At 41.6% G+C, this 576,716-nt stretch overlaps 11 protein-coding genes across 18 annotated transcripts; 3 read left to right on the forward strand and 8 right to left on the reverse strand.

The window, feature by feature from the left end:
* Positions 1-41,866: 41,866 nt before the first annotated feature.
* LOC139435220 (uncharacterized) lies at positions 41,867-43,507 on the reverse strand. The gene is made up of 2 exons (XM_071205676.1): positions 42,185-43,507; positions 41,867-42,095 (listed from the first exon to the last, which is right to left on the reverse strand). Exons 1-2 carry the CDS (start codon positions 43,082-43,084, stop codon positions 42,033-42,035), a joined length of 963 nt encoding a protein of 320 aa, XP_071061777.1. The 5' UTR covers positions 43,085-43,507; the 3' UTR covers positions 41,867-42,032.
* A 22,545-nt stretch (positions 43,508-66,052) lies between these two features.
* Positions 66,053-88,447, forward strand: slc35f3b (solute carrier family 35 member F3b). Its single transcript, XM_034101317.1, has 7 exons — positions 66,053-66,302; positions 77,617-77,959; positions 80,113-80,332; positions 83,116-83,241; positions 83,709-83,901; positions 84,036-84,125; positions 86,258-88,447. Exons 1-7 carry the CDS (start codon positions 66,227-66,229, stop codon positions 86,497-86,499), a joined length of 1,290 nt encoding a protein of 429 aa, XP_033957208.1. The 5' UTR covers positions 66,053-66,226; the 3' UTR covers positions 86,500-88,447.
* A 542-nt stretch (positions 88,448-88,989) lies between these two features.
* LOC139435171 (5-hydroxytryptamine receptor 1D) lies at positions 88,990-100,850 on the reverse strand. Its single transcript, XM_071205599.1, has 3 exons — positions 100,700-100,850; positions 90,432-90,565; positions 88,990-90,279 (listed from the first exon to the last, which is right to left on the reverse strand). The coding sequence occupies exons 1-3, from the start codon at positions 100,848-100,850 to the stop codon at positions 88,990-88,992; spliced, it is 1,575 nt and encodes a 524-aa protein (XP_071061700.1).
* A 239-nt stretch (positions 100,851-101,089) lies between these two features.
* tarbp1 (TAR (HIV-1) RNA binding protein 1) lies at positions 101,090-117,990 on the reverse strand. Of its 2 annotated transcripts, XM_034101444.1 has the most exons (29): positions 116,987-117,990; positions 116,812-116,909; positions 116,651-116,720; positions 116,132-116,286; positions 115,973-116,025; positions 115,779-115,876; positions 115,356-115,491; positions 115,171-115,267; positions 114,916-115,005; positions 114,670-114,817; positions 114,324-114,590; positions 113,601-113,698; positions 113,347-113,505; positions 113,038-113,267; positions 112,652-112,895; positions 111,781-111,969; positions 108,669-108,859; positions 108,516-108,587; positions 108,257-108,377; positions 107,435-107,545; positions 106,874-107,023; positions 105,922-106,008; positions 105,639-105,835; positions 105,480-105,561; positions 105,214-105,385; positions 104,925-105,110; positions 104,189-104,313; positions 103,408-103,544; positions 101,090-101,721 (listed from the first exon to the last, which is right to left on the reverse strand). In XM_034101444.1, exons 1-29 carry the CDS (start codon positions 117,933-117,935, stop codon positions 101,544-101,546), a joined length of 4,890 nt encoding a protein of 1,629 aa, XP_033957335.1. In that variant the 5' UTR covers positions 117,936-117,990; the 3' UTR covers positions 101,090-101,543. The 2 variants fall into 2 exon arrangements, with proteins under 2 accessions (XP_033957335.1, XP_071061785.1); XM_071205684.1 differs by lacking the exon at positions 106,874-107,023.
* A 2,677-nt stretch (positions 117,991-120,667) lies between these two features.
* Positions 120,668-132,388, reverse strand: LOC117460201 (FERM domain-containing protein 6). 2 transcript variants are annotated; one of them, XM_034101478.1, is made up of 14 exons: positions 132,238-132,388; positions 129,338-129,522; positions 129,127-129,217; positions 127,799-127,878; positions 127,534-127,610; positions 127,249-127,444; positions 126,990-127,145; positions 126,449-126,514; positions 125,909-125,977; positions 125,623-125,797; positions 125,086-125,346; positions 122,213-122,332; positions 122,005-122,075; positions 120,668-121,925 (listed from the first exon to the last, which is right to left on the reverse strand). In XM_034101478.1, exons 2-14 carry the CDS (start codon positions 129,413-129,415, stop codon positions 121,635-121,637), a joined length of 1,731 nt encoding a protein of 576 aa, XP_033957369.1. In that variant the 5' UTR covers positions 129,416-129,522; positions 132,238-132,388; the 3' UTR covers positions 120,668-121,634. The 2 variants fall into 2 exon arrangements, with proteins under 2 accessions (XP_033957369.1, XP_033957370.1); XM_034101479.2 differs by lacking the exon at positions 132,238-132,388 and adding an exon at positions 131,383-131,478.
* Positions 132,389-133,501: 1,113 nt separating this feature from the next.
* Positions 133,502-148,098, reverse strand: fam135a (family with sequence similarity 135 member A). Of its 4 annotated transcripts, none has more exons than XM_034100376.2 (21): positions 147,731-148,098; positions 145,612-145,741; positions 144,545-144,624; positions 143,612-143,751; positions 142,915-142,985; positions 142,635-142,808; positions 142,212-142,338; positions 141,055-141,208; positions 140,462-140,539; positions 140,046-140,095; positions 138,872-139,027; positions 138,648-138,721; positions 138,345-138,499; positions 136,395-138,240; positions 136,125-136,285; positions 135,939-136,030; positions 135,745-135,842; positions 135,263-135,414; positions 135,074-135,184; positions 134,871-134,984; positions 133,502-134,760 (listed from the first exon to the last, which is right to left on the reverse strand). In XM_034100376.2, exons 2-21 carry the CDS (start codon positions 145,686-145,688, stop codon positions 134,555-134,557), a joined length of 4,116 nt encoding a protein of 1,371 aa, XP_033956267.1. In that variant the 5' UTR covers positions 145,689-145,741; positions 147,731-148,098; the 3' UTR covers positions 133,502-134,554. The 4 variants fall into 4 exon arrangements, with proteins under 4 accessions (XP_033956267.1, XP_033956266.1, XP_033956269.1 ...); XM_034100375.2 differs by having other exon boundaries at positions 138,872-139,030; XM_034100378.1 differs by lacking the exon at positions 140,462-140,539.
* A 4,574-nt stretch (positions 148,099-152,672) lies between these two features.
* Positions 152,673-170,414, forward strand: col9a1b (collagen, type IX, alpha 1b). The gene is given in 45 exon segments (XM_071205600.1): positions 152,673-152,734; positions 153,094-153,123; positions 153,251-153,324; positions 154,528-154,614; positions 154,997-155,129; positions 155,390-155,786; positions 157,212-157,253; positions 157,255-157,278; positions 157,280-157,297; positions 157,956-157,976; positions 158,369-158,399; positions 158,402-158,421; positions 158,526-158,561; positions 158,660-158,722; positions 159,509-159,513; positions 159,719-159,773; positions 160,148-160,183; positions 160,367-160,390; positions 160,494-160,547; positions 160,932-160,985; positions 161,153-161,185; positions 161,274-161,300; positions 161,302-161,331; positions 162,687-162,741; positions 162,833-162,909; positions 163,016-163,067; positions 163,308-163,363; positions 163,444-163,459; positions 163,462-163,496; positions 163,614-163,667; positions 164,758-164,801; positions 164,907-164,961; positions 165,052-165,082; positions 165,085-165,104; positions 165,508-165,561; positions 166,120-166,190; positions 166,242-166,248; positions 166,391-166,408; positions 166,495-166,539; positions 166,634-166,666; positions 166,767-166,913; positions 167,539-167,593; positions 168,521-168,709; positions 168,825-168,902; positions 169,439-170,414. Coding segments are annotated over 45 exon segments (2,739 nt in total). The 3' UTR covers positions 169,630-170,414.
* Positions 170,415-173,499: 3,085 nt separating this feature from the next.
* LOC117459363 (collagen alpha-1(XII) chain-like) lies at positions 173,500-194,352 on the reverse strand. Its single transcript, XM_034100144.2, has 5 exons — positions 194,170-194,352; positions 191,944-192,010; positions 191,714-191,851; positions 188,485-188,562; positions 173,500-176,969 (listed from the first exon to the last, which is right to left on the reverse strand). The coding sequence occupies exons 2-5, from the start codon at positions 191,978-191,980 to the stop codon at positions 176,869-176,871; spliced, it is 354 nt and encodes a 117-aa protein (XP_033956035.1). The 5' UTR covers positions 191,981-192,010; positions 194,170-194,352; the 3' UTR covers positions 173,500-176,868.
* A 1,253-nt stretch (positions 194,353-195,605) lies between these two features.
* LOC117459267 (collagen alpha-1(XIX) chain-like) lies at positions 195,606-312,952 on the reverse strand. Its single transcript, XM_034099997.2, has 52 exons — positions 312,872-312,952; positions 307,466-307,588; positions 306,642-306,716; positions 306,463-306,562; positions 299,358-299,481; positions 298,957-299,232; positions 298,259-298,339; positions 297,484-297,603; positions 291,344-291,388; positions 285,483-285,527; positions 276,820-276,864; positions 274,996-275,031; positions 273,361-273,390; positions 273,230-273,256; positions 272,214-272,258; positions 251,002-251,046; positions 245,040-245,093; positions 244,921-244,965; positions 243,323-243,355; positions 239,526-239,564; positions 239,387-239,431; positions 238,334-238,369; positions 237,789-237,833; positions 236,923-236,967; positions 236,386-236,439; positions 235,179-235,217; positions 233,565-233,606; positions 231,171-231,248; positions 230,753-230,788; positions 230,539-230,592; positions 230,264-230,317; positions 229,528-229,569; positions 227,339-227,443; positions 227,116-227,169; positions 226,591-226,644; positions 224,444-224,497; positions 224,234-224,287; positions 223,823-223,867; positions 222,750-222,800; positions 222,553-222,597; positions 221,558-221,584; positions 220,236-220,289; positions 219,123-219,167; positions 218,776-218,820; positions 218,615-218,677; positions 218,158-218,193; positions 216,607-216,651; positions 215,643-215,777; positions 211,275-211,341; positions 211,045-211,182; positions 207,810-207,887; positions 195,606-196,290 (listed from the first exon to the last, which is right to left on the reverse strand). The coding sequence occupies exons 2-52, from the start codon at positions 307,551-307,553 to the stop codon at positions 196,190-196,192; spliced, it is 3,219 nt and encodes a 1,072-aa protein (XP_033955888.1). The 5' UTR covers positions 307,554-307,588; positions 312,872-312,952; the 3' UTR covers positions 195,606-196,189.
* Positions 312,953-334,909: 21,957 nt separating this feature from the next.
* On the forward strand, positions 334,910-394,409 carry lmbrd1 (LMBR1 domain containing 1). The gene is made up of 16 exons (XM_034100867.1): positions 334,910-335,009; positions 336,462-336,638; positions 337,406-337,469; positions 348,548-348,645; positions 350,416-350,483; positions 362,369-362,457; positions 366,842-366,915; positions 374,918-375,043; positions 375,852-376,004; positions 378,685-378,749; positions 378,875-378,977; positions 380,591-380,695; positions 380,774-380,923; positions 382,339-382,405; positions 392,628-392,719; positions 393,139-394,409. Exons 1-16 carry the CDS (start codon positions 334,944-334,946, stop codon positions 393,247-393,249), a joined length of 1,608 nt encoding a protein of 535 aa, XP_033956758.1. The 5' UTR covers positions 334,910-334,943; the 3' UTR covers positions 393,250-394,409.
* A 6,147-nt stretch (positions 394,410-400,556) lies between these two features.
* Positions 400,557-517,940, reverse strand: adgrb3 (adhesion G protein-coupled receptor B3). Of its 3 annotated transcripts, XM_034101259.1 has the most exons (31): positions 517,339-517,935; positions 514,913-515,681; positions 469,253-469,363; positions 466,634-466,795; positions 461,663-461,827; positions 460,748-460,912; positions 458,860-459,024; positions 458,253-458,354; positions 453,487-453,593; positions 452,339-452,533; positions 450,376-450,444; positions 443,903-444,011; positions 436,072-436,218; positions 435,013-435,088; positions 432,476-432,578; positions 431,839-431,882; positions 421,489-421,615; positions 420,239-420,342; positions 420,033-420,135; positions 412,407-412,557; positions 410,603-410,672; positions 410,163-410,229; positions 408,820-408,905; positions 408,378-408,476; positions 407,858-408,029; positions 407,492-407,587; positions 406,625-406,664; positions 403,972-404,615; positions 403,798-403,833; positions 402,808-402,912; positions 400,557-401,633 (listed from the first exon to the last, which is right to left on the reverse strand). In XM_034101259.1, the coding sequence occupies exons 2-31, from the start codon at positions 515,664-515,666 to the stop codon at positions 401,388-401,390; spliced, it is 4,620 nt and encodes a 1,539-aa protein (XP_033957150.1). In that variant the 5' UTR covers positions 515,667-515,681; positions 517,339-517,935; the 3' UTR covers positions 400,557-401,387. The 3 variants fall into 3 exon arrangements, with proteins under 3 accessions (XP_033957150.1, XP_033957148.1, XP_033957147.1); XM_034101257.1 differs by lacking the exons at positions 400,557-401,633; positions 402,808-402,912; positions 403,798-403,833 and having other exon boundaries at positions 404,392-404,665; positions 517,339-517,940; XM_034101256.2 differs by lacking the exons at positions 400,557-401,633; positions 402,808-402,912; positions 403,798-403,833 and having other exon boundaries at positions 404,392-404,665; positions 408,802-408,905; positions 517,339-517,940.
* Between the last annotated feature and the right edge of the window lie 58,776 nt (positions 517,941-576,716).

Consider the following 576,716-nt stretch of genomic DNA (forward strand, 5'->3'; position numbering starts at 1 on the left):
ATGGGACTCAAGGGGGGACTGGAGAAGGGACTTGAGAAAAGAATTGAGTAGGGACTAGAGAAGGGACTAGAGAAGGGACTAGAGAAGGGACTTGAGATGGGACTAGAGTTGGTACTTGAGAAGTGACTAGAGAAGTGACTAGAGAAGGGACTAGGAAAGTGACCTGAGGAGGGACTAGGGAAGGGACTAGAGGAGGGACTATGGCAGCTGGGGCCAGGACTGGGGCCGGAACCATGGCTGCTGGGGCCAGAACTGGTTCTGGAACCATGGCCTTTTGGGCTCGTGCTGCTAACCTGGCCTTGCGACTCCTCTTAGGAGCCATTTGGAAGCTCCGTGGACCTCCAAAAGCCAGACGAGTACCAGCGAATGGCTCCTGGAATGTAGCAAACACTGGGTGAGAAGCAGGGGCTGACGCCAGACGGACCACACCGATGCGTGTGGTATCAAAAAGGGAATCTGGAGACCTGGGTCTATCAGGATCGGGAAAACAAACCGTGAGGTAATCCAAATGCCAGGCCGGTAAGAATTTAACCAAGTCTTGATTCCTCAGCGTAAGGTGGACTGCATCTGCCAGAGCAGCATCTCGCTGCTGAATCCTGACCGCTCCTATCCATCGATGAGCGCAGTCAGACAAAGAAAAGGTATAATCCACTAGTTTCTGCTCAAACGGATCTGCTGGGCCCATATCGTTGGTCGGTTCGTAATGTTACGATGTGTGAAGCAGGTAGGACCCAAATGCAGATTAACGTGAAATTCCTTTATTTCAAGGCTAAACTAACAAAGACAGAACAGAACACTCACCGAGGACAAGCCAAATCACAAGACGAACCGACAAAGACAGACAGAAAAACCAGAACTTAAATACATACAAGACTAATCACACAAACAAGACACAGGTGAGGAGGGAGGAGAAAACACAGGGGCCACAGGTGAACACAATCGGGTAATCAGACACACCAGGGAAACTAACGACAGGGAACCACAGACAGATCTAAACAAGACAAAACTAGGGTTACGTATTGTAACCCAGCTTCTATGAGTATAGGCGCAGCCCTCTAAGGCTATCGCTATTGGGTAATCCCCACTGCACGTGTGCAGCACTGACAGACTTATTCCACGCTCACCTACGACGTGGGCCCCACCTCCGGGCTCACTTCCGTATAAATAGGAAGTAGGCCCTACAATCCGCTCCCACAGCTTTTCTTCAGCTATTCGCGGCACCAGTGGGGCCCGAACCTTAGAGGGCTGCGCCTATACTCATAGAAGCTGGGTTACAATACGTAACCCTAGTCTATTTCGTATAAGGCTTCGCCCTCTAAGGCTATCGCTATTGGGTTAAGGGCGAAGCAGGATGTAGTCCACGCCCCACTGGTTCCGTCTGTTACCAGAAGCACAAAACACACCTACTCAGTTAATAACCCATGTCCATTTCGCCGTGCGTAAATGGAGCATCACGTTCCCAGGGAATATAGCATTTCCAAAATGAATATTTCCCCATCAAGGAACGAAGGTAGGCTTACTCGGGCAACCTGTCGTTTAAAAAGTAGAGTTTTTTAAGTCTTACTTGTTAAAAACGATCAAGAGAGGGGAGCAACGGCCGCTTTCTACATGCCGACAGGCAGGAGAGAGGCCTGCAATTTGGAAAATCCCCGATATTCCTCAATCTGGCAGACTATTCAGTACTGAGTGTGTCAGAGAGGAATGGGAGACATCCCTCAAATAAAAACGAATAAACGAACAGGGTGAAGACCAAGATGCAGCAGTGCAAATGTCTTCCACTGTCATTCCTCCGAACAATGCCGTAGAAGTTGATATTCCTCTGGTGCTGTGCGCTTTAATGTTTTCCGGTGGATCCAACCCAGAGGAAACATACGCCTGTGACACCGCCTCACCCAGCCAGTGTGACAGGCGCTGTGCAGATAGAGGCTGCCCTACTGAGCGCTCTCTAAAATGCACAAACAGACGCTGGGATTTGCGTAACGCAGCCGTGCGTGTAACATAGCATGCCAGCGCGCGCACGGGACAGAGGAGATGAGATGTGGCTTCTTCCTCTGATGTGTGAGGCGGAGGAAAGAAGCCCTCCAACGTTATCACTCTCGATCTGAACGAGCTTGTGATCACCTTCAGCATAAACGCCGGGTTCGGGCGTAACACAGCTGAGCTACCATCTCCTTGGATCTGGAGACATGAAGGAGCCACAGAGAGAGCAGACAAATCACTCACCCTTTTAGCTGACGTCAGAGCCAGGAGCAGCGCTACCTTGGCTGACAGAAACTTCAGGGGCACTTGATCCAGCGGTTCAAAAGGGGCTTTACCTAGTGCGCACAGCACTACAGCCAAATCCCATTGAGGCGCTAAAGCGCGTGATACCGGTCTGAGTCTCTGTACTCCTCGTAGGAAACGTTTTGTCAGCGGGTGACTAAACACCGTGCTGACCCCAAACCCTACATGGCATGACGAGATGGCAGCCGCATACGTTTTTATCGTGCTATGGGCCAATTTCCTGTCCAGCAACAGCTGGAGGAATGACAGCACGAGAGGCAGGGGACACGCCACGGGGTCCACGCCTTTTCCTACACACCACCGTTGGAACGCCGTCCATTTGGTTGTGTACAACGCCCTGGTGGACGCGGCTCTGGATCCCTGAATAGTCCTCACAACATCTTGAGAGAGGCCGAGCCCCTCTAAGTGTTCCCGTTCAGGGGCCATGCCCACAAACGTTGGCCTAATACTGGGTGACCGCTGATTGCTCCCTCCACCTGGGAGAGAGCATCCCTCCGCCACGGAATTTCCCACGGTCTCCCTGACAGCATCCGCTGCATGCAGGGAAACCAGGACGCTCCCGTGCGCTCCGGGGCTATTAATACCGCTACCAGTCGCTCCTCCTGCACTCGGTCCAGGAACCGAGGGATCAGAGGGACTGGTGGGAAAGCGTACAGTAACACCCTGGGCCAAGGTCTGTGTGCGAACGCGTCCACCCCCAGAGGGGGGTGATCCTGCCTTCTCAGGGAGAACCAGAGAGCACACTGCATGTTCCCGCGAGCAGCGAACAGATCCACCTCTGCTGTCCCGAACCTGCTCCACACTTGGGAGACCAGCTCGGGGTGGAGGCTCCAGTCCCCTTGTCGAGGACCTCCTCTGGACATGAGATCTGCCCCTCTGTTCAGCTCGCCGGGAATATACACTGCTCTGATCGAGAGCATGTGTGTGCGCGCCCAGCACAACAGCCGCCTGGCTGTGTCCAGCAGCTGCGCTGATCGTACACCTCCCTGACGATTTATGTAGGCTGCCGCCGTTTTGTTGTCTGTCCGAATCATCACATGATGATTCCACAGCAACAGGGCAAAGTGCTGAATTACTCTCCATACGGCGAGTAATTCCAGCGCGTTTATATGAAGGGACATGTGCAGCGGCCACTGTCCCCCCACTGCCTGCGACATGCATGTTCCTCCCCACCCTGAGAGCGATGCGTCTGTAAACACCGAGGTGTGTGACGTCACTCTGCCGAGGGGAACCCCCACCGACAGGATGTGGGGATTTTTCCAGTAGGTCAGATCTAACCCTACGGATGGAGGAACGCACACCATGCGTCTCCTCTGACGCACGGGGTCGATGCGCAGGCGAATGAACCACCTCTGAAGTCTCCTCATGTAAGGGAGACCCAGGGGGATCACCACGTGACCAGCTGACATCATGCCCAACAGCTGCATCACGGAAAGGGCTGTCACTACCCTGCCGGGTGTGACGCGCCTGAGGAGAGCTGTCAGATTCTCCACTCTCCGCTGTGAGAGTCGTGCTCTCATGCGGGCTGAGTTGAATTCCATTCCCAAATACATGATGATCTGGGATGGAAGAGGACAGCTCTTCTCCCAATTGATTATGAAACCCAGGCTTGACAGGTGAGATACGAGTTGTACCGTCTGTAAAGCAGCTTCCTCTCTGGAGCGAGCCAGCAACAGCAGGTCGTCCAGATAAAATAACACTCTCATCCCTCCTCTGCGTAGCGGCTCCAGCGCCGTCTCTACACACTTTGAAAAAGTGCGTGGAGCCAGGGAATATCCGAACGGCAGTCGATTGAACTGGTACGATATTCCCTGGAATGAAAAACGCAGGAATTTCCTGTGTTTTGGGATGATGGTTATATGGAAGTAAGCATCCTTCAGGTCTGTGGAGGTGCACCAATCTCCCTGGTGAACACACTCCATTACCTGTTTGATTGTCAGCATGTGAAACGGTCTTTTCCGTATCACTCTGTTGAATGCTGACAGATCTAGGATGGGTCTCATCCCCCCGGCCTTTTTCGGGATAAGAAAATAACGGGAGTAAAACCCCCGATTTTCTTCCCCCTGAGGAACCCTGGAAATCGCACTTTTTACCAGGAGTTCCTGCAGCTCCGTCTGGAGCGCCAGGCACTGTTCTTGGGATGACAGAAGTGTTTCCTGAATCCCATTGAACTGCGGGGGGGGGGAGGAAAATTGCAGAGAGTACGCTCTGCTGATCAGCCTGCTCATCCATCCGTCCATTAAACATAGCCGCCTCCACTCTGAGCATCGCTCTGAGAGCGGGCGTACCTGTTTTTGTTGTGCTGTGGTAGTCATGGTGACTAGCCATGCCAGAGCTCTTGCCGCCGTTGCTCGTGACGCAACCCAAGGGGGGCCCCACCCTAAAGGGCTGTGAAGGGGTCTCCACACCCTGCATCACACCCCGACTCTCATCCTGTCTCTGTTTATGAGAAGGCTCATAAACAGGACCCTGAGGCGGGTTTATGCTCCAACTTGTGGAGGTGTGTGCAGTGCTTTTCACCTCCTGCGTAACAGCCGTGCTAGGCTTAATACGACTGTGTGTAGGCACAACTGAGACAGAGGAAAAATCGCGCTGCTTGTTACCCGTAAGGATAGAAGCGGCCGATTTAAATGTCAAGCCCTGCTGTCTTATAACCGACTGGTTAAATACCGCAGGCTTATACAGCGAGCCTAGCTGTTTGCTAACCGTTCGATTAGAAACAGCTGGCTCCACCAGCGAGTCCCTCTGTCTATTAACCGACCGGTTAACAGCAGATAGATTATGCAACAAGTCCCACTGCTTTTTAATCAATAGATTAATAGCAACCGGCCTGACTAGTGTGGGGGATACGTGAGACACAGATGCTACAGGCACACTGTTGAGATTTGAATCATTTTTATTGACCAATCTCTCTTCCCACATAACCCCCCCAAAGAGTCATCTTCTGTTCTGCTTCCTCGGAGGTTCTCTCGGAGGAGCAGACCAGGAGCGGGGGTTCTTCCTTCCCCTCCGACTCGCCGCCTGCAGATCCTGTCTCTGCGGCGGAGGAGTGGAGACCTGGGACGGAGCCCCTGCCGCTGCCGAAGGGCGGTGCTGACGCCGTTGCTGCTCTCGCTGCTGCCCGCTCTGCCCCCGTTGAGACTGTAGCGGGGGCTGTGGATGCTGTCGTTGCTCACGCTGCTGTCGCTGCGGACGTTTGTCCTGTAGCCAGCTAGCATGATGCCTTATGTCGTCTGCTTGCTCTGAAGCAGACTTCATACCTTCCACCATGGCATGAAACTGTGGTCCAAATAGTCCGTCCGGACTAATTGGAGCCTCCAGAAGATCTTTTCCTGCACCCTCCGGTATATTCCCCTGCTGTAGCCAGAGATACTGGTGGACCTGTGTCGCCCATGCCGCAATCCGCGCCTGCGAGACTGCGACTGCTGCGCACAGGGTGAGTGCAGTACTGGCCGCCTTGCCTATCTCCTCAGCCTCCCCTGAGGACATAGTCTTAGACTGCTCCGACATTTCCAACATGGAGTTTGTCAGCAACGCTATGTTATTTGCCGCCGCTGACGCCTGGAAAGCACACTGGTGCATCCGGTCCGTCTGTTTGGCGACAAACCTGTCTTTGGTGGCAGCCAGCATGGGTTGCCGTCCGGAACCCGAGCTGGCCTGCCTAGCCCCAAAGAATGCCGTGAGGTTCAGCTCTAGCGGAGGCACGGTCGGGAAACCCACGTCCGTGAGTCCCTCCACTCTCGTGAGAGGCACGTATGTCCCTATCGGAGACCTCATGGCTCCAGGGTCCGCTGCCGCCCCCTCCTGGTACTTCCTTATGGCCGGGAAGCGTGGCCAGACCGCGTCCCTGCTGACCCTGTGTACCCGGGAGAACACCCCGGACATATCATCCGGCGGCGAGCTCTCCTGAGCTAGGGGAACGGGGAGATTTCTCCAGGCGGCCGCCTTGGATATGATCTCTGGCAGTTCCAGGAGAATCCCGCCAATCGACGGCAATGCCGTGTTGGCGGAGATAGGGATCACGGGATCATACACCGGACCTACACCAGTTTCTCTATCTGTCTCCTCCGTCCGGAGGGGAGAGATAATGGGGGAATCACCCGTTGATCCCTGTATGGAGGGGACGTAGTCGTCCGACTCGTGCCCTCCACTCTGATCCAGAAAATCAATGGCTTTGTCCCCGGAGTACTCCTCCCGGACGTGCCAATCGTCCTCGGCAGCTGCAGCAGCGAGAGCGTCCGCTCTCTGCTGTCTGAGGGCCAGCGGGAGACGGGCACAATGCGAGCATGCTACCCCGGGAATGAGAGCAGCGTTCGCATGCTCTATTCCCAGGCAGGACTCACACTGTGAGTGCCTGTCAAAGCTCATGATGTAGCCCGACCCGCACACGAGGCAATCCCTGACACAGCCTTGACTTTCCTGTCCAGTCTCCATGTTAGAAAAACAAAGCTTTTTAGGAGGAATCTTTGTTTTTCAGAGGTAGCTCTCAAAAGAACCGTTTTTGCCTGTCAATGCTTCTGCAACGGAGTGCTGAAGAAAAGTAGGAGCGGATTGTAGGGCCTACTTCCTATTTATACGGAAGTGAGCCCGGAGGTGGGGCCCACGTCGTAGGTGGGCGTGGAATAAGTCTGTCAGTGCTGCACACGTGCAGTGGGGTTTACCCAATAGCGATAGCCTTAGAGGGCGAAGCCTTATACGAAATAGAACACAACGCAGACAGAAAACCACAGACAGATCTAGACAAGACAAAACACCAACACAGACAGATCTTAACACATGCTGTCTAATCAGCATCTTGATATGCCACACCTGTGAGGTGGGATGGATTCTCTCGGCAAAGGAGAAGTGCTCACTATCACAGATTTTTTCAGATTTGTGAACAATATTTGAGAGAAATGGTTATTTTGTGTATTTTGAAAATGTTTTAGATCTTTGAGTTCATCTCATGAAAAATGGGAGCAAAAACAAAAGTGTTGCATTTATATTTTTGTTCAGTGTATTATACCAGGCAAGGTGTGTTTTCTGACAACAGCACACCGGTAATAGCTTCTCTTGAACCCGCACAGTGCTTTGACAGCACTTTCGGCGGTTTATTCCACTCATGTGCGCACGCCCACCTGATGGCTCCTTTATTGGAGTTTACAGCAGGGCGGCGAGTGTGGGACAGTGTTCTGTCCTCTGAGGATGACCAAGAAGCAGCATACACCAAGCTGCGACTACTCCTCATCCACGTGACCAAGGAAATCGATCCAAAGAGCCCTTCCGTAAACACGGGAGCTCCCAGGAGATCATCACGGTCTTTTTGGAAAGTGCCATGTGGCGTGATCCCCCCAACACACCCGTGTTTATTTGCAGCCGCCCTGTCACGCGGCAGCAGGGCAGAGGCTCTCTGTCCAGCCTGCTGCCTACTGGGAGCAGATGGCCACGCTCCGCCTTCTGTGAGAGAGATTTTCTTTTCAGCAATGTTGATGGAAGGAATGGAGGCTGGAGTCCGCTTTATATCAAACACCTGAGTTTATTGAGAGCCACGGCCGGGAGCATTGGCAGGGTTCTCACACGACTTCATCATGTGATTCCCCAGCCAACACTGAAGATTACACAGAAACACAGCGCAAATCTACACAGATAATCAAGGAGGAGCCTCTATTTCGCGCGTCTTCTGATCGATAATCACAAGAACCTGGATTCAGAGACAAAGACAGTCTGTTAAAGTCCTCTGGCAGTTAGTCACAGTCCCCCAACAGGAAAGCGGAACCTTTAACCCTTTAACCTTTAACCCCCTGCTCTAAGTTATGGCAGACCTATGTGAAACACAAAATGCTTTTTGGTACAAACACACAACAAAATATTTCCCTCACACCTTCCATGGACGCCGGACCCGGAAGTGCCCGACAACGAGAAGTCCTCGTCATCGTCCTCCCCGGCAAACGGAGCCATCCGCACCGCTGGAATGGCGAACGTGAATGGCACTGCCTCGGCCATATCCTGGTCCCCCAAACACTCGAAGCAGAGGTGGTGGGGATCGGCGCCCGCTATTAAGCCAGGGCACGAAGGACAGGCCCGGGTCTCTGTGGCGACTCCATGAAGGTATGATAACTCTTTCTTCTTCTTTCAAATGTTTTACTTTCTCTGCTTCAGTTGTTGCTCACTCGCTGAAGAGAAAAGGATGACAGTCAGGAGGCGTGGCCGCCTTATATACGGTGGGATTGCTCACGCATTCAGGAAGGCGCTGAGGGGCGCTGAGGGGCCCTGAGGGGCCGGCTACGTTATAGATATCTCAGTAGGTGAATGCTCTCTCTCTCTGAATGCTTGTTTAAGAGATAGTACCCATAGAGTCCAGTAGAGGGCAGAGCTTGTGTAAAGGCCGGACACACCAAGCCGATTTTGGCCGACGATGAGCGTCGACACGCCCTACTCAGATTGGTGTGTCCCGCACCGTTGTTTTTTTTCAGCCGTGCCGCCGCCTTTTCGGCCGAAATGTTGAATCTGGGTTTTTGCAGTTGGCCAAAGGCAGTCGGCAAAATAAATCACTCTGATTGGCTGTTCAGCTAGCGAATCAGTGCATTAGAAGCGAAACGGAAGTGAGGGACCCAAACAAACTATTAAGAAGGCAAATCTGAGATTTCATTTAACTCCAGCTCTCAACAACGGTTCGGGAAAGCCCCATGAGCTTCTCGTTGTAGAGTGAAAATGGAACGCACACGCTATTTGTTGTTTGTTTATATCACGCTGTCTGTTCTTCTTCTCTCGGTTATCATGCAGTCTGTCTTCCGGTTTTTGCCTCTTTTGAATGACGAATACACACTACCGCCGCCTGCTGGTAAGGAGAGTTATTGCCACTTACGCATGCGCAGTTCGTACGTGCTTCTTGGCCGTCGGCTGAAGTATTTGCGGTGTGTTCCAGTCCGACACATGGCCAAAATGCAGAGACTCGAGGCGACGCAACAGTCGGGGTCCGTCTGTGTCAGTTATTTGGTGTCAGCTTGGTGTGTCCGGGCCTTCAGATATAACAGCAATATGTCTGTATCAAAGAAAAGGTCACTGGTTAGAATATACTGATATCCTTACATCATAACAAAAACTCTTTGTCTTTAACATTAAGCATCCACTTCTTTCTGCATGGGAAAAATAAATCTCTGGCAAGATGTGTACTCTCTAGGCAGCTCACTAAAAGAAGCAACATCTGATAGAAAAAACCTAGACTTTTATTAGTCAGCTCTCACATAAAGTGGCAAAGCAATGGTGCAATGGTATCCGTGCTGCAGAAATTCTGACTTATTATCTCATTTATGTCTATCCACCATGGACGATTACTTCTGCTGAATATGAGCAAAATGTCATCATATAAAACCTACCGTTGACATGATTAATAACACAGTCTGCTCTTCGCAAACCAATTACAATTTTGCCCCAACACTAATTTTATTTGATATTTCTGCTGCAGGTTATCTCCTTTAGAGTACAAGGAAACTATGTTCACATGCAGTAAAAGTAGAAAGTAAAAACCTTTTATTAAACTGAGTGTCATCACTTTCCCTTTGCGTAAAGAGCTTTTTTTTTTGCGAAAATAATACCAATTAAAATGTTGGATTGCTTGTTTAGGATAATCTTGATCTTTATTATTGTCATTTATTCAACCTTCAGATAATATATTTGGCTTGAATTGACATGGAAACTGTATTGTTATGTTATGTGCACTTTTGTATTTGGTATGATCTTGTAATATATGTTAAAGGTAGGGTAGGTAAGAATGGAGAAACCAGCTCGAGTGCGCTAGAATTTGAAACTACGTAGCCGAAAAAAAATCTGCCCCTTCCTTCAGACTTCCTTACAGAGCCCCTCCTCCAACACACACTTACGCGCACATGACCAATGAGGGCACAAGATAAGTTTGTGCACAGATGGAAGGCTGACAGGCAGGTAGGCCATCCAGTTATTTTAGCCGGCTAAAATAATTGGTCGTGCTTTTTACAGTACCACGGCTTCCACAGATGAATTTTTTTAATGTATCTATTGTCAAAGCATTTAATGTATTCAATGCTATCGGGATGTTAAGGGCATTCCATGGAATATAACAAAAAGTGTTTCGGAATGGAATTACCTACCCCTCCTTTAATGTAGCAACTATAATATTAAGTAGGTGACGTTATGATTACAAATAAGAGTAAAGCTCACTCAGGGGTCCTATAGGCGAGATGAAGACGTGTGAGAGGAATAATTATTTAGACTGATTATGTCAGACAGTAGACTTGTGAAACAGTTCTTTTTATTTTTTCAGAGGTTTTTCCTCATAATTGCAGCAATATGAACATTCTTCTTCAATTTTCTTGCTTAATCGACATTTTCTTTCACAAGCGTTGGATTCTATTTGTATCCAAACATGAAGCAAAGAATATATTTATAGCTAGTCCCTTTTGTGAAAGAAAAGGAAAGCTGGCCTTCACAAATTTCAGACTGAATAGCTTGTTTTAATTCAGATCCTCATAGCCAGAAATGGCCTTTTCTTGCATGGGAAATTATCCTTTTTGGTATGTGAAGTTCCACTGAGAGGTGAAACATTTGTCTGACAAAACAGTCTTTGTTCTTCTTCTATGTACTCATGCTCTCTATCACAAATGTGGCGTCCCTTCTTGTGTAGAGCTTTACAAAGCATGAAATGAGGTTGGGTTATATTTATAGCTCAGGGTTTGGCTGTGGTGAGACAGTGGAGCAGGTTGGAGAGAACCAATGTATGCAGGCACACATTCACTGCTGGCAGTAACAGGTAACTGGACAGCTGGAGGGGAAGGGAGAGCTATGGGCCGACTGTGAGTGATGACGATAATGACACCTCTCAACTCAGCTGGAGCTAAGGAGCAAGACAGAATAGTAATGCAGATGCACACAGCTGCTTATGGATAATTCCAGCTTGCATACAGGCTTGGTTAAAAACGACAAACCAAGAACAAGAGCTTTTTCTTCTTGTTTTTTCTTGGAATATCACTTTAAACTGGTGTTACTCCAACACCAAACAGAAACCTCAAAAGACCAGAATGCAATGCAAACATGAGTAGTTGCAGCCCGGTCTTTTTCTCACATAGATGAGATGTTCTTATAACTGTTGCTCTCTTTGAAGTTATCCACAGCTGAGTGTGACAAGCTTAAGAATGTTGTGTGAGGGTGGGCAAATGTACTATGGGAAATGTAGTAAATAAGTAAGAAATACATTAAAATAATAGTGTTGTCAGTATTTTTCTTGTTAGTGTGTAAATGGTGCATAATAAAAGACCAGTACCATAATTCAGTAGGTAGAGAGACATTAGGGGAAATCATTCTGTTCTGTTTGTTCACGGTGTGTATTAAGTGAGACCTGAAAGTGAGGTACAGCGCAGACACGAATATGGCCATAAAGGCTTCTAAGTCAGGTGTGTAAGTGTCAGTGGCGAGCCGCCAGGGCCCTCTAGGCCCTCTGTGAGGGCCTAAGATATTCTAAAAAATAATATTTGAAAACATTAAAAAAAAAAAAACATTTGTTTTTAAATAGTACTTTTTATATTTTGTTGTTGTTACATTTTTCATTAGTTTTACCAAAAATAACTTGATTTAATTGTATTTAAAATAATATTTCCAAAGAAATAAATCCTTCGAATCTGCCTGTTCAGTTTCTGTTGGAATGTGAAGGGTTAAATGCTCTCTCTGCGAGTACTGTGAAGACGGGAGGGCTTGTTGGTCCCTCTCTACATTCACAGAGAGCCAGCTATCGTAACTCAATGAGAGAGTAATGTCAAATGACCAATCATATCTTCCCTCTAAATGGGCGGGCATTATTTTCGCGGACTTTATGACAGGTTCCGCCCGCTGTGAGGTCTATGCAAGTGGTGCAGTGACGTGTCCTAAAACCCGGAAGTAAGCTTCGCTCGGATTCCCTCGACAGAAAGCAATGGGATTTCTCCATAGGATTTTAGAAGATAGCTTGAAATAAGGTCTGTGTAACGAACCTGTTACATAAATGCCCGTTTTGTTCAGCCGGATAATATCCACATGTCTACCCTACTTTTATTATTTTCGAATCATAAATCTAATCGATAGGTTTATGATCGATAGATTTATAATTAGCATAAGTTCGTTCATGATGGCTCACTTCAGTGATAGTGATGACATCGTTGCGAAATTATTAACTGGATAAACTGGAGTGGCAAAGGATCAGCTGAATGACCTGCAAGTGCTTCACCCAAAAGGACAGGAGGATGGACTTTGTGTTTAAGTGATTTGATCATCAAAAGTAGGCCTAAGTCATTTTGAACGTGGGCCGCCGTGCCGACTTAATTCATTTGTAATTGTTATTTGGCTGTGGGTGCCCTGTCATGATAGGTGTTTATATAAATGGTGTTGTTTTGTGCGCTGTCATTGATGTGTTTTGTACCCTGGGCCGCTGTTTTGATATTCCGCTGAAGTATACGCTGTGACGTAATATCTGTTCTTTTTTTTCGAGGGAGGGAGTCAGAGGGTCTAGGTATAAAATTCACGGCTCGCCACTGGTAAGTGTTATAGTCAAATGTAAATATGTTCACATGCACAGTCACCCATAAAGACAAATAAATAGAGACTATAAAGACTGTATACAATTCATGACATTGCAGTGTTATCTCTTTAATGTGCTTCATGCATACATTTTTCATGCTTTCATGTTTTAGTGATGAGCGTGAACAACCATATACAAAGAAAAAAAGTATGCTCAGAGGATTTGAGCATCATGATATATTGAATATTTTATGTAAATAGTTGTATGACCATATAGTGCCAGCATCTGACATGTTGCCTGAACAGGGTCATTCAGCATTTCAGTTATTTTGATTTTGAGTGGGTATTTATTTATTTTTGATAAAAGTGGAGTCTTACCCATTAAAGAGGAACAGTGGAAATGTATCTATACTACGGGAGTAAAATACTGAACTGCATATCTCTCAATCTCAGCCAAAAAAATGGAAATGGACACAACTCAGTGCTGAAGACATTTCTGACAGTTGCTTTCAGGCTTATCCTGATTTAAAGCAAAGATTCAGTGGAGTACCGAGCAGATTGTCCCAGTTCTGCAGCCATTTAACTGAATAACCTATTTAATCTGGTTTGATATGTTTAAACATTTATTGGAAAGGAACGTTTCTATTTCCATGTTCTGCCCAAGTGGTGCAAGCAAGGCTTCCCTGAGCAAGCATATTTTAGGCTTTTATGTTTTGTTACCATCTCCAGTACAGTAGGAGCAGTTATGTTGCGTAACATCACATCTATAATTGAGAAGGATGCATAGATCATCAGACACCTGCTCCTGAAGTCCCGCTCGCTCCCAGTGGAGCCGTGAAGTATACCACTTTGAAGAAGAGAAAAACTCAAGTCTTCTTGTCCCTTTCAGCTTCTTGTCTTTGCTCTCAGTTTCATCCAAAGTGACGAATATGACTGTGCATAGAGTTCTGGATGCCGTGGAGAAAATGACACCACCATGTCACTGAGCTTGAAATAGTATTGTAAAAAGAAACATTGTGTCCAGAATTGGATATCTCAAATAAAAACCCCTTTCTTGCACAGGGACAAATTGCTTGATGGAGTGGTAAACAGTTTGCGTGCATGGACTTTTAGAGCATCTGTGTAGCTTATGTCAAATCTGAGACTGGTTTCCTGAGCTTGATTTCCTTCGTGCTTGTGTTTCTTTAGAATTAACCCTGAAGACTTAAGCGCTAACTGAATCATGGCTGTAGTGCTCCGTTCTCAATGCTGCTCACTCAACCTTGTAATGGAAATCCTGCCAGTTTAATGCCAAATCCTGTCCTGCTGTCCTCCTTACTCCTTTCATCTGCTGTTAATTGGAAGTTGTGAAGTGATGACTCCTACCTCGGCGTAATTAATCCACGGTCTACTGTGGCCATACAGCATATCATTGTCTGGGTTTGCCACAGAAGAGCAGTGCTTGAACAGAAGCAGCAAAGTGTAAATTGGGTTGTGCGAGTAATTAGGAGGCTTGTGGGTATATTGATGGGAGGGGGATGAGTATTGATGGAAGCTTGTAGCACTGACACAAACACAAGCCGTTTTCAACTATTAACTAGTTTAAATATTGCTTAATGTGAGACTTGAAACATACATTTGTGTTCGATGTTCTGCTTTAATCTCTAAGTACAAAGACTGCTGACGTGATTAATGACAGAAGAAAATTGTCCAAAAGAGATAAGACGAAAATCTCGACACCAGTGTCACCAGTGGAAATGTGAAAGTGTAACAAAAGAAACAAAGTCAGCTCTATCTATATCCCAGTTTTGTCATATCTCTGTGCCTTCTCTGCTATTTGCAAGAGCAGCTTTTCACCAGCTTTTCATTCACATTAAGCTCTCAAGCCTCCTTCACCTTTTCTGCCAACTTTGCATATCCCATTACATATGAAGCTGCTGTATTAAGATTCTCTTTTGGAGCAACACGCAGGGTTAGTGCATGACCGATAGCTGACCTCACTGCAGTAAGGCCTGAGATGCTACAGAATCAAACAGGCGTTGCATTCGAAAATTATAGCATCAGTAGGCACAGTTGTTGAGCTGTGAAGTATGTCAGTTAGATAGCTTTTGATTTAGCAGCCTAATGTGACAAGTCATGTGTCAAAGTGGTGCTTTTACTGTTGAACCCACAATGGATTTTCACCCTCAGTTCTGCGGAGAGTCTAAACTCGGATACACTCACTGTGCACAAACTTCTCAGCACCAACAGAATACAGGCAAAGTTAGCAACTAGCTAGCGCTGCTAAAGAGATGTGGGGGAAACTTCTGTGTAGCAATGCAGTGGGAGTCACAGACTCATGAAGGATACACGGGAAGAGCAGGAGCTTTGATGTCAAACACTGATGGTTTTTTCAGGAGCTTCGGCCGGAGAATTCACATCACAAGTCCAAGAACCAGAGGTTCTGACTTCACGGTAGAGTTGCCACGTCAATTCTGGAGCGCCTCTCTCTCGTTAGCCCATTTAACTGGTTTCGCAGAGAGTAATCAACATATTTGAGAAGATAGCCTAAACAGTTGGGAACACTGAGTTACTTGCGTCTGACACTTATGGCCTCGAAGATTTCACACCTTGGAGTCCTCAAACACCGAGAAGGAAGTGTCAGTGTACCCACAACAATAAACCATCTGTGACCTAGTGTTGACCGGTCACAGAATGGGAACAACAACATTATTGCTGAAGCAGCCTATCTCCTTAAAGGAGATAACAGACGTCAGGGTTGGTCATGCACATCATATCTAGGAGTCTAGGACAATTATTTCCCTAACAGTCCTCTCTTTTTATCATTTATGATAAACTGAAAACATTAGTCTAATAATAATTTGGTCAATACTTAAATCAATAGGCGTCTCTAGATTTGAGTGTGGTCTCACCTTACATTAATTACATCACAAAGTAGAATAAGATTGAAACATTCAATCACAATGATTGATACAGCCAATCATAATAGGAAAATTCATCTCTCATCAGTGTTTGATCATCTTTCGTCAAAAGCACAATAATGAACACACTTAAAACACAGATGTGTAAGGGAAACTTCTGTGTAGCAATGCAGTGGGAGTCACCGACTCAGGAAAGAGACACGGGAAGAGCAGGAGCTTTGGTGTCAAACACTGATGGTTTATTTGGAGCTTCAGCCGGGGAATTCACATCTCAAGTCCAAGAGCCAGAGGTTCTGACTTCATGGTAGAGTTGCCACGTCAATTCTGAAGAACTCTACCCCAGACCCATGTATTTAGCTAGTTCAGAGAGCATCATCAACATGCTGCATAACAAGATAGAATCATAACACCTCTATCAGCTGACGCCAACAGGCAGGAACATAGAAACATAACACCTCTATCAGCTGACGCCAACAGGCAGGAACAGGGAGACAGAACACTGAGAGCACAGCAGCCAAGGTTACGAGGTGCGTGTGCTCAGTCAGGACAGTTTGAACTTATAAACTGGGTCAAAGTTATGGGCCTTGGAAAATATTTCCCCAACAGTTTCTCTCTTTTTATCAATTTTGATAATCTAAAAACCTTAGTCTAATAATATTTTGTTCAATACTTAAATCAATGGGAATCTTCAGATTTTAGTGTGGACTTACACAACATCAATTACATCAATAAAAATCACATTAAGAACAACATAAGATTGAAACATTCAATCACAATGATTGATACAGTCAATCATAATAGAAAAATCATCTCTCATCAGTGTTTGGATCATCTTTTGTCAAAAGCATAATAATGAATACACATACAACACAGGTGCACAATAGCAGAAATATTTGTTTTGAATTAATATCTTTTATCATTTAACCATTAGAATCTCATTTATCAAACTATAAAATCAAAACCAGCTTGCAGCTTAAAGATGTACTTCAAGGCAATCACTAGTCAAAAGCATTTAAAACTTAGGATCCTAAGAGATCCAGCTAAGCCAAGGTATACAATTCACAGTTGTGATTTTATCAATCTGTAATCTGCAAAAGTGCAGTGTCCTCAATTTTTAGGATTACTTTTACATTTACTTAATTACGCTTTAGTCAAGAGTAAGGCACTTAGTCAAATCAATACATTCATTTTAGTCAAGTACATTGTTCAAAATCTGAAAAGGAAAAGTTAGGCAAATATTCAAAGACTTTTGTAAAAACCTGGAAAGGAAGGATTAAACATTCTTAAAACTGTTAACACTGTACAAATGTTGAATATAGAATATCAATTTCTTTAAATTATACTTCTTTATTTTGAGAATCAAATATGCTACATAATTGTTATATGAAATATTCCAAATATTTGTTTTGGGCCAAAACTTAAATGAATCCAGTACCCGAAACATCATTTTAGGTCTGTCTGTGCATGGATAATACATTAAAGAGTAGTGTTGTTACGCCTGATTGCTGGACGATTAAGGATATTAACATTATCTGTGATAATAGTAGAAATATCTTATTATTCAATACTTTATAATCTGAAAATATCAATTAATTTGTTTTGTTTAGTGTGAAAGTGTAATCTGATCTGACAAAATATATTAATCACCACTATTTAACACATGTCTGGTCATTGGAAATAGAAAAACAATCATTAATTGGACATCTGTAAACATCCAAGGTATAAAATCAATTCAAAGTTCATCTTTGTACGAAAGCTGGAAGAACATGTCCGTCAGTCTTTCTGACTCGTTCTCCTGTCTCTCTTTATGACAACGAGTGTCTGGTGTGTGTAAAGGCATCCTGATACTGTAGATTAGCACTGAGGTGCTGATTGGCTCAAACTCTTCTTCATCAGAGTGCCATATTTCAACCCCCCAATTGCTCTGCTTTTGTGTGGCTCATTCAGTGAGCACTGTATGATCCCCCAGTGAAACGGAGGCTCATCTGCCTGCATTCCTTCTGCTATCTGCTTGAGAGCAGTGCAACTGCGTATTCCAAGTGGCACATCCAGGTCTCCCCCCGTGATGGGAGAGGTTAGGAAGACATCTGCTCCTCCAAGAAACAAGGAACCTTGTATGAAGCCTCTGAAGCCCTCGCTCGTCCTGTAGGGTTGTCTGCTTGAGCCCACCGAGCAGAAAGATGAAGAAGCATCCCATCTCCTCCGAAAGTTGAAGATTAGAATCCTCTCATCTCGAACGACCTTGTGCTTCCTTGCCCGTGGCTGGGGGGGCTCTCTGCAGCCGCAGAGTGTGACCCTCTCTCTCTGACCCTTGGCCTTCAGAGCTGTCCTAGTTATTGGGTTAACACCTGATAGGGATGTTTTCCTGAGTGCAGACAACTCAAAGTAATGGATTAGCACATTATCATTTAATTACACAAATAGGATAGGCCCCTCCGAATTATTTGGGAGCCTTCCTGACACATGCACATGCATAAATGTAAGGTTTGTGTTAGTCATTTAACATGCAAGAATCATATACTCATCAGTCCATAGCAGAGAAATGTTATTTTAAGTTAAAGGTGAGCTAGTCCCTGTGGATATAACCCCTTATCAATGATTCTAAATGTTATATTAATTCACCATTTACCGTTTGATAAAATATTAGTTTATCAGATATATTTAGTTTTTCTCTTCCATAAAACAGGTTTGAGAAATAAATTACATGCTTATCTCGAAAATCTCGAAAATCACCAAAACAACCAGAACTTAACAGTTAGAACCCTGTCTCAACACGGGGCCCAGCACTGCGCGGGCCACACTTGGAGCAGAGACATCTAGCCTGTAAAAGCGGACAAAAGTGAGCGGTGAGGACCAGCTCGCTGCTGCACAAATGTCTTGGATGGAAACACCCTTGAACAAAGCCCAGGATGTAGCCAGTCCACGAGTAGAATGAGCATGCAGGCCCGTTGGTGCCTGCAAACCCTGACTCGTATAAGCCAGAGCAATCGCTTCCACAATCCAGTGGGAGAGCCGTTGCCTGGTAACAGGCTTGCCCTTATGAGGGTTAGCCCAGGATACAAAGAGTTGGTCATTGCATCGAAACTCTTTTGACCTGTCCATATAGGTGCGTAAAGCACGGACTGGGCACAGCAAATTCGGCCGCTGTTCCTCAGAGGAACACAGTGGCGGAGGAAATGCCTCAATGTCAATGGGGGTACATGAGCCAACCACCTTAGGTACAAAGGCAGGGTTGGGCTTCAGCAACACTCTCGTTTGCCCCGGGGCAAACTGAGTGCATGAAGGATGTACAGAGAGCGCATGAATGTCACTGACTCGCTTGGCAGATGCCAGAGCCAGTAACAACACTGTCTTCAGTGACAGGTGTTTCATGTCAGCTTCTTCCAGGGGTTCAAATGGAGGTCGAGTGAGCCCATCTAAAACCACTGCCAAGTCCCATAAGGGCACCAGTGACCTGGAAACAGGGAGGAGCCTGCGAGCCCCTTTCATAAAACGGCAGACCAAGGGATGTTGGCTAGCCGTCTTTCCCTCAAAGCCCACATGGCATGCAGCAATAGCAGCCAGGTACACTTTGATCGTAGAGAAAGCTCTGTGTTTATCAATCAGGTCCTGTAGAAATGATAGAATCACCCCGACAAGACATTGAAAAGAGATGTGTCCTTTTTGAAGGCACCACTCCTCAAACACCCTCCTCTTACAGTCATAGAGAGACCTGGTGGAGGAAGCTCTTGCACTCTGAATAGTGTTTATCACCTTCTGATGGAGTCCCACTGTATTCAGGTTATACCACTCACGGGCCAGGCCCATAGTGGCAAGCGCTCTGGGTGTGGGTGAAAAATCGTCCCCCCCCCGCTTGAGACAGTATGTCCCTGCGTAGCGGGAGCTGCCACGGCTGCCCGCACAGCAGCTGATATATCTCTGCCAGCCAGTACATTGCAGGCCAGTGTGGAGCTATTAGGATCAGTGTGTGGCGTTGTTCTCTCACTCTGGCCAGAGTTGGGGGTATCAGAACCAGGGGTGGGAATGCGTACAGAAGGACGGGAGGCCAAACGTGCGTGAGCGCGTCCACGCCTAACGGTGCGTTAAATCGCGCATTGAAAAGAACAGCTGACATTGAGCGTTTTCTTTTGATGCGAACAGATCCACCGCGGCCCGGCCGTAACGCACCCACAGCTGACTCACAATTATTGGATGTAGAGTCCAGTCTGCATATAGTGGTGCACCTCTGGACAGCAGATCCGCCCCGAGGTTCATCACTCCTGGTACGTGCGTTGCTCTCAGAGAGAGGAGACGTCTGCAGCTCCATAAGATCAGTTTGCGTGCCAGCATGTGTAACTGGAGAGAACGCAAACCCCCTTGGCGGTTTATAAACGATATTGTGGTCGTGTTGTCTGTCCTCACGAGGACATGATGTCCTCTGAGAAAAGGCAGAAAGCGTTTCAGGGTGAGTAACACCGCTAAAAGCTCCAGATAATTTATGTGTGACCGTTGGAGGTCTCTGCTCCAGAGACCTCTCACAGGTCGACCTTCGTATATACCCCCCAGCCCGTCAGACATGCGTCTGTGGTGACCACCTTCCGCGATAGGACAGCACCATAGGCACGCCCCGTACTAGAAAAGTCGGGTGCAGCCAGTGGCGCAGAGCCATTACGCATTTCATAGTGACCATCACTCTCCGCGCGCCATGACGCACGGGGTCCAGTCTGAGGGCAGCTACCCAGCCTCTTGCTCCGACTGTGCGAGAAGGAGCCAATCGTCCAGATAAGTTGCCAGACGAATACCCTGTTGTCTTAACGGGGCTATCGCGGCTTCCGTACATCGTACAAACACTCGTGGGCTGAGAGACAGACCAAAGGGAAGTACTCTCTACTCGTAACAGACACCCTGAAAGGCGAACCTCAGATATTTCCTGTGTGGGTAATATACTGGGATGTGGAAATACGCGTCTTTCAGGTCGACTGATGTGAACCAGTCGTTTTGGCGCACGAGACGCAACAGAGATGTGTGAGTGAGCATTCTGAATTTGTATCTTTTGAGATATTTGTTCAGAGCCCTCAAATCTAGTATAGGCCGAATCCTGTTCCCTCCCTGTTTGGGATCGAGGAAATACTTGGAATAAAAGCCGCTCTGACTCTGTTCGGAGGGTAATATAGATATAGCCTTCTTGTCTAGTAGCGATAGGATCTCTTGCTCTAGAATATGGGCCGACTCTCCCCGGGCTTGCGAATGCAGAATGCCCGAAAAGTGAGGGGGGGTGACAGCGAATTGGAGTCTGTAACCCTGTGTTATTGTCTTGAAAACCCAAGCAGAATCTGTGAGCATCCTCCACTTTTGGCTTCTCAAAGCGAGTGGAGATGTCACATCCCTGTCGTCTGCCCTCTGTGTCTTTATTTGTTGTGTTATGGGGCCCTCTAGTGTCTGAACACGGTGGTACCCCAGGTTGACAACCCCGGTCGACACTGCGCATGCGCGTGGCGGTGATGCCTTCACAGCCCCGTCCATCGTCCGCGTTCTGAGAGAGGTAGCAGCCACTCTTAGAAGGGGGGTAGACGTCAGACTGTTTATTGTTTCTATTGTCTTTCTTTTCATTTTTATTGACTGCGCCCTTGGCTTTAAGCCTGGAAACGACAGTGGAAAATGATTTATTAAAAGACAATAGTGATGACATGTGTTTGTGTGACTTAAACGAGCAGCGGAGCTTGCTGTCGTTGATGTTAAGTCCAATTTCCCTCATGGCGCGAACTTGAGGATGACGTTCTGACATCACTCGAGGCGGCGGGAAGATGGGGGCATGGTTGCACCCCGGAAACACATGAGCATCTAACACTGGAACGTGTTCTGGAGCTGGAGAACAGGGAACTTCCAGCTCCTTTATCGAGGAGAGGAGAGGAGGCTGTCAGGCCGCCCTCTTCTTCTTCCTCGTCTGGTGGCTGAAAGTCTGACAAAGCTGCGGCTTTATAGGCTCGTTCGGTCATTGCTGACTGGAAGCGCTCTGCCTTTGCCGGTAGCGTGGGGTTCCTGCTCGGTGCCGAAGCCAGCCGTGGTTGGAGTTGGACTGCCACCAGCGGTTCCATGGGCGGCATGCGGAGCAGGCCGAGCTTCTCCATGCCGACACAGCCCAAAGAGGAGGCACCCTGGATTGGGGCCTTGTTGCTGAAAGGGCGGTCTCTCCACGAGACCGACACCTCGTCCAGCATCTCTGGAAAGACTGGGAGAAGCTGCTTCCTCATCCTCGCTGCTTGGGGCAAGTTCTTCCCCTCATAGCGAGATCTGGAGGTCTCCTTGGCCACTTCAGGCCAGTGTGTTGTCATGACCGAAAGAACGAGATCGCGGATACAAGCGGCCGAGATGGGTTTTCTCCGCAGGGTGGCTGGTGTCTCCCTTAGGGATAAGGTGAGAAGTTCGGTCATCAGGGAGGGATTCGGAGTTGAGCCGCTCCTCCTTCGCGTCGAAAGGAGCCAGTTGAGGTGGTTCGGGCACCTAGTTAGGATGCCACCTGGGCAGGCACGTCCAGCTGGGAAGAGACCAAGGGGTAGACCTAGGACCAGGTGGAGGGATTATATATCTTCGCTGGCCTGGGAGCGCCTTGGGATCCCCCAGTAAGAGCTGGTTGATGTCGCCAGGGAAAAGAAAGTTTGGGGCTCTCTGCTGGAACTGCTACCCCCGCGACCCGACCACGGATAAGCGGGAGGAGATGGATGGATGGAACTGGTGTGTTAATATCTTTCTTATCTCCTTCTCCTCTGGTGTGAGGGAGAGAAGAGTCCGTCCCCGCTCGCCGTGGTGTCGGCGCGGAGGGATAAACTAGCAACAGGTATGTTACTGTTTGAAGAAAAAATCAAACCTTACCGTTATTTCGAAAGAAAAAACGGCGGGGCATATTACAATATTAACTGGTGTGTTAATATTTGTTCAATTCTTCTGCAAAGCAAAAAAATAAGTAACCGGCAAGCGCCCGTCGACCGAATGTTAGCTTGGGTTCAGTCTGTGGACCGTTAAGCTAGCCCGGCTACTGATATTCGAGATGTGCTCTGAAGCGAGAAGAGGTGTTTGAATGACGCTGGGACGTAGCGCAAGCTACTTAAAGGGTGGGTGGATTCCCTGACGTAGACGTCAAGATCACCAGCCAATCAGGATTGGCGTAATGAGATTGATGCTTCTGTTTGCATACGCGTTGAGGCGCATCCCATAGTGAGACATCGAACGGAGTGTTATGAATGAGAACAGGTTTGCATTCCTCCACTTAAAGTGACGTTATCATTGGAAACAATAAAAGCTAATTGTTTTGATGTAGAATCTATCAATTGAATCGTTAGAGCAGAACAGAATGGTCGTATTGTAGCCTGAGTTTCGTGCAGCCTCTAGTTTTACCAGGTGGAAACATGGTCCATATAATGTGAATACATGTAGAACTAAGAGGCCCCTGACATTAGGCCTATTTTAAAAATAGTAGGGGCTTTTAACAGCTTGCCAACTTACAGGCATCCTCTGCATAGCAGTATGAATAGCCTTAAAAAAACAACCCACTCTGCGGTAACGAGAGTCATGTATCTGAACCAAGTGCCCTAAGTGAAGCCGTTAGTCTCATCTGACTGACCCAAGGGTTGGTGCTGGTGTGACAGGGAGGCTTCCAGGTGTTCAAAGCAGATGTCAAGCTTTCAGTTCATGTCTCGGTGGGGGGGAGCAGACCCACGTGAGACAGTATCAACGGCTGTAATGTTTAGTTTGAGGAGCGTCATTCTCTCTGGGAGCAGGAAATGGTGTCCATTCTCAGACCAGACCATTAATGTCATTTCATGTAGAGTAGCCACAGCATCTCTGTGACTGCACTCAGCTGGACTTTAGCAGGGCAGAACTGGGTGACTCTTAGTGAAGCCGTCCAAGGCCATAGACAAAATGGAACCACGTACCAACAAAAGGGACACAAGGTCATCAATGTCTCTCTTTACCATTGGCCTAATTGCACAACAAATTAGTGGAAAAAAACGTGGAACACTAATCCATCATCATGTGAAATGTTGAGTTAATTTAAATAATTACTTATGGGTTGAAGTCAAATTAACATTAACATTAGAACTAAAGTCAGTCAAAATTGGACTTGCACGGATCAGAATCTAAGCAATACACCATTGTCCCAGCTCTGTAATGAAAAGGACTGTAAGGATTTGCAGTACTCCCTCCTTCTGCTTCCCTTTTTGTTTGTTGTCTGTCTCTCTGTGTTTGTCTCCCGGGCTGGGCGTGGCTGACCTACTTCTGGTTCCCGCCAATTCATCTCCGCAGCTGTTTCTCATTCATCCTGATCATCTACTCATCTACACCTGCTTATTAACCAGGTCTCCTCATCCAGTCTTCACCAGTTCGTCATCAAGATTACACTGGTAAACGTATTGCTTTCTAGCCTAGCCTGACACAACTCTGGAATCAGTGTTTTGTCTTACCTGTTTGCCTCTCTATTCAGAACCCATCATCACCTCCTCCGCTAGCCACGTCCAGCCACTTCCTCGTCGGATTCATCCGCTCTCCACGCAACCAGCTCCAGCCTGCTCGCTCCCCTCAGCTCTGAAACCCCTGCTCGCCACACTCCTGCCGCTACCCTAACTCCTGCTCCAACCTACTCGCTCTCAGGAGTGTAAAGACACAGGTTCAACCCTCCTGTCATCTGCCTGGCGATAATCCCCAGCTCACTCCGGAGCCTCGGCTGAGGATCCCCATTCCCTCGCTTTTTTATCCCCTTTCCTGGACTATATTAACAACAGTTAGTATCCCCTGTCACGATTTGTAATTAAAACCTTTTGCTGCTAACTCCTGTTTTTCTGTCCGTGTTTGTATTGTGGGTTCAGTCCTGAAAAGCGATCACGGAGCTTAACAAAGACAACAAGATTAGGTACATTACAGGAGTGTTAAAACACTCAAACATGCACACGTATCTTATTCTAGTGGAGATTAGAGGACAGGTCTAATGTTGTGAACAAAATGATCAAGTCAAAGTTATTTTATTTATTCTATGTTATGTACCACATTTAATTTAATAATTAATCTTCAAATCAAATCAAATCAAGTTTTATTTATATAGCACATTTATAAACGATTTTTGGTCGAGCCAAAGTGCTGTACATAAAATAAAAATAGCCTACAGTAGAGAACACTTTACAGCAATTCAACAGCACAGATTGTTCAGAATATCAGTATGAGAAAAACGACACCCTCTATCCTTAGACCCTCACATCGTACAAGGAAAAACTTCCAGAGAAAACCCACAGTTTAAGGGGAAAAAATGGGAGAAACCTCAGGGAGAGCAACAGAGGAGGGATCCCTCTCCCAGGACAGACAGACGTGCAATAGATGCCGTGTGTAAATCGAAGAGATAATACATTTTACAGCATATAGACCGAATGTTAGGAAATGCATGTGTCTGTAATAAGAAGATGAATCCACGAGGATGTCAGCTACAATCAGGGAAGCAGCATGACGAGACCCAAGGCAGGACCGCAGAGACAGGTTCAGCCACGACTTCGGGTCGAGTTACTTGCGTCTGACACTTATGGCCTCAAAGATTTCACACCTTGGAGTCCACAAACACCGAGAAGGAAGTGTCAGTGTACAACAACAATAAACCATCTGTGACCTAGTGTTGCCCGGTCATAGAATGGGAACAACAACATTATGGCTGAAGCAGCCTATCTCCTTAAAGGAGATAACAGACGTCAGGGTTGGTCATGCACATCATATCTAGAAGTCTAGGACAATTATTTCCCTAACAAGAGACACATATTTCTCTAAGGAGTTCCTGGAGCAACCCAGTCTCACGGCATTTCTTGTTAGTCACGACATTTAATCTGATTTTATCACTGAGCACAATCTCGATTTTATGTTTTTAACAGAAACTTGGATTGAACAAAATAACAGTGCAGCTGTTCTTATCGAATCAACACCTCCCAACTTTAGTTTTATGAGTCAGGAAAGAATGCATAAGAAAGGGGGTGGAGTTGCTATTCTGTTCAATGATTCCCTTTAATGCAGGAAGACATCTTATGGGAACTTTGCTTCTTTTGAATATGTGGTCCTTCAGCTGAAATGCTCCTCTCGAGCTCTGTTCCTAAATATCTATAGACCACCCAAATACTGTGCAAGCTGTTTTGATGATTTTACCGAACTGCTGTCTATAGTGTGTATTGACTTTGACCGTCTAGTCATTGTTGGTGATTTTAACATCCATGTTGACAACCCCCAGGACAGAGGGGCAAAATAACTGTTTTGTGTTCTTGATAGCTATGGACTGACTCAGCATGTGACGGAGCCCACGCACAATAAGGGGCACACTCTGGACTTAATTATCTCAAAGGGTCTGAATATCTCTAAGGTTGTGGTGACTGATGTTGCACTCTCTGACCATTCCTGTGTTTTCTTTGAGAGCTCTATTTCTGTTCACAAAAATGTTCAAAAAGAGGTAACCACAAAGCGATATTTAACTGAAAATACTAGGGAAATGTTTACTCAGAATTTTTCTTCCACACTTGCCCCTGCAAGTACATCTCAGTAAATGAGCTAGTAGATCATTTTAATTCAAAAATTAAAAATGTTATAGATGCCATTGCTCCAACTAAGGTAAAGGAAGTGTCTCGCAAGAAAATATCTCCATGGAGAAAGGGCATGACCGTGAAAACAGAAAAAAGAGAATGTCGAAAAGCTGAACGCAGGTGGCGAAAAACAAATCTCCAGGTTCACTTTGAAATCTATAAAGAGAGACTTGGCCTTTATAATTTGGAATTGAAAAACGCACGACAATCGTTCTTCTCTGACATCATTGCCAAAAACAAAAACAACGCACGTGCCTTGTTTGCTACCGTCGACAGACTAACTAACCCCACAGTGTCAGTAGCCTCTGAATTTCTATCCAACAGGGCGTGGAATGATTTTGCCTCCTTCTTCACTGACAAAATTCAGAAAATCAGACAAGCAGTCAGTGCCGCTGCATCAGGTACAGCAAATGTGTTGTCTCTGTGTCCACTTAAAATCAATTCAAACACCATGACACAATTCCATCAGATTAATGATAAAAACCTAGAGGACATTATACAACTTCTGAAATCCTCCTCCTGCTGCCTTGATATTATTCCAACAAAGATGTTTTGCCTTGCATGGCCTCAGATCTACTTCATATTGTCAGGATTCTCATGTTTTGTCACGTTTGTAGTTTTGTATGTCTGGTTATGGGTATTTTCCTCCTTGTATATTGTCTGGTCTTTTTCCCTGTGTTTTCCTCCCGTCGTTAGTTTCCCTGGTGTGTCTAGTTGTCTGATTGTATTCACCTGTCACTCCTTGTGTGTCTCCTGTGCTCATCAGTGTTGGCCCCGCCCCTGATTGTTCCCACCTGTGTCTAGTTACCCTGTGTTTAAATTCCCCTGTCTCCCAGTGTTCAGTGTCGGTTCGTCTTGTGATTTGGCTTGTCCTCGGTGAGTGTTCTGTTCTGTCTGTGTATATATATAGCCTTGAAATAAAGGAATTATTTTTACTTTAATCTGCATTTGGGTCCTACCTGCTTCCTTCGCTCTACCGTAACATTACGAACCGACCCAAGATTGACCCAGCGGATTCAGCTTTTTTGATGCCACAGGCGGCTGCTAAGAGAAGGAGGCGCAAAGCCAAGCTAGCAGCCATGCCTCAATGCTCCAGTACCGGCCCACGCAGCTTTGCGTCCATACTGGATTACCTGGCTTACACAGCCAGGGTCCAGGCTTCCGCTCCGGACCTTACAGCCAGGTTTCCGGCCCCAGCTGCCACAGTCCCATCTCAAGTTTCCTCTCGAGTCCCCTCTCCAGTTTCCTCTGGAGTCCCCTCTGGAGTCCCCTCTGGAGTTCCCTCTGGAGTTCCCTCTGGAGTTCCCTCTCCAGTCCCCTCTGGAGTCCCCTCTCGAGTTCCCTCTCCAGTCCCCTCTGCAGTCCCCTCTCCAGTCCCCTCTCGAGTCCCCTCTCCAGTCCCCTCTCCAGTTCCCTCCTCTATTCCCTCCTCTAGTCCCTCCTCTAGTCCCTGCTCTAGTCCCTGCTCTAGTCCCTGCTCTAGTCCCTGCTCTAGTCCCTGCTCTAGTCCCTCCTCTAGGCCCCCTCGCGAGTTCCCTTCTCTAGTCCCATCTCTAGTCCCTCCTCTAGTCACTTCTCGAGTCCCCTCTCGAGTCCCCTCTCCAGTTCCCTCTCGAGTTCCCTCCTCTAGTCCCTCCTCTAGTCCCTCCTTTAGTCCCTGCTCTAGTCCCTCCTTTAGTCCCTCTTCTCGTCCCTCCTCTAGTTCCCCTCGCGAGTCCCCTCTCGAGTCCCCTCTCTAGTTACTCCTCTAGTCCCTCCTCTAGTCCCTCCTCTAGTCCCCTCTCTAGTTCCCCTCTCGAGTCTCCTCTCGAGTCCCCTCTCGAGTCCCCTCTCGAGTTCCCCCTTGGTTCCCCTCTCGAGTTCCCCCTTGGGTCCCCTCTCGAGTCCCCTCTCGAGTCCCCTCTCGAGTCCCCTCTCGAGTCTCCTCTCGAGTCCCCTCTCGAGTTCCCCCTTGGTTCCCCTCTCGAGTCTCCTCTCGAGTCTCCTCTCGAGTCCCCTCTCGAGTCCCCTCTCGAGTTCCCCCTTGGTTCCCCTCTCTAGTCTCCTCTTGAGTCTCCTCTCGGGTCCCTACTCCGGGTCCTGTCCCGTTGGGGGCTCCGTCGACTACTCCTCTGCCAGAGGTCCTGCCAATCGTATGTCTATCCCGTTGGAGGCCCCGCCGACTATTCTCCTGCCGGGGGTCCTGCCAACCCTTTGTCCTGTCCCATTGGAGGTCCCGCCGTCTACTCTCTTGCCGGGGGTCCTGCCAGCTCCATGTCCTGTCCCGTTGGAGGTCCCGCCGTCTACTCTCCTGCCGGGGGTCCTGTCAGCTCCATGTCCTGTCCCGTTGGAGGTCCCGCCGTCTACTCTCCTTCCGGGGGGCCTGCCAGCTCCTTCTCCTTTCTCGTTGGAGGTCCCGCCGTCCACTCCCCGCCGGGGGTCCTGCCAACCCTAGGTCCGGTCTCGTTGGAGGTCCCGCCGTCTACTCCCCTGCCGGGGGTCCTGCCAACCCTATGTCCTGTCCCGTTGGAGGTCCCGCAGACTACTCTTCTGCCGGGGGTCCTGCCAACCCTTTCTCCTTTCTCGTTGGAGGTCCCGCCGTCCACTCCCCTGCCGGGGCTCCTGCCAACCCTAGGTCCGGTCTCGTTGGAGGTCCCGCCGTCTGCTCCCCTGCCGGGGGTCCTGCCAACCCTTTCTCCTGTCTCGTTGGAGGTCCCGCCGTCTACTCCCCTGCCGGGGGTCCTGCCAACCCTGTGTCCTGTGTCGTTGGAGGTCCCGCCGTCTACTCCCCTGCCGGGGGTCCTGCCAACCCTATATCCCGTGCCGTTGGAGGTTCTACCGGGGGCCCTGCCAGCCCCATGTCCATCACCTATCTCGCCGGGGTTCCTGCCAACTCCTGGTCCACTTCCGAGGGGGATCAGTTCAGTTCAGGCTAACGCTCTGCTCATCATCAGCATCAGTGACTCATGTTGTCCAGAGGCTGACCGATGATAAATAATGACTAGTTCTTCAAGTGTTAATCACATTTGTTTAAACCTGATACTTTGTCACCAAGGATAAACTATGTTGAGATACAAATCCACCAAATGTTATACCTCCAAACATGTAAAGGAATTTATGGTAGTGATAAAAGCCCTGCAAAGTTAAACCCCTTGTGCAGTGTGTCCCTCTATCCCCTGCCTAACCTCCCATTAGGCACTGATCAGGTGGGCTGTCCCTCACAGGTGGAGGGGGGTGTGGCCTGGGGAACAAAGAGAGAGGGAAATGTTTGGGAGGGATGTTTGTTTGATGGAGTCTGGTGAGGAGAAACAGAGCAGGAAGATGGTACCCTGGCAGGTTTTTTAAGGGTTACCAATATACTGAATGAGACCGGTGGAGTCTGAGGATCATACAACCCAGTCTCACGGCATTTTGTGTTATAGCCACAACATTTAATTTATTTATTCGTGTTCACCAACACGATTTCCCCCTTTTTTTTTTTCGTGTCACACAGAACACAGAACGATTTTAAAAGCAATGTATTTCTATTGGTAGTGTGCTTCGTGCCTGCAACGCGTCTTTTTGTCCGGTCGGGTCTTGCTGTGTGGTTCATAAAAACATGTTCTTACTCAATATCAAGCCACGATTATTGTTTTTATTTTAAATTGTATAATGTCGGACTGTTTTTGCCGTCCGCGAGGAAAAGAAATGGGGCTCAGAGCCTCAGAATACTGAAATCTGTATTTTTTTTTAAATCTTTTTTCCTTCTAATTTGTTATTCTTTTCTAAATAACACACTGTTATTTACTCAACAATAACACACAATTATCCTTGTTTTTATTTATTTGTTTAATTCTATAATCTCGGGCTTTTTTGGCATCCGTCAGGAACTGAATTTCAAAATAAAATAACCGGAAACAGATACACACCCACTGAACTGATTACCCAAGATCTTCAGCTATGGTTTAAGCTCGGTGATTGGATTGTTTAGCCGCAATGCACGTTGGGATATGGTGTTAATGCGATATGAAATCCGAAAAACTTTTTTTTTTTAAAAAGAAGAAAATAATACTTTAATCCGAGTGTGCTTGCTTTTCTCTTTGGAAGTCATCACATAACGGCATTGTAATACACAGTTCGACTGCATTAAATATTACACATCTGCCGTAGTTTTCTATTTATAGAGCCCTGATTAGAAGACTTCTGAGCAATATCCTGTAAAATTATGTGAAAACATGAATAAAACTAAATATCTTCAGATGCTATACATACATAAGTGTCCTACACTAATACAACGTTATTATGGCATTGTATGCTGTGTGTACCTTGTGTGCACCGCCTAGTGGTTAAAGCACGTTATTTAATTATTTTTTTAATATGTTATATTTGATAAATAATATTAAGAGTACATACACAATAGGGGGAAAGTAGAAGGTCAATGATAGAAATATAGAATATTAAAAAATCAAGAAAATACTGTAAGTGATCAAAATAAAACAGTTTAGTGCTGGATGTAGACATATATTAATGAGTATGTGCAAAACAGAAAAACAAATTAACCTTTATTCAAACATTAAAGAATACTTTAGGTTAAGGTCTTCTTTTAAATAAGAAAAAAGCTTTGGGGGTATCTACAGATAAATATTAAGCCTGACAAAGTACTCAACGTCTAATATATTGCTTTCCTGTAATGTTACCTATGTTGAAGCACTTATTTTAACTGATAGTATACATATTAATTATACTCTTATGTATGTAGATAGTATAATAAATGTGCAGAACATGACAGTTTAATGGTGGAGGTATATACACACATATTGATAGATGTCTTGTAATGCACTGTTGAGGAACCTGCGACCCAAGTTTTTCATTCATTGCATAACTACACCGTAGTTGTGTATATGGTCCCGTTCGAGTCCAGTTTTGGATAGTCTGCCGTGGTTTCGTTCCATTTCAAAGTCCTGTGTGACGCTCGGCATAACCTTGGCGCACTGCCACTCCAACATCCAATCCCAGAGCTGGAAGATTAATCACGGGGTATCGCATTAACACCATATCCCAACGTGCATTCTAAAACATTCAATCACCGAGCTTAAACCATAGCTGAGGATCTTGGGTAATCAGTTCAGTGGATTTGTATCGCAATGATGCTCGAAATGTCCCATATACTGTAGGCCTACGTCTGTTTCCGGTTTTGCCCCTTGTGTGTTATGAAGGTTTTTATGCATGTAAACAGTCTGCAGAGTCAAAAACCCTCAAAGTACACCCTGTAGGGAGTAAAACTCTAACACAGAAAATACCTCCCCAAAACGCCTCGTTGGAGATTTCTCATGTTCTTCCTGGACATTGTGACATCTGAATACCCAGTAGCCACGCCCAGAGCTATGACCAGGCTGATTGGTCCAAATTAACCAATCCACGGACTTCCTCACTCACACACACACACACACACACACACACACACACACACACACACACACACACACACACACACACACCACACACACACACACACACACACACACACACACACACACACACACACACACACACACACACACACACACACACACACACACACACACACACACACACACACACACACACACACACAGTGCTCTGTTGATTTCTCCTCCCTGGCTGCAGGCTGATAACAGACAGTTGGGATCGCGGAGAAATTCTCTCTGCAGACCCATTCTCACAGCGTTTATCAACCTTTTTCTTACTCAATAAAAAAAACTCCGACATTATACAATTTAAAATAAAAACAACAATCGTGGCTTGATATTAAATAAAACATGTTTTTATAAACCCCACAGCTTCCGGTCTTCCAAGACCCGACCGGACAAAAAGACGTGGTGCAGGCACCAAACACACTACCAATACAAATACATTGCTTTTAAAATCGTTCTGTGTGACACGAAAAAAGGGGAAAACCGTGTTGGTGAACACGAATCAATAGATTAAATGTTGAGACTATAACACGAAATGCCGTGAGACTGGGTTGTATTATCAGACCCTCTCTACATCAGGTTCTTGCACCACTATAGGCCTAGTTGTAATTGGGCTAAAACTTTAAGCGGATTGTTAAAAATGTTCCAATGGTTTTCAAGTAAGTTGTTTTGGCTTATTATGTTTAATTTCTTCTGTATCAGGGCTCAAGCTGTTTACATTTTTGTCTCTAATTTATCAAATTCACTGGGGTTTGATACTTAACTACAACCACTGACCCACTAACTTTGCCTGCTGTTTTGCAGCATACAATATCACACTCCTGTAGCAGCAGGCATTACAAGCCAGGATTATATTGGGTCAAGATATTTGTGTGGTAAAGAAGATGCACAGAGCCACAGTTGCGCATATTTTTCAGAAGCGCTTCTAGGTCTGCAACTGTTTGCTTTTAATATAGGTGTGTATGATTTTTAACAGATCTGTTGTGTAAAGGACAAAAATAAATGAAAATGAAACGTGTGAAAATGTAGTTTAGTATGTAGTCTATTATTACCCATTTTCCTCCTTGCATAGTCGTGCTATTTTGTTATTTTGACGGAAGTTCCTAGTATGCAACAAAATGAGATATTCAATCCCATCTGTACTCCTGAATATAAATCTATTCCAGTCTCATCTTCTCTGTTCTTGTTTACCTCTCTTTATCTTGGTCACGTTTCATTTCTAGGTAAAAGCAGGTAGGGACATTGAAAAGAAAAAACATTTCTGCCGACACTGCAGCAGAAATCAATAGAGCTCAGCATGTGACTCTTGAGATTAATTTGGTGAAGACTTTCTTATGAAAGGTAAATGAGAAACAAACAAGAGCAGCCATGCATGGTCCTTGATAAATAGTTTTGCTTAAAATACTCCAGCGACCTGAAGCTAGTATTAAACCATTAATAATGTAAATGAAAAACTATTGTAATGCTGAGCTTGTTTTCTGACAATTGTTTAATATGGTGCCTTTGTTGTATGTGTGAGAGTCTATTTATAAAAATTAGTAACTGATATATGGTCCTGGAAATTACATAGGAGCAATACTGCTTGTGGTTTAGCGATGACATTAGTTGGAGGAGGGATGGTAGTGATGGTTCAGCCTGCAGCGACCCAGCGGGGGGTAAACAGTACAGTTAAGCCTCCAGGATGCAGTGCGCTGTCTCAGTGGAGGATCAGATCTTATATTGCCTCACCAAGCTCCCATGCTGACATTGTGCATTGCTCCTCCATTGCAAAGTATCTTCATCCTTGTTCACCGGCTATCGCCTGGAATTACACTAAACAAAAATATAAACGCAACACTTTTGTTTTTGCTCCCATTTTTTATGAGATGAACTCAAAGATCTAAAACATTTTCTATATACACAAAATAACCATTTCTCTCAAATATTGTTCACAAATCTGAAAAAATCTGTGATAGTGAGCACTTCTCCTTTGCCGAGATAATCCATCCCACTTCACAGGTGTGGCATATCAAGATGCTGATTAGACAGCATGATTATTGCACAGGTGTGCCTTAGAATGGCCACAATAAAAGGCCACTCTGAAACGTGCATTTTTGCTTTATTGGGGGGGTCTGGGGGGGTCCGAAAACCAGGCAGTATCTGGTGTGAGGGGTAGGGTTAGGTTGGGGAAGAGCGCAGGGCTCTCGGTAGATAGGTGTTTAAAAAAACATTAAAAGCCTCCGTAAACATAAACCTTATAAAAACCCTTTTAAAAGCATCATAATAGCTCCGTGAGGACAAGACCGTTTCAGATGAATGGTTAAAAAGTGCAGAGTGGAGCCGGACCACGGAACGGCGGCAGAGTATGCCTAAAAAGCAGATCTCCCCGTCCCAGGATCTGGAGGGTGGTGTGTGTGTGTGTGTGTGTGTGTGTGCGTGCGTGCGTGCGTGATTCCAGTTCTATTAGTAAAAGCTGTGCATAGTAGTGTAAGTGCAGTTAAAACACAAGTGCAATGATAAAAATATAAATAATTAAAAAATTCTCCCCAGTAATATGAATTTAAAAAGTAAAGGGAGTGTTTAAAATTAACTAATAATAATAAAATAAAGGAAGGCACACCGGGTTAGTAAAATCGTATATAATGAACTGGATGTCACTGAAAAACAGAATCCATTAAAATCGAGGTCGGGTAAGTTTAAAAGATTCCAAAGGGTTAGCCGTTTTTTATTTAAAAGGGTGGCAGGTAGGTGAAGAGTTCCCCTCTGCGGGTGGTTTCCCGGCCTCCAGGTAATAAAATAATTTAAAATAAATATAAATAAACAAATAAAAGCGTCCCTCCTCATGTGGCTTTGATCATTTTCAGATAAAAACATACACATAAATACATTTAAAATTATAAAACATGTAAGAAGTAATACAAACATAAATATGAACACCATTAAGATAAATAAGATAGTGCTATAGGGTTAGGGTAATGTTGTGAATCGAGTGGCCTGTGTTCGTCGTCCATTACATACGCCTGCCCATACCCTAACCCCACCACCACGGGTCACTCGATTCACAACATTACCCGAACCCTAACCCTACCCCTAACCCTAACCCTACCCCTACCCCTCACACCAGATACTGACTGGTTTTCGGACCCCCCCAGACCCCCCCAATAAAGCAAAAATGCACGTTTCAGAGTGGCCTTTTATTGTGGCCATTCTAAGGCACACCTGTGCAATAATCATGCTGTCTAATCAGCATCTTGATATGCCACACCTGTGAGGTGGGATGGATTATCTCGGCAAAGGAGAAGTGCTCACTATCACAGATTTTTTCAGATTTTTGAACAATATTTGAGATAAATGGTTATTTTGTGTATATGAAAAATGTTTTAGATCTTTGAGAAATGAAAAATGGGAGCAAAAACAAAAGTGTTGTGTTTATATTTTTGTTCAGTGTAAATGAATAGTTCAAATTGATTTCATAACTGGTTGCTATAGGCAAGGGAAACTGCAGGGAGACACTGAGCTGGATAAAAAGAATGCATTGGCCTAAAGGCCTAAGGTTGTGGTGACTGATGTTGCACTCTCTGACCATTCCTGTGTTTTCTTTGAGAGCTCTATTTCTGTTCACAAAAATGTTCAAAAAGAGATAACCACAAAGCGATATTTAACTGAAAATACTAGGGAAATGTTTACTCAGGATTTTTCTTCCACACTTGCCCCTGCTAACATCTCAGTAAATGAGCTAGTAGATCATTTTAATTCAAAAATTAAAAATGTTATAGATGCCATTGCTCCAACTAAGGTAAAGGAAGTGACTGGGAAGAAAATATCTCCATGGAGAAAGGCCATGACCGTGAAAACAGAAAAAAGAGAATGTCGAAAAGCTGAACGCAGGTGGCGAAAAACAAATCTCCAGGTGCACTTTGAAATCTATAAAGAGAGACTTGGCCTTTATAATTTGGAATTGAAAAACGCACGACAATCGTTCTTCTCTAACATCATTACCAAAAACAAAAACAACGCACGTGCCTTGTTTGCTACCGTCGACAGACTAACTAACCCCCCAGTGTCAGTAGCCTCTGAATTTCTATCCACCAGGGCGTGCAATGATTTTGCCTCCTTTTTCACTGACAAAATTCAGAAAATCAGACAAGCAGTCAGTGCCTCTGCATCAGGAACAGCAAATGTGTTGTCTCTGTGTCCACCTAATAACAATTCAAGCACCATGACACAATTCCATCAGATTAATGATAAAAACCTAGAGGACATTATACAACTCCTGAAATCCTCCTCCTGCTGCCTTGATATTATTCCAACAGGATTTTTCAAAGATGTTTTGCCTTGCATGGCCTCACATCTACTTCATATAGTAAACAAATCTCTTCACTCAGGTATTTTTCCACAGGCCATGAAAACTGCAGTCATTAAACCGCTCTTAAAAAAGAATAATCTAGATGCTTCAGTAATGAACGATTACAGGCCCATATCAAACCTCCCATTTCTAGGTAAGATCATTGAAAAAGTGGTTTTTCAACAGTTGAGTAATTTCTTGCATTTAAATAACTGTTTCGATGTGTTCCAGTCAGGCTTTCGTCCAAACCACAGCACTGAGACTGCTCTTATAAAGGTCTTTAATGACATCCACTTAAACACAGACAGTGGCAGAACTTCAGTGTTAGTATTATTAGATCTCAGTGCTTAAAGGACAGAAACAACTTTGTTTCTATAGGTAAATACACATCTGAGTTGACAAATATGACATGTGGGGTACCTCAAGGCTCCATCTCGGGGCCTCTTCTCTTTAACGTCTACATGCTACCACTGGCTCAGATAATGAAGAACAACAAAATAAGTTACCATAGCCAGTGATGTACCTGAACGCGTTCAATGAACGATCGTTCATGAACGCGTTCATATTTTGGGCGAACGTGAACTGAACATACTGTATTTCCACTAGATGAACGTAATTGAGAACGAGACAATTTGGTACGGCCCTCGAGGTAATTTATAAACACACGCAAAAAATAAAAAAATGAAAGAAATCTAGACCGCAAAAAAATTAAACAAGCGAGTGCCTGTTTTTCCTGGCCACGGTCAGGGTCCTTGAACACAACACGAGCCTAACGTGTCATCACGTGGTATATGTCTCGACTGACAGGGGTGCAGTTCTGACGGAGAGCACCAGAACGCCACTCCAGCACTTCAGAAATTGCAGTACCGATAAGTCCATACACATGCCGCAGTTTCTGCGTGTCTGTGTCTTTAGTTGAAAGCCCAGTGGCGATCTGCTCATCTGTCATACTGATCAGACAGGCAATAACTGTGTTGTTATCATTAGCATCTGGTTAGCTAGCTATGCTAACGAATATAAGAAGCTTTGTCTACAACCAGTGAGGTAAAGGCACATCTTTATATGATCATTATAGTTATAAAAAAAATAAGAGAATAAAGTAAACTACTATATGACAGTTATTAATAAAGAAGAATACAGTTTCAAAGGGGAGTGATTTGTCAAATATCCATAAATTAAAAGAAAATCTGCTTACAGTTGTGTTTGGGTGTTGAGAGATGTGTCCATAGATCTCCTAATGTTGCTCTCAAAGTGCAACAAATCTTCCCAGGGGAGCATGCCCCCCGGACCCCCCTAGAGGAGGTTAGGTCCCCCCCACTTAAACCATGTTCACATGGATAGGAAACTAAATACATTTGCACACATCTTGTGTCCATATCTTTCTGTGTTGGTGGTCACGCCACACCCTGCACGTGCATGCATACGCGAGTCATGGTGAGATATCTGGATTAAGAGGTTGCTTTTTCTTTGCACAGAATGAAATGAATGAGCTGTGATTTTAGTTTTTTTAAGCAGAGGTCAATAACTTGTACGGCCCTCTGAGGATATTGTAAAAATTGAAATGGCCCATTAACATCGTACAGGAGACAAATAATAGCTCGCAGCAACGTATTGAAAAAAGAACTATGAACTATAAATTAGTTCATTTTTGAAACCATGAACTTTAGTTCAACATTTTGAATTATGAACTATGAACTGAACTAGTTCATTTTAAAATGTATGAACTGTGAACTGAACTAGTTCATGTAGAAAGTGAACTTTCCCAACACTGACCATAGCTATGCAGATGACACACAAATGTATTTAACAATTTCACCAGGAGACTATGCTCCAATTGAGTAAGTGCATTGAACAAATCAATGACTGGATGTGTCAGAACTTTCTCCAATTAAACAAAGATAAAACTGAGGTAATGGTCTTTGGAGCAAAGTCAGAACGTATAAAAGTGAGCGCTGAGCTTCTGTCTGCAATGTTCAAAACAACAGATAAAGCCAGAAATCTAGGTGTAGTCATGGACTCTGACCTGAGTTTCAACAGTCACATTAAAACAGTTACTAAATCAGCCTACTATCACCTAAAGAATATATCTAGGATTAAAAGACTAATGTCACAGCAGGATTTGGAAAAACTTGTCCATGCTTTTATCTTCAGTAGACTCGACTACTGCAATGGTGTCTTCACAGGTCTCACTAAAAAATCTATTAGGAAGCTGCAGCTGATTCAGAACGCCGCTGCTCGAGTCCTCACTAACACTAAGAAAGTGGATCACATCACTCCTGTTCTGAAGTCTTTACACTGGCTTCCTGTGTGTCAAAGAATAGATTTCAAAATACTGCTGCTGGTTTATAAAGCACTGAATGGTTTAGGCCCAAATTACATTTCTGACCTCCTGCTAAATTATGAACCATCCAGATCTCTCAGGTCTTCAGGGACTGGTCAGCTTTCTGTCCCCAGAGTCAGAACTAACTAAACTCCCAGAAACCTGCAGGTCCGCTGCAACTCTGACTACTTTTAAATCCAGGCTGAAGACTTTTCTTTTTGTTGCTGCTTTTAATTGAACTATTCATATCTTAGACTGCACTGTAACTTTTATCCATGTATTTTTTTCTTTTAATGTTTTAAATGTAATCTTAATTAATTTCTCCATGACATTTATGAGAGGGACTGCTCGAAAGTAGGATATTTAGGATATCCATCGTAGCCAGGGTTTACGATCAGTTTTTAGGTGAGTTGTACTGAGGAACAAGTATCACAGCACCGACGGGTGAAAAATAGTGTTTTGGTAACACGGGGTGTTCAGGTAACACTTAAAGACTTTGTTATGGAACGCAAAGCAGAGTAGGGGGCTAGTACACCCTCCTGAGGGTCCAATTGTGGATGTCATGCGAGCAAAACATGGTGAAAACCGTCTGAAACTCCATGACATTTATGAGAGGGACTGCTCGAAAATAGGATATTTGGGATATCCATCGTAGCCAGGGTTTACGATCAGTTTTTGGGTGATTTGTAGTGAGGAACAAGTATCACATCACCGACGGGTGAAAAATAGTGTTTTGGTAACACGGGGTGTTCAGGTAACACTTAAAGACTTTGTTATGGAACGCAAAGCAGAGTAGGGGGCTAGTACACCCTCCTGAGGGTGTACTCAGTCTAAATTAACAATCAGGACGGAAATATTCGGATTTCCAAAGGGAGGTTCTGTGAATAAATTAAAAATCAAGAACCGAAATAATTGAACTATTCATATCTTAGACTGCACTGTAACTTTTATCTTTTAATGTTTATTTTATTAGCTTTTCTTTTTAATGACTGATTTTAAATGCCATTTTCTTAATGTCTTTAATTTTTTGTTTTTCTTTTAATGTTTCTTTTATTATCTTTTACTGTTTTTAAATGCCTTTGTCTGAATGTCTTTCATTTTTGAAAAGCACCTTGAATTGCCTGGTGCTGAAAGGTGCTATATAAATAAACTTTCCTTGCCTTGCCTTGCCTAAATGCAATCTCGTAATCTACTGGGCTATCGTCTGACGATAGTTTAGCTTTTGATTGGTTTAAAATGATCTTGTTACTTGTGAACAATGTGGTTAAAGAGAGCGTTTTACAACTGTATACTTGAAACTAAACTTGCTAAACTGTTAACAATTTACTGCGCACAGAAGAGGAAGTCTTGGCACGGATATCAGCTGGCAACCCCAGAAGTATTGGCAGTTTCCCCCACAAGCTTATCTTGATCTTATCTTATCTCGAAGCCGATGGCTTCAGAGATTGCTTGATTCTCTTATTTCCATTTCTCATGCTAAGCCATGCTTACCAGATGCTTTTGATAGCTTCATATTTGTGACACAGGCATGAAAGCTGTTTTGATCCTCTCATATAACTCTTGGCAAAAAAATAATTTAGCATAATACCCCAAAAATTTAATTATTATTTCTGGTAGGCCTACGGATGCTTTTCTTGATCTGGATGTAGTGACGTGACTGAAGTTAAAACAAAAAAAGTATATTGACCATCTAATTGATGTCTCTTTAGGTAAGAATAATTATCAGTTGATAAAAAAAAATGGTGAAATGGTTCAAAGAGGAATAATCCTCACTAAAAACAGTGGGCACTCCTATTTGAATGGCTTTCAAAGGTTTTTGTTGGTTTGTATGTGCTGATCAGACTAAGATTTATTAACATTGATAGCTGACAGGTTTCACTAGTTGAAATTCATAAACTAGGAGGTGGCAAACTGAAATGAAATCACATGGATGCTTTCAAATTGTACTTGTCATTTTACATCAAAATCACATTTGTAACAAGCCTAGGACACTGTTGTCTAACAGAGTCTCTCTATGTCTCATTCCATCTCATAGATTAGTGTTGTGCATGGAGGAGTACTGATGACTGTGAGAGTGTAAGCAGTAGATTTATTTTGGAATCCAAAGGCTACAGGCAAGCGCATTCACCTATCTTTCTGGTTCCTCACTGCGTGTAGAGATTCTTAAATGGTGAACAATGGTACAAGCATGGAAAACTCCCCAATGACCAGTTTTCATGTCTCCGGAGTGTGTATGATCTAAAGTGCTTTCCAAGTCTTGATGCAGTACATTACACTCTGTTCAAGATGACGAGTAGGACATAGGATAATGTCATGTCATGTTCCTCCACTCGTGCTTTTTCAAAGCAACTGCATGTCACCAATGCATTCTTCAGCAAGATGCTGATCGAAAAGACATAACACAGAAAGAAAAAATTCTAGGTTGTCATGATTTTAAAGATTGTTCTTTACAGTTGAGCTGGTAGTAAGTATGTGCAATTTTCTGGATTAAGTGATCAACTGTTGAGTCTATCCAATTTCAGAGAAGAGTTAAAAGATGTGTTATCTTACAATTTCAAATAACCCAAATAACTAGGCCAAGTGTCATGCTACAGTATAGGTATACACTGTAAAATGTTTGGCTGTACAATTACAGTACATTACTGGCTACTAGTTGCATGGATTTCACAGTAATTTACTATAGATATTTTACAGTAAATTAGAATAAAAGTACAACTAAATACTGTGACTTTACAGTTGCCATGCATGCCCATGTAATACAGCAGTACAGAGCTGTGGTATTATTTTCATTTCATTTCAAACCTTTATTTAACCAGATTGGTCCCATTGAGATCATAGATCTCTTTTTCAAGGGAGACCTGCAATGCATTATGGAACCTTGTTGTACATAAATTACAGTAATTACTTGTATTTTCACTTTTACTGTAGAAGTAATGCAAAACATTAGCCAGTAATTTACTGTAAATAATACGATATTATATTGTAAATCTGACTAGTTAACTGAGATTTTACCATAACTACACAATTCAATCAGCTCAATCAACAAAGAAAAACAAAGAAAATGCCCATTTTAACTTATTATTACTCCATTGTAGTGCAAAGTACATTTCACAGTGTCTTGGATGTTGTTACGGCCCCAACCTCTACTCCGCGGTAGTGGCTCGTGCTGAGACCCGCAACATGAAAGAATACACGCAGTACTTGGTAACGAGCATTTATTGATAATCAGCCGTTTGCTCACACAAGCGAAACAAAAAGAGGTCTGGAGGACTGGCCAAAAGGAACAAACAGAAGGAGGGAACCCGAGCCAGCCACACCACGGACTGTAGGACCCAGAGCTCCCCCCTAACCAGAAATCAAATATAAACCCTATGGGAAACAAAATAAAGCCGCGAAAACTGGACTACCAGGTCCTCCAGGCTAAACATAAACACATCTGCAAAAATATGGCCTACTGCTCAAAATGGCAAAGAGGTATTCTAAAGAGAGTGTCTCCCGGCGTTAGAATAGGCGAGACTTCTCCTCCAGCTTCTCTTCTCTATATATACACACGGCTGAGTGGAATTTGGAACACCTGGGCAGAGGCGGAGCCAGGGGCAGACCAGGTGCACCTGGGCAGAGGCAAACGGCATCCGCTCAAACTGAAAGAGGCCCACTGGTGTTGTGAAGGCGGTCTTCTCCTGGTCTCGGGGGTCCACCGCAACCTGCCAGTACCCGCTAGCCAGATCCAGTGTGGAGTACCAAGCTGACTCCTTGAGGTGGGTGAGCGACTCTTCGACTCTGGGCAAAGGAAAAGCATCTTTGTGAGTTATGGCATTAAGTTTCCGGTAATCTACACAAAAACGCCACGATCCATCCTTTTTCCTTACCAACACTACAGGTGCTGCCCAGGGGCTGGAACTTTCCTTTACAACCCCATTTTCCAACATACCTTCCAGTAGGGCTCGTAACTCAGCATAGAGTGCTGGTGGAACTGGCCTGTGTCTCTGTCGGATTGGAGGTGCATCACCGGTAGGGATCTGATGCAAGACTGCACTTGTGTGGCCAAAATCATCTTCATTGGCTGCAAAAACCTTGGTCCACCTCTGAAGTAGATCACTTAACCGCTGCTGCTCGTTATGGTTGAGGTCCTCTCCTTGCAATGCCAGGGCCGGATGATCTGGAGGTACAGTAACATTCGGGACTGGAGTGCTGCTTATACTCCTCACCTCTACCTCCACCGCAGATGGCCCTGTGTGGGTCAACACCAACTCCTCCTCGGTCTTCACAGCCTGAGGATCCACCTGGGACACTGTAGCCAGGGCACGACGCTGGGGGATCTCTATGGAGAAGGGATGGGGGTTACACACTCTTATCGGCACTCTTCCACTCCTTACCCAGCTCAGTGTCCTCGCCACCCTCCACTCCTGGTCATCATTCTGGAGATTTTCCACCATAACACAGCAGTCTGGGGTGCCAACTGCTTGGGGCACCTGGGTCCAGATAATCATTTCTGTCTCTGGGGGAACCAACACAGCAGACTGACGTGGCAGCTTGGCAACCCCCTGCAGTTCGGTGGGGGATCCAACCCGGCCCACTCGTCGACAAACAGCAAAAGCCTTTCCCCAGGCTGTGCTGACCGCAGGTGGCAGTGTTGACCTGAAAGCCGCCTCTCCTTGGTGGCCATCCTGGAAGATAGTTTGCCAACAGTCCCCAATCACATTCATCCCCAATAAGGCACATTCCTGTTGCAGGCAGGAATCTTCAACCACCACCACACCCTTCCCCATTACCTTCACCCCATTGATCTCAAAGTCCAAAAGCACATATCCAATGTATGGGATGTGAAGCCCATTTGCAGCCTTCAGAGTGAGCCAGGGGATGTCTCCTCGGACCAATCTTTCTCCAAACTTCTCCTGAAACAGAGAATAACTGAACAGAGTGACTTGCGAACCAGTGTCCAATATACAAGGAATATTTTCACCACTTATAATTACATCCAACTCTGGGCAGGTACCAATCAACGCAGGCTTTGTTGGGGGTGTGGTCTGGGTCCCCTCCTCGACCGCTTGCCCGGCAGCGACCGAGGAGACTAAAAATCCGAAGGTCCAGAGCGTCGTCTGGAACAGAACCGGCGGGTGTGACCCGCCTGCCCACACTCTAAACAGATTGGCCGACCTTGGGGGTCCCACTGGAACTGAGTCCTGGCTGTGACCAGGGGTGGTTGACGAGGCCTAGGCTAAAATGCGGGCCCTGCTTGTGGGTTTTGCCTCTGTACAGTTGAGTCAGCAGGCCCCAGAGAGGTTAGCAATTTGACCACGCATCTCTTCCATGAGAGACTTGCCCAGTGTTAACATCTGGTCTTTAAGGTCCTGTTGGAGCTCTGCCCGCAGGGAGTCCCATAATGCCTGGCTGTCCTGGGCAGGTGGGGGTACTAAGGAACATAAAGGAGTGGCAGGTGGTTGGGTTGTGGAGGCCTGGGGGCATAAGTGCGACAGGCCCATGTCTCAGTTCCATCTTTAGCCTGCTCCCTTTCAAGCGCTTTGGCCTCGGTGCAGATAGCAGGAAAAGTCATTCCCGGCGTGCGACGAAGACGTCGTTTCAATTCTTGTTTCACCAGGCTTTCTTGTAGTCCCCTGATGAACTGTGTCCTTAGAAGCTCATCTTCAATGTCCTCAGCTGGTGGTTCCCTCGCTTGCCACTTGTGATAGAGCTCACGAAAGCGTAGAATGAAAGTTCCCATTCCCTCCTCTGCGCCCTGCCTGCATTCATAGAACTGAGCCCTCAGTGTTGCCAGTGACTGACTTCCCGCATACAATGAAGTCAGACAATCTAATATTTTTTTTCCAGTGTCCCGCTCACTAAGGGGTAATAGTAACATTTCCCGTTTAGCTTCACCTCCCAGAGCACTTAAGATAAAGTCAACGATCTGATCGTTCGAAAGACCCTGAGCCCGTACAAACATTTCAATTTTTGCCTGCCATTCCCCCACCTTCTCTCCGGTTTTCCCTTCAAATATAGGAAGCCATGGCCCCCCCATGTACCAAGGTAACATAATGTGATTTACAACATTGGGAGCTGGATTAACAGCGCCAGCGACTCCCTCGTTACCCTCAACCGACATGCTGACCGTGTGCGCAAGGGAAATCCTGCCGACAACGCCAAAATGTAAGGTGTCGCGAGTGAGCCCTCTATGTAATGGCCCACTTGCTGGCACCCAGTTCTTTTAATCCCCCAATTGACCCACACACACGAGGAGCAGGCAGATATCGGGTAACACAATAATCTTTATTAGAAATTAAATAAATAGTAAGGGACCATATCAGCCAAGCTTCTCACATGGAAATGTATCACAAGGCCAAGTGATGCAGTGCCTATATACCACCCGTCAATTCAGGCTGCTACTGCTCTACCCACCCCCTGCTGGCCGGAGGGACCATGAATGGTACAACTAAACGTAAAATGTCACAAAGCATGCAAATAACGCAAACACATGGCACTTCTATTAGAGAATCACTACACACATGACGCGTCTATTTAAAGAAAGCACTACACACATCACACAATGAACATGCTCTCCCACTCACTGGCTGCTAAGGAGTAAAATGGAACAGTCACTGGCACTGGTGAGCAAATGACTGCAAGTGGCACTATTTGCACCCCATACTCTCCTTGTTCATTTAACCATGCAGTGACAGCCTAGCAAGACATGGCCCGAATTAAAATAGTTATGGGTCCGCTCTCGGTCAAGAACACCTCAGACCGAAAGGAGTTAAAAGTTATCTCTTCTCACCCTTCCTTAAGCGCAGCGTGTTTCTGGTCGGAAGAAAGCAGTTGGAGACTTGGCGCGCGTCTCCCAATAGTTCGGAGCGCGTCCGACTCAGATGCGCACTGGCCCTGATAGGAGCAGCGCGCGGTGCGAAAGACAGGAACTTGAGGGCGTTGCAATGATAAGGAACTTGAGAGCGTTGCAATATCAGGAGCTTGAGAGCGTTGCAATATCAGGAGCTTGAGAGCGTTGCAATATCAGGAGCTTGAGAGCGTTGCAAATCTGCCTTCAACCGACCCGTCGATCAGCAGCTGGCAGCCGTACAGTAAATCGCAGTGCAGCAGTACTTCCACAGTGGACCTTCGCTTCACGGTCACTTCCTCGTCGATCCGTCCAGAGCCTTGCTTCCCGTTCCCTCTTCACCTCGGAGCTTCACCTTTTCCCGTTCTCCCGGTAAATGTCCCGGCTCCTCGCTTTAACCACCCACCGGCCAATCCACGTAGCTCCCTGGAAGGCTGGGCAGGCAGCAGCCAATCACGCTGCCCTCCTCCAGCTGATTCACACCAGCTGCGAAAACACACATACTCCGCCCACCTGACAGGCTAACCCTTTTATGAATGGAAACACACATTTTCCCCCACTTCTGCTTAAAATACATATACACACAGTAAATATAATGCATCATCATATGACATACAAAAATCCCATCCCCACTGGCGACACATGTTGTGTAAGAATGCAAAAACGTGCTAATTTATTGTTAATCACTAAAAAACAAAGTTGTCAAAATTGTTGCTGATCAAGTATCATCTGGAAGTTTCTGTATAACATGGACCACACAGACCCACATCTTTGTCTATGACAAACCAATTGTGCTGCATATGATTTACATGTATTATTATATCAAGAGGTTGGTGGTGGGGCTTCATTTACTCTGTGAGAGCTGTGGGAGCAAGTCTTCCACTTGCATGTCACTACAAGTCATTATTATAACCCCCAGCCCACCCTGTACAAAGTGTTCAACATGGGGTTAGGAAATCAGGCAATTAAGTGAGCTGTGGACGCGGATGAGAACCGACAGCCATTGGGGGAGTGCAGAAGGATCCAGGAAGGCTTGAACCTCGTCTCCCCCTCGGGGAACTGACTGGTCCACATCCCTCAGCCCACTGTATAGAACAACAACTTAATCACAATGCTTATTTAAATCAAGCCGATGCACAGGCCTGAGTAGTACTTATGCGAAACCACTCTAAACAGGAAACGACTCTGACAGGAACTGTTTATGACTGCAAATTGCATAAAGCATTTAAACACTTTGTTTACTGTGTTTCTGGTGGCTAAAAATATGCAGTTTGAAAGTGGTTTTGTCTTTTGACCAATGGGCACTGAGAATATATTTGTATGAATATCATACCTGGGGAAGAGTTTGTTGAGTTCATTACACTGTCAACTCAAAATAATTACTTTTTTCAAGCTCACAGCTTAAAGGTGTATTTAACATCCTGTCCAATTCAATTGTGCGTTATTTTAAAACAGACAATACATCCTTTATATTTGGAGCACCTCTTTCCTTTTCCTCAATGTAAATTCAGTATGATTACTGTGGAAAATTGGAGCATGATTTGCAGTGACATTTATCAACCATTTTGCTTTCTCTACACTTATAATGAGGAGACTTCCCTATAAGGACAAGTGGCCTCATTGGAATGATACATTTTCTCATTTTTGGCTACTCTATCACAAGCTCTCTTAAAAACCCCATAACAAGCGCACGAAAGCTGCGCAATTACAGCTTTGGGAACGCAAGGGCATCACGTTCTATTTCTATCCAACACTGATGGCTTTCTTTTTGCCTGGGTGCTCTCACTGTTTGAGATTGGACTGAGGAGTAAAGCTGGAGGAGAGTAAGAGTGTGGATTTTACACTACTGAGGGCACACACACACACACACACACACACACACACACACACACACACACACACACACACACACACACACACACACACACACACACCCTTTTGAAGGGCCTCCAAACACCTGCTGCTGTAAGTAGATGGAAGGTTAGTGATCAGAAAGACAGTTTGATCAGTGTTGAAAGCGACCCCGTCTGGACTCGGCGAATCAGAGCACTTCAAAGGCAGAAACGAACAGATCTGAGGCTTAATGATAATGGTACAGGGCAGAATTAGTTTCTTTTTTCCATTTGGCCATCCATACACATCACTGTTCCCTTGTGAGAAAGACCTTTACATTGTTACTGCTGCAACTGCCAACTGTGTTTAACCACTAGCTTTTTGCTGGTGTATGAACCTATTCCCTTGCTCTGAATTATTTACCACAAACACAGAGTCCTATGCCCAATTTCTGTCAGTCTGCCAGCCTCAATAATGTTCAAGCAAAATGATTAATATGGCTAAATCTCTGCATAACTAAAGTGTTGAGTCTCAGGTGTACTATTTTACTGGTATTTGCTGGTGTCATTTGGTTACAGGATATTCACAGTCCTGTCAGCAGTTTCCATGACACCGACAGTAGCGAAGATGGAGATTAGTTGAATTTGAGTTCACTGGCAGGGAGACAGTTAGGCTGTTTTTGCAAGAGGAGTGAGTGAAGGGTGGCAACAGGTCCAATAGTTCCAAAACTCGAAGCAGGATCCTGCTCCCAGTGGCTGTTTAGGCTCAAATGTTCTTTTCATTTGTTGTTTGGGAGCTTTAATGATTCAAGGATTCATATAGCAGTTAGCGAGGCTGTCTCCAAACTCAATGTCAGAGGTTCGGTCCCCTGTGTGGTCATACGTGTTGAAGCATCCTTCAGCAGCATGAATAACTCCTCTCTGCTTCTGCAAGACTTTTATACGAAGTATCATACTGGCTTTTCAGTGCAACATCTAAACTTGAAATGGGGGCGGGGGGAAAGAAGATTTCCGCCCCAGGGAACAATAAAAGTATATCATAAATTCAGTGACGAAATTACATTCAGTTGGGGTCTTGTTGAAATTCACACTGCTGATTGCTTTTCATGTTAATTAAACTTGCCTGGATGTAAAATAACCTGCTATGCACCAGGACATGAAAGCTGCCTCATATATTGTAATACATATCCCTGCATGCTGCAGGCAGTCAATATATATTCTAAGTCTTCTTTATATAGACAAATAGGATTCGGCTGGTTTAAAAAAAACATGCATCTCAAAGTGCGTATGCTGAAAAGTAGGTTTTGTCAGGACAGTAGAGATACTGTAGTTTTTGTCACCTCACTATGAAGGAACTGTTATTTGAAGAAAAAATACAGAATACAAAAGGTTTCTGAGTGGCTCACAGTGTGAAAGAGCTCTAACAACGTCCTTAGAAAGGACTGGATAGAGAGGAGAAAGTGAGAAGTGATTACAAAGGGCTGCCATACTATTTCTGACCTGTGTGTGTGTGTGTGTGTGTGTGTGTGTGTGTGTGTGTGTGTGTGTGTGTGTGTGTGTGTGTGTGTGTGTGTGTGTGTGTGTGTGTGTGTGTGTGTGTGTGTGTGTGTGTGTGTGTGTGTGTGTGTGTGTGTGTGTGTGTGTGTGTGTGTGTGTGTGTGTGTGTGTGTGTGTGTGTGTGTGTGTGTGTGTGTGTGTGTGTGTGCGTGCGCGCGCGCTGTAATGGTGTTTTCATCTCAAATCTTTCAGCAAGGCTGTGTGCTTTTAAGTGTGTATTTCTGTTGTTATTTAAGTGAACTGTGCGTATGTGAGTTACATCATCACTTTTCATTACTGCTGTCCCAATTTTTGCTCCACTTCTGGGCTGCTGTTTGAGTTCTTGGTCATTTTTTATCCAAACGCTGTGCAGGTGTCTTTGTGTCAATTGTTCATCATTGAGTGCATGTGGTCACAGTGCCCCCTGCAGGCAGGAAGGATGCTCTGCAGTGTCAGGATATTATCACCACAGGTGTCATCAAACCAGCCTGAATGACTACCTTTCTTTCTTTCTTTCTTTCATACAATCATTTCAAAACACAGCAACATAACATTTAAAATGTACAAACTGTTACATGTGTTGTTCTACACTGTAGATAATGTACACGACAATAAAGCCTTGAATTGAATATGTAAAAATGACTTGGTTCCCCTGTGCATATTAAAAATACATTAAATTCAAATTCAACAGGTGCAACATGAAAATCAAGTGTCGGTATGTGTAGGCTTTATACCTTTGCCCAGTGAAAACAACAAAAATAAAGTGTCATACAGTAGCTAGACAACAGAGGGAGCCAGCACCATTTGTTGGAGAGGAAATGTGTTTCTCTGTGGTCATAAATCACTTCTTTCATTTCATTGTCATGTCATTTCATTGTTCTTTTCACAAATGGCAGTTAATTGGCCCGTTTAAGGACAATTTGACAAGAACAACCAGACAAAAGATCCCCACAGCCCATTTCCTTGAGTGGGAAAACCAATGCAGTAATAATAATAATGTTGGACTTTATTGACAGAATTATGTAAAATAAAGCACAATTGATTGAAAGTACCTACCGTTTTCACATTTTGTTGGTATTTAACCATTGCATTTAAAAAACTGTTCCAAATGTTTCATACAAAACATTACATATCTCAGTTGTGTATGCATTCTTATTTTTAAAATGTTGTTTTGTTTGCAAGGTGAACTACATATTCTTAATTCAAGTGAACCCCTTTTTAATATACATATGTTCTTTACATTGTGTTATTTTAAACTTGTATTTCATTTTAAATATACCTATTCCCCGACACTTTGCAGTTCACTAAAGCAGATCACCAAATGTCAAAGCATGTAAGTTAATGAATAATGCCTTTGTTCTAATTGCAAAGCAGGTATTAGCTTTGTGGGTTCGAATCCTCTTGTGGGATGTCATTTTAATGGATAGTCACTCTTCCGGATTAGCCGTGGGCCTCTGTGACTGTGATGAGCTATCACTCGCTATTTCCACTTGACGCCATTTAATAGATGCTGCTGGACTTTATTGTTTGTAGCCTTTATGTAACCAGGTGAAAGCCCCTTGAGATCAAAAGATCTCTTTTTCAAGGGTGACTTGCAGGACATTAGTTACACATGTAACATAAAAACAACAGAACAACAATAAGGATGACATACAACATAATGTACAGGGTACAGTTTACAACTCTATTTACAGTGACAGGTACCATGAGTATCAAACAGCATGTCACCCAGCCGAGTTTTAAAATGATGCAGGGGAACCAAAGTGCTCATTTTTAAACATGTTTGCAGACTGTTCCAATTTAGTGGAGCTGCACAACTAAAAGCTTTCTTCCCTAAGACAGTCCTAGCACTTGGCACATTTAATAAAACAACATCATGAGATCTCAGGCAATACGTACTTTCAATTCGTCGAGAGCAGATATAAAAAGGTAGTTTACCCAACATGGCTTTATAAATGAACATGTACCAGTGACTGAGCCTCCGTACAGTTAGTGAAGGCAGACCTGCCTTGGCATACAGGGTACAGTGATGAGTAAGTGCTTTACAGTTAGTAACAAATCTCAGAGCACTGTGATACGCAGCATCTAACTTTTCCAGGCAAGGGGCAGGTGCATTCATATATATCAGATCACCATAGTCCAGCACAGGTAAAAAGGTCACAGTGACTAGCCTTTTCCTGGCTTCAAATAAGAAACAGGAAAAGGCCACTTTATAAGCAGTGGTGGTAATTAAGAGGTAGTCCTGCAATACTTTATCTTAAAGTGGCGGCTCTTTCTGTCTTCCCGGACAGCTCAGTGTTTTCTGAGTGAGGTTATAAGCTCCCCGATCCATGTACTATTCTCAAGTCCCCAGTCAGCCTATTGATTTGTGTTTGTGTTAGCAAGCATATGTGCGTTTAGGTGTCAATTGTTCATCATTGAGTGCATGTCGTCACAGTGCCCCCTGCAGGCAGGAAGGATGCTCTGCAGTGTCAGGATATTATCACCACAGGTGTCATCAAACCAGCCTGAATGACTACCTTTCTTTCTTTCTTTCTTTCATACAATCATTTCAAAACACAGCAACATAACATTTAAAATGTACAAACTGTTACATGTGTTGTTCTACACTGTAGATAATGTACACGACAATAAAGCCTTGAATTGAATATGTAAAAATGACTTGGTTCCCCTGTCATAGCTGGAACAAGATGCACAATCTAAGAGATTTCCCTTTATAGCAAAGAAAGACAGAAAGAAAATGACAATACAGAATATGATAGTATTTCATGCTCACACCAGGCTCAGGTAATAGCCTCACATAAATGCGAGTGGCTGAGAGTAGCTTTTTGAAATAGCTGTCCGATAATTACAGCAATTCAGAACAATTTGAATAATGTTCAGCAAAGTGAGATAAGTGTGGTTAAAGAGGAAAAATAACCACTACTGTTTCTCATCCACGGACTGCTGTGCATATTAAAAATACATTAAATTCAAATTCAACAGGTGCAACATGAAAATCAAGTGTAGGTATGTGTAGGCTTTATACCTTTGCCCAGTGAAAAAACAACAAAAATAAAGTGTCATACAGTAGCTAGACAACCAACCCTGTCTCCTAAAAATTACGTTCCCACAGAACTAAACTGCATTCTCAATTAAGTTTAGCAAGAAACGTATTTTCTCCCACGTTATGTTCGTTATGAACGTATCTCAAATACGTTTATTTTCTACATATCTTCTAAACATATTTTCTCCCACGTTACGTTTGTTATGAACGTATCTTAAATACGTTTATTTTCTACATATCTTTGCTATTTATTGTCTTGCTTATAATAATGATAATAGTCATTTATAAATATCATTTTCGAGCACACATTTGAAATCAGTCGGCGAGGCTGTAATTTTGCCGGCAGAAAATAATAGTTTTAACATGCCAAAAAGCGGCTCTGTCGTTTATTGCACCTCAAACATTAAAACAAAATCCAGTTAAGTGTTTCTGTACTACCTCTAAGAAGAAAGGACAGTAACAGAAGATCTCTGTGACGCCAGATGTGGTGTTGTTAATGCGATAATATGATATCCGAAAAACATTTCAGTTTAGGATGGCCGAAGACACTACACTACCCATAATCCCCAGCTATCGTTTGGGACTCCAGTCCCGTTGACAAACCCCGTGATTAATCTTCAAGCTCTGTGATTGGATGTTGGAGTGGCAGTGCGCCAAGGTTACGCCGAGCGTCAAGCTCTTTGAAATAGAACGAAACCACGGCAGACTATTCAAAACTGGACTCGAACGCCCCCCGAGAACTACACATGCTGGCGTGTTTCGCAACATGTTCTCTATGGCACGTCTCTAATGGGAATTGTAGTTTTAAAAGACGTTTTCGTTTTTCCAAAAATTAGAAGTTGACAGTATTAAACTGTGTACAGCCCTGGAGGTTTAGGCGATAGGAAACACATTGGTGTGTACACATTTAAAACATGTAATTACTACATGGGTGAAAATCGCTTGTATCCATAATGGGCAGCATTAATATATATTCTACTCTACTACAATTCAGAGGTTAACCTGGTATTTTTACTCCACTACATTTACTTTAGTAACTCTGCAGATTCTGATTAATGATGTGAAATATAAACAACCTTTAAAACAGACTTTAGTTACACCTGAGTAAAATTCAGGGAAGGTGATTGTCAAGTGCCAACAATCAGGAGAGATATTTGATAGTTGGTGCTTGAGAAGACTAAACATGTATCTGCAGATCTCTATAAAGTATATTAATTACTCGTTATTCTCTACTAATAGTTAATTATAAGACATCTATCAATATGTGTGTACCTCCACCATTAAACTGTCAAATTCTGCACATTTCTTATACTATCTACACATACATAAGAGTATAATTAATGTGTATAATATCAGTTAAAATAAGTGCTTCAACATAGTTAACATTGCAGGAAAGCAATACATTAGACGTTAAGTACTTTCTCAGGCTTAATATTTATCTGTAGATAGATACCCGCAAAGCTTTTTTCTTATTTGAAAGAAGACCTTAACCTAAAGTATTATTTAATGTTTAAATAGAGGTTAATTAGTTTGTCTGTTTTGTACATCCTCCTATTAATATCTTTGTACATCGTGCACTAAACTGTTTTATTGTAGAGATCACTTACAGTATCTTCTTGATTTTTTATATTCTATATTTCTATCACAGACCTTCTACTTTCCCCCTATGAAAGTATGTACTCTTAATATTTTTTTCATCAAATAACATTATTCAACAAAAATAACATTATTCAACAAAAATAATTCAATAACGTGCTTTAACCACTAGGCGGTGCACACAAGGTACACACAGCATACTAATAATAACTTTGTATTAGGACACTTATGTATGTATAACATCTGAAGATGTGTAGTTTTATTCATGTTTTTACATAATTTTACAGGATATTGCTATACTATTTCTCATGTTTTACTTCTACACATTAATATCTGATTTGTTAAACATCACAGACAGAATGGCATATCCGTCATTTAATGGTAAGCTATTGAAATTGTGATTCCATAGATGTGTCTCCCATCACCCAAATTCTCTGACTATTCTCTCAACTCAGTATTTACATTCTTATATTCAAAGAAAATCAGTCCTTTTCTATCAGTTGTGCACCGTTATGGTGTAAATGTAACCTATCTACCAATTGTATCTACCTGTGTATTACAATGCCGTTATGTGATGACTTCCAAAGAGAAAAGCAAGAACACTCGGAATAAAGTTTTTTTTTTTTTTTTTCGGATATCATATCGCATTAACATCATATCCCAACATGCATTGCGGCTAAACATCCAATCAACGAGCATCAAGCTGAGGATCTTGGGTAATCTGTTCAGTGGGTTTGTGTGTATCCTCAAAATGTCCCTTATAGGCCTATGTCTGTTTCCGGTGACTTTATTTACGGCTAAAAAGCCCAAGATTATAGAATATAATTTATTATTACGAATAAATAAAAACAAGGATAATTGTGTGTTATTGTTGAGTAAATAAGGAAAAAAAGATTTTCAAAAATACAGATTTCAGTATTTTGAGGCTCTAAGCCCCATTTCTTTTCCTCACAGACGGGAAAAAAAGTCCGACATTATACGATTTAAAATAAAAACATAAAACACTGGCATGTAATTTACGTTAGAATAAATAGAATGGTTTTGAATAATAGATGAGAGTAAAATCTACGTCACTTTACAGCCCTGCCCACTTTTGGGGAAACCAACGCTGTCAGTTGAACGGCGATCACGCCTGAAGCCACAGAGCTCTTCTGTTACTGTCCTTTCTTCTTAGAGGAAGTACAGAAACACGTAACTCTGGATTTGTTTTAATGTTTGAGGTGCAATAAAAAACACAGCAGCTTTTCGGCATGTTAAAACTATTATGTTCTGCCTCGCTCATGAGAGTAACGGCCCCTACACACGGCGGCGTGCGTTGCCGCTTCAACGCTTCTGCCCATTCACTTTGAATGGGGTGACGTCACGATTCGCCGAACTGCATTGTGGGAGCAAAGCGTAGCTTCTCTCGAGGTGCTCGCTGCAAAAGTAGAGCAATCTTCTACTTTTGCCGCCTCTACGGAGGCGTCAGCCAATCAAATCCGTCGTATGTAAATCTGACAGTACAAGCAGTAGCCAATCAAACCGGGTGTATGTTGGGAGAGCCAGACCGCAGTTATTTCCCATATGTCAACAAAAGGAGGAGAAAATGATCGTGGCGGTAGGGAACATACAGGGATACAAACCGGAGGAGCCAGGCATGGGGGGAGGTGGCAAAGACAGTGGGGGAAACTGGTAGGTTTTCGCTTGTTTGGGGAGTTTATATCCAGTGTATTTCGTTTGAATGGACAGCGAGCAAGCATAGACAGTATATTTAGCCAGCATGGATGTAGCATGAATGCTTTGCTTTGTATGTCCGGGGCGGGACATTCATGTGGTTGGTTGTTGGTCGGGCTGCTCGCGTTGACTCCCCAAGCTCAAGACATGCCCACCGCCAAGCGGCAACGCACGCCGCCGTGTGTAGGGGCAGTAACAGCTGGCGAAATTACAGCCTCGCCTACTGATTTCAAATGTGTGCTCTAAAATGATATTTATAAATGACTATTATCATTATTATAAGCAAGACAATAAATGGCAAAGATATGTAGAAAATAAACGTATTTAAGATACGTTCATAAGAAACGTAACGTGGGAGAAAATATGCTTCTAGAAGATATGTAGAAAATAAACGTATTTGAGATATACTTAAATAATAATATACTTCATAACGAACGTAACGTAGGAGAAAATACGTTTCTTGCTAAACGTAATTGAGAATGCAGTTTAGTTCTGTGGGAACGTAATTTTTAGGAGACAGGGTTGTGTGCGTAAGGGTAAATTATTTCTCTCAGTTTGATCTAAATAGTGCCAATGTTAGTAAATGTGCCTGTTTTAATTTTTGTAAAAACTGCTGGTGCTGTTGTAGTTGCTTCTTTGCCAATACATTAGCATATTTGTCATTGTCATTTCCTGATGCAATGACATAGCTAATCTTGATTGAACACAAATCAATTCCTTATCTAACACCAACAACAACTACTTAATGTCATCTTGACTCAGCTGGGAGCTCTGAGACACTTGCCCTCCTGGCCACAATATCATGAGAGCAGAGCATGACATCCGATAAACAGGAAGTACGATTCATGGTGTTATTTACTTTTCTGAGTTCCAGATTTGTTTACTAAAAATGTGTGAATAAAACCAGAAGAAACTAAAGTGAATCACAACAGCACAGGTTAACATTAAAGCAATCATTACTTGTTGGATGATCTGGGTTAGGACAGACACAATTCTTTATGTTAGATGATTAGAAATGAGCTCAATCCTGATTGTGAGAGAGCTTTATTGTAATTAAATATATATAGATGTGTACAATTACCATTACCTGTCAAACAAAGACAGTGTTGCAATCCTATTTGCTGTGCTAGCACTGTGGCTTCAGTTAATGAAATGTTGGCATGTTGAGTCAATCCATTGTTGGGCAGATTGCTGTATACTGCATTCAATCAAATGAAATAAGGTATATGCTACAGACATTCATTGTCCCCAGAGGATGAAAACCACCAAGTTTGATTCAACTTTTTCCCATTATGACTCTGTGAATCATGTCAACATCTGCATATAACTTGGCACACATCCTTGTGTCGCCATGTTTTCAAGATAATGGCTTTGGTAAATTTTCTTCTTTTAGGGCAATCACAAGGTGAACTTGTGATTTTGAGTGGGATGCCGTGTCGATTACCATACGATTATTCTGTACTGACAATCCTGTTCCCTTGAGGCTAAATGAAATATTCCCAAAATGTTCATTCAGCACCATCATCACAAGAAATGAAATGGGTTTATTAGTTTTAATTTTACTATAAATATTAATGGTGCAGTGGTTGATAATACATTCCAATAGGCCGACTGGCCATGTTCTCTTCAGTAAAGAGATGATTTCAGTGTTTGCTTCTCTCTAAAAAAAATGGTGACTTTTTAATCTTCTCTGGCGCATCTCTCCCTCCACTCTTCCAGATCACTTCTGGCTCCTGCTTAGCATAGAAGAAGAGTCTGTCTCACTGTCCTCACACTAACTTCCAAAGCAGGAGAAAGGATGAGGGGGTTGTGGCATTGAGTCCTAAATAACAGCTTGTTTCAAGTACTAGAAAGGTCAAGTCGAATTAACTTTCCCTCTTCCCGTGGCCTTTACATCTTCAAAGCACACACAGCTCATCTGTGGGGGCAGGCAGCTGTCAAGGTACTGCATCCAACAGCAGTTTATAGGATTAATGTCCTTGGAGGGTTTCTTCTGAGGTGTGGGATGGAGTATATAGTTCCCTAAATACTTTCCCGATTTCAGTTACATCACAGAGCTACATGTGCTACACCTGCATTGATCATACGTGTGGGTGTCCAACATTATTATTATTACTGCATTGGTTTTCCCACTCAAGGAAATGGGCTGTGGGGATCCCACAAGAGGATTCGAACCCACAAAGCTAATACCTGCTTTGCAATTAGAACAAAGGCATTATTCATTAACTTACATGCTTTGACATTTGGTGATCTGCTTTAGTGAACTGCAAAGTGTCGGGGAATAGGTATATTTAAAATGAAATACAAGTTTAAAATAACACAATGTAAAGAACATATGTATATTAAAAAGGGGTTCACTTGAATTAAGAATATGTAGTTCACCTTGCAAACAAAACAACATTTTAAAAATAAGAATGCATACACAACTGAGATATGTAATGTTTTGTATGAAACATTTGGAACAGTTTTTTAAATGCAATGGTTAAATACCAACAAAATGTGAAAACGGTAGGTACTTTCAATCAATTGTGCTTTATTTTACATAATTCTGTCAATAAAGTCCAACATTATTATTATTACTGCATTGGTTTTCCCACTCAAGGAAATGGGCTGTGGGGATCTTTTGTCTGGTTGTTCTTGTCAAATTGTCCTTAAACGGGCCAATTAACTGCCATTTGTGAAAAGAACAATGAAATGACATGACAATGAAATGAAATGATGATGATTTATGTCCACAGAGAAACACATTTCCTCTCCAACAAATGGTGCTGGCTCCCTCTGTTGTCTCAACCCTGTCTCCTAAAAATTACGTTCCCACAGAACTAAACTGCATTCTCAATTACGTTTAGCAAGAAACGTATTTTCTCCCACGTTACGTTTCTTATGAACGTATCTTAAATACGTTTATTTTCTACATATCTTTGCTATTTATTGTCTTGCTTATAATAATGATAATAGTCATTTATAAATATCATTTTAGAGCACACATTTGAAATCAGTAGGCGAGGCTGTAATTTCGCCAGCTGTTACTCTCATGAGCGAGGCAGAACATAATAGTTTTAACATGCCGAAAAGTTGTTGTGATTCACTTTAGTTTCTTCTGGTTTTATTCACACATTTTTAGTAAACAAATCTGGAACTCAGAAAAGTAAATAACACCATGAATCATACTTCCTGTTTATCGGATGTCATGCTCTGCTCTCATGATATTGTGGCCAGGAGGGCAAGTGTCTCAGAGCTCCCAGCTGAGTCAAGATGACATTAAGTAGTTGTTGTTGGTGTTAGATAAGGAATTGATTTGTGTTCAATCAAGATTAGCTATGTCATTGCATCAGGAAATGACAATGACAAATATGCTAATGTGTTGGCAAAGAAGCAACTACAACAGCACCAGCAGTTTTTACAAAAATTAAAACAGGCACATTTACTAACATTGGCACTATTTAGATCAAACTGAGAGAAATAATTTACCCTTACGCACACAACCCTGTCTCCTAAAAATTACGTTCCCACAGAACTAAACTGCATTCTCAATTACGTTTAGCAAGAAACGTATTTTCTCCTACGTTACGTTCGTTATGAAGTATATTATTATTTAAGTATATCTCAAATACGTTTATTTTCTACATATCTTCTAGAAGCATATTTTCTCCCACGTTACGTTTCTTATGAACGTATCTTAAATACGTTTATTTTCTACATATCTTTGCCATTTATTGTCTTGCTTATAATAATGATAATAGTCATTTATAAATATCATTTTAGAGCACACATTTGAAATCAGTAGGCGAGGCTGTAATTTCGCCAGCTGTTACTCTCATGAGCGAGGCAGAACATAATAGTTTTAACATGCCGAAAAGCTGCTGTGTTTTTTATTGCACCTCAAACATTAAACAAATCCAGAGTTACGTGTTTCTGTACTTCCTCTAAGAAGAAAGGACAGTAACAGAAGAGCTCTGTGGCTTCAGGCGTGATCGCCGTTCAACTGACAGCGTTGGTTTCCCCAAAAGTGGGCAGGGCTGTAAAGTGACGTAGATTTTACTCTCATCTATTATTCAAAACCATTCTATTTATTCTAACGTAAATTACATGCCAGTGTTTTATGTTTTTATTTTAAATCGTATAATGTCGGACTTTTTTTCCCGTCTGTGAGGAAAAGAAATGGGGCTTAGAGCCTCAAAATACTGAAATCTGTATTTTTGAAAATCTTTTTTTCCTTATTTACTCAACAATAACACACAATTATCCTTGTTTTTATTTATTCGTTTAATTCTATAATCTTGGGCTTTTAGCCGTAAATAAAGTCACCGGAAACAGACGTAGGCCTATAAGGGACATTTTGAGGATACACACAAACCCACTGAACAGATTACCCAAGATCCTCAGCTTGATGCTCGTTGATTGGATGTTTAGCCGCAATGCATGTTGGGATATGATGTTAATGCGATATGATATCCGAAAAAGAAAAAAAAAAACTTTATTCCGGGTGTTCTTGCTTTTCTCTTTGGAAGTCATCACATAACGGCATTGTAATACACAGTTTGGCTGCATTACATATTACACATCTGCTGTAGTTCTTTATTTATAGAGCCCTGATGAGAAGACTTCTGGACAAACATGAGAACTGCCGCCAAAACTGAATATGTGACGTGAATCATAAATATATCAACAATTAAACAACACCTTGCATTTCTTTTCACAAAATACGTCTCCTTGCAGTATCAACACTAATTCGGCTGTCTTTTATATTTGATCCAATTGGTAGATAGGTTACATTTACACCATAACGGTGCACAACTGATAGAAAAGGACTGATTTTCTTTGAATATAAGAATGTAAATACTGAGTTGAGAGAATAGTCAGAGAATTTGGGTGATGGGAGACACATCTATGGAATCACAATTTCAATAGCTTACCATTAAATGACGGATATGCCTTTCTGTCTGTGATGTTTTACAAATCAGATATTAATGTGTAGAAGTAAAACATGAGAAATAGTATAGCAATATCCTGTAAAATTATGTAAAAACATGAATAAAACTACACATCTTCAGATGTTATACATACATAAGTGTCCTAATACAAAGTTATTATTAGTATGCTGTGTGTACCTTGTGTGCACCGCCTAGTGGTTAAAGCACGTTATTGAATTATTTTTGTTGAATAATGTTATTTGATGAAAAAAATATTAAGAGTACATACTTTCATAGGGGGAAAGTAGAAGGTCTGTGATAGAAATATAGAATATAAAAAATCAAGAAGATACTGTAAGTGATCTCTACAATAAAACAGTTTAGTGCACGATGTACAAAGATATTAATAGGAGGATGTACAAAACAGACAAACTAATTAACCTCTATTTAAACATTAAATAATACTTTAGGTTAAGGTCTTCTTTCAAATAAGAAAAAAGCTTTGGGGGTATCTATCTACAGATAAATATTAAGCCTGAGAAAGTACTTAACGTCTAATGTATTGCTTTCCTGCAATGTTAACTATGTTGAAGCACTTATTTTAACTGATATTATACACATTAATTATACTCTTATGTATGTGTAGATAGTATAAGAAATGTGCAGAATTTGACAGTTTAATGGTGGAGGTACACACATATTGATAGATGTCTTATAATTAACTATTAGTAGAGAATAACGAGTAATTAATATACTTTATAGAGATCTGCAGATAAATGTTTAGTCTTCTCAAGCACCAACTATCAAATATCTCTCCTGATTGTTGGCACTTGACAATCACCTTCCCTGAATTTTACTCAGGTGTAACTAAAGTCTGCTTTAAAGGTTGTTTATATTTCACATCATTAATCAGAATCTGCAGAGTTACTAAAGTAAATGTAGTGGAGTAAAAATACCAGGTTAACCTCTGAATTGTAGTGGAGTAGAATATATATTAATGCTGCCCATTATGGATACAAGCGATTTTCACCCATGTAGTAATTACATGTTTTAAATGTGTACACACCAATGTGTTTCCTATCGCCTAAACCTCCAGGGCTGTACACAGTTTAATACTGTCAACTTCTAATTTTTGGAAAAACGAAAACGTCTTTTAAAACTACAATTCCCAGTAGAGACGTGCCATAGAGAACATGTTGCGAAACACGCCAGCATGTGTAGTTCTCGGGGGGCGTTCGAGTCCAGTTTTGAATAGTCTGCCGTGGTTTCGTTCTATTTCAAAGAGCTTGACGCTCAGCGTAACCTTGGCGCACTGCCACTCCAACATCCAATCACAGAGCTTGAAGATTAATCACGGGGTTTGTCAACGGGACTGGAGTCCCAAACGATAGCTGGGGATTATGGGTAGTGTAGTGTCTTCGGCCATTCTAAACTGACATGTTTTTCGGTTATCATATCGCATTAACAACACCACATCTGGCGTCACAGAGATCTTCTGTTACTGTCCTTTCTTCTTAGAGGTAGTACAGAAACACTTAACTGGATTTTGTTTTAATGTTAGAGGTGCAATAAACGACAGAGCAGCTTTTTGGCATGTTAAAACTATTATTTTCTGCCGGCAAAATTACAGCCTCGCCGACTGATTTCAAATGTGTGGTCTGTGACAATAAATAGCAAAGATATGTAGAAAATAAACGTATTTAAGATACGTTCATAACAAACGTAACGTGGGAGAAAATATGATTAGAAGATATGTAGAAAATAAACGTATTTGAGATACGTTCATAACGAACGTAACGTGGGAGAAAATACGTTTCTTGCTAAACGTAATTGAGAATGCAGTTTAGTTCTGTGGGAACGTAATTTTTAGGAGACAGGGTTGCTCACTTCCCATCGTGCTCTAGAGGATTACAGTAAAGTGATTTAAAATGTAATTGTGAATGTGAAGAATTCATAATGTATAAGGTGGATGGAAATACCTTATACCCAGATGAAGTTATGCTTAGGAATGTATCAGTGCATATTCCTACTCATAAGCTCTGTCTTTGGTGGTTTTCATGTATCCAATCAAAATGTCTCTTTGAATTGGATTGCAGTCCTCTTACTTTTCCTCGAGTGCCACAATGAGGTTGACATTTGTGGTTTTGAGTGAACATTTGTAACCATTATTGGATGGAGAGCAAGTAATTGGAAGCATGTTTGCAAAGATGTGCCAGTACTGAGCTTCCAAACTCGAAAAATGTATGTTTATTCGCATTTCACATGATCTATATTTAAAGAGTTATGTCCCTTTTTCTTTTAGTTCACAGTAAATGTTCCTTATGATACAAACTTAAATCAAAAACTATTTCCTTAAGGAGCGTCCTAGCAGCTGAATGGTTACAGTACATTGCCAAATAATGGCGATGTCACCTATTTGGTTCACTGACTTTTTCTCGTCTATCTCTCCCTTCCTTTCCAGTCTGCTTTCACAAATATATAATCAAATAAAGGTAACCAGACAGATGCCGCGAAAAAATACCAATTGGCAAAGTAACATCAAGCCATTACTGTTTCCCCGGAGGATTAGCTTCCCATTCATGTCTTGCAGTACATTTCTTGCTGGCTACAAGGAAACATTTTTATATTATATCTAATACATGTCTCTTTATTGTTAGCCTTCTCATTTTTCTCCATTAAGGTAGGCCTACCTAACCGCAACATTGTTCGAATGCCATATCCCATAATGCCTTTTATAGTTCCAGTACTTCATCGGTAAGAGCATTATTGCAGCAGGTGGAGCAGTTACAGATTGTTTGACCTGACTAAAGACCTAGCTTCCCCTCAGTTTTCAGCATGAATACACATTTGATAAAAGCATCTCTTTGCAGCGTACCACTGTAAATGGAAGAATAATCTCCTCTAGTCCCGGATCTGCATCTCAGTCTCATGGGTAGAAATAGAGATTCAAAAGGCTGTGCAGACGCAGGGGCTGTTTTACTTTTTTTGCTCATACACTCTTTCCCCTTTTCATATACAGCATTCGAGTGTGTGTTAGAAAAAAAGAGAGTTGTCATGCAGCGTCTCAGTGCAGGGATTGGTTTGATCCTCCTCCGTGTTTCGCAGATAAAAGTCCATGAGTCACTGACTGGGATCTTTTAATGATCGCACCCGCTCTACCTTTTTCAACCTCCTTGTCTTTTCTATCAATAATAGCATGTGCTCTGAATCTTCCTGCTCTTACCATATAAGCTGTAAATTGACAACATTATTAACCGGTGACAGCTGGCAGCTGCAGGGCCTAAATGGGAAGAGACGCACATAAAAAAGCCTGACCTTAAAATCATTTAAACCCATCAAACATCCTGCGCTGCTCTTTGAGCTGTGCTTACTGAATTCTTGCACTTCATCAATTAGCTCCCAATGCATTGCTTCTTACGTTTCCCCTTTCCAAACCCAAACACAGGAGAGGGAGGCAATGGAAAATAGTACTGATCCAGTAGATTTGGTTGGTGAGGGACGTCAAAGAGGGTCTGAGCTTCCTGTCCTAGTTAGGCATGGCTTGAGTGTGAGGTGGAGTCTAAGCAGTGAATTATTCAGTGCAGCTTCCTTTAGGCATGCTCACTCTCAGCGGCTTTGCAGAGCCTCTGCAGACACACTCATATGTAGGTCTTCAAAGACAATGATGCAGGTCACAGGGACAGCATAGGTGTTTGCAGATCAATACTGAGCAGTTTCATTTGCACTACTGACAGTGAGCTGCTGTCCCCTAATTGATTTTCTGTTTGAGTATAGTGGCTACTCAAGAGTAAAACAGAGGTGACACACAGCATTACACAAATAACCACATACAAATCAAATCAAGTTTTATTTATATAGCACATTTATAGACGATTTTTGGTCGAGCCAAAGTGCTGTACATAAAATAAAAATAGCCTCCAGTAGAGAGACACTTTACAGCAAATACAACAGCACAGATTGTTCAGAATATCAGTATGAGAAAAACGGAAAGGATGTCAGGCCTAATTTCTGCTGACCAGCTCCTACCACAAAGTTAGTTGGACAGCTCTTAGTTTAACAATGTGATGAAACTCGGTGTGAAGCTTTCAATTGTCACTTTAGGTTTCAAAACCAATTTCTTATGTTTAGAAATACCTAACAGGCAAGAGTTTAGAGACAATGAAAGAAAGTATTCAGAATCTCAGGAATTAGGCTGAAAATGTTTTCAACGTCAATACTTGCCACAATTTGAACTGTGATAACTTTGGTGAAGTCAAAGACATGACATGTAAAGGCCAGGGTGATGTGAAACTGAAAGCTTTCAGGACCGACCCAGGTCAGTCAGTCACCTACAGTAGGATTCAAGTCTCGATCATTTAACAAACCAAAGCTGACAACTCTGAACAGTTGACGTCTTAATGTTGAGTCTGTTCCTGGAGGAAAGGAAATTTCTTAGGGAATTAAAGCAACATTATTATTTTTTTTTATTTAGCCTTTATTTAATAAAGATCTCTTTTAAAAGGGAGACCGGGCAAACGGCACAATGAGTTTTACATATTTTACAGCACAGATTAACCATTATCAAATAAAATATCTGCCCAGAGACACGCTTGACTCAATAGATTTCACCACAGATGTTCAACCCATTCAGGATTGCAACTGTACGGTTTGAGGCTTAAGATCAGCCTGTAGATTATTCCATGCAGTACTGTAGGTACAGAAAATACAAAAGCTTTATTTCCCAAATCTGTTCTGACTTTAGGAACAACACAGTGAAGAAAAAAGGCTTTAAAGAACCATTTACACAATTCAAACAAATATGTAAAATAAAACATACCATTACATACATAAGGCCAACTTACCTTTAAGTTGTATACACACGGTTAGTATAATACATCCACAGTATGAATGTCAGAGACCAGAGCTAACAGTCGTTGAGGTTGTGCATTTACTCATCATGACTCTTTGCAGCACATTTGTGTTGTTATCAGTCTGTGTTTCTCCTATCATTTGCATTATTGCAGTCTAGTGGGCTGCCACTGTGGGCTGCGGGCAGTTTTTATTTCCACAGCTTTCCCTGACCTCATGTTAGCGTTATATATAATAGTTTGCAGAGCAGACTGTAAATGATGGGAAAGAAAAGCACTGGTGTTGCATCAGTATGTATGGACAGATGAGTTGAGGTTTCACAATCTTAATCTGACAAAGCTGGTTGGGTGAATCCCTTATCTGTGTGTTACAATTCAACAGCATTTGCACTCATTTGGAAAACCCTCACCATTTTACTGTACTTTAACAAGTACAAATTAGAACAAATCAGTCTTTGCCATGTTGATTTAACTCTCCCCCATGTTATTATGCAATGAAAATAAGAGAATATTTATTAGGTAATATTAATGGACAAGTGAAGTTGCTTTGATCTATACTGTCTTTTTTACTCCACTTTAATCATTTGTTTTATTCTTCATCTCATTTGAAATGCCCAACTAATGTCCAAATAATCTTTAGCAACACCATATGCCAACATTGGGGTAAGAAGGGGAAAATAATATTTAATACTAAAAAGGGGTGATTCATGCTTAATGTATTTTTGAAGTGTAGCCAAAACATGTACTGTCATGTGTCATCAGTAGTATAAGCCAATCATTTAAAAAAAAATATCGTTTTACACTCAACACACACTAAATAACATCTAAGGAACTGTATGACCTTGAAGTTTTTTTCATTGAACATTTCGATTTCTTATGTTATTCACTTTGGTTATTGTTAAGAATTTCGGTGCTAATTTTACATTAAACCAACAAATGTAAAGGCAGATCCAAATGAAATTAAAGAGTGGGCTATATAGGCAAAACACATACACCAAAATGCAGGAGCTCAAAGACGAAAAGTAGTTTAGAATTCCGATCAATATGGGGTTAAATTGGATTCCTCGTTGACCTAGATAAAATAGAAAAAATATATACTCCAATTAGAGTGTAGTTTATGGGACAAACAACACCAAACCGACCCCACCTTGACTGGTCCAATCATAGAGTTTGCCTGCAGGCTGCCAGGTCAATGTCTCAGTCCGGTCACTTCCAGCTCCCCCGACCCGGGACGGAGGACAGGCGGGCCTCGGGACACTGGGTGGTGGGAGGTGGGGGGTGGGTGGTGATGGTGATGGTGATGTTTTTTTGAAGACTGATGGATGTGTGACGTTGGCGAATTGCAGCAATTGCTAAACTGTACTGGATCGAGCGGATTTGAGGAGGGAAGGCAAGTGGAGGAGGAAGGGGGTGGGGGGAGCCGACAGAGGTAGAAAAAAAATCACCGACAGCAAGTCGGATGGACTCAAGGGGACAGAGAGCAGGAGAGCGGCTTTAGGCACATCAAGGGTCCCATCAAGTGGTCTGGTGTCTGCACCAAATCAGCTTCAGGGATGTAGTCGAAGCGGCTTAGAGCTCAGCCCATCCGAGCTCATCATCATGAAGAAACACTCCGCCAGGGTCGCCCCGCTGTCCGCCTGCAACAGTCCGGTGCTCACCCTCACCAAAGTGGAAGGTAGGGGGAGTTCATATCCATTTAGACCGCCTGATACTGCGCAAACTGTGGCTGGTGTGTGTGTTATGGGCACATGTACTAACATGCCTCTGCTGATCTGATAGAGAGAGGGTTAATTTAATCACGTTTCTTAATTATTTAGGACATGGGTCAACTTTAGGACATCTTATTTGGAGCAAGATAAAACGAAACTGGAACCAATCAAGCGCGCAATTAACGTAACATTTAGATGCAACCTTTGCGGAAACTGTTTTACCATTGGACAGCTTCCTCATCAATGTTTGCATTTAAGTAACCAAATGCACTCGGAATTTAATCTCGTTATTTATTCATGATTTTGTTTTTCTTCATCGCGTGATGTTGCTGGAAAGATCCAAAATGAAGCCTATTATAGAAGTGCATTGTCCATATGTTGTTATTGACGCATTAATTTGTTATTGGTGCCGGGGGGTGAAGTAAGTGTGCTTGATGAACGCTGCTACATTTACAGGTCCTACAGGTCCATAGGGTTGATGTGAAGTTGTTATTGCAGAAGGGATTCCCCCACACACTCTCCACTCTTCACCCGCCCATCAGCTAAGATTCCAGAGCAGCATCACATCAGAGCAGCTAGGACATGAACCCATGCATCCAACAGTTTAAAAGGGGAGTGATTAGTAAAATATGCATAAATAAAAAAGAAAGAATGCTATATGTAACATAAAATAAGATTAAACAAGTTTAAATGATTTGTTATTGGTTGTGATCATATTCTAAAGATGTTTGGATTATTCAAATGTATACGGCTCCCTTTCATATGAGTGTTGAGAGCTTTATCCATAAATTCATGTTGTGCTCAAAGTGCACCAGATTGATGCATTTAACTTCAACATTTAGAAAACAAAAATCTTCCCGGGGGTGCATGCCCCCCGGACCCCCCTATCATGTGAGATCCACCCCCAAATAAAGCAGGTTAAAATAATTAAATTGCATACATTTTATTTTGAAATATTTGACCTTTCTAGTACACTGAAAACAGGTCCCACAGACCCAAACAGCACACAAAGGTTAAAGGTAAGCATATCATAATGTTAAAATGTGCAAAAGTAGCTCACAACTTGTTTTATTTTTTGAAAGTAGCTCTCATCCTAAAAAAGGTTGGAGACCCCTGTTTATAGAACGATACATTTGACAATTTTAAGCTTGGCCTACCATTTTATTGGAGCGATGAGGAACAGGTGGGGCTTGAAAAGGCCCACCTGTTCAAAGTGGGGAATGACAGGAAAAGTTTGAGAACCACTGCATGCGTTAAGCGGTCTCTGCGACCACACTTCAGAGGCTCTGCCCACTGATCTCCGACCTTGTCAGATATTGAGCATTCAATCAAATGAAGAACACAAAATTACTCAATATAAAACATAGAATTTGTGTGATTATACAAAATGATTTACAAATAAACCCCACTGCATATTTACCACTGTTGCATGTAGATGAAAGTGGGTCTCCCCGCAGTCTCAGTCTCTAAGGAGCACCAATAAGACACCTCCTGTTGCCATTATTAGGGATAACTCCTCTCTGACTCCCATGTGTGTCATCACCATGCTGTAATCTTCAATATGGTGTGTCATTGCTCCCTTTACTACAATGTTCTCCTTGGTCTCATTCCTGTGTGAATGAGTGGTGTTATGCATTATTTAATCCCCCCCCCTCAGCAGAGAGGAGTACTGCATTTCTCAGCGTTTGGAATATCGCAAAGGCTGCCAGCATATTGCCATCTCGCAGGCAATTTAAAAAGAAGAATTAGGATTAATCTGAATTGCAAACTTCCTGGAATACATTTATTTATTTGCATGATGAAGTGATATGTACACATGCCATAATGCATGAAAACAGTCCTAAGTGAGTATGATGATCTACAGATTGAATTGCTGTTTGTTCATTTTATGTTATGCTGCTGGCAGCTATACTTTGTGCAGTGCAGTAATATAATGCTTAATATATATAATAGACACCACAGCAGGTGCTCGTAATATGCTACATTGTCAGTGTCGCCTCTTAAGGAATTGTGTTAAGTTGTATTTTATTGTGAATACAATCAAATATATACCTGTGAAATAGTTTGAAGCTTTATATCTCCATTATTTTTGCAGTTCCCAGCTTTATTAGTGAAAATGTATGAAAATACTTTGTTATTCATAATGTATGGCTTGACCAGCTGCTTGAATATACATCAGGGCTTTCCCTGAAGTCTGCTATGGACACTGCAGAACTTAAACCCAGATGCTGTAGCTGTATATACTGTGTTGCATATTCACTCACTGCAAGGCATTCTGGATAACCTCAGAATAATCACTGCTGCTGGATAAGCAACGATTTAAAGCTTATTTCGGTGAATGTCAGCTCAAAATATAATATTTTCCGAACAGCTGAGATGGCGTGCTGTTATATGACAAGCTTGGTTATTCAGAATTAACAAAAGCTGTGCTGTGGAAAGAGAAGGGATTGTAAATGTGTGTGTTGGGGGTAATAAAGTTTTGTAAACTGTTGAAGAGAGAGACAGCTGTAGAGTTTATGATGTGAATGTTCGGCTCCCCATTTCAGCAGCTGCTTTGAAGGAGGAGGGAGTCGCAGGGGGCTACAGCGGATCAACACACAGCTTTTCAGACACTCCGCTGCTTATGTAACCCCAGCTCCAACATCTCTGTTCTCTTCACTATCACCCTGCTCCAGACTCTCAAAGACATATTTCTTTCGGTGTGGGAGTTCTTTTTGATTTCTTTCTTTTTGTGTCCAGTTAACAGCCATGTACTGTACAAGACAGAGAAAATGTTGTGACAATAGAATCAATGTTGAAATCCAGGATTTGAACATTGATTCTAGCTTTTCTACATTAAGCCACTCAGTCCTGTTTTATATTTTAGGGACAGGAGGAACTGCCACCCATATTCTGTTAAAATCCTTGAGGCTAGTAACCCAACCGTCTATTCTCTAGCATAATCCAATGTTCTTTTAATGACTTTGTTTTGTCCATTTCTGGGTCTACTGCTGCCTCCTCCAGCCATAAGTTTGATCCACTGTCTTCATCTGCAGCATTTACCTATTGCTTTTGATTAATTCCCCTAACCATCGGCTCCTGGATGATGATTATTGATTTCTCTTCAAATGTGTTTCTAGCGATCATCTCTTTGAGGAATGTCCGTGTTGTGTCGTCAAAGGCAGGGGTTAAAAGTTCATAAAAAATCTCTTTAATCTCAGTAATTTCATTACACACTTGGAAACAGAACAGGCATCTTTTAAAAGTGATTAATTCGTCCCAGAGGAAGCCGGTCATATTTCATCAGCTGCTATAATGACTTCACAGACCCTTTCTCCAGGGCTCCATCTACCCTGACCACGAGAACTATATCTCAATATAGCAAATCATAACCTTTAACATGCAGAAGGAGAGGTGTAAATGTACAGATAATTAACCCAATTAACGCAGTATGAGATCTTCAGGGTTTCTTGGTGAGATGGATTGTCATTGTATTGTGCACACTCTACAGTTTGCTTTATTAGAAGCTGCGACAGAATGTAATAGGTGTTGTTTTCACCTTGGGAGTCTGTGTCTGCGTCATTGTTGAAAAATGTGCTCCTGGAGATAACTGCTTTGGCAGGATTTACTAAGGGATGCGTTTTTTTAAAAGTAATTTGCCAGGTGTTTAGCCTGTGGACAATGTAAGATGCAGCTATACAACTTTACAGGTGTGTGGATGAGACAAGAATGAAGATGGAACATGGGTGTGATACGAGTCAGAGTCGCTTGATTTGGCGTCATGGTTGGCGTGATTCCATCGCACTAGTCTCTAGTTCTGTCTGCTTGAAGGTTTTTTAAAGACGTGTTGAGAAAATGTACCAAGAATAATAGCTCCATGTGAGTATTTTGCATAAAGTAATGGATTTAAGGGTTGGTTGATTTGTCCTGTCCGCCCTACTCTTTGTGCACCATGCATGAGTCATCTTCATCTTAATAAAATATGTGCATTTTGCAAAAAAAGCAGCAGCATTTACCACTGAGCAATACATTTGAGGTGAATAACAAAACAACCAGAATAATCAACCCAAAAATAACTTGACATGTTTCCTTCAAGCACGCTGAAAAAGAACATAAATAGAATCCTGCATCTATTACTCGTTCGCATGTGTCGTGTTTGCATGTCAGTGTACTTTCAGGCATGTGTAAATAGAAAGTGTATTGAGATGAAGCTACACCTGTCATAACAAAGGTCTAACATACCTGCATTTTGAATCTGCTGCGTCTGTGTAGTTAAAAGATCATCAGAAGCAGCTATCATGTTCAAGTTTTCCTCTGCAAGCCCCATTCAAATGTTACGTCTCCCTTTGATCCTTTGAATGTAATTGGAGTTGACTTTGAAGGTAGTCAGAGGAGAAGCCTAATGCTTTTAAATTCATTTAAAATGCGAGGGAAACAGGCCTTTCTCGCTTGATAAGTGTGCAATGAATACACAATGACAGGGCCTTTTATTTCATTACCAGGCCAAGCTTGTGCTCCGGATTATGTAATGCAGAGTGTATGTGTGCAGAGAAAGCCATCAGTTTAATTGTAATGAATGAGATTTCACTGAATAGATGGTTTGATGTTATAGCCAAATTAATTAATTTATAGAAGTTCATTTGAGGTTTGCTGCCACAACTTAATTGCTGCAAATCTTATTTGTATTCTGTATAAGAAAATGCCTTCTGTATCATAGTGTTTCATCTTTTAGCAAAATCCTCTACATAAATGTGTAAAGAGGAAGCTCGATGCTATAATCCTGAAGGGAGTTGATCCGAATAGCTTTCTTTAGGGTGTGAGGCTGCTGCCTATCCGCTCTAAATGTCTTGTTCAGCCAGTAAACCAGATGGTATTTGCTGTGTACCTAGAAGCCTAATTATTAAAAAGCTAAAGTAAAACAATAATACTACTCCCCTACAGCGGTTGTAGTTAGTGTGGCTAGCCCGGGAACCCTGTCAGCAAAAATGCATGCAGTATGCTTCAGTGTATTTCACCTCTGAAAATTACTTGGTTGTTTCATAACTTTTTTCTCTTGATGCCATTAAAAAAACGAACCAGTCATCAAACTGTGAGGGTCATTTTACAGGAGTGATGTAATGGAAATGTGGATGTATGTGAACACTCTATTAGTTAACATGAATGTAACTCTGATACGTCTTGTAGTACAGGGAAGGAGTATAACCTCTGTTTGGGCAGGCACTCAGAGTGTACACCTGCGGTGGTTGTTTATCCATTAATTCTACAGGGATGTTGTGGCCAATCTTTTAAATATTGATTTGTCGGGAAAGTGCTGGGACTCTTGCCAGTTTGTTAAACTGCAGGTCCATCACACTAGAGTCGCTGCTGTAAGGGACTGCAAGAGAGAGTGGGGGCACTTCAGGTCTGGGGAACATACTGTTGGGCAGTGTACCCGCTGCCAAATATGAGTAATTGCTAGAATACTGCACAGTGCACGGTCACACACACAAACACGAACCGGTTGGCTTGCAGCGGTGTTTTGTCGTGACACTAACCAATGAGGCATCAGAGGGCTGCAGCATTGACCTGCATCGTGAGCATCTGTTGAACCAGCTGGGCAGGTCAGGGCGGTGACAAACAACAAGTTTGCAACTTGGACAGGAAGTTGCTCTGTTGTCCTTTGAGGTTGAAAGAGAAAGCGGTCAGGCAGTGAGGAGAGCAGGATCAGTAACAGTCGTCCCGCCCTTGTCTGTCCTCCTGGGCCTTTGTCCTCTTGGCCCGCTGCGTCTGGTGGGCGCAGCGGGGGGGGGGGGTTGCCGCCTGACTCTCTGTTGTGTGATTGAGCCAGACATCTTGTCAGATGAGCCTGCTCTGGTGTGTTGAAAGGCCTCTGACTGTGACAGCTTGGCCTGACCAAGCTGTCACAGTCAAACATCAAAGACTCCCACTGTCTGTCAGACTTAGACGACAAAGACTGTGACTGCTGCCTGTCTGTCTTCTGCCTGTCTGTCTGACCTGCCTTGGTAAAACAACCATCCGTCTCTAATGTGACATTTGTAGTCTGAAGTTAATACATTCTAGAAATTGTCTTACTTTTGAAACAAATGCAGGATGTTAGGCTCTGACTTTTACGGGAATGAAAAACGGCATTAGTTAACCTGGGATTGCACTTATGCAATGATTGATGTTGCGTGAAAGCTGAAGATGAACCAACATTTCGCATTTGTATCAGCCGCAACAGAGACACTGTTATTTTCAACCATGTAAATGAGTGAGTTTGTGTGTGGACATATTTTTGTCACTATGATAGAGTTGCAACTGTGCAAGATGCAGTCACTAAACTGAACCGAGGTGTAGCAAAAGTCTAAATAAAGGTTGAGTTTGAAGTGTTCCTAGGGATCAACCGGGGATTTATTCCCCGCCTTAGAGTTGATGCCCTTTGTGTACGTCGCTGGCGTCACAAACCTTCACATTTGTATAGGTGCCATTAGAATTAAGTTTGAGTTAATGTCTTACACCCAGACATAAACTTATGTTTGATGTTATAAATAAGCATGGAATAACAATTGATTATGAGAATGACAGAATGAGTAAGTTGCACCAGTCAATTCATATTCATCACAAAGCAGAGACCCATGAGGCAGGAGAAGAGTTTCTCTGAAGTGTGTATCGGTGATTGATCTGTTTACCTTTCTGATTCACTGAGGCAGAGCGCTGCAGACCTCTCTCTCTCCCACAGAGGTGTCGCCAAACAGACAAACCTCTCTTACCTCAGCGTCTCCAACACCAGGTCCCAGTGAAGACTCTCGACAGCTGTGCGGCCACCCGGCTGAACCAACGCCAGCCTGTTGAAGCCTGTTGGGATGTGGTTTCTTGCTGTGTGGGTATCGGGTCAGCAAAGAGAGTGAGTGGTGGTGGTTCTGGAAGCCATAGCTGGGCTTTCTGGGCCTCTCTTCTGTGACGTGGGAGAGAAGGCAGCCAGGCAGAGCTATGCTGGCACATTTGGGATTTGCCGCTATCAGCAGGAGAGATCTGCACTGCAGAGTCTGCAGGGGGAGGGAGGAGAGCGGGAGTGGGAAAAGCGCAGGTGGGGAGGCATGGCCTGTGTTGGGAGAGAAACTGGAAAACCGGTCAGATAAATCTCAACACCAACCGGAGTGCTACATCACCTTCTGGAAGTGGGATGTGTAATGAATACTCTCCCCATGTGCTCAGTGAACTAACACACTATAGGCAGACAAAGGAGCATATAAGGTCGAGATTGATCTACTGTGCCAAGAGTGGTGAAGAGACTGATTTGTCAACAGCTTTTCACAGAAATGCAGGGGTGATTTGTCCCCTATGTTGTTGATTAAGTATGAATTTAACACTTTGCTGTGATAAATACAAAGTGGGGAGGATGCATTATCCTTTCTGTCAAAATTGTAAGGCAGACCTGGCAAAAACGTAATAAACAGAGTACATATCTACACAAAGAAAACAAAACAGTAGACAACAAAAAAAACTACAATTTAACTTATTGTCATTACACAGTACAGGTACTATGTAACGAAACGGTTTCTCTGCATTTCACCCATCCTAGTGTTAGGAGCAGTGGGCTGCCATTATGTACAGCACCCGGGGAGCAGTGTAGGGAACGGTGCCTTGCTCAGGGACACATCGGTAGCACTTGGTCTTTCCGGGACTTGAACTAGTGACCTTCCAGTTGCCAAGCCAAGTCCCTATGGACTTCCCCACCACCGCCCTGATAAAGCCAATTGGAATTGAAACTCCAATCTAAACAATTATTTTAAAGGGTACGTTTCGTCATAAAACAAAACTACCTAACCGGGTCAATAAAAAGATTGACATCTAAAGAAAACTGCCTCTAATAATTATTATATTTTGGATTTGAAAGCATTAATAATAAAAAGAGACACAAAACATTTTGTGGAGCAGGTTTTTGTACATGATCTTTTTGGCTTTGATTGGGGTAAAATCGATCTGTGTGCTGATGTCTTATTTTTATCTTGGTTTTATGGAAATTATTGATAGACATGTACCTCTTCGTACATTTAGAGTGAAGGGACGAGATAATCCTTGGTTTTCTGCTGAATTGTCTAGTCTCCTACATGAGAGAAACAAGGCCATGGGCAAAGGGAAATCTGGCTTTAGAGGTAGAATGGCTTCGTTTTAGCCCTTTTTACAATCTCCATTCGGGTATTTGGCACCAAAAGCATAAATAAGCCCTTTTTACTTTGGTAGCGAAATCTTTTTTTAACATTTTAGTTTTACTCTTGAGTCCACTTTTACCTGTGCATATTAAATTCCATGGTGTTCCAAGCATCAGTACGGCTGAGTGGTTGGTTGGGATGAATGTATTTAAGAAGAAGACTGCTGTCAGAGTGGATCCAAAGCAGCTCCTAAAAGGACTCCACACACTTTCTTCCTGTCTAAAGTGATTTCACAGATGCATGTTAGGTTCAGTTAAGCACAACTGGACATACACTTTGGTGAATAAGTTTAGATGCTTTCACTTGTACAGTAATCTCAAACAAAACCAAATCTAAATCTGTTTTAGTATTGAATTGCATTTTTAAGATATTTTAAAAACTGCATCTAATCAAACCAAAGATTGCATTGCAGGCCTTTCACCGCAGCTATGTCTGACCTTGACAGATGACATTTGATGAGGAACTGATAAAGTAAAGAGCTTTCAGTGAATCATTTACCAATTACATAAGGAGACTCTTTTAGTCATGGTATGGCTTCAAGTGACATTAGTGAAGGAGCCTTCAAACCTCAGTCAGCCACTCTACTGACCCAGCTCTCTCACTGATGAGTTCAGCGGTGCTCCATATTGTTCATCCCCAGCAGTGAAAGTTGACACAGTATCATTAGTCACCGTCAGGCTCAAGGAGGTACTGTGTTGGCTTCAAATCCCTGAGTCAGCACGTCAGTGGATAACAAATGGATATAAATGGATGCCTCTGCATAGATCATAGAAGCTTTGATTACTAATTTATGCAAATGTGTTTCATTTAATAAAAGAGAGAATGTATTTGTTCTATCATGCTAACAGCCTAATTGGAGTGTGAGTGGAATACTAAACACTTAATGTTGTCATAACACTTCACAAAGTGTTTTCACATATGCCAGAGCTGGAAATGCTTAGCTGGGCCTCAGCGCTTCTCTATGAGCTGATTGGCTTGGCCCATCACTGCATTTGGAAGATTAAACTGTGCTGCAGTAAGCAGCAGTGGGCCAGGGCCACAGGATGTGGGACGGTGGCCCAGGAAGGACAGACTGGGCAGCGTGATCGAGACATGACCTTCAGAAAGACATGGAGGCTCTGAGGCTCAGAATAGAGAAACGTAACTCTCACCCTTGTACCCAAGACTTTGACAGACATCCTCATGCGTCTCTTTTTCTTTGGTCTTTGCTGATTCACCATTTTGTTGCAGGAACAGACAATGATCTTGAATCCTCTTTCATTGCTGCCACATCTGTCTCGGAACTGTCAACTACTTTTTTCAGGAGTAGAAAGCATTTTTCACCATGCCCAAATAGTGGAGCATAATTTCATCTTAATTGCATCACAGAGAGCCAGGGGAAGCCGGGGCATTAGCATGGGGGGCGATAGTGATCAGGGATGTTAATCTGTGATTTAATAGAACCACCTGGCAAGGTCAGAGGCATCTCCAGGAAGAATGAGTCTCTCATTGGACATGATGAATGTCCATGAATAAAGCTATTTAACAAAATACGTAGCAAACTTTCATATAAATATATAGTGTCCCTTTGACTTCACAGATCATATTAACATAAAGGCAGACAAGTGCCAGGTTTATGGCAATAAGCTGACACAGGATAAGTGAAATAATATGAGTTTAATGTCTTATTTTTCACAGTGTAACTGTTAGAATTATGCTTGTCCGGCAAAGGCTTTTTGAAGCGCATTTTGTATTCCAGGCAGAACTGTACAGTGCTGATAAAAAGGCAAAAGGCTCCCTGCGGCACATCATTACCCCTGAAAGCACCATTAGGGAGATCCATCCATTTTAACTTGTTGGAGGGCAGGATACATGGTCCATGTTAAAGAACCGTTATGAAACAGAATGTATGTCTGGCTTGTTGTTGGCTGTGCTGTCCCCTCTCTGCCCTGATTGTGAATGTGTCGCTTCATAGTTTTGTTTTCAGTGGTGACAGTAGAGCTGTAGGTTTTGTTAGGCTCAAATAAAATGATGTATTGAGGCTACTCATAATAATAGTGTCAGGGATCTTTGTTGTTGCCAAGTTATGTTCATTTGATCAATACTAAATATCACTGAGAGTTGGGTAGTCTCAGGTAGGCTGTCTGCATACAGATCTGCTGAACGAATGATGTATCTATTGTTGCATTGAGCTTTATAGCTTTTATGCTTCTGCACAGTTACAGTAACACAGTTTAAACTGAATTGTTTAAAGGAGAAAATAAGCCATGCATCCATAAGTATGTTCAATGACTCAAGGTAACAACATGGCCTTGGTAAGTGAATCATCTTTCGAGCATGGTGGGTGTGGGTGAGTTGGACAGAAAACAGCACATCAGTTATTTGCTTCAATTCACACAATTATTGAAGAAGTATGGGAGCTATCAGGTTCTGACAGGAGCAATAGCCAAGTTAGGCGGTGCATGCTCTGGCACACACACACACACACACACACACACACACACACACACACACACACACACACACACACACACACACACACACACACACACACACACACACACACACACACACACACACACACACACACACACACGTCATTGTAACTCACGAGGTAGAGAAGAGGTCGTCTTGGATTGGATGTCAGATCTGCCCTCTTTTGTCCTCTGTTAGGCTGCAGCCTGTCACACTTGATAACCACATTTTTTGCTCAGATGTCTGATTGATTACCTTCAAGTTCAATTAAACTGTGACAGAAGCTATTTTTAGCCAGCAAAAGACAGCAAGACACGGGTGACCTGAAGTCATTCACAGAGAAGAAAATGCTATAAAAGCTCTCAGACCAGATTTACTGCAAGAGATATTCAAGTAATTCCTACACATGTACAGTACATGTACAGTATAAAGCTAAACCGTATTTCAAACATGACAACTTGGAAGAAATATAATAAATACATTGATAATTAATAATATATTTTTTGTTGAAATGGGTTTGAAAATGGTTAATTTGATAACTCTAAAGGATAACTCCCTCTGCTGAAGGAATACAGAAATAAATCACCCTGATTTAGATTTGTTTTAGTTATCTGTATGTATCTGTCACACTAACATGCATGTGTCCGTCTTTTAGGAGAAGACCACATCAGGGACAGTGTGGTGGGCCCCACAGACACACAGGCCGCGGGCGTTGTGGCCGGAGCAGAGTCGAGCTCCAGCAAACGGAAGCTGCACTGCTGCATCAGAGTAACAACCGTACAGGTGAGCAAGGCCCTGTGGGGAGTCGCCATGGTGATGTGTGTATGCTCCTCCTGGGCAGGCTCCACCCAGCTGGCCAAGCTGACCTTTAAGCAGTTCGACGCCCCCTTCACCCTCACCTGGTTCGCCACCAGCTGGAACTCCCTCTTCTTCCCACTCTACTACATCGGCCATCTGTGTAAGAGTCCAGAGAGGCAGACGCCCAGACAGAGATTCAGGTGAGGAGCAATATTCTTACATTTCACTTTAAACAGGGATGATATAACACATGAGAAATAATAACCTACAAAGTGAGACAAAGAATGCAAATAGGGTTTGATTTGGCTTCTCTGAAAAGGAGCTGTTCCAGAGTCAAGCACAAGCAGCCAGGAGTCTGTGGTCAGAGGTCTCTACATTTCCTTTGAAAAAATGCCTTTATTTGAAAAGTAAAGTTTTACAATCAATCTCAAAAACTCACAGGGTGTCAGTGGATACAAGCCTAAACTGGGGAAGATATCTGGGATTTAGAGGAACAGGGTGTAATGGTAATGATTTGATTGGCCAGTTAGATTGAGCAATTTGATTGGGCCATTGGAATCCTATCATTTGATTGGTCCATTAGATCAAGTTCATCAATTAGCCCATTTGGTTGATGCATCAATCTACCAGTCTATACATCTTATTGTCTTTTCATAGCAACACATACTGGCAGCAGGAAGTCAGCCTGTGAGAAACATCATCAGATTGACATGAACATGACATTATGTTGTTGACGCAGACAAAGAAAGTCATTTGTGTTGTCAACACAGAGAAACATTGTGTTCTCAAGCGCCACATAGCATACAAAGGAGGCGAACAATATTTCATATATGTATTTTCCAGTGCATCACACTCCATACAGGAACTTATGTTTACTTGCAATGTTCGCCCATCAGAGAGATGCACGGCAGCATCCATGGATGTCCCACCAGTACTCCCGACTCACATGGATGTGTTAGGACCCGTTATCGCTGCCTGCAGCTGTAACCACACTGGATGTGCTGAGGATTTTCACACCAAGCTGAAAAATGTAGAGTAGGAGTTGACATTTGTAATAGCTGTCCTGTCTCTTTATATAAAGTGTAGCTGTGACTTTATGATCTGCTAGAAGCTAGATTACCGTCCTCAGCACAGTTAGAGTTTCCAAAATCAATGCAGATTACGGGTCTCATGAGTGCAACAGTACGGCAGAAACAAAGCCACAAACTGTCAGTGGTTGTGATTTAAAAGTGGCGTATCTAGTGAATGAAATGATGATATACTTTGATGTGATTGTCACTGAATCAGTGTGTTTATAAAGGGGGAGTGTGTTTTACTGCTGACTCAGCTTCCTGGATCTGATTCATAACAATGCTGCTCCACAGTTTCCAGCCTGTCACTCCTCCAGTTTTTGCTGCTTCATCACCCTCACAGCAGCGTAAACGGTGTAACTCAAAAGCACAATCAAAATGTCAAAAACGCATTCATTTTATAGTTTGACTAAGGTAGGGAGGGGGGAGTTCTTCTTGGCATCACAGCAGAGTGATGCAGCAGAACGTCTTATTGGGTGGAACAGTTCAAAAATAGTGATGGAGAGAACATGACCACAAAGAAGTATTTTAATACTGATACCTAATGTCACGCTTTGGTTCATCCTTCTCGTTACACAGTGTGAAATATTGAATGTCAGGCTGAAGCTTAAGAATGTCTGCTTTTATTTAAGGACATGTTCATCCATTTCATTGTTTGAAATGTACATCTTCTTGTGAGTGGTTCAGACTTTTCCAGGCAGGGATTAATTCCAGGCTGAAGCTGGAACTAAACTACATACAGCACATTAAGTTAAATCACTTCTTCAAGACCACAACATATCACCAGTTTGACTGTTTATTGTTGTTTCTCAGTTATATATAATAAAGTCTCATATATGTATATTGTTATACTGTATACTTAGTCATCAAAAATGTGCCTCAAATATACAACAATACTATGTAAGTCCTTTATGTACTTAAAATATATTGATATGTTTGAGCTTACAACTGGCAAAGACGAGTCATATAAAAGTTAGTTTCAGAAATATTTAACTTTAATGCCTTGTGGCAGATCCAATTATATTTGTTAATATTTACTTAATTCTCCTGTTCCCACATGTACTGCGATGACATGTTTAGTTCGCTTTTATTTACTTTTGAAATTAGGAAATATTTCACACTCTCATCACTGATTAAAGTCTTTGGTCTCTCTGGTATCATTTGAGAGCTGTTTGTGTTCTTAAATATTATCAAAGTCCCAGTCCGTTATAACATTAATCAAGTCAATTATATTACATTTCCAATATTCTAACACTGAGCCTCTGCATTATCTTTCTGCACAGGGAGTGCTGTAGGTTTTTCGGGGATGACGGGCTTACACCCAAGGTGTTTTTCACCAAGGTGGCTCCCTTTGGCCTGCTGTGGATCCTCACCAACTACCTGTACCTGCAGGCCCTCAGGAAGATCAACACAACAGACGCCTCGGCGCTCTTCTGTTGTAACAAGGCCTTCGTCTTCCTGCTGTCTTGGATTGTACTTAGAGACCGCTTCATGGGGGTCAGGGTGAGTACACCTGCTTGTATTTCTGTGTATATAGAGTCAAGCAAAGGTCACAAACAGCAAGTTAAACATGTTTTGCTCTCCTGGAATCACCTGTGGGAACCTCTATCCGTAACAAACAACATAATAACAAACAAAACAAGCAACTGTAGAGACAGTCATCTGCATAATGTAATGGCTACAACGGGAAGTGATAATATATTTTAATTGAGTGTCTGATCATCCTTGTTTTCCCTAACAATAAAAGTCTCAAACATGGCTGGGATTTAAGCTTTAAGCTTGGCCAGTGCCACAATATCGTATTTCTTTTTAAATGTACAGTATGTCAACCAAATATCGACTTTGTTTCGCCTAGTCAACCCTCAGGTTAATCTAATGACACATTGGAAAGGACCATCAACGGTGTGACACTGATCAAGACAACATTTTGAATATTGTTGTGTGCTTGTATTATTATTTGCATTAAATCTTTGATGAGTCAATAATTGTCCAATAACCTACGAAATGGTCAGGTAAAGGCTTGCTGTATGCTGGATAGGACGAGATGACCTTCATTTGCCTTAAGGCTTCTTATCGTGCCTCTCAGAAAGAGGTCCAGAATTTCCTCTCGGCATTAATGGTGGAGTCTGGGTTCAAATGTTGTGTATCTATCAACTCTATTTTTAACTAAAGATCACTTATAATGCCAAAACCTCCGTGTATATAGCTCCCAAAGGGTTGAAAAAAAATGGTGTTCCTCTGAGCGAACACACTACGGTCCAGTAGAGAGCATGTTACCTGTGTGACAACGTGATTTCCCACCAGTGATCGCTGTGTCATTCAAATGTTCCTCCTGTGTGTGTTTGTCACTGAGTGTGTCTGGATTGGGTTTAGGGTTTAGCTTTTATGGATTGAGGAATCTCCCGCTCTCCCCCCCCCCCCCCCCCCCCCCCTCAGATATTTTCATATCTGCAGCCGTCCTGCAGAATGGCTTTCCCCTCTTCTTTTTTCTCTCCTTTACACTCACTCACCACCCCGGCTCTCCCTCGTGCGTGCCCCAACTCCCTACCCCCATTATCTGCGATGAAAGGCCTCAGGAAGAGACACGTACTTTAATAATCCTGCTTCTCGCTCTCTCACACCCCCAGCTTCTCTCTCTCTCTCTCTCTCTCTCTCTCTCTCCATCTTGGTGGTGGGGATTGCGGTGTTTGAATGTCTGCAGCAATGCAGGGGATCTTGGACGACTTTGTCATGAAAGTGAAGGAGGGGAGAGAGAAAGACGGGGGATGCTAACAGCGATATTAAATTGTTTAAGTGATATAAACAAATAAAGATGTCTGTGTTTGGAGGCAAAGTCATGATGAAGGTCATGAAATGAATCGAAGAGCTTTTGAGCTGATGTGTGCCTTAAATTTGGATGTATCAGTTGTAAAGGAGGGATAAGAGGATTCAGCCTAGTCATTATTACTACACTAATACAAATCCTATCTCAATGTGCAGGTGTCGTAATGTTTTTTCCCCCTTTGACCCTCACATTGTGCTGAAACATTTCAAGAAACTAAAGCACAAACACATGGAGGGCGCTGACCTTGTAAGCACCCGTCACAGGAAATGGTGAAGCACTGACTGACGGGGCAGCATGCCTTGCAGAAAGGGCCATTGTTCCAGAGGTGCCCAAGGACTTTTGCAAAGCAAAAACACACGGCTCATTTATCTTCCTGACACCTCTTTAACGCAGGGCTAATCCACCGGTCTGTGGCATGTCCCTTACGCTGTTCTTTAGCCGAACACACACACATTCAGAGACAAATGCTCTAAGTTTAATAGTTGAACGATTTTGGTCTGTATTCTTCAAGGCTGGTTGAGAGCGGGATGAAACTGAGGCTCTGGTGATGTTTGGATGGTCTGACAATCTCGGAGGCAGGGAGCGGGAAGTGGGCGTGAGAGGGGGGGGGGTGGGGCGGTGGATCAAGTGGGGGGGATTGGTCTGTAAACATGATGGCAGTGTAGCAAAAATCAATGGCAGACAATCAAGCCAACTGCTGCCTGAAGAAGCTGCCTGTCCTGTGTTGGAACGCTTGCTCTGTTCAGAGATGGAAGATGATCCTTTACTAAAATATCAATACAGTATGCATAAAAAAAAAAAATCTATTACATTTAAAATGTACTTAACTAAAAGTAGAGTACAGGCATTTGTAATACAGAAAAAGCGTCTTGCAAAAATAAATAGAACATTTAATTCAGTAGCTCTTACATATACCAACCTCTCCAGGTTCATCCCTATCTATACTTTAAAGGTTTTTACAGAGGGGTCTGCTCATATATTAATCATAGCCTGATTTTATATAACGTTTAATTCTAAAAAAAACTATAATTTCTGTTTGCCATTGACAGGATTTTCTGATTCCTGGTACAAAGAGAAATTCTCTCTGTAAAAACATTTGACTTTTTAACCATGGCTTCATCTAATAACTTAAATGTCTCAATTTTCTGGTGTAAAAAGTATATATTCTTCAGATTGTAAGTGGAGTTCAAGTATTAAGTAGCATTGAATAGAAATACTATGTACTCTACTATTATTCCGCCACTGTAAACACCAAATGAGCAGTCTGCTGATGACTATAAAATAAAAACTAATTATATCATTATGAGCCTTGTCCCGTGATGCTTCCGCGGTGATTCACAATGTGCCATGTGTGCCTGCTGTGTTCCTGCACGGCGATAAAGGCTCGGGCGTCTTTATCGCCTCACTGCGAGCAGCGTGTTGCCCATCCGTCATCCGCTGATGTTCCTCCTCCTCTCCACAGATAGTAGCTGCTATCTTGGCCATAGCAGGCATTGTGATGATGACCTACGCTGACGGATTCCACAGCCACTCGGTCATCGGCATCACGTTGGTCGTGGCCTCTGCTTCGATGTCAGCGCTATATAAGGTATTTCTTTGTAAAGCCACTAACCTTATGTCCTTCCATAAACCTCGCCTTCATTTGCAAATGGATCAAAACATGTAAAAATAGCTAAACGTATGAATTGTGATGTCTTATATAAGAAATCCTGCACTAGCTCCTTGCTGCTTATGTAACCAGGTGGCAGAAGACAGGAGGGGATTATGAAATAAGGCTCAGATGACAGAAACTGGTGTTATGTGAGCGTTTGGTTACCGGCCTTGGGCTGCTATGTTCCGATCAAAGATGTTTCGGGTCAGATATATTTTGACAGAGCTCTGGTCTCCTCTGCCCTGCTGTCTGTGTTGCCTAATGTGATAAACAGACAGCCGCGGCCCGCTGCCAGAAAACATGGCAGCTAGTTGGCAGGTGCACCCCTCTGCAAGCAATATTCCTCTGCTCTTAAAGGGGGCGGGTTCAATGCATTCATGACCCTCCTCCCTTGATGTCCTCAGGTGCTCTTCAAGATGGTCCTGGGCAGTGCCAAATTCGGAGAGGCTGCACTCTTTCTTAGCATCGTTGGAAGCGCCAACTTTGTTTTCATCAGCTTCGTGCCGCTCATCCTGTATTTCACTCACGTGGAGTACATTGACTCACCTGGAGAGATCCCCTGGGCTTGCTTCTGCGGGGTTGCAGGCCTGATGTTTGGTACGGAAAGATGACAGATGAAGCACACATCTTATACTGCACTGATTATGCAACCCATACATATCCTTTTTAAAGTTTTATGATTTCATAAAATCATTTTGTTGTCTGCTGCTACTCTGTGCTTCTTCCCACAGCTTTCAACGTCCTGTTGAACTTTGGCGTCGCGATAACATACCCAACATTAATATCTCTTGGCATCGTCCTAAGTGTTCCTGTCAACGCCAGTAAGTCTCTTGGCTCTTCTCCCAGACTTAACTTTTTAAAACCAGCCACCATTTTAAAAATCAATCAATCAATCAATCAATGTTTATTTATATAGCCCAATATCACAAATGTTACATTTGTCTCAGTGGTCTTCACAGTGTGTACAGAATATCAGTATGACAATACGACACCCTCTGTCCTTAGACCCTCACATCGTACAAGGAAAAACTTCCAAAGAAAACCCAGTTTAAAGGGAAAAATGGGAGAAACCTCAGGGAGAGCAACAGAGGAGGGATCCCTCTCCCAGGACGGACAGACGTGCAATAGATGCCGTGTGTAAATTGAAAAGATAATACATTTGCAACATAGGTAGTCCAAATGTTTGGAAATGCATGTGTGTATAATAGGAAGATGAATCCACGAGGATATCCATCCAGGACCGATGATCCAGGACCACAGCCACGACTCAAGATCCAGCGCTCGCGATCCAGGACACAGGACCGCAGGGTCATCCATGACTCCGGATCCCAGCGTATATAGACACCAAAAAGAAAGACATTTGGGGAAGCTGGGTTAATCGGAACATGAGAGTACACGGGTATAGACAGAGAGAAGGAAGAAGTAAGATGTCCCCCGACAAACTAAGCCTATATCAGCAAAACTAGGGGCTGAATCTAATCAGCCCTAACTATAAGCTTTATCAAAAAGGAAGGTCTTAAGCGCACTCTTAAAAACGGATAGGGTGTCTGCCGCCCGAACACAAACTGGAAGCTGATTCCACAAATGTGGAGCTTGATAAGAAAAGGCTCTGGCTCCCATTGTACTTTTAAAGATTCTAGGAACAACCAACAACCCTGCATTCTTGGAACGCAATGCCCTAGTAGGACAGTAGGGTATAATGAGTTCTTTAAGGTAAGATGGCGCCTGCCCATTAAGGGCTTTGTAGGCGAGAAGAAGAATTTTAAATTCTATCCTGTGTTCTATAGGGAGCCAGTGTAAGGCAGCCAGAACAGGAGTAATGTGGTCCCTTTTCCTAACGCTGGTTAGTACACGAGCCGCAGCATTTTGAATCAGCTGAAGCGACTTGATTGACTTCTTGGTACTCCCTGATAATAAAGAGTTACAATAATCCAGCCTAGAAGTAACAAATGCATGGACTAGTTTCTCTGCATCGTTTTGAGGCAAGATATGCCTGATTTTTGCAATGTTACGTAGATGGAAGTAGGCGGTCCTTGAAATTGATTTTATGTGGGCGTTAAAGGATAAATCCTGATCAAATATAACACCAAGATTCCTTACAGTCTCACTGGAGGCCAAATTAATGCCATCCATAGTTAGTATGTCTTTAGATAATTTGTTTCGTAGATTCTTCGGGCCAAGTACAATAACTTCAGTTTTGGTCGTGTTTAACATCAAAAAGTTTAAGGTCATCCACGTTTTTAAGTCCTTAAGGCAGTCTTGAATTTTATTTAGATGATTAATTTCATCAGGCTTGATTGATAAATATAGTTGAGTATCATCCGCATAACAATGAAAGTTTACAGAATGATTCCTTATAATATTGTAAGGAAAGGAAATCACACTAAAATGTATCATCTATATTTGGTGGAGAGTAGAACTTACATTCAAATTAGTTTTCTTATCATTGTAAACTGTAAGATGTTCTGGTGATTGACATTCCCCTTCTGCATATGCAATGTTGACATTATTTCAATCAATTATTGTTTGTTAGTTAAAGTTATTGGTATCAAAGTATCAGACCTTGACTATACAATTATTGTGGCCCAAATAATTAACGATAACCATATTAATGCAATATCCGTAGAAAATCTGAAGGAATAAAAGGTCATATTTATCATTGTTGTTTTCGGTGCTGTCTCTTCTTACCAATGCATCTAATTTATTTCTTAAAATGTTTTTAAGTTTAGTTAGTTAATAGAGAGTCTGTAACCATAACTTTATACAACAATGACAGTAATGGATATTAAAACAAAAAAAGATCCACAAGGCCTCACGTCTGCCAACAGTAATGATCATGTGTGTATTATTAACATGATCGTGATTTGTTTTTCAAATATCACTATTATCCTTAATGACAATGTGTATACATGTCTTCATATGTTCTTACTGACACATGCTTCTCATTTTACAGTGGTGGACCTCTACACGTGTGAAATTAATTTCAACACAGTGCGCCTCATTGCTGTGTTCATCATCTGCCTGGGGTTCCTCATGCTGCTGCTACCGGAGGACTGGGACCAGTGCATCATCCAGCTCAGCACGAAGCTGCGCAAGAGAGACGAGCCAGCTGAGGGCAGCGCTGAGGCGGGCGCCACCACCGGGCTCAACTGGAGAGGGAGAGCCAGGACCTCCATGTCAACATTTGCACATTGAAGACGTCAGGACATTTGATCTGCCCTCTTTTTTACGAAGCTCCCTGGATGGAAATAAGTGTTTTCGACTGCCCTCTGATCAGTAACACTTCGGTCAAGGGGGGAGATGCAGGAAGCACAGTGTGAATCATTCATTTGATGTCCTTTCCACTCACAAGTTGTCAAAGTTGGTGCATGGACAATGTTTATTGTAACCCAAAAGATTATCAGGTATAACTGATTAAGTCATGTATTCATTTGGCTGTACCTCTTAGTCAATCCATGGATTCTCTACACCCTTGCACCTGGGAAGACTTGCCAACTTGCCTGATATTATCAGCTCCGAGCAAAAAAACAACCTTTTTGGAGGCAGGCCTAACACCGTGTGGACTTGCTGTCTTTAACATTTACACACCTTTAAGATCCAAAGATGAATGCCTAAAATGCTGAATGCCTGAAAACAAAAAGGGAGGCCAACTGTGTGTAAACTCTATGACAAATACCTGCCTTTGGTGCACTGTACATAGCTGTGTCACACCGTTCATGTCGGTGAGCTGTGGACCCAATGGGCTCATCTGGTGTGAGAGGACCTGTCTGAAAACCTGAGGATCAATCTGAGATAGAGAAGAAGTGTGTCTCTGTTCATCCTGAGAAAAGAGGTCAGGTCCGATTTAACCACACTGATTGGCCCCCTGTGGTCATATGCTTTCCTGGGGCTAACCCCTCCTCTGTCAAAGCTGACACTCATTGCTCAGGCCCACAGTTAAGGCACGAGAGATCCAAAACCAGTTTTTAATGCGTTAGATGGTTCATATTTGTGCTTTCAGTCCATCCATAAAGCACCTGCTTTGCATTTTCTGTTGCAGAGTTACTGACAATAAACAGTTTACTAATCAAGCAATACACATGCATTTACAGGACATGTATTGGCATCCAAATAATATTCAGATGTGTTTTTTGAACTGTATATTCGCTGTTCAAACTACTAACTGTCCTATTTTCACAATGAATGCTTCAGGTACTTATCTTTGGATGGACTAAAAGCACTAACAGCTTATAATAAAACAAGACTCACCCTTAGAACTACCCTTTTAATAACTCTGAACGCCAACCATAGCTATCACTTAGCCTCCCTTTGAATTCATATCACATTTCCAGACGTATATGCACATAAACTAATCGGCGACAATTATTATTTCATTGTGTCATTTTATAGAAAACTGAAAATAACAGACGGATGAAAACTGTCTCAATGTGGTTTATGGAGAGGTGTGCTGACACATGACAATGGCTCCCATTTTTGTCCACCTCTGCTCTTCAAAAATAAAACGTTGTATCTGTATCCATCAATCACACTTCTGAGGCGAGATAAACCGCAGAGCGACCGAGGCACACGCCTTGTAAAGCGACTGGTGGAACCTCTGCCTTCTTGTGAATGTACAGTATGAACATCACTCGTCCACACATGCTCGCTACGTGCCATCTACTTTCTACAGAACCACCACTGATCACTGCAGAGTGACTCTTTAATACTACCCTTCTTGTACCCATCTCAGTTTTTTTGGAGCAAACTCTTGACTCATCGTACAGGACTTTTTATATTTTTTGCAGACTTACGTTGAGGGGACAGTGGGTGAAATCTGCAGGACGAGCATGCACATAGTGTATAAGCAGATACAGCTGAAGTCCACTTCACTGCCTTTTCTGTTTTGCAATACAATACATTAGCACTGTTTCCCATTGTCATGCTCTATGACAATAATTTATAATATTGTATTCCTCTGGAATTATTGCTAGACATTAATGTAAACCTTTGTAAGGAATGATACATTTTACACTGAGATGCAACATAAGATTATCACATTTGAGGAAGAAATATCTAGAGCGTCAATAAATGATGGGTTAATTGAATCTAATGTTGAGTGTCTTCAAGTGTAATCACATGTACTATATAAAATATTTCTTTTCAATACATTTCACTGTCCAGGTTTGTTTTCTCAGGAGTGTTGTAATACTGTGCTTACAGATCACTAGTAATGTTCAAAGGCAACATGTTATATTTGAAGTAATGAAGCACAAACGATTAGCCGATTAAATAATCAATATAAACCAATCTGCATTGATTTTGATAATTGTCATATTTCAATGCAAAATGCAAAAATAAGCTGAATTTAGCTTTTACATGGGGTAAATGTGCATCTTTTCATTCTCTGATAGCAAACTTAACCTTTTGGGGTTTCTGAATGTTGAGCAGAAAACATTAGAAATGTAAATATACCTTTTTATATTGTTTTTCCATCTGAATTCAGTGATTCATCATTTTGGTGAATTACAGAAAAATAATAAACTATTATTTTCATAACCCATTAACCAATATTCTTTTATTTAGAAAAAATTTCAAAAAAATCATAGATTTAATATTTTCAAAAATGGTCACATTTTATTGCCCAAATGATTTGACAGTTGACTTAGAAAAATATGTAATTGTTGAACAGCATCAGCGTTTTTAACTCTAACAAACATCATGCTCCACTCTGACTGTAATCTGTCCGTAGAAGAAAGTGGCCTGCCGCTCCTTGGTTAGAGCGGAGTACGGTAATTTGCTGCCCTCTTGTGGCCGAGAGGGGACCTGCAGGCAGTCCACCCTCCCCTCCCCACCAGCACCTTGCCACACAGAGCAACAAGGAAGGGTATTTTCACGGTGACACACTTTGCATGGATGCTCTTCTGAGTGATGTTTGAAGTCAGTGCAGACAGTGAACACGGAAGAATAATTGGAGTCATCACCAGAGCTGGAAGTTGGACCAGGATTGGTAGTGGACAGAGTGCAGGGGTCGCTACTCCTGCCGTCCTCCCCCTCTGCCCTGACCCCTCCTCCCCTGCCCACCACACTTCCCAATCGGGCTCTTACTTTTTGCCTCAGTCCCTGAAGAGCGCCCTGGAAGCGTTTGCTGAGCAGAGCGTACAGCAGTGGGTTAATGTCAGAGTTCAGCAGCACCAGCCAGTACGAAAAGGTGACCGCAGTGGGGGGGACGAGGTTGGACTGGCCTGATATTGCAGTTTCTGTGGCCTGAACCAGGGCCACGGCCATATAAGGTGTCCAGCAGAGGAAGAAGGCTGCGATAACCAGAAAAAGACGAACCAATCCATGGTGGTTTTGGTTCTGCTGTGAGTTCTGCAGCGGGGGCTGGGAGGCGCTCTGGGCCAGGAAGGAGAACAAACGTCTTGATGAAGGGTTATTCTGCTCTGTGTTAGCATCAGGGCTGATATAAGTCCCCTCTTCTCTGCTGACCTCAGAAACAAACTGCCCACTCACATGATAAATGAGTCTGGAGGGGCTGTGAAGACTCCCACAGTGCTGGTGATTTGATGAGTCCCCATCAAAAGCAGAGTTCCTGCTGCGCTGCACAGAGTCCTCCAGGGTGTGAATCCTCCTGGCATGGCTGCGTGCCACCTTGACGATGTTCACGTAGCAGAAGAGGATGACCACGGCCGGGATGACGTAGGACAGAGCAGCCATGAAGGCAGTGTAGCTGGGACTGCTCTTCCAGTTGACTGCACAGCTGAACATGGGAACCACATAGCTGACGGAGCTCCAGCCCAGCAGGGGGGGACAACTGGTGACCAGAGCCTGCAGCCAGATCCACAGGACCACAGCGCAGATCCTCCACACGGTGCAGCGGGAGTTGTAGCGCAGGCAGTCCATGATGGAGTGGTAGCGGTCCAGGGCGATGGCTGCTAATGTCAGAACAGAAGCTGTGCAGTACACAGAGGAGGTGTAACCCACATACAGGCAGAGGTCCTGTCAGACAGGAGAGAGAGAGAGATCTTATCACATGCCACTCACTGATTCAAAGAAAAATAGGTGTTATGACATAAGAGGTCAGATTAAGGTAATGTAAATAGTTTTAGACAGAGGTGACGTACATTACAATTTTCCCATCCACGGTTTACGATGGACAAAGCAACAAACGGCATCACTCCGACGCCCACCAGGAGGTCACTGACGGCCAGGTTCATAATCAGCACTGACGTCACCGAGTGGAGAGTCTTGGTTGCAGCCACAATAACAATGACAAGAATATTACCTACACAGAGATACAACAGACACACAATGACACAGAGGTCAGACTGGGTAGATGTAGACCACACAACCATCTTTTTCTATCTGCAAAAGTGATGTGATTTAATAATTGAATATGAAACATTATTACACAACGAGTCTGAATAACACAAATACATTATAATTATGAACAGCACTGCTAATGGTTGTAAGTTAACAGTGTGCATCTAGACCGGGTGACGACAATACCTATTGACACAGCAACGACTGTAAGTTATATTCTTGTTTAATTAGACTTCTCCGTTTCATTTATTCTACTCTGTATAATTGTTCTGTAGTTATTGTAGCTAAAACGGCGCTTTTGAGAGATTTTTTATCTCAGATCTGCTCACGTGAACCTGTTACACAGGTCTCAGTAGGCACTCAAGCCTGCATTACAATAGGCACGGCCTCTCAGCTGTCGCCCATCAGCTGTAGAGAGTTAACTAAACTAATTAGAGGGGCGTGGCCCCACAGCTGTGAGAACTCAGCAATCAGGCGTCCATTTTAGGTAGCTCTTTCCTGGAGCGTCAGCGTCAGACAGCCGAAGACTGACAAAGACATTGGTTCAATGTGGTTCTGCACATTGGAACAAATGATGTTGTGAAACAACAGTCAGAAGTGCTGAAAGAAGATTTTAAATGTTTGTTGGAAACTGTCAGCTCTCTAAATGCAGAGGTGTTCATCAGTGGCCCTCTACCGCTAGTCAGAAGAGGAGTGGAGAGATTCAGCAGATTGTTTGCACTGAACACCTGGCTTTCAACTGCATGTATTGACCATTCTGTCAATTTGAACTTTTTCCGGGACCGCAGACATCTTTTCAAGGCAAATGGAGTTTACCTGAACAAGTCAGGAGTGAAATTGTTTATCTCTAACATATTCAACTGCCTGCGTCATCAATCTGTTCCCTCTGCCAAGGACAAGCGGCAAGAGGAATCAAAACAGGAGAAAGACACAACACATCGCGCAGAAAACCCTGAAGAAGTATCACTGCACCCGCCTGAGGAATGTTCTGATTATGGGAGACCTATGACACAAATGGAGGAGTCTCCACTGCCCGTCACCCCCGCTGTCAACGCCTTCGAGGATACTCTTCATTCATCCCCCAGCTCTCTCTACTCTCCGCTCACCCTTCCACCCTCGCCCACCCCCCTGGAGTTCGATGACCGCATGAAGGCGACACGCAGGGTTGGCAGCATGTCCTTTACCCCTGCCCCTCAACGACGCCCATCAAAATCACCGAAGCAGAGATGCACACTATCTCCCCCGGCTTACAGTGTAGCCCTCACTCTGCCCTCCTATGAGAGGAGCAGGGTGGTGGGTCCTCCCTCCCCTTCAAAGCCTGATAGGGATGTGTGTGTACAAAACGCTGCAAACTGATATCTGCTGGGTCCAGGCTCAAGGGTGTATGGCACTCTCAACTCTTTCCAGGACATGCCGGGGCCCTGCTTGCCTGTAGCTTTGCCGATATCTGTGTTGATAGGTAATAGATTAAGAGCGGTGAATCATCTTAGATACAGGAAGCACTCAAACGTTTGTGTGAGTTTATCTAATTTAGCAGTGATTCCATGTCAGCCACAGCTTGTTACAAAAAACATGACTGATAGTGTGTTTAACAAACTTAAACTAGCTTTATTAAATGTCAGGTCTTTGGCAGGAAAAACATTTTTAATCAATGATTTTATCACTGAGCACAATCTCGATTTTATGTTTTTAACAGAAACTTGGATTGAACAAAATAACAGTGCAGCTGTTCTTATCGAATCAACCCCTCCCAACTTTAGTTTTATGAGTCAGGAAAGAATGCATAAGAAAGGGGTGGAGTTGCTATTCTGTTCAGTGATTCCCTTCAATGCAGGAAGACATCGTATGGAAACTTTGATTCTTTTGAATATGTGGCCCTTCAGCTGAAATGCTCCTCTCGAGCTCTGTTCCTAAATATCTATAGGCCACCCAAATACTGTGCAAGCTGTTTTGATGATTTTACCGAACTGCTGTCTATAGTGTGTATTGGCTTTGACCGTCTAGTCATTGTTGGTGATTTTAACATCCATGTTGACAACCCCCAGGACAGAGGGGCGAAATAACTGTTTTGTGTTCTTGATAACTATGGACTGACTCAGCATGTGACGGAGCCCACACACAATAAGGGGCACACTCTGAACTTAATTATCTCAAAGGGTCTGAATATCTCTAAGGTTGTGGTGACTGATGTTGCACTCTCTGACCATTCCTGTGTTTTCTTTGAGAGCTCTATTTCTGTTCACAAAAATGTTCAAAAAGAGGTAACCACAAAGCGATATTTAACTGAAAATACTAGGGAAATGTTTACTCAGAATTTTTCTTCCACACTTGCCCCTGCAAGTACATCTCAGTAAATGAGCTAGTAGATCATTTTAATTCAAAAATTAAAAATGTTATAGATGCCATTGCTCCAACTAAGGTAAAGGAAGTGTCTCGCAAGAAAATATCTCCATGGAGAAAGGCCATGACCGTGAAAACAGAAAAAAGAGAATGTCGAAAAGCGGAACGCAGGTGGCGAAAAACAAATCTCCAGGTTCACTTTGAAATCTATAAAGAGAGACTTAGCCTTTATAATTTGGAATTGAAAAACGTACGACAATCGTTCTTCTCTGACATTACCAAAAACAAAAACAACGCACGTGCCTTGTTTGCTACCGTCGACAGACTAACTAACCCCCCAGTGTCAGTAGCCTCTGAATTTTTATCCACCAGGGCGTGCAATGATTTTGCCTCCTTTTTCACTGACAAAATTCAGAAAAATCAGACAAGCAGTCAGTGCCTCTGCATCAGGAACAGCAAATGTGTTGTCTCTGTGTCCACTTAACATCAAGTCAAACATCGTGACACAATTCCATCAAATTAATGATAAAAACCTAGAGGACATTATACAACTTCTGAAGTCCTCCTCCTGCTGCCTTGATATTATTCCAACAGGATTTTTCAAAGATGTTTTGCCTTGCATGGCCTCAGATCTACTTCATATAGTAAACAAATCTCTTTACTCAGGTATTTTTCCACAGGCCCTGAAAACTGCAGTCATTAAACCGCTCTTAAAAAAGAATAATCTAGATGCTTCAGTAATGAACAATTACAGGCCCATATCAAACCTTCCATTTCTAGGTAAAATCATTGAAAAAGTTGTTTTTCAACAGTTGAGTAATTTCTTGCATTTAAATGACTGTTTTGATGTGTTCCAGTCAGGCTTTCGTCCAAACCACAGCACTGAGACTGCTCTTGTAAAGGTCTTTAATGACATCCACTTAAACACAGACAGTGGCAGAACTTCAGTGTTAGTATTATTAGATCTCAGTGCTGCGTTTGACACTGTTGACCACAGCATATTACTAGACCGACTGGAAAACTGGGTGGGACTTTCGGAAACAGTTCTAAATTGGTTTGAATCCTACTTAAAGGACAGAAACAACTTTGTTTCTATAGGTAAATACACATCTGAGTTGACAAATATGACATGTGGGGTACCTCAAGGCTCCATCTTGGGGCCTCTTCTCTTTAACGTCTACATGCTACCACTGGCTCAGATAATGAAAAACAACAAAATAAGTTACCATAGCTATGCGGATGACACACACATTTATGTAACAATTTCACCAGGAGACTATGCTCCAATTCAAACACTGAGTAAGTGCATTGAACAAATCAATGACTGGATGTGTCAGAACTTTCTCCGATTAAACAAAGATAAAACTGAGGTAATGGTTTTTGGAGCCAAGGCAGAACGTATAAAAGTTAGCGCTGAGCTTCAGCCTGCAATGTTCAAACCAACAGATAAAGACAGAAATCTAGGTGTAGTCATGGACTCTGACCTGAGTTTCAACAGTCACATTAAAACAGTTACTAAATCAGCCTACTATCACCTAAAGAACATATCTAGGATTAAAAGACTAATGTCACAGCAGGATTTGGAAAAACTTGTCCATGCTTTTATCTTCAGTAGACTCGACTACTGCAATGGTGTCTTCACAGGTCTCACTAAAAAAATCTATTCGAAAGCTGCAGCTGATTCAGAACGCTGCTGCTCGAGTCCTCACTAACACTAAGAAAGTGGATCACATCACTCCTGTTCTGAAGTCTTTACACTGGCTTCCTGTGTGTCAAAGAATAGATTTCAAAATACTGCTGCTGGTTTATAAAGCACTGAATGGTTTAGGCCCAAAATACATTTCTGACCTCCTGCTAAATGATGAACCATCCAGATCTCTCAGGTCTTCAGGGACTGGTCAGCTTTCTGTCCCCAGAGTCAGAACTAAACATGGTAAAGCAGCGTTCAGTTATTATGCTCCAAATATCTGGAAAAAACTCCCAGAAACCTGCAGGTCCGCTGCAACTCTTACTACTTTTAAATCCAGGCTGAAGACTTTTCTTTTTGTCGCTGCTTTTAATTGAACTGTTCATATCTTAGACTGCACTTTAACTTTTATCCATGTATTTTTTCTTTTAATGTTTATTTTATTAGCTTTTCTTTTTAATGACTGATTTTAAATGCCATTTTCTTAATGTCTTTTGTTTTTTGTAAAGCACTTTGAATTGCCTTGTGTTGAAAAGTGCTATATAAATAAACTTGCCTTGCCTTGGAGTCCTGCTGGAGTAAGACTGACAAAGACATTGGAGTCCTGCTGGAGTCACGAGGGTGGCAAAGAGGAGGCAAATCCTACTCTGATTGAGCTAAGTATCGCTGGTGTCTTATTTTATTTTATTTAGCTTTCTAGCCCCTCATGCTATAATCATGTGTATTTTCTCCATTCCTGTTCATGTGTCTTCTCGCAATTATCACTGCTGGCCCCGTGTATCTCCTAATCGCTATAACCGGCCTGCTCTCGTCTATCCCACGTGCTCCACTGAGATCCAACATCTAGTTTCAGGCGGCCTGTGGAACTGCCAGTCAGCTGTTCCTAAGGCTGACTTCATCTCTGGCTACGCCTCCCTGCAGACCCTGGATTTCCTTGCTCTCACTGAGACCTGGATTACTCCATTCAACACATCCACCCCAGCAGCTCTCTCCACAGCATATTCCTTCTCCCATACACCCAGACCCACTGGCAGAGGAGGTGGCACTGGTCTCCTGCTCTCTCCCAAATGGAGCTTTTCCCTCTTCAAGCTACCTAACTTCACTCCTTCCACCTTTGAATTCCATGCCGTCACAGTAACCCATCCTATACAATTAACCATTGTTGTTCTCTACCGTCCACCAGGCGCCTTGGGGGACTTCTTGGAGGAATTAGATAATCTCCTCTCACACATCCCTGACTGACTTAGTGTGGTTTATCTTTTTGTCGCTGCTTTTAATTGAAACTGAGCTGTTGTGTTCATCAGTAAAGTGGAACTTCTGTGTGAACTATTCATATCTTAAACTGCACTGTAACTTTTTATTCATGTATTTTTTCTTCTAATGTTTCTTTTATTATCTTTTACTGTTTTTAAATGCCTTTGTCTGAATGTCTTTCATTTTTGTAAAACAATTTTTTTAAGTGAAACATCCGGGGCTTTTCAGAAAACATTCGGGGCTTGAGCCCAAGTAGCCAACCCCTAGCGCCGCCACTGATCCTAACCCAGGGGTCGGCAACCCGCGGCCCTTTAAGCCCTCTGCTCTGGCTCCCTTGAGCTTAGACAAAAATAAGAAGGAAATAAAATAAAAGTATTTGTAGGACTATTTATATTTTGTTGCATGGTTGAAAATGTTTCGTATCTTGTATTTTGAGGTGATACTGTGACACATAAATAAAAAACAAAACGGTTTTAATTAGGTCAACTAAAATATGCGTCACATCCTGCTACGGGCCCGAGCTAGCACATTTTCTTGGAGGCGAATAACCTGACCCCCGGCTCGATGAGCGAACTATGGATAAATCAAAGAAAAGTACCGGAGGAACACAGGATTTAATTCTGTGTGGACAGAGTTATATGCTTTCACAGCAAACGATGCTGGTTTACCGGTATGTTTGATATGTAGAGAAGTTGTCAACGGCGGTGCAGCCTTTACGTATCGATGAACAACAAGGGAGAGGAAGACAGCTGACGATCTTCAGTCATAATTCAATGGGGTATGTAATTTATTTCAGAAAACACTTTGTTATATTCCATGGAATGCTCTTAACGTCCCGATAGCAATGAATATATTAAATGCTTTGACAATAAATCCATACAAAAATTAATCTCTGGAAGCCGTAGTACTGTAAAAAGCACGACCAATCATCTGAGCCGGCCCGGATAAAATAACTGGATGGCCTAACTGCCTGTCAGCCTTCCATCTGTGCACAAACTTATCTCGTGCCCTCATTGGTCATGTGCGCGTTCATGTGCGCGTTCGTGTGTGTTGGAGGAGGGGCTCTGTAAGAAAGTCTGAAGGAAGAGGCATATTTTTTCCGGTTGTGTACTTTCAAATTCTAGCGCACTCGAGCTGGTTTCTCCATTCTTACCTACCCTACCTTTAACTCTTTTTAGGGTGCAGCTATATGTTTTATTTATTTCAAAGTGGGCCCATTTTAATAATATATTTTTTTCCCTTCAAATGTGCAGAGGACTCCCCAAGTGCTGTGTTTAATTTATTTTAAAGTAGGTCTGTGTATTTTTAATTCTCCTTATAAGAGTTATTTGTTTCTTATTAGAGGTTAACAGTTTTATATCATGTAATAAATAGCCTAATAAATGCTAAATGCTAAAAAAACTATGAAATATGTTTTGCGGCTCCAGAAAAAAAAATGTTTTGGAAAAAGGAGCAAAATGGCTCTTTTGGTCAAAAAGGTTGCAGACTCCTGTCCTAACCTATTAGGCTCTCCTCTCCTCTTTCTCTGCTTCGATCTCTCAGGCAAAAAAGCACTTTCTTTCAAGATAAGATCCAATCTTCCTATTCCAATCCTAAAAAACTATTTTCCATCTTCTCCACCCTCTTGGACCCTCCCAAAGCCCCTCCCCCCTCCTCACTTCTGTCAAGCGACTTTGTTAACCACTTTGAAAAAAAGGTTGATGATATTCGCTCTTCTTTTTCTGACTCACCTTTACTCACCGCTGGGTCACCAGACCCTCCTTCCACCCGCACAGTAACCTCCTTTTCCCCTCTCTCGCCAAGTGAGGTTCTTACCCTCATTACCTCTGCCCGCCCTACCACCTGTCCTCTGGACCCTATCCCTTCAAACCTCCTTCAGACTATCGCTCCTGATATTCTACCGTTTCTCACCCATTTCATCAACACTTCTCTAACTTCTGGTCACTTTCCAAACAGTCTCAAGGAGGCAAGAGTAAACCCTATCCTAAAGAAACCCACTCTCAACCCGTCTGATGTTATAAACTACAGGCCTGTCTCTCTACTCCCGTTCCTGTCTAAAACACTTGAACGCGCTGTCTTTAAACAACTCTCCTGTTATCTCCATCAGAACAACCTTCTGGATTTGCACCAGTCTGGTTTCAAGGCAGGTCACTCCACAGAAACTGCCCTCCTTGCTGTCACTGAGGAACTGCACACTGCTAAAGCAGCCTCCCTCTCCTCTGTCCTCATCCTGTTGGACCTGTCTGCTGCATACGACACGGTGAAGGTGAACCATCAGATCCTCCTTCGCACTCTCCAAGAACTTGGAGTTTCAGGCTCTGCACTTTCCCTCCTCACCTCATACCTCAAAGACCGCACCTACAGGGTTACTTGGAGAGGGTCTGAGTCCGACCCTTGTCAATTAACTACAGGGGTCCCTCAGGGCTCTGTTCTTGGTCGTCCCCTCTTCTCCCTGTACACAAACTCGCTTGGATCTGTCATTAGCCCGCATGGTTTTTCATACCACTGCTACGCTGACGACACCCAATTAATTCTGTCCTTTCCCCAATGTGACGAAGGGAACTTCGTCACTATGGACTAACGGCTTCAGGCCGGGTAATATGGCACTTTATTAGCGTGATTGCACAGTATATGTTGTCTGTGGCTGATGATTGTGTGCACCTGGTGTCCTGTGTTGTCTCCTCCCCCCTCACCTGTGTCTTGTTGTGCTGATTAGAGTGTGTGTATTTAGGCTCTGTTTCTCTGTCTGTTGAGAGGGCTGGGTGTGTGTGTGAAAGGAGAACCGCAGGATTGAGGCGGTGAACTTTGTGCCCATGATTTTAATAAATGCCCACGTCGGGTTATATTTTTGGACGTTCTGCCTCTGCCTCCTTGCTTGGTCTGGGCCGCTCAACGGTCAGCTTCACACCCGCTCAGAGACCCAGGTCGTCGCACGCATCTCTGCTTGTCTAGCTGACATCTCTCAGTGGATGTCCGCTCATCACCTCAAGCTCAACCTTGACAAAACTGAACTGCTTTTCCTTCCGGGAAAAGATTGTCCCACTCTTGACCTGACTATCAACATCGGCACCTCTGTTGTTTCCCCGACCCAGACTGCAAGGAATCTGGGTGTGATCCTAGATAACAACCTGTCCTTCACTGCAAACATCGCTGCTACAACTCGTTGCTGCAGATACACGCTTTACAACATCAGGAAGATGCGTCCCCAGCTGATCCAGAAAGTGACGCAGGTTCTGGTCCAGGCTCTCGTCACCTCACGCCTAGACTACTGCAACTCCCTCCTGGCTGGTCTACCTGCATGTGCCATCCGACCTCTGCAGCTCATCCAGAATGCAGCGGCTCGTCTGGTCTTCAACCTTCCTAAATTTTCCCACACCACTCCGCTCCCTTCACTGGCTTCCGGTAACTGCTAGAATTCACTTCAAGACACTGGTACTTGCATACCATGCTGCGAATGGATCTGGCCCTTCCTACATCCAGGACATGGTTAAACTGTACACCCCAGCGCGTGCACTACGCTCTGCATCAGCCAAACGACTCGCTGCACCCTCGCTGTGAGGGGGACCCAAGTTCCCATCAGCAAAAACACGTGGGTTTGTTATCCTGGCTCCAAAATGGCGGAATGAGCTCCCCATTGAAATCAGGACAGCAGAAAGCCTGCACATCTTCCGGCGCAGACTGAAAACTCATCTCTTTCGACTCCACCTCGAGCGATAGAACTACTAACAAAGAACTGCTAACAGAGCACTTATATACTAATAAAGGACTGGCGTATCTATAGCCAGTTGAGTAGCACTTGAAATGCTTGGCTCTATGAAACCTGATGTACTTATATGATTCTGTTTTCTTCAAGGTTGTGTCTTCCTGGTCGAATGTACTTATTGTAAGTCGCTTTGGATAAAAGCGTCAGCTAAATGCAATGTAATGTAACAGAGCAGTCATGCAAGTAACTTTAATTAAATATGAACATCTAACTTTATACACAGATATTAATTTGTTCAGGCATTGGCATGATATTTCTGACACCAAAATACAGCATGATACAGCTTAAAGCATTGTAAATGTACATAATAAGGAAACATATTCAACATGTATTCTCATTACATATATGTATTTGTTATTACATTTTCATGGATCTTACTTTTCCAAAAGCCTTCAGTTTTACAGTTTTGAATGTCGACTCACTAAGACTAAGTGAACAATAAAAAGGTCATAGATTTTCTGATATTTTAGATTGTAATGACTCATCAAGCCATGCAGTCATACATTTAATAAATGTATTAATTTAATACATTTATTAAATGGCTTGATGAGTTTTAAAATGAGTTTGAGAGATTTAAAAGTTAGACCCATTTTGGCTAAAATGGGTCTAACTTTTAAATAAACCATTTAGTTTAAAATGTCATTGACATTTAAGCAATAAACACAATTGCAATGGTCCATTAGAGATACTTTGTAGTATGAATACAGAACTACAAAACAAAGCCCTGCAAATGTCAGCCAAAGGTTTATTTCACAACCTGGCAAATCCCTTTTTATAAATGGCTTAAAACTAGTCAAAGTACACATATGTCCCGTAAAATTAAAGGAATTTGATCTGAAATCAATTGACGCAGGATATGGATAATTTTCCATTTATGCAACTATTAAATGGAGGTGCTGGAACGTGCTTTTGCGAACAATACGTTTCTTATCAGCAACTTTACGCGGGTTATTGTTTTTAAATAAGTAGAGCGCGATAACATCTGTAACATTTTGTTGATGCTGTTATACAAATTAAATCTAAAAGTCAGCAGTTGAATGATGTAGGCCTACCTGTTACGGCTCCAACACACATGAGCACCATGAGGATCTCCAGCAGCAGCTGGGTCCTCGCAGACAGGCCGGATCCCGCAGCCTCTGCCCGGCTTGCGTTGGCCGCTGCCGCCTGCACGAGCACGGACAAGGAGCCGTCCAGGTTCTCCATGTCCCACCCGAAGACAGCTGCCACCCTCACATCATGAGTCACGCAAAAGCGTAAACTTGACGGAAAAATAAATGATTCAACTCCATCTCCTGCTCGGACGGTCTCCAGGTGAACCAGCTCCTCTGCTCTTTTAATGGGAGGGAGGGTGAACAGCACCTCCTGTGCCTTATTAACCCCTTCAGTTTCCTTTGTTGATGCAATCTCTAACCACAATACATTTAGAAAAACAGACCCACAACTTAAAATATCAAAGTTGGATTTATTCAACTGTACAAAAACAGTTATTTTAAATTAAAAACAGCAATTATGCATTCACATAAGCAGCATATATACATCATGTATGGTAGTGTCCTGGGATGGACGTTATATTCCACTTCTGATGCCAGATTGTTTCTATTCTGCCTCTTTTAATATAAAACAGCATACCCAGTGGAATATTTAAATGTAATAACCACAGTTTAAAATGTATTCCTGACTTTCATTAAGGAACAAGACCAGCTCTGACGATTGCTGACCACATTCACTTCTCAAAGGATAAAGTCTTATTCAGACAGAAAATAAGAATCCTCTAATCCTGGCATCTTCATGTTTCTGAAGATGATTTACACCCTTGTTACCAGAGAGCAGCAGCCGGTAATGGCAGTGTGTAGTAGTCACATGTCAAGTTCATATGTCTGCAGTGCTGAATTCTTCTTAATTTTCTGGTTTCGAGTCGACTTCAGCTGAGGTGAGATGTTGCCGTGTATACTCCCAGATGAGCAGGGCAGCGCTTACATGCACATTGAGGGAACGGGTGACCCCTTGTTGAGGGATCTCCACACACACATCAAACATTTGGAGTAAATTGGCCGGGATACCTTCTCGTTCATTGCTGTAAGAAAAGAGGAAACACAATATACTGTAGAATGCTAGTACAGTATATAAGTATCAGGAAAAATTAGCCGTGAATGTCTGGACTGTCCAACAGAGTTCGTATATTCAATTTCTTTGAAGTAATCATACTTTTTTTTTAAATAAGCCGATTGGATCACCGGTGAGATATACATGAGATTATGTTAAAATGTATAAAGTGTTAATTGCTGAGTTTTAGAGCTGATCTGGGTATATTGTTATCTTTTGACAGAATTTCCACAAAATGTAAGTGTTTTAGGTCTTTATGCTAAGCTAGGCTAACCAGACCGTGGATCTAGCTACATATGAATCATATTGTCATGTGAGTGGTATCTATGTGTTCTTATCTGTTGTATTCTACAATCAGAAAAAGCAATGAATAAAGCGAATTCCCCAAAATAGTTATCCATTCCTTTAAAATGTGATTCTCATCAAAGAGAAAATATAATTCAAATGCATAGAATAAACACCACTGAAATACAGACTAAGCTCAACAGAAGCGTACATAGCTTGTTTTCTCAATAGCAGAGGACAGAACATATTTCTAAAACAAATAAATTGCACTGCAGGATTTACATTGGAATGTACATCCAATCGGCGATAAGGCAACACTGACTTCCTGACATCTGTATAAAACATCAGACCATCTGTATTCTTAGTTTAACCTTGATGTGTAATATAAATATTTGTTCTGGCCTTTACTTGCTGTTATGAGGCTACCCAGCTGATCTAATTTAAGAACTTTGAACATGAGCGGCCAACTTAACTTCCATCATAATTCTCACAATTATGTGGAATGGGCTTTTCATTCAGATGACTCATGAGCTCAGTAACATTCTGTAATCAACTGAGTATACAGTGCGATCCAGCAATATAAGGCCATGCAAAGCAATGAGTTTGTCGTTAAAGAGTCCACAGAGGGTGGCACAGAGTAAAAAAAGCACGATTTGATGAGCTACATTTATAGTGAGTGCATCCGGGTGAGATAATAGCGACCTGGAGAGAGATTAGAGCCGGGCGATGCTGTGCTGGGGAGAGCACAGCTGGGAGAGAGCACTCCAGATTGAGCTCACACATGGGGAGTTTAAACTAACAGCACCACTCAGACCTCTGAGTGAACAGGGTAAAACAAAACATCAACCTACACAGACCTGATGCATATTCATGTCTCTCTCTCTACCTGTATATTTAGTAGGGAGAGTAAATCATGATTCTGACGCAAACTGCAGCAGTATACAATTACAGTTCGCTCATGAGTAGCTACAAATGGTTTCACAAGAGTAATTCTTGTGTCCTAACTCATGAAAGCCAAAGGGCAGCATTGTGACTCAAACTACCCTAGATAATGTTTTTTTTTCTCTGCTGATGTCATCACACTGCTTGGGCTGGTTTGTGTAAATGTATTTCCCCTGTTCTCCCTCAGGGAGAGCCAATTACAGTCCAGCATGCCCTGACAGGTACACCACGGAGAGGAGAGGCGCTGGCCCCCCCCCAGGGAAACACAATAAAGCGTTGAGATAACATTAAACAGCCTCGTCAGCTCACATCTTTATCAGTGTGAGTCACAAAGGGCCTGGGAAGACAGAAGGCTGCATGCATTTATGCACAACTGGCTGTGTGCAGGTTATCACATTGATGGAAACATTCAGATTTAACACTTTCATACCCCAGGAGTAGCAGAGTCTTCTCAGGGAACTGGTAGTCCTGGAGGCTCTGGCTGTTGGCCGTCTGCTCCACTCCGACAATACAGTACCCCTCACTCTTCTTCACCTGCAGGAAGTCAGTGAGCTCCAGTGGCTTTACCTGATGCACAGAAAAAAAGGGTTTTATTGCCTATGTTACCGAGTAAATAGGTGAAGGCATTGGCATTTAAAAACAGATGTGTTCATTTTTTTCCCATTCGTTTTGATGAATAAATGCACCCGTTTCCCTTGAGATTCAAGTTTAAGTTTTTTCATTAAGATGTTCTTCTCCCTGCTCCTTTCCACCATGGGCTACAACAACAAAACAAATATGTGTAAAGTGTACATGTTTTTGTTTTAAAATAACTGCCATGTGTGGAATAAACAAATAAATAAATAAATATGTTGAACTTTAGGGTCATCTTTGGTCATACTAAACTAGATCCATAAATCTGAAAATTGGGGATAAAAGAAAAATCCTGGGTTAAGCTCAAGTGAAAGGAGCATGTTGCATGCGCCTCGTTGAATGTTTTTAAAATGAACAAGAAATGCTCTTTATTATCACCAAGGTGCACATTAATGTTTTGGCTTTAGCATCCATCCTTTCTGTGCACATCCATCTTTTCTGCTTTGACTAAGATCATTTAAATGCTGAGCCATCCGGTGAAACTCACATTTCTCAGCTCACAGGTCCACTGGGGATCTGTCTTAAAAGACAGAGTGGTAATCCTGATCACTGGAGTGAAATGTGAGATGGCACTTTACCTCTAACAATGGAAGCCAAAGCTCAGAGGAGACGCTCAGGGCCTGAAAGTTCTTGTCACTGACGTGGCGGAGGTTATCCAGAACCAGAGTGCTCGCACCGAAGATCTCACAGGTCCTGCAAAGACCTTGAGCAACACAAAAGAAACACATGCATTACTGTAACATCCATCTACTTTGCCTAAATTCTAAAGTGCCTTCAGTAAAGGGGCCTTTTCTTTCTTTTCTCACATAATCTGTGGCAGTCATGACTTAGCAAAAATGGCTGTGATCATGGACACAGACTGATGTACAAAACCAACACCTGTAATAGCAATTGAGAGCCCAATTTCAATTACACCGTTTACAGAACGGCCAAGCTTACAGTATGTTCCTGCTCAAATCATGAAGTATCAATATTGGATTTAAAAATGGGTCTTTTCCTTAATAAACAAATTGTGATTGATTCAGGCCCTTATCATCAGAGACAAAAGCATCGGAGTACACTTGAGGAGAACATAAAACAGGAGTGTCTGATTAAAGCTGGGCACACCCTGTCTAATCTCTGATAAGAAGGCTCTATTCATTGGTTAGAGCTGAGCTGTGTTTGATATCTTTGCACAGATCATCATCCTGATCTGAAACCAAACAAAATCCTGTGATGTTTGTTCTCCACAATCAGTTCACATTTTATATCATTCCTGCTAAAGAAGGAGTATTGTAAAATGGTAGGAGTGTAATTTGTCATGCTGCTCCTGACCTCCTAAATTGGTGGGCTTGTCGATAAGTGAGGCTACCACCAGCAGGGCGCCATGCTGTTTGCCCACTCGAGCAGCCCTCTGCTGGGGAACCAGCTGGAGTTCAGGCTCCTGCTCCTGGATCCCCAGCCTCCAGGGAGTGATCTTCTTCTGCACCTCGGCCCAGCGCTCCTCCTTATTCTCCTCGCCTGGGGGAAACAACACCACGATAGCTCAAACAGAATCGAGGTTAGATTAAAGTATGTTGTGTCAGGTGGTCCTGTGGCTTGTGATAGGTGCCACTCACTGTACCTTTGTCTTGCTGGATCCAGTCTCCAGGCTGGAGCTGACTCAGGTCAGGAGCAGGATTTCTCAAAAGAGAAGATGTACTTTCATTAAAACATGAGAGCTTCTCAAACTTCCAGAGGGGAATCCACTCATCATCAGCCAACTCCGACAGACTGGGGAATGTGAGGAATATTGTCTAGGGAAAGCAACACAAAAATAGAAAATGTTATAAAAACATCTGAATGTATTTTAGAAGGGTTCATCTGTTCAGAAGAAACATACTAGCCCACCTCCACACTGTAATCCCTGATAGGGTGAAAGGCACCGAAGAAGAAGTGCTCCTGAATCCTCGTCCAATTCTTGTTGGCATTCCTAAATGGTGACACAGCAAATTCTTTAGCACATTTACAACAAAATGTTTCTGATTGTCTTAGGTGTTTTGCTCTCACCCAGTGCTCTGCATGGCCTCAGCCTGGTTCAGACAGGCCTTGATCACAGTGGACAGCCCTCCCCAAACTGCCTCTGCCCGGACCCCCACCAGGCTCCACACCCTCTTCAGGGCCAGTAATGCATACAGGCGCACGCTGAAGTTATGGTTGAAACACCACTGCAGGATGATGTCCAGTGCTTTACGCAAATGTGTATCCTAAAACACAGAAACAGAGATCTTGTAGATACACAGAAAAAGTTGCAATATAAATTGTGAGTGGGGAAAAAGATCACTGGCTTTACCTCATCCTCAAGAGTGGGAATGATGACATTTAAATGTACCAGGACTGACAGGAAGGTGCAGATGCTTGTCTTGGTCTTTTCGTGATCCTGTACAGAAAACAAATAAATATATTCTATAAAGAACAAATGGACGCACCTGATATTACGATGTAGTATTGCACTACTGACACCAAATGTAACTGCACATAGTTGGCATATTTATTAAATTAGCCGCGTTCACACCGGAGTACTTTTCCCACAATAGTTCACCAGAACTACAATATATTTGCGTTCACACCAAAAAGCCCCAGGAACTAAATTAGTTCATGAGAACCTTTTTACCCCCTTTTCAGTCCCTGCTAGAGAGCAGGTACTTTCGTGGGAGAAAAAGGTTCCTATGTCTGATTGGCTGGGCGGATTGCAAACCACGCAGTAGAAGCCAGTCCCTAACTTCGGGGACTTCCGGCCGGGGATTTTGGGCGGCAGTATACGCCGTGAAGTTGTTTGCAGCCTGCCAGTAAACCCAAAGCAGAAGAAGAAGTGACGTCAGCGGCTTCATTTGCCTAATCCACCCCCAGGGACTTATTCCGGTGTGAACGCGATCTGTACTTAGTTTATGAGAACTAAAGAGTTCCTATGAACTAAAGTGGGAAAAGTACTGCGGTGTGAACGCGCCTATTGTTACTTTATCCTTTAGTCTATTTAGTTCATTGTATTTTTCTCTCCTTGTGTCTCACAATTCGTCATATTTTATGTGTACGGATTCTTTTTTTTATATTTATAACTAAACAATACTGCAATACAGTAATAGGAATGGGTGTCTGAGCAGAACCAAGGGAAGATATATTGTTTCTCCGTTTACCAACAAATGTGGAACTATGAATATAAAGAAAAAAGTATTTAAGGAATCAGTAAATAATTGTATATTTATCTCATAACACATCAGTTTCTGGTCTTCAGAGTGGGAGCTCACCCTGTTGAAGCAGACCCAAAAGCTATCCATGTGTTGTGGATAGCGGACGAGGATCAAAATCATCATCCACTCGATCAGGTACTTGACAGAGGCATGGTTACTGCAGAATCCAGCTTCAAACACATGGTGCAGCAAAGTGGCAACAAACTCCTACACACACACACACACACACACACACACACACACACACACACACACACACACACACACACACACACACACACACACACACACACACACACACACACACACACACACACACACACACACACACACACACACACACACACACACACACACACACACACACACACACACACACACACACACACACACACACACACACACACACACACACACACACACACACACACACACACACACACACACACACACACACACACACACACACACACACACACACACACACACACACACACACACACACACACACACACACACACACACACACACACACACACACACACACACACACACACACACACACTTTCTGAGTGGTTATTTCCTGTGAGATTGTTAGTGTGAGTGTAATTGTCTTACCTCTCTGAGTTTGGGCAGCAACAGCAGCATTGTTTGCCATGCTCGGTTTTTAACACGATGTTGCAGGGAGTTGCTATAGTAACGTACTTTTGACTTCGATATGTCATTATCCTGGGGAAATGGGACGGGGGAGATAATGGAAAACTGTTGTTTAATTTGCTGTAATGGATATACATGCAAAATCATATCGCAAAACTTATCTGTTGCTATAGTATTATTTGTTGACATAGTAAACACTGTAGAAACAGATACATCTCATTGAGGATCAGACATGTATTTTTAGGGTGCAATATAAAAATGTCATGATCAACATATCTAAGATGAAAAAAAAGCTAAGGATAGAGGGTGTCGTTTTTCTCATACTGATATTCTGAACAATCTGTGCTGTTGTATTTGCTGTAAAGTCTCTCTACTGTAGGCTATTTTTATTATATGTACAGCACTTTGGCTCGACCAAAAATCGTTTATAAATGTGCTATATAAATAAAACTTGATTTGATGTAAAATGTAGATACATGGGAAATAGATCCTTGGAACTATTCTTAGGGCTTAGGTGATATTGTTTGTTATATTATATATTGTATATCATATAATTTCGTGATATTATAAATTCGGATTCTTTTCAAATGAATGATTTCAAGCAAAGTACAGATAGAGGGAGGTTCACTTTTTTATGTTGATGAGTTGAGCATCAATTACATTATTTATATGACTTTGCATTCACTTTCTGTATCATAAAATGTTGATATGAAAGATAAAAATAAATATTATTTGACACTCAATTCGACTGCATGACACAACCTAAACTGATCTACATCTTACCTTTTTTAACAAATCCATAACTAGTTCCTCCATCAGTCTTTCGTGTTGCTGATTAGAGGAATCCAGGCGGCTGAGGAAAGCCAGTACACATGTGCGGGGCAACTGATCATCTCTGTTATCACTGGAAAATTCAAAAAAGCAATGGCTTAAGTGTGAAAACATCCACACACCAACAGAGACATCTAGTGGCACAATCTTAAATCACAGCCATAAAAGCCTACATTTCCACAAACTGCCATCAAAGGGAACTGAAGCTCACCTTGTAACTGCAACATTGGCAGAACACTCTTCACCGAGTTGCTCCACATACGTTTGCACATCCTGGATGAGACTTTAAAAGAGAGCATGAGGAAATAATTAAAAAAGTCCCGACAAACAATTGTGCAAATCAGAGAAAAGTTGTAAAAGTTACCGTTGATCTCTCCTGAAAACTGGTCCGTAGACACAAGCCTCACTGATTATATTGATGTGGCTGAACACAGAAGAAAACCCGGTGTGGCTGCTGCCTCCGCCTGTGGGCAGCCACGTGTGACAGCAGTGCTGAATCAGCACACCGAACACTCCGCTCTTTGACTGGGACAGCTCCATCAGCTCACTGGCTATCTAAAAACCAATATATATGCATGTATTATAGAAAAATGTATGTTGAAATCAGGGTTCATACACTTTTTCACCAATGATTTTCAATGACTTTTCCATGACCTTTACCTAATTTTCCATGACCAAAAAAATTACTCTTTCTCAGCGGTACGACTGAAAATGGTTTATTTTAACATGGCATATGAAACATGTTGTGCCTATCTAAAACAAATCATATATTAGGCTTACTAACTTCTACACGCTAAAGCAACTAAAATCTATAGGTTACTTACGTAACCCCAGTCTCAGAGTAACATGAAGTGAGATGTCTCACTATGGGATGCGCCTCATCGCGGAGCAAACAGAAGCATCAATCTCATTACGCCAATCCTGATTGGCTGGTGATCTTGACGTCAGCGTCAGGGAATTCACCCCCTTGTAGCTTGCGCCACAACGCATGCGTCATTCAAAATAAGCACCTCTTCTCGCTTCACCATAGCAAGGAGGGCCGTCTGGTGAGACATCTCACTTCATGTTACTCGGAGTCCTGGGGTTACGTAAGTAACCTATAGTTCTCATTCATAACACTCCGTTCGATGTCTCACTATGGGAAATTGTAGCACCCATATTGCCAGACGAGCTTATCTCGAAAATCACTAAACCAACCAGAACTTTAACAGGTAGAGCTCTGACTCAACCAGGTGCCCAGCACTGCTTGAGTCACACTGGGAGTAGAACGTCCAGACTGTTGAGAGGTGGACAAAAGTGAGCGGCGAGGACCAGCTCGCCGCTGCACCAATGTCTTGGATGGGAGACATCCTGGACAGAGCCCAGGATGCAGCCAGACCCTGAGTCGAAAGAGCTCGCGGACCCGAGGGTGCCTTCGAACTCTGACTCGTATGGGCCCCAAAGCAATAGCTTCCACAAGACAGTGGGAGAGCTGTTGCTTAGTAACAGGCTTGCCCTTATAAGGGTTAGCCCAGGACACAAGGGGTTTGGTCATTATGACGAAGCACCCTTGATCTGTCCCTGTACGTGCGTAAAGCACGGGCTGGACACGGCAAATCCGGCCGCTGTTCCCCGGAGGAATACAGTGGCGGGGAGGATGCCTCAATGTCAAATATGGTACCTGAACCAACCGCCTTAAGATAAAGTCAGGGTTGGGCTTCAACCACACTCTGTTTGCCCTGGGGCGAACCGAGTGCATGAAGACTGTACAGATAACGCATGAGTGCCACTGGCTCGCTTTGCAGCTGCCAGGGTCAGCTTCATGTCACACTGTATTCAGATTGTACCACTCACAGGCCAGGCCCATAGAGCCAAGCGCTCTGGGTGTGGCGTTGCTCTCTCACTCTGGCCAGAGTTGGAGGTATCAGAGCCAGGGGTGGGAACGCGTACAGAAGGCCCGGGGGCCAATCGTGCGCGAGTGCATCCACGCCTAACGGTGCATTTAGATCACGCATCGAAAAGAACAGCTGACACTGAGCGTTGTCTTTCGATGCGAACAGATCCACCGCGGCTCTGCCGTAACGCACCCACAGCTGGCTCACAACCCTTGGATGTAAAGTCCAGTCTGCATAAAGTGGTGCACCTCTGGACAGTAGATCTGCCCCGAGGTTCATCACTCCCGGTACGTGCATCGCTCTCAGAGAGAGGAGACGTCTGCCGCTCCATAGGATCAGTTTGCGCGCCAGTGTGTGTAACTGGAGAGAACGCAAGCCCCCTTGGCGGTTAATATACGATATTGTGGTCGTATTGTCTGTCCTCACGAGGACGTGATGTCCCCTGAGGAAAGGCAGAAAGCTCCAGGTAATTTATGTGCCCCCGCTGGAGGTCTCTGCTCCCCCTCACCGGGCGACCTTCATAAATACCTCCCCAACCTGTCAGACATGCGTCCGTGGTGACCACTTTCCGTGAAAGGACAGCACCCATAGGCACACCTCGTACTAGAAAAGTCGGGTGCAGCCAGTGGCGCAGTGCCATTACGCATTTCACAGTAACCATGGCGCACAGGGTTTAGTTTTAGGGCGGCCACCCAGGGCTGAAACTCCCTCATGTGTAAGCGTCCCAGTCGTACGACCAGGATGGCTGACGCCATGAGCCCCAGCAATCGCAGGCATGTTCTGAAGAGAACATGTTTGCGCAGCTGGAAAAGAGCGAGACAAGCTCTGAAAGCTTTCACTCTTTCCGCTGACAAGCGAGCTGAAAAGGGCACCGAGTTCAGGCGTAAACCCAGGAAGAGTATAGTCTGCGCGGGGCACAACATGCTCTTCTCTGTGTTTATTATGAAACCCAGGTTGAGCAGGTGCTTTATGAGGACATTTGTCTGCGTAACAGCCTCCTGCTCCGACTGTGCGAGAAGCAGCCAGTCGTGGGTAATTGGGTTCAGTCTGTGGACAGTTAAGCTTGTCCGGCTACTGTAGAGATATGCTCTGAAGCGAGAAGAGGTGTTTGAATGACGCATGCGTCGTGGCGCAAGCTACTTATAATGGGTGGATTCCCTGACGCTGACGTCAAGATCACCAGCCAATCAGGATTGGCGTAATGAGATTGATGCTTCTGTTTGCTCCGCGATGAGGCGCATCCCATAGTGAGACATCGAACGGAGTGTTATGAATGAGAACTCTCACCAGCAAAATACCTCGTCAGTTAAATGCCATTTTACGTTTCATTACTATACGACACAGTATTTATTATCGTTATAGTATTACTATTTCGGCGATTAGATAAAATATAAATTATATTTGATGCAACTTTAGTCACATTTCCATGACTTTTCCAAAACTTTGGGAAAAATATTGTTTTCCATAACTTTTCCGGGGCCTGGAATTAGCATTTTGAATTTCCATGACTTTTCCAGGTTTTGAATGACCGTAAGAACCCTGTGAAATACAATTGAAATCAAGACACTTTCTTTCCAAGTTAACCAGCGTGATTTTGATCACCTGTTTCAAGGTGCACAGGAGAGTCGGAGCAGAAGTGTGTGTCAGCTCGAGCAGTTTATGGTGGAAGGCCATGGAGATGAAGCCTTTCAGGGCCGGCCAGAAGTCATGGGCGTTAGTGCTCAGGCCTTGAACCAGATCCCAGCTCAGATTCACAGCCTCTACACACTGGGCCTCCTCATCTAGCAGTAACTGGGATCAAAACACAAGCAAACCAGACATTAAAACAGATATTACCTTATGATATGTAAGGGAATACATCAAATAATTGGGTATGAGGTTTCTAAAAGTTGTTTGGTACTCTATTTATGTAAATACACTGAGGACATTATTGCAAGTGACAAATATTTGATCAAAATTCTGCTAATATCTAGCAGGAAAGCTATCACTAGGAATTGGGGTAAGGAAGCACCACCAACGAAAAACCAATGGGTAACAATTGTGGAAGAAATCTTTTTGATGGAAAAACTGACTTATAAATTGAGATTGCAAGAAACACAACTCAACAGAAAGTGGGGAAAATTGACTCTATACAAGACTCAAAACAAAAGACATTGACTGGAACAATAGCTAATAGATACATGTATCTTCAAGAATATACCGGTAATAACATGAAGACATATCCCTAGCCTTTTATTTTTATTTTGTATTGCCTTGCTGGCCTTTTGTTACATGATTGTAATGTTGTTGTAACCAGCATGTTATTGCCATGCATAATGTGACAATAAAGATTTAAATTACAAAAAAAAAGAAAATATATTACCTTAGTTTTTGAGGTAAATTCTTCACATTATAAGTGCAAGGAATCTCTTGTTATAGCCCGAACACGCCATTTCAATTGTTTACATTTCACCTAAATGCATCTGAGACTCACTTGTGGCAGCACGGTCTCCATAAAGGTGAGCGCAGGCAGCACCAGGTCACTGGGCAGCAGAGCCAGGGCCTCCACGCTGCAGCCCAGAGCAGCCTGGAGTGTCTCGGACGCTCTGGAAACTTCTATGGAGTCAGTAATCACAACAGCCTTAATCAGGAAGCTCAGACAAATCCACTGGTCCCGCAAAAAACTGGCAGCAATGCGTCCCCAGTCCTGCAGCAGATGACCCTGCAACGCTCCATCACTGAAGGAAACAAGAGATTGTACCTTATGCTATGCTGTTGCGTGTACTGTATATGATATTCAATCCCAATATCCTCTTATTTGATGCCGTTCTTTAATTTATTTTAAGGTTTACCGTGTACTCTAAGCAGATTTTCACTGACCTCGAGCAGTCTCCTGTCTGTGGTTTTTGCAGCCATTGATTGAAGTTTCCCAGCGAGGACTGGCGTTGGCAGGAAGTGGACACTGGACTGTAGAAGTAGTCGTTCAGTGATTTCAGTGCAGAAATGGTCTCTGATTGCATGTCGATCACTTCCTGCTCCCCGAGACCACACACTGTAGCCAGGGATGCCATAGCAACTGCTCGTCCCACCTGGTTGGCCACAGAATTGATCTGGCAGTGTGGAAAAAATTAAGAGTTAAAAGATTCTGCAACAAAACAGATGTATTACATTCTTGCCTGAGCATTGTACCTGCTGGTGTGGCTCTTGCAGGACCTTGAGGCAGTTCTTGATGAGTTTAGGGAAATAGTTCTGCTGAATGTTACTGTGGTGCTGTGGTGTAGACTTGTACATGACCACCAGCTGCCTCAGGACACACAGATACAGCTCTGCCCGCTCCACGTCAACCAGCTGGGAGGGAAACAGAACATATAAATGGCAGCGCTAGCCGATAGGGGAATATGTGCTTGTTGGAGTGACAGTGAATTATTTGACTCGCTGTTTACCTCTTGCAGCTCCCCCAGCAGCCTCCTCAGGATAAACTCCTGGATTGGGTCAACAAGTTTAAAAATGAGCCTCTCCATGGCAAGCATTACGTTATCCACTGTGAAAAAGAGCAAGAGTTAATCAATTAATCTCTGAACCCCAACCCACAAACATTCTACTTAAAGCAATTTAATAACATTTAAAAATGGGACATATTTTGCATATTATCTGGATCATTCTTGTATTTTAGGTTTTTAAATGTGTTCTAATAGCTACATTACAATGAATGCATGCAAGCTGGGTTTCAACTGATGTGATACTAAATACTAAATCCAGAGTATTCAATCTTAAGTTATTTAATCAATGCATAAATGGACAAGTATTGCCCTTTAAGCTGACCCCAGTGTAAGATTCAAGAAAAACAAGTCACCCCAAAGAGCAAGGATCCCTCAATTCCTGAAATAATTATGTTACTTTAAATGTCAGAAGGCACAAAGATGCGTTTTTGACTGAGAACAAAAAAGAATGTACCACATTTAAGTTAGCTTAACCAATAAATAAATGCTTACGAGTTTGAAAGAATATTGTGATATTAAATCCCAATAGAGCACCAAGTGAATGTTAGTTGTAAGAATAGGTGTTACAGTTATTCCCTGCAGGAACACACCTACCCATCTACTATCCCTACTGAATATGGGTGGATTTGACTGCTATAACAGTTGATCAGTATGGTCAATACAAACCTTGCTCCTCTCCAGCTTCCTGACAGCTCGGTGTTCCTCCCAGCTGGAACAGTCTGAGCAGGAGCTGCAGACTCTTGTCGCTCTTACGCAGAGGCAGGTACATATTGGTGCTGACTCTGCTCAGGGTGTCGAGCAGCGGAGACAGTAATGACTCCAGAGTGTTACCGAACTCTGCTCCAAGTTGATTTCTCTCCAAGTCTACGCACAGCAAAATGGCCCTGGCCAACTTATCAGCCTCTCTGAAGTCTGGTAACCTCTCAGTGTGACCTGAGGAGAGGGAAGGTACTTCAACCAACATGTCTACAAAAAGAAAATCCTTCCCTTTTCTATCATACCTCTGAATTACCTGTGCTAGCTGGTACGCGGAGATAGGTGTGCATCTCGCTTTGAACGTAGTCTCTTACAGTTTCTTTCTTTGTAGCAGCACCAGTGCAATCTCCACCCATAAGCCTGGGCTTGAAACTGCATTCATTGTCCAACAGCCAGGTGCATGTCTACAGCCACAAATATATAGGGTAGCAAAAAGACTGACATTTATTTGTTACCACATATTAAGTCAAATGTTCCTTCAAACGTCTCTGCTACAGCTTACCTGATTCCACATTTGAGTCCCTCTACACAGCGACTCATCGGCACGAAAATGTGTCAGGAAACTAAAAACATCATCGAGGGTCACTGCGCTCTGAAACAACATATTTTAATGATGCAGCTCACTAACTTTAAAGCTGTATATGAAAGCAGAAGTTGTACAAAACAACAGAATCACCTTACGATGCAAAACAACGGCCCTAAGGTGGGTTCAGTGTTTGGTTTAGCATTATGCACAAATATTTGAGCCTTGACTTACCACTTCTGTGAGACAGAGGGCGCTATTCAGCAGGAAGCACTGAGCAGCACCTCTCAGCAGAACCTGATGAGTGATCATAGTGCTGTGCAGAACCTCCCTGTAAAACAGAGCAGATTAAATTAGCTTCCATATCAACCACAACCAGCTCGGACTCACTTTGACTAACAATAATCATGATGACAGACCTGAGAGCAGTGAGCCCGTCGACCCCCAGCATTGGACTTGGGGGCAGTTTGGATATCGCCTGGGAGAGGAAGAGGAGGGGTGCTGCACACCAGTGCTTTGTGCAAAGTTGCTGAATCATCTGCAGAAAAATACGACCTACAAAACAAACACAATGGTCAGAGGAGGACAGGCATTTTAACCATGGGAAGTGTGAATGAGCTATGTAAACATGGGCCGTTTCTCAATCAAGAGTAAAACTGCTGCAGAGCAACTATTTCAAGTATACTAAGTCATCGAGTGGCGCCGAAGGACTGTTCAAATGCATGTTAAATGCCCAGCATTCTGCGCCACTCTGTGACGTAGTATACTTGAAATAGTCGCTCTGCAGCATGTGTACTCGCGATTGAGAAATGGCCATGTATTCTCTGCGGCTTCTGTTTTACCTCTATGTTCTGAAGGTAGGCTGCTGAAGAAGGTGACCATGAAGATTTGAAGTTTAGCCCCGATCTCAGGACAATCCCCTACACCTTGCCCAAGTGACCTACATGTGGATATAAAGCGGGTTAATGAGGCCTTAATAACACAGTAATTCCTACTTTCATTTATTGGCTTGGTGTTTTTATCTTTAAACCCTCACCTTTGGAAGAGTGACGTTTCAGATAGAACATTCATAAAAGGGCCAACGATGAACTGAGGAGCACAGCAACAGCAGAGGACACGTTTAACAAAAAATGATTTCAGTGAAGTTGAATGAATAAGCCTAAATGACATTAAAAAAGTGTGTCTGAGCCTGTACCTGAGAAAAGGCCAAAGCAAAGGCTGGCTGCTGGAGGACCTGCAGCTCGAGCAGATGAAACACTCCCTCTCTCATCAATGATTTGTTCTCGCTGTGGAACATCCGCTGGTACACACACAGCAGCCAGGACGGGTGGAAGAAGCCCTGATCTGAAACTGCATCACAGACAAACCACTGACAACAGGCACAAACTACAAGATATTCTGATGATCCTGCATCAGATAGAATGAGGAACAACATCTGAACGTCTTGTTAAATCGCATTATTTTCTGATCCAAGCTAAATAGAACTCCCATATCAATATATGTTTATCTTTTTGTGTCTTTCGGTAGACATTCCAAGTACCCAAATGTATGTGCACAAGCAGTGAAAAAGGGAGGTTTTCATAATACAACTCTTTAACAACAGCTGCATCACAACATCCAAACCATCAAGAGATGCTCGAAATTAAAAATTAAAATGAAATACAATTATTGAGAAGAGGTAGATAAGATCTAAATAAATCAAACTGGATCAAACCTTGATTATTATTCACTGTTGTTTGGATCAACGTGTCTATTCTGTTTAGAACTGGCCGGACAACATGAATCTGTAGAGGAAACAGAGAAAGGCAATATTTCAAAGTTGTTTTGATGACACCTGAATTGGCAGTGAAAAAAGACTCATGTGGGATTTTGTACCTGATTTTCCTCCAGGGTCTCCATCACCAGTGCATAATCCTCCCAGAACTCTCTGAGCAACTTGCTCCTGTTAGAGGCCCATTTGAACAAGATGTCTTCTGCAACCAATTCAAAAACAGTAAGAAAACAACCCAAAAATCCCTATATATTGTTAAAGCAAATCTGAGACGTTTACCTTCCTCTGGTGGATACAGAGGACAGTCCTCCCTCTTCTCCTCTGACAGGGCCACGCACATTTTTAGCAGGTACAACGCCCTCTTACGTGACACGCTATCTCTGTGTGTCAGTCCATCCTGGACCATCCTCCAAAACTGGAAGGACAGACGAGGATCGGGATCACAGGAGCAAGAGGCAGGGAGGCTGTGCGGTTTCAGCAGGTGGTCTGATAGGGCGGTGAAACACAGCAGTGCCCGCTCTGTTACCACAGGTGTGCGGTCAGAGGAGTGCCAGCTGCTCAGATCATCCACGATCACTTTAAGGATGCTGGATAGCCTTTCACCGCTGCAGCACTTCAGGACAGTTAAGAGAAGCCTGACTGTGATTTTAGAAACCAGTGCATCAGGGAGTGTTTTGATGCAGGACAGAGCAGATGACAGGATGGTGAGTGTGAGCTTTTCATCTGCTGACAGAGAAGGTATTAAAGCAGCCATGACTTCACTGGCAACCTCCACATTGAGTCTTCCCGGATCCTCCTCCTCTGACGGCTGGAGCGACTGCAGCACAGACAGAGCCACCTGCCCCGGCACCGCCCGGTCGCACAGCGGGAAACAGACACTCAGGAGTCGGCAGGCAGCAGCGGTGCTCTCCCTGCAGCGCGTACCTTCACCTGCTTCTGCTGATATTTTACAGAGAAGAGGTAAACACCTGGTCAAAACCAACGAGTCGATTTTATCCTTGATAGATGTAACTTTCGCAGCTGAAAAATGAGTATTGTCGGTTTCTATGAGGAGTGGTCCGAGTCCTTCTATGAAAGCTGTCAGCGCCTCCACTCGCTCCGTCCCCGGCCATGAGTCACTCTGCCAGCTCAGAGACTCAAACAATATGTCGTAGTCAGGAGAGCTGGACAAAACCGCGTTAATTAAAACGGAATTCATTGTAGAGGGCTGCTGAACTGCCTGGAACATGCGAGCTAAAGATAACCCGCAACCGGCTTTCTCACAGCTCCCATGAGCGACACGTTTTTACCATGGTTTTTACCCTACGGAATGTAAACTTCCGCAAACGTCACTTAAAACTCTCGCGAGAGGTGAGTGACATTAAAGCAGTGGTTCTCAAACTTTTTCTGTCATTCCCCACTTTGAACAGGTGGGCCTTTTCAAGTCCCATCTGTTCCTCATCGCTCCAATAAAATGGTAGGCCAAGCTTAAAATGGTCAAATGTATCATTCTATAACAGGGGTCTCCAACCTTTTTTAGGATGAGAGCTAAGTTGTAAGCTACTTTTACTCTTTTTTGTTGTTGCAGTGTATATATTTAGCACATTTTAACATTATTATATGCTTACCTTTAACCTTTGTGTGCTGTTTGGGTCTGTGGGACTCGTTTTTAGTGTTTACTAAAAGATAATGTATTCAATGTAATTATTTTAACCTGCTTTATTTGGGGGTGGACTTCACATCCAGAGGTGTCCGGGGGCATGCACCAGATTTTATTTTAATGTTGCAGTTAAATGCATCAATCTGGTGCACTTTGAGTACAAAATGAATTTATGGATACAGCTCTCAACACTCATGAAAGGGAGCTGTATACCTTTCAATAATCCAAACATCTTTAGAATATGATCACAACCAACAACAAATCATTTAAACTTGTGTATTTGTATCTTATGTTACCTATAGCATTCTTTCTTTTTTATCTATACATATTTTACTAATCACTCCCCTTTTAAAAGGTCCCATGTCATGGCCATTTCTACTGATCACATTTCCATTGTTGAGGTCTACTAGAATCAGTACTCGAGTTGAGGGGGGATGAGGGGGGATGGCATCCCCCCTGAAATAAAAACGGTCAAAATCATCCCACTTCTAAAACTGCCATTCCCCCTTTCCATCCATTATGTAATTTTATCAATGAACGTGGCACTGGTATTACTGCTATTTCAACATTAATTTTGCGCATTTTGAGTAAAATACTGTGGGCGAGGGAGCACGCACACACGCAATGACATTTTCACGTCACTGACGCTATACTATGCGAGTGCCCTAGAGGGCGCCAGAGCACCGTGATGCGCCTGTTTGATCGATGCCAGAAGCGCAGGTAACGGTCATCACAATGGCCAAGCGACCAGGAGGACAACGCGATCTGAGGGACTTCATATTTAAAAATAACATTTCAGGTAAGTCAAGAGTCAGTAATCTTAGCCATTACTCATTACTTTAGTCACCAAAGGTGGAATCTATGGACATAAGCAGCAATAACAACTTAGTTTGGAGTTATACGTTTTTCTCTCGTGTTAGCTAGCTGGTAAGACTCAAAACTGTTGATGAAATGATACCACCAGCACCAGAAGAGCTGAAACCCCTCCTTCAAGCATTGAACACTTTGGTCATCTCCACAGCTGAGTGTGAACGTGGGTTTAGTCAGATGAACATTTTAACCACAACTTGAAGCTCCCTAGAGGTAAAAAGCACGTCAGCCTTGCTTTTCATCAAGTGTGTTGGCCCTCCACTGAACAAGTTCAGAACTTCAGACCAGATGTATATGTCAAGACTTGGCTTCAAAGCCATTGCTTAGCTAACAATCCGAAAGCAAGAGCCAGACAAATTGAGACCAAAAAGCATGATTATGAAAATCTTTGGAAACTTCTATGAGATGGGGGAGAGTGGAGTAGGCAGCCATTGACAACATTGGTCCTATTTTGTATTATCTGTATAATCTTTTAATATATTTTCATATTTTGTAAACAATTTCAATTTGCACTTAATGCCCTGTTAAAAAAAGTAACATTGGGAATGTTAACATAAAATATTTGTATTTGAACTGCAATAAAATGATGACGAATCAATATTTTTCAAATTGTTTTCCTCAAATATTTCATGAAGTGTTTAATTTACATAATGATTTAATTACGATAAAAATGTAACCCTTTAGATACCAGTTTTGATCGTATATCAGTAACTGCTTTTTTGAAAAAATACACTATAATTCAATATTCTAAAAACTATTTTGACTTTATTATTAGTATAATCAGTTGATCCATCTGAATAATAAATGAGGGACTGTTACCCTAGAAGATTTGTAACGGACTTCCATTATAACCACATTTTTGTATCCCCTCCCCCCCTTTAAATTAAAGTGAAAAAAAGATTTTGCACTAATTGTCCTCTGCATTTGACCCTAAATGTTAGTGGTGCCATGGCAGCCCGGGGACCGACTCTAATTCTGAGGTGCCTTGGTCAAGAGCAATGACAGGAGTATCTGAACATCCATAACATGCATGTTGTTTTAGGAGTATAATAATTATCTTTATGCTGGTTGGTCTCCCACCCTCGGGGGGGTATCACCACAAATGATGTCCCCATATGATAAAATCCACCATCCCCCCAGATTTGTTTTTACAACTTGAGTACTGACTAGAATAGATTTAAAATGTTCCAGTACCGCATCCGCAAACACCGCCGTTGCGAGTCTCCGGCCAGTCCACTACCGCCCGCGATGACCCAGGTTCGATTCTGGCCTGAGGTCCAAAAAATGTATTTAAATAAAAAATCTCCCGTTCATCGCGTCCATTCGCAACCCACCTATCACATCTCTGCGCACCACACTTACAAAAAACATTTTTTTTAAATAACATTAACTGCGTGTCTAATTTAAAAATTAACAAACAGTACAACACAACTGAAGACATGTGGTTTCTTTAGTTGAAATTTTATTTTCACCATTATAAAAACATTGCTTTTAAAAATAATTAATTGTTCAGTTTTGTGACTCAACACTGACAGTTGTTTATACATTATAGGCATTGCGGAGAAGTTTGTATGTGTTAAATAACTTTCCAAGTGGCTAATGACATCAGTTATTTGAATACCAATTATCTTTTACAAAACAATGTCAGAGAAAAAAATTACAGAAAGACTCTTTGTTTGAGGGTTACATAATAGAAAAATACTGCAGATTCATTATACACTGGTTACAGAAATAGTGCTTTACAAAGAGTACTTTCTGTTGTAATTATGACAGGGGAGAGTATATAATAGGAAAGCTTTGGATGAATGCAATACCAGCTGTAAAGAGGCTCAATTTTCCACTTTGGTGGCTACATTGCTAAGGCAGACTAAAAGGAAAAGCATGACAGAGCATACTGTACAAAAATAGAGTATATTATAAAATATGATTTAAAAAACCAGGATAAAGTTATACACAAACATTACCAAAAGTGTTTCAAGGTAGAGTAATTCCCATTTTATGAATGTCAAATGTATGGCCTTTAAATCATAAAAATATATAATGACAAACTTTATGCACCAGACATTAACCTATTCAGACAATTCCTTAAAAAAAGTATGTAAAATGTATAAAACACAATTAAATGCTTGGAAATGTTGTTGCTCAGCAAAGTTGAAATGTAATAAAACAGTGCAGGTAGTATGTACAAATATACAAAATTAATAAATATGCTCCATTTATACTGAATTAAATTTTGCTGAATTAAATCTCTGTTCTCTTATCCAAAGCTTTTAAAGAAGAATGATTGGTCCCGTAATTTTCCATAATGTCTCACTCAAATTTGAAACACACATCCCACGTTGTCATCATCACCACAGAAATGCATGTGTTGCCAACCTACGAGTTCAGTTGCTTTGTAAATGGAGGACAAGCAAGGTCTCAAAGAATGAATTCCAGGATCTGTTCGTCCCCTAACATGTCCAGGGAGAGGCAGTTTGAAGACCTGCGGCCATAGAAGGAAGGTATAGCTTCACAGTGCAACAGGGGGTACAAACTGTGGTCAACAGGGGTCTTTGTGTTTATTGAGGCATCTGGTAGGCCAAACATATAGCTGACTGTGGAATCGGGTGGCAGTGTGGTCCCAAGGGGTGCCGGAGGTGGGAACAGACGTACATCATCCAGACTCTGGCTTTGCCGATCCACGCAAATCTGTGCCTTAGACGTCAGTGTCTGCAAGAGAGGTGAGGATAACATGCATTACAACAGAGGAAAGAAAAAGAAGGTGAGGCAAAGAAGATAGTCAACCAACCGATGTTAACGTATCCTTGTTCTGTAATTTCTGGAGTTCTTCATCACTGTCTGAGGGACACGCCTTGTTTTCTGTAGAGATCAATTACTTATCAATCTATTAGGGTTTGAGATACAAACAAAGTTGGTTCTCATTAATGAGATGAGAGAAACACAATTGTTTTTTTTTTTAAATGGTATCCAGTATATCCCAATGAAGTTATTTATACCTGGTGAGGAGAGATCTGAACAATCCACTGACACTCCATCAAGAAGATCAGCCAACTGGAACATCTCATAAGGATCATCCACGAGAACCTCGCCTGGACTTCCAATGTCAATCTTGTTTTCTGAAAATAAAGGTTTAGAAGTTTGATTATTAAAAAATGCATTTAAGATGACTGTTCTTAGGCAAGCCAACAAAATACTAACAGACCCATCACTTCCTCTATTAAAAGGTGGGGAGGCCACTTTATTAAATAACTATAGGCCCATCTCTAAATGGTCAGTTCTGGCCAAGGTTCTTGAAAGCCTAGTGAGTGAGCAGGTAAAGGTGTTTTTATGTAAAAATGACATCCTATGTAAACATCAGTCAGGTTTCAGAAAGCAACATAGCACCATCACTGCGACAATGAAAGTGGTGAATGATATTGCGGATATCTTAGACAATAAGCAGAGTTGTGCAGCTCTGTGTATTGATCTTTCCAAAGCTTTCGATACCGTCGATCATCATATCTTGAAACAGAGGCTGGCCAGTATTGGCATATCCAGCCATGCAGTGGGGTGGTTTGTGAACTACCTCTCTGAAAGGTCCCAATGTGTTCACTTTGATGGGCTGTCTTCCGAGTGGTTAAACATTTCTAATGGTGTTCTGTTTTAGTTCCACTTTTATTCTCCATTTATATCAACAGTTTAGGTCAAAATGTGGATGGAGCAACTTTACATTTGTATGCTGAATGATGATACCGTGATGTATTGTGCAGGTCCCTCCATTAAGGAGGCTGGTCTTAAATTACAGGCCGTTTTTAATATTATTCAGACGCAGCTCTCTGAGCTTTAGCTTCTTTTAAAATGTGGATAAAACCAAGGTAATGCTATTTTCAAAAGCCAAAAAGACACCGGAGACCACTTTGAATATTGTTACTACAGATACGCAAGGAAAAGTACTCAAGGTGGTTACCTGTTATAGATACCTTGGTATCTGGCTTGATGATTGTCTCTCTTTTACACTTCAGGTCGATAATCTGCTTAGAAAGCTGAGGGTGAAGCTAGGTTTCTTTTTCAGAAACGAGTCCTGTTTCTCACTTGAGGCCAGGAAAATGCTAGTCTCTGTGACCTTTTTACCTGTGCTGGACTATGGTGATCTGATCTATATGAATGCACCTTCCCATTACCTGAACAAGTTAGATGCCGCCTATCACAGTGCGCAGAGATTTGTTACAAACTGTAAAGTACTTACTCATTACTGAGTATGCAAGGGCAGGTTTGCCTTCACTTACTGTACGGAGGCTCAGTCATTGGTACATGTTCATCTACAAAGCCATGTTGGGTAAACTACCAACTTACATCTGCTCTCTGATCTCACAGAGAGTTGCAAGTAGCTATTGCCTAAGATCTCAGGATGTGTTTTTGTTACATGTGTGTATAAGTGCTAGGACTGATTTAGGTATGAATGCTTTTATGTGCGCAGCTCATCTAGCTTGGAACACTCTGCAAAAAGAACTGAAACTGAGCATCTTGGTTCCCCTGCATCATTTTAAAGCACGGCTAGATGCAATGCAATATGATAATCTTGGTACCTGTCAATGTTGATAGGTTTGTAAATTGTACCCCTGTAATTATGTTTTATGATGTCCTTTTTGTTTTCTGTTGTTTTTCTGTTTTCATGTGTAACCAACTTTGCAGGTCTCCCTTGAAAAAGAGATCGTTTGATCGCAATGGGATTTTACCTGGTTAAATAAAGGCTACAAACAATGTGCTACACATCAAGTACCAGTTACTAGTATGGTGTAATATAACATACTGATAAAGAGATATGTTTTTTTTTTTTTTTTAAATGTATCTCTACTTGCAAATGTATCTCTAATGCAAATCAATTGTGGAATATCAATTAAATAAGGATGAAATTGAGAAGGAAGTCAATAAAGCTTTATTCTTACATTTTTCTTGGAAAATTGACTATTTTCCATTGGCAGCGTTTTTTTATAGCTTTTCAATCAATCAATGTTTATTTATATAGCCCAATATCACAAATGTTACATTTGTCTCAGTGGACTTCACAGTTTATACAGAATATCAGTATGACAATACGACACCCTCTGTCCTTAGACCCTCACATCGTACAAGGAAAAACTTCCGGAGAAAACCCACTTTTAAATTAATCTATTTTAGAATCAGTTTTATTATTGTGTTTTTGGGTGTGTTTCTCAATTCCTGTGTGTGGAATGTTTTTATGGATGTAACATGGGTGGAGCCCGTACCAAATGTCCCACAAAGTGGGACCATAGAGTGAATCTTAAACAATGAAAGAAAAACAAATAAAACAAAGTGTCTTACACAACTATTGTGCTGGCCACTGAAAAAAAACAGATATGCGTGAAAATGTGGAACAATGAAATCTTCATAGAGCACTTGTTTTGCATAATGCAAAGCCCATGGATGCACTGTGAAACAGCGCATTCATCCCAACTGCATGGAAAGGCTGGCAACACACGCACAGACTGAGCTGATGTCTCAGGGAGGCAAACAAACCGGATAAACCAACTTTACTTATTGGAGTATAATCTTCAGAAACGTATTCATATAATAAATAACAGCGTCCCTGATCCACATTAGCGAGGCTCAATTTGCACAATTTTTCTTTGTACATATGAGTTCATATTAATGGTTAAAGCAAGCAAGTAATGAGAACAACAATAATTTAAAACTTTCATATTGTACAGTAAACAAGTAGTCAAAAAGGGAATTTCAAGAGGAAAATAAAAGATCAGAATTGCACATAGCTGCTTTTCTGTAGCAACTGATCATTTCATTCAACAAACAAAGCAGTAGTTTACTCCAGACAATGTGTTGTACCAAGGTTTCAGTACAACATTCCTCTCACCTTCGTCTTGCTTACAGCCTGCGTCAAACCCAGAGGTGCAGGAGCTGCCGTGGATGGCTGTTGAGCTGAAACACCTTTCTGCCTTCCGATGACCCTCCTCCTCCATGGAGGCCATCTCTGGGGAGATGCAGTGTTGGCGGACGTCCGCTTCGATCCCAGAGCTGCTGGTGGAGTGCCGGGACAGACCAGGGCTGCTCTCACTGCCAGGGGGGTCCATGTCCAGGTCATCACTGATGTAGGACTCTCTGTAACGCTTTTTATCTGCAATGAAGCAAGATTTGATTTGATAAAATGACAGCAAAACAAATCTACAGAAAACATTTTTTCTGAGCGTTGTGCAAAAGAGATCTGGCTACTGTGCTACAATTCCAATTAAAGAAGAAAACAAACTGGATTTGTTTGTACTGGAAAAAGGACATTTCACAAGTTATCCATTTGAATTTCAGTGGCCTCAGAAGTGTTCTGCTGAGTACAATTGGACCCCACCCAAACTGTAATTATTGCTAATACTAATCTTGTGGTTGTATTCTGCCCTACCTTCGTTCTCCTCCAGCTGGCGGAGGTGTTTGAGGGCCGGCTGGAGGCTGAGGTAGAGGCGGTGGCTGCTGCTCAGGTGCAGGAGGAGGTGTCGGGAGCGGAACGATGACCCAGTGAAGTAAACCAGCTTCCTGGCTGAGGGCAAACCATCTGGCTGGATCTCAAATTTCTTACCCTGAAAATGCACAACATATTATACATACATACATACATAGCTAATGGCCATTAAATAATTACAATTCTCCACCTAATCTTTACAAAGAATGGAAATGAGCTGTGTGCTTACCAGGAAGGTGAGACGTCCAACATTTGACCAGGGGAAGTCGTACAGCAGCTGTCGCATGTTGTTCACCTCCTTTGAATACAAACACACCATTTAATAAGTAGCTTAAAGGTTTGTAAGCTTTATGTTTTCGCAACAAGAGGCTTTTGGATGTGTAATCTACTGGGATATATTTAAAAATACTGGATCAATAATCATATTTTTCTCTCAAAGGAGCCATCTGGACTTGGCAGAGAGGCCAAGGGCTTCTCGAGGTATCTCACGGTCTGCTGGCTCTTTAATCAGCCAGGCCTGGAGCCCTAATCCCCTCCAGATGGCCCCTGATGGACAGATCAAACAACTGACGGGCATGGCAGACGGCTCCTATCTCCTGATGCTCTGCTGTTGGTGGCGATCCCACACATTCTTCACACGTCTAGTCAGAGGTTTTATAGGGCTGCAGCTACAAAGACCGAATCTTTGAGCAAACGCAGATTCCGCCCTATGTACGCACATGTTCACGCATAGGCTGTACATCAATAACACACTCGCACATGCACGTACCTGATAAACCTGCATTCCTCGCAGGGTCAGACCGAGCAATGCCGTTCCTTTCTCCGCCTTTTTGTCCTGGATACATGAATGATGAGATATCAGACAGGCATGTGAGCAGTTCAGATAAGAGAGCTTTTCACTCTCCTGCTTCACTGGGAAACACTGGGCTGCTGCTAACAACAAATTAAAAGTGATGGCACATTACGCAATGGATAGGCAAGCCTTCAAAATATCACCCAGTGGATGAGTGATCTTGGAATGGGGACGACAATATAGGGATTACATAGAGAGTTACATAACTGCCCCTACTGTATAGTCATTTGTCCAGCACAGCTCTAATGAAGCGATACTAACTGTATACGTGTTGGAAAAGACAATACTACAGTCAGAGAGAAGGAATGGACAGTGGATAAAAACCCAACAGTGTAATAATCACCATTCTTTTTTGTTGATATGCAAATAAATACAGGCTGCAGTACAGTGTGTGCCTCAAATACTCAATTCAAGCCACCCAGTTCACAATTCTCACAAAACTAAATTGACTCACAACCTTTTGCAGTTTGTAGAATGTGACGGGTACATCCTCCAGTCGACAGGACTCCCTGATGAAGAGCAGCATGGCGTCCCGAGAAGACATGCCCCACAGCTCCTGATGCACCTTTGGCCCATGGCAGAGGAGATAGCTTACTCCACGCTTAGCTAAAATCTAAAGAAGGAAGAAGGGACAGACATGGATTAGGGCAAGAAGAAAACATAATAAATTAGATTAAATTATTTTGTATTTCTCTTTTGTTGCGGTCAACACCTACCCAAGGGGAAAAGTATTCCTTGGGTTCAAAGTAAGGAGTGTTTTCCAGATCCTCCCTGGGCAGCGGATGGTCACCGAGGTCAGCCTGCAGGGCGTAACCTGCCAGCTGGAAGTAAACCTCCTCCTGCTGACGGCACTCCGAGCGCAGCACCCGCTCCCTCAAGTCGGAGTAGTAAAGGTGCCGTGCCTTACGCTCACTGGTACCACACAACGAAAGAAAGAAACAAAGATGTCAGTAAAGAGGACAAAGAGGGATATATATGGTACAAATATGGAGAGGACCTACCAAAAGAGTCTGCCGTTTTCTATGTAGTACTGCACTTTGAGGCACAGCACTAGAGGAAACGGTCTCTTCTGTATTCCCTGTATACAGAGAGAGAAGCGTTAGAGAAGGCATCTTTTTGTCATGCTAAATGACAAGTTGTGGCATGTAGGCCACGGATCTGTGCCTCCCAATAAACTGAAGTGTACAATAGTTTAGAGAGTGGGCCACAGCAAAGTGCTCCTAATTTACTCGCAAGTATTTTATTCTACCCGACAGGCTGTCTTACCTTGCTTGAATCTTGCTTCCAATCCTTAGGAAAGTAGTTAGTCAGCTTCTCCTCCATGTCTAAAAAGATGTGCTCATTGTCTGGGATGGAGAAAGACAATCAGGAAACAAGCAGACAGTTAGCAAGCACACAAAACAAAAATGTAACCAAGCGTATAATCTGACTAACAATGGGATTCATTAGGGCATAGAGAAAAAAGCCCTTATTCTCTTGCTTTTGTGAATGAGGCTACCGGGAAGCTAATGACAACAATGCTAATATATACATTTTCTAATTTCAGTGGTAGCATGGCAGCACAGACAAAACACTGCATGCAGGAGCTTTGCTAGTTTATTCATCTGTAAACCTGTATTGGGATGGGTAGATGCATTCAACATAGCTTAGCTTTTATCGTGATATTTAGGTTTTTATCTATCCTGCAAAACCACAAATATCAAAAACAACCATTTCAGAAGAGGGGCTCAGAGCCTTTTGCCTCCCTGTGCTGGGAAAGAGTATGTTGTATCACTCACAGCCTGGTCCTATGAGTCATAAGATAAGTATTTTCTTATTTGTTCCACCTTATCTCTTTTGTTCAACTTTGTGTAGCCAACTCATGCTCGCATAGCTGTTTCACAACTCGAACTATCCATCTCTCCTTTCAGCCTGTTCCCTCTCTGACTCACTCCTCCTCCCTCGCCTCTCATCCTTCATTGAAGTCTTTGAGAAAAAGTTGAGTAAGGCGGCCTGTGTCATGAAGAGCCCCCCTGCCTCTTCTCCCTCCACTCCCACCCTCCTCTTCCCATCATCAACCCGTCCCTTCCCTCAGTGAAGAGGAGGAATGCAAGGGTGCATTCCAGGCTTAATGAAGTTAATATTGCAGGAATCCAGGCACTAAGTGATCGGTGAACCAACACCACAAAAACAAAAGGCTGCTTGTTCAAGCGTTGAGCCACACAAGATTACCGAGGCATTTTAGCGTATTTGTAGAGAGAAAGAGAACAGAAATACAAGAAAACAGAACGTTCAGAACTTTGCTCAAGTGGATTACTCAATTATGCAGACTGGGAGGGGCAAGGGAAATGTTTTGGCTTAAGCAAAATAGCTTGTTTGGCACAAAACATTTTCTACAATATAACAAAAACAAGGCTCATTAAAACTACCGACCCTTAGTAATTCATTGTTGTGATCCCATCTAACTGAATGACTTCTGAAATGTGTCACGGGAACTCTATGTGCATCAACTGATCAACAAACTGACTTGTCTTCTGACAACCCTGCCGTGTTATCTAGTGTGAATAGTGCTTCCAGGTTCAGATGATGGACGGTCGGTCTATGAGAGAACTTACCCTGCACCACTGTGAGGCCAAAGAAGTGCAGCTCTTTGATTCCAAGAAGCTCTACCACACGATTAAAAACATCCTGCCCAGTGGATTTTGGCTGGAAAGATGAAGAAGACAGTATTTAATATGCACTTTTTACACTGAAATGATTAACAAGTTTGACCTTCTAGACCTCATATTGATATATGACAGCAAGAGATATATTAAAAACACCCACCCCGACAGTGATGTCCAGCTGCTCCTTGTTGGGTAGGAGAACACAAATGGTTCTCTCCTGCCTTATCGGGGTGGACATGACGTCTTGTGTGTGTAGTGATAAGTGCTTTGTCTGTGTTAAACCACCTCAATCTTCCGCTGTACTTCACTGTCTATCTGTTCCAGGGCAGTTTGTCCATATTGTATCTGTAAAGATAGATGACGTCAGAGTGAGATATGCAATGAAATTAAATAAAAACATGAAGATGAAGACAGCAGAATGGAATTTAAAACAGATCAAGGTTTGCCGTGCAATGCTCTGCAAATACACAATGAGGATATGCATGAGCATACTGTCACTTCCTTGAATCATATGCAATATAATAACTGTGGCTGTCTCCTATTATCCAACAACAAAGATTAACTCAACATGGCTGTTCCGTCCAAATGTTTTAGGATCACAAAAATCTTCCAATGAGATCATCCAAAAACTGAATTCAACACGTGTCATAAGTTGGTTCACCTTAAAAGTATATTAATCCTAGAGTACGGTTCTATTGAAAAGCAGGGGCACATTTAATGAGCTCATCATCAACACCTTGTAAGCAGCACCAAGTAAAAAAAAAAAGGAATTATGTGATTTTAGTTTCTACTTACCAAAACAAAACAAATGGCCATGTAGGAAAGAATACTCGCAAACAATGCTCATCTGAAGCGTGCTGACCTGAAGCCCTACTGGTACGAGGCTCATCTGATTAACGTCTCATAATCAATTAATCAGGTTAATTACTGCCGCACGCCGACTCTGATCCCCTTAAACCCCGCTCTTGACGATAGCCAGTAAAAATAAACGACAAAAAAAAGGGACACAAAGGGACAAATGAACCGTAACAGAAACAGACTACTGTTGAGCCAATCTCCTCAAAGTTAACAGAGAAGAAATAACCAGCACATTAAGAGATTCTTGGACAAAGAACCAGTTTACACCCAACTCTTCAGGAGCCTGGCATTCACAGTATGTTTACTATGTTAAAAAGCATTAGCAATAAGCCTGCCTTTTTTGATTTAGCCTTACAAAATAAGAAGTATTTGAAAGACATGTTACCAATGAACAAATAGGTAAAGGGAAACATTAAAGTATGTATTCTTGGCTCGGAGAGCAAGCAAATTGTCATACCAAATATGATTTATGGACGTGTTCAAACTTGCTCACATCTGTGTCAGTGCAACAGACATTTAAAAAAACCTGAAATTCCAGTAGCTTTAACATCTGACTTGTGTACGAGTCAAACTACACAGTCAATACACTGACTCAAAATCAACTGGCAAGTACATTTTCACATAGACAATATTCTATTTTAAGCATTATTTTTGATCAATAAATCTACTTTTTGGAGAGTGCTTCTTTCATGTAAATTATTCCCACTATGAGGGTGTAGTAGCTTTTTACTCTTATTGGTCAATATATACAACAATGCAAGCTTTAATTCTAAAAATGTATCATTCATTACTGATGCATATAATAGTCCTCAAGGACACTTAAGTTTTATATTCAGTCATCATTATCATATGCATTAAACAACACATCGGAAGGTGTGATGATAAACATATGATAAAACACTATATTTTATTTTCTGACTAATTACATATTGGAATTAGACGTTGCATACATATGTTAGCAATTTATGAGCACTTCGTGTGAGAAGCAACAAGACTGAAGAATAGAAACAGATTTTGTTCAGGGAAAATATGCTTTGTTCTGGAATTTGAATGGGCATGTGCGTGTTTTTCTTGTTCCAACTTTTCTTAAAACTATTAACATGACAAAAGATACAATATAAGTTGAAATGGACCCTGATATTCAAATAAAAAAACCTTATCATATGGAATGAATTTACAACAAATGATCCGTGATCAATTAACACAGGTTAATCATAGGTTTTTCTTCAAATAACAGGCAATAGGAGTAGTCAACATTATATTACATCAAAACATGCTGGCATTATTTGAGTCAAACCGCTGGTGTGAAGCATGAACAGTTCTGAGTAACTAATACACTGAACCAACCTTAATCTGCTTTAAATCCAGAGTACAATCAGGTACATAAAAAAACATCTTCAGTGCATCCCACCTCTAAAGACAAGTTTACTCTCATCAGCAGTGATGGCTGACATCCCCCTTACTGCTGACCAAAGGAGAAACCTGGCATCACATGAGAGCAGCCATCTATATGCCTAATTCCCCTCCAAGACTGTCATAATCCCTCTTTCTGAGCACACTGCTGGTTATTGGAAAAACATCCCCTGTGCACTCTCTCTGAAGTGAACCTCAGAGCCCGTATCTGAATAAACGAGGAACACCATTTATAGTCATCCTACTTGAAAACAATAGGGTGAGTTTGAGCCCCCTTTTTGGGGGGGAGCAGTGCATTTCTTAGGTTTGACTCAAGAGCCATGACAGGCACATTTATAGAAGGGTTCAATGATTTATTGAGAGGTTAAAACTTTTACAACATCAGACTTTTAAACACACTCTGCGTCGTGTTGAGTACAGAAGAACTGCATTTAAACGTTCATGTGATGTCCCCATGTTATGAACTGGCAGATAGGTAATTTACATACCGGGCGTTGACGTTATGGAACGCAACAGTGTCATTAGCCGCTAATTATGTCAAAGTTTCAGCGAGGCTTAGCTTTTTTTTTTTTTTTTAATTACATGTATTTATTGTGTGCGTGAGCTAACGACAACTCTGATAAGAAACGCAGCAGGAGAAGCTAAAGTACGTTAATAGTAACCATAATCGTGGACACATTTTCTTAGGACAGAGTGTATTTGTTTGGATGGATGGGGTAACGCGAAAGCAACAAGTGCATAAATGACTGGCTACTCTTTAAACTAACTATAAAGCCGTGAGTTACTTACCATTGCATTATAAGAGAAGAAGGAGTTTAAACACCAGTCGCAGGTCTTCTCAATGCTTGTTCAGCACACAATCTTCTTTTTTTATCCGAATAAAAACATGACAGAAGTAAGGAGGACACCAGTTCGTCCCACTCCCCATTGCGTGTTGTAACTTCTCCAACCACCGTCAAGTCCTAACGATTGAGCCATACCATTTTGAATTGTTGTGGGGGTGACTGTTGTGAACGAGTTATGTTTTGAAATGGTTGGGACTGTTTTTTTAATGTTAAATTCAAGAAATGTTTGTTTTTATCACATGAATATTCATTTAAAAACATACGACTATTTTTAAATACATATATTTAATATACATAATTATTTGAATGTAGTACCAAACAGATATGTCCCCCTTGTTTTGCGTTGGTAAAATGATCTCGTTCTAATTAGAGGTCCAAGCCGATATACATCCATAGGTACAAGCAAGTGACGAGACGACTGGCCGAGTAAGGTTTTCCAAAGAAACAACTGCTGCTAATTAGCGTATCCTTATATATCTTTTTGTATTTTGGTAACAAACGTTTTCTATGTTACCAAAAGTATAATCATGTTGGAATAAAAATATATAATAATGTTTCTTCTGATATTAATAATGGTTATTTTGTCATATGTATGTATTTACTGCACTTCCGTAGGTAACATATTTTTACAAGACTTAGCAGAAGTGGTTTATCCTTCATGAGCTTATGAAAAAAATCATCAATTGTGTATCTTTTGGTCTACAATACATCTACGTATCTATTACTTTCAGTCACATGTCCATATGTTAATGTATTTACAAGATACAAGTCTTCAATCAGTAGATTGGATAATGGCTTCAAAATCCCCTTCATGGTAGAGGGGTCAAATATACAGTAAAAGGTACATTAGACATTCCTGAGATCATACACAGGCCTACAATATGTAGAACACTACTACAGCACATACTGATAATCGAATTCATCATTGATAAATATAACACTTCAAGTTGATGCAGTACGACCACTAACATTTATGTATTTAACCTGGTTCTAAGCAACACATTTATTGTAGGTCTTTTGAAAGAGCAGTTGCTGGGATGACACTGCCATCTGCAGGATAATTTGATCAATTATTTTAAAAATAAATCTGAACTAAAGGGATATAAAAAAAAAAGTAATTGGAAGAAATGGCACCACACCACCACACACACTCTGAATACACCATCACTGCTATATTTGCAATCAAAAACAGACTTAATTCAATCACAAAAGCTCAAAAATTACATTTTATTTTTTAAAACTGCATGAATACTTTGAAAGTCAAATGAGATTGTATTAACAAGTGATTGCAAACCTCTGTGAACATGAGTAACAAATAGGAAAGAAAGAACAGTCATATAATCAAATTGATAATATGCATATTTAATGATGTATGATATATAAACAATTTTCCAAGAAACATTTTTTATTCCAAGCAATACTTTCCAGTTTAAACACATAATAACCAAATGATACCAAGCAAATTACTAACATGTGCTTTTGCTGAATCATGACCATTGCTTAAAACCCCTGTAATAAAATGTTATGTTGTAGACAACGCTTCATTCTCCCAACACCAGTTTGGGTTAATGTTGTGCAGAATGCTGCAATGACAAAGGAAAGCATGAAGTATTAAGACCAAAGCGAAGGATGTGAAATCTGAGCAACAATCCCATTTCTAATGCAATCATTGCCATTCAAAATGATGGAAAATTGTTTATAAAAAAAGTAACTTGTACAAATGACCCTTTTTAGTACAAAAGCTTGTAAAATGTAGTTGTGGTGCAAATCATTGCAGTGTCTCTTAAAATTGGTGGAAAACATTTGCAATAGTGATGACAGTATGTGCAGACGTGACTTGGGCCAGCTCACCAAAAACAGCCATTTCATTTTTGTAGCAGCTACATTTCCAGTTCAGCATCTAATATTAATCGAATTACTTGAAGAAAAAATAATTAAAACGCATGAACATAACACATAAATAACACTGAAAATATAGCATATAATGGGGGGAGGGAAATAATTTCCCAAACACTAAAAACAAAACAATGTTTAAAAGATGGCAGTAGAAAAATAAAAACGTCCATATCCACCATGATTCCGATATAAACAACATGAAATGAAATCAATTGTGATTTTGCTCATATGTATTTGAAAGTGATTATATGTATTTAGAAACCGAGAAATAATCCAGATATGATAATCATAAAAAGGTTTGGATGCAGTGAGGTATTAGCTCCACATTCCTGTCTTTCACCAATATATTTGATTCAGCCACCGTTCTACTGAAAGAACTTGAGGCCTGCAACAAGGAAGAACTTCTCCAAGAAGATCTCAGAATCAAGGACGGCAATGTGGGCGGCCCGGCCGATCAGGGAATTGGCTGTGTTGGGCAGGGCATGAATGACGTCAAATCGTACTAGATTACAGTCTTTGTTCTGGAGTACTGGCAGCAGCAGATTCTCAATCATCTCAGCATACACAGGACCTGGAATGGACAAGAGTGAAACAAGCTGAAAAGGGCAACACTTGTTGGATCTTTGGCATTGACATTATACAATTTTAGTTTTTGGATTCATGCAGTCGCTCCCATCTTACCTGTTTGTTTGTCCTTTACTGCAGTTTTGCACATTTCTATTCGGGCAGAATGATAGGGGACGTAGCGATCCTGCAGTGATCCCACAAGCACCACATTTTTGAAAAACTGCAAACCTTCAAAAGTAGATAGATAGAAAATAATTATCTCTATGTTTCATTGCTCATTTTATAAATGTCTGTCGAAAAAAAAAAGAAAAGCTAACCAGATTTCTTGCTGAGCTTGTAGAGGAAAGTTTGGCGAGGGTCAGAGTTATCACGGCACGTTAGCTGCAAGAGCGACCCTGACTTTTTCCACTTCTGCATGAACCAAAGGCCTAGGAACAAACGGATGTGAGTGAAATATCTGATACTAATAAGATGTGCCATCTTCAACTATACGTTGTATCTCTTACCTGTATTGACCAGAGCAGAGCTGTTGTACAGTGTGCCCAGGTGAGGTCCAGAGAGGGAGAGGAAGGTGTGCAGCCTGCTCAGGTAACATTTAAACCGAGGCCTGGTCAGCACTGAGCGAACAATGAGGGTCCCCAAGGAATGGCCCACAAAGCTGCAAGTGAAGAATAAGGAATGACCACAACGAAACCAAACAACAATTATATACATATCTGTCACCCTTTCAGAGATTACATTCTATAAAAACAGGATGCTTTGACACAATCCAAGTAAAGTTGGCTTTGAAAGATTAAACTGGTTTCTATGGTAACGAGCACATATTCTTTCAAAGATTTAGTACCTATGTTGTTGAGAACACTTCACTCAAGTAGAAAGCTGACTGCTACTGCATCATGCGGCTACTTAATGAAAAACGTATACTAAGTATTATATATATTTTTTAAGATAACCATGCATTACATTTGGGTAGGACAGAACATTTTACCTTATCTTTGACACTGTGAGGTTGTATATCTGAATGTACTGGACTATTTCATCCAGCAATCGGTCCGTCATTGACTCAAAATCAGCAAAAGTGTCATTCTGTGGAAGTAAAGAGAATTCAATTAAAATAAAAGACAATGTTTTGGGTTGTATTTGGTTCTTTAACATAAAGAACATGCATGCTCTTCCACTCACCTGGTTCCTCTCTGACATCAGGAAGTCGATACGAGCACCAGGCAGTCCAAGCTCCAGGTACGTTTTCACCAGTCTGAGGTCTGCACTGTTACCTGCAGCAAGACAAGGGAGCACAAATACATCAATGTTGTTTTACAAACAACAAGACCCTACTGGACTTTTAGTAATAATAATAATGATTCCTACCGTCGAGGCCATGGACACAGACTATAAGATGAATGCCTTCGTCACAGCTTTCATCTTCCTCCAAGCTAAAGTAGGGCACAGTGGATGCCAGCTCAGGTATTTCACTGTACAAGAAGCCAGGCAGCCTCAGCTGTTTCATTTCTTCCTTGGCCTTAATGAACCTGCATAAAATAAAAAGTCGATAAATATTTATCTATAATGAGCAAGATAGGACAAAATATCAGTATAAAGTACACGATTAAGTGATATGATAAAAAAAGGGATACTCACGCTTTCATCTGTGGTGTGGGTGCACATTCATACCAGTGCAGGCTGGAGGAAGAGGACGTGGAGGGACATGGAGGTCTTGCCAAGCTGTAGCCAACACTGCTGGAGGCTAGGTTGGAGCAGATGGGAGCTTTTGATAAATCTTTTGTTTCATGGGGGTAGCCGATGCCAAGCTGTTCAAACAGAAGACTCGTTTCTGAAGCCGCTGCGTCCCCGACCGCACTTTGCTCCTCATCCACAACACCATTGACAAAAGCATAGCCATCGCCTTCCTCGTAGTAACCGTTCTCAATCATGTCTTGCTCTGGTTCGTCCTCGTCATCCGGGACCGTTGGACCTGCATGGATTCCCAGTGTGATGGCAGATGTTTCTAAAGGGCTGATCTCAGACACATCTGTGCTAGAGCGTGAGCCAAAGTAGTTCTCCACCATCCCACGCTTCACTATGTCAGTGCTGCTGGTGGCAGAGTTACTGGATGGGCAGGTTGTTTGGGGCTCACTACCAGACTCCTTTTGAGCCCCAGAACCAGCTGCTCCCTCAAAGGCAGGCTTTATAAGTTTGGAATCACCTGCAGCCATGTTAGGGGTGCAGGCCACGTCAATGGCAGGTCTGTTACCGTCATCCCCAGAGAAGACTACACTCTGCTCCTGCACCAAAACACTGGACTTACTGCTTCTGACTGCTGCTCCGCTGGAGCCCCGAGAGGAAACTTCGCCCTCATCATCTGAGGGCAAGGAGTTGATGGAAGTGAGAGAGGACTGGACTCCACTGATACCACTGGTATTTTCTGCTGCCACACTGGGCTTTTGCTGGTATTGCTGAACAGGTCGTGGGGCGGGGCTTAGGAGGGTTCTCTCAGACTGAGGGGCAGCCACACCTGATTCAGTGACACATGTCTGATGTCCTGGAACAAGCTGAGTGTCAAAGGAGCTGGGCTCACTTTCAATGCCTGAATCTGAGAAGCGAGACGAGGCATTCGGGGCTCCTACATCTGGCAGCCTGATGCAATCACTCTTCCCCTGTACTGACACCCGACTCGACTGGCTTTGCTGCGCTGCCTCTTTAGCCGGCCTTTCAAACACAGAGTCCACCACAGACGGTTTTGAGTCACAGAGGTCTGTCTGGGTGCTTAGAGTCCCCTCAGTCCGACATGGAAAAATAACTGTTACTTTGTCCCCTCGGTATGGGTCATTGTTACTTGGTTTCACCTCAATTTGCTTAGGCCCAGTAGGCCACTCCGGTTGCTTTTGTTCGACGTGGTCAACTTGTTCATCTTTGTAAAGTGGTTGGTTGCATGTAGCACTAGCCCCAGTACCTGCCTGAGGATTGTTCTGTGCATCCACGTGTGTAGGTTTTTGAAATACACCTTTTTGACAAGCAGCAGTAGTTGTATTGTCATCTGTAACACAATCATCAGCACTGTGAGCTGATGTGGCACCAGAGTCAAAAATTGAACTTGCACTAGTCCTTAAATAACTACTTGTGTCTCTCTGCAAGGTATCTGGTTCCTCTTCTTGGTTTAGGGGAGCTTCCCCTTCTTTGTGCTTTGTGTCACTAAAAGGAGCTTTGAGGTTCTTATAGCCCACCAGCACTACAGTGTCTTTGGAGCCCTGTCTAATCAGCTTCTTAGAGTTCTCAGTCTTTGAATTTTTCTTCAGTTTCACTGACTTGCCTTTGGACTTTGGCGGTGGCTCAAAGCTATCTGGCCAGGTGTTGTCCATAGTGGCACACTGAGCCTCAGGTAATGGGCTGGCTGCTGCGCTACACTCCTTGGAGTTAGGCTTGTCCGTTTTGCTGGACACTGAGCCAGTCCTCGTGTTGTGCACGCCCAGCCAGGGTCCATCGCGATCTGTAGAATCAAACCAGGTTAAACATAAAATAGGTGCAAAAAATGCCATTTGCCATTACCAAATCACAGTACATCTAGTTGTATGTCAATACTGTATTACTAACCTTCAGTGATAGAATCAAGGTATCTATCCTCAAAGATGATCGGCAGAGAGCTTACATCGCCATCAAGGTCTGCACATTCCACTGGAAGCGGAGGAAGAGACAGGAAGTAGCTGGAGCTTTTGATAGCGTTAGTCATCTGCTGGTGACTGTGAGCGCTGATGTAGCAGGGGAGAAAGCTAATTCAATTGGAATCAGGTATGTCCATACTTGACTATAGTATTTCAGACGAATAGCTGCTGGCACAGGCTTGAAAACTGCAACACGACATTTCACAACCAAGACGAACAAGCCCCTGCAACTTACTGTAGTTCCTGATATGCTAGTGCAGATTGTCTTGGATGTTCAAGACAAAAGAAAGCCTCAGCAAACCGCCTTACCTGTACAAAACACATTATAGAGAATACTTTCAATTTCCACAGGTTTGAGTATAGTTTTGGATAATTGATCAGACCAAAAAAAGCTCATTTTAATTCAAAGTTGACAAGTCAAGTTATACCGAGTAGATGGTGTTAGAAGTTGAGACTCACTCTTAGCGTATGGTGCTCCATAGCTAGTAGGGCAGCAACGTGCTCCTGCAGGGACACCACCTCTAGGAATTGTCCCCATAGTGCCATGAGCAGAGAGCAGAGCTGAGCCAGGTTCATATTCACCAGCTCTGCCAGCTCGTCAGGGGACTCGGCTTTCTGCTGAGAGTACAAAGACACCCGTCACCCACCAGAGGGCTGAAGTGAGCATTCTCCCTAACACCAGCACTGAGAACAAGGCCTACAGTTCCATGCATGAGGGCGTTACATATGGTCAAATACAGTGAAGTAGATCCAGACATTTCTTGATCCTCAACTGATTTGTTTGTCACAGACAGTTATTTTTAAAGCATATTAAATGTCCCTCCTAAAGTTAATTGTTACGTGAATCAGACAAACAAAAATAATAGCTTTGCACCTAAACCTTCAAAGAGTAAAGTCAAGTACAGTTACCACAAAGTTTGTACAGGCCAATAGTTTATCCAATTCAATTTGGTTCAAACCAAGTAATTATAAGCTGCATTATAGCCTTAAAAATGTACAAGCTTGTCTTTTTTCCATTCCTGTGTTTTGTTAACCTATGAACATTTGGAAAAGTGCTCTACACTGAAAAGTACAAGAGTCACTTGACCTGCGTAATGTACCGTCATCTACAGAAATTCCTAGCATTCCACTGCGCTGCAGCAACACATTTTGTACACTCGTAAAATTCAGTGAGTCCACTAATATCAACCACTGAGAAGTGGTTATCTCAGCTACTCAATTATGAAATGTTGAAGAGGCTTTGAATTCTACAAATGATAAAGAAACATTTGCTTGTGCTTGTCAATCTGCTCACAAACTCTCTAGCACCGCAGGCGATTTCATGGCATCACTTCTCCAGAATTTCCAGACAACTTTTGTCACCAGGCAACCAGGCTAGTATTACTGCTTGAATCATACTGTATATAAAAACATGACTGCCTACTTCCAAAGAATCTGGAAATATTACTCATTTCCTCCTGTTATTGAGAAACAGTGATTCAATCATATATGTTTCACTTTTGCAACGCCTTCTGAATGGCCCTGTTCCATATTTACCTCCTCCTGCCTTAATAAAATAAAGCAGGCTTTTTGCTTCCTATAAATGTTTTGCATCAGTGCAGACTGAATAATAATAATCAAAGACAGGTCTTACCTTGACTTGTTCACACAACTCGGCTAGACGGGCCTCTAGATCGAGTTGTTCTGTGAGGAGGCAGAAGAACTGCGTTACTGATATTGACTTTTTAATCCATCTATTTAGTGATACAGATTGTTGTTAAAAGAGCCTGGTAAACAGGCAGAAAAAAGAAGTGGTGTTAGACAGCACTGGTGTTTGAAATTGAAACTTCTACAAAGCCCCTGTGGTAGGAGACACTTTGACCAAAGCCTATTCAAAAGATGGAAAGACAGATCAATATATATTGTAAGATAAAGATGGCATAACAGCATTTTAGGAATACTGCTCTGGAAAGTGTGACACAAGGAGAACATGGTGTTTTGTACAAGAAGGAAATTGAAGGAAAAAAGAGAGAAAGGCTGACTTGAGGTACTGTAAGGGTGTGGACATACCTATGTAGACGTGCCTTTGACTTCGAGGATAGGGTCTTCTGAGAACTCGCTCATATAGGACTTGCATGCTGGGCTTGGCTAGTAAGATTGCACATATAGGCATATTAAACCTCTTTATTATTTGGTTGTCTCAGATGGGTTAATATCTGTCCTCTAATTGTTACAAAAAAGATTTGCTTTTATGAGCTTCAGTTTACTGGTTAACAGACGTATCTTTTGTATTAATATGAGTGCAAGTATGATTTAGTAAATATAATGAATACGCACATTTGGCAGGTTAAAGGTCGGGTGGTCTGTTTAGAATATGTCAATGTGTAGGGATCAGGTGAAATGATATGAGAACTCAACAAACTTGGAATATAAAACACACACTGACGCTGGAAAGACAAAACAATGACAATTCATCCACAGAAACAAAAACAAATAATCAGAGAGTATTACACTGTACATTACTAGCTTATGCTCTGTTCTTGTGAGTACAAATGATAATAATTATAATAAAGAGTGTGCAGGGACATATTTGAACGAGTTTGGCATTTAGGATTCTATCATTTACAACGTCTCGTAACCCCACACACACAGTGTTTGCTTACCTAGTTCCATACGATGGGAGGAGGGCAGGTCCTTGGTGATAGAGGTGAAGTAATCAAAGAGGCCCTGGTAGGCGAGCAGGAGATTGGAGCAGAGGTCGTGGTGCAGACTGAAGGCATGCTGCAGACAGTTGTCAGACACCAGGAACGTCCTGCCCTATGGGATCATGGGAAAACAGAGAATAAGGTACAGGTTATACAATTCTGTAAGCAATATTTAGCTGAAAATGTGCAGCAATTGTAGTGAACGTTTGGTTTGTAGCCACTGCCAGGAGAGAAGACAAACTCAGACATGGCAACACAATCTGGTAAACTGTAGATCATTTTAAATTATATTTTAAATGATTGTCATGTATTGACATCAGATAAATACATTATAATGCTGGAAACATGATTCTTGATGAATTCTACACTGGACTATATTGTAGTAGCATAACCATAGAATCATTCAATAGAGGACATGGTTCAAAGATGTATCGCATCAATCACAATAGCCCCGTGAATCACAACTGATTCGTCTGCTTGTTACTTCCAGACATTTATTTTGTCTTTGTGGCAATGCTTTGTAGCACAGATAACTTTAGTGAAATGTATATTTGTCTATGTGTTGCTGTTGTTCCCAAGCTTGCTATTATGGTTGCACCGGGGACATATCCCCCTGTCTGTCGGAATGACTCCGCTACACTCACATCTCAGAGGCAGCTTTAGCCGGCCACCTTTTCTCTGTCAGGAGAGGCCAATTACTCGCCAAATGTGACAGTGGTCTGAGAGTTCATCTCCCTGCACTTCAAATGCACTGAGTGTAACACAGTGTACTACCTGAGGCCAAAAACCTGTCGAATCAAAGTCCACAGCCATGTCTGTGTATCATCAAAGCCTGTCTTACTGGCAGGAAGCTAAAACCTGCTTATTTTTATCCTTTCAGCTTCATTCCTCCCTCATAAGAGGAAAACAGCCCAATTTCTACAGCATATATGGAGTATTATTAGGTTTATGACAACCATTTACTTCTTATCAAGTGCTTAATTTAGTCCTTTGTGATACAGCAAACCAAAAAAGATAAGAGGAGGCATTTGTTACACTTCCATGACAGCTCAGAGGTTTAGTTGCATATATTATTTTCATATACATAGTAATGGCTATAAATGAGGTCCACTTACATCTGCTGATACTTGCTTGACGTAACTGCTGCCGAACACCACGTTCTCCAGAGGCTGGATGACTGAGTCTTTGCTCTGTGGGGGAGCGTTGCGGTTCAGCCATGTGGTTTTCACTGGACGAGGCAAACTAGATAAACACACAAAGGAAATCCAACTTAGCTTATCTGTCTAAGAATGTAATGGGACACTTCCTATCAGGTTTCTCCTACCTCTAAATCCCTGCTGTACATGAATGTCAAGTTACATTCAAAGATAAGTTGAGAACTTTTACTGTAATTTAAAAATGTTTTGTGTGAAGTATAGGTTTTTGTTTTAATTGACCACAAACAATATTCGTAAGTAACGTAGAGATTTATTTGAGATTTACCACTTCCGTGAATGTAAAACTGTTGGTGTCTTTCACGTGTAAGGTAGCAGGCTGACCTGATAAGGGGCTGATGTAGTGCCACTAGGGAGGCATGGATGGCGACAGACACGACAGACAGGTGGAAGTAGTCAAACATGACATTGACATGTTGGTGGATGCCTCGCTGAAGGCTAAAGTGCAAACGAAGGGTGCGGCCACTGATATTCTGTAGAGAGCTAGGATCATCTGGCCTGGTGAAATGAAATAAGGAAACAGAAAGTACAATATTAGCGTCTCATTGGTATAAAATGATGGAAATATTAAAAGTACATGGAGTTCAAATGTTGCAACACCTACGTGTAATCACCATCTGTGAAATATAAATCCAAGGAGAGCTGGAAATCGATGTCATTGAGGGTCTCTCCCACCTGAGAGTTTTGAGAAACAGTCACATTTAGAGCCAGGGTGTGAAGGAAGCCCATCTGCAAGATCTGTTCCGTTCAAGGTTTTTTGATTTATGGCATCAGCTCTAATAACCCTTTTACATTTAGAAGTGTTCGGTTATTATACTCTGTTGTGTTGAACGCACACCACACCACAAGTTAAAACACACCCACGTTCCCTGGAATACTAGTGGAACTTCTGCATTCCTTAAACAATGCTTAACGCTTCATCCTAACGCTAAACTGCTTAGGAATGATACAAAAAAAAGTCCCTCTCTCTGCATTTCAGTGACATTCTGCAGGTGCATCCTGCTTCTCATGTACGCCATTTGGTTGGGGACAGCAACTGTATTCAATGGGAGTTAAAAAAAGATTGGCCCAATTTTCTTGCAACAAAAAGTTCCGCACCAGCTCATTTCATTTTACACAAGGAGGACACAATAGGAAAGCTGTCAAATGAACCCACATATATTGGATTGGCTTTTCATGTTCTTCCATTTTTAAAAGTGCATCATAAAGAAAAATGTACGATGCAGACACATTCATTTAGGATTTGGGCTAGGGGCAAATATACAAATATCCTAAGAAAAGCATCTCTCTCTTGAACTTGCCTTCTTCTCATCAAGCAGCATCATCACTTTGAAGATGAGGACATCGTTGACCACAACCTCTTCATTCTTGTAAAGGATTTGGAAGGTTTTGCTGTAGATGACATCATCTTGGACTGAAGCAGGAAATGCCAAATCAGAGCCTAGACAAAGACATTAGTGTTAGCTGTGGATGTGCATTTAGGAAAATAAGAATTAAATGGTGTAAATAGTTTACCTCTGCTTTAAAAATGTTCTGTATACACTTTAGAAACACATCATCTGGTGCTGTGACAAGGCACAGCATATTTAATGGGTCAGGAGTTCTTACACAAATACAGATGGATTTTATAAATCTAAATAGGTATTGATATTTGAATAGGGCCAGAATTGATCTGATATATCCAAGTCTGCATGAAAGTTCAGTTCAGTTCTGTTTCACAGTCCAATATCTTGAGCAAGGTTTTCAAAGTAATACAAATGGGAAACAAAACATTTAAGAATTAAAATTCCATCCCATAATCCTGTTTATTTATGAAACAAAGAATGTAGTGCTTTGTGCAAAAATGAGCAGTGCAGGTCTCTCACCAAGGGGGGTGAGGCGTATGCACTAAGCCTTAGAGAAATACAGCACGGACAAGAACAAGGAGTGGCCTGTGGGATAAGCCAGTGCTCCACCACTTCCTGCTAACTACACAAGTGAACCAAATCTGAAATAATAACAACTATTTTCCATGAAACAGCGCTTAAATATGAGAACTGAGATTAAAATAAGCTGAAAGTATTAGAAAGAAAAGAGGCAGTGCATTACTTACATACTGAAAGTTAGCAAAATATAACAGAATAGTTATATTGGAGATTTGAGGGGAAAGTGTGCAGGCTTATGGCTGACCAATTGATGCATTGGGGTATCTAAAAGAAAAGATTATATTATGCTAATCTTTAAAATAGCATTACCTCCTGGGTGAAGCAGACTGGTCTCAATTTTGTGTGGAACCCTGGGTGGCACCTTCAGGCCGGCACGGATCTGGTAGAACCTGAAAATGCAGACAAATGTTGTATTAGCATGTATTAACACACCGCAAAGTTTAGCCACAAGTGCCTCTACTTGTAAAATGACACTATACCGCTCATGGATTATTAATGAGCGCTTTCTTTTGCAGTCACTCATGTAGTAAACCTGAGCTCTTAAAACACTGCTGAGTCCGGAGCATAGAGCGGGAGTTTTATCGCAGAAAAGTGGGGTATCATTACACTGCCGTAGAAAATAGTAAAACCAGCGTTAAAGACTACTACAGTTAGAGCTGTGCTGTTTAAACAACGACTCATTATTCCTTTTTAGTTCAAAATAAAACCTTGCAATTCTGCTTTTGTCGTTGTTTCAATATTAATTTGTTTTATTTTCTTTATTATTGTTTTATTTGACAAAATACTAAAAACATTATGCTAAATTAGGCTTCCTAACAAACAGTTTCATGTTTGATTGAAGCAGAGATAGTTAAATCATCTTATTAACCCTGCAGCACAACGGTGATAAAGATACACATTCAAATGTAGTGAGTCATAAAAGAGAGGCTCCTTGAAAACCTGCGGAACACTTTAGTGCAGCTTTGACACATTTGAAAAACACTGCAATGAAAACCTCTACCCTTGGATCTTCACCTTGGATATTTACTCGGATGTATAAGAGAACCAACCCTCGTCTTCACAGAGAAGAAGGCCAACAAACACAGTTTAGCATATTCTATTCAGGCCTTAGAAAGAGTATTTTCTCCTCCAGCTCAAAGTCTAAACAAGATGGTCCCCAGTTGGCTAGAACAATCACAGAACCAAACCATACTTTTTAAAGTCCATTCAAAGCAAAGGATTCCATCACATCCGAGTTTTTAATAAGTGAGGTAAACTTGTTAGTAACATATGATTGGAAAAAACGTTCCTTTGCTAAAGCATTACTGAATAGCCACCTGCTGGGAACACATAGGCAAGAAGGAGCCGAATATAAGGTAGGTCGAGACACTTCTCACCCTCTTTGGAACAGGTCCACGTTGTAGAACTTGTGGAGCTCCACAGAGAACTCCACTGTGGCCTGGACTTCAGTCATCTTGGTCTCTACAGGCAGAGGGGCCTAACATCATCTGGGATACACCGGTAGGCCTAAGGATGCAAACAATATAAAGAAATCATTAGAAGAATACCCAAAGTCAAAGACTATGTAAGACTTCGGTGATGGTTAAGGTTTAATAGTTTATTATGACATGAGGTCTTCATTTGGCATAGGTGGTATTTATTCCTCTGGGCCTAATTGATCTGACCATTATAACATGACAGTGGAACACATTGCGTGTCCTTAAAGACAGTATCAAAAATAAACATAGCACCCTGTTATTTATTGCAAACATCTTTAGCTCAAGACTTATTTAAGTATTCAAGAAAAAAGGTTGTGTTTGTGGCTGTGTTGGGGTCTAATAAAACTGTGAAAAAACAACAACAAATCACACAGATGGTCCCTAAATAAGTAATGTATGAAATGAATAAATCATCCACTGGGAGATAGCAGGTCACTGTCTTCATGCCAGTGAAAACCAATATGAGACACAGACCGCCAGCATGAATGGTTGACACAGAGTCCTTAAGCAGAACAAAGAGTGCCAGGTCATTTTAATATCTAAATGTGCATCCCTTCCTGGAAGAAGTGATCTGTAAAAGCTTTCGGTTTAACACTAAATTAAAGTGAAGGACACTAGTATGTGTGTCCTCCTACTGCTAAATGTGTCTACGTGTGAATTGTAATGTCTCTGACGCATTTATGTTTTAACCATTAATAATCTATACTAAGACCGTGACATAACCCCTTTACATTTTTTATAGAAATTGAAACAAATTATTTGTTTGACAGACAATTTAGCAACTCAATAATAGGTCCAAGCAGATAACCAAAACTATCTTAATTGCAATTCTTCAAATACAATATTCCAACGACAGTAAGGATAATATTTTTAAAGGCAAAATATGTTTGAAATGACCATTTTAAAGTAATGCTTCAGAGCAGTCCTTGCCTTCACATCATATTCTACATACTTTAAACTAATGGCAATAAAGTTGGTCAGAAATAAATAATCAAGCAGCCATTCACAATGTTTACTAAGATATATTATTCATAATAGCAAAACACTAAAAGCTGCTTTTCTTTAGTCTTCTTTAACTGCAATGTGCACAATAATAGCATGGTTAGTGATAGAGAAAAGGGCATTCATTAACATGTCCCACAAGTTGTCTAATGCAGACATATGTATATGTTTATAATATAAAAAGGAGCAAATTAACATTAAGGTCAACATTAAAGATTGTTGATCCAGTGAATGTCCGATATGTAGTTCAGTGTTGGTCAGAGCAACTGGTTTAGTCTTAGAACACACTGTGAAGATGTAACTCTACACTCATGTTAAGCCTAATAATAATGGACTATTTAAAAAGGTGGAAAAAGGCAGACTATAAACCAACAGACAATGGGGTGTTCCGCTGAAACGTTTGTTCATAAACTTAGATTTAATACAAAAAAGTATTTAATATGCAAAACGCCATAACCAAAAAAAAAAAAATGCGACATTCCCCAGAAATAAGGCTATTAGTAATAAGGAAGTGTAACCGTCACTTAACACATTTCAAGTCGACAGCCAACATCGGATAAAGTACACTAAAACATCCATCGTCAGTCTTATTGCAATGTTATTGACCTGGCCTTAACATAAATCGACAGATAATGTTCTTCTTTAAAAGGGGGAACCTTTACCCCAGCAGCTAAACCCCAAAACGGATACAGACCAGTTCAAAAACAGCTGTTATACTTATGACTGAGCGACATGGTTTTGGTGCTGGGGTGGTAAAGGTCCCTGGCTAGTGGGCAACATCTCGGCAAGGGTATCTTTTGGGTTACAGGTGGTAAGCTACCAAAAGAGCATTATGCCAATGGCCCAACAAAAGGTCACTGACGGTCCGAAAAAAGACACTTTAACAGACCAACGAGAAGAACTATCACTTGATAGCCATTTAGCTAACGGTAACAGTTAGCGGTACGTTAGCCACCCCTCTAGCAGTTGTCCCTGGGTCTAACATTAGCCGCAGAGGCAAGCTAACGCTACTTACCATTGCGTTGGCAGGCTAACATTAGCTAGCTAACCAACGTTAGCTCCAGTTTCAGTCCTCTCGTCGTCCTTTCACGGTGAGTTGCTGACAGAAAACACCACAGTATGCTGACTATTCCACTTCCTAGGCTGCTAGCATGACGAAAGGAACGCCCTTAAAATAATACAAAAAGTTGACTGGCCATGTATTTCTGTGAGCAGTGCTGTCTGTTAGCCCAAGAGCTAAGTAACTGTGCTCAATCTGAAGAGCTGACAGCAAGCGTAGCTCCACCTGCGCGTTTACGAACATTCAACTGCGCGTTACTGCACACTCTACATGCGCAGTTGACGCACATGCAATATTGATACATGTAAATGGGCATCGATACATGGTTTAATAACGATAATTATATTCCAATAATAACAACAACAATTACATAATATTTTTACTATTATTATTCGTGATTAAAATAGTGTCTTTAAAATAGGAATCCCGAACCCAATAAAATACCCAATATTAGCGGTGTGTGTGTCTGCCCAAGGACAATTTAAGGTAAAACCTAATAGAGGTGTCATACATAATAACCTAATAAAAGTAAATGTAACAACTACTACAGTGCAACAAAACAGGAAGATTAAATGTGGTCTCTTAAACATAAGATCTCTAGCATCTAAAGCAATATTGGTAAATGATTTAATATCAGATTATAATATTGATATATGCTGTCTCACTGAAACTTGGTTGAGACATGAAGAATATGTCAGCATAAATGAGGCCACTCCACCCAGCCATGTCAACACTCATATTGCTCGAGGCACGGGCCGAGGAGGTGGAGTTGCAGCAATCTTTGACTCAAGTTTACTTATCAATACTAAACCAAAATGTAATTATACCTCTTTTGAAAGCCTCGTTTTTAGTCTTACGCATCCGACCTGGAAAACTTTGCAGCCAATCTTATTTGTTACAGTGTATCGTGCACCAGGTCCTTATTCAGAATTCTTATCAGAATTCTCTGAGTTTTTATCAACTTTGGTTCTTAAAACAGACAAAGTAATTATCGTAGGTGACTTTAATATTCATGTTGACGATGATAAAAATAGCCTTACTGTTGCATTTAACTCTATATTAGATTCTGTTGGTTTCTGTCAGAGTGTAAATAAACCAACCCACTGTTATAATCACACTCTCGACCTTGTTCTGACTTATGGTATTGAAATTGAGCAACTATTAGTCGAACCGCATAATCCTGCTTTATCCGACCATTTCTTAGTAACTTTTGAAGTACTGTTACTAGACTACAAAGCATTAGTCAAAAGCTCTTGCAGCAGAAACCTATCTGTTAGTGCTATAGCCACATTTAAGGAAGAGATTCAACCAATACTTAACTCGATAGCATGTCTGCATGTAGGGGAGGAAACTTATACAAAATGTACACCACCCCAAATTGATCATGTTGTTGATAGTGCTATAGATGCGCTGCGAATAAAATTAGATTCTGTTGCTCCTTTGAAAAAGAAGAAAATAAAACAACATAGATTAGCTCCATGGCATAATGCCGAAACCCGCAAAATAAAGCAAAAGTCTAGACAACTTGAAAGGATATGGCGTTCCACTAAACTTGAAGAATCTCGTTTAATTTGGCATATTACTCTCAATGAATATAAGAAAGCACTGCGTAAAGCGAGAGCAGCCTACTACTCTTCATTAATAGATGAGAATAAGAATAATGCAAGATTTCTTTTCAGCACTGTAGCCAGGCTGACAGAGAGCCACAGCTCGATTGAGCCTTCTATTCCCTTAGCACTCAGTAGTAATGATTTTATGTGCTTTTTTAACGATAAAATTGTTACTCTTAGAAACAAAATTAATGACCTCTTGCCTTCAACCAGTATAGTGTTATCAACAGCTCCCGGAATCGTAAGTTCTAATATTACACTAGATAGTAAACTAGAATGCTTTTCAGCCATTAACCTTGAACAATTACATTCAATGATTCTCTCTTCTAAACCATCAACGTGTATGTTAGACCCAATTCCAACTAAGCTGTTGAAGGAAGTTTTTCCATTAATTAGCACTTCTTTATTAAATATTATGAATATGTCTTTATTATCAGGCTATGTTCCACAATCATTCAAAGTAGCAGTGATAAAACCGCTTCTTAAAAAGCACAACCTCGATCCAGAGGTTTTAGCCAACTATAGACCTATTTCTAATCTTCCGTTCCTCTCAAAAATTCTTGAGAAAGCGGTCGCAAAACAGTTGTGTGATTACTTAAAAAACAATGATTTATTTGAAGATTTTCAGTCTGGCTTTAGAACACATCATAGCACAGAGACAGCTCTGGTTAAAGTCACAAATGATATTCTAATAGCCTCAGACAAGGGACTTGTCTCTATTCTTGTTTTGCTCGATCTTAGTGCTGCATTTGATACTATCGACCATGATATCCTATTGCAAAGACTAGAGCACTTAGTTGGCATACAGGGAACTGCTTTAGGCTGGTTTAGGTCCTATCTATCTGAACGCTCTCAGTTTGTACGTGTCAACGATGAATCTTCCACGCAAACCAAAGTTAGCCATGGAGTGCCACAGGGCTCAGTGCTCGGACCTATTTTGTTCACATTATATATGCTTCCGTTAGGCAATATTATAAGGAATCATTCTGTAAACTTTCATTGTTATGCGGATGATACTCAACTATATTTATCAATCAAGCCTGATGAAATTAATCATCTAAATAAAATTCAAGACTGCCTTAAGGACTTAAAAACGTGGATGACCTTAAACTTTTTGATGTTAAACACGACCAAAACTGAAGTTATTGTACTTGGCCCGAAGAATCTACGAAACAAATTATCTAAAGACATACTAACTATGGATGGCATTAATTTGGCCTCCAGTGAGACTGTAAGGAATCTTGGTGTTATATTTGATCAGGATTTATCCTTTAACGCCCACATAAAATCAATTTCAAGGACCGCCTACTTCCATCTACGTAACATTGCAAAAATCAGGCATATCTTGCCTCAAAACGATGCAGAGAAACTAGTCCATGCATTTGTTACTTCTAGGCTGGATTATTGTAACTCTTTATTATCAGGGAGTACCAAGAAGTCAATCAAGTCGCTTCAGCTGATTCAAAATGCTGCGGCTCGTGTACTAACCAGAGTTAGGAAAAGGGACCACATTACTCCTGTTCTGGCTGCCTTACACTGGCTCCCTATAGAACACAGGATAGAATTTAAAATTCTTCTTCTCGCCTACAAAGCCCTTAATGGGCAGGCGCCATCTTACCTTAAAGAACTCATTATACCCTACTGTCCTACTAGGGCATTGCGTTCCAAGAATGCAGGGTTGTTGGTTGTTCCTAGAATCTTTAAAAGTACAATGGGAGTCAGAGCCTTTTCTTATCAAGCTCCACATTTGTGGAATCAGCTTCCAGTTTGTGTTCGGGCGGCAGACACCCTATCCGTTTTTAAGAGTGCGCTTAAGACCTTCCTTTTTGATAAAGCTTATAGTTAGGGCTGATTAGATTCAGCCCCTAGTTTTGCTGATATAGGCTTAGTTTGTCGGGGGACATCTTACTTCTTCCTTCTCTCTGTCTATACCCGTGTACACTCATGTTCCGATTAACCCAGCTTCCCCAAATGTCTTTCTTTTTGGTGTCTATATACGCTGGGATCCGGAGTCATGGATGATCCTGCGGTCCTGTGTCCTGGATCGCGAGCGCTGGATCTTGAGTCGTGGCTGTGGTCCTGGATCATAGGTCCTGGATGGATATCCTCGTGGATTCATCTTCCTATTATACACACATGCATTTCCAAACATTTGGACTACCTATGTTGCAAATGTATTATCTTTTCAATTTACACACGGCATCTATTGCACGTCTGTCCGTCCTGGGAGAGGGATCCCTCCTCTGTTGCTCTCCCTGAGGTTTCTCCCATTTTCCCCTTTAAACTGGGTTTTCTTTGGAAGTTTTTCCTTGTACGATGTGAGGGTCTAAGGACAGAGGGTGTCGTATTGTCATACTGATATTCTGTACACACTGTGAAGACCACTGAGACAAATGTAACATTTGTGATATTGGGCTATATAAATAAACATTGATTGATTGATTGAATACTATTTTGTACACATTATAATATAAATGGTATTGTTATTATATTGTGTATTTATTTCAACAAGGACCATGCATACATACATTAATCTCAGAAAAGAGAATATATTAATTATGACAGATTATAGCTAATAGCTAATTTCCATCTGCAGTCCTCAGGTATATAACACACACTAAAACATTGCATAATCTCTATTACACAAACAATTATAAAGCATGATCAATACAGGTCAATACAATAATACATAGTACAGTCAACATATAATATTACAATACAGTTACAATTGAAATACTCAGATTACAGTGTAATTAACGTTGGCATGTCCGGTTGCTTAATATCAATTGTGTTTGCACCATAAGAGAATGAGTTAAAATCAATACAGGTTTTACATTCAATTGAAAGAGTAGTCCAGTGTTTGATGGCTGTAAATTGTGTCCAATAAAATACTTTTAATATGTAGTAGTAGTAGTAGTAGTAGTAGTAGTAGTAGTAGTAGTAGTAGTAGTATAGTAGTTATAGTAGTAGTAATAGTAGTAGCAGTATAATTGTCATTGTAGTTATTTGCATATGCCAATAACGCTGTCAAACATCTAAAGTGGAGGTTTTTCCAAATATGCGAGAAGATTTGTAATGTATATGTATTTAACAGGCTGTAAGCTATTGTTTCACACAATTGCAATTACATAGATCATCAATAAAATGAAAATACAAGTCCTCCTTCTTCTTGAGGATGAACTTTTTTTTCTGCCTCTGGGCCTGACAGTACGAAAACATCTGGAATACCTTCTTATAGCTTCTTAGTCAGCGTCTCTAGATTATTAGTATGGATTGCGCTGGAAACAATGCTGTCTGAATGCTTCATCTCCATAGAGATCACAGAGAATGTGGATACCAAAAATGCTGGGTAAGTAAAGCCACCCAAGGGTAACATTATCTTTTTCACAGCAACTTACATGGCATTAATTATAGTGCTCAATCATGGAAATAGAACTACAAATGGGGTACAATTATGTGACTGTATCCTTGAAGGAACATTAAATGCAAGGTGGTTGCAGGAGAACTCTTTTGGAATGTAAAGTTGACACTGTGGAGACTGTTGACTCACTCCCCCAAATAAATGACAACAGTCAACCCCTCACTGTGACCTGACAGTTTTTCACTCCTGCTGAGGGGGCAACTAGTCAGGATCTGGTTCTCTCCTGGAAGCCAATCTGAAGATACATCCAGCGGCAGGTGTTTTTTTTAATGTATTATTATTTCCAGATCAAGCTATGAAATGGATGGAGTCAAAAGGTAAACAATCCACTAAATAATTACCTTGTACCCGAGTAATTTGCAAACACTGGCAGTTTTAATTCTACAATGAAAGCCACAATGCAAATAAATGCATGTCTACTTTTTTCTTCTGATTGCATTACAGAAATATCCTTCTGTACTCATTGTGCTGCTGCTATGTGTTCCCACAATACCTTTGCACAGGACTTCATTCTCAGAGTAAGTACTAAAATAATACAAATATTTTTATTTTAAAAAAAAACCTATTGCAAAATGACCAATGCAGTGCATTGTTGCAAAAGTAAGTGTTCACTTGCGTAATAATTATTAGTATCTCTTCAGCCATTACATACTTCTGCATTTTTCTCTTCAATATATGTTAAATATGGACATCTGTTACATGTTCCAGACCTATTTTATAGCTGAAAAACTTAATTCATATTCATTCATATAAACCGCTTGTTAAATGGTTTAATGAATCATTGCTTCATTTCCACTTTATTGTCTTTCCTCCATAAACACTGCTGCTCTTATCTATATTTTATGACATGCATACTGTGTGGTTCTGTGTAGCAGCATCATCATTGCAGGGTTAGGGTGTCAAGCTGTGTAGCTGTATATAGTTTCAAGTGTGCTACAGTATGATGTAAGTGAATACGGCAAAGTATCAAAGTATAATAACACAGTATCACTACACATGTCATGTGAACAGTGTTATATGTTTAATACAATTGTGGTACCATGCAAGTGCACATTTTGTTAGATGTGAAGTCAACCTTGATAAAGACCTTTAGCTTTCTCTCCAGATGTGTAAAAAAACTGGCACATTAGAGTGTAAGTGTTAAAGAGGAAACCACAAACAGCCAGAGATCGCCTAATATTTATTCAAGGCAGCGGTGCAGCTTTCCAAACACTAAGCTTTTATTCCCTCTCCACAATACACACACACACACCCCCACAACCACACACACACACACACACACACACACACACACACACACCACACACACACACACACACACACACACACACACACACACACACACACACACACACACACACACACACACACACACACACACACACACACACACACACACACACACACACACACACACACACACACACACACTCTTTCTTTGTGTCTCTATCACACACACACACACACACACACACACACACACACACACACACACACACACACACACACACACACACACACACACACACACACACACACACACACACACACACACACACACACAACACACACACACACACACACACTCTTTCTTTGTGTCTCTGTCTGTCTGTCTCTCTCTCTCTCTCTCTTTCTCTCTCTCTCTCTCTCTCTCTCTCTCTCTCCTCTCTCTCTCTCTCTCTCCGATTACTAACAGGCTGCTTTTTGTTTTTTGCTTTCAGCTGTGAGATTTTCATCTCAAGTTGGTATTCATAGGGAGCAGCAGTCCATATGCCCTCAGATCAGTGTTGGGGAGGATCACTTCCCAGGTGGATTCACCTAAACTAAGCACAGTTTGCTTTCTTATTTGCTTGACATTTTCCCTGCCCACATGAGAAAAAGAGCTACTGTACAGACTTGTATTCCTATATAAATACTGCTGTGAAAAAGTACACTTTTCATGCTGATGCTCTATGTTTGTGAAACCGTATATTATTTTTAATAGCTTTTGGTAAGAACAAATAATAGTTAGAAGACCCTTGGTTAGTAACCCATGTCCATGAATTATCATTACAAAAATACTTCAAAGTCATAATACAAATTTAAAATGTTTTTGTGTGTCCTTAACCCTGTAGTAGTCTCTACCCAAGGTCTAACATGACCTCTAAGATGATTTTGAATGTAACTACCTTTTTGTCGTTGTTCCCTTAGGCTTTTATATTATGTCCCAGTTCCAAATTGCTGAGCTGGCAAGAAGGGGCACTGTTAAAAAGGTTACTGGAACATCTACTCAGCATGCTGCTTATCAAATAGGCCCAGCATTCAACTTCAGGATCAACACAAGGTAAACTGCATGGCGTTAAAATTGAGTTGCATGAGTGAATACTGACACCTAGTGGGTGAGCTGGTCATACGTCATTTACCCTGTCCATGGTCCTGAACATCAGAGCTTGACCTTATCTGCACCATCAGTTATACTTCTTAAAAAACAGAAACATGACATTGTATATGATCAATATATATGATTTGACCATTATCAACAGGAAAATAGTCGTTGATACACAATATATGTCCAGTACAGACACAGTTTCCTTTGTATTTCAGATCAGCTTACCCCTTGGGTCTACCTGAGGAGTTTGCATTTGTGGCCGTGCTGCGCATGAGTGGCAGCACCATCAATACAAATTGGAATATCTGGCAAATGCAGGATGTGAATGGCATGGAGCAGCTGGCCGTCAGACTCAACGGGCAGTCTCAGTCTCTGGAGTTCACCTTCACTGCACTGGACACCGGGAGGCAGACTCTTGTGTTCGGCCCCCTGCCTACTCTTTTCAACGACCAGTGGCACAAAGTGGTGCTGCACGTGAACAGGCGCTCTGTAACACTGTTCGTGGACTGTGCCATGATCGGTTCTCAGAATATACCAGCCCGAAACAAAGTCAGCCTGGATGGCTTCACGTTGATAGGAAAGCTCAAGGACAACCCTGTGCTGGCAGTACCGGTACGTCTATTATATCCTACAGATGTTGCGTCTGAAGGAAGACATGTGCATTTATGACATTTAAGAATCGGGTTGGCCCTAGGAGTTTGGTGGCCCTTAACACGGTTTTTTTGGCCCAGGGCTTTCCACAAGGACATGGATCAGTCAGCCAGTAGGGGGACAGTTGCCAGCTATTGGAAAATAAACGTTTTTCTGTAAAAGCCCAAATGTGGTATTTTGATCACATACACTCATCTTACCTTATGGCATATTTGATTGGTTTGCCTAATTTGTGAATTGTAAAGGAGAAGAAAGCTTCCTATGCATTTAGCTCATTCAGTCTGTATGGATGGATTGCTCAGAATCATTAAACATTTTACATTATTACCTAAGTGTTATTTATTGACACTTTCACAGTATACAGTAATGTTCACTTTCAGAGCCACATCACAGCACTTCCTCATTAAGCTGAGAAGAGGGGGCACTGGTGGAAATGAATCACGTTTCTCAAGCACTATTCTAATGTAGGAGTACTTGTAAACAACATTATTTGATTTGAATATTGAATAGGTGTATTTTATGTCATTGGTTCATCTTCCAAGAGTCCACATTACAAATTAAGCCATACATTATGTTTATAAAATGTAATTGATCATATCGTGAAACGTGACCCAAACCCTGCACATTTGTTTTACTTTATAGGTTTAGGCTACATGAAAAGTGTAGAATGAGCTCATAACAAATGATGAATTGTTAGAAGTGAATTTATTTATTTTTCTTGACAAATCTTCTTAACTTATTCAGAAAGATTGCTCTATTTGTGTTTGTATTGTTTCACTTAACTTCATTGATAATCTTGTGCGCCACAGTCCTCATTTACTGTAGTCATTTTAGGTTGACCTGCAAACGTTTAGGAATCCTTGTGTTTTCTCACCCTGCTGTTTCGTATGTCTCTGACAATGGCCAGCAGTTGAAGTCTGCTGTGTCTCCATTCAAGCTTCACTGACAAATATTCGGAACTTGTTGCGGCTTCTGGCGAAGAATACTAGCTCTGCACAGGCTAAACAATCCTGTAATACCACACCGTGCAGCGCACACAAGTGTTCCAAATATTCGGATGCGTGTGCACAATTAAGCACAGAAGCATCCTAATACAAATGAATGTTTACCAATAATTCATATTACTCCCGGCGTTTGAAGCGTGTTTTAATGAATCCATAATGAGCCCTTTAACATAGGCTATGTATTGTGCACAACCTGCTGTCTGAATTGTATCGTATATGCTGCAGGAAATCCAGAGTAGTGGCTGAAGTTGTTAATGAAAACAGCCTCTTGCTTTTAGGACGATATGTGATGATTTAACCTCTTCCGGTATTAGGGTGCAGAACTAGTCCTCAGGATGTCATTGTGCTTATGCATTATTTCCATGTTCATGTGTTTATACAGTTTGAACTCCAGTCAATGCTGATTCACTGCGACTTGACGCGAAACCCGGACAGAGCCTTGTTATGACCCTCCCAGCTAGGACATCGGTAAGAAGATTTAAAAATAAAGTACATAATAACAATCTGAATTCGTATTTTGAGGTTTCAAACTACCAGTTATAGACGTTGAGTATTGTTTTTAGCTTAATACGTTTTAATTGAATGCAGGGGAATTTTAAATCAAGCCGCATTGAAATTGTGTGCGTAAAACCACATTTTTGATTCATGCTGTATATTTGTGACTTAAAATTATACTCCAATTGTCTCAATACACAATATTTATCATTCCAGTGATAATTTTAGTTTAAATAAAATCCATAGCATACATTAGGTTGAATGACCCGCTGACCCTGCCTATTGGTGGTGTCTGCGCCGAGGCTCCTCCCCTACCTCCAATCCCTTCCTGTAACCAAACATGACATGAATAAACATGAGCCTCTGATGGCTATGGGACCTCGGATACCTCTAGATAGCTGAAGCGGATTCAGTTGGGTTGTTTTGTCGGGGGCTTCTTCAACCCAACCAAACCCAGAGAAAGGATTACAACTTTTACCTTTCCTGTCCATCGGGAGATCATGGCTCAGACCTCCAGCGTTAGAGGGCCACTTTTGGTTCTGCTTCTCCAGCTTGTCCTTATCTGCTCCGCTCAAGTAAGACTTATGTTTCATTCTCTCCTCCTACTTTCTCTTCTCTTTTTTCTCTATAGACGGTTGGGACCGAGGTGCAGGTTAAGTGTCTCCTGGTGCCGATAACAAGATATGTTTTTACCTGCAACACTGGCGACATGCTAAGAGTGTTTTATCTAACAAATGTATTGTACATCTAGCATGGAGAAAAGTCAGGGATGCGACTCTTGTCTGGAGTATCTTTCTTAAGCTTTTTTCTTTTGCGAAATGCTACATAAAGCTGGTGATTTGTGCATGAGAAATACATTCTATAGCTATTTTTTATGTACCAAACAGGCTTCTGTTCTAGTAACATAAAACAAATGAAATGCACCTGTTCTCTTTTTTTCATTGTCTGTGTAGCAGAATGTCAGTCAAATGGCAACATGCAATAGTATTCATTATTTAAAGCTGATGTTTTGTCATTATATCAAACTTGTATTATTTTGTTCAGAGGAGCCAAGGACCTTCTGGGCCTGCAGGTGTACGGGAATTGATGGCATTTCTGTAAGTGATCTCAGTTCTGTTACATTGTTCCTATCATGTGCAAAATAATATGCAAACAGCTGACTATTTGCTCACCTTAAAGCATTGACTCCCTTTTGTTTCAGGGGGAAAGGGGAGACGATGGCGGAGAGGGACTTCCTGTAATTATAACGTTTAATAAATACAATTAAAATGAAGCATTGCTTTACATTGTAGAGCTTTTCACTAACGTGTGTGTATGTGGAACCTTTGTTTTCAGGGACCTGATGGAGATTCAGGTAAACCCGGCTCTACAGGATTACCTGGACTTCCTGGAAATGATGTGAGTATTTAATACACTTTTTATACATAAATACATATTTTATACATCTGCCCTATTTGACACAATGAGGTCAACATGCAATCCATAAGGCTGCAAAGTGGGTGGAACTACAAAGTGTGAGGATTCATCTCATTATTATATTATGTTGACACTTATTAGTGTTTGAGATGACCAATGAAATGTCACATTTAGGTGTTGGGGAAAGGTGTGCAAAAATGCGAAGAATTTATTAAACAGAATGAACAAATCCAAATGTCCTTTGTAGCAGGGTAAACCAGGTCCAGAGTGTAATTAACTTTGCTCCCCAGAGTTTAAAGGAGGGTTAGAAAAACATCCAATCATAACACTGGTGCTGATGATAGACTGACAAAGATTAACTGTTGGTGGATTTATATCAACTTAAAGGCTTAGATAGAGTTTCAGAATGTACAATCCATGTATTTCTGTTGTGCGTTATGATTCATTGCCAACCTGGGTACATGCACCAGGGTTCTGAGAACAATAGCAGCTTTGTCGGCTGGCCGCTGCTGGTATCTCCTGTCGAGAATCCTCAAAACAGTGTGGAATGATTTTCTTTCAGTGGGCTTGTTTGAAATGGGCCTGAGGAATGTTGCTGTCTGTGCTTGGTTTGCAGTCTGAGAGTTTTGCCCTCTGCCCTGCTGCTGACTTTCTGTGTGTCTGTGAAGTCGCACTCGCTCTGGTGTACGTCATGATGTGCTCCAAAACAGAGCTTTGATTCGTGAACGTGGAGCTGCAGTGCAGTGTTTATATATATATATAGAGGAGGGGGGGTATAGTCCAGTTAGGACTCCTCCCACTGGAGTATGATTATGTTTTGATGATGTAATACATAGATTCACGAGAGACATTTTTACAGAGATTGGGGTAAAAGGATTGCCTGATGCATCATTTTTGATTATAATGAGAACATATAGGCGTTGATGTGCTTTTCTGTTGTTATGATGTATTCGTTAGCATGATTTCTCTCCTCTGCAGGGTTTTGACCGGCCCTATTGGAGATGCAGGGCCCGATGGTCCCTTCGGACAGAAAGTGAGTGACTAATGAGCCTTTGCTTCCCTGCTTCAGAGACTGTCAGTGAAACGGTGCCAAGCTGCTGGCCGGTCTTTTTGGCATGGCAGCGGGCGCCGCAGTGCATAAACCAATTCCTCATGACAAATTAGACTTAATCCTGCAAGTGTTCTGTGTAATCTCCATGGGGAACGAAAGCCCCCAACATCGCTCCTCATTAAAGCTAAACATTGCTGGGTCAAGTGTGCCCGGCGCAGTCATGTGATGATCTGCAGGAATGTTAACTCGGACCGTCTGCAGGTTCACACAGCTCAATTTGACCTGAATAACACAGTATTTCAGTATTTGTTTCATCACCTATGTGTGTATCTTATGTATTTATCTTCGTTCTTAAGGGTGAACCTGGAAAATCTGGACCTCGTGGAGCAACTGTGAGTAGCCATATCCTCTAAATAAATAAATAATAAAATAAAGACATCTTATCCTTGGACTGACAGGTGTAGACCTGTCAGTCCAAGGATAAGATGTCTTTATTTTATTGTTTGCTTTTATTCCCATCAAATTACAGTGTATACTGTATATCAACCTTATTCAAACTGTGTGTCTCTCTTTAGGGTGTTGGGCCAGATGGACCCCCCGTAAGTCATTTTTTTAATACACAATCAAACTCCACAGTTTATATTGATTTTCTGAGGTATAGAAAATGGTCAATACTAAATACCTGTGTTTGACTTTGTACAGGGACCACCTGGGCCTGGAGGACTTTTGGGTGAACTGGGAAAAGTTGGACCACTTGTGAGTATTGACCAAGCAATGGACTCTATAACTGTTTTAAATTTGAGGCTAGAAACATCAAATCATACTAGTATGAGCACAGAGGTGGTGTTATTCTATTGGTCAACAACAAATCAGATGTGTTGGCCCCTAAAACAAAAATAACGAAAGTCGGTCCAAGCAGAAGTGAGAAATATGGAATGTAGTATTATACGTTTGTGCAACACATACATACATTACGGCTTTTAGGCTTATTGTTACTTTTGCCATCCCTGAAATGATACCTGCCGTTGTGTATAATTCACATTAAAAGCGCAGTCTGTGCTAAATCTCCTAAATTAAGAGCCCAGTGCATTTATTCTCTCTGTACAGTCTTTGACACATCTTTTGTTTGTCTTTCCACAGGGGTCCATAGGTGTGAGAGGGCCACAGGGACCTCGTGGACCTACAGGGGCCAGAGTAAGTGACATAGATCTGGATTACATTTCACTTAATATTTCACAAGGGAAGAAGCGTGAGGCAGAAACGTAATGAATTGTCCTAAGGGCATCCCACTCTCGTGATTCACCATCTCCTTCATGATTTTGATGATACATTCTAAACCTCTATTTTCCCCTCAATGTCAGGGTGCAGCTGGACTGCAAGGCAGTGCTGACCTGGTAAAGCTTTTTTCTGAAGATTATAAATGACATTTTCTTTTTAAATTTAGATTATCAGCTACATTTTCTGACTTATGTTGTTGTTTAGTGTCCAGACTCTTGCCCTCCTGGGACCTTCTGGACACCCAGGCCTTCCTGGCATGAAGGTGAGTAGCAGAGTGAATATGTCTTGTCACATGACGATTTCTGTCCCAATATTGTGTTTTTAACTTGCGCTGCTTTGATTGTCTGTATTTTCAAGGGCCACAAGGTGTAAAAGGCGAATAAGGAGTACCTGGGAAACAAGGGCACAGGTAAAATATGATTCATCTAGGGAGAAATCCATGTTTTAAACAAAAGCCAAGTATTTAAAGTCATATAACATGTTTTAAACATCAACAACATCAAAAGTGAATTTATCCCTCTCATAAAACTGCATGAATGGTTCCATAAAAATATGATTTTGCCTCCACAACTGTCACACATGCCACAACATTCCACATCAAAACAAAATATGCACGACTTGAATGCGAAAAATGGATATTTGCCTGGAGACAAGTATATTGTGCTGCTCTATTCCATGAGGAAGTGATACATGCTTGTGTGTAATGCGTCTGACTCCTTGTAATGCATGGAGAATGATTTATCTGAAATGATGTTCAAGCACAAACTAGCCTCTCCCTGTAATGTGTCTATGCACTATATAAATGGAAATGAGTCTGGGCCTATCTCTCTTTATCACCCCATGCAGCTTATGATTTACTGTCAGTCTGCTTCTCCTCACTGAGAGCTGCACTGCCTTCTGCCTGTTTCTCACTCACAAATCCTCCACACATAAAGATGTTTACCGCTAACAAAGAATACCAGATGGTGGTTGCAGGGGATGAACGTGTATCATTTTAAATATATTGGGAAAGAATATTCAAATATAAAGTTAGTAAGTCTCTGAACGATGGCAGATTGTGACCTAGTGACATACAGAGGTAACTTCATTTTATATTAGAAATAAACGGAAAACAATACATTAATTCTATATAACCTATAACAATAGCATAACAAATAATTAACAATAAAAATAGAACACCAGAAATGAAGACATTCTTTCAATGATTGAAGAGTATAGAGAGTTGTTTAACAGAATAAGGAATATTTTTATTTTCATGTTGTAAACAGATGTTGACGTTTTCATTGTGTTAATTCTGCTTGTTGTGTAATATCTATTTTCAGTTATGCGTTTGTTTCATCTCTTTACTTAGGTTACCACGGGTCTACCAGTTAGCTTATAAATTATTTGTAATTTGCAAAGCAGGTGAGAACAGTAATTTGGGAGCTAATTGTTGTGCTTTGCCCCACTCACAGTCCATTAAAAAGTAACCATTACACATATTTCAGAAAGGCTGCCTGCTTTTCTAATGAACACAAAGTGGATAGGAGCAGCCTTCATTTGAATATGCTGTTACTGTTATCTGATTGACTTTACAATTGCTTTTATCCTAATGGTCTGTATCTTTCGTCGACACAGGGTGAGGAAGGAGACCAGGGTGGATCAGGGGAGCTCGGATCACAAGGGACCAACGGTAAGATATCACATCTATTCAATTAGATAAATATATAAAGTTATAGTACAACCATTTGTAGTTTCCTATGTCTTTTCTTCTGCTCATGAAGGCACCTGTTGGTTGTGTTTCAGGGGTCCCCAGGGAATTCGTGGGGCCATGGGAATGATGGGCCACAAGGGAGAGCTGGTAAGTGTTTCTATGATATTTAAGTCATAAAAATCCATGAACTGTTGCCTTTACAATGTTTATTCTTCAAACATGTTTTTAACTGTGGATATTGTTTTCCTTGCAGGGAGCTCGGGTCTTGGTGGAGACCAGGTCCCCATGGTGTTGGGGGGGCAACTGTAAGTTTGTCCCACAACTACAAATGCTTTTTAAATTTTGCAGCAAATGTGGCCCACATGATATGATGTAATGCATTTCAGGGGGATCGAGGCCAGAGAGGTGTGATGGGCGAGGCTTGGGCCTAAAGAGGAAAACTGTAAGTAAACGCATTAAAACATGTATATTTTTTTATTTTGACAATGAACGCTGCCATTGTTTCTATAAAGTTTTTTTTAAAAAACCGTTTGCTTTGTTTTCAGGGGTGTTCTGGGGCCGAGAGGAAATCACAGGTGTTCCTGGTCCAAAGGGAGATGGTGTAAGTGTGATCGATAAGGTTAATATGCTCCATACATTGCCTCCAAAACGATAATTTAACATTGTTCTTTTTATTACTAGGGCTTGCCCGGTGTGGACGCCGTGAGGGTATTCCTGGGATGCCTGGAGGAAAGGTAAAGCCTCAATTATTTATAAAACTAGTAATAATGTAACAGTTTATACAAGAAAAAACTGTATTTCTATCAATCCGAGGAGCGTATGAGCTCATTCCTTTCTGTCTGTCTCTGCAGGGACTCATTGGGAAGTCAGGTGTTCCTGGAGAGGTTGGACTTCAGGGGCTTCCTGTGAGTATGACCTTTGACCCCGCACTGACTGACTCTGATTAGATGCACCCGAGTAAACTCACCAGGAGCCATTTAAAGCACCATAGCTGAGGCATGCTGCAGAACAAACCCCATCTCCACAACTGTACTGCAGTAAAAAGCTATACTTTCTCTGACACCGTGTCCGTTTTATAGCAATGTTTTCTATACATAATTATTTATAACAATAATTATAATTCATTATAATAGATTATATAAATAATATTAGGCTAACTTTCATAATAACTACACTACTACTCTACAACATTGCCTGGTCTCTAAATGACACGTTTTGTGAGTATAATAGTGTATTACAATTCCCATAGTACTGTATGTAATATACTATAATGTTTTTTTTAATGCATTAATGCATTGTTTGCAAAAGTGAAAAAACATAATAAATCTGTGCAAGAACAACACACACAATGTAGACTAAAGCTAACATAAATGACAATAGTTAAAGGGTTGGGAAGTACATTTTCTCATGCCAGTTCTATACCTTATTATTCATTGTAAAATATTATAAATAAAACACATTATGTAAAAAGATAAACACTATTTTATCCCTATGTCTATGCATAAAGACATGGACATCAAAGGAAGTGTTACCCTTTCTTACCATTGTATTGTATAATATATATAACAGTTTCTGTGGTTAGACATTTCATACAAATACTATTGATTCCCACCCTCTGTTGATATTTAAAAGACAGCAGGCTCAGCTGTTAGACCGTATTCTCTGGCTTCCCGCGGCTGAAAAGTGAAAGCAAAGTTTCTTGAGCCCACTAATCTGTGATTAGACTAATAAAGGCTCTAATGAGAATCAGTTGAGCAGCTCGCCTTTGCAGAATCAAGAAAGATTTCCTAGGCATACAAGTAATCAGCCAATTTGTATATCCAGATTACCTAGCCTTATTCGGGTCAAAAGCTCAAACCAAATGTGTTTTGTATCCACTAAGTCTTTCTTTCTGCTCCAGTGTTTCTCCCATGATTCATCCTTGTTTAATCAATTGTGTTGTTGTTGTTGTGTGTTGTTGTGTTGTGTTTCTGATGCAGTGTTTTCTGTTTTTAGGGTTTGCCTGGTTCATCTGGACCAAAAGGCTTGATGGCTTTAAGGTTGTTTGCCTCATCATTTATTAAACATTATCCTTTGTTTCTTGTATTATTTTAGTTTTTATGAAATTGTGAACATTTAAAAAAAACTTTGGTGTTTCTTCACAGGGAGACGTGGGTCAGGAAGGCTTCACGGGAACATATGGGACTTGCTGGCAAAGCTGTGAGTATGATGGTCAGCACATGCTGAAACACTGTTGAGATTTTGTCACCTCTGTCCTGTCACTGAGTTCATGTTCCTGTCAATCCTCAGGGTGAGCGCGGAACACAGGGGGGGCTTGGACCTATGGGCCTATTGGAGAACCTGTGGAGTACTTTTGGCTGCTTGGATTTCTACAAGCTTATAATAGTTTTAAACGTCTTTAAAGTTAATTTTAGTTTTGACTTTATAAACTTAATTTCATTTCATTTCATCAAAAGTATAATTTATTTGTTTAATGTCCGGAGAATTGATGGAAATCAAGCTTCCAATAGTGATATAGCCAAACAATTGAAATGCTTTTTTGTTGTTATCTTAATACGTTTTGTGGGTTTTCTTGGACATGTTTTTATATTTAGGTTTCAGTTTACGACAATATATTTCACTGGCAATGTCTATTCTAGTTCCTGTTATAATTGACAATAATAACCCTGAATTTCTTTGTCTTTATTTTGTCCATATGTTCATTTCAACTATTACTTTCTTATAATGTTCTCTTCTTCCCCACAGGGAGCTCTAGGTGTGCAAGGCCCACTAGTCCATCGGGCCAAGCCAGGTGGCAGGGTAAGCTATAAACAAAAGAGACCAACGTTTGATTTTACCTGATTAAATCTCTTAATTTCATGCCCCTATTTTGAAAAGAAACTGTCCTCATGAATTCCCCGGCAGCCAGTGAACATGCATATTTAATTCTATGAATGAAAGAAGCTGAAAGGAGGGAAGCCTGAAGTCCTGGCTGTTGTTTCCCTGGAATGTCTCAGAGGAATAGGCCGAGGCTGGATCTCACATGAGGTCTATTTTCACAGTAAGGGGAGAGCAGTAAGCAGCGGGCTGAAAGAGCCCTCTGTTCTGCTGGCATTCCTCTGACAGTCTCTCAGTGATCAGAGGGACTGGCACACAGTGACAGATGAGAGCATAAGTAGCAATGAGATATTTTACAATTACCATTTATAATTGAGCCATTCCTGCCAGTGAACAGGTGTTATGCTTGAAACAGCTACAAACACTGAGGCATTGTTTTGGCTTTTAGATGCTGCTGATAACATAGGTTATATAACTCTGATTGAAGATATCAGCGCTATTCTATTCTATATTTTCATTGTTATTTTTTGTTTGTTATAGGGATCCAAAGGTGACCCCGGCCTCCCTGGTCTTCCTGGTCCTCACGGCCTGCCGGACTGAAGGGAGAGAGGGTAAGAAAACTGCTCTGACCTTTTCAGCTTGAGGACAATTGTCTGCAACAGTAACAGCGTGATTAATGCTCAGCAAAAAACAGCTGATCAGCTCCCTCTAGTGTGTACAAGTAGAATATATATCGCTCTGTGTGACGATGATCATTGAGCTAGTTTAACACGTTTGTTTTGCTTGTTCCAGGGAGAACGTGGAGATCTAGGAACCCACCGGAGATCAGGTGTGATATCCTCATATTAAATTCTTAATAAATGTTAATGGCAATGCTGTGTTTAAATGAATCATTGACAGACTGTGTTTTTATAGGGAACACAAGGTGATGAGGGAAACCCTGGAGACAAAGGGGAGCTCGTAAGTTGTGACACCAACATTATTAATTATTCAACAATGCTGTTCAGAAGAGATTCTCACCGGAGTACAATTGTCCTTTTGTGTTTCCTCCAAGGGTGAGGGTGGAGAAGGTGGAGCTAAAGGAGAGGTGAGTTCAGAATGATTATATCTATCAGTATTTTCCTGATGATTGAGGAAGTGCTGCAGTTTGTAAACATTTCTTGGTCTAATGTGTTATCTCTGTTCAGACCGGTAACATAGGCGATGCTGGCAAAAGAGGACCAGAGGGAAGCAGAGGACAGCCTGGCATCGATGGGCCGGCTGGCACACCTGGACCGAGGGGCATGCAGGGGAACAGGGGCCCCCCTGGAGTGAGAGGGTCCCAGGGTCCTGCGGTAAATCAAAGAAAACCTTTTTTAGAACATGGTTACAAGGCTTCTCCCAAAGTCTTTGAAGCAGTGTGACAGAACCAAGGTCCCAGCAAGTTGTGCTTTAACATGAAGATTTACAAATACAATTATTTAATCTTCCCATGGAAACAGTGTTTGTATTTCAAAGAGCTTCAGAGGTTTCAGTCTAATTTACAGGTACCCCCATTACCACACTGTCATCTAATTCCCCACATTTATTTTACGAGGTACTAGTTTTTGGGAGTATTTATCCATTATGAACATAAAAAAGCAAAGCAAAGAAAAGGTGGAAGCCGTTAATAAGTCCCTCTGGGCTAAGGACTTCCACCTGCATATGTTATCTTATACTCTGATGTCGTTCTTCTAATTTCAAATTGTGCAAAAGAAATGTAACTACAAAGCTGAATATTGAGCATCAGCAGGGGATATATAAACTACACACACAGGATGCTTTACATTTTTTGAATTAAACAGGTTGTTATAAGCCAAAGAATGGTAACATGTTCTCCAGGAATAGAAGACCAAGTCAGTCCAAACAGGGGCATGTGGTCTTGTCATGAATGTTTAATCTACTGTTATGAAATCTGTTAAATCATCCTTTTCCTTTCAGGGTAAAGAGCCGAGCGATCAGCACATCAAACAAGTTTGCATGCGCGTCATGCAAGGTAAGAACTGATAGGCCTTTGAACACATTCATCAGTCTCTCGTGCCTCATTTCATGACTTTAATCTTTCCCAGAATGCCTCATTACACAACCACACAAAGAGCCGCCCCTCCGTGGTGTCATTGATCTGGGCGGCTGCTGAATACTCTTGAGTTAAAAAAAGAGACGACCTAATAACCAAAACATGAAATAAGCTTCAGTCTTTATCTATTTGATAGGAAATGTTTCTCTGAAGTCACAACCTCTGTCCTCTTCATTCTAAAGCTCCTGCGTCTCACCAACTCATCTCCTCCACTCATGATTTTTTTATACCCCCAAGTGCTGAAAAATTAATTTCACCTCCAGCAGACCTGCTCTCCACCGCTCCATGCAAAGAGTCTGCCTGGAAAGGATATATCTTTAAAAAAATTCATTAAAAAAAAGGAGCAGTCAAACAGCGGCTGCATGAATTTTCATCTGGAGCCGGAAAACTGGAATCTGGAGTGCAGAATAGCATGCTGCCGGAGCCACAGGAGATTAATATTAGATCCTTTGCACCATGAGTGCACATTTCCTGTTGCTGATTGCCTGCAATAAAGAGTCTTACATCCTTTCTGCTCGATTTACCGAGGCTCTATAGAAAAAGTTGAAAAACAACAGGAGCTCGAGGGATATCGTGACCACGGTTTCACCTTGCTCCGCTTCACTCAGCTCCAAGTACAGGAGCTGTTGGACCATCTCTTTTACACGGGGGCTCTGGGGCTTTCAAAAATGAGCTACCTCACGATTCATAACAAGGTGTTGTGTATTAAAAAGTCTCTCGATAACAGTCAGCTTCAGCTGTTGAGAAACATTTACTGTCTTGCTGCCAGTTATGCATCTGTTAAATTACATTCAATTTATTAAAGTTCATCAGGTTCATCATCTTCTTTCTGTTTTGCTCCCACAGAACAGCTGGCACAGTTAGCGGCTAGTTTAAGAAGGCCAGAGTCGGGCGCAGTTGGTTTACCTGGAAAACCTGGTCCTCCAGGGGCGTCTGGCTCTCAAGGAGACAATGGATTCCCGGGACAGGGCGGAACAAGAGGCCTTCCAGGACTCAAAGGGCCACAAGGAATGCTTGGAGTTAAAGGACCCAAAGGTAAAGAATGAATTGGCAGGTGTTACAGTTCAGGATGAAGCCAGAGACTTATACATTACATAACATTATGACATGTTTGTATACAGATATCTTTATAACAAAATGTGTGTTACAGGTGAACTGGGAGACAGAGGCTCCAGAGGGCCCACTGCTCGAGGACCTAAAGGTCAGCCAGGAGCTTCCGGACTCCCTGGTGAGTACAGCTTGGCCTTTAAGATGTTAAAGCTATATACGACAATATCATTTCTGAAGGTCAATTTGTCCTTATCGACTTAAGTTCAGATGTCTTAAAGGTGGTGTTAACAACAGGAAATGACAACCACAAACTCTGAGAATGTATATCATGGAAGCCCATAGGGGATTTGCATAATGCAAAATTGGATTACATTGTTTACGTTACGTATTTGAGACATTGAAATTAACAGTTGCCCAGTATAGTTATAGAGTTTTAAAGTAAAATATCAAACGGCTTTATTCATTTAGAATGTAATATTGTCCAAGAACAGCCATAGGAGTATGCGAAGGAATTAATAAATAAGATTTGGATTATTGCATTTACTCAAAAAAAGCATACATATGGGAACAAGTTACAATGCTATTCCTAAATGATTTTTATTCTCAAATTCAATTTGAATAGAAATAGAAAGAAAGGTCCCCTATGGGCTTCCATAGAATATGGGGGCCTTTGACTGTGGGAACATGACCTTAAAATGATGTTTGTGTCCACAGGTGAGCCTGGCAAACCTGGCTACGGTCAGGACGGTCGGGACGGGCAGAGAGGACCTCCTGGGATCCACGGACAGTCCGGCGTTCCTGGGCCTCCCGGGTCAGCCGGTCCTAACGGTTACTGCGACCCGTCATCCTGCAACCTCCAGCCAGGAGCCCAGCTTGTGGATGTGAAGGGCCCCGCAGGAAACTAAAGAGCCACTGTGGCAGAGACAGAAAGACTGATGGATCAGCTCTCCTGAGCACACAACATTTTTCACACGTTCTTCCCAGGGCCTGCGGTTTTGTGGTGCCTTCCATCACTTAACCTCTAGTCTGTGAGCATGTATTGTAGCGTCTCCATCACAATGAGCCAGCCTCTTCATAAAAACCTTTCAATAATTGTTTTTTATGTGCCGCAATAACAGCTTGTGCTGGTGTATTTTCAGGAAAGTGTTCTCACATTTCTGAGAAGATATGAAATGACTAGAACTGTTTATTTATCCGGCTCTCCTTGTGCCTCTTTGTAATTGTTTCACAGTTCTCTTAAATAACAGCCCCTCCACTTTCACAGAACACTTCAAACAACCACCCACAGCTTGTTTGCTTTAAGTGCCTTTTCAACATTTAGTTCTGTATATGCTAATGTGCCAAAGATACACCTGATGAAACCCCTTTTTAAATATAATGTCTACCTGTCTGACTGTCTTCAGCCCCCCTGTTCAAAATAAAAAGGAGAGAGGATAAAAATGTCATCAAGTCACACTGACTTCACTTTGTTGAAAATGTTGTAAATCTGTAAAAAAATAATGTTTGAATTGTGGTTCATTATATTTCCTACAAAACAACTTGATGTGTGCAGTCATGCATATATGGAAATATATTTTAGGGATGAGGCAGAACCTCATTAATGTTACAAATAAAGAAGACAACACATGAAGTGTTTAATTTATTCTGTATACTGGTATCCTTTTGTGATGATATAACGTGTTGTGATAAATCCAAGGAAATGCAAAATCAATGTCCTCTATTGTTTTTTCCAAAACTTAAAATAAAAACACTGGAGTTTTAGATCACATCCCATGATCTATATCAGGGATCACCAACTACATTTGTCCAAGGGCCGACATGTAACCAATAGACACTATCGCGGGCCAGCGATTTTTATATAGCCCAGAATTTTATAAATAGTATTCAGATTACTTTTGGAATACTTTCTTTTTCCATAACAGATGGGTATGTTTTGGTGCACAGGAGACACTTATTTTACTGTTTTCATGGCTTATCAAGAGCACAAATACAACATCTTGGTGTCATTCTGGACAGCTCTCTCATCTGCACCCCACATAAAAAACATCACCCGGACTGCATTCTTTGTTCTGTCTTAAAACCTTTCCTTGGAATACGTTATGAATTGTAAGGTGTCCTTGGGTGCTTTGAAAGGCGCCCCTAAATAGAATGAATTATCATTATTATTTATTATCTGAAACGATGTAATAACTTTTAAAACTTTTTCCAGTCACTTGCCCCATGCATTCAGCAGCAGCAGGCCATTCACTTTGATTTCATCCCGTTATGAAATGTCATCATTTCGACAATAAAGAAATGCTACATAAACGTTATCTTGTAAATTTTATCTAACCATCTCCGTTTCTAACTTTCAATATATTTTAAAAGAGATCTCTCTCTCTCATCTGCATGCAGGGGCGGGGCCTCACAGACACGCTGCATCTCTCTCTTGCTCACAGACATGCTGCAGCGCTGTGCAGTGTGCACACAGTTCTGCCGGTAATGAATATTACATTTTGTGAGGAAACTTTTCCTCCAATAATTCCAATAAGTATTCCAAAATGTATACACTTCAGGTTTACGAAAGTAACTGTAATCAGATTACTCATTTTTCAAATGTAACGCCAGCTGAATACAGTTAGCCTACTTGATTTTTGTATTCTGATTACGTAACACCGTTATGTTTTCCGTTACAACCCAACCCTGCTTCTCGGCTACTGTCCCGCAGCTCCAGCCTCTCTGTTGGACTCTGTCCGCTACTGCTGTGGTGCGGAGCGCATTAACCAGACTCTTCACAACGAAGGATCACTTCTTCTTCAGGGGAGGGAAGGTTTCGCAGTACGCAGTCTACTGTCCCGCAGCTGCTGCCTCTCTGTTGGACTCCGGTACTGCACCTTACTCACGAGACGTTGTAAACAAAGAAATGGGTGGGGGGCGAACGCAGTAACCAGGGCCGGCCCTGACCAATTTGCTGCCCTAGGCAATTTGCTGCCCCCCCCTCAAATGCAGACACTCACTATGACTCGTGCATGCACGGTTGTGGCATGACCACCAAAACAGAAAGATATGGACACAAGATGTGTGCAACTGTATTTAGTGTCCTATCCATGTGAACATGATTTAAGTGGGGGGTGGACCTAACATCCTCTAGGGAGGTCCGGGGGCATGCTCCCCCGGGAAGATTTTTTTTTTTTAATATTGAAGTTAAAAGCATCAATCTGGTGCACTTTGAGAGCAACATTAGGAGATCTATGGAAACATCTCTCAACACCCATATGAAACGGAACTGTAAGTAGATTTATTTTTCTTTATGGATATTTTACAAATCACTCCCCTTTTTTTTTTGTACTGTCATATAGTATTTTATCCATGTTTTTCATCTATTCTCTTATTTTTTTATAACTATAATGATCATATAAAGGTGTGCCTTTACCTCACTGCGCTGAGGTTATCAGAGCCTCTCATGCGGCTTTCACACCAACACACTCTCACTCCCTAAGCGTCCAATAGCGACGTTTGGTCAGTGTCCGTGGCGTCCAATTGTGACGCTCCTAGGCTCCTTCAGCGTCATAAAGAGACGCAAATAGCTTTCAACTGATTGCAATGTATTCCCATCTGCGTCGGGATTTGACGCTCATGGAAGCACGGCATTCGTTTATGTCGGCTGCCCTTAAAGGTAATGTGAGCGTCCATTCCCATGAGTAAAGGATGGCAGAAGACACTACACTCCGCCAACGCCACAGTCACCCCCGTCGTGCGGCCGGATGAGAATGTCTGGCGGGCCGGATGTGGCCTGCGGGCCGCCAGTTGGTGGTCACTGATCTACATCATCTTATGGAGTTTGCCAATTTCTAGAAATGTAAATGCTCAAATGTCCCTTGTTTGTGGGCCCTTTGTGGGATCTCTATTTATCTAAATTTCCATGACAAAAGTGAACACCTCACCTGCTGATGAATACCATGTGATGAGATGAAAAGATCAGAACAGCTACTGTATGGACATCAAGGTGAGATTGTTTTGTCAAAAGCCATTTTCATATCTAATTACTTTTATTATCAAAAAAGCTTTCAATCTTATCCTTGCATCTTAATTGTAATGTTTATAGTGGCTATGCCAAAAATCACAGACGAAGAAACCTGGGTTGTAAGTTGTTCCTCATTATATAATGATGAACTTAAAGGCCACCTATTATGCAAAATCCACTTTTTCATTTATTTAATACATAATTGTGTCCCATCTGTGTTAAGAGATTCAGAACATTTCAGGAAAAAGGATTGCCTCTCTTTTTGTCCTGATCCATCTATATAAAAACCAGTCTGACAATTAGCTGATCAGATTGTGGCCACTTTGTGACGTCACAATGCTTTTATGGGTTGTGTAACCATTAGCCAATAACCAACCAAGGTAACACCCGCTCATCTTATCACCTGAATCACCTCCTAGAGCACAGCAAGTATTTTAAACCAAACTCTTCTCAAAGGGGCGTGGCCAGCAGCAGCTCATTATAATGTAAAGCTCCAGACACATAATAAACACTTTTGGAAGAGAGGGGTTTATGGGATGCTACAATGCATGACCTGTTTGGTATTTCGAGCCAAACACTTCAGAGACATGTTTTGTATATAGATCTAAAATATATTGGTGAAAAAGAGTATAATAGGGGACCTTTAAACCACCAATAATTATAAAATCTAACTTCATATTCAAAACATAACCCCATATGAAACAATAAGAAATCTTCTAACCTAATGCTGTGTAGTGACCGGACATATAACACAAGAACACCAGAGATAAAGCACTGAGTAACATTTATTGCACACAGGTAAGGCAGGTGCCATTAATAAAGGATGCTGCAAAGAAAAGTGTAAATATAACCTCTGATACCTGGTCACCACATATATAAGTCCACTTTGTTTCTACACACACATGAGGTTCAATTGCTTCTTTCAGTAAAAGGCAACAGTTTGTGTTGTGATGTTCTTTCTCTCCAACATAGCTAATCATGTAGACTTGTGGTTAACCAAGACTGAGGTAGATATCCAACGAAATAAACACACATTAAAGTCCCACAACACGACATGAGTTTATAGAGGAGCGGAGAGGAGCAACAGTGAGAGCAGCAGGAGGACATTTTTTAATCCCAGGGACCGTGCTGGGAGGCTGATCCATATTCCCCCTCATTACAAGCTTATTTACAAGATTAGATTAAATGTGGCAACAGGATCAATTTACATTACTGTTAAACAAAAATAAAGCAATAACGAAATATGTATTGTTTCAAGTGAATTTTGACAAGTCTTTTTTTGGATGTATTACCACATTTGATTTAACATAAAAACACTTTGTCTAATTTGCATTAATCTGACATCTCCCACTAACTGGATTTAAACTCGGAGCAATGTTAAAATGGCCGGCTTCAAATTGCTCGCAAAGTAGGCAGTGACAACAGCGGCCATGCTGTGTCCTCCCTAGTTATCATTCCCCTGTTAAGCTAAATTGACGCCAGAAAAGTGACGCATATTAATGTCAATTCAAGATTTGCAGAGAGTTGCTCTCATCAGTACACCAAAACAGTTCAGATCACATATTCCCACTGATGCTGCCTCATTTCATTTGGTCAAGGTGGGCGTTATTGTTAAGGGAACCCATTAAATAGAATATGAAAAAGAAACATTTGCATGATGAAAAGACAGAAGCCAATAGAAGGGGATTTATGTAGAGTAGAACCCATAGATGTTGTCCTTCCACATTACAAGCAATGATACATTACATATATGTCCAGCAGGGGGCTCTTTCAACTCACAAATGAAGTCAGCTCCACACATTTGATTTACTACCCATCTGAAATTAGACCAACTCACACTGAACAAACTTAGCAGGGATAAAACCAAGCCCGCATGCTGAGAAAAGTATTAAAAAATGCTCTGCAGCTTCAGAGGAAGATGCAAGTTATAATTCATGTGTAAGAGAAGCTTGATGACGGTCTAAGATGTGGAAATGAAGTTAAAAGTCTCAAACAGATCTTAAAGGATGAAACGCAGAAAGAAGAGAGTTCTTACAACGTCACAAAGTCTCAGATACACCCACAGAACTTTTCAGACATAAATCACAGCAGGACATTAAACATTTGTAAAGCCTTTGAGTCAAACTCAAACTACATTTGTGATATTGGGCTATATAAATAAACATTGATTGATTGATTGAAACTCTCATTAAACAGCACCTACAAATAAAAGATTGAGAAAATGTAAAATACATTTCAGGACATTCAATGTTAAAGTTTGAATGCTTTAACTTTTGTCCTGATGAAGGTCTGCAAATGTGCAGTTGTAGTGAGTTTCTGGATAAGAAAACTCAGAAGGCTTGTTTAGCTAGGGTTGAACTCAAACTTTTCTCTAGTAACATTACAACGACAATAAAACATTATGTTACAGTAAATAAATAAATCCAAACTCCAGTCACAAGACACCCCAAAACCAGACATTATAGTGACACAGTGGTGGTCAGTGAGTGAAAGACCAGGATGTAGACTTTTGTCTTTAAAGGGGCCCTATTATGCTCATTTTCAGGTTCATTTTATATTGTGTGCCTCTACTCAGACATTGTCAAGCATGGAAACATCTCACAGTGACATGTCTATCACGTACAATGTCTTGAAGCGCTAGCCAATAGAAGAGTGAGTGTTACATAGTGATGTCATTATGTTACAGAAGTAAACAAAGGAGTCCAATGGAGGGAAGAAACTCCATGTGGCGTGAACTTTGGGATTTTAGCCTTTGCTGACCATTTACATGCACAGACTATATAACACATAACAGGAAGGGGATAACCGCACACAGCTTAATAAGGCCCCTTTAAAACAAACAGCGAGAAACTTCAAGTAGATTTATGAGTAAATAATTCACCAAAAAAAGTCTGAAGTTGTAGTGTAGTTGTCCGACTTCCTTTGAGTGGTTGAACAAATCAAAAATATACAAATAAACCAGAGGAATCATCATACACAACACCATGTAAACAGCGAATGTTAAATTATCATCTCACACAAACACATTGATAACAAAGTGAGAACCTGAATGCGTCACTACAATGAAAACTTGCTTATGTAAAAATGATCAGGTAAATCATTTATTTTATATAGGCGCCTTTCAAGGCTCTCAAGGTCGCCAGGTCCCATCACAAGCCCCATAAGAAAGGAAGAAAGAAATCAAAAATAAAAACCACAATCACTCAACGTATGTACAGATTAAACAGACAATAAGGCGAATCAAACAAATCATTTACAATTACATTCTTTGAATCTGCCCTTGATGGATGGATGTGTCTTACAAACACAGTAGTCTCAGTAAAAGTATGAATTGTAGGTTTTTGTACTGCAAAAGGTATGGCGCTCAGTACTGACGCGTAACCTACAGAAAATAGGAAGACGTCTTTATCAATTATAAAACTGCAGATTCAGTGAAAAAAAAGATTATCGTGCACAATGCAAATGTGTCATGAGTGATGATTTCATCAAACGCAACTCTCAGTAATCCAGAAACGTATTAATCCTCCTTTTAGTAATACTATTACTGAACATCCATGCTACATTTACTACAATAAGTACCCTCTTTAAATATATTCTTGAATAACACGCTTGAAATAAATAATTTCCATATCCGACACATCTGCTGCACTTTGGTTGCATAAGGAGCTTCAAAAATCTGTTATTTTCTCACACCTCCACATAAAACAAGTTTATTCATTCAGCTAATCTCTTTCTCGCTTGCACACACACGCACACATTTGAGATGTACCTTCTGCCAGCACATTGGCTTATCTGAATAAGAACAGAAGAGTGAAAAGGAATGCCCATTAAGGAGGCAAACAAATAATTATTAAGATCATTTTTTTCCGACAGAACTGATGAAACAAAGTCATTTCATGGTCTTGAAAGACATAATGAGAGTTGACAAGGAATGCATCACAGTAGGGGATGTGAAAACAAGAAGTACAGGATTGCAGAAAGAAACAAAAAAAACCCTCAAAGGTTTTCTATCCAATTTAAAACAAACCCAACAAGAACAGGAACAATCCTGACTGCATCCCCACGTGTTTGTAACGTGAGCAAAAGAGGTCAGTTGTAGGTCCGGAGTTTGACGTTGGTTTTCCAATCGGCTCCGCTGGGCTCACAGGGATGGAAGTAGGCAGTCACCTGGGTCACAGTTCCCAGGGGGTCCACGGGGCCCCGGAGAGCCAGGAGGGCCCTGAGGAGTGGTCACAGGGGGGCCTGGACAGAGAATTAGACATCATTAATTCCTGCGCCAGGCTGCACTTTATCATCGCTCAGTGGAGTGACACACTGTGTGGAAATACAAAGAGATAGTTCATAATGCGAGAAGGCCAGAGTATACATCCACTGCAGATATTTCTGCTAGAGCTAGACCCAATAAATCAGGTTGATATATCTGCTGGTATTAGCGCTTTGCAGGAATATCGTAACTGGTGTATGTGTTGTTGGATAACTAACAAGAAATTGACACCATTATACAAAACATTACAGAGTATGGCCACCACAGAACACTGATGTGTTGATTTCTTCTCATCGAACAGGCTTTACTGAAAGGTACTTTCAGGTGAAATCATAATGTGACAATTTGATTTCGAGTTAAAACCATTGAGCTGATAAACCGATTTGGTAACTAATGCAATGTGTATAAACAATAGATTTAAGAAGATGTATCATTAAAGCCATTCAAAAAGGCAAATATCTAGAATATAATATCTAGAATAATAATGAAAAAAACATTTAACAAACTAGAACAAGACTGTTAAGCGAAGTAGTACAACACAGTTAATTGCAGTGAACATAGATCATAATTTAATGGATGCGATTTTGCATACATTATCTATACTGGAAAAGCATTCTGATTTACGGTATGATATTAATCCTTCTCTATATTCTCCTTTACCATTATCATTTTACTTTACTTCAACAGCAATGTTTAATACCTGCAATATGTTTCATTTAAAATGACACAATTATTTGTTTCACCATAACGGCCATCAAGGACAAAGAAAGTACATTTCCTCTTTCTCCACTAAGACGTCATCACTGCAGATGAGACATTAGTGTATCATGTTACTAAGCAACAGCTTGCTGAAGTGACACAGCTTCATTGTCATACAAACACAAGGACCAGGGATGATTTGTGTTTGTGACACATCTCTTTAAGCTTATAAAACCCCTCCATGTCCATTACATCAGTCACAGCGGGGAAAGTGCCTCCTCTGCTCTTCATTCAGCAGGAACCGCAGTAACAGCCTCGTCTTTTTCCTCCCTCTGGAAACACAACTTGCCCTTCCCATCACCGACACATCCATCTCCTGCTAAACTGCTCTCACACAAAACTGTCCTCAGTACTGTGCGGCTTTGTGCTGTCAACATCAGAGCAAAGGCACACAATACTTATCTCAAATGTCGATATTTAATTATACAAAAACGTATGGTGCATTAAAATCTATCTAACTGTACACTTAAAAACACTTAAGAGTGCTTTAAAACCACCATCATAAAACATCATAAAGCTTCATAACTGTCACAAACAGATTAATTTTTTTAACAAACCATAGCGTTATTAATAGTTCCCAATATGTTATACTATTTTTTTAGAATCATTGTTATAAAGCATTGAAATGTGATTATAAGTAACTAAAAGTGGTCACTGCGTGTTTTAAGTAAAATGCATGTTAATTAATCAAAACTTCAGTATTTAGTGAAACATTATGTTTAAACCATACCCTGAAGAAATCAGCGATATTCCCCGGTAAATAATGATTTTGAAGCTCTTTTTTATCAAGACCTGTATATTCCGTCTGGCCGCCGCCATTTTTGCCATTTTCAGTAGTCACGTGATGGTCGTGACGTCATCCATGCGTTCACTTTGTCAACACACGGAAACATGGCGGGGTATTTGAGTTCGGACTCGTCAGCAGAGGAAGAAGTTTTGACCAATGTGAAGACATTGGATGGGGGAATTCAGCCATACATATCAGTATGACAATACGACACCCTCTGTCCTTAGACCCTCACATCGTACAAGGAAAAACTTCCGAAGAAAACCCCCAGTTTAAAGGGAACATGGGAGAAACCTCAGGGAGAGCAACAGAGGAGGGATCCCTCTCCCAGGACGGACAGACGTGCAATAGATGCCGTGTGTAAATTGAAGAGATAATACATTTGCAACATAGGTAGTCCAGATGTTTGGAAATGCATGTGTGTATAATAGGAAGATGATATAAGATACTATATGTATGCATGTAGTACCACCCTTGCTAGCGATTCCCTCTCTAGTTTAGCATACTCAGCTTCGTTGTCCCTGGCCATAGAATCACGATGTTATGGGGCCGGAAAGAACTGGGGGAAAATACACACTAGTCGGTACTACGCTATATGGAAAGGCCACCAAAAACTGTCCTGGCCTGGACGTTAAAACGGGGCTAGCCGCTGCAATGGAAATGCGCTATAACATACCTTATTCTTACTCCGAGCACTACTTCTGCTCCTCCGTCGCTTCACACTTGCAGAGGGCGATTTCTCAACTGGCCGAACTGGTGTCCTGGTCGGCGATGACACCAGAAAGACCGATGGTACTGCATCTCCATTAAGTAATGGTTGTTCCATAAATCCCATGTTATGTTTTATCATACTCTCAGAGTAGTCGCCCGGAAATTTGAAATGTTCGCTGCATACATGAGCCTGTGAATCTTTCGGTTCGGGCCGGTGTTCCGGTTTAACTGGTTCCCCGATCAACTGGTTGACAGATGTGGAGGCGTGGCCTTCGACTGAAATACACATTTCGATCGCTTCTTCTGTCGTTTACATAAATCTGTTGGTATATTTGGCTGGATAGGAACACTTTGATGCACATTCAGTACCAGTGTGTGAGGTTGTGGTTACGATGGTTATATCCGGACGCGAAGAGCGAGGACTACACAAAGAAAAACGAGTTGACATGGGGATGTCTGTTCAAAACATTGCGAGCTCCAATAGATCATTTAAATCAGCTATTGTTGGCAGACTTATTACTGAATATCGTTCTTAATGTGATACCAAGTCCACCTGAGACCTGTGTACACCTTCAGACAGCCTCCAAGTGAAGCACACGTTCTTTACTCAGAGTTTGAAAGCAGCGTGGAGAAGTCTTCAGCTGTGTTAAGCTGTGATCCGCTCGAATAAATCCTTAAAACCAGCTATTGTTGCCCGAATTATCACTGCATATCGTTCCTAATGTGATACCAAGTCCATCTGAGACCCGTGTACACGTTCAGACAGCCTCCCAGTGAAGCGCACGTTGTTTACTCAGAGTTTGAAAGCAGCGTGGAGAAGTCTTCAGCTGTGTTAAGCTGTGATCCTCTCAGGTAAACTGTGATTCGCCCATGGGAAAATGGGATCCGCCCAGATTAAACTGTGTTACATCTTCTGTGGCTATCTACCAGCGATCATGTTTAATATGAAAGACACACACATACATCCCTTATAAAAACGGCATTCTGCAGCACTCATCCAGATCAAATGCGACTGTTAACTCGTTTTGCAAAGACAGCAGCAGAAATGTCATTGCTGCGTGTGCAGGGATATTAGACTTTAAAATGCTGATGGGTCATTAATCTTGGTCTCGGCAAACAATATTAGGAATCTTCTATTCAAACTACATAATATTCAGTGTCCATCGACATGAAAATAACAAAAAAGTTCATGCTGGACTCAAACCCGAGTCCCAACAGCAAAAGTCACTCCAGCCCTGCACGTTATGAGTGCGCCGTGGATTGTTCCTATCAGAATTGTGGCAATATTTCGCGATACAGTGAGGCATATTTGAAGAGAGAAACTGCAGTAAATAACATGGAGATCAACGTGTCCTCGAAAACCAAACGCATGGTTTACGTCACGTCCGGAAAATGGCGGCGCCCACAGTGTTGATGTTATTTCGGTATATAATCAGTTTAAAATCACTGATAATGTCATCGGATGTCATCTGGCAGAGACTGGTCTGTTTTATCGGATGATAATTATTTAAAAATGAGTGTCATGAGCATACCATTCCTTTAATAGAGTTATTATTATATTATTATTATAAGTCACTTTTAGTGGTCAACACATAATTAATCTAAAATGTGAGTCACTAGAAAATATGAACTTTTGATACTTGTCCTTATAAGTAATAATGCTTTAAAATGTGCTATTATTGGTGTTATAAGGCATAGTTAATATGTATTAGTGCGATTAAAATACAAGTCGGTTAATATAAAAGTGCTATAAGCAGGTTTTAACTCTTGTTATGTTGGTTTTAAATGCATTATAGACATGGGCGTCATAGAAACGATAGTTACGGCTGTAACTACGGTTCTATGAGTCCCGGATGACCGCCAGAGGCGGTGCTTTAGCACTGGATATGTCCATCGCGCGCATGCGCAGCTCGAGTACCAATAACAACAAAGTCACCTGTGACCCACGTGACACCGGCTACATCAGCCGGTGTCGACAGAGGATCTGTTCCCAGAATCTTCTCGCGAGCACACAATAATTCTGAGTGACAGGAAACTCTGGCGGTCATCCGGGACTCATAGAACCGTAGTTACAGCCGTAACTATCGTTCTATTTCGTCCCTACTGACCGCCAGAGGCGGTGCTTTAGCACTGGATGACCTATACCAACCATGTCATGAAGAATCCAAGCACTTACTCACCTAGTTGGAAGCAGCGGAGCTTGGCCACAAGACCACCCCCAGGGGGTGAGGAGTGGGGACATTGACCCGGTAGAACCTGGAGAATGTGCCCGAAGACGCCCATGACGCCGCGGCGCAGATGGTCTCCAGGGGCACCCCTCTTAGGGCAGCCCACGATGTTGAGACGCCTCTTGTAGAGTGGCATCTGGCCCCTGATGGCGGGGGGCGGCCACTGGCCCCATAGGCACATGTGATGGTATCCACCACCCAGTGGGACAGCCGCTGCTTCGAGAGAGCACGACCCTTCCTAGTGCCGCCATGGCAAACGAAGAGCTGCTCTGACTGTCGTATACAGGCCGTAGCATCAATATACGCCCTCAGGGCACGCACAGGGCACAGCAACTCAGGTGTGCCGTTCTCCTGTGGAATGTTAAAGCGTGCCAGCTGGATAGGCCGATTGGAGTGGGCTAGTGGAAGCACCTTGGGCAAGAACGCCACATTCGGCCAGAGGGTGACACCCGAGCCATCGGAGTTCCACCTCAGGCATGTACTGCTTACGGAGAGGGCATGAAGCTCTCCGACTCGCTTCCCTGAGGTTATGGCAAGCAGAAATGCTGCCTTCAGGGACAGCCATTTAAGCCCGACCTGGGCCAAGGGTTCGAAGGGAGGAGATGATAGTGCATCCAACACTAGGGGCAGGTCCCAAGCCGGGGCCCTTGGGGTGCTAGGGGGGCGCTGCCGTAGAGCCCCTCTTAGAAAGAGGGACACCAACCTGTGGCGCCCCACTGTGGCGCCATCGACTCTGACATGTCGGGCAGAGATAGCAGCCATATACACCTTCAAAGTGGAGTGAGAACGTCCACTATCCAGAAGGGACTGCAGAAACTCTAAAATGGTGGCCACGGAGCAATGTCCCGGATTCTCAGCCTTACTCACACACCAGTGGGAGAAGAGCCTCCATTTGCACTCATACTGTGCCCGAGTGGATGGAGCTCTGGCATTCAGGATAGTTTCCCTGACAGATGCCGTGACACCGCTCAACAGTGGGTTGAGCCCTGCAGAGGCCAAACCCAGAGCTGAAGGCGGCGAGGGTCGGGATGCCAGATCTGACCCTTGAGCTGTGACAGGAGGTCCTTCCTGTCGGGGAGACGCCACGGTGGGCTGCCGCAGAGACTGCGTAGCAGTGGGAACCAGACTCTCCCCGGCCAGCGGGGGGCGACTAGAAGGAGCCTGTGCCCCTGGGTAAGGACCCTCTGAAGCGTCTGAAGTATCAGAGGCAACGGCGGGAAGGCATACAGGAGAGTGTCCGGCCAGTCGTGCGCCAGGGAATCCTGACCCAATGGGCTGGTCACCTCCGACCAGGAGAACCAGAGGGGGCAGTGCCTCGACTCTTCCGAGGCAAAGAGGTCCACCTCGGCCCTGCCGAAGAGGCTCCAAATTATCTCCACCACCTCCGGGTGAAGCCTCCACTCCCCCGGTGGAGGCTTGCGCCGTGAGAGGAAATCTGCGACCTGATTCAGGTCCCCTGGCAGAAAAACTGCCCGCAGACTGGTGAGGCGGGGGAGCGCCCAAGGCAAGAGGCTCTGCGAAACGCGGAGCAGCTGTGCGGACCTGGCGCCCCCCTGGTGGTTGATTTGGGCAACTGCGGACATGTTGTCCGAACGAACGAGCACATGCCTGCCCGCCAGTTGGGGTAAAAAGTGCATGAGTGCGAGCAACACCGCTCGAAGCTCCAGCACATTGATATGGCGTGCACCTTCCTGGGCAGACCACTGACCCTGCACAGTCCTGCCCTGCCACACCGCACCCCACCCCGAGAGACACGCATCCACAGTGACAGTCTCCCGGCGGGATGGGATGGTGCCCATGGGCACACCCCTCAGGAGATAGGCCCTGTCCCTCCAGCGGGACATAGAGTGGAGGCACCGCTGAGACACCCTGACTCTCTTGTGCCTGTGCCGCTTGGCGTCCAAGTGACGGCTGTTCAGCCACATCTGCATGGGGCGCAGTGACAACAGGCTCAAGGGCACGACGGCTGAGGCAGCTGTCAGTCTGCCTAAGAGCCGGAGGAACTGTATGTAAGGCACCCTCTTGCCTAGTCTGAAGATGCGAAGATGGTGGGAAATGTCGTCCACACGACGAGGTGTCAAGTAGGCCCTCATGGTGACCGAATCTAGGACCATCCCCAGATAAGTGACCTGCTGGGAAGGGTCCAGGCAACTCTTCCCGGTGTTCACTGTCAGGCCCAACCGGGCAACGTGGGATGAGAGGCGCGCCGTATCCTGGGCCCCTTGGGCCCGGGACGGCGCGCAAACCAGCCAGTCGTCCAGGTATGGCAGGACCTTCATGCCCTGTGCCTGCAGGGGAGCGAGTGCTGCCGCAACAACCCTGGTGAACACCCTTGGGGAGAGGGAGAGACCAAAGGGAAGCACCCGAAACTGATAATGTCGACCCTGAAAGGCGAACCTCAAGAACCTCCGGTGATGGGATGCAATTGGCACGTGGAAGTAGGCGTCCCTCAAGTCCACGGTTGTGAACCACTCCCCCTGTGTGACAACACGAAGGGTGTCTGCTGTGGTTAGCATATGGAAGGGTAGTACCCTCAGGAATCTGTTGATTCCTCTGAGGTCCAGAACTGGACGGAATCCGCCAACTTTCTTGCTCACAAGAAAGTACGTCGAGTAGAACCCCCCGCTCTGACGCAGGGGATCCACTGGCTCGATTGCGCCTTTGGCCAAGAGGACGGACAACTCTTGGGCTAGCGCTAAGGCCTTCGCCGGGTCCTTGACAACTGTCATTCTGACCCGGCCGAAGGCTAGGGGCCGGCGTCGGAACTGCAACTCGTAGCCCCGGGTTAGTGTGGAAACCACCCAGGGGTCGGAAATACAGGCAGCCCAGTAGCTGAGCTGCTGCTGGGAAAAACAGCCGACGACCGGCCCCGGGACTTCAGGGCCTAGCCCCCCGGCCCCTGGAGCCCCTCGGGGGGCGCCGGTAAGGCTCTGAAGCGCGAGGCCGCCTGGAAGCCAGGCGACCTGGGGCACGAAAGTCATTGGCCGGTTGAGTGGGCCGCTGGGAACTCTGCCGACCACCCCAGTAAGCCGGTGGCTGAGCGCGGCTGCTAGAGCGGCCCCTGGGCCTGCCGGGAGCGGCCGCGGGACTGCGAAGACCCGAGAGCTGCTGCCTGGTCTGCCTCGCTTGGGCAGCGCGCTCCAGTGTCTCCAGGGCAGCTGACCCAAACAGCTCCCCTGGCTCGACTGGCACGCTACGTAGGACTCTCCTACATGTCTCCGTCAGTGGTGACTGGGCCAGCCAAACCTGGCGACGAGTCTGTACCAGAAAAGACATAACTCGTCCCAATTCCCTAGTCATTAGGGCAAAGGCCTGCAGTGATGCATCGCTGAGGCCCAGCAAAGAAGGCTCGGCCGGAGCCTGCTGCAGCGAGGCGGAGACGGCCAGCATTAGATGGGAGAGGGAGTTCCCGATACGACCCAATGCGTGCCGCTGCGTCGTAGGCCCTACAGAGCAGCCCATCCGTGACCCTGCACTGAGGCTGAGGGCACCTGACCTCAGGCCTTAAAGCCTTGTCAGGAGCCAGAATCAGGGAGGCGATGGCAGGCTCAATGGGTGGCATGCCACCCAGACCCGCCCTCGCCGGGTCCTGCATGGCAGCCAAGGTCCGGGCATCGGAACCAGTGCGGCTAAAGGCCCTGGTGTCCCTCCAGCATGCCTGGAGCTCCCTCAGGTACTCCTCTGAAGGAGGAACGGTGAGGGGGACACGGGCTGGGTTACGCCTGAAGAAGGCACTAGCCGGAGCCAAGTTGGCCTGCGGAACCGGAATCTGCAGGTGCGCCAAGGCTGTACGAATGATGGCCGCCATGGAGCCGTCCTCCCCGTCCTGCAGAGACCCCTGAGCAGAGGAGAGGGAAAACTCCTCGAGCGGGACCTCGTCCTCCGTCTCTTCATTGAAGAGGTTAGCCGAAGCCGCTAGCGACAAGGCATCCTCGTACAGAGGTGCGGCAACCGAAGGAGGGGCGGCAACCGAAGGAGGGGCAGCAACCGAAGGAGGGGCAGGCGGCCCGCTAGCAGCCCCTATACCGGGCCCCGGCTGAAGGGCCACGAGGAGCGACTTCATCGTGTCCATGTCGGTAGCTAGCTGATCCACTTTAGAGGACAGCCTGTTCCTAGTCCTCTTATTGGGGGGTGCACCCATGGCCATCGCTCCCTCAAGTCGCCAGGGACGGTCGAACTGATCTGGGGGAGGATGTGACCAAGAGAGGTGTCCGTTGGCTGCCGCCAGACGTTCCACCTCAGTAATTCTAGCCACTCTGAGTGCCCGGGGCATGCAGCTACAGTTCATGCAGGCCCCTACTGTGAGAGCTTCCCTTAGATGCTCGAGGCCGAGGCAAGAGGGGCAACGGTCGTGGCCGTCCTCGGGCTCGAGAGAAGCCATACAGGCGCTACATGAATGAGCCATTCTGTAGGTAGCCAGATGCAGAGAAGCCGGGAGCGGGTGCGGGAACACAGCCTTCACCAGCTACCTGCCCCTCACTGGCTGAGCCGAGGCGAGTGCCAGATGCAGCGTAACCGGGAGCGGGTGCGGGAACGCAGCCTTCACCAGCTACCTGCTTAAGCCAAAACACAAGGCAGTTAGCGTCTACCAGGAGCGGGGGCGAGAACACTGCCTTCACTGGTTAATTTACAGACGAATGCCAGACGCAGCGTAACCGGGAGCGGGAGCACAGCCTTCACCAACTACCTGCTTAACGGAAAAAAACCAGGCCGTTTAGCGCCTACCAGGAGCGGGGGCGCAAACACTGCCTTCACTGGTTAAACTGAAGACGAACGCCAGATGCAGCGTAACCGGGAGCGGGTGTGGGAACACAGACTTCACCAGCTACTTGTTTGACAGGATAAACACGGCAACTTTAGCGTTAAATCAAAGGCGAATGCCAGCTGTAGCTAAAGAAAAAAGAACGGCACGGGAAACTCCGGTGCTCAACCCGGCGTCAGCCGAGTGGCTGCAGCCGCTACTGCTAACTAGCCAGTACAGCTCAATGCCAATGAAGTTTAGCTCAATGCTAATGAAGTTTAGCTCAATGCTAATGAAGTTTAGCTCAATGCTAATGAGGTTTAGCTCAATGCTAATGACGTTTGGCTCAGCGCCGCGGCCAAAACAGTACAAAAGCACAGCAATACTCCTGGGAGAGGGAGCGAAAACACCTCCGTCACCAAAAGACTCAGCAAACAGACAGAAATCAGGACAACTAGGCTGGGAGAGGGAGTAGAAACACTGCCGTCGCCAACCAAGCCGACACCAACCTGTCCGAACGAAGTCTCTGCGCAGCCAGCCGCAGCTCCTGGAGGACGGGTAATCCTGCGGCCCCGACTGGATGAGTCGCGAAGCTACACGCAGCCAGCTGTTTGCAGAGAATCCTTAACAAATGTTCCGAACGAACGAACGCTGTAGGCTACAAAAAATGTAGCCAAGGTACTCTCGCGCAGCGAGAAGATGAAAAGGAACAGATCCTCTGTCGACACCGGCTGATGTAGCCGGTGTCACGTGGGTCACAGGTGACTTTGTTGTTATTGGTACTCGAGCTGCGCATGCGCGCGATGGACATATCCAGTGCTAAAGCACCGCCTCTGGCGGTCAGTAGGGACGAAATAGAACCGCCAATATGTTTCCCTACCGGCATTGGTTATATTTTTGCTTATATATTTATCTATAACACATAGTTCATTTATGACATCAAAGTCTATCTGGTTATAAGCAATGACAGGAAATGGACATTGTGGTCAACCTGCATATATACAGTATTTCTTCCACTGAAACGTCATGTTTCTCCATGGACCTGTAGGCTGTAGGTTAAATCTGCTCCGTGTGACGAGGGGTACGAGTTACCACTCATCATGATGACCGGGGTGACGGGAGGTTTGGTTGGTAGAAATATGTTTCTCCTGTACAGGGACTACAGTAACTGCCCAGGGAACACAGACGCAGTGGCCCGGCACTTTCCTACCAGCAGTTTGGTAACTTTCTGACTCTTACCGAGATGTGAACACGGTGGAAGTCTAACCCCAGCAGCTGTGCCGAAGGTGCTTCCTATCACTGTACGCCCCTGGAAATAATGTCTTTCAACAGCCTAGATTAGTTCTCTCCAGAGGAGCCACTGATTTGTGTTATCCTTGGCCCCACACATGCATTATGCACACACATAGTTGTATAAGTGACTTTAGGGTCAGTGATATACTCCTGCTGTCAAAGGACTGAAGTCATGGCTCCGTTGGGGGGTAGGGAGTTATTTCTTACTTCACGGGAGCAGGGGACAAGCCGACATCTTAGGTCGTTTTAAGAGAAACTTTGCTCAGCACATAAGGCTGAGCTTTAACAGTACAGGACGGACGTCATTGCTTTATCTCTGCAGCACTTTGTCCTTTGCTGTGGTCCAATTTGTGTCAGAGTCTTTACAAAAGGTATCTGAGAGTTGCTTTTATCTCCAACATGCTGAGATTCCACATGAAGGCTGAAATACATTTGAGCTTTGAGATTTGACACAACTGATGTTTACTGAGTTTCACTTCATGTCCTTCTTTTCAGTAGACAGGTAGGAAACGTAATAAACTAAGATGTGGAGGAGACAGGGGGTCATTCAGTGAAAAATGGGCTAAAATGAAGCATACCAGAAGGGCAGGGAAGTACTTTTTGATCTTTCTTGCCATATAATTGCAGATACAGAGCAACTTTGCTCTCCTTTTAGCTCATTTTTGGTCTCCACCAACTCCTGAGGGAAACATCCCTTTTAAGGAGCATTTTGACTGTCTATGTTCACCAGTTTTTGTTGGTTGATCAAAAATGAATCACCCCCTCACTAGACAAACACTCATTTAAACCCTTGTTACTATAAACATATTGATGGTCCGCTTTGACGTAAAGTTCTATGAATTCGCAGTGGGTTAAAATGTCGCCAATGCAAAGCAAAATAACTTAACACACATTCTCTTGGATTCGTCCTTGCTGCCTGTAACAAAATACACTGATTACATCAAGTTTAGTGTACGATTTAAGATGTCTCTTACCTGGTGGCCCCGTGGCTCCTGGATCTCCTGGTAACCCCAGACCAAGCTGACCCCGCTCTCCTTTCTGCCCCCTGTACCCTGAGGACAGACACAACACTCGGGCTGAGCACAGATACTACCAACATCAAGTGTGCGGTGTTGTGTTTACGGAGTGCGGAACCACAGTAAGTGAGATTAGTACAAATGCCCAAACATGTTAAAAAAACTACTTTTCCCATTGGATGCCTTTATCGAAATCTTTCTATCTTCCCAGGGACTTCTACAGAGTGGCTTCTTGATGATATAGATATGAACAATACGTTTCGCAATGTCCAGCATCAAGCCTGCAGCTTTGATAGTTGATGTAGGAATCCCAGTTTCGACCCCAGCCTTTTGAATAATGAAAGACCTACTGATATCCTGTCAAAATGGAAATCATCAAACAAGCCATCTGAACGTTAGCGTCCAATAAAAGAGGCGTGTACAGCTCTCTGGCAACAATATGACCGCGGAGCGCAAGTCTTTGAAGAAGAAAATAGCTTTTTTTTTCAATCAAAGGTCGGATATGTTGCTCTCTCAAGGCATTCAGAGAAATACATATGTACCATTTCAAAACAAACAAATGCAGAAACAATCTTATCTATTCATTGCAATAGACGTCATTTAACGGGAGGATAAACATGATCATTAATCTTTTTTTCCTTCTGTTTGACCACAGAGAGAAAGCTAAGTCATCTCATTTTAAAAGTCTTTCTGCTATGCTGATTTGATTCTGCATGATTACCTCCAAGATGAAATAACACAAGGACATGCTTGAAACGTCAAAGACATGATGATGTGTCAAATAAATCAAATCAAAGCATTAACACTCATCTGCATCTCTCGGCCAGCAAGTGCGTTGTGTAGAACATTGAGCACACAAACATGTTATTGAAAGGCTTTTCTCACTCCATGCTAAGCTGCCGAGTCTTTGCAGTACAAAACAAGCTGCATACCAAGTAAGAATTCAGGGCTGGGAAATATATTTCCCCACGAGGGCACTTAAAGTAATGGAGTCTCAGGAACAGCGGTTGCATGGAGTGCATCAGAAACATTGACAGGAGGAGTATCAAGCATCGCACCGCCTGGCCCAAGGGGAAACGCTTCGACGCTTACTTGTCAGAGAAAATCTCAGAAAAAAGGCTTATGAATGCTCCAAAACCGAGTCTCAAAAGAGAGAGGGGGCTATCCACACATTGCCACAATAATGAGACTTCGTTCAACACTCACAGGGCCTGGGGCATTCATTCAGGGAGGAGACGGTCCATGAAGAAAAGAGCACTGTACCTTAAGCAAAACAAATACTGAATAGCACACAGGGCAATAAGCTTGGGTGGCACGCCGGATTGGTACACTCTGATAAATCGAAAACTCCATACACTTGGTTGAAAACATTTGTTTTCTCGGGCCCTAATGGATAAAATGCGCTAATAGAAAATATTATTGCCAGAGAGTGGTTCTTCATGCTTGATTGATAGGATTGCAGTGCTGCACCTGTTGTAAACAGCATTAACAGCAGCATCTATTTATTCTGCATGCTAGGCTTTACAAAAGAAAAGAAAGAACACCTTTCTTTGAGCAGCTGCTCCATCAAAGGCCAATTACTGCGGGATGTTTACTGATATTTCCATATTGTACAGGACAAAGCATTGCAGCGCCAAAACACAGAGTTTACAGCCAGATATAATAAAAAACACTTGTTTCAGTATTGATACATAAACAGAACGCACTAGAATACAAAATAAAACAAAAAAGAATGTTAAAATCAAAATTATTTATGAAATGCACTTAAATACAAAGGATTGACATGATTTCTCCTTACGCTCTCAAATGTAATACATGAATATAGAATGATAAATGAGCAGTCAATTATAACATAGGGAAATGGGATAAAGAAAAAAAAGAAAAAAAGATCAGCATGCGTCCCTGTGGGTGTTCTTCAACAGCTTGAGACTTTCACCCATGTGAAGTCAAACCACGAAGAAAAAAGAACTCAACAGAGGGGTTATTGTTCTCCATAAACAATTCATTTGGCATATTGGAGAATACGTCAAGTTGGATATTTCAGAGAAGCACAGTCTCCAGCCGAGGATGACGAGACATAATGAGGAAATATTACCCCAAACTCTCTCCCCAGCTGAGTGGAGGCACAAGTCAACAAAGAAAAAATTAAGGGAAGTTGTTGAATTTTTGATTTACCAAGGGAAAAAACTTTCCTCTTTTTTTCAATACATATTTATTGCAAAGCTGCATTACGAATCACCTATAAACACTCTTTGGAAGAATAAACAAATACAACAAGCTGAATGAAATCAAAGACATGTGTAATGCAAAAGGCATTATCACAGCACACATATTTATAGTCCAGTAGTGGCCTACTTTAACTACATTATTCATGAATGAAAACAGCATTTTATATCATAGCAGTGGGTTGAAGTGTACATGGTCTTGATTAATGTGAGGTAGATATATAGCTTAAGAACAAAGGCCAATGCAGTGATGCTTTTGATCTGCACCAACAACGTAACACACTTAAAAGTTAAGACACCGCTCTGCTGCGGACACAATACTATTCTAAGCGAGTTTGAGATATAAAGCCTGACCAGCAAACCATTAGTGTTGCAGCAGTCAGAAAGTCATCAGTATGATAAAAGAACGTCCACCCTCTTTCCTGACTATGCTCCTTTTCTACTTTGGAGGCTTTCTTCCCCGGAGTGAGGTATCAATACTGGGGCTCTGTCCTGTCCACATTGATAATGCTTTCTCTTATTCACAGCCAATTCTTCGTTTGTCTTCATATTTCCCAGAGAGCTGCTGTGCACCACACTCCAGGCCTTTTCCTCTGCTTCCCGCCCCTCAGTCTGCATTGATAAACGGGTCTAAGCAAGAGAAAAATACCCATGAATCCCCAAAATACAAACCTTTATTGGTAGCCCCCATCCAATTCCAGCTTCATCCTGAGTCTTTATATACAGAAGATAATGTTGCAGTTCACTATTTCCTGCTTGCTTTGAATATGTGTGGTGCGGACTCATTGGTGAAGGAAACACCAATAGACATGTTTCGTGGGTAAAAATATCAAAGGGTTACTGTAAGTGTCTGGTTGAGAGCAATGAAAGGTTACAAGTTATTTTCATTTCAACAAAAGTGGTTATCTTTTCTGAGTTGATGTTAAGGTCCAGCAGTTGAGTTTGGCAGCCTGAGCTCTTACCATGAGTACCAGGAGGTCCGGGCTCTCCTGGTGTTCCGGGTAATCCGTCCTTCCCAGGAGCTCCAGGAGGCCCGTGGATTTGAGAAGCCAGGATCCCCGCATGTGTCTTCTGTGGCACGGCAGAGCTCGATAGCTTCTCTACAAGGTACCAAAATGAAACAACTCACATTCAAAACGGAGAAATCCTTGAATAATAACCATGGAACGTTTTAATTTGGGATCATTTGTACCTTCAAAGACCTTTAATACTTCGTTTCTGATGAGCATTTTGAGTTCTTGAATGAAGCCGGGATCACCCTGTGCGTGGAAAGGAGAAGAATACACACATATTTCATTCAGAAATTAACTGGCAGCATGAAAATTAAATTGACTTCTATCTAAAAAAAAAATTCTCTTTTCTAACTATTCAGTGAAATCCCCCCTTGCATTGTAATATCACATCTGCGCCTTAAATCCAGCTAGAAGTCAAATGGATTGGGAATATAAAATGAGGTATTATGACTCTATAAAGAGACTTCCAGGTGTCCCTTTCTGTCCATTTCTGTAGTAAAGCCCTCTGTGCTTCAGATATAAAGCGTGGCTTCTCATCTGCATGCCTCTTCTATCAAGGCGAATATACTGTATGACAATATATACACTGAACAAAAATATAAACGCAACACTTTTGTTTTTGCTCCCATTTTTCAAGAGATGAACTCAAAGATCTAAAACATTTTCTATATACACAAAATACCCATTTCTCTCAAATATTGTTCACCAAATCTGAAAAAATCTGTGATAGTGAGCACTTCTCCTTTGCCGAGATAATCCATCCCACCTCACAGGTGTGGCATATCAAGATGCTGATCCGGAGGAGCCCTGCGTGGTGCATTGGCTCTCGGTAGATAGGTGTTTAAAAAAACATTAAAACCAGTGTGAGAAAAAGTTTTTATTGAGTACTTGTCCATGGACAAGTGAGTTTGGCAATTTACTTGTCCGAATACATTTTTCACTTGTCCAAAATGGACAAAAATTGGGGCCACTGGAATCTTCTTCGTCATCGTATTTTACATTTTCCCACGGTTTTTACAACACCGCTAACGTAAGTGAGCGGTAAGATTTTACTGCATCACACATAGGGTTGGGTATCGTTTGGATTTTAACGATTCCGGTTCTGCTTTTCGATTCCGGTTATTTTCGGTTCTCGATTCCGGTTCTTTTGAGAGGATAAAAATAAGTCCCATGACAAACTGGGAGAAAAATATATTTATGAAAACATTAAGTCAAATCTGTATTCCTATTTACAAATCACTTCATACTGTTGAATTTCTTACAGTTATTGAATACAATTTATATAAAAATAATCTCTGCATTGTTTAGTTAGTTCTAAGCGGTGCAGTTTGAGAATGTACAATTGGCCCAGTGTCCTCTGATGTTACACTGCAACCTGCCTGTGAGACAGAGTCCAACCACACATCTCCAACACATAGGCCTAATAATAATAATAATAATACATTATTATTATTATCTCAAAAAGAGAGATGCTAACAAATAATCTAGGAAGTTTAACCACTTGGATTAAACCGGAGGTGACAAGTCTCAGTGTCATCCTGGACTCAGATTTGAACTTCAACGCCCATTTAAACAAAGCTCAGAAACATAGCGAAGGTAAGACCATTCATACATCAAAATGATGCAGAGAAGCTCATTCATGCTTTTATATCTAGCCGACTAGACTACTGCAATGCACTATTCACTGGTCTCCCCAAGAAAGCTATTGGAAGACTCCAGCTCATTCAAAACTCTGCAGCTAGACTACTAACGAATACCAAAAGGAGGGAACACGTTAGTCCTGTCTTAGCTACTCTACACTGGCTTCCTGTAACTTTTAGAATTGATTTGAAGGGGCTTCTCCTCACATACAAAGCTCTAAATGGACAAGGACCCAGCTACATGGCTGACTCTCTGATGAACTACACACCTGCCAGAACACTGCGATCATCAGATGCAGGTCTATTAGAGGTCACCAGCTTCTTTACCAAAGCATTTTACTGATTTTACTCTATTATACTGCACTATTCTCTGTGATTGACATTGCACTATTTCTCTATGTTTTATTCCCCATGTTTTTATTTTTAATTATTTTATCCCACTTTATGCTTTGCTCTTGCTGCTTGTTTTACACTGATTTTATGTCTTATTTTTTACTGATGTAAAGCACTTTGAACTGCAATCCCCTGTATGAAAGGTGCTATACAAATAAAGTTATTATTATTTTTTTTATATATATATATATATATATATATAGCCTATATAGCTTATAGTCCTAGCGCTTTTCTACAACTAAAAGAGCTTGCACGCTTACACATGTCCTGCAATAGCTGCCCAGCTACTCACTGTTTGTAAAAGTAAATAAATAGTATAAATAGCATTTCAATAATGTACTTTCTATACCCTGCTTCATAAACAATACTGACATGACATCCCTGTGCTCCTCCGAGTCTGGGGGTCCAGGGATGTGAGGACAGCGCGAGGACACAGACAGGGAGGCTGCTTCACTTCATAAAGGAAATGGTGGTTAATATTAACAACACAGGAGCTAAAACGCTTAATAACCTCCATTACGTGTTAGAGAAAGAACATAGAAAGTTTGACAAAGATGAGGCTGTTAAACGGGCAGCGGATCCGCTGTGTGTAGAGAGAGAGAGAGACGCTGAGCTGCAGCGATCAGCTGACACGGAGCATAGAGAGAGAGAGAGCTGCAGTCCGCGGGGCTCGGCCTCGCCTCCTGTCCTCACAACTCTTAATCCCGGGACCGGACAATTGTTATTGTTCCGAGTTTTGCTTCCCAACCCTGCCACTGTGCTACACTTCCCATCCGCTCCGCCCCGCCCCCGTCTAACTGTACAGAAAGCGGCGAGATGCATTTCCTTATGAATCGATTTGCAGAACCGAAACTAACATTTCTAAATGAACAATGGCGGACACGGACAATTTGCGAATGAGTTCTGCCTTTTGTAAACTGAATTTATCAATAATTTGTCAATAAATCGGGGCGAAAAACGTCACTTGTCCGCCGGACAAGTCAATTGAAAGATCTACTTGTCCGATATTGTAATAACACGTCCCGGACGGTGGGACGTGTACTTTTTCGCACACTGAAAACCCTCCGTAAACATAAACCTTATAAAAACCCTTTTAAAAGCATCATAAAGCTTGTCCCAATGGAATCTGTAAAAGACCCTAAATGATAGGGGGATCTAAAATGGCCAATTTAAAAGTGATTCCAGTTCTATTAGTATAAGCCATGCATAAAAACATTTAGAAGTGTAAGTGCAGTTAAAACACAAGTGCAATGATAAAGATAAAAATAATTAAAACAATCTCCCCAGTAATATTAATTTAAAAAGTAAAGGGAGTGTTAAAATTAACTAATAATAATAAAATAAAGGAAGGCACACCGGGTTAGTAAAATCGTGTAAAATGAACTGGATGTCACTGAAAAACAGAAACCACTAAAATCAAGGTCGAGTAAGTTTAAAAGACTCCAAGGGCAGGTGTTTTTGGCTCTGTTTATTAAAAGGGTAGCAGGTAGGTGAGAGTTTCTCTCTGCGGGTGGTTTTCTGGCCTCCAGGTAATAATTAATTTAAAATAAATATAAATAAACAAAAAAAAGATCCCTATCACAGTTAGGGTAATGTGTACTGCAAAAGGTATGGCGCTCAGTACTGACGCGTAACCTACAGAAAATAGGAAGACGTCTTTATCAATTATAAAACTGCAGATTCAGTGAAAAAAAGATTATCGTGCACAATGCAAATGTGTCATGAGTGATGATTTCATCAAACGCAACTCTCAGTAATCCAGAAACGTATTAATCCTCCTTTTTTAATACTATTACTGAACATCCATGCTACATTTACTACAATAAGTACCCTCTTTAAATATATTCTTGAATAACACGCTTGAAATAAATAATTTCCATATCCGACACATCTGCTGCACTTTGGTTGCATAAGGAGCTTCAAAAATCTGTTATTTTCTCACACCTCCACATAAAACAAGTTTATTCATTCAGCTAATCTCTTTCTCGCTTGCACACACACGCACACATTTGAGATGTACCTTCTGCCAGCACATTGGCTTATCTGAATAAGAACAGAAGAGTGAAAAGGAATGCCCATTAAGGAGGCAAACAAATAATTATTAAGATCATTTTTTTCCGACAGAACTGATGAAACAAAGTCATTTCATGGTCTTGAAAGACATAATGAGAGTTGACAAGGAATGCATCACAGTAGGGGATGTGAAAACAAGAAGTACAGGATTGCAGAAAGAAACAAAAAAAACCCTCAAAGGTTTTCTATCCAATTTAAAACAAACCCAACAAGAACAGGAACAATCCTGACTGCATCCCCACGTGTTTGTAACGTGAGCAAAAGAGGTCAGTTGTAGGTCCGGAGTTTGACGTTGGTTTTCCAATCGGCTCCGCTGGGCTCACAGGGATGGAAGTAGGCAGTCACCTGGGTCACAGTTCCCAGGGGGTCCACGGGGCCCCGGAGAGCCAGGAGGGCCCTGAGGAGTGGTCACAGGGGGGCCTGGACAGAGAATTAGACATCATTAATTCCTGCGCCAGGCTGCACTTTATCATCGCTCAGTGGAGTGACACACTGTGTGGAAATACAAAGAGATAGTTCATAATGCGAGAAGGCCAGAGTATACATCCACTGCAGATATTTCTGCTAGAGCTAGACCCAATAAATCAGGTTGATATATCTGCTGGTATTAGCGCTTTGCAGGAATATCGTAACTGGTGTATGTGTTGTTGGATAACTAACAAGAAATTGACACCATTATACAAAACATTACAGAGTATGGCCACCACAGAACACTGATGTGTTGATTTCTTCTCATCGAACAGGCTTTACTGAAAGGTACTTTCAGGTGAAATCATAATGTGACAATTTGATTTCGAGTTAAAACCATTGAGCTGATAAACCGATTTGGTAACTAATGCAATGTGTATAAACAATAGATTTAAGAAGATGTATCATTAAAGCCATTCAAAAAGGCAAATATCTAGAATATAATATCTAGAATAATAATGAAAAAAACATTTAACAAACTAGAACAAGACTGTTAAGCGAAGTAGTACAACACAGTTAATTGCAGTGAACATAGATCATAATTTAATGGATGCGATTTTGCATACATTATCTATACTGGAAAAGCATTCTGATTTACGGTATGATATTAATCCTTCTCTATATTCTCCTTTACCATTATCATTTTACTTTACTTCAACAGCAATGTTTAATACCTGCAATATGTTTCATTTAAAATGACACAATTATTTGTTTCACCATAACGGCCATCAAGGACAAAGAAAGTACATTTCCTCTTTCTCCACTAAGACGTCATCACTGCAGATGAGACATTAGTGTATCATGTTACTAAGCAACAGCTTGCTGAAGTGACACAGCTTCATTGTCATACAAACACAAGGACCAGGGATGATTTGTGTTTGTGACACATCTCTTTAAGCTTATAAAACCCCTCCATGTCCATTACATCAGTCACAGCGGGGAAAGTGCCTCCTCTGCTCTTCATTCAGCAGGAACCGCAGTAACAGCCTCGTCTTTTTCCTCCCTCTGGAAACACAACTTGCCCTTCCCATCACCGACACATCCATCTCCTGCTAAACTGCTCTCACACAAAACTGTCCTCAGTACTGTGCGGCTTTGTGCTGTCAACATCAGAGCAAAGGCACACAATACTTATCTCAAATGTCGATATTTAATTATACAAAAACGTATGGTGCATTAAAATCTATCTAACTGTACACTTAAAAACACTTAAGAGTGCTTTAAAACCACCATCATAAAACATCATAAAGCTTCATAACTGTCACAAACAGATTAATTTTTTTAACAAACCATAGCGTTATTAATAGTTCCCAATATGTTATACTATTTTTTTAGAATCATTGTTATAAAGCATTGAAATGTGATTATAAGTAACTAAAAGTGGTCACTGCGTGTTTTAAGTAAAATGCATGTTAATTAATCAAAACTTCAGTATTTAGTGAAACATTATGTTTAAACCATACCCTGAAGAAATCAGCGATATTCCCCGGTAAATAATGATTTTGAAGCTCTTTTTTATCAAGACCTGTATATTCCGTCTGGCCGCCGCCATTTTTGCCATTTTCAGTAGTCACGTGATGGTCGTGACGTCATCCATGCGTTCACTTTGTCAACACACGGAAACATGGCGGGGTATTTGAGTTCGGACTCGTCAGCAGAGGAAGAAGTTTTGACCAATGTGAAGACATTGGATGGGGGAATTCAGCCATACATATCAGTATGACAATACGACACCCTCTGTCCTTAGACCCTCACATCGTACAAGGAAAAACTTCCGAAGAAAACCCCCAGTTTAAAGGGAACATGGGAGAAACCTCAGGGAGAGCAACAGAGGAGGGATCCCTCTCCCAGGACGGACAGACGTGCAATAGATGCCGTGTGTAAATTGAAGAGATAATACATTTGCAACATAGGTAGTCCAGATGTTTGGAAATGCATGTGTGTATAATAGGAAGATGATATAAGATACTATATGTATGCATGTAGTACCACCCTTGCTAGCGATTCCCTCTCTAGTTTAGCATACTCAGCTTCGTTGTCCCTGGCCATAGAATCACGATGTTATGGGGCCGGAAAGAACTGGGGGAAAATACACACTAGTCGGTACTACGCTATATGGAAAGGCCACCAAAAACTGTCCTGGCCTGGACGTTAAAACGGGGCTAGCCGCTGCAATGGAAATGCGCTATAACATACCTTATTCTTACTCCGAGCACTACTTCTGCTCCTCCGTCGCTTCACACTTGCAGAGGGCGATTTCTCAACTGGCCGAACTGGTGTCCTGGTCGGCGATGACACCAGAAAGACCGATGGTACTGCATCTCCATTAAGTAATGGTTGTTCCATAAATCCCATGTTATGTTTTATCATACTCTCAGAGTAGTCGCCCGGAAATTTGAAATGTTCGCTGCATACATGAGCCTGTGAATCTTTCGGTTCGGGCCGGTGTTCCGGTTTAACTGGTTCCCCGATCAACTGGTTGACAGATGTGGAGGCGTGGCCTTCGACTGAAATACACATTTCGATCGCTTCTTCTGTCGTTTACATAAATCTGTTGGTATATTTGGCTGGATAGGAACACTTTGATGCACATTCAGTACCAGTGTGTGAGGTTGTGGTTACGATGGTTATATCCGGACGCGAAGAGCGAGGACTACACAAAGAAAAACGAGTTGACATGGGGATGTCTGTTCAAAACATTGCGAGCTCCAATAGATCATTTAAATCAGCTATTGTTGGCAGACTTATTACTGAATATCGTTCTTAATGTGATACCAAGTCCACCTGAGACCTGTGTACACCTTCAGACAGCCTCCAAGTGAAGCACACGTTCTTTACTCAGAGTTTGAAAGCAGCGTGGAGAAGTCTTCAGCTGTGTTAAGCTGTGATCCGCTCGAATAAATCCTTAAAACCAGCTATTGTTGCCCGAATTATCACTGCATATCGTTCCTAATGTGATACCAAGTCCATCTGAGACCCGTGTACACGTTCAGACAGCCTCCCAGTGAAGCGCACGTTGTTTACTCAGAGTTTGAAAGCAGCGTGGAGAAGTCTTCAGCTGTGTTAAGCTGTGATCCTCTCAGGTAAACTGTGATTCGCCCATGGGAAAATGGGATCCGCCCAGATTAAACTGTGTTACATCTTCTGTGGCTATCTACCAGCGATCATGTTTAATATGAAAGACACACACATACATCCCTTATAAAAACGGCATTCTGCAGCACTCATCCAGATCAAATGCGACTGTTAACTCGTTTTGCAAAGACAGCAGCAGAAATGTCATTGCTGCGTGTGCAGGGATATTAGACTTTAAAATGCTGATGGGTCATTAATCTTGGTCTCGGCAAACAATATTAGGAATCTTCTATTCAAACTACATAATATTCAGTGTCCATCGACATGAAAATAACAAAAAAGTTCATGCTGGACTCAAACCCGAGTCCCAACAGCAAAAGTCACTCCAGCCCTGCACGTTATGAGTGCGCCGTGGATTGTTCCTATCAGAATTGTGGCAATATTTCGCGATACAGTGAGGCATATTTGAAGAGAGAAACTGCAGTAAATAACATGGAGATCAACGTGTCCTCGAAAACCAAACGCATGGTTTACGTCACGTCCGGAAAATGGCGGCGCCCACAGTGTTGATGTTATTTCGGTATATAATCAGTTTAAAATCACTGATAATGTCATCGGATGTCATCTGGCAGAGACTGGTCTGTTTTATCGGATGATAATTATTTAAAAATGAGTGTCATGAGCATACCATTCCTTTAATAGAGTTATTATTATATATTATTATAAGTCACTTTTAGTGGTCAACACATAATTAATCTAAAATGTGAGTCACTAGAAAATATGAACTTTTGATACTTGTCCTTATAAGTAATAATGCTTTAAAATGTGCTATTATTGGTGTTATAAGGCATAGTTAATATGTATTAGTGCGATTAAAATACAAGTCGGTTAATATAAAAGTGCTATAAGCAGGTTTTAACTCTTGTTATGTTGGTTTTAAATGCATTATAGACATGGGCGTCATAGAAACGATAGTTACGGCTGTAACTACGGTTCTATGAGTCCCGGATGACCGCCAGAGGCGGTGCTTTAGCACTGGATATGTCCATCGCGCGCATGCGCAGCTCGAGTACCAATAACAACAAAGTCACCTGTGACCCACGTGACACCGGCTACATCAGCCGGTGTCGACAGAGGATCTGTTCCCAGAATCTTCTCGCGAGCACACAATAATTCTGAGTGACAGGAAACTCTGGCGGTCATCCGGGACTCATAGAACCGTAGTTACAGCCGTAACTATCGTTCTATTTCGTCCCTACTGACCGCCAGAGGCGGTGCTTTAGCACTGGATGACCTATACCAACCATGTCATGAAGAATCCAAGCACTTACTCACCTAGTTGGAAGCAGCGGAGCTTGGCCACAAGACCACCCCCAGGGGGTGAGGAGTGGGGACATTGACCCGGTAGAACCTGGAGAATGTGCCCGAAGACGCCCATGACGCCGCGGCGCAGATGGTCTCCAGGGGCACCCCTCTTAGGGCAGCCCACGATGTTGAGACGCCTCTTGTAGAGTGGCATCTGGCCCCTGATGGCGGGGGGCGGCCACTGGCCCCATAGGCACATGTGATGGTATCCACCACCCAGTGGGACAGCCGCTGCTTCGAGAGAGCACGACCCTTCCTAGTGCCGCCATGGCAAACGAAGAGCTGCTCTGACTGTCGTATACAGGCCGTAGCATCAATATACGCCCTCAGGGCACGCACAGGGCACAGCAACTCAGGTGTGCCGTTCTCCTGTGGAATGTTAAAGCGTGCCAGCTGGATAGGCCGATTGGAGTGGGCTAGTGGAAGCACCTTGGGCAAGAACGCCACATTCGGCCAGAGGGTGACACCCGAGCCATCGGAGTTCCACCTCAGGCATGTACTGCTTACGGAGAGGGCATGAAGCTCTCCGACTCGCTTCCCTGAGGTTATGGCAAGCAGAAATGCTGCCTTCAGGGACAGCCATTTAAGCCCGACCTGGGCCAAGGGTTCGAAGGGAGGAGATGATAGTGCATCCAACACTAGGGGCAGGTCCCAAGCCGGGGCCCTTGGGGTGCTAGGGGGGCGCTGCCGTAGAGCCCCTCTTAGAAAGAGGGACACCAACCTGTGGCGCCCCACTGTGGCGCCATCGACTCTGACATGTCGGGCAGAGATAGCAGCCATATACACCTTCAAAGTGGAGTGAGAACGTCCACTATCCAGAAGGGACTGCAGAAACTCTAAATGGTGGCCACGGAGCAATGTCCCGGATTCTCAGCCTTACTCACACACCAGTGGGAGAAGAGCCTCCATTTGCACTCATACTGTGCCCGAGTGGATGGAGCTCTGGCATTCAGGATAGTTTCCCTGACAGATGCCGTGACAACCGCTCAACAGTGGGTTGAGCCCTGCAGAGGCCAAACCCATAGCTGAAGGCGGCGAGGGTCGGGATGCCAGATCTGACCCTTGAGCTGTGACAGGAAGGTCCTTCCTGTCGGGGAGACGCCACGGTGGGCTGCCGCAGAGACTGCGTAGCAGTGGGAACCAGACTCTCCCGGCCAGCGGGGGGCGACTAGAAGGAGCCTGTGCCCCTGGGTAAGGACCCTCTGAAGCGTCTAAGTATCAGAGGCAACGGCGGGAAGGCATACAGGAGAGTGTCCGGCCAGTCGTGCGCCAGGGAATCCTGACCCAATGGGCTGGTCACCTCCGACCAGAGAACCAGAGGGGGCAGTGCCTCGACTCTTCCGAGGCAAAGAGGTCCACCTCGGCCCTGCCGAAGAGGCTCCAAATTATCTCCACCACCTCCGGGTGAAAGCCTCCACTCCCCCGGTGGAGGCTTGCGCCGTGAGAGGAAATCTGCGACCTGATTCAGGTCCCCTGGCAGAAAAACTGCCCGCAGACTGGTGAGGCGGGGGAGCGCCCAAGGCAAGAGGCTCTGCGAAACGCGGAGCAGCTGTGCGGACCTGGCGCCCCCCTGGTGGTTGATTTGGGCAAACTGCGGACATGTTGTCCGAACGAACGAGCACATGCCCTGCCCGCCAGTTGGGGTAAAAAGTGCATGAGTGCGAGCAACACCGCTCGAAGCTCCAGCACATTGATATGGCGTGCACCTTCCTGGGCAGACCACTGACCCTGCACAGTCCTGCCCTGCCACACCGCACCCCACCCCGAGAGACACGCCATCCACAGTGACAGTCTCCCGGCGGGATGGGATGGTGCCCATGGGCACACCCCTCAGGAGATAGGCCCTGTCCCTCCCAGCGGGCCATAGAGTGGAGGCACCGCTGAGACAACCCTGACTCTCTTGTGCCTGTGCCGCTTGGCGTCCAAGTGACGGCTGTTCAGCCACATCTGCATGGGGCGCAGTGACAACAGGCTCAAGGGCACGACGGCTGAGGCAGCTGTCAGTCCTGCCTAAGAGCCGGAGGAACTGTATGTAGGCACCCTCTTGCCTAGTCTGAAGAATGCGAAGATGGTGGGAAATGTCGTCCACACGACGAGGTGTCAAGTAGGCCCTCATGGTGACCGAATCTAGGACCATCCCCAGATAAGTGACCTGCTGGGAAGGGTCCAGGCAACTCTTCCCGGTGTTCACTGTCAGGGCCCAACCGGGCAACGTGGGATGAGAGGCGCGCCGTATCCTGGGCCCCTTGGGCCCGGGACGGCGCGCAAACCAGCCAGTCGTCCAGGTATGGCAGGACCTTCATGCCCTGTGCCTGCAGGGGAGCGAGTGCTGCCGCAACAACCCTGGTGAACACCCTTGGGGAGAGGGAGAGACCAAAGGGAAGCACCCGAAACTGATAATGTCGACCCTGAAAGGCGAACCTCAAGAACCTCCGGTGATGGGATGCAATTGGCACGTGGAAGTAGGCGTCCCTCAAGTCCACGGTTGTGAACCACTCCCCCTGTGTGACAACACGAAGGGTGTCTGCTGTGGTTAGCATATGGAAGGGTAGTACCCTCAGGAATCTGTTGATTCCTCTGAGGTCCAGAACTGGACGGAATCCGCCAACTTTCTTGCTCACAAGAAAGTACGTCGAGTAGAACCCCCCGCTCTGACGCAGGGATCCACTGGCTCGATTGCGCCTTTGGCCAAGAGGAACGGACAACTCTTGGGCTAGCGCTAAGGCCTTCGCCGGGTCCTTGACAACTGTCATTCTGACCCGGCCGAAGGCTAGGGGCCGGCGTCGGAACTGCAACTCGTAGCCCCGGGTTAGTGTGGAACCACCCAGGGGTCGGAAATACAGGCAGCCCAGTAGCTGAGCTGCTGCTGGGAAAAACAGCCGACGACCGGCCCCGGGACTTCAGGGCCTAGCCCCCCGGCCCCTGGAGCCCCTCGGGGGGCGCCGGTAAGGCTCTGAAGCGCGAGGCCGCCTGGAAGCCAGGCGACCTGGGGCACGAAAGTCATTGGCCGGTTGAGTGGGCCGCTGGGAACTCTGCCGACCACCCCAGTAAGCCGGTGGCTGAGCGCGGCTGCTAGAGCGGCCCCTGGGCCTGCCGGGAGCGGCCGCGGGACTGCGAAGACCCGAGAGCTGCTGCCTGGTCTGCCTCGCTTGGGCAGCGCGCTCCAGTGTCTCCAGGGCAGCTGACCCAAACAGCTCCCCTGGCTCGACTGGCACGCTACGTAGGACTCTCCTACATGTCTCCGTCAGTGGTGACTGGGCCAGCCAAACCTGGCGACGAGTCTGTACCAGAAAAGACATAACTCGTCCCAATTCCCTAGTCATTAGGGCAAAAGGCCTGCAGTGATGCATCGCTGAGGCCCAGCAAAGAAGGCTCGGCCGGAGCCTGCTGCAGCGAGGCGGAGACGGCCAGCATTAGATGGGAGAGGGAGTTCCCGATACGACCCAATGCGTGCCGCTGCGTCGTAGGCCCTACAGAGCAGCCCATCCGTGACCCTGCACTGAGGCTGAGGGCACCTGACCTCAGGCCTTAAAGCCTTGTCAGGAGCCAGAATCAGGGAGGCGATGGCAGGCTCAATGGGTGGCATGCCACCCAGACCCGCCCCTCGCCGGGTCCTGCATGGCAGCCAAGGTCCGGGCATCGGAACCAGTGCGGCTAAAGGCCCTGGTGTCCCTCCAGCATGCCTGGAGCTCCCTCAGGTACTCCTCTGAAGGAGGAACGGTGAGGGGGACACGGGCTGGGTTACGCCTGAAGAAGGCACTAGCCGGAGCCAAGTTGGCCTGCGGAACCGGAATCTGCAGGTGCGCCAAGGCTGTACGAATGATGGCCGCCATGGAGCCGTCCTCCCCGTCCTGCAGAGACCCCTGAGCAGAGGAGAGGGAAAACTCCTCGAGCGGGACCTCGTCCTCCGTCTCTTCATTGAAGAGGTTAGCCGAAGCCGCTAGCGACAAGGCATCCTCGTACAGAGGTGCGGCAACCGAAGGAGGGGCGGCAACCGAAGGAGGGGCAGCAACCGAAGGAGGGGCAGGCGGCCCGCTAGCAGCCCCTATACCGGGCCCCGGCTGAAGGGCCACGAGGAGCGACTTCATCGTGTCCATGTCGGTAGCTAGCTGATCCACTTTAGAGGACAGCCTGTTCCTAGTCCTCTTATTGGGGGGTGCACCCATGGCCATCGCTCCCTCAAGTCGCCAGGGACGGTCGAACTGATCTGGGGGAGGATGTGACCAAGAGAGGTGTCCGTTGGCTGCCGCCAGACGTTCCACCTCAGTAATTCTAGCCACTCTGAGTGCCCGGGGCATGCAGCTACAGTTCATGCAGGCCCCTACTGTGAGAGCTTCCCTTAGATGCTCGAGGCCGAGGCAAGAGGGGCAACGGTCGTGGCCGTCCTCGGGCTCGAGAGAAGCCATACAGGCGCTACATGAATGAGCCATTCTGTAGGTAGCCAGATGCAGAGAAGCCGGGAGCGGGTGCGGGAACACAGCCTTCACCAGCTACCTGCCCCTCACTGGCTGAGCCGAGGCGAGTGCCAGATGCAGCGTAACCGGGAGCGGGTGCGGGAACGCAGCCTTCACCAGCTACCTGCTTAAGCCAAAACACAAGGCAGTTAGCGTCTACCAGGAGCGGGGGCGAGAACACTGCCTTCACTGGTTAATTTACAGACGAATGCCAGACGCAGCGTAACCGGGAGCGGGAGCACAGCCTTCACCAACTACCTGCTTAACGGAAAAAACCAGGCCGTTTAGCGCCTACCAGGAGCGGGGGCGCAAACACTGCCTTCACTGGTTAAACTGAAGACGAACGCCAGATGCAGCGTAACCGGGAGCGGGTGTGGGAACACAGACTTCACCAGCTACTTGTTTGACAGGATAAACACGGCAACTTTAGCGTTAAATCAAAGGCGAATGCCAGCTGTAGCTAAAGAAAAAAGAACGGCACGGGAAACTCCGGTGCTCAACCCGGCGTCAGCCGAGTGGCTGCAGCCGCTACTGCTAACTAGCCAGTACAGCTCAATGCCAATGAAGTTTAGCTCAATGCTAATGAAGTTTAGCTCAATGCTAATGAAGTTTAGCTCAATGCTAATGAGGTTTAGCTCAATGCTAATGACGTTTGGCTCAGCGCCGCGGCCAAAACAGTACAAAAGCACAGCAATACTCCTGGGAGAGGGAGCGAAAACACCTCCGTCACCAAAAGACTCAGCAAACAGACAGAAATCAGGACAACTAGGCTGGGAGAGGGAGTAGAAACACTGCCGTCGCCAACCAAGCCGACACCAACCTGTCCGAACGAAGTCTCTGCGCAGCCAGCCGCAGCTCCTGGAGGACGGGTAATCCTGCGGCCCCGACTGGATGAGTCGCGAAGCTACACGCAGCCAGCTGTTTGCAGAGAATCCTTAACAAATGTTCCGAACGAACGAACGCTGTAGGCTACAAAAAATGTAGCCAAGGTACTCTCGCGCAGCGAGAAGATGAAAAGGAACAGATCCTCTGTCGACACCGGCTGATGTAGCCGGTGTCACGTGGGTCACAGGTGACTTTGTTGTTATTGGTACTCGAGCTGCGCATGCGCGCGATGGACATATCCAGTGCTAAAGCACCGCCTCTGGCGGTCAGTAGGGACGAAATAGAACCGCCAATATGTTTCCCTACCGGCATTGGTTATATTTTTGCTTATATATTTATCTATAACACATAGTTCATTTATGACATCAAAGTCTATCTGGTTATAAGCAATGACAGGAAATGGACATTGTGGTCAACCTGCATATATACAGTATTTCTTCCACTGAAACGTCATGTTTCTCCATGGACCTGTAGGCTGTAGGTTAAATCTGCTCCGTGTGACGAGGGGTACGAGTTACCACTCATCATGATGACCGGGTGACGGGAGGTTTGGTTGGTAGAAATATGTTTCTCCTGTACAGGGACTACAGTAACTGCCCAGGGAACACAGACGCAGTGGCCCGGCACTTTCCTACCAGCAGTTTGGTAAACTTTCTGACTCTTACCGAGATGTGAACACGGTGGAAGTCTAACCCCAGCAGCTGTGCCGAAGGTGCTTCCTATCACTGTACGCCCCTGGAAATAATGTCTTTCAACAGCCTAGATTAGTTCTCTCCAGAGGAGCCACTGATTTGTGTTATCCTTGGCCCCACACATGCATTATGCACACACATAGTTGTATAAGTGACTTTAGGGTCAGTGATATACTCCTGCTGTCAAAGGACTGAAGTCATGGCTCCGTTGGGGGGTAGGGAGTTATTTCTTACTTCACGGGAGCAGGGGACAAGCCGACATCTTAGGTCGTTTTAAGAGAAACTTTGCTCAGCACATAAGGCTGAGCTTTAACAGTACAGGACGGACGTCATTGCTTTATCTCTGCAGCACTTTGTCCTTTGCTGTGGTCCAATTTGTGTCAGAGTCTTTACAAAAGGTATCTGAGAGTTGCTTTTATCTCCAACATGCTGAGATTCCACATGAAGGCTGAAATACATTTGAGCTTTGAGATTTGACACAACTGATGTTTACTGAGTTTCACTTCATGTCCTTCTTTTCAGTAGACAGGTAGGAAACGTAATAAACTAAGATGTGGAGGAGACAGGGGGTCATTCAGTGAAAAATGGGCTAAAATGAAGCATACCAGAAGGGCAGGGAAGTACTTTTTGATCTTTCTTGCCATATAATTGCAGATACAGAGCAACTTTGCTCTCCTTTTAGCTCATTTTTGGTCTCCACCAACTCCTGAGGGAAACATCCCTTTTAAGGAGCATTTTGACTGTCTATGTTCACCAGTTTTTGTTGGTTGATCAAAAATGAATCACCCCTCACTAGACAAACACTCATTTAAACCCTTGTTACTATAAACATATTGATGGTCCGCTTTGACGTAAAGTTCTATGAATTCGCAGTGGGTTAAAATGTCGCCAATGCAAAGCAAAATAACTTAACACACATTCTCTTGGATTCGTCCTTGCTGCCTGTAACAAAATACACTGATTACATCAAGTTTAGTGTACGATTTAAGATGTCTCTTACCTGGTGGCCCCGTGGCTCCTGGATCTCCTGGTAACCCCAGACCAAGCTGACCCCGCTCTCCTTTCTGCCCCCTGTACCCTGAGGACAGACACAACACTCGGGCTGAGCACAGATACTACCAACATCAAGTGTGCGGTGTTGTGTTTACGGAGTGCGGAACCACAGTAAGTGAGATTAGTACAAATGCCCAAACATGTTAAAAAAACTACTTTTCCCATTGGATGCCTTTATCGAAATCTTTCTATCTTCCCAGGGACTTCTACAGAGTGGCTTCTTGATGATATAGATATGAACAATACGTTTCGCAATGTCCAGCATCAAGCCTGCAGCTTTGATAGTTGATGTAGGAATCCCAGTTTCGACCCCAGCCTTTTGAATAATGAAAGACCTACTGATATCCTGTCAAAATGGAAATCATCAAACAAGCCATCTGAACGTTAGCGTCCAATAAAAGAGGCGTGTACAGCTCTCTGGCAACAATATGACCGCGAGCGCAAGTCTTTGAAGAAGAAAATAGCTTTTTTTTTTCAATCAAAGGTCGGATATGTTGCTCTCTCAAGGCATTCAGAGAAATACATATGTACCATTTCAAAACAAACAAATGCAGAAAACAATCTTATCTATTCATTGCAATAGACGTCATTTAACGGGAGGATAAACATGATCATTAATCTTTTTTTCCTTCTGTTTGACCACAGAGAGAAAGCTAAGTCATCTCATTTTAAAAGTCTTTCTGCTATGCTGATTTGATTCTGCATGATTACCTCCAAGATGAAATAACACAAGGACATGCTTGAAACGTCAAAGACATGATGATGTGTCAAATAAATCAAATCAAAGCATTAACACTCATCTGCATCTCTCGGCCAGCAAGTGCGTTGTGTAGAACATTGAGCACACAAACATGTTATTGAAAGGCTTTCTCACTCCATGCTAAGCTGCCGAGTCTTTGCAGTACAAAACAAGCTGCATACCAAGTAAGAATTTCAGGGGCTGGGAAATATATTTCCCCACGAGGCACTTAAAGTAATGGAGTCTCAGGAACAGCGGTTGCATGGAGTGCATCAGAAACATTGACAGGAGGAGTATCAAGCATCGCACCGCCTGGCCCAAAGGGGAAACGCTTCGACGCTTACTTGTCAGAGAAAATCTCAGAAAAAAGGCTTATGAATGCTCCAAAACCGAGTCTCAAAAGAGAGAGGGGGCTATCCACACATTGCCACAATAATGAGACTTCGTTCAACACTCACAGGGCCTGGGGCATTCATTCAGGGAGGAGACGGTCCATGAAGAAAAGAGCACTGTACCTTAAGCAAAACAAATACTGAATAGCACACAGGGCAATAAGCTTGGGTGGCACGCCGGATTGGTACACTCTGATAAATCGAAAACTCCATACACTTGGTTGAAAACATTTGTTTTCTCGGGCCCTAATGGATAAAATGCGCTAATAGAAAATATTATTGCCAGAGAGTGGTTCTTCATGCTTGATTGATAGGATTGCAGTGCTGCACCTGTTGTAAACAGCATTAACAGCAGCATCTATTTATTCTGCCATGCTAGGCTTTACAAAAGAAAGAAAGAACACCTTTCTTTGAGCAGCTGCTCCATCAAAGGCCAATTACTGCGGGATGTTTACTGATATTTCCATATTGTACAGGACAAAGCATTGCAGCGCCAAAACACAGAGTTTACAGCCAGATATAATAAAAAACACTTGTTTCAGTATTGATACATAAACAGAACGCACTAGAATACAAAATAAAACAAAAAAGAATGTTAAAATCAAAATTATTTATGAAATGCACTTAAATACAAAGGATTGACATGATTTCTCCTTACGCTCTCAAATGTAATACATGAATATAGAATGATAAATGAGCAGTCAATTATAACATAGGGAAATGGGATAAAGAAAAAAAAGAAAAAAAGATCAGCATGCGTCCCTGTGGGTGTTCTTCAACAGCTTGAGACTTTCACCCATGTGAAGTCAAACCACGAAGAAAAAAAGAACTCAACAGAGGGGTTATTGTTCTCCATAAACAATTCATTTTGGCATATTGGAGAATACGTCAAGTTGGATATTTCAGAGAAGCACAGTCTCCAGCCGAGGATGACGAGACATAATGAGGAAATATTACCCCAAACTCTCTCCCCAGCTGAGTGGAGGCACAAGTCAACAAAGAAAAAATTAAGGGAAGTTGTTGAATTTTTGATTTACCAAGGGAAAAAACTTTCCTCTTTTTTTCAATACATATTTATTGCAAAGCTGCATTACGAATCACCTATAAAACACTCTTTGGAAGAATAAACAAATACAACAAGCTGAATGAAATCAAAGACATGTGTAATGCAAAAGGCATTATCACAGCACACATATTTATAGTCCAGTAGTGGCCTACTTTAACTACATTATTCATGAATGAAAACAGCATTTTATATCATAGCAGTGGGTTGAAGTGTACATGGTCTTGATTAATGTGAGGTAGATATATAGCTTAAGAACAAAGGCCAATGCAGTGATGCTTTTGATCTGCACCAACAACGTAACACACTTAAAAGTTAAGACACCGCTCTGCTGCGGACACAATACTATTCTAAGCGAGTTTGAGATATAAAGCCTGACCAGCAAACCATTAGTGTTGCAGCAGTCAGAAAGTCATCAGTATGATAAAAGAACGTCCACCCTCTTTCCTGACTATGCTCCTTTTCTACTTTGGAGGCTTTCTTCCCCGGAGTGAGGTATCAATACTGGGGCTCTGTCCTGTCCACATTGATAATGCTTTCTCTTATTCACAGCCAATTCTTCGTTTGTCTTCATATTTCCCAGAGAGCTGCTGTGCACCACACTCCAGGCCTTTTTCCTCTGCTTCCCGCCCCTCAGTCTGCATTGATAAACGGGTCTAAGCAAGAGAAAAATACCCATGAATCCCCAAAATACAAACCTTTATTGGTAGCCCCCATCCAATTCCAGCTTCATCCTGAGTCTTTATATACAGAAGATAATGTTGCAGTTCACTATTTCCTGCTTGCTTTGAATATGTGTGGTGCGGACTCATTGGTGAAGGAAACACCAATAGACATGTTTCGTGGGTAAAAATATCAAAGGGTTACTGTAAGTGTCTGGTTGAGAGCAATGAAAGGTTACAAGTTATTTTCATTTCAACAAAAGTGGTTATCTTTTCTGAGTTGATGTTAAGGTCCAGCAGTTGAGTTTGGCAGCCTGAGCTCTTACCATGAGTACCAGGAGGTCCGGGCTCTCCTGGTGTTCCGGGTAATCCGTCCTTCCCAGGAGCTCCAGGAGGCCCGTGGATTTGAGAAGCCAGGATCCCCGCATGTGTCTTCTGTGGCACGGCAGAGCTCGATAGCTTCTCTACAAGGTACCAAAATGAAACAACTCACATTCAAAACGGAGAAATCCTTGAATAATAACCATGGAACGTTTTAATTTGGGATCATTTGTACCTTCAAAGACCTTTAATACTTCGTTTCTGATGAGCATTTTGAGTTCTTGAATGAAGCCGGGATCACCCTGTGCGTGGAAAGGAGAAGAATACACACATATTTCATTCAGAAATTAACTGGCAGCATGAAAATTAAATTGACTTCTATCTAAAAAAAAAATTCTCTTTTCTAACTATTCAGTGAAATCCCCCCTTGCATTGTAATATCACATCTGCGCCTTAAATCCAGCTAGAAGTCAAATGGATTGGGAATATAAAATGAGGTATTATGACTCTATAAAGAGACTTCCAGGTGTCCCTTTCTGTCCATTTCTGTAGTAAAGCCCTCTGTGCTTCAGATATAAAGCGTGGCTTCTCATCTGCATGCCTCTTCTATCAAGGCGAATATACTGTATGACAATATATACACTGAACAAAAATATAAACGCAACACTTTTGTTTTTGCTCCCATTTTTCAAGAGATGAACTCAAAGATCTAAAACATTTTCTATATACACAAAATAACCATTTCTCTCAAATATTGTTCACAAATCTGAAAAAATCTGTGATAGTGAGCACTTCTCCTTTGCCGAGATAATCCATCCCACCTCACAGGTGTGGCATATCAAGATGCTGATCCGGAGGAGCCCTGCGTGGTGCATTGGCTCTCGGTAGATAGGTGTTTAAAAAAACATTAAAACCAGTGTGAGAAAAAGTTTTTATTGAGTACTTGTCCATGGACAAGTGAGTTTGGCAATTTACTTGTCCGAATACATTTTTCACTTGTCCAAAATGGACAAAAATTGGGGCCACTGGAATCTTCTTCGTCATCGTATTTTACATTTTCCCACGGTTTTTACAACACCGCTAACGTAAGTGAGCGGTAAGATTTTACTGCATCACACATAGGGTTGGGTATCGTTTGGATTTTAACGATTCCGGTTATGCTTTTCGATTCCGGTTATTTTCGGTTCTCGATTCCGGTTCTTTTGAGAGGATAAAAATAAGTCCCATGACAAACTGGGAGAAAAATATATTTATGAAAACATTAAGTCAAATCTGTATTCCTATTTACAAATCACTTCATACTGTTGAATTTCTTACAGTTATTGAATACAATTTATATAAAAATAATCTCTGCATTGTTTAGTTAGTTCTAAGCGGTGCAGTTTGAGAATGTACAATTGGCCCAGTGTCCTCTGATGTTACACTGCAACCTGCCTGTGAGACAGAGTCCAACCACACATCTCCAACACATAGGCCTAATAATAATAATAATAATAATTCATTATTATTATCTCAAAAAGAGAGATGCTAACAAATAATCTAGGAAGTTTAACCACTTGGATTAAACCGGAGGTGACAAGTCTCAGTGTCATCCTGGACTCAGATTTGAACTTCAACGCCCATTTAAACAAAGCTCAGAAACATAGCGAAGGTAAGACCATTCATACATCAAAATGATGCAGAGAAGCTCATTCATGCTTTTATATCTAGCCGACTAGACTACTGCAATGCACTATTCACTGGTCTCCCCAAGAAAGCTATTGGAAGACTCCAGCTCATTCAAAACTCTGCAGCTAGACTACTAACGAATACCAAAAGGAGGGAACACGTTAGTCCTGTCTTAGCTACTCTACACTGGCTTCCTGTAACTTTTAGAATTGATTTGAAGGGGCTTCTCCTCACATACAAAGCTCTAAATGGACAAGGACCCAGCTACATGGCTGACTCTCTGATGAACTACACACCTGCCAGAACACTGCGATCATCAGATGCAGGTCTATTAGAGGTCACCAGCTTCTTTACCAAAGCATTTTACTGATTTTACTCTATTATACTGCACTATTCTCTGTGATTGACATTGCACTATTTCTCTATGTTTTATTCCCCATGTTTTTATTTTTAATTATTTTATCCCACTTTATGCTTTGCTCTTGCTGCTTGTTTTACACTGATTTTATGTCTTATTTTTTACTGATGTAAAGCACTTTGAACTGCAATCCCCTGTATGAAAGGTGCTATACAAATAAAGTTATTATTTTTTTTTATATATATATATATATATATATATAGCCTATATAGCTTATAGTCCTAGCGCTTTTCTACAACTAAAAGAGCTTGCACGCTTACACATGTCCTGCAATAGCTGCCCAGCTACTCACTGTTTGTAAAAGTAAATAAATAGTATAAATAGCATTTCAATAATGTACTTTCTATACCCTGCTTCATAAACAATACTGACATGACATCCCTGTGCTCCTCCGAGTCTGGGGGTCCAGGGATGTGAGGACAGCGCGAGGACACAGACAGGGAGGCTGCTTCACTTCATAAAGGAAATGGTGGTTAATATTAACAACACAGGAGCTAAAACGCTTAATAACCTTCATTACGTGTTAGAGAAAGAACATAGAAAGTTTGACAAAGATGAGGCTGTTAAACGGGCAGCGGATCCGCTGTGTGTAGAGAGAGAGAGAGAGACGCTGAGCTGCACCGTGCAGCGATCAGCTGACACGGAGCATAGAGAGAGAGAGCTGCAGCCCGCGGGGCTCGGCCTCGCCTCCTGTCCTCACAACTCTTAATCCCGGGACCGGACAATTGTTATTGTTCCGAGTTTTGCTTCCCAACCCTGCCACTGTGCTACACTTCCCATCCGCTCCGCCCGCCCCCGTCTAACTGTACAGAAAGCGGCGAGATGCATTTCCTTATGAATCGATTTGCAGAACCGAAACTAACATTTCTAAATGAACAATGGCGGACACGGACAATTTGCGAATGAGTTCTGCCTTTTGTAAACTGAATTTATCAATAATTTGTCAATAAATCGGGGCGAAAAACGTCACTTGTCCGCCGGACAAGTCAATTGAAAGATCTACTTGTCCGATATTGTAAATAACACGTCCCGGACGGTGGGACGTGTACTTTTTCGCACACTGAAAACCCTCCGTAAACATAAACCTTATAAAAACCCTTTTAAAAGCATCATAAAGCTTGTCCCAATGGAATCTGTAAAAGACCCTAAATGATAGGGGGATCTAAAATGGCCAATTTAAAAGTGATTCCAGTTCTATTAGTATAAGCCATGCATAAAAAACATTTAGAAGTGTAAGTGCAGTTAAAACACAAGTGCAATGATAAAGATAAAAATAATTAAAACAATCTCCCCAGTAATATTAATTTAAAAAGTAAAGAGAGTGTTAAAATTAACTAATAATAATAAAATAAAGGAAGGCACACCGGGTTAGTAAAATCGTGTAAAATGAACTGGATGTCACTGAATAACAGAAACCACTAAAATCAAGGTCGGGTAAGTTTAAAAGACTCCAAAGGGCAGGTGTTTTTTGGCTCTGTTTATTTAAAAGGGTAGCAGGTAGGTGAAGAGTTTCTCTCTGCGGGTGGTTTTCTGGCCTCCAGGTAATAAATTAATTTAAAATAAATATAAATAAACAAATAAAAGATCCCTATCACAGTTAGGGTAATGTTGTGAATCGAGTGGCCCATGGTGGTGGTGGGGTTATGGTATGGGCAGGCGTATGTTATGGACGATGAACACAGGCCACTCGATTCACAACATTACCCTAACCCTACCCCTACCCCTCACACCAGATACTGACTGGTTTTCGGAACCTCCCAGACCCCCCCAATAAAGCAAAAATGCACGTTTCAGAGTGGCCTTTTATTGTGGCCAGCCTAAGGCACACCTGTGCAATAATCATGCTGTCTAATCAGCATCTTGATATGCCACACCTGTGAGGTGGGATGGATTATCTCGGCAAAGGAGAAGTGCTCACTGTCACAGATTTTTTCAGATTTGTGATCAATATTTGAGAGAAATGGTTATTTTGTGTAAATAGAAAATGTTTTAGATCTTTGAGTTCATCTCATGAAAAATGGGAGCAAAAACAAAAGTGTTGCGTTTATATTTTTGTTCAGTGTATCTCTCAAAAGCGGTTTGAGCTTTTCAGGGTAAAATAGGCAAACAACAGTAGCTTTGGACTTCTCCTTCATTCCAAACAGATTAAATCTCTGCTGTTATATAACAGTTGTGACTGCGTTGAGTATGTGTAAAATGTCTGTGACACACGGAGGTGTTTTCACTGCTCTGCTGAGCTCCAGGCACGCCCACATATCCGTCTTTCTCTCTGTCTCCATCTCTCTCCCTCTCTGACCTTCTGTTGCCTGCATGAGGAGTGGGAAGCGCTCAGCAGAACGAGTACAGCAACCTCCCCAACAAAGCCTGGTTTGATGTTTCACACAAAAAGATGTAGCTGCACCATTTCTTCCATACGAGAACTGAACTACTTTCGCAAGCTCAGGGAGGAAGTAGGCTGATGGAGGTTTTGATCATCTACGGGGAAAGATAGTATGTATTTGATCAAAGTTATCTTACCAAGAGGTTAGCATTCTCAAATTGCCCTGGAGTGCCAGAATCTCCTTTCTGTCCGGATGGTCCAAGCGGGCCAGGATCTCCTAAGCGCCCCCTCTCGCCTTGAACCCCTCTTTCTCCAGGAATACCGGGATCACCCTGCAGGAAAGGAGTCCAGACATGTCTCAGCCACTATTTTCCCCGCGTGACTCATCATTATCACTTAAAGGTAACCTATTATGCAAAAGTATTTTATACATAAACATGTGTCCCCTCTGTGGAAAGAGATTCTGAAAGTTTCAGGAAAAAAGATTCTCTCTCTTTTTGTCCTGATCCATTTATATAAAAACCTGTCGAAAATGAGCTGATCAGATTTTGGCCACTTTATGATGTCATAAATGGCTTGTGCAGCCATTAGCCAATCACAAACCAAGGTACCAAGGCCAATAAACAACCCCCCCCCCCACCTTATCACCTGAATCTCCCCCTAGAGCACCATTGTGTTCTTTTTAACCAAATATCTCTCAGAGGGGCGTGGGGAGGGGCTCCTTATTTTCATCTAAAGTAACAGAATCAGCACTTTTGAAACAGGGCTGAAACAGAGGGGTTTATGGGATGCTACAATGCACGATCTGTTTGGTATTTCGAGGCAAACACCTCAGAGACATGTTTTGTATATATCTGAGACCTATGATATATTGATGAAAACCTGTCCTGAGGTACGGTTGCCAAATATAAAGCTAAAAGCCTCATTTTGCAATAGATTATTGCTTGAGTGTGACTGAGCGCTTTAATTTAGCCTTGCAAATACAATGGGAAACTGCACCGAGCGTTAAATGCCTTTGTTTAGTTCTTACGTGCGGATTAGTCATATTTGTGCCGAAGTGAAGACTTTCATTACTATTCATCACAACATTGTTGTTGTGCATTTAAGTGTGAGTCATACCAACAGTTTTATTTTTTGGAAATCAGGGATGATGCTACTTACACGCTCTCCTTTGGATCCTCTGTCTCCTGATGTACCTGTAACTCCCTATGAAAAAGGCAGATGATACATAGTTTAGTCACAAGAAAAGATAACACCTCTAAATAATTGGGAAAATAAAGTTTGCTGACCCTAAAACTTTTCACCCACTCTTGACAAAGTATTGATGTTAAGCCAGGGCACACATCATTCTCCTTTATTGTTATCCATACAAGCAGAGCAGAGATTTCTATTATTTAAACCCATCATATTTCTCATATCTACCATCATATTTGCAGAATTGCCTGTTCTGTTGCCTCGAGAAAAAACTTTGAGCAAGCTTTTCCTGAATTACTTGACTTTGAGAAATGTACACTTTTCAGATGACTGTGCATTGATTGCTTCTCAGTCAGCTCAGGTATATTGCTTGTATAAAATCTCCCTGTCAGAGTGTTTCACCTTCTGCAATGTCAAGGCTTCTCTGCATCGCCTTCCCAGCAGCTGCCTCTACTGTATGAGGGTAGCTGGCAGAGAAAGTACCTGTCTCTGGCTTCATGTCACAACATCCTGTGTCTTCCAATCCTTCCCTGTCCCTCCTCATTGCTTCCCTTTACGGCGCTCACAGCAATACCCCTGGGAGCATCTTTGTATCAATTTCCTGCTGAATTATGGGAGCCATGCAAAAGACAATCTGGCATGATGTGGTTTTATAACGGGCATCTCTCTGTGATGCTGTTCTCCCCTGCCTGCTTTAATCTGTGCTACTCTGTATTCCCCAATGCCTTAAAAAGGAGGCTTAAATCTATCATTTTGCCCAGTGAAATGTGCTTCCATGAGCAATACATGAAACCTCAAATTAGTGCGCGATGAGTCTCGGTAGAAAGGGGGAAAGCCGCCTGCTAGATGGCACTGTTGTCCCACGGAACAATGAGGCACTAATGCAGGAAAACAGGATACAAGTGTATGAGGCTTTGTGCAATGCTGAGACTCTGGTGGAAGAATACCAACTAATAGTAATAAGCAAACAATAAACTGTAGGGGTTGTCATTAAAGGGAAAACATATCTTGTAAATCAGACACAGCAAAACAGTAATTTTCATAGTGGAACCAGTTTTCTATTGGACTGTATAATGGTCTGGTAATGGCTATTCAGGGCAAATGTGTTCTGCATGCTGTGAGCCCATTCTGTGTGATTATGAAGTAAAACGCCTCTAATATGTTTGATGAAAAAAAAAAAGCAGACATTGCTGCAGTATTTGTTTCTATTTTTGCCAGGTTCATCAGGCAGGAAAATGCATATTTAATCTAAGTGTCTGCTTCTCTCTTTTACAAACATGTTATCATTGCCTAAAAGCAGTATAATTAGGGTAAAAAGACTAAAAGTCAACAAAGCCTCGAATCTGCAGGATTTGACTTCGTTTTTTATCCTTTAAAATCTCGAATATGCAAATAGCTTTAATGCACTCAGGAGGCTGTAGCTTGAGGCGGGGGGGATACAAATCTGCTGTGCCAACTTTCTGTAGCTCGGCGGATGTAAAGCACTGTCTATAAGGGGATTTGAAACACACAACTCACCTTTTCTCCATGAGTTCCATCTTTTCCAGGTCTCCCCTGCTCAAGGAGTGAAACAAAAACAAATACATTTTGTATTAGCCCCCACCTTCGATTGGATCAGCACTGTTGCACTCCTAGTAATCTCCACAGTTAATGAGATATCTCAACCAAGGGATAATGATCCTGATTGCTGTGCGAACACTGTTCCATTGTGTGCTTACAGGGAAAATTACAGAAACCATCTCTGATGGTAATTACACGGAGGATTGCAATCATCTACAGGACAAGGGATCGCCAACACACACATTTATCCATATTGTCCTTGAATCATGCTCTCTTTTCTCTCATATAATGGTAGAATGACCTGAAAGAGCAGTGTGTTATTGAAGCTCCGGCCTGGACAAAAGTGTAGTTGTCTTGGCATCATTGAGCAGTGATTATATAGGGAAGAGCAACATCATTTGTGTAGCATCCTTACAGAAACACCTTGGGGTCCCTCGGGCCCTGGGAATCCTGTCTCTCCGAGCGGCCCCCTCTCACCCTGTGGAAGAGCAGAGACAGCCAATGTGTCAGTCGGCTGTGACAAAGGAATGACGCACGGATTGACAGCTCAAAGAGAGTTAGAAGGCTGAGGCTCACCGAGTCTCCTGGGATCCCTCGCTCTCCATCAGTGCCGGGCTTCCCCTGTCAATCACAACACAGGAAGTTTGACAGGTCCTCAATGTTGTCATATCTACAGCAGCTTCAGCTTCACAATATACCAACAAGTCTACTATAGCTTCACAGTATATCCAGGGAACAGACTACGGGTCTACGTATATCCCAGTTTCAAGCGGTGTTGTGTTAAGGGACTTCTGTTTTGCTGGTTGTTATTCTGTGGGCTTTATGAAAGTTGTTGTCAGCAGCAGAGTGAAACAACACAGATGATATGTCAACAATTGAGTGTGAGTCACTGTAAATTAATTAGAAGAAGAGACAAAACTCACTGTAGGACCTATCATTCCAGATGAACCAGGCAAACCAATATCGCCCTGAGGGAGAGATGGATGGATGACATACACATACCATAAAGAATACACATACATCATCGTCGAGTAGGCACAGACACTGGTGTCAGAAATGGCCATAAACATGTTTATAATGGATGCTCCTGCACTCCTCAAACAAATGCAAGGAAAAAAGGCTTAAAAGCTTAAAAACAATACTTAGAAAATTCACAAATTGGGAGTTATAATTTACAACCTCGTTATGAAGACTTGGATTGGTATTTTGAGAGCAAACACTTGATGGTATTTCCTTAACACTTAAATGGGCATTCAATAATTTGGAAGATTAATTGAGTCCTGTTTACTACATTACACTATTATTACACCCATGTTACACATTAATACAACCCTAATAAACAGTTAATAAACCCATGTTATACTGTTACTAGACCCATACACTGATATTTCAACCCTATTAAACCCATATTACACATCAATACACCCCTATTACACCCATGAAACACTGTTTTTACACTCATATTAAACTGTCATTATTAGACCAATATTACACCCATGCAACACCAATATGATCCCCATATCACAGTTACTGTAATACACCCAATTTACACAAAGAAATGGATACAGAAACCATTTAAGTCTTAAAGGAATAGTGTCTTGTGTAAGTGTCTTTTCTATACAGATTTAGATTTAGGTTGGGTGAGGATGCAGGGCTAGATTGCATTAAGAAAGATGCGTCCAGTTCATTGTGCAGACTTAACTATAACATTTAGCTTCAGATTGCTGTGGTATTACTGTATGTGCAGTTAATGGCTCTAAACCGGACATTTCCATGATCCTTTTTTCAACCATAAGTGATTGAATTATAAACATTATTATATTCCCTTAAATTAACTTATACTAGGAACCCTTAATGCTTTTCTGGTTCATACTGGAAGCATTTGTTTCCTTTGCTGAATATCTCATTTCAGAAAAAACCCCTCTTAAAATGCTCTGTAATGAGAATTAAGTACAGAGAAAGCACTTTGCCTCACTTTGTAATCAGGTTAGGTCAAAGCAGATAAAACGCTTCTCTGAGTCGATACAGTTGCTTACCTTGGCACCGGGTAGCCCTTCAAGCCCGGGTAATCCCATGGCCCCTGGTTCCCCCTGTGAGAAAGAAACACCCCCCCACTGTGTCAAGACAACAAAAATCACTACTGGTATAGACTAAAGGTTGTTAGTTGCCCCTTTTTGTACCAGAATGATATTTTTCTCTTACAGTCCTCAATAAGGAACTGAGTTTGGTGATGAGCTAAGGAAATATCATTATAAGGCTGTCAGTAAACATTACGCATAAACAAGCAAATATAGATCAAAGCTACATACACCTTGGTTGCTGATTGGCTAATGGTTACACAAGCCAAAAAAATCGTTATGACATCGTAAAGTGGCCAAAATCTGATCAGCTCATTTTCAGACAGGTTTTTATATAAATGGACAAAAAGTGAGATAATCTATTTTCCTGAAACGTTAAGAATCTCTTTAAACAGAGTGGGCACATGTTTATGTATAAAAAACATGAAAAAGTGGATTTTGCATAATAGGTCCCCTTTAATATGACCTTTCGTTGTCAATTTGAAGATAATCATAAAAGGACAACCCGACAAAGTGAGTGTATTGTATATGCTCTATGACACCTGCTGTCACACCTAGGAAAAAGAGCCCCATTTGGCAATCACAATCAGACTGGCTTTCTGCACTATAAATAGACCCCCATTCCCAGGGTTGGAGCAAGTGGTGGCCTCTCTCTACCTCATCTTGCTCCGGCTGCCATGGAGAAACGCCATTACACAGAGAAGAGGGGCAACCGGTGCTGACATAGACGGATTGTGCAGGTAATTGTCACACATGTAGATTGTCATGAATAAGCGAGTGCGACTAAGAGGAGAGTGGGCCAGCCAGAGGATCAGCTGTGAGACGGATTGGGGCAATTCCACCACAGCACTGGAGCCGCTCACACAATTTATTAAAATGTCAAATTAGCATCCTGGTGAAAAATCACTGTGCAACAAAACAATAAAAAATGCAATTGGCCCCGCAAGAATAAAGAATTCAAGTTGATGGCAGACGTGCGGAATTGTTTCCATGTCTGCGTGGACGGTTTTCCGGCATCGGTGTGGGGGAGGACAGGACAGGACATGTTCCCACTGGCAAGACAATATCGTAAAACAGCTTCATATTTGCAGGAGGTATGATCATTTTTCGCTGTGTGTTGGAGCTCTACTGAGAGTGGTTAAGTGCTCAGGCTTGAGGGTGTATTGACTTTTGCTGAGAACCAGAGACAATGATAGAAAGCTACTAGAAACCCTGATTTCTTTTGGGGAACACTGAACATTTTTCAAAAATATATTCCTGAATACAACGTTTTAACTTACTGCAACTCCGTCATCTCCTTTAGGACCCTAAAAAGAGAGGGAAAAAAAAGAAAAGAGATTACTCCCATGAATGCAAGAACAGCTACCAACATACAAATCATTAATATAGACTCAAATATCATGCGGCTACTGTATATCAGTGTCATTACAATTTATAGCAGACATCATTGCTGCTCTTATCTCGCCATTTCTGTCTGTATATCATACTAACATCATGTTATATGAGACTGGTACAGTAAGAATGAGGTCTTTCTCAAGCAGGATTTAAAATGATCAGGATAATAAAATCCAGTCTTATTAAGCTTTAAAGATATTTAGTTAGGCATGCTTAGAAGCAATTCCGTGTTTTTCTACATCAAACAAGCAAGAAAAGATGACACATGTAGCCTTTTGTCCTCTTAACACTGATGAAGATGCTCTCTTATTGTTTACTCCAGGGGAGCTGTTGGGCTGTGCTAGATGCAGTTCAGGGAGAAGCATCCTCAAGATTGAGCTGGTTCTTGTGCATTGTGCACCGGGGATATTGAAGTCTATTTTTCTGTCACTGCCTTTAGTGTTCGTTGTGCTGGATGGATCCCTGCAGGGCCTGTGAATGGACGTCTCCCAGGAGACTGGACAAGATTACAAACGGCCCGATAAGGCGGAGCAGGGGGGAGCTGATAAGCAAATCGTCTCACTTCAGCTCGGCACTGTGCGGAGCGACTCAACATCTAAGTCCATTCTGCATGTCAATGATTATTGTGTGTCCTGGGGCAGGTCAGAAACACCTGTTTGGGAGTCAGGACGCCTCTTGGCCTTTGACAAACCACCAGCTCTCATTGAACATGATTGAGTGTGATAGTGCCTCAGTAGCTGAGATAACACTGGAGGGCCGGTCAAGTTATTTGTTATTCAGCTCTCACTGGCTCATACAGTATCAGTGTGCCTGTGTGCTAGCGTTCCTCTGCAGCACACTGTTAAGGATTTGCTGCAGGCATAACAATGATTATGCTTACCAGAGCACCAGGAGCTCCAGGGGGTCCCAGCATAGCTCCACCGCTCTGAAAAGACGTGTTTTTCCTTTGTTATGACTGCTTACAAAATAGGGTCAAACACATTTGAACCAAAAGCGCAGATTCCTCTTGTTGCTAAACGATTGAACTATGACATGCAAACAACAGATCACAATGAGAGCCATTTGAAAAGTCTTTACCTGCAGCTTGTACAGACTGCTCATCCCATTGCCCTCCACATAAGGTACACCCTGAAACACAACACAAAGTAGTTGACACATCTCCTCTCAGAGACTCTCCTCACTGCTCTGTGAGTTTTAGGCACCAAGAGTCTTTATAGAAAAGCTGGACAGTAGGTTTGGAGCAGTTATACTTTGTTAAGCTCTTAAAAGCTACATGAGAGAGATCAATAGCTTATTTGGTGAAAACAAAAAGAGAGCGATGGAGTGGGCGAGGAAGTGAGGAGTGAAAGGAAGAGAAAAAACAGAGAACAGTAGAACTAATAACCCTTGAGCCACTGTTAATTCAGAAAACCAGAGTATTTCCGCAACACAAAAGAGCACACTGATTAGAAGAGATTCGGCTATGAGAACTATAGTGTTCTTGGGTATTGTGGAGTGGAACATAAAGAGTGTTTTTCCCATAATAGATTGGTAGAGGACAGCTATAGTAAATGTAGAAGGAGTCAAGGTTCTCATTTGGAAGCAAGCGGATGCCTATGCCCTTTTCAGGCCACTGAGCCATCCCCTGTCCTCCCAGAGAGCAGTTTATGAGACCAGGGTGTGGGGGGGGGGGGCACCGCCAGTTCAAGGGGACGGCTGATGAATTATAGATCTGCCTTTGAAAGTGCTTACACACTGGCCTTTTAAAGGGTACAAGCATGATTCTATGCCAGTGAGCAGGTCCCTACAATTTCCTCAAGTTGTGCTTGTTTGTCAGTTATGTTTTCCTTAGTACAGTGAATACTGTTGTACTGAGCAAAATTATAACTGCACTGATGGCCATTTCTGTAGGAAGAGATGCCAAGGCAATGCTTTGGCTCCATCCGTTACTTAATCATGGGTTTGGATAGTGCTGAGAAAAGCAAGATGATTAAATGTGTTCAATGTGCCAACTGAACATAAGGCTAGAAGGATAGTTTGTGCAACAAAAAAACTCACATTTATTTACACGTACATGTAATGTGAAATAAATAAATATAATCTATGACCTTTATGGAGTTCTTGAGACTTGTTATTACCGTCTAACTCTTCCTTAGGAAGGAGGAACTTACCGGTGGCCCTGGAAGCCCTGGCATGCCCTGGGCTCCGTCATTTCCCTGTCAAATAACAGAGGAATTGTTAAATATGGAAATGGAAGTATTTATCAAGCGCAGTCCCATTCTAACAGAATCCAATGATATGGAATCTTATAAACCAACCCTGAGTAAAAAACACACAAAACGAATTTAGCAAAAATAATCCCTGAATTATTAAGTCATTTAAAGAATCTTTATCATCCTTATTACAGACATTCCTATAGTCATTTTGCCAATCAATCTTTAACATTTATGACGGATGCATTTTAATGGAAAAAGCAACAAAAAAGAGAATGTACCTAATCATATCTGAATATTTTGCATGCAAACTGGCAAACATAGTCATATAGTGTACACATGTGATGGTTAAACAGTAAAACAACTTACTCTTTCCCCTTTTCCACCGTGTGGCCCCAATGGCCCAGGTCTACCCATAAGCCCCTGCAAACAGAACAGCATCCTATGTTGAAAGTTAACTGCAGAGAAAAGGACTTACACATGCCGAGATAAAAACTTTTAACTATAAATATGTACTTTGTGTCATGAAATAATGGAATCGATATTGTGTACACATACATTAAAGGACAGGCTTCTTACCTGAGACCCTGTTCGACCGGTCACTCCAGGAAGTCCTGGAGTTCCTGAAAGCCCCTGTAGGACACAAAGTGGAAAAATTACATTTTTATAATACTTCCATATATACTGTAGGGCAATAGGTGATGTGGGCACTTGGCCCAGCAGTATTATTGTTTTTTCACAACAGACTAAACTAAACTAACTAAAGGAGTAAAATGTTATTTAATGGTCGTAATGTGTTGATGCCTGGAACAGCTTTTTAGGAATCAATGAGCAACAATAATCAGATGAAACTAGAAAAAGTAAAGAGGCAGATCTTCGCCTGGTGTATCACTATCTACCTAAAATAGAAGAGTTGAATCCCACTCAATTGTTCCTGCCGGCTCATTTAAAGTCAATGACACAAATGGGGATTTATTCATCTATCATGCCTACCTTAAGTGGATCATCAAAATGCTCATATTGAATAAACCTACAGATGTTCTGGTTTTAAAATGATACCTAATTATTCTATGGATGACTGTTAGACGTTGAGTGAAGAATAGAAAGAAGTCAGCAGTCAAAGACGATATGAAAAAGTCAATAAAATAGGTTCACAAAAACTGTGATTCAACTCAATCACCACACCCCCACACACACACACACACACACACACACACACACACACACACACACACACACACACACACACACACACACACACACACACACACACACACACACACACACACACACACACACACACACACACACACACACACACACACACACACACACACACACACACACACACACACACACACACACACACACACACACACACACACACACACACACACACTTCAGGGGACATTACATTGACTTACATGCGTTTCCTGGAGACTTATCCTAACCTTAACCATAACCAACACATGCCTAACCCTAACCCTAACCAAGTCTTCATCCTAAAATTAATGATTCCCCTCATGGGGACCTCCATTTTGTCCCCATAAGGGAGGCGAGTCCCCACACGTGACTATGTAAACAGATTTAGGTCCCCACAAGTATAGTGATGCTAGGCCACACACACACACACACACACACACACACACACACACACACACACACACACACACACACACACACACACACACACACACACACACACACACACACACACACACACACACACACACACACACACACACACACACACACACACACACACACACACACACACACACACACACACACACACACACACACACACACACACACACACACACACACATCTTCTCAACATTTACCCCAAAGGCTTACGCCTGGCGCAGATAATAACACGGAACATAGAGCATGCAAGTATACTTTGGAGACTGAATGAAAACATTTTTCTATTCACTGCAATGACTACTGGGACTATGCTCACATCTTATCTTTATAGCACCTTTTCATATGCAGAGGCTGTGAAATGTTCCATTGTCTACAGCACAACCTCTATGCATTTGTATAGATATATCAAATATATATTTTTTAATGACAATGCACATGTTTCTATCAATTATTTATCTTATGATAGCAAATGTAAAACAAACTTCAACAGGGCCATGTTTTATAAACAACTCTGTCTAGTGTTGAGAATCTCCTACCATCGCAGTTCAATGCTGAACGTTGACCTATGTAATGCTTCTCTTAAGCTCAACTCCTCTTAAGAGTGCCTTGTTTTTTTAATTAACACACACACACACACACACACACACACACACACACACACACACACACACACACACACACACACACACACACACACACACACACACACACACACACACACACACACACACACACACACACACACACACACACACACACACACACACACACACACACACACACACACACACACACACACACACACACACACACACACACACACACACACAGGCTGCATTCTTTATACAGTAGCTCCTTGGAGTGCAAGAGATAGGGCAGAGTGCACACGCAGCACTGAGCAGAGCTTTTGATAGCGTCTTTTGAAAACACACTTTCAGAGTAGACGGGCTTTAAGAGGAGGCAGACATTACAATGCATTTACATTCTTTTGAAAAACCAAACTCTCAATGTCACAGTGACTTCCGGCTTGTTATAAAACTACCGGATCCATTTGGTTTGCTCAAACTTTTTTCTCTTACCTCATCACCTTTATCTCCGGTGGGGCCTGCGAACCCTCTCTCTCCTTTCACTCCCTGCAGGAAGGCACAACCGATGAGGGAGGAAGACTTTTAAGTTTTTTTACCAAAAATAAAAAAGGCCTAAAACTAAAGGTTGATGGGTGTAAACTTCAAAAATGTATTTTCCCCTTGAAAATTGGCTAGCCGGTTTCACCATGGTAGAACATTGTATCCATAGCAACAACTTCTGCAGCGAGGCACATACAGAATAATACAGGTTTAAGAACAGCTGGTTATGCTCCCTGAGTTATTCTAAGATGTGATTCATGAAAAGCGTATGTCAATGTAAATCTCTATAGATTAGATTTACGCACAATTCCGTAAACAAAATCATATAATGAGGCCATTAGTGTCCATTAGTGTTACAGATTTGTTTGCCATGCGGAGAAACTGAATAATTCATTTAGATCCGCACAAACAATTACTTGAAAAAAAAATGTGCTTTGATATCTTCTGAGTGTCTCCATATCTGATTGCCTCGCCTACCTTTGGGCCTTCTTTCCCAGGGTTACCCATGGGACCTCTTACACCAGGATCCCCCTGTTAAAGATCGACACACAATTAATATGGGTGTAAGCACACATGCTCTTAAATGATTTAATAAGCATCCCCGAGAGTAGATTTAACAAGTGTCATGTTGCACAGTACGGCGGTCAGATTAACATGTACACTAGCATCTGTTCTCGATCGCCTACCATGATACTTTTACCTTTTCTCCCACCAAGCCTTCTACTCCATGCACTCCGTTGGACCCCTTCTCTCCCTTCTGCCCAGGAAGCCCTGGGACTCTCGTCTGGCACACACTGCAGGCATTCTGCCATCGGAGGCAAAGCAGGAAGCAAAGAGTGGTGGCACAGATAAGATTTCATCAGGTAAAGCTGCATTTTTCGCCCTTTATTATGTCACATCCCCTGGGTGGAGGACAAGACCCCGACTGACACAAAGCGTTCTCTAAATGTCTGCCGAGCAAGATAATGTGAACCCACCAAGAGTGTCTCTCGTCTCGGTGAGGGGTGAACTTTGTCAAACTCATTGACTGTGACATTTAGGTGAGAATCTTAAATATCATTGTCCCTAATCCAGTCTAGATATAGGTACTGGAATTCCAGGAAAAAGCAATGAGCTCTAAACTGGAGGGAGGCAGTAGAAACCGGTTCAGTGCACCATTAAAATGCAGCATTAAAAAGAAGCTGAGTGTGAAATGTAAAATGGGAGATAATCTGTATAAGCTTGTCATTTCAGTAACCTCCAAGAGTACAAGGAAATGCTCAATAAAACCAATAAAACAAATAAGGACACCATGTTATTACTAAATATAAAAATATAGTAGAAAATGTGAATTTATGTCTCAACAAGGTGCTAAAATCACTTATGAGATTGCTATTAAGCAATTTTAAAGAAGGCAATCAACAAAGTACTGAAAAGCAATGATTCTGAGGTTGGCGTTTGATTCTTTCTATAATGAGTTATTAAATATAATTATGTTGATTTGTATTAAATATTAAAAACTGAAAAGTTCTGTCCTTCAGGTCACATGATGAGTCCAAGTGACTTACCTGCTCTTTTCAAATGGAATAGAAAGAACACATTTTTTGATTTTGTTGCAAAATGGCCACCATGAAAAGTAACAACCACAGAAGAATCTCAGGTAATAAAAACCGAAGGCTGAAAAGTGTTTCGCATTACGTTTGGCCTTGCAGCCCCCGTGCAAATTCTGGATTTGGTCAGTGATTGATGAGAAAAATGAAGGGGTAATAGCCTTTCAAAGTGAGAAAACGAAGATATAAGCTGCAAGTCTGGTGGTTTGGAACATGGTTTCTTTCAGAGCATGTGTAGCTTTCTTACAAAATGCTTTAACGTTTCGTAATTGGAGGTGAAGGTTAAAGTGACAAGGGAAATCTACTGGAGGAAATTAAATTATAGCGTTTTAGAAGTAAGAGAAGTGAGAGCAATTCTCAAGAGCTTATTTGGGTTTTGGATTGAATCTGATATACATAGAATAGGGTATTTCAAACAGTGTTGAATATCAGCTTTCATCATGGTTACTCTCTATAAACTAATACTTAAGAGGCCATAGTGTGCTGCCAGATTCAAGATTATTTCTTCACATTTGTTAAGCCATGTTTGTTGATTGCCTTCACAAAAACAATCACCATTAGCATTAATATGAATTTAATTAAACGTATGCTGCCATAGAGCAATGGACACACAGATGATTTAGCATTTGTGTTTTCATCTGCATTGGTTAGGGTTATACTGTGGAACAGTTTTAAAATCGGACATGTAGTTAGTGCTGCCCCATTAACTCTGATTAGTGCACTATTATCACTGTGCAGTTTTCTTCTCCTAAATGATGTATTTAGGTTTTTGCGTTTTTTGTGCATGCATTTCCTCACGCAAAGAAACACATTTTATAATTAACACCAATTTATCACATACTGTAATCTTTTTTTCAGTCGGCATGATAGCTGTGAAATGAACTAATATGCAATCCCTTATCACTCTTCATGTGGTGGGAGGAAAATTGCCACATAAGCATCGTCTCTGCATATCTATATTTGCATATCTGCAGAGCAGTTTAACAACATTCTGATAAAGTATTCTCTGTATTAAAGTGTTTTGCATGCAATATTTATATTATTTAACTGACTTTATTATCAAGATGTCACACTGTATGTGCACCTGAGGTGAATGCCTGTTATTTTTCATACTTCTCCCAGTCATCCTGATGGAGGCACTCAAGGGCTTTTACTATTTCGCTTAAATGACAGCATCAATTCCAATAGTACTATTTCAAATAATGAAACATTTTGATTTTAAACAGCTAAACCAGGCCAGTGTAAGTATGTCGTTGGTTATGAAAAGCTGTAATTATCATTAACTATTAGGGTAAATTACCTTGAGTAATGCTCCCATGTCTCCAACAATTGGCAGGGCAGTCTGTCAAATAAAGAAGGAGAAAATAAATGCATGAAACATTGTCACAGTCAGAAAAAAATTCAGCTGTTTGTTTGGTGGAACTGCATCTACTAAATTGGTCAGCACGTCAATCTATTAGAGCATCTTAAATGCCTTTAAGGAATGTCACTTTGCCACAGAATCTTTTTAACAAAGTCCTGTTTCAGTTTGTCATTTTCATTTTTGATCTGCAACGCTTGAGGAAACAGTTTAATCATTTTATTGCTGGAACATGTCTTCAAACATATTGTTGTCCTCTGGAGCTGAGAAAAGCATTTTGATTTGGAGCCAGTGTATTTTTGAAGAAAAGTAATCGGACAATAAATGGGTATCATGGGTGTTTACGGTGGATGAATTTAAATCGGTTAAAATACTAAAATTACAAGGCTTTGAAGCAGCAGCAAAACACGCCTTTTGAAATCCTACTCCAGCTTTCAGATATATGGTTATTGTTGCTTACTTGAAACATAAAAAGGCGAGAAAGAGATGAGAACATGTGCTAACAACAAGGGGCTGCCAATTTGTCGTAAACTGCACCATTTCCTTGAGACTGATGTTGGTTAGTGAACAGCAGGATGAGCTGCTAATTATCTTCAAACTGGAGCTGCATTGTGAATAGTGACTTTGAATTGTAGCTGCAGATCACTGATGCTGCAGAAGGAGATTTTTCACTTACTGGTTCACCTGGGGGTCCAGCAGGGCCAGGGGGGCCTGGCCTACCAAGGGAGCCCTTTAATTGAGACAAAGAAAGGAGTCAACAATCCTCCTAGCTATGACATCAAGTGCACACGCACAGCTGTAGCTCTGCTCCCATCTCAGTTGGTGGGGATTTGTGTCCTGGAGCTGTGATTCATCACATGTGTTCTTCCACAGTGGTAGCTGACATAACTTGTATCTGCTCATATGTGAGGGGGGTGAATAAGAGAGGAAGGACTGACTGATCCCACTTACCTCTCTACCTGGAACTCCAGGAGGGCCAGATAAACCTTGGAGTCCACGAAGGCCCTGAGAAAAACCCCAGACATTGTCAATCTTGCTTTATAGAACCAGATAACAACTATAACCAGTGCAGTGTTAAAATAATTGAAACTCTGCAGGCGCCACAGCATTAACAAGCTGAAAATCATATTGTTTGTGTTGTGGATTCACAGAGTTTTCCACATACCTCAATTCCCGGCTTTCCAGAAGATCCCATGCGGCCCTAAGAACACATCACACAACTTGTTAACACTATCTGCCCTGTAGCACCCATGATCCAATATAGGAATTGTGTTAGACACCTTCTGCTCTATTGATTCTCTGCCTCGAACAATCCTTCATTCCAAAAATGAAAGCAGACTCACTCACAATCAAACCTATGTGAGGTTCAAACTAACGGGGCAGAGAATATATGAGGAAAGCAGAGGGCAACACGGCTCTACCTCCCAGTATTGACCAGAGTTTTCATCTCAGACTGTATTTAATGAACATTGATCTTGGTATACAAAAACGATCTCTCTCAGTAAATGTCTGAGAATCTCAAGGTAAGATAGCTTGAACTGGGCTGAATGTGGGAGGCACAGGTCAGATGACATCATACTCACAGGTGAACCTATGATAGTCTCTCCAGGTTCGCCTTTGTCTCCATGTTCTCCGGACAATCCTGGGACACCTCTCTCACCCTGAGACAAATAAAAGGGAGCAGACAGTGATAAAGAATCCAGAAGTCATGGAGAGCTGCAGCGCTGCATGATCATAAACTATTCAAACTCTGTCTGAAGTCATATCCATTTATGTTTCACCTTCAATATCTTCAACAGAAAGAAACATGGCTGTATCAAGGCCATGACATGATCATGTTAATTATGTATACGATTGCTCTGTCTTGGGATACACATGTATTTGATACTTAGGATCTCTTGAGTACATTATTTTACAAACCTGCTTGAAAACTCAATATGATATCATCAAAAAAGTTTGAGATCTTTACAAATATAACAGTAAATATATAGTAAATAAAGTAGGTTGGCTTTTTGGTTTTGTGAAAACTAATTGTAGTTGAGACCGAAATATTTAGATGAAAGTAATAGATAAACAGGGAACATAAATGCTAAAAGTAATGGATACATGGTTAAAACACCCAATTCAACCACCTCGTGTGATGGGACAAAAGCGATCACCACCAAACTACCTAAACATTGACAAATACAAAGTCAATGAAACATTACTGTAGGCTAAAAATCTCAGCTTTTATCAAAAATAATAGAGTTAGTTATAATCTCGTAGATCTCTGTTTTGTTTCCTACAGCACATATGGCGATAAGCAGTAACTGTAGCTGTGTTTATAGGTCTCACTTCCCAGAGATCCAAGAGAGAGATTTTCTGGGATTATCACCACAGACACCTTGTTTGTAATTTTGCAAATGCAAGGTGTTTTATCCGTGGGCGATAGGCTCTATCACCATTCTGTCCCCTCTTTGGGCTTTGGAAAGTGAGACCATGAGGCCATTTTCAATTAAACATATTTCAATTTTCAACCAGCTTCAACTAGTCGACACATGTGCAACTGAACAATGTTTGGCTCCCATTTATTGTATGTAACCAGCACCCGGAGCTCCGGATTTAAAATGCCTGTGATATTTTCGTGTCATCCAGCAGAGATTTACAGGCAAGGGAGGCCAAACATAATGTATGTGTTCTTACTAGCAACAAAGCGGGTTAAATATGAGAAAGATGTACTTTTAAATGAAAGTCGTTGAGACTAACTTGAAAAAAGATAATGGATGGTGTCCTTGAAGTAGTGCTTGAGTATATTTGAAAAGGCTGTTGGGGAGAGTCTGACAATAAACCACTGACATTAACTGTACCTGAACATGTTAGTATTTGACTTCTATCTTACACTGAACAAAAATATAAATGCAACACTTTTGTTTTTGCTCCCATTTTTCATGAGATGAACTCAAAGATCTAAAACATGTTCTATATACACAAAATAACCATTTCTCTCAAATATTGTTCACAAATCTGAAAAAAATCTGTGATAGTGAGCACTTCTCCTTTGCCGAGATAATCCATCCCACCTCACAGGTGTGGCATATCAAGATGCTGATTAGACAGCATGATTATTGCACAGGTGTGCCTTAGGCTGGCCACAATAAAAGGCCACTCTGAAACGTGCAGTTTTGCTTTATTGGGGGGGTCTGGGGGTGTCCGAAAACCAGTCAGTATCTGGTGTGACCACCATTTGCCTCACGCAGTGCAACACATCTCCTTCGCATAGAGTTGATCAGGTTGTTGATTGTGGCCTGTGGAATGTTGGTCCGCTCCTCTTCAATGGCTGTGCGAAGTTGCTGGATATTGGCAGGAACTGGAACACGCTGTCGTATACGACCAGACGATCTTGGAGGTGAACATGCTGGATGTGGAGGTCCTGGGCTGGTGTGGTTACACGTGGTCTGCGGTTGTGAGGCCGGTTGGATGTAATGCCAAATTCTCTGAAACGCCTTTGGAGACGGCTTATGGTAGAGAAATGAACATTCAATTCACGGGCAACAGCTCTGGTGGACATTCCTGCTGTCAGCATACCAATTGCACGCTCCCTCAAAACTTGCGACATCTGTGGCATTGTGCTGTGTGATAAAACTGCACGTTTCAGAGTGGCCTTTTATTGTGGCCAGCCTAAGGCACACCTGTGCAATAATCATGCTGTCTAATCAGCATCTTGATATGCCACACCTGTGAGGTGGGATGGATTATCTCGGCAAAGGAGAAGTGCTCACTATCACAGATCTTTTCAGATTTGTGATCAATATTTGAGAGAAATGGTTATTTTGTGTATATAGAAAATGTTTTAGATCTTTGAGTTCATCTCATGAAAAATGGGAGCAAAAACAAAAGTGTTGCATTTATATTTTTGTTCAGTGTACTATCTGCAGAAGTTAACATTGTAGCTAGTTAAAGTTGTAGCAGTGATGCTTCACCACCAAAGTGCTTCCTACCTTGGGCCCGCGAGACCCTCTGCTTAGAGACAACCCATCGCCCTGAAAAACAACAGGAAGAAGACATCAGAATAGATATTCACTGCACCTTCATCAACTATTCACTTTGAGACCTGAGGTGCAACCCACAAAAAGCTGCTCCAGTGCTGTGAGTGAGTTTAAACAGGAATATGAAATCTTTACGAGGGCTACGCTCCACACTGTGAGCAGTCTGAACACAGCGTCACATTATGAGCTCATGTTCTGCTGTTTACAACACATCGTTTCTGTTTACAGAGCCAAACTGATAATGCTATACCACAGAGAAAAACCTTGATTGGAATCAGGACGACTGTAAGCATTATTTACTGTATACAGTTCGGATGAGACATTGATTTCTGTGGTCAGCATGTATTAGTGTTAACTTACAATCCTACAATGCACAATGTAAATTAGCCGTGGAGAAGTTGGAACTAGCACAGCAGTTCTCCAGTTTCAGGGTGAAAAGTACCAATTCCTTCAGAAAGTTTGGGAAGTGGAGAACTTTTTGAGACTGATACTATGATCTTAAGACTGCATTTTCTCTTTGTTCCAGTTGCACTAGACATTATGCACTGCACTGAAAAAAACCTTTATATCACAACTTCAGAATAGAGGAAGATTGCTAATGTATGCAAATAATAAAAGTCAAACACAACAAAGACCAAATTGCTCATTGTTAATTTGAAGGCAAATTCATTAAAGTGATGTTACCTTCTTGAGCGGGCTGACTCATTAAAGTACCCCAGACCATCAGCAACGATAAGAGTTTATTGCTTTTTTTCTATTTGCTTTGTCTTATATACAAAGACCATAACATGTTAAGAATCTCATCTGCCCAGGAAGTCAGTTTTAAACGATAAACTGTTGTATTTGTTCAGTCTTTGAACTACTAAACGACAAGAGGTCATTGGCATGCTGTAAAAATGTCCTCCTTGAACCTTCACACATATTATTGCCCTCTTCTCCAATCCAGCTCCAATTTCCACAGTGCTGGATTACATTAAAGAGGTTTGAATACTTCTGTCTGCACGCATCTTTCCCTTATTACTCCGCTCAAGTGAACTCACTAGCCCTTGCTTGATGAGTACCTCTGAAGTCAGGCTTAATGTTATCTTCAGCGTTTCCACATAAACAAACAAACATGATTGTTTTAAAGCCATAGAGCACTTGCCAGTGATTGAGGAGTGCACGCGTCCTCAACTAGGACTGACGCTGGGGTTTTGGGGACATTATAATGAACATTTCTATATGCAAAGCCGTGTCCATAAAAGAGAGTGCTTCAACAGCAATAAGCTCCAAAGTGGGAGGATAGGTGATTGCCCAGGCTGGGGTTATCCGGTGGTGGATTACCTAATGGCATTGCATCTCCCTAATGTCATAGCAGCTATACAGCTAGAGGAGCTAGTTTATTCTACTCTGTCTGCTAATGTCTAGCTGTTTGCAAATTATCTTTGTTTTGTGAATTTCTGTTGGATTGTTGTTTTACGGTTTTACACTTTTGCCTCCTGAGACTCGAAGGCTGAACGCAACAAGGTCAGAAGACAGTCAGTTTTTTAAACTTGATATGGTTTTTAAACTTGATATGGTACCCACCATATGGCCTGGAAGCCCCGTCACTGCACCAGAGTCCCCCTACAAACAGAAAGACAGTATTGAGCTAAGCATATTCTGACACAGGGAGCTGAACAATGAAAAGTCTGGTGGGTGTAGCCATGGAACACGCCATTTAGCACAATGATGTCGCACATGAATGGATACATTATCACTGTTTGTTAGAGGGGACAGCGTTTGGCACTGCATGGAGCCTAACAAAACCATCAAGTTCGCAGAGTAGAAATTGCTGTCCACAAGACCAAATTAGCAACGTCTGCTTTCTGTTTCCCGCCTCAAAAAATGAACTTGAAATATTACCACTAATGCCTTAGTGTCTTGTCTTTTAGCAATGTTAGCAGTCAGTTGTTCATCCAATTCTGGTCTAGTCTTAAATGGATTGCCATACATTTTGTATACATATTTAAAGTCCCCCTGAGGAGGAATTCTATGGACTTTGGTTATTCTTTGACTTTTTCTTGAGCAGAAGTGAGGTCAAAATGTCAACTTGCCCAACACTTCAATACTACCAATAAACTGCTAGAACAGCTGAAGGCATTCCCATCAGCCTCAGCTGTACTAAACTACAACAGTGAACATGTTAACATTGTCTTTTATTTATTGTCACCGTAAGCATGTTAGCATGCTGCCATTAGCATTGAGTTTAAAACACCACTGTGCCTAAGAGAAGAAAAAAGCCTGTTAGACATATTTCTGTTATGCTTTCAGGCTAAGTTATGGTCTCCTGGCTCCAGCTTCATATTTAGCGTACAGACATTGTTTGCCTTTCCACATTTATTTATAGACTACCACATGAATGTTCACTACAGCAGAGATGGCACAGAAGATGTGAATTACTGTAGGAGGGTGAATCACTTTAGGATTCATCTCTCTGCCCTTGAGTGAACCAGAGTGACTCCAGTGGTTATTTTGACAAGTGACAAACCCCATATGCATGTCAATTGCACACTTTCTCTCTATCAGCATAGCATTTTAAACACATCTTACTGAAATAATTAATGTATGTACATAATATTATAAATAAGAAATAGTAGTTTGAGGTATTAGTTGCCAAAAGTTACATGATTGAGAATGGCAGGCGTGGCGTCATTTGAAAGGTGTATTAAAACGTTGTCTCACATGCTCACCCTGTGATCTTAGCTTCATATTTTTCTTTTCAAGGGGGGAACTTGATTTGAAGTTTACCTACCTTTTCTCCTTTCAGGCCATCTTTACCAGACACCCCGGACTCCCCTGACGATCCCTGTAAATAGTGGGGAAAAGAGACACATCTATCACTAGGCCTTCATCTACTCTCACACATTTATCTCCTCCTCCTCACTGCTTCAGCGGGCTGCCGTGTTCCAACATAATTTCCCTTAGCCAGGATTTATGAAATGCCTCTTTTCCCTCCCTGCTTTTGAGTAAAGACAGATGCTCATTACGGAAGCAGGTGTGGAGAACAGATTGAGCCTCTGCCTCCGTTCCTGGCATAAAGCAGTTAGATTTGCCTCTTTCCACTAATTAATTCTTAAATTTGATTACTGATCGTCTGTGTACAAATTCTGGACTTCTCTCCCGACTTCCTCTCTGTCTCTGCCTGTTTTGGTTTATCTGTTTATCTCTATCTTTCACTTTGGCAGGCTGAGTTAGAGAGAAGAGGATATGGCAAGGCGGCAGATAAGGCAATGAAAGAAAGAAAAGGTTGACATGAAGTGCTCGGCGTGTCGAGAGCCAATATACTTACTGCCTCTCCCGGGAGTCCTGGGAGTCCAGACAGGCCTTGCTTGCCCTGGCAAAACACAGAGGAAAACCAATACTTAGAGATATATTCTCCTTTTGTTTGGTGAGAAAATTGCCTGGCCTCTCAAATGTTACATCCCAGTCAGCTACACTGTGGGCACGACTTTCGAGAGTATTTTAATAAGCAGTGTTGTTTAAGTGTCCCCCATACCACCTTTTTAATAAACCATGGAAAGTTTCATGGCAATTACTGTGCTGTATGCAGAGGATATCGTCATTACTGGGCAGCGGTAGGTTTTCTTACATGCATGTGTTTTGAAATACACGCTTATACCCCATTATGCTTATACAGATAAGCTTTTTATGGGCAATCGCCTTTACAACTCATTATCTCTTAACGAACTGAAAAAGTCACATATTACCATGGTAACTGAGCTTATGTTGAACAATAATAACACAAGAATCAGTACCAGGCAGCTTTCTATGCCTAGCTTTTGATGATTTAGATAAGAAAGATATTTGCATTATTATGTTCAAAGCAAATTCTAGCGTCCTTAATTGAAAAAGTTCTTAATTTGATGTATTTTGATGAGTTGGTGTACTTGTGGAAACTAAGCGTTGTTAAAAAATGTAATGTATAATCATTTTTTGCATTCATCTTCATTTTACACTCGCGCATATGCCATTATCTTGGACAAACGAGTGCAAAAAAAGGCATGGGATGTTTACATTTCCTCCCAGTTCTATTTATGACCTCCACTTAGGGTGCCCTCATCTCACTGTTGTTTATGTTCAGCAGGATTTCTATTCTTCTCCATTTGACCTACTGTAAGTGGCACAGCCGACATTGAGATAAATACAAAGTCTCACCTCTGGCCCCTGATCTCCTTTTAGTCCCGGTGGAGCGACGTTTCCCTGTCACAGGAACAACAAAGTGGGAGTGAGATCCAGTTATAGGGAAGGGCGGACAATGGAGGAGAAAAAACATCAGGCCTGTCACAGTGAAATATCTGAATTCCAGATACAAAAGTTTGGTGAGGCATACGTGTCAACAAGAAGGAGTAAAGGTCCACTTCAGTCGCAAGTGGAAGATAATTACTGTGGTGTGTCGCTACAAATGCTAGTCTTTCAGACAGGTCTTCAAAAGCAACAAAATGGATATATATATATATATATATTATCTCTGGTGTGTTGTGCTGTTGTCGAGCTCAGGGTCACTGTATGTCCAAGAAATAAGATTTTCTGCAATTAAAAAGATCAACAATATATAAACTCCTCAAAGACGTCCACTGTTGTGACATCGCGGAGAGCACCGCACACAGTGATACTCAATGGACTTAAAGGACGTCTCTGCCTTATTCTATTGGAGGTGGGTATTGATACTCTAGTGAAAGTGAAAGTCTTCAACAAGTTACCTTGAAGCCTTGCGGCCCTTGAGCTCCTCTCTCCCCCTGTAGAAAATAAAGGAGATAGACAACCATCATTTCTCAAGATGTGCAAAAAGAAAATTGTCAAGTAAGTCTTTCCTATTGCTCGCTGGGGTAAGGCAACAAAAAAAAGGACCTTCATGAAGTTATCTTTTATATTGTGTGGAGGTGGAGAAAAGTGTTTTTCCTTTGTTAAGTTTGTTTCTTTGTTCTAATAATGTGAATACAATGAAAGCAGTAACTGTTTTAATTACCTCTAAGGTAGAGCATTATTGTGCTTTTGCCTTTATACTGCACCACTTACAGGGTAAACATGAGTTCTTGCTTTGTCTAAAGTAATTATTCAATCATTTGCAAATTGTAATATCTATTTGTTCTTTCTATGCAAGGAGCCTTATGTTGTTTGGTCGATAGCTGAATCAGTGGCCTTTGTAATCTGCATGATATAAGTAGATGCATTTGTTGTTTTGAACTCATTTGCACAGCAAGTGATGTTCAATTGTTCTTTCAAAATGAAATGTCAACTTCTTTTGTTGATATAATAAAATAAACTGGGAACAAGCATCTGCTGTGGTGTCAAATGTTGGATACAATGAATAAAACGATTTGTCAATAAATAACATAGGTATAAGTTAAATATATATCACTTTCTTCAAGACACCTGAATCATCAGCGTATATATATATTTGTCTTTCGGTTCTGCTAATATGTCAATTATTTCGGATGAAAGCTAGACACTGACATATAGGGAGTTTCAGGCAGATCTATGCATATGGCTTTAGATTTTGGAACTCTACGATGTACCATGTTCTTCATTTGTTTTGTTGTTAAATGATGATTCTTAATTGAAATATGAGTATGGTTGGTTTGCCTGACAGCAGCCCTTTGTTGGTGTTAATCTATACATGTTTGATAAAATCTATACACATGTTTGATAAAATCAATACACATCTTATCACAAAATGTTGGATACAATGAAACTCTATAATGAGATTTGTATGATTCAATTGTATAGAAAATATCAAAGAGGGATATATTTACCTGATCTCCCTTTTCTCCTTGGGTCTTCACCTCCTTCATTTCATCCTAAAAAAAAGAAAAAACAAACCACTTCAGAATCCGACTGTAGAGGGACCGCCGGAAAAAACCAACATGTGTTCTGATACAAAAAGCTGCTCACAGTTGCAGAGAGCAGTCTTAATCCGTGAGCTGTCATCACCTAGAAGTAATGAAAAAGACACAGCGTTACCTAAACTGTGATCCACCGATCTCCATTCAAGTAAAAGCTGTTGATTTCTTGTAAAAATATTCAACAAAAATCAATAAAAGTAATAAGTGATTGCAAATGTATAATACATCGATAGATAGACTAGCTAAGAATGTGGAATCTAAAGGCACGGGGCAGACTATTATAACAAAATGAAATGCATTGGAACGGTAAAAGGTCAAGAGGTACAGTACCAGCTGAGGCAGACTGACACCTAGTACTATAACATGTGAATAGGAGCCATTTCTAAATGTAATCCAAAACAAAAAAGTTTTTAGACAAAACCTCTTGACCCTTATATCATTCTGTGTACTGATTAATATGAAATTCCGAATCCTGGTGTTAATTTCACAGCAGATCAGAATATATTCTAATAGATCTTGATCAAATTATATTCCAGGTTTAAAAACATCCAGGTCTCACTGAGGACTAATTTCTGTGCAATGTAAAAATACTGACCACACTGGACACAACTGCATTTCTGCTATCTAGTGTTCTTGTCCACAAAATTGAAAAAGGAAGTTGTCTCTAAACGGCTGTTTTAAAAATGGCCATCTTCATCTTTTTTTAAAGCACGCCCACACCAGGAAGTGGTGGAATAGTGGTGAGAAAAGAGTTTGTTACAGTTAAACTGTTCACAATGGAAATATGTTAATAGCAGGTGGCACAGACACCTCTAGATACAATCTGGGTTTGATGGACACTGAAATGTTGGTGTAAACTGCACAAAAGGTTTCAAATGTGAGGCCAGTGATTGAAGTCCATTGTATTAAAAAACTGAGCAAAGCCATTTAGAGAGCAAATCTAATTATCCATCTTCATTACAATCTATGATTATCAGAACTCATTTACATCTAAATCTCCTCAGGCCCTTTGTGTTTGGTTAACTACATGTTTCACCCCCATGTGCAGTTATAACCAGTTCAAACTTGGGTGGTTTAGGCATAATGATAAAAGAAGTGAGAGAAGCAATGATCATACTGAAATACATCCAAATGTTGGTGCTGGAAAAATAGAGTCTGCATGCTCGATAATGCTCCATTGAAAATATATTTAATGAATCACACCAATCACGTTTTGAACGCCAAGCTTCTTCTCCAGAGTCCAGACACATCTTGGTGCCCTCGTGTCATGTTTTTCTTTGTCCATCTGTGCTGGTGCCCTTGTTTTCGGACTAATGTGTGCCAGTGAGCCCTTTGAGAGTGTTACTGTGATTAAGAGCTACACAAATAAACTTGACACAAGCCCTCCTTCCGCAGCAATAGTCAAAATAACCTTCAGTAAGGTCCTGAATCCCCGAGTACCCCAGCGGACTGACTGCATTATCACTCAACCTTCAACCTGCAGTCACTCACAAAAACAGCTGCTGACATTTTTATCTTGCCTCTGATTCTAAACCCAGTTCCATCAGTATGAGACCAGATAAGACACTTCTGCCAGAGCCTTTCGCCAGAGAAGTGAAATATGCATTTCAAGGCAAGGCAAGTGTATTTATATAGCACCTTTCAACACAAGGCAATTCAAGGTGCTTTACAAAAATGAAAGACATTAAGACAAAGGCATTTAAAAACAGTAAAAGATAATAAAAGAAACATTAAAAGAAAAAATACATGAATAAAAAGTTACAGTGCAGTTTAAGATATGAATAGTTCACACAGAAGTTCCACTTTACTGATGAACACAACGGCTCAGTTTCAATTAAAAGCAGCGACAAAAAGAAAAGTCTTCAGCCTGGATTTAGTAAGAGTTGCAGCGGACCTGCAGGTTTCAGGGAGTTTGTTCCAGATATTTGAAGCATAATAACTGAATTCTGCTTTACCATGTTTAGTTCTGACTCTGGGGACAGAAAGAGAACATTTAACTTTAAAATAACTTGGAAAAACAGATTCACTTTACTAGATTATAAAACATATTGTAAAGCAACACTGGCAGCAATAAAAACAGGACAATCTCGGAGATGAAAAGAGCGTTTTGCCACTTTAAGGACGTTGGGGGTGGCAGTGCATGGCTGTAAGCCCACCGCTCCTCCCCGTCACTAATAAACAGAGGCACAAGAAGGTTTATGAAAGGAGGGTAATGATCCAAACCCTCGCTTCTGCTGTGTAAGGGAAATCAATGCTTAACTGCCAAAATGATCTGCCACAGGGAAGCAGAGAGCACAGACAGAGACTGGTACTAAATATTCAAACAGCCTCATCTATCAAATGACTAATGTTTCCTCCTCTGCCATAGTACTGTATACATCTCCTATATCCTGGGTGGTCCATACCTCACCACACAACAATGAACACCACTGAGTATTTACGATTTGATGGAACTTTTCTTTATCTTGCTTCCCCAGTAGAAGTGACATTTAGGGAAAAAAGAGAGATGGCTATTCCAAAATAATTGCAAAGCCAAAACCTCAATGTTTTTGAACAGCCATTAAAACCGCCAACGTTGATATCTATTCTTATTAGGGGAGCAGACTTTTTGTTTGGTAGACAGAAACCAATGAAACCGTGAGTGATATTTGTTCGCAGTATAATTAAGTTGTCACATTTGCATATGAATCGCTTGCTAACAAGCAACGAGAATGAGAATAAGAATGAAAGCCATCAAAGTTTGTTTCCAAGCTCATGTGAAGCCTTCGGAGGCTCAGTAGGCAGGAAGTCTTTTGAATAAAAACCCATTAGGACAGAGTCATATAAATGTCAAACCCCTGACTATGTGACACGTGAGCTCAAACTAAATGTTTTTATTTGACACCAATTATACTTTAATTTCTATTTTATTTAAAAAATGTGTCATAGTTGCAAGTGTATCATTACAGATCTTTCACTGATTTGTCACAGTGTGTTTTTGCTGAAAATGTCTGAGCAAGTGTCACCTTCAGCATCAGACACACCACATGACGTCAGGCTTCTTTTTTATGTGTTTCTCTACTGAAAGCAGCACTGGTGACTTCCAAGATGAATCCTTGTACTATCTACAATTATGGACATTATAAACAGGTCATGTCCTGCTGGCCCTCATTAATCCACACTATAAAGATGTTTTTCAAGCGAAATATTAGCATATCAGTTGGCGATGGCTAGTGCACGTGTTAATTTGATACAAGATAGGAGAAGGAAATTATCGTTCACAGCTTTCAGGGAATGGGTATACTGTAGCTATGTTGTGTATATGTCTTTGCTGTGTGCATTGCATAGACTCCCTGGGAGCTTGCTGCCAAAAATATCAGTAAGTTCATTACCTAAAAAGAAGTTCTTGCTGGGTGAAATTCAACACAACTATAATCTCATCTGCCTTAAAATGACTGCCCATGTTGCATGCATTTGATCAATACCAATCCACCGTTTTTGAAGATGGGGGTAAATAGGATTTTTTAGAACTCAATTCAAGATAGAGAGGAAATCTGCAGGTAAGTCAAATAATGGGAATTGGTTACAAGGTGACATGGCTCTAGGTGTGAGGAGTGACAGCATAAACACAGCACTGCTATTGCTTTGAGCTCCCCCTTCAAATGGTATAATGTGAAACACACCATGATGCACAGATTCATTTTTCTTGTTTTTATTTGCAGAGAACAAAGCGCTAATACTACAAAATAGATTTTTGGGACAGCCATGCAACATAGTTTGGTGTGTCTTATGACAACACATACATAAAATGTCATACTAACTGACAATGTATGATATTCTGTAAGGTGGGTTTTACATTATACTTACAGGACCAGGCGGACCAGGAAGGCCAACTTCACCCTGAAAAAGAGCAGACAACTAATATGAATCAGTATATATGCTGTAGAAGAGACTGAAAGACAAAAAAGAAAAGAAAAAAAGTAACTTGAGAAACTATTTCTGAAAGCTGAAGTGCCACAAGTGACCTCGAAAACCTTCATCAATAGGTTTTGGAGCAACAATAAAGAAAGCAATAACATGAACAGACTTTTGAAAAATACTGCAAACCTCAAGTGATGTGAGAAGAGTCATTAGATGAGTGGAAAGAAAACATTTCTCAGTAAAGGGCATTTCATGTGCATCATGTGAAATGTACTTGTAGCGTGTGTGTGTGTGTGTGTGTGTGTGTGTGTGTGTGTATATAGTGCAACCGCGTTGAACTCTTTTTAATGGGCCTATCGGGTGCTCCAGGGAACCGTGGAGGGTCCTTAATTGTGATGCATTGCATTTAGGAGCCTCCATTATTCCATTCATAATTTACAAGCTATAACTTTAGCGCTTTTAATGAAATACGGAAACACAGCACAACATCTGTGATCATATACAGTACTATAAACAACTAAAAAGCACTTAGAGAATACATGCTGTAACATGCCAGGCCCACACAATCATTCAAAGGTGTCATTTTAATCTTTAATTAAACAATCATAAACTCATAAAAGGATTGTATGCCAAGCTCTAGGGATGTGGCTGGGTCCAATCGTTCGGGTCCAGACTGAAATATCACATCATGACGGATTTCAATGACATTTGGGGCAGGCATTCATGGTTCCCAGAGGATGAATCCTGACTTTGGTGAGCCCCTGACTTTTCTTTCGCTTTCACAAGATTGACATATTTGGATTTTCAGGACAATGTCTCAACAAATATCGGGTGTATTATGAAATGTTATGAAATGTGGTACATGTGGAATTTGGTGAACCTCTGAATCTTCATTTATAACTCATGGTCTACTATTAGCCTATTAGCACAACATTTACATTTACCCAAGATGCATGGTTCCTGTATCTTACCATTTAAACTAATTGTTCATGGTGATACTTGACATATAAACACCTCTACATTGAAAAAAAGATGCAAAAACCCACACAGGCACACATCTCCAACGGCAAGTATACTATATAATTAATAGTTCATGTCTTCGGAGACCATTAGATAATAAGCTGACTTAAAGATGATAACTATCTCAAAAGGTTTAACCTCGTAGGTCTGGTGTATCATACCAATTATATCACTTGGACCTCCACCACCTCTTTCTCTTTTTTTAATCTACACTGCCATGACCCCACCCACCCACCCACCCACACACACACACACACACACACACACACACACACACACACACACACACACACACACACACACACACACACACACACACACACACACACACACACACACACACACACACACACACACACACACACACACACACACACACACACACACACACACACACACACACACACACACACACACACACACACACACACACACACACACACACACACACACACAGTCTGAGTTTCAGGGAGCACAAACAGTGGGCAGCATCATGTATGACACATGACATTGACGTGACTTACCTTTTGTCCTTTCCTCTCTCCGGCCCCCTGAGCATCTATCTGACCCTGTGGGAGCAGGCCTTGGTTAATGACTGTGTAACATCACAGCGTTGTAAATGTCACTGCAGGGAAATACGTACAGGGTCTCCTTTCTCCCCTTTCCCCCCCGGGACTGCGGACTCAGCCCCCTCCACCTGTTTGTGCAGAGAGCAGAGCGTTGACAGTGACTGACGGTAAAGGCAGGGCAAAAAGACAGAAAAGCTCAGAGTAAAACCTAGGCAAAGGCAGACTTTATAAATGAGTAATCTGGAAAGAAATACAGTATTGTGTCATCTGTAACCGTGATAGGAGAAAGGGAAACTGTGACTTTATGATAGTATTGTGTTGACAGTGTGGCAGGATGATGATAAATACAGGCCCCTGTTGCATTGCAGCATAGCTTCCACTTTAAAGTCATTCCCCTGTCTGCCAATAGATGGCACTTGATGACTGCTGGTGAGCTTCCCTCAGAGTGTTTTTAATAGGATTTCTTCCTGTCAGTTATGTGGAGAGTGCTCTAAGTAAACATAACTGTAAAACAAATGTACCTGCACCTTGGCCAAGACACACAGTGAATGATTAATTAAAAAGATTTGTGATGGAACCTTTTTTCATACATACACGCAGGATAACTACACAACGGAAGATCCATCATACAGGATGCATATCCCAACATCTTTCTACCAGCCATATTTCCCTTCACAGCATATCATTCACCAAATGCATCGGGAGTAGTAGAAATGCATTGTTTCACATATCTGGACACGCCTGATTAAAGCTCATCTGTTGTGAAATGTGGGGATTATTAATGTGGGGATTATTTTCTAATATATAGGTTGTTCATTAAAGAGGATTGTTCCTTTGTAGGACATGCGTGCAGATTTGGAGGGAACACTTTAGATACGACGACATTAAGGAGCATCTGTTTAGCAATCTGAGAAGACAGAGACATCTGAGAAAGGTTGCAGCATATTTGAACACTCCTTAGCGGCACCCGGACTCTAACAAACAATAATTGCCTTCCAGTCTCAGCCCCTCCCCCATGCCTTCCACTTGCTAACGGCAGCCGCTGTGATACCATTTATTTAATGAGATATAGTCACTGTTTCCTCGTCCAAATTATGAGCCGTTATTAAGTCAGTACAATGCTGCCATGTATGAACAGATGGATTGTCCTATTAATATTTTAGGCGGGGAAGACAGACTATAGGCTAAATTGACTTTGAGCACTAATTGAATTCCGTTCAGCTTTATCAACCACATGGGAACTCGTAGTTTTACCATCATAATCTTATCATAATCTTATCAATTAGATCATTGTTGGCGTGCTATCAGTCAGAGAACTTTTCCATAACAAGAGCCGCTCACAGTGCGTGGAATGAGTTCCCCATTGACATCAGGACAGCAGAAAGCTTACACATCTTCCGGCGCAGACCGAAAACTCATCTCTTTCGACTCCACTTCGAGCGATAAAATGAAAAACAGAAAACTAAAAACTAAACAAAAAAACTAAATAAAAAGCACTTATATACTAACTAAGGACTTACTAACAAAGCACTTATATACTAACTAAGCACTTACTAACAAAGCACTTATATACTAACTAAGCACTTACATACTAACAAAGCACTTATATACTAACAAAGGACTGGCTTATCTAAAGTCAGTTGAGTAGCACTTAAAATGGTTTGGCTCTATGAAACCTAATGTACTTATATGATTCTGTTTTCTTCAAGTTTGTATCTTCTTGGTCAAATGCACTTATTGTAAGTTGCTTTGGATGAAAGTGTCAGCTAAATGAAATGTAATGTAATGCAGTATCTTAGTGTCTTACACTAACTGTAAAACACACGCTATACTGTGCAGAGAAAATGATTTCCCACTGATTTATGACTCAATGTAAATCTCAATTATTCTTAGCCTGTGATGTGATTTGTTGTAAACATGTGTTCTGGCATAGGCTCACGGCAAACCATTTCTGTCGTTATCATTGTTAGATCTCCAAGGAAGATCATTCAAAGTCAATTTATTAGCAGAGGGGTATGTGACAAGTTAATAAACCTTTCAAATGAGATTAACTGCAGCACGGCGAGTATTTATCCAGATTATCACTGTATTTACACAACGAGAAAGCCCAGCGTGCTTAGGACAGGGAACTGGTCCACCTGTGGGTAATATGTTGACTTTGAGGCACCTCGACTCATCTAACTGCAATTAGGCCTGTCTGCATCCCACCTCGTCTCTCCATCAATATCTGCAGTGTGCTGTCAGAGCCCGTTTGAGCCTGTCAGTGGGAGATACAGTTATGGAGATGTGATTCATGAGAGCGCAGTCTTCCAGGCACATAATGCACAGTGAGGATCTTTTGTTTTTCTCTTTAAAACATTCACATGCTGCTGAATGACTGAGAGGGGGCTCGGCTCACACAGATGTTACACTGTTTTGTCCAAACTAAAAAATGCAAAAGAAGGAAGAATCTCTGAATTATTTCTACTCCTGGAAACTCTTACTTTCCATTCCTCCGCTGGATTGTTTAAGTTCCTTTAAATGCAAAGTTATGTATGTTTCGCATTAGCAGATTTCAATGTAAAGTCATACCCTGGGACTCTGAAAGGTTTTCTTGTCGTTAACCTTAAACATGAAGGAAAGGGAAGATGTAAGGATATGACTGATTCATGGCAAGGGCAATGCTGGCATACACTATTAATGTAAGCAATCTTGTTGGTGTGTTTAAACATACAGTATAGTAACATCAGCATGAGACAACACACACTTTTTTTTGTGATCTAATCATAATGAAACCTTTAATCTAATCTGAATGGGGTGGTGGCTTTGGTCTCCTGCAGGCTTTGCCACCTGCATGTTTTACTAACTTCGTTCCGATATCGCTTTAAAGTTGCCGGTAACAGTGGGCTCACAGGTCTACTTTCTCAAAAATTGGTAAACTTTCCCCCACACTCTTGAACAATATTTGTTGCTATTACATGGAATTACCTTTACGTGTTTCTTTTATTTACTGCCTTTGTAATTGTTTTAATAAAAGGCCTATGAAAGTGTAAAGTAAATTTGAAATATACTGAACCCCCAATCTCAGAGCTCCTTTCTCCGCCGAGTAAAGGTTTGGGTTTTATGGCTTCATTTTATGATATGAAACTGATTCAGGTGCGATAATAAACTGCAACTCGGCAGCTAATTACAGAAGGCTCATGAAAACTTAATCAAGGTAACCTCTGTTTGTCATTTTATTCTTAAACTTGTCTTAATAGAGCATGGCAACACGGAGTAATTTTTCATCAAAATGAAACCACTATCCTCTATCCCCACTATCGCCTATGCTTAAGCTACTCCTATCCCATTTGTGTTGAGGTATACTAAATGTGTCCTCATAAAGACAACTTTCTTTCTCAAGGTTGGCCAGCTGACACTTCTCCTTCCTCTGGGCAGAGAGGAATTCTGTGGCCTGCGCTGACACACCGGCAAACAACGCACCTATACATCAAATGAACAGCTGTGGTCAGGAGGCTGTCCAGTACACAATAGCTTTCACTCTCTGCATGATCACAAGTGGGCCACTGGAGGCCTGGTGGGTGGATGTTAGGGGCTGTGGGGGGCGGGTAGCAACAAAGACAGTAGGAGGGCTGGTAGAGGTCCATGTCTTGGAGTTTTTTACATCGCATATCTCGTGTGCCTCTGGTGAGCTACAGCACCCCTGGGATTCATGAAAGTTATATATTTTTTGTTGCAAAAGCACTGTATGTAATGGCCATCGGTCTGTTTGGAGTGTGAGGACTGAGTCACGCTGTGCTGCGCTGCAGGAGGTGCGGGGTAGGAACAGCTATTCAAATTGCACAGTAGATATTGCTGCGATTGACTGAAAGGTGCTATTTCTGACAAGGTCATCCTGACTGACACAGAAACCATCAGTTAAGGACAGGGGTCTGGTCACACAGACGTCCGACTTGTCTGGGCCGGTTTCCTGGGACAACTACTTACACACAGCCTGTCTTTATACCGACACACAGCTCAGATGATTAAACTCCTAGCCTATTTGGGGGACCGCTACAATAAACACTGCTCAGTCATCTTGACAATTCACCCTGGCTGGAAGTGCAGGTGAGGCCCTGTTTATCAAACAGGGAGATGACTCACATCTTTTTTAAATGCCACATGTCAGCACTTTGTTTTAAGACGAACAATGTTGTGAGTGATACCTTGAAGGCTCCTAGGGGACCCTGCAATCAGAAGCAAATGAAACTCCTTTACGCACAGAGAATGGATGAAGAGAATGTAACACAAGCTGATTAAATCAACACTTGTGAACAGTATTTATATACGTTTTTTAAATTGTTTTTAAACCACCCTAAGCCTTTCATCACCTCTTCCTAAACTAAGGCTGCATTGAATGCCAATTTTCTTCTCTAATTGAGGTTTTCAAAGGATCTTTTGATATATATTATATATATATATATATAATAATATAATATATATATTTGGTATATATGTCTTCATCTCTCTAAAAAACATTGAAAAAATAGATTTTACTTTCATAGGCTTTTGACTCAAACAGCATAGTATTATTAAGACATTTTGCCTTATTTTTATCTGCAAGTGTTTAGACAAACCGGGTTTAAAAATGAATATTAACATAGCAAAAATGTTTAATAATGAGGCAGCTTTAGACTTTGAATGTCAGCTTTATATACACAGAAGGGTTTAACTAGCAGGTGTAGTTAAACATATTCAGATTATAGGTTTACAGTATTATAGTTTCCAACCTTTGCACTAATATTATCTCTCATAAGTATGTGACCGGACCCCAGCAGTCTATAGATTATCTCTGAGCGCATCTTGCGTGCCTTTCACTGCCACCTCCGTCAAATGCTAATTTGACTTAAAAATAACCAAGCACTGTCCTGCTGCCAATAGACAAGACCCAGTGATGCCCTGGTGTGTGTTTTGAATAGATGATTTCGCCCCTGAGATCCAACTCAGCAAAATAGGTGACTCATAAATGCCAATACCAGGGGATGGAAGCTAAGCCGGCACATGCTAAGGGTATCATCAGGACATTGCCATTTAGAAATGTCACACCTTCTCCATCCAGTCTTTCTTTTGTCCCATGACTCTGCGTCCTACAGTTTTATGAGTTATTAAGGACCCAGGAGATGCATTGAGTCATGCAGGAAAGGTTTAACACTATATTATACTGAAGATAATTGAACCTTGAGAATAAAGGTGATGAACACAAGATAAACCCTTTGTCCTGATCGAGAGTGTAATTAGGGCGATAGTGCATGAAAAATAATTGGACACCCTAAGCTACATGATGCCTAAACACTCCTGTTCGTCCGGACTCCAGAGCAGTGAAGAGTCTGACAGGCTGTATCCTTTAACACATTGTGATGCTTGTGCCATGTGGGTCACTACACAAACACACCAAACGTGTCTGAGACTAGTTTGGACACCTGAGGCACACCATAATTCAACAAGTCAATGGGGCTTTATTGACAGACTTGTCTTACTCATTAATACAAGCATTGCAGGAGCTAACCTGAATACACCCCTTGTGGTTTTATGCCAATAAAACAGCCCGCTTGCAGCAGGGTGGGAAGATTTTGAAGAGATCAATACAATTAATGGCCAACGTTTACTGACAAGTTTGACTAAAGAGTGTAATTGCCTGTTTAAGCTGGATTTTGTAATGCATGTCTGTTGTAATGATTGACTGCTTTAATATGCTTTTGCAATCATGATAACTTGAAATTTGGGGAGCCTGTTTCTAGACAGGTATACATTGAAGTAGACATTAGTGATCTCAAATAAATACAGGGTCTAATAAAGTGAAATTGAAATGGTTTTTGAATGGTAGAAAAAGAGGTGCTGACTGATTAAAGCTAAGTAGGTCATCACTTTTCAACTTCAATCACTGCATCTTTTTCCTTAAAGTAAGATTGACAAATACAAAAAATACAGGTATGTTATATGTAGAAAGAACATGATTTTCCTTTCCCTAAATCAAAAAGTAAGTCTGAATGTGTGTCTGTGTTACTGTATGACACCTACAGGCAGGCCTCTGACTCCAGGTTCCCCACTCTTTCCTCTCCGTCCCTAAGGAAGACACAAGAGGGAAAACAAAAAAGATTAAAGATGCAACAACAGGTGTGGCTGGGCATACATGCTGCCAACAATTAAGGCTAGACAGCAACTCCTGTTGCAGTCTCTAATTTGCTTTTAATTAACAACAAGTAAACAGCTTAATTGCTGCACCCCGTGTGGCCCACTACTCTTTGTTCCTTCCTCTGGTTTACTGCCTCCTTCCCAGCTGTGTGAGTCCCCCGGTGCATCAATCAAGCCAAGGAGCAGATACAAACAGGCCGAGCCAGCCAGCGCTGTCCAGCATTGCGAAACGAGGTCAGAAGGAATCAAAGCCTTTGAGCCATTTTTTGCTTGTTCCAAGGGCTCTTTTTGTGACATTTTGTGAATTGCGAAAAGGCTTCCGTGCCTGACAGACTACGAGTCTTGAAAAGCTGACATCTTAATGAGATGTAATGCAATCCCGACCCAACCAAAGTTGGTATAATTTTACATCAAGAGGGTTTATGTCCTCGTGAGAAAGAGGATAAAGCTCTGTGGATATCCTTACAGCTATCCCATAAACTGGCAGAGCATCACTGGCTCTGTGTTATGAAGAGCGCCTGGAATTAGCTGGCTTTCACACACACGAGGCGGATGTAAAATCAACTCAATTAGGAGATGGTAATACTCTGGCCAGTATCAATTCAATGTACGGCGGCGTAATCATCGGCAGAAGCATGAGACAATGCAGATATCTGTAATAGGGCTACACATGATTACCTCTTTCGAATAGGAGTTTCATCATCTGACACAATTGCTATTCTGAAACATTTTATCTCTCTCCTACTGTAGGTCTCAGTACGGGTGACACAGAAACACTTCTCTCCTCCGCTGAGTTAGTGGTGGTGCAGATCTGTGGAAAGAAAAGGATCACTGGCTGCCGGAACAAATGTACACCCCCAAATCTTTCCCTCTGACACCCCGTGTATTCACACTTTGATTAACTGGGTCGAGTTTGATGTGTGCGTTTGCCTGCAAAAAGAAGACAAAGGGAAGAACTTCACTGAAGGCGAATGCTTTTAATCATCTGTTTGCATACACGCTTGTGCTCACATGCTGTGTTTCTCTATGTGTATTCCACAGATTACAGGATTAATGAAACCAGGTGTAGCACGGTAAATATTAACCTTAATAATGACACAATGGAATTGGTGTGTACCTCCTTTTGGGAATTGCTTGCTTTCCAATGTTCATGCTGTTTGATGTACCAACAAAGGCTTGGCCAGCGCCTTTTGATCATCTGTGTTAATGTAGCTTTGAGGATACATGTGCTTTAATGCCAGCATCAATAAGTGCCATGTTGGAAAAAAGCGGGAAGAGGTCGAATCAAGTTGATGCGTAGGAACAACATCTTTAAGCCTGAAAGATCCTCCTCTTCAAATGACTGACATTATGTTGCATTGCAATACCCTCTCAAAATGAAAATGTAATTGAGGTAGGTTACCTTTGTGGCAGAAAAAGTCAAGTCAGAGTGGCAGGCAAGGTATTTAATAAGAGCTGGTGCTTCAATGTGCCGCATGTAGACTCGAAACACATCGCTTTTGTATAAAAGGTCTATTTCTCGCAAACAAAGACAGTGTTTTGGTGAGGGTGGATGGTGTCATTTGTTTTCTCTTCTGCTGCCCTTTCTCCCCTGAACTCCACAACAAAAGCAGATTACATAGATAAGTAATTTAGCTAATGAATATTTCAGGTGCTATTATTCTAAGCAGGTCATGAATTATGCAGTTTTCCAAATTATTTCTCCACATTTGCCCTTAAACCTCATTTAACGCAAAAGTGCATTCTAATTTTATGTCCACATAATTTGCATATTATCATCAAAACAAACACTGGTACACAGACAGAAACACTAAATGAAGGCCTCGTGTTACCGAATGTTGGCCTGAAGCTTACTTGCAGTTACCCATAAGTCACTAAATGGCTTTTAATACATTGTTCATCTGTTCTACAGTACAGTATTTCATGTTTTTATCTTATTTACTTCAAATGTATAAATTTTTCTCGTTACTTGCACCATCAGTTCACCAATCTCAAACCCCGCTTGAGGGAAGATTTTCTTCTGGTTCAAAATCTTTTGTACATTCTGCTAGAAAAAATAAAAGCTTTTTATCTTCAATTACTGCCTTCAAGACATATAAAACAGTCACACTGGATTTATATTCAGTTGCCGGTTTACTGGCTATGCCTATCTATAGTTAAACTAATACATTGCATTACAACATCCCTGCAGTATAGGCTATAGTGTATTATTCTTTTTCTCTGTGCCTATAATGTTTATGTTTAGTTTAAATGGATGTAGAACAGTCATTCAACTTAATGGTCGTTCGGAGGCTGTATCTTGCATTCTACTGTTTTGTTGAGCGTTTTCTCACCTACCTATGCTGACATGAATGGGGTGTTATCGGAAAAAAGCTATGGCTAGCTGAGTTTGCTAATTATAGATGCACTGGGTTGGGGGTGTCTATGTTGTGTCTAGGTCAGAGATTTTCTAATTTAATAAGATATTCATTTAGTATTCATAAACAGCCACAGCTCAGACACTCATTTTCACTATAAAGCAATCCATTAAAGAGACCTTGGGGTTGGACTGACACTTCTCTGTGAAGAGGACCTCAGGTTAGCTCCAAAACAAATCTGTGCCCGGTGACAAGAAATAATTAGTCCGGAGCACAGCTGTCATCACCACTTGCACTCAGTTGACTCTCCAAACTGAAACACCTGCCAGTGACACAGCGAGATAACTGCGTCTGAAGGGACTTACTGAGCCTTTCAATACGAAGATAATCAAAAGAGCAGCAACTGCCTTAGTGCCCATGAGCATCCAAATACTACAGCAAAAGATATAACAGTCTAGCTTTGAGCACTAGTGTGAAAATACATGCAGAGTATTATTAGAATTTAGAGTTTTCAGGTGAATGCTGTGTTCATCTTATTCTTTTGTCTAAATGTCATGTATTGACCTCCTAGACTTTGGAAACATTTTAACTAAAAAGATTCTCTGACATTTGGAATTGAGGTCATTTAATAATCGTGTTCGGTCATGAAAGAGAGATACTTTAAAGAGTTTGGTGTGAATACATTGCAGACAACAAGGAACGCCTAAGGGCACAGGTTGAAAGAACTACGTTTACAAGTAGCTGTTTATTCATCCATATAGGTGTAGAGAAAGGGTGTCCAAACCTTTTTCACTGAGGGCCACATACAGAAAGATATACGAGGGGCTGGACCACTCATGAGCGGTGAGGCTTAGTGCCTTATAAGTCAAGTTATAAGTTAGCAAAATCCATCAAATGTAGATAAATGATGCTTGATACTAGAATATATTTTGGAATAAAAACAGCCTTCATCACAGCTTTCCATTGGGTTTCATTTATTTTGTTGGCAGCTAATTCCTTAAAACAGAAGCCTCAGATTTCTTATAATAAGGGAAAATATGAAGAGTATATTTCAAGATTGTTTGCCAAATAAGTTATAAGGCTTTATTTTTATCAACTAAGATTTGTTTGAAAATGTTTTCAACTTTAATTGACCAATGCATTTGAAAAGTGGGCTTATCAACTCGTAAAAACGACGGGAACATATGTTTACATAATATACTTAAGACGTACAATATAAGACAAGTACAATTCTCATGTGTGGGCCATATCCCATTATATTTTCTGAATTTACTGAGGGCCAATTAAAAATGGACCACGTAGTTTAGACACCCTTGGTGTAGAGAGTGAACAATATCCACACCTACAGTACTTAATTATGAAACTATCAGGTCCAATCATATAATCATAAATGTGCCATTTAACAGTTAAACTTGTTTAAAAGTTGACAGTTAATCAGGGTTTAATGAAGGTAGGTTACAAAAAAAGTATTTTGTATTCAGCATTTCAGAAGTCATCATGTGACGAATATGTTCATCAAAACTGCTGACTTCACACATTTCTAGCAGGTTCTGGGAAGTCTGCAACTATAAATAAAGCTTTGTTGTAGTTTGTCCGGTTGTTTTGTTTTAAATATCTTTCCTGGTGAAGGAGGTTAGACACAACACCAGAATAATGTTGCCAGAGGTAAACTGAGGTCCAAAGTAGTCTAGGCAACAAGGATGAACAGGAAACTGAAACACATGCATTTTGGATTCCAAGAAAAAAAATGAAAGAAAGAACGGAAAAGACCGGGTGAAAGAAAGACATGTTAAAGAAGCTAAAGGGTGAAATGTGTCAGGACAAAACTAAAATGTGTTTTTCTTGATCTATGGGAGGTTTGAAAATAGCCGCCTGTAGTTGGACTTGGATCAGTAGTGAGAAGACTATCCTGCTCTGCTCTAGGCGAGTCACTTTTAAACTTCACTCCACCTATGTATGCCAAAATGCGAGAGTAGAACATGTAAACATGGTGATAATTATAACACAGAGGAGCAGCCAGCAGTTTGTGAATGTTTTCTTTCAACTAAGCCAACCTTAACTTTCTAATTTCCTCTTTCTGTTTCTCGCTCCCTCATTCATCTCTCCCTTTGTGTACACTATCACAGCTCCATAACTGCCATCTCAGCCCTCTCTGCTGTCTCCTGTTTTTCTTATCATCTCCTCTTCCTTCTCCTGTCTCCTGTCACTCGCCCCGTTCCTCCCTCACCCAACTTCCAGCGCCTGTTAGATCACCCCGGCAATCTCTGTTGCTATGCAACGCTCAGTGTCCTATAAATTTGACAACATCCTAGTGCTTGATTATTATTTGAGCGCTGCAGTGTGAAGCCCTCCTTCAGGTCATTGCAGTAGATTAGATGGAGGGAGAGATAGGAGAAGGCAAGGAAGGAAATGAGGGATGAGAGGGAGGTGGATAACGATGAAGGGATTTTGGAGGAGAGAGTGAAAGATGAACTGGCTTCCTGAGTGAAAGACCAAACACATATTCACAAGCACTATTTATCTGTTCCACTCTAAGAACCTGAAAACTATATAGCAGGAATGTGAAAAGCACTCTACATTAACAACTAATTCAATAATGGGGCTAGTAAAGCTAGAGTGAGTACACCTCTGAGCTGCAGTAGATTGACGGCGTATTTCCAACTTCCGACTTAATCCACATGGATCCCAGCCTGCACTCTACCATGAGTTGTAAAGTGCCAAAGAAAAGCACAGCCAGGGGGCCCGGCTCAGTCCTGCTACACAATCTGAAAGCAGAGTCAACAGTGACAGTGACATACATCAGAGCTCATTTATGATGACTCCATAATCCTTATCCCAAATGTCAACATGTTCTCTGAGACATTCCCTGTCTGACTACCCATACTGGGATAACACAGTGGTGTAAAATGTAGAGGCCAGAACATGTCACACTTTTTGCAATAAAGCAGATATACCATCAAATGGCCACATAATCCACCTGACAAATGCCGCTGTCAAGAGGGGTCAGGAGATAAGCCTTCTGAAATAAACACCGCAGGACCAAATCAGACCTGAGACCCAGCATAGAGCAAAGATACATTTTTTTTTTTTTGTATATGCAGCGATAGCTATCAGTGGCATTATGAACTAATTTGATTATTTTAGGTTTGATATTTTAATCTTTTCCAACACAATCTTATCTTTGATTTTTGCTTGTATAGCATTATAAGCTACTGGAGCTCCCAAAATGTACTTTTCCCAAATTACATTCATTTTCTACAAAATTATATTTTACTGTGACATATACATTTAAACTGTTATTTAATTGAAGCAACAATTTGAGAATTTTAGTGAGGTTTAGTTTAGACCTTGAAAACTGTTCTTACGGATAAATCACACAATGTATAAGCTGGACACCTGGAAAGACTATCACTATTCCTTGCTTTTCATACCTCTCCTTGTATCTCGTGTGACACAGAAGTTTTACGCCCTGAAGGGAAACTATGTGACATTACCAAAGCCAAGTTGGTCTGCGACAATGTTCTGTGGCTCATGGGAGAGATGACCTTTTCTTGACTGAAAAACTCACACGCCACTCCCACTCTTTCTGCCTGAGCTGAGCCCTGTCTCCCTCCGGGGGCGTGTACTCGGGCCACCTGAGCCTTTTGTCTAAGTGCTGTACTGCGTTTCACTGGAACTGACTATGTGGCTTATACTGTAAGCAGCAGCTGTATTTGCTTGGTAAACACATGTGTACACAACAGTAAGGACCGTAAACCATTATATCCCAATGTTATCTAACAATTCACCGGACAAAGAGTAGATGGTATGGAGTTTTCCGTTATTGTTGTCTGTATTCATATACAGTGTGGGTCCAAAGTTAACAAAAAGAGTGTCGATGTAGACCATCCAAAATTACACATATACTGTAGAAGTGGGAACTAGTGTATCCAAACACTAAAAAGACACAGATGTGCACAGGCAGAATGCACACAGACACGCTTCGGAGAAAGTTCTTCGCTACGCAGCCTGTCACAATATTTATCCCAAAGAGATTTAGCTTGTGTGGTCCCAGGCCTCTGAAAGGTGCGAAAAAAAGGCGGACACATACAACCATTCCTTCCTTTGGTCATTTGAGTCCCTTAGGAACACTTGTTGTATCCAGATTCAGACAAAATACAGACAATTACTCACATAGCCAGCAAAGGCTAATATATTCTGTAATTAATTCTGAAATGTCATCCTTTCCCCTTGCAAATATTTTCTGATTTCTGATTTTAAAATGTTCACCAAGACCCAGAAAAATCTGCAATACTAGAAAATATGTATATATACCCACAGGATCTCTAACATACAGACATTTCTGCAGCATTTTCCAAGTATAATCGGTAAATGTTATTCTCTATTTTATAAGGAAAGGAAGACCTATCTGATATGCATTACCAACTTCACCTACATTCATGTTTTTTATTGAATTATTACATTACATCAGCCCAGCTGCTTCTAAGCATTAGCTTCATAATATCAGCTGGGTATCAGTTGGAGAAGGGGACAAATTATTCAGTAAATTCTCACCAAATATACAGTTCGATATGCTGCAGTTCACTGAATTCTCACCAAAGCCCTTTTCACTGTGTCAAAACAGCTTTCAAGGCTTCTGAGGTAAATATTGATTTATGCTGCTTTCTAAAAATGTCACAAAAGAAACCGCAGAGACCGCAGCCTCACCTGCTTCTGATTAAGGATCCAATTAGAGACAGACAGTGCAAATTCCCTACTTGTGACTGCCCTCGCTGAATGCCATCTTAGGACACTGCACAAGCTCAGAAAATGCCTGGGCACTGGAGCTTGCAGAGATCCCTTGCACTTGGTAAAAGCCTCAATAAAATAGGATTTGTTCCAGTTGTTTACTGAGGGTTAAGAGGAGCGGCCGGGGCAGGAAGAGAACGGCAAAGTCGACAGCTGCCTGGCAGGGGCTCAAATGCAGCTTAGCATTTTTCACCATTCTGACTGGCACACAATGCTCTCTTTAACTCCCAGCCATCTAAATATTCAGGCACGTATAAAGAGATGGCTGACACTGCAGCCGTCTTAAGACACTGCTCAGCTGGCCAAGATTGCACCTATAGTCTGTTGGCTAAAGCTTTCCATGAAGGCTTCCCTCACAGAGACTCAGTCCCAGATCCCACGTGACTCAATAGTGATTTGTACACACGCCACTAGATGGCAAACTAGCTTCATCACAAATGTCGTACACGGTGGGGGGGACAGAGCCAATGAGGAGACTGTCAGCCCTCTATGAGAGAGGATAGATGTCCTCAATGCATGAATGTATGATGTGTGTTGGGTAACATCCATAATTAGGCAGTCTGGCAATTAGGCACTGAATACCGTAAAGAAGATTTTTCTGTAGAGGGCTTACAGCGATGAGAGAAGGAAATAGACGAGAGCAAGAAGCTGTGAGAGTGAGAGAGGGGCAATAATTTCCATACCACATTATGCGTCTTTTCAACTGCCACACAATACAAGGGGACACAGGTGGCAATACAAGGGTATCCAGTCATAGAACTCAGCATATCATTGGGTAAAATAACCGTTATAGAGCTAAAAAAAGAAATTATCCTCACTGCCACATAGTATGCAAACACTAGAGCCAAAGGCAAACACAGGAAATGCAGACAGTGGATGTCTTTCGGAAACTAAGCCAAGGCATTCCCAAGGGAGCCTTGGAGAAGCTTTTTACAACAGCCGCGTCTCTAACACGTCTTCACGGATGAGTTTTAAGAGCTCATTGATTTTAACAACTCCTAAGGAGAGGAAAGAGGCCTGATGATACGATCTGAATTTGCATTTTTATGTGGGGAAGATGATAAATCTATATTAAACTTCAGGCTCAATTCCCACCAATCAGCCGCCCGTCTGTGCATTGTTTCCTTGCATTGGCCCCTCAGGAGGCCGGCGCTGCCTCTTCAGTGTTCTCATCTCCTAATGGATGCTGTTGTTGGTCCTGGCTCTTAAGAAATGTCCCAGTCTCATCTTGAATTTTGGGTGTATTATTCATCCCGAGCAGATTGCTCCCGCCCTGTGTTTACAGATACTGAGTGTTTCATTACTGCTTTATCCAACGAGTGAATGGGAGAAGCTGGAAATCTGCTCTGAATAAACCCTGGTTCATTTTACAAATCAAATATTTGAGGTCAGAGTGAATACACTGTGCAAAGATCCACAGGGCGCTCACTCTGGGTACTCTAGCCCTCAGCGAGTCTTATGCTTCATATCACTCACCACGCATAAGAGATTACACTAAGGTCCTGCACACAACTGCCAGTATAATATCAGGCTACTGTGAATGCAATGCTCCCTGGCATGCCATTAAAGTGGACACAGATGAATGTATCCAAATTGGATGCGGCTTGAATGAGAGTGTGAAGAATCAAAATATGGATGGCAGGCTGTAACAGTGATGCAGCCTCCCCACTACTGTGTTCTGCAGTGTGCAGGGGTAAATCTCCTCCTCCCCCTCTAGCCTCCCCACCCCCCCTGCACTCTTGAGCCCTCCTCCCTCTTCCTTGGCCGGGGAAACAGCTAACACAGACAGGGCTTACACAGGGCACGCTTCAAACCAAGCATCCCTGGATCCAAAACGCCCCTTTTTAGAAAGGTATTTACATTCACAGCATTTCTCGGAAGTGTCTTTGTATATTACGAGACTGTTTGGAGCCATAGAAATCCCATCGTTTGGGTGTGGACGGCGATACCTAGCACAGTCGCAAGGGCCAGCCACCTCTTGTACACTCATATACCTCAATGAGTCAAGCGAAATTCAGTTATGCTGACCCTTTCTGACACATGACACTCCATTAGTGCTGCTATGACCTGGCAGACATTGAAACACAATTTGAAAATGTTGCCGTGGTATTAGACACAGGCCCTGATGAATTCTGACACCGGAGCAGCAAGGACGCACTCGTGTATTGCCTGAAGCGCCACTGTGGCAGAGGATGTGTCCTGAGAAAGTTGTGAGGTTGTAGATGTGTGAATGAGAACCAGGCCCTGGACAACTTTAGCTAGCCTATCCAACACTCTGAGGATCTGTTGCCCTACATTGCCCCTTGTTGAACACCAGCTTTTTACACTTCTACATCAACTTCGAGACACACACAAACACATCTAGCGGAAGGAGGAACCTATTGCGGTGAGCACGTTGCACGTTGTAACTTCCGGTTGTTGTTGTTTTCATCTCCGGGTATCCCGTGTGCCTGTTCTGTTGCTGATAGCTTATTAACTTAAACTTAATCGATCGTTTTAAAACTCTTGATCACGGCAACTGCCTGACGTTGTAATCACACGTTACTACAGCTTAAGCACTCACAACTCTCCTTCTCTTAGCGACTGTAACTCCACAGTTGCCTACACTCTTTTCGGGTTTGCTAACGGTAGCTACTTTAGCTTGATAGCTAGCCATGGCTCTTTCCCCACCTTCTGGTGCTATTTCCTGCTCTTCCTGTCTCATGTTTGGTTACTTCCCGGCCTCCCTTACTGGTAAGGATACATGTGTTAAATGTAGTATAGTTGTTAGGTTGGAGGCGGGAATCATAGCCATAGAAGCCCGGCTCCGCATCTTAGAAAGTAACTCAGTTAAAGTAAAGCCCATGTTAGCATGTGCGGACCGGCAAAATGTAGCTCCTCTTAGCCGTCCCCCGGCAACTCCCGAGCAGCAGGGAGGCTGGGTGACTGTTCAGAAGGGGCATAACGCGAAACCCGCAGGTCCCCACCAACCCGTTCACGTATCTAACAGATATTCCCCACTCAGCGAGACACCCGCTGAGAAGCCAACTCTGGTTATTGGTAGCTCTATTATGAGACACGTGAATTTAGAGACCGAAGCCTCCACAGTCACATGCATTCCGGGGGCCAGAGCGGGCGACGTTGAGGCGCATCTTAAACTGCTGGCTAAAGATAAACGTAAATACAGTAGGATTGTTATTCACGTCGGTGGTAATGATGTTCGTTTACGCCAATCAGAATGCACAAAACTTAATGTGGAGTCGGTGTGTAGTTATGCTAAAACAATGTCGGACACCGTAATCTTCTCTGGTCCCCTCCCCAATCTGATCAATGATGACATGTATAGCCGCATGTCATCATTTCAGCGCTGGTTGTCTTGGTGGTGCCCAGCAAACAATGTGGGCTTCGTAAATAATTGGACAGCCTTCTGGGGAAAACCTGGTCTGATTAAGAGAGACGGCATTCACCCTACTTTGAAAGGTGCAGATCTCATTTCGGCAAACATTTCAGGGCTCTGTGGACGTAATCCATGACAAACTGGAGTTGAGACCAGGAGGCAGAGTCGCAGTCTTACACGCTTCTCTGCGCTCTCTCCTAGGCAGTCACCCATAGGAATCCCGAACCCAATAAAATACCCAATATTAGCGGTGTGTGTGTCTGCCCAAGGACAATTTAATGTAAAACCTAATAGAGGTGTCATACATAATAACCTAATAAAAGTAAATGTAACAACTACTACAGTGCAACAAAACAGGAAGATTAAATGTGGTCTCTTAAACATAAGATCTCTAGCATCTAAAGCAATATTGGTAAATGATTTAATATCAGATTATAATATTGATATATGCTGTCTCACTGAAACTTGGTTGAGACATGAAGAATATGTCAGCATAAATGAGGCCACTCCACCCAGCCATGTCAACACTCATATTGCTCGAGGCACGGGCCGAGGAGGTGGAGTTGCAGCAATCTTTGACTCAAGTTTACTTATCAATACTAAACCAAAATGTAATTATACCTCTTTTGAAAGCCTCGTTTTTAGTCTTACGCATCCGACCTGGAAAACTTTGCAGCCAATCTTATTTGTTACAGTGTATCGTGCACCAGGTCCTTATTCAGAATTCTTATCAGAATTCTCTGAGTTTTTATCAACTTTGGTTCTTAAAACAGACAAAGTAATTATCGTAGGTGACTTTAATATTCATGTTGACGATGATAAAAATAGCCTTACTGTTGCATTTAACTCTATATTAGATTCTGTTGGTTTCTGTCAGAGTGTAAATAAACCAACCCACTGTTATAATCACACTCTCGACCTTGTTCTGATTTATGGTATTGAAATTGAGCAACTATTAGTCGAACCGCATAATCCTGCTTTATCCGACCATTTCTTAGTAACTTTTGAAGTACTGTTACTAGACTACAAAGCATTAGTCAAAAGCTCTTGCAGCAGAAACCTATCTGTTAGTGCTATAGCCACATTTAAGGAAGAGATTCAACCAATACTTAACTCGATAGCATGTCTGCATGTAGGGGAGGAAACTTATACAAAATGTACACCACCCCAAATTGATCATGTTGTTGATAGTGCTATAGATGCGCTGCGAATAAAATTAGATTATGTTGCTCCTTTGAAAAAGAAGAAAATAAAACAACATAGATTAGCTCCATGGCATAATGCCGAAACCCGCAAAATAAAGCAAAAGTCTAGACAACTTGAAAGGATATGGCGTTCCACTAAACTTGAAGAATCTCGTTTAATTTGGCATATTACTCTCAATGAATATAAGAAAGCACTGCGTAAAGCGAGAGCAGCCTACTACTCTTCATTAATAGATGAGAATAAGAATAATGCAAGATTTCTTTTCAGCACTGTAGCCAGGCTGACAGAGAGCCACAGCTCGATTGAGCCTTCTATTCCCTTAGCACTCAGTAGTAATGATTTTATGTGCTTTTTTAACGATAAAATTGTTACTCTTAGAAACAAAATTAATGACCTCTTGCCTTCGACCAGTATAGTGTTATCAACAGCTCCCGAAATCGTAAGTTCTAATATTACACTAGATAGTAAACTAGAATGCTTTTCAGCCATTAACCTTGAACAATTACATTCAATGATTCTCTCTTCTAAACCATCAACGTGTATGTTAGACCCAATTCCAACTAAGCTGTTGAAGGAAGTTTTTCCATTAATTAGCACTTCTTTATTAAATATTATGAATATGTCTTTATTATCAGGCTATGTTCCACAATCATTCAAAGTAGCAGTGATAAAACCGCTTCTTAAAAAGCACAACCTCGATCCAGAGGTTTTAGCCAACTATAGACCTATTTCTAATCTTCCGTTCCTCTCAAAAATTCTTGAGAAAGCGGTCGCAAAACAGTTGTGTGATTACTTAAAAAACAATGATTTATTTGAAGATTTTCAGTCTGGCTTTAGAACACATCATAGCACAGAGACAGCTCTGGTTAAAGTCACAAATGATATTCTAATAGCCTCAGACAAGGGACTTGTCTCTATTCTTGTTTTGCTCGATCTTAGTGCTGCATTTGATACTATCGACCATGATATCCTATTGCAAAGACTAGAGCACTTAGTTGGCATACAGGGAACTGCTTTAGGCTGGTTTAGGTCCTATCTATCTGAACGCTCTCAGTTTGTACGTGTTAACGATGAATCTTCCACGCAAACCAAAGTTAGCCATGGAGTGCCACAGGGCTCAGTGCTCGGACCTATTTTGTTCACATTATATATGCTTCCGTTAGGCAATATTATAAGGAATCATTCTGTAAACTTTCATTGTTATGCGGATGATACTCAACTATATTTATCAATCAAGCCTGATGAAATTAATCATCTAAATAAAATTCAAGACTGCCTTAAGGACTTAAAAACGTGGATGACCTTAAACTTTTTGATGTTAAACACGACCAAAACTGAAGTTATTGTACTTGGCCCGAAGAATCTACGAAACAAATTATCTAAAGACATACTAACTATGGATGGCATTAATTTGGCCTCCAGTGAGACTGTAAGGAATCTTGGTGTTATATTTGATCAGGATTTATCCTTTAACGCCCACATAAAATCAATTTCAAGGACCGCCTACTTCCATCTACGTAACATTGCAAAAATCAGGCATATCTTGCCTCAAAACGATGCAGAGAAACTAGTCCATGCATTTGTTACTTCTAGGCTGGATTATTGTAACTCTTTATTATCAGGGAGTACCAAGAAGTCAATCAAGTCGCTTCAGCTGATTCAAAATGCTGCGGCTCGTGTACTAACCAGAGTTAGGAAAAGGGACCACATTACTCCTGTTCTGGCTGCCTTACACTGGCTCCCTATAGAACACAGGATAGAATTTAAAATTCTTCTTCTCGCCTACAAAGCCCTTAATGGGCAGGCGCCATCTTACCTTAAAGAACTCATTATACCCTACTGTCCTACTAGGGCATTGCGTTCCAAGAATGCAGGGTTGTTGGTTGTTCCTAGAATCTTTAAAAGTACAATGGGAGCCAGAGCCTTTTCTTATCAAGCTCCACATTTGTGGAATCAGCTTCCAGTTTGTGTTCGGGCGGCAGACACCCTATCCGTTTTTAAGAGTGCGCTTAAGACCTTCCTTTTTGATAAAGCTTATAGTTAGGGCTGATTAGATTCAGCCCCTAGTTTTGCTGATATAGGCTTAGTTTGTCGGGGGACATCTTACTTCTTCCTTCTCTCTGTCTATACCCGTGTACACTCATGTTCCGATTAACCCAGCTTCCCCAAATGTCTTTCTTTTTGGTGTCTATATACGCTGGGATCCGGAGTCATGGATGATCCTGCGGTCCTGTGTCCTGGATCGCGAGCGCTGGATCTTGAGTCGTGGCTGTGGTCCTGGATCATAGGTCCTGGATGGATATCCTCGTGGATTCATCTTCCTATTATACACACATGCATTTCCAAACATTTGGACTACCTATGTTGCAAATGTATTATCTTTTCAATTTACACACGGCATCTATTGCACGTCTGTCCGTCCTGGGAGAGGGATCCCTCCTCTGTTGCTCTCCCTGAGGTTTCTCCCATTTTTCCCTTTAAACTGGGTTTTCTTTGGAAGTTTTTCCTTGTACGATGTGAGGGTCTAAGGACAGAGGGTGTCGTATTGTCATACTGATATTCTGTACACACTGTGAAGACCACTGAGACAAATGTAACATTTGTGATATTGGGCTATATAAATAAACATTGATTGATTGATCTAAACGCGGTGACCATAAAAGGGGACGAACAACTTGTGATCAAGTGGCCATCTCGAAACCCTGCCCCCTGTATTCCTACCTGTAATTAATTGGCCAATTAATGTGTTTATTCTGAACACCCATGGATGTCGCCATACTGAGGCACGCTGGGATAAGACAAGAGTCAGACAGATAAATCAAAGCTTTGTGCATCTGTCCTTGCCTGTGCCAAAAGCTTTCCCCTGTAACCCTCTTCTTTCCCCAACTGTGCCCAAATGTGAGACCTTTTCATAGCCAATCAGGTCAAATCTTTGTTTCATGCTCGGTCCCAATGCACTTGACATTGACAAGATTAATTGCCTTGTGCACTGGGAAAGCGCGCTACCTCCTGGTGTAATACAGGTGTCAAAAATGTGGCTCTCTGGATTTCCTCAACATGACTTTGTACTGAGAGGTAGACAGAGAGAAGAATAACCTATTCCTTTTTGTTTAACACAGGGTTAACACATCCACACCCCCCTGTTGTAAAATGGCACAGGGTGTAAATCTTGCCGTAAAATCCCAGCTGTGAGCCCCTGCTGACTTGTAAATTCCTCTCTCCGTGTTACTCTGCCATTGAGCTTCTACGGGTCGGGCCAAAACTGTAACTACATATCTACATCACGCTACTGTATTTAAACACTGACACTGACCATCAATATGGTCACCAACTGTGTCTCAAGGGCTAAAAAGAAACCAATACTGACATTCAGATATGCTGTATTTCGCCTCAGTTTGTAATAATTCTCGAATTGCATTACAAAATGTACCATAAAATGACTGAAGATAAACCAAATGTGTCAAGGTGATTTAAATAACATTTACATTTCGCCATGACTTATAATTTCCTTATCTTCAATATAAATGATATGAATGTATACTGTATATTGAGATATGAATGAATAAAGCATGGCTTCAGTGAAATAGCTGTTGTAATTTAATGCATTTACTGTATCACCCAAATCAGAGGCACCCTCCCATGGAGCACTTCTGGCAGGAAGGCAGCTATTCTCACCAGGGACTCGTTACTTAATAATCTCGCCCTGCAGGTGCTCTGGTAGAGGTCAACAGTCTGTTACAGTTGCATCGCTGTTCATGTCTGCCTCCACCTATGGAGCGGGAAACCGCTGCCAAATGTTCCAGTCCCCATACGCCGAACCATAATTCGTTCCCTATCACTGTCACTGCCTGCTTTAGTCTCCGCAGACACACAGACCCATCCAAATGAACCTGAGCCAAGTCCATCAGATATAATATGAATATTATATATACTGTGGTGGCTCAATTATCTCAAAACAACATTTGCTCAGCCCTGTAGAGGAGCGGAAGCTAAATTGCAGTTCCAGCATGCATTTGGTTTCAGACAACGGCGTACTTTTTCAAACCAAATTAGGTTAAATGCCAAGTACTATTTACTGCACAATGGGGATACATGGATTTAGTTTAAAGTAGATTAATGTTATTTTCTACTCTGACACTAATGTTTTGACCTGCATTATGCCATAGAATGGAGAAGGATAGCCGTGCCCTGTTAAAATAATTCCTATATTATATTGTGTTGCCCTCACATGAAGTAACATGTGCCTTCAGATCAGAGAACATGACAAAAGTTTGGTAGGGGAGAAAATGCCAAAAGTTAACTGTTATATAATTGTTCCCTGGTATAGGAAATACATTTGACCTATAGTTTAAGCATCGAGTGGACGGGTGACCTTTGAGAAATGTGCTGCTAGCACAAGGTTGAAGGTGCAAAAATGATGGGGAGAAATACGCCTGTGTCTTCGGTCAAGAATTATGGACAGCTGTCTCAGTCATTCAGCAAAGGGCTTGGATGGAAAATGTAAACACCACTATCACTTCCAAAAGACAGCAATTACCACCCTCTCCTTGGGAAATGTAGACAAGTACAGTTGCCAAGCAAAGACAACGTCACTTTAATATGACCAACCAGCTGCTGTTGAATCTCATCAAATGTTTTCAAATGTGATGTCACAAGTGAAGAACCGAAAGGCTGCCTGCACAACAATTGCATTGACGTGCGTTGATCTGGGAATGTGCTACCACTCAATCTGAAGTGATGACAGCTGACGAATATGATGTGACAGCAGTGTAAGATTAGAGAAATAGACTCGTATTATTTTATAACTAGTCATATCTGCCATATAACTTGAGAGTATCTTTACTGAGAAACTGTCTTCATAAAGTGATCATCATGATGACAAGTTGTTTCTTTCGATTTCTGGTATAAGGATTACATGTCTAAAGAGTCTCAAAACTTCCCTGATATGAGCTTGTGGGAAAAAGCATACTAATATAACATACTGCTGCATGTCTGTACATCTGTAACATAAAGCTAGGGTGCCAAATGTACTTTTATTTTGTTATTGTTGATATGTTTGAATATGCTGCTACTTTGCCGCAAAGTGGAATATCTCGTTCGACAAAAGTTTATCATGTTTTTTTTTTCAATAAATATTGACCTTCTGACTAGAAAGAAATACTCTTGAACCAAATTGAAAAATAATACGATGCAAATAACATTAGTGCAGCCTCATCATTATCTGCAAATGTGTAGGAATACATGCTAAACATATATGTGCAACATTTGAATGTCAAAGCAATATATGAAGCTTTGAACTATAAGGTATCCTACCAACCATCAGCTTTGTAAAAACATCAAGTTCTTACGACCATAATTTAACTAAAGATGTTACCTAACAATGACTTGGAAATGAGTAATTGATTGTCAGTAGGACCCATTAATTAGAGGCTGCAGAGGGTCGACTGTGAAAGGATGAGAGAGGGAGCTGATCCAGCATAGGATAAATAACCTGTTAGTAAAATCAAAGCGCTGCCATATCTGGAGCTCCACTCTAATGTTTTTTCAATAGCCATCAATAGCCGGAGTGGATTATTTTCTCTGTGGTCTTGGTGTGGTACATCATATCATTTAGTGAGAAAAAGGATTTCTCCCAGATTAAAAGTCTTTCTTTAATGGCTTTTCCCTCTACTAGGTCATCTTGTGTGGCCTATCTAGCAATGGTCTCAAAGCCTTTTCACCTGTTTTGTGACTTTTGTCCTCTCTTATCTCCTTGACATATGAGGCAGGAATCCCTTGTGGCACAGTGTGATCCCCCCACAGCTGAGGAACACAGGAATATTTCAATGAGAAACCAGAGCCATTTGACAAGAGTGAAAAACTGGAGACAATTGGAAATCAGTCAGTTGAAAATGTCACCTTTTACCTGATGGAAAAGTCTTTGTAGCATCAAAGATTACAGAAATATCATCAGGTCACGCACGATAAAGGACACCCTCATGTGTATTACTGATCTGAGGTTATTAATCTGTATACTTTGCCAACTGTGCCAAATAGTCCACTTTCACAGCAAAGTAACTAAATAAATAACCAACCAAGTAGATTTAAATAAATAAATGAATAAATCAGTAAGAGGATCTGGGCTGCATAATTCATTTGAGGAGAACACATCCGTAGACAGAGCAGTAGCACTGTTCTGCTTCCTCTAGGGCTTGCTGGAGTTTCATCATCTGTGCAGCACAGCTACAGTATGTCTAATAAGAACTAACACTGTGCAGCACATCTGTCAGACGTATGCATTCTCCAAAGCAGGACACAAGAACTCCTTGGCTCACTAGAGGCCCTCAGTTGATTAAAGCGGATTTTAAACGCTTTGCATTCACATTATTTGCATTCAGCAAAACGCATCAAAGAAAATATTTCATCGTTTATCAACATATATATTACAGTATGCGAGTGTGTATAGATAGACTCTATTTATAAGGCTAATGCAATCGTCCTAGAAACCGTCATTAAAACAAATCGCCGTCCATTCTGTATGAAGATACAGCAACATATGAGAATCAACATGGCATTTGTCGGTGACTTATACTTAGCAAGGACTTATTTTATCCGTACAGGTACATTTATACATCTAATAAGGCTTAATGGGGTGTTAGGCATGGATTAAAAACTCCAAGACCCACCTTGTAATGGGGGATTTCTTAAGGTGATTATTTATTAATCCACGGGAACCTACAGCCTTACCCAGGCATGAACCCATGTCTATACTAAACCCACTCACAACTCTGTGCCAACAACTTAAGTGCAGAATGCTGGGGAGTTTTGGCACGACATGAATAAACCAAGCTTGCCGTGGCGTTCCTGTGTATCTTGGGTATAAGGAAGCAGTGTGCATTGACCGAGCGTAGGTTTTCAATCCTATTTTGAGCGTGGAAAATGACGTAATTTGGTACTTTTGCAATTATTTTTGCTATCAAATCCTACATTCCTTGCACACGAGACTTTATTATACAGTTTCTCATTGGTATGTATTGATAGGTGTCGGGCAGGCGCTTCTCTGCGCTGCATGCTGTATGAATAACGAATACTTGGTTTACAAATGACCACTGTGAAAACGCCAAGGTTGTTCTCTTCACCATGCACGTTTTTCGCCTGATCGACCGTGTAGGACAGAGTCAGCCAACAATGACAACACACAGCTTAGCACATCATCACAGCACCTGATTAATATTTTAGCACACCACAGTTAGCAAGAGGGAAATATCTTTTTTACTGGGGCTCCCCATGTTCTTTTTTGAACTGCTGTAATGTGCCACTGAGACTCTTGGCCTGTCATTCTGTGTCAATGCCATCCATAATAAGAACCAAGCCTTTCATATTACTATTAATTGCAAATGTGGAAATACATTCCCATACATTCCTAGACATGGGTCGGAGTGGCCCTTACTTCCACCCTGACAAACTGCATTAGCCATCCATCAAGGTAATAATATAAAATCAAGATGCTGTGAATGTTAGACATGGGGTCACAGAAGGGGCTTGATATCCACTCTTGCATATGTTGCTTTGAGCTTCAGAGACGGATCAGTGCAGATGGCATCATTCCTCTTCTCCCGACCACAATGTCCTCCACATATCCTTGAAGTAGATCTAAATGGCTTAGAGTGGTTGTATTTCCCTCAACAATAAATTGGAGTGGACAGTGTGAGAGAAGGTCTGGCTTGGATCTAAGGCTTTGTGAAAGCTTTCCTCTCCCAGCTATGCTATGAAGGTTGCAGATTGGTCAGCCAGTGTCAAGATATGCTGCATCATTTGTGCATCCTCCATGGCTCTTTGTGAAACCAATAAGTTGCGAGCGTGGAAAAGAGTTGCTAATTGGGTGAGAGTCTCCTGCTGTATCAGCTGGCCACTAGCTAGCCCCTGATAATGATACACATCCACCGTCCTGAAATAGGCTGTGGAACTGCAGTAAGACAACAACAAGTGGGACGCCACATGTGACTCGTAGAGCTAAGAATAAGCGGAAACCTTAGCGCGTTAACAGTCACCATGAAGACAGCTAGTCATTAAAGACGGGGTATTAATAGATCAGAACGGTGTCTTCAGCATCAACAACAACAGCAGAATGTCTGAAATGGCCAGTTTAAAGCCCTGTGGCTCTTTGACCTACAGTATCTTCAAAGACACTATGAGAATGATGATGGTATAGGAAACCAAGAAGCAAAAACATCAAACAGGGAGTGATTTTCTATTCATCAAAACCAATTATGATTGAAAGACTCCTCATAAAACTGTGTTCCAGAAGAAAAGTGCACACAGTCATTTGATGCCTCTCTGACCCACGGTCCCTTTGATGCTGAATCTCTACTTAAGTCCGGTTAGGTAAGTAATAACACCTCACCAATAAAGTAGAAAGACAACAGCAACTAAAGAACATCTGCACCAGCCTCTGAGCTCACTTGTTGACAGCAAATACTTTACAATTCTGTTACTTCATGCATTGTGGGAATGGATCACTTGAGAGATATTACAACCGATGACAGAAATAAATTGCCAATGTTATTGGAACAAGTTTGAATGTATTCGACACAGACGGGTGGAATTCTTGAGATACTTGTGTATCCAGATGTCTCGAGGTGCATCATCTCGTCTCTTGCTCAATGTGAAAAGAACATTTGCGTGACCTACTTATGGGTATTCTTGCGCTCAACCTGCTATATATTTAATATTTTGCTCTAAACACAGTGACACGGGCGAAGGTATTGACACAAGACTCAATTAAGCTGGACACAAAAGGACGCTCTCTCCACCTGTCCTTTAACACTGCCTTTCAGCTGTGATGTCAAGGAACAACAACATTCCTACTGTCGCCAGGCCACCAAAGTGTCATAATGTTGACCTAACACAAATGTCAGAGCATCGAACATGCATTTAAATTACTTTTCAAATACAAGAATTTAGGAAACGTTCCCATAAATACTATTGTTATGTTAAAAAGCTACGAGTTGTAAAAGCATACTTTTACAAATCCAGACGCATATCCTGTCAGGCGGGACACGTTAATAAATGTGGTGCAATGTTTCAGTTGATCCAGGCATTGACATTGACTGGCCTTTGAATAAACTGAATACTGTCCACTATAGTCACCCGGAGGGACTGTACCATGTGTGCTGCCAGTCATACTGTGAGTGTGTATGACCCCTTGACCAAGAAACCCATTCATGAATTGTCTTACAACAAACCCACACCTCCTCTTCCTTCTTTGCCACGGATCATCTTCGCCTCCCCCCCAAAAAATAACAACAGCCACTCAGCTGCTGCTTGGCCTTTCACCAGACGGGTCCTCTCAGTCAGGCCACACAACTGGTGGACTGTTCCTGTTTACTCACCCTTTTGCCCTCTTTTCCTGGCTCCCCTGGGACCCCCGCCACACCCTGGGGAAAAGCATATGTATCTTAGTAAATCAGGTGCTACATTCATTTGGCAATGCAGGAAGAAATAACGGTTGGCTTCCTATAAAAACTGATGCAGACAGATGTTTATGCCACATGTTTTCAACAGACCATTGGATAACCAGTGGGCTTATTTGCAGTGATAGGGAATGCAGAATTAGCTTAGTTAAGTTAGCATGAGAAGATATAAATAATAATAATATATAATATTTAATAATATATAATATTTTTATAGCGCCTTTCAGGAAACCCAAGGTCGCTTTACAAGTCGGGTAGGGGGGGGGGGAAGTAGTGGAAAAATAAACCTATTAAACTAACTAGTGGGGAAAGCCTTAGTAAAAAGGTGCGTTTTGAGGGCTTTTTTGAAAATGTCCAGGGTTGGGGCGCTGCGGATTTCGGGGGGGAGAGAGTTCCAGAGGGTGGGGGATGCCACACTGAAGGCTCTGTCACCAAAAGTCCGCAACCTGGTGCGGGGGGTGGAGAGGAGATCCTGTCCAGATGATCTTAGCTTCCGGGATGGAGTGTGGTAGCGGAGAAGGTCAGACAGGTATTGGGGGGCGAGGGCATGGAGGGATTTGTAAGTCAGAAGAAGGAGTTTATAGGTGATACGGTGCTTGAAATGAGTGTGTACAGCTGCAGTTTCCATCTTTGCTCATGAACAATTTCTAGGGGACTTCTCCAGGATCCCCTTAATAGGCCATGTTCAGCCTCGGTTGATCAGAGCTTCATTCCATTATTCTACACAGTATCTTGATAAGGAACAATTAGGAAGTTAATAAAGGTGCGTACTGAGTGGTGATTTTGTTTTAAAATGATTGTACAAAGATATACTTATGGGGCTTCAATAATAGCTAGATGGACCTTAATAGTTGTACTTGATTGCTCAAGAATATGCAATGTAGACTTTGTGCAATGAGAAGAACAGATGACATTAAGATTCTGAAAGGTGTTACCTGTTCTCCTTTGTCACCTGGGAGGCCCTAGATGTGGCAAATAAAGAGTCATGATTACAATAAAACAAACTCAAGAATACAGAATGTTTAGATGTCTCTTTTGTGAAAACAATATTCATTTATTTAAGTACCTGATCTCCTTTGAAACAGTCTTTGTCAGCCTAGGAATCAAACAAAGTTTCAAACATAAGAAAACATTCATCCTGTATGGTTTTACCAATACATGTTTGGCAGTTATAGGCAACAGAATACAGTTGGTAAAGAGGTAATTATCTCTAGCTGGATGACCAAAACAGAAGTCAGAGCATAGCTATTACAACCCCCCAGACACCCTGCTGACCACTGTCAGGAAAGGGCAGACAGAGTCGTCTGTCCACCAGGCGACGAAATGGTTACAAGGCCACATACAACATCTCATCTTTCAAATACAAGCCAAATAATTGGTGTCCTCTTTCAATTGGCATCCAAAAGTCAAACGCCGTTGACTTTTCTTGAAAACAGCTGCAGAAATGGACATTCAGAACATATGTCTTTCAAGTTAGTCGAGGGCCTCATGTAATGAACAAACAATAGGAAAATAATTTAACAAGGAGGCTGACAGCCAGGAGATATTTGCAGCTGTATCTATAAAACAAGAGTGACAGCTCTGACCTGTGACACCCTTAATAAAACATGACTTAGTCTGTGCAGGGCTTCTGATAATAAATCAATTATTCATATACAATAGTACATCTTTTGTTGGATTGCGAGCACAGAGTTTCGACCTTGGGTAACAAGCAATACAATACAAATCCACCCCGCAGATAGTATACACTACTTTAATAACTTGCTCAATATTTTCAGCTTACACTCCACACTCCACAAAGTTTTGCTGAAACCGTATCTGCTTCACAGGGAGAGATTGTTATTTTGCTCGTCCTTGTAGATGTAAAGAATTAGCATTGGAGAAAAAGCTAATGTGGTTGGTGGGGTACTGTGGGTATAGGCACTTTGGTGACATAAAAGGGGCAAGCCAGCAGCAGTGGGACACAGTATTTCTGTCACTTCAGAGCTGATTAAAACTGTAAGGCTGATCCCTTCATGATGTGTACATAATTATCTAACCACCCCGCAGTATACCTTTAATCTCCAACAGCCGTCAACTCCCTGGATCCGGTGCATTGAGAGTATGTGGGTTTGCATCCGTGCCCACACATTCCCTATCTGTGTTGATAAGTGTGTTGATAAGTGACAATGCGAGCATCTGCTGATATCTGCTGCCTGCTGACATATGTAGCTTCAATTTGAATGAGCACAATTCTGGGTTCTCTGTCCTCTAGATATTACAAAACCATACAGGAAGCCGGTCCAATTATAAGATCGAAATACATAAAGTGTGTTGTCGTTCTCCCCAGGTTTCTGTAAATGCTACAAGTTTGCAGTGAAAGACCCAATACTGTAGGTGCATGTCTCACCCATGTGGGATACAGCTACCTGTCAACTTCCCCCCTACGCGGAGGCCGGGTGCTCGATTCCTCTGCGCCTGGCCGGTCATCCCTGTCCTTTTTGGCCCAAGTGACGATGCCCACCGAGCCCTGTCTATCTTGTTTGACCCATTCTCAGGCGATGGTAATGTGACACAGACACTGCTCACCTGAGTGCCTCACTTCCCATCACTGTGGGCCAGATGTTTTAACACTGCTTGTAGCACCAACTCGGCGAAAAAAGGCTGTGAAATGTCATCACAGATAGCATAATGAGATGTAAATGTAACACAGTGAACTTACAGGCAGCCCTGTAGCTCCAGGCAGACCGATATCACCCTGTGAAGGAAGATACTAATTAATAACTCCTTAAACTTCAGTCAATAACATCTTTAACATTCTGCAGTGCAGTGGACACGGCTACGGCTAAATCTATTCAATATATTTTTGACTTTTAAAAGATTTATCCTAAAGGCCAGCCATCATGTTTGTGATAAAAAACTGAAGGTCAGGCTTTTTATGATGCATAGCAGTAATATGTCAAGATATGCACTATGTGCGATAGAAGGCCATTAACTGGTATTTACAGTATGTCTTGAAATGAATGTCTTATGACTTTCAAACTGTCAGAAAACTGGCAGGTGGGCTGCTTCTATTAAATGTGACAGGCTTTAAAATAAACACAGCCATACTATTTCATGTAAAAGCCTTGCAGTATTAACAATGGACAGGTATGATAACATTGTTTGGTGACTGTGACATACGGGCAGCCACGAAAAGTCATATAAGGAAAGAGGTTGAAGTCTTTTGACGCCAGAATAACACAATGTAAGCAATGATCTCACACGCTTTGCACTGCTTCCCCAATGTTTTTGTCTTTGCAGATAAAAACTCATGTGTCACTGTCCAATATTCCTTGCATTTATCTCCCCCTTTCACCACAAACACAACAGGACTTTATAAAGCACTGAGCTGAGGATCTGTCGACTTTGAATCTGGCAATACCCGTTTATCAGATGAGGATGAAAGAAAAAAGCCTTTTTGTTGTTCATATCCATTTTGTTGTCTAAATGAATGTCACAGCTAAAATATGCTTGCTATGGGATATGCAGGGGACTCATTACTGTATGCTTCCAAATCTGCCTCCCTCTGTCAGTTTCAATACAAACACACGTTCTCTCCACCCCCAACCCCACCATTCCATCCGGAAAATGGGATAAAATACGCTGTGATACTCTGTTGTCTTCACAGAAACACACAGACCTCATTATAACTTCAAAGCTGGCAGACAGAGCATTGCACCTACAATTATGCAGTGAGTTCCAAAAGACAACAACAAACAAAACAATAAGGGAGGAAAATAAAAGAGCGGGAGATATCAACTAATTACAGGAAAAACATTTCATCTCATACATGAAAAGTAATCCCACAGTGGGAAGAAAAGAAAGGAAAACTTTAAAAAAGACCAATATTTTCTGCATTGCAACCAGAGTTTATCTGATTCAGTGATGTCGGTGAACAGACTATAAAGAGCTGCAGATAAGAACAAGGTTGGGAATCAAACTTCTCTACTGCACTTCCAGCTTGTCTTACATCCCAGGCGTATGCATTTAGGCACTGTATAGGACATACCTAAGTGGATTTCTACAGTGTTTGTGATCAATTGTCAAATATATTCTAAATCAGGTATGTGAGCAGTCCCTAAATAAGAAGGGAATAGTGTGCAATACCCATTTTTGCTGCAGGCTTTAAAGAAATACTGTTTAGAGAGGGAAAGATAAAGGGATTTGTTGGCTATGTCCATTACAAACAGCTTCTCCTATGAATATACAAATACTCTGCAGTGGAACATTTTCTCTAGGCCTGGATAAAAGCTACTCTATATGACCATCAATAAGGTCTTGCTAAGTTATGATAGCAATAACAGTATTCTTCGGCTGGCCATGTTTGGAGTAGCAATCATAGCAGCACTTCAAACAGATGGGCAAACCCCTTATTGAGGCGGGGATTACAGCTCATCAAAGTCAAGCAGATTCCCTGAAGTATCGATTGTTATTTTAAAAAGAAAAGCGAAAACAATTACGGTGTAATTTCGTCCGGACCAGTCTGTAAATCAGACTCACTCACTTTGTCTCCTTTTGGACCAACCGGCCCTGGGTCACCTTTCAGAGCCTGGGAATAAAGGATGTATAATATATTAAATTATATTTATTTTTAGTGGGAGTTACGGATTAAAAACTGGTTAAAAAACACCCAAAATGTGTTACTGTATGTCAGTATGTTGACACTCATTATGTCATGCAGGTGTGAGATTCTCAGGCCCGACAAAACCGGTCAATAAGAGAAGAGCAGATCATGTCAATCATTAGACGCTGCATTTTCCAAAACAATCAGCTGATTATACAGTGTCTGCCCCTCAGCCCCTTCTCTGTTTTTCAGCATCGCAAGGACTCTGATTGTCATTACTTTTACACCTTGAAGCAGAGGACCTGAGGGTGGAATTAAACCGCGCCTGGCCCGGGGCAAAGTCAAGCTCTCGGTAGAAATGTGAAAGAGGTGGTACAGCTGAGATAAAGAGTGATAGCTGATAAATTAAGCTTGACACACATTGACAGGCTACATTTGCAGCAGGCCTTGTTAGGTATGACATATTTGGGCCAGTAGCAGCAACTCTTTGAAATGGGTTGGGGGGAGGACAGGAGATATGTTGAGTGTGAGCGGTCTGCAAAATGATTCAGAAATACAATAATTTGTCATGGTTAAATATAGAGATAGAAAGGCTAAAAATAGTGAGCTATATATCTGTGGAAGACGATTACCTACCTTTAACACCTTTTGTCTGGCTCCAGCAGTGACTAATTCATCGCCTATTCCTTGTATTACACACAACTATTCATACATAAGTAGTGCTAAAATAAATCGCTATAGAAACAACAGCTAATACAGATTCCTTATAAATTGCCCTTTAATGGCGTGGCTGTTGCCTTTAAAATGATGACATGGTTGTGACATTATTTTATCAGATTGCATCACTCTACCTCTGCCGGTTAGCCCACTCACACTGTCATCTGTCTCAAAGCTGCACATGAGAGCCCAATTCTTTATTTGAATCGACAGCTTAACTACCTTACTGGGGCAATCTGACACAAGAGGATCCACAAGCAAATTCCCCTCTAAGTTATTCCCAGAGCTGTGGCAGAAACCGAAGAGTACAAGGCTCATCTGATAACAAGGACGTAAACAACTTCAGGTTCAGTCGATAACAGAAGAGATTTTGATGAATCTTGCACGAGTTTCGAAAGAACTTTTTTGTAATGAGGAGATCTTGTCTCGGGAAAAGTGTCTTGTAATATAAATGTGTTGTTGTTGTGATCTGTTACAGTCATTGTGTGTTTTCCTCTGGTTAATTTGAGGAAGGGACCACAAGGCTGACGTTTGTTCCCATTCACAGCTTTGCGATCGTGAGTTAGGAGAGAATTCAAACGCTCCTAGTACACATTATTTACTTCACCGATGAACTGTGGAATTAAATACTTTCTAATGAACATGTTGTAAACATTTCACCACTGTGGGATGGAATAAAGGATTTCTGTTTCTAACCCTTCTGAGCACGATAAGGAGTTTGACTCAGTCCACGAAGCTGATAACAGGTATAACACATTTTAAAATACAAACACAGGAAATAGATTATGGGAATTTAAGCGTAAATTAAAGGGTTTAGCTAATTCCTACTTTACATGAAGCCTCATGACTATCTAATGTGCAATCTGTACACCCTAAAACAACATGTGACGTTCGGCCACCCTACGCATGGTCTTCAGAATTGGCCTCTGACCAGTGGAATATTTCCTTTAATTCGTAACATCTAACAATATTTCTCCCTTTTGTGTTTTACCAACCCCTCCGATTCTACTTTTCTTTCTTCACTTATGCTGTTATTTGGACTATATTCATATTATTTGAGGCCTGTAACCACTTTCATACATCTATCAATATGATCTCATCTGTGCATTCTCTGACACCCTGCCAGTTGCCCTTTTCCATAAGACATGTTGCTAGATGTTGTACCTATGACTCTAATTTAAGTTCTGTTTTCTAAATAATGCTATGACTATGCTGGGTTTTGTTATAAATCATAAATATTTATGTTTATGCTGTATGTTTTTATTTAGCAAAAGCAACCTTCCCTCCCTGGCGTCCTCTTCGCAGACAGCAGACAATATGTCAACAGAAGAGTTGACAGGGAACTACCATAACTCAAACTGAATAATGCAACTGGAATTAATTGTGCAGATGGTGAAATATGTTTCCCATGGCACAAATGGTCCAAAAGTCACTCTCTCACTATAAAATATATTGAATGGTAGTCGCCCAGCCTGTATTAAAATCTAGCTAAGCTTTGCATCTGCTTTGGCTTATCCGTGTGCCACAAACAAATAGTTTCTGCTGGTAAATATTTTAATTAGAACTGTCAAAAAACACACTTTTAAATAAAAGATGAAGAATTCCGCGAGTATGCCAAATGCTAACAATTCACTTTCTAAACTTGTGCAGAGTGATGCTCACTTTTCCCATGTGTGCTCTCGAATTTAGTATGACAAAAGATGCTCTGGTACTTTGATAAAAACTTGGCTCTACTGTGCGAATGTTCAGATCATTCCAAGACTGCAGTACTTCAGTAATAGGACCTGTGGAACTGTACAGCATCTGGACTTGTCTTTAGTAATGGGCTGTATATGAAAACAACCAGCAATTAAAAGTTAGCCAGCACTTGTTTTATTATTTAAGGCTTTTGTCAGTCTTAAAAATGTTGCATTCAGTCTTACTCTGGGACACAAAATAAACATTCTTTGCTCTAATTGTCTACTTTTCATACAGCGTCTTCTACACACACCATGCTTTTTGAGTATTTGCTTTAAATAGGTTAACTATTGTATATCTTTTTGTATTTAGCTCAAGGTAACAAGCAACATCTTGTCAAATGATTCAATACAAATCATAGTTATACTGTAATTGTCAAAACGCTGTGGACTTTCTTATATGCTGTGGTTAGTTCTCATATAACAGAAAGATACTTGAAATCACTCAACTTTAGGAGAGCAAAAACTCCCAAATACTTTATTTAATAAATCTGATTTGTGACACGGTTTGTTCCAAAGCCCTGGGCTAAAATCTGCTAAATCTTTCTTGTTGTCACTGCCGCAAATATTGTACAAAGTTGTTCAGTCAAGCGTTACCTACCAATTTTATACACTTGACACTGTTGGGAAAGTTCTGCCAGAACACTCTCTCATCCTATTTCTCTCCTTTTTCTAAGCCTCCACCAGCAGAGACTTTAAAACAGTTGTGTTAAGTTGATAAAGTTAAATATCATGTTAGAAAATATACAACCTTTTTTGTATATGTATAAATCATTTGGAGTAGAAAGTAGTAGAAGGAGATGTCAAATATCACAGTGTTTGCTACTGAAAACAATGACTTGAGACTAGCATGCATGTTGCCATAATTAGCCGCAGGGATCATCTGGGATCCAATGTACGTTAAACAAATGTTGATTCGATTTCCAAAACTATACCTTTTATATACCAAGGGATGAGATAACCCTAATATGCCCAGTATTTCCATTTCCTGCTACTGCGCAATGTGTACTCCACTACAATTCAAAGACAAATACCGTAATTTTTACTTAATTTTTACAGCAGTATAAGACTGCTGTAGTTACTATTAAGATTCAGATTCAGATTAACGATCAAATTAAATATAATTATTTTTTATTTTTTACTGAAGTGTGCCAGCGTACTTTTACTTTGATCGCAGGACTTTTACTTGTACCAGACTATTTATCTGATATTACCTACCTTGACTTAAGTTACATTTTTGTTTACTTTGTGACTGCCTTAAAGTCAAGAAGAAAGGATTCCTTAAATTGAAACGTATACATATAGCTGTTAGAAAAGCTATGTGGATCTTAGCAAAGCAGTTTAAATCGTCCCAATTTACCTCAACTACTGTAACATCAAATTATGCAATTATAATGTATTTTGATGATTGTCAAAAAAATCCCATCTCTGTGAGAGAAAACATAAATAAACCTTCAGGGAAAACGGATTCCTTTCCTTTTTTTAATCGTCCTATCTTCCACACCAAAACCTAGTTCCGGTGCTGCCCTCTGTCTAATGGACTCAGCCTTGAGCCCACAGGCTTAATTCCAGAGCACAGTGTCACAGAGGGAGATGTAGACAAGACGGTCCGGATGTATTGTTAGCTTTTTTGCTGTAAACTGTGGGCTTTGTTGCATGTTCAGGGCAGTATGAAGGGGGGATGAAGGGGCTGGGAATGTTCCGGTGTTTGCTGTCGCTCCTGCAGCACGAGGTCAGGACACTGTGGGGAGCTGTGTACACTCGCCTGCTAATTACACACACCACTGTGTCTCCCCACTGCTGTAGCAGACAAGACAATCTGGCAACTCCCCAGCACATGACAACTAAAGCAAGCAAGAAGCGGGGTTATACAAAGGCAGTTTAATTATGTTTACTTCTACCTTTTACCTATCAGAGCGGTTGCAGGTCACAGCCCTTGTCTGACTGAATAATTGCATGTTTGAGTTAATGTAAACACTTTAATCATCACACAATAGGTTCAGCCTCATAAAGAGAGGCTACATTATAACATAATTGTAGCTGCACTGTGTATCAGAACATTCTGGTGGGGAAATGTTGTAATAGTGAATGACAAGCTGTTAAAGCTCTATGGAACAGGATCTGTAAGTAACAGAGATATCTTGAGTGCCGGCCTACAAATGCCAAGGAGGTTACAGCAGGAAATGCCTTTTGTGACTTTCCATTTGCTCAGCGATACACCACCACATACAGTATAGGGATACAAGACTAATCATATTGAGTGCTAAAAGGTTAGCTTATTAGCATTTCTATTCCACTCTATGATCAAATACAGTTTGACCTAAACAAAGGTCCATTAGCGAGGAGATCAGTGCTCACTGTCAGAGTGCAGAGGATATCCTGTTTTGACTTTTTCAACCACACTCTTCAACTGAACATGTATCCACAAATGTAACTGGGATTACCCACAAGATAACACGGTGTGCACTCCGTCTGTCCCACAGGACGTGTATCTGCAAAACGATACCAGATCACATGCTCATACATAGAATTCTGGCTTCTCAGGTGTCTACTCGCGCCGTAAATAACATACTTGCTTTAAAAATGGAATATGAGCTAATTGCAGTAAAGGGACAGATCGGTAATAGAGTCTCCCAGTGCATACAGTAGTGTGACTGAAATCAACAAGCTAATCTATTTGTGCAACATAACAGTTTACAATTTATTTGTTATGAAAAGATGTAATCATTTATTATAGTCTTACTAACTGCTTCTAGCTCCACCGTTTTCACCATCTAAATAAAGACAAGGAGCATTACAACTACAGTTAGAGTTGAATAATATGTTATGAGCATTTCATTATGAACATTATGAGCATATGGGAACATTAAAAGTGACGGAGCAGTTTTCAATTCACTAGCAAAGCTTTTTCTTAAACTGAAACGACTCAGTCAACCACCACTTGGTGGCAGATACAGTGTACTCATATGAGGTAGTATTGATATAATGTATCATATATACATGTATGACCACCCAATCCACATTTATAATGTTAACATCTACAGTCTAGGTGCAGCAAAGAATGTCTTATGTACTTTTAAGTATTTTCGAACAGATTACTAAGCGACTAACTGGTTAAGAAGGGGCTGCTTTATTAAGTCGATGAGGCTCATCCACTCACAGTCACTGGGGATACTGGTTTTAACCCATTAATCCTGTACTGCTCTATGCTCAATGATGATTCTTGGGGCTAGGTTACCTCATATATTGTATTCCACTGTCCTGCCTTCTTATTAATCTAAATCAAATACAAGGGTTATGTCAGGATATCAAATAAATCACTGACTACAGCACAGATGTGGAAAAGACTAATAATGAACATCCCATCACAGCTTGATTTATGCTGTAATTTCATGGGTAGGGAGACTGTGTTCAATCTTAGAATGTCTTAGTTTCCACTGAATTACTAGAAGGGTTCTTACATGGAACATGTAATCCATTGAATCAATTGTGATAAATGGCCAAATTGTGTGGAATTGTGGGTGGACATTTCTTCACTTGAAGGCAACTAGAATGAATATTTCTAGGTTTACAATGGAGCAAAGCCTAATTGTATGTGAAAGTAGTAGCTCAGGGAGACATAAATGCATACTCTGATTTCCCAAGAGCTCCACAGTGCATTTCAGAGTACATCAACTAATTGTTGTTGTTGTTGTTGTTATTGTTGTTGTTTACTCCCCCTGCTCTCGTCAGCCTCTGTTAGAATCGTATTTTGCGATGAGAGGAGATATGTCAATTTAATCTCTGGGCCTCCAGTATGAAGACAGGTCCACACCACCCATTGCTCTTGTATTTTTTAAGCAATGGCTTGCTAGCTGACAATACGCAGCGGGTTTGAAGCACATCTTTTTTACTTTTGATTTAGCTAGACTGCCTGTCTTGTTGCTACGCTAGTTTGAACAAGCCCAGAGCCAAACATTATTATCCATAACTATTTGTCTGTAGTGCCGGACAAACACGCCTGCTCGAAGCAAAATAAAAATACAATGTTTTACTTTTCTTTGTTCCAAATCACTCAATTGGGGTAAAGTATTATACATCCCTAAAGGGCATGCATGGAGAGATATGTGAGTGTGACCATAGAAAACATAAATGCTCATTTGGGATGCAAAAAAGCTGCTATTCCCATATTTTCTAATCGTTGACTCAAGACTGACATATAGGAATACAATTCTGGAGATACATTTTCAGACAAACCAACGCTATTGATGATGACACACACAAACACACACACATACAGCGAGGGGGAGTAGACCCTGAGTCCAATGCTGCCAACTTAGCAACTCACTACACTCTTGAATCACTCTTTTATGACGTCATTGGTAACAAAGATATTTATAAAACTTTGTGGCTGACTTTGATTTGTACATACACATAGTAGACCCCTGCCTTCTCAAATCACAAAATGACATCAACTGGTGACAGCTACACAAAGTTTTGAGCAGCTGCTTTTCTTGGAAAGGAAAACAAGCTCCAGTCAAGTGGAGCAGGGTAAACCAGTGAGCGAAGAAAGAAGGGCTGCTCACCAGCTCTGTTACCCTTTCCTCTTGATTGCTGCAGCCCCAGTAGAAAAGACTGCATTATCCCATTCCTCCATTATACTTATACAAAACTAAAAGGCAACAAATCAGTCAGTCTTTGACGCGGATCGAGTTAATTTCCAGTTTTGCGGTCTCCCACCCCTTCAAATTTCTATGTAAATAAACTTGATCATGTCATTCATATGTAAATACAGCCATGACGTCAACTGGCTTTTCAGGCTGCCAATTGCTACTTACCTTGAAATAGTGAGAGTGAGCAACTCTGGTTGTTGGTTCCCAACCAAAGCTTGTGTTTGTAACCTATTTGTACTTCTTTTTAATTCATCCTGAAATGTACTTGAATTATTGCACACTGACAATTACTGTTATCCAAGCTAGCTGTTTTGCAGGGAAACCTGATGAATTGAAAGCAAGCAGTACACAATCTATACTGTCAGAGCAGCTCCTTTTCTATTTCAAATGAGTACATTAACAGTAGGTTGCTTTTCTTTCGTTTCAAGTAATCACCAGCAGCAGTATTAACACAACATAAAGCTTATTGTTGTTGCTCACTAAGATAGAGTCAGTACTTCAAATTCTGCTAATGTGTTTTTGTATATTATTATATTCAACCAGAATATGTGTACTATGTGTAAGAACTCCATTTATATTCATACTGTATAGCAGCAGTCTGTGTACAAATACTCATTCTTTATCAACATGTTCTTTTATAACCTCTCTGTGCTTTTGTAACCATACTTTAGATACATTTATAACAAGCTACCTTGCGACATTTACAAAACAGTTTAGAATTACCAAATACTTAAACTTCCAGTACCCTGTAGCTCAATGAGCTTTCAGCTTTATCTTTTTTATGTTTATTTCTGGTTTTCTTTTCCGATATTTCTCAGAATTACCGTTAGGGCAGTGTGCACGTCCACAGCCTGCAGGGAGGGTGATTTCTGTGGCAGCTGTTTGACTACTCAAGGGGGGGACAGTGATGAAAAGTAGTCCCTTTATTAAACCACTTTAACTGACCATCTGCACAGCTGCCATCAACTGAAAGTGTGCCATTGTGGGCAAACAAATGCAGTGCAACATAAAACACGCTTTGATTCAACCAATCGTTTTAGGAGGAATGTGCAGGCTAAATTCACCAAGTTCCAAAAACAAGTTATTCATTAAAGAAAAAGGACTAGGATTTACTGGCATTCTGGTTGTGGTTCACAAGACATACATTAGTTTGATCACTGCAGCCAGGTTTAACAGCATGCCATAAAGTTTAACCTGAAATGACATTGGCTATGGTAATTTGAAAAATGAGTTTAGTCCATTAGTATGCCGAGCCAATGGTAGCATACATATCAATTAATTTCACTACAGAAGGACATTGCAGAGTCAAAAACACTTAGACGCCATTCAGATATGACAGGCACCTGACAACAGCCACAGAGGAAACAGTGCTTCGTTCCTCCCCACGGGGCATCATACAGAAAATGAAAAGCCTATAAGAATTGATTCCCTGACGAAACTAGATCTGGCTGATGTGCTATGTATGGAATATATGTCTGCTGGAGATAGTAGTACTTACCTTCTCCCCATCGATTCCCTTTTGCCCTTCTGATCCAAGTTTCCCCTGCAATGACAAGATTGAAAGTTAAAAGGCAAAGAAAGGACCCTTGCAAAGTTTATACTTTAATCTTTCCCCACGACTTTTAGACCATGTAGGTCCAAATAATTATTGCGCTGTTCCATCAACAGAAATCTTCTATAGATTCATTCTGAAGCAAAATCAAGGAGGAACATGTGAGATGATAGTGAACTGTTCATGAACTTGTCATGAAAAGTTCATGGAATATCAGTGAACCATATTCATGAACAGCTCATAACAAAGTTGATGAACTGTTCATGAAATGGTCATGAACATTAAATGGCACTAGGGCAGTTCATGAACTACTCATGAAACTCCTGTGCTGGAATGGTTCATGAACAATTCATGGAATATGGTTTTAGGCAGGTTCATGAACAATTCATGAAATGGAGTTTTCAGTGAGTGTGTAGGGATATTCAGTATTCAACCAAGAACATATCAAGAACTGTTCATAACAACTTCATGAACAGTTCATACCCAGTCACTGAATATAATTCAATGGCTGGCTATGAACTGTTCATGTACATGAACCATTGACTGTGGGTCAATTGGCAACCATAGAAAACAACAATTATGTCAATCACATGGAACTTACTCAAATTAACATACAAACATACATGTATACAGGTGGAGCGCTACAATTAATCCTATCACTATTTGAAGCACAGTTCTTGACACTCAGCTGCACAAAAAAAATGTGTTACGGGTCCCAAAGCTTGGGTACCACAGCAACAATAAATTATTTCTGTAGAAAACAGAAAAGTGCAGCAGCAATAATTATACACAGGATCCGGTTGATCGTCTGGATTGCTTCTTATTCAAAATTCAAAGTACACAGTTACATTCAAATAGCTGAACTTTACAAACATCACATTTCTCCATTTAAGTTATCTGTCTGTCACAGTCAATTACTGTATCTCAAGGAGAAATTCAACATAGTCAATATAAATTATTACATCACATTGCATTTAGCTGACGCTTTTATCCAAAGCGACGTACAATAAGTGCGTTCGACCAACAAAATACAAACTTGAAGAAAACAGAATCATAAAGTACATCAGGCTTCATAGAGCAAAAACATTTCAAGTGCTACTCAACTGGCTTTAGGTAAGCCAGCCCTTTATTAGTATATAAGTGCTTTGTTAATAGTTCTATCACTCGAAGTGGAGTCGAAAGAGATGAGTTTTCAGTCTGCGCCGGAAGGTGTGTAAGCTATCTGCTGTCCTGATGTCAATGGGGAGCTCATTCCACCATTTTGGAGCCAGGATAGCAAACCCACGTGTTTTTGCTGATGGGAACTTGGGTCCCCTTCGCAGCGAGGGTGCAGCGAGCCGTTTGGTTGATGCAGAGCGTAGTGCACGCGCTGGGGTGTACGGTTTAACCATGTCCTGGATGTAGGAAGGGCCAGATCCATTCGCAGCATGGTACGCAAGTATCATTGTCTTGAAGTGGATTCTAGCAGTTACCGGAAGCCAGTGGAGGGAGCGGAGGAGCGGAGTGTTGTGGGAGAATTTAGGAAGGTTGAAGACCAGGCGAGCCGCTGCATTCTGGATGAGCTGCAGAGGTCGGATGGCACATGCAGGTAGACCAGCCAGGAGAGAGTTGCAGTAGTCTCGGCGTGAGATGAGGAGAGCCTGGACCAGAAGCTGCGTCGCTTTCTGGGTCAGCTGGGGACGTATCCTCCTGATGTTGTAAAGCGTGTATCTGCAGCAGCGGGTTGTAGCAGCTATGTTTGCAGTGAAGGACAGGTTGTTATCTATAAACACATAACGCTATCAAATAATACTTTCTATCAATATATCTATCTTTACCAAATATAACATATTATGGAGATCACAAAAATACACTGTCAATGTTAATAAACAAAAAACAAGGCAATGTGCCTGCAAGACTCCACTCAGGTAAACCAAACATATTACCATAGACTGTTATGCATATTACCCGTGCGCAGCAGCTAACCTGCCTGCGAGCCTTCGCTTAGGTCACATTTACCCAGGCGCGGCTGAAGCCCGCGAAAATGGCATCTATTGTTGCCGACAGTTTAGTATTTTTAAAATACCGTTACTATGTCAAACATGCTCAAAACTTTCTGACACACTCTCCTAAACATCATATCTAATTCTCACAAGTTAACATCGATCATTTTCATCATGTACTGACCTGTAGAAAACAGAAAAGTAAGCAGCAATAATTATACACAGGATCCGGTTGATCGTCTGGATTGCTTCTGAGGAGGGGGCGGAAGTGTCCCCCCTAAAATAACCCAGATGTCACCGCTCACCTGCCAAAGGTTCCACCTTGGCGCTACTTACTCATACTGCTTCTCAAACAGTACAGATAAACCATAAAATGATATGAATGTCACCAAAATAAATACAGATAATGTTCAGTTTCAAATTCACTATTGTTTTGTTTTAAGATTAAAAGTTTTTTTAAATAAAGACATGTTCAAATAGTAGATGAATATTCAAGAGGTCTTTAAAATCATCACACTGATCATCAAAAGTTCATAAAATGCTCATGAATATTCAAAAATATTCTGAACTTGCCACAATCATCCAAAGTTCATGAAATGCTCATGCAAACTTTTTGAGGTTTTAATTATAATTTTGTGATTGGCTGGATCATGAAAAGTTCATAAATTGCTCATAAAAGTCTGTCATGAGCAAAACAGGAACTTTATATGAATGAACAATGTTCATAAACATTTCATGAACTGCTCTTTAAAATGGTTCATGAGCATTTTAAGAATGTTGGTTCATGAACATGACAAGTGAACATATAATGAGTTGTTCATGCATGTTTCATGAGTGCTCATGAACAGCTCATAAAGTCATGAACTCCATCTCACAGGGGTGGTGACTACAAAAAGCTTATTTCCATAAAAAAAAAAAAAAAAGATATATATCCTTTATCTAATCTAAATAACAAATGAATTCCCAAAGATTTATACCAAAAGATATTAGCAATATCAATATACAGAAATTCTGAAGTCGCTCCCATTACTAGTGAATTGTCTACAAATATTGTATTTGATAACAAGGTAAAAAAGACAACAGTAAAACAATACATCCAAATGTATTTAACAATGTTTATTTGCATATTGGTTTTGGCTAATTAATTATTGATCCCACTTCAAGTACTAGCCAAAAAAAACATGTTATTTTACGACTAACATATCTTGAAAGCAATATCATTTTCCTCCCCCAAATACTAACTTTTACTGAATAGAGCAAGAATGCATTATAACTCAATGCAACCCTTGTTAGCTCCATTATTCAGCCAAGTGGGACTGTGCTACATACCGGCTGCTAAAAGCTAATGTTACTAGCCATCTCCCTGCTAATTTCAACAGTGTTGTTGTTCAAAATGTTCTATGAGGGAAACGGCACGCTGAGCGCCTGTATTATAGAAGAACTCATCATTGTCTTCAAAATGTTTGCATGGATTTAGTACAGAAGCATCTTGTGACATCCCTAAATGTTACCATATCTCTTAACATATCAAATATCTATTTTTATGAAATCCCTACAAGCATTAAGGACTTTCAATTAAACATTTTGTCCTCATCAACATGCAAATTTAAGATCTGAAGGCCTCCAAACTAAAAATCCAAGCAGGAAGGACTCTTTAGGGTTTATATTATATTTTCTACCATGTATTTCTCTTGAGTTATTGTGGGGAGAAGAATGTGTCCTCACCATGGTAACATTGTGTCCCACAAACACTGCCATGTGCCATGGTGGCATGACGTAACAAATATAAATCCTTTCTGAAACACAACTATTCCTGTAAATCAAACTGTGCTGAAGGGGTTGAGATTATCCAGAACTTTTTGTCCTGTCCTCATTGGTGGAACAAAGTTAAATCCCCCCCCATTAAGGAACATTCAAACTGAGTTAAGCGGGAAGCCGCACGCTTGCACCACAGTGACACTGATACAAAAACACATTTGGGAAGCAGATACCCAATTCCCAGCGATACTGTTTCTTAGTGAGCTGCGTCATTTCAGCTCCAGCAAAGTCTACAGCATGCGTAAGATTATACGGGGAATAAGCTGTTTGAGGCTTATTCTCACAGATATAACATCTTAGAGGCTCTACAAATATCTTCCTGATCACTGATTCTTCTTAAGCTACCCAGCCCTTACTTTCCAAACACTCTGCCAGAAATGTATGAGATGTCTTGGAGCTTGTTGGCTCTGTTATTAAAGTGTAACCTATACACTTTCATGACCTCAGCTGGCCCGTAAAGCTCAAGCAAACTGCCATAATATAGTCCTGTGTCCAAGGGCAACCATATCATTGCTCGTATCATATCGACAGCTGCATGAAATTGTTGTTCTCACAATGTGGCTAAAAAAAGAAGAAAGATATACAAAAGCGCGAGGAAACAGCTTCATTGAAAGATTGAGCTTTGGTTTAAAACATTTTAACACAATGAGTATTAGCACCTACTGAATATCAATGCTACTGGTGGTGCTTTTAATGTGGACTTTTTCTTGTGCAGCGTTGTGTAACGAAAGTGCTTTAGCTGGTTCCCAAACCTCATCTTAGAAAGCACAAGGAGAGAGAGCTGGCTGCAAGTGTCCCCCCACAGTGAGTTTAACATCTTCTATAGATATAGGGCCAGGATTAAGTGTCCTTCCACATCTAGGGAGAATCCTATTTTCTGCAGATGCACAGAGTGCTTCCACAATGATCCACAGAACAATTGATCACTTCAATGCAATGCAATATCTTGTGGTTATTAATGTTTTCTTGCTACAGTATGTATTTCCTGCTCCTGCTGAGAGTAGAATCACAAGCCCAGAGTTGTTACAGGACATTTTCAGATATGGAACAATCACCCGCATACTGGCGGTGTGCAAAGCATTGCATCCTGGCGACTAAAGGAGATAAACATATGAATCCAAGATGCCACATTTAATGGTCAACAATTTGACCAATGACATAAAATGCAATAAGCAGGCAACAAAAAGTGATAATAGAACGTAATTTTACTAAGAGCATGTACAATTTGCCAATTTTCTCAGCTATTCAGGATTGTCACAGCACTGTCCAATTACAAAAAAAGGCACTTAGCCACTCTTAAAAATTCCATTAAATGATGCACTTTTCTCCCAATTTAAATGTCAGACTCAACAGTAATGTCTGTCATCTTGGCCCCCGCTTTTGGCCGGGGGAGGTTGGAGACAGTTCCCTTAAATACGCATTAAGTTATGCGAGCCATTTGTTTTCCACCTATCAGGGAAGAGCTTCACAGAGAGGGAGACATAGAGATCCACACAGTTCACAGCACCCGACCCTCTAGTAGAAGTTGCTACTACAGCGACAAGGACACAACCCCCCCACTGTCTTCCCACCCAGTATGCAGCCACCTGTGTGCCTGAACTTGCGTCTCTGTAGCAGCACCATACGCACTGTGCCAACATGAACCCACTTGCTGACTTAATTTGATTTTGAGATTACTTTGTTTTCTATGTTGCTGTGACTGGAGTCAACACAGAGCCAGCCAGTGATTCAATCCAATGATGTTAGAAAATAATCTCAGAGATGGCCATTGACATATTCCATAAATCATTACATAAAAAACGTGCCAGATGCTATTCACTGCAAACAAAAAGCATGCAGTCAAAAGAGAAAATCTATTTGAAACTAAAGCTGAATGTATTCAGGCCAGGGGGAAAACAAAAAACCTGAAGCTACCAACTGAGTGTATGTAAATGGAAACTTTAATCACAGCTTTAAGGAAAAAGCCACACTAAGGGTTTTAAGTAGTTTCATCAGTCAGCAGCCTACCTCATGTTCTGGATCTCCTGAAAGCCCGGCCTCCCCTGTGTCCGCCTGTGACAAAAACAACACACAGCAGAGTTAGTGAAAGGTCTCTCGTTGACACATTAGTGAATAGCTTTATGACGGCTTGTCATTTCAGCAGCGATATCGCTCCTACAGCTGTTCCACAAGTTGATGCTGACACAGTGCTCAGCAGCTGCAGATCAGGATACTATTTCCCAACAACTGGAAAGCCCAAATGTAAAGCTTGTTAAAAAATCATTGTGTTATTTAAATAGTTATATTTGAAAAACAGGGCAAGAAAGTAAGAAAAGCTTGATTGTCTTAGGGTTATAACGTCATTCAGAAAAGGAAACTGATTGTCTACAATATTGTTAAGAGAGAGAAGATGGAGGTAGATGATTACTGGACAAATTATTGAGTGAGATTTGTAAGCTCACACAGAACTTGCTGCAAGCTAAGAATCTAATTAAATGTGATGCCCATTCAGTCAAATCTTCATTAGAAGCCCTGTGTGTTAAAACTCAATAGGCGTGTCTAGGAAGAACAACAAAATGTGGCTAAACCAAACAACTCAGAAGCTCTCTTTAAACCACGGGTTACAGACCCATTATCCTAGAACAAATACATGTCAATTAAAAACTAGCTCTGCGAAAATGTCGTTCATTGACTAAATATTTAGCATGTGGCAAGATGTAAAACGTTCCATTCCTAGCAATTAGAAGATTATTCCATTTGTGTGAGACAGCTGCTGATGTCATTTATTATACAGATACATCTCCTATACAATGTAGTGGGCTATATGTGATTTACAGTGCTCACAATTCAGTCCTCTTGCATTTAGATGTGTTCTATTCAACCACTATCTCAAACCCCTGCTTTAGAAAGAGCTGAAGCTAATAACATTTTAACACTGATGCACACAAAAGAAACAATGGAGGCTTTTGACAGCTAATCGAAATACGGCGTCAGCGATAAATAATAAAGTGCCTTGAATAGAATTCCTGGAATTACTCACTTTGGTACAATGGGGTGTAAATTGAATTAGAGGGCACTGATTGAAAACACAAGCCATAAGGGCAGGAGAGTTGTAAACAGTGCAAAACTATTTAAAGGTATTGTAAAAGGGGATGAAGTTTTAATTTCAACATTATGCCTGTGTGTTTTTTCCATTAGCATACATGCAGGAGCTGTAAATCTAGTAATACCAGGTTTTATGTGCAAGGCCATAGAAAATGGATTTTTCTTTTCAAGTAAACTGCATTCTTATAACCCAATCCTTATCTGTTTAATTTCCTGAGGGATTCTGGATTAATCATAGCAGTTTAATCCCTCTGCACTACAATCCACCATCAAACTCCTGACTGTAATGCGGGATAGTACTTTCTGTTGGAGTAACACAAAGTAATCCCTGCTCATTTTCCTTAAAAAAAATCCTCTGTGTAGGTCATGTTGATTGGCCTGCATTTCTCATAATGGGTGTTTTTAAATGCTCTAAATTGCCCAGATGTCTTTGATTAATCTCTACAAAGTCAAGCTTAATTGTTAGAAGTATCGTCAGAATACTTTTTCATCTTTTTACAAAATGAGATTTGCATGTTGGTAATTGAAAGTCTCATGAGCTTACCTTATTAACAGCATTTGCTATGACTTTCTTAGCCCCTTTCAATGTAAATCTGAAAGACTGCAGCACCGTTTAAGAGTCACTGGAACTCCCTAGGAAATGTAAGGATCAATAAGAATGAAATATGCTTAATCAGAGGGCCACTGCGACTATAATTTACTAGACAGATTAATGTGCAGCAAGGTCAGAGGGTAAATGAGAGAAAGCTATTACCACGTGCGATCTTGTCAAAGCATGACGTTCCTGATATACCGCCCAGATGGCTGGAAATAAACTCCTTTTCTACTGTTTTCTATAGTGGAACATGAACATCTGCAAATCCCACAAGACATGACAAACATTTCCACTCCATGAATAACCATGTTTCTTTCTTTTTTTTGTGTGTGTTTTGTTTCATTTTTTTTATTTTTTTTGTCTTTGTTTTTTATCCTGTCGGACTCGAATCACATTGCTGTCATCCTAATTTGTTTGCTAACTGCTATTGTGCTGTCTGTCTGGCTGTTTGTTCTAAAAAAAAAAATTAAAAAAAAAGTTTTTAAAAAAAAACATGTTTGTGTTCAAGATGCTTACTTTTAGCATATACTTGTTTGACACCATATCATATCCAGCTATGCCTGCATTATTACATCAAATGTGTCTTAATGTATTATCATGTTGAACCAAGATGATTGATTTCTAGGTATTTATGATGAAATTGGTGTGTCACCATAACCATTAAACAGCTTATTCTGTGTGAACTCATTGTAACGCTGAATCGGGAAAATGATTAAAAGATAACCATGATGGCACGCCACTGTTATGCCTGTACATTTATTGATTTGACTCATCATTTCAACAAATGTCACAGCTCCTGAGATGTATTAAATCAACATTAAACCTGCGATTACATGTGTTATTTCACCACACTGCGAAGGTCTTTAGCTCTCTTGTTGCAACAACAATTGATAACTCCATGCGAGGGAAAGGAGATGAGGGAGATGAACAAGGGGATTAGGAGGAAAGGAGGTTGAAATGAACAACACCTCTGATGTGGCAGGAACCCATCGGTAGTAGATTAGAGATTTGTCACATACGACAAAATAAATGTTAATTAAATATGAACCCTTTTCTTTCATAATTCATGGATACAGACGAAGAAAGAAAAACGTAATAACTTGACATTCAGCATATCAGACTTTAAGCCTTGTTGTCCCAAATGGAGTTGCTAGGATGCAAGAAAATGTCAGACAGTAAAGCGTCATCAACAATATCATATTACGAGCCTTATTCAGCATTAATGTTGATTTTAGTTACATTTCAGTTCATCATTTAGATGTATCAGCCTTCTGACAGACAAGTCAGATATACTTAAGCATGCCATTAATCCAAAGAACAACTTTTAAAATACATAAATAAAATATATCATAAATAAAATATGAGGACCTTTTTTGGAGTAAACACAACGATGAGGTGTTGTGAAGTGACATGTGCCAGTTAGAGTTGAATGAATGTGTAGTCCCTAATCAAGTTTTTCATTTAACTTTATTGATTTAGAGATCAAGTCTGTAATAGGATTTGTTATGAATTCCGTTGTTCAGTAAGTAAACAAGCGTTGCCAAGTATTGATTTGTTGAAGACCTGGAATTAGATTTCAGGTGTTAACAGTGTGAGCCACTGACTCATAGCACAAGGCCTGCAGAAATAATGGAACAGCCGCCTGAAATTCATCTTTAAATCATTGTTTTAGCACTGTCAGAGGAGTACTAAGGGTCTCTTTGGATGTGCTCGTAGGCTTCGCTTCAAAACTACCTCTGGGAATATATCACGTGAAATCTAAAGGAACTACTCACAGAAACCAGTCATTTCACTGAGCAGCAATTCATTAATCACAAGAACCGCCAACACACACACAGTGCACACACACACAGACACATGGCAGCCGAAAGCTGATCCCTGCTAGGTCAATTAGTGTTCATTAGAGGCCAATTATAATGCATTTACACATTTGATTAGTACAAACTGTTGCTATACATATCGTTTGCAATATACACATCTTTATTCATAACTAGAACAATGGAAGAAGTGCAGAATTGCCACCTAACCATATTTACTATCATATGTATATACACAGTATATTATAAACCTATGGTATTGCTACAGTATTTTTGACCTTTTTTAAAGAACATTTAAATTATCCAAAATGTTGTATATTGTTTATATTTTATATACTATTTTTCATTTTCTTTTTAATTGTTAACTTTTTTCCACTTTTTAAGTATTGGTGTTGAGCACACTGGTCCTGTAACAAAAATAATTTCTCAATTTGGGATTTATAAAGTATCTATCTATCTATCAATCTAAATTATTTGAAAACAAAATTAAAAAATACTTAAAATCAGCTAAAAAGCTACAAGTGTTTAAAAGCTCCATATCCATTTATCTCTGGGAACCAAATGACAATGATGATAACGCTCATTATTCCCAGTTACACGTGTCAGCTAAAGGCAAAACGTGAATTTATCTATAATTCTTGCTACATTCTACACAAATTAAGACAAAACAGCTATTTAAAATGTCAAGCTAATCTGAAGTATTCAGGCCAGAGGCACCTGGTAAGTGCAGTCTGTAGGTGAAACAGCTTTAAACACAATGCCATTTTAACAGGAAGAACATTTCACCATGTTAATTACGCAGAAAATGCCCCAATTAAAAATTCCTCTGCTGAACTCCACAGGTATAATGATTTTACACTAATATAAATGTCGCATTTGTGCCTTGCAGGAATGAGTGGTTTTCCAGGAACAAAAGTCATCCTGCATATCTAAATCCCGCAGCCACATCATGGTAATTAAGACACTGACCCCAAGAGCCATCTGGCCGTATCTGCATACAGTAGCACCACCTGTTTATATGAATTCATTCATAGCCCAGCGCATTGTCCCGTTGTTCATTGTGCCAACAGCAAAAAAGGGGATTTCTTACTCTCAACGGTGTGATTTGTCTAGGGAGAAACTGCACTTTTTGTCTGGGCATTTGGTCATTAATTTCTCCTTGTCCTCTAACCAACACCCTCAATGTTCAGTGACCAGGCATTGAGCTGTTACGGATGCTTCCCACTACCTATTTTTCTAGTGATTGGACACATGTAGGGGATCATTTCTGAAGGCCTGTGACAGCTGAACATGAACCTTTGTCAGACACTCCAGCACGGAAATTTGCTTCCTGAGAGAAAGATGTATTCCTCTTCCTTTGATGATGAATTTCTGCCAAAGTATAAATTCCCCCCGCAGGGACTTGTTATTTTCTTCACATTTGGACCTTGCAACTGTCCTGAAATACCAGTGATTCTAGACACCGAGAAAACCGGCAACAGACTATCATTTGAGAACAAAAGTACGGTTATTTACATCACGAGAAAAAGCACAGTGACCCAGTGATAATTCTCTCCGTGACTCAATGAATGCTTCTGAATTATGTATGAGTTACAGTGAATTGTGGACACTGCCTCCATACTTAAATCTACACTGTAATGAACATATTGCACTTAGTCCCCGCATGTTTCCTTTAAATTATACAAAGAAAAAGGTACATTTGTATACAACAGCATGTAACAGCATAACAAATTAGTCCTTCCCTTGTTTCTTTTAACCCCTTTATGTCTTGACAGTCCAAATACACCTGGAAGACTATCTCCCTGTGTTTATGATAAACAACAATATAATCAATGAGAAAATGGGTCTTGTGTTCTTAGATCTCTCTTTATCAAACAGGAATTGGATGGTGCTACATTTTGTAGGAGAACATAAATCACCACATACTTTAATACTTGACAATAAAGCACATGTCTTTGTTTGTGGTGTATTGCTGTTGTTGTATGTGTTCTTTTTATATCTGAAGCAAAAAAACTATAAAAAAGTTGATCACAACGGGAAAAAGATTCTAAACCAATTAAGTCTTTTGATTTCTGAATAAATTGTTCTAGACCCAACAATAAATATGTTTGAACTGGAATAAAAAAATATTATCCATCGGTAAAGTAATGTAGTCAAAGTGTTATTGAGCTTTATGTAATATCTCAAATACATTTCTGCATTATAACAAAATACTGGTCTTATCTAGAAGGTTGATTCTATGAAAAGCTGATTCTGTAATTTACAGACAAAATGTGAAAATTATAAAAGACTGTTTGTGGAATTGGACTTCACCCTTCCAAAGAGGGCTTGAAGCCGTAAGGTCTCAATTTGCATTTTAATCTAACATTCATTTTGGCAGTAGAAATAATATTTTTTAATTTCCACACATTTATAGCAGGTTCCAGATTGACAATGTATGAACAGTTTGGGAGCAGGTTAACTGTGTATGCTAATAGATCGTGGCTATACTTCCTTTTTTGGCTTTCAAAGAAGATATGTTCTGGTACAAATCTCCTTTAAATGGCAGTTAAATGCCAACATGCAGTGTAAATGAGTGCTGGTTCAGTAACAACAGGCATTATACTGTACGTACTCAATTAGAGGCCCTTGTTGGTTGGAATTTATTGTACCTTTTCAGCTGGACAGTGACATCTGTCAATTGACTTTGCGGGGGGCAGAGACAGCATCTGGGGGAGCTTGGCTGCAACCGGGGGAGGGGCCGTCCCATTAAAGGTCTGGTTGGCTTCACTCTGGATCAATAAAGAATGTTCACCATTTAAACACCTTCCTTTGTACTGTTTGCTACAGAACAAGGCAAAAAACCCTCCAAAATCCACAGTAAAACAGCCTTATCAATCCAAGGGAACCAGAGTTGTAGGTGGAATTCATTTACATCAAGCTGCTAAAAGTAATTATAAAAGTGAAATTCAAAAAGTACTAAGCAGACAAGCCGTGATAAGTCCTTGTCAAGGTTGTGTGAATTCCCTCAAAGTAACTTTACACTGACCTGACAGCATGCTTATGTACCATTACATGTAATGGTAAGGGGTCAAAAGTCATCTCTCCATTTGGAATCCCTGTAACATTAGCTCTTATTGATTAGATGGTGGTGGAAGACTTCTGTTATTAAATGTCTTTCTCAGTAGTTTTCCTTTCATACACAAGACAAAAAATGTATACCTTCATTGGCTGATCACACTGCATATAGGTTAACATACAAGCTAGTGCCATCAATACAATTGGTAAATGTGCTTGAATAGGTCACCTACTAGAGTTTCATGTCTCACAAATTAATTATATATAATCTGTATTACTTGTTTATTACTCCACATACTTCTTATTTTGTCATATTAATAAAATAATCAGTCGGTATTATTAGTTTGGTGAAATATCATAGCGTTTTACCTTTGGCTCCTGTAGCTCACAGCAATTTTCCATCTCGGCCATATAAGGGTCACAGTAGATGAGAATTTGTCTCAGTTCAATCTGTGGGACAACAAATCTCATCAAGTAACCATTACAGCATCATACAGTAGTGTCATCATCACATGCCTATATTTCGACCATGCGCTTCATGGGTTAACACATCACTATTTGTTCAACTGCCAGCTGCTGTAAATTGAAAACTCCCTAACATTTCCCTTAACGTTTTTTTTTTAAAAGGCTTCAACTTCTGCATGAATTGCAGCTGCTTCAGAGCAGAACTTGAACCCTGCCATTTTTTTCCAATGCACTGCTTTACATCTACCCAAATCACATGGCCCAAAAAGTCAGCTGTTAATGCTACTTAAGCCAAGTTCTACGCAGAGGCGCTGGGTGACCAAATGGCATAGCTGACCTCATGTTCTCTAGCATTTAGGGCCATATCTGAGAATGTGCGCAACACAAATGACACAATAAAGGATTTACAGAGATTAAGAAGTCTCCCCTGAGGCATGTCTTAAATACCTTTGGAAATCATTGGTGATGCATTTTGAAAAACACTGAGGATAATTAACTATCAGTGGAGAGAAGTAATAAAACAACTGCATACAAATATGGTACATCCTTAAAAGACACTGTTGACTAGCTAAAATGCTTCACAGAGTTTGCGTGGGACATACGTCTATAGGTCGTCCATCCTCCACTCGGGTGGTGATGAGAGTGCGCCCACGGAAGTCAACACTGTCTTTCTCATCCGTCAGCCTCCTTTCTATTAGCTTGCAGTCCAAATAAATGGAGACTATGTTGCTCTGGACAGAAACGCCCAGCTTGTGCCACTGGCGATCAAAAAGGGCATGTAGGTCACGGCTCTTAAACGTGTAGCGGAGAGCGTTCTTTAGCTCGCCCTGGAAAAAAAACTCCACCGCCTTCTTGCCACCATCGACCACCACAGATACCTGAGGAGCACAGAAGAGTTTAAAAACAGGGTTCTTATTGCCAATAAACATGTATCCTGTCACATCGGAGCGTATTTCTAGATACTGAAATGTATATGTGTCATTTAAAATACAATGAGGCTCACCTGACTGTCTCCTGATTGGTCGAATATCTGCCATAGATACCAGCGATCTTTTTTTGTGGTTCTTCTTACACGGAAGATGGTGACAAGGGAGTATTCACTTGAAAGCCCATTTGGAAATATTTCTCTAAAAGACAAGAGATAACAAAGTCAGATTTTGACTGAATGTAAATATTAAAAAAAATAATAACAGTGTAATTTCTTAATATCTAATGTGAGCCTTAAAGCTTTCAGGGGCTGAACAATGAACCAGCCAATACATTTCAATGATCAATAAAACATTTCAATATCCTCCAGCTGCAGAGCCCCTCACATAAATAAACCTGACAAACTTGATTCCACTTAGCTTGATGAATCGCATACAGGCTTCCCTTTCTCTCAGATAATGAAAACATGTTGAAATTGATCCAAACTCTAAGAACCCAATCTTTTACCTCACGGAGATATGGCGTGCTAAAGATATCGGGTTATAGATGCAACGCAGTTACAGGTTTATGTGTATGACCTCAGCTGCTCCGTAAAGTCAAATAACAATTCTGTATTCACAACCGAAAATGTGTTCCAACAGAAGCAAACTATGCAGAGAAAAAAGAGGGAAAATATAGAAAGACAATATCATATTTCAAATCAGACACACTCTCAAATGAATTGTAGCTTATTTACTATCTCATCTCACAGTCCACACCCCCATTTCCTTATTAATTGTATACATAGCATAAGAGAGAAAAAACACTGTACCCTTCAAAATACCCTAACCCTTGTCCTAACTCCAGATTCAGATTAACAGTCAAAAGTGGAAGAGCATAAACATAATAAATCAAGATCAGCAAAAATAATAATAATGCAATGATAAGGTCATTGAAAAGGCAGAGCACAGCCCGAGGGAGGAGGGAGAGAGTTTCTTCAGACAGGTTGGAAATTAGTTTTCACTCCAATATATCATCTCCCATTCTCTCAGAGCTTCATACCCTCTCCTATTGTGTTCCCTGAATTCTTTGAGATTTTGGTGTAAGCGGTACATGACTAAAATGATAAATACACCAAGTTAAATCTCCCGAAAATAAATGCCTCTTTGAGAGGCCAAGGACTGGGAAGGTTATTTGTTGCCTGAGGGCTAAAGGACTATTTCAGCTGCAAATCAATATGGAAAGTGGCAGGGCAATTTATAAAAATGAGGATTCATAAAATAAATTCAACACTGAATATTTCCATGCTGCTTGTAAATCAACTGCTTTTACTAAATGTGTAACACATTATGTAGAGAGTTTCCACAAGGCAAAGGGTAAAATAGAACTCCTAAAGCACTTGCAGCTTATGGAACATAATACATTTAAGCATTTTTAATATAACATATAAAGTCTGCGAAATTACAATTCAGGGCTGTTTTCTGCTCAAGCTCTGGACTTCACACGCTTCTTTACAAAGTTCCCAACTAAGTCTGCTCATGTTTCAAAACACGGCCCGTCTACAGTGCGGCACACTTGATCTCCGTGGGCCCAGGGGGTAAAGTTCATGACCTTGTGTTGACTACCATCTGTGGCTAAATGGCTAAACCGGAGCTCAGCGTGGGTTGGTTTCAACACAGTTTTTCTGACTCTTGGGAGAAACGCTACTCTGCATATTCAAAGACGTGATGAGTGAAGGGAAAGGATCATTTTGCATGCTCTCATGCTGCAACTTTCACTGTAAATGGCACCATAGTTTGCCAGCCCTGTCTCATAAAAGTTATATTAATATAACTAATGCACACTGGCATATTTTGGAGAGAAAAAAACCATAACTGCGTACACAATTAGATTCAATAACGCTTTAATGCAAGTGAGAAGTTTCCATACTACAGAGTTGGATTGTACAACGTTGAGTAACCTAGTTCAAATTTCAAATTGTTGAAACAGCTCCAGCAGGAAGTAAGGCAAGGCAAGGCAAGTTTATTTATATAGCACTTTTCAACACAAGGCAATTCAAAGTGCTTTACAAAAAATGAAAGACATTAAGAAAATGGCATTTAAAATCAGACATTAAAGTACTGCAAAATAAGACATGTTGAGTGATAATTAGTGTGCATAACTACTCTGCAAAAAGTATTGAACAACTATAGCAACGATCAGGATTAGCACAAAGATCACAGAATAACACGCTGTCTTCCACAAGAGTTACAATCAAATTGTATTTTCGTATTCCATTTGAAAGGAGCTTTCTGGAAACCATCACTAGTCTTTGAAGACATCTTTGACCATGCATATTGCTTGGCTTGAACGACTCCTTGTATAATCAGGGACAAAAGTTTGACATAATGTCACAGCAACACTGCCGGTCTGGTAGAGAATCTCCCGGAAGCGGCTTTAGTGTCCCGGCTCGTAAGAAATCCTATCTAGGAGGATTCTCCAAATTAGTCAGAGGAATCAGATGCTGTAGTCGAAAAAATCAAATGTTTGCCTAGTTGGCTCACATCACTATCACTGACACTCAATCCTCTGACAGATCAAAGTGGGCTCAACCATGACAGTTTATACGCTAAATGCATCATTCATGCTAGCAAGGTTTATAACCTCCTCTCAGCAGGACTTCTCTTTCCTGTTTAAATGTGGAAATGCTTGCCAGCAGGATAGAAGGCTGCCACCAATGAAGCCAAATTAAATGCATGCCTGTGATCTGATAGAAGGATATCTTACCAATGGAGAGACATTTTATTACCGAGTGTGCATGTGTGAAGCTTAGACTGCTTTGTTATCATCCTTCCTGTTAGGATTTGTCTGTTGGTATTTTTCGTGTCCTTTTCTATCTTTGGGTTTCCTATTTTATTTTGTAAAGTGTTCACCCCCGTTTCCTGCCTGTTTCCTTTCTGTCGGTTTCCCTCTCTGATTACCCAATTGTGTTCACCTGGTACCTATGTGTTTTCTCCTCCCTCCTCACCTGTCTCGTGTTTATGTGATTAGTCCTGGGTGTATTTAAGTTCTGGGTTTTCTGTCTCTCTTTGTCGGGTTGTCTTGTGTATTGGCTTGTCCACGGTGAGTGTTCTGGTCTGTCATTGTCCTTATAGCCTTGAAATAAAGGAATTTCACGTAAATCTGCATTTGGGTCCTACCTGCTTCACACACCGTAACACTTCCAGGGTAAATAGGTGTTCTTCTGAGAGTAAACAAGCCACCAATAGCAGAACAACATCTTGAAATGTCATCTGCCACCATGAGTGCACGCCGTATCATTAATTTGTTAACTCCAATCAAACAAGTTTTCACAGTGGCTGACCCCGTCTCCAGCCACTGCTAACACCCCACAGGCTCATGCTTCACTCTCCAGAACATTCCATTTCCATCTCTTTCTGGCCTGATTGTCACTGTTGCTTCATGACTTTGCTTTCCTGCGTCTTCAACCTGAACCCTTTTAGCTTCTACTGCTGTTAACCTGGGGATTGTCAGCTACTTCCGTTTTGCCTTTAAGCCTTTGTATGATTATTTTAGCATTAAAATCACTCAAGTCTGCAGGTTTCTATTCGAGCCATTTTCCTTGCTGCCTTGTTCCCACCCCAGGACACAAATCCCTGGACGTGAAATTGACAGTAAATACTGGTCAGTTAAATCCCTTCAAGCCAACATAAAACGTCATAGTCAACGTATATGGTTTCAAAATATATTTCTGACGAGGATATTAAAGAATATAGACAAGCACTCAGCGCCGTCACTGGCCAACTTGAGGCCCCACGCAAAGTTATATGATGAGGCCCTCTGTTTTGCGAGCATCGTCGCCGATGGGGGGGCGGGGGGTGCTAGTGGAGCTTGGCAGCGGAGAAAACGTGCCGCGCCACACTAATTGCGCTGCACAGGCGCATAGGTGCGCTACATTTGCGGCTCCATTGAGGCTCCATTGAGGCTCCCTCAACACGATGAGGACACGTCCCTGAGGTGGAGCCCCCTCCGCAAGGTGAGGCCCCACGCTGTCTGCATGATCGGCCTGTAGGGAGGGACGGCCCTGCAAGCACTGTATGTATAAGGTATTTAGATGCTGAGTCAGGTATACCGTATTGATTGCAGTAAAACCATTAATTAGCTGACAACAGTCAAAATCTACCGAAGACCCAGATAAATCAACACAAACAAACCTGGCTTCCTTATCCTTTCATATTTTACAGTTTCTTCAGCATTTACATATGATGTGAAATAGCTTTCTGTTTCCCATTGAAACATTTAGCTACTATAGGTGCTTTGATGATAGTTGACATCCCAGTCACACAAATCACATTGTTGTCACATTCGAGGAATTCCAATTACCATTTCAAAATGAGCAATGGCTGTTAAGGAGGAATGTATTAGTGAAATGGAATAGGTCCTTTTGTGCTGAGATTTATACTGATAATTTGATTTGATATTTAAAAGGCTGAAAAATAACAAACAGGTGTTCACATTTTGAAGGCTCATCTCACACAAAGCACAAGTAGTTTTACATTTGTATCAGGACAAGTTTGCATTGTACTCTAATGCTTGGGTATGTAATGTTTTGCAAAACCAGGATTTTAATATTAGCAATAAGAACTTTGTTCCAATGAGGCAGCTTGCAAGAAGAGAAAACCACGCATTGATAATTTTTTGCTGAACATTTCAAGAAAGAAAAAGGCGCAGCATTCTTAAGACAGGCATGACTGCAGCATTGTGCTTCAATTCTGTGTTAGCTCGTTTTGAATACATGTTGCATTTCGTAGGGGCAATTTGTCAGTCTGCACATATGTTCCTTGAGTGTGTCAGCTCTGATCCAAGCACAATAATGCGTACTGTGCCAAGAAGAGCGGGGCATCTATTTCTGCAAATCCTGCGAGTAAAGTGAGCAATGTTTTAGTGTCTGAGGGGGTCGGCAGAGGGGGCCTCGTGCTCCGTGCAATTGCCCTCGCTTTCCTTCCTCAGCTGACATGCAGTATCACCTGTCAAAGTACTTAGATAATTGGATATGAGAGGGATAGCAGTCTCGCCACTATAACCAATGACACTGTCAGCAGTGTCATTGAGAACCAGCATCTTCTTGCACTATGAGCGCAGACTGAGGGAAGGGCTGGAGGAAATGTATTTTCGGCTGCCCGACTGAACAGGGAAGCGGATCACAAATCACCTGGCGCTAAGATTCTTTCACCTAGTCAGAGAGAGAGTGGCAGTAAATGTTTACAGTTGCATGTCATGTAAAAATGCTAAAAATATCTGCTCCTCCTGGAAGAATGACACAGTGTTCTCTTTCACTGAGGTCACAAAACAATAAACATCTAAGAATAAAGGTTTCCAGATCCAAAACATTACTGTTAGGACAAGAACGACAAAGCGTACAGGCTCATATGTGCCACGTGTCTTTCTTGATGTTGCTAGTATATAAGTAAAATCTTAAATATCATATGGAAGTAACATCCCCCACTATATCATCAATATTTGTGGTGTCTAGACAGTTGTGTTAAGTTAATTTATTTAGTTCAGTCCTTTTGTCTTTTGCCTTGTCTTGTGATTTCCTGTTTTATTTTGTAGTAACCTTTCCCTCTCGTTTCAGAGCATTCCTGCCCTGGTGTGTTTTTCCCACCAGTGTGATTGTCAGCCCCTCCCTTAATTGTTGCCACCTGTGTCCCCTTACCTAGTGTGTATATATAGTCTGCGTCTCCCTTTGTCTTGTGTCAGTTCGTCTTGTCTCGTCAAGCCTGCCAGTCATTCCTTGATCGTGTGAAGTATATTTTTGATAGTCATGTAGATGTTTTTTTTGGTTTAGAGTTTTTGATCCTCCAAGTGGGCGTTTTGTGTTTGACCTTAATTAAAAGACCTTGTTAATTCTGATCTGTTTCTGGTGTTGTGCATTTGGGTCCTGAGCCTCGTGACATTCTTAACAATATTAGGGTGAAGTCAAGGTGAAGTCACAGTGCTGTTCCACCACTTGACAGGGGGAGGTCTTCATTAAATGGCACCTTAGTGTCATTTATGTAGATATTTTATTATTCCTATCTTATTATACAGTACATGCCCCAGCTTTCTTCTTCCCCTTTCCTTTATGTCCCACATTGTGCCCTTAGGAGATTTCGAGGAATAAACGCAATATATTTGAATTCTGTTAAAATTATTCCCTGTCCAACAGCTCACCTCACAGCTTGCCCTTATTAGCCAAGGCAAATGGAAACTTTGCTCTGAGCAGGGTGTATCCGAGTTGCCTCAAGTCATGAAACACAGTAATGGCCACAGTTTGTTTCTTAGAAAATCCACAGATCAGCCTCATTATGATCTGCACACCATATTATAGCAGTGTTATTGTATCATTTTTCTTAAGTATCATATGGTCTTAAAATATATGAGTTTATGAAAAACCTCCTTATTCAGAACCTGCCCATATGGAAGCAAAACCAGCAATACCCTAGGTGTTAATGGAAATGAACACTGCTGTTTAATACCATTAAAGGTGGGGTAGGTAAGTTTCAGAAACCGGCTCGAGATACACTTTTTGTTATATTCCATGGAATGCTCTTAACATCCCGATAGCAATGAATATCTTAAAGGTGGGGTAGGTAAGTTTCAGAAACCGACTCGAGATACACTTTTTGTTATATTCCATGGAATGCTCTTAACATCCCGATAGCAATGAATATCTTAAGTGCTTTGACAAAAAATCCATAAAAAAATGTCATCTGTAGAAGCCGTAATACTGTAAAAAGTACAACCAATCGGATCGGATTGGATTGGATGGCCTACCTGCCTGTCAGCCTTCCATCGGGGCACAAACTTATCTCGTGCCCTCATTGGTCATGTGCGCGTTCGTGTGTGTTGGAGGAGGGGCTCTATAAGGAAGTGGCAGATTTTCTCCGGTTGTGTATTTTCAAATTCTAGCGATCTCGAGCCGGTTTCTCAAACTTACCTACCCCACCTTTAATAGGCTCGGCTTCACATGAGTGATTGCATCTTTTAGCCTTCTCTCATTAGGCTACTGTTCCATAGCAAGAGCATGAGAGTGGTAGAAATTAAGCAGGATACAGGGAGATATTATTTATCAGCTAATGGAAGACATGCAGGCTGTCTGTCCGACTTATCCTCAAATGTTATGAGGTACAACATCTGAACCCTACTGACGCAGAAAACAAGCACACAAGGATGTTACTCACTTTGTTGGCTTTATGAGAGGATTACTTCCTAAACGATATGACGGAAGGTCCTCTGTGATCGTTCCCTTTCGGAGAAGAAACTTTTCCGTGAGATCAAATCCTGTGAACAGATTTAGTATCAATATATTGAAACTGTTGACATTTATAACAAAAAGTAATTGTGATTGTCCAGAACATACCTGTGATGTCCAGAGGACGATCTAAGACATCAGTGAACCTGTGCTCCTCTACGCTCAGAGGCGGGCATGAGTCATCTACAGGAAAGCCACCAAGAAGTTGGTTGTGCCGGGAACAGATGTTCATTTATGTTTTGCATAGTTTTTATAGAAAAGGAGACAATCAATTGAATCATGAATTTATGTGGATGGTGCATTTTCTTTCATCTTCAGCAAAAATCTAATCAGAGCAGGAAATCAATTCAAAGTTTTTCCCATTCATCTTGAGTTTGAATTTATAAAGTGACCAACAGGACTCTGAGATGTAATTTAGAGGCAAGATCCGCTTTAACGAAAATGTAATGGACGTACCTTCATGAATACTGACATTTCATTAACATTTGTACAAGAATAGTTTTGTTTCAAACTCACACTCTCAATCTATTCTAAACATAAAGTACAACACACCTATCAGATGATGGCATTACAAAGGGTTGTAAGCCACTGTAAATAAATGGTGAACCAAAGATGTTGTAAAATGTTTTGTAAAACATTATAGAGAATTTGAAACATTATGCTTAGCTTAACAAAAGCATGGACATGTTACCCTCTCCATATGAATTTGTGAAGTTATTCAGTTTAATATATGATCAAATTAAACGCCAACAAAGCCTTTCAATCATAAAATGTCTGACCGTCTATTCATCTGCTACAGATTTGTATATTATAGTGATAAAAGGTGTCTGCTTTATGTTAATATAGGGACATTTAAGAGTACAATAACTGGTTACACAGTTGAAAGACACAAGTTGCCGGGCACTAAGTCGAGGAAAACAAAACACACATACCTGTTCGTTCACTCACTGCCATTCCAAAAGTGCAAGGAATTACATTTACAGTCCAAATCAAAGCAGTCCATCTTAACAAGCAACCCATGGCTCTGACACTGGAAAGCAGTCCCACCTGGAAACCTGGAGACAAGCATAGACATTTGTATTTTACGTTTAAAAAAAAAAATAAAAAATGTATCAATGGTGTTGTGTTATTTATATTTGAACAACATCTAATATATAACTTCATAGCAGACATTAAAAAACAATTTGGCACCAGTTATTGTTATTATACACGTACCATTTGGCTCGGTTTAACTGACACTTGGACTTATTGGGATGGTCTGAAACAATCCGATGTGTATCTATTTTTTAACCAACCATACACTTTAATTCTCATCAAATGTCATTCATACATTCGCTAAATAAGATAGTGTTCGAAAATGGCACTATTATGAGAATACGTTTTAACTGTAAATCATTTTTAATTCTCTTAACAGCCCACGCTTATGCCCACTTGTAAGTCCCTAAAGCCTCTTTGTGTTTATGTAAAGCCACTCAATCTGGAGAATGCACTTCTGAGTCCTTCCTTCATTAGTTTTCATGAACACCTGCCATACAGTGATGAATGGTATATGAACTATACTGCAGCTAAATCATTATACACTAAGCAATGTATATGTTTAGGTTTGTAACTAGCAGCCAAGCTCCCTTTTGCTTTCCTTAGACTGTTTGTAATCCATTAGGCCTGTGTGTCGTTACCACAAATTAGCAGAGGAAGTCCGCTGATACTTAACTTCAGAATATACAGTAAATGGGGAGATTTGAATATGGAAGGTGTTAATCTAAATGCAATATATTGATGTAAAAAAGATCAAACAAGTGACTTTGATTCATTGTTTTTCTTCCTCTAACTTTATCTCATTAACTTCATTAATCTCACATGAACCAAGACTATATGAAAAGTTTGATTCATGATTGCTGGCTCCTCAAGTTTTCTTTTATCTGTCTTCTTTCATAATGCCAAAGCCTTGATCTGTATTTCTGTAGTACTCTCTTAACACTTGTGTTTTGATCTGTAAGCTGACAGCAGTGTATTGTTCAAGGACGTCACCAGCGAGAATACAAAACCTGGAAATCTTAAGTAGTTCTCTTAAGCCATTTGACAGAGGTGCCAAACCAAATCTTCAGCATTACTTGTGCGATTTCAAAGAAGGCAATTATTATTGTTTAGGGCTAAGTCATCCTGGAGAGCAGGGGCCTATACTACGAAGCTGGTTCAACCTAACCTGGATATGTTTGAGTTAGCCGGTTGGCCTAATCCAAAACATACGCGCTCTCGCTAAACTGTACTACGACGCTGGTTATCAAGTGGATCGCTCAAGCCAGCCGTGTCCTATCTAGTTAGGTGCGCGTTCACATGAAAGGGGTGGTATTTGGAGCATTCGACCAATCACAAACATGGAGAAGCGTACAGCGCAGCGTCATACTTCCTGAATGAAAAGTGAACTTTAATAGTCAAAAATGAAGAAGTTAAACTTTAAACATCCATGACTTAAACACTTTATCCAGGATAAAAGCCACACAGATGCACCTGCAAGGTGAATACAGCTGGAAAAAGAAAAAGTGTTTGAATGCGTACATTAACAGGTTTATGATATCACTGCCCCGTCTAAAACACGATCTGACTTCAATTACATTTGTCTCGAGTGTTTCGTCAACTTATGTGTTGCTTAAAATAATACTTCTGCATACAGTATGTGACACTGTGAGTGTTGCACGGCCAGATACGGCTCAGCTGACTCAGATAAGGAGATATATGATACATTATGAAGTGATATGCCGCGGACTGTACTTAATGTACTCTGATCCGGTTACTTATGTTGTGGCCGATATTTAAGTAAGCTTTCTTAACGCTAATGTTATAATAGTCAGATTGCTCTGAAGATGGGAGGTGATATTCTATTAATGTTCACGTTCACACAGTCGGTGATTTTTGCCGGCCGTCTTTCCTGCGACGGCAGTTTTTCTGTATTTCCTTTCTCCTGTAATATGACTTGATCGCTTTAAACTCTGCACACTGAGCTCTGATTGGTCAGCAGGCGGTGCTTTCACTGAGTTGAGCTCTTAGCCTGCAACCTAACCTGGTCCCGACCAGGGGCCTATACTACGAACCTGGTTCAACCTAACCTGGATATGTTTGAGTTAGCCGGTTGGCCTAATCCAAAACATACGCGCTCTCGCTAAACTGTACTACGATGCTGGTTATCAAGTGGATCGCTCAAGCCAGCCGTGTCCTATCTAGTTAGGTGCGCGTTCACATGAAAGGGGTGGTATTTGGAGCATTCGACCAATCACAAACATGGAGAAGCGTACTGACAGCACAGCGTCATACTTCCTGAATGAAAAGTGAACTTTAATACTAGTCAAAAATGAAGAAGTTAAACTTTAAACATCCATGACTTAAACACTTTATCCAGGATCAAAGCCACAGAGCTGCACCTGCAAGGTGAATACAGCTGGAAAAAGAAAAAGTGTTTGAATGCGTACATTAACAGGTTTATGATATCACTGCCCCGTCTAAAACACGATCTGACTTCAATTACATTTGTCTCGAGTGTTTCGTCAACTTATGTGTTGCTTAAAATAATACTTCTGCATACAGTATGTGACGCTGTGAGTGTTGCACGGCCAGATACGGCTCAGCTGACTCAGATAAGGAGATATATGATACATTATGAAGTGATATGCCGCGGACTGTACTTAATGTACTCTGATCCGGTTACTTGTGTTGTGGCCGATATTTAAGTAAGCTTTCTTAACGCTAATGTTATAATAGTCAGATTGCTCTGAAGATGGAGGTGATATTCTATTCATGTTCACGTTCACACAGTCGGTGATTTTTGCCAGCCGTCTTTCCTGCGACGGCAGTTTTTCTGTATTTCCTTTCTCCTGTAATATGACTTGATCGCTTTAAACTCCGCACACTGAGCTCTGATTGGTCAGCAGGCGGTGCTTTCACTGAGTTGAGCTCTTAGCCTGCAACCTAACCTGGTCCCGACCAGGTTAGCTGCTTAGCATATATTACCATGGAGATCTAGCCTGCTAAAAAGAGAACCAGCTTCGGATGACCGGAAAGCCAGAGTTTTCCCTGAATTTAGCCGGCTAAGCGAAAATCCTGCTTCGCAGTATACCCCCCTGGTTAGCTGCTTAGCATATATTACCATGGAGATCTAGCCTGCTAAAAAGAGAACCAGCTTCGGATGACCGGAAAGCCGGAGTTTTCCCTGAATTTAGCCGGCTAAGCGAAAATCCTGCTTCGCAGTATACCCCCCAGGAGTCAATCAATCAATGTTTATTTATATAGCCCAATATCACAAATGTCACATTTGTCTCAGTGGTCTTCACAGGAGTGTGGTCAAAAGGATAGTCAATCAATTTCAGCTCAAACAAAACGCTTTCAAAAACTTCAGAATTGATTTCCCTGCCAAAATTGGTGCACTGGCAGTGTCGATTCAGTGTGCGAAAAAGCACACGTCCCACCGTCCGGGACGTGTTATTTACAATATCGGACAAGTTGATCTTTCAATTGACTTGTCCGGCGGACAAGTGACGTTTTTCGCCCTCATTTATTGACAACATATAGATAAATTCAGTTTACAAAAGGCAGAACTCGTTCGCAAATTGTCCGTGTCCGCCATTGTTCGTTTAGAAATGTTAGTTTCAGTTCTGCTTGTCGATTCAGGAAATGCATCTCGCCGCTTTCTGTACTGGGGGCGGAGCGGGAAGTGTAGCACAGTGGCAGGGTTCAAACTAGGTTCCGAGTAGGAACAAATAACAATTGTCCGGTACCGGGATTAATAAGAGTTGTGAGGACAGGACAGGAGGCGAGGCCGAGCCCCGCGGACCGCAGCTCTCTCTCTATGCTCCGTATCAGCTGATCGCTGCACGGTGCTCACTTACGTTGAGCGGTGTCGTAAAAACCGTGGGAAAATGTAAAATACGATGGCGAAGAAGAAGATTCCAGTGGCCCCAATTTTTGTCCATTCTGGACAGTAAGTAAATTGCCAAACTCACTTGTCCATGGACAAGTACTCTCTAAAAACTTTTCTCACACTGCGATTATAGAACACATAAGAAAAACATTTATTTCAGGCACTAGACTTTTAGGGACCACAAAAAGATGGAAAAAAACTCAACAGAAACCTGTTTACACATCATTAAAGTGTGATTGAAAATCTATTTGTTTTTGTGTTTATTATATTCAAACAACAGAAAGGGGCACGTCTGTGTGTCAATCCAACAGAAGATAAAGGGAAAAATCATTAATTTAACGACTATCATTATTATTTCAGATACTTGGAAAGTAGTTTTGTGACATCACAACTTTACTTCTGTTGCAGAGACTAATCCTTCCTTCCTGATGCACATTTATATATTCCCACAAGGGAAACAACAAATGAAGACAGAGCAAAGGACAGCACTTGACCTCCACAGACCAGAAAACAGCCACAACACATTCAGGGAATTTATATGCAGTGTCACAAAGTGTCCCCAAAACCTTTTATGATACTCCTCTTTTTTAACTGCGTCTATCATAAATCTTGTCTGAATGATTCATTCCCAATCCTGCTCCAGGCACTTGTTCCTTCCACTGGATCATAAAGTGTTGCATGTAGGCCCATAGTATCATGGCATGGAGATGAAGTGACTTTGCGTTTCACAACTACAACCATGCATGGGCCATAGACAAGCACACTACAGAGGTATCACATTCCTTTTCTGTGTGAAGGAGTAATGCGATTCCAGTTATTTTTCCAAATACAATCAATGCACACAGCTCATCTGCAGTCAATTCATATTTTTTGTAAGAAATTACGTTTTATTTAAGACACATGTCGTTTTAAATCATGCAGTTTAGTGTACAGCACCATCTGCATGGATTTCAATCTTAAATTGAGAGTGTATTTAGGCTACTATTAAACTAACAGTTTAAGTTAAGGTGGAAAGGGACGTTACTATAAGCTTCACTCCATTATTCATAAAATGTGTCACTTTTGTATTATTCAAAGAAGCGTGTTTCACTGCGCGACCGCTGATTGGCTGCTTGTATTTTTTTAATACTTTAATAATTACGCTATGATGGATTTTCTTTTAGTGTCCGGACAATTTCGCACTGTGCTGTTAACAAGTCATACAATACGGTACGTGCTTACTGCTGCCGAGCGTGCATACATCTGAATAACCTGTTCATACGGGGGTGGTCCCGGTCAACACACAAGTTAAAAAACCATGCGGAGAAAAAAAAACACTTTAATACGGAGCGACAAAGATGCGAAATGAATCCGTTATAAAAAAGGTTTTCACGCTGATATTTAAGCCGTTTTTTTTAATGTACCGTGAAATAAACCTACGAGTACTTACAGTTGGTGAGAAAGTTTCCTCTAAGGCAGAAAAAAAGAAAAAGGAGCGAAAAGAGTATAATCCATGTGTGATAGCGATCAGTGTGATTCCGGATTCCAGGACTTGGAAATAAAAGTCACAGTGGGATCGCCAGCTAGATCGCAGTCCTTATTAGTTGCACCGAGTGGCCCTCCCACTCTGTCATTATTACTGAGACGCACTGACAGAGACTTCAGCAAACAAGAGGCACGCACTGAAAGCTTTCATATTAAGAGCGAGTGCATGCCCAGCGGGGGTTCAAACTCTTCTCTAACTCAGCCAGGTGCGGGAATTAAACACAGTTTGATGTATTGTCTTCTTAGTAAATGTACTGAATAGAGGTCTAACTCTAAAGGGTTTGCTAACCTTTTAAGGTGGCTTCTTTAAGTAAAGTAAATATAAGAACAACACAAAAAGTCTTAGGGTTCATTGATCATGAGAGAAAAAATGGATGATTCATTATATAATAGAATATCAGAATCAGAATACTTTATTTATGAGGGGAAATGTGGTATTGTGACAGATGAGAAAGATATATAATAAAAGATACATAATAACAAAATATATAATACAGAAATGTATGTGAACTAAAAGACGTTAATGTAAGAAAGTTCAATAATAAAATAGAATAAAAGTTTTTTATATGAACACAGGAGGATTAATACTTTATATTATTTATATTGTGCTCATTGTTGAAAAAAACAACATTATTCTATGGATGTTCCAACATAATAGTGACAGCTCTCAGCTCTAAAGGCAGGCCTAGCGCTACAGCAACACATACTATTTTAGCACCATGTCACATTACTTCTATGTGGGCAACAGCTTCAACTTCCACATTACATCAACATGCAGTCTTAGCAGTAGTTTACATGCTGACCACAACCCACTAAGGGTCTCCTCATGTTGAACATGAGTCTATACTGTATGCCTCGTCCATACTGTATTACAATGTTTTTCTAATTAAATGAAGGCTAAAAGAACAGGTACTTTGTCCCCTGACGTTTTTGTTGAAACAGCACACCGACAGAAACAGGTGTTTGGGCTCCACACACATAACTGTTTAGACAGATGATTTCAATGCACCCTCCCTTCACCACGGGGACACACAGACATACTTTTCAGTGGTGTGATGAAACAAACAGAGAAAATGGTATGAATAACAACTACACTGAAGCAGATGGCAATATTTATTTCTTGAACATTATACAAACATAAGCACTGAATTATTGTTTTGGTCTTTGTACTTTTAGTTTTTAGTTTTTCGTGCGAGGACTGAAAAACTTGAACCGTTGGCAGCTTATTAATTGCAGCCTGCCTCCCTATTAACAAAGCGCTTTATTTACTGGGATTTTCTGTAAATGGAATCATTATTATATGTTTATATTAAAACTTTGCATAAAGGGGTGGGAGTATTTACATTCAAATACTATAAAACAGCCATTTTGTGCAAATTGACTCTTGTCTTTTTAATTGGAATGCTACCAGTGTGACATAAACTCAACACTAGCTGATGTATTCATTTTTACCCTGTGCCAGGATCTATAATCAGCCCCTGTGTTCTCTGGACTGGTGGATTCATGCCTTCAGTATTGGTCTGTGTTTCAACAGCATTAGAGCCTTTTCTTCACAAACAATGGATTGATAATATTATGGTTGGGCACAAGCATTTAGAGGGACAGTTTCTCCATTCAACTCAAAAAGACGCCCTTTCCATCTGCAATCACATTCTTTGACATTAAATAATTTATTTAACCTAAAATGCATGGTGGTAATACAAGCTTGTCTTCAACATAGCAACTGAAACAGTGGAACTTTTTTTTGCCACACGCAATACCTGAAATATAAATGGTTAACTGTGAGATTTGTGGATTGCTACCTCTGAAAAACTAATAATTTACATGTTTCCATTAAATACACCTTTCTTTACCTCTATTAAATTACAGTGGCAGCAGAAATCTTGGTGGGGGTTAACTCTAAAACCTTTGCAAATAAAAACAAATAACTGAATGTGCTTTAGGTGAACTGACCCTTTAAAGTGGACCTATCTGAAAAATATATTGTAGGGCCATACCTACAGTATATAAAACATGTCTGTTTTGTTTTTTTCAAAATACCAAACAGATCACCCATTGTAGCCATGCCTCATATTGCTCAAACCCCTCTTTTGCAGCCCTGTTGGTGAAACGCAGATTTTGGGTCCTTAGCTTGAAAAAGATAAATAAAAGGAGGTGGAGCTAATGCCTGATCAGAATTCTACTGAAGAAAAAGTTAAATTCGGTTGTGATAAAACGCCACCCTGTTTAAACCACGTCAAGGATTATTTCTGAAATATGGAGCTCAAATGCTTTTTCTCTTGCAGGTTTATCACAAGGTGAGTTCTTTTTTTATTTCCTGCTTTTTAAACACATGTGCTCTCCAGTAGCCTACAGGTTAGCTCTGAGTGTTAGCAAGGCTTGCTAATGTAAACAAAAACGTCCAAAACACGTCAGGCATTGTTTCTGATAGCAACTTTCTGTGGGTCCGCCGACGTCACCTCAGATGGACACGTCAGTTCGGATGGAAATCTGTATCCGCTCGTTGTACACCCGTTTTAAAAATATTTGGGTATGGAGGAAAAGAGAGAGGGTTTTATTTTCTGACGGTGCGTGACTTCCCCGACGCACCGGGGACACATATTTATGTATAAATGACATCACAAAGTGCATTTTCCATGATAGGTCCCTTTTAAGGAAAGGGCAAGTATAGAGCTTATAGAGCACCATACTATTGTCATCGCTGCTGGGCCAGCAGTCTACATTTTGTATCAACTGCACCTGTGCCCTTAAAACAGTTAGTCAGTGGGCGTTCAAGGTAGGTGTTTTTAATGTGTGCAACCATAAGAAAAAAATCCTGTCTTCTCGTACTTAATGTGTTAGTGAATTTAAACAATATCATTTTAAAAAGTACAATAATTTAAAAATACTTATACTGACAGAACATCTTTCTTCAATCACAAACAAAGTGGTATTTGGGAACTACATTATCTACTGCCCAACATCACAGTCAGTGCATCACCTAAACGTATGTGCATTTGCTGTCAACTTGCTAAATAGTAGAGTGTGTGTCAGCGCGAAATAGGTGACAAATGCAACCCAGCAAGTGCTGCATCTAACAGGAGTGACATCTTATAAACGCCAAGGTCCCAAAAGCTGTCAGGAGGCTCTAAAATACCCTGGATATGATAGTTGTCACGAAATATTCAGTCAAAGTATTCATACAAGAATGAACATAACTGAATAAAAAAGTCAAACTCAATATAGTGGGATGTAGAAGTTTTCCAATAAATATGCCATGAATAATACATTGTCAATTGATATTGAAGGAGTTCATTAGTTGCTATTCACATACAGTAGTGTCTGGATGCCTGCCTGTAGTTCATTGCAGGCCCGGCCAGACTCTACAAACCTTTCATTTTGGAGAATGAGATCATAAAAATGTTTTGAATAAAGTCCAACATATTAACCTTTGTCATTTGGAACGATGTCCTGTACTCAGAGTGTTGTTACAAGCCATGCTGTTGCCTGGCTGCTTCTCTCTGGGCAAATACAGAGTGTGTTGGTGTTGTGTGCCAAACCTGTATGAAAGAGGGTGAAATTCTATCATTTGTTATAGCTTGAATTTCAGGGGTTGATGCCCTGCTTGTGCTATCCTTAAACTCCTCACTAAATCACATGCTGTCAAAAGTTTTCACAGCATTTATTTGGCAGTTCCAAAGTAAACACATCAGTAATCTGATAGGGATTATCCAGGGCAGCAGATTGTTGTCAAAAAGAGACATTGCTGTTGTTGTTCTTTTTTCCTTATTGTCTTCAAATTATATTACATGACATGATCTCCACTCTAAGACAGACATTTCAGCAGTGTCCCAAGATATCTTTGTATTTTATGTCATAATTGATTTTAGAGTTGTTGGGCTAAATTGGCAACTGTAGGCCATTACTGTATGACCTTTAAGACTGATAAATGGACATTTTTCATTACACTTTCTAATTTGATACAAATAAATATTGCAAGCAAAATATCAACCATTTACTTGTGAGGATATGAAGTTTTAGTTTCTAAGCGGCTGCAGAAATATAACTAAACCCCCTGTCAGAGATTAGAAATGCATGTAACTCTTTAAAATAACTTGATCGTGCCATTTCAGCTTTAATCATTCAGTAAGATATAGAATTATAAGGCAGACAGAGTGGTTTGACAAGCAAAATATATATTGGTAATGCTGTTTCTGATCCCAAGACATTACATTTACATGTTTGGCGCCCCTCTGACGTAACTCGGAAAAATCCTCTGACACATAATGCTAGAAATTGCCCTTTAAGAGTTTTTTCACTCCATGATTTTCTGTCCACTTAAATCTCATGTTTTATTCAGCCAAAACAAAGTGATTTTATAACATATGGTTAGCTGCAGGTTGTGCCCTCTATTGATGCTTCCCATTTGAGAGTTTTGCATCATGATATTATTTAAATTATTTGTAAAATACCCCACTTACCCATTGACAACAACTGCCAGTGATTTGAAGACATTTGAAGGGTTCCCTGAAGATTGTTTTATCAAGCTGGATTGAGAAACGATACATGTCATTAATGCAAACTGCAAACATGTGAAGATGGCAGATAAAAGTGATAACTGGCTCACAGTGTACAATACAAATCAATCAATAGCTTTATGTTTAATGTAGGGATGTCAAACGATTACACATTTTAATCAGATTAATCACCATTCGAACTATGTCCAAAATAATCCATTTCTTTATGTATATTGTTGTGGGAATGGAAAGATAAATGAAAGAAGGCGGATATATCCATTTAACATACAGTATGTGTTTATTATAACATTTTTCTGTGTGTCAAAATGAAAGACAGTCCACACACCTGTCAATCATCAAACCGCGGGGTCTTAATTCATTACGTGTTGATTTATATCAACGGGGGAGTACTTCAGGAAAGTCGACGGGGGGGGGGGGGGACTAGTGGAGTACTTCGTGACCACAGAGGGTGAACGTTGTGATCAGCTGTTTTAGCGCAGTTCTCCAGTGAAGGGGGGGAGTCTCCCTCCGCAGCCGGTTGGCGTAGTTTTTTGGCACAATTCCGTTGTACATGCCGACGTTAACAGCAGCCCTGTCTGTGCACACGGAGACCGACTCTGTCGTCCGGTGATCTAACCGCCTTCTGGAAAAGCTTCACAAGTACGTCGGTACGCAAATGCGCTTTGTGACACAAGTGCTGGTAGCATTTCAGATTACGCACATAACCTGCGTACCAGTTATGTGCACCCCTGTACTACAGCAAAAGTATTCTCCGTCAGGACTTCCTGCAACAACACCACGCCGTTATCTTGATTCTGATTGGCCAGAAGACATTATCAAAGATGTTCTATTGAGAAGACAATCACTACGTGACAAAAGTTTTCAAAACTGTTTCTGGTCTTCGGTATTTCCAGACAAGGGGCTACTGAAATCAATCTTACTAACTGCCGTCTGTGCAATTCTCGGCGCGAGTTGGCGGACTTTATTTTCCTTACTTTAACATCATTTTTCAAGGTGGGGGCCTGGGGCTAAGTCATTTCTTGGTATGGGTGTAGCCTACCCCAGCCATACCGTGGCGCTGCCACTGGTGGGATGTATGGGGCGGGACATTCTGCACATGTGTTAAATGCGTTAAATATTTTAATGTAATTAATTCAAAAAATGTATTACCGCCGTTAACGCGATAATTTTGACAGCATTAGTTTAATGTGAACAAATCAAAAACAATTGCATGTTCCATGGACAAAATAGAAGGTACACGATAATGATATTGATAATGATTTGTCACACACGATGAGCAAGGAAGCCAGCCGGCTAATTTACTTGTTGTGAGAAAGAGTCACAGTTGAAAATATGTTGTAAAAATTCCTCTTATATTTTAATCTTGCCTGCTCAATAGACAGAAAGCGTGTAATATATATTCAAAATGCAGAGGACTTACAGCCTTTCTTGACTATTAGCTAAGTTAGCAAGAAGCTATGGGTTAGCTAACACTAGCTGGCCGGTTACTATATTGTAAACTAAACAAAATGAAAATCTACCACAGCCATAGTTGAACCCAGTAGCGTAGGCAGAAATGTACTTTAGGGTGGGCCTGTAAAAAATAGGGTGGGCCAGATTTTTCTTCTGCACATCAGAAGCTAACAACAATCCCCGCTGGTACCAGTGGCAGATTACTTTTAGAATACTTTTGGAATACTTTCTTTTTCCATAACAGATGGGTATGTTTTAGTGAACAGGGGACACGAATGTAACTGTTTTAATGGCTTATCAAGGGCACAAACACAACATGTGTCATTCTAGACAGCTCTCTCATCTGCACCACACAGATCACCCGGACTGCATTCTTTGTACTGTCTTAAAACCTTTCCTTAGAATATGTTATGAATTGTATGGTGTCCTTGGGTGCTTTGAGAGGCGCCCCTAAAAAGAATGAATTATCATTATTATTTATTATCTGAAACGATGTAATAACTTTTAAAACTTTTTCCAGTCACTTGCCCCATGCATTCAGCAGCAGCAGGCCATTCACTTTGATTTGATCCCGTTATGAAATGTTATCATTTCGACAATAAAGAAATGCTACATAACCGTTATCTTCCACATTTTATCGAACCATCTCCATTTCTAACTTTCAATATATTTTAAAAGAGATCTCTCTCTCTCATCTGCATGCGGGGGCGGGGCCTCACAGACACGCTGCATCTCTCTCTCTCACAGACATGCTGCAGCGCTGTGCAATGTGCACACAGTTCTGCCGGTAATGAATATTACATTTTGTGAGGAAACTTTTCCACCAATAATTCCAATAAGTATTCCAAAATGTATTCACTTCAGGTTTACGAAAGTAACTGTAATCAGATTACTCGTTTTTCAAATGTAACGCCAGCTGAATACACTTGATTTTTGTATTCTGATTACATAACGCCGTTACATGTATTCCGTTACAACCCAACCCTGTGTATATCCCTCCAGACTGTCCACCAGCAGATGAAAAACACCCACCTCTCCGCCTCTTCCAAGGGACGAGGGAACCGTGCGGCAGAGTTTCTGTTAACATTTTCTTTCTTCTGACAGCCCAGCAGCAGCAGGAGAGGTGGGGAGAGGGAGGTGGGGCTATTTCATCGTTATCAGAAAATGATCGTATAGATCGCTGCTAGATGAGGGCAGTGGGGGCTCTTCTTGGAGTCTGGCTTTTAAAAAAAACCTCGATATTTGTTCACTTGAATTTCACTTTGAATTCTTGGATATTCTTAATGGGTGAATACATTTTTTTATAATAATAATAAAATTATTTAAAAAAAGTATTATTATTTATTTTTATTTTTTTAAATGACACCGCTTTCCCAGGGTGGGCCAATGAGTAAACTGGGTGGGCCTGGGCCCACCCTGGCCCTATGGTGGCTACGCCACTGGTTGAACCTAAATGTATGATTCACGTCCTGCTAGCTAAATAGCCTAGGCCTACCTGTTAAAATCAAGCTCCCAGGAAGTGCGCCGGACTCTGATGAAAATATTCGTTGTGTCCAAACGGCGGTACTACAATTTCCGTATCAGTCTGTGACGTCACTGGGCCCAGAAAGACTTTTTCCCATTGACTAACATTGGGAAAGAGACGTCTGTAAATCAGCGCATCATTTTTTTAAACTAAATAAACTACCCACTATGAACTATTTTATAGCCCTTATTATAATCATTAGATCCTTAAAGTTGTAAAATGCACTAAAAGCCAAATCTAGATTTATTTTCTGTATCCATTCACTCTACTGAGCCGAGAGTGGGAGCTCCGGGGGCGGGGCTCAAGGGGCGCATGCTCTGTGAGTGCACATACGGGTTATTCTGCTCTGACAGCCAGGCATGAGGGGTAATCTGTGACCTTTTGCTCTCTCAAAAGTTGGGCCATTTTGTCCTCATGCACCAATGAGCAGCTCTCATAGGAAAGAACGAGACCCTGCGCCTATAGAGAGGCGAAGTCCCGCCCATCTTCTTCTGCCCCATGGGACCTTATTTCGGAAAAAATATGTATTGAAGTCAATGGGGAGAGATAACGTATCTTTCGATCCCGTTTGAATTGTGCCATGAATTACACATATGATGTTTGTCAATCTTAAAAAATCATTTCCATGTAAAAAAGTCACAGTTTATCGTAAAACTGTTGAAATATAAGACTATGAAAAATACGCAACTAGAAAGACTACAAATCCCAGAGTCGGGTAAGTGATGTCATAACTGATGTCATAATTGTTTTCCACCACTAAATATAAGAGATAGCTAAGATAAGATAACTTTAACAAGATGCCCGTGTGCTTTGTACCAGGTTGTAATCATACCAGGAATGGGTCTTGCTCTATCTTTCGCTTCCCATCTGATGAAAGGACCAGGAGTGGCTGGATCAAGTTAGCTACCTAGCTAGTAGCAAGCACGTTAGTTAGCATTACAGCCTTAGCCTTGTCATTTTTATTAGCCTTAACATGAAGTAACATTAAGTAACCCAACATGTAAGTAAGAGTAGTAGTCATATTTCGTGAACCCTTTGAAGAGTACTGTCCATTCTATAATACACTCTTTAAGCCCGGATGCCCCCGGTGGAGAAATGCTAACGCTAACGCTACATTAGCATCGGTGATCTTTTCTACTTCATGCCATCTGCACAAATGGTTGACATTGAACATTAAAAAGATCAGGCAGTTCAGGGAGAATTGAAGGAAGGCAGGCAGGCAGGCAGCTTTGCATGACATTCTTCTGGACGTGTTTCATTGTGGTGATAGTGAGGGTAGTTAATCCCTTTTTTGGCAAGACAGTAGTGACAGCCATCTTGGTGACGTGTGTTGTTGTGCAAGACCAGATATGTAGTTAATTGAGCATTTCACACAAAAAAACGTGTTACTTCACAGTTTTTAACAACACATCATATGTGTAATTCGTGGCACAATTCAAACGAGATCGAAAGATAATCTTTCTCTCGCCATTGATTTCAATACATAATTTTTCAGAAATAAGGTCCCATGGAGGTCCACCGGAAGGGGAGGGACTTCGGCTCTCTATGAGCAGCTCTCATAGGAAAGAACAAGACCCCGCCTCCGATGCTGTATCCAGTTCTTATCAGTGGCGGCCATCGGGACGTTCGGGACGAATCCCGATGGGGCCGGAACTGAAGTGGGCCGGTCGGACGATGTGGGCCGGTCGAATAAGTCACTAGCACCAAAATACACTGAACAAAAATATAAATGCAACACTTTTGTTTTTGCTCCTATTTTTCATGAGATGAACTCAAAGATCTAAAACATTTTCTATATACACAAAATAACCATTTCTCTCAAATATTGTTCACAAATCTGAAAAAAATCTGTGATAGTGAGCACTTCTCCTTTGCCGAGATAATCCATCCCACCTCACAGGTGTGGCATATCAAGATGCTGATTAGACAGCATGATTATTGCACAGGTGTGCCTTAGGCTGGCCACAATAAAAGGCCACTCTGAAACGTGTAGTTTTGCTTTATTGGGGGGGGTCTGGGGGGGTCCGAAAACCAGTCAGTATCTGGTGTGACCACCATTTGCCTCACGCAGTGCAACACATCTCCTTCGCATAGAGTTGATCAGGTTGTTGATTGTGGCCTGTGGAATGTTGGTCCACTCCTCTTCAATGTCGTTTTTCTCATACTGATATTCTGAACAATCTGTGCTGTTGTATTTGCTGTAAAGTGTCTCTACTGTAGGCTATTTTTATTATATGTACAGCACTTTGGCTCGACCAAAAATCGTTTATAAATGTGCTATATAAATAAAACTTGATTTGATTTGATTTGTGCGAAGTTGCTGGATTTTGGCAGGAACTGGAACACGCTGTCGTATACACCGATCCAGAGCATCCCCAACATGCTCAATGGGTGACATGTCCGGTGAGTATGCTGGCCATGCAAGAACTGGGATGTTTTCAGCCTCCAGGAATTGTGTACAGATCCTTGCAACATGGGGCCGTGCATTATCATGCTGCAACATGAGGTGATGGTCGTGGATGAATGGCACAACAATGGGCCTCAGGATCTCGTCACGGTATCTCTGTACATTCACAATGGCATCAATAAAATGCACCTGTGTTCATTGTCCATAACATACGCCTGCCCATACCATAACCCCACCACCACCATGGGCCACTCGATTCATAACATTGACATCAGAAAACCGCTCACCCACACGACGCCACACACACTGTCTGCCATCAGCCCTGAACAGTGAAAACCGAGATTCATCCGTGAAGAGAACACCTCTCCAACGTGCCAGACGCCATCGAATGTGAGCATTTGCCCACTCAAGTCGGTTACGCAGACGAACCGGAGTCAGGTCGAGACCCCGATGAGGACGACGAGCATGCAGATGAGCTTCCCTGAGACGGTTTCTGACAGTTTGTGCAGAAATTCTTTGGTTATGCAAACCGATTGTTTCAGCAGCTGTCCGAGTGGCTGGTCTCAGACGATCTTGGAGGTGAACATGCTGGATGTGGAGGTCCTGGGCTGGTGTGGTTACACGTGGTCTGCGGTTGTGAGGCCGGTTGGATATACTGCCAAATTCTCTGAAACGCCTTTGGAGACGGCTTATGGTAGAGAAAGGAACATTCAATTCACGGGCAACAGCTCTGGTGGACATTCCTGCTGTCAGCATGCCAATTGCACGCTCCCTCAAAACTTGCGACATCTGTGGCATTGTGCTGTGTGATAAAACTGAACATTTTAGAGTGGCCTTTTATTGTGGCCAGCCTAAGGCACACCTGTGCGTCTAATCAGCATCTTGATATGCCACACCTGTGAGGTGGGATGGATTATCTCGGCAAAGGAGAAGTGCTCACTATCACAGATTTTTTCAGATTTGTGAACAATATTTGAGAGAAATGGTTATTTTGTGTATATAGAAAATGGGAGCAAAAACAAAAGTGTTGCATTTATATTTTTGTTCAGTGTATTTACCTATGCATTCTCACTTTGCTTGCCCTCTAGTGGCTGTACGGGTATATTGCGTAACATAGAAGATAGTCAATACATGCTGAACCAATATCAGTAAATTGCCACATTTGTTACGCTTGGGTGAAGCAGGTAGGACTCAAATGCAGAATTTAACGAAAAGCGAGCTTTATTAAATAATATAAAGCTGTGGCAAAAAAGGCAGTATCCAAAATATCCAAAACCAACAAGCAGCACAAAGAACACAGACCGTGGAATAACATGGAGGGGAAACAATGAACCGACATGGAACACAGGGGAAGACTAGACTAAATACACAGAAGGGTAATCACAGAACAAGACACAGCTGGGCAGGGGAGGAGAAACACAAGGACAACAGGTGAACACAATCGGGTAATCAGGGAGGGAAACAGACAAGCAGGAAACGGGGGTGAACACTTTACACAATAAAACAGGAAACCCAAAGACAAGAAAAACGCCAACACAGACAAAACTACAAACGTGACATAACATGAGAATCGTGACAGAACCCCCCCCCTCAAGGAAAGGATCCCAGACGTCCCCAAAAAAAAAAGGTCCAGCAGGGTGGGTGGAGGGGGGACACATAACTAGGGCCAAGAAAGGGTGGGTGGAGGGGGTCTGGAGGACGGGTCTCGGGCGGACGGCCCGGGGGAAAGGCAGAGACCAAGGAGGGGGTCTCGGGCGGAAGGCCCGGGGGCAAGGCAGAGACCAAGGACGGGGTCTCGGGCGGAAGGCCCGGGGGCAAGGCAGAGACCAAGGAGGGGGTCTCGGGTGGACGGCCTGGGGGCAAGGCAAAGTTCAAAAAGGGGCGAAGGCCACAGCGGGCATACTCAGGGGGCCGAGCATGAGGGCGAAAGCAGCGGCAGGAAGAGTCAGGGGGCCGGACCCGAGGACGAAGACGCCGGCTCTCAGGGGGCCGGGCTCGAGGGCGAAGACCAGACAGCTCCGGAGGCCAGGCAGGACCCGGTGTCGGCCAAACAGGAACCGGAGCCAGTGGGACAGGCTTCGGCAGGATCCCCCACGGAAGAGGACCAGGAGTTGGCAGGACCCCCGGCGAGACAGGTGATGGTGGGGCCTCCAACGGAACAGGACAAGGGGTTGGCAGGACCCCCGGCAGAAGAGTTGTCGGCGGGACCCCCAGAGGAACAGGACAAAGGGTTGGCAGGACCCCCGGCAGGAGAGTAGTCGGCGGGACCTCCAACGGGACAGGACAACGGGTTGGCAGGACCCCCGGCAGGAGAGTAGTCGGCGGGGCCTCCAACAGACCAGGACATTGGGTAGGGACTTGAGACGTGACTCGAGAGGGGACTAGAGGAGAGAGGAGGAACTAGAGGAGGGACTAGAGGAGGAACTAGAGGAGGGAACTCGAGAGGGGACTTGAGAGGGGAACTAGAGAGGGGACTCGAGGAGGGACTAGAGATGGGACTAGGGAATTGACTAGAGGCGGGACTTGAGTAGGAACTAGAGATGGAACTCGAGAGGTGACTCGAGAAGGGACTTGAGAGGGGACTCGAGAGGGGACTAGAGAGGGGACTAGAGAGGGGACTAGAGAGGGGACTTGGGAAGGGACTAGGGAAGGGACTTGGGAAGGGACTAGAGGAGGGGCTCGGGAAGGGACCAGAGGAGGGACTAGAGAGGTGACTAAGGGGGGACTGGAGAAGGGACTAGGGAAGTGACTAGAGGAGGGACTTGAGAAAGGAATTGAGTTGGAACTATGGCAGCTGGGACCAGGACTGGGGCCAGAACCATGGCTGCTGGGGCCAGAACTGGGGCTGTAACCATGGTTGCTGAGGCCGGAACCAGGGCCGGAACCATGGCCGCTGAGGCCAGACCTGGGGCCGGAACCATGGCTGCTGGGACCGGCACTGGAGCCGGAGCCGCTGGAGTACGGGATGGAATCCTGGCCTTGCATCTTCCAGAGACCTTTTGGAGGCTCCGTGGACCTCCAAACACCAGACGGGTTCCTGAGAAAAGGTCTGAGGTTGGAACTGGAGCCACTGGAACCGGAACAGAGGCCTGGACCATGGCTGTGTGGGCCAGGTAATCGAGCAAGGAAACATAGCTCTGCGGGCCGGTACTGGTGCATGGATCCATGGCTGTGGAAACCGGAACTGAAGCCGGGATCATGGCTGTTGGAGCACGGGCTGGAATCCTGGCCCTGCGTCTCCTAGAGGCTTTTTGGAGACTCTGTGGACCTTCAACAGGACAGTAGTCGGATCCCAGGAAAGGGTTAGAAGCTTGTGACAATTCTTCAGGGCTACTTGTAAAGGTTTGTAGCCACTCAGGCAACAAGCTCCTGAGCCAGGGCTTGCGAGCAACCTCCCGGCGTGCCTCCTTCAAAGCAGCCTCTTTACCCCGTCTAGATGAAGCGTTCTTCCAGGTGTAAAAAATGTACTCCAGAGAATACCCAAGACATTCCGCCTGTGGGGCCAAAACATTAAAATCTGCTGAGTCCAAATTTGTTCGGTTCATTCTGTTACGCTTGGGTGAAGCAGGTAGGACTCAAATGCAGAATGTAACGAAAAGCGAGCTTTATTAAATAATATAAAGCTGTGGCAAAAAAGGCAGTATCCAAAATATCCAAAATATCCAAAACCAACGAGCAGCACAAGGAACACAGACCGTGGAATAACATGGAGGGGAAACAATGAACCGACATGGAACACCGGGGAAGACTAGACTAAATACACAGAAGGGTAATCACAGAACAAGACACAGCTGGGCAGGGGAGGAGAAACACAAGGACAACAGGTGAACACAATCGGGTAATCAGGGAGGGAAACAGACAGAAAGCAGACAGGCAGGAAACGGGGGTGAACACTTTACACAATAAAACAGGAAACCCAAAGACAAGAAAAACACCAACACAGACAAAACTACAAACGTGACATAACATGAGAATCGTGACAATTTCTGCATGATACTTTAGTTTTGGTGACTGTTTTCTAAGGTTTTCATTGGTTAGGTCAATGCTGAAAAACATATTATTTATCAGATTGTCCTATGGATAATAATATCCATAGGACACTCTTTGTTAGTGAGGTAAATCTGATAAAGAATATTTATTTCAGGATTGACCTAACCGATGAAAACCTAGTTTTCTAGTGTGGGCATCTTGCAATCTGCCTTGTCCCGACCTCTTGCTCTTTTTCCAATAGCAAATTGCATTGATCAACCATGCAAATATATAATATATTTGTTGCAATTCTTACATGCCACTGCTGGCATTGTACAACATTTAGGAATTGTTCTGAGTTGCTTTTCAGATATTGTGAAGGTTGTGGTGTTTTGATATATGGGACATATTCATAGTATATTGATCCAACTGGAACTGCTTTCTGTGATAGTATTCATGACCCGGATATAGCGTCCAAACAAAATTAGTCCCGCAAAGTTTCAACTCCAAGAGATTCAGCACATCCTGTATAATCTGTTTATGATTAATTGTTTTCACAATATTTAATTGAAATTATAATAAAGCGATCAATTCACTAAGACGTATCACTGATAATTGTTCAAGATAATATGCTGAGAAGAAGGCGCATATTCAGCCTGCACTATTCAGCGTCTTTGTAAAATCTGGTTATCATAACATTAGCCGCGTTCACACTGCGGTACTTTTCCCACAAAGGTTCATGCGAACTTAGTTCATGATCGCGTTCACACCAAAAAGAGCCGGTACTAAAAGTAGTTAATGCGAACCTTTTTACCCCCTCGAAAGTCCCTGCTAAGCCGCGTTCACACTGCGGTACTTTTCCCACAAAGGTTCATGCGAACTTAGTTCATGCGAACTCTGTAGTTCGTATGAACTAAGTACAGATCGCGTTCACACCAGAAAAAGTCCCTGGGGGTGGATTAGGCAAATGAAGCCGCTGACGTCACTTCTTCTTCTTCTGCTTTGGGTTTACTGGCAGGCCGCAAACCACTTCACGGCGTATACTGCCGCACAAAGTCCCCGGCCGGAAGTCCCGGGAGTTGGGGACTGGCTTCAGTAGAAGCTGCTGGGACTCCCAGCAGCTTCTACTGAAGCCTTCCGAGTAAATCGCCAGAACGCCGACACCTCCTCATCTCCACCGCTCCCATGTTTTATTTTGTGTTGCCATAAGTTAGTCTCTCTGCGTTTCTGCGCTGGGCTAATGCTAATGCTAATAATGCTAATAATGCTAATGCGAGGATAATAAAATGGCGACTTCACAAAACTTTTTGGGAGTTTTACGGGGCGTGGTTTGCAATTCGCCCAGCCAATCAGGAATATAGCTCTTTTCTCAAAAAAGAGCCCCTCGAAAGTCCCTGACTTAAAAGGTTCGCATGAACTACTTTTAGTACCGGCTCTTTTTGGTGTGAACGCGATCATGAACTAAGTTCGCATGAACCTTTGTGGGAAAAGTACCGCAGTGTGAACGCGGCTCTAGAAAGCAGGGACTTTCGAGCGGCTCTTTTTTGAGAAAAGAGCTATATTCCTGATTGGCTGGGCGAATTGCAAACCACGCCCCGTAAAACTCCAAAAAAGTTTTGTGAAGCCTCCATTTTATTATCCTCACATTAGCATTATTAGCATTAGCCCAGCGCAGAAACGCAGAGAGACTAACTTATGGCAACACAAAATAAAACATGGGAGCGGTGGAGATGAGGAGGTGTCGGCGTTCTGGCAATTTACTCGGAAGGCTTCAGTAGAAGCTGCTGGGAGTCCCAGCAGCTTCTACTGAAGCCAGTCCCCAACTCCGGGGACTTCCGGCCGGGGACTTTGGGCGGCAGTATACGCCGTGAAGTGGGTTGCGGCCTGCCAGTAAACCCAAAGCAGAAGAAGAAGAAGTGACGTCAGCGGCTTCATTTGCCTAATCCACCCCCAGGGACTTTTTCTGGTGTGAACGCGATCTGTATGAACCTTTGTGGGAAAAGTACCGCAGTGTGAATGCGGCTTTGGTGGGAAAAGTACCGCAGTGTGAACGCGGCTATTGGTATTAAGCGGTTTCTCTTTGATATATGGGCTTATAGTGTTTCATTATTACTTTGAAGGTGAACATAACATGTGTTGGGCAATTATAAACAATGATAAATAGCATTGATCATATACAATGTTCCCTATCACAAACACTTGCACACATTCCCTCATATTCACACAGCAAATTTGAGCTTTGAATAAAACAACAAAGATCAACAATGTACTGTTTTATACTTTGTTCTGGTCCCCTTAATGCAGAGAAAATATCTGAAACTCACAGTGTCCAGAATAAAACAATACAGCACTCTCCTCTTTGGTGTTTGTGTGTATTTGCATGTACATACTGTACGTGCTGCTGCATGTGTGTAGCATCATATTTGCACAGGATATGTACGTATCTTACCTCAGCAAACACTTTTGTTATGGATGAGCGGTTGTTTGCATTGAATACAAACACACTAATCGCTCTATTTTGACTCTTCATTACGCCAGTGAAGTCCCCATTGTTGAAGGGCTTGAGAAGCAAAACACCTGTCCTTTTTTCCATTTCATCATTTAGTAAATTGACATATGGCAAAGCACTAGACAAAGACAGCATACTGTGTATCACTAATCTCTATGCAGACATAACGATTGATGTGTACCTTTGATGTGCTCGTAAAAATCACAAAAGCCATTAAGGAGTCTCATTCATCATTTCTGAGAGTTCACCTGGGCATGAAAGCTTCAAGTAGAGATAATCAAAGAAAAATTATTAAAAGGATACAATAACATGTGAGTTTGGCCTACAGCTATAGCTTTAGGTCTGAGGGTGAACTATGATAATATAATTGACCCATCCATTGAAATGTAATGAAAGTAAATCAATGGAAGCATCACTAAGCTGTGTGAAGCAGCTTTTCTTTGATATCATCTCAAACATTCAGTGGATTAAAATACATTTTGAACATGAGGAACAAGTGCAGGCATGAATAAAAAATCACCTAAAGTCAATTTGAGGTAACATAAACTGCAATATGCTTTAATAGTCATATCTAGAATACACAGTACATGGGCTATAAAACATATGTGCTTAAACACTGCATCTCCATTGGGACCACAGCCAATTTGTTTGCCTATTGTTATATCTTTATGACAGCAAATTGGCACAAGGACTGCAACTTTCTTTTCATTATCACTCTATTGTTTAGTTTGAATGAAAGTGAAGAAAGCTGAAAATGTAAACATTCAATCAGCCAAAGTTCCAAACCGTTTGCTTAATCATGTTCTGTATAGAGCAATACATGGGCTATTGTAATTGCAATGCTAAATGTCATCGCAATCAAAAGACAGTGCTGCACCAACAGTATTTTTATATACAATATCCCGAATTGAATGTGGCTGTTTAGTGCATTTCACACGACATTGTATTGTGTGTGTTTATTAACGACCTGCATGCTCTCATCTAATGTTCACGTGATATTTTACATACATTTACCTATGAAGGGCAAATGCACAACATGCAAATGATTCACACCCATAGTAAATGATATAGCCAAGGTTAGAGTAAGGTCAGGTCACTGGGTAAAAGATGATAGCTGAGGTTTGAGTGCACCTACTGTACTCTAAATAGAAAATATGCATCAGAAACTGACGATATATCGACACATCACACATCACATTGATGACAACATACACCGAAGATCACTGCACTTTATCACTGTCTGCTGGTCACATGCCCTCCAGCCATTTCTCACTGACACATTCTGTTGGAGGAGGTCACATTTAATGGTAGCAGTGCATTTTAATTTGAAGAATTAAAGGACACATTTGATAGGGGAGCAAGCGCTTCAGGGCCAAAGCTTTTGGACAAATTGGAAGCTATTTCTGCAGCGTCTCTTGTCCTTTTTCAGCCTGTATGAGAAAGCTGGTTAGGATGTCAGAAAAAGAGTGTATGAGAGGTGGAGGAGAAACTATGAATTATCATCCTTGTGATAAAACATTGAGTAGGTAATGAGGGGTTACGTATGGTAACCCTTGTTATATGAACACAGGCGGAGCCCTCTACTGGACTCTATGGGTACTCCCCTTGATCCTATCATGCAAGCATTCATCCACTGAGACTTTCTAGACGTAGCCGGCCCCGGGGCGGGCCTACCTGAATGCGCGCGCATCTCACCGCATAAAAGGAGGCCTCGCCTCCTGACTGTCATCTGACACTTCTCTTCAGCAAGCAGCATAGGACAGACAGGGCCCCTAAGTAGAGGGCTCTGCCTGTGTATATATATATATATCAAGGGTTACCATACGTAACCCCTCGTTATATCTCTCACAGGCTCCGCCCTCTACTGGACTCTATGGGTACAGTGGGCGGAGCTCCGATGTATACACACGCCGTCGTCCTACAACAACACTGTTCCATCTCACTGTTTCCGATCGGCTTTCTGGTTAGCAGCCGCTGCGCCTCACTCACCTTTCCCTCGGTCGTAACCGTGGAGAAAAAATTGAGGCTGCGGCTGACAGAACACACCCTGACGCGCTTACCCACTGCGCAGCGGAGGCGTGCACTACTGGGGGCAGCCTCCTGACCCCCCGTAAAAAACGCAACATGGCTGAGAAAAGGCTCACCTGCCGAATCCCTCATGGCAGGACGAGATGGCTGCTGCATACACTTTCACTGTGAAATGAGCAAGCCCTCTGTCCACCAATAACTGGGAGCCCGCCGGGTTCGGTCAGCCTGTCCCTATGAGGTCCGGTACTGGGCCGGTTCCTCGGGACGGACCACGGAGGCAGAGGGCGCCCTGGGGGCTCTGTACCAGCGCCTCTCTCTCCGCCTTACCACCGCCGGGCGCTCTCTCCCTTGCGGAGAGGCCTGAGGGCGAGCCAGCGGCAGCATACAGCTGAGCTGCGCCCTCTCTCCCTCCAGGCGACTGAAGCGCCGGGTGACCGAGGATATCGATCCGAAGAACCCTTCCGTGGTAATGGGGGCCCCAAGGAGATCGTCTCGGTCTTTCTTGGCCAGTGCGGTCAGACCTAGTCACACGTGACGCAACACCACAGTGGCCAGGGACATCACACGACCGGCTGCGGTAGCCATACTGTGGACCAGATTATTCATCTGGCCCATGCAGGGGGGAGGGGGTGTCCTGCTGAGGGGTAATCAGCGACACTCCCAACACACCAAGATTACTGACCGCCGCCATCTGTGCCCCGAGCCTGAATATCTTATCCAGATATTCAAGTATTTTGCGGTCACGCGGCAGCGGGGGCAGGGGCCTCATCCTGGCTTTCATCCAGTCGGGGCACACCGGGACACTCTGTGTGGAGTGGCCCTACACCTGAGGATTCCAGCGCATGTTGCCACCGGAGCCTTCGTCCTCAGTGGCTGTCGCCATGTTTGCAGGTCACCCTTGAAAAAGAGATCTTTTGATCTCAAGGGGCTTTCACCTGGTTAAATAAAGGCTACAAACAAACATGTCGCCTCCACACACCGCCAGACGTCTGGAAGGGGGGTGAAACAAAGGCCGGCTGCGCCGGAAGGGCCGGGCCGTAGAAGCCCTGACGTAGGCGGCTCAGCGGTGTGGGGAGCGGTAAGCCCGCACGCACCACCGCCATAGTCATCACCGCCGGGAAGTCCTGTCAAACAGACCTGTGTTGCTGGCCTTCCTGACGGTCGCCGGAAACATCAGACGACGAGGTGTCGCCATCGTCGTCCCTCTCCCCGACGAGCGGACCCGCCCGGTCCGCTGGTATGGCGAATAGGAAGGGCACTCCCTCCTCGTGGTCCTCCATCTCCACCACGTCGAGCTCTGGGTCCTCCACCGGCGAGACGTAGCAATCCTCAAACTGCGCCAGACGCTGATGGCGGCTGAGCCGAGGAATTAGACGGCAGGCTATAGCTATTATAACTGTTAGGCTATAGCCCAAATCATTACTTGATTGACAACAATTTGGATGTTTCATACCTTTTTCTCAGCTAAGGCCTTATAAGGTACATGATTTCCATTAGGGCACATTGCCAAGCCTCCTGATATGAAGCTACAGTATGCAAGGTTGCATGAATTAAGATGACATATACCTCCCCTGTGCAAGTGAATAATGGGTTGAATTAATTACATTAGTCTAATTAAAAGTTTCAAGACAGTAAAATAAATTAAGTTTAGATATATGGTCATTGATCTTAGTGATTTAAATTTGAAAGTGTCCAATAGTGACCGACTAATTAACTGGTGTTCTTCATTTGAAATTAGTAACAGACCAATTTCTTGCAATATAATTTAGAGAAGTATTACTTTCAGAAACTTTGAAGCCTCAATGTCACTTGCAAAAGTAATTACTCGAGTAATAATTTAATTTGGTCTCAATAATTCCAGACATGGTGAAGTATGACTGCACACTCTAATACTGTTGTAATTTAAGGGACAACATACTTCATGAATGGAGTAGGCTTCTCCTGAAAGTGCACACTTAAAACTGTGAAGTGAGAGGTAGAATATAAAGCCAGAAAAAATATCCTTATATTTAGATACCATGGGGTATGAATGCAAGATAAATTGGATAAGAAATGGAAGAAATTGTGAATATGCCTGGCAAATGGGTAGAAACTCAGCATGCACAAAAAACCCAAGCTAATTGATAGAGTCTTGAAAAGTTTATATAATCCCATTGCTGAACAAGTCTGGATCCCCTGCTGAATGAAACATAATATCATGACTCTAAAGTGTCATTTCTATTTATTTTAAGTATGTTACACTGAAAAATGTCAAATGTGGTCTAGTTATGGATAACTTTTTTACACTTCAAATAGATATTTAAAGTTGAGTTTAGACTTTCATCTACTCTCTTGTTGTCGAGATACAGAATATAGAAGAAATGCCCAACACATTGTTTTCAGTATGAGGTAAAAAAAAAAAAATATTGGTTATGCATATTTATTATTAGAAATGTAAGCAATACATCACAGAGAATATTAAAATGACCAACTAAAGAGGAGAGACCAAAAGAAGATTAACCATAACCCTAATGTAAATACGTATTGTATAAAGACAAAGTCATCTGAAAAAGTCAATTGTATAGAAAGTGTAGACAGGCTTCTAGGGAGCCACTGCTTGGACAGCTGTTCTAATATGGAAAAGTTTGGCATGTTAACAATATAATTTTTACGAGGAATACAATATCATATGGGGATTAGCTTCAGCCCCACAAACAGTGGCTGTTGACTGGTGTGGGCCACTGCGGTGGATAATTGATGACAAGTATTACCCCAATGATCTGCTCTACACATGGGAATGCAACTACAGGTGCACTGCACCTAGTTTACAGCAACCTACTTCTAGCTTTTCAGCAAATTGAAAACTGAAATAAAACACATTCATTTTCTGGATAGACTGGATGATTACTGAATGTTTGCTTAGGTGCTGACCGGTCGGACCATATGCCAAATCGATATTAACATTTTCAAAAAAATGGGTAACTCTTTCACATAAAAATGTAACCAGCAGAACTATTGCTTAGCCTTAGGGAATACACTGTGTTATTCTGCACATTATGTTTAGACATTATGACCAAACTTGTTTATACTATTATATGCTATAAAAATAGATATAATCAATTTGAAATCTATGACATATTTAAGAAAAATGTTCTGATCATACTTCTGTAGTTCTAAAAGTCAAACTTTAACTTATAAAACTGATATTTTTAGTGTTGGTATGACTACTTTTATTTTATTTCATCTGTCACTGATGGTGTTTTTTTTAATAAAACAACAACTTCGAGGATTGCTGACCCAGATCTTTGGTTGTATGCAAAAGGTGGTATTTTGTATGGTACTGTTGCTATCGACAGCTTCTGGTCTTTACAGTTGTCAGCTCCTCTGTTTTGCCGTCCTGTCTCACCACCAGTGAAGCTGTGTGATACTAATAAAACTGCTGTAAAAAAATCATTCGCATGCATGTGGAGAATCGAGGTACAGTATCGACAGACGTTGTGCACTTTCTGCGGACACGTCACGACTGCTGCTCGCACTCCACTGTGATGACGTCACCGGGATCACGTGGGTTTGTTATTGCAGGAAGTGAAGATGGCGGGTCAGTCGTTTCTCTCCGAGTCTATGCTCGGGTGGTCTATTTTCACTTTTATACTTATGGTAAGCATATTTTCAGTCGTGTAGTGTTTTCATTAAGTTGTGAGCTGTCATACAAATACTTTGAGATGTTTTAGCAGGTCTAGAACTGGCGTGGTTAAGGTGTTACGAAACGAAAAGGCTACAGTGTATCAACGTCAATATTGGCTTGGGATTGATTTTAGCTAACATTAGCCATGACACACTTTAGCATACAGGCTGTGTTGTGCTCAATGTAGAATTATATTCTCTTAAATTGCATACTAAAAGCAGGGGTAGTGTTAATCAGCAGTATTTTGAAAATAGCTGTCAACTATGGTCTAATGTACAGAACATTAACATCTCCTTTTAACTTTTCTAGGTGACAGCTTCTACCTGCTCTAATGCGTAGTTAGTTTTCACCACATGGTTTTAAAATGTGCTTCACAGTTCACATATGTCATGGCGGTGCTGCTTGAAAAGCTAATAAGGCTGCTGTAACCACATATTCTTCAAACACATACAACCTTTCCGTTTATGTAAACAGATTTGGACCCACTCTACTTTAAACGTTAGCGTTACTTAACTGACTTATTTGAACTTGGTCTCAGTAATCTGCTGCCCAAATTAGAACCCATTATCTCAGCTGTCACTCAGAGTCACGTGACTTAATCAGAAGACGTCCAGGAGAATGCCCGGATGCCAATACTGCGTCCCCACCACCCATCACTTACAGCCCTTTTTATTAGAAAAAACCTTTCAGTGGATCTTATTTGGATGCAAAGCCTGGCAAAACAAGCAGCCAGAGGCTTAAGGCTGCTGGACTTTAATTGATCCTGTCTGTGAATGGCAGCCCCTGATCTAAAGGGACTAGTTTTAGCAGTGTCCTCACTTCCTACAGCTTGTGTGCCTTGAATATGACCTTGTCATTTTGAAGACCCTTATTTGTGTCCCTATTGAGTTGCCTACATGTTACTAGGACAATCCCTTTCCCCTCTTCTTCCCCCCTTTTTCCAATGAACTGCAACAGAATACATGAGCAAATTCATTAATTAATTCAAAGTTTAAAAAAATGAACTATGAAAAGTTAACTTTGTGTTATTTCTTGTAAGTCCTTACACACTTGTGCTGAAAGGACAAGAGATTATGATATAATCAGATCATCGTTTTTTCTATCACCTGCAGTCGGGCTATTCTGGTTTATAATCCCCCAGTGTTGTGTTAACACCTTGGTTTGAGTATTTCCTTTTTGGCAATCATCAAGACACACATGGCGGTAATCGCTTCCAAGCACTGTTGAACAGGCAGAAGACGCCACAATATTGTGAAAACAGTATAATGAAGTTCAATAGAAATATAGCACTACACAACACAACATCAATTATTAATTGTGTTGCCAATCGAAAAGGAAAGTGTACTATTTATATTGTATTTACTATCCCTCCTGATGGTATCATTTTCAACTTGATTTAACATAATGTGTTTTCCCTTGTTTAGGTAATCCTGACTTTTTGTTGGTTCTACATTCGGAAATTTCAAAGTCGTCAGGAGAGTGAAGTTGTTTCGACTATCACAGCAATATGTGCACTGGCCATTGCTTTGATAACCTCTGCACTTCTCCCCGTGGACATATTCCTTGTTTCATTTATGAAGTTTTCCAATGGTACCTATAAGGTAAGTCTCTTTTCTTCTAACTGCGCCAGTAAAAATCAATTTGCAAAATGCTAACGAGTTTCCCTGAGGAAGCTTTTAACTTTGCTATGTCATTTTCTTAGAATTAGACAAAGTGGACGTTGTTTTAGTCCAATCTAAAAGCTGAATTCATTTCTTGGCTCATCAATTTTGTGCAAAATCATTGCATTGGTTTCAATCTACTAGAAGATATAGCAAAGTGTGTATTGGCATCTTCATTTGAAGAGCAGGTAATTGTTTCTTTCAGTGGGTTGTGAGGTGCTTTCTACTTTGAGCTGTTAATGGCTTTGTGTACAATTTAGTCAAGGCGACCTAACATAAGATGCACATGTTAGCTCACCAGGGACTCAATCCTTAAATTACAAACATAATCTATTGGATTTAAAATGTTGCAATCTAACAAAATAGGGAAAAGTCTGTGTCTGTGTGTATGCATTCATGTATGTCCTTTGAGTTTCTCGACAATAAATACATTTTGAATGAACCCAAGACGCTGAAAAGGGGTCTTGTAATGCATTATTTGTTTTATGCCTCTATCTTGAAGGGTTATATATGAAAATACAACACACCTTCTGTATTTGTGTTAAAATAACACTATTTCTTATAGTCATTGTTGTACTCTTTTAAAACATTTTTTTATTTAAGCTTGATGTCTATTCTCATTGAGATATTCTCATACCTACTTCATTCCTTTTACTTTTTAACTTGATTTTCATTTTTCACCATGGTTCTTCTTTGGTAACATTTAGGATTGGGCGGCTAACAATGAGACAAGAGGGCACATTGAAGACACTGTGCTGTATGGATATTACAGTAAGTGCATTTTCTTTATATCTCATTGTGTGTTCACATAACAAAAATAGAATCAGGGATATTTATTGCAGAATTGAAAGGAAAATGTATCTATAATTCCCTAATTTGTCTCTTTTGTTTAAAAAAATGTTCATCAAGTTAAGCTGTTTTGCAAGTCATTCTTACACATGGAATCTATAAAGCAACTTTTGTAGTACATCTTATTCTCCCTGGAGCAGTCTAGCTCAGGTTTGCACGTATGATTAAAATAAAGACAGTCATAATACAATAATCCATATTGGGCAGTACTGTTAAAATAATAGATAGTCAAAAGCCCTTTTAACTGGGTAATCTTTATAGACTGACCGATAATGTTTTCCACGATGATGTCATATATCAGAGATATCAAACAGTTACAGTGTTTCCTGGCAAAATGTCAAGGATGAGCATACAAATTAATGGAATTTGTCAAATAGCAGGCAGGTTACATTAGTCAACTGAAGCTGACAATAATAAATTACATTTAGTGTTGCATAATTATGCTGAAAGTTTAACGTTGGATGTGACTTGTGCAGCACACGCTATATCACTGGAGAACACGAGGTGAATGGTTTTCATGACACTCATATTCAGACATTTTGATATCATTAATACTTTTAACACTGTTCTTGAGAGAGTGATGATGATTCACTCAGATCTTTGTTTGGTTTATGTAATGCCTTTCTTGTAGATGCAGTCTTGTTCACTTTTGCTATTATGGTCTCTTCCTTAACTGGTTATATATATTTTCTAATAATGCGAATATTGACATGCCTTGCTTGGTTCCATGCTTTCATAACCTTGCAATTATTTTATTATATATAACTTACCATATTTAAACAGGCATGTATTATATTTTCTTTGCTGCTCTTTACTATTTTGTTTACCCATATATCAAGTATGCTGCTGTGTATATTGATGCTGTTTGTGCCTGGCAACAAACTCATGTGAAGTAGCTAACAAGATAGGAAAATACTAAGCTTACAGATCAAGTAAATAACCATGTTAATATAACTTTTTAGTTACTCTAGCAGTGATGAAAACAGCATTTTTTTATTGTGAGTGATTGTAACATGTTGGTGTGGTTTGTGTTGAGCTCTGATTGAGCACAGGTGTTTCCACTTAACTCAGCCGTTGTCTAACGAGTGTGCTGCTGGCATGTGCCAACAGTGCTTGAGTTACATCGGCCGACAGTAATCCTGCTAATAGTTTTGAATTACACCTTTTATCATTTTTCAAAAAATGTGGTGGCCCCTGGTAATTCAGGCATATCTCAGCCTAACTTCAACCTAAGCCAATTCCAATAAGCCAGAATAAGTCAAAACACCTGTGTCGGTGTACAGGGCCTTTCAAGCATGACAACACATTGATGGACCTTGTCATAGTAGGATAAAGCCCAGTTGATATTGATAACCTTATTTATGGCTGTGTCTCTGAAGCTTTGCCATCGAGCCAACATGCACATTTCCCTTAAGTCTGTGACAGTTTGATTTTGGTCTGACAGTTGGTTTTTAGCATACTTAGTTGTATCATTAGTAGGTTTGTTGAGCGTCCAGTCAGGCATCTTGGACTCTCTTGCCTCTTCTCTTGCTATGAGGGTGGGCATGTCCATCCCCCATCGAAAATTCAGTTGCAATTCATGCGGACGGATTGTATCCAGGCCCGTTTGGCTGTTATATTCCTAGCTGAAAGCTATTAGTGCCTCTGACATTTCTTCATGATTGTCATATTAAAGGATAATATGAGTTTGTTGTCTTTTACGATAGCTAATTCAGTCATGCCAAAGACGCTAGATCACACGTTTTCCAACAGATGCTGGCTTAAAGTGCCTGTCAGCAACACTGTTATGTACCGTCTGTTCAGAAATGCCAAATGCAAAGAAGACAAGCTGTCTACTTGCCCAGACAGCCCAATCAAAGAAATCTCTTCCACTGGTAAAATGACATAATAAAATGTGCTTACTATGAACACTGCACCTGAATCCAGCATTCAAAGCCCCTAGTATGCTGTCTTTGGACTGGCTAAGATGATTTTATACACAACATTGATTTTCTCTGTCACTATCTATAGTTTATATATGACATCCTGTTTAGTGGTACATTTTCTTTATATAGTCTTATACAATGAAAACATAATTGCTTAGGTATCGTTATGAATGCATTGACATGTCCCACTAGGTATTTCATTTATTTTATGGCCAAAATGCCTAGAAACCGTTGTCATGGTGCAACAGTTACACTTAAAGAAATGTGTCACACGTCAAAGGAAAAGGTCAGGTAGTTGGTAAAGTAGAACGATTTTGTGTGAACATTTCTCTAATGGCTCCAAGTGGCTGCTAGAGCTGCTGGGAACAATGCAGGACTACATACTGTGGCACTTGTGCTATGCCAGTTCATAAAGGAAAAGTAGTTCTGTTCATGCCATTCGCAGACCATAAGGGATTTTTATTCCCATATATATTTTCTTATGTGGTCGTAGCCCTGGGAGTGTGGTGTGAAAGATCTGCTTGAAAATCTGTTGTTGTCTTGTAACCTCAGGCTGTTGATAAGCAAGGCTGATTGCTTGTTAAACCTTCCTAAAATAAAAACAATCCCTGCATTTCCCAACCTCTCCCTCTGATTGGTTTTGTGGTGTTCAAGGTGAGAGAAATGTGTGAATGCATTCTGAGAGAGAAGAAATAATTTAACACAAGACATGTTCCTGAGGTCAGTGCACTGTTTTTATGATAAGATTCAGAGTTCCTTTCCTTTATGCCCAAACTATTCTGAAAGTAGTTGTTATATATTCAGTGAGATTTAAACCTTTTAATTACAAAATCAAATGGGATCATGATGCTTCTCTGTGATGTGTGTCACTGCAGTGAAGAGATGTTTGTGAAGATGACCTTTGAAGTGGCTTGTGTGCTGAGTCTAAGCAAAGTCATATTTTACTGCAGGCTAAAGTAATACGCCAAAATTGAAAATGTGATTAATTCAATTTTGGCTACAAAGTCTATTTTACTATCTTGTTGTCGATGTTTTTGACGAACTAGAGACTCTTTCACTCTTTCTTTCTAAAGGCATTGCTTTTTTATTTGCCAGTAGGTGGAGACCAAGCTCCATGTGTGCTCACAAATCTAACCTTTTAAAGTGGATTTTTTTTCTCACAACCTTATTTGACAGCATTGTCCATTTGTCTCTTCACAAATAAAATAATTATAGGCTTGATCCCTGTTCCTATTTCCTCCACTGACTCATGCTTTTTCTTCCAGGTGACTGACTTGCATTCAGTAGCGATCACAGTTTATAAGCGTGGGTATATGTCCAGCTCTTTTTAAACCCCCCTGCTGAATATTTACATAATGTTTGGAATCATTAAATGTCCTCGCATAGCTGTCATCTGGTAAATGAATATCGGATGGTGGTTTAGAAAAATGTACATTTCTTCTTTGAGCACACATGTTTAATCAAACCTAAAGTTGACACTGTTAACATTTCTGCAGCCGCTTGAATCAATGTTTCTGTTTTATAATGATTACCCTGAAAGGTTTTACATGCACAGTCAGGTCACAGTGGAGAAATACTGTATATAGTCGAGAAATTGCAACACCTCTACATTGTTATTTTTTATGGATTTGTTACTTTTGCAGTGAGATATTTATAGATTATCTCGCCCTATTATTTGTTAAACTGCATGTGTGCTTCTGTTAAAGCACACCAAATGTATGTGAAATCTCTAATTTCTTCACATTCTGCTATTCCTATAATGGCTGCATCAACAATGGCATCATATTTAGGTCAAATAAATGCATTTAGTCAAATCCTAGATGGGTAAGGGCATTCATTTATGTGTGCATGAGTATAGTTATTTACTTTAGGGCTCATTTCAAGGCTGAACAACAAATCTCTGAGAAACAGATATTCCAAAATTGACTGTAATGTCAAAAAAACGGATATGAAAATAGTCTGTTATAGTGAAAAGTTATTTCCTGTAGAGAGTTTTTTTTAACCTACACAGTGTTGTATTCAATCAAATGTATCTTGAAAATTGACAGAGAGGATGGGTGCCTGCAACCGAAACACCCACTTCCTTTTAGAGCCCAAATAGCATTCTGTGATCTTTGATGAACCCTAAGTTTGAAAGCCTCTCAATCTCCAGCCTCTGTCCATTTATACATTTCCTTGGACTGCTCAGTACTTCGAAGCACTGGTGCATGAGACCCTTAAGCAACAGTGCAAAATACCCCTGGGACCTCTGAATAAATCATTTGCTTTCTCACTGCCCTTTTTAATGCCATTTGTAGAGGAGAAGTTGTAGAGGAAGGGATCATCTAGTAAATACTCTGCAAGTACTTTCTTCTGACTGTGATTATTTTCCATCCTGATGTGCTGACTGGATTTTGGAGGAAAGTGGTAGCCAAGTGCTTCTTTAAGACTGTTTTGAAAACATTGACAAATTGCAGTTTGATTTGAGAGCAGCTCTGTGTGATCCAGAGGGGCCTTCAACAATGAGAACATTGTCCAGTGTGAATAAGAACAATGGGTACTTTTTTTGCCATCATTTGCAAAAACTAAAACCCATAGTGCTTCACTTCTACTTCCTGAATCTAACTCCAAACATACAAAACAGGGATTCAAACATTTAGACAGTGGGCAGCATTTTATGCCTGGAGTTACCTCTTTAACCATTTGTTCATTTGTTGTTGTTTTTAGCACCACAAATGCTGGATTTCTGAGGCTTATTCTGTGACTATCAAGTTACTATGATGAGGTTCATTCATTTTGGAAAATAATATAGTGAGCGGGACATTTTACATTTGGAATATAAACCAGACCAACTAGGTTATTTCTGCATTAATTCCTAATAAGGCTAATCATATCTATGGTATTTTTGTCATGTCATTTCTTGTTATTGGTGCAGAAATAGACAAACACCCATATTTCTGTTATAAGTCAATATTAATATAATATTGGCCATAGGTCTGTCAAGTTACCATATTTTACTATATTGTAATTGTTTCCAGAATACATCCCAATAGCAATATTCACAATTCATCTTTTGAAATTAGTAATAATATAATCAGTGAAATTAATCTTTGCTGGTTTTTTTCTGCGTTGAGTTATTACCATGTGTTTTATATTCAATCTTTTTTAAATGAAAAGATCAAGTCTCTTCTCTGCTAAAATAAAAGACCCAATTTTATTGTAAAAAAGGTACATGACCTTTGCTAACAAGCTACATTTTCAAATACCAATTTTACTTCAGCATTTGTTTTAATATAATTTAGTTGTATTCTATCAAATATATTCTGAGAGAACTCCTTTTGGTAATGTTGGTTTTGCTCAATGAAGCTTTAGAAATGGTGTTTAGCACACACAGGTCTTCTGGTTCAGAAACCATTTGATAATACATTGCAACGATATTTTTCCTCCATTTAAAAAATTCAGTTCACTATTCATGTCCTTCATGGCTACTGAAATTGATGGTCCCTACTTCCTGTAACAATGCATAAGGGGCCCTGTGGAGTCCATTTGGGATATGACGACTTCTTTACAACCAGACAAAACATGCCATTGAGCTATGAAGTGAATCAAAATGGCATATTTAACAGGATGTTCCATGTTGTGACAGTCCATTTTCAGGCAGATGGCAACAACTATATAAACACGCGGTTGGACGATGTTTACATTGAGACCAGCTTCTGCAACACAACCTGTAGGTTCCCACAGAGTCCATTTAAAGTCTGCAGTCGGCGTTACTGCTTGCTGCCATCTCGTCAGCTTGGAGTCAATAAATCAAAATGTGGGTGACAGTGTTGTGGAAGGTAGGCGAGGGAAAGGTGTGCCAAGCAAATGACAGTCAAAATCACTTGAGTGACTTTGATAGACCAAGAGGAAATGTCAGTCAATGCAAAGATGCTAATAATGCACTTCACAAACATTCATTCTCAAAGTGCTTTTTCTTTAGGTATTAGGTTACTATGATATGATATAATATATTCTTTTGTAATAACTTAAATAAGAAAAGCTCTGTATTCAAAGCTATGATAGTGTTTGCCAGCCAGATAAACAAGGCTTTCTTCTTTGTATAGTGGTGAGCTATCTGAACATTTTATATTCATACTGTTATTCAAAACAGGGGTTACACACTTCTTATCATCTTTGAACTGTAGGAAATAGTTGTAAAACTTGATCAACTCCAAAGAATGAATCAAAACAAACTGACAGCAGAAAGCTGTGATACGCCGTCAGCTTATCAAGTTCCTTTGTCTTGTATGTTAGCAAACATCTGTTCATTCATACGTTCAGAAGAAACCGAGCATCAAATTAGAGTCCTTCATGCTACCTGTCAAATTGAACTTGAATATTTACTAGTGTTTATTCCAGGTTCGACCCCCTAAAATTGGATACGTCCCTGATGTTTACTGGAAATAAGAGTGCAAGCTCAGAATGTCATACCTTTCAGCGAGTGTCTGTAGACAGATATTTTCAGCGAGAAATCTCCCATGGCATTTCATTTTCACTTCAAATGTAATACATGCTGCCTGTCTGCAGATGCCAAGAGTCCAGGTGCTAATGCCCCTGTGGAGAGCCATAGCAAGGTGAAGACAAGGCTCTAATGTTCCTCATTTAGAGTGAAGCTACTTTATTTGATTGATATGTTGGTATATTTATAATTGTTGTACATTTCTGCAAATGATGATTCAAATATAATGAGGTTTTGATATTGCGTGTGTTGATTTACTCACATTGTTTCCCCAGCTGGCACTCTATGAAGGTTTCTTTTCAGCCATCTCTTCAACCAATTTTCCAAAATGTTGTTGCTTTCCTTTCAGTAAGGGGAGTACTATGAACACAAACATGTATAAAGGGTGAAGGAAGGACATGTATTATTTATTCTCTACTCTCTGTCAGGAGGATAAGTGTGCTAAACTTGTATCCCTGGTCAGGTAGAAGATGTGCTTAGAGTAATGGATGATACATGGTAATGCAGTTACCATGCATCATCCATTCTCTATTCTCTCAGTATGTTAATATTCCCGGTGTTTTGATTCATTTTACCCATTGCCTTAACCCGCAAGCATATGTCAGCGGCTGCACACAGTGCATGGCTTGCATTTATTGGCTCCTGGCATCATCCTAGACTCACTTTGTCTGGCTGTAAATGAGTGTAAATGGATATGTTAGTGGCGCAATGAATACGTGTTTATTGGAAGTAATGCCCTGTCACAATCACAGCTGGCAAAACGAAAGCCACTGTAACAATGACATTCATTTGTCTGAAGCAGAGAGAGCATTTTGTGAAATGTAGTCCATTTCACAGGGAAGCATGTTTATACTTGCCTGAGGCCATGCACTATTGACTGATATGAAGCAGTTGTTTTCCACATGTACACTGAAGTGTGGTACTGAAAGTCCCTTATATGATGAGGCCCTCTGTTTCGCGACGGCGGACGGGGGGGTGTGCTAGTGGAGCCTCGCAGTGGCGAAACCACGCCGCGCCACACAAATTGCGCCGCATAAGTGCGCCACATTTGCGGCTTAGTTGAGGCCCCCTCCGCAAGGTGAGGCGGACTACAGACTGCGTGGGGCCTCACCTTGCAGAGGGCCCGCAAGGTGAGGCCCCACGCAGTCTGCGTGATCGGCCTGTAGGGAGGGACGGTACTGATGCTCTGGATTAAATGTTATCAGGAGCAGCTTTACAATTGTTTTGCTATAATATGCTAGTATGGCACTGCTTAGGGAAAACAATAAGATGTTTTGTGTTGGTCTTAATATTTTATCCATTATTTTGTTTCTGACTTCCAACAAAGACTTTACTCATGTATTGAAAATCGCTACGGTCAAACCAAATCTCTATTCAACATGTAGGAAAAAGGGACTTGTTGTGGTTAGCTGTTTGTCTTTCTGCACATGTTTTACTTGGCATCACAATGTGACTTGTGCTAATGATTCACATTATCACCTCAAAGAGGCGTTGGGCTATGCCAACCTTGCTGCTGGGTGCCTTCGTGTTTGTTACATGCTTTCCTTTGAGTTATTTTGGGTTTGTCTGGGCTGTCTTCACTGGCATGCATTTGCCGCAGAAAGAAAAGCCCCCAGCTTGAAATAGCATCTCTCTATTAGTGTTTTTGACTCGCGTCCGCTCTATGAATTCCTAATGTTTTCGACTGTTGGTCTTTCTCTTAATAATAATGGGTTCCATTTATAAAGCACTTCATATTTGATTTCAAATCCCGAAGAGCTACAAGTAGTGAGCATGAACAGTATAAATAAACATTACACAACACGGTAGAATTTAATAAAAAGCAATAAAAAAATTAAAAATAAATAAAAGGGTGATAAAAAGGTCTAGGCAAAGGCTCTTTTGAAGAGATGGGTTTTGAGGCCTTTTTTAAAAGTCTCCACGGTCTGTGGTGCTCTCATTTGGTCGGGGAGAGCATTCCACAGACTGGGAGCAGCCGAGCAGAAGGCCCGGTCTCCCATAGTACGGAGCTTAGTCCTGGGGGGTTTGAGGAAGTTGGAGTTGCTGGAGCGGGTGGTCCGCAAGGAGGTATGGGGGGTGAGGAGTTCCTTGAGTTAAGGCCCTGACACACCAACCCGATTTTGGGAGTCAGAGGCCGTCAGAGGCTGTCGGGCATTCGCAGCGCCGTAGTCAGGTTGGTGTGTCTCGCACCGTCGACCGTGACACGCCTTATTTGGACTGCCAGACCCGATGCATGGCCGATTCAACATGTTGAATCGGCCATGCATCGGGTCTGGCAGTCGGACCAAATAATCACTCTGATTGGCTGTTCAGCTAGCAAATCAGTGCATGAGAAGCGAAGCGGAAGTGAGGGACGTAAATAAACGATTTAAGAAGGCACACACAGACTGCTATTCATTTTCATCTCATCATGGCGATCTGGAATGATGCAAACGAAGACCTGCTCATCACCTTGATCCAGGAGAGGCCAGCTCTGTATGATATTACGGAGAAAAGATACTCTTCTTCTTCTCTGTCTTCCGGTTGTTGCCTCTTTTGAACGACGAATACACACTACCGCCGCCTGCTGGTAAGGAGAGTTATTGCCACTCACGCACTGAAGTCGGTGCGGTGTTTTCCCGTGCGACACATGGCCAAAACGCAGGAGAACACGGCCAGGCAACAGCCGACTTCAGCGTCGGCTAGTCCTCTGGTGACTGCTTGGTGTGTCAGGGCCTTTAGGGAGGGGCAGTTCCATGGACACACTGGTGGGTGAGGACGGAGACCTTGAATTCGATCCTCAGTTCCACGGGTAGCCAGTGTAGTGCTTTAAGGATGGGGGTGATGTGTTCATATTTGCGCACCCTCATCTTAAAAAGTTTATTGTACAGGAAGAACTAAACAAACAACTTAGATCACAGAAGAGCGAGTTCTTTAAACCAATAACAGCTTTATTGCATTCACTGTGTCCAATTCATACAGAAGGTCTATGAAATTATTTTCTGACGAAGATTGCTTTTTTAGAACCGAAGGTTAAGACCAAACTAAAGTTATGACTAGTGCACCACTTAGACTTAAGCCCTGTATGCGTTGCGCCCGGGTGTAACTTTTACGCCTAGTATGGAGCAGGCGTAAATCGGAAAGACAGACTAGTATCCATAGTAACGTAAAACAGGCAAGAAGGATATTAACGATGGCAGGGCGTCTTGTTTACATGTTTAACAATGAAAGGGCATTAAGAAGAGAAAGAGTCGTCCGTGATCGAACAAACCCACTGGACATCTATTCAGACAGTGAACTGATAGAGAGGTTTCGGCAGACAAGCCCTTTTTGATTTAATCGAGGAGATCTCCCCTCAACTCCAGCACAGATCAGATCGAAACCTTGCAGGTGCTGATTGCGCTCAGATTCAGAATTGTTTTGTGTTCCGCTCTCAATTTGACGGTCTCCACCTCCACACGAACGATTTCTTTCTCCGTCAGTTCCCGCTGTAGCTCTGACAAATCCCTCTTTTTCTTTCGGGGTGTGGCCATTTGGGATTCCCCTTGAGTCATCGCTGACGCTGTGGGTGTGGGAATTCCCTCTTCTCTGAGTCTGTAAAATGGTAAAATGGCGTTGCTTGGCAACAATTACTGTTTCGCGTGTATTCACGTGGACGCGCATCTTAAGACCAGGCGCAGCTACGCCCGAGACTAGTCAGGCTTGGTGCACTCGGTGTAAATTCGAATCACTACGTCGGACGTAGCTAAGCCCGACGTTAGAGTTAAGCCCTACTTTTTTAGGCCCAGCTGGTGCACTCCACTCCTGAGGTATAACAACAAAACAAAAAACTCACACATTAAGATGCAAGAACACTCAATAATTTACAAAAAAACACAATATAACTGTCTACTTCAAGTAAGTGCAAATGGGAGTGCAAAATTGTCCATAGCAGCGTAAAAGTGATGCAACATATGACATTGAGCAGCCATTGATATACTATGCAGTCTGTTTTCAAGGGGGAATTAGGGAAGTACTGACAAAAGAGAAAAGCAACACAACTGGTTCAAGGTTAAGGAAAAGAGATACATTTGGTCTGTGGGGAAAGTTAAATGAGAGGTGTTTTATAACAAATGTTTTTTTAAGGATGACTGCATTTAAGTTATTTAAGGTTTCTCTGTGGTCTCAATGTTTCTTGGTATGTGAATAACTGATCCCTGCCCTAGATTTGTCATTAGAAGACTTTTAAGAAATGGGGTCATGCCATCTCAGAAATTCTGATGACTGAAGTGTTTGAGTTGAGGAAATGGTGTTACTGACAGGGGGAATTATATTAGTTTATGACTGTAGTAAGACCTGAGAAAGGAGATTTATTTTACAGAAATAGTTTTTTAATATACTTTGCCTTTTAAGATGATCAGGGTAAATAATTAACACTGTAATACTAACTTCAAATCTGAATATAACACATTACATTTATATGTATATACCATACTTGTCATACATGCTCTGCAATGCTTTTACATTTTGACATCATGATAAAACACATTGCCCTACTGTGTGCTCATAAGGGGTTATAGATTTGTAGATGTCTGTGACTAATCTTGGATTTCAATTCTTCTTTTCTTGACATATAGCACTATACTCCATCATACTATTCTGCGTCTTCCTATGGATCCCCTTTGTTTATTTCTACTATGAAGAAAGGGATGACGACAACATGAACAAATGCTCGGTAAGAACTCCCATTTCTTCTTATACACACAGCACTGCAATCTGCTTGGATTTGGTTCTGAAGGATCCAAATTCATTCAAATGATTCAGGTGCAGTTTACCAATATGGTAAGTGCAAAATGTCTTGTTGTTGTAGTTTAAGGCAACATGAAACCATTAGCTAAGAGATGATTTCAAGTCAACACAGTGCATGACAGATTTGAAGTCTTTCTGGTCATTTCGCTGTCATTTCATTTCAAACCTTTATTTATACAGATAAATCCCATTGAGATCATTGATCTCTTTTTCAAGGGAGACCTGTTCAAGTAGTTCCACATGAAACATAAAAACATAAACAGAACAACAAAAGGACATCATCCAGCATCATTTACATAATTATCCACATAAGCAGGTACCAATAGCTTCCGATTGACTAGCATCCAACCGAGCTTTAAAAACATTTAGTGGCACTAGATTGTTCAGTTTCCATTCAATTTGCAGACTATTCCAAGACAGAGGAGCTGCGCATCTAAATGCTGTCTTCCCTAAGACAGTCCTAGCAGTTGGCACATTTAATAAAACCACTGCATTCGATCTCAGGCAGTAGCCACTTACAATTCTCTGAGAGATCAGGGAGCAGATATAAGATGGAAGTTTCCCTAGCATGGCTTTGTATATAAAAATGTACCAGTGACTGAGCCTCCGTACCAGAATATCTATCTACTGTCAGAGACAGAAAGCAGAAACAGATCCTGACCAAGTACAGGCTCAGTGACCACAAACTGGCAATCGAAACAGGAAGACTCAAAAGATCCTGGCAACCAAAAGAGAACAGAATATGTGGTCACTGTACGACAGGTGAGACTGAGACAGAGATGCACTTCCTCCTGAAGTGCCAAACATTCAACGAAGTAAGGAGCGTTTACTGGAACAAGTTGAACTCTGTAATCCCAGGTTTCAAGGAGGTTGATGACCTCTCAAGACTGAGAGTACTCCTAGGAGAAGGAGACAAGACACATCTTGCTGCCCAATATGTATACACATGCCACAACCTGAGGGACAGTGAATGACACACACACACACACACACACACACACACACACACACACACACACACACACACACACACACGCACACACACGCACACGCACACGCACACACACACGTGTTGAAATGTAATTGTATCACTGTATATATATATATCATCAATAATATGTAAACATTTGAAATGTATGTTAATGTTGTTAATTATTTTGTATTGTAATGCTTTGGCAACATTGTTTAATTGAACTTTCATGCCCCTTTGAATTGAGAGAGAGAGAACAAAAATTCCAATGTGTACTATAGGACAGTACAAAAAACTGTTTTTTGAAAGTAGCTCTCATCCTAAAAAAGGTTGGTGACCCCTGGTTTAGACAGTAGCTGCTGTGTCCCGCATGAGCTCAGCCCCCTCCTTTTTAATTTTTTTATCAATCGTTTTAGTGAGTATTGTACCAAACCAGTGATCACAAAGTGCCCTTTTATAATTTCAATGTGTCAGTTTTGAGCTGACAGAGGCATTTTCTCTTACAGACAATGAAGTCTTTTGTATTGTAACTTTAGAAGCACCTTGAATAGCGCTGGTAGTGACACCTTATCTCTGCCAGGTCAAACTGGATCTACACTGACTCTGAATAGCTGTCACTCACTATTGTCCTTATCTAAATGGAGTATATGACCCCGTTCCCTCATTAAAAATGAATAATAATATTTCATGCCTGTGATTGACCAGTAAAATGTTCTTCTTTTCCAGCAAGTGAAAAACGCTCTGAAGTACACAGTTGGGTTTGCCATTGTCTGCGTCGTGCTCCTTTTAATTGGGTAAGTTGGAGAAATGGCTGGTTTCTTTGGCTTCAGTACACGATAGGTGGAAGAGGGCGTGGATGTGTCATTGCGTGGAGTTAATGAGAGGAAGGCCACCATATCATTTGCCTGGCCATGATAAGCCATTAAAATAAAAAAAACTATAGACGTCCTCTGTCTAAATAAAGGTGGTGTTCTTGTCAATCTGATTCCAAACCAGCATGTGTCATCTATGTACAAAGCTCATGTGGAGAGAATATTGAGGCTTTTCTGTGATGTTGTGTGTTATATCTACAAATCTATATTGATGCACCTTCTCAGCCATGTCCCATTTATCCCGCAATTTTCTACTAGTTTTGTTCCTGTACCTGCAGTACATAATAGACTTCTCTGCAGCCGTGACAGCAACATGCCACGAGTGCTACCTAAACTAAGCAATGTGCTCTCTCAGCCGTTAAATGATACATTGGAGGTTTACTTGGTTGTAGAAAAATAAAGGACCCATGACTATACTTTTTCACAGTTAGTGTTTGGAAGTTTGAAATTTGAGACTAAAGAAATTATGCTCCTCTTTTACCTCATGTACTGGAAACTAGAACTAGAAGGCTTTGTTCTGGCTATTGTTTCTGTGGTAACTAGGGGTGTAACGGTTCACAAACATTTCGGTTCGGTACGTACCTCGGTTTTTAGGTCACGGTTCGGTTCGGTACATTTTCGGTACAGCAGAAAAAATTATCACAAAACATAAAATATATATATATATTTTTTAATTATTATTAAACTGTGAATAATGTATTCACTCAAATAAATACAAAATATAATAAAATAAACATTAAGGTGCAGCATTTCGATGAACTGAAATAATCTGTATTTGAACTTTACTGTACTAGTACCTAAGCAGCCAGTTTGACATTATGACTTGCTTGTCATTGTATTTTCATGTTGTTCTAAAGAAAGATGTACTTGTCCATATTGCTTGCCAAAAGGGCAGATCTGCTGGCACTAGCAATGTCTCCTGCTGTGGAGAACACCCTCTCGCTAGGGACAGAGGTAGCAGATACAGCCAGGTAGCGCTTTGCTAACATGGCAACATAAGGATATTTGGCGTTTGTAATAGCTTTGGCTCGGTCTGAACTTTCTGCGAGTGGTGGAGGCTTAAATGCTAGCAGGAGTTGGGTTTGCACTTCAGTCTTTTTTCTTTTGGTACCTGTGATATTCACGTTCGGGTGATGCCTTTTTAAATGAGTGTGCAAGTTTGATGTATTGCCAGCCGCGTAACCAATTTTAGTTGAACAATGCGTAGTACCCCTCACTGCAGTGCGCAGTACCTCAAGATGGGCGGTGGGGCTCAACATGGGCGGAGCCTCAACGCCCCTCCTTCTCAACCTTTGAGGCACGTGACGGGACGGCCCCTCCTTCTCAACCTTTGAGGCATTACATTACATTGCATTTAGCTGACGCTTTTATCCAAAGCGACTTACAATAAGTACATTCGACCAGGAAGACACAACCTTGAAGAAAACAGAATCATATAAGTACATCAGGTTTCAAAGAGCCAAACATTTCAAGTGCTACTCAACAGCGTATAGATACGCCAGTCCTTTATTAGTATATAAGTGCTCTGTTAGCAGTTCTTTGTTAGTAATTCTATCGCTCGAAGTGGAGTCGAAAGAGATGAGTTTTCAGTCTGCGCCGGAAGATGTGCAGGCTTTCTGCTGTCCTGATTTCAATGGGGAGCTCATTTATTTTGGAGCCAGGATAACAAACCTACGTGTTTTTGCTGATGGGAACTTGGGAACTTGGGTCCCACTCGCAGCGAGGGTGCACGTGACGAGCTTCACAGATGACGCGTTGCATCCTGTTTCCGGGGTAGCAGTTCTGTTCTGTTAATCATAGCGTCAGAGTATTAACTATATTAACATATTATATATTATATTATTAATATATATATATTAGGGCTGTCAAACGATTAACATTTTTAATCAGATTAATCACAGCTTAAAAATTAATTAATCATGATTAATCACCATTCGAATTATGTCCAAAATATGCCATTTCTTTATGTATATTGTTGTGGGAATGGAAAGATAAATGAAAGAAGACGGATATATCCATTTAACATACAGTATGTATGTATGTATGTTTATTATAACATTGTTCTGTGTGTCAAAATGAAAGACAGCCCACACACCTATCAATCATCAAACCGTGGGGTCTTATTTCATTACGTGTTGATTTCTATCAACAAGTAATGTTGTATCGATGTATATAGAGGTGTAGGCTACTACAGCAAAAGTATTCTCTGTCGGGACTTCCTGCAACAACACCACGCCGTTATCTTGATTCTGATTGGCCAGAAGACATTATCAAAGATGTTCTATTGAGAAGACGATCACTACGTGACAAAAGTTTTCAAAACCGTTTCTAGTCTTTGGTATTTCCAGACAAGTGGCTACTGAAATCAATCTTACTAACTGCTGTCTGTGCAATTTACTCCGCGGACTTTATTTTGCTTACTTTAACATCATTGTTCATGGTGGGGCTAAGCCATTTCTTGGTATGGCTGTAGCCTACCCCAGCCATACCCTGGCGCTGCCACTGGTGGGATGTATGGGGCGGGCCATTCTGCGCATGCGTTAAATGCGTTAAATATTTTAACGCAATTAATTCAAAAAATTAATTACCGCCGTTAACGCGATAATTTTGACAGCATTAATATATATATATATAATATAATGATACCTTGAGGTCTGTAATGATGGCGAGTGATCTGTCACCATGGCAACGGCATTTAAAAATGTAAAACTCAAATTAAACACATTAACAGCCTTCAAATCATATTTTAATGACTATTTGCATGTTTATTGCATCAATTATTTCAGTTATGACTTCAAGAAAGGGCCTTCATTTGTTTCTTAACGTACACCTTTTTAATTTGTATTTTTATTTCAGAGGCAATATTGTATATTTACTCACTTTTTACTGAAAAACATGTGATATAAATGAAATCATATAGTACTGTATTTCCTACCAGTATTTTAAAAAATATATTAAAAAAGTGCCATCGTATTGACAAATTGATAGAATTGACAGGATAATATCAATGGTAATATAATACTGTGAACAGAGCCATTCCGCATACTGTACTTCTACTTTTGATACTTCGAGTACATTTAGCTGATAATACTTATACTCTTTTACTTAAGAAACACTTTGAATTCAGGACTTTCCATTGTATTGAACACAGAATGCAACAGACAAGACAGGACAAAATAATACACAGACAGATCGTGACTAACTAATACATTTTGAGGCATTAGTGAACCTAATACAGCTGATTGTAACAGTTCCCCTCCAGCAGCGGTCACTCATGACCCCATCTCAAATTATGGCCTGCTTCATCAATGAAAAACTGAAATATTAAACCCTTATTTATACATACCTCATTGAAATCAAATTGGGCTCTTGCCACAATGTAAAATGCGTACTGTAAATAAAGAAATGGTATGTTAGGTTGTTGTGATGCTATGGTGTTCACTGACAAATAATATTCCTCCGTGAATGTTGTTTTGGATATAAATAAATCACAGCATGTCTCAAACTATGAGCAATAATGGAGTGCATAGCATGCTGAAAGCATTATACATTTGTATACATTATTATAAACAGAAAAATAGGACTACTATATGTATACTGTATATCCAGTATCTTACCATCAAAACAAACACCCCACAGTTGTTCGAGAACCCTTGTCTTGGTAGGCCCTGTAGTGTGAAAAGTCAAAAGTGTCAAAAATGACAATTACATCATACTCTTCAGTAGAATAATTTTAATAAATCTAACCTGGACATCATCCACACCAAGACTTGCCCAGGGCACAAGATCTGAGCAAGGTTTCTGTGAACACAATGCATGTGAAAGTTAAGAATAAGTACAATTTAATTCAACTTTATAAGTACTCGAAAATCATTCAGAAAATCTTTGAACACTGTTGGAACAGAAACAAACTTGAACTTCCAAAAAAAAAGTCATTAAGGGGTAAAACAGAACAGCCCCGCTGTCAAGTGGCATCTATGGTTCCGTTCAATGCCTTTTATTTAATACAATGTATCCCATGTTAGTTCAAATAAAACAGAGCCATAGATTAAAAAAAGATAGACAAGTGGTCTAAAACAGAACTACCACTGTCCGGATGTGTTGTAACTGTGTGCCAAAAAACCTGAATGGTTTGGTGCGACTATCATCTCTCCAGCCAGTGCCACGGAGGGGATCTAGAAAGAAAATCTCCCTAGCTTGTGGCCTCAATATCTGTTAATATCACACATTCCAATATCAACAGGTATACTTTGACATACAAACGTTATATTATACAGTTGTAGGATCTGTATTATACAACTAAATTAAGCGTTGAATTTAAAGATAGAAACACTATTTTCGGCTAGGGTTAGGGTTACCGATTAACATGAGTAACATGAAGTAAGATGTCTTACTATGGGATGCGCCTCATCGCGGAGAAAACAGAAGCATCAATCTCATTACGCCAATCCTGATTGGCTGGTGATCTTGACGTCAACGTCAGGGTAATCACCCCCTATAAGTAGCTTGCGCCACAACGCATGCGTCATTCAAAATAAGCACCTCTTCTCGCTTCACCATAGCAAGGAGGGCCGTCTGGTGAGACATCTCACTTCATGTTACTCTGAGACTGGGGTTACGTAAGTAACCTATAGTTCTCATTCATAACACTCCGTTCGATGTCTCACTATGGGATATTGTAGCTCCCGTATTGCCAGACGAGCTTATCTCGAAAATCACCGATCAACCAGAATTTAACAGGTAGAGTCCCGACTCAACAAGGTGCCCAGCACTGCTCGGGCCACGCTTGGAGCGGAGACGTCTAACCTGTAAAAGCGGACAAAAGTGAGCGGCGAGGACCAGCTCGCCGCTGCACAGATGTCTTGGATGGAAACACCCTTGAACAAAGCCCAGGATGTACCCAGGCCCCGAGTCGAGTGAGCCCGCAGACCCGAAGGTGCTTGCAAATTCTGACTCGTATAGGCCAAAGCAATCGCCTCCACGATCCAGTGGATTGGACTGTTACTAAGCCGTTGCTTAGTAACAGGCTTGCCCTTGTGAGGGTTAGCCCAGGACACGAAGAGTTGGTCATTAAGACGAAGCTCCTTTGATCTGTCCATATATGTGTGTAAAGCCCGGACTGGACACAACAGATCCTGCTGCTGCTCCCTGGAGGAAACCAGCGGCGGAGGAAATGCCTCAATGTCAATTGGGGTACACGAACCGACCACCTTTGGTGTAAAGGCAGGGTTGGGCTTCAACAACACTCTCGTTTGCCCTGGGGCGAACTGAGTGCATGAGGGATGTACAGACAGTGCATGAATATCGCTGACCCGCTTGGCGGATGCCAGGGCCAGTAACAGCACTGTCTTGAGTGACAGATGTTTCATGTCAGCTCCTTCCAGGGGTTCAAATGGGGTCATTTTGAGCCCATTTAAAACCACTGCCAGGTCCCATAAGGGCACCAGCGACCTGGAAACAGGGAGGAGCCTGCGAGCTCCCTTCTTAAAACGGCAAACCAAAGGATGTTGGCTAGCCGTCTTACCCTCAAAGCCCACATGGCATGCAGCAATAGCAGCCAGGTACATCTTGATCGTGGAGAAAGCTCTGTGTTTATCGATCAAGTCCTGTAGGAATGATAAAATCACCCGACAGGACATTGAAAAGAGATGTGTCCTTCTTGAAGGCACCACTCCTCAAACACCCTCCACTTACAGTCGTAAAGAGACTTGGTGGAGGAAGCTCTCGCACTCTGAATAGTGTTTATCACCTTCTGAGGGAGTCCCACTGTATTCAGATTGTATCACTCACGGGTCAGGCCCATAGTGCCCCGCGCTCTGGGCGTGGGTGAAGGATCGCCCCCCCGCTTGAGACAATCTGTCCCTGCGTGGTGGGGGCTGCCATGGCTGCCCGCACAACAGCTGATATATCTCCGCCAGCCCGTACGTTGCAGGCTAGGGCGGAAACATCAGACTAAGTGTGTGGCGTTGCTCCTTCACTCTGGCCAGAGTTAAGGGGAACAGAGCCAGGGGTGGGAACGCGTACAGAGGACCCGGAGGTCAATCGTGTACGAGTGTGACCCCGCCTAACAGTGCGATTGAATCGTGCATTAAAGAGAACAGCTGTCATTGAGCATTCTTTCTTTTTGCGAACAGATTTAACGCGGCTCCGCCGTAACGCACCCACAGCGGACTCACGATCCTTGGATGAGGAGTCCAGTCTGCATAGAGTGGTGCACCTCTGGACAGTAGTTCTGTCCCGAGGTGCATCACTCCCGGTACCTGTGTCGCTCTCAGAGAGAGGAGACGTCTGCCGCTCCAAGGGATCAGTTTGTGTGCCAGTGTGTGTGACTGGAGACAACGCATCCTCCCTTGGCGGTTCATACACGATATCGTGTTGTCTGTCCTCACGAGGACATGGTGTCCTCTGAGAGAAGGCAGGAAGCGTTTTAGGGTGGGGAACACCGCTAAAAGCTCCGGGTGATTTACGTGCGCCCGCTTGAGGTCTCTGTTCTAGAGACCTCTCACCGGACGACCTTCGTAAATACCCATCAGCCTGTCTGACATGCGTCCGTGGTGACCACCTTCCGTGAAAGGACAGCACCCGTAGGCGTGTCCCACACTAGAAAAGTCTGGTGTAGTGCCACTACGCATTACATAATAACTAATACTCTCCGCACGCCGTGGCGCGCGGGGTTTAGTTTTATTATGAGACCCATGTTGAGCGGGTGCTTTACGAGGACATTTGTCTGCGTAATCTGACTCTGCTCGGCGGGCATTAGAGATAAAACCCTTCTTTCTAGGAGAGAGAGAGCCTCTCTCTCCAGAATATGGGTTGACTCTCTCTGGGCTTGTGAAAACAGATAAAGTATAACTGTTTTGAGAAGCCCAGGCAGATGTCGTGAGTATCTCCTGCTGTATGCTCCTTAGAGCCAGCTGAGATGTCACGCTTACGGCTCCAGCCGGCACTGCGCATGCGTGTGATGGTGGAGCCTTCACGACCCGTCAATAATCCGCCTTTTGAGAGATGCCGTAGCTGCTCTCAAAAGGGGAAAAATTGGCAGGCTGTTTATTGGTTTTATTGATGTTCTTTTCATTTTTTTGAGCTGTGCCTTGGGCCTGAAGCCTGGATGCGTCAGCGGCAAATGTTTTATGACAGAGGAATCAATCAACGTGTGACATGTGTTTGTGCGGACTTGAGGATGGTGTTTAGGCATCTCTCGATGCGGCGGGAACACATTCACGGAGGGGAGAAGGAGGGGCTGTCACGCCGCTCGCTTCTTCTTCCTCGATTGCTGGCCGAAATTCTGGGTTGGCTGAGCCTGAGCTGCAGCCGGAACCGGAGATTTTCTCGGCCAACTTGCCCTTGTCTCCAGCCTGGGCTGGGGACTCGGGGTGGGTTGCGACCTCTGCTTGTCCGGTGCTTTAAACCGGGCAGAGTTCGCTTGAGTGAAGGACTGCTGCTGCGAAGGCAGCGGCTGGGCCCTTCGAGGGAGGCAGAGGTGGAGTGCCTCGTCCTCCTTCTTCTTCGTCTCACACCTCCTTTGCATGGAGGCGAGAGCGGAGCTGAAAATTCCCTAGGGAACGATGGGTATATCCAGCACATCCTCCTTTTCTCGGTCAGGGAGGTTGGTGAGGTTGAGCCATCTCGCTCATTCCTGCACCACCATGATCCCCATTACCTTGCCCGTGGCCTGGACGGCGCAGCGCTGGACACGGAGGCAAATGTCCGTGACCGCTGCCATCTCGTCCAGAGTGGCTGCTCCCGGGCTACTCGACAGGTCCTCGCAGAGCTCCGCTTGGTAGGCGGTTAGCAGCGAGGACACGTTCAGGGCCCTGGCGGACAGCGCTGCAGCTTTATAGGACTTTTCAGTCATTGTGGACTGAAAGCGGTCCGCCTGTGCTGGCAGCGTGGGGTTCCTGCTCGGTGAGGGGCCCACCTTTGGTAGAAGGTGGGCCGCTACCAGCGGTTCCATGGGCGGAATGCGGAGCAGGCTGAGCCTCTCCATTCCATCGCAGTCCAGGGAGGAGGCACCCTGGATTGGGACCTTGTTGCTGAAGGGCCGGTCTCTCCACGAGACCGACACTTCATCCAACATTTCTGGAAAGACCGGGAGGAGTTGCCTCCTTTTGCCCGCTGTTTGGGGAAGATGTTTCCCCTCGTAGCGGGACCTGGAGGTCTCCTTGGCCATTTCAGGCCACGGAACATTGAGTCTGACCGCAGCGCGTTTGCACACGGCCTGCAGGTCCATGCTCAGACCGGGCGAAGCTTGTGTGCTGTCGCCCGGGAGAGCAGCCCTCGCTCCAGGCTTTGCAGCCTGGGCCGATGACATGAAGGTGTCCTCTTCTTGTTCATCTGACTCGGACAGGAGGAACGCCAGGGCGTCCTCCTCTTCATCCTCCTCATAATCCATCTCGAGGACATCCTCCGCGGGTGAGACCATGGTGAGGTCTAACCGGGAGCCCCAGCTTGGTAAAGCTGGGGCGGATTCCCGCGTGTCTTGTCGTCACCGGGTCCCGGTTCTGAGGCCCTCGCTGATAATGAGCCCCAGACCGACACGGAGAGGGGTTCGCTCTCTGTGGCGGACGCCCCCGTGTCTTGACTGCCGGCCAGCGGGTCCACGGACATGGGGGGGTCCTGTTCCGACAGGCTAGCTTGTCTTGCTAACCGTCGGCGGAGGCTCTTGACTGTGAAGCGGACACAATGTCCGCATGAGCCGGGGTTGTCGATAGTGCCTCGGGCGTGTTCCAGCCCGAGGCAGGCCGAACAGACCTGGTGTGTGTCTGTGCCCGAGATCTTCAACCCGCAGCCGCAGAGTCGAGCCACCGAGTCGAGCCACCGAGTCCCTGACTCCTCTGGTGTGAGAGAGAGGGGCGTCCATCTTTGTCGCCTCGTGGCGTGGAGAGTGCCCGCTCTCGACAGGTGGGACGGGAAAAAAGGTCCTTAATCCGGAGAACAAGGACGCTGTGGGTCTTTTATTCCCGGAGAATACTGACTGGTGTGGCAGTATGCTCCTTTTTTAATCCTTTTCCCCTCCGTGGGGAAAAAAAAAACGTCCTCGCTACCGTGGTGTCGGTAGAGAGGAAGCGAGCTAGCAACAGGTGTGCTGCTAGCTTGAAAAAATCGGACCTACCTTACTTTCTCGGAGAGAAGGGCGAGGTCGATTTTAAGTACTAACGGCGTTAGTACTACCGTCTTCCTGCGAAGCAGAAGGAGTAGCCGGCGAGTGCCCGTCGACCAAAATGGGTATTTGGGTTCAGTCTGTGGACAGTGAAGATTGCCCGGCTACTGTGAGATGTGCTCTGAAGCGAGAAGAGGTGTTTGAATCACGCATGCGTTGTGGCGCAAGCTACTTATAGGGGGTGATTTCCCCTGACGCTGACGTCAAGATCACCAGCCAATCAGGATTGGCGTGATGAGATTGATGCTTCTGTTTGCTCCGTGATGAGGTGCATCCCATAGTGAGACATCGAACGGAGTGTTATGAATGAGAACTGTAGTTTCCATAGTTTCCCCACAGCAGCAGACGCACAAAATGACGTCCGCTGGCGCATCATAAACACGTCGGATAGTGAAAGTGCATTCGGATTCTCTAAAGTACCGCAGTCTCTTCTCCTAAGTCCTTTTGAATTCTCCTATCCACTATCCCTTAACCCCGTGACGTTTCACTCCGAGGTCAAGGAATAGGAGATAGGATTAGAATTTAGGAGCTGATTTTTTAACTATCCGACCGCAACCCGGAACTGCTACCCCGGAAACAGGATGCAACGCGTCATTTGTGAAGCTCGTCACGTGCCTCAAAGGTTGAGAAGGAGGGGCCGTCCCGTCATGTGCCTCAAAGGTTGAGAAGGAGGGGCGTTGAGGCTCCGCCCATTTTGAGCTCCCGCCCATCTTGGTTCGGTCCACCTGTCTTTGTCCGTCATCCTTGTAAGTAACTGCGAAGCCAAAATGTTCCCAAACCGGAGACTTCAATGATGCTGGAGGATTTTCGAGCTCAACTTTATCTGCGTTCGCCATTTCGACAGTTCCTCAAATTACTGACTAAATATTAACGCATCCCTCTGACCAGCTCTCATAGTATGCCTCTCGTCCAATGAAATGACTTCCTCGCTCCATGACGCGTTGTGTTGAACCCAATGTGAGCAAATTACTCTGAATGCTGCGACGCAGCACCTGAGATTACTTCCAAAAAGTTGTTCACATTCTCAATTTTTTATGTTTAACGTTATATTCGTTCGTAACCGAAGCGCCCGTACCGAATAATTTCGGTACGGGTACGTGTACCGTTACACCCCTAGTGGTAACAAAATAATGGCTTTTATACTGGCCTGCTTTTCTCATACTAGGAGAAATCATGGTTGAGGTAGGTTTCTGTTAATTTATTTGGTCTTTTCTTCATGCGATTTATATTTTTTCTTTTTTAGCTTGCTAGGTGTATACCTCATTGTATTATTTATATTTTAATGCTAATTTTAATTTGAATATTGCCACTGCAAGTAACTTTGTTTAACATTAGGACCCTACCCTCTCTTGTTATTTGTGTTAAAGTTACTACAAGACACTTTAAACTTGTTATGAAACATTTTCAATGTAATACTAATGCCTCTATTACCTACATATGTAAACGAGCCGCGCCTGCCTGCATCTCATCGGCTTTAAATTAGAATGATTTTCTTTTCTGCTTCAACTGAAACAAAATAAATACATAAAGAATCAAAATCATTACATAATGTTATTGTTTTCAAGGTCTTAGAGTGAGGAGGCTACGAGCATTTCAGAATGCTCAAACATTATGCATGATGAATAAACAAAAGCATTAATGACTCTGAATGTTTCTATGTTTGTTATTCTAAGAAAATACCCCTTAGAGTTTGCAAAAGTTACATTTCACTGCAGAAAAAGTTGTAGAGAGTTTTGTCACAGCTAAGGTCACTTTTATGAGGTGTGCTTTCCTAGAATGAAAAATGACACATGGCATGGCCGAAAGGAAACTATTAAGTGTGGAGCCCTGAGGGTAGCAACATGATAGTGGGGCAGATAAAAGCTATTGAGACCTCAGACCTTTTTCTTTTTGCATGTAAGGCAAAGAGAAGTCTTAGAGATGGTAATTTCATGTATTTGACCTCCCCTGGTGAAGGCTTTTTACTTTTTGAAGGACCAGTTTTTGAATTTCCTCAAATAATCCTTGTAACTTCAGAGAGAATCATATGTCTCTGCTGTCTGTCAAGAAGGATTGGTGATTAAAGGAAAACCATTTCAGAATAAAATATAAATAAATATATATATATATATAATTCTGAATCAATACTGGTGAACCTTTCCCTCTTTTTGCTTGAATAAATTAATTCTGGGAATCTTGAGAAGGTCTGTTTAAAAAGTTTTTACTAAATATGTTTCTCTCAAAAAAACAAACACAAAATCATCTACCTCTTCGAAGAAATGGGTAAAAGGTGTTTGGTGGAACATGATTGTATACGTTTATCGGGAACAAATATCAAGACTGCTGACTTTAAACAAGCCATGTCAATCATGTTTGGTTGTGCTAAATATTGAAGACTCTTAATAGTAAATAGTAATAGGAATAAACATAGATCTTATTTGCACAATAAAGTGAAAATGAAGAAAAGAAGTTCATCTTGTTTTCAAGTGCAGTATCAAAGTGGATAATATCCTTTGTATATGTTTGTATTTGTCTGCTGTAAACATATTGTACCAGGGGCAGTATCATTGTATTTGGCACAGAAAATTACATAATAAATATACATCCAAGGAGTTACTCTTATGCACTGGTCGTTACTGCTGCTAAATTATTCTTTTGTTGCTTTCAGAGCCTTCGTTCCACTTGAGCCCCCACCTGGTCAGAATTCCACCCAATGGGAGAAAGTACAATACCTTTTTGAAGAGCTTGGGAGTAGCCGTAAGTACAGCCTCTTTTTGGAATTCTTCACCCTTTTACAGTTGTTGTTACAGCGACTTCATCAGATTGTCTTTCCTTTATTTATTGTGTTATCAGATACATTTATTAGTTCAAAGTAACATTTAGCGATCCCACTATTCTTCTAACCGTGTACTTTCTTGCTTCTTTTTCTCTTTCATATTTTATTCTAGCAACATTGACCAGTGTAAAGTCTACAGTTTTAATGGGGAGTACATTTGAGATGGGTTGACATAGCAGACGAAAAGAAAAACAAGTTGTCAAAAGAAAGGGCATATTGGGTGAGGTGTGTTGAATTTGAAAAAACTTCAACTCATGCACAAAAAATTAAACTCATCCCACAGCTTTATGACCCTAATTAATCTTATTCTTCAACGTGTCAACTGTCAGCTAACTGCATGTTAGATAAAAGAAACTTGTTACATCATGCGTTTATTTATTCATGTTCACCACTACACTTCTTACGTTGATTGGTAATTATTTAAGCATTCATCTTGCTGGATTTTATTTGTCAAACATCACAGGGCGTGATACTGATGTCAACAATACGTTTGGGCTTAACAACTCGTAGTCTATTTAAGAAACTACCGAACATGAGACTCACAAATGTTATTGTCAATTACATGCTTTGGATTCCTCCATCAATTCACTTTACCAGCAATAAAAAGTGACTTTATAGCCTCAATTTCAAAGTGCAGTAAGAAATTCAATTTGCCAGTTATAATCATCTGGTAATGATGGTTGACTGTGTGATCCCAACACTGCGGAAAGACCCTCCTTGAGCATCTTCACTAGTTAAACGGAGCATTGCCAAATATGGACTCCTAACAGTCTTCTGGCCTTTTGCCATCTGGGGATCAAGGAGGAAGTTGAACCATCTGCCTGTCCTCGGCTCAATAGTGGACCCCTACATGCTCTCCCTAACCTTCCTCCTTTGGCACGGGGGGAAATAGCTTGGGTGCTGAGCAGGAAATGTGAGGATCATCCCCCTTTCTAATTCCTCATCCTTTCCCCTCTCCAGATGGGGGGGTTAATTGAGTAAAGGAAAGGCACTTTTGCCCCGTAACCCTGCTGACTGCTTTGCAACGCTGGTTCATTAAGACCCTTACATCTCTTTCTTTAATGGCTCCAACATAACACTGTTCCGGTGATGCACACTCCGTACTGGCAGGTCTCTTTTATTCAGACGATGTCTCGGCCCTCGGGCTTTCTTCAGGATCAACAATCATTTTTGAAAGAGGCCTTGGGGCCGGAACATCATCCGAATAAAAAGACATGCATATGGAGCGGCAGTGTGATTCACTGGTGTGCGTTACCTTTTTTATACACAATGATCCAATGAAGCCTAGATGTTCTTTAGATCAGTAGCTGTTATTGTTGGTATTCAACAGCAGACACTACTACACTCTTGCATTTCCGGGCCATGCCTCAAGGTTGGAGTAGAGTGGGTGGGAGTCCAACTTTAACTTGTAAACGTACTTGGGCAAGAATGACTGCGTATGCTCATTATCAGTGTGAAAAGAACACATAAACTCACACTGACCGTGAAATATCAACGTGTACTGTATATCCTATGTGTTTGAGCAATTCGTAAACACATCAATTATTTCTAGCAGTGTTTCTTTCTCTCCTCAACCCCCATACAGAAGATAACCATGGGAATGCAATATAAGCCCCAAGTTATTCTGTGTTTTCCTGTATGAGCTCTTCTTGGTTTGAAGAAGACAGCTCCCATGCCACAAAGAGTATCCAACCATCTCTGGTGGGGTCCTGGAGTTTGTAGTCCATGTTGAGAATTGGGGTTGAAATGTAGTTTGGAAATGAACTATAGTTCTAATCATAAATTATGAATGGTAAATTAATACATTTACAAAACCTGGCATGCCATACACAGTTGTGTTTTGCTAACTCGTGTTTTAAAATAGCATGGGTAAAAAAATAGAGGCCATTCGTTTATTTTAAATGCATTTGAGGCTTCAGTTGACAGATGCCTAGTGAGGGGGCTGACGTGACCCTGCTGATCTCATCTTGATGGATCGTTTGACAATTCCTGCTGTCCCTCAAAGTGTCCCTCAACTGTGGGATTAAAGCTAAAATATGTCCAAACTATGTTCTTAAATACAAGCTAGTATCTGACCCTATCTTTTTTTAAATGATTTGACATCTTTACCCACACAGGGAACAACGAATTATGGCTCTCAACTTTCTCAACTTTGCTAAAGGCCTCCACATGCTGTTTTTTGGCAATATGTGGTCATTTCTGCAGTAAATGTTATCCCATCCCATGATCGTAAAGCTTCATTTGACTTGTTTTGATACTTCTATCATTACACAGTATGGGTCCGTGCTAAAGGAGCTCCTTAATTAACACCTCTTTGTACAAGCATGCACACAAGCCTGAAGGGCTATACGCAGCTTCAGATAAGAGCACCTCTTTGCTGCTGGATTCAAAACTGTTCAAATGTGGAAGCCCCACCGATAATACACCATATTCCCTCTGTATAATCCCCGGAAAATCTGCTCAAGGCGACCAAGAAGAGTGGCAGCAGATATCTATCCTTTGCTTTGTGCGGAGTTCACAAACAGAATGTCCTCCATGCAGAACAAGGAGCTATTGTCTATTTTACAAAGCTCACGACTAAACAATAGCAACACAATCGCAGTGAAACACTCGGGAATAGGAAATGTATTCAAATTGTAATGTTCAGCCCAGCTGTCGGACTTAAAAGTTTTCCTTTTTGCATACAATACAATAGGAAGCAGGCATATAATTTATCTCCATTTTCCACCTCTTTGTTCCGCTGCGTGTAAATGCCTCTAAAAGAAAGTGATAAATGTTATAAACAACACAAAGTGTACAAGCCCTGAATACGGACTTAATATTTTCAATCAAACGCCGCTGTCAAGGAGAAAGGTAAGCAGGGAGCCACCTATGGCCGTGCTGACAGGTGGCCCGGGCGCGATGAAGATGCTGCTGTGAGGATGCAGGATATCTATAAAGGGACAACTGTGTATCTTTTTGCGTGGAGCCCTATAACAGGTGGGAGCTTGACAGGGGATTGAAGCAATCAGTCCCTCCATCAATCCCTGTCCTACAACTCCAACTCTGACAGCTGGTGTGACACCTACTGTTGCCCTTGCCTGATGGGTGGTCCCCTTTCTGCCTCAATCAAAGGTGACACACATCATCTCCGCCTATATACATTGAAAGACCCAGCTGTTACCCATCATGATCAATGTATGAAATGGCAATGATGACAAAAAAGTGAACCATATGTGTCTCCAGAGGAAGACTTTGCTACTGTGCTTTCATTAAAGGCGGATTTAAAACCCAAGAGCAGAATACCAAGACGATGCCTTCTCTTTGTCCTTGTGAATAATATTCCTCCCAATTGCCTTCAAGTAAACCAATCCTGGGAGTTTTCACTGAAAGAACATTAGCAGGAAGGTGATTTCTTTGCAGTTTCAGATGGGTTGTTTTCTTGGCAAGAAAAGATGCAAAACTATTAATTTTTTAATTTCTTGTTAAACAAAGCTTTGAGGAGATGAATTGTCTTTCACAATTATTGGGACTCCGTAATTACATTCAAGACATAATTTCAGAGATCAGTACACCCAAATAACAAAAAAAAATACTTTTCGCACCTACCTCAAGGATATCTAGCTACCATTACTGCCTTTGCAGAGGTTTAATGAATTCTGCAACAATTTAAAGAGCTAACCTAGGGACTACCAACAGAGAGATTTAAAAAAGAATCATTAAAATGTAAGCAGCAGATAAAATGATACCCTGCTCTCCTCCCTGGATCATACATGGTTAACAATGCCCCAAAAGATTCTCCTCATCTAGTAAATGTGTACATCATACTCGCACTGGGATGGCCCCAATAATATCACTGACATCATCAAGGTCTTCTCCTAAGACAAAGCCTCTCCAGGGCCACAGAGAACATACAACTGTTCACATGCTGAGTACCACCTCACATGAACACTAAAAGGACCTTCTTCACAGTGGAGTGTCCACCTAAACTCACACACAATATTTTAGGATATCTCAAAGACTTTTCTAAGGATTTTAATTAGTATTTTATAAAAAAAAATATCAGAATCAACCTACCTAAATTATCTATCTAAATGATTTCCACCAGAATGTTCCCATTGCACTGTGTACAGAAGTGCGTCAATGTTATTTCAGAAGCATCTTTAGAACTGACAACAAACCCACACCTGACTGACATACGGCCAAAGTGTACACAGTACAAAAGGCTCTTGATAGATTATGCATTCAGCAAAGAGTCCTTTGATATTTCTTTCAGAGGCCAAGGACACATCTCTAATGGCTTTCCTGTCGTTCTTTTACCTGCAGATGGTCTACCCGCTCTCTCTTTCTCCATCAGCTCCTTGACCTTGATTGGCATGTTGGCAGTGATCACTTACACGGTGAGTTGGGACCTGAGACAAGTGTTGATGTTGTTTCATGTGTTTTAATGGAGCTATATCTACTCAGTGGTGAAGTCAAATCATCCAATGGGATGTTTTCCAAAAACGTTGCCAGCCCAGTAGCTCAATAGAACATCTGCGTATCAAGACTCATCAAATGTTTAAAGTATTAAGAAAGATTCATTTAACTTATATTTTCCGAAGTGGAGCTGTCAGGGCTAAAAAAGCATGTTTTTGACCAAAAATGTACTTAAGGTGCAGTGCAGTTTCTTAAAGTTTTTCCTGTACAATTGGTTTCTCACCTTCTGAGTTGAGATGTACCTGGTGATGGAGTGGCCTTTCAGTATTTGTAATGCCTTGTGATGTTAGAGCTCTGGCATTCAATTGCTCACACTACTCAGACTGCTGTCTTTCACCTGAGCGCCTGAGACTTTTGCATGATGAATGTTGTGCACCCTTCACCGGCTTATCTACCACTTATCAGCCGTCTATCTATAAATATATATATATATATATATATATATATATATATATAGATCCACCTCAGTGGCCATTAATATATGCCTATATTTTGATTCCCTCAGCATTCTGCACTTTTTCAATTGTTTTCCTATATCAGAAAAATTGACTGCTGTAACACTTCTTAATGCTGTCCATTTTTCATAGCTGTTATCTTGGTGAATACACTGTGAATATTCCCTGTGGGTGGGGGCACTGGTGCCACTGTGGGAGTTACACAGAAAAGTGCCTACTGGGTAGAAATATTAAAAAAAAAGTGTTCCTGTATAAACCCAGAGAGTGAGAGTAAAAGTAACAGCCAACCCCAATCTTTCCAGTTTCTGTGGAGCTCAAGGAGTCCTATTTGACAAATTACACAACAATTGAGTGTGGAACTCGTAATGAATAATACGCAACCGAGAAAAGGAGGTTGTAGAACGAGTCTCGCTTAAGGACATGCAATCCATCTCCATTGGGACTGTGTCCACTGTTCTCTAAAGGGTGCATAATTACCCAGTGCATGTTGGAAGTGTTCTCAGATTTGCACTGACCCCTTGTTGATGTTGACTCTGCAAAAGCCCTGTAGAAGTCTAAACATCCAGTGCGACTTTGTTTTTTCTTGTTTTGATGAAGTCAGTCGAATAAATCAAGCCTTTGGGCGACAACAGCGTCTCCATTATTCTCACAGAAACAAGTGCAGAATCTCTCTTTATCTCACTTTGTGTCCTTTCATCTAGCTTTTTTCCTCTCTCCTCTGTCTTCAAGCGGCGAAAGTCTTTTTAGTTGCAGCCTACCCATATTTGCAAAGAGCTGTTTGATTTATTATTTTTTATTATGTGTTACTATTAAGCCTGATTAACTTCATGGAATCTTAGTGACAGGTATTATAAGCAGCGGAAATGTTGTCCATGACTCCTGTGCTAATTTATCACGACTCTGCGTACAGCACTTGCCATCTTCACCTAATGCAAAAAACTCAGTGATGTAAACAGTATATATCAGTGCAGCCCAGTGCACTTAAAATTAATACAAAGTGAAACAACTTTGACATCCTTTTGAACTTTTTATGCCATGTTCTCTTATGAGAAAGAAGGAGCATAAGAGAAACATATTTGTGTAATACATATTTGATCAAACAGAGATATCCTGTTGTAAAAGAAATGTGACACTGTTTTGATTTGACTAGGCTTGGTGTATGTCTATCCATCCTTTTGCTAAACTTAACACATTATTTTAACAGTTTGAATACTAAATGTTTCTATTGGGAAAAGTATCATAGATAATCAATTCACCACTAATAATACAATTAGCTTGTTGTCTGTTACAGTGTTACAGTGGCATACTGTTATTACAGTTTATCAATTAGAGCACAGCCTTAATAATAATAATAATAATAATAATATATTTAATTTATATAGCGCTTCTCATCTGCCAAGACAAATCTCGAAGTGCTTCACAACAAGGGATACTGATACGCTTTGAGATAATAAAAGACAAATAATTGTAATAATAATAAGAAATCAAAAATATAAAATAGAGTACAAAAAATAAAAGTCGGAGATAGCGATTAAAAATGGCAGTACTCCAGGTGTACCGTGCTCAAAGTTTATTCGAAGGCCTGCCGAAAGAAGAGGGTCTTAAGGCCGGTTTTGAAGACCTCGGTGGAAGGGGCAGATCTCAGCTGATCTGGGAGGGAGTTCCAGAGGCGCGGGGCGAATGAGCAGAAGGCGATAATACTATAATTATACTCTAACTCCAGATAAAATACATAGATTTATTTTTCCACACTATATAATTAACATACTGTGTTAATCATCAGAGTTTTCATCCCTACACTTTTAACTTATAATAGATAAGGAATAAAAGTGAATTAAAGTACACAGAAATATTACATTTTTCAAAAGCATTATCTGATTGTGACTTAAAAATAAAGTCCTGTTTAGTCACTAAACTGTTACAGTTGGTGTGTGGTTTTATAACTAATTGTTTAGCACCTTTCAATCACTTTGAGCAATAGCAGGTAACATAAATGAATAGGTTGTCCCTTAAATAATTTGAATAGATATACGCTTTGTATTGGATTTGTGATGAAAGCCTTTGTCACCTAATAATGAGGCTGTCATTTTTTAATGGTGATGAGTAAGTAACTTGCAATGCCTATCTATAATAATAGTACATTTATTTCCCATCACCTGGGATGTTTACATGCATATTCCTTCTGTATTGTGATCAGATTTTACCTGAGACATAAAGGTGGTGCATTATGTGAAGTCCTTTGACTTTATTTAAAAGCTAGGTCAGCGTATGACTCTCACATCTCTCTCTCCCGTGGGCCTACCTGTCTCTTTCTCTTAAATTGCCAGCCGGTAGATGCTGATCTGAAGTTTGGAAGATGAATGTCTGTAGATCTAATCAGAGGCCCTGAGACTGACCTGGGAAGATGTTGTCTCTGAATGAATCAGAGGGTGTCATTAAAATGTATTACTTACTATCAAATCCTTTGATGCTTCGTTTATATAATTTATATTTCTTTAGCACTTTTCAACTGAAGTTAGACATTGGATTTCAAATGAAACATGGCATGAAAGTTTCACTGCAGTATAATTGTTTCATCTCTAGTTTTCAAAACTTTCAAAAAGCAAAATACAATTGCCTAAAAGGGAAGGTTTAAAAAAAAAAAATGAACATGACAATCACAATAACATTCTGAGGTGGCTTTTGATATGTGGTCAAATTGAAGTCATTCAGGATTCATAAACACAATTTTATGGTAGAGCGTACGTACATGGCATGCGCTCCTTTCTTGTGCCGCGTGTCTTGTTTTTGGAATGTTTTTAAGACTCAAACAAACCTTAAATGTTCTAAAACCATTCAGCGCAATGCGTCAAGTCACACAGCACGTCAGTATTACTCTTGGTCCAGGCATCCAATCATATCAAGTAGAAGTTAGCCTTTACTATTTTCCCACCTCCTTACTGTGTTGATGCTAAAATATGTGGTTTGAACAGTTGGACAGTGGAAAATGCAACTACAAAACACTAGGTCAAGGCAAGGCAAGGCAAGGCAAGGCAAAGCAAGTTTATTTATATAGCACTTTTCAACACAAGGCAATTCAAAGTGCTTTACAAAAAATGAAAGACATTAAGAAAATGGCATTTAAAATCAGTCATTAAAAAGAAAGAAAAAATACATGGATAAAAGTTACAGTGCAGTCTAAGATATGAATAGTTCAATTAAAAGCAGCAACAAAAAGAAAAGTCTTCAGCCTGGATTTAAAAGTAGTAAGAGTTGCAGCGGACCTGCAGGTTTCTGGGAGTTTGTTCCAGATATTTGGAGCATAATAACTGAATGCTGCTTTACCATGTTTAGTTCTGACTCTGGGGACAGAAAGCTGACCAGTCCCTGAAGACCTGAGAGATCTGGATGGTTCATAATTTAGCAGGAGGTCAGAAATGTATTTTGGGCCTAAACCATTCAGTGCTTTATAAACCAGCAGCAGTATTTTGAAATCTATTCTTCGACACACAGGAAGCCAGTGAAAAGACTTCAGAACAGGAGTGATGTGATCCACTTTCTTAGTGTTAGTGAGGACTCGAGCAGCGGTGTTCTGAATCAGCTGCAGCTTTCTAATCGATTTTTTTAGTGAGACCTGTAAATACACCATTACAGTAGTCGAGTCTACTGAAGATAAAAGCATGGACAAGTTTTTCCAAATCCTGCTGTGACATTAGTCTTTTAATCCTAGATATATTCTTTAGGTGATAGTAGGCAGATTTAGTAACTGTTTTAATGTGACTGTTGAAACTCAGGTCAGAGTCCATGACTACACCTAGATTTCTGGCTTTATCTGTTGTTTTGAACATTGCAGACTGAAGCTCAGCGCTAACTTTTATACGTTCTGACTTGGCTCCAAAAACCATTACCTCAGTTTTATCTTTGTTTAATTGGAGAAAGTTCTGACACATCCAGTCATTGATTTGTTCAATGCACTTACTCAGTGTTTGAATTGGAGCATAGTCTCCTGGTGAAATTGTTACGTACATGTGTGTGTCATCTGCATAGCTATGGTAACTTATTTTGTTGTTCTTCATTATCTGAGCCAGTGGTAGCATGTAGATGTTAAAGAGAAGAGGCCCCAAGATGGAGCCTTGAGGAACCCCACATGTCATATTTGTCAACTCAGATGTGTATTTACCTATAGAAACAAAGTTGTTTCTGTCCTTTAAGTAGGATTCAAACAAATTTAGAACTGTTTCCGAAAGTCCCACCCAGTTTTCCAGTCGGTCTAGTAATATGTTGTGGTCAACAGTGTCAAACGCAGCACTGAGATCTAATAATACTAACACTGAAGTTCTGCCACTGTCTGTGTTTAAGTGGATGTCATTGAAGACCTTTACAAGAGCAGTCTCAGTGCTGTGGTTTGGAAGAAATCCTGACTGGAACACATCGAAACAGTTATTTAAATGCAAAAAATTACTCAACTGTTGAAAAACAACTTTTTCAATGATTTTACCTAAAAATGGGAGGTTTGATATGGGTCTGTAATTGTTCATTACAGAAGCATCTAGATTATTCTTTTTTAAGAGCGGTTTAATGACTGCAGTTTTCAGGGCCTGTGGAAAAATACCTGAGTGAAGAGATTTGTTTACTATAGATCTGAGGGCATGCAAGGCAAAACATCTTTGAAATCCTGTTGGAATAATATCTAGGCAGCAGGAGGAGGATTTCAGAAGTTAAATAATGTCCTCTAGGTTTTTATCATTAATCTGATGGAATTGTGTCATGGTGTTTGAATTGATTTTAAGTGGACACAGAGACAACACATTTGCTGTTCCTGATGCAGAGGCACTGACTGCTTGTCTGATTTTCTGAATGTTGTCAGTGAAGTAGGAGGCAAAATCATTGCATGCCCTGTTGGATAGAAATTCAGAGGCTACTGACACTGGGGGGTTAGTTAGTCTGTCGATGGTAGCAAACAAGGCACGTGCGTTGTTTTTGGTAATGATGTCAGAGAAGAACGATTGTCGTGCGTTTTTCAATTCCAAATTATAAAGGCCAAGTCTCTCTTTATAGATTTCAAAGTGAACCTGGAGATTTGTTTTTCGCCACCTGCGTTCAGCTTTTCGACATTCTCTTTTTTCTATTTTCACGGTCATGGCCTTTCTCCATGGAGATATTTTCTTGCCAGACACTTCCTTTACCTGCGTTGGAGCAATGGCATCTATAACATTTTTAATTTTTGAATTAAAATGATCTACTAGGTCACCCTATTATTAAAATACAAGTTGGAGCTTGACGACTGCTTCAATCAATTGTTATCACACATTTGATTGCCTGGTTGCGCACGCAGTCCCACTCCACAGGCACACCATGCTGTTTTTCTTGAAAGTGCTTTACCAAGGCACTTGTGAAGTGACCGTACCTGTAGTGATGTATTTCGGTGTGTCCAAATCCATGGTTTTCTGGAAGGTTTCTTGTTTGTTTTTTTATCAAAGGCTCACATGTGCAATTACTTTATGATTAGCACACCACTGATTATAATGGATCATTAAGCTTACTGCAATTACTGTAATTAAAGAAGAGGTCATAGGTCAAACTTGGTACAATGTCTTTAGAAACCCAAAAGAGCGCACTTAAGGTTCGAGAAGCATGGAAGGCCTTGTCAGAACTGCGACATAGTTTGATTTTTCAGCTGTAGAAAAATTGGTAAAATTGCTTCCGTTAATTTAAACCTTTCATTTACACACAGCCAACCCATGTGAAAGGGGGGGGGATCAACATAGGGCAAGTTATTTACTGACTAAAAATGTGTGGCAGTCTCTTCATTGGTCACTGACAAACCAGAGTATTCCTTATTACTAAACTGACTACACTATGTCTCAAAGGTTATATAGGTAGATGAGATTTAGTGACACAGCTGCTGGAAGGATACTGCAGGAAACACGAGTTTGAAGCTCATTCATACAAGAATACACACTAATAAAGCTTCCATTGTTATCTCTATTAACATACTTAGTACATAATACTATAATGACCTCTTAAGCTAAAGGTTTTGATAACGTTGGGAAAGCCTCTTCTCTCTCCGTCCTCTTCCCTTTTGACTCCACCCCCACTAGAATAAAGAGCAACACTGAGGAGGCATGTGTAAGAGACCTATGTCCATCTAGTCTTCCCTCTTCCCACTCAGCAGTCACATGACTCTCACTGAGTGATTTCAGCCACTATATCCACTCTCAACCTACACACTCGTCAAGTCACACACACTTTACTCCAATACAAGCTATATCTGGTAATTATTGACTACAGTGGGTTTTTAAATAACTTTAAATGTCCAAGCATGATTATATGTCAACTAACAATGTGCACCCCAGCATAGGGACACCCGTGGGTTTTCTTTTTATATTTCTCCCATGTAGTTGCAAATTTGAGCAAAGGGAAATGTTTCTCTTGGGATCTGGGACAGGTTTTCCTTTTATGAGTGTGTTTGATATTCGGGACATGCTCCGGCCTTAAGAGCTCCATGATTCATTGCAGGAGGCGACACTCGCCCGTAGCAGAGATCCACTGCAGAGACTAATAATAGTAAAGCCTGACTTAGTATCCCATGCGACTCTCTTAATGCTTCCTAACACTCAGAAACTAGTAAAAGTTGTTTTAGAAAAATATAGGCTCTGACATTACAGCACTTGGAAAATAGAATAAAGAGGACAGTGACAGGGCTTGAAGTGTCTCTGCACAGAGGGCCACTTTGTTTTATTATCAAGCCGTAAAATGGCACTTCTTGAAGTTGGTTAAGGCAAGGCAGCGCAGGGAGAGCAAGAAAGCACAGGCCTGTTGCTTTTATTTTCATTTTGATTCATTATACTGTTTCCCTCATTTGAATTGAAGTTCAACATCCCTCCCACTGAAAGCTGAACATGTCTTTTGACTTTCGTGCACATATTCTCTCTGTGTCTCTCTTTGCTGTCACTGTTTTGATGTTCTGTGTATGCCTGGTAACCATTGTTTATTATTTAAGCATTTATCTTCAAAAAATAACATTTAATTTCAATGCATGCCATTCAACATTGATGACCCCTGGATGCCCCTCCTTTAACCCAGATACCTCTCTCTAAAATTCCACTTATAAAAATGTGATTAAATCCTGGATAGAGGATAGTGCTGTCACATGGGGGCACTGTTAAGCTGTAAATTGCATCACAGCAATATGAGGCAGTGACTTCCACACAAAATGGTTGCAGCAAATTCACCAATAAACCTCAGCACAATTATAGATTCCACCATTTTAATCCTTTTTCCTCAACCAAAAATGACATGGCCCAGCAGGCCAGTAACTGTACGATACCCTGTGTTTGTTTGCTTACACATTTGTCGTGTTTCCTGCATTGTGATGGTTTGTCATCAAACAGGCGTAAATATGTGTGGGTGGGTGCATGTGCCATATGTGCCATTCCACTCTGACGATACTGTGTGATTATAATAGTAGTTTTGCTCTTGTTTTCAGGCATACGGTATGTCTGTACTGCCTTTGAATCTGATAAAAGGCACACGGAGTGTGGTGTACGAACGCCTGGAGAACACAGAGGACATTGATGATGTCGAGCATCAGATAGAAAAGCTGAAATCCAAGGTTGGTATCTCAGATGGCACATACTGCAATAGTGACATAAGTCATGCGATCACTTAATTGAACAAAACCTAGAAGTGAAGATTAATAGATCATAAGCAGATTTATTAATAGCAAATATTCCAAAATATTTGAACAATGCTTGCTGATTCTCCTCTGCACTGTGTATGATGGGTGTCTACCTAGTCATGCGTTTATAGAGGTAAACATGCATCATTCCCTCTACTTCATCTGTCTGCAGTGTCCCTGTATTGCGTGCACTCACAGATGCTTTGCATTGTGCTTATCAATCCCCCCCTCAAATGAAGGCAGCACAAACAGGGACACACGTGTACACAGGTCTATGTGTTGCTATTAGTTGCCAGGGTCAACGTGAAGCTAAACACAAAACAACATTTGTCACAATGCACAAGTCATTCCTTCGCTATATATATTTATTGAACACAGGGAATGTTTTACAGATCAATTGCATAGTAAATACAAAAAGGAAAAAGTCCAACATTGAACATACACAACATATTTTGCTTAAATTATTTGAATTTCAAAAGCCAACATTCTTACTTGATGATTTTATTTTCTGAAATGATAGGTAAGGTGAAAATGAGATTTGTTATAACTGAACCTTATACCTTATTATTTTATATTGATTATATATTTCTTATTGAAATGTATTGAACATTTCTTGTACAGTTCAACATTATCCACACCAGACACTCCAACTACAATAGATAATACCATACATACAACCCATTGGTTTTCCTTTAAATATGTATGAATTGACATGTTTGGTTGTGTGTCTGTGTTTTGTCAGTGTGAAGACGGACGTCCTCTCTCCTCAAGGGACAGAGCGAACCTGCAGGAGCTGGAGGGCAAACTGCAGGTCCTCCGGCGCAGGGGGAGACACCTTGACATCGCAGAGAGGAACTGCTGCACTAAAGTGGGCAGTGCTCTCAGACCTTTAAAGGTGAGTCTACATAATGAAATTGGGTCCATTTAACAGAAGTGAAATATATTTCTTATATGAACTGTATTTTATTGTCTGCACATGAATATTGGGTGGACTTTATGTATTGTTGCCTTGTTTTAAGTGGCACTGTTGTGTTATTGATCAGAGGTAGGTTAAGGCTGCACAATAAACCAAAGCTAATGTTGCGTTTCTTCACTATAGTTGTAGTTGGATTCATGTTAAGCCACGTATCATGCCGTTGTTCGTTTTTCAACAACTTCAAAATCTTTCTCCTTAACTTCTTCTTTGTGCTCAAGTTCTAACCTGGACTGCTCTAGATTTACTTTTAGTTCTACTTTACACAACCGCATATTTACACGATTCTCACGGGTAGTCTCCTCACCTAATTTACTCTGAAGTCTCTCAGGGAGTCTCACATTTCACAGGCAAGATCTCACAGTTCCCCTGGGATCATTCAAAACAACTTTTTTGGGTTGGGCCAACCCATACTTGGACCTTTTATAAATGCAATTTGAATATCATTGTGCCCATATTTAAAAGTTGCAAAAGGGGGTGGGATAGGAGCTGGTTTATAACAACACTTGCTTTAAAGTTAAAAAGCAGTACTACCTTATATCTACTGGCCTAGTCCAGGCAGAAGAAATCTGTATCCTCATCCCTAACCACCTCGTTACCATGATGCACCAGCTGTGATTATTAGCATCTTTGTAGTAGTTTTGGCTTAAACAACAGATTAGAATTTTTTATTTAACAAAAAATACCCAAATTTATTTTTAAATAACCCAGAGACTGTCTTGACCAATCTTTGAATAACAGAATAAAGGCTGATCATATCTGCTTGAATGTGATGTCGGTGGGTCAGTTATTTATTTTTCCTTTAATGTGTTGTACTGTATCTTACCTGTTTGGATTTTTCTGACAACAATAATATTTTTATCCTCACACACTTCCTGCTTTAGCTGTTAAATTCGTATAAAAAGGGTATTGGGACGACATGCTACTTTAATGACTCACCACACAACACCCAGCGCTCATTCACATTTAGGTGCATTGCAACTATCTGAGCAGAATAGCATGCGTTCTTTTTGTCCGTTCATACATGAAGTAAAGGCATTGCAAAGCCAAACTATTCATTTTAAAACTATTTTTGGGATTTATCTGTGTTATGGACAGGAACAATTGTAACATCGTGCTCCTGGTTCACATTTTCCTCCCACTGCTATTCATTTCCCAGTATTTGACTGCACTAACCCAGCAGCAGCAACCCCTCAGTTAAAGACAAACATTTTAAACCAGTGTCTTTAACAGTTTGTCTTTAACCGAGGGGTTGCTGCTAATGACAGTCCCCAGACCCAAATGTGAACATTAATGAGTTGGGAGATTTATTTACTGTATACTCAGGCACTGGTGTAGAGTGATAAGCCAAATGATTGTGATTTCTCCAGAGCAGTTGCACCACCATTCCTCCGACACATGCTGTCCTTTTCATATCAACTCTGGTGGTGTGCGAAAAGGACTTCTTGAACATGCAGATATCTACAGTTCAAAACAGCTTGGACCCCAGAGAAATAGCTACTGTGTTTTGGATGGGATCATAACAAAATGCTTTCGTCTTTGCATTTTCCAATTTAATAGCCAAACTGTTTTTGCATGACAAAGATATCTCTTCTTTTTGCATTTGTTTTTTTGGATTAAGAAGATGAGGCCAGATTAATCAGTACATTTAATTACTATATTTTCCTTTGTCTAGCCAAATTACTTTTTAAATTGTGTTTATATCGAGGCAATATCAAAATTAAAACAAAGTGTGTGTTGATTATCCATTCCTTGATTGTAATTGATGCTTAACTACAATCATTAAGTAATGTTTGTTCTTAGCTAATTTGTTTGAAAGATAGTTTTTTATTGTAATCGCTTTAGACATTGTGCTATATGTCACTGAAACATATATTTTAAGTGTACTACATATTCTGTTCACCTGTTTTTAAGTTCCTTATGGCTGGTACAGGATAAACATATAATGTATTTTAGCTATGAAGCCCCCCCTGAAGGCGAGCAGTTGATTTTTGGCTGCCATCCACCTTGCGCCTCCCTGGTGTCCCCCTCCCTGCTCTGTGTGGACTGTGCCATTGACCCCCCACCCCCCCGTCCCTTCAGGCAGCAGTGCCAAACTGTGCCATATGGTCTCTCCTTGACAAAAGACATGGAAGAAAGGTTATATTTGCTGACCCTGTACAGTAGATGCCTTTGTAAACATACCTCTTCCTAGGGCTGCTCGGTTATGGCAAAAATCATAATCTCGATTATTTGTGTCAATAATTGATATCACGATTATCCATTTACTTTGAAAACATCCATTTATTGAAAAAAACAAATGTGAACAGTATGTTTTTAACAGTTGATTACCATTAACTTTAAGTATAATTCAACTGAAAAAACAATAAAATAAAATAAATGTATTAAAAAAAAGAAAATAATTGTTTTATTTCGATTATGTTGTTTTCATAATCGTTGCAAGCCAAAATCGTAATTGCGATTAAAATAGGATTAATTGAGCAGCCCTACCTCTTCCTTTATCCCTGTTCTTCAGTCATTGGGCTCATTATGATCCCTGTTCGTTTGTTGGGGGAACATAATCACTGCTATAATGGATTGTTTTTTGTTGTTTTTTCTGCAGATAACGCTGGGCATTTTCTTTATTCTGGTTGCACTGCTGTTCACTGTTGCCCTGTTCATTTCAAAGTAAGTCATAACACAACAATTCAAAAGGCAGGCAGTACGGCACAAAATCAACCAACAGTTTTCTGTTCTGCTATGTGTAAATCTGGACCCAAGTACACGTGTTTAAGTATTTCCGTGTGTTTCAGTTTGGATAAAGCTCTCCACTCTGCTGGCATCAGCTCTGGGTTCATAATCTTTGGCACCAACATCACCAACCCTCTGAATGAACTACTATTAGTATTACAGCCGGTGAGTATCCTCTCATCTGTCATGTCACAACGATGATTATCCTCAATTAAGATGTGCTTAAAAACATATTTTTTTGTTTCCATCATCATCTTCCTCAATTAAGCATAATTCCATCTGTTCAAAAGTGTATTTGCTTTAATGTAGTGCAGGTGATCTTTTAAAATAACAAAATTTCAACAGCAAAAGTGGCTCCATACATTCAATGAGTCATATGGCTTTATGAAACAATTAGCAGTTTGTCACTCCTAAATATGCTCTTACAGTCACCACTTAGTCCAACAATCATAAGGTAGCAACATTACAGACAGGGAAATGATACCCATATTAACTCACTATTGATTTTGCTTTCTGATATCAATTCCACGGGAGGAAGGCTGAGGGAAATGAAAACACCATTAACACAGCTATAAGTCGGAGCATGGTAAATGTTAAATGGCAGCGATACAGAGATAGCAGGATAGTTACTACAGAAAGACTGTTTTCATAAACAAGCTGTTGATCTGATTCTGAAACCACTTATTCACAGTGATGCAGAAGTTAGTATTTAAAAAACCTATTGTCATTGTAACTTCCACGAAGGATACAAATAATAGTAAAACCCTAGAGTACAATACAGTGTTATACAACAACAACCTTGCCTCCTTATATTTTATAAATAATAATGATGATGACATACTTTGCCTAACATCACCAGGCTGTCTGTTTTAACTAATCTAAAACCACTGTGCGCTTTGCAGTCAAAGGGTCAATCAATAAAGTTTCATCATTTACATTTCTCTGTAAACCACAATTGGAAACCTAGGAAATAAAAGGTGTAAAAGTATAGTGGAGTATAACAAAGATGAATGTAAATAAGGTACAATAAATCTTTGCATCGCCCATAAATATTCTGTTTTGCCATTTACAATATTTGTGTAATTTTCATTAAATGATATGTACGGCCTCAACGTTTTGCATGGATGTCTGATGAATGAACCACAATGTATTCCTTCGCTTTTCTTGACTGTTGTGTTCTCTCCAGTTAAATGTTATAATCATGTCTATTTCTCTATAAAGTTTTGATTTTAGCATTGCCTTAGAGTTTTTAAAATGTGAACTTTTGAGACAACATTACATCAGGACCTTTTCTTCTTTCCTCCTGGTCTGCTACAAGACATCGGACGCTCTGTTAAACTTAGTATTCCACTGCCGAGTTTAGAGGAAAAATTGACTGACAGCTCAGACATTAAAGAATGGCCTCATAGATAGTGGCATTGATTAAATGTCTACAGCCAGTGTTTAGAAGTATGACCTTGATATCTAAGAAATAAGTGCCCCATACCAAGAAGAATGGAAAACTGCATAGGTATCGGGTTTGAGGTTAAATCAGAACATGAGAGAACATAATTGGTGTAATACTCACACGCACTGTGCTAATTCTAAGGTTAGGTAAAATAACCAACAGGTGCTTGGACCAGCTCGATGTGCTTTAGACTAATTTGCCTGGAGCAAGTGTAATGGATGTAAGTTGCTCTTTAACAGCTCCAAGCGTCCCTGAGAGGAAACCAGCCATTAACAGCAATAATGTTTACTTTGTGAGAGAAATAGCTGACCTTCTGTCCTTGTGGTCATAGGTTTTTCCACTGGACTACATCCTGATCACAGTCATCACCATGTACTTTGTAGTGACCTCCATGGCTGGCATTCGCAACATGGGCATCTGGTTCTTCTGGATAAGGGTAAGCAAAGGCCTTATATTGTATTAGCCTATAAACGTACCACCATATCAACATTAACAATATGTTCTTGTTTTTCAGCTGTACAAAATCCGACCCAAGAAAACTCGCCCCCAGGCTCTGCTCTTCCTCTGTATGATTCTTCTCTTGATCGTCCTTCACACCAGCTACATGATCTACAGCCTGGCCCCACAGTACGTCATGTATGGCAGCCAGAAATATCTCGTACAGGTGAGCAAAAGTGAAGTCAATTCCCCTTATTTATGGTTTTTTAGTGTCATCAATAATTGCCAACTCTGAGGCTCTAACGACGTCAGTGTCGGTGGGTTGAAACCACTTTGATCCAGCAGCATGGTCTCTGCAGGCTGGTAGCAGGGCTTTCAGACTCTTGTTCTTCTTGTGTTTTGTCTGTCTGTGTTAGGAGACTGGGCTCTTACTGTGTGGATCTGTAGAACGAAAGTATAGCCTCTGTGTGAACTGATGTCGCTCTGCATTCTCTGTGTGGGTGTGTTTGCATGTGCTTTAGATTCACCCTTGTGTGTCTCAAAAATCTTTTAGACAGCATAATTAAAAGGAACCACAGTGTTGTTTTTGCTGAAACAAACTCTTTTTAAATGAGAGAGAAAAACCTTTTGTGTATGACTCAAAGTAAACATGCCTTTTCTGCTGCAGTCTTTTTACCTACAGTATCTGAATACATTATGCATCATTTTCTAGCTTGTACAATGTTGCTTGTATGCAGTGGGAAATAAGAATTGTGCACAGGGAGATTTTTTAAATTAATTTTTAGGTTATCTTTATCATGTGATGTCCTCTTTAAAGTACACACTAATTAACAGTTTATAGTTAAATGTAAACTTAAAGGCTTATTTTCCTCTGTTAGATCTCAATTAGATAGATATATATGGAGATATAGATAGATAGATAGATAGATAGATAGATGGAGATATAGATACGGAGATATAGATATGGAGATATAGATATGGAGATAGATAGATATGGAGATATAGATAGATAGATAGATAGATATGGAGAGATAGATAGATAGATAGATAGATATGGAGATATAGATAGATAGATAGATAGTTAGATAGATGGATAGATATGGAGATATAGATAGATAGATAGATAGATAGATATGGAGAGATAGATAGATAAGTACTTTATTGATCCCAATTTGGGACATGTTTGTGTTGCAGCAGCATACAAAACAAGACAATGTACATAAGAGAAATCAAGACACTAGAAATAAACAGTACAAAAATATTTCTGAAATAGAAATAAAATAGCATTAAAAAGTTAAAAAATATACATGTGGAAAATATACATGTGGAAATACACATTTCCAGTAACAAATATAATGCAGGGTATTATATATACATTAATTGTGCAAGAAATTGATTATTCAATATTAAATTGAATATACATGTAAAATTAATCCTAGTTATTGAATTTTTCAAACTTTCGGGTGGTTTTCTGTTATTGTCTCATTCTTTAATTTATGTTGTGTATTATTGTAGTGTTATAGACTTCAAGATATTATACTTTTGACGCTTCTTTCAAAGCAACAATATGTCAGTACGGCATCAAGTAGTTGGAAGTGATTCTTTTCTAAACAGGCTGGTGCCTCCTGTGTTTTTTCTCAGATGCCGTCAGCAGGTCCTGCATCAGGGAACAGCACCACAAGGATCTGTGATGCTGATGCGCCTGAGGGTAAGTGTGTCATCACTGCTAGCACAGCAAGGTAGCGTGGCCCAACAGTAAGATGTTGGAAGAACTTACAACACAGCATCAAAGATTTATCGCTCACAAGTCAAGCCTATACCAGAAGAAGCAAAGGACAGTGTTCAACCCGGCCTCTCTGTGTAGAACACAGCTCAGTTGTCTTAATACCATTCATTATTCAGATGAGGGAATAATACCAAGGACAAATATTTACTAATGCTGTACTCCTGCCGTCTCCATGCCAACACTTATTAGAGTAAATCAGCCATGAAAAACATTAATGTGTGAATGTACATCCTACCAGTTAGCTTTATCACAATCATTTATTAATTTGCCAGAAAGCTAAAATAAGGCTCTTGTCAGTGCGGGAGCTGATAAGTTTGAATTGCCATATTCAGTTATAAAGCCAGAGATAGTTTTAATTATGTCTGTGTGGCAGTCTGTCAGTCAAAAAATGTAATGAATAGAATCGCTTTCACTTATAAGTCTAAGCCTATGATATCAATTATTTGTGCATAGATTGTTGCACCTTGGTAAACCTGTCACATATAACCCCCCCATCAGTTTACCCCAGTCCCCACTCTATCTTCAACCTGTTTTGAATGTTTGTTTTTGTAAGGGAGGTCTATTAGTGTGGGGAGTCATTCTTTTTTCATTTAAATGAAACTAGGTGTGGGTCCATAAATGCTCTCCCAGAAGACACGGAAATGCATTGCAATTAGAGTAGCTAATGAGTGATGATGGGTTTAAATGTCAAATATTTAATTCATATTTTGAGTAAAGGTCACATTAAAACAGTTAAATAAAAGTGGTGGATTCTCACAAATATTAAGCATAAATGATATTTCCTATATACTTATTTTGGCTGTACCAGCCCTTAAGTATTGTATAACAGTTATATATTTGTGTAAATAAATATTGTTTGGTCATTTTACAAATACTTTCCTTCTCCGGACTCTTAAGTTTCCATTTTGTTTACATACAGGTTTGATTTTTGTTCTACTGTAAGTTAAAAGCAACAGCTGGCAAATCCCGCCAGTCATTCATTTATTGCTGAAGAGTTCCCCTTAAAGATGTTCCCTCTAATAGCTCCCATTAACATTAAGAGAAGGATGTGAGTGTTGGTTAGCAGAACTGCTTAAAAAACGTTTTACCAAATATTCCATTAGCCTATAGCTGTTTTCAATTTCAAATGGATGTTAAATCGCCGGACTTTTTAAAAGTTGTTGCTACTGCTCGTATTAGTTATATTGAAGTTAAAGTATAGGGAGTAGTGGCGTACTGATGCTGCTGCATTTGTTCACAAGTCTTCAAGGCTAAGAAATACTTTATACGCAATAGATTGAACTGAATCTACTTCAATTCAGAACACTGTAATTCATATTCAAAGCCACATTGTATGACATGCCATTTGTTAGTGGGCACAAGGTTCTTCCCTTTAGAAGTGTGGATAATATTATTTAAAAAAAAAAAATGCTGCATATAACTAATGCTGCATATAACTAATGCTGTTGATATATTGTGCTTTTAAGGGTGTCTATTATCATCTGGCTGGGGACAACAGCTGGAAATTAACCATGTTGGCTAAAGCTCCATTTACTGTTTTTTGTGACAGTTGATCAATGGGGACTGTCCACGACACTATAAACAAATAAACTAAACTAAACTAAATAGGAACACCTTCAGACAATTAACTAAACTACAGACAAAACAAAGAAAGAACCAGAACCATTAGCATGTTTTCTTTGTCTTTCAGAAGAGGCTGTAATTTATGGTTGGCGACGATATCAGGGTTATACAACATGGAGGTGCTAATGGACTAATGTATTTGGCATTTGAAAGAAGCTTACCTCTTTGGGCCAAGTTCTCATGAATATATGGCACCTTTCACACAAGGTGGTCGTCGCTATTTCAAGGCTAGACGGTATTTCGTTTTAAATTAATGTTTCTTTCAAATCAAAACATTTGGCACTACGTTGCCCTTAAACTGAGGATAATTTACCTATCTAGACAATAGACAACTCATATAATTATATTAGGGCTGTCAAGTTAACGCATTAACGCAAACAAAAATTAACGCCACTAATTATTTTAACGCATGTGTATTTTTTGTCCTCGGCCGCCCCGTAGTTTCAGAGCGCATCGAGTTTAAAATACCATCTACAAGCTGATGCTGACAGCTTGCGGCAGACCACACTTCCACGCTCACCGGCAGGCCCTGACTGGCCATCGGGAGGACCGGGAGGGTGTGTGTATGTGTGGCACGAGCGAGAGAGAGAGAGAGAGACCTTGTGTATTGTTGTTGTTAGCATCTGGTGCTAGCTAGCTGCGCTAACGGATATAAGGAGCTGTTTAAATGAAAACAGAGGAGCGACATTTCGCCGACAACTGCGCCGAGCACTTGACTTTATGCAGGAAGACAGACAGTGGGACATTGCACGAACAGTCAGCACGGATAGTGCACGCAACATGATTGCAGCGTCCAGGCAGCTCCCGTTCGAGCATATGCCTTGAGTTGCAAAGCTCCAACGATCCATCACAGTGTCTCTACACACACGCACGCACGCGCACACACACACGCACACACACACGCACACACCCACAGACACACGCTTTGTATTGTATTATTGTATGAGAGAGGTTCCAGGTTGAATTGAGGCGAATATTTGTAATGTTCAGAGGTTGTTGTGTTTAATATTCATGAGAATATTTGTCATTGTTCAAATGATAATAAACATTTGCATAAAGCATATTTGTCCACTCATATGTTGATAAGAGTATTACAAACTTGAAAAATATTCCTCTAAGGTACATTTAGAACAGATAAAAAATGTGCGATTAATTTGCGATTAATCGCGATTAACTATTTGAATCGACTGACAGCCCTAAATTATATATATAATAACAACTTCGACTAAAACTATAAAGGAAATGCAAATAAAATACTTTTTGTTGATACATACATTTGCTTTCAATTAATCCAGCTATGTTTACTTGGTACACTAATGCCAAAGCTGCCAACATACATTAATTACAGAAATGACAATCCCCCATAATGCTCTTGTTTACATCACTATTCACACATTGATTTGTGTTTTGTTTTTTTACGCAAACAAATCATTTGTTTCTCGTCCCACAACGATTACAACCAACCCGACAGATTCATCCATGATTCTGCACCGCTCTGTCGTGTTGTTTATTGCTCTCTGGAAGTTGTATTGTAGAGTATTTCACTAGAAGAGAAGCCAAAAAAGCTGTAAAGGTTGAGCTAGATTAAGAAAATTACAACATTTATAATAATAATTTGTTGTTGGCACCACAGGATGCTCAATTAGTAAGAATGAGTTGTTTGTGTTTGCCCTAGCAGTGTTAATTACTGAGAGCACATGTCAAAGTATAAGTAGGTGCCAGGATCCCTCGGGCAATGGCCACGAGTATTTCTGCTCTCAGTTTAGGAAAAAGGTTCATATTTTTGCCATCTTGGAAATGGCTCCTGCTTTCATAACAGCCGTTGCACCTCCTACCATGAGGAGGAGGAAGTGTCATGCAGAGACAACACATGTGACTGTAAGGGAATATAATCAGAAGCTTACCGATTCATACACTGTAGAAAGTAACAGGTGAAATATTTCATTCCTGCAACTCTTTCGTACATAAAGTAGAGAGCACCTCATCATGCTGTGGTGAAATTCGTTTTTTATTTATTTATCTGTAGCAGTATAAAGGCACGGAGAGGGATTAAGGGGCGAAGACTTAATGGCTATGTGCCAGTCAGTCCATTCATCTCATCTGAATGTCTATCAATAATCTGTGCTCTTTAAATAATGTATACTTAAATTCCTGTTTGCATGGCCCATTATTAAGGACCTAAACTGATGCTGTTCCACTGATAGGAAAAAGGCATTTCTTTGGTTCAATGCAGGTTATGTACATGTTATTATAAAATAATGTACAATACAAAATACATAGAAGAGTACAGTATGTACAGTACCTTACCCTATAATACCTACATTCATATTATCTAATCCTTATCATGTTGAAATCTGTAACATAATGTATAATATTCAAATTCAGTTTCCTTGTATTCATCTTTTGCTATTTTAAATGTAGAGCCATAACAGCAAAGCATTAGGCAGCGTACTCTATCTGTATGCTTTGTAAAAAATAGAAATAGTATACTCCATGCCATGCTCCCTCTCCTGTGAGATTTCTTTTTTGTATTTGGCATGACCAAGAGATTCACAAACTTAGATATGCATTGACACATTGCTGTAGATGTTAAAATAAGAATGGGTAGAAAATGGCCTCAGATTGAGAAGAGGCTCTGGAGAGCATCACTTTGTAATAACCCTTAGTGTGGCACTGGATCAAACCACAGCTAAGGCAAAAGAGGGTAGAAGTCAAGCTGCTGACTGATTGGCCGGTTGGTCACAGTGATGTAATGACGCCAACATCTTGATGAGCAGGTGCTCGCTGCCAAGCTCTCCATTATCTTCTCTAAGGTCATTACCACACCATTACTCATTTGGAGTATGTACTCAAATGGAAATGAATCCTTAGGAATTAGTTGCTATGGCCCCAGACAACCTGAACTCTGAAGTCTACTATGTGATTTAGCACGGGGTATAAAACGGATTATAAGCAAAAGAAGAATCAGAGTATCGGCACAGTAGTGATACTGCTTTCCTCCTTATTTAATCAACTGTTAATTCCAGACAGGGAAAAGTTCAATCTTATTCCATTCATTTTCACTCGTGCCATTGACACACACTTCAACCCATGCTGCACTTAGTCCAAATGTGGTTTTAGTAAATCACTTTATTTCAAGTCATTTTATTAATGAATCCCCGAAAGATGTATGTCTTCGTGGAGTCTTGCTGAAAACTTCTCAGCATTAGACAAGGCTGCTCTTTCAAATGATTCTTTCTACCATGATGCTCCCGCTGCTTCTCATGGTGGGCGAAGCGCTTTGATCGCAGACTGTGACTGGCATCAAAGTTCTTCAACATCTACCACCTTACATACTTGTACTTGATGATTTCCATTTATGTTGTATTTTCTTTGGCTGCAAATGATCTTATTTTAAAGTTGAGGATTGTTAACTGTTAATGGACCATTACGAATTTAAAGAAGTTCTAATGTCAGTAATTGATGCATTTGATTTGACATCATTATGACCACTTTCATTATAGATTTATCTGTCTTTATGTCCATTTTAATGATCACATGATGTGTCTCTGACTAATGATTTTAATGACATTCTGTCTACCACTCCTGACAAAATGTCTTCCCATAACAATTATCTTAGGTCGATTGTGTTACACTCTTTAATAAACCCTGTGCATCTTGTTTACATTAAAATGCACATTTTAAAACCTGAGTATGTCAACAACAACTTAATTCCTAATGGAATAGCGGCTCCGACACTTTTCAGCAGAGTTTATTTCACCCTTCATATCAATAGATCCAACCACATGTTTTTGTTTTTGACACAGTAACTACATTTACCAAGAAATGCCCTCTGGGTCATCGTTCCACTTTTCCTGCTAATGATTTTCTTGCTCTTTTCCACCATTAAGGTCGACACTCTCAGTTACACAATTATAATTATTGTGGTATTCGACCCCTCACGCCCGAGCCATTCTCTAAATGTCTCGCTGGAAGTTCAAGCTGAATTTTAACTATGCTGAAGTCCAGTTTTCAGCTTAGAAGATATAGCACATTATTTCTAGTTTGAATCCCTGTGAAGAAACTTTCTAATAAAGAGGAGGGTTTTTTTTTTACACTGTGGACTGCGGCTGGTTTCCTAGCAACTTGCCAGTTTCCGCTGCGCAGTTTGAAAGAGCTTCAGGGGGAAGATGGTCATAATTGTATGTGTTGCCTCTGAGATGTCAGGTGCCTAAGCAATTTCAACAGGAGGCTCCCTGAACCCCATCACAAATTAATAGTAATTTTCTTTGTATCGAGGGGATCATCATCAATTTGGATTACAATGGAATGTGTCAATCAAAAGCTATTCTCCTTAAGCATCTTGTAATCCACAGACACCCCTTACCTTTTGAAGGAAAATACACTTTCAAATAAAATCTGTTTGATTAGTATTCTGACAAAAGACCTCTACTGTGAACTAATAGAATAAAAACACTTTCTGAACAGGGCTACAAATAAGGTGTCATTAAAATGATACTCTTTGCCGAAAGCTGCTCTAATTGGTATTTTTCAAGTTTTTACCTTGAAAAAAAAGCTCTGAAAAACCCACTACCTGCCAAGCACAAAACAGCAAATAGAAAACCTTAGGGAGCAGCTGGTACACATAGTGGAGCATGTGACGTAATGGACCATGTATTTCCCTCAGGAGATGGTGGAGACCAAAAATGAGATAAAAATTGAGTGAATATTTGAAACTTCTAAATATTGAAAGGGTTGTTGGCAAGTTGTGTGATTGGCTAGAGTCAAATTGCTTTGGAGATGTATATCTAGGAAACAAGATGCATATTGTGAATAGCAATTATTTTCTTTTTATTGCCATCTCTGTCTTATAAGGATGTCTTACTTAAATAGATTTTTCTGCAACAAGCAAAAATGTGCTTTTGTGTAAACTGTATTGACAATATGAGAAGCCAGCGATTTGAAAATAGTTCAGTGGAAGGAACATCAACATCCTCAAAGGACTTTGCGATGAAAGTGCTCTATTGCTTTTAAGGCAGAGAGAAAGTAAAAGCATACAGTGTAGGAACACAAGGCCTTGCTGATAGAGACGCTTTCACAAAGAGCACCGTGTGTGTGTGTGTGAGTGAGTGTGTTCAGGGTTTTCTGTTTGTATTTGAATGAGATGAAAGTTATACATTATGCATCAGGCTACACAGGGCAGCACTCACCCAGGTATCATGAGTCAAGGTGACATTTCCTGCACTCGCACACCGTGCCCGTGCTCTTATCGGGGAAACGGTAATGATTTCAAGGTGAAGTGGGTCAGTGGTGTACATGATAATATATTTAGGCAGACCACTGTTGTGAACCATCTGTAGGTCCCACTCGGAGCCCTGCAATTGAGGCGAGCAGCTGGAGAGCTACAGATGGCTGAGGTACCAGAGGAAAAGAGAGGGGGTCATGGGGATGCAGCTAGACTAGCTTCTTCTATTATGCCTTGATCTTGGTGGAGTACGAGCTGATTGCTGGTACATCCTCAGCTGCTGTGTCTATGTCATTTGCTCTAATGGTGAACACTGAAGAGGAACACTGAAAATGCTCACTTTAATGGCTCATCTCTAAACCACACTGAGGTCTGATTGTACTGCTCATGGGGTTCAAGGCAGTGTGAAGAGCTGTGGAAGGAACAGTGTGATAGGAGCAGCTCAGCAGGGTTAGCGTTAATGCTCCAGATGGCTCTCGAACATAGCCAGACAGAGCGTTTCGTCTCCACTTTGTTGAACGTCTCTCTTTCCTTGTTCTGTTGTAATAATACAAGTCTGATTAGGAGTATATTGAAGTCACTTTTTCCTTTTGTTGCTTCAGTGTACATGGTAAGTTAATTAATACAAGTGATCTGAAGGCAAGTCGGTTATTTTTTTCACCGCTTCCTTTTTCTCCCTGTGTTTTCACACAAAAACAATTGGAGCACAGACGAATGCATATCATTGGCACTTGCCGCACTTGACGTCATCAGCATTTCCCATTCCTGCCAATACCCATGCATGCACATAAAGGGGAATGACTCAGCTTAAGAATTCTTAAATTATTCCTGCCGTCTATGCCAGACAGATCAATAGCAGGATCAAGTTCTGTTAAAAACTGGAGGGCTGAGACTCAAAGGTGATGTCAAGAGAATAAAGCACAGAGCGGCTCCACAGACACAGAAAGCCATTTGGTTTTTTTCATAAGAAATAAACAAGTTTTTGGTTTTGATGTGTTTATATGTATGATCACAGAGCCTAGTCAATATTGATTGAACTGTTCTTGGTAATAGCACATTTCAGAGTAAAGGCTTGTTTATCTCGACCAAGGCTGGTTTCAGAGGTGCACCCAGAGAAATAGCTTAAAACTTCCTGTCAGGTTCAAATTGGTTTATGAAATAGATATAACTTATTACATTCACTTTCAAACACATGTTACCTTGGTGAATAAGTGAGTTAGTTTCTGCTTAGGAAACAAGGTTAGCTTGCTGAGAAAGCTTTTCATACTTCTTGCTAGGGAACTTTTCCATTTACTGTGTGGAAAGGACATCACAGGTAAACTGAAGTGTTGTCTGGACTGGTTTATTCATGATTGTGGCTGCACTTAGTTGTTGGATATGAAAGGCGCATCCAAACAGCTTCAGCAAGACATCAATCAGCATGTAGTCCTAATGAAAAGGGAAAAATAAGACATCCTTCACATATTTTGAACTTAGATTGAGCCCAACGTATACAACAATACGATTTTTTTATTTTTGTTATAGCTTATTGAATATTTAACATCCTGACTATTGAGATCTCTTGTAAATGTAGTTCGGCTGTCTAATGTAATAGGGCTTTTATATTGATGTTGTCGTATGAGACTTGATATAAACTTATATTGTGTATATTGTTATATAGTAAGTTTCTTTTCCTGATTTTAAAGGCTGCATTATAGCTAAATGCTCACATTTTCTACACAATTCTAATATAAACTTTGATCTGCTTAGTCAACAAATCCACATAATTGATGAATATTTCTCAAAGATCTTATGTGAATATTCTGTGAAGGCTTCAATGGTCGGCCCTATGATAGTGTAAAAAATATGGATAAGAAGATAATAGATTTTTTTCACTTCGCCCAGCCCTATGATAGATGTCGTTTCACCCTAAAGAGGACACTATAGCAAGTATGTCTTAAATTCCATTTCACATAATAATCTTGAGAGTTTGAGAGGGTCCCAAATTCATTTTAATCCTCTCTCCGAGAATCGGGGTTTCATGCATAACCCATAACCTATGGTTCACTGTCTTCACAATTTGTTGGTGTCTCTTCGCGTGTCACGCTTTTACCTCTGAAATGTGTAACACTGGTTATTTTTGATGCAAGGCTCTACTAAATGTTAGATCATCCCTGTTTTATCGACTGGTTAAGCCACATTCACTTTGACAGTGACATGGATTTCCTCTTTTCAGCAGGCCGGTTGTCTTCTTTAGTTATAGTGACACATCTGCCCGAGGCACTGCTCCATAGTAATGGCAGCCTGTTTTTGGCTCTTAAGTGACTGAAGAGCCATTTATAACAAAGATGTATAACAATAGCTACACTTGTGCATTTATAAACCCCCATCTAGCAATATATGTCACCTTTTATTGCACTCATGCTGTTTTTCCGGAACCAGTTACCTCAAAAACCCTGTTTCCTCGGGCTGTCTGTCTGTCTTCGTCCTGTCGTCACTCTTCCTCTGTGCCAACCATCAGTCACTCTAGAAATCTATGTTGTGCTTCTCTCTGCAACGATTCCCTCTACTTCCTTCAAGGGTTTCTGTATCAATTAATCAAAACTAGAAAAATGCAGAGGTTGTCAAGGTGTGATATAGCAAACTTTTAAATAAAATATTTTCATTTTAAAGAGGATGGGATTCTTGGCTAGACTGACCAAGAATCCCTTTTGAACTAGAACAGCTCAGTTTTTACAATTTTAAAAATAACAGTTATATCTGTTTTAATGCAAATTCTGATGAGCTGAGAATCGTTGATTTAAAATGTAACTTCACTCATAAGAAACTGCTGAAGGTTTTGGCAATATCGCAGCCTTCTTCAGGAATGGCAAAGAAACTTAAACTTGAGTTTCTGATAAGTGTTTATAAGGACAGGAATGAACCTATATTATTTTTAATTCAGATTTGTAGGTAGGACAGTCACATTTTATCGTTGTAAAACCGTTTTTTCATCCGTTTCTATTACATGAATAAATTAATCTTTTTGTTTTTATTTTGTTAACCAACAACATATTGGCCAAACTTTAGTTGCCTATTTATTGTTAGATACATATACGGTATTTCCATTGGTGTTCATTGGCTTCATGCAGAAATGTTACACCAGAAAAACAGGTGGAAACTAATTTCTTTACCACTTAATTTAACATTTTCCCTATTTAAATATATTCTGTTAGAATATCTGTGTTTAACAATCAGGGGACCCTTTGTTGAATACAAGTACAAATCTGTTGTATAGATGAAATGATTGAATGCTCCTGTTTTCTCCGTCCCTTTCAGACCAGTGCACTGTGACAAGATCATATCTGTTCCTCCATAAGTTCTGGTTCTTCAGCACCATCTACTACTTTGGTAACTGGGCCTTTATCGGGGTAAGTCCAAGGATGTATACACAATGTCATCTCTTTAATTTAAAGTTGAGTGAGAATCATAGTTGATTGTTCTTTCTTTTTTTGAGGGGAGAAACATCTCAGACAATATCTCTTAGATATTAAACATATTGACATTATTGTTTTTTTATCTTTTGAGCAACTAAACATTTACAAAAACAAGATCTATTAAAGAATGTAATTTAAGTTTAAAAGCAGTTAAACAGTATTTTCTTCAGGGGGAACAGTGTGAGAGCCCAGGCACATCATTTCATCTCTTCTCAGAAAAATGATTTTCTGCGCCCAGCTAATCTCCTCAGCAAAATATGTAATAGCCTCTCTCCTGGTGCTGTTGATGCATTCTATTGATCAAATGATCCTCATGAAATATTTCCTGTGTGCTCTCCTTTATATATTTTTAGGCTTTCCTCGTCGGTCTGGCGGTGTCGTGCTGCAGAGGGAAGAAGTCTGTGATCGAAGGAGAGGTGGAGGCCGACGACTCGGACTTCAGTGATGATGAATATGTGCACTAATAATCAGTCTATATTCCCCACATAACTTAAAAGGGACTAGAAGGTGCAATTCAAAATGGATGTCAGTGATGTATTGGTTTTAAGGAGATATTGTCGTGGCGTCTTGTGGATTCTAGTCTGAGTTGACTCATCCCTCCTCTACGTGAGACTACTGGTACTGATGATTGCTTCTTATTTGGTGAATTTTAATAATAACTTTGGGATTCTGGGAGTGTCCTCCAACGTAGTCCTACCTTGAGAATTCACTTGACTTGAACACTGACAAACATGTTTAAGCTTTATTTGAAACTTTTATTTAAACTAACTTTGTACCTTCTCTTAGCACTCAGGCCCTTTACATGGTTACTTTTTGACCACCTTACCCCTCACCCACCTTTACAGAGACAGAACACATTTAAACATCCACAAATTGTTCTGTGAGATTGTTTCTTTTGACTAAGAGATTGTTTCTTAGTCAAAATAAAATCATTCTAGGTGTTGACAGAATTAACATTCAAGCTTTGTTTTGCTTGTTTTGTCTGAGGTTAAATACAGTGCTAGATGGTTTGCTGTTTCTTTTTCTCCGCATTTAGTCATTTGCTATCTCAGACCATTATTTGGACGAACGTTACTGTACCTGTACCTGCACTTTGTGAAATGTAAAGGATCAATCGCAAAAGATTTGAGTTATTCTTGACTTTGAATGGAATTGGTTCAACAGCTTTTTGCTGCCTGTGTTGAAAGAACATGAGGAAAGTGTGAAAACTAAATTGAAACGGAATAATCGAATATGGATGTGATTTTATTTTAATTAGAGTACTTTATTTTAGAGATAATAAACAGCAGGCTTGTGAACTATTAATGGCTTTTTATCAGCTATTTTTTATTTGTGTATTTAGAAGTGTAAACATGAATAAATACAGTTTAATTAACAAATGATCTGAACATATTTATATGGAAACCAAATACTTGTGCCTCGTGAATGTATAGCAACATGATGGGCACACACTGCTGTACGTGCACGTGCTACTTCTAGCCTGAATCTGATGAGTTAAAGGTAAAGTCTGTTTACCTGCAGTTAGAAATGTGGTTATATGATGACAAAAGCTGCACCACTTATCGTTTTCGCCTGTGATAAGAATGCTCTTGTGTCAATATTGAATAAAATCATTTTAAAAACACTCTTTTCTTAAAAAGATAGTAGTCATTGAACGATAATATTGTTCTGTTTTTACAGAGAAAAGCAATGTTTCTATGTTTAATTCAAATGTGTTTTAATCAAGTAGATCAAAACCAAATGTGATGTGCTCTAGAATGAGTTATTTCTGTTGTACCAATTTGTTAGTGAGTTCTACATTCAAAATGTCATTTAATTAGTTCAGAGTGATTTGGTAAAACACTTCTTATTTCTAATGACTTTTATTACTAGAACCAATATAATTTATTGCAACACAATAAAGGAAGCATCTTTCCAGATGGTGTCAAAACTGTCTGCTTGCCTTAAAGCAGATTTGCAGCGCTGCTTTATTCGAGTTTTCTCTAATTTATCTTCAGTAGTCATAACAAGGAGTACATTACTACATAGCTCTATCAGTAATTCTGTGAGAGCATGTGTATTCTGCTGCTTTCAGCTCAGGTTTTGACATTTTTAGAGGACTAAGGAAACATATCAAATGAAACTGACAGTTAAATACAACCCCTCTGTAAATTAGCATAACTACTCAGTGGCTGTTTCGGAACGATTTGCATAAAATGTTGAGTACATGTCAAATTAGAGTTTGGGGTATGCAAACCTTGTCATAACTATTGTGCAAGCTTGCTTTGAGTTAAACCAGTATGTGATATGCCACCCCCTCATACACTAATAAACCAAATAAGCCTTGAGCCAAAAACACAGAGCCCCAGAACTCTAGCAGAGAGGATTGTGTAATCAACCTGTCAGATCAGAGGGATCTTTGCTGTTCGGAGTGCAACCTACCTTGTCATACCCCTTATTCAAAAGCCTGACTTGTCTCATCGTTCTTTTCCTTCCTCTATCTCTTTTTAGGCATTATTTGCAAGTTTGTTTATGAAAAATTAACTTATTATCAAGGAAATATGTTCAGGAAAATGTTATATTGGCTGGGAGCCACACAATAAGAAGGTAATTATGGGCAATACATAACAGATTAATTTAGGGTTTTATTGTCAAACATAAGTGTATGGTCTTTGCTATTTGAAAGTTTTTATCCAAATTCTGTTTGTCATTCATGCTTTTGCACCACCTTTTCTTAATTTAATTTAACTCTTAATCAACTCTTTATATGTATGACGTTTGCAGTGACACCCTATGATGTAAGCGGGTGAGATTTTAAAATAATGTTTCAGATCTTAAAAATAATTGTATTCCAAAAACAGATCTATATTATACAGTCACTAGACCAAGAAAGTAATGGAATGCTAGACTCAATTTGGTTAGGTGCCAGTGTGTGTCCCGCCTGGCCATCCAACTAATTATTAGTTAGACAATTGAAATAAAGTAAAACAGGTGTATTGGCTTGAGGATTTACAAATTCCAAAAAATTGATTATCAGACATCACAACTCCAAAAAACTAAATAAAAACTGTCCACTCTTTGGGCTTTTGACAAAGAGGAAAGTCAAGTTTATTTTTACTGAGGCAAACCCTGTTTTCATATAATGATTATTTGAAGTACAGTAATACTGAGAGCAGCTTTTTACATCATATTTCTGCTCCACAGGATGAAGGAACATAATTTACCATTGTACAGTGCATGGTAAGTACTTCCTGTGGAGTCCTACAAAGTTTAATTTCAGAACTTTTTATTTAAGGTCAATAATACTGGAAAGTACAGTTCTAGTTTTGTATTTAATTGTAGCTTTAGGCCACCAATGGTTCTGCCCAACCCGGTATCACGGCAAGACGTGAACATGTGACGATTTACCATGCTGGGAGACGTGAAGATGTCACGATTTCAAACGTGACAGTTACACGGTATTGTTAACCCATGTTAACCAGTGGAGAAATAACCGGAAATACCAACCAAATGCTACTCCGACGTGTCCCTTTCTATCAGCTGTGCACCGTTATGGTGTAAATACAGCCTATCTACCAATTGGATCAAATATAAAAGTCAGCCGAATTAGTGTTGATACTGCAAGGAGACGTATTGTGTGAAAAGAAATGTAAGATGTTGTTTAATTGCTTATATATTTATGATCCACGTCACATCTTCAGTTTTGGCAGCAGTTCTCCTGTTTGTCTAGAAGTCTTCTCAGCAGGGCTCTATAAATAGAGAATTACGGTAGATATGTAATATTTAATGCAGCCGAACCGTGTATTACAATGCCGTTATGTGATGACTTTCAAAGAGAAAAGAAAGCACACTCGGAATAAAGCATTATTGTATTTTTAAAAAATGTATCAGATTTCACATCACATAAACACCAAATCCCAGCATGCATTGCGGCTAAACCATCCAATCATCGAGCTGAGGATCTTGCCTAGTCTGTTTCCGGTTTCGTTTATGACCGATGTATTTTGTTATACACACATTCCTTCACATTTACATTTTAATTTGCATTAAAGTATTTCGTGAGGCCTTCTAACATGTTTTTAAATATAACTACGGTTGTAGTTGAAGAGTTTGTAAATTAACATGAGCCGAAGCTGTTGCCTGGCAACTCAATCGCACAACGTCACGTCCGTTAATTCCACATTCACGGATTAACATCGATTTAATACATTAATGTAGCCTTTGTTTCTTCTAAAAGAGGTGTCGACCAGCTGGGGCAACAAGAAAATCGGCGTAATCGAGTGTGACTATTACAAAATAAATCATTATGTCGGAGTAGCATTTGGTTGGTATTTCCGGTTATTTCTCCACTGGTTAACATGGGTTAACAATACCGTGTAACTGTCACGTTTGAAATCGTGACATCTTCACGTCTCCCAGCATGGTAAATCGTCACATGTTCACGTCTTGCCGTGATACCGGGTTGGTTCTGCCACATAGGGTAGCTAACTCTAACTCCAAACTCCCTGCAGTTTTTCTCCCTGTAGGATATGAATGTTTTGCTAGCCTATGAAAAAGGCTGTTTTGTATTCATCCAAGTCATGGACACATTTTTACCAAGCAACACGGCACCATACTTAAAGTCGGTGGAACGCCAAAGTTATTACAATTGATGGAGGTGAACTTGAATATTACACCACTTTTGCTCTGTCATTATGTCCTACACTTTTTCGGGATGGTTTCTGTGATTTCTGGGTGGCCCCTGGTCTTTCCTCTGGGCTTCAACTCCTCTGACAGGCCCTTGATAGGCGAACAGTTTGCCTACCCCTCAGTCATGCCTCCAGGGAGGAATGTGACGCAGGGATCAATGTGATTACGTTGATTCAGTGTTTGCCCTCAGCAGGTTAACCTCTCAGCTCTTATGGGCCTGTGGGGCCTGCCACTCATTCCCAGATGATGAATTGTCCACCAGGCTTGTCATCACGTCCCTGCACAATTTACCAACAACTAAATAATACAGATTTTCACTTTCAGACACATAGGACCTTTTGGTGGAACACACATTTGCAACAAAGACCATTTAATTTGTATTTAAAGATCTATGCATTGAACATTAAATGACAGTCATAAATCAGTCTTTGTCGTAATACTCTTGGCGAAGTCCATAGGGACTTGGCTTGGCTTTGCAACTGGAAGGTCACCAGTTCAAGTCCCGGCAAGACCAAGTGCTATCGAGGTGTCCCTGAGCAAGGCACCGTTCCCTACACTGCTCCCCGGGCGCCATTCATAGCCCACTGCTTCAGCCCACTGCTTCTTAACACTAGGATGGGTCAAATGCTTAGAAACCATGTTGTTACATAGTACCTGTACTGTGTAATGACAATAAAAGTAAAAAAAAAATTAAAAAAAAAGCAGGAAAATAATAAAAAAATCCTGCAATAATTAAGTAAAAGTACTCAGATCTTATTAATATTTGTATTTGAACTTGGCTACTGCAGAATATAATGAATATTTGAGTAATTTGTCTGGAGACCTATTTGCCCTATTTGCAGGCTGTCAAAACAAAAAGGGAATTGTGTTTTGAAAAGTTGTGTCATACTGTTGGGTGAAACTACCACATAGATAGAAAAAACATGAACTGGACTGCATGTCTGTCACAAGACCTTTTAAAACCCTTTCTGCAAAGTTTTTTAACACATAAGTGAGAACAGAGGTGGGAAGTAGTGGAGTGCAAATACTTCGTTACTGTACTTAAGTACATGTTTCTGGTATCAGTACTTTACTCCACTACTTATTTTTTTACTTCTTACATTTTTAACAGAAATACCTGTACTTTCTACTTCATACATTTTCAAAACAGGTTTGTTACTTTAGTTTTAATCTACGTTTGGTGGCGTGATCATTATTATTTAAAGTCATTGCGTGCCTATTGAGTTTAACACGATCCGTGTATCCATCATTTCCTGGTCTTCTCTAAAGAAGAGGGACCAATGAAAACGTTTTCATTTTGCCGTTGTTCAGCATCGAAACATTCATTAGACATTATTGTTCTATTATTATAAAGGGAGGTCATTTACTCTTTAAAACAGATGGTAGTTATGGGTACTTTTTACTTAAGTACATTTTGAAGCCCATACTTCTTTACTTTTACTTGAGTAAAGAAGTTTAGTCAGTACTTCTAAATTACCAGAGTATTTTTTAAACACGAGTATCTGTACTTCTACTTGAGTAAAGGATGTGTATACTTTTGCCATCTCTGGTAGAGAATAAATAATATATCTGTCAAGAAATGTGGACAACACTGACTTAAAATATACATTTTCATTTCTGCATGTGCATTGTGAAATGTGTTATGCTCAGATGCTGGTGAGTCACTACGCAGACCTGACTGACACAATTCACCCAGTAGAGCTGAGGCAGAAATCTGACCCCATACACATTAAGAGCTCCATATTTGAATACAATCAGGTAATAAATGCACATAAATTATCTCTGGAGGCACTGAAACATGTCTGATATCATCTGTCTCCAAATTATATTCATTCTGTGCATGAAAAAGTCTGTCAGCTATGCATTTATTGTGTAATTCTTATAATTTTTGGTGCAGAAAATAAGTTTCGACAACTGTATATATAGCTTGTAAATAAAAGAAATGCATTCAAAGCTAACGATGTGTGCTTTCCTGAGAAGGTCTGGTGATGTTATGTGTAATGTCTGTCTGTAGGAAGAGAACACATGTATTTGTAAGTCATTATACATTTACTGCACCAAATAAAGTCCTTTTACAGCAGCTAATAAATGCAGTTTCTAAAAGAGTGTATATATATTTTTATACATTTTATGGGTCTATTTTACATTCTGTCAGATCGTATTTAGGCCTACAATGTATCTGGGTAAAAATAAAAGCCAGTGACTGTTTCTTAAGGCATTTCACTGTATTGGACGTTTTCACATTAATGAAAATAATCTCTTACAGAGCCTCTAACAAGCAGCAGTATATAATTAACCTCATTATGTCTGGTAGAGAAAAACTAAATGCACTGTAAATTCAGACGGTTATGTCTAGACAGAGCATGTATTTTGTGACGTCATCAGAGTCCTGATTAATGTTAGCCTGTGTTTATTATCTTCCCCTGTATTCCCTTTTGTCATTATCTTCACTGATGGGGCCGATCAAAGTCACATCACCTCACCTCCTCCCTATCTTCCTCCTCTCCTGGTGGACCCCTCCTCCCTAGAGGCTGGATTCATACATTGCCGAAGTGTCAGCCGTAACCGCAAACCACCAGATGGGACACACAAGATTGTCCCCTAAGCCCTCACACCCTCCTTCCATTTGTGCTCTGCCTGGACCTGTCTGCCCAGAAAAATCTTAACTGATCTTATCAGGTGAGTCTTCTGGAGCCACAGAAACCTATTAGGAGTCGAATGTTTCCTATCCAAAATTCAGAAATCAGATAAGAGTGTGAGAGATAACCAGATATGAGGTGAGTCAGGAAACTTTTCAGTGCTGCACCTTTAACTGCAGCTAGGATCTAAAAATCATGAAGGGAATGACTAACATGAGATACAAATCATCAAAGAGGTACTGAAGAGAACTTTTAGACAATTTGCATTTTTTGAGTGAATAGGACACTGTCAATCATGTGTTTTCCAATTCATGTTCACCATCCTCAGACAGGGATAGCTGTATTTTCATGTGCAGTCAAATTCCCTTCATTGGGTTTCATACATTCAAAAGTCAAAGTGAGTAATGAGTTCCACAATCAACAAACCACATAAACTTGACACAACCTCTGAAGCAGTACGAACATATTTCCTCTTTTATTTACATTCCTTTTCAAATGTCAACATTTTTCGCTATAACTTTTGATCAGGTTGGCATTTGTTCTCATTAAAATAAATTGGCACAAGTAAAACATATGTAGACAAAAGTTTATTTACACCATACAACATTTTGTTTTTAAATATTTTATACAGAGCTGCAGATGAGAGAGCTTGCTGGGATCCTTCAAGCGGATTCTGCAGTATTAAAGTTGTGAAATATATTATTTATATAAAAGTGAGTATTATCTTTATTGCATTTAAAGCAATGAAGAATGTAGCTTGACAAACATTCATTTTAATATGACAGAAAAATCCTCTTTGCCTCCCATGTTTTATATTATAAAGTAAAAAGTGTAGTAATGGCCAAACAGACTGTTATAAACTTTTTAAAAACCTGCATAAATATATACATTGTGCTCCAGGATCCAGTTTTATGAAATCAAAACTGGATCCAATGAAGCTGGGACGACAAGGCATGTCATTTGCTTTGTGAGGTTTCATCTTGAGAGATTACCTTTTTTAGCCAATTCCTCAACAGATAATTTGAAACACATGATGGTAAATATTGTACACCAGGCTGCCCCACACTAAGTACACTAGTGAGAATACAAAAAGTAACACTGATGTTTTTTTTCCCTTTTTTCTTTTTTCTCTCTCCTCAGTCCTTATATTGTATTGGCACATAATGTCCCTGCCACACTCTTATAATCCAGATATGTATGCCAAGGCTGTTAGAAAAGTCTGTTGCTTTATTCAGTGCAAAATACATCTCGCTCTCCTCCATTTTCCTAGTTTGCATTTCCTCCTTCGTCGCCCTCTAGACCTCTGTTTGGAAGTCTCCCTCCTGGACATCTAAGGGTAAGTTGACACACTTTTCCCACTCTGCAGGTGTCATCTCCAGTGAGTCCTTGGTGTCAGATTCTAGTACATTCATAGTGGCGTAATTCTGGTACTCACAGGCTGGATTGTAGCTCTCCCATGGGTTCTTGTTTGGCATTGCCTTGTCCTGTGAACATGGCCAGTGGGGTGTGATATTAGTGGCATGACTTCCTCTGCGGCTAGACTGGTATTTTTACAACGGAAGAAAAAAAAGACATTTCCATCCAAGTCAGTGCATTCAAAAGGGCATTGAATGCATTCCTTACAATTGCTAATAGAAAATAATGGATTAATTCTATGGAAAGCATCAAATAACAAAGGATAATGACAGTGTATTAAATGTGACCATGCTTATCATGGAGTCATTAAGAAATGGTGTTTTCCCCAACTCAGAAATGTGAGCCATTAACATAAACGTGCTCTCATTGACAATCTCACAGTCGCTATCACGAATAAGGAAGAGAAGCTGCTCCCAGTCATGGGGAAATACAATGGATACTAATTTCTGCAGCCAGCTCTGTGGTAGATTCATTTTAGGGGGAACAAAGAAAAAAGGGCAGTGACAATATACTGTTTTTAAAAGAACTTGCACTGGTAGCTAAGCAACGGGCCTCAAATGACATAGTGCTGTAGGGATGATTGAAATGTGAGTGAAAAAAAAGGATTACATGCAGCCAAAAGTCTGCCTGACATTGTCTAATATGTCTGGCTGTGTTTGGTCACTGGCCCAATTCCTACTTGTTGCCTTGAATACAAAAAGCAACGCTGCTGACATGCCCGATGTCCACAGCTCCCGCCAGGTGTGGAGACAGAAGGTGGGACTTTTTGATTTGCAGCAAGATCAGAACGAATTCTCATAAAACTTCTGACTTGACAAAGAAGAAAAGTTTCCCCCTCCCACACACAGTTGCAGTAATAGAAAAGTGAACTTGAGGTAATATTTGTATAGATGTTGATAGGTTAAAAAATCTGCCATGCATTAATGGGAAAATGATGGGGTTGCTAGTAAGTAGATACATGTGCATGTAAATAAAAGTGCATTCATGGCCTTGCATTGGAATGGATGCACTCTATTGCAACAAGATTACTAAAGGACTTTCCCTGACACTGGCCTTGTGGAGAAAATGCTTCAGTGCCTTTTTTAGGGGGCAGCCCCCTCACTCGCCCCCCCGCCAGCTGCTGGCAGGCCCTCTATGTATAGGAAGGTTCACTGCCACATGAGTACAGCTACACATACTGTAACTGCTCATTTGCACAATCACACATTACGTGTCTTGCACTGGATATTTAAAAAAGGCTATTTTGATGGAGTCTATTTAATTGGCTGATTGCCACCCTACTGGATTCCTGTTACTCACCATGCTGCCCATATTTGGTATGTCTCGAAATCGGTCCAGGGTTTGAAATTTCTGATTCAGTTCCTGGAACAGCTCCATGTGTCTTTTCCTGGTGTGCATGACTTTCTGCAATGGCAAGGGTTTTTTCTTTGGTATTGACAGCCAATAATGGAAAAGCATCTTCCTCTCCACCCACTCCAACTCTGATCAATTTGTTAGTGTCATGGTAATTTACTTATAGGCCAGGTTTGAAACAAATCTACTTGTCTCTGCATATATACAAGTGGCTGCCAAAATTAAGGAAACACCAATATAATTAAAGTTAGAGGGATGGGACAGTTAAATCCTGAAACTATTTTTATTTGCCATATCTGGAGTATCTGAATTCAACATAATTCTTCATTACTGACGAATTGAGTCGTTTAGGGGTTTTGTACGTGTAAGGGAAATCCTTATAATCAAACCTTGGCACAAAACTTCCATTTAATGGGTTGGTGTGCATCGAAGCTAAAAAACAAAATGCACCCCACACCAAAATCGCTGCCAGAAGCCTCATGTTTCCTTTACTTTGAAAGTGCGCACAAGATATATGCAGTAAAGCCTGCTTAAATAATTGCAAAGGAATGCTAAAAACCTGCCAAAGGGGGTTTTGATTGTGTTTGCAAGCCAATATAATCATTGTTGAAACCAGTGGTGAAATCAGATGTGAAATGTGCAAATGACTTTAAAAAGCATACATTTTTGAAAATCAACGTATAGCTAATGGATGGAGGAGATGGAGGAGGAACAAATGTTGATGAGAGCTGTTGCCCTGTTTGTCAGCCTTGCTTTTACCTTAACTACACAGCAGGTAAATACATCTCATTGAGTCAAGGCTTTGTAACTCCAATAAGCTTAAGAGGCACAACAAGTACTCGTAAATCAAATGACAAACACAACTGCAAAATAAATTGCTTTTTTCTGCATAAAAAAGCTAGATGCATGTAGTATGGAATAAATGGTTTTACTTACCTCAAAGTCCATATCAGAATATCGTGACTTTCGTCTCTGTGAAAATAAAACAGGAAGTACTGAAGTTAATAATTGTCTAAGAAGATACACACATTAAAAAAGCTGAATGGTGTATTTTAAGGTGTTTGATGCAGCTCTGACTCCTTTGTGCTTCAACCACACGAACATATTTACCTCTAAGGAGCTCATAGATATCGTGGACCCTGTCTCACTCCTAGAAAGCCCCGCAGATTCCTCCATCTCAGCGAGGAAGTTCTTTACAGCCGTGCGCGGTTCGAAGGGCAGGTTCTGCATCTGCTCTGGAGCGCTCGGATACTGCTGCTCCAGGTTCACATTCATGTGGTCCATGCCTGACGGGCTCATATTGAAGTCAGGACTCATCTTGTAATGCATCAGCCTCTCGTGTGGCAGCGTATCCATATTGATGTTCATCTTGTTATCGTCTTTCAGGAGGGTGCCCGACCCCGACACTACCGCAGAGGCGCGAGGCATGACTATGTAGTCCGTCTCCATCATCTGGGCCTGCATGGCGTGGCCCTCCATGTCGTGGTCGCTCTGGCGCATGGCGTCGTCGGTGCACAGGTACACAGCGCGGCGCAGTTCAGCGTTACTGTCGACCATGCACTGCTGCTCTTTCAGATCACCCACTCCCATCGGCATGTGCATAGCCGAAGGCTGCTGGATAATCACTTTGGAGATGATGTTGCCAGGCAACGTAGAGTAGTTGAGGCCTTCGGGGAGCTTCTCATCTTCCTCATCATTGAGAGAAATGCGGGAGAGGGTGCCTGTGATGGTGGCTGCGCGACACGAGCCCATGTCTTGTGGAGCGCTGCAGGGCAGAGTGATACACCCATTAGTTGATGTTTTTCTGTAAGGAAAGTTGTGTCACAATTTGTCGGAGATAATCCCACATATGAATACAAGAACAAGACATTCAAGTCAATATGAAGCAATTCTCAAAGGATTGTGTACTGCAGACAGGAAAAATAACTGCTAATAAATGTTTACATTTCATCTAAAGGCAAAGGACACAACAGCAGGTATCTCTGGAGGATGTAACAGTAACTAAAGTTGTATCCTGACATTTTCACTACCATAAAACATGTAGCCTTATCATAATGTAATGGTCCTGATGACCTTTTGAATCACTGAATATTACACAGCAGTTATCTATTCAGAGATACTTTACAGTTATACGAACCCTCCAAACTGAGCAGTTTAATATTCTCCTTGTGAATCAGTAGGAATTATGTTGTCTGTTCACAAAATGTCTGCAAGCAGATTATAAGGAGTGCAACAGATCTATCTTGTCTTTTTGTTCCAGTCTAATTTCATTCTCAGTGTTGACATGGGGAAAAAACATCTGAGTCTGGTATTCAGTTTTTATACTCTGTAATGGCGCGGAACAACCAGGCTGAGTCGGGCTGAGTATGCTAAACTAGAGAGAGAGAATCGCTGGCAAGGGGCTACAACTACAACAAGATGAACATATTTGACCGTGATTTAATTGTAATACACGTTTCTAAATGATGCCGAAGTAACAACATACTGATACCGGTTAGTAAAAACCATGAATTAATGCTTTGACAAGTCTGCAGACAGACGGCAGGCGAAAAACCCTTTTAAAATACGTGTTTTCTGAATGGAGCTTGGCTAAGCTAACGTTATATATGCTCCGACCGTCCACACTCACAACAACGGCCTATACAGACATAAATAAACCAGCGACTGTATTCGCCATGACACAGGCAGTCTGTGGTTTGTACTTGTTTAACTTTTGTCTAGTTTCCGAACAGATATGAAGTGCTGTGAGCTCTGAGTGCTAAGAGCTAACGGCTGTGTTGTTTTTTGGGGCGCTCATTGAAGATGACGTCACGGCTCCGCCTACACTGCGTTACTATAGTAACTACCCCAGTTCCTAAACTGTAATGGAAGCGCAGCATTACAGTGAGCCGGGCCTAATAATAAGGCCTAACCAAACCGAGCGAGGCCGAGCGAGGCCTGCAGTGGAAACGCGCCATAAGTGACACAGCAGAATATTTCCACTGCACTCAAGTATAATCCCCGTTTGTGAACAGGCAAATTAAATGTGCTGACCCCAGAGAGTAATCTGGGAAGTGCATTTTTCTTGGCAGCTGATTCAGGTCATGATTTATGAATGACACCTGTTTGCTCTGCCTTTTTGTATCGAGTAAGTCCACTTTAGCTTTACAAGACTGCACGGCATGAAGTAATGTTTGGTCAAAAGAGCCAGACAACCTTTTTTTCGTCTCTTAACAAGCTGTGTTTCTGAAAGCTCCTAATAGTGGTCCGCTCTGTTATTCCCTGCAGATCCACTTGTGTGTTTTTCATTGGTTCGGAAGGGAGTGGAGAAAGGCGAGTTCTCATGCTCGTGCCAAGTTACCGCCACTAGATACACGCAGGATCACTTGCACAATCTCTAAGGAATATTTATTTGTATTAAATCATCTCTCCAAACAATTAGTGTGGCTTTTACACTCCCACTAGAACAAAATCCTCTTGGAATGAAACACATAGCACCTACAACAGTGTCTACATGTTAATGAGAAACATAATGAAAACATGCAGGATGGGAAAAGCTGATGTTTTTCACTTTAGTGCTGTTAAGCTTAAAGTGAATATCCAACAGCTCTCTTCATACTGTTTTGTTCTCAGATTAAAGTCAGTGTTTTGGTAACTGTGAGAAAAGTCTCCTGTGGGGTTTGATGCTTGTTATGTAACCTCAGCTATTTGTATTGTCTATCCTTTCTTTTTTTACATGCAAGGCAAGGAGAATGCTGTTGATAAAAGGCTGTCGGTTCTTTACCTGATCGGCAGGCGATGTCCACATCTTTTTCAAAGTCAGTCTGTAGATAGAGGACAGTCAAAAGGTCAGTATTGCGAAACATTGAAGCCTTTTATACTGTAAACTGTGTGAATACAAAACATTCATGTGGAAAAGCCAGCCGCAAAATAATGATAGAATATATATTTTGTATTTGTATTTCCCAATGCTTGAGAAAAATGCAAAGCGGTCGTTTTTTCTCCGCATCCTAACAATATATCAATAACACATCTATGGGGGGGGGGGCTACATTAGAGGCTACATTAAAGCTGGATAATAAAAAAACATTAGCTGCATGTTTTTGGTGCTGCTAATGGCTGCATTGAATTAGGGGGCCTTGACACCATTCTGCTATCATGAGAACTATTTCTCTCCGAGGTGCATTAGAATACTAATGGCCGATCATTGCCATGATGTGCCATCGGCATCGTTGTGCTAGATGAAGAGGGCTGGTGTCCCATTTCAAAGGTCAGGCTGGGAACAGTCCTCTATTTCCCTGTGAGAGGAAATGAGAAAGATGCATCGCAAACACGGCCTGTAAGTTCAATCAAATGGAAATCAAGTGTTGGGCTCGGGGCCTAAGAAAACCAAAGGCAGCTGATGCCATTTATCACAGGCCCTGCATGTAATTGCAGCTTTGCAAAAGTGTTGTGTGGAAAATGATAAAGCTATGGAAAACAATTCCTCTTGTTTTAGAGGCTACATTAAAGCTGGATATAATGAACTAAAAACATGCATGAAGAGCACAAGTTAAATTAAGGTCAATGGGGGAAAGGGAGTTCTGGATGTGTATTATAAATAATCAGGGAACATTAGGTCTGTTAAATGACAGAGAGTAAATGTGCCTACCATTATCTGAGCATGCCCGTTAGGGAAGGTTCCTGTTGCATCTCCACTGATTGGGTCTTGGCAGTTTCTGAGCCGACACCTCAACGCATCTTGGACCTAAAGACAGAGCGAATCCGTTTTTCATCATGTCATTAACGCTGTTTATCACATGCTTTAAACAGATAAGCAATTGGAAGTTCATTACTGTTTTGTAAATGGGTCTTCTCTTCTGTCAAGTATGAAAACTATAGTGTATTTCCCAAAATGCAACAACAAACACTTAAATGTATGTCCTGGTTGTGATAACTTCAAAAGAATCATCTCCATTTTAACCTGAATACCAGAGAAAAAAGTGATCATGGGTGAAAGAAACATGACTTCCTCTACCTCTCTCCGTAGGACACAGTGCACCATCACAATGACAAAGCCCTGCAGCGAGTCAAAGACAGCGAAGAGGATCTGAAAGAGGATGGAGCGTTTGTCCGTCATGGCGAGCACTGCAGACATCCAGGTCAGAGCCAGCAGAGGTAGGACGACACAGGAGCTCCACAGGGACGCCCTGAGAGAAGGAAGGGAAGAGAGCGCATTTAAAAGCACGAGTATTGGTATAGATAACACGATAGCATCTGGAGTACAAAGTCCATATCTCCATCAAAGCCTTTTTTACTCTAGGGCTTTAATGTGCATGCTTGTAGTGATGTAAGCTGTACAATAGACATGTAACACCACAAGTTTACAGTAAAACACATCCCTGTACTATAGCTCTGATGTGTTGTAGATGTTAGTGCAACATCAGTTCACGCTGCAGTGGACTGCAAGGTTTAAATTGTAGCGGTGGACACGCTGTACATGCAGAAACTCCCTGTAGCATCGTCTTATTGATTCAGAGACACTGACAGGCACTTACATTGCATTGCTAGCTGTAGTTGCTGATAAAGCAGTTGTTGATACAACACCACATTTGGCACACTTGAGAGTTAATCCTGTATGGGGCTCACTCATCTGTCTGTGGGACATAGAGACAACAGCATGACAAACAACGCTAACAGCCACTATCCCCGACTTTAAAATTCTCCCCCAGCATGTTAGCAACAGCAGACGTAGCCAATGTGTGGGCGATTTAATGATTTTCATCTCGTGGACTGATTCTGCCAAAGAAATAGGAAGCCACGTCCCTCCCGAGAGAGATCTGACCTCTTTATGTTTATGCTTCTACATTTCCTTTCAACAGCACGAAAAGCAGGTCTGAATCTCCATATGTGTGTGAAAGAAATATCAAAGCGTATTTGTATTTTTGCATGATGATAAGAAGAAGAAAACCAGGTACTGACAAGGATTGGCTGTCATACCCTGCTCGATGCTTCAGCTTCTTGTCCAGGATGCCATCCCTGGACACGAGTTTATTAAACACCAAGATACCGATCACCATGTTCACCTGCCAATGATAAAAGGAAACAGGAATATTAGCTTTTATAATGAAACGTTCGCAACAACATTGTTTTAAAACCGATGTTAAATATATCGCTTAATATCCGGGCTTGACATTTTTCGTATGATTTAAGGTCATTATCCCACTGGGCTTTTGATTTTCTCTGCCTGCGCTGAGCTTTGACCTCTAGCTTCTATTGTTTGTTCCTCTCTGTGACATTTCAGCCAAGGGATGAGGCATGCCCTGGATACCCAGCCCAGAACAACAGCCTGAAGAAAAGATCGGCTTGACAAGAAACACTCGTCTTCTCAAAGGCACCTTCCCCTATTATTAGCAGCACCTAGGCAAATATAACACTACCGATTTAGCAGCTGGGTAGACACTTCTTTTAAATATTCCTTTATATCAAATCCCTCTTGAGCTGAGATAAAGACACTATTAAGTATTTATACTAATACATGTGGGGAAGTTCATCTCCATCACCCTTTGTGTCTGTGAGAAATGGTATTGTGATGTTCTAGTATCAATACAGTACATAATTATCACACTGCAGAGGGTCTTTTCTGCGGATTTTACAGAGATTAGCTTATGTTCCTCTGAGGTTCATCACATTTGAAAACGAAAGCACAGAAAGACTGGGCGCCTCCGTGCATTTAAAGCTCAAACTAAGTCGTTTACTCGCTTTTTCAAGAGGAAATCTGAAATATCCTTATTTAAAAATCCCACCACAGTAGAGTGGTTTTACAATGAAATAATAGCACTCAGTATTCAGCGTCCTCTGTCCCTCTGACACAGATTTAGTGATTTGCATAATCACATTCTTGGTGTAATTTTCTCAGTACAACAATGTAAATACAAGATGATTAAAATACCCCAGTATATTAGATTCTGAACAAATCTAATGCATTAATACTTTATAACCTCACAGCGACATGGAGCACCATTATGGTAAATGAAAGGGAATTGCTTGAGCACATTGCCTGATGGGATGCTCATTACTTTGACTTTGAAAGCGGAGTGTGTTCCTCCTCTTAGGCATTTTCAGAGCAACATTTAGTCGTTTTTTAACACAGTGCAAATGTACCACATTGATACTGTAGCATCTACAGGACCGCACATTGATTTGTTTGCGTAAAAATGATGTCTAAGCCACGCAAAGTTTGTGTTTTGGGATATATTTGTTCAGGTGATGCCTCAAACTTTAACTAGTTGTAAATCCCCTATCTATTCATCATTTAAAAGTTAAAACTGGACATAACATACCAGAACAACAGCAGCTGCCGGTCCAACAAAGGCATACAGGAGTCCACCCTCCAAAGACAACCAACAGCTGCAGAGAAAACAGGAACAAAAAAACTGTTAACTCCCTCCAAGGCATCAACATCAGGGCTAATGGTGCACACCAGCATACAATTGTATTCCCCTCAATTGTCAAGGGAGAAGTGCCATATGCTGTAACTCTATTTCCAAAGTTGCACTGGGTAACAAAATGCTAAAGACATGTTAAGCAGTGTTTATGGGTATGGTATCCAGCAGGGATACAAGTCACACAGAACTGGGGTCTTGCTGCGCTATTTTGAAATTTGATTGGGTCGAGGGGACTTTGTTTATGGCCCTGTTTAGATAAGTAAGCCACTGCAGGAGCACTTATTAATGTCCCCTAAGTGTTGATATAAATTAGATTTTAGAAAAGAAACACTTACTATAAAGGTGTCCCATAGCCCTTTGTTTTGGTGAATCCCATTGAAACAGCAACCACTAGAGCTGGTAATCCTTGAAAAGAGAAAACAAGCAATAGTTATTCGAGAAGCATAAGCTCACTTCAATGCAGAAAAAGTCAGACTCTGCCTTCCAGCCATTTTAAAAAGCGCATATTCACTCCATTAGATGCTACAGTATGAGATTATACAATCGTCTGAGACGTATGATGCATTTCGATATTTCAATCAACATGCGGCACAGTATTCCATTAAGTAGCAGAGGAGAACACACTGTACTGTACTGTGCTTCCACAAAATGGCAGCAGAGCATCGAGTCCAGGAAACCACATTGTGACATTTCATCAATTCACTGTAAGAAATGTCCCCGCCTTCCACACATGTTTTATATGGAGGGATTTTGTGTTGCATTATGACTCCTCATTGTGGATTGGTGTAATGGAGTCGGTTCTTCTTACTACTGTGTGCTCAGAATATTAACGCTTTTTCCTCTCGGAGCAGCGCAGGCAGGTGCTATTGATGTAATCAGTTTCCCGGAGGCACGAGGCGAAGACCCTGTGGCCATCCAGTGTCTCTCTGCAGTGCTGAAGAGGTAAAGAGTGCCGAGTGTACACAAGCGTGTCATGAATCATCGTGCTGGCAACAGCCTGGCGGAGACACCGCACTTCAAACCGGCTGAATTAAGAGACAACAGGTACCGCGTGCTGCGTTTCACTTTGTAAATCTGTTCTAAAAAGGTTTATCGTCTTCTATTTGAACACAGAGGCTAATCTGAGGAGGGTTTAAGTCAAAAATAGCATTCATATTAGATAATGCTTTGTTATTGACATACAAAATGATATAGATTGTTTTATTTATCAACAAACTATCTGTCGGGGCGTTTTTAGAAACATCCATGTGATTGTAGAAACAGCCTTTGTCCATTTTTTCTTCTTGCAGCAAGCGGTGGCACTGCAATGACTAAGAGAGCCTTGTTTGTTGCTAGGTAACAAGAAGAATGAGTGTGGGCTCTTTCATAATCAAATAGATTTTTTTTTTTTTAAGGAGAGATTTCTATTAGACTGAAAGAAACAAAACGTTTGGACGAGCATACAGACTGACATTTATCAAATGAAGAAAAACATTAAAATCTTTCAAATGTTGATACCGATGTTGATCTGCCTGTGTTTCTTGACAGACATGTCGCCTTGCAATAGCCTCTTCTTTTGTGACGTAACACTCAAGAGTCAGGAACAGAGCGTGGGAGGCAGGGAAATAAAGTATCTGACATCCACACTGATTAGAATTTGTACGGGTACTAAAACCATTGTGTTGGGTACTAACTATTTAATTTGGGATTCGTAATAATATTACAAATAATTGAATTGGAAAGGATTTCAGAATATGTATAATCATGATAAATCACTCCATTTTACCTTTGCGAGCATTTTCTCTCTCTCTCCTCTCTCTTTCCTACGCCTTTTCTGAGGTTTTACTGTACACACGGTGTGTTCTCCGCTCACACACTCTTTCAACCTGCTCTGCTGGAGCCGAACCGGTCTGTCTTGAGGGCCGGTCCATTTACCGGGCCCTCAGAGAGCTTGACTGGAGCACAAAAGCATCACAACAAAGAGGCCGACAGGAGGGAGATCTGGCTGCCCCACAGAGAGAGGATGGGAACAGCGGACGGAAAAAAAGACACACAGATACTTGGAAAGACACCTTGGCCAGAGACCTTGGGAGGAAACGGCAGCTGCGATGGATGATGGGAGATAATGAAGAGGTTTAGGGAAACACGCTGCTTTCTTACCCCAGCCCAGACACAGAAAGCGCTTGCGGATGAGCCTGGTCCGAACTTTTCCCGTCACTGCCATGTAGGACTGCCAGGCCTCGGTGAGAACCCAGCAGAACGATGCCAGGAAGAAGAAATGCAGGAAGCCTGTTATCATGACGCAGACTCCCTGTCGATACAAAGAGAGAAAGGAGTCAGAGATATACTGTATATTGGCTGCAGTACGTGCAAAACAACTTGGAAAAATGGTGCCCGCATTAATAGGAACTAATGCAGATTCCACAAGATCATATTGATATTTCCTCATATCCCTGCAGCACTGGCAGCATTTCCCTGTCCAGACCATCCACTGGAGTACCTTCCTGTGCAGTGCATGAAACAAAGCATCAGTTTAAACTGCAGCAGCAGAGGTGGCAGCAGTAGTAAAGATCAGACAGAGCCTAGCGTAGCATTCCTTTGCACTCACCCACATTAGTATGCTGGGGATCCCACCTGGAGGCATGTGAGCCAAGGTCAACTGTTTTACACAGAGACAGACACAACACCGCTTAAATGATACAGAATGCACGCGGCGGAGACAGCAGATTCCATTCAGGCTCGACAATGAAGCACCACTTTTCAGCTTCATTAGCTGGTCCATCTCTGTTCTACCGAGAGGCCTCTCCAAATGTGATTGTTTAGAAGAGGATTAGAAATAAAAAAAGGAGGATCTGTAAGAATCGCGTGGTTGCACGCTGACATTTGTTAGAGGAGATTACGCTTTTCCTCCAGTTCTGATTGTCTGCAGTGTGGAGAAGTGGTAATCTGAGCGATGGTGCACAAAGAGGGGAAGATTGAAGTGTATCATCTCGTCCCAGGGCGTCCACACCATACTGCGAGATGTGCCACACACTACCATCCCCACTGAGAAAACCACATTAAATCCATCCATCCCCTGCAGTGTTCACAGGGTTCACACGAGACAGTAATCCTGCATTACCTCATGTGCCAGAAGTGGGGAATTCTGTTTACCTACGTCCATGAGCAATTATGTAACCCTACATATTGATCAAAGTTTAAGTAGGATGCATTCAGGTGTAAGTATGTCCTGCCACCATATGGCCAACGTCTCAGATACTTCTTGTTACCGGCTGGTTTGAAGTTTTTCAGTGGCCAACTTTAAAGAAACCTCTGTATAAAATGAGTGGCCTATAAAACACATTCATCCTACTTACATTGATAAGATACATAACACATACTCTTAGTAGAAATATTTTTATCACAAGACGATATGTCACTTCTTTTGAAAGGAGGCAAATATTCCTGAAAGTCTGCCTTAATAGCATTTTTATTTGAGATGATTCAGGATGCAACCGTATCCCATGCCCATTTGACACAATCCGTTACTCTATATCATCTCAAATATGTTTTAGCAATAATATGACTTGGCTCTGTAGGAACTAAGTGTGCTTGGACAGAAATGGTGACACAAACCTGCCATGGGAATTGCAAAATAAAGGTACATCTTAAAGCTGATGATACGAATTGATGTTTTCTGCCAAGTCATAGTCAGCACTGGCCAAATCTGAAATATAATATACTTTAATATGAGTCGGTTTTGGCAGACATTTACATTTTGTGTGCATAGTGTTATTGGTAACACAAACAGGTAATTTATATACTTATTTATATCACTCAGAAACAATGCTTTAGAGCTGCTGATGTTAAGAGATGAAAATATCTTAACATCAAATCAAAGCATACGAAGCTCCCATTGCACACGACCACCTGCTTTGGTTGAAATCACACAGAAGATCTGTTTTGTACAAAAGCTGTGAATAAGAAATAATATATACCTAGATATCTATATCTAGAATGTTCCTGCCTTTCTGTGCGGAATGATGATTTCAGTGACCTGCATGTGAGTGTACCGCTGTGCAGTATGTGATTATTACTATGGAAACATGCCAAATCAGTGAGGGAAATCTTGTATGAAAGTACAAAAAACCGGATTAAAGGAGACAATAGTGGAAGGGGAAACAGTGTGTGGTCTGCAGCAGCCATACTGCCTGTTCATGCAGAGCTAATTCCAGTGTTGCTGTTGCTCATGTGCTGTCCAAGGTGCTGAAAATAGAGCCTGCCTTGTGTCCTGGAAACAGGTCACATGCAACCGTTGTGTTTCACGGTTCATTTGGATCCCTATAGCACCCAGCTTCATTAGTCCTCCAAAAAAAAACTGCATTTAAAAAACAAGGAAAGGTACATTATGAGGACATTATGACAGACTAGGTTGGACATAAGCAAAAACATAAACAAACCCAGAGCTCATACTGCCCTTTAGAAAGGCAAATGCCTGGAGATGTTGAGCACACAGTGTCAGTATCCATGGAAACAGAGAAACTGACGAAGGGACCACATTGTAACATTGGAGAGCTGATAGACATGGAGGTAAGGGTAGAGGCTGACCGGGTGTACTTTAACACAGTTCAATAATAGAAGTTTAATGTCAGGTCAGATCTAAAGTCATTTCTCACTGTGGACTGAATAAACTCAGACTTAAAGGTGTGGGACGGGCCTCGACACTTTCAAAACTGAACATCTAATTGCTATGAACTGTGTCACACTTTGCTTCCTATTGAGTGAATGGCAGTTCACTGGAATCAAAAAAATAAGGAGCAGTAATATTATTGAAGCAAAACATTGAAAGAAGCAGTTTCAGTTTTGCTCACAGTGAGGCTGAGAGCTCCGTCCCTCCTAATTGGATTGAACTAATGTTGACATGGGGATTAAATTATTTTCCCCAGGCATTATTTATTTGCTAATCCAATTTATCATTCAGTGTGTTCCATCATTTATTGCTGCATTAATTTATCATATAGGAGAACAGTTAACTTTTACATATGACTATTACTGCAATAAGTACTTAAGATGATTGCTTGGGAGACGCTCCTAATGGCACGGTATCTATAGTAGAGGGTTTTTTTTAATCCAATGTTGCTTTTATTTTCCTGAATCCGTGTGGGAGGTGGAGGCTGGTGCTATTTTTGATTGAAGCACTCTCCTTTAAAATTAAGCAACAAGTGCACCAGTGCTTTACAAAGGAGGTGCTTAGGTGGAGGACTACAGACAACAAAGTGGTGGCAGCAAAGTTTGATGTTGAACCACAAAGAAAAACTGAAAAGAATGCAACGATTTTGCCGCTCGAGTCAGAAAATGGCTACTTACTGCTCGATAGATGTACGTCACACCAACCTGGAGTCAGCTTATAATTATGACACATCTACTTCTGCCTACTTTATTTCGATATGTAACACTCTATGAAAACAAAGCATACAGCTATTCTCCTGAACTTTACTGATACAATGTATATATATCTTTTTTTAAACACATTAAAAAAATATTTGTTTTACTTAAACCGATATATTCTCACACTTTAACTTTATCTGCATATTGAAGTATGAATGCTTGTTGTTTGTATGTTGGCTGAATGTTGTACGTCTCATGTTTGTTTTTTGTATTTTTGATGGCACCTTAAAAAGAGGAGTAGCTCTACTCATCTCATTGTACCTGTATAAGGACAATAAAGGATTCTATTTGATTCTATTCTATTTACCAGAGCTTTCCTGCGTTATAAAGCTGCCGCCACACATGTAGTTGCGTGAGCTGCATGTGGATTATGCATGTTACTTTTCACCACCATGCTACTAAAAGTAACTGGAACGTGGGATAGCTTACAGTATATCACTCTCTGCTGCACCTCACTATAAGGGAGGTCAAGCGCTCTGTACTAAAAATAAACTAAAGCTTATATAGGCACACTGCAGTTTGTGTATACAGTACATATCTGGCCTTGAGCTTGTTATGTATCAAATGTCTCATACAAACGTTTAGGAACTGTATTCATCTTCCACTCGTAGCTTCATAAGCCATCTTTACTTTCAATAAAAGATGATACTTTTTTTATATTGTGACACTTCGGGAGGTTCAGATGTCCAAAAACTAGATAATATCACATAATTAGTACAAAGCTTGTTTGAGGAACAACTATGTCAGCTCACTATGCTACTTACTGTATGACCTGCACAAAAGTGAATCTCTCTACAAAGCTAATAATTTGTTAGCTGACCCTGCTTACCTTGACTTTCACCCACCTAATGCATTATAGATTTTTTTCTCATAATAGGGATAGACAATTTATAGGAACATACCCTCCTACAGTACAGCCATACTCCCTAATTCCCCTTTTTGTTTTCTTCCTAAGATGAATAACGACAGAGGACAAGGGAAAAGCAAATACAGGCAAAGGTGACTCACTGACTTTCTGCTCCCAAAGGACACCTCCACACCAAAGAGATGATTTTCTATTAGACGATGAGCTAGTCTGAATCCACAAAACAGTGGAGGCAATTATATGCACTTCTTACAAAAGATGGGGGGAAACAAGTGAGGCAGTGTCAGGCAGCATGGCAATTAAACCCACACAGGAGCCATGTTTCCTCCTCTGGCTGGCCTACCACTCAAACATTGGGTTCTACTGTCTGATCAAACTGATGAAATACTTCACAAATATTATTACAACAGATAAGAGGGACACATTCAAAACAGAACAATGTGAAGAAGTCATTGCCCTGAAAGTTGTATCCTCAGCATCGCAAAGACTGATAAATGCAGCTTTCTAATAGGAAATAAATCAACAACAAAGTATTCTATGTCTCATTTGTAAAGTTAGAACATATAATATAGAGTCCTTTAACTTGATTGTACATCTGCGTAAAAAAGAAACCTGCATTAATGACTTTTTTGTGCCATATCGCAACAAACTACATCTATGAATACAATATTGACATTTAAAAAAAAAGTTATAAGGCTAATGTGTCAAATCCAATGCAAAACATTATTAGAATTGATTTGGAGTTTCTGGCTCCATGATGCATGCGGGTCAAATATTGTATCTGCTTTTAGCTTCATATATGTTGCGTCTGTCATTTAATCTGAGCTTTTGACTTATAACAGCTGCTTCTGATGGGAAGTTGTGTGCTGTAAAACCAAAACAATGTGCTAAAAGATGCTAACATGCTCAATGGAGCTAGGGGGAACTCAGAAAATAACTATTTGTGGGTTCATCACTTAGTACAACCCTTTCATGTTACAGTGTCGTTAGATCCACAAGCTAAAACTAAATATCAAATCAAGTAGAAATATTTATTTACGTGCCATTAATTATCAAAAAATGCTGGCAGATTACAAAGCAGTTAGTTAGTGTTTCGTTAATCCGGCACCCTGTGAATGAGTCAGTTTGTCGAGTCACTCTGGGAGATGCTGAAATGACATCTTTAGTATGTCTTTGGATTTGCTGAAAACCACTTAATCTTTCTGCAGATTTCAGAGACAGATATCCTATTAGCAGCATGCCGCGTGAGTATTCCATGTTAAGTGGTGGTCCTCATAATCAAGACAGGAGATGACTGGAGCCCTGATTAAATCTGACAAGGCTTCAAATCAGCTCAGCTTTAAAAAAAAAAATGCCCCGAAGCTTTGTGCTCGGGTTCTACTGTGTGCCAGAAATGTAAGGGCCAGCAAGGAAACAGATGAACTTGCAAATTATGGAATCTGTTTCTTTGTCATTTCACCAGATTAAAATGCTCTGCACAATATGAGCCAATTCAGTTTCTGATGAATGGTTTCATTATGTCCATAGTTCATCTATAGTGTCACCAGGAATCAGGCGTTGTTTACCAACACATTTACAACCATTTTTCTTTTGGTTAATTTGTTCATAATTAATTGTTTGTTGAAAATAGTCAAATAAAAAAGTAGGGTTCAATATCTGCTCAGAGAATAGCTCACACCTATAAGCACAGGTGCAAGTAGCCATACATCAACAGCTAATGGAAAACCTACACTAACATACATTTTTTGCAAGCATTTAAAAAGATTGTTGGCTCAGTTTACATTGCGCTGCTGATCTCTGCTTAAATCTATGACTTATGCTATGTAAGCTTGCCCAAATACTAAAACATGTTAATGAGCTGAAAAACTGAAGAGAACGGATTAATGAGGAGAAACACTGAGTCGTAATGACAGTGTTCCTTGTTAACCATACGGTCTAAAGGTACAGCGATAATATGGTTACACAATGAAACGGACAGTTTGTCACATTGTAGTTCTGCCAAATGACTGAGAAGGGCATCTGCGTGGGCAGCTTGTAAATCCCAACTGCTGTTTGCCAAACCATCTTTTACATTAGCCACTTGTGTACCGGCCAGTTATTTAGACGATAGAGGAAGTGACACGTATTTATTGGAAGAAGTCCTTCTTTATAACTATTGAAGTTGCCCCTTTGAATACTGCTGACTCGTCCTGAAGTTAAGGTCTAATTGTCAACAGAACACCAAATGGGTAATTTCAGTAATGCACGCCACAAATCCCAATATGAGAGCTTCTTTTATTTTCTACGAAGCTATTTCCGTTGACTCCTTTAAAAGCAAACTCAAAACTCATCTCTTCGCATTTGTCTTCCTTGTCAACTCATTTCCATCACCTAGTTTCCATCTACATTAGCATCACCTCAGTCATACACTTTATCACATGGCAATACTTATGTTGTAGTATAATGTTTTTATAATTTTTATGCTAGGACGTTTGTATTTTGTGTTTGTCTTTGCTTTGTACAGCCCTTTGAGGCATTTCTTGTGATTTGGGGCTATTATACATTTTGATTTGATTTCTTACAGTATAGCCAAGTTTAACGTTTCTTCCCCATTCCAGGTTTATAACTGCAATAAGTCTTATTTTCTTTTATGACCAGTGTCCCATGTCTTCTGGTGTGCATCATGTCGGCCTTGCTGCTCATACACTGTTGAAATAGGCTTATTATTATGCAGTGCTTCACGTTTGAACCACGGCAATGAAACGGGCATGATTTCATCTCAAAGTGATCTGAGCGTCCTCTTTAGTTCATTTTTTTGTTTTCTTTATGGCATCGCATTTTTAATTGCAATTAAAGATCATTATTGTCCCGCCGCCAGCAGATTGGGGTTGTCCCAAGTTTACCAGAGGACAATGTAACACAAATGGTCCTGAGCCAACGCAAAGTGGATCGACATCTTATAGAGGCATTAGAAACACTTAATATTCCATTTGGATGAAAAATGAGAAGCTTGTCCACGAGAGACCCAAAAGAAGATGGTCATTTGCTGGAAATAGGATATAATGTGACTGCTATTTATTTTTTTCACTTTCAATGACAAAGTCAACATTTGTTATACATAAGGACTTATGTTTAAGATTAGGCCTGTAGAGTGAGATTCACTATTGAATCAAATGTTAGCCCTTTTCAAAAAAAGTGTATGCCTCAAATTCACTAGGAAACATGATCTAGTTGCTGCTTTTGTTTATCTTTTGAAATCTTGCTGAGGAACCTGATGATATTGTGCATAATAAACTGTACTATGCATATCTCCAAAGCCATACAAACCTGAAGATTTCAAAGGAATGCACCCAGTGGCCGATACAAAACTCTATTCTCTACTCTATTCAGAGCACAAGGCCACAGTGAAGTGTCTCTTGGATCTGTCCACTGCCACATTATCCCAACTGTATTTAAAAACCTGTAAACCTTCATGCTTTGTAGTTTGTGTTGAACAATCCTTAAATGACACTTACCGCATTGTGCGTCTGCGTTTGTCCCACAAGGATCAGTATGTTGGAGCAGATTATAGAGAGGCAGAAGTTGAGCAGGATGATGGATCGCTCAGAGCGAATATACCTGAAGAAAAGAGAATGATGAAACAAACATGGCCTTATATAAATGAACCAACTTTAAAAACAGAACATGGTTGCAGTGTATGCTCCTATAGTGTAGCAATTACCTCCAGAGCACAATATAGATGACGGTCAACGTGATCAAGGAGAGGCAAGAGAGACCACAGCCAACTATCAATGTCACAGATGGGACCCCTGAGTACTCCATGCTCTGTGGGGGGGGGGGGGGGGGGGGGGGGAGGAGACAGAGCAAGACCAGCAGTCAGTGGGAGGTGGGATGTTGTCAATGCAGGGTGGTAAATATTTATTGTTGCCCGTAGAGGGAACCAATCAAAACAAACCACCACCAATCTAAACAGTCCACTGTGGGCTCCTTAATATACTGTGAGGTTTGAAGTGCATGCGTGGGTTTGAAAGCAGTTCAGTCTATCCACCTACAGTATGTGCAGGATATTATCTCTGTAGCAGAGACACTGGAAACTACCGGCTCAAGTGCATTACAAAATATTGTGTTTCTTTTCCAGGCATATATAAAATCATGTGAGCGGACAATCACAGGCCTGAAGCCAGACACACTGTGAGTGCTTGTATACATTACATACAGTATAGTCATGAGTTAACTGTTAGCACAAAACTGCACTTGTATGGCTAAATGAACGATTGTCATTCTGCTGTTGAATGCTTCAGGCCTGATAGAGAAGAAGGTACTTGATGTCTTTGTGATAGGGCCATTCCTACTGTGTACTAATGCAGAGGCCATGGTGTAAGCACTCTATGCTCTCAATGTTCTCTACTTTATGATCTCAAGATGTTACAGGCCTTTACATTTATCTAATTTCAGCACATGAGCTTAAAACATGCTTTAAAAATACCCCCACATAGGTCAGGTTCCCTGATGTAAACAGAGGGAAAAAAGAGAAACATGTCAAATCTGACAACTTTTATCCCTCCCCCTGACCAAATATGAGCATTTGACTGATGGGTGCACACACCCTCTGGCGTGCACTCGCACACAGAGTTATCTAAATCTATGTGCAAACTACTAACAACCCCCACAATCCCCCTGAATTACTACTTAACAGGATTAGCACACCAAAGATTCAATTTCCATTCTCACACACACACACACACACACACACACACACACACACACACACACACACACACACACACACACACACACACACACACACACACACACACACACACACACACACACACACACACACACACACACACACACACACACACACACACACACACACACACACACACACACACACACACACAGGCAGCGTTTCTCCTTTACATTGGCCTATAAAACCCACACTGAATAACAAATCAATAGTCTACTTACTATTTCTCTTGGTTGCTGAGCCAAAATGGCGAAGGTAGATACACGATCACATAAGCATTTTGTATGGGATGCATCTGTGAGCACCGTTTTACATCCCTTTGAGGACCAGGCTCCCCAAGAATCGTTCCTGCAAGAAGAAGGCAGAGGCAGTTAGAGCTTTAATTCCAGCGGTGGCACGACTTCACGAGACTTATTCACAGCGCTTCGCGTTTCCTATTTAATTATTTACTTCGATCGAGAGCTAGAGAGCCGTATAGACTGTTAGATTAAAAAAAAAGGCGATCAGAGACATCGACACGGCTCTTGTGTGGCTACGAGCAGCATTTCAGCTGATAGAGAGGCAGAGGCTCGGAGGAGGGGGAGGACGCACCGAGCTGTCCAAGCAGACCGGTTCTGATTGATTCTCTAAACGCACATAAAAACAAGCGTGATATGAAAACAGCCGTTATTCCCTCATAAAGCTTAGAGATAAGAGCGCTCATATTTACCTGCATGTCTGTCTGCGTGACTCTCTATTCCTCTAGATGTTTCCCAAACGACTGTATTCCTTTTGTTCCCCCTCTCTCAATGCCCCCTGCCTTTTTTTCCTTTTTCGGTTGATTTCCCCCCCTCCTCAACTGTTTTAATTAGCAGCTTTTGAATGCTTCCTTAAGGGGATTTTCACCCTAGAAACGGTGGACAGCATCAGATTGATACTCCGTTCCTCTGTGCTTGGTGAGAGGGGGAGGTTGATACAATGAGAAAAGGAACGCACGCTGTCGCAGGATCTGTTTATTCGCCTGCAGGTCTAACGATATGCCGGGAATACATGATGCTTTTGGATTATTCCTAAAAATCATTTTACACGAAAGTTGTTGCCGCTCGGCGCGAATAGCTTTGCATGAAAAACACTGCAGAACTAATACCACCCCGCGGAAGCAGCGCGAATGGTTGCAGCCAGTCTCCACTTCACACCGCTAGTATAGGTGAAATGAAAGGAGCGCTTCTCTTCCATTTGTTATCGCCCCCACTCATTTCACATCTTTAGACGATTCTGATTAAATGTGGAAACTTAATGTTCCCGAAGATATTCAGATTTGTTTTGTTTGTTGCCGCAGCACATAGGCCTACCCTCATTTTGGATTCGTGTCACAAACACCTGTTGTCCTGAAAGACACCTTGCTGTATGCTCACTCCCCTGCTATACAATTCCCATGAGATATGAAGAGTCATACCAGTGATTTAGAACAACACAGAGCATTCTGGCTGTTGATGTGTGTGCCAAGTGGCCTCTGCTGTGTGAGGCAATCCTGTAATTTGATCAATATGGCTGCAATATGTATTATTCCTGGAAGGGACTGTGAGCCCTTTGCAAATGCCCAAGCAGTACTCTGAGCTGTCTGTACACAGCAATGCAACAATAAAAAAAACTCTCAACATCACTCCCCATCATCTCTTCTCTTCTTAACTGGGTTGTGACTGTTTAGTGCAAACGACTGATGCTTGTTCACTCCAGCCTGCACACCAGTTAACAGGTCTATTCAGTAGTTAAGCACACTCATGTAGCCACTAAAACATTTGTTTTAGTTCTAAATGACATGAGTAACATAACAGGATTAGAGTAAATGAAAAGAGCCCATATTCTCTGCAGGCTGTGGAGCGCCAACTCACGCCATAAAGGTCTATGACGCACCATTCTGCTGATTTAAAGTTTCAAGGATTTCTTAGCTGGTCTCATAAGGGAAGGTTTGAACACTGACGTCGCACAATGATGAATGAACGTCTGTGGCCAGGCTCTTAAACAAGTCCTCATAAGTAACTCTATTGAGCCGCACTGAATAATATGAATCATTCATGCTCACATTAAGCACAGTGGCAAAAAAGAGAGAGGTGTTTTATATGTATAATATATCAAACATTTATTTTTAGTTTGATGAGTGCATGATGTATATTTTTGTAAAACAGGACAAAAAGGCCTGGCATTAACCTGGGCTGCTGATAAATAGACATCTGTGAGTGCAACAAGGACCCCAGTGTGGTACCAGAATAGGAGCCATTCTTTGAGAACCGGTGGAAAGACAGATTACAAAAAGCTTTGCCATGGTGACATCCACTCACTGACAAAAAGAAAATATGGCTTACAGAAGAACAAACTGCGGCATAAGCAGAACATTGTATCAGAATACAAAGAGATCTGCAATGATTCGTGAATTGATTGATCGATTGTCAGAAAAGGATGCAGATCCTGCTTTTTCTCCATCTTACATGTATATCACATTACACTTAATATCTTTGGGGTTTGAGTGAAAAAACAAGATATTCAAAGACATCGCCATTTTTCATACATTCTATTGACAAAACATCAATCTAAAAAATCAACAGCAAATTAATTCATAATGACATTTATTGTTAGTTGTATCCCTTATTAGAAAGTCTTGTGTGCTGCAGCTTTTCAGCTTTTCTTGACTCTCTGTGAGTTTCCACTTTGAAAGAAAACATGATTGTTGGTTCCTGCCTGTAATATGTATGAGCCTATACGGTCTACGGTATGAGCCCAATCAAAAGCTAGAGAACAACAATTCTTCAAAACTGTATCTATTGGAGAGGTTGTTCTGTGAATAGTCATACAAAAGGGAACAATTCCTTTAATAGCAGTGCAGGTTTGTCATTGTTTCAGATTATTCCTGTAGGGCACAGAGATGGGTAGTGAGGAAGTCTCTGTACAAGCTTCACAGCCTTCACACAGCTGCCCACATTAGATCACCCTTTGCTGCTGTTACACTCTCACAACACTAGCGTCACATTCACTCTCCAATGCACACTTTGTTGTGCTCAGATTGATAGCTTGAGTGATGCTGAATCCTGATAACTTTGGGATAAATGAAACGTTCCCCCCCGGAGAAAACTCAATCCTCGACATAATGTGTTTCCTAACGTTTGACTTGCTAGATGTTGGCTTCCCTTCTGTGCCAGCGAGAGAGGCAGACAGGAGAACATGCCTGCCTGGGGGATTGATGTACGCCACGTTTGATATGTTGTCTGACCTTATCGGGGGGGGGGGGGGGGGGGGGGGGCTGGTGGCCTCTGAATATAAAATGCACCCTGGAGAAAATGTCAGTGCTGATGTTAACCACAGTGAGACAGATGACATGACATTCATCACACACCCTTGGTTGACCACTTTCTCTCCATGCACTGATGTATTGACAACTTTTCTAGTCAAACTTCCTGTGTGACAGATTTCGATCGTGCTCCAATTTTAGGATGACAGCAGAGTGACATAAAAAGTCCACAAAGTTTTACACACGTTCAGTATATAAACCCTGGTGCCTCGCCTAAACTGATAGTGTGCTCAAAACTCCAATTAGGTTTGTCTTCCTTGCTGAACTTTGACAGATGGTGTTCCTGCAGCCATAAATATCTTATTACTGAACCCATAACTTTGCCAAACTTCCAAGCAGTGCACTTAAGAGTCAAACAGCGAAGCTCTGTGACATCATGATAGTCCAACTAAGCAGGTTGCTGCAGCCGAATAGACTAAAATACCAGACTGCTGCTTTTTAGTCCGTGTTCTTCTTCTACATGACCATTTTTGATATAACACTGCTTTGTTAAACATATAGTATTTCTTCAGGAATGGGGATAACTATCCAAAAAGCTCTTTAAATTCATCACATGCCCACTTATGATTAGCCAGGCGCCGGGCTGAGGGCTTAAAGGACTGCCTTAGGCGATGCACTTTAGGCAATTTTATAAAGTCTAGAAAGACACAATGACAAGCAGAAGAGGGTGGGAGCAATGCCAGGAAATGATTCCATCAATCTTGGATCTCTTGATGACAGGCAATTCATATCAGCCTCTGGGCCAAACTGCGTGTGTTAACTGAATGAAGAGAAAAGAAAAATGAGTGCTTTTTTTGGAAGTAGCAAGAATATCTAATTAATCATGATTGGTACGCAACCCCTCAAGATAGATCAGTTTGCTTAAGTTGTCAGAAAAATGTCATTTGTGAAAAAGTGTTGCAACTCTGTTTCTTCATTACAGGGTAAAACCTGCCAAATGAATCATATACTATTGTGTATAAATAAAACCCACAAATGTTATATTGGCATTATATAAAAACAACAATGAAGGCAAACAGAATTGAGTCAGGACTGATAATGACATGTCAGCCCTACCTCAGAGTGTACTTGTAATTTACCCTAACTCACACCATCGTGTATGCTCTCCCACGCAAACACAGCACAACTTCCTGCTGTCAACTAATGCATGGTTTCTGCCGGAGCAAAGCTTAGAATTACTGTAAACATCGCCCACATTGTTACCTCTTCTGCCTCCTAATGTCCTTGCAATTACTGAAAAGCAGACCAGAAGCAGTTTAATTTCATTACAAAACAAAGAACACAATAAGTCTCGCCATTATCGTCTCTGCATCTGCAGCTTTGACGGCTTCTGTTCAAAAACAGAGCCAGAACAACAGAAGTCTAAATCTGATCAAGTGTGAGTCTTTAGCCAGAATGTGTCTATTTAAGGGTCGATGATGTGAACAACGTTGACAACTGCTGATCTCAGAGATGGCGATGTCAAAGAAGGGAACCATTAGAGAGCGATTTCAACAGAATTGCAGAACGTGAACCTTAAATCGAAAACAACTTTAACTGAAAAGTGAAGCTTGAGGAAAGCCCTAAATATATATCATCAGCTGCAGGTGCACTTACTGTTTAAACAACTTGTTGGATTTCTTAAGTGGCTCTTAACTTAAGTACACCGAACCTGATGACAGCAGATTCTCATTTCATCTCATTTCGCCTGATTTTGTTTGTTTGTTACTAAGCATCAGCAAAGCAAAGCTGGAAATATAAGTGTGTCCAACTCGTGCATCTTCTGACATTTAGATGATCTACATTTTTAAGAACCAAGGTGATGGAGAACCTACTAAATGTTTCTCTTGGTTCTTAAGCCTTGCCTCACTGCAGCCTGTTTGGCTCAAATCCAGGATATCCAGATGTTTATTAGAACCTGAAGCTGCAACAGCTGCTCCTCACACCTTAAAGCATAAATGATTAATATGCTTCGGTTCTGCGGAAAGTAGAGCATTCTTGGGAACATTCATGTTATGAACTCCATAGCACTTGATCTTTCTTTCTAGAGATCATTCATTAAAGAAGGTTACATTATAGTATTTGACTCCCTATCAGTTGAAATGACTATATTTTGTGTCGCAGCTGTTTTTACCTTTTGAATAAACAATTTTTTCTTCTTTCCAACAATAGTTCCGATCTCAATGGATCATTCATTTAAGATGTATCTTTTAGTTTTTAAAACATTGGAATTAAATCCACCGATATGCCTGGGCTTGTGTCTTGTCTTGAGCCATTTTTGTCAGGGTTGGGGAAAAATAGGACCCAAATGCAGATTGAGGAGGAAGCAGGTTTCAAAAGGAAACTTTATTTACAAAAGCTGAACAAAACAAGAATCCATGAACAGGTACGAGGCACGAGGTAGCATCCAAACCAAAGGTGACTGTGACCAACATGAAGGGACACATGAACGACAAATAATGAACCAACACCGAACACAGGAAGAGACAAGACTAAATACAGGGAGGGGTAATCACGAGACGAGAAACAGCCGGGCAGGGGAGGAGAAACACAAGGGCAACAGGTGAACACAATCAGACAATCAGACACACCAGGGAAACTAACGACAGGGAGGAAGACAAGACACAGGGAGAACAGAATTGCAAAAATAAAACCATGACAAGACAGACCGAACAAAACCGTGACATAAAACTAAGATCGTGACACATTTTATTAAAAAAGGGCCGCTGTTATTTAGTGTGTGACCTTGCGTGTTCTGCAGAGTAAATCATCTAAATTGACTCCTGTAGACGAAGAGAAATAAAAAAACAAGTAAACCCCTAATCTTGTGGTCCGAGCCTCAGCCCACTGCAGGTATGGAAAATGTATTATACACGTTTGGCCATAAAGATTACAATCTGTTTGGTTATACTGTATCGTGACAACAGCTTTGTGATATAATGTATTACCTTTAGAGAGGTTTAGCGAGGAAGCAAGAAACGAGGAGAATCAGATCATAAGAAATAGGTGTAATAAATATGGCAGTCAGTAAAAAGGCTGTGTGTTTTAAAGAGGGGGTCAAGATGCTGTTAAGTCTGATTTGGAAAGTCATTTCAGGATTTAAAAGCTGTTAATAATGAAGGGTGTCCTCGATAAGACTTTGGTGGATAATCTGAGAGGGGGAAGCAAAAACATCTGCGATTTAAAAAGTCAGAAAGACTCTCGTTCGGCTCTCCGTGCACTCTTTGCGCTTTACAAGGATTCAGAGGATTATAAAAGCATCTAATTGCAGGATAACGCCAAAAGGCTCAAAATAGCTCATGTCATTCTGTAATTTAATTTTCCTGCAAGTTTAGTAGCGGTTTGGAGCAACTGAGGAGCTAGAATGTATGCAAGTGATTACAATGCTCAAAATGAGATTAATTATGTTTTTCATTTGAATAAGAATGAGTTATGAGCTTTAAAATCGGCTAGAAAGTGATCTGATTCAAACTCATGCTGCATTCACAGTGATAGGCTACTTAATCTCCAAGATGTTGCACATACATGTAAAATATGATGTATCTTGGGTAGATAGTTGGATCTATCACCTCCAAATATTTATATTTGAACACTACAGGGAAGTCGGCTGATCTAAAATCACTGTGTTGGATTTCACATTTTTCCCTTGGCGCAGTGGTGGGATATTGGCAATTTCAGGCTTGTTTGATAACTGAAAATATTGACATTTCAAAGTGTAATAAAAGTGTATGCATCTGACCTGTTTACACCCAGCGCTGTGGAGACTTGATCATATCGGCTCTCTTGATCATATTGACTCTCTGGATTCTCCAATGTGTTATTTTTCACACTGAGAGCTGCACAGAGGTATGTTTATTCCTATCTTTGTTTAATTCTTTATTGCATTCATGTTCTTTTTTGATTGTATGCCAATGTTAGATGCAACAGTGCTCTGAGTTAAAAAAAGAGTCAAATCATGAATATCCCGATTGATATCTTACTTTAATTGCAAATAATTAAATGAGGATTTCTTGACAACTAATTATGCTGTCAAGACTTGTGCTTCAGTATTTGAAAAGAAGCAGATAATATCAGTTTTCACATTAATGATCTTATTCTTAATATTGTAAATGATGTGAAACGCCCACTCGGATCCTATACTGCAGTTTGAAAATACTCTATCACAAGAATCCTGCAGTCAAATGTTTTTGAGAGTAATGCCGCTGATGCATCATACAAGTAGCACTCAAAGGTTGTAATTTATTTGAAAAGATAACCTTTTCAAAATGGTATCTAATTACAGTTCTGTAGTGGATGTATTTCCAACCGGTATAAGGAACATCTTGTTCTTAACTAAAGTAATTGCATTTTTTTTATTATCATACTTTATAAAATTACTCAGTACTGGTTATAAAGAATTGCCAAATGTAATGCCCATTTACAATTTGATGACATTTTCGGGTTGGCTTTATTTCCCTTAGATAAATGGACTTTAATATGTCAAATTATTTCCATTAAACCTGGTCCTCACATCAGTATTTCTGGGTATGAAAAACATGAAGAACTATTGCCTTCTCTCCTATTGCTCCCGTATGCTAAAAACAGAAGATTCCAATTATCTAGTTTTGCCTTTATTAAGATTTAACAGCACTGATGTGGTCCCCTCTGCATAGCAATATGCGGGAAAAGCACAGAAAGAAAAAGACAAATGTATCGATTCTACCGCTATATCAGCTGCAGAGTTGAACAGCGTGTCCCTCTCATATTCCCAGCACATAAACAGACAAATCACAAGTCTTTCCTCGTGTTCACACATAAGCATGTTTACCCCTCGGGCTTCCACCCCTGTTGTGAAAGTAAAGCAGCAGAGGCTCAGGTGTGGCAGCGTCTCTCAGCCTCGCAGATTCACCGTGGCTGCCTCCAGTCTTAAATATTCACATGATCTGAATCTGGACCTCACGAGTCAGAGGACACAGTTCTCCTCTTGTGAACAACATATCTTCATTCTGCTAATTGTTACAGTGAGCACTCTCTGTTGGTTTGGTCCAACATGGCTGACAGATGGCTTATTACCCCTTCGATGAGAGTCCTGAGAGTGGCAGCTATTGTGTAATAGAACGAGGCGACTGTTTGAAGTGAACATGATAATCATACCACTCTGATTAAAACGACTTATTGCATAAACGCTGCGATTAAAACACTTGCTTCGTGAAAGTCAAGAGTAAAAGAGAATGAAGCAGAGTTGTCCTAGTTGTAACTTTGCTGTTCAAAAATAGACCGGTTGCCCTAAAATGCAGCACGATAGAGGACAGCACAATTCACATGCTATTTGAAAGTAAGAATAACATCCTCCTACAAGCTGTTGACTGAGCTGCTTCAGCCACAACTGCTGTTTCCCATAACCACAGCAAAACTGAGGTCCAAAGTATTTCCAGTAACTGCTCATCCGAAATGATTTAGTTACACACCAAAACACACTAAATAATTAACGTGTCGGGCTGTTTTTTAGTAATGCAGTTAACGCATTAACACTCATAAAATTATAAAGATTCTCGTTTATTCAGCAACACTTTTAGTCAGTGGATGTGGCGTTAAGTGCCTTCTACAGTAATAAAACTGGTCCCCTAGTTGCATTCAAAAACAGGTATTGACTATTAGGGAAAGCAAACGTGCCTTGCGCAGTTACTGTCAGAATGATATTATTATCAGAAATGCAAAAGTAGGAGAGAAACTAGTGTGTTGGCGCAGAACAACAAATCATATACTGCAAACATTCCCCATATTCAACAATGTTCTCTGACACCAAATGTTTTCTTCCACATAACATTATGGGAAATGCATTTGTCCAGTGTCCCTTGTGCACAGGGTAATAAGTCTCTTCCTGTAACAATTAAAACATCCAGAGACAATAACAGAATGCAATATATAAAAAATAGCCGGCCAAAAAACTTTCAAAACAGGGTTTGCCATAATGAAATTCTGAAAGCTTAGAGCTGTAAATAATTCAGCAGCTATTAGCTTCTGTTCCTGTTTTAGTGTAATTAGTAAATAGTTGCCTCTCAGCTAAATAAGTGAACAGACCTCACTGCAAAGTAGCAAAGGAGGTTGAGTCTCCGCGAGAGGAAATGCTCCAACAACTTTAGTTTTATCAAGTGACACTGTGACAAGAACATTGCTGTGTCAAATGTTAACGGGGCAGGCGAGAAAATCATTCCACCGCAAACAAGGTGCCATCAAATCCATTTGAAAGTATCAGGACAGCAACCTCAGACAAAACAAGTCCAACTTAGAAGGCTACTCACTTTTCAGCAATGACCAAAAGCTTCAGAAAAGCATGAATTGGGTGTGTGAATGTGTAGGTTGTGGACAGATGAATACAAACACATTATTAGTATATTGCAACCCAATTCAAAACCTTTCCATAATGGCTTATGTTTAACTTCTGCTGTGATTGTGTCACGTCTTTTCTTTGTCTCCGTTAGCATTTGACTTTGTGCTGTTGTGGTGTGGTACTTCTTTTTCCCAATGCAGCTGTGTTTTGTATATGCCCTCATGATTTTGGGGAGTTTTCCCCCTGCTATGTTACATAATGCTGCAGTATTTATGGCTCCACCACTTCAGGCAGTGACTACCCAGCCTATTTGTATCTCTGCACGTTTCCTGATGTAACAATTATTTTTTAGATGTTGAGAACCAAAGATTAAGCTAAATTGTTTTTAACTCTAAAGTATACTTTTAGAGACTTCCGTGCACAACAAAAGTCTCTAAAACTTGGATTCATAGGAGTTCACTTATGACTCAGGACTAGTGACTCATATAGTGCTCTGATAAGATGAAATCATGACAGCATGCTGGACGCAGGAGCACTGCAAAACTTACAAACACTGACTCAGAGTTTGAAGGTAAAAATAAAACTTCACAAACTGGATTAATGTTAGTCAAAATAAACATGTGAATCTCAGAAAAGCATATTATGCTTCACAACTGTTTCATTTACAGCTGGAATTGTGGCATTCCTATTATTTTTGACCCATCCCTAGTAACGGTTTAATGTAAATGGTTGCCTTGCAGGTGTATCTTCTCAAGCTTTTCTTTCTGTGCTAACCCAGCTGATCAGAGTAAGAAGAAGCTGCAAGAAGTGCACTAGAGATATTTGTTCCAGACTTTTGAAGATGAAGAAAGAATCCACACAGCCTCAATCTCAGGAGCGTAATAGAAGAGCAACAACAACAACAACAACAACAGTGATACATGGAAAGAGTTTGAAAAGTGAGAGCGAATGCCCACTTACATGATGTTGCTGTCCCACAGCGCACAGTAAGGGTTCATTGTTCCCTGGGAGGCAAGAAAAGGACAAAATATTTATCAGGTAAATTATGATGATAGTTGATCATCATTATCATCACCATCATAATAATCATATATCTACGGCATATTTGTCCTTCATTGTAGATCTTTGTGTTTCATACAGCACATATTCCGGACACACACACACACACACACACACACACACACACACACACACACACACACACACACACACACACACACACACACACACACACACACACACACACACACACACACACACACACACACACACACACACACACACACACACACACACTTGCTGACACGTTCAGACTTCCTGGCACTTTATCTCCAAGATGAATAAAGAGGCTTGAATCATAAAAGGGATTGTCCATGTAATTATCTGACTGCGGTACGCTCTCCTGACACCGGCTGCTTGCAAATTAATTATCGAGTCAATTAACCACCATTGTGTCGGATGATGGGAGTTATGTGTGCTCTACAATATTCAGTCAACAGACACAAAGACTTTCTTTTATACCAAAACTAACACGGAGAGTAACACTCATGGGTTCATACAATATGTGTTTAATGTGAACAAAAACGGCGGTGCTCACATTTGCCAGGTGAGCCAGTTCGATCTCCAGTTGGGATTCAGTCGTTTTTGGCTCAGGCCTCACAGTCACAGCGATGACCTTGGAGTTCACAACAGTGTGGTTCCTGAGTCAAACAAAAATCACAGAAAATAAGAAAAAAGACACATCTTTGAAGTTCCGAACACACAGAATGTTTGCATGTCATTAAAGCCCCTGTCACACTGTCCCGAAGTTGACACCCGATGGACACACGAATATGGAATTGTGAATTTCGCACGAAGATGGCCCCGAACCACACACGAAGGCAATATTTACATTACATTTAAGACATACAACTGCAATGAAAGTACCAAAAACAATTATGTTACAGTACTATGATACTGTACTGATATCTTCAGACTTTGTACTTTACTTTCGTCTTTATATGTAGAAAATATTACGTTTTCTCCGTCATATTGTTGTTTCCATAGCAACAACAACTTCCTGTCAACTCGCCTTCAAAATAATATATTATATCCTTTTCAGTTTCACAGAACACAAATTGGGTTATTTACATAATATGTTTACATGATTTTGTTGTGCAATAAAACAACCCGATGGACACACGATAAAGGAAATGTTCAAATTCGGCTCTGATCGTAGCAACATCGAGCCATTCGTGAGGGCATCTTAAGCCATCGTATGACCACCGGTGGAGTTTCTCAGGCTCCGGCAGCAACTTCGTGAGCGGTGGCAAAATCTTTGGCATGCCAAAAAATAGCCGAAGGACCTTGCGAAGGTTCATTTTCGTGTTGAATTCGTGTGTCAATTTTGCCCTTCGTAAGGCCGTCGTGAGGGCATCTTGTTATCATCGGTGCCATCGGGCATTCGCCCCGATCAGAGTGAGGGCGAATGCACCGATGATAACACGGAGATGACACGATTTGACAAGATGCCCTCACGAGTGCCTTACGAAGTTGCCGCTCACGAAGTTGCTGCCGGAGCCTGAGAAACTCCACCGGCGGTCATACGATGGCTTAGATGCCCTCACGAATGGCCCGATGTTGCTACGATCACAGCCGAATTTGAACATTTCCTTTATCGTGTGTCCATCGGGTGTCAATTTCGGGACAGTGTGACAGGGGCTTTAGGGTCAAATGCAAACGCAGAAAAGCATAGGCCATCCTCTTGATTTCCAAATGGTACACAGAGCTTATTGGTATGCAATATGAGTAACATTCCCAGTGTTCAAAGACTCAAACCCTTGATTTGACCTCTAACACCTGTTTCCGTGCTCTGTGCAGAAGCATTATCAGGTAAGGTTTAAGTGTAGAGTCAGTGAGACTTATGTGGGATCTATAAGGAACACTAGTATCAAACCGGAATTAAGGTCTCTCAAAAGGTTTCATGCAAGAAGAATCTAAAATGGCCCTCGAATCAAAAGTAGAGTGGCAGTAGTTCGAATACATTTTTAAACGAATTGCATATCAGTCGAAGGTATTTTCTCTAGGGCAGTTTGTATTGAATTTGAACTCAAATATCAGGGAAGGCAGGATTTTAAAAAGCTGCCCATTAAACTTCAAGCAGCTGTTCAGGATGTTTGCCAGTAATGCTTTTTGAAAACATCCAAGCAGGAAACAGAGAGTAGAAATCAAAGGCCCGTCTGAACTGAACATGTTTCTCTTCGTATCTATGCTTTTATAAAAAAACACATCACTAGCTGTACAGTATTCTTAATATTAGAATCCGATATCCATGAGAGCATCTCACTAGTATGAGCAATGTCAACTCATCTAAAGGAAAGTAGAGTTAAGTCCGAGCAGCCCGCTGCCCGAGCTGAGAACATCGTTATCTGACTGTTCACACAAGAAGTTCTTTAGCTCTCTGCTTTTAATGCACTAAAAATACCTCTGACATTTGGCAGCGGAAAAGTTATTTTCTTCTTTGAAATTTCACAAGCTTGACATTTGGCAAAGGAACAAAATCAGTTGCCACTTGATCTGCTTATCCTCCCGGGCTTCAGGGTCCCATTATGGGCTTGTCCCCACATGTGCCCGCGGGGGGGGGGGGGGCTCCACCTGTGACAGCTGGCCTGGCCTGGAATGACCCTTCTGTCCTTGGGACTTGTTGATCGGGGTGTGACACCAGGTGTTTGTTTGCAACGTCCCGCTGCTTTTCCAGGCACTAATGTCCTCCTTAATTAACTACATTGTCCATGCTACAGTGACTATGTTTCATTAAAAGCACACTAATCTTTCATTTGAAAAAGTTGTATGCCATATCCCGAGCTTATTCCCTAAGGACTCAATTTAGAAGGAAATATATTCTTAAAGGACCATACAACCAAACGCAGTAAAGGAATGTTTTACATTTTCTCTATCCGCAGTTCATCTGAATTTCAAGTCTTTCAAATGGAACATATCAGGGACAATGGAGACAGGTGCAGCCTGTTATTAAGCTTTGATCTACTACTGAATAAAAATGGACACCCCTGCAGCCTCTGGAGGGGCTACATCTGCCTCAAATCTCCTCTAGCCACCAGACCAGAAAATGCAGAGAGGGAGATATGCAGCCCTTACTTTGGTGAAGGTAGCATGAGTCCGAGAGTCTTGTAGAGAACTGTTCCCAAAATGAAGACGGGCGATCCCTCCATATCTGTAAATGAAAAGAGGGACAATTAATAAACATTATTTTCAGGTTTTATACCGATAGCCCTTCTTTTTAATGTCATCCAACCTCATGTTGACACTGTTGCTGTAATAGAATAAAAGTGTATATTGAAAATGCACATACTGTAGGGTTTTCCTTCCAATAACATGCTGCATTTTCATGATTTAGAGAACAGTTTTAATTGGGAGTAACAATTATTGGCTTACAGAAAGTAAGCATGCAAGTTCTTAATGCCAGTGTAGTTTTTGCCAATTATACTTACTGTAAAGTGTAACTTTTTTCCAGCAGCCTTTGTTAAAATACTTGTTATAGAATCAGCTTTTTACACGGTCCAAATTAGAGTGGCTGGGGTTAGGCACATGGCACAGATTCCTAATCAATCCTTTGTTTTGTTATCTTTGATATATTCCGGATAAAACTGATTAAACCAATTAACCAAATTATCTGGCTCTGGATTACGATATACAGTTGCGACTGGCAGAGTTTGAAAGGATGCTGAAAATGCTGAGTCGATGGGAAACAAGCTGACTGAACAAGCACAGGCAAGCAGGCTGTGTTTAAAGGCTTGTAGCATTATTTCACCCAAAACAAGGGGTGTAGCATTAAACATTATAAAATACCTTCCCCACAGGACTGATGTGTCTGTATGCAAGTCATGTTGTAAGTCAGACAGCGCAATTTCACTAAAATCATTCAGCTTTTGCTGAGATGTCCGTATATTTATTTCTCATTGCTCAGCTGTGGCTAGAGAATCTATCACTGTCTATTCACGATGCATTAATCACACAAATCTACCACAGTGCCCTCGGCAGATTCTGGAAATGTTACTGGAAGTTGGAATTAAACTTTAAACATTATGTCATATAAATGTTGTAGAGTACAAGAAGCATGTGTACACATTACAGCTGCTAGATGAAGACATGTTGGACCAGAAGTAGATTGGCTCTGATATATAAACGCTTACATACCTGCTGACTGGGAAACAAAGAGGCCCTTGGGGATGACCACTTTATCTTCCGAGTTCCTGGCCCAGTCGACCATGCCTTTACGACCCTTCATGGGGAAGTTGATGTCAGTCATCACAGACACTGCGGGGAGCCTCTGGATGCTGGCCACTGCAGAATCCAAACAAACACACCAAAGAAGAAATACTGATGATCGATATACTTTAGAGTATTTATGAGTTTATAGATTGAGTCATGGAGAATCATGCTGGTTCCAGTTAATAAAACGTCGCCCTGTAATAAAAATGTTTTCACATGGCAGATGTTTTTGCTGTCTCGTACACACAGCAGGTCACTATGAACTAAGAATTAAAGGATAGAACACACATAAACACAAAAATGCATGTCTGCAATATGTGTTTTGTATTATTAAGTGAAGAGTATTTATGTTTCCTGCATATACTTTGTGTACAATCATATTGTCTTACTATTTATTAGTACTTATCTTTTCTTTTTTATCTTTCTTTACTGGCACCAGTGACTTCTAACAGAGCCGGGCTAGCTTTATGTCTCCCTTTTAAAGTCTTTAAGCTAAGTGGCTGCAGCTCATTGTTTTGAAATGCTGCCATTTGAATGAGTTTTCTTTCTTTAATAACATGAATCAAACCTATTATACTGTATGTAGTCCTTTCATCCTGCAGAGGTTGTGCAACACTTTTGCGACCCATATTCAAAACAGGATTAGAGTCGGCTATCACTCCCAAGTTAAGTCAGATCCCTAATGCTCTGTCTAACACCACTGAACAATGGAGAAATGCATATATGGCATATTCTTTTGGCCCAGGCCTACAGTATATGTTTACAGAGTGACACAACACAGAAAAACCTATTTTCATTTGTCAACCTGAATTGTGAATGTGCAGGTCAATTAAACGTCAGATAATCTCCAGCTGGGCTTTTAATGCGTTCAGTTACTGTACACATTTACCACTAAGAGCAAAATCAAAGCCACAACTGAATCTCCTTAATCACTCTTTCCTTTTCTCGCTCCCTGCTGAGGTGCCAGTCCGTGCACTGAGGCAGCGACAAGGAAAATACCCAGGATCAACGGCAAGGGCCTCAGCATTACAAGAGGAGGATGAAGCTGTACTGTTCTCTCTCCCTGATATCACATCCAGTCCCAGTCAGCTGGGGAATCTGAGGCTAATCCTCATTGATGCAAAACCTCTATTGTTGTTTGTGCTGTGCCAATAATACAATTCCCGGCAAGACTCCGTGTTGAGTGAGATCTGTGACAGAAGGTGTGTCTGTGTGTTTGGGATGATCCAGCAGCGGGCACACAATCACAGAGCACCGCAAGACCTGCCATTTGCAACGGCTCCTGTTCACAGCACCAGATGTTAGAGGCAGCAGTGGGAAGCGTGGGTGTGTGTGTGTGTGTGAGTGTGTGTTGGTGGTTTTAGTCACGGGGCACACTGTGAAACACAACAGGGGGCTATGGCGGCTGTCTTTCAGGGTAATCCTGCTGGTAAATGGGGCTTTGCACGTGCCTGATGGGTATAGGCAGCACAAATAAAGTGATAATGCAGAATTGTGAGGCTCCTGAACACCAAGAGTATTCTGTATGGCGCGTTATCATAAGAGGGAATTATTGCACCGCTCATTACGTCTCTTGCGTTCATGGAAAATAAATTAATAAACGTTAGCAGCTGTCACTTGTCTGTGTGTAATTGCAATTAATCATTATTAGTGTCATAATAATCACTTCCATGAAGTACAGCCTCAAAATAGACAGCCAGAACACAAATGTCAAAAGGGCATGATGTGTTTCAGCGCCAACGTGGGGTTTCATTTTCACCAGGCCTCTCTTTGTCCTCCGAGTGTTTGCTTGTGAGGAGAGAGCACAAGTTGCCGGATTGAAGAGCTTTCCGCAATCAAGGTTATTTCACTAAAAGTAGGAGGACAGAGGACGATGCAGCGGTGACAGCCAGTATTTATCTAGGTGTCAAGAGGCTGCTATAAATTACTGACGAAATGATGCCGCAATATCTTACTCTGCCAGATGCTCTCCACCGATGGGTCCACAAAACGTTCCATTCCTTTAATCAAAAGAGCCACGTGGACAACGAAGCACTAGTGAAAGCAGTGTGTCTGACTATCAAAGCCTCTGTGTGTCCAGGGATCAATCTATTATCCTGAATCCTCTATGTTCCATCTCTTATTTATGTATAATTGAAATAGAATTTGGTCTATTGACTTGTTTTCCAAATACGGTGTAAAAATATACCTGTTACCTTGGCTGGTGATTGCCTAATGGTGACACAAGCCAAAAAATCGTTATGACATCATAAAGTGGCCAAAATCTGATCAGCTCATTTTCAGACAGGTTTTTATATAAATGGATCAGGACAAAAAGAGAGTGAATCTTTTTTCCTGAAACTTTCAGAATCTCTTGACACAGAGGGGACACGTGTTGTTGTATAAAAGACATGAACAAGTGGATTTTGCATAATAGGTGACTTTGAATGCACCTTTATATAAATGCACTTCTGACTTAAGTCAGATTTCTTTTTTCTCACACATGGCAGGATTCAAAGCATTAGAGATATAATTATTTTGTCCTGACATTTTCAACTAACAGGTAAAACATTATTCTGAGCTCTTGGGCTAGAGCACTTTCATATTTTCCCAGCAGCAGGAAGCTAAGGTTCTGCTTTATCCTACCAATCATTTCTCAAAAAGCTGCTTCAGAAATCTTTCTGCCTCAATCCTGCATCTCAGAAATAATAATCATATTGCACTTCACCATTTCTTTGCTCTTGTTCTCCAAGAGTTCATTGGGACATAATGTGTTTTTTAACAAGCCATCACTAACTGCCCCCTAGCCATTTTCAAACATATTTTTCAAGGCTTTTTATTTAAAAATGATGTGTTTTTTAAATTGTTATCTCTAACTTCCCACCTATCGCTCTTGTCCAAACCAATAATGTACAACCTTGTCCAATTGTACACACATCGCATTACTCAGATATTACAACTGTTATAATTATCCGTTTTTGTGTATTTCAACTAAATACATTTGAAGGAAAGACGGACTGTCTGTTTTATTAGTAAAACTGACGAAGCAACACAGCTGCAAATTATTAAAAGGTGCATGAAGTAATCAGGAATAGTTCAGTCACACCAGGAGAACTAGAAGAGGCAAAATATCAAACTACAATCTGCTTTCTTTCAGAAAGTTATTATTTATCTTTGATGCATAAATGCCATGGAGTAGGTCTTAGGTAATGTTAGTGAAAATGTTGCCTGAGTCAGAAGGTTTCAACATTAAAACCTTATTTATCCTATTAAAATTAAATATATAATTGTAATATATTCCTGTGGCTGCAGGTTATGCCAACATAAAAGCACATTTGTCTTTTTTTTTTTTTAAATGTCCATCGATTGTAGAGAAATTTCCTAATTTATTGTAGGTTATCTATCATAAAACATTATGTCAGTTGTTTTAAAAATGACATCAATCAAATGTTTCTATCAATGCCCCTTTAAATGCTGTGATATACAGAGTAACATCACTTGAAAAGTTATTTATAAACAAAGAAATCTGACTTAAAATCAAACTAAAAACCTTCTTAAATGTGAAATTATTAGAAAATAGTCTCTTGTAAAATATGTTTACAGAAATTGCGATAAACCCTGTACAGTACTATAAGAACAATAGCCCTGATATTAGTCAGAGCTTTCTTTAGGACTGAAAACCAATGCTGAGATGCATCACCACTTCATGTTTACCCAAAGATTTTCTGTGGTATTGTGTCTGACACGGGTTTAATCTGCAGTGCCACAGATTTGAGCGGGGGCTCAACTGTCATATGGCTGACTAATATTGTTAGGATCAAGTATTTTATTTCCAAGTTGAGCCATGCGATTCACACGGCTGTTCAAGGAATTTCCATAAATCTGGATAAAAACACTTAACTGTCTATTTAGGCCCTGGCCACACGAGGACGAAAACGGTCGTTTGCGTTACTGTTTAGTGTCATATTCCGGCGCAGACTGAAAACTCATTTCTTTCGACTCCACTTCGAGCGATAGAATGACTAACAAAGAACTGCTAACAGAGCACTTATATACTAATAAAGGACTGGCTTAGCCAGTTGAGCAGCACTTGAAACGATTGGCTCTTTGAAACCTGATGTTCTTATATGATTCTGTTTTCCTCAAGGTTGTGTCTTCCTGGTCGAATGTACTTATTGTAAGTCGCTTTGGATAAAAGCGTCAGCTAAATGCAATGTAATGTAATGTAATATAGACCGTTCGGCCACACGAGGACGACCAAATATGGCACTAAACGACTGCGGAAACGATAACGGGTCCCAAGGTGGATAGAACGGCATACGCAACGCTCTGGGGGGTCCAACGGCTCCATGTGTACGCCCTATACCAGGGGTATTCAACTAAAATTCAACGAGGTCCAGTTAGAGAAAATCTCCCCATGCAAAGGTCCGGAACATCAAAATGTCTAAGTTGCTTTATGAATTAGTGTGATATATTGAAGTAGCCTGTAGTTTTATCAACGTCTGCATGTAATCAACAACTGACTGCCAATCAAATAAAGAAAGTACAATTCATAAACAACAATATTTATTGTCAATTAACATTGAACTATACAGATATACAGTAAATACTGTGGATATGTGTAATGTTCCTCTCGGGCTGCATTAAAAAAAAAATAGAGAAAATAAATAAAATAGCTTTTGAAAATGTGTGCATCTTAAAAGTGCTTAATTTTAGATAAATAAAATAAAGCGTAGCAGCAGCTTGAGATTCCCTTTTTCTTTGTTAACCGTTTCACATCATGACTTAACAGTTTCAGACGATTATAGAACAATATCAGTCTTTACACATCATAACAATTGAACAGTTTTAAAGTTTCTCTTTCTTTCCCTCTTATATTGCAGTCCCTCACTCACTTTATTTAAATTCAGTGCGAGAATTGAGCTTTTCCTGCCAGGAGTTTGTAAATCTGGGCTGAAATGGTGTCAGGGCCATTCTCATACACATGCAGGTGCTCATTGGTTACAGTGATGCAAACACAGGCATGGTGAAAAAAGAGAGAACTATTCGAAGCAGAAAAAAAACAGCGTAATATACCGTCTGACAAAGGCCTGTGCTATAATGCTTCAATTAACTGGCTATTCTTTATAATATACTCAGATCAATAGGAGACAGAGATGTTAAGTTATAAATCAAGGGTTTTTAATATTATTTACAGCAGGGGTGGGGAACCTTTTTCCTTTCAATTTTTACAAAATCCTCCGAGGGTCGTACAAATTATTGAACTCAACCTCTGCTTAAAAAAACTAAAATCACAGCCCATTCATTTGGCCTTTCTTTCATGCTGTGCAAAGAAAAATATCTCACCATGACTCACGTATGCATGCATGTGCACGGTGTGGCGTGACCACCAAAACAGAAAGATATGGACACAAGATGTGTGCAAATGTATTTAGTATCCTATCCATGTGAACATGATTTAAGTGGGGGGGGGGGGGGAACCTAACCTCCTCTAGGGGGGTCCGGGGGCATGTTCCCCCGGGAAGATTTTTTTTTCAATATTGAAGTTAAAAGCATCAATCTGGTGCTCTTTGAGAGCAACATGAAGAGATCTATGGATACATCTTTCAACACCCATATGAAACAGAACTGTAAGCAGATTTTTCTTTTTGGATATTTTACAAATCACTCTCCTTTTAAACTCTATTCTTGTTGTTTTTAACAACTTTTTTGTTACTGTCATATAGTATTTTATCCCGCAGCCAGCTCTGTCCCCGTTATTTCCACACACACCACCGCCTCTGTTAGTACACATTTACTGACACAAACATTTGTATCATCTGTTGCAGACCCCAATAAATAAAATAAAATAAGAACTCATTCTCAAAAAAGATAAACACCATTCTTCAAATGTATACACGAACAATAGTTTGATTAATATTGATTAGATTGCACAAAATAAATAAAATAATTGAGAGAAGAAAAAGAGATATATTATCTATCAAAACCCAGTTAGATTAACATTCATTGGATTGCACACTTTGTTTGTTTGTGTGGATATGTAGCACATTAACATTTTAATAGCACTTAATGACTGACTGAATGGAAATGACAATAAATGAAAATGTAAAACGAAAAAAGCGATCATGAAAATGTTTCCAACAAATGAATAAAATGATTTTTGACCACTTTGTTGTTCAGATATATCACATATTTGTAACTAAATGATACATGAATTGAAACAAAACACAGTATAAACTGAGGAGTGACTCTCATGAGTTTAATTTATTTTCTTCACTCCGCTGGGGTACTGCTATGCGTGTGGCCGGGGCCTTAGAGTCAGTTTCACAGAATGGGCTGCTATTTAGCATACATCAGGGGTCATGTGTTAATGCTTTCTCAGGCAGAAAGAGTGGGCATTGCCATTGAAGTGGGACGACTATCATTAAGCCAAATTGAAGGAAGTATACTAATACAGGAGAAGGAAACAGAAATATTCTCACCTCTGTGAAAGAAGTCATTAAGGCTTTACGGTATGCATTCAAGCCTTACTTCCAAGTGCCGATTACTTAATGTGCTTCTCATGATGCTTCGTAATGGCATTTTGATGAGTGAATTCATTGTGCCATGTTTAAAATGCTTTTCTGGCTGGGCGACCTATTCATCCGTAGAGATTATATACCATAAAGAGCCACCAAGTGCAAGTGTTTGCTAGAAGTGGGTCAAATGTTAGCTATTGTAAAGAATATGAAGAAGAAACCTTGCTCCTTCAGAGCAATCACAAGGTTTTACATGCTCACATTCACTTGCATGAATAAAACAAGACTGCAGCTCTTCCATTTCAGTAAGACACCAGTAAGAAATGAAATGCCATGGAGACTTCAGATCATCCAAAAGGCTGCGCGACAGAAGACAAAGAATCCAGCAGAACATCAGGGAATGGAAATGTTGCTAAAATACTTTTTTTTTCTTAAAGAGTGGGAGTTATAATCTGGTCCACAATCAGTGGCGTAGCAAAAATGTTCTCAAGCTCATTACAGCTGCAAAGAAAAACCTGTAATTTGACTTCCACTTGTATAGCCCTTTATCAGATACTCCAACAATATTTTTCTTTGCATGACTGCTTATCTTTAAAAGGAGCTGACAAACAATCTCTTTTCAAGCTACGGCACTTCTGAACAACATACTTAAGGTTATGCTCTGCTAATGATGTCTCCCTCAAATAATTGCAGTACAGTACAACACCACAAATACTTACTAACCATTCAAATATGACACAATTTAACATACTTTGATTATTGGGGAACAAACTATGGCTGTATGGAAAATTTACAATAAAAGAAAAGTAAATGGATTTAGAAGACAATAGAGTGAATAATAAAGACAAAAACAGTTGTCTTTAGCATATAATAACAACATCTAAAATTACAGTAAAGCATCAACACACACTGTATATTTAAGGAGTGCTGTGTGTATTATTTTCTTTATAACTCTATTAAAGAAGAGTGTTTGCCTTGTGGGGGTTCTTTCACTGCACTCTCATGATATTGGATTGAATGTTAAGTGTTTTCATAATAATTCAGCATATTAATACCACAAGCTCAGTTTTAATTAACATTATTGATTAGCAGTAAGTGTACTCCCCCACCCTTACCACGCACCATTTATCCTAAATTAATGATGGTGGAGAAATTGACACAAGGAGTCGGCAGGGATCTTGTGTCTGTATCATGCGGAAATAAATAAGAAAACAAACTCTGTGCCTGAGGGCCAGGAGGAGAAGAGGGCCAATTCTTACCCAAGTTCCCAGTCATCAAATAGGCATTGTGGAAATCGTTCATGCCCAATCCAACGATGTGGATGAATTCCTCGATGACCTGCATGAGCTCCACTGCTCCGGGATAGATCTGGACAAGATATGAGAGACAAGGAGACATTTTCAATTTCAACGGTTGTTATCAGTGGAAAGATGGGAGTGTGTAGCACGACAGAAGAATGAAAAAAGACTGCAAATAAAAAGCAGGTTACACACACATATTGTAAATAAACTTCAGGAATATAGTTAAACGCAGATGTTGTAAGAAACATTAAAAAGGAAATGTTGCTGAATAAACAACAAAACAGAAGAAAAGGAGATCAATAAGCACATGGGTCACAGTGTTAGACATACTTATATTATGCTTAAAATGTATTGTGGTTTGAAACTGATTTCACAGTATTTTCACATAAATGTATCCAAATTTCATATAATGGAAATTGAACCATCTAGAACAGTGGTTCCCAATCTTTTTTCCCAAGAGCCCCCCCAAATGACTCCTGTTGGAAGTTGCGCCCCCCCCCCCCCTGTAATTACCCCCCGGGGGGGGGGGGGGGGTAATTACAGTTTAAAAGTCTCAAAAATGCTACAACTACTGTCACAAACTAGATGAATGTAAAGTATTTTGTTAAAGGAGGATGAAAGCGTAATTAAGGAGCACTATTGGAGTGACTTTGATGGTTATTGGACTCAGGATTAATTCATTTGGATTCCCGCTGTATGAAGAAATTAAAGGACGGCGCGGAAGTGGAAACAATTCACAAAGGGATTAAACTGTTTAAAACACATGCTCAAAGTAAGCCGGATTTTGCCAATGTGTTTATGTGGATTCAAAAGTCGTAAATAATCTACAAAATGGAGGAGACCAATCTGATCGGAGCAACTGTGACGAATAATCCAACTGAAACCGGCATGGACAATGACTATGTTTTAAAAATGCGCTTATCCAGAAAAGCCCAGTTTGGACAATTTACGGTCAGAAGAAACATTTCTATTAAAGAAAGAATTATACATTTCTGTCTTTTTATGCCTTTAATAGCTACTAACTTGAATTGTTATTCAAATTAATTCATCAATTATTTTTTATATTTTATTGTAATGTTTTAGTAACAATCATGTATTGCTTTACAATTATATGTAAAAAAAAGAAAGAAAAAAAAGTCTAAATATGATATTTGGCCTCAAATCATCTGAGGCCTGGCGCCCCCCCCTGCGATCTTTGGCGCCCCGTACTCGAGTTGAGGGGGGATGAGGGGGGATGGCATCCCCCCTGAAATAAAAACGGTCAAAATCATCCCCCTTCTAAAACTGCCATTCCCCCTTTCCATCCCTTATGTAATTGTATCAATGAACGTGGCACTGGTATTACTGCTATTTCAACATTAATTTTGCGTATTTTGAGTACGCAATGCATGGGAGCATGGACACACGCAATGACATTTTTACCAAGTCACTGACGCTATACTATGCGAGTGCCCTAGAGGGCGCCAGAGCACCGTGATGCGCCTGTTTGATCGATGTCAGAAGCGCAGGTAACGGTCATCACAATGGCCAAGCGACCAGGAGGACAACGCGATCTGAGGGACTTCATATTTAAAAATACTAAAAATAACATTTCAGGTCAGTCAAGAGTCAGTAATCTTAGTCATTACTCACTACTTTAGTCACCAAAGGTGGAATCTATGGACATAAGCAGCAATAACAACTTAGTTTGGAGTTATATGTTTTTCTCTCGTGTTAGCTAGCTGGTAAGACTCAAAACTGTTCATGAAATGATACCACCAGCACCAGAAGAGCTGAAACCCCTCCTTCAAGCAGTGAACACTCCGGTCATCTCCACAGCTGAGTGTGAACGTGGGTTTAGTCAGATGAACATTTTAACCACAACTAGAAGCTCCCTAGAGGTAAAAAGTATGACAGCCTTGCTTTTCATCAAGTCTGTTGGCCCTCCACTGAACAAGTCCAGACCAGAGGTATTTGTCAAGACTTGGCTTCAAAGCCATTGCTTAGCTAACAATCCGAAAGCAACATTGGGAATGTTAACATAAAATATTTGTATTTGAACTGCAATAAAATGATGACGGATCAATATTTTTCAAATTGTATTCCTCACATTTTTCATGAAGAATTTACATAATGATTTAATTAATTATGATACAAATGTAACCCTTTAGATACCAGTTTTGATCGTATACCAGTAACTGCTTTTTTGAAAAAATACACTATAATTCAATATTCTAAAAATTATTTTGACTTTATTATTAGTATAATCAGTTGATCCATGATCTGAATAATTGTTGTGCGTAGACGGCTCTGCTAAGATTGTTCCCTAGTTTAGGTTTCATGTTATGTATTTAGATAGGTTCCTGTTTTATTTTGATTTGTAGCCTTTATGTAACCAGGTGAAGCCCCTTGGGATCAAAAGATCTCTTTTTCAAGGGTGACCTGCAGGACATTAGTTACACATGTAACATAACAACAACAGAACAAAAGCCGAGTTTTAAAATGATGCAGGGGAACCAAAGTGCTCAGTTTTAAACATGTTTGCAGACTGTTCCAATTTAGTGGAGCTGCACAACTAAAAGCTTTCTTCCCTAAGACAGTCCTAGCACTTGGCACATTTAACAAAACAACATCATGAGATCTCAGGCAATACGTACTTTCAATTCGTCGAGAGATCAGAGAGCAGATATAAAAAGGTAGTTTACCCAACATGGCTTTGTAGATGAACATGTACCAATGACTGAGCCTCTAGTCTTGTCTACGCTCATGTGTCTAAAGTACGTTTCCTGCCTTGTCTGTTTTCCCACGGTTGTGATTGTCTAATTGTCTTCACCTGGTGTTGTCTGTCTAGTATATATAGTTCTCGTCTTCCCCTGTCTCGTTGCCAGATTGTCTTGTGTGTTCCAAGCCTTCCAGCGTTAGATCCTTTTGTCATTGTCCATAGAGTTATCGTCCATAGAGTTAGATTAGTGTAGTAGTAGTTTTTGTTGCTTTATGTATTCAGGGTGTTATGACCGGTCTACATTAAAACACTTTATTTTGATACTTTGTTTGTCTATGCATCGTGCATTTGATTCCACGCCCTTGTACAGCCCTAACAATAATAAATGACGGACTGTTAACCTACAAGATTTGTAACATAGACTTCCATTATAACCACATTTTTGTATCCCCTCCCCCCCTTTCAATTAAAGTGAAAAAAAGATTTTGCACTAATTGTCCTCTGCATTTGACCCTAAATGTTAGTGGTGCCATGGCAGCCCGGGGACCGACTCTAATTCTGAGGTGCCTTGGTCAAGAGCAATGACAGGAGTATCTGAACATCCATAACATGCATGTTGTTTTAGGAGTATAATAATTATCTTTATGCTGATTGGTCTCCCACCCTCGGCGGGTTATCATCACAAATGATGTCCCCATATGATAAAATCCACCATCCCCCCTGATATTTTTTTACAACTTGAGTACTGGGCGTGCCCCCCAGGTTGGGAACCACTGATCTAGAACAATCTAAAGTATCTGTTTTCACTTCATCCAATGTGACGATTTGACATTTTGTAAATACCAAATAAGCAATGTAGATATGTAACCTTGAGTTCTGGGAATTTTTATGGGATTTCATTATCCTCTGATACTTTACAGATCAAACGGTCAAATAAAGCAGTGGGTAGATAGATCACATTAAATCAGGCGTTACAGCAGTTAGCGCAGGGTTATGCTGCGACGTTAGAATGTCATTTAAATGGCCCATTTAGCACCAAGTGACTGCATGACAATTACCGCCTTTGAACTCCCTAATGGCGGCGGTGTACAGCTCTGGTTCGCCAGATACGGATTGGCCAACACAGAGTGGTGTTGGGTTGTGATTATCCTGCTTTTCAAAACGTTTTTTTATCCTTTTGCTGCAGGCCTCTCTTTTATTTTGGCACCCCACCACCACAGTTTGAAAGCAATACCTGAGAGGTGTTTTCACTGCAACGCCTGGATTGAATGCAGCCTAATTGAACCATGTGACACCAGCATCAGAGCGATAACCCCCGTGTTTGCACACAGTTGCGGTTGGCTCCTCTTCTGAAAGGCTCTGCCAGCTCAAGGGTGATTGCCAGGGTTCATGTGACGCTTCACGGACAGCAGAACTCAGTGGGGGAATGCAGAGGCAGGATTTCATGTCCACGACCAGCAACACTGCTAGTCCCGTCAGCTCTTTCCTCGAGTCGATAAATCAAAGGCACACTAATCCGATAATTAACCTTGAAAAGATTGGATCACTGTCATGGCTGCCGATCTAGTTTGGATGGGTCAAATCTAATAAGAGGCTTCAATGGCGTGGAGAGCAGTTTTGCATTCCTTTGACCCCGATATTGAGAATATATTTTTTTAGTACTGTGTAGCTGTGGCATAAATTACGACATTCTGCGCAGCTGCACAGACCAATACTGTTTTAACAATTCAAAATGTCTGTAAGAGAGCTGTGTCACACATTGTTTTTTTGCAGGACTTGAATAAATGTGTGAGCACATAATGTTGATGTCAGGCAATTAGAAAAAGCGTGTGATTGGCACTTGGCAATTAACACCTCACTTTTGATTTTGAACAAACACCTGAGGCAGGTATTTCCCCCCTGGACGAACACCGTGTGTGTGTGTGTGTGTGTGTGTGTGTGTGTGTGTGTGTGTGTGTGTGTGTGTGTGTGTGTGTGTGTGTGTGTGTGTGTGTGTGTGTGTGTGTGTGTGTGTGTGTGTGTGTGTGTGTGTGTGTTTCACACATGCCGCCACATGTGCTGCTGCTAAGCCAGGCAGGCGGCTCAGTGATGCTGAAGTTGAGAGCCTCTGACACAGCATAGTGAGAGCCATGGTGGGGGAGAAAAGCACATCACGTCGCCCCTTCCGGCATGTCTGACGCACAGTGCAGTCATGTTCATTCTGCTGGTCTCCATGGCAACCCTGAGATGTGAAGGCAGCACAGGGAAATGGCTGCAGTGGAGGATCTATAGACAGAGCTCTTCCTTTCCTTGCCATGGTAACAGTGACAGGAGGTGAATATATAGTGATCTCCGCACAGAGCCAACTCTGCAGCCAGTAAAAGCTCATAGTGAGGTGTTTCATGTGAGTGTTTTGAATGCCCACAGCACGCAGTGTGTGGGTGCTGTGCAGTGTGAGCTCAGAACACTCATTAATGTACCACAAGCCAGCAAGTGAGAAAAATTGATAGCTGTGAAGTCCAAGCGTCTGCTGAAATCAGACAGCATCGTTTAACCAACGTCCTCTTGGTGAATCTGAAACAGCAGCAATCCTCGGACAGGCACATTAATAACGACAGAAATAATTAACACATATCTCTTCTGGGCGTTCAATCACAGAGACAACTTTTCCCATTCCTATATTTCCTCTGATCTGTCTCCATCTCTGACGCATTGATGAAGCTGCTCATTTGTGAGCTCTTCTCAGACAACATACCTTTTTGTCCTGCAAAACTAAAGCTGCATCGAGTACACATATAATTACTGCCTGTAGAGACATCAGACTGACTTTGAACTGTGTGCCTTCCCCTTGTATCCAAGTAAAAGTCAAGCGTGGGGAAACGCAGACAAAAAAGAGACACGGGTGATTTTGAGACACCCCTCAGCCATGTGTCAGTGCCGGTGATATACCCAATTTAAGTCAATTTACCAGTGAAGGTGACAACGGAGCAGATGCCCTCTGCGGGCTCGCCGTCCATCACAGATGGTATCTCTGTCAGAGACTGGATGTGCGTGATTTCAGGTTGTCTGAGACACCAGTGGCAGTTTTTTGAAAACAACATTTGCCACCTCTCAAGTTGAAAGATGTGGCCGACAGAGGACGTAGCCAGAAGCCGATCTCCTTGGATAAACACGGTGGCAAGAAAGTGCACTGTTCTGTACACATTTTTTATCTAGAGTACGTTACTGTATAGTTTATTTCTCCCACATTTTTGTTTGGTATGAGACTATGTTTTTATTTAACTGTGTCTCCATTTGAATGAGCTTCCTCACAATGTCAGATAAATACAGAAAAGGCAATCAATTTAGAAGCAATTAAACATTAAAACAGTTTTTTTCTATGATGTAATTCTACAAAAATGATGGTTTAATCACACTGGTTGCTGCGATCTATACCAGCTGGGTGAAACATTGAGTACGCAGGAGTGAGTGAGACCTGCAGTGTGAACGTTGGCCAGTCTCTGTGGCAGTGCTGCTGCCACCAAGTGGAGCTCTGAGGAAATAGCTTTCTAAATGAGGCCAGATGTCACAGCTGCAAAATGACCTCTCACAATGATATGTGTGAGTGTAACATCCTCTCTACACCGAACATGACTTTACTTTATCTCTGCTAACTCAGACGAAGCGACTGCAGAGAAGCGATTGTATTTTAGACACAAAACATTCATGCAGAAACCTGAATTATTTACTCTGCGTACAGCGCTGTGCTTACCTTGTGTGCGTCTTCCCATTTCTCCTTATTTTCCTCCTCCAAGAGGTTGCTGATGATTTGAAAGAAGTTCTGTGGAGATGATGAAATGGAAAAATATGTCAAACGAAGACGTATTAAAGGCACTGCTGCAAGATGCTTTATAAAAGCATGACATACAGTATGAACAAATAATATACGCACTCAAAGAGTATCATGGATAATAAACTGACATTTCGCAATCGCAGGGATTTCTATAATCATAACGGTCACTGCAGGGCATAGCCCAAGGAAATTTGACAATGACGCCATGATGGTGTCATCAGGAAAAAAAGATGGACTTTGTGGATCAGCCTTGACACAAATACACATCAAACCACCTGCAGCTTGCAGCAAACACATTATGCTGGAGGAGAGAAGCTGCAGTCATAAAGAAAGATGAAAGGGAATGTTGGAGCAGCTGTGTGGATTGTCTTCTTCTGCGGCAGGGGCTGCAGGGGGTGCATGCCTGCAGTAGTGATAGGACCCCTGTCTGATCTTTAGCCTTGTTATTTCGTCTGGTCTACATTGTGCCTGAGGGAGTGGCTCTCTCTCTTGACACAGGCTATCTTGTTTTCTACTTGAATGCTGATGCTCCCTCTGGTGGTAATGTGCCCACTTTAACACTGCATTAGCTCAGAGACACGCGGAGGGGGTGGGCTGGCTGACTGCTCTACTGTCTGCCCACACACACTATAGAGCTCTCGTAATAACTGGAGAAAGGATGCTTTCCACATCTCATAGATTTTCTATGGTGGGAAAATGGGCCGTTTGCCCATCCATGGGAAGCACATTTGGGTTTTATTTCTGCAGGAATATTACTAGCAGACCGTACAGCTCAGTGGAAACTGTTGATAAATGTGCAGAAAAAGCGGCAGAAAAAGAAAAAAAGAGGATCCCTGACATTTTGGAGTCCAAATATCACTGCGCTTTGGATGTCCATAATTCATAGAGTTCAACATTTTCAATTACCTTCATCTTAACCTGAAGTACAAGCCAATTAAATCCTATCACATTAAAAAGACACTCAAATACTGATGATGTGCATCTAAAATCACTGACACTGATTGCTTTTTACAATCCAACATTCTGTGTTATAAAAAATATCCTCTATCATTTATTGAAAAGAATGTATAATCAGTGGAAACAGCACTGTGCTATGGGTCTTAATAACTAGCTCAACTTTCACATTATTTAAGCAGAAATCATTTCAACTGCAAAACAGAAAATGGCAAATAGGCAAGAATCTTGCCTTTCCAATTTCCGCCACTATTACTTACATCTCTATGCAGAACAACAACAACAACAAAAACAACAACAACAACAACAACAACAACAACAACAACAACAACAAAACAAGCTCGTTGCAGCAACAAAGACAGATTAGAAACTCAACAAAATAATGGAGAAAAGGCTTTTTCATTAAAACACGTACAATATTCAGAGCCTGCTCTGCTGTTCGCACCAAATAGCGAGTAACATTTATTTCCTTCCCCGTTTAGCTCCCTCTAACAAACGGCACGAGCCAAAGACATTGAAGCAGGCGCGCAGGACAGCACAAAGAGCACAAAGAGGCCTGAGAAGATCGTCTTTAAAAATGACACGGCTCTGAGGACATAAACTATGTTATTGGTGATGGAGGTGGAGCTTTAGCTATAATCTCCATCATCTCATTGACATAAAGAGGATCAAGACTGCAGTCAACCCCAACATGATGAGATGAATCAGCTTAGGGCGGGGAGGGAGATCTCTTGATACAATAGAGTCTCGCTGAGCGTTCGTCAGCCTTTGTGCTATTTCAGATATGTTACGAAACATTGTTTCCCCCATATATAGAATACACTACAACATTATTCTTGTCCAGTCTTTTTGGCACGATGTATGAGCAACCATGGATAAGGATATGTATATGTCACTTAGTGTTAAAACAAGCCCACTGCGCACTTACTTGCACATCATCTGAAGAAGGCGCATAGCTTGCTCTCTTGAAGGTCTCCGTCACATTACGAAGGATCTCCACAGAAGACAGCAGGTCCCCGGCGTAGAAGTTCTTCCTCTGGGTGAGGTCCAGCAGATTCTTCGTGACCTGGGACATCCCATCCCCAGCCAGCATCCTCTGGCCCTTTGCAAGGTGCCCCTGAACCTCCAAAAACAGGAGAACAAAGAACTTGGGGTATCGGTGTCCTCTGAAGGTTTGGCAAGATAGACGCTAAACTACCCATTTGGATTAAATGGAGTGCAAACATAAGGAAGAAAGACTGCACTCTCTGAGGCCCTTAATGCGACACTTATATCTAAACCAGGATGGGATGTATTCTCCCTCACGGATGTTTTGAAATGAGCCAATATGAATAAAAGAGTTAACTGGAGCAGAAGACACACATTTAGGGAGAAATTGCACTGTGAAATGACATTTCACATCATTGCACAGGGTTTATGTTCATAAATACACGTTCACAGGTGCAGGGCTATATCTGCTATATCAGCTCTTATGAATTATTTTATTTTTAACTGTGATGGAGGGTTACCAAATTACCCATTCTAGTGGAAGTGTTACTAGACTAAAGGCAAACACACAAAAGCAAAAACGTTATTAAATAAAGCTCTCTAAAATGGAGGCAGACTATAATAAAAAAAAAACAGATTTCCATTGTGATCCAGATGTCGCCTGTGATGAAAAACGGATGAAAGGGATAGATTTCACACCAGGTTATTTTGGTAAATAAAAGTGATACTATTGAGAAGTACAAGCTCACTTTCCACTGAGTTTCCCTTACAATGCGATCAGGCTGCTTGATTATCCAATAAATAAAGTATTTGGAGGATGTTATTTAAAATAAAGCAGACAAATGAATACAACAAAAAAAAAACGATAAGAACATTCCAAAAACGAAATCAAAACGCTAAAAGGAATCAAGGATGACTATGTATTACACAGACTAGATGGAATACTACTGTTTAAATCTGCTCCGCTATTGAAGTGGTTAATCTTTGGCTCTGGTGTGATGGGAATGAGGGGGAGGGGGAAACACCGCGGAGGTAATTTATGATGCATTGGAAACAGAGGCAGTGAAAGGAAGCTGACTTTGCACCTACTGATTGCTGCAAGTATCTGAATTCATTTGTTATGCATCTAGCATAGCTGGGCTGCTCCCAGAAGGCCATACCACGGTGATCCAAAGAGCAGCGTCGACTAGTGGTGCCTGTAGAGGGAAAGGAGACAGCGACAGATTTGGAGAGGAGACAGGGCGAGGGAGGGAGGAGAGGGGAGATGAGGATGCAGGCGTATGAGAGTGTGGAGAGGGAGGGGGTATGGGATTAAGACCAAAGGCGAGGCAAAAGAAAGGCAGATGGAAGTGGTGGAGGGAGTTGGGAGATGGAGAGAGACAAAAAAGGAAGAAGAAGACAGAGGTATTAATTATTTTCATGAAAGACTTATCTTTTTCCCTATTCTCCACTTCTGGTGCCCATCACTCACCATCACCATTTGATGTCTCCCATTACATTTTGCAGTAAAGTTGAAGCACATTTTAGAAAGACGGAGAGATGTTTCTGGAAGGAGAGTGCTGCAGTATTTGAACAGAACCGGTTTATATTATACGACCCGGCCGCTTTGCTTTCCATACATACATATTGTGTGTTAATAGAACTTACAGGGGCTTATTCAAGCATGCTGCAGCTCAGCTATAGCTGTCAGGCATTTAAACAGTGATCCCAAAATAGCAGAACCACCCAATATCCACCCACATCGACGTACACATCCTACATCGGGGTCCAACATCACACCTTCTCTGCTGTCGACCCGGTGGAGTGCACTTCACACATCACCCCACCCCTCCAACACAGGTCCTTGACATCCTGAGGAAAAACTCCCACAGTACAAAACATCTCCCCTGGCATTGGTGCTTCACATAAACCCATCGCTATCTCTTGTTCTCTCCCTCTCTGTCTTTCACACACTAGCACACACAGACGGGAGATCAGAGACACACCTCCTACGCCCACCCTTTCCACTGCTACTACCTGGAGATGCCATGAGTGCACACCACACATTGCTATATCCCGGGAGCGCCCATGCAGCACTATGAGACAGCCCACAGCTCTACAGCACACTGAGCATACGTCTCCCTCCAAAATGGCTCCACCTGAGCTGTTTTTGTTCACTTGTACAGTCCCGGTGCCGGCCCAGAATCGAATGTTTTCCCAATGTTATTCGAATTGTCTTCGAGGAGCTCATACTCACGAAAAAAGAGCGTATTTTATGATGGCTTGCTACCTAGAAATTAGGGATTCACCTCAGTTGTGGCTCTGACATTCCTAAAGGTCATTTTAAGCGGAGAAAGACTGTGCTCTAAGGGGGAATTTGAAAAATGACACAAATCATAAAGAAGAGGTCAAGTTCCTAAAATACAAGATACAAATATTTGTTATTGATTATAAAAATATATGAATCAGAAGCAATGGTGAGACAATGTTTGATGAGCTGCTGCTTGTTTTTATTTTAGGGTTATATTGTATTTTGCAATTATGATGCAGCATAACAGCATATAAATTGCCCTAGGCCAAAACAATTTAAAGTTAAAATGCCTGGACTAGAGCTCTTTTCTTCCTTGCTTTTTAGCAGGGGAAAAAACATATTTAAAAAAAAGACTGCTGTTATTTATTAAATTAAATATAATAAAAAAAAAATCATAAGTACCCTTTAAGTGCCTTTGTGATATGCTTAAATGAATAACAGTCAAAAAGAGATGAAGTCTGTATTTTATACAAAGGGTTCCATCGTCATTTAATATCTGCATTAGGTTAATAGATATATTTTTTCAGGTAGTAAGAACTGGATCCCTCCTGGCCTGGATCCATGTCCGTAGTGGGATCAAAAAAGGTCAGAGAAGAGCGATGAGAGGCTTTTGCTCTGATTCTGCACCAATCTGTCATCTCTTGTTCCCTCAGTGATACGTGTAAAGTAGGTTGAATATGTAAATATTGGTCAATGAAGACTAGCTTGATCAAAAATCAGGCTGCAGTTCTCCATGGCATTGATCTGTCCCAGTCCCCTTTTAACAGCGTCCTCAACTCTGCAGCTACTAAAGAAAAGTTTCCTCTTCACACAATGCTCTTCAAAATAGTGTTTACTGACAGAGGAGGAACACAAAAGCAATGTCTAAAAGCACTAATGTTGCTGAATCCATGAATGGAAAACAACTATAAGAAAGAAAGAAGCGTTCAAACCTCTGCCACCAATACCATCAAGAAAGTGAATGACTTAAATGTCACAAACAAAATTGCCTCAATCAATCTCAATGATGTTGCTAAACATCATCTTCCTCCACATTAACCTGTGAAGGGTTTGTTAATAACATGTGGTTATGTTGTTTTAATTGCTCCTTTCTCAGTTGGGTGACTCAAACTTTAATTGATAATTGAGATTTGGGGATCTAATGAGAGAGGCATATGAATAAGAGCATAATGTAGACAAGAAGAATCTCTACTGCCGGGTAAATATCACATGGGAGTATCAGTAAGGTGTGCATACATTAGCATATTTAATAACATTGGAAAGACCAATGTATGAACCTTTGTGTGTTCCATAGCGCACAAATCCATCTGCTGAGTGTGTGTGTGTGTGTGCGTGTGTGTGTGTGTGTGTGTGTGTGTGTGTGCGTGTGTGTGCGTGTGTGTGTGTGTATCCTCTCGACTTCCCCCCCCCCTTCTCGCCTGTGGTGGCAGTTGTCATCCATGATGACCGTGGTGGTGCTGACGCCCCTGCCCTGGGTGCTGTTCCTGCACTGACCTTGATGACGACAGTGACTACGGCGGAGTGGGCGCTGAAGCCCCCCCAACACATTTTGATGCTTCACCAAAGCAGTCTTGCTGCATTCATGTCGCACATTTTGTTTTGTTGCCTTTGCTGATCAATATTTCATCTTTGTTTACCCGCTCGCAGCTGCCATTATTTGTCTCCCTGTCGTGGACACAGGAGATCTGTCTGCGAGGCGTTTTGATTTATTTTCACATTTTCTAATTAGGAGTTATGTGAGTTTGACCTTGATCTAATTACAAGTCAACGGTTGGGCGGTGCTGTTTTCATTTACAGGTTCATTATGTTGGCTCTGTGAAACCCGCTGACACGGGAACTGTGATGAATGGCTATACAAATAAACTTGACCTAACCTGAACTAGTGTCCATCGTCGTCGTCGTCCCCCCTCTGGTCAGTGACCCTGGGATGCACTGTGCTTAAACATGAACAATGTCTTCTCTCTGTTATTTTATCCTTGTATCATGATACTGGTCTTCTGTTGCACATGCTTCAAAGGACCTGATTCTCTGGTAGAGTAATATAGCACCCTGTGTGTTTGAATTGGTGTGCACACATCCTGTGATTGCAGAAGTACCGAGTCCATCAACTAAGGTCTGCTTTAATGTACTGTATGACCTACTGTGTGATTATCGAAAATAACACTACATTGTGGACACATTTCTGTATTACATTAGTCAATGCAACCTCTGATATAGCAAATTAAAGTGGGATTGATTCATTATTAATGTCCACTGTCCACACCCGCATTTTTAAATATCATTACTTTACATATTAATAGGATACTTCTCAGTAAGGAACCCAAATTATTTCGCTAAATGTCTCAACCCTGACAGATTGACCTAAATGAAGCCACATCTTGATGCCAATGCTACTCCTAATCAGCAGAGATGTTACCTTTACATCAACATCGTAGAGAGAAAATAAAGCTACACAAAAAGACATTACTGTGAGTAGAAAACAGCTTTGTGGTGACAAACTATTATTAGCCATATAAACTAATGTCAAGCCGGAAAGCCAACGTCAGGCTAGTAAATCTTGCTCTTCGTAACATTGCCCCAGGTTAGCCATCTGTGAATGGCAGTGTGTTTGCTGCTACATCCAGTTTGCCAGTTAGCCATTTTATGGTTGTAGAGGAAATGTCAACTGAGAACACCTTCAAAGTTTAAATTTAAACAGCTCAACGTGTCAAGCCAACCTGTAACTTTAGCAACCAACAGCACATCATTGTCCTGTTGTCTGTTTGTTGGCGAACTGACCTTCAACAAGAACAAAAGCAACTCTGTATCATATCAGCTTAAACAGAGGATGCATTCCTTTCATCCTCCGCTTTTTTTTTTAAAGCTGAGTGTTAGTCTCGCCCCAGTGGAGAACTCACATCCTCTGCTCTAATGCTCCTTCCTCCGTGCACATATTAAAGCTTCTGCCTAATGTCTGAAAACAGACCTCTGTGCGCTTTTCTTCAACAATGCTCTCAGAATCACGGTTTTGAAAAAAATCCATTTGCTGCACATGCTGCGTACTGACGGGTGTAGCCATGAGTCACATCACTGCATGTGGAAGGGATATGCGCTCTCTCCTCAGATGGGGGACACATCCAAAATCGTGATGTTTTGGTGATTTTAAAAACCATCAACAAAGCAACTTTAACCATTATATGCTTGTTAATAACCTCTATACTGAGGGACAGCTTTCTAGGTGGCAGAAATTGAGTGTTATGCATCATTATGTAGCATTATTGGTAGGATTGTATAGTGTATTCAAACACTGACACTTAGTGTACAATTGCATTCTAGTGTGACATTTGCATTTCTTGGAGTGATTCAAACTGCAATTCCTCGAAAATAAGTCAAATTATGGGCAATCAATGAAGCAGCTGTATACCTATCAAAGAGAAAGGCTGACTTCACACTGTACATATTAAAATGTATTCAAATGTTAATGGAATCCTTAGGGTAGGCGGGACAGGTAATCACAATGTAAAAAAAGACTATCCCATTTAGAAATGGGGCAATACCAAGTCAAAGTCATTTCTCTTGTCCTTACCTGTGGCATTGGGTGGGCATCTGTTAAAGGCCAGTTCTCCTGAAGGCGTCCTTCTCCACACCATTGAGACTGCATAGTCCTCCGGACAAATCTCATATGGCGCTTAAAAGCAAAGTGATACAAATGTAACTACATGGCTCAAGGAGCTTTTCAGTATTTCCAATATGATGCAACACTTTTCTTCATATGACACACACGGAGTATTGTTGAATAGAAGTATGCTGTTGATGATACGTAGTACACTTCTTTAATCACAATATTTGTGCATAGAGGTGATATGATAATTATAATTAAAACAATAACATATCTTTCGGGAATACTCTTTTATTTACTTCAGAGAATAGTATTATTAAGTGACTTTAAGAGAAAGACTCCACTTCAAAAAGGAACTTGAATTGAAGATCACATAATCCGATTTGATGATACTGGCATTAATGAGTGAGTCAGCAGTATCTGACTTAATTTGTTGGAATTTATATTCATCTCTCCTCTGTAGCCACTTACAAGCATCTCCTCTTCAGAATCTGTTATGTAACATGGCATACACTCTGAGATAATCATCTCCTCACTCTCATTCAGCTTTTAGTCTTATTATCCTTTGGCTCACCTGGACATCGTTGCTCACTGCACTTCCTGACTTCCTCTCTGTTGCCATCACACTGCTGCCCAGTGACCGCGGCCCCCTGACACACTCGCGCTCGCCTCTTCCAACCGCTGTCACAGGACTTAGAGCAGCCGCTCCACGGACCCCAAGGATTCCACTGGCCGTTAGCTGGAACAAAATCATCCTCTGTTAGAAACACATACTCTCAGTGGTATAACAATAACATGTGTATATCTTATTATATGTAATGGAAGCTTTTATTTGATTGATGAGTTGATTATTATGTATTTATTTTGCTATCCAATAATTCTGTTTCTACATACAGTTTTTGAAGATTACTTTGAATAATCAGGAGAATGTGAGTTTTATGGCTAAAGAAGCTGCACTGTGAGTGGTGATTATTCCATTCACTTTGCCAATATTAAAAGGTATTTATGCTGAGGTTTCCAAACCAGCAGCATGTTTTATGCCCTTGTAATGAACACTGTTAAATTGTGCATTAGACAAAAAAACAGATGCTCCCCTTCAGCAATGTAGTAAATCACATGCCCTTGTCTTAACGGAAAGGTACAACGCCCAGTGAGCAGGAAACACACTTTCATTTTAACCTCCGCTTACCCCTTCCTTCACACATGCGGGGCCATTTCATGTCCTACAACTAACCTTTGTCGCGGATGTATCAGAAAGAGAGACAAAACCGAGACCATTGTGACCTGTTGGCTAAGACTATTCGCAAGACATTGATCAAATCCCTGCAGATAGAGAAGCCTCGGCCCCTCCTCAGAGCAGCTGATTCCCCAGACAGATGCATGCTCATGGGTAACAAAGAGCTCATTGTGCCAGCAGCCCTGAAGAAAATTTAGAAATCTTGAAAAAAATACCTTTGATTCAAATCCTACACAGGCCTCTATTGTAGTCATTAGTCCGTTTTTTTCTATATTTAAGTTTTTTTTTCATTCAAAAGAATGTCTGTTACCTTGAAGCACACTAACTTAAAGTCAAAGATAATTTTGACTGCTTCTGAAAAACATATTGGGTTTGTAATGAACTCTTTTTTTGTTCTACAGAGAAGAGCAAAGCCTCCAGCAGTCATGGAAACATGCTGACGTGTTCAATGGAGGCTTAGACGGCTTTGTATCGCTAATGTTTGATCTCTCACCCCGCAAACAAATAAGAATTGCTAAATAGGTAGGCCTCATTAAATGAATAAATTGTATAATGCATCATCGCACCGTGAGGCAAACAACAGCATCTTCTGCTTCATTATCATAAGCACATATTGGAAATACGCATTCAGAAGCATATTTAAAAGGGACCAAGAGAGCATAAAGGTTGACTGGTTAAAAATATTTCAGAGGAATATCTTCGCCACACACATACCAGCAAAACAAAGCCAGCTGTTTTAGGCTGTTACAGTGAAAATTGCATCAGGAGATTATGAGAGTGCTCGGGCCCTTCATATGATCAGACAATTCAAAGCCTGATGGAGACCGCTAAGCTGACATAGTCAAGCCTCTAATACATCTATGATGTTGACAGACAGTTCCGACAGCTAACCCTGAATTATGTGAAAGGCATAGTATATCTAAATGGATTTCACAAATCCAATTGATCGAGCATGGTCTTAGACATTATTCTTGATTCTTACAACATGACTTGATTCTTGCTGCAGAGCCTTTCAGTACGCAACAGAAAGAGTAATACATTTCAGGAAAATCTGGCGGCTTTTTATATTTTAAACTGATAGTTATGATAATAGGCTATAGGTTGATGATGATTAGGACAATATGGGACGGGTTGTTTTGACTCTTTCCTTTCCCCCTCAATTTAATTCATGATTTCGTATTTAGACATCAAAGCGGATATATAATTAAGAGGCTCAGAATTTTACCTGTGCAGTCAGGATTATGGCACTCTCTGCTCTCTGCCCAGTGACCGCGACACTCAGATCCCCCATGGGCGGCCGCTGAGCACTGCCTGGTCCTCTGCTGAGTGCCATTGGCACAGGTCACCGAACAATCGCTCCAAGAGCTCCACTCCTGCCACTGTCCGTCCACTGAGGCACCCACCACAACCCAACAAGCATGTCCCATGTGAAGGCAAAAAGAGGGCAGATAGAAATGAGAGATATTCAGATCACTATTCTCTCTCAGATTGGAAGCCAAAAAGCAGAAAGAAAATGTCATGACTACTTGAAGATTCTTCCAGAATTGTACTGCTTGTTTCCTGCTCTCGTTAGAATTCCCAACATAGCCAAAGGCAAAAGGAGAATAAAACATAAAAGGTGTTTACAATATCATTATGTTAAGATTTATATTATTAAATGCCAAGGGCAAAAACTGCAGAGTTTATACTGTATGTCAGCTGTCTTCCTTTTTCCCTGTCTGGGCAGAGGGAAAGCAACAGGGATAGAGTGTTTTTCTCAAGTAGTCTGTTACAAAAGCAAAGCTAACATGTATTGTGTGGAAAAATTCATCTTTACTAATCTGCTTACCATTCACAGGCAATTATGGATAGGATATTTTGAGTATTAGCCTACAGTAGTGACTCTCAACAGGGTTTCCTAAACCGCATTACAGTATAGGAACTGTTTCTTTATACGCACCACAGACCTGGCTCCTTTTCAGTTTTTTACTCAACTTTCAAGCTCTGTATTGATTGGGGATTATATATAGAAATATATAAGGTAAACTGCTACCATTCTCAAAAATGTATCTTTTTAAATGAGACTATTCATCATGATGCCTTCAGGGAAAATTGTAAATATTGTTATTTAGAATATATTTACAGAGCAGATAGACGATACCTGGGCATAGGGCTATGTTGCAAAGCTTAGTCTGGGTCTCAGGTCCGTCACAGGCCCTGCCTCCATGCTGGGGAGGGGCACAGCTCCTAGTCCTAGTGCGGTGCCCCCGGCCACATGTGAATGAGCACAGGCTCCACGGTGACCACTCCTCCCATACACCGTGTACTGCGGGCACAGAAAAGGCGTCAGGCCTAATCAATGTCTCTGTCTCTGCTATTGCATAAACACACCCATAACAAAAACTGCACGCAATAAATGAAATAAAATCAATCAAAACTAATGTAAATTAAACACTGAGCACACAGACACAGCGGGGCTTTACAAAGCCTCAGCCGCAAGCTTCAATCACCTACATACATTTAATACATTATAATAAATGCCATCCCACTAACAATGCTTCTAGCCACAGGAAAGGCAAAGGATATGATAATTATGTAAATCTTTAACACAGCAGTTTTTAACATGGGAAGCCTGATTCTCAAGGTGTGGGTGTCGGAGCAGCAGGTCTGCACAGCGTTACAATTTGCGGAGTCTTCTTGGTTGACTGGGAATCTAATAGCTGCGAACCTTCAGGTTAATGTGGGCTGACAATGGTTCTGCAAATCTGTCGTTGCACCAACATACTTATCATGGTAATGCTCAAAGCAGACAGCCCGTAACCTGGTTCCAGACCTCTGAATAACTGCCAACATTTTACGATTCGTAATAAAATGGCCACCCAGACTCAGTATCAGCATAGACAGCCCAAATCCAAGGGGAAAATGTTTATTGACATGTTTAATATGGTGTTTCCTCATCAGAGCCTGAGTAAATTATGCTTGAATGTTTCAGAGCCTATAATGTTGTCTGGCATATAGTGTTTCTTTTTAATCATTTCACAAACTTATAATTTAAAAGGATAATTCTTACATTTTTCAAATGCATTTTCTGCATTTACACTATTTAACACATCAGATAATTTTCTTCAAAATAATATAGTAAATGTCTAATATTCATACATTTCTTATTAAAATACATATATTGGAATTGATGCTTTTAAACTACTTTTTGGATGGCAAAAGGCATCGCTCCTCGCGATTATTGCATTCGGTTTGAGTATAAGTTTAACTGGGTTCTAGCTGACGGTGTGGTGAGTTATTAAAGAACTGCAGAGGATATTTGCTATTGGCTTAAAACTTTTTCTGTGGAGAGCAAAAAGGGAGAATCTGAGAGTCAGAGAGAAGTTAGACACCTCCTGCCTTGTCTTGACAGTTGCAGTGTTGCTAAATGTAGGAGCCATTTCAAATAATGAACACAAGTCAAAATGTAAAAGCTAAACTTCTGTTATTAGTTTCAAAAGCATCGGGCTTCTTTATACCAGAGATAAAGTGAATTTACTGACAGAATTGAGGCGCCCAAACAAGCTTTCAGGGGACTGAAATTGTATCAAACCAAAATCACACTGCACTACCAAAAGTTTCTTACTGTAGCTGGTTAAATAAAGCTCAAATTATACAATCAGAAAAAACACTGAGATATGGAATACAAAGGAGGTTTAAGACCTTTGGAAATGTATGTAGGACTACTTTGTCCACTTTAGAGGGCTCACTATCTATAGCTTTAATGTTCCTGCAGTATATTAGTTGCATCTCAGGATCGGTTGTAGAATAGTTGGATATTGGGATCAAGCTGATGGTCTGCCATAAGGGGGGGTTAGTGTCTGTACCAGGCACTGCCTCTAGGCGATGCTTTGATGCACTTAGCTAAGTGTCCCTTGGTGGCCAAAGCATTTACTTTGAACATTTCAAGTTCAAAGCACGCTGTCAACAAAGCTTCTGTATTAGTGATGGAATAGGATTTTGCTTCCTAATTTTTTTTTTTTACTGTAGCCATAATTTCCCGGGTGTGGCGATGAGCAATTTTACTGTGCTGTAAGAGGGGAAATGATTGGACCAGCACAAGTTCGTGGACAAAGTAAATGCTTTGCCAAGAATGTTTTCATTAATTTGAGGTAAACTGGGATTTAGTTGATCTCTTTCATATCACTCCAGTGAGGTTGTAATGTGTTCACATAGCCTTCCCCTGGTGCCCAACTTAACTACATAATAAAATAAACAACTTATTTCAGTCTTTACTATGTTGTAAGCACTTTTCCTCCTTTGTTTCTTTATGAAATAAGATGTGGTTATGATCAGATTTCATTATTGTAATATGTTATAGATTGTAACGTAGTAAGTGTTTTCTTTTGTAGTTTGTAATGCACCTGCCGTTTTTGCCTATGTTTTGTTTCCATGGAAGCTAATACTGCTTATGCAAATGTCCTCTGTTTATTCCAGGTAACTACATTCTGCATTCAAACTAAGTTGATGACTAAAAAAAGAAACGGTCTAATAATTGAATTAATTACAATAGATACAAAAAAAACACTCAAATGATTTTATGTTCTTGCATGTTTAAGCTTTGTTTACATGCTAATTATGACGTCATTTTATCCATTTACCAGGCTTCTTGTCAACAAATCCCATAACAAAACCACAATCAAACAACAGCCCAAGCCTGAAGGAGAAGTTCTACTCTTACTCCTCCAAGCAACAATAACTCCACTGTCGCCAAAAACACATTTAAAACCCACAGAAACGCTACCTTTGCCGTTGAGTAACACACTTCAGTGGCATTAGCACAGCTAGCGTAGTTTTATTTTGAAAATAAATCTGCGGATGCATTAACTTCCTGTATGAAGGTGCGTTACAAATGCGCATGCTCGATTAATTGGCACATTTTTGTATTCACTCTGCTAGTTTAACAAGCTGAGAAAACGCATTTACATAAAAACATTTAAAGGTATGGCTTTTACATGTGTTTTTGGTGGCAGTGGGCTTTAATGGCATGGACGGAACCATATCTCTATAGTGCAACAACTATTTTTAATTAGATAGCGATTTATTTAGTGTTCTCACGTTGACTGATACGATAATAAGTTAATAAAAGCCCAACCACACATTGCGAAATGTTTGTAAGAATAAATAATTTATATTAACTCAAGTAAATGAAAGTAAGTCTAGCCATTTTGAAAGTACACCACCCATGACGCAATGGGTAACACAATGCTCTGTTGTATTCCTGATATTGCTGTTTGCACTTAGTGTGCATGTGTTTTGAGGAAACCATGCAGTGCGAGTTTAAATAATTTAGATAGTTACATCACAATACTGGATGTTGACCTTGTCTTTCTTTTGTATTGTATTCTGTGCTATAGTTAAAAACAAATGTTATATTGGATGTGAGCATTGGCCCTGCAGGTAAATCCTTTACTGTAAAACAAATCTAATAGGATTGGACTGCTTTCTTCTGCAAAACTACTCCAGAATTCTAAAATAAAATAAATAAATAATACATATGAGGGTTAATGGTTTGGTTAAAAAAGGGTATGATTCAGGTAAAAGGAATATTGTAAAGCAGAAGTTTTATCATATTGTGGCAGAAGCATTGTGTTGGAAGAGCCGGATCATAAGTGGGATTGGAGGCCCAACAACAGAACTGATTTCAGCCTGCAGCGCCTGATCCATTGTTCATCCGTGATGTTGATGTTTTCGGCGACGTTGGCTCTAAGGTAAGGTTGCTTTTAGACTGGTTGTGATTTGTTATTTAATAGGCTATTTTGGAGGTATTTTTCCACCTTGGCATACTACTCACAATTTGAACAGAGGGAATTGATCTGTCTGGGATATTGGAGTGCTTTATAACCTGTATTTTTTTTAAGAAGACTTAAAGCAAAACTTACATTAAAAAGCCTCTCCCTCTTTTATTTTCTCCCAAAATGAGAAGCTCTAACGTAGTCTAAATTACTTTTGAATTGAACCAGAGTGTTATGGCCCAGTTATTAGGTGATAAGTGTTGATGCGAAGGAAAGTTCTCGATCTACAATAAGCCATGAGCAAATGCCTAACGTCTACAGGTCTTAACATAAATCAAGGATATTAATGAATGGGCAGCTCTGCCTCTAAATTAATAATTATTCATGCAAATTAATGCATATACCTGGGATTGGGCTGTGTAGCTTTTGAGAAATTGGAACTTGAATGCTGTCCGGGCTAAAAATAATGGCAAAAGAGGAGACACACCAAGCCTGGTATTTAGGCAACTGCTCTTTGAAATGACTCATTCTCGTTCTAGCTCTTAATGTCCACGCACAGTTAGAGAGTGACCCTTCTGAAAACTGCCAACTGCCAACTGCCAACTTCCAACTTCCCACTTCCACATGACACATCTAAAAATTAAGTACAGTACATCATAGATCAGTTTGTCCGAGGATGCAGCTTGCAGTAGTTATTTTTTTACCAGCCATAATCACCTAAGAGTGGTGCAGATTCAGAAGCACTACCTTAACCAGTGCCATCAAATACCTTAACAAAACATGAGTACAGAGTCTCATCCCTTCTATTTGTCTTTGTTAACAAAACTGGATAAGGTAGACTTGTTTAGGACGACACTCTGTCCGCATACAGACAAACATTAGCGCTGCAACCACCAGTCAGAGAAGCATCTGATGCGGATACCTGCCTGCCAGTGACTCATCTGTCCTGCCATCATGGATTGAGGAAGAAATGCCTTCCAGCGCGTTTGCAGAAATACTGCCAAGCTATTTTAAAAATGTACGGCTGACCTTCGAGGAAATGAAGCTGACAACATATCAGAATCTACTGCTCCCCAAGCGCGATGCAGAACCAAATGTCATTAAACCATTTCAATGCTGATGAATCACTTCACAGTTAAATGAAATGAAAAACACAAACGTGATAATAAAAAACACATTCACAAAATAACATCAAAGAAAAGAAAGCATTAGATTCATTATAGGAATAATAACTGCAGTAATCATACATTCTTAAATAAGAGAAATTGAAAAGTTTGTTAAAACACAACAACACATTTCTTCCTACACACAACAAATGAGCAAAACATTAATATTCAAGAATCTGCGGCTAACACTACCTGGACAAGGGGCAGTGTTATTGCAAACCCTTGATTCTCTTAAAGGGCCGATGCAGTGTGTTCCGTATGGTGTGACACATGTTCTTGTTCGCACCTGCGACCCTTGACCGCATGTTACAGAGCATGAGCTCCACTTGGACCACTCCTCTGCACCTGATTCACCTGTGTGGGAGAAGGGTGACACTAGTTAAATGCAGCAATATGGTCCTTGTGCAGGGCTTACAGTACGGGGCAAGGTTGGCAGGTTGAGTCAAATGGGGAGGGGCCAACATGAGGCACGTTGGGGTGAAGTGGGGCTTTACGATTTACATAACTATTGTACATGTATACTACCTCTATGTGATCTTTGATAAATACTGGCTTAGTTCTTCAGTTGATTTCATTTGTATGTAGCGTAATAAAGTGTTTTACAATCATAGAAAAAGCATTTGCATTGACAATAATCTTTTTAGTTTAGGAGAGATTTTCTTTTTACATCAAAATAAGCATTTATGCAAAGATCACAGTGAAGGCATAGCTATGATTATATAGAAATAACAGTAGATATTAGGGTAACATCTAACTGTTTCACTTCATCCTTAAGAAAATACATCATGCATTTCTATAAAACCCAATAATATGTTTAAACAAAGCAGACAACAAACAAAGGAAAAAGTCATAAAAACATGGGTACATGCAAGGACAACGTCTGAGAAAAATAAAATTGAATTGGATGGGTGTTAGTTCGGAAGGTTGAGATGTGGATTCCCTTGCACTGCAGCAAACGTTCTAGTTACCTTGACAACAGTGGAGCAAATTATGTGTTTAAGGAGACAAAAAATGATCAATCTTAAGTTGTTAACTCCTAAGGGTGGAGGAAAATGAAAAAAGTTAGCTGATTTTATTGAGCAGGTCACAGCCATTTACACTTGTGTGAATGTGGCTCAAAGCTCAATCACTGCGAGTACCCAGAAGAAATATATATTTTTTAGCCACAGATTGAGAGTGGACTTTCTATTGTCCAGGCCTTTGTGCACATGCAAGGTTTTGGCAAGTATACTTTAAATCTGCATGTGTTCACATTATAATTAAATAATAACATTTTGCATTTCGTTCCAGATAAGTAAAGATATGAATCATAGTTGTTCAATTGATCTCAAGATATCTTTCGAGTTAAATCAAAAAGATGAGACAAGATAAGAAGAAACAGCATTGAGCCTTTCAATCTTCATTGTCTAAAAGGGTCAGATGTCAAAAACCCATGAAATTCTAAATAAAGTGGATTATCATGATGAGGGATGATTTCCAAAGCCATGGTAGCCTAAATGAAAAAAGGAATAAATGATTTGGTGACAAGTGAATGGGCAATCAAATTCCTGCATCAGAGTAGTCACCGAATAATTGGTGTTTGATTATGTTGAACTCTCAGGTGAAGTATTCATTTCCTTTTGAGGCTTTATGCATTAGAGATGTAATTTAATGTGAGGAATAGTTTCAATTGCAGCTCTGAATACATTTATGTCATTGGAAGTCATCAAATCAATCGTAAAATAATTTTAAGCACAATATGCTTTAAAGTAGTTTCTCAGCATGTACTATCGCGGACATGTAGATTGAGCCAAATAGGGATCTAAACCCTGCCCTTAATTTTGCAGATCATAAAATAGACTGAAAGGTGGATCAATTTGTTAAATGAGGCAGTACAGGGAGAGTAAATTGTGTGAGAATGAGAAACAGAAAAGCACAGCGATGCGACTCGACAGGGAAACAACATACCTAGGGCGTGTGTAAAATGGAGAGGTGTTAATGAGGATATGTTAGTATAGGTATGTATGTATGGTGTGTAGCAAATTAAGATGTTAATGAAAGGTGTTTTCGAATGATGACTGCAATTTAAATGGAACAACACATGAAAAAACATTTCCCAAACATCAACAAAAAAATATATAAAAAAGTCTCAGCTAGATCTAAACCCACCCACTGGGATTCAATGTTTCTTGTGGAAAAAGGCAAAAACAACTAAATAATAAAAAAAGCAAAATGAAGGTTTGCTTTAATAGTTCTGTCACTTATTGAAATACTCTCTGATTTATAAAAAAAAATGCTACGGTCGTAGGTTGTAAAACTCATTGTGAATTTAGATAAATTCTGTTTTTAATTTATTGGATGCCACACTTGATTAAGCAACAAAGCCTAATTTTATCTCTGAGGGCAGCATCTATCAGTTCAACTTTTGCCAAGTATGTGTTTCATATTTGGCTGAAGGGGTGGGTTTTTTTCATCGAATGACATTTAATTTATCATGCCTTGGAGGAAATAATTAGCTACATCAGGGTCTTAGTTTTAAACTGCTGTTTAATTAATATTCTATGAATATACTGTACGAGTAACCCACTTGCCAACTCACTGTGTGACAATAAAACAAACAGACCCACAAAACCCAATTATGTTCTATATTCAAAGTAAATACTCTAAGAGAAATGGGAAATGTATCTTCCTACTTCATATGTAGCAATAGAGAATGAAAAAATAATAATGCAAAACATTTCCACTTAAAAGGTGCAGTACAATAGAGAGCATGCATGATGAAATTAAGTTTAGTTAACAAAATAAAGTAAAGAAACATAACTACGGTATTACCAGTTTGTGCCATAAATTTAGCAGATTCAGCTTGCTCCTGCAGGGCCTTTGTGTCATGAACTGATCTTGGCCGCTGACTTTTTACTGTATGCTCTCCGATCATTCCATATTCTATGGGACAAAGTAGAGGTTCATATAAAAATCTAGGCTTAAACATGATTTTCTGAGAACAAAAGCATACTCTTTTCAATATGTTCGAAGCAACTGCAGTACATGGCTAGAAACAAAGACCACACAAGTATTTAATTTGTCCTTGACTCTAGGGCATAGAACAATGCAACGGATTTATAAGGGTGAGTTGGAAGTATTAATTGAGCTTGTAAGCACAGCGTAGACACATACAAACATGCAGATAAACTCACATTGTTTTTTTAAAAACTCTTACACTTCATCAGACCCGCTCCCTCCCTCCCTCCCTCCCTCCCTCCCCACCCTCCCCACCCTCCTGCACACCCAGAAAACAAAAGAAAAACACAATGAAAGTAAAAATGTGTAAGCCATCAGGAAGCCACAGAGGAGGGGGTCATGGAGATAACATGCTATTGATCCACAGTTTCCTCAACAGTTTGTCATCTTTGCAGGATTTCCTTTTTGTCTACCCAGTCGTAAATATTGTGAGCCTTTTTTTTTTAAATTCGACTAATGTATTCTGAGCTGTATTCATTACAATGCATGCCCTCTTTGTTTCCCGTAAAGGGACAAAGAGACAATGAGTACAATGTTCCGACGCCACACTGAGAAAAGTGATGCGTGCAGTATTGCATCTAATTAAGACTTTGCAGCAGCTGTTTTAAGTAAATCGACACTCTTTGTTATATTTATCTTACTTAGAAAGCTGATGCGTACTGTTTTTGAATTTCAATTGAACAAAAGCATTACTCTCAACAGTGTGTCCTTATGAGGTGATTTTATCATTTGCAATGTAGGTGATGAATCAACAACAAATTCACACATAGTTTATGTTAGTACATTAGACAATACAATGCATCAGTGGTGATAGTGGGGATGTTTGAATCATCTCTTCTAATGTAGTTTGTAGCCTCACTTTCCTTTATTCCCTACAGCAGACTGTAAGCCTAGAGAGACTGACCTCCCTCACCGTGAGGCTTAGAGGGAGAAATCTGTCATCTCATCTGATCATGTTCCACTGAAAGCTGAGATTTTAGGACTAATTATACGTTAAATCACTCGAGTACATGAAAAGACAGTTGTCTGATCCACACATCAGACTGTTGGCATTAGCCAAATGATATCAACAAACATGTTCCATGATTGGATTAAGGAAAATTAATAAATAAATCAAGACCAAAATACTTGGTTGTGTTCAAACAACATCCCTTCCCACTATAGCATCAGGAAAGCTGTGTTTGTGTTTGCAGACAAAATTAGAATATTGCGAGGGTTTAATGAAAGGAGAGGAAGCCGCCAGGTAGAAACAAACATCGGAGCCTTTTGAAGCTGATTGGATCTTCAGGAACCATGACTGCACAAAGTAACGAGACTCATAAGCGCGTTCAAAGGTCCTTCAGTCTGTTTTGATCGTGTCCAAATCTGTTTTGCTCAATTTAAGCAGAACACACTGTTTGGAGTCTGTGCCGGACCAAAAAGTGTGCAGGTACCCTGATGGTTGGACAAACAGCGGGCAGTTAATCTAGCGTTCAGTCGTGCGATGCTAACTACTTATACTTTGATATGTTACCTCTTTACTCTGTTCTGTTCTACCCTGCCTGCGGTGTCTTGGATCATCAACCAATTCCCTATTTAGCAGAATAAAAGGGTTGTCTGATTTAGTCAGCCTGCATGTCTGCTTCTTTGCAGGAAATCATACAAAAAGCAGGGCTCACTGGTTTTTGATGAATTTATAGTGAAACTAAACACTGAGAGCTATAAGAAAGCATATGGAGGCACTTTCATGCCACTTGGCTCAGTGGGGCTAGACAATACATACAAAATGGCTTTGCATTTATTTATTGTTTTTACTTTTAAGATACAATATAAAATGCAAAAAACAATTAATTAAATTGTATTATCATTCCTACTGTTCTGTAACCCCTAACATAGCAACAGTTGTAGCCCAAACGTAGACAAGGCCACAGGGCTTGAAGTAAATGAATTTCACTTTGTTACAAACTACCCAGTTCTCTGTTTTTAGAAGCATCTTTAATATAAGTAGATTGTTCCATGTCTGTATGAAGGAGGACCTATATAATGCTGCAGGCTATTATATTCTACATTGTCCTTTTTAAACACTAATCAACATGACCGTCCTCGCCTATCATTGATCGTAACTCCATCATACCTTTGGAAATTATTTGCCTCGGCAAAACATTGATCAACTCAGCCTATTATACATTTATATTTGCCCTGCAGTCAGTCACACCTAATCTCATCTAGCTCTATGCGGCTTGTGATGAACAACACAAGCATTGAAACATGAAAAGGATTATACAAATGGAATTAAGCGTGATGTCAGTAACTTACTGTGTACTCATTACAGAGCACACATTGTATAAATCAAACTTCACACATTTTTAGATAGAGTTTTTTCATCCTCACGGATTCATCTCTCCATCACTGATGCTTAATTATATCTTCATCATTCTGGACAGGAAGCCATTAAAAAAAAGCTAAATCTCTTAGTACACAAATAAAAAATGAGTAATTTTTGTGCATAATAAGTCTCAGTTTGAATTGTACTAGACTGGAATCACTTTTGATGCTACAAAGCCAAGATGTTAATCCTAACATTGCGTTTCAAAGAGCCTGAATCTCGAAACACGACATCAGAAAACTTAGGAGAAATAAGCACAACGGTATAATTGAACTACTTTGATTTAATTCAATTCCGTAGCTATATAAACGTGAACATCAGAGAAAAACCTGCATTTTAATACCTGATGGTGGCCGACTGTTTGCCATTATTCAAAGCAGCCCAAAACAATGCGTCTCCACTGTATTACAAGGCAGAAAGCGCAGATGATGCATTTAGCCTGTCATTTCTTTTCCTCAGTTTGAGACGGTATCATTTTCATGTTCTGGCCAGTATTCAGAACAGTGTGTTTTTAAGAAAAAGTTTAAGATGAATGAGGTGCCTGCCCTTCAGACAAGACTGAAGTGAACACTTATTATTGATATCCATAAAGCTCAAACAGCACAGGGCAATGTCATTCAGAGAAATCCGTCATTGTTAGCGTTCTTTCCTTTTGTGCAATGACAGATTCATTCACTTTGTTCTGCATGCAGGTTCCCTTGTTGGAATTAAACAATGACTATGCATGCATTTTGAGCCTGAGAATGAAGGATTGACATGTATAGGGTTCTAATTGTGACCAATAAATGGAGCAGGATTGACAAAACTGAGTAACAGTGGCATTGCTCTTTAGAAATACTTATGATTAAGATTAAAGATTAAATAGATTTTACTTAAATATGGAGCTGAATGACTCCAATGACCTTGGCAGATCAGCAATGGCCACTTTTACTTTCCCAGCAGGCAACACATTTTAACACAAGGTCAAATCCATGCAGCGTGTTCCAGCAAGCATTTAAAAAAGTAAATAATCTACAACAGTCTGGATCCAATGGGGGGAACAAGTTGCTGCTGAATTGCTTACAAGCAGACCTAATTTAGTTTATATTCAGTATATTGTGATAGTAAATGCATTAAATTAGTTAGAACTGAGGGAACAATTGGCACATGAAGAAAGCATTCATAAGCTAGTCTATATATCCGATACTGTAATGGAAATGATGTAAATGAACAGTGTGCTGTATTTACTGAACAAAGTGAGGTTAAAGGCCATAATTAATATCATAGCAACTTGCATCATACTGGAATAAATAAGTTGTTTAAAGATACAGTGTACATTGTAAACAGGGACCCCTGGTCAAATATATACATGTACTCGTAAATGCTGTTTATTTTCTTAACTTTCCTTTTCATACTGATATACAAACAGCATCATATGTTACCATCTACATGATTTCCTCTCACTACAATTGCCAGTATTCTGTATCTGAGACATAAGCCACGACAATCAAACTTTGATATTTGCCTACTTTTAAGAAATACAGACACCTGAAAATACACACACACACACACACACACACACACACACACACACACACACACACACACACACACACACACACACACACACACACACACACACACACACACACACACACACACACACACACACACACACACACGGGAAAATGCAAATGCAAATGTATACATACACCCTCTTCCTGAAGCTCAGTTTTTACCATTTTAAAAAGTCCTAGTATGCTGAAGTAAGAAGCAGAATTAGCACTCTATTCAGTAACACTGTGCTACATCAAACCTGCAATTACTTCAAGTGGAGGCAGGATTGATTTTTAAAGGAGTAAGCCAGAACTGTGCTGTGCCATCAATTTATAACGGCAGCCATGTTTCCTTTTTGTCAGGGATTATTAACAAATCAAGAGAATAATAATAATAATAATTTTGGTGTCTATATACGCCGGGATCCGGAGTCATGGATGATCCTGCGGTCCTGTGTTCTGGATCGCGAGCGCTGGATCTTGAGTCGTGGCTGTGGTCCTGGATCATCGGTCCTGGATGGATATCCTCGTGGATTCATCTTCCTATTATACACACATGCATTTCCAAACATTTGGACTACCTATGTTGCAAATGTATTGTCTTTTCAATTTACACACGGCATCTATTGCACGTCTGTCCGTCCTGGGAGAGGGATCCCTCCTCTGTCGCTCTCCCTGAGGTTTCTCCCATGTTCCCTTAAACTGTGGGTTTTCTTTGGAAGTTTTTCCTTGTACGAGGGTCTAAGGACAGAGGGTGTCGTATTGTCATACTGATATTCTGTACACACTGTGAAGTCCACTGAGAAAAATGTAACATTTGTGATATTGGGCTATATAAATACACATTGATTGATTGATTGATAATAAGGAGGTGAGGGATAAGATTAGACATATTATATAACTTTAAGAAACTGATGTAATTTGGCGGCTGGTCTTTTGAGTCACACTGCTTTGCAAGTTGATCTTATCGTGTCTGGCCGCAGTGGAAAGGATTATAACTCTTTTGTTTGAATGAGCTTTAGTAGCTGATATCAAAGGGAGCATCTGTTAGCATAACACTGCATGATGAAGCCGAAGACAGCCAAAACAATGGAAACCTTTGGCCAAAATGTCCGGTCAAATTACTGGCTGTGCAATCTAGTAACCACTGTGCTGTGACCTCAGCAGGTGACAATACATGAAGGTTATAACAGGGGGGTACCAGGGCTCCATTTTAAGGCAACAGTGTTACTGAATGTGCTGTGGCCCGCACAGGCCTTCATCACAGTGTCAAAGATGTGCAAACATGGATAGTTCTGGACAGTGTGCCCAAGCCCAACTATTCATGTGAGCCTGATCTGGTGGGCTCAGAGCCTTTTTTGACCATCACAGCTCACTGATGCTTTCAAGCTTAATTAGTGGCCCAACGTACGCTTGATTTAATTAATGTCCCACAAGTACTCGCAGCGCACATTACAAACAAATAAAGACTCGACACACAATCAAAGAGGATGAAAGGGTCCATGACCGGCTTTGAATAGTGCATGCAGAGAATGTTAGGCTTACACACCCGCAGTGATAACGCCAGCAGCAGACACCCTAATGGAAGATATTTGATGTCCAGGTTCATCTTCACTGTGTGGACGCGTTCCATGTGTAATTTTATTGAAAGGCAGTAAAAGCCAGCCCCATGTCCAATGACTGATGTGTCTAACCTTGCATGAAATGAGCCTTTACTCAAAGGCCCCTACGAGGAGCTTCTATCAGGGGCGCTACGCTTCCTGCCCTCCATGCATTCCTGCCTGACTGACTGACTGTCACAAATGTAGCTCTTAATGAGAGCCACTTCATTACCACTACACTTTAAAGTGTGTGAGTTCCCAAAGTAGAGACATGCGGACAGTCCATGCAGACCAGGATGAATAATACCTTACTTCCCTTTGACTTTCTGTAAACCCTGTCTCAACTGAGCTACAGTCAAATGTTGGTCAAATGTAAGATATACATTTGGGTTGTAACATGCTTAAAGTTATAGATACAGTATATTGGGCTTGTGTTCAGTCGGTCAGGAATTACAATGGAAATATGCCAAACGCTAAAAGCAGACATTGACTTTTAGTCAAGAGTGACCACATGCTAAAACAGTTGCAATATCATTTATGGTCCTTCAACATCTTGTTTGTTCCGACAGCGCCTTTTTATTTGCTTGTTTCCTGAAAGTAATAAAACCTAGACATCGAAGCAGAACATTTTTCAAAACCTGTTATGGTTAATTATGTGCTTTTCGCTACAAAATAAACAATTAACAATTAACACAAGTTTATTACAATAGAGAGAGGAATAAACATTATAATAGAAAAACAATAGAAAATCAGTAAAATACATAAAAGAGACAAAGATAAAAACAGTGAAAATACATTTATGTATAGGTAAAGCAAAGGTCCAACTATTTGGAGAGAGGGTAATACATTTAATTTTGTCACAGTAAGTATATTTTTAATTAAAAAAAAAGAATCATAAATATGATGATGATTATGACGTAATGGAGATGCATCATACTTTAGCTCATTAAAACACTTCCAACTCTAAACTGGCACTTAAGTGTTTCTTAAACCTTGAAAATCGGATTACCATTCATAAACTTACTTATGAGTGTTCTCAAATGTCTTCAATGTCTCTCCTTACAGCCATTAAACAAACTCTTCACCATCAATGCGACCATATGCTTGAGCCAATCTAAAAAACTCAATTAGTCCTTCATTAAGAAAATGAGGGGGTTGCACAGAATCAGATACAAATTACGAACTGTCCTCTGAGACGTACAATTATCCATCATATTCCTTCTGCCATCTGTTTGCTTCCTGTTGACTCTCCTAATGACTTAGATTGAAGCCAAATTAGAATGCTATGCAACTGCCACTGCACCTCATTGAGACATTGTGTGAACTCGCCTAAAAATGGAGAGTGTGGTGATACAAGCACTCAGAAACTAGTCTGCTGTTAGTAGAGAAGATGTATTTTGTATTACTGATGTGTACACAAATGAGTGGCTGCTGCAGATTGCATTGATAATTTACAGCACAATGCTAAATCACAAGGTTATTGAGCAGTACCGCACAAAGCAACCTAGATGGAGCTCTGACGTTATCAAAGCACTGCATCAAGTAGCCCTGTTGTTGGGTGCCTTGAGCAGATCATTCCCCCTCTTTTCCGCTCACTTCAGGGAACGGGCCTCAGCATTCTCTCTTTATATCATTTCAACTCATCCAAACATGTGTCAATTGAATCTCTTTCTAGAGCCACACTGTTTAGATATATATATATTCCACAGTCTAAGCTATACTATAATAATCTGTCATCACAAGAATCAAAAGCAACATCCACATGTCTGGGCTCGCAAACAATTGCTTGCTTATCAATGTCCCAAAAGACTTCATTTTGATTTAAAAAAGAAAAGAAAAAAATTGGAAAAGACAACAATTGAAGATATTAATTTATCCATTCCGGGTTTTCACAAAGATGTACCCACCGCATGATAATGTGAGCAATGTGTCGTGCTTTCAGTTCCGCTGCATGATGCTATCAGAAAATGGATCCGCCTATAGAGCATTTTTAAGTGAAAGCAATGCCAAGATTGCAGCTTATAACTTGCAAAATCACCAGCCTTTTCGACAAGCGACTCTGCTGAACCACCCATGACTAAAAGTGGGGCTGCTGCAGGGACACAAACTGAAAGGACTACTGTGCGCCGACAGAAACAAGGATGGAAGCGGATTACTAATGAAACCATTTCAGAGAGAGAGAAGTCAGGTTACATGAAACTACACAATTCATCCTGCATGAAAAGCTGAGGCCTTCTCAAATCTGGGACACTCGTCAGTTGCTTAAAGCATTTCATGAAATATTCTCTTGTACGTTTTTCCCTCAAAACAATTGATATTTTTTTCTCCCTTTTTGACCAGCAGGATATGATCTTAATATACTGTAGTAAATTATTCATGATTATCTTTCGGGGTATGCTGCACTACAATGGTTTTGCTAAGGGACATGGAAGGGACTATGGAGGCAGCTCTTGGCATCACTAGAAGCGCACAACCCTGGTGGATGACCTGGCAGTCAAACACACTGCCAAGCTCAATGCCACCAAGCCAAGCAATGCATCTGTCAAGTGAGAAACATGACACATTTTTTAGCACTTTTGCGGCTGCAGCCAATTTTCAAAGAGCATACCTTGTCCTTTTCTAAGCCATTTTGCTTGGCATACAGAGTAATGACCTTCCATTTAATAGAGTCATGCGTTTGCCGGCCATGGAAACTACTCGCTAATAAACGGAAAATGGTATAGCTAAGAAATTAAAAGAGCCAAACACAATATGGACTCTGTAACCATGTAGGCTAATGTGGTTGGATGGCCATATTTCGTGGCAAGATAAATCATTTCCAACAGCCCCTAATGAGACTTACATAATTCATACTGTCAGCTTTTCCACAGCACCAATCATGTCAGATCCTTTTGCGGGGCTAAAACCCAGCGCTACAGACTGCCACCCTGTATCTATCAGTGCACGGAACATTGTGTCATATGCAAGTTAGTCATGAGGAAGATGCCTGCAACATGCCCTGCCTTCGCTCATTGGCTAAGCTCATGTTAAAGAAAATGCACTCTCCAAAATAATTACAAGGACACAGTGGTGATGCTGAAATGTCCTCAGACAAGAGCACGACAGTGGCGCAGTAGGGATTTTGTTTAATGGTTTCTAATGCCATGTCTGGGAACATGAGAACCATCCCAGTTATTGCAAATTGCAATGCATGGCTGCACTGGATTGTAATTTGGTTGTGTAAGTACATGTATTTGTGCTGCAATATATTATTCTTCCTTATTCCCATTTCAAAACAACTATGTTTTTTATTTTATATATGTGTTCAGTTGTAAAACAAAGTTCTCTACTCAAAAAGTGATGTGCTTGTTTTTGGTTTAACACTGTATTATCGTTTCTATTAATGGTCATGCTTTAATCATAAAAGTCAGTGAACTCCATCATCATCTTCATCATCATCATCATCATCATCATCATCATCATCATCATCATCATCATCATCATCATCATCATCATCATCAGAATGAGCATTTTAAAGTAAGATGAGAGTTCTCTCTAAAATATAGGGTTTTCTATTCTTTTTTTAGACCTATACAGTGTTGAGGGAGAGAGCAAATTAAAAACACTGTCGAGAAAACTGCAGGGATTCAGTCCCAAGACAAGGGGGGCATTTAGTTCAAGAGGCAGGGGATTTAGCCACTTGATGATCTCTGGAATCACGGAACATTTCAGAGAAAAACTTGCAACACAATGTTATGAAGAGAGAAAAAAAACTCCCAGTAAAATGTTTCTTTCTCAAAAGGATAATTTGCCCTTCTCCCCCTCAAACTGCCAATCACAGTAGGAAAGGTTCTGCAAGGATATTGCATCTAAAATAAACTGCTGGGTACACATTTTAAGTTGAATCCATGAATTCACGGTCTTCTTTTTCAAACTTTTGCAACCCTGTATCAAAGACATGCTAAGTACTGGTCAATTAGTAGAAAAAAGCATTATCTTAATTTTTAATAATGCTGAATAGCGCTGTTGAAATGAGTCTATGTGGAGGATAATTGTAATTTCAGCAGGGCATTTAATTGTGTGAAATCTGAAAGAAGGGCACAGTTTCATATTTGAATAATCAGCTTGTGTTGTTTTTATTTTGTATCCTGGATGAGGTCTTGGGTTATTTTCCACTAGAAGCCTTTATATCAATATTCATAATTATAAGATTTGATGAAGAGCAGGAGAGTAAACACATAGAGAAACATTTCCATAAATGTGCACTTTTTTTTTTTTGTGGTAGATTTTCCTTGACTAAGCCATGGTGACAACCACATGCAACTTGCTTTGCCTGAGTACAAACAGCTGTTTCGACAATGTGACTTAAAACAAAAACATCACTGTTCTGGGTGAAAGCAGCATTCATTTATCAACAGAAATAAAAGAATGAAAAACATCAACATCTTTCAAGGCATAAACTTGATTATGAAACGCATCATTAAGACACTTTATAAGGTAAATGTATTAACTGTGATTCGATAATCAAACTCTTGCCTTAGTGTGGTTACATTATTTCTATATGGTTGCTTAGCACTGTAACCATTTCAAAGTGAATACTCATGTGCATATACATGAATAAATAAACATGTGCTAGATGTAATAAATCACAATTTGAATGAATACACAGCCAGCATACACTCCCAAATCAGAAAGCAAAATGAATCATGATGGCTGAACTTGCTGGCTTTTTTTAATCAAATTAATTTCCAATCCACCCCAGCCGCTATCAAAGTATAATTAGAGGTAAGACATTGCAGTTTTGGGAAGTCATGTTGATGATTTCGGAAACTTTGATAAAGATGTCTTGCTGCCATGTGGAGATGCCAAAGAATAACTGCTGCAGCTTGAAATATACTGTAGACAAGAGTGAAATAAATCTGACTCAGTGGCTATAAGCAGAACATTATATCAGTCATTGACTAGACCATGACCTTGAGCTTTGCAAACAAGGAGAGAAAATACTTTAAAAAGATTACAAAAACAATCAGGTAGCTTAAAAAAAAAAGCTAAAGTATGTGTCTCAAATTAAACAAAAAGGCTTTGTTACATAGCCTGGATCAAATCCTAGATGAAGTATGAAAGGACTAATCAGTGACAGCTCCTTGTTATACGCAGCAGCAGCAGAGGCAGCCAAGAGTGACATTAGTATTGGAAATTAATTGTTTTTTAATGTGCACGTCTCCATCGTCCACCACCACATAGCCATGCACCATTACTGTGGTCAATTAGCCATTCAACATCTTACCGTTGGCCAATATATGGAATTGATTACCACACCACAAGCTTTCGCTGCAGCCTACCATGTCCAGAATATTAAGTGTTATTTAAAAAATAAGTAAATTCAATCAGCTTCACCCTAACATGACTGCTAAATTGTTTCCCCCCCTCAGGCCACTTCAAATGTGCATGCAGAATCAACTATAGCAGCCTTTTGCATTTGCATCCTTATACACAAAACACAGGTCTTAGTAGAGCTGGTCAGTACATTTAGGCTGCAAAACAAGTGCAGTCCTACATTTTATTATTACAACTTTTTGTTCTCTGATATGGGAGGAAATAAAGCCTCTTCGAACTCAGCTCCTGAGCCTTTTTGGCTGTGATGACATTAAGGATGATTGAAGTGCATTATCTGAGCACACAATGGCCGCTGTCCATTCAGCTGTGCAGAGAACTGAGAGAGGGAGCAGGCAACACGCTCACTGCAGAGAAACGTGGAGTTTTAAAGGCCCTCGACACCAAAGGCCCCTGATAGCTTTTGCTGAATAGCTTGTCTGACCTATTGTCAGCTAGTTCACGTTATTGTCGATGTACCTGTCTGATATGCAGTCAAAGCCCTCACGTCTCCTGCCTCTCACCAAAAGTGCTCTCGGGCTTTAAAAGGAGTCGATTTCTTTCTTCCATTCATTGATAGTACCAGGTGAAGCAGTTAATTGGCAGAAAAGTCTGTCGTGGCTATAGCATATTCTACATCATCTTGCTTGGTTGAATATGTCAGAATTAATATTACTCCCAGTATTAAAATGAATCGCTGAATTGCTTGGAATAAATAGTTTTTAAATACTCGTGTTGAAGATTTGCGGCTGTGTACATGCAAAGAATCAAAACGTACGCCGCAGTCAGAGTGATGCATCAAACATTTCCGCATATGAAGGCTGCCACTTGTTCATTCTGTGTTACTCACACAACAAACAAACAAACAAACAAACTGTGATCTGTTTGCGAGGCCGGGTGTTCCTTCCACTTCCCTTGCACTTCTGTGAGAGCAGCCTTAATGAGCTTTCCAGCCCCATGCATATATTTTCTCCCTCACTCTAATCAGCAAAGGAAAAAAAGCTGTCTTTACATGCACCCCCTTGCTCTAATCTAATTAGAATGTATTTAACTAGGCAAAAGTTCAAGGACATCGGAATAGCTACAATTTCCTCCACACACAGCTACTTACACAGTAAAAAAGGATAGTACATCAAATGGATCACGGAACCATTTTATTCCTGACTATCATTTCACCTCATTATGGCATTTAGAGGGAATGATGAATGCATATTTTCTACATTTCTTCCTGATTTTCAAATGAGCGGCACTGAATGGTGCATAAATCAACTATATTCAGCCAGTAATTGAATCTCCATGGACATAAGATGATATACAAATAGAGGGTAATCAGAGGGCACAATGTACTATTCTTTTATTTACGGAAAATTACAGTGTGCAGACAAAAGGAAGAGCAGAATGATAAAAACCACATTATGTTCACCCTTAAATATGTCTACAACTAAAGTGCAACAGTACATGGAGAAAAGAAAATCTTAATATATGAACATAATTCAGACGAGGGGATGGTTGCCTGGGCTGAAAAAAAATCACTTGAGACTGTTAGGGGAAATTGGGATTTGTATTGCAAGGCTCACTTTCTGATTTTGAAGGTATGATCCAGTTAACATTTTAAAATGTGACGAAAATGACAATATCTGTGTTTTGCTGCAGCAGAAGCACATACACATACAGTACATTTACATTTAGAGGCAACTGTTCTACCAGTGGAATCATTTTGCAGACCCCTAACTGTCATGTCCTTTTTTTTAAGTGCTCATAACACTAAACATATGTGTTAGGGAGCTTTATGGTTGTTAAATTATTATTATTATTATCTAAAATCAGGTATATGCTATGCGCCTATGCCATACCAGAAGGAAAACCCCCAACATTTAAGCAGTACAGAACCAGGTGCAAGTCTTAGTACGAGAACCTTTGTTTATTTCTTCCAGTGTTGGGATATGCCTAACCAACCCAGTCTCACGGCATTTCGTGTTCACCAACACGATTTTTAATCTATTGATTCGTGTTCACCATCACGATTTGCCCCTTTTTTTCGTGTTGCACAGCACGATTTTAAAAGCAATGTATTTCTACTGGTAACGTGTTTCGTGCCTGCAGGCTGCAGCACGTCTTTTTCTCCGGTCGGGTCGTGGAAGACCGGAAGCTGTGTGGTTCATAAAACATGTTCTTACTCAATATCAAGCCACAATTATTGCTTTTATTTTAAATCGTATAATTTCTGACTTTTGTTGCCGTCTGTGAGGAAAATAAATGGGGCTCAGAGCCTCAGAATACTGAAATCTGTATTTTTAAATATTTGTTTCCTTCTAATTTGTTATTCTTTTCAAAATAACACACTGTTATTTACTCACCAATAACACACAATTATCCTTGCTTTTATTTATTGGTTTAATTCCATAATCTCGGGCTTTTTGGTGTTCGTCAGGAAACTGAATTTCAAAATAAAAATAACCGGAAACAGACGTAAGCCTATAAGGGACATTTCGAGCATCATTGCGATTGTCAACATTTCTGAGTTTAGGATGGCCGAAGACACTACACTACCCATAATCCCCAGCTATCGTTTAGGACTACAGTTCCGTAAGGTTACGCAGAGCGTCAAACAGCTGTGTGAAATGGAACGAAACCACGCCAGACTATCCAAAACTGGAATCGAACACCCCTCCAGAACTACACATGCTGGCTATTGTGTTTCGCAAAATGTTCTATGGGACGTCTCTACTGAACGTTTTCGTTTTTCCCACAATTAGAAGTTGCCCGTATTAAACACATTGGTGTTATCAAATGTAAAACATATAATTAATAAATGGGTGAAAATCACTTGTGTCCATAATGCGCAGCATTAATATATACCCACATGACAGCTCATTGCTACTTTGTAATTCTACTCTACTACAATTCAGAGGTTAACCTGGTATTTTTACTCCACTGCATTTATTTGAGTTACTTTGCAGATTCTGATTAATTATGTGAAATATAAACAACCCTTAAATCAGACTTTAGTTACACCTGAGTACAATTCAGGTAAGGTGATTGTCAAGTGCCAACAATCAGGAGAGATATTTGATAGTTGGTGCTTGAGAAGACTAAACATGTATCTGCAATTGACATGAATGGAAACAAGTAATAAAGTATATTCATTACTCGTTATTCTCTACTAATAGTTAATTAAAGACTGTATATTATGGCTATTTTGCACATCCCTTTCAAGATTTTCAAAGGTTTATTGACATATCATACACAACTACGGTGGTGTAACTGCTTTTTGCAGATGATGTGGTTCTGATGGCTTCATCGGTCTGCGACCTTCAGCACTCACTGGATCGGTTCGCAACCGAGTGTGAAGCGGCTGGGATGAGGATCAGCACCTCCAAATCTGAGGCCATGGTTCTCAGCAGGAAACCGATGGACTGTCCACTCCAAGTAGGGAATGAGTCCTTACCCCAAGTGAAGGAGTTCAAGTATCTCGGGGTCTTGTTCTAGAGTGAGGGATCAATGGAGCGGTGAGATGGGCCGGAGAATCGGAGCAGCGGGAGCGGTATTGCAGTCGCTTTACCGCACCGTTGTGACGAAAAGGGAGCTGAGCCGGAAGGCAAAGCTCTCTGTCTACCGGGCCATTTTCGTTCCTACCCTCACCTATGGTCATGAAGGATGGGTCATGACCGAAAGAACGAGATCGCGGATACAAGCGGCCGAGATGGGTTTCCTCCGCCGGGTGGCTGGTGTCTCCCTTAGAGATAAGGTGAGAAGTTCGGTCATCAGGGAGGGACTCGGAGTTGAGCCGCTCCTCCTTCGCGTCGAAAGAAGCCAGTTGAGGTGGTTCGGGCACCTAGTTAGGATGCCACCTGGGCGCCTCCCTAGGGAGGTGTTCCAGGCACGTCCAGCTGGGAAGAGACCAAGGGGTAGACCTAGGACCAGGTGGAGGGATTATATCTCTTCGCTGGCCTGGGAGCGCCTTGGGATCCCCCAGTCAGAGCTGGTTGATGTCGCCAGGGAAAAGAAAATTTGGGGCTCTCTGCTGGAACTGCTACCCCCGCGACCCGACCACGGATAAGCGGGAGAAGATGGATGGATGGATGGAACTACGGTGTAGTTATGCAATGAATGAAAAACTTGGGTCACAGGTTCCTCAACAGTGCATTACAAGACATCTATCAATATGTGTGTCCCTCCACCATTAAACTGTCATATTCTGCACATTTCTTATTCTATCTACATACATAAGAGTATAATCCATATGTATAATATCAGTTAAAATAAGTGCTTCAACATAGTTAACATTGCAGGAAAGCAATATATTAGACGTTAATTACTTTGTCAGGCTTAATATTTAATATTTAATGTTTAAATAAAGGTGAATCTGTTTTTCTGTTTTGCACCTCCTCCTATTAATATCTGTGTACATCTTTATATATACAGTCTATGGTGTACATCCTGCACTAAACTGTTTTATTGTAGAGATCACTTATAGTATCTTCTTGATTTTTTATATTCCATATTTCTATATTTATACTTTCCCCCTATGAAAGTATGTACCCTTAATATTGTTGTAATCAAATATAACATAAAAACAATAATTCAATAACGTGCTTTAACCACTAGGAGGTGCACACAAGGTGCACACAGCCATAATAACTTTGTATTATTAGTGTGTATGTACAACATCTGAAGATGTATAGTTTTATGCATGCTTTCACATCATTTTACAGCATATTGCTATACTATTTCAGACTCAGTATTTACATTCTTACATTCAAAGAAAATCAGTAATATCTTTGAAAACTACAGTCCTTTTCTATCAGCTGTGCACCGTTATGGTGTAAATATAACCTATCTATGAACTAGATCAAATGTAAAAGTCAGCCGAATTAGTGTTGATACTGCAAGGAGACGTATTGTGTGAAGAGAAATTGAGAAGTTTTTTAATTGTTGATATATTTATGATCCACGTCAAGTATTCAGTTTCGGCGCCATTTCTTCCAGTTTTTCCAAAGGTCTTCTCATCAGGGCTCTCTAAATAAAGAACTACGGCAGATCTGTAATATGTAATGCAGCCGAACCGTGTATTACAATGCCGTTATGTGATGACTTTCAAAGAGAAAAGCAAGAGCACTCGGAATTAAGTATTATTTTATACTTTTAAAATGTTTTCCGGATTTCATATAATATAAACACCAAATCCCAGCATGCATTGCGGCTAACACATCCAATCAGCGAGCTTAAAACCATAGCTGAGGATCTTGGGTAATCGATCGAAATGCCTACGGTTATATTTATTTTGAAATTCAGTTCCTGACGGACGCCAAAAAATCCCGAGATTATGGAATTAAACCAATAAATAAAAGCAAGGATAATTGTGTGTTATTGGTGAGTAAATAACAGTGTGTTATTTTGAAGAGAATAACAAATTAGAAGGAAAAAAAGATTTAAAAAATACAGATTTCAGTATCCTGAGCCTCTGAGCCCCATTTATTTTCCTCACAGACGGCAACAAAAGTCCGAAATTATACGATTTAAAATAAAAGCAATAACTGTGGCTTGATATTGAGTAAGAACATGTTTTTATGAACCACACAGCTTCCGGTCTTCCTCGACCCGACCGGAGAAAAGACGTGCTGCAGCCTGCAGGCACGAAACACATTACCAGTAGAAATACATTGCTTTTAAAATCGTGCTGTGCAACACGAAAGAAAGGGGCAAATCGTGTTGGTGAACACGAATCAATAGATTAAAAATCGTGTTGGTGAACACGAAATGCCGTGAGACTGGGTTGGCCTAACACATCACACTAGCTCGAAGACATGTGGCCTCGTCCTGCTTTGTTCTAAAGGACCAGTTCCTGACCATTTTGCTGAATAGTTAAACAATGTGTGTAAATAATGAGTGTAAGGATTGTTGGGAGCATTTTAAAATGTTCTGTTAAACCACTTTAAATATTTTTTGCAGGGTAACTGTCCATTCTTTAATCAAAAACAGAATAATTGTATCTATTTGCTTGTGCCTATACCTTCTACCCTTCCTATAAAAGCTCTGTTGTGCGTAACAGATGTGGGAGGGTTAACCAGACATACATTTGCATACCCTCTACTACAAAATTCAATTCTCACCAAATGTAAATGAGCAGTGAGCCTCACGGGGCGGTAATAAGCTTTAGCACACTGCACTGAGGCAAAGAAGACACTAGAAAACTTATTTTTGGGAGAAGTGACACAATTGTGAGATTAATGCGATATCTGAAGGGTTTTCTGACATTATTTTTCGGTTTGGCAAGAGAAAGGATTTTAGTAATGAGAAGTAACTAGTCGTTTCTTCATGTATGCATGATTAACCCCACCACCACACAGCTGCTTCCAGAAGCTTTTGAACAGCCTTCCGGGACTGTCTCACCCACTGAGTTTTGGTAATTATACACTAAGAAAACATAGTTATGAATTCCATTTCTTCAATAAGATCCCACCAAATTCTACACACTAACCCTTAAATGTTGTATACAGTTGACACTGTAGTAAAACATCGATGCCATACACATTAGCAAGACTGCAATATGGGCCAAGCAAATATCACTCAATACAAAATGAGCCGGTGCCATTTTAGGTTATGGGTAAAGTGTCAGATTACAGACAGACATGACTGGTAGATTGACTAACTTGTCAAACTGATTCATGTGTTTTATACCTCACATTTACTAGTTGCTTGAAGTACAGAATGTGTCCTTGTACTTACAACAGCAGCAGTCTAGTTGCTGATCTGCTGGTCTTACAAATCAAAGGGCCAGACTGACAGAGATCTAAAACGCTGTAGCATCAAGGGAGGGGAATCACCTATGAGAGGGGGACTGTTGTTCATTGGCCAACCTTTGACTCAGTCCTTGATATTGAGAACATGTTTCAGTATGTAAAACTTCATTGAGGTTTTGACAGCACTGATTAACAAAGCCTTATATGAGATGTTTGGTAGAACTCAAAATACTTATTGTAATATGGATATAAAAATGAGCTAACCATACACAGACTACTGGGAGCTAAATCCTCCTCCAAAATGCCCCCACACAGCTGCTGACGTCCAAACAGTCCCACCTTCCTAACCAGCCAGCTATCCACCAGAAGGCACATGGGTTCAATCATACAAGATGTTCCCTTGTTTGGCATTTTATATAACTGACAGATGTTTCTTCTTTTAGCTCTATGCCTGGCAAACCTTCACAGACCCACTTTTTAACAGTAACAGTTTGTTATTAACTTAATGTCTGGTTCAGAAAAAAATAGCCACTACTGTATAATGAAAACATGCAAAAAGAATGCAACTTTTCTATCATTTAATTAGGATCAACAATATAAAATGCTGGGTTTCACTCCATCAAGTGTCTGTATTAAAACACGTTAACCAGACTGTGTAGATGAAACATGAGAGAGCATATTCATAATAGGTCTGCTTACATAACATTATTGATTCATCTAGTCCCACATGGCAACATTTTATTGCTGCTTGTGTTTTTGTTTATTAAAAGCAGCATATGTTCACCTAGTGTCTACAAAGCCATTTTCCATGACAACAATTAGCATTCCCTGTTGTTAATTTCCACTGGCGTTCCTGGAGCAGACTGCATTGACATTTAGACACATATATATGCTGGTAAGCTTTTTTACTAGCAAGATAATGCTATTCTCTTAGCAAAATATATGGGCATATAAATCAGTCTTTAAAAAATACATAAAGTCCAGCGCATTTAGGGCTTCTTTTCAGAGCCAGCTGGGCGTAAAATAAACATAACTATAACTGGCAGGATACCCAGCAGGAGTAAAACTATAAGGTTTGCTTCCCATAATACTTAACTGAGAAACTGTTAAACTGAAAAAATAAACGACATCCAATAAATATATTTTTCCTTTCCTTTTCCAACAATCAATTTATTTTATGATAACATGTATTGCTATGTTAATCACTAATGAAAACACAAATATTCCAAGCAAATCACGACTGTGGCTTTTAATCTAATACACATTGGCACGTAAATAGCTTACACTAATGAGCCCGGACACTTTCCTCATGACTGCATTTATAAGGTAATGCAAAATGCAATACATTCATTTGAAGTTAGAGCAATTCCGGTGTCTCTAGGTACCCTACAGAGACAGGAGACTGGATTCATTATATGGCATCCTCAATAATTCATTACGAATGAGCCTTCCTGTTTCTCCTTGTCTTAATGCCGCGGTCAACCATGGCTTGGCATCTTGAAATGAGTGACTCAACTGAGACATCCTGCTATGTGAAGATGACATTCTTAACACACATGAGGGGCACACACTTTCCCTCACATATTAGGCATTTGACACATGCAGCGGACATAAGCAACTTCCAAGAGAAATCTCACAAGAGCACAAATCAGTAGGTGATTTTCTCTCATTATAACCCATAGCAGGCGGCACAGTTATTAAAGGCTGGAGCTTCATCCCACACTTTATTGGAGAACTTGACAATTAAATAAATCCCCACCACTTTCTTTAAAAACTACAGTAAACTTTATATGTTAAGGTACTGTGGAAAGCAGAGGACATCTATAAACCTTATAGATAATCTCTGAAGCTCAGTCAATGCAGAGCGCACTTCAATGCATTATATAAAATATAAAGTACATCTATCTATCAACGTACAATTACATTCAATGAAACTGATACTATGGAGAGAGTTTCTTTGCAGTATTTTCTTGAACCAACACCATTTATTTATATAAAATAAACATTTAAAAACATCCGCCTCTCTGTAATTGCAGTACAGCTATAGTTTCTCTTATTTTCAGTAGCATGTCATATGATGACAAATGCATGGTTGGTTAGTTGACCCTGGAGCATCTCAATAAATAAGCAATTACAGAATACACTGGATATGATATTTCAAACTCATCACAATAGTATCTTCTGGGACTACTTAAGATACATAATTCATTAAATGCCAAATTAGTTAACAACCAAAATGGTTAAATTGGTTTTTCAATGTTTCAGATAGTATTTATTCATTTTGTATGCCATAATTTTTATATGAAAGTATTTAATTATTGGGAGAAATAGCAGAGTAGAAGCAATAAGAAGAATATAACACATTATCATAACCTCAACTGAACACAATAGTTGTATTGTGAAGCACTTTAAATAACATTGCCCTTAAGAAAGGAATAGTTATGTGGTACATGAATGCTTCTTTTCATTGCTCGCGGCTTAGCTCTAGGGATGGCAATGTTTGTCGGTCTGTTGGTCAACCACTTTGGCTCAGACTGAACTTTGTGAGCAGCTTTTTGATGGATTGTCATGAACTTTTTGTACAGACATTCAAGGATGGATCCTATTGATTTGTATAATCCCTTTCCTTTCTACCATTTTTTTAACGTATCTTGTGCAATATCTCAACATTTACTAGATGAATTTTAGGGTTTCTGATGACTTTTTATTGCCATGATGAGGTTGAAATATACAGTATGTTGCGAAATGTTGCAATAACTACTGCTCGACATCAGCATGTTAACATTGCGATGAAGAGCATGTTAGTGTGCCGACAATAGCAAGTAGCTCAAAGCACAGCTGTGCCTAACTACAGCTTTACAGTGCCCGACTCTTTGTCTTGATGATGAATGCTCGGGATGCTTTAGCTTGATTCAGATGTTAATGAGGTAAATCAACAAACGATCAATCAGATATCAGCCAATAAAACTATATTTATGCCCGCAAAATACTTTTGTATCCACAACCTCCTGCCTCTTACCACACTAGAGTCACGCCTTTCTTCTATTCAGCAGCATCTCTGAGCGAGCAAAGGCGAGGGCAAAGGAGACCGCAATGCCACAAGCAGCACAAAGTGCGGCTTCTGGAGTTGCAACAAGAAGACTTTTGTTTGCTAATTCAGTGGGGTTCTGTGTTCTGATGTCTGCTAGATTTAGATCTGTTCCAAAAAAATGTCTACATTCATCAATTTATTAATGTGAGCTACCGAAAGAGCAATTATGTTTCCATTTTCGCTTGTAGATGAAATCTAACAATATTACATTGAGGATTAAAAACCTGCCAAGTGATAGTTTTTTAGTGAGTCATCCTGCACTTCAACACTGTACTCATTTCAATCCTCTGGCTCAAGAATGTGGCACATTTTTGGTTTGTTTGTGTGATATTGAGCTGGGTCACTTTAGATAATCTCAAATGCATCAAATGAGTACAGGTCCAAAATGAGCCAACCCGTGTATCACTTATTAAAGGGCTTCTTAATTAAATCCAAAGTAGCATAAAAGTGAACCACATGGGTAGCTTCTTGTTACCAAGCAACCAAGTCAACCAATGTGCATACCACTCTGCCCGTATTGACGGCAGGATGGCAGGAATTGGGCTCCCAGTCTGATTTCAAGTTTTCTTTTTTTTGGAAATTCACTGTTAAAGGACAAAGCAGTAGGAATGTGGACCGCAAATCAAGTCTAAATGGAGGGTTGCAAATTCCTTTAATGAGAAATTGGCTCAATTAGAGGCGTTATTGAGACTCCCAAGTTGGTGTGACTTGAATCCAAAGCAGTTGGCTAGTGGTGATGGGTAGGGCAATACATTCTCTGCAGGCCTTTAAAACAAGTAAAAAGGGAAGGAAGTGAGAGGCTCACCGGGGGAGATGTATGGGCTATTGTAGGTATTACTTTGTCTCTGTAAGCCACAATAAGAGGATAAGGATTATCAGTAAAGACAGTTTCATTATGTGTTTTTTTTTCAGAAGTCTGGCGTGTAAATCAAGGAATCACTGACTCCTGAAAGCAGGCAGCCATTTATCAATGTGTGCAGGGGAGGCGTGTGGCGTAGTGGGTTGTGCGTCGTCATCCACACTCACAACCAATCCATCCTATGTTTTTTGTTCCTGCCTCTGTGTCAAGTTCATTTCACTTCAACAGAGGGCGGGAAGCGCATGACAGTACCACCCACCTTTTTATGGCACTTGACAGCCCTCAGCATGACAGATAACGGAGACACAAAATGCATTTGAATAATGCAAGCGCTCCCCAGCGAGCCGCGGTGCTGAAGCTGAGGTGATGGGCGAAAAGCACGTAGACAGACCAAATACAACTACTGCTCAAACACCCGCATGACTTCCCTAAATAAAGAGGCTTTTAATGGGAGTTACTATTATCACATTTTTGTGTCTGCAAGGCTCTTTGTGAACAATGGAACAAAAGGAAAGTGCTGATTTTAAACGTGAGATTATTCAAAGTTAGAATGAACACCAGGGTCACTGAAGCTGTCTGAGTTTACCGTTCCCTTGCTAACTAACCTATTTTTTTCTTTTCCTCTATTCTTATCTGAAGAACATTTGTTCCCCCCTCACTGTTTCATTTATTTAATTTTGGACTGAGCACCTGCCTCCTCTTAATTCTGCACAGATACATACAGTACATACGTGGTTGGATGGAGGTTAGGGCTATCTTCCTATAGAATATTGCCATTTTCCAGAATTTCACAGCAACCTTAAATAGCTCTTATACTTTCATCCACTGTAATGGTAAATGGACTGTACTTATAGAGCGCTTTACATACTACATGTCATTCACCCATTCACACCCATTCATACAGAGCAGTGTATGTTACTCTAGGAACTAACATTCACACACCGTTGGCCATGCCCTCGGGAGCAACTCAGGGTTAAGTATATTGCCCAAGGATATATCGACATGTTGACTGCATGGGCTGGGATCGAACCCAGAACCTTCTGGTTGAAAGACAACCGCACTCCCTCGCAGCCACAGTCGCCTCACTGTATGACCATCTTCATTAAAACCATATGACTCTTGAGGGATGAGCTGTCAAGGGCTCTGCAGATAACCCAAAACCCTCCCCACGTCATTAATCTAAATTAATGCTCTGCAAATATGTCATAATATCGGATGTGAAATATGATAAATGCTTGCTTCAGCCTATCCATAATTGAGTCCCTTTTAACAATATGGCAACATTTCAAATGCAGGGCCGGCGTGGCCCCTGAAAGCAACAAAGGTGACCTTATGCTTTTGCTCCAAACAACCTACTGATAATGAAAAGTGCAGCAGATGACCTCACATTCGGTGTGAGCCTCATACAAATTTGAACTGGAATCAAAGGGCTGAATTTACTCGAGCAAAAAGCTATTCTCCGTGCATAGCTCATTAAAACAAAATACCAACGTAATTATATCAAAACATAATTAATGTTCTGATTCATAAGAGAAAAAATAGACAATATATTGAGCTTTGTTTCTATTAAGAATCAAATGAGTTATGACTAAGATAACTGTACACAGAACAGGCACAGAGGCCAAACAGCAGCATGCATTATCATGGCCCAAATCATTTTGTCAACAAATTACTTGTTTAATGGTGTATGATTTCCTACATTTCACGCAGTATTTTGAGATAGCGCTTACATATATTATGACATGATATCTGTATGGAACATTTTTGGAAATTGTAGTATTTTTAGTTTGTTGTTATTTGAGAATATGAATTTGGTCTGACACCTTTTTGTGAGAAAATAATTCCTCTTGCTTTTTGTGGGTGAATATCTGGCTCTGGCCAGAATTGTATTTTCATCTTGCGCAAGTAACAATGAAATATCAAAAATAATCTCACAGCTGTGTGATACATGTCTAACCGGTTAATTATATCTGGTTTCTCAGTTGTCTTCCAAGGTGCTGTACCGCCCCAGGTGCCATCCTCTAACTAGACTAGGAGGCACATTCACTTCACTCACTGGCCTTCCTGGTAATGAGGTGGAAGAAAGTGTCAGCCTATGGCCAGCTGGGAGGCGCAGAGCACTGGTGAGTCAGACCAAGTGTAATAGGCATGTCTTCAAGTGTAATAGGCAAAGCCTATTACACTTGAAGACATGAAGGGAGACTTCTGCACTGAGACTGATGTCTCAAGAGCTTGAGGACAAGCTAATAATAGGACATGTTTTTGAAATATCAAAATATAACATGCCATAGGGTGTCCTGGTTGCTCAGCACACGGGGGACATGCAATATACTGTGATTTTTAATCTAGCTCAAAACCCTTTTTAACGCATCTTACGCCCTCTCCTCGCCTCTTTCTTCTCACTCTTATGAACCACCATACACTGTAGATATAACATTGAACAAAAGTCATCACACACATAAATATGTTAATTACATTGTAGTTTGTTAGATTTTTGAAAAGTTCATGATATTTTGGACGAAATTATGTTTCATGGAGGTAGAAATAAACCTCTAACATTTTAAATTAGGCATAGTTTTAACCTTCCTCATTAGGAAATCAAAATTAGGATTTGAAAACAGCAGTAGTAGAAAAACCTTATCACAACACAATATCTTGTCTTATAGTAATAACTCATTTCTACAGCGCATTATATTGCAGCATTCATTCCTCACACGTGTTTGTTTCCACAATTATAGGCCAATGAATCAACTCAGACAACATGGTCCCCATCATGAGCCAAACTGCAATCCGGTGGAAACATAAATTACATATGATGAAGCTTCGGACAGACATAATTTATATTTATACTGTAGAAGAGAAATGTAACACTTTTTGAGTTACGTTTTTATCAAGCACATCGGTGTTATTTGTCATCATTTATAGCTAACACATGTGGCTTTTATCATTTAGATCTGTTTTTTTTCTCTCAATCTGACAGTGTAGACTTTAAAGGGCGAACCTCCCTCTGCTCTTGTCTACGAGCTGATTTTAGCAGTTTCTAACAGAGCGCACTGAGGGATGATCAGAACTAGTACAAGCTTAACAGAGACTGAAATCCATCTCCAATGGGGATGCGTTAAACTATAATGGGAACATAATGTGATGTACTAATGCCCATGAGCCAATCTGTTTTAAATGTGCTGTTTAAAACCTTTCATGTAAGCCTGGCACTGGTGCCTTTGCCAAACTTTAAAGGCAAACATAGTTCAGCTGTGTTTTAGTTTCTGGGCTTTCTGTAATTCATTGCAGTGAAAAATAGTAATGAAATAGAAAATGAATTTGACAGTCAAAACCTTATCCATTCAGCCTCTCTATATAAGGCCTTTGATTTGTGTTTACTATGTGGACCTTGAAGTCTGATGCAACGTAATCATACAGTACATCTTCTAAATGTATTATTAATTCTATAACATATTGGCGCCATTCCGAATGAAAATGCAATGTGTGTGATATGGCAAAGAAAACTAAAACCAACCATTGTGCTGCATTTAATTAATTGTGTAACGAAAAGGTGGCTATGGGTTTTTCAGTGGAGCTGAAGATCCCAGTGTGAACAGATATGCTTATGATTTTGGCCAGAAATCAAGAACAGGTTGTACTATTTTCTCTACTGTGCCTGATACTAACTGTTTCTACATGGCTACTGATTTTCACAGTTTTAAAATAAAATAAAAACATGTAGTCTTCAGAGACATTTAATTTACATTTGAAAAATGTCATGAGAAAATGGAGTACTAACAAACCAGTGACAGATTTGTGTGGGTGTTTACTCTCTGTCGAAGCCAACACTGACATTATCTTATGGGCGGCATTTATTTGTTCTTGCCAGTCCGAGGTCCTGAATAATTAAATGGGATCAGCGTGCTCCTCTTTTTGTTAAGTGAGGAGGTATTCTGACAGTCCCTGTTTGACAGGCTTTGCCCTACCCCAGGACGTGAGGGGCCTCCTAAACAAAGCCTTGGCTATGCGCATAAGAAGCAGGGAGACACTGTCTAGACCAAATACCTCTTTCACACCGAGTTCACCAACGCCGTTCTGTCCTGAAAGGCAGAGTCGGGTAGAAATCTTATTGCTTGTTTTAGATTCATTTGTCTGGCTGGCTCTGATGGCTTCAGTCCATCTGGGAATTCAGTCCGGCTTGGAGTTACACACCTGACATGCTGCAAGAATGGACACAAACCAACAGTTGAAGTAGATTGTAGCTCAGAGGAGGATTTCTGAGGCCCCATTTGGCAAATCAGTGAGGTACTAATTATAAAACAAATCTGTGATTATACATTTCTTTGCATTTTGTATAATTTTACTTTTGTCCTTCCAACTAAATCCATTCAAGACAATGCATCACCTCTGTTATTGTAATGAACCATCAGCCAATCTTTTTTTCCGGAGTTGCCTTAATTCCCAGCAGAGCCAAAATGGTTGAATGCAATATTGTTAATGAGGTGTATTACATTTTAAACCATTACCTTCACCAGTTGACTGCCAGGTCTGCAATTTTACACATTCAACAATATCACTGCTTTGATAATGATCCAACCAATACCATCCATACTTCTACTTGCCTGCTTTGTCAAAATAACTCCTGGCTTAATATCTGAAACGTCAAATACATTTGCAAGTGGTTCGCTGAGCTCAGCAGCCCCCAAAGTAACATCTCCGATGTAATTTAATCACAGCATTACCTCAGCAAGTGCAAGCAATAGAGAAGCGAGTGAAGGGAAAACCCGACCCATGGAGGCTATTGTGGCCTATATCGGACTTTTATCTTATTACATTCTTTCAAACTCAAAGTAAAAATGCTTTTTAATGTAAAATTGTAGATTATTTCATTCATCAAAGTCTCTTTTCACTATGTTTGCCTCTGTGCTTGAACATGCACGCATACACCCACATCTATTTGCAATAAATAATGCATTGCTCTGAGACCACCATATCTAAAATGTAGGGCTGCACTAATGGTTTTTATCAAGTCTATCTTCGTAGTCTTTTTATTCTATAGGGTTTCAGGCCCTTTAAATATTCTGTTTATCCTGATCAATCTTGCATATCTGTTTCTTCCTCTTACCAGCATTGGTGATGTGGGAATACACCCACCAATAATCTGTAACTCATTAACATCTGTTGTCCACTTTTTACTGCTGTGCCAGCAACAAATGTCACGGCTAATTTCTTTAAGAAAGATTTCCAATCAGCTTTCTGTAAGATGTGCACATTATTAAGTGCACAGCAGAGTGGAGGGTAGAGTCTGAGGGTGAAATTCCCATGATGGACTAAACAGTAAGGGCTCATGGATTGAGACGTACCATAAAAGGGACAAGAAGACATAGACACTTCATAACATGCCTCTGTGATAAGCGCTGACATAAAGATGAGCAATCTCTGCATCCACTCACTGACCCTGACCTATGAGGCTTATTGTAATGCCACAGTCTGCTCAGGACACAGATAACAAAATCAACATCTTCAGTCACTATTCTTTATTGGTCTCTTGGGTTAAAGATAGGAGACAACACTGACCTTAACTCTGTCGATTACTCTTTACAGTCGCTAAGCTAAGGCGAAGTCTGAAATCTTCAAAGTGAAAGTAGAAAACAAAAGGCAACGCAATACGCCTCTGCATTAGTGAGAAAATATATTCAGGCTTTGGCGACTCGAACGCTGCATCTCTTGGCACCCACAAAGAACAACGTTTACAAAATCATTTGATTTTTTTTCCCAAGCAATTCAGTATGTGTGCGTTCACTCTGCCAAATGGCAAAGTATTCTCTCACTCTCACAGCTAATCCTCTTCTTTCGCTCCGTTCCTCTAATTGTCACCTCACATCAGAGAAGAAAGCTGCAATTATTGCACTTCACTAACTGTTGAGACAACATCACAACAGTTGGGCTTTTGGACACCGCTGAGCTGATGGTTAGGCAAGATGGTCTGAGGAGCAGAGCTCTTTAACTGGAGGATCTCAAAGCTCCAAAGCACCTCCTAAATGATAGCTTTCGATCGCTGCGTGAAAGTGCTGGAGGGTATACACATTTTCATATAAATGTGCCCATTGAACGGTAAATCCACAGAGCGGGTCCAGGTGTTTGCGCCTAAAGAAACCTGAAATGCCTTTATTATTGCTGAGTAGCCCTGCAGCAGCACTAACTGTAATGTCACACATTTCTTGGGCTTATGGTTATACACACTATAAAAGTAAATGGGTGCCTTTTGTTTGTAATGTGTGTTTCCAACGGAAAATGATCCATACATGGAATTATATTGTTTAAGGGAATGCATGACACCCATCATTTAAAACATATTGCTGATTGATGGGAAATACAGATATCTGTTCATATAAATAGTCATTAATGCTGAAAGTTTAGTAGGGTTAGGGATAGCCTAACCCTGACTTCATAGAGCATTTTAATATAGAGCAGTCTTTCCTCAGTTTGTGTTGACATAAATAAGTTGCTTTGCCAATCCGTCCCCAATTATGGCTTATAATGGGACTAATCATTTTGGTTGCTCATGCATCTAAGGACTTTGGCTTCTATTGGGAATATTGCTGTATTTTTTTAATCGGGTTGAAGAAGTCAGGTCAAACCCCTGCTAGACATAAACAGCACCACTAATGTACATGTACACCAGCAAGTACCACCCCTCAATTTTCCCCTCAATCACATTTTCTACCTGACATGTTGCAATATACCCGAAAACAAAAACTGAGAATTAGTTCACAATACAACCCAAAGCATATAAACAAAAGATTATTTTGGCAAGGGAGTTTTAAATTGAAGCGTTGGAGGTTTGCCTCGAGGAAAATTGAATTTGTGTTCCGCTCTGTTTTCTATGTAGCAAGGCTTAACCACATTCGGTACTATATGATATTTGTTATGGCCTGACATGGGCTGAAAGAGTTTATGTTCATGTTGTCTTCCTACATCCCTACATCTAAATGTACGCTTTGAGTTGTACAATAAGTCTGTTATTCTCATAAAAAGCCTTCTGCAAAGTCAATTTGCGCTTCAAACATATTTTGACATAACTGCAGGGTCACCTTTATATTCACCATAGAGGCAGCTTTTGCTTTATTATGAGCGCGCTGGTATGTGTACGGAAACTGTGGATCAGTTTGAAAATGATTAAAGAGACTGTACAGTACGACACCACTGACACTGAATGCATTATCCATTTGCAGTAATAGTTTCCATGGATACTGGTGTTTTTTGATATATTTGCACACACACACAAAACATGATTTTCTTAATATTTCTTTTTTTAAATGCATTTGCAGTATTTAAAATGTTACACTTCAATGTGCGTACAAATGACGTGCATCAGAGCCGGCCCGACCCATTAAGCGACATACGCGGCCGCTTAGGGCCCCGCAGCCACTAAGGGCCCCCTAGCAAAAGAAAATCTCAGTACACCGTCGCCGTGATAAGTATGTGTAATTAATTGTTAATTAATATTCCTAGATTGACTACTCTCAAAGTCATGTATTATATTATTGAGTCAATAATATAATACATTAACCGTGCTTTACCTGAACCTCATCATGACACTAGAGGACGGCAGGATTGTAATTTTCCGTGTTCAGTGAATGCAACAGAGACAAGACACCAGACCAACCAGAGAGTTGAATGGAAATAAACATCTGTCTTATTGGCTGACAGGTACCTATACTGTGAGCTGTGACAATGTTTAAAATAAACTGTCAGTCGGACTCAGAGTTTTTGAAGATGGACATAAGAAAAACATTTCTTAAAAAAGACGACAATTCTCAAGTGGTGGCTCACACAACAACCCCAGAGCCACCACTTGAGCCAGGTAAACAAGGTATGTAAATGTCAGTAAACTTCCAAGTTATGCGAACATGTAAGCAAAACATAAATTACAGCTACGTTGACGTTACTTTGAATCGCGGGGGTAAGCTAAACCGTTAGCAAGTAGCTATAGCTAGCCAGATACATTGAATAAACACTTTGTACTAAATGTAATGTTTTTTAGCGTTACCTGGTGATTTCAAAGAAAGCTCTCTGGGAAATGTTAACTTACTGTTCGACATGAAGCTAGAAGCTACCTTACAGTAGGGTTGCCAACTTCCAGAAATGGAGAAACGGGACACACACACGTGTCCCCCGCGTGCGTGCGAAGATTTTCGGGTTTCTGGTGGATTTAGTTACTTTTTTTTGTTACTTTATTTCGGTTTTAGGGTTAGGGTTAGGTTAGGGTTATGTTATTTAATTCTTTTGGGGGAGCCAGCCCCTAGGGTTCGAAAATGTTTTTGGGGGTCAAACCCCCCAAAACACTCAAAATGCATAGAAAACTATGCATACCTATAACACAATACAAACACAATGGTCTTACACCTGCATTAGGCTACTACATCACATTGTACATCAGCATGTTCAAATCGGATAGGTGGGCACTAGGGACATCTGGGCACCTCGATGTACAATTGGCTATTTTTTCCAAAATGTTAAAAAATAAAATATTTGAAAAATGGTATTAAGTAATGCAAAGTATACATGATGTGAACATGCACGGTACATCATTATTAGACTTAATGTTATCCTTCAACCAACCATTTCCCCAGCATTTTCCCATCAATCAGCTGACTGACTCTCTCACACACACACACACACACACACACACACACACACACACACACACACACACACACACACACACACACGCACACACACACACACACACACACACACACACACACACACACACACACACACACACACACACACACACACACACACACACACACACACGTGCGAGCATTGTGCCTGCCCTGTCAACTGAGCGGTCCTAGCGCCCTTCGCATTCAGCACACAAACACACAGGCACGCAGCCAGACACACTGCATTGCGCGCAAACAGAAACATATTTTTCCCTTTACACGGGAGTCCGGGACAAACAAAGTCCCGTACGGGACAGGGCCCTTTTGGCTCAAATACGGGGCGTCCCGGCTAATATGGGGCGTCCCGGCTAATACGGGACGGTTGGCAACCCTACCTTACAGTGCACAGTTGATCCGGAGTCCTGTCAGTTAAAGTGTTTCATAGTTAGCTTAGCTAAGCATCAACCTAGCACTGAAATATATGGATGTTATGTGACAGTTTTTCTGAGAAAAAGTCAGCTGAAATGGTGGCATAGTTGCCACTGCGTGGCAACAGCATGTTTGAACGTCTTTGCAGCAGTGAATGTGGCTGTTTGGCCACTGACGTTGCCATAACAACACCTGAATTTAAATGTACAACCTCTTTTTGAGACACATTTTTGGAAGAAATTATAATTCTTCTGAATGATATTCCTATTGACAGCTAGTTTCTATGTGAACATTATGAGATGTACAGCCAGAGAGAATACATGAAAAACAGTTAGGAAATACTATATGACAAAACAAGAATACAGAAAAATCTGTTTACAGTTCTGTTTCATATGGGTGTTGAGAGATGTATCCATAGATCTCTTCATTTTGCTCTCAAAGTGCACAAGATTGATGCTTTTAACTTCAATATTTTAAAAAAAATCTTCACGGGGGAGCATGCCCCCGGACCCCCTAGAGGAGGTTAGGTCCACGGTCTTTACATGGTTATTTATACAATATGTGTGCTTATGCCAACATCATAAGACAAAAGTTGGTTCCGTGTTGTGTGTAGTGAGAACGCACAGGGGGGGGCCCGAAGCCAAAGCTCGCTTAGGGCTCCCATAAGTCTAGGACCAGCCCTGACGTGCATGATAAAGAAAGCGTGGCATTTTGTCATGGCGACAATTAGTTTAATTTATTTCACCTTTGCAAAGAACAGTAATTTACATTTCTAGATGAAATTTGTACTAAATTGCTTTAAATAACCTCAACTCATTGAAAATATTTCCATCGCTACTGCAGTTAAAATCTGTCTATCAATTAAAAAATGAAAACTGTATGGATGGAAGAAATCTATAATTCATTATGATTTACCTTTATTATTAGCATTTTACATCTGAGCTAGCATCTCAAATAGGTCAGCATCACATGTATATGTATTAATGAATACTTTTATAAACCTATGTATCCAAATATTTGTCTCATAGTCCAGAACCAGGAAGCATTCGTTTAATTATTTAATCTAATACATTGAAGATTTTATTTTTTACAAATGTATTGCAGATTTTTACACACAATGATGACCACCAAGTATTGGTCTTCTGATTTCTGCATCGATATATTTCAGAGAAAGTCAGGGCATTTAAACAAGGAATACTGATGTTTTTGGATCCCTTCAAACTCAAAATGAGCTTTGTGAAGATAAACTGTGCCTGAAGAATTATGCAGTAAAACTCTAAAATAAACTCTGCTAGGACATTTAGACACACTCTTGTAATAACAAAAGACAGAAAATATTATACAGTCAAAAAAGATGTAGATTTTGAGAGCAACTTAATAAAATAACCAATTTTATTCTACATGAAAACAAATGAAGTAATTTATTAATAAAGCTAGGATAAAACCAAATGAAACTTGAATGCTTTTTATATTACTGTATTTTTTTACGATACAAATGTAATATTTGTAAAGTCTGTCACTTGCACAATTATGAACGTGAGTTGAATGTTAAAGTGGGCACAACGGCATAGTACAAGTAGAGACGATGGCAAGGTAATTTTAATGCACAGTCATAATGAACTAGAATTGCAAGAGTTGTTTATGATTAGTGACAGAAACCATATCCTGGTCAGCGGCGAGCTAACAATCACAGAGTGATTATTTTCTACATTATCACTTCAGTGCCAGTTGCTCTATATTCATTAGCTTGATAAAATACACATACACACAGCAGCTGTGTTCATGACCTCTTTTCATAGATGCGTTTCAAAGAGACAGAATCAAAGGGTTGTAAAACTGCCTCACACATAGAAATGATCTATTAATGTTTCCTTTGCAAACAAAGGTGCCTTTGAATGCACCAAATGAAAGACTAAACAGACAACAGAAGTGCACACAGTATTTATCACGCAGCCATAATTGATTTGTTTCAAACTGTGAGTGGCAGAAACTACCCAGGAGACAGCAAAAACTGTGGATGTCGAAAATAATCTAAGATCATACAAAAATGATGCTTTCATTTTTCCAAGAGATGATCAAACAGAGAATATTCAACAAAAAAAACCATATTAATATGTATATATTCAACACAAATATTAATAATAATAATAAATCATATGTAATGTAATTAAACATACTGATAATGTTTGTAGGAGTAAAACATGCGCTAGAAGGTTTTAATATTCAATATAAATGCTGTAATGGTGAAAGCTAATGTACTATTAGTTCTTTATCCCTTCAAACGCCTTATATGCTTTTGTTCATAGTCTACTCGCATGTATTAATACATTTTTGAATAATGCTGCGATTTGTCTAAGGAAAACATTGTTTAAAACAATATGTTCCCTTGTAGTTTACATAGTATGGATGACATTTGCAGAACATTTACTTTAACATTTACTTTACATTACTGCTGCTCCTTATATGTCAGCTTTGCCTTTGGCCCACGTCATACTTGAAATTCATATAACCAGCAGACAGTGCAGAGATGACATGGTGCATGCTAAGGCCACAGCAGGGCTTCGTACCAGTAATGAACACTTTGCCTCAAACTGAGATGGACCTCTCCATCATTGAGGGAGGACTGCTGATCCTTGCTCTGCTGGGTTGACCTCTTGCAGTCATACATTGATACATACAAACTGTAATAAAGAACAAACTCTGTCAGCTGTGAAAGCTTCAATCCGGAGGTGTAAAAAAAAGATCATCGCAAGCTTATTCATATTCAAGCTTGTGGGTCATTTTTTTTCCTTTTCATTTGCATGTTCCATATAAGGATTGCAATTACAGAACACCTCTGTCAAATGGTAAAGGTACAACGTTATGCCATCAGAGGTTGATCATGCTCTGTTGCGCCTGTAATGGCCTCTCACAGGGATGTCACAATGTACTGAACGCACCCTCAGGACACCTTTATATCACTGCAGCAAAGTGAGAGCATGAACCAGTCAGCAGAAAAATGTACAACTGTTGTCACTGTTTATGAATTATCACGAAGAAATGATTTGTGTTTCACAGTAGAAAGCTTGAAATACTCAGTGTGAGCCCCTTATTTTTATCAGAAGTTCTGAGACATAATACGGTTATTTCAGATGTGGGCGATGTTTTTGTCCAACTTCATGTCATATTTGCCTTTATTTCTCAAATATATTGTAGCCTGTTTTTTATACTAAAACAAAAACAACAATCTAGCAGCGTCTGAGGAAAAACTAAAAGCTTTTAGGGAGGTTCTGCTAAAACAGTGCAGGTCTAGGAAGTCCAGACTATAGCTGTGGTATTGATCCAGTAATCCAAAGCCATCTCCCAAGTGCTTCTGATTTATCTGTCATATGTTATTATGGCCCCTGTGCTGTGAAGCTCTTTCTCTTTAATACGATAGTACTGCAGAGAGCATCTAACCATCTGATATGTGTATTGGCTGAATGGATAGAACTCTCTTCAGTAGACCTTCTCAAAATTTGATTGAGTGGGATTTTCTCATTATACGGTTTAAAGAGATATTGTGCTGATACGGCATTTAAACTTCAAGGACACTGTGAATAAATAAATAAATAAATATTATAAAAAGGAAGAGGATGTTTTTGAAACTTGAATTCTCAAGTAGAGAAATAACATGTTTCTAAGTCATTTGGCAGAAATAGTCGTTCATCATTTGGGTACTTTGGAGATCCAAAAGAGAATCTTGGAAAACAACGAAAAGTGTCCTCTCGGGTAAAATGACAGCAGAGGTTGTTTGTTCAAGCAGGTGAAAAGGAGCAGTTATCTCAAAAATAGAGCAAAAGAGGAAAATGCCAGTAACCACAGCAATCTTTTCCCAACCTACAAAGTCGTTTTTGTTTCCGACACATAACTTCAACTGTCATTTTTAGCTATGCTAGCAGTGTGGCTCTGTTGGTGGCAATTGGTGGGTCAATTTCTTAAATATCTCATTGGATGGATTAACATGGAATTCTTGGTTTTGAGTGAATTATATCAAAAAAGTAACAGGCTGGAATAATTTGACATTTGTTACAGATATTCAAGGTCTATAGAGAATGGATTACAAATGACTTGTGTGATCCCTTGGCTTTTCATCTGTCCCATTTGAAAATATCTGACATTCCCATCAGCCCAGCTATGCTTCATTTAAGATATACAGTACATTAGAAATGATAGGACCAGGCTTTACTAGAAGGTAACCTGGTAGGCATGACCTGCAAATATCAGCATGGCCATTTTTAGGGTTTCCATTATTTTAGTGCAAAGCCTGATTACAGCCGCTAGCAGGGCTGCAGACTCTCATCAGCACAATCATCCCTTAAACTGATTCAAGGACTTTTAATTGCCTATGGTTATGACCAAATATTGTAAGATGGGATAGGAACGTCATGGCATGGGTAGGCCCTGACAACCATGGCGGGAATACCAAAGACAGCAGATAAAAGCTTTCTGGCAAAAAGACCATACCCAGACAGCTGTAAGATCCAATTTGTTTCTGATATCCAATTTAAAGATGAACTGTCCACACTGCTATTTATGAGAGATTGATTAGGAATTGTATGTTCAGGCATTGTTAACCCATCTGCACTGGTTGCTATAGTAAGGGCTTAGTAGTGTGTAGCTATGTTAAGTGGCTGGCCGTAGTCAGACCAGCCTGCAGCAGACTAAAGCAATATCCAGTAGAGATGCAGAACCCCACCAAGGCAACAGACCACATCAGTGACAAGTGACTATTCTATCAAATAAGTAAAGGGTGCCTATGGTACACTTGGAGTTTCCTGATCCTGACAAATTAGTCTCAGGAGGACAGTTTTATGTCTTTATTGAACAATCTGGAATAAAGAAAACATACGTGAGTTGAGTTAAATGCACCTCCATTAAACTACACTTGATCTATAATAGATGGTTATATTTTGACACAATATGTAGATTCTATCGTTTCAGTTTTTCTTCTTAATTCCATGTGGAATATGTACATAGGACATGATATTACTATGCAACACTCATTATATAAGTGTGTATGCTGCCCTAGATCATGTAAGTTTAAAGGCAGCATCCATTACAGCTATGAAGACACTTGCCATACTCTGCAGAGGGGCTGCCACTGAGAAAAGCCCCATGAGAGTAAAACAGGATTTTGCCTCCACTTTACCACATAGAGCGTATCTCTGAGCGACAGACTCATTTGCCAGGTTTGTGGGTGGATGTTTATGCAAATGCCTCTCCTCTGTGGGCTGAAATAGCCATCCAATGACAGGCCAAAACTAACTGCGTTGAAATGCAGGAACATGCTACTGGCAGGCTGAACGCAGCGCATAATTTACATTTACATATCTGGCACCGCATAACAAGGGCTTTATAACATTTACAACATTAAGCAAGCCCACACAAAAGTTTGAATATATGATTTTTTTAGCCTATTTCCAAAGTGACAATAAATGTTCTAGACATCCGTTAGTGTTTATCCACCCTAAGAGCTTCAAAGAGTCGCCCTCGCTTCAGAACTGTGGAGCAAAGCTGTAACTCGTGTGAATGTTCATGTTTTCTTAAAAGGATGAATATCCCTCTTGCCGATCCCACTCTGAAGGATTTTGTTTTCCAAATGAATTTGTCACATGAGAATCACTTTTGTACTTGTCCAATTGTATTTTTTACAAAGAGACGAATAGCTGCAAAGATACCAAACCTTCATTTCACAGTCAGTTCTGGTTTGATACAATGGACACATGATGTTCCCTCTTTTCTCCTGAATGAGACTGCAGGAATATTTTTCATGGCAGAAAATCAGATATGATGGTTACCACTGAATTATGCATATGATGGCAGTGAACAAATCTAATTTGTATAATAGGAAGATGAGACACTCTTCTTCATCTACAGAGACTCATTACGTGTTGTGTTTGCATTCATATAGAAAAGCTTTTTGAAGTCAAAGGAAACAAGAGCACAAAGATGGCTGCTCCTTTGATTTACAAGGTTCACTTATCTTTAACTCATAAATTGCAAAATAGGGACTGGGTGCTCTGATGTCAAAGCAAGACATGCAATTACACATGGAAATGTTTCATGATAAGTACACTTTGCTTTTGTAGGGATGACACATTATCATACTGTCTTGAGCCAGCATGACAAAGACCATCATGGGAAAGTATATGCAGCTACATATTTAGCTATAGGATAACACGCTTCACATAAGACTTAAACATTGCAAATGATTTAGTACACCAAGCATTTTCTTTTTGCATTGAATCTCACAAGACTACATGCAATAAGTATGTTTCAGATGTAAAAGTAAATAATTTATAAACATGCAAAGTGATAGACGATTTGAATTAAAAAGATTATATACTCAAATACAAATTCACTTTTTTTTTGTAATGTTGAACCTTTATACTGTGTATCGAACCAGCCTCATTTCAACACTTTTATCTACAATCATTGGCAGTTAAGGTTTGTTGCTTTGTGTTCTTTTTATTGAATGGTAAAAGCTGAAGAGTTGTCAAAGGGATTGAGTGCTAAACAGGGGAATCTGCTGCATTTTTCAGGAGGAACTCATGAATAGTTGTGGGAGCTGGTGCAGCGCACATATACTGGCTCACAAATCTGCCTTCATAAACATGCACATAGCTGGAGTATTCACGCTGATAAATCTGTCACGCATACTTCCTCATTGCTTAAGCAGGATTTTACTGGTGACGCTCCACAATTTAGAAGACAAGAGGAGTGGCTGCTTCACATCAGAGAATTAGATACTATATTACGTAACCCATTACTCCGATTACAATTTCTACTGTAATATGACGTTATTATGGGCAACAACTGCTTTTCGCCGGTTTTACTACAATTGTATTTATTGTAAACAGTAGAGTTAAAGAAAGCAACTAACACTAAGAAAGTGGATCGCATCACTCCTGTTCTGAAGTCTTTACACTGGCTTCCTGTGTGTCAAAGAATAGATTTCAAAATACTGCTGCTGGTTTATAAAGCACTGAATGGTTTAGGCCCAAATTACATTTCTGACCTCCTGCTAAATTATGAACCATCCAGATCTCTCAGGTCTTCAGGGACTGGTCAGCTTTCTGTCCCCAGAGTCAGAACTAAACATGGTAAAGCAGCATTCAGTTATTATGCTCCAAACATCTGGAACAAACTCCCAGAAACCTGCAGGTCCGCTGCAACTCTTACTACTTTTAAATCCAGCAAGAAGACTTTTCTTTTTGTCGCTGCTTTTAATTGAACTATTCATATCTTAGACTGCACTGTAACTTTTATCCATGTATTTTTTCTTTTAATGTTTATTTTATTATCTTTTCTTTTTAATGACTGATTTTAAATGCCATTTTCTTAATGTCTTTCGTTTTTTGTAAAGCACTTTGAATTGCCTTGTGTTGAAAGGTGCTATATAAATAAACTTAACTTTCCTTGCCTTGCCTTGCCTTGCCTAAAGAGGTGGATTTATCACCAACATGACACAGCAGAAACGATGGAGGTGCACTTGTGGTTGATGCACTGGTTGGACCTTTCTGGGTATTTTAAAGGCACTTTGCTGTGATATTTCCTTTCAACTGAAAGGCTATTATGCTATTAAAGGTGGGGTAGGTAAGTTTGAGAAACCGGCTCGAGATACACTTTTTGTTATATTCCATGGAATGCTCTTAACATCCCGATAGCAATGAATATCTTAAGTGCTTTGACAAAAAATCCATAAAAAAATGTCATCTGTGGAAGCCGTAATACTGTAAAAAGCACTACGATTGCCGCCCTGTCGGTCAGCCTTCCATCTCGTGTACGCACAAATGTATCTCGTGCCCTCATTGGGCGTGCCGTAATTGGGCGTGCATTGCGCTTTCATGTGTGTTGGAGGAGGTGCTCTGTAAGGAAGTCTGAAGGAAGGGGCGGATTCTTTTTGGCTGTGTACTTTCAAATGTTAGTGCACTCGAGCCGGTTTCTGAAACTTACCTACCCCACCTTTAATGAATTAATCAAGTACTTTAAGAAGACGTCTAAGGTACTTTACTTAAATCCATTTAATCTGACTTTGTAGTTCAGACAGCAAATTGCACATTTTACCTTTACTGCAATTATTGTATATATTCAATAACAAGAATGACTAAATAAATATAGTTATTTTATTGAATAATGTTTTACAAAATGTATAATAACTAATGGTATAACACTCACAGGAGCCATTTATTTCTGAATTGTTGAGTTACTTTTATTAACTTTAACTGAATTAAACTAATAACAGTTATGGAATTTTCCCTTTTTTAGATTCAGATGAATACTAAAGTAATTATTTTTGCTTTCGAGGCAAAGCTACTGTAAACATTTTAGCAACTTTGGAACATTTAAGCTTAAAAAGTTATCATGTAGTGATTTTTCAGTATATGTAGCCACCAATAATCTTCCAGTGTTATGCTACCTAGAAACCATGAATCATGTCCACACTTCTCAAAATAGTATTTTAGATTTTCTTCCGGGTGTACTGTATTTCATTACAACACCCTCTCCGCAGTACAGCTGTGACAACACAAGCCTTTAATTATTCGGAGGCTGTTGCAGTACACAGTCTAGGTATAGTGGGTCTCACTCTGACTTTTAATTGCCATGCTGCTGAAACACAGCAGCACAACTCCATGTCAAATGAACCACAGTATGCACAGCTGATCACCCCCCTCCCATCACCACTGCCAGGTTAACATTGTTAGCATTAAAGCTGATGCTAAATTGAATGAGCAACATACCCAGAATAGTTTTCAATTTGAGTCAATGTCTATTTCTACAATGTATTGTACTGTACAACCTAATAACAGAACCAGCTATTCCTCATGCATAAATACATACTAATTTTACACAGCCATATGTGCAATTTCTATTTAAATGCAACTTTTGACTTTTTGAAATGTCACAGCTTTAACGTAAAAAAGAAGTAGAGACATTTGAAAAGCTTTCTTATTCCAGCAGTTTTACCTGTCCTAAACATGTTAAGCAGGCTCACTACATATTGTAACTCTGAGATTATTTCATCTGAATTACATGTTGTGTCTCGTACTAAGTATTATATCAGCTGCAATAGCGTGATGTAGATTGATCATATTTGATTGACAGTGAGGCAGATACACAACTGTCATCGATTTTGATTCGAAGTTGCTCAAATGAAAATGTTTTTGTTCTCTTTAGCGACATTTATGACGTTAAGCGGAAATTGCAGATGGATGTCACTTCCTAGAGATTGCCACTTGTGATTTTTACCTTTTAATCCTTTCACTTGCTGTGCAAAATTAAGAAACCATGCCAGACCTCATGTGGTTGACCATATACTTTATCATATCATCAATATGTAATGGTTGGAAAACAGAGACTTTTGTGTTTCCAAAGAGCCCATTTGCCTCCATGTGTGACAGTGTAAGTGGTTTTAGTAGCATTTTAAACTTGCAACAGTTTTTGTGGTTTTATATCACTGCGTTAAATGACTTAGGAGTCACCTCCAAGCCTCATGAATTTTTACACCAAGAAACCGTGTCTTTGGCCATTTGAAGACACAGTTTATATATGTATTTTTGACCATGACTTCCTTCACTTCCATTTCTGAGATCCGGCAGTTTTGGTGGAATGTTTGACCTCATTTTTCTTTATATGTTTCTCAAAATTGACTGCAATTGACCAAAAGCTTCGTAGTTGATCGATGCATGAAACTATTTTGAACGTTCCCCACCCTGCAATGTCCTCAATTTCTTTCTTTACTATTTCCATCTCAACACAGCTGTATTTGATTACAGAAAAAAGAACACAGGTAGAGCTACAACACCAGCAATAAAATGCTGTTTCTTAAAAATTAATGGCAATATTATTTACAGTAGGTTCAGAGTGTTTTAGGGAGAATTGGGACATGGGCTATTTAGAATTATTTACTAAAGTTAAAGACAAATAAAGCATGTCTAAGATTACACAGATTGTGTGCTGTTGAACTGAGCGCCCTCCTCCACTGAATTGGAACTAAAATGGCCTCCAAGTGTACTGAACAATGGGGGTGAACATAATGCAGTGTGACTACTGAGTGACTTGACTGAGATCCAAAGTGAATAAAGGACCTCTATGTGAGGCAGCTAGGCTGAGCCGCTGCAGTGCTCAGGACTTTGGCGGGTGACAGTGCATTAGAACGCTTCACACACCTTTCATTTGCCAATAAAATCCTATTGCCATTTGCCACATGGCACACGCTCTGTGCCGTCAGATACCGCAATGATCAAATAAGCATCTGCAACTGCACAAATAAGCATCAGCGTTTATTCTTTGAGTGGATTCGTTAGATTTGATGAAAACCTTTTGTAGTTGTTAAATTGCTTTCCCTCTTTGTACGTTCAGTAACGGTTGACTTAAATCCCCCTTGTCAAACAAAGCAAGGACTTATATAATATACAGTAACACCAATGTGTCAATTGGTGTTTCTATCAAGAAGAAAACTGAATATGGGGACTCTGTAAATCCGTGATGTCACAGTCAATGCTAACCTTCTTCTTGTACTAACAATGAATTTAGAGGCCTACTTTGTGGACTCATAAAATATTTATTTGAATATTTTGCATGCATATGAGCTCCAGTTCTTTGTAGCATTATTATGAAGCCTTATCTCCAAAAAGCATCTAGCTGCCACTGTCACATTTATCATCTTTACCCACGATTACAGTATACGTCAATGACAACACAGACATGGAAAGTCGGGGCAGATATGGGTGTAGTTACACAAACTGAAATATCTGATAGAATTTAAATAGGGTTTGAGTGAAAAATAATTGCACGTTTTACTTTAAAGGAATTACTTGGCGCATTGGCTTTTCAGCAACATTATTAGAGAACAGAAAGTTGTACTTGACTATAATAGTTTATATTTTTAATTTGTTTTATTTTATTTTTAATTGACTCAAATTTCCCTTTCACATAGTTTTTTTTAACGTAAAATATCTTGAGTTAAAGGTGGGGTAGGTAATTTTGGAGAAACCAGCTCGAGTGCGCTAGAATTTGAAAATACACAACCGGAAAAAATCTGCCACTTCCTTACAGAGCCCCTCCTCCAACACACACGAACGCATATATGACCAATGACAGCACGAGATACGTTTGTGCACAGATGGAAGGCTGACAGGCAGGTAGGCCATCCAGTTATTTTAGCCGGGCCGGCTAAAATGATTGGTCGTGCTTTTTACAGTATTACGGCTTCCACAGATGACGTTTTTGTATGTATTTATTGTCAAAGCATTTCATATATTCATTGCTATCGGGATGTTAAGAGCATTCCATGGAATATAACAAAAAGTGTTTCTGAAATAAATTACATATCCCACCTTTAAGTATCTAGCTACATATAGAACATACACTGTTGGAAAATGGTGATAAACTGATCATTTTTTTATTTATGAGGAATACATTAAAGTACTTTTTTACTACAATACTAACAAAAAACTCCCCCCATGATGTCATCCTGGCCACAGTTTATTAACATTAGATTTCCACTGAGTAGCTTGGTTGAATTGCATTTTATCTTCTACAATTAAAAAAAAAGTTATTATAGTTTAATTCTTCAAGGCAGCATGAGAAAAACAACAGTGATTCATTGTGTAGCAATGGCCAGAAGAGCGCCATCTCCTGGAATGTCAGGTTTAATATCTGTAATCCAAGGTCATGATAGTTGACAGAAATTCATGCTGACTCCTTTTATTTCCAATTCTAAGATAATATCAATTTCCATTCATTTTAACACATTTCTATTTGTTATTTAACATGGCAATATAGTTTGGGTTTTAATTGGGTTGTTCTTGGAAATATGGTATTGATTTTGATCTATTTAGTCAATATTTTCACTGCTTTTTTTATTTGAGTTACAATAAGATCCAAGCTCGGAGGGCATGCAACAAAGCTGAGTCCTCCCAAGCAATGACACTCCTCAACCCTGATCCTTGAAATTGTTCAATTTCCAACCAAACTAAAATAAACTGAGACACTTTCCTGCAGCCGAGGACATTCCAGTATGCTGAGCCACAAAACAAGACAATGCATCATTTGTTGTTTATCTCCTGGAGCCAAATTCAATTTGTGGATGATTTGAAAAGTGCATTGTGAATATGCGGATGTTGAGCTTACATGTAAACACAGGCATCTGCACTGGATTGCACAGGGAAGGGGAATTTAAAAGTCAAATATGTCTGGTTGTAGTTGCTATCTGCAGCCTCTTTATGCATTTGATATATTTTTCAGTATAAATTCAGCAGGGACATTTACATATGTGACAGCTGATAGCTTTTACTTATAAAAAATACAAAACAATTCCCTCTAGCTTGAGTTTATCTGATCATTCATTGGATTAAAAGCCAAAAAGAGCCCGGTCACATCAGCATGGCATCAGAGAACTAACGTAGACTGTCTCTCATTCACCTTCAGTATCTTAGTCAGCAGCCCACTTGACTTGCATGCGTGGGATGTGGGAGGAAAACCACGCAAACACAAAACACAAAGAAAAGAGAATTGACATCAAATTGAATCTGTGTTGAATCCTTTCGATTCTCTTTTACAATTGTATTCCTGAAACAGGCGAATGTGACAAAAATAAGACTGCATAAATGAGTCATCCTAGTAGTGACTAGTAGGTGACTCTTTGGTTTCCAAAATGTCCCATATCAAAGAATGAGGTCTGTTCCATAATCACCTCAAATAGTAAGGAGCTTTAACCTTTAAAATTATGTTGTCCTCAGGAAAACACTGAAGGGGCATTTCAGTGGCATGGCTGGAGTATACAACCTCAAGCCCTGCTTTTCTTTGATGTGCTCTGAAGCCGTCCTCGACCAGGAACTGAGAAGATCAAAGACAAGCAATTTTATCAAATGGAGCCCTTGTCGACTGTTTGTAATGCTTTATTCTTCATCAGGAACACCCAGTCTGTCGCTGTGATGCCACGGGAGACACAGTGCTCTTTTAAACCCAGTGGTGATCTCCCCGTTATCCAGATGAAAACGGATTTATTCAAACCTCCCATCAACCGGCCCTATAAATAGAAGCTAGTGGAAAATCTTCTGAGGGAAAAAAAAATAAGCTGTGCTCTTAAGCCGTTATTAACATGCTGATAGAAAAAAAATGTCAAATGTTATGTTGGAGCAAAACAAATCTATGGAAATAAGCATAATGCTTCCTAGTCAGTGGTATTTCATTTCAACGTGAGATTCATAAAATGATGAAATAATTCACCAAAAACACCCAGCTGAGTCATACGTTATGATGCTGTTAACTGCAGGGTGAGTTGTAATGCTAGATTGAATTAGAAACTATGCATTATTGCTTAAGGGCTATAGTGAAAGGGTGTGTGCACGGTACTCTGAAAATGAGTTTATCATCTGATTTGATGGAGGCAAGCCCCTTAATAAATCATTTAGAAATATGCAGAGTAACTTGAGTATTTAAAATACCTGTACCTCTTAGTAAAATATTTTTTGGAAAAACATCCTGTACGAATGTGATTCAAGAACCTGTCTAAAAATGTGGTGTAACAGTCAGGAAGACTCAACCAAACGGCTGAACTCCTAAAATCGATGTTCACATCTTCTTGATTAGAAAACTGCCACCTGTTCTCAAGGGAGCTATAGCAACTGTTATTTTGGTGAGAGCCTCAAGGGAGATAACTCCATAACATTTCTGCTATCATTATTTTTCCCCCCCAAAATCTAAAGGTTGACTCATTATGTTTGGTTCGGTGTGCCGTGATGAATGCCCCTCCTTTAAGTCTCACGGTGAAACGCACCTCACCTCTGAAGTATGCAGCATATTCCTCTGGGGTTTTTCCTCTGCTATCTGTTAATACGCCAGCTACTGTAGGTGTCGAGAGGGGCTCCCTTTGCAATGCAAAGGCCTACACAGTATGTTAACTACAAAACACTCCCCCCTGCTACACTGACACTTATGAACAGTATCATTATAACCTTAACATTATCATTTCATATTAAATGTTCATTCAGATGTCTACATATGGATGTCTAGGGGTTTTATGTATGCACTTGTGCACATGCATAATTATATCTGCAAGCTGGTCTGCTGAAACTTTTTTTTTTTTCTGTAAGCACTCGACTTGATGTTAATTATCGCTGAATTCCAACATATAAACACGTTGCATTGCACTATGGCAACACTGGACAATTAGCATCACTATATAATAGAGCAGCTTCTGAAAATACCACTTCTCTTTTATTTCAAAATATATTTAAATGTATCAGATTTGATAAAGCACCAAAATCAATGTTGCATTGCATGAGCAATGTTATCCAACCTGATGCTGCTGCCTCCGATGCCCCATCTCCCATAAGCCAATAAAACCAATGATGCGTCCATATTGGCAACTGTTGGTCTTTGTAAAGATGACAACTGACATAAATGTATAACACATTAAAAATTGTGTATTTAGATTTGCAGCCATTTTAACTCTGTGCTGATGTGTAGAAAAAACAGCCATTTTAAATTCACAGCAATGATAGTGCATTTTGAACTCAGTCCAACCAAAAAAAAGACCCCCTGTTGGTGGTTTGATTTGTGCTGCTGTGGTCATTACTACACCCAACTCCTCTGGCAGCTTTGTTTTTGAAGTTGACACATTTCTGAGCCAACTGCAGTCTAAAGGTCTATGTGTGCTCTTTGTTTCATGGGCCATCACACTTCAAACATGCAATAAGGGCAGAGAAGGGAGTGATTGACGTGCACATTTGACATGATTACTATCTCGTCTATGCATACAGTAGGCCATTAAGTCTACATCTATTTCACCATTAAGGGAAAATGAGTGGATACTCACCTTCTTTAGGAGGACGCTTCACTTCTGCACTCAGATTGCAGACCTGCCCAGCTTCTAGTTGAGGTGACAAGCAACCCTCCGTTTGTGGATTTAAAGGTAAAACCACGTTGTTGAGCATGAGCACGCTCTCTGATTCTCCATCGCCTAAATGCTGAGGACATGTGCATTTTGTGTACACAATCCCACATGTCTCCACTGTCCCTTTCTCTAACTTCAGGCAGTTCTCCAGCCACGTACAAAGCACTTGACAGCCAAACTGGCTGGGGCTCGCCTTATTCAAGACCAAAAACTCCACATTGGATTTCTCCTCCTCATCCAGCTTCTGTGTTGTCAATCCGTTGTAATCATATGGGAAAACTCTCCGTATTTGAGCGAAATTCTTGTCGTACAGCAAAAATACATATATATTCTTTGAATCGCACAGGTACACTATAGATTCGTTGACTTTCAGCAACTCGTTGATCTTTTCGTGCGAGTAATGGTCAAACTGATAAGCTAGCAAAGAATATTCAGAGCAGCCCAAGTCTCGCTTGTATAGCTTCAGGTAGATGCTGTATTTGGTAGGGTCTGGGTTCTCCAGCGTCCATGTACAGTTTGTGTAGTTCTTAGGAAACATTTCAGTCACCGAATATGATCCATAGATGACCCCCTTGACCAGAGTGGAACACCAATAATCTTGGGCACCAGTTAATCCAAACATAACCAGAAGATAGGTGGAAAATATATAAATCAACAGGTTTCGAACAGCCTTCATCCTATGTCATTTGGCCTGCAAAGAGAGATGGAGAGTGTCACACAAGAGAATGTTTGAACCAGAGGACGTGAAGCACATCAATCACACTTGATAGAGATCATCTGTCAAGTCTTATTGATGTGCTTCACACACTTCTTATCACGCCCTATCATGAAAATGGAAGGGGGGGGGGGCACGTTAACCTCAGCAACATGTCTTTTGCATCTCCATCCTACCTCCCTCTTTACTGTACTTTGTGCAAACATTGCCACCTTGTGGTTGCTTTGGTTGTGATTTATTAAGTTATTTATTTATTTGGGGGGGTGTTGGGGTTGGGTGCAATAATGTGAGTCATTTAGACGTTATTAATTGGGTCGTATTTGGTATGGCACAATCCCTGGAGATATTCAAATAAAGCTGTTTAGATTATCTGACATCAACAAGATAAACTGTGAAAGAGGTATCCAAAGTCACAGTGCTGTACTCACGAGCTGTGGGATGCAACTGCTCATTTTTACGCATGCAGTAGGCTAACCAAGATCTCTTTCAAATCAAGCTGTTTTCTTGGTGATTTAGCCTGTTTCCTCACACGACAGTTAGATAATGTGAGGAAGACAAAGCATTGACAGGAACAAAAAAATCGTTCTGCGTTTGCCTGGTCATCGTGCCTTTTCTAGCCTTCTGTGCGCTTTCGGTCCACTACACGACCTGCATGTCTCCAAAAATTCAAGGTTTGACATGTTTGACAATGCAATTTGATAAAGAGCCAGTGTGTGTGCATATGTGGTGTGTGCCTCTGTGTGTGCTTGCGTGCGCGTTTAAGTGCGTTTGTGGGGGGAGAGAGGGAGGTAGGGAGAGAATGCAATGCGATGTCCTGATTGCTTTAATCCTACAGGCAATGCAGCTGTGAGCAGTGTCACAGCAGAACGTGCGCGTGTGTCTCAAACTGTGTGTGCATGTGTGCATGTGTGTCTGTGCGTGCGCGCGCGCGTGTGTGTGTGTGTGTGTGTGTGTGTGTGTGTGTGTGTGTGTGTGTGTGTGTGTGTGTGTGTGTGTGTGTGTGTGTGTGTGTGTGTGTGTGTGTGTGTGGGCGTTGAAATACGAAGTAGGCTATAGATACGAGAGTCCAACGAATATCGCACTTATTGTCTCTAACTTATTATTATTTTTCTAAATGATAAAACCTGCCCAGCAGACCACATTAGGATAATATGAGTTACATAAGGATTTGTAGCAGCAGTGTTTAGTGAAATCAGCTTTTAGTCGCGATTAATCCATATGATTCCGCAAGATTCATTGCCAAGGCTACGCAACACAAAAACAAATCAGTATTCTGGAGACGAGTGATCGGTCGTCAAGAGACGCTGATTTTATTGCTGGGCTTCTATACAATTCGGTCTCGAGAGGACATCTGAATATAGAGACACGGGCTGCATCTCATGCAGTGTCAGTTCGACGCACGGCGCTTTAAAGTGATTTTTGCCTCTCAGGAGAGAGATCAGCTCTTAAAAAAATCAGCTGTTAAGCACCCTGGACTAATGTGAGCGGATGAAAGCTCCAAAGCCATCATGATGAATAGACTGGGCACGTATTAAACATGGGGAGACTAAACTTTAAACTGAAGGATGACATGACAAATGATCTTTTTCCATGCAATGTTAACAAATTGTAATAATGACGATATAAATCTTACCTTACACTGCGGAAGCTATGGCTATTTTTCCAACATACTTGACCACATTCTTTATAAATATATTCTGCAGCCCTCCAGTGAATCAGTACTCCCCATTCCCGACAGCACTAAGTCCGGCGCAACAAGATGGTTCAATGGATGAAAATAAAATGCGTTACACTCCGGTCTGCCCGTTCATATCCCCCCCGTCTTCTTCTTCTTCTTCTGGGTTTTTCCCATCAAAACGGAGCGCAACAACGCACGACAGCCACCGAGAAAGAGAGAGAGGCAGAGAGAGAGATACCGAGAGAGACACAGAGAGAAAGAAATTCTTGGAGTGATAAAAAGAATAGAGGCAATTCTTACAGTATTACCATAAATAAATTCACCAGACTCCACGTCTCCATTCCAATGTGTTTTCTCCAGCAAATCGCGCAAACCCCCCCTCTGAAAAAAACAAGGGGGTGAAAAAAAAAGATCCGTAGTGGGTGGATGTGAGATGTTGGGGGGCCAGTGAGTTACAACAGAGAGAGAAATAGACGCGCTTTGCTTGGTGCTTGCAGAGCTCCAGGAGCAGGCTGCAATATCACGTCACACACTCAGCCGCTAAGATAAAGCACGTACGTACGCTTCTTACTGCCGCTGCGTCTGGCACCACCAATACTTTCTTCCCTGCCCTCCTCCTTCCTTTTTTTTTAATTCTCTTGTATTCCTCCCCTTAATTCGAGTCAAAAGGGTTTCCCCCCTGAACTGGACCCTCTCAGTTGTGCACAGACAACGCCTCACTTTGCTGCTGCAGCCTAACCCAAAACAGGAATATTTCATGGACTTTTATATACTTTTTTTAGGGGGGAAAGGGGAATGCATGAGAAAAACACGAGGTAAATCCTGTGCGCATATCAGTGGGACCTGAAGCTCGCTGGTGTATTTGGTAATTTTTCCATTCTCTCCTGATGGGTGACAGCCGCTGTTGTTTTGATTTCTTCACTGCTCAGTGGTGTATAAGCCTGCTGCTCGCCTGCCTGTGTGCCGCCTGCACGCTGCTGGAAGAACAAATGCTTATGGGGCAACTTGTGCTCTCTTTGGAAAGTTGTTCTCCTTACAGGTGCAGCTCAAACCTTCTGTGTTTCTTTCCATCCCACTTCTCTTCTTAGACATCAGGAGAATACTTAAGTGTGTAGCCTTCAGTATAATCAAGGTAAGAATAAGATGTATTCATGATGACCTCCTAATTAAATTAACAAACTCTTAACTGTAATCTAATAGCCCTATCTACTTATTCTAAAAACTCTACCCTGACTTTCTGAGAGACATTCTGAGATTCAACAATCAACAGTCAGTTAAATCCAATTTAAGCTCCAGGCTTCAGTAGTTGGTCACTGACAATGCGGCATCAATGACTCTGCAATAGCCTCCTTTGCGTAAATACATTGGTAGAATGGGACTATAATGGACTTTGATAAAGAGTTAGAGAGTCATCTGAATCGCCTGCTGATCAACCTCCAATTGAAGATGGAAGGAGGGTCTTGTTGGGTCTTTTTAACAGATGCAAAATAAAGCATCAGATTAATAATTTAATCAATTACATAATAAAGGAACGTGGAAACATTCCCAAATACAAATGTTGGAGCTCAGTTAATTTGCATTTTTCCGATTGCTTTGCATATTGCAAAAGGAGACATTCAATTGGTCAGTGCAGATATAACCTATTGTTTTTTCCACATTCCTTTCCCCCCTTTTTATGGAGGGTTGGTCAGCTGTTCTAAACATTCTGCTATGCACAGTTAACTCTCATTAGCCTGGCCGTCTTTTTTTTAGGCCTTGACTGAACGCGTTCCATCTGAGCAGATGCTGCATGAAGAGCCTTTTTTTTTTTCCCAGGAAGTTTCAGTGTGAAGTGTTTGTAAGCCAGCCTCTCCAAAGAATGCTCCAGAACTGAGAGTATCAGCCACCGCATTGTGAGAATCAGAAGGAACTTGTTTATATCCCTGACGTCCTGTCCCAAGCAGCGTTTACAACACTGTTAATCTGTTGCCAAATTTATAAAGGAGATTGGAGTCATTCAGCACAGTTGGTTGCCGTGGCCGGTGACTGCAGCAGCTTTCTAATTTGAGTCTTCCCGAGGCAGTCAGTGGAACATCAGGGGTGACCTCAAGCCAGCCACTCTTTCCACGGCCATAATGAAGACGTTGGCGTTTAGGGAGCTTTTGGCTGACTAAGCTAAGAGGTTGAAGAAATTCATGCAAAGCCTTATTGAACACTGAAAAGACAATAAGTGTCTCTCCACTGACTCATGGGGAGGCCAATTGCCAAGCTTCAGGAAAGCTGCCATCACTCTCCCCTGCAAAGATGATTCAAGAGTCCAAATGGCACCCTGCACGTTAGGTGATTTAGCAACCTGGAGGAAAAATGAACTTCATGACAAAACATGGTTCCATGTAGTTAGAGATGAATGAGTAAAGTAATGGCATGGCTAAGAGGTCGAATCTACTGTGGAATGGTGTACAATGTGAATGTGAACTATGTCCTTGCAATGGTTTTACATTCAAAATGAATAAATACACACAACATAAATGACATCATGTGGTCTGTGGTGTTGTTTTAAATTGTATGCTAGAAATAATGCGTTATTTTCCTATAGTCCAAGCCAAAGGACTATCCGATGGCTATACAGTAAGTAGAACATATTGAATAGCTGAAGGACAACACATATTAACATATATAAACATTCATAAATCCCTTTGGATTTTATGAAACATCTTGATATTGCATTCGGTTAGCCCTTACTAGCTCACACATCAGATCAGTTATCCCCTGCTATCTCGAAAACCTTTGTGATATTTCTCAACCAATAGCAGTTTCAGAATACGTCACATTATTCTGTCAACTCAAGAATCTGTTTGAGTACATGGATTTTGAATTATTCCTGACCTGGCATAAAGAATAGCCCTATTATCACCTGCTCCTGTTTGAGTGACTGAGCATGCACTTGTGTGTGTGTGTTCGGTACGTGTGTTTATGAATAGAACGTCTGTTTGATATAATGGCTATTTTACAACATTTATGTCCATTACAAAATCTCATACGATAAACATCACTCTATCGATCATGTGGTAAACATCGTTTATTGATGTACACCAACCATTATGAATCATTATAGCATGACTGCTTTAGGTATATATAAACTATTACTCTCATAGAACAACTATGGCTTTTCTGTAGCTACCAGTGCATACAGACACACACACTCCCACAATTCTCCAGACACCGGTGAAATGTATTCAGACTTTCAGCCCAACTCCATCACCATCAGGTAGTCCATATGTTACATTTGTCTGAGCACAGTGATAATGGGCTTCTCTCCCTGTAGGAGTCTCAGCTGGATGACTTATGGGTAAACCCCAAATGAGGGCGTCTGAAAGAAGTTTTTCTTGGAGTGCTGTATACTGTTGTGTATCCACCTGTGCTGTTGTGGAACAAGTTATTGTACAATGTGTCATTACAGGAGTGATATGTTTCTTCATGGTCGGATCTGGACTTTTTTTTGTTATTTCACAACTGCTGTAATTTTTCTCTAGAAAATTGACATGCAGCAGTACATCTGCTTTTCCTGCTAATGTATATAGTTTAATTTATGGAGGTGTAGATAGTTAGGCTCCTGTTGCCTAAAATATGTAACTCTGTTTTTTAGATGGTGATGGTGATTGGTTGTTTTGAGTCAGTCCACAAGTATCTCTGGTTTTTGGAATCAACAGACTTTAGGGATTCCTTGACTTTTCCTTTAGTGCCACCATTAGGTATATGTTGTTTTGTTTTGAAAGATATATTTGAAAATATGAATGACATCACATCTTCACACTGTACTCCAGATGAATTATAACTTTGGTGTTCCCTTAACTGTTCATGTAGCACAATCATCAGGTCAAAACTTATATTCAACGAGTGTATTCAATTCAATACTGCTTATAGTATTTATACCCATTAATGTTGTCCAAACTGTATATATATTTTTACATCTGTCAAATGTCTATACTTATATTATACCTATACTTTACACTGCACTTTACTGCTACTATTGCACTTCTGGTTGGATGCTAACTGCATTACGTTGTCCCAGTACCTGCCATAAAGTTGAATCCAATCTTATCTAATCTAATCAACATGTGTATTTTAGCATTAAGCTAAAAGCATTGCTATACAGCCTCACAGAAAGGCGTCTTCTTAAATATTTCCCCTTAACCAATACAATATGTCTTTGTCCTACAGCTTCATGTAAAAATAGTATAATTTCACAGCAGGAACACTACGATCTTACTATTTAGAGCAGCATGATTAAATAAGGAAGCCTTTACCAATATAAGTGCACAATCACGTTCACAGACACGGCAATGCCAAGGAAACTTGTGAGAATGTCTAGACTACCGTAAGAATGGGGGTATTCACAAATGCCTGAAGTCTGACTCCTTTCACACACTCAAGAACTATTAGCATTATGGATTCACGCTTACAGTAATGTTCTTCATGTGTCATGTCGAGTGGATGTCATTATTAGTATATACAGGCTTGTGCCTTATGGTTCGATGCAATCATTACACTAATGATGTACTGCTCTATTAACAAATTAAAGTGTGGGCACTTGCATCCCTTCAAGGGCTGTTTTCCCATTTTTCTTCATTTTTCATTAAAAACTGTTGCAGATATTGCAGAGTGCTGAAGTTCGAGATGAGGTTAAGTGCTACGCGCAGTTCTTGCACTTCTTCTTGTATGGCAATCATAAACATTTCAAGTGAGTGCAAAGGGAAACGTGTGTTAACCGTACGAGATAATCAATGTCTGTCAAAAAGATGCATAGTTGAGGCACTTTGAAGATATATTGCACATGCAATCGATGTATAAAAATGACTTGCCATGTGTGGGATATGAGCCTTTTGACTCGTGAGCACACATGATCTTTGCTGCTCACTACCAATGCATTATTAACCACATTTATTATTTGCTTGCAATTTTAATGTAATGAAATGAACTAGTGATCACTCAAATCGGTGCTGAGGGAAGATAATAATTGGATGTTTCTTTACCAGCATAAACAACACTATAAATAACATACTGTATATTTGCATGTATGATCGTAAACAATAATTTCTCAGAGCCTCTCTGGAAAACAAAACTGCCACATTTCTAAATCTGAAACATTTATCAATAAATTACATTTTTAGAGGTCCACTTTTATCGAAATTGTAATGTGTATGAAAAATGTATGAACATTAACATTTAAATATACTTTATTATTTTATAGGTTAAAATGTTTTTCAAATGTTTTCACAGCCTCTGCACAACCTCATTTGCTGAGACATGTTCTTCCAACTTAAACCATACTTTAAATTCAAACTTAGAATAACCTTGCCTGATTAATGAGGTGAAATGTAAGGTGTACTGCATACTGAACTCTGATAGCCTCCGCAGTAAGAGCACAGTCTTAAAACTTCTTTGCTTAGAGACATTAGGCCAAGGTCTGTCTCATAAAGAATTCCCAAATAAAGTACTCTCTTATCTTATCTTATATGATGTTCCAGTCTAAATGTACTGAATATGCCTTTGCAGTATCAGGGAAAAGTCAGTTAGTCAACAGTGTTAAAATGCTTTATCGGGGTGATATGATCTCATCTTTTAACATCCGAGACTGTGCTGCTTTTAACCCTTGCTGCTGCTTGTGATCAGGCAAAACAGCTAAAAGCATTGATCTTGAACCTTGGACTTTACTAAAACCGTTGACACTGATAACACATAAATCTAGGAAATAAAACAAAAAAATCGCTGTGATCAAGGCTTTACAGTACTAACTTTCAGAGTGGCTAATATGTTGGGATAGCTACGTTTTTAGGATGTTTGCAAACTGTGTTGTGTGATAAATAGTTAACAGTCACAAACATTGTCTTAATTGATAACATTGTGACAAGAATGGTGCTTGTAGAGGAGGGACGTTGAGTCTTAAAATTAGGTTGGGTGCTCCAACAGTGTGGGTGCTGTCTTAAATTAATCATTGTAGAATAACTTGAAGTACACAGTTGAGCAAGCAGTCACCCACACAGTGTCAGTATTTGAATAAGCAAAGCCTCAAAAGCTTTGATGTAGTGCTCACAATCAGAGGGGAAACTGATGTTGTCTCGCTTAAGCGGTTTGACATATTTTTGGAGGAAGCAGGATGTTCGGATTGAAATAATCACACATCCCAGTTCTCCCAATACAATTACCGTCCAGCCACCAGGACATAATCATACGACAGGTGCAAACCAAGCCATAGATTGCCACTTTGAAAATTGCAATTTGGGATTTTATATGATGGAGAGCTGGAGCAAACATGAAGGGGTTCAGGTGTCTGTGATGGTGCTGTAAATGACATGTGTACACTGGGACTGTTGAAAAATGGGATCAGCGTTTAAAAAAATCATTGATAAAACACATAATACGGATAATTCTGAAAAAAGTGAAAAAACATTTTATTGTGTTATTTTGAATAGCAACGTTTTGGATCAGTGGCTGTATTCTCAAACAATCAAACACCAAAAGATACATATAATTCAACCCAGTCTCACGGCATTTCGTGTTCACCAACACGATTTTTAATCTATTGATTCGTGTTCACCATCATGATTTGCCCCTTTTTTTCGTGTTGCACAGCACGATTTTAAAAGCAATGTATTTCTACTGGTAACGTGTTTCGTGCCTGCAGGCTGCAGCACGTCTTTTTCTCCGGTCGGGTCGTGGAAGACCGGAAGCTGTGTGGTTCATAAAAACGTGTTCTTACTCAATATCAAGCCACAATTATTGCTTTTATTTTAAATCGTATAATTTCGGACTTTTGTTGCCGTCTGTGAGGAAAATAAATGGGGCTCAGAGCCTCAGGATACTGAAATCTGTATTTTGAAATATTTTTTTCCTTCTAATTTGTTATTCTTTTCAAAATAACACACTGTTATTTACTCATCAATAACACACAATTATCCTTGCTTTTATTTATTGGTTTAATTCCATAATCTCGGGCTTTTTTGGTGTCCGTCAGGAACTGAATTTCAAAATAAAAATAACCGGAAACAGACGTAGGCCTGTAAGGGACATTTCGAGCATCATTGCGATTGTCACCATTTCTGAGTTTAGGATGGCCGAAGACACTACACTACCCATAATCCCCAGCTATCGTTTAGGACTACAGTTCCCGTAAGGTTACGCAGAGCGTCAAACAGCTGTGTGAAATGGAACGAAACCACGCCAGACTATCCAAAACTGGAATCGAACACCCCTCCAGAACTACACATGCTGGCTATTGTGTCTCGCAAAAAGCTGAACGTTTTCGTTTTTCCCACAATTAGAAGTTGCCATTATTAAACACATTGGTGTTATCAAATGTAAAACATATAATTAATAAATGAGTGAAAATCGCTGTCCATAATGCACAGCATTAATATATAGCATTAATATATACCCACATGACAGCTCATTGCTACTTTGTAATTCTACTCCACTACAATTCAGAGGTTAAGCTGGTATTTTTACTCCACTGCATTTATTTGAGTTACTTTGCAGATTCTGATTAATTATGTGAAATATAAACAACCCTTAAATCAGACTTTAGTTACACCTGAGTAAAATTCATGTAAGGTGATTGTCAAGTGCCAACAATCAGGAGAGATATTTGATAGTTGGTGCTTGAGAAGACTAAACATGTATCTGCAATTGACATGAATGGAAACAAGTAATAAAGTATATTCATTACTCGTTATTCTCTACTAATAGTTAATTAAATACTGTATATTATGGCTATTTTGCACATCCCCTTCAAGATTTTCAAAGGTTTATTGACATCATACACAACTACGGTGTAGTTATGCAATGAATGAAAAACTTGGGTCACAGGTTCCTCAACAGTGCATTACAAGACATCTATCAAGTGTGTACCTCCACCATTACACTGTCATATTCTGCACATTTCTTATTCTATCTACATACATAAGAGTATAATTAATGTGTATAATATCAGTTAAAATTAGTGCTTCAACATAGTTAACATTGCAGGAAAGCAATATATTAGATGTTAATTACTTTGTCAGGCTTAATATTTAATATTTAATGTTTAAATAAAGGTTAATCCGTTTTTCTGTTTTGCACCTCCGCCTATTACTATCTGTGCATCCTGCACTAAACTGTTTTATTGTAGAGATCACTTATAGTATCTTCTTGATTTTTTAGATTCTATATTTCTATATTTATACTTTCCCCCTATGAAAGTATGTACTCTGTACAATAATTCAATAACGTGCTTTAACCACTAGGAGCACAAGGTGCACACAGCCATAATAACTTTGTATTATTAGTGTGTATGTACACATTCTGAAGATGTATAGTTATATGCATGCTTTCACATCATTTTACAGCATATTGCTATACTATTTCAGACTCAGTATTTACATTCTTACATTCAAAGAAAATCAGTAATATCTTTAAAAACTACAGTCCTTTTCTATCAGCTGTGCACCGTTATGGTGTAAATATAACCTATCTGTGAATTAGATCAAATGTAAAAGTCAGCCGAATTAGTGTTGATACTGCAAGGAGACGTATTGTGTGAAGAGAAATTGAAGATGTTGTTTAATTGTTGATATATTTATGATCCACGTCAAGTATTCAGTTTCGGCGGCATTTCTTCCAGTTTTTCCAAAGGTCTTCTCATCAGGGCTCTCTAAATAAAGAACTACGGCAGATCTGTAATATGTAATGCAGCCGAACCGTGTATTACAATGCCGTTATGTGATGACTTTCAAAGAGAAAAGCAAGAGCACTCGGAATTAAGTATTATTTTATACTTTTAAAATGTTTTCCGGATTTCATATAATATAAACACCAAATCCCAGCATGCATTGCAGCTAACACATCCAATCAGCGAGCTTAAAACCATAGCTGAGGATCTTGGGTAATCGCTCGAAATGCCTACGTCTGTTTCCGGTTATATTTATTTTGAAATTCAGTTCCTGACGGACGCCGAAAAAGCCAGAGATTATGGAATTAAACCAATAAATAAAAGCAAGGATAATTGTGTGTTATTGGTAAGTAAATAACAGTGTGTTATTTTGAAAAGAATAACAAATTAGAAGGAAAAAAATATTTAAAAATACAGATTTCAGTATCCTGAGGCTCTGAGCCCCATTTATTTTCCTCACAGACGGCAACAAAAGTCCGAAATTATACGATTTAAAATAAAAGCAATAACTGTGGCTTGATATTGAGTAAGAACATGTTTTTATGAACCACACAGCTTCCGGTCTTCCACGACCCGACCGGAGAAAAAGACGTGCTGCAGCCTGCAGGCACGAAACACATTACCAGTAGAAATACATTGCTTTTAAAATCGTGCTGTGCAACACGAAAAAAAGGGGCAAATCGTGTTGGTGAACACGAATCAATAGATTAAAATACGTGTTGGTGAACACGAAATGCCGTGAGACTGGGTTGTATAATTCCCATGATGACAAGTGCGCTTTCTATCAGCATCTTTCCTTACTTTCCTTCCCTGGTCTTTTTGATGTTAAATATACCAGTCTGCTGTCTACTCAAAGGAATTTGCTTTTTAGATTTCTCCTTTCAGAGTATTGATGCCACCAAACCGGACCAAATCTCCAAGCCACAGTGTTACTTGTTTACCATATGGCATGGTATAAATATTAATAGATTCACTCTCATTTTGAATACATGTTTAAGAATCCAGGCATAATGCAGATGGATTCTTTGTATAAATAGAAATCGAATGAGAGCTTTGTAAATTATTCTTGTTCAGCCTCCACTAAGCTTCAAAAGGCACAATTTCTTTAACCGGAATTTATCATTCAGGGAAAAATATGTCTGTCATGCATGTGTGACGTAAACTATGCCAGACTGGTGCATACAGCTCTGCTTTACATTCACCTCAGACTTCTATTTGCCTTTTCCGTGCCTGGGTTTTGAAATACATTTTAAATCAAGGTATTTTTCCCCAGCATTGTACATGTCTTTTTTTTTGTCTGAGACAATACTGCACAGCACGAATCCTCAGGGCCTTTATCCATTTCCTTTGAATGTGGTTCCAACCACCATGCCTTAGACTCCGGCAACCGCCCCCTCTCTGGCTGTGTACATATTCCATGAGCCATTGCCCCCACACATGTGGATTGACAACACTTTCTAACTTGAAAACTTCATCTTTAACAGAGGTTTGCAAAACAGTCTAAAAAATAGATTACCCAAGCTTTATTTTACAAAATAAATGACAAATATTTTTATTTGAATTCATGTGGAACAGCCAAGGACTTCCCTTGCTATAGGTGTTAAAAATTATAAAACATCATTCAAATTTCTCAGGTTTTCTTTAGGATAAAGGAGACAATATGGTTGACTGATAGCGTATCACATGATTCATTAAGTACAACAAGGCGGAGAAATCATGCTGACAAAGGGCTCTGGAAATAGCCCTGCATAAAGCAGTCGAAATGGAGAGCTGTGTCCTTGTTAATCAAGGAGATCACAGGTCACCTTGGCAATTATCAATTCTGAATGCACACAATAACAAACTATCTTTTCGACAAATCACCTGCCACTATTTCATTTTCCTGTCTATAATTTATTTTACCCTGCGATGAGGAATTGAGGGGCGGGAAAGAAAAACACTGACAATTTTGAAGATGCCTGGCAAGTGGCTGCTTAGACATTAATAATATAAATGAATATAAGTAACCCTATAATTTTGTAATTGGCTTTAGTGTGCTATTTTGTCTTCCAGAGGCTGTCTCTAATTAATCATGAGCATAACTTTGAATCTGCAGCATTATGCAGCCTGATCTGACCAAGGTTCAGTTGGATTTATTGATGATCTCCCTGTGTTTGCACAATCCTTTCATCACATTCGTGTTTTCAGATGATACCGTATGTTGAAATCCAATTCTGGTTATTCTTTTACAACTCAAACATTCATGCAACTGTTGACTTCCTTGTGTGATGTGTTTTACAGTAATACTGACATTCCTTTGAGCTGTGCTGAAAGCATTGCAGAATGTCACGACCATTTTTTATTTATTTTTTTTGTAATCATAAGCACTGTTTCCTCTTTCATCCTGAACAGTCCGTATTTTCTTTGTCTTATTCTATGTGAAGCTTCGTTCTTCAAATGAAAAGCCTCACATACACTATTTGCTATATCTATTGTAGCTTTTGTAGCTCCGTGGAAAACTAAGATACAGCTAATTAAAATGTCTGTGATAAAATAATTAGCCTCCCCGGCAGACAATGGAGAATGACATTCTTTCATAATAACTCAAATGAACTGATAAGAAACTTTTCAAGCATCCAACAATTTGCTTCCGATAGGACAGCCACAACTAATTTACTAATGTTCACTTATAGGCCTACACTTCACTCAAAACAGTACAATGTCGTTGATGAATGCCTGCATCCCAGCACGTGGATATGCAGTAGTGGATCAAAACATAATGCAAGACCTGTGTTTTCTGAAACCAGGTTAAAATTTCAAAATAAACCGCTACATGATACATTGAGTCATAGGGTTTTCATTTGACTAATTAGAAATCTATTTATATTTTCTGGGAAACACAAACTTAACTACTGCTGCTTTGCTGTCGTGTCCAGAATTCAGCGTCTCCACCAGAAAAATACAAAGAAAAGAGAAAACAGGCAGTGGGGAGGTTTTCTGTAGATACAAACACCGCCACACATTTAGGTGGGTCATAAGCTGATAATTGATTATTTTTGTCTTGACATTGTTTGTTTGAAAAATCCTGCTTATTGCCTCTAAACTAACCTGTAACCTGTGAAACTAATGAAGTTAGTGATATTGGTCATACCACAAGGTTATAAATGCTGCTTAACACGCCATTCAACCCTTATACTTTTATGATTCTGTCCCAAATGCAGAACAGATTACTGCAGAGTTACTGTATGTGTTCATAGTGGCTGCTGCTATTTGTGTGCACATAAAATGATCAGTAAATTGAGCAGTGATCTGCCTTCTCTCACATCACGTTTGGGGACAGCGTTTTGTCTTTCGGCAGTTTGCATTCCCAGAGTGCAGTAGATGAAGCCTCAGAATGCTTGATCGCCAGTTCCATAGAAAAAAACTGTAAGTGAAAAGCAAACATAGGCTGTTTGAATTTAACCCCTTTAGTCTCTTTTGGATGTGTCATGAAATATGTATTCAGTATGGTTTTACTGAGCTGAATAAGGACACCTTAATCAATACTGAGTGTGCCACTTACATTTTGAGTGGTGGCATACACTTTGATTTATTAAAATGTGTAAAATGTTCTTTTTTTACTCTGACCTTGACTATATGGTTGGTGATTTGAATTCTGCAGTGGCTCTGCTGAGTAATAAAGATTAATGCTCGGAGATTATGCTCTTTCTATGATGAGTAAGAGAATAAGAGAATACTTAAATGCAGTCACACGGTGCAAAGGCGATAATTGATCTGATGCTTTTTGATGTTAAAAAAAGAACAAACAACAAACAATGCCCTGTTACAAATGAGTTTCCTTCATTACTCGTATTGCAATTGAAGGTGTAGTTTATACTGTTGGAATAAATGGCCCATTTTTTGTTCCTGTGTGGCCTATCTGAAGTTATAAAGGATTTCGATTTTCAAGTGCATTCAGCAATATATCTCACACTTTGTCACACTGTTTTTATTCTGCCACAGCATGCTGCTTATAATGCAGCTCACATATGTTTTTCTCAGGTAAAAACAAACACCTTACAACAGTTTAATAATCGTTATTCGATAATGCATTTTACAATTAGTGCTTTGGAGTCACCCTTCTCTGAGGAGCAATGCCTGGATCAACCTGTCCTCTGTAATGAGGCTGGCTGGGAACTGCCTGCACCACTGGTTTCCTGCAGCTCAGCTGTCCCTCGCGATATCCATCTCGTGAGTCTGGTCTGGCTTGTCAATCTGGTCGGGGGGGAGATACTGCCTCCGCTGATCACATCTGCCCAGAGTGCTGCTTTCAACAGAAGGAATGGTCATGCTAAACTGTGCCTCTGTCATCACAACCAGGTCATTTGTTTAAATCGCACCACACAACTTTTAAGAGAATTTCCTTCACAAGTATTTCAATTCTGTTATAACTAATTGCACATATCAGCGTGGGTGAGTCGTTTTTGAACAACAAACATTTTTTATTATTTTCTATGTATTTTGTATTATAATGAATTCCCAGTATTATTTTTCAAATGATTGTTTGGGCTCTAGCTTTGTTTATTAAACCAGCAATAATATCTGGCACAGTTCACTCACCTTGTTATATTGCGTAGGACCTGTCAGAGTCTGTCCATCACAGGAAATGAGTAACAGAGAGACAGTCTAGATCCCAAAAAGTGAAATGCAAAAATACATTTTCCATGAAAGTAAAACTACCTTATAAAACCAAGTTTATATTACCTCTATTAGGTTGAAAGTAGAATCAAGGTCTGTGTCTGAGATCATATTTATTCTAAAGCAGATAAAAGCAAGTCAATATGTAATCAAAGCAAAGCTGTCAATGTCTGCCCTATTTACACACGATAAGAGTCAGTATCCATGGTGACAGCCAGTAGGGAGATATATATTCCCTTGGTGATCATTGCTATGAAATTAAGCTTGTTAATGTGTAGAGGCTACAGAAAATATCCCCCTGAGTCCACAATGTCACCTCCTGGTTGATGGAGCAGCTCATTGATTGCATTGGGTCTGACCTTTTCCAAACAATAGTCCTTGCTCATAAGTATGTATTCATCGCTTTGCCTGAGATCGGAAGAATAACAAAGAGGTTTGGGTCGGATTATGACTTAATGATGACCTGTCAACCAACATCCTTTGATCAACTCGAGGCATTCACAATGAATGAAGTAGAGTGAAGATGAAAAGTGTTGTCAGAAATAAAATTGCATGAACATTGCATGGCATTGCGAGAAGTGATTTGATGGCTTGTAAAGAGTGCGCAACACTGCAGGTGTCGAAACAAGCCAAAAAAAACATTCTCAACTGAACTGAGGAGCCCCAGAAAACACTTTCAGGGTACTTCCCTGTGCAGAGGGGATGCCACCTGTGGTTTCCTACAGATGTTCATTGGAGGGAGCTACTCCGCCCACCCTAGTGAGTAGTGGGATGTATTAATGGGGTAATCTCTGGTGTACATCTCCGAGGGAGCTGCTGAAGAACTCCACTAAGAAGGCCTATTCTATCCTCTTGGGGCCTGTGCAGGTGTGCTAATACGATATCGGAGCTGTCTGAAGCACTTATACTGCAGAGCGACGTCTACAGAGATGAATTAGATGCGTCCTTCCTATCTCTTTAAAGACAAGCCCTCCTCTCCATTTCTCAGCTCTGCAAATCATGCAGACAACTGGCCACAGATTTACTCCAGCCAGGTCCCCAGCATGAGGATGACCCATCAGTCTGCCGCGTGTTACATGAGCCAATCTGCTGGGATGATAAATGATAAGCAGGAGCTCGGTGCTGCTGGCCCTGTCGGAGGAGATTTGGGATGGGAGGGATGATGAGGTTGCCACACCGAAGCGGCGTGTGGGCGCACAGCAGGTACAGAGCAGAGGATCCTGTGCCACCAATTAATGTTTGTCTTAGTTCACCCCACATATCCAGAACACACTCTATTTGGGCGAAGCTCTCCTGGGAGCAGGAGAAAAGCATCAAGGTGTTAGGTGATAATGAAACAACCAACTGCAACAATTAGTCTGGTGCTCCTTTGGGAATCATCATCCAGGGGGAAAAAAACTTTGTACAAAAAACTAAAATAGAGAAACTTCATATTTGTAGACAAATCCAGGTTCTTGAGATTAAGAAGAGATAACCATCTAAATTAGTTAAACATAAATCAAGATGTGTCAAGTCCCTCTTAACGTAACAAAGTAATCTTATTAGGAGGGTTAATTAGAGCATAATCATTTCCTAACATCGCACAAGGAGCTATTTTTTATCTTCCTGTCTGTCTGCAGGCTGCCCTCTGCCATGTCTGCATCTCTACAGCAGGTCTGTGTAAATATCTGCCATCTGGAAATCACTATAACAGCAGAGGGTGCCAAAGCTTTTCAGTTTTAGATTTCCTAGGCACACTGAATCTCACTTCTTCTATACTCCCTATTTAGGCACAAGATTATGTTTCTATTCCAAGATCTCAAGAAATACAATTTGCTTAATCTAAACCAATTGAACCAACTCAATAGCAGGGACTTAATGTAAAGGAAAAAACCCACCGGGGCCTCTTTAACACATCGTTGTCAAATGAACCGTCAACACCACATTACATAATCCCTCTAGCTGCTCTCTATCAGTATATTTCAATTGTTTCACTCCCAGGTGTTTTTTAAAGCTGACTTTCCAGTTCTATGTTTACTTTATAGATTTTATTTTTCTCCCCTTGGGTTCTCAATTTAAACATTCAATATAACTAAGATTACTGCAAACAAGTCGGTCATGTAATCTTTCTTTCCTTTTTCCTTTTTCCTTTGTATTTTCTTGGTTCGTAGGTTCTTCCTTTCTTCCTTTCTTCATCTTTCACAACTGATTTCACATCACTATGTTAATGGTAAAAGAGTTAAACATACAGAGGCACCTTTAATGCTTCCATTATCACACCACCTCTCTATTTCTGGTAATTAGTTCTCACTTAGGAATCAACCGTTACTGTGCTAACACAACCGTGTCAAGTACTGTTAATATTACAGGCGGATAATACACGCTATACCGTTAAGCAAACTTTATATCCTTCAAATTAAGCTGTTGGGGAAAACGCTCTTCCATGACATTGCAGTGAAGTTCATTGAGTTACTAGTGTACACCGTACCTGTTCTGTGCGAGCATCTGACCCGGGAGTGAATCCCCCTCACCATCTGTTATGAGAGGGAAACAGAAACAGACATAGAAAGAGGATGCAACAGAATATAAAATGTGTTTTGAGCATGTGAAAATAAATGGACAATACCTGCCTGCTTTTTTTTTCTTTTGTCAAAGATGGACAAAGATTACGCTATATTTTCTGTCACATGAGATTTCCGCAGCGTTAATTGTTTGTTATGCAGTCATCGCAATGCCACAGAGGCTCTGCATCCGTTCACATCTTATTTGTTCTCACTCTGCTGGAGCTCAGGTGACTACCATTATCTCCTGATGGTGCATACTATCATTTGAGCCCCCCTCCCCCCTCCTGCTGTCGGTTGGAATGAACGTCTTTCTGACATTTAAACCACAGGGAGCCCTCCGATATGTTGTCAGTGGGAATCGAGTGCGTGCACCATGGAAACTACAGAGACAGATATATAGCAGCATAATCTGCCGATTGTCTTCGGAATATTTTCAGTTTGAAGTGCCAAATGAGCTCACAAAGCAGAAGGCCGGCGCTGCGAGTGACAGATGTCTGATATGTTTGGCATGGATTAGCTAAAACCTTATTTCTGCACCTTCTCTGTCACTGATGCTCAGGCTCCTCAAAGTATTCACCACTTTCCAAAATATCTGTAGGCTTTGAAGCGTCCAAGCAACAGAAATGGAGGTCATCCAACTTGTACATCTCACATTTCAAGGTCAGAGAGTGGAAATACAAACCATTTGCTTAGGGATATTTCTCAAACAATTGTATTTTTATGAATAATTGTGTGAAATATAATAAGCAACCTGTCAACATAGACCTATAATTTCCACCCAGTGTTGTCCTTAATACTTTTTATTGGCACATTATTTATTTCCTCACTTAAATGGTATAAACGTTAGCATTCAACCAATGATTTTTACACAGCAAAGTCAAAAGTGAGAGTAAAATGCTCTATCCACCTCACATAATTTCCCATCCAGCATCGCCCACAGTGATGGCCAGTCAAATTGGATTAAGCTGAGGTGGCTTGGGGCTTCTCTGCAGCTGCTGCTGTTTGATATGGGGTTTAGGTGTGCTGCAAGTGTTAACTTGGCTAGACTTAAAAGACTCTCAGAGACACATTAATATTGTATGGGAAACTACGGACTATGATGCCAATGAACCCTTGGCCTTATAAGAAAGGAACATAAACTGTAAAAATGTTGGCCTACAATGTGATGTTTCTAGTGCAGGACAGTGATGAAATTAATTTAATTCAAGTAATAAAAATGTTTTTATTGAGACAAAAATGTGCAGGAACAACAACATTAACAAGTGAACTAAAATAAACAAGTGTAAGATGAATGCAACTTTTGTGTTTACTCAAAGTTAATGTTTTTATTTGAAAGATGTTAATACTATAAATGATGGGATCTGAGCCGAACCAATAATGTGAAAGTGATACAAATCAACCAATGACATTTTTATCTTTAATGCAATGGAAGGCATACGTTATGATTATCCTGGTTTCAACAGAAGGCAGCAAGCTATGTGGCCACAGTTATGTCCAAAACGGGGTGCCATTGCCAACGTGCCTTAAGGTAGAGTACCACAAGTGGCTGCTGGAACCTTTCCTTGGCATAGGTTATTTTTCAAATGCTTAAACTAATCGACATCTTCTTGATGTATTAAACTGTCTAAATTGTATGTGATCTAAAGCATTTGACCAGTCAACACAAGCATTATTTGCACCGTGTCCACGATCACTACCAAACACTAAATGGTTAGTTTTGTTGTCCAAGAATTCAATCAGACTCCAACCATGGTGGTTGCAGATCAGAAAATAATGCTCATTTTAGCTACTCTCATATGGGACTTATTTGAAAAGGCAGTGGCAACCTCTTGTTTAATAATGTTTTAATTTGGCTGCAAACACTCTCTCAGATAATAATAGTTATTTCAACAGTTAACATGACTGACAGATGTCTGGCAGTCTGGAGGTTGCTTGTTGACATTTACCCAGGCAACTAGCAAAAAACATGAACACAGAAACCTTAGGTTTTTTTTCATAAAAATGTGAAAACATTAGCAGCTCATATTGTACAGTTTTGTTTTCACTTAACTAGAAATATGTAAGCATATTACATTTGCACAGAGTTTATTTAAATGTGCTTGTATGAATTGAATAACAACAAATATACCGTGTTTCATTTGTGTTCGAAGAAGCAATATGAAGCTTTTTTGAAAAATTCTCCTTCTTATATTTCGTAAAATAGAAAAGTCCACCTCTTTGAAAGTGGAAGGCTATCCTTTCTCAAGTATTTCCGCTCTCTATGCTGGACATTTGAAGTAGTGCAGGTTTAATAGACATATTTTCCATAGGGTCATAACAAAAATCATACCGCGTCTGTGGCAGTGTCCTCTCCACCCACAAACGATTGGAAGGGTTACATTTGAAATTCAGATATCAGATATCAACCCTGTTTTGTTTACACTAGACCACGCTCAAAATCGATATATTCCTCACACTGCTATGATGCTTTTGGTCAAGGCGAACAATAGAATAAAGACGAAAAAAAACATTAAAATAATTGGAAATACTATGAAAACTAAACAAACTTGTATACACATGTATTCTTGCATTTATATGAGCACAAATGAAAGCATTAACATAACACATGCATCTAGTTTTGCATTCTCTTAAATGCCACCAGTAAGATATTATACTTCCTTTTTTCTTTGGCGTATTTGTACGTGTCGTGAATCTTCTCAGAAGTCTTTTTTGCCATATAAACTTCATTCTAAAGGGGTCATTAGGTTGGAGAGATGTTTAAAGGCTTCCGTAATCTTTCTCTGTATCTTATGAGGTGGATTCAGGTTTTGGCAATACAATCGTAATGAAATTCTCGAGCTAATCAATGGTAGGATTTATGCTGTGATAGGGGAGATGAGATGGAAAGAGAAAGAAGAAGGGGGCTTAAAAACAGGAATATAAAGAGGGAATACGAGGGGTGACATCCTCACGTAGTGGCTGCATCGTGAGCATCCAAAGACTGAGGATCATAGAAGATGAAGAATCTGACCACAATGATGTTACATTGTAATAGAGTCCTGTCCCAAATTCAAAATATATTTTTCTTAATAAGTAAATGTGATGAGTATTGACCAAGAGTAGCTTCCTGCTTTAGACAATCCTTAGAATGGCTACTTCATAGCGCATATCATAGTCCCTCTTAGCAATGGAGTCACTTTGAGCACAAATCAACTCAATGTCTTTATCTCCATCAGGTTATGCTTTCAAAGAACTGTAATCTACAAAGAGCTGAGCTATACCACAAGTCCCCTGAGGGCAATTTCATTCATAGAAAATACTGTATGTGATGTTGATGTTCAATGTCATGTAATATTGTGTTAATCTGTGCTAATGCTTTAAAGAAAAGTTGCATATTTTAGTATCCTTTCAGGCATGAAACGTGAGTGGAGACTATGCAGTTCACAGAAAATCCCTGTATGTCACTGATAAGGCCTTACAGTGATATGGATCAGAAGGGCATTAGAGCCTGGTGGATCAATAACTGCAGATGTTTTGCCTGAACACAACCACCCATCTTTAAAACAGGGCTTATTATGGAAAGATTGACAAACTAAGTCTGCAGGACCTATTGACTAAAAGATAACAGGATAAAAAATGGCCACTGGCTTATTTTTTCTTAAGTTATACTATGTATTACTCACCATACAATTCCCAATCTTAATTAAAAAACATAATTTGAAAAATGTAAATGTTATAGTGGTTTTAAACTCCTGCATGTCTGGTAATGTATAGAGGATATTTACAGCACACCTTGAGTTTAGTTTGAATTTTGTATTGATCGAATACATCAATGTCATATTTCCCCATTTCCAATTGCTTTCTTCAGCAGCGGCCATTTTGCAAAGATCATACAGATTTGAATTGATGACAGGCTGGGAAGAGATAATAACTTCTCCTCCAACAGTAGACCGTAGACCAAAATACAGCTTGGCCTCTGGGCAGTTCTCTTGACCGCAAAAAATACATGTGAAGATCACACATCACTGGCAAGCAGGCAACAACAACAAAAAGAGGTCTTTGCACACAAATGCAAATGGTCTTCTGTAACACACCGCCATAGAACATAATTGCTCTACAATCTGGTTTTATGGGGGTGTGTTTTTGGGGATTTTATTTTTCAAACTTATTATTGCCCCTTCGACCTATAGATAAGTTGACATATTTGTTAAAATTGCATAAAACACATTTTCTCATTTACACTTATTATCTTATCTAGATAGTTTTAGTTTCATCTGCTGAACCATTTTTACAAATTGGAACTATGTGTGCTAGTATATTGTGCAGCGCTCTGTACAAACCTCCCTTTTTTCAAGCTCTTTTCTGTGAATAACAGGGGATAAGTAACAAGTAGGTAGTCATGAGTGCCTTTATGAAAAAATACCCAAGTACTAACACAACACAATTCCGATTATTTGTAGGTTTGTACATTTCCTGCTGAAATGGTGTTGCAAATAAAGTTCAAGCGGTGAAAATGTGATCACAGGCTGAGTTTCTTTAACTGATTCACAAAGTAACAAAAGGTCACTCGGTTTACATGTTTGCTCTCAGTATCTTATTCAAGCTTAAAGGTGTGGTAGGTACGTTTGAGAAACCGGCTCGAGATACACTTTTTGTTATATTCCATGGAATGCTCTTAACATCCCGATAGCAATGAATATCTTAAGTGCTTTGACAACAAATCCATAAAATAATTTCATCTGTGGAAGCCGTAGTACTGTAAAAAGCACGACCAATCATTTTAGCCGGCCCGGCTAAAATAACTGGATGGCCTACCTGCCTGTCAGCCTTCCATCTGTGCACAAACTTATCTCGTGCTCTCATTGGTCATCTGCGCGTTCGTGTGTGTTGGAGGAGGGGCTCTGTGAGGAAGTGGAAGTTCTCATTCATAACACTCCGTTCGATGTCTCACTATGGTATGCGCCAGAGATGTTCACAAGTCTTTTTTTGCAAGTCCAAGTCAAGTCTCAAGTCTTTGGTCACGAGTCCAAGTCAAGTCTCAAGTCTTTGTGGGGTGAGACTTGATCAAGTCTCAAGTCTTTGGTCATGAGTCCAAGTCAAGTCTCAAGTCTCTAAAAAAAAAAAAGTCTCATGTCTCTTCTGGTTGTAATAAGCCTTCTATTGTCTGCTGCTATCCAGTCTGTTAAGAATACTGCACAGCTATATCTAAGAAATTCAAAGCATTTACTGTGTTATTATCACTCCTATATCTATTAGCATACAGTATCAGTACTGATTAGTTGTTTGTTATATGATCACTTTAAACAGGCTATTGCAATGCAATATGAGGAAAAACATCACACTTTAGCTAAATGCAAACAACTTATAAGCAAAACACTTCAGAATCAGAAATCAGTATCACAAATACAAAGCTAGTAGCAAGCTAAGTTAACATTACACAGCTGATGCTGAGCTAAACATGTTTGCTAACCGTCCATGCGTTAATGTGACTGACCTCTCCGGGTGAGTTTTCAAGTGCCTGATGAAATTCTACGTTGTTGAACCAGCATCCTTGATTTTGATATTGCAGACTTTGCAGTGTGCGCTCCTTTTGTTGGTGCCGCCGGCGTTTTGTTCCAAGTTTTTGTAGTTGAACCTAATTACAAGCGGTACAGCCGCAGGTGTGCCGCCGGTCGCCATTGTGTTACTACGAGGTAGTAACAGAGGCACGCACGTCTGCGTAATGAGCCCGGCTAAAATAACTGGATGGCCTACCTGCCTGTCAGCCTTCCATCTGGGCACAAACTTATCTCGTGCCCTCATTGGTCATGTGCGCGTTCGTGTGTGTTGGAGGAGGCGGGCTCTATAAGGAAGTAGCAGCCTCTAGCATATTATCTCCGGTTGTGTATTTTCAAATTCTAGCGATCTCGAGCCGGTTTCTCTCAAATGTACCTACCCCACCTTTAATACGCCAAAAATAGAAAACACAATGATTGTTCACGAGTCCCAACACACGAGTCCAAGTCGAGTCTGAAGTCTTTTGGTCACGGGTCCAAGTCAAGTCTGAAGTCTCTGTGTGTGCGACTTAAATGCGACTCGAGTCCGAGTCGCAGACTCGAGTCCCCATCTCTGGTATGCGCCTAATCGCGCAGCAAACAGAAGCATCAATCTCATTACGCCAATCCTGATTGGCTGGTGATCTTGACGTCAGCGTCAGGGGAAATCACCCCCTATAAGTAGCTTGCGCCACAACGCATGCGTCATTCAAACACCTCTTCTCGCTTCAGAGCACATCTCACAGTAGCCGGGCAAGCTTCACTGTCCACAGACTGAACCCAAAATACCATTTCGGTCGACGGGCGCTAGCTGGCTACTCCTTCTGCTTCGCAGGAAGACGGTAGTACTAACGCCGTTAGTACTTAAAAATCGACCTCGCCCTTCTCTACGAGAAAGTAAGGTAGGTCCGATTTATTCAAGCTAGCAGCACACCTGTTACTAGCTCGCTCCCTCTCTACCGACACCACGGTAGCGAGGAAGTTTCTCTTTTCTCTTCTCCACGGAGGGGAAAAGGATTAAAAAAGGAGCATACTGCCACACCAGTCAGTATTCTCCGGGAATAAAAGACCCACACCGTCCTTTTTCTCCGGATTAAGGACAAGGTGGTAATACCTTTTTCCCGTCCCACCTGTCGAGAGCGGGCCCTCTCCACGCCACGAGGCGACAAGGATGGACGCCCCTCTCCCTCACACCAGAGGAGTCAGGGACTCGGTGGTTCGACTCTGCGGCTGCGGGTTGAAGATCTCGGGCACAGACACACACCAGGTCTATTCATCCTGCCTCGGGCTGGAACACGCCCGAGGCGCTATCGACAACCCCGGCTCATGTGGACATTGTGTCCGCTTCACAGTCAAGAGCCTCCACCGACGGCTAGCGAGACAAACTAACCTGCCGGAACAGGACCCCCCCATGTCCATGGACCTGCCGGCCGGCAGTCAGGACACGGGGGCGTCCTCCACAGAGAGCGAACCCCTCTCCGTGTCGGTCTGGGGCTCATTATCAGCGATGGCCTCAGAACCGGAATCCCGCGCCCTGGCAGGCCGGGACCCGGTGACGACAAGACACGCGGGAACGGATTCCCGCGCTTTACCAAGCTGGGGCTCCCGGTTAGACCTCACCATGGTCTCACCCGCGGAGGATGTCCTCGAGTTGGATTATGAGGAGGACGATGAGGAGGACGATGAGGAGGACGCCCTGGCGTTCCTCCTGTCCGAGTCAGATGAACAAGAAGAGGACACCTTCATGTCATCGGCCCAGGCTGCAAAGCCTGGAGCGAGGGCTGCTCTCCCGGGCGACAGCACACCAGCTTCGCCCGGTCTGAGCATGGACCTGCAGGCCGTGTGCAAACGCGCTGCGGTCAGACTCAATGTTCCGTGGCCTGAAATGGCCAAGGAGACCTCCAGGTCCCGCTACGAGGGGAAGCATCTTCCCCAAACAGCGGGCAAAGGGACGCAACTCCTCCCGGTTTTTCCAGAAATGTTGGATGAAGTGTCGGTCTCGTGGCTAGACCGGCCCTTCAGTAACAAGGTCCTAATCCAGGGTGCCTCCTCCCTAGACTGCGATGGAATGGAGAGGCTCGGCCTGCTCCGCATAACGCCCATGGAACCGCTGGTGGCGGCCCACCTTCTACCGAAGGTGGGCCCCTCACCGAGCAGGAACCCCACGCTGCCAGCAAAGGCGGACCGCTTTCAGTCTACAATGACTGAAAAGTCCTACAAAGCGGCAGCGCTGTCCGCCAGGGCCCTGAACGTGTCCTCGCTGCTAACCGCCCACCAAGCGGAGCTCTGCGAGGACCTGTCAGGTAGCCCGGGAGCAGCCACTCTGGACGAGATGGCAGCGGTCACGGACATTTGGAAGGGTCCAGCCGCTGCCTTCGCAGCAGCAGTCCTTCACCCAAGCTGTCTCGAACTCTGCTCGGTTTAAAGCACCGGACAAGCAGAGGTTGCAGCTCACCCCGAGTCCCCAGCCCAGGCTGGAGACCAGGGCAAGTTGGCCGAGAAAATCTCCGGTTACGGCTGCAGCTCAGGCTCAGCCAACCCAGAATTTCGGCCAGCAGTCGAGGAAGAAGAAGCGAGCGGCGTGACAGCCCCTCCTTCTCCCCTCCGTGAAATGTGTTCCCGCCGCCTCGAGAGATGCCTAAACACCATCCTCAAGTCCGCACAAACACATGTCACACATTGATTGATTCCTCTGTCATAAAACATTTGCCGCTGACGCATCCAGGCTTCAGGCCGAGGGCGCAGCTCAAAAAAAATGAAAAGAAAATCAATGAAGCCAATAAACAGCCTGTCAATTGTTCCCCTTCTGAGAGCAGCTACAGCATCTCTCAAAAGGCGGATTATTGGCGGGTCTGTGAAGGCACCACCGCCACGCGCAGTGCCGGATGGGGTCGTGAAGGCACCCCCGTCACGCGCATGCGCTGTGCCGGCTGGGGTCGTGAAGGCACCACCGTCACGCGCATGCGCTGTGCCGGCTGGGGTCGTGAAGGCACCACCGTCACGCGCATGCGCTGTGCCGGCTGGGGTCGTGAAGGCACCACCGTCACGCGCATGTGCTGTGCCGGCTGGAGCTGTAAGGGCACCACCGTCACGCGCATGCGCAGTGCCGGCTGGAGCCGTAAGCGTGACATCTCAGCTGGCTCTAAGGAGCATACAGCAGGAGATACTCACGACATCTGCCTGGGCTTCTCAAAACAGTTATCTGTTTTCACAAGTTTTTGCGTAATAATAATAATAATAATAATGGGTTCCATTTATAAAGCACTTCATATTTGAATTCAAATCCCGAAGTGCTACAAGTAGTGAGCATGAACAGTATAAATAAACATTACGGGGACGCACTCGTACACGATTGACCTCCGGGTCCTCTGTACGCGTTCCCACCCCTGGCTCTGTTACCCCCAACTCTGGCCAGAGTGAAGGAGCAACGCCACACACTTACTCTGATGTTTCCGCCCTAGCCCGCAACGTACGGGCTGGTGGAGATATATCAGCTGTTGTGCAGGCAGCCATGGCAGCCCCCACCACGCAGGGACAGATTGTCTCAGGCGGGGGGGGGGCGATCCGTCCCCCACGCCCAGAGCGCGGGGCACTATGGGCCTGACCCGTGAGTGGTACAATCTGAATACAGTGGGACTCCCTCAGAAGGTGATAAACACTATTCAGAGTGCGAGAGCTTCCTCCACCAGGTCTCTTTACGACTGTAAGTGGAGGGTGTTTGAGGAGTGGTGCCTTCAAGAAGGACACATCTCTTTTCAATGTCCTGTCGGGTGATTTTATCATTTCTACAGGACTTGATCGATAAACACAGAGCTTTCTCCACGATCAAGGTGTACCTGGCTGCTATTGCTGCATGCCATGTGGGCTTTGAGGGTAAGACGGCTAGCCAACACCCTTTGGTTTGCCGTTTTATGAAGGGAACTCACAGGCTCCTCCCTGTCTCCAGGTCGCTGGTGCCCTTATGGGACCTGGCAGTGGTTTTAAATGGGCTCAGAATGACCCCATTTGAACCCCTGGAAGGAGCTGACATGAAACATCTGTCACACAAGACAGTGCTGTTACTGGCCCTGGCATCCGCCAAGCAGGTCAGCGATATTCATGCACTGTCTGTACATCCCTCATGCACTCAGTTTGCCCCAGGGCAAACGAGAGTGTTGTTGAAGCCCAACCCTGCCTTGGTTGGTTTGTGTACCCCAATTGACATTGAGGCATTTCCTCCGCCGCTGGTTTCCTCTGGGGAGCAGCAGCAGGATCTGTTGTGTCCAGTCCGGGCTTTACACACATATATGGACAGATCAAAGAAGCTTCGTCTTAATGACCAACTCTTCGTGTCCTGGGCTAACCCTCACAAGGGCAAGCCTGTTACCAAGCAACGGCTCTCACACTGCATTGTGGAGGCAATTGCTTTGGCCTATACGAGTCAGAATTTGCAAGCATCTTCGGGTCTGCGGGCTCACTCGACTCGGGGCCTGGCTACATCCTGGGCTTTGTTCAAGGGTGTTTCCATCCAAGACATCTGTGCAGCGGCGAGCTGGTCCTCGCCGCTCACTTTTGTCCGCTTTTACAGGCTAGACGTCTCCGCTCCAAGCGTGGCCCGAGCAGTGCTGGGCATCTTGTTGAGTCAGGACTCTACCTGTTAAATGCTGGTTGATCGGTGATTTTCGAGATAAGCTCGTCTGGCAATACGGGAGCTACAATATCCCATAGTGAGACATCGAACGGAGTGTTATGAATGAGAACTATAGGTTACTTACGTAACCCCAGGGCTCCGAGTAACATGAAGTGAGATGTCTCACCAGACGGCCCTCCTTGCTATGGTGAAGCGAGAAGAGGTGCTTATTTTGAATGACTCATGCGTTGTGGCGCAAGCTACTTATAGGGGGTGATTTCCCCTGACACTGACGTCAAGATCACCAGCGAATCAGGATTGGCGTAATGAGATTTATGCTTCTGTTTGCTCCGCGATGAGGCGCATCCCATAGTGAGACATCTCACTTCATGTTACTCTGACACTGCGGTTACGTATGTAACCTATAGATTTTTTCCGGCTGTGTATTTTCAAATTCTAGCGCACTCGAGCTGGTTTCTCCAAAATTACATACCCCACCTTTAATAAGACATTTGTATATATTTTTAAATATACTCCAGTGTGCAGCCCTTGCTCTGAGCTAAATCCAACACATTCATAGTTAGGTGCTTTAACTTTTTTTTTTCTTGTTTTGCATACAAAATCTGTTTCTAATTACATTTTCTAAAACCTTTTAATAAGGGTGCATATTTAGAAATATGTTAAATAGACAGAAAACCAATATAAATGGTGTTATTTCTGTGGAAGATAATGGTATTATTTAAGAACAGTACATTTTTCAAGATATACACAGTGCCTTACAAATGTAGATGGCATACAGTATCTGCAGTATCTTCACAGTGGGTGATCACATTAATCAGTTGTATTTAAATTGTGCTGTGAATGAATACATTTCCCTCCTATGAATAACAAATAAAAGTCTCAAATGTATTCCAGTCATGCCAATAACAACCACTATATTAATATATTCTGCTTTTGATTAGATGAGGAACCTTTTTAACACGACAACGATTTATAAGAAATTCAAATAAGACAGACAGACATTTGACCTTATTTACTCTTCATCTGCTTATCAGTCCATGATATATATTGTGATTAAGGCCCCTTGGGCACATGCTTTGATAGCTCAGATTTGTTGCTATTGATTTTTGGTGGTTTGTGACTAGAATAATGCAGCTCACTTGCAGTACACAGTACAACTGGCCTTTTTTCACTTGTGACCAATAAACCCCCCCTTTGAAATGTGTGGAATTTCTCCAGAGCATCTTATAAGATCCAAGTGTTTCAGGTTGCACCAGACCTTAAACTGTAAGCTATGGTTGGTGCAACGAGGACATACCATTTTCAACAATTTTTTGCTCTGAAATACATAATGATCTGTACTTTGTGACATAAACAATATGCTTACTAAAGTGTCATAAGAAATAATGGAATCAGAACTTATGTCTACTTAAGACAAGCTAAAAGCCCACTGTTGCAAAATAGATTGTTATGTTATATCTCTCACAGGCTCCGCCCTCTACTAGACTCTATGGGTACTATCTTCCCCCGCAAGCATTCTCCCACTGAGACTTCTATAGACCTAGCCGGCCCTGGGCGGGCCTACCTGAATGCGTGCGCATCACACCGTATAAAAGGAGGCCTCGCCTCCTGACTATCATCCTTTTCTCTTCAGCAAGCGGAAGTGTTTTCACGGAGCTTAGAAAGACGAAAAATGAAGAGTAATGGAGTCAGTTCTTGACCACAGGACCTGCCCGAAGTGTCCAAACCTGATCGCGGGAGCGGATCCACACCCCTGCTGTTTTTTTGTGTATGGGGCCTAACCACGCTGTGAGCGGTATGGGCCCGACGCCGGCATGCTCAGCCTGCCAGATGCTTCCTCGGCATCGTGGGCAGCATTTCCTGTCAGCAGAGGCTCCGCAGGAGGAGGTGGAGGATTAGGATCTCGACGTCGTCGAGATGGGCGAGTCAGGAGAGGAGGAAGTGCCGTTCCGATTCTCCCTTCCGTGGGGCCAGACAACCCCGATTCCGGAGGACGAGGACGCCTCGGTGTCGGGAGGTCCGACTCTCAGGTCTGCACGTTTGGATTTCCCAGCGGCGATGACCCTGGCAGCGGAGCGCGTAGGCCTACCGCTCCCACCACCACTGCCACCGAGGCCTGTAAGCCGCCTGAGACAGGGGTTTTACGGCCCGGTGCATCCAGCGCAACCGACCTTCGTTTCGCCCCAGCTGCCTGATATATGGCGGTGTGTGGAGGCGACATGGCAGCAGCCATTCAAGACGAAGGCCCCAGTAGCCGCTATGGCAGGCATCATCAAGGTGGAGGGCCGCTCGGACACAGCGTGTGCGGGGGTGCCCCCCCTTGATGAGAGCCTGGCGGCCCATCTGCTTCCGCGGGCGGCTGGTTGGGCGGAGGGTAAGCGACCCCTGCCCCCCTGCCAATCTCGGCGTGTTGGGCGTCTCCCTGATCACCCCTCAGGCAGCGGCCCCCGCCCTCCTGTCACAAGATGGGAGCGATTATCCGGACCGCGCTATAGGTCAGATGAATAATCTGATTCATGGCGTGGCCGCTGCAGCAGGGCGGGTGATTTCCTTGGCCACAGTGGCGTCTCGTCACGTGTGGTTGGGACTCACTGCCCTATCTAGAAAAGACAGAGAAGATCTCTTCGGACCCCCGTGTCCACGGAGGGGCTCTTTGGGTCAATCTCCTCGGTCACTCAGCGCTTCAGCCGGCTGGAGGAGGAAGTGGTCCAGCTTAGCAGGATGCTACCGCTGGCCCCGCCTCCGGCCCCGCTACGCGCTCCTCCACGCGTTTCCATGCAGGCGAGGGAGCGCAGTGCGACAGTGAAGCGGAGGGAGAGGCGCCGGCACGGGGGTCCCGTAGCTGCGGCGCCCTCCACCTTACGGCCCATCACGTGGTACCGGCATATCGGCAGCCACGGGGAGGGGCTGCCCGACCTCGGCAGGCTCATCAGCAGCAGAGAGCGGCCGGGTGGGGTGCGCCGTCTGCCCGAAGCTGACTGGCGGGGGGAGGTAGCGTCCCGGCGGGGGGAGGAAATCTCTTCGCCCGGGACGCGAGGGTGAATCCCGCCTCCTCCCTATTCGATGCACAGATTCCTTTGAACATTTTTAAAAAATAAAGAAAAGGTTGATCTGTATCCAAGTCTAAGTGTCCTTTGATTCCCCACTCGCCGCCATAGCTCCTGTAAGGGAGGAGGCTAGTGGGAGTGCGCAGATGAGAGTGATGAAACGTAAACAAAGCTATCATAATGTTATACGGGTTATACAGAGGCATTATGGCCGGCATATTGCTGTTGGGGGACACACTAAGCCTGGGGTTAAAACTGTAGGTTACTTACGTAACCCCAGCACTAAGAGTAACATGAAGTGAGATGTCTCACTATGGGATGCGCCTCATCGTGGAGCAAACATAAGCATCAATCTCATTACGCCAATCCTGATTGGCTGGTGATCTTGACGTCAACGTCAGGGGAAATCACCCCCTATAAGTAGCCTGCGCCACGACGCATGCGTCATTCAAAATAAGCACCTCTTCTCGCTTCACCATAGCAAGGAGGGCCGCCTGGTGAGACATCTCACTTCATGTTACTCGGAGAACTGTGATTACGTAAGTAACCTATAGTTCTCATTCATAACACTCCGTTCGATGTCTCACTATGGGAAATTGTAGCGCCCGTATTGCCAGACGAGCTTATCTCGAAAATCACCAAACCAACCAGAACTCAACAGGTAGAGCTCTGACTCAACCAGGTGCCCAGCACTGCTTGAGTCACACCGGGAGCAGAACGCCCAGCCTGTTAAGAGGTGGACAAAAGTGAGCGGCGAGGACCAGCTCGCCACTGCACCGATGTCTTGGATGGGAGACATCCTGGACAGAGCCCAGGATGCAGCCAGACCCTGAGTCGAAAGAGCTCGCGGACCCGAGGGTGCCTGCGAACTCTGACTCGTATGGGCCCCAAAGCAATTGCTTCCACAAGACAGTGGGAGAGCCGTTGCTTAGTAACAAGGGTTATAAGGGTTAGCCCAGGACACCAGGAGTTGGTCATTATGACAAGCACCCCTGATCTGTCCACACAGGTGCGTAAGCACGAACTGGACACAGCAAATCCAGCTGCTGTTCCCCGGAGGGACCCAGCGGCAGAGGAAATGCCTCAATGTCCATTGGGGTACATGACCCAACCCCCTTGAGTATAAGGACAGGGTTGGGCTTCAACAACACTCTTGTTTGCCCTGGGGTGAACCGAGTGTGTGGAAAAAAAAATATGTACAGATAGTGCATGAAAATATTACTGGCTCGCCTGGCGGAAGCCAGGACCAGTAACAGCACTATATTAGAGAGACCTGGTGTAGGAATCTCTCGCACTCTGAATAGTGTTTATCACCCTATGAGGGAGTCTCACTGTATTCAGGTTGTACCACTCACGGGCCAGGCCCATAAGGCCAAGCGCTCTGGGTGTGGGTGAAAAATCTCCCCCCCGCCTGGGACAGTATGTCCCTGCGTAGTGGGAGCTGCCATGGCTGCCCGCACAGCAGCTGATAAATCTCTGCCAGCCAGTACATAGCGGGCCAGTGCGGAGCTATCAGGATAAGTGTGTGGCGTTGTTCCCTCACTCTGGCCAGAGTTTGGGGAATCAGAGCCAGGGGTGGGAACGCGTACAGAAGGCCCGAAGGCCAAACGTGTGCGAGTGCGTCCACGCCTAACGGTGCGTTTAAGTCGCGCATCGAAAAGAACAGCTGACATTGAGCATTTTCTTTTGATGCGAACAGGTCCACCGTGGCTCTAACATAACGCACCCACAGCTGGCTCACAATCCTTGGATGTAGAGTCAAGTCTGCATAAAGTGGTGCACCTCTGGACAGTAGATCTGCCCCGAGGTTCAACACACCCGGTACGTGCGTCGCTCTCAGAGAGAGGAGACGCCCGCCGCTCCATAAGATCAGTTTGCGTGCCAGCATGTGTAACTGGAGAGAACGCAAACCCCCTTGGCGGTTTATATACGATATTGTAGTCGTGTTGTCTGTCCTCACGAGGACATGGTGTCCTCTGAGAAAAGGCAGAAAGCGTTTTAGGGTGAGGAACACCGCTAAAAGCTCTAGGTAATTTATGTGCGCCCGCTGGAGGTCTCTGCTCCAGAGACCCCTCACCGGACGGCCTTCATAAATACCTCCCCAACCTGTCAGACATGCGTCCGTGGTGACCACCTTCCGTGAAAGGACAGCACCCATAGGCACGCCCCGTACTAGAAAAGTCGGGTGCAGCCAGTGGCGCAGTGCCGTTACGCATTTCATAGTGACCATCACTGTGTTTTAAGGCGGCTACCCAGCACTGAAACTCCCTCATGTGTAAGCGTCCTAGTCGTACGACCAGGATGGCTGACGCCATGAGCCCCAGCAATCGCAGGCATGATCTGAAGAGAACATGTTTGCGCAGCTGGAATTGAGCGAGACAAGCTCTGAAAGCTTTCACTCTTTCCGCTGACAAGCGAGCTGAAAAGGGCACCGAGTTCAGGCGTAACCCCAGGAAGAGTATAGTCTGCGCGGGGCACAACATGCTCTTCTCTGTGTTTATTATGAAACCCAGGTTGAGCAGGTGCTTTACGAGGACATTTGTCTGCGTAACAGCCTCCTGCTCCGACTGTGCGAGAAGCAGCCAGTCGTCCAGGTAGGTCGCCAGGCGAATAACCTGTTGTCTTAACGGGGCTATCGCGGCTTCCGTACATCGTACAAACACTCTTGGACTGAGAGACAGGCCGAAGGGAAGTACTCTGTATTCGTAACAGATCCCCAGCTTGGTATAGCGTGGGGCCCCGTTCCCGCGTCTTTTGCCGCCACCGGGTCCCGGCCTGATATGGCGCGGGAAACCGGTTCCGCGGCTGCCGCAGTTGATGAGCCCCAGACCGTAAAGGTGAGGGACTCAGTCTCTGCGTTGGATGCCCCCGCGTCTTGATTGCCAGCCGGCCAATCAATGGACATGAGGGGATCCTGTCCCGGCACAATGCCCGCACGAGCCGTGGTTGTCAATAGCCTCCTGGGCGTGTTCCAGCCCGAGGCAGGACGAGCAGACCTGGTGTGAGTCTGTGCCTGATATCTTCAACCCGCAGCCTCCGAGTCGAGCCTCCGAGTCCCTGACTCCTCTGGTGTGAGGGAGAGAGGCGTCCATCTCGTTCGCCGCGAGGCGTGGAGAGGACCCGCTCTTAACAGGTACGTCGAGAAAAAAGTGTTACCAATCTGTCTTTAATCCGGAGAAAAAAAGGGCAGTGTGGGTCTTTTTTCTCAAAGAATATTACCTGGTGTGGTAATATTCTTTTAATCCTTTTCTCCTCCGTGAGAAGAGAAAAGAAAAAACTTCCTCGCTACCGTGGTGTCGGCAGTGAGGGAAAAACACAAGCTAGCAACGGGTGTGTTGCTAACTTGAAAGTCAAAATCTTACCTTAATTCCAGAGGAAGAACGGCGAGGTCGACTATAATACTAACTGGTGTGTTAGTACCATACTCTTCTGCAAGGCAGAATAGGGTAGCCGGCTAACGCCCGTCGACCGAAATTAGCTTTTGGTTCAGTCTGTGGACTGTTAAGCTAGCCCGGCTACCATTAGAGATGTGCTCTGAAGCGAGAAGAGGTGTTTGAATGACGCATGCATCGTGGCGCAGGCTACTTATAGGGGGTGATTTCCCCTGACGTTGACGTCAAGATCACCAGCCAAGTGTTATGAATGAGAACTCCAATTAATGCAGGTTACCAGAGTTGCATTATGGCAGCGCCCGCACTCACAGAAGAGCGCGTGGCGGTGCGTTCAGGGACCTTAGTAGAACGCACTACTCCTCTGAGGACTCCGATTAATGATGTTCACCGTAAGGGTGAAATCGGCATTTTGAGGGAGCGTGCGCTCACACATGAGCGTGCGGCGGTGCGTTCAGGGTCCTCAGTAAATAATCGGCCCTTTCTGTGTCGACCCTCCATGGGCGAATCTTCCCTTCACGGGGAGTTTTGCGGCGGGACGGCTCGCCAGAGAGTACCACAGCTTTATAGCTGCGGCCCCACAGCTGAGGGCATGCCCTTTAACACAGTGTTATGGGGAATGGAAACTCAGCTGTGTACTATCAAAGTGGATGGACAGGACGCTGAAACGGGGCTATTCACTCCAGTTCTGCAGCGTCCCACCCCCTTTTATGGGCATGCGAGAGGTGAAGCTATCCTCTCGAGAGGGGATGAGTTTCCTCTCAGCAGAGATTCAGGCTCTGGTGCAGAAACAGGCTGTGTCTGTTGTGCACCCTCAGCGCAGGGAAGAGGGTCTTTATTCCATATACTTCCTGGTTCCCAAGAAGACAGGGGAATTCAGACCTATTCTAGATCTCCGCGGCCTGAATCGCCACATTTCCCGCAGGAAATTCTGCATGCTAACTGTGAAACAGTTACTGGGGCTGGTGCAGCCAGGCGATTGGTTCACCACCATCGACCTGAAAGACGTGTACTTTCATGTAGAAATTGCTCAAAAGCACAGAAAGTATCTGCGTTTTGCCTTCCAGGGAATAGCCTACGAGTACAACAGGCTGACGTTCGGCTATTCCCTATCCCCACGCACATTCAGCAAATGTGTGGCCACAGCGCTTCAACCGCTGCGCGCACACGGCATGAGAGTTTTCTTTTACATAGACGACCTCATAGTCATGGCTGGGTCACGGGAACAGGCAATGTTTTGCACAGCACAATTAATCACACACCTAACCAGATTAGGCTTTGCGATCAATTGGAAAAAGAGCACCCCCATACCTCACCAACGGGCGTTGTATTTGGGTGTGGTGCTCGATGCAGGCACGTTGCGCGCCACCCTGTCAGAGAGCAGACGTGTGTCCCTTCTTCAGGGGGTAGGCAGACTGCTTTAGGGGGCAACAGTGACAGCTTTTACTGTCATGCAGACGCTGGGTCTCATGGCGGCTGCTCACATGATGGTCCCGTTAGGGTTACTACATATGCGCCGCCTGCAGAGGTGGTTCTCCAGCCTGCGCTTGGATCCCAAGAGGCACAAGCGGCGGCTGGTGACCATACCCCCCTCAGTGAGGGGCAACCTCCGGTTTTGGGGCTCCCCGGATCACCTCCGGAGGGGGTCTCCACTGGGACACAGTGTTCACGGATGCATCCGGAACAGGATGGGGAGGGACCTGCCTGAAGAGGGCTATAGGTGGGCGCTGGGCTCTAACAGAGTCTCGATACAGCAACCTCCTAGAGCTACGGGCGGGAGTGTTAGTCCTCCGGCATTTCAGGCCCCTAATTCAGGGGGAACATGTAATGGTCAGGAGCGACAACAGCACCACAGTGGCTTATATCAACAAGCAGGGCGGAGTTCGATCCGCCGCCTTGTTGACCACTGCGGAAGAACTGTGGTTATGGGCTTCAGAGGTGGTGTTATCTCTGAGAGCCCTCCATATCCCGGGACTGGAGAACGGGGGAGCCGACCTCATGTCGAGGGGCGGCCCCCTGCCAGGCGAGTGGGTGCTTCACCCGAAGGTGGTGAAGCAGATCTGGGCCCAGTTCGGGAGAGCGGAAGTGGATCTGTTTGTCAGCCGGCGAAACAGCCACTGTGCCCTGTGGTTCTCCGTGGCTCGGAGCGACGACCCACCCTTGGGGGTGGACGCGTTTGCACACGAGCCATGGCCAAGGAAGCTGCTCTACGCCTTTCCACCGCTGCGTCTCATTCTCCCCCTCCTGAGGAGAGTGAGGCGAGAACGTCTGTCAGTCATCCTTGTGGCTCCGGACCGCGTTGGGGCGCCGTGGTACTCAGAGATGACACAGATGAAGGTTGGACAGCCCTGGGCGGTTCCCCAGTTCTGGGGGGCGATGTCTCAAGAGGCAGGTGCAATCGGGGCGTTACCCACTCTCGGCCGTCCTCTCCAGGCTTGGCTCCTGAGAGGGACAGGCTGAGACAGGGTGGATTGTCTGACAGCGTTATTCAGTCTATCCAGGCAGCTAGAGCTGGATCCACCACAGCCTGTTACAGGCCAAAGTGGCTAGGATTCCAGCGATGGTGTGAGGAGCGGGGAATAGAGCCCCTATCTTGTGAGTTAGGCTCTATTTTATCCTTCTTACAGTTATTGGTGGACAGAGGGCTTGCGCATTCAACAGTGAAGGTGTATGCAGCAGCCATCTCGTCCTGCCATGAGGGATTTGGCGGCAGGTCAGCCTTTAGTCAACCACTAATGTCGCGGTTTTTAAAGGGGGTCAGGAGGCTGCGCCCAGTAGTGCACGCCTCCACCCCACAGTGGGACCTGCCCCTAGTGCTCGAGGCTCTGGCCTCGGGGCCGTTTGAGCCTCTGGAGCTCTCCTCTCTGAAAGCATTGTCGTGGAAAACAGCTTTGCTTCTTGCCTTAACGTCAGCCAAAAGAGTGTCCGAGTTAACTGCTCTGTCGGTACACCCAAGTTGTTTACTGATTCGGGGTGACCGGAGCGGCGCGACACTCAGACCGAACCCCTCCTTTGTGCCCAAAAACCTAAGGAGTGCGTTCAGGTCGAGGGCTATTCAGTTAGGGGGGTTTAGTCTTCCCCCCCATGGGGGGGCCAGGGAGGCTAGACTGCACCTCCTCTGCCCGGTGCGTGCGCTAGCATATTATGTGGAGCGCACGGCTGCCCTTAGACGCACCGAACAGCTGTTCGTGTGTGTGGGGGGCGGTGTGATCGGGAAAGCTCTGTCCAAGAAACGCCTGGCAGGCTGGCTCTGCGAGTGCATTGCACATGCCTACGGACAGGCAGGGAGAGCCTGCCCCACGGGGGTTCGTGCGCACTCCACACGGGCTGTGGCTGCGTCGGCAGCCTTATTCAACGGTGTGAGTGTGGAGGATATATGCACAGCGGCGTCTTGGTCGACGCCAGGCCCCTTCATAAGGTTTTATCTCTTGGACATGTCGGGCTCTTTCTCCTCGTCTGTGCTGGCGGGGGCAACACAGGACTGGTAGGGGGGAGGGGGGTTGTGGGTCAGTTGGCATCTGACCTCCTCCCCGGACGTAATGCGCCTTCGCTGTTCTCGGGCCCTCTGAGGGGCGAGGGGCGCACTGGGCCCTTACAGGGCTGGAGGGCTGCTCTCCTCCTGCCGAGAGCAGGAGGGGGGGAGCCTTCAGGTAGGCCCGCCCAGGGCCGGCTACGTCTATAGAAGTCTCAGTGGGAGAATGCTTGCGGGGTAAGATAGTACCCATAGAGTCCAGTAGAGGGCTCCGCCTGTGCTAATACAACAAGGGTTACACTACGTAACCCGACGTTTCAGAGTGACGTGAAGTTGATTTAAATGTTTTCAGTTAAAATATTGTTTTAGTTTCCTCTCCATGAATTCTGGTTTATACACATATACAGGGTATATGTAAATGTCCTTTCAGTGTTTTTTATTATTATTATTATTATTATTATTCTGTCTGTAAGAGATCAGTTGTACCTTCACCTTTTACTGGCAAAACGTATTTATTTCATGCAAACTGTGGCCCATAAAGTTGGACTCATTTTGTTTTCAGACACATTCCACTTTTTATTCTTTTTTCATTTTCACTGTGATATGTTTGGAAGAGATTAGTCGATAACGTTTTGAGAATAAATCACATTGTCACAATCATTTCATGAGAAGAGGGAAACATATGTTATTCCAACTTTATGGGCAACAGTGTATGTACACCCAGTATCAATATCCACAGCCTCACTGCTGATCACTGAGCTGCTGGGGGGTCAAGCACTTTGCTCAAAGGCACATGGACAACATCTTCATATTCCAGCCTATCATTAATGCTACACTTAGAAGCTATTAACATGTGAACAAAGGTGGTTTTGAAAGGCAAACCCCTCTAACTTAGCCATCTGGCACGAACAACAGCAAAGGAAATTGTGACCCATATGAAAGCTTTTGCTAGAGAAGTGCTGAGTAGCATCTGCTCACTGTGAAAATGCCTTGGGTCCTTCCCATGACATGACAAATTACACAGGGCAGTTTACATTTAATTATCCACTCCAGTGCTCACCTCAATGAGAAAGTACAGCAAAATGGGAACATCTTTATCATCTTGACCAAATACTTTAAAAAACTTAATCTTTCCCCTTTTCAAATTGAATGAGTGTGATGATTCCCATTGGGTTTATGAGAATAAACGGTTTTTAGTTAAAAGTTGTTTAATGTTAAATCATTAACATTGGTTAACTAATAGGAGAAACCACAGAACATAATGGGTTGCCTGTGCACCACATGTGAACAGATATTCGATTATATCACAAGATCACTGCTTAGACACATTTCCAGCTCTTTGCCATGCGGTGCAAAGGCGGCTGCAGCTCAAGGCTCTGACTGAACTTAACTGAATACTGTACATATACATATTTCTATGTGCTATTGTCCAGCCTTTTCCCCCCCGGGTTGATTGCAGATTAGTAAATACCTATTTCAATAACACTATAGGATCAATAAATAGAACGTTTTTACATTTGTTCGATATACGTCAATGGTTAGGTCATCCATGTAGTCATGTGAGGATACAAGTATTAGACAGCTGCAAATCATTACATCTAATTATTCAATTTTTTTCAGAAACATCAAAGTATTTAAATAGCTCTGCTAAATCCTTTTAATTAATAACATGCATTTAGTGCATATTGATCGATTCGATATATATGATGACGTATACACGTAATTCGTACGTGATCTTTGGTCTTACAGTTTTGGCTTCACAAACCCTTTTAGCAAATATTGCTGCAACCGGCAATCAATCAATCAATCAATCAATCAATCAATCAATCAATCAATCAATCAATCAATCAATCAATCAATGTTTATTTATATAGCCCAATATCACAAATGTTACATTTGTCTCAGTGGACTTCACAGTTTGTACAGAATATCAGAATGACAATACGACACCCTCTGTCCTTAGACCCTCACATCGTACAAGGAAAAACTTCTGGAGAAAACCCACAGTTTAAAGGGGAAAATGGGAGAAACCTCAGGGAGAGCAACAGAGGAGGGATCCCTCTGCCAGGACGGACAGACATTTAATAGATGCAGTGTATACATTGAAAAGATAATACATTTACAACATACGTAGTCCAAATGTTTGGAAATGCATGTGTCTATAATAAGAAGATGAATCCATGAGGATATCCATCCAGGACTTATGATCCAGGACCACAGCAACAGGCACAGCCACGACTCAAGATCCAGGGCTTGCGATCCAGGACTCAGGACCACAGCAACAGGATCAGCCACGACTCAGGATCCCGCCGTAGATAGACACCAAAAAGAACATTTGGGGAAGATGGGTTATTCGGAACATGAGAGTACACTCTCAATACACTCTCAGTGCAACGATCGGGTCTAAACAGATTGACCTCAATAAGCACTTGAAAACACTCAGAAATGTTGTATACCATATGCATGATACTCTGAACGATCATCTCACACACACAGTGGCAAACGACACTCTAACTTTCAGTGCACTATTTGCAGTGATTTGAAGACAAAACAACATGACACCAAAATGTTTCAAACTGTAAATCATGCAAAGGTGTTATGGGACTCAAATGTCAAACCTAAGGGCATTTTCGGTGGACACTTAAATATCAGAAGCATGATGTCAAAAATGGAACAACTGGAGCAATTATTAACAAACTCAAACCTTGATTATTTATGCCTTTCTGAAACCTGGCTACACCCTTCAATTCCGTTGGATATTGTTAATATCCCAGGATATAACATTTATAGACTAGATCGTAATCTTAATGGGTGATTTTAATATTAACTGGTTTGACAAAAAAGGCAGGAAGAAATTAAAGGATATTAGTGATAGATTTCAAATGAGTCAATTAATTAAAAATGCAACAAGAATTACTAAATCATCACAAACATTGTTGGATTTAATTGTAACGAACAAAGAGGATCGCGTCTCAAAAACATACAATCTTGTTACTGGCATGTCCGATCATAACCTTACTCTAGTTGCCAGGAAGCTATCCAAGCTGCGTTACAAAAATCACAATATAACAAAGGGTAACAAATATATCTCGTACATCCCAAAGCAGGACATGGGAATTCTGGAGAATGAAATAACGCAAACTGACTGGTTTGATTTGACATATGGTGAAAATTGTGAGGGGGCCTGTGATAATTTGAAACGTAGCTAAATATACAAAAACAATGCCTCAAAAGCGTATTGGCAAACAACTGTTACCATGGTTTAACACTGCTCTATGGGAATTAATGAAAAAAAGGGATGTAGCTCTAAAGAAATCTTTAAAATCGGGACTAGAAACAGATCGCTTAATATACAAAAGTCTTAGAAATAAAGTAACAGTTCAATTAAGAAAGGCAAGGGCAAATTACTTTTTAGATACTATTCGACAGGCAAAGGGGAATTATCAAAAACTATGGAAAACCATTGACAAACTTATTGGAAAAGATCACTCAAACAATTATAATACTGAGCTTATGATAAACGGAACCCTACAACAGGATAGCCTAGCCGTGGCCAACCATTTTACTTTCTTTATTGAGTCTGTTTCAGAATTGGCCCACAGTTTCAATGTAACAGAACCGCTTCTTGCATTAGCTGACGATACAAAAGTGCTCAAACTCAACTGTACAAATGAGACTAAAGTGAATAAAATAATTTCCAACTTATCAAATTCGAAGGCTAAAGATCACTGGGGACTAGACTGTTGTGCGTAGACGGCTCTGCTAAGATTGTTCCCTAGTTTAGGTTTCATGTTATGTGTTTAGATAGGTTCCTGTTTTATTTTGATAGTCTTGTCTACCCTCATGTGTCTAAAGTACGTTTTCTGCCTTGTCTGTTTTCCCGCTGTTGTGATTGTCTAATTGTCTTCACCTGGTGTTGTCTGTCTAGTATATATAGTTCTCGTCTTCCCCTGTCTCGTTGCCAGATTGTCTTGTGTGTTCCAAGCCTTCCAGCGTAAGATCATTTTGTCATTGTCCATAGAGTTATCGTCCATAGACTTAGATTAGTGTATTAGTAGTTTTTGTTTTGTTGCTTTATGTATTCAGTGTGTTATGACCTGTCTACATTAAAACACTTTATTTTGATACTTTGTTTGTCTCTACATCGTGCATTTGATTCCACGCCCTTGTACAGCAGTACAATCTGGCCAAAACATGGAATTAGCAGATGCAGAACCAGTTAAAACTATAGGTTACTTACGTAAACCCAGATCTCAGAGTAACATGTAGTGAGATGTCTCACTATGGGATGCGCCTCATCGCGGAGCAAACAGAAGCATCAATCTCATTACGCCAATCCTGATTGGCTGGTGATTCTTGATGTCAGCGTCAGGGAATCCACCCCCTATAAGTAGCTTGCGCTACATCACATGCGCCATTCAAAATAAGCACCTCTTCTCGCTTCACCATAGCAAGGAGGGCCGTCTGGTGACACATCTCACTTCATGTTACTCTGAGTGCTGGGGTTACGTAAGTAACCTATAGTTCTCATTCATAACACTCCATTCGATGTCTCACTATGGGATATTGTAGCTCCCGTATTGCCAGACGAGCTTATCTCGAAATTCACCAAACCAACCAGAACTTAACAGGTAGAGCTCAGACTCAACAAGGTGCCCAGCACTGGTCGGGCCACACTTGGAGCAGAGACATCTAGCCTGTAAAAGCGGACAAAAGTGAGCGGCGAGGACAAGCTCGCCGCTGCACAAATGTCTTGGATGGAAACACCCTTGAACAAAGCCCAGGATGTAGCCAGACCACGAGTCGAATGAGCACGCAGACCCGAAGGTGCCTGCAAACCCTGACTCGTATAGGCCAAAGCAATTGCCTCCACAATCCAGTGGGAGAGCCGTTGCTTAGTAACGGGCTTGCACTTCTGAGGGTTAGCCCAGGACACAAAGAGTTGGTCATTATGACGAAACTCTTTTGATCTGTCCATATAGGTGCGTAAAGCACGGACTGGACACAGCAAATCCGGCTGCTGTTTCCCGGAGGAACACAGCGGGGGAGGAAAAGCCTCAATGTCAATTGGGGTACATGAACCAACCACCTTAGGTATAAAGGCAGGGTTGGGCTTCAACAACACTCTCGTTTGCCCTGGGGCGAACTGAGTGCATGAAGGATGTACAGATAGCGCATGAATGTCACTGACTCGCTTGGCGGATGCCAGGGCCAGTAACAGCACTGTCTTGAGTGACAGGTGCTTCATGTCAGCTTCTTCAAGGGGTTCAAATGGGGTTAGAGTGAGCCCATTTAAAACCACTGCCAAGTCCCATAAGGGCACCAGTGACCTGGAAACAGGGAGGAGCCTGTGAGTTCCCTTCATAAAACGGCAGACCAAAGGATGTTGGCTAGCCGTTTTTCCCTCAAAGCCCACATGGCATGCAGCAATAGCAGCCAGGTACACTTTGATCGTAGAGAAAGCTCTGTGTTTATCATTCAAGTCCTGTAGAAATGATAAAATCACCCGGACAGGACATTGAAAAGAGATGTGTCCTTTTTGAAGGCACCACTCCTCAAACACCCTCCACTTACAGTCATAGAGAGACCTGGTGGAGGAAGCTCTCGCACTCTGAATAGTCTTTATCACCTTCTGAGGGAGTCCCACTGTATTCAGATTGTACCACTCACGGGCCAGGCCCATAGTGCCAAGCGCTCTGGGCGTGGGTGAAAGATCGCCCCCCCCGCCTGAGACAGTATGTCCCTGCGTAGTGGGAGCTGCCATGGCTGCCCGCACAGCAGCTGATATATCTCCGCTAGCCAGTACATAGCTGGCCAGTGCGGAGCTATCAGGATAAGTGTGTGGCGTTGTTCCCTCACTCTGGCCAGAGTTGGAGGTATCAGAGCCAGGGGTGGGAACGCGTACAGAAGGCCCGGAGTCCATCCACGCCTAACGGAGCGTTTAAATCGCGCATTGAAAAGAACAGCTGACATTGAGCATTTTCTTTCGATGCGAACAGATCTGCCTCGGCTCTGCCGTAACGCACCCACAGCTGACTCACAATCTTTGGATGTAGAGTCCAGTCTGCATATAGTGGTGCACCTCTGGACAGTAGATCCGCCCCGAGGTTCATCACTCCTGGTACGTGCGTCGCTCTCAGAGAGAGGAGACGTCCGCCGCTCCATACGATCAGTTTGCGTGCCAGCATGTGTAACTGGAGAGAACGCAAAACCCCTTGGCGGTTTATATACAATATTGTGGTCGTGTTGTCTGTCCTCACGAGGACGTGATGTCCCCTGAGGAAAGGCAGAAAGCGTTTTAGGGTGAGGAACACCGCTAAAAGCTCCAGGTAATTTATGTGCGCCCGCTGGAGGTCTCTGCTCCAGAGACCCCTCACCGGACGACCTTCGTAAATACCTCGGTGGTGAACACGGTGGTACCCCATTTCGACAATCCCCACCAACACTGTGCATGCGCATGACGGTGGTGCCCTCACAACCCCAGCCGGCACTGCGCATGCGCGTGACGGTGGTGCCTTCACAGACCCCAGCCTGTCAGACATGCGTCCGTGGTGACCACCTTCCGTGAAAGGACAGCACCCATAGGCACGCCCCGTACTAGAAAAGTCGGGTGCAGCCAGTGGCGCAGTGCCATTGCGCATTTCACAGTAACCATCACTCTCCGCGCGCCATGACACGCGGGTTTAGTTTTAAAGCGGCTACCCAGCGCTGAAACTCCCTCATGTGTAAGCGTCCCAGTCATACGACCAGGATGGCTGACGCCATGAGCCCCAGTAACCGCAGGCATGATCTGAAGAGAACATGTTTGCGCAGCTGGAAATGAGCGAGACAAGTTCTGAAAGCTTTCACTCTTTCCGCTGACAGGCGGGCTGTAAAGGGTACCGAGTTCAGGTGTAAATCCAGGAAGAGTACAGTCTGTTCTGGGCAAAACATGCTCTTCTCTGTGTTTATTATGAAACCCAGGTTGAGCAGGTGCTTTACGAGGACATTTGTCTGCGTAATAGCCTTCTGCTCCGACTGTGCGAGAAGCAGCCAGTCGTCTAGGTAGATCGCCAGGCGAATACCCTGTTGTCTTAACGGGGCTATCGCGGCTTCCGTACATCGTATAAACACTCTTGGACTGAGAGACAGACCGAAGGGAAGTACTCTGTATTCGTAACAGATCCCCTGAAATGCGAACCTCAGATATTTCCTGTGTGGGTAATATACTGGGATGTGGAAATACGCATCTTTCAGGTCGACTGATGTAAACCAGTCGTTTTGTCGCAGACGCAGCAGAGATGTGTGAGTGAACATTCTGAATTTGTATCTTTTTAGATATGTGTTCAGAACCCTCAAATCCAGTATTGGCCGAATTCCGTTCCCTCCCCGTTTGGGAATGAGGAAATACTTGGAATAAAAGCCGCTCTGACTCTGCTCGGCGGGTACTATAGACATAGCCCTCTTTTCTAGAAGTGAGAGGATCTCTCTCTCTAGAATATGGGCTGACTCTCCTCGGGCTTATGAATACAGAATGCCCGAGAAGCGAGGGGGGGTGACAGCGAATTGGAGTCTGTAGCCCCGTGTTACTGTCTTGAAAACCCAAGCAGATGTTGTGAGCATCTTTCACTGTATGCTCCTTAGAGCCAGCGGGGATGTCATGTCTCTTACCCTCTGAGTCTCTATTTGTTGTGTTATGGGGCCCTCTAGTGTCTGAACACGGTGGTACCCCATTTCGACAATCCCCACCAACACTGTGCATGCGCATGACGGTGGTGCCCTCACAACCCCAGCCGGCACTGCGCATGCGCGTGACGGTGGTGCCTTCACAGACCCGTCTATTATCCGCCTTTTGAGAGAGGCCGTAGCTGCTCTCAGAAGGGGAACAGTTGACGGACTGTTTATTGTTTTTATTGTTTTTATTTTCATTTTTTTTTAGCTGCGCCCTTGGCCTGAAGCCTGGATGCGTCAGCGGAAAATGATTTATGTGAGAAACAACAACAATATTGTGACATGTGTTTTTTCAGATTTGAGGATGGTGTTGAGGCATCTCTCAAGGCAGCGGGAACACATCTTGAGCTGGGGAACCGTGGATTCCAGCTCTGTCACAGAGGGGAGAAGGGGGGGCTGTCAGGCCGCCCGCTTCTTCTTCCTCGACTGCTGGCCGAAATTCTGGGTTGGCTGCGCCTGGGCTGCAGCCAGAACCGGAGATTTTCTAGGCTAACTCGCCCTCGTCTCCTGCCTGGGCTGGGGACTCGGGGCGGGCTGCGACCTCTGCTGTTTCGGTACTTTGAACCGAGCAGGGTTCGAGGCAGCTTGGGCGAAGGACTGCTGCTGTGAAGGCAGCGGCTGGACCCTTCGAGGGAGACAGAGGTGGAGTGCCTCGTCCTCCTTCTTTTTCGACTCGCATCTCCTCTGCATGGAGGCGAGAGCGGAGCCGAAAATCCCCTCGGGAACGATGGGCATGTCTAGCACATCCTCCTTTTCCCGGTCTGGGAGGTTGGTGAGGTTGAGCCATCTAGCTCTTTCCTGCACCACCATGATCCCCATTGCCTTGCCCGTGGCCTGGACGGCGCAGCGTTGAACACGAAGACAAATGTCTGTGATCGCGACCATTTCGTCCAGAATGGCCGGTCCAGGATTGCTTGACAGATCCTCACAGAGCTCCGCTTGGTATGCGGTTAGCAGCGAGGAAACGTTCAAAGCCCTAGCGGACAACGCTGCGGTTCGGTAGGACCGTTCAGTCATGGTCGACTGGAATCGGTCCGCCTTCGCTGGCAGCGTGGGGTTCCTGCTTGGTGACGGGACCAGCCTCGGTAGGAGGTGGGCTGCCACCAGCGGTTCCATAGGCGGTATGCGGAGCAGGCCGAGCCTCTCCATACCGTCACAGTCTAGGGAGTAGGCACCCTGGATTGGGACCTTGTTGCTAAAGGGCCGGTCTCTCCACGAGACCGACACCTCATCCAACATCTCCGGGAAGACCGGAAGGAGTTGCCTCTTTGTCCTCGTTGCTTGGGGAAAATGTTTCCCCTCGTAACGGGACCTGGAGGTCTCCTTGGCTATTTCGGGCCACGGGATGTCTAGTCTGGACGCGGCACGCTGACACACGGCCTGCAGGTCCATGCTCAGACAGGGCGAAGCTGGTGTGCTATCGCCCCGGGAGAGCAGCCATCGCTCCCGGCTTTGCAGCCTGAGCTGGTGACACGAAGACGTCGTCTTCTTGCTCGTCCGAATCAGACAGGAGGAACTCAGAGGCACCCTCTTCGTCCTCCATACAATCCAATTCCAGGACATCCTCCGCGGGCGAAACCATGGTGAGGTCCAGCCGGGAGCCCCAGCTTGGTAAAGCGTGGGGCTCCGTTACCGCGTCTCTTGCCGCCACCGGGTCCCAGCCTGAGACGGTGCGGGACTCCGGTTCTGCAGCTGCCGCTGTTGATGAGCCCCAGACCGACACAGTGCGGGGCTCAATCTCTGCGGCGGACGCCCCCGCGTCTTGATTGCCAACCGGCAAATCAACGGACATGAGGGGGTCCTGTCCCGATAAGCTAGCTTGACGTGCTAACCGTCGGCGGAGGCTCTTTATGGTGAAGCGGGCACAATGCCCGCACGAGCCGGGGTTGTCAATAGCCTCCTGGGCGTGTTCCAGCCCGAGGCAGGACGAGCAGACCTGGTGTGAGTCTGTGCCTGATATTTTCAACCCGCAGCCGTAGAGCCGAGCCTCCGAGTTCCTGACTCCTCTGGTGTGAGGGAGAGAGGCGTCCATCTTGTTCGCCGCGTGGCGTGGAGAGGACCCGCTCGTAACAGGTATCCGGAGAAAAAAGAAGGGTCTAGATCTTTTTTCTCAAAGAATATTAACTGGTGTGTTAATATTTTCTAATCTTTTCCTCCTCTGTGAGAGAAAAAAAAAACGTCCTCACTACCGTGGTGTCGGTAGTGAGGGAAAGCAAGCTAGCGACAGGTGTGTTGTTAGCTTGAAAAAATCAAAACCTTACCTTAATTTCCGAGGAAAGAAACGGCGAGGTCGATTATAATACTAACTGGTGTGTTAGCATTAACAGTCTTCTTGCGAAGCAGAAGAGTAGCCGGCGAGCGCCCGTCGACCGAAAGTTAGCTTTGGGTTCAGTCTGTGGACTGTTAAGCTAGCCCGGCTACCATCGAGATGTGCTCTGAAGCGAGAAGAGGTGTTTAAAAGACGCATGCGACGTAGCGCAAGCTACTTATAGGGGGTGGATTCCCTGACGCTGACGTCAAGATCACCAGCCAATCAGGATTGGCGTAATGAGATTGATGCTTCTGTTTGCTCCGCGATGAGGCGCATCCCATAGTGAGACATCGCACGGAGTGTTATGAATGAGAACAGCGATACCACTTCAGGGCGAACGTCTACACCATCATGAGGAGAAGTTCTCTGTCATACACCAGGCAATGAGTGACCTGGCGGAGCAGCAACATGGACTCCAAGCCTCTGTCAACACCCAAAGCAGCGACATGGCGGAGGCGGTGCAGCGTGTGCTGGCACGCCTGGACGCCGGTGCCACTGCTCCGGCATTACCTGATGCTGCGGCTCATCCTCAACAGCTGGCAGCCCCTCCTACTACAGCGGCGCCGCTTCCTGGATCTCATGCTGTCCCGTTGCCTCGCTTGGAACCCTCCCGATAAGTTTTCCGGAGATTCCAATGACTGTAGATCCTTTCTGACTGAGTGTGATCTACACTTTAAGTTAATGCCCTACATATATAGCTCTGATTATGCTCAGATTGCATTTATCATTTCTCATCTGTCTGGCCGTGCGGCTGCATGGGTTACGGCGGAGTGGGAGAAAAATTCTGCAACTTGCAACTCAGTTTATCCACTCGTTTAAAAGAGTGTTTGCACATCACACACCAGCTAGAGAGCGCACAGCATTTGACATACATTCAGCAAAATCAACGCCGAGTGGCGGATTATGCAATTGAGTTCCGCACTATGGCTATTGATTGCGATTGGAATGATTCAGCGTTAAGGGACATATTTCGGAACGGACTATCAGAGAAAATTAAGGATCATTTATTGCTTATGGATCCTCCCACAGACTTAGAAAGTATGGTAGCGGCTGCTATTAAGATTGACAATCGCAACTGAGAGATAGAGAAATCAGAGAGATAGAGAAAGAAAGAAGACTGCCGTTTCATTCAGCGGAACCAGAGGGCTCTCAACAGCTGTTCATCCTGTCCGGAGGACATCATTCGGCTCGTCACCTTCTTCAGAGGTCACAGCGCCCCCCATTGACTCGGAGGAGCCGAGGCAGCTCGGCAGGGCCAGAATCTCACCGGAGGAACGACGTCGCCGCCTAGTGGAGGCAAGATGTTTCTACTGCGGTCAACAGGGTCATCAACAAGCCATGTGTCCAGTAAAAGAACAGGCTCGCCGGTGAAAGGGAAGACACTGGTGAGCCAATCTGACTTTTTTGACTTCCCTCCACGCACATTAACTCAAGTTATGCTATGTGTACGCCCCAGCAGTTTTCCAGGCGCTGGTCAATGATGTACTCAGGGTGTTTTTGAACGTGTTTGTCTTGTGTATGTGTACATTCTCTCACAGAGCGGCTGGGGATCATAAGATGCATCCTTGTGCCTTTTTGTCTCGCAAACTATCTCCCGCAGAGAGAAACTACGACGTCGGAAACCGAGAGCTGTTGGCAGTCAAGATGGCTCTGGAGGAGTGGAGGCACTGGCTTGAGGGGGCGCCACAGCCGTTCTTGGTTTGGACCGACCACAAGAACCTTCAATACATCCGCAAAGCTAAGAGGTTGAACTCACGCCAGGCCCGGTGGCAACTTTTTTTCAATCGTTTTGACTTTACATTGTCTTTCAGACCTGGGTCCAAGAATGGCAAACCTGACGTCCTCTCACACCTCCATGACCCAGAGCCCATGGCCAAGGATCCAGAGCCAATCCTTCCACTCTCCCGTGTGGTTGGGGTGGTGACATGGCCTATAGTAGATCAGGTGAAACGTGTCAATGGTGAGGGGCCGAAACCTAGTGGCTGTCCATTGGACAGGCTATTCGTGCCTGAATCCATGCGGTCACAGGTTATTCATTGGTCTCACACATTACTGCTCACTTGTCATCCAGGGGTCAAGCAGACCGTATTCGTCGTTCAACAGAGGTTTTGGTGGGCTTCCTTGGTTAAGGATGTCTCCGAATATGTGGCTGCCTGTGTAGTTTGTGCCAGGAACAAGACGTCATCCAAATCACAGATGGGACTGCTGCAGCCTCTCCCCGTTCCCAGCAGGCCCTGGTCTGACATTTCGACATTTTGTCACGGGTCTTCCTCCATCAACACCACTGTCCTCACTGTAGTGGACAGGTTCTCTAAGATGGTCCATTTTATTGCCATGCCAAAGTTGCCGTCAGCTAAAGAGACTGCTCAGGCGTTATTGACTCATGTTGTCCGTATTCATGGTATTCCCAGAGACATTATGTCGGATCGAGGTCCTCAGTTTTCCTCCAGGTTCTGGAAGGAGTTTTGCACCCTCCTGGGAGCGTCCGTCAGCCTCACCTCAGGTTATCATCCCCAGTCCAACGGACAGACGGAACGGCTGAATCAGGAGCTGGAGACGTGCCTGCGCTGCCTGGTTTCTCAGAACCCTGCAACCTGGAGCGAGCATCTGACATGGGTGGAGTATGCACGCAACACTTTTCCCACCTCTGCTACCGGTCTGTCTCCCTTTCACTGTGTCTTTGGCTATCAGCCTCCTCTATTCTCAGAAACTGAGAAGGAGGTGGTGGTGCCATCTGCTCACGCCTTAGTCAGAAGATGCCACCGTGTCTGGGCTGCAGCTCGTCGGGTCCTCCTGAGGAATTCGGCTCGGATGAAGACGGTGGCGGATCAACGGCGGTGGGCGGCACCTACATACAGACCGGGGCAGCGGGTGTGGTTGTCCACAAAGGATCTGCCACTCAGGGTCTTGTCAAAGAAGCTCGCTCCAAGGTTTGTGGGTCCATTTCCTGTCACTAAAATAATCAATCCTGTATCTGTCCGTCTCCGTCTGCCCAGGTCACTACGGGTTCATCCAATGTTCCACGTCAGCCGAATCAAGCCGGTTCTGGACAGTCCCCTGGTTCCACCCTCCAAACCCCCCCCCCGTGTTGTTGATGGCGGTCCGGTGTACTCTGTCAAACGTCTCCTGTCAGTGAGAAATCGAGGCAGAGGTCGTCAATTTCTGGTTGATTGGGAGGACTACGGTCCTGAAGAACGGTCCTGGGTCCCGTCCAGTTTTATCGTGGGCTTAATCGAGGACTACTACAGGTGTCATCCGGAGGTCCCAGGGCCGTCAGGTGTCGTCCCTAGTGGGGAGGGTACTGCTGTGCGTAGACGGCTCTGCTAAGATTGTTCCCTAGTTTAGGTTTCATGTTATGTGTTTAGATAGGTTCCTGTTTTATTTTGATAGTCTTGTCTACCCTCATGTGTCTAAAGTACGTTTTCTGCCTTGTCTGTTTTCCCGCTGTTGTGATTGTCTAATTGTCTTCACCTGGTGTTGTCTGTCTAGTATATATAGTTCTCGTCTTCCCCTGTCTCGTTGCCAGATTGTCTTGTGTGTTCCAAGCCTTCCAGCGTAAGATCATTTTGTCATTGTCCATAGAGTTATCGTCCATAGAGTTAGATTAGTGTATTAGTAGTTTTTTTTTGTTGCTTTATGTATTCAGTGTGTTATGACCTGTCTACATTAAAACACTTTATTTTGATACTTTGTTTGTCTCTGCATCGTGCATTTGATTCCACGCCGTTGTACAGCCCTAACATAGACACTGTATTTATAAAAAAACATAAAAAGGACTGAGCTAGCTTAATCACCTATATTACAAATCAATCATTAAAGATAATACATTTCCATCAGCTCTTAAAACTGCTATTGTAACACCAATTTTTAAATGTGGCGACAATAAAGAAGTAGGCAACTATAGACCCATCAGCATTCTACCTGTTGTGTCCAAAGTAGTTGAAAAAGTAGTCGCGGAGCAGCTGGTGTCACACCTAAGCTACAACAACCTACTCCATCCTATGCAGTTTGGTTTTAGGACCAATTATTCTACTGAGACTGCATGCTGCTATTTAGTGGAAGGAATCAAGGCTAAGTTAGACAAATGAGGGATAGTTGGAGCAGTGTTCCTTGACCCCGGAAAAGCATCTGGAATACTTTGCCCCTCCATGTGAGGTCGGCCCAGACCCTGGGGGGTTTTAAATCAACACTTAAAACTCACTTTTTCTCTCTGGCTTTTGTTTAATTATTTATTTATTTAGTTATCCTCAGAATTGATACTATTTTTAATATTATTAAATGTTATTAATATTATTGGGTTTTTATGGGGTTTCAGTTTTTTATGATTAGTAGGTTGGGGGCGGGGAGACCTTAGAGAGGGTTCTGACTGGACTGACTGGTTGCTACGTAAAACACCCCCCCACTCATTTTCGACCTCCTCCTGACTGCCACTGTGTTTTGTTTTGTCGTTTTTGTTGTTTTTTCTTAGTCTGTTGTCTACCTGCCCCAGTCTATCTACCCCCCTCCCTCATATTGTAAAGCGTCTTTGGGTATTATAAAAGCGCTATATAAATCCAATTTATTATTATTATTATTACGTCTGGTTGCTTGGAGCTGAGTTGGTATAACCCTGAATTAGATTAGAACATTTTAGAAATATGAGGAATAACCTCTTGGTTTTATAAACCGTTTTGTAATTACTTCTTCATCCATTTTTGGATCTCTGCTGGGTTTTCTTTTAAAACCTTAAACCCCCCCTTGGGCTTTGTCCCTCCCCTCTCCCTCTGCGGATCTAAGGTCCGGTAGAGGGGGATGGGGCACAGAGTCGCTTATCCAGGCGGGGGAGTGCATCTGACGAAGAGATAGGTTGTTGTGCTCTCTATCTCTGTTTCTTATCCTACATTTTCACCCTGGACTAGAGGGAAAGCGTTCTTGGACGCCTTTTCAGCTCTGTTTCTTACTATATTCTTCCTACCCCATTTACCTTGAACTATTCTAGGAGAGTGTGTTGACGTTGACTTGTTGGGCCTTTCCTCCTGTACTTGTTTGTTCCCCAGTTATTTCCTTTAACTGGGAGAGGGCATTTAGGCCTCTCTACTTCCTTCTTTTGATTAGTTTAGTTTTTCACCCCCTTTCCCTTGAACTAATTTATACGGGAGAGTGCATTTACGTAGTTACGTTGTGCCTCTCGGCGTATACTTTGACTTTCTGTCTCTTTGGAGAGTGCTAGTACGTTGGATATGTTGGGCCTTTTCACTGTTGCCCCTCTTCACTAGTATCCCATGTCCCCTCTTCATAATTTGGGTCTTTATAATGTCCACCCTATTCTAAGGGGAAGCATGATGGTGCCTTTTCTTTTCAATTTCTGGCTTTGTGTTTCTTCACCTCTTACTCATTTAATATTTAGGAGAGTGCATGTACGTAGTCACGTTCTGCCTCTCTTCCTCTGTTTCTGGCTATTCTTTTCATACCCTTGTTTCTCTGAGAAGAGAAGAAATACTATTCTAAAAAGGAGCTGACACATGGTGTCTCTTCACTTGTACACTTGAGGGGTCAGAGTTCATATGGTGAGGGATTCCATAAGCGATATGCGCCGGCCTGTGCCTTTACCTTGGACTTCTAATATAACTGCTCGGGTCTTGATATATTGAGTGGGGAAGTTCATGAAATATTTCTAGAGGGTTATTGTCATAGTATTGTTAACTGACTACAAGGGGAGTTGTCATATATACGTTACGGCATGTTTACGACAGTTACAGTAAGTGGGGGTGGCGAGAGAACCACCGGAGGCAGCAATAAAGAGTCCTGTTAAATAACCAACTGTTCCGTTGTCTGTTAATATCCAAGATATTACATGGTGTCAGAAGTGGTCGAGGATGGCAAAGTTTCAACCACCAGAGAGTTTTTGTTTCGAGAAACCCGCCGAATGGTCAGACTGGAAGAAACGGTTTACACGGTACAGGACAGCTACTAAGTTGGACAAAGAAGAAGGTCCAGTTCAAGTAAGCACGCTGGTGTATGCGCTCGGGAAGGAAGCAGAGAACATTCTCAGCTCTTTTACCTACGGGGAAGAGGAAAATGAGTCGCAGTATGATGTTGTACTGGCGAAATTTGACGCATATTTCATCCCGAGACGCAACGTTATACATGAACGGGCATGTTTCAACCAGAGAGTGCAGCGCGCGGGAGAGCGAGCAGAGACATTCATCCGCGCACTATATGAGCTGTCGGAACATTGCAACTTCGGAACGGCTCGTGAGGAAAACATAAGAGACAGAATCGTGGTGGGAATTCTAGACAAGGATCTGTCTCAGAGGCTACAGCTGATCCCTAACCTCACTCTGGAGATGACGGTACAAGAGGCGCGTCAATCAGAAGAGGTAAAAGCTCAAGTTAACCAGCAGGGAGAGCGGGCTTACGTCGTGCAGGAAGTAGCACAACGGCATAGCAGAGGTGCAACACAGAAGTGGCGGCATCCACAGAGAGAGAGGCGCCAAGAGAGAGAGAGTGAGAATGACCACAGGAAGTGCTGGCGGTGCGGCAAAATGCCACACAGCCAGCAGGATGACTGCCCAGCAAGGAGGTCTACTTGCAATAATTGTGGGAAAAGTGGACACTGGGAAAGGGTGTGCAAGAGCAAGCAGGTGAGAGAAGTGACTGAGGGTGAGGGATCAGAAGATGGACAGTATTATTATCTGGGCTCAGTTAATAGCATGCCTCACAATGATAATGAATGGACAGTCACATTAGAGATTGGCAGCTCACCAGTAGAATTTAAAATAGATACTGGAGCCGATTGTAGTATCATAAGCGAAACTGTGTACAAAACACTGGAGCCAAAAATGGTTCTACAGAGGCCAAAGAAGGTGCTGAGTGGTCCCGGGGGTGGATTGAACTGTTTAGGGCAGTTTATAACTCAGACCAGCTACAAGGGGAAAACATACACATGCAGGCTCTATGTCATTAGAGGGCAGAGTGTGAATAACCTACTCAGCAGGCCAGTAGCTGTAGCTATGGGGTTAGTAAAGCGAGTGGGCGAGGTCAACACCAGTGAACAGGAGTTTGGCTTACTGAAAACACAGCCTGTGAAGATAGCTCTAAAGGACAATAACCAGCCCTATGCAGTATGCACAGCACGCCGGGTCCCCATACCGCTCCTGGGTGCAGTGAAAGAGGAGTTGGAGAGGATGGAAGCCAACGACATCATTGAAGCCGTGACTGACCCAACAGAGTGGTGCGCACCCATGGTGCCAGTCCAGAAAAAGTCTGGAAAAACACGCATCTGTGTGGACTTAAAGAAGCTTAATAAGGCTGTCAAAAGGGAGAGATTCATCTTGCCGACATCAGAGGGGATGATAGCTCAGCTCAGCGGCTCCACAGTCTTCTCATCACTTGACGCAGCGTCAGGGTTCTGGCAGATCCCACTGGACAAAGACAGCCAGAGGTTGACCACCTTCATCACGCCGTACGGAAGGTACTGTTTTAAACGTCTTCCCTTTGGGATAAGCAGCGTACCTGAGATATTTCAGAGGAAGATGGTAGAGACGCTGGAAGGGCTGGATGGCGTTGCCGTCTACATGGACGACATCATCATCCATGGCAGCAACACCAGCGAACATGATGAGCGGCTGCAGAAGGTTCTGGATCGGCTGGAGTCTGCTGGCCTGAAGCTGAACAATGAGAAGTGTGTGCTGAGAAAGGAGGAGCTGCACTTCCTGGGTCAGGTGATCAACAAAGATGGTGTACGACCCGACCCGGCCAAAGTGTCTGCAGTCAGCAAACTTGAACCACCAGAAAACGTGCAGGAACTAAAGAGAGCACTCGGCATGATCAACTACCTGGGGAAATATATTCCAGACCTCTCCACAGTGGGCCAGCCACTATATGCACTGCTAAAAGCAGACTCGGTGTGGATGTGGGGTCCGGCGCAACAAGCAGCCTTTGAGCGAGTTAAAGAGCTCCTCACAACGTCACCTACCCTGGTGTACTATGATGTTACCAGGAGCACAGTGGTCTCAGCAGACGCAAGCAGTTATGGGATAGGCGGTGTCCTGCTGCAGCTCCATGGCGAGGACTGGAGACCGGTAGCATACTGCTCAAGGCGACTGAGCGACGCTGAAACCAGGTACGCTCAGATAGAGAAGGAGTGCCTGGCGAGCGTGTGGGCGTGTGAGAGGTTTCAGATGTATCTCTACGGCCTGCCAGCATTCAAACTGATTACGGATCACAAACCCCTCATCCCACTGATGAACTCCAGGGATCTCGACAATGTGCCACTCCGCTGCCAGCGACTCCTCATGCGGTTGATGAGGTTCAACCCGGAGGCTGAGTATGCGCCGGGGAAAACCCTGGTGGTGGCAGACACACTGTCCAGGAGCCCACAGGAAGACAAGGAGCTCAGTAGAGACACAGACGTGGAGTGTTACGTAGCAGCTGTGATGAGCAGCATTCCAGCATCGCCGAAAAAGATAGACAGCATCCGCGCGGAGACGGCAGCGGACGAGCAGCTCCAAGAAGTGATCAGGTACATACAAGCGGGGTGGCCTGAACACCTAGCACACATAAACACTTGTGTTAGGGAGTACTTTCCCGTTAGGAACGAACTGTCTATGCATGATGGGGTAGTGACCAGAGGGAGTAGAATAGTGATACCAGGGAGATTGAGGTCAGAGATACTAGAACGCATACATGAGGGCCATCAAGGTCTTAACAAGTGCAGAGACAGGGCCAACACTTCGGTGTGGTGGCCTGGCATAGCCACACAGATCACACACAAAGTCGAGAACTGCATGTACTGTCGTGAGCAGAGGAGAGCACAGAACAGAGAGCCTCTCCTGTCAACACCTCTCCCAGACAGGCCGTGGAAGAGAATTGGCATAGATTTATGTGAACATGAGAGAGAGAGTTACCTAGTCATAGCTGACTACTACTCTAGATACCTGGAGATACTCCACATGCCTACCACGACTAGTGCACATGTGATCTTGAAGCTGAGAGCCACGTTTGCCCGGCACGGAATACCGGAGCAGGTTGTCAGTGACAACGGACCGCAGTTCAGCAGCGATGTCTTCAGAGGCTTTGCCTGTGACATGGACTTTACGCACACAACCTCTAGTCCCCACAACCCACAAGGAAACGGTTATGCTGAACGTGCAGTCCAAACGGCAAAGGGGATTCTGAGACAAAAGGACCCCCTACTTGCTTTAATGGTTTACCGTTCTTCTCCACACAGCAGTACGGGTGTCAGTCCGGCAGAGCTTCTAATGGGCAGGAAAATCAGGACGACGCTGCCCACTCTGGCCAAGAACCTGCAACCAAAGTGGCCGAGCAGACATCACATCAGAGCTCGAGATGCTGCGGAGAAGAGCAAACAGGCCTTCTACTATAACAAGCGCCATGGCGTGAGAGAGCTCACACCACTGCAGCGAGGAGACCATGTTCTCACCAGACTGGACAATCAAAAGACCTGGTCCACACCTGCAGTAGTGGCAGGTGAGAGTGTTACACAGAGGTCTTATCTCATCGAGACGGAGCAGGGTGCTCTGTACAGACGTAACCGTCGACATCTCCAAGCGGTGCCCGTAGCGGGGCCTCCAGCGAACGACGACACAAATCCCAGGAATAACACACCAGACATTCAGATGAGCCCAGAACATGGCTCGCCTGGTCCAACAAGGAACACTGATGGACTGATCCAAACCAGGTCTGGTAGACCTGTTAGACCTGTCCAGAGACTTGACCTGTGAGGGGACAGTTCAATAACAACAACAAAAAAGGGTGTTGATATTGTAAAAAAAAAAAAGAGAAAAAAAGGAGAGATGTCATAGTTATTGATGTGTTGATATTGTTAAAGAAAGATATCTAAGTTATTGATAATATGTGTTATATTGTTAAAAGGGAAAAAGGGAGATGTCATAGTATTGTTAACTGACTACAAGGGGAGTTGTCATATATACGTTACGGCATGTTTACGACAGTTACAGTAAGTGGGGGTGGCGAGAGAACCACCGGAGGCAGCAATAAAGAGTCCTGTTAAATAACCAACTGTTCCGTTGTCTGTTAATATCCAAGATATTACAGTTATCAAGAATAACTTTTATCCAATGACCTTTTCCCTCTCTGTCTGTGTATTCTCTTGTTCCGATTAACCCAGCCAAATCTTTTTTCTTGTTTTGTATCTATATCTACGCCGGGATCCGGAGTTGAGGCTGATCCTCTTGCTGTAGTCCTGTGTCTTGGATCCTCTATCCCGAGTTCTGGATTAAGTCGTGGACGTTTCGGGTCGTGGCTGAACCTGTCTCTGCGGTCCTGCCTTGGGTCTCGCCATGCTGCTTCCCTGATGGCTTCCTCAGGATTGTAGCTGACATCCTCGTGGATTCATCTTCTTATTACAGACACATGCATTTCCTAACATTCGGTCTATATGCTCTAAAATGTATTATCTCTTCGATTTACACACGGCATCTATTGCACGTCTGTCCGTCCTGGGAGAGGGATCCCTCCTCTGTTGCTCTCCCTGAGGTTTCTCCCATTTTTTCCCCTTAAACTGTGGGTTTTCTCTGGAAGTTTTTCCTTGTACGATGTGAGGGTCGAAGGACAGAGGGTGTCGTTTTTCTCATACTGATATTCTGAACAATATGTGTTGTTGTATTTGCTGTAAAGTGTCTCTACTGTAGGCTAATTTTATTATATGTACAGCACTTTGGCTCGACCAAATAATAAATGTGCTATATAAATAAAACTTGATTTGATTTGATTTGACACAGTAAACCATACCAAACTTTTATCAAAACTCAACAATTTCAACCTGTCAGTTAGCACAATACAATGGGTAAGGTCTTATTTAGCTGGTCATTCTCAACGTGTCTGTATAAATGATAAACTGTCAGAAACTAAGCCATGCTCAATCGGAGTGCCACAAGGCTCAATTATTGGACCGCTGTTGTTCAGCATATATATTAATGATCCCATCTGTTTGTGAGGATGGGGACATCCAGATGTATGCTGACGACACGGTGGTTTACACTCATGGGAAATATGTTGAACAGGTTGCCTCTCAGCTCTCGTCGACGCTGCACAAAGTTGCTCAATGGTTAAATGACTCGTGTCTTACTTTAAACTAGGGCTGTCAAACGATTAAAATGTTTAATCAGATTAATCACAGCTTAAAAATGCATTAATCATGATTAATCACCATTCGAACTATGTCCAAAATATGCCATTTATTTATGTATATTGTTGTGGGAATGGAAAGATAATTGAAAGCAGGCGGATATATCCATTTAACATACAGTATGTATGTTTATTATAAAAAATGTCTGCATGTCAAAATGAAAGACAACCCACACACCTATCAATCATCAAACCGTGGGGTCTTAATTCATTACGTGTTGATTTCTATCAACGGGGGAGTACTTCAGGAAAGTCGACAGAGGGGGGGGGCTAGTGGAGTACTTCGTGACCACAGAGTGTGAAGTTGTGATCAGCTGTTTTAGCGCAGTTCTCCAGTGCTGGGGGGAGTCTCCCTCCGCAGCCGGTTGGCGTAGTTTTGGCACAGTTCCGTTGTACAGACCGACGTTAACAGCAGCCCTGTCTGTGCACACGGAGACCGACTCTGTCGTCCGGTGATCTAACCGCCTTCTGGAAAAGCTTCACAAGTACGTCGGTACGCAAATGCGCTTTGTGACACAAGTGACGGTACGCATTTCAGATTACGCACATAACCTGCGTACCAGTTATGTGCACCCCTGTACCAGAGCCATATTATTACTATTATATGGCTCTGCCCTGTACTACAGCAAGAGTATTCTCCGTCGGGACTTCCTGCAACAACACCACGCCGTTATCAAAGATGTTCTATTGAGAAGACGATCACTACGTGACAAAAGTTTTCAAAACCGTGGCTACTGAAATCAATCTTACTAACTGCTGTCTGTGCAATTTACTCCGCGCGAGTTGGCAGACTTTATTTTGCTTACTTTAACATCCTTTTTCATGGTGGGGCTAAGCCATTTCTTGGTATGGGTGTAGCCTACCCCAGCCATACCCTGGCGCTGCCACTGGTGGCACGTATGGGGCGGGCCATTCTGCACATGCGTTAAATGCGTTAAATATTTTAACGCAATTAATTCAAAAAATGTATTACCGCCGTTAACGCGATAATTTTGACAGCACTACTTTAAACACTAACAAAACAGTGACAATGTATTTCACGAATAAGAAAAAAACAACCACGCATCCACAGCTTCGTGTGAATCAATCAATCAATCAATCAATGTTTATTTATATAGCCCAATATCACAAATGTTACATTTGTGTCAGTGGTCTTCACAGTGTGTACAGAATATCAGTATGACAATACGACACCCTCTGTCCTTAGACACTCACATCGTACAAGGAAATACTTCCGGTGAAAACCCACAGTTTAAAGGGAAATATGGGAAAACCTCAGGGGGGGCAACAGAGGAGGGATCCCTCTCCCAGGACGGACAGACGTGCAATAGATGCCGTGTGTAAATTGAAAAGATAATACATTTGCAACATAGGTAGTCCAAATGTTTGGAAATGCATGTATGTATAATAGGAAGATGAATCCACCGGTGGCGTTTTCTCCCGGAGGCCAAGGGAAGCCAGGCTTCCCCTGTTTTTTCGGATTGTAGTTATAATTTAAATAAATAAATAAAAACACTTTGTTTTGTTTCTGTAATTCTCCTTTCATGTGTGTTCCTGCCGGACCGTCTCTCCCCCATTCTCATTGAGTATTTTACAAAGAGTGAAACAGCGCCCCTCTAGATGTCATGGTGAAACAGTAGATTGCATTCACTGTTGCGAGAGGAGGCCAGCAGAATCTAGCTTCCCTTGGTGAAAAAAAATTGAGGGATTAACCAATCAGATGAGGCACACGTGATGCCCCTGCCAACCTGTGATTGGTCAGGGCCATGCCAGGGGAAGCCAGCCGCCTCCATCTTCCCTTCAGGGGCGGCTGGCGATTTGATTGGACACTGCCATCCAATCACATCAACATCAATTTTAATACTGTAACTGTCATCACCGCCGTTAGAAATTATCAAGCAAATGAAGCATTATGGAGGGAGGAGATTTGGCGTACTTAATTAAGCATAACTTCACTAAACTTCCGCTACAGCAGCAACTAAAAATTAAAGCAGATGGCAGGACAACGCCCACACTCGAGCTGTGTACACAGAGGAATAAGGGATCTAATCGGACGTTCAATAAGGACAATTATGTCCGCACGGAGTGGCTAACTGGAAGCGCCAAACTTCAGCGTCTATTTTGCTGGCCATGTCTTCTTTTTGACAAGGGTTCGTGCTCCCTGAACAAGCCTTGGGCAACTTCCGGATTCATCGACCTTGCCAACCTGTCACGGGCAATTGAGA

This window comes from Pseudochaenichthys georgianus, chromosome 15 (genome assembly GCF_902827115.2).
Source record: "Pseudochaenichthys georgianus chromosome 15, fPseGeo1.2, whole genome shotgun sequence".
In the NCBI taxonomy this organism is placed as follows: Eukaryota; Metazoa; Chordata; class Actinopteri; order Perciformes; family Channichthyidae; genus Pseudochaenichthys; species Pseudochaenichthys georgianus.

Coding starts and splice junctions, on each gene's coding strand:
- LOC139435220 (XM_071205676.1), bottom strand. CDS start 43,084: ATGGGGAAGGGTGTGGTGGTGGTTGAAGATTCCTGCCTGCAACAGGAA. Junction 42,096..42,184: donor GGGCAGCACCTGTAGTGTTG/GTAAGGAAAAAG, acceptor TCCTTTGCCCAG/AGTCGAAGAGTCGCTCACCC.
- slc35f3b (XM_034101317.1), top strand. CDS start 66,227: ATGAAGAAACACTCCGCCAGGGTCGCCCCGCTGTCCGCCTGCAACAGT. Junction 77,960..80,112: donor ACGCCCAGACAGAGATTCAG/GTGAGGAGCAAT, acceptor CTTTCTGCACAG/GGAGTGCTGTAGGTTTTTCG. Junction 80,333..83,115: donor ACCGCTTCATGGGGGTCAGG/GTGAGTACACCT, acceptor TCCTCTCCACAG/ATAGTAGCTGCTATCTTGGC.
- LOC139435171 (XM_071205599.1), bottom strand. CDS start 100,850: ATGGAGAACCTGGACGGCTCCTTGTCCGTGCTCGTGCAGGCGGCAGCG. Junction 90,566..100,699: donor GTGTGTTGGAGCCGTAACAG/GTAGGCCTACAT, acceptor ATCTCTGTGTAG/GTAATATTCTTGTCATTGTT. Junction 90,280..90,431: donor CGTTTGTTGCTTTGTCCATC/GTAAACCGTGGA, acceptor CCTGTCTGACAG/GACCTCTGCCTGTATGTGGG.
- tarbp1 (XM_034101444.1), bottom strand. CDS start 117,935: ATGTTCCAGGCAGTTCAGCAGCCCTCTACAATGAATTCCGTTTTAATT. Junction 108,860..111,780: donor TCCTGTGCACCTTGAAACAG/GTGATCAAAATC, acceptor ATTGGTTTTTAG/ATAGCCAGTGAGCTGATGGA. Junction 108,378..108,515: donor GCCAATGTTGCAGTTACAAG/GTGAGCTTCAGT, acceptor TGAATTTTCCAG/TGATAACAGAGATGATCAGT.
- LOC117460201 (XM_034101478.1), bottom strand. CDS start 129,415: ATGTCCACCCCGATAAGGCAGGAGAGAACCATTTGTGTTCTCCTACCC. Junction 127,445..127,533: donor GAAAACGGCAGACTCTTTTG/GTAGGTCCTCTC, acceptor GTGTGGTACCAG/TGAGCGTAAGGCACGGCACC. Junction 121,926..122,004: donor ACAAGGATACGTTAACATCG/GTTGGTTGACTA, acceptor CCTCTCTTGCAG/ACACTGACGTCTAAGGCACA.
- fam135a (XM_034100375.2), bottom strand. CDS start 145,688: ATGACTGAAGTCCAGGCCACAGTGGAGTTCTCTGTGGAGCTCCACAAG. Junction 143,752..144,544: donor CAGTCTGCTTCACCCAGGAG/GTAATGCTATTT, acceptor GTCTTTGTCTAG/GCTCTGATTTGGCATTTCCT. Junction 142,339..142,634: donor CTACATCAGCCCCTTATCAG/GTCAGCCTGCTA, acceptor GTGTTTATCTAG/TTTGCCTCGTCCAGTGAAAA.
- LOC117459363 (XM_034100144.2), bottom strand. CDS start 191,980: ATGCTCATCAGAAACGAAGTATTAAAGGTCTTTGAAG. Junction 191,852..191,943: donor AGTATTAAAGGTCTTTGAAG/GTACAAATGATC, acceptor GGTACCTTGTAG/AGAAGCTATCGAGCTCTGCC. Junction 188,563..191,713: donor CGGACCTCCTGGTACTCATG/GTAAGAGCTCAG, acceptor GTCTGTCCTCAG/GGTACAGGGGGCAGAAAGGA.
- LOC117459267 (XM_034099997.2), bottom strand. CDS start 307,553: ATGGGTTGCTTGTTAAGATGGACTGCTTTGATTTGGACTGTAAATGTA. Junction 298,340..298,956: donor AGGATGGACGACCTATAGAC/GTATGTCCCACG, acceptor GTTGTCCCACAG/ATTGAACTGAGACAAATTCT. Junction 285,528..291,343: donor CAGGAGATCCAGAACATGAG/GTAGGCTGCTGA, acceptor TTGTCATTGCAG/GGGAAACTTGGATCAGAAGG.
- lmbrd1 (XM_034100867.1), top strand. CDS start 334,944: ATGGCGGGTCAGTCGTTTCTCTCCGAGTCTATGCTCGGGTGGTCTATT. Junction 378,978..380,590: donor TACTATTAGTATTACAGCCG/GTGAGTATCCTC, acceptor TTGTGGTCATAG/GTTTTTCCACTGGACTACAT. Junction 392,720..393,138: donor GTAACTGGGCCTTTATCGGG/GTAAGTCCAAGG, acceptor ATATATTTTTAG/GCTTTCCTCGTCGGTCTGGC.
- adgrb3 (XM_034101259.1), bottom strand. CDS start 515,666: ATGAAGGCTGTTCGAAACCTGTTGATTTATATATTTTCCACCTATCTT. Junction 466,796..469,252: donor TAAATTTATGGCACAAACTG/GTAATACCGTAG, acceptor TCTCCCACACAG/GTGAATCAGGTGCAGAGGAG. Junction 402,913..403,797: donor ATTCTGATATGGACTTTGAG/GTAAGTAAAACC, acceptor TTGCCATTGCAG/AAAGTCATGCACACCAGGAA.